At 44.0% G+C, this 503,087-nt stretch overlaps 6 protein-coding genes and 2 long non-coding RNA genes across 20 annotated transcripts; 4 read left to right on the top strand and 4 right to left on the bottom strand.

Moving 5' to 3' along the window:
* The first annotated feature begins 43,282 nt into the window (after positions 1-43,282).
* On the top strand, positions 43,283-70,586 carry CCDC174 (coiled-coil domain containing 174). Its single transcript, XM_045493922.1, has 11 exons — positions 43,283-43,411; positions 47,470-47,574; positions 48,269-48,369; positions 53,184-53,242; positions 55,336-55,513; positions 58,816-58,911; positions 59,888-60,030; positions 60,385-60,479; positions 63,788-63,920; positions 65,659-65,805; positions 66,904-70,586. Exons 1-11 carry the CDS (start codon positions 43,298-43,300, stop codon positions 67,200-67,202), a joined length of 1,470 nt encoding a protein of 489 aa, XP_045349878.1. The 5' UTR covers positions 43,283-43,297; the 3' UTR covers positions 67,203-70,586.
* Positions 69,469-168,446, top strand: CA2H3orf20 (chromosome A2 C3orf20 homolog). 5 transcript variants are annotated; one of them, XM_045493918.1, is made up of 18 exons: positions 69,469-69,582; positions 75,849-75,919; positions 78,764-78,820; positions 79,077-79,734; positions 80,500-80,640; positions 85,886-86,005; positions 93,343-93,484; positions 94,553-94,825; positions 108,873-109,025; positions 109,798-109,918; positions 116,157-116,288; positions 121,147-121,261; positions 122,609-122,861; positions 156,774-157,077; positions 159,624-159,731; positions 161,064-161,206; positions 167,406-167,537; positions 168,160-168,446. In XM_045493918.1, exons 4-18 carry the CDS (start codon positions 79,263-79,265, stop codon positions 168,254-168,256), a joined length of 2,706 nt encoding a protein of 901 aa, XP_045349874.1. In that variant the 5' UTR covers positions 69,469-69,582; positions 75,849-75,919; positions 78,764-78,820; positions 79,077-79,262; the 3' UTR covers positions 168,257-168,446. The 5 variants fall into 5 exon arrangements, with proteins under 5 accessions (XP_045349874.1, XP_045349873.1, XP_045349875.1 ...); XM_045493917.1 differs by lacking the exon at positions 69,469-69,582 and adding an exon at positions 70,716-70,904; XM_045493919.1 differs by lacking the exons at positions 69,469-69,582; positions 116,157-116,288 and adding an exon at positions 70,716-70,904.
* A 35,503-nt stretch (positions 168,447-203,949) lies between these two features.
* On the bottom strand, positions 203,950-208,777 carry LOC123607603. Its single transcript, XR_006716796.1, has 3 exons — positions 207,805-208,777; positions 205,449-205,576; positions 203,950-204,347 (listed from the first exon to the last, which is right to left on the bottom strand). It is a non-coding gene; the product is annotated as an uncharacterized LOC123607603 (long non-coding RNA).
* An 11,643-nt stretch (positions 208,778-220,420) lies between these two features.
* FGD5 (FYVE, RhoGEF and PH domain containing 5) lies at positions 220,421-343,952 on the top strand. Of its 2 annotated transcripts, none has more exons than XM_045493910.1 (21): positions 220,421-220,556; positions 229,579-232,219; positions 272,583-272,715; positions 289,859-289,917; positions 290,030-290,060; positions 310,081-310,241; positions 310,503-310,659; positions 311,310-311,394; positions 313,175-313,225; positions 313,831-313,889; positions 321,732-321,803; positions 322,817-322,885; positions 326,811-326,894; positions 327,976-328,055; positions 329,676-329,775; positions 330,116-330,253; positions 330,728-330,857; positions 331,683-331,813; positions 336,953-337,081; positions 341,952-342,106; positions 342,462-343,952. In XM_045493910.1, exons 1-21 carry the CDS (start codon positions 220,544-220,546, stop codon positions 342,496-342,498), a joined length of 4,515 nt encoding a protein of 1,504 aa, XP_045349866.1. In that variant the 5' UTR covers positions 220,421-220,543; the 3' UTR covers positions 342,499-343,952. The 2 variants fall into 2 exon arrangements, with proteins under 2 accessions (XP_045349866.1, XP_045349865.1); XM_045493909.1 differs by having other exon boundaries at positions 311,307-311,394.
* Positions 326,152-356,730, bottom strand: LOC123606017. Of its 2 annotated transcripts, none has more exons than XR_006716046.1 (5): positions 356,383-356,730; positions 333,517-333,597; positions 331,651-331,773; positions 330,773-330,968; positions 326,152-326,509 (listed from the first exon to the last, which is right to left on the bottom strand). It is a non-coding gene; the product is annotated as an uncharacterized LOC123606017 (long non-coding RNA). The 2 variants fall into 2 exon arrangements; XR_006716047.1 differs by lacking the exon at positions 356,383-356,730 and adding an exon at positions 337,584-337,881.
* NR2C2 (nuclear receptor subfamily 2 group C member 2) lies at positions 355,907-455,533 on the top strand. Of its 4 annotated transcripts, none has more exons than XM_045493911.1 (15): positions 355,907-356,275; positions 369,471-369,554; positions 406,885-406,995; positions 427,818-428,018; positions 430,163-430,265; positions 432,866-433,045; positions 434,172-434,319; positions 435,090-435,183; positions 438,735-438,868; positions 439,811-439,988; positions 441,106-441,227; positions 442,035-442,174; positions 444,722-444,859; positions 445,840-445,945; positions 449,084-455,533. In XM_045493911.1, the coding sequence occupies exons 2-15, from the start codon at positions 369,495-369,497 to the stop codon at positions 449,256-449,258; spliced, it is 1,890 nt and encodes a 629-aa protein (XP_045349867.1). In that variant the 5' UTR covers positions 355,907-356,275; positions 369,471-369,494; the 3' UTR covers positions 449,259-455,533. The 4 variants fall into 4 exon arrangements, with proteins under 4 accessions (XP_045349867.1, XP_045349870.1, XP_045349869.1 ...); XM_045493913.1 differs by lacking the exon at positions 355,907-356,275 and adding an exon at positions 357,013-357,451; XM_045493912.1 differs by lacking the exon at positions 355,907-356,275 and adding an exon at positions 366,462-366,563.
* A 1,830-nt stretch (positions 455,534-457,363) lies between these two features.
* Positions 457,364-469,960, bottom strand: MRPS25 (mitochondrial ribosomal protein S25). The gene is made up of 4 exons (XM_045493915.1): positions 469,697-469,960; positions 464,275-464,381; positions 458,410-458,497; positions 457,364-457,745 (listed from the first exon to the last, which is right to left on the bottom strand). The coding sequence occupies exons 1-4, from the start codon at positions 469,828-469,830 to the stop codon at positions 457,553-457,555; spliced, it is 522 nt and encodes a 173-aa protein (XP_045349871.1). The 5' UTR covers positions 469,831-469,960; the 3' UTR covers positions 457,364-457,552.
* A 3,905-nt stretch (positions 469,961-473,865) lies between these two features.
* On the bottom strand, positions 473,866-501,071 carry RBSN (rabenosyn, RAB effector). Of its 4 annotated transcripts, none has more exons than XM_045493906.1 (12): positions 500,982-501,071; positions 497,822-498,127; positions 493,932-494,072; positions 491,024-491,124; positions 489,807-489,852; positions 489,529-489,690; positions 487,190-487,431; positions 485,038-485,108; positions 480,950-481,036; positions 479,975-480,077; positions 478,592-478,696; positions 473,866-477,919 (listed from the first exon to the last, which is right to left on the bottom strand). In XM_045493906.1, exons 2-12 carry the CDS (start codon positions 497,967-497,969, stop codon positions 476,774-476,776), a joined length of 2,352 nt encoding a protein of 783 aa, XP_045349862.1. In that variant the 5' UTR covers positions 497,970-498,127; positions 500,982-501,071; the 3' UTR covers positions 473,866-476,773. The 4 variants fall into 4 exon arrangements, with proteins under 4 accessions (XP_045349862.1, XP_045349861.1, XP_045349860.1 ...); XM_045493905.1 differs by having other exon boundaries at positions 500,908-501,033; XM_045493904.1 differs by having other exon boundaries at positions 500,824-501,029.
* Between the last annotated feature and the right edge of the window lie 2,016 nt (positions 501,072-503,087).

The following is a 503,087-nucleotide window of genomic DNA, read 5'->3' as shown; positions in this document are numbered from 1 at the left end:
TGCCTGGTAGCCGTCAAGCTCACCAGGTCTCAGAGATTCTGGGAAGAATAGCCAGGGGAAGGAGCACAGGAGGGTCCCATCCTCAGAAGTCAGTTTGCTTTCTCTATGGGAGTGGGGTAGGGGGGTAAAGGGGAGGGGGGTGTACAATCCAGTCAAAGGAGTACTGCACTGCCCTAAAAAAGGAGGAGGGCATTCTTTGGAAAAGGGTGAAATGAAGAACAGTGTTTATAATATGTTCAGTAAGTAGAAGGGAAGGCTCTGCATTCATATTTGCTCAAGTATGTGGAAAATTATCTCCAATGGAAACACTGGTCCCTTGGAGAATGGGCATCATGTGGCCAGGGGCAGGAGGGAGAGGGAGAATCCCCTCCCTCTTTTGTGCCTCTTGAATCCCCTTTTGTGCCTCTTGAAATGTTGAACCCTGGAAATGCATTACTTGTTCAAAAAATAATCTAAAATTTAAAAAAATTTAATTTTAGATTATTTTTTGAGAGAGAGAGACAGAGTGTGAGCAGGGGAGGGGCAGAGGGAGAGGGAGACACAGAATCAGAAGCAGGCTCCAGACTCTGAGCTGTCAGCACAGAGCCTGACGTGGGGCTCGAACTCATGAACTGTGAGATCATGACCTGAGCCAAAGTCTGATGCTCAACCCCCTGAGCCACCCACGTGCCCCTAATCTAAATTTTTTAAATAAATGTTTACAATATTAAGAAACATCTATACCTCAGTAAAAGCTGTCTCCTCTCTGATTAAGGAAGTCAGCCCATTTGCCTGGATGCCCTCTCTCCAGCACCTGGCTCAGAGAAGAAGAGGTTCTTGTTAGTCATCAGCAGAGTGAAATATGAATGTGGTGGTCAGTGCAGAACCCTTCTCCCCTTCTTGAGTGTTGGGAAGAAAACAGGCATCTTCTGCTTGGATCCTGGGTCTGTCAGTCTTTAACTGTAGGTCTTTGGGCAAATTACCTCATTTTTTCGAGCCTCAGATTCTCCATCTGCAAACTAAGGATCATCATATTGTCCTAACCGGGTCCAGTAAGGCTGGAGTCAGGTACTTATATTCCAAAAGATAGTTCAGTGGTGGAACCCCAGCCATCTTGACCCTATCAATAAAGCCACCTAAACTTTGGCTTTCATAAGTACCCCTTTTGTACGGAAAGCATATGCTTTTTATGCGATCTTACATCCCCAATACTTTAGCAAGGTTGGTATAATTAGCCCCATTTTACAAAGGAGGGCACTGGCGTTCAGGGAGGTTAACTGTCTTACCCAAGGCCACACAGCCAAGAGTTGTCCAAACTGCATTTAAACCGAGATCTGCCCAGCTCCAAGCACCACCAGACAGCACTGCCCACACAGACCATCTGATATATTTATCACCTGTTCATGCTCCTGAGACCCTCAGATGCATCATATCTCAGCCCCGTATTAATTCTGAATTATTCATCATTTCAGTAAGTAGGGCGCAGGCCCAGAGGTTTAGAGCAAGGGAGGGGCAGATCCGCACTCAGGCCCCAGTCTGCGGAGTGCTGACTCCAGAACTTGTCTTAATGGCTGTGAGCTTCTGACAAGGAAGCGAGTCTCCCCGGCAGCAGAATTGTGAATCACTGCTGTCTGCACCCAGATTGATGAGCTCCACAGCCAGACTGCCCACTGCTCAGAGGATGACGGAGCTGGGATGGCTGAAGGGAGAGGCAAAGATACCAGCGCCAAGGTCAGGAGGCCCCGGCAGAGGAAGGCAGGGAGGAGAGCAGGGCACAGGAGAAAAGTGGCCGTGGCACGAGAGAAAGAGAAGGGATTTTAGGAGGATGGATGGCTTGATTGAGAGGAGAGTGTGCTGGTTAACCATTGTTGCAAATCAGGCCACTCTAAACTTAAGTGGCATAAAAAAAACAGTGTATTATGGTCATGAATTCTATGGGGCAGGGAATTTGGGCAGGGCAGAGGGGCTGTCTCAGCTCTATGATATCAGAGCCTCAGCAGGTAAGACTTGAAGGTGGGACTGTAATTATCTGGAGGCTTCTTCACTCACTGGTGCCCAAGCTGGAATGGTTCAAAGGCTGGGCTCAGCTGGGACTGTCACCCCAAGTACCTACCAGTGGCCTCTCCATGTGGCCTGGGCCTCCTTGCAGCATGGAAACCTGGGGGCAGTTGAATCTCTTACACGGGGCTCACGGGAACCGAGTTGTAACAGGTGTGCCAGAGCAGGTGTGCTGTAGCACGAGGTGGTAGCCGCATCCCCGCCTCGGAAGTCACGGAGCACCACTGCTGGCTAGCCTTGAAATGGTAACAAGCCTCCCAAATTCCAGGGAGGTGGCACAGACCACCTCTTGTGGAAGGAATGTCAAGGAATCTGCGAGTAGACTTCGGCTCAGGTCACGATCTCGCAGTTTGTGGGTTCGAGCCTCACGTCGGGCTCTGTGCTGACAGCTCAGAGCCTGGAGCCTGTTTCGGATTCTGTGTCTCCTCCTCTCTCTGCCCGCACCCCCATGCTCATGCTCTGTCTCTCTCTGTCTCTCAATAAATGTTAAAAAAATAAATGTTAAAAAAATTTAAAAAAAAAAGTTGTTGCAGTAGAAAGTGAAGAGAAGCAATGTGTGGAGAGGTAACATTAAGAATGGTAGTAAGTGGGGCGCCTGGGTGGCTTGGTCGGTTAAGCGTCCGACTTCGGCTCAGGTCATGATCTCACGGTCCGTGAGTTCGAGCCCCGCGTCGGGCTCTGTGCTGACAGCTCAGAGCCTGGGGCCCGTTTCAGATTCTGTGTCTTCCTCTCTCTCTGACCCTCCCCCGTTCATGCTCTCTCTCTCTCTCTCTCTCTCTCTCTCTCTCGAAAATAAATAAACCTTAAAAAAACAAAAAAAAAAAAAAGAATGGTAGTAAGAAAGGGGCCCCTGAGTGGCTCAGTTGGTTAAGTGTCTGACTCTTGATTTCAACTTGGGTCACAATCTCACAGTTCGTGAGTTTGAGCCCCGCATCAGGCTCTGAGCTGACAGTGCGGAGCCTGCTTGGGATTCTCTGTCTTCCTCTCTCTCTGACCCTTCCCCACTAGTGCTCTTGCTCTTTAAAAAAAAAAAAAAAGAAAGAAAAGAACGGTAGTAAGAAACATAATAGCAGCCCAACCAGGAGGAACTTCACTAGGAATGGGAGAGGCTCTTCTACTGTAGGGAGATTTGAGAGAGACAGTGTGCAAACAGAAGAATATTTGGGGAGTAACAGAAAGGAAGAAGTAACGAGAATGACAGCGAGTGAGCAACATAGAATAGAAACAGGAAGAGGCCCAAGAATGGGGGAGATGCTAATTAATGAATGAAGGCAAGAGCAGGAGTAACAGAGGGGGTGTGGCCGAGTGGTTTAGGACCCGGACCACTCCAGAACCAGGGACCTGGTTTCAAATCCACCTCCAAACTGCACCTCTGGTGACTTTCTGAACTGTGCCTCAGTCTTTGTATCTGTAGAGTGGGGATGGTGATACTGATCACATCTCCCTGATGCGGTTGTAATGAGTTACTCCGTTAAAGCATTCAGTGCCTGGTTCATAGTGGAGTCTGTGTGTGTTAGATACCATTACTAGTTCTCTTAATACCATAGAAATGGGAGAGGTCCCCTGAGCAACAGATACTGCAGGGGAGTGCCTATTAAGGAAGTAGGTCCGGCTGACTCGAAGGCCTGGCTGGCCTGTTGCTACCTCACTGGTGACCAGGACATGGGTCCTCCTCAAAGACCCAGCCCACCTTCCGGCACATTTGGTTATGGTGCTCCCCACCCCACAGCCTCTGAGCAGGTCCCTGTGCAGGAGGTAGGGTGGGAACCAAAGCAGGGACAGAACTCAGCCAAGGTTACTCACCAAGGAGTGACAGGACCTGGGCTGCACCCAGGCTTCCAGGCTCCCTCCCCCCAGGGCTCTCAGGTGAGAAGGGGTGCATGCATGCTCGGTTCCAGGGGTGCTCGGGACTGGTACACTAGAACCTTCTTGACTCCCAACTCTGACTGCATTTCGTGGGAACCTAACCGCCTTTGGTTGGGAGGGCAGCAGAGCATAACCCGGTCTGGTCTGATGACGTATGGGAGCTGAGCAAACCATTGGGGTGTGGGAAGGAGCTAGCATTACTTATCTTTCTCTTTATTTAAGATTTCCTGGTATTTAATATATGGATTGAGCATGGTGCGTATATTCAATTTATAAGTATGTACACCTCTTGGGGGTGTGTGCTCCCAATTGTTTTACGAGTAAAGTGTGAGACCACAAAAGTTCAGAGAACCCCGTGCAAAGGTAATCACACCGTGCAAAGCAGCCCTCTGGGGGAAGGTTACGTTCAATCACCCACTAACAATTACTCTGCAATTACAGCAGGACCCCGGCAGGGCTCCAGAAAAGCCTCTGTGTTCTGGTCTGAGCTCCTGAACAGGACCTCACACCTCGCTTCTCTTTTCACGCTCTGAGTCTGGGGTTGGCCTCCACCACATCCTGAGCTTTTACTTTGCTCCTCCCTGATTACTGCTATCAAAGAATCAGTAGTCTCCATTTTTATACATCCTTCCTCTTCCAAGAAAATTATCCAGATAATTCCAGACAGATTGCCCAGAAGCGGCACTGAGCACTGGAAACAGCAACGGCTTCAGAATCACTCAGGCCTACATTCAAATTTCCACTCCACTGTTTCATTCACTCGATGGTTATTTGTTGACCACCTACTACGTGCAAGGCATTCCACAAAATCGTTGCTCTTACACAGCTTACATCCTATGGGAACAGCTTATTTGCTGTGTGACCTTGAGTGGGTCACTGTACCTCTCTGTCAGTTTACCTATCTGTGAAGTGGGGTTCATAACCCCCAACCTTGCAGGGAAGCTGTGATGAGAGGAGGTCTGGGGCCTGGGGCATTCGATGGAAGGCATCCCAGGTGCCTAGACCTGGAAGAAACCTCAGCCCAACCCTCTTATTCTGCAGCTCTTGACAAATGCTGTCGAGAGAGGGACAATGACTCATCCAACGCCACTCAGTGAGATAGGGCCGAGCGAGAACTGGATCTTCTCTTGTTCCTCTTTCCTCGAGTCTGAAGTTCTCTGCATGGTCCAGCCAAGGCTGGGGAAGACATCATATTCCTGGGTGGAAAGAAAGCACTCTGACCCTAGAGTTTACCTTCTCCTTGTGCCCTCCCCCAAACCCAGAAGCCAACTTCTTCCCCACACTTCACCACCAAGTGGTCATTGTGGGAAATGTCCCCCAGCTCCCTTTGAGAAACAGCAGCAGCTAATGTGTGGGCCAGAACAATGGCTTGGGAGCCTCAGGCAGCCCGGCATGTGAGTCATGTGGAAATGACTCTTCTTAAATACCTACCTAGTTCAGCCACAGACCTTCAGGGAAAGGCCCCACACAGCGTGGGGAATGTTGAGGAGGAACGTGCAGGAGCCGGGATCAGTCTTTCTTTTCTCATCCCTCAAGTTCAGCTCCAGACGCAAACCTGCACGTCTTACTCAGCAAAGCAAAGGCCTGATCCCTGCCCATCCTTTTGTTAGAAAGACCAGTTGGTAGGCATGCTGTGGGAAGTCTGACCCTTTCCCCAGCTACAGGGGCCCACCCAAAGGATGATTGCATTGAATCCACAGAGGTCTCTGCACCAAAGAGTCGTGGGATATACCCCAACCTTTCAGTTGGGATGAATGAGGGTTAAACCCCAGGAGAAAGTTGGGGGGTGGGAGGAGGCACAGGTAAACCAAGACTTAGAAAAATCATGACTCAGACTTGAATCAACATAGCCTCTGATTGGATTTAAGACAACATTCCCCAACTCGAGGTCTGTCACAGGAAAGGGCAATGTCTTATCTGGAGAAAGGTAACAACATGAAGATCCTCTCATGCACAATATCTGGCGTTCAATTTAGACAAAAAAAAAAATTTTTTTTCTTAACCAGACACATGAATTAAACAAACCAAAATGAAAAAAAATAAAACTGATCGAAAAAGACCCGAAGGTGACCCGAATATGAGTGTTATCAGATGTAGACTTTACAACAACTGTGATTGATATGTTCAAGAAGATGTAAGAAGACATGAAGAATTTTTATCAGAGACCTGGGATCTGTAAGAAATAACCAATTGGAAATTCAAGAGAAAAACACAATCACTGAAATCGAGAACCCAGCCAATGTGTTTACAGATGATTGTGCAAATTTGGAGAGAGGATCTGTGAATTTGAAGATAGGTCAGTAAAAAATATGCAGAAAAATAGCTCCAAAATAAAGAGGAAATATGGAAAACACAGGAGAGAGATGTATAGGACGTGGTGAAGAGGTCTAACTATATGGAATTGGAGTCGCAGAGAGGAGGACAAAGAGCATGGAGCAGAAGCAATAGTTCTGATAATGACAAGAATTTTCCAGAATCGATAAAAAGACATCAAACTGGGCCGCCTGGGTGACTCAGTCGGTTAAGCATCAGACTTCGGCTCAGGTCATGATCTCATTGTTCGTGGGTCTGAGCCCTGCGTCAGGCTTTGTGCTGACAGTTCAGAGCCTGGAGCCTGCTTCGGATTCTCTGTCCTTCCCCGGCTTGCACTGTCTCTGTCTCTCGAGAAATGAATAAATGTTAAAAAAAAAAAAAAAAAAAAAAAGAATCTGTCCACATTAAAATGACAACAGCAACAACTGCTTAGCAGTTGGGACTGCCCCTGTGCCTGGGTGGCTCAGTCGACTGAGCGGGTTGAGCATCCAGACAGTTGGTCATGATCTTGAGGTTCATGAGTTCGAGCCTTGTGGTTTTGAATTGTATTTCCCTGATGATGAGTGATGTTGAGCATTTTGTCATGTGTCAGTTGGCCATCTGGATGTCTTCTTTGAAGAAGTGTCTATTCATGTCTTTAGCCCATTTCTTCACTGGATTGTTTGTTTTTTGGATGTTGAATTGGATAAGTTCTTTATAGATTTTGGATACTAACCCTTTATCTGATATGTTGTTAGCAAATATCTTCTCCCATTCCATCGGTTGCCTTTTAGTTTTGCTGATTGTTTCCTTCGCTATGCAGAAGTTTTTCTTTTGATGAGGTCCCAATAGTTCATTTCTGCTTTTGTTTCCCTTGCCTCTGGAGACATGTTGAGTAAGAAGTTTCTGCGGCCAAGTCAAAGAGGTTTTTGCCTGCTTTCTCTTTGAGGATTTTGATGGCTTCCTGTCTTACATTGAGGTCTTTCATCCATTTTGAGTTTAGTTTGGGGTATGGTGTATGAAAGTGATCCAGGTTCATTTTTTCTGCATGTCGCTGTCCAGTTTTCCCAACACCACTTGCTGAACAGACTGTCTTTATTCCATTGGATATTCTTTCCTGCTTTGTCAAAGATTAGTTGGCCATACATCTGTGGGTCCGTTTCTGGGTTCTCTATTGTGTTCCATTGATCTGAGTGTCTGTTCTTGTGCCAGTACCATAGTGTCTTAATAATTACAGCTTTGTAATACAGCTTGAAGTCTGGGATTGTGATGCCTCCTGCTTTGGTTTTCTTTTTCAAGATTGCTTTGGCTCTTTGGGGTCTTTTGTGGTTCCATATTAATTTTAGGATTGTTTGTCCTAGCTCTAGGAAGAATGCTGGTGTTATTTTGATAGGGATTGCATTGAATATGTAGATGTCTTTGGGTAGTATTGACATTTTAACAATATTTGTTCTTCCTATCCAGGAGAATGGAATATTTTTCCATTTGTTTGTGTCTTCTTCAATTTATTTCATGAGCTTTCTATAGTTTTCAGTGTACAGATTTTTCACCTCTTTGTTTAGATTTATTCCTAGGTATTTCATGGTTTTTGGTGCAGTTGTAAATGGGATCAATTCCTTGATTTCTCTTTCTGTTGCTTCATTATTGGTGCAAGGAATGCAACCGATTTCTGTGCATTGATTTTATATCCTGTGACTTTGCTGAATTCATAGATCAGTTCTAGCAGTTTTTTGGTGGAATCTTTTGGGTTTTCTATATAGAGTATCATGTCATCTGGGAAGAGTGAAAGTTTGACCTCCTCCTGGCCGATTTGGATGCCTTGTATTTCTTTGTGTGGTCTGATTGCTGAGGCTAAGACTTCCAATACTGTGTTGAATAATAGTGGTGAAGTGGACATCCCTGTCATGTTCCTGACCTTAGGGGGAAAGCTCTCAGTTTTTCCCCATTGAGGAGGATATCAGCATTGGGTCTTTCATATATGGCTTTTATGATCTTGAAGTATGATCCTTCTATCCCTACTTTCTTCAGGGTTTTTAATCAAGAAAGGATGCTGTATTTTCTCAAATGCTTTCTCTGCATCTATTGAGAGGATCATGTGGTTCTTGTCCTTTCTTTTATTGATGTGATGAATCACTTTGAGTGTTTGATGGATATTGAACCAGCCCTGTATCCCAGGTATAAATCCCACTTGGTCATGGTGAATAATTTTTTTAAGGTATTGTTGGATCCTGTTGGCTAATATCTTTTTGAGGATTTTTGCATCCATGTTCATCAGGGAAATGGGTCTATAGTTCTCCTTTTTAGTGGGGTCTTTGTCTGGTTTGGAATCAAGGTAATGCTGGCCTCATAGAAAGAATTTGGAAGTTTTCCTTCCACTCCTATTTTTTGGAACAGCTTCAAGAGAATAGGTGTTAACTCTTCCTTAAATGTTTGGTAGAATTCCCCTAGAAAGCCATTTGGCCCTAGAGTCTTGTTTTTTAGGAGATTTTTGATTACTAATTTGATTTGTTTACTGGTTATGGGTCTGTTCAATTTCCTATTTCTTCCTGTTTCAGTTTTGGTAGCATATATGTTTCTAGGAATTTGTCCATTTTATTATTATTTATTTATTATTAATTATTTATTTATCATTGCCCATTTTATTGGCGTATAATTGCTCATATATTTTCTTATTATTGTTTTTATTTCTGCTGTGTTGGTTGTGATCTCTCCTCTTTCATTCTTGATTTTATTTATCTGGGTCCTTTCCTTTTTCTTCTTGATAAAAACTGGCTAGTGGCTTATCAATTTTGTTAATTCTTTCAAAGAACCAGCTTCTGGTTTCATTGATCTGTTCTACTGGCTATTTTGGTTTCAATAGCATTGATTTCTGCTCTAATCTTTATTATTTCCTGTCTTCTGCTGGTTTGGGGCTTTATTTGCTGTTCTTTTTCCAGCTCGTTAAGGTGTAAGGTTAGGTTGTGTATCTGAGACCTTTCTTCCTTCTTTAGGAAGGCCTGGATTGCTATATCCTTCCCTCTTATGACCACCTTTGCTGTGTCCCAGAGGTTTTGGGCTGTCGTGTAATCATTTTCATTGGTTTGCATGTACTTTTTAATTTCCTCTTTAACTTCTTGGTTAGCCCATTCATTCTTTAGTATTCATTCTTTAGTAGGATGTTCTTTAGTCTCCAAGTATCTGTTATCTTTCCAAATTTTTCTTGTGGTTGATTTCGAGTTTCATAGAATTGTGGTCTGAAAATATGCATGGTATGATCTCAATTTTTTGTATTTGTTGATGGGTGATTTGTGTCCCAGTATGTGATCTATTCTGGAGAATGTTCCATTTGCACTGGAGAAGAATGTATATTCTGCTGCTTTAGGATTAAAATGTTCTGAATATATCTGTTAAGTCCATCTAGACCAGTGTGTCATTCAAAGCCATCGTTTCCTTATTGATTTTCTGTTCAGATGATATGTCTATTGCTGTAAGTGGGGGTGTTGAAGTCCCCTACTATTATGGTATTATTATCAATGAGTTTCTTTATGTGTGTTATTAACTGAGTTATATATTTGGGTGCTCCACATTTGGAGCACAAGTGTTTACAATTTTTAGGTCTTCTTGGTGGACAGACCCCTAAATTATGATATAATACCCTTCTTCATCTCTTGTTACAGTCTTTATTTTAAAATCTAGATTGTCTGGGGGCACCTGGGTGGCTCAGTTGGTTGAGTGTCCACCTTTGGCTCAGGTCTTGATCTTGCTGTTCATGAATTCAAGCCCCGCATCAAGCTCTGTGCTGGTGGCTCAGAGCCTGGTGCCTGCTTCGGATTCTGTGTCTCCCTCTCTTTCTGCCCCTTCACCACTCATGCTCTGTCTCTCTGTCTCTCAAAAATAAATAAACATTGAAAAAAATTTAAATCTAGATTGTCTGATGTAAGTATGGCTACTCCAGCTTTCTTTTGTCAGCCATTAGCATGATAGATGGTTCTCCATCCCTTACTTTCAATCTGAAGGTGTCTTTAGGTCTAAAGTGGGTCTCTTGTAAACAGCATATGGATGGATCTTGTCTTCTTATCCATTCTGTTACCCTGTGTCTTTTGATTGGAGCATTTAGTCCATTGATGTTTAAAGTGAGTACTGAAAGATATGAATTTATTGCCATTATGTTTCTTGTAGAGTTGGAGTTTCTGGTGGTATTCTCTGGTCCTTTCTAGTCTTTGTTGCTTTTGGTCTTTATTTTTTTCCCATCATTTGTCCCCTCAGAGAGTCCCCCTTAAAATTTCCTTCAGGGCTGGTTTAGGGGTCATTAACTCCTTTAATTTTTGTTTGTCTGGGAAACTTTTCCTCTCTCCTTCTATTTTGAATGATAGCCTTGCTGGATAAAGAATTTCTTGGCTGCATATTTTTCCTTTTCAGCACATTGAATGTATCCTGTCACTCCTCTCTGGCCTGCCAAGTTTCTGGGGATAGGTCTGCTGCAAACCTGATCTGTCTTCCCTTGTAGCTTAAGGACTGCTTTTCCCTTGCTGCCTTCATGATTCTTTCCTTGCCTGAGTATTTTGTGAATTTGACTATGATATGCCTTATTGATGGTCGATTTTGGTTGAATCTAATGGGAGTCCTCTGTGCTTCCTGGATTTTGATATCTGTGTCTTTCCCCAGTTAGGAAAGTTTTCTGCTATGATTTGCTCACATAACCCTTCTACCCTTTTTTCTCTCTCTTCATCTTCTGGGACCCCTATGATTCTGATGTTGTTCCTTTATAATGAGTCACTGATTTCTCTCATTCTTAAATCGTGCTCTTTTGCCTTAGTCTTCCTCTTTTTTTGAGGGGGCTTCATTATTCTCCATAAGTTTGTCCTCTATATTGCTGATTCGCTGCTCTGCCTCACCCATCCTTGCCACTGTGGCATCCTTTCTAGATTGCAGCTCAGTTATAGCATTTCTTATTTCATTCTGACTAGCTTTTACTACTTTCATCACCACAGAAAGGGATTCTAATCTATTTTCAACCCCAGCTAGTATACTTATTATCGTGATTCTAAGTTCTGGTTCAGACATCTTGGTTGTATCTGTGTTGATTAAGTGCCTTGCTGTCGTTTTTTCCTGCTTTTTCTTTTGGGGTGAATTCCTTCATTTCATCATTTTGAAGGAAGAAAAGGAATTAATAAGGTTAAAAAAAATTATAATTAAAAAATTGAAAACACACACACACACACGAATCAAATAAATGATGCTAGATCCTAGGTGTGTTTTGGTCTGGTTGTTGAAAGGAGCTTGATAAATGAGGGAAAAAAAGAGAAAAAATTTAAAAAAAAGAAAAGAAAAAGAAAAAAAGGAAAATGTTTGAAAAAAATGAATACAATGAAATAGAATAAAATAAAATGATGGAAGTAAAATAGAATTTGAAAATTTTACAAAAAATAAAAAATATAGTAGAAAAAAATTAAAGAAAAATATTTTAATACAAATTGAAAATAAAAATAAATTTTTTCTCTTTCTGTATTCAAGAAGAAAAGAAACGAAAAAGAAAAAAAAAGAAAATTTAATAGATGGACCAGTGAACATACTGAAATACGATTGAAATTACATCTTTTTCGTGTAGAAGTCAAACTATGAAGCTAAGCAGGTGGAGAGACTTGTGGTGTTCATGAAGAGAGAGGTTGGTCCAGTTTGGCAGGGCTTAGTGTAACAGCTCCATTCTCCACTAGATGGAGCTGCTTAGCTTACTGGGGTGGATTGTTGTGGTGTTTGTAGCTGTGTATGCGCATGCACGGGAGGGGTGAAAATGGCAACCCCGGCTACCCAGTCTCTAGTATCAGAACTCTGCTCTCCCCGACCAGCAGTCTCACACCTGTCCTTTGTCTCCAGCTTCCGTTCAGTGCCTGCTTTTATACTGTCCGTGACCAAACCGTCAGGTTGCCAGGCGGCACCTCCCTCCTGAGTTTTATCTCAGATGCAGCAGTGTTTCCTGACCCCTCACTTCTGAGGGTCTGTGGCTTTGACCCGCTGAGACCTTCTGTGGGAGGGTCTCACTGAGCAATGGCCAGGTGCCAGCCGCACCCAGGAATGTTTACGGGACCGTGCTGCTGCTGGTGCCCAGAGACTGCAGCTGGGTGCCAGCCCGCCCCAGAAAAAGTTCACATGATCGGGTAGCAGCAGCATTTCAGGGATTATGGAAAATCACAATACACATCTGGCACCAGGCTTCACCCTTGACAACCTTGTTCCAGCACCGGTGAATGTGGTTGTTCTCCGGCGTCTGCTGGTACCTTTGCCTGTGTGGGGGCCGCACCACCTCTACCAGATGTCCTCCCAGCAGGGGAACCGCCTCTCCCCTGTGGCCTGAAGAGTCCCCCGGACCCCACTCTGCTGCTGGGGATTTGCCCTTCCCACCAGAGCACCACCAGGTATCAAGCTGCAGAGTTTCAGTCTCTGTGCTCCCCCTGTTTATAGAGTCTTAATGGAATTTAAACCCTCTCCTTTCTCCTTTCTCCATTTTTAGTTCAGTCGCTGCAGCTATTTCCACTTTTCCATTTTCTCTCCAGCTGCTTTGGGAGGGGTGCTTTTCCCATACATCCCCCCCCGCCCCAGCTCCATCCTCTCTCCACACACAAAAACAGCTACCTGCCCTCCACGGCTTCTCTCTTCCCCAGTTCACCTCTCCACGCAGTGTACCTGCTGAGTTCTGTGGTTCAGGCTGTGCATATTGTTGTGTTAATCCTCAAATCAGTTTTCTAGGTGTGCAGGATGGTTTAGTGTTTATCTGGCTGTATTTCATGGACCCGAGACAAAAAAAAAACTTCCATGCTGTTCTGCCATGTTGGCTCCTCTGACCTCAATAGATATTTTTAAAGTACTTACTAAGTACAGGTGCTGTGCCTAATGCACAAAACACAGCTAATTGAGTCACTGTGACTTCCACCATATAATTTAGTAGGGATTTGAAAGAGTGGGAGAAATCCTGTCACATCCTGTTGAAATTCAGGTGAGGCTTCATGAGGGAGGTAGCATTTGAGCTGGGCCCTTAAGAATGGGAAAGCTTTTGGGGCTCCTGGGTGGTTCAGTCAGTTAAGTGTCTGACTCTTGTTATGGGCTCAGTTCATGATCTCACAGTTCATGAGATCGAGCCCCATGTCAGAGCCTGCTTGGGATTCTCTCTCTCTCCCTCTCTCTGGCCCTCCCCTGCCCATGCTCTCTCTCTCTCAAAATAAATAAATACATAAATTTTTTTTAAAAATAAATTTAAAAAGGGGAGCCTGGGAGGCTCAGTTGGTTAAGTGTCCAACTTCAGCATAGGTTATGATCTCACCGTTCCTGAGTTCAAGCCCCATGTCGGGCTCTGTGCTGACAGCTCAGAGCCTGGAGCCTGTTTCAGATTCTGTGTCTCCCTCTCTTTCTCTGCCCCTCCCCAACTCACATTCTGTCTCTCTCTCTCTGTGTCTCAAAAAAAAACATTAAAAACATTTATAAAAATAAAAATAAATTAAAAAAGAAAAGAATTAGATTTCCACAGGAGGTGGAGCTGGCCTGCTACAAGGACATGAGCAACATGGCCAAATGGCCAGTGACAGTCAGGAGAGCCCAACAGTTTGAATGGAGCAGAATATTTGCATACACGAGTCACAGGAGAAAAATAATAGAGCCCTATTAGACCAGATGAGGACCATGCCTTTGCTGCCAGCCCAAAGGGTGAGGACCACACTTCCAAATCATGAAAACAAATATCTGGGAGTCATAGAGTTCATCTTCTCAACCCTCCCATTTTACAGATGAGAAAATTGGGAGCTGTGAGCAAAGAGAAACTTTTTTAGTACAAGCATAACATGGACTGATGTGGGCTTTAGAAACGTCATTCTTGTGGTTTGGGGGGAGGATAGATTGGAGAGGCAAGATCAGAAACAGGGAGACCAGTGAGGGTTTTTTGAGATGGTCCAAATGAGTATAAGGAGGCCTGTCCTGGGGAAGTGACCACAGAGATAACTGAAAGGGAGGAGGCACATATGGGTGACACTGTGTGATGTGTGTGCCAGCAATGAAGGCTGGTTGAAAAACCTCATACGAATGAGTTGGAGTTCTCCAGAGAAACAGAACCAATAGGATGTGTGTGTGTGTGTGTGTGTATATGTGAAGATTTTATTCTTATGAGCCAATTTCATATATATATATATATATATATATATATATATATATGTATATGCATATATAAGAAATTGGCTCGTAAGAATTTATGAGCATGGGCAGGGGTGGCTGAGAAGTCCAGACCAAGGCAAGCCAATGATGTGAATTCCTGTCTGAGTCCAAAGGCAAGAGAAGACCTACGTTCTACCTCAAAGACAAGCAGAGGAAAAGAATTCTTTCTTACTCAGCCTAGTATTCTATTTAGACCTTCAACAGGTTAGATGAGACCTGCCCACCTTGGGGAGGGCAACCTGCTTTACTCAGTCTACTGATTCAAATGTTAATCTCATTTAGAAACACCCTCACAGACACACCTGGAATGATGTTTGATTAAATGTGTGGACACATTACGGCCAGTCATGTCGATGTATGAAATTAGCCATCATGCCATGTTAGCCATGGGCCCTTCTGCCTAGCCTGCTCAGGGAGGGGCCCAGGCCTAGGCCTAGGACACACAGTGTGAACGCATCCCCTAGAACTCGGGGTGATGAGATCGTGAACCTTTTGGGGAAAAAACTAGCATTTATCAATCCCTGGCAAGTTTGTACCAGGGCTAAAGCATGATCTTATTTAATGCTTATAATCATCCTCAGATGAGGGTTTGCATTTTTTTCCTTTAGAGATGAGGGAACTGAGTCTCAGAGAGGTAAAGTGCGGCAGAGCTGGAACCCAAACTTTGTCCAACTCCAAAACTCACATTCCCTCCACGTCATCAGCCAGGGCATACAAATGACTGAAACCCAAATGTATTAGTTATGGTAACATTTCCCACTGTATCAGACAGACCCCTAAGTGCATAATGGCTCCACTATCTAAGTTTATTTCTCACTTACTTGAAGTTCAAAACCACCTCCTCCCAGCAGTGATTCGAAGATCAACTTTCTTCCGTGTAGTGACCCCACCATCCCTACATGGTCGTATACATTAAGCTGGGAGAAAAGGAAACAGGAGGCAGGAATGTTTAAGAGGGCTTTGGAGTCCAGGCCTGGAAGAGGCTTACATCACATAAAGTGTATATTGAGGGAAAGAAAATGCATTATCTTAGGTTAGGTTTCATTGAGGCAAAGCCTTAGCCAGACTCTTGTACATGTGTTTATCTAGGGAGAGCTCAATTGTAATCAGAAGGGGGTGGGGGAGGGAAGCAGGAGGAGGCAGGAAAGAAATCACTCAAGGATGTGGTTTCAGGAAAAGTCTAGCCTCAGCCTGATCCCACAAGTTGCTCTGGAGCATGAGCGCTACGGGGGTGGGTCGTCCCACCATCCCATGGGAAGAATGTAACTTCCCAGAAATTCCCCAGGGAGGTTCCTGTTGGCTGAAAGCCATTCTCAGTGGAAAGGTGCAGCTGAGAGCTGTCAGCAGCTAGCACTCACAGAAGCCGGGAGGGGTGGGGGGGGTGCGTGGAGTGCACCACTTTGGTGATGGAGATCTGGCCAGAGCAGGACCATGAGAGATAAGAGTGGGGACTTCAAAATATTAATTTGATACCTACTGTGAGATAAGCACTGTCCCCACGTCTGAGCTCGCTTTGTCCCCAGGATAGCATTGTCATACTGTATGTTAGTGATCAGACTCTCACTGCCTCTGGAGGGCCTTTGGAGGGCAAATTTGGGTCCATTTCACTTTCAGTCAGTTCTCCTTTCTCCAGCTCCTGTATGCCAGGCCCGCAAGTGCCAGAATCTCTCAGACACGGACCCAGCACCTTGGGAGGCCAGTGAGGGACACAGACAGCTAGGTAAATGGGTCACCACAAGACAAGACTAGCAGAGAAATGCCTCAAGAGTGTTCCCTGCACTTGGCCCCATGCTCGTGCAGAACAGATGGTGGGTATTTGCTAAATGAAGAAGAAGAGGTCCCCAAGGCCTAGCTTGGTCCCTGGCATAGAGTAAGCTGATCAAGAGAAATCTGTGGAATGGATGTCCCTGGGGCTGGGTTTGGGCTCAGAAATTACCGGTCACTTATCCATCCTGGCTAAGCTGGATGTTGAGCTGGGGAATGTGTCTATACAGACCTGGAGCTGCCATCCTCTCTGTGGCTCCCACCCCAGTGGATAGGCCTAATGCCAGACCCCAGCTGCTCTCCACCCCCCTCCCACCCTCTCCCACATGTCTTTGCAGGAACAGGATATTAAGAGCCTTGAGTGCTGGAATAAAAAATGCTAATGTTAGACCTTCATCCACTGTGATTATTGTCTTTGTCAGTGAGGGCTGCCACAACAAAATGCCAGAGTCTAGGTGGCTTAAACCACCAAGATTTATTTTCTCACAGTCTGGAGACTGGAAACCCAAGATCAAGGTGCCACTGGAATCAGTGTCTGGTGAGGGCTCTCTCCCTGGGGTGGAGATGGCTACCTTCTCACTGCATCCTTAATGGCCTCTCCCCTTAATGGCCATCTTTAATGGCTTCCATGGAGAAAGAGAGCTCTGGTGTTTCTACCTCGTCTCATAAGGGCACTAATATGTCATGAAGACTCACCCTCATGACCTCATTCAACCCTAATTACCTCCTGAAGCCCCCACCTCCAAATACCATCACAATGGGGTTAGGGCTTGAAGTAAGAATTTTGTAGAGGGAGGGCCATCTGGGTGGCTCAGTGAGTTGAGCATCCGACCTCGGCTCAGGTCATGATCTTGAGGTTCATGAGTTTGAGCCCAACATCAGGCTCATTGCTGTCAGCACAGAGCCCGCTTCGGATCCTCTGTCACTCTCTCTCTCTCTCTCTGCCCCTCCCCTGCTGTTCTCCCTCTCCCCCCGCCTCAAAAATTATAAATAAACATTAAAAAAAAAAGAATTTTTGGAGGGGACATAATTCAGTCCATAGCCACTATCTACTATGCACTGCCTCAGGGCATAAAAGGTCAACAAGAGCGACACAGACCCTGCCCTTCAGGAGCTTAAATTCTAATGGGAAGGGGAGAAGAAAATGGGAGAAAAGTCAAAATACATATGAGATACAATGAGTGGTGAGGAAAAAACAAATCAGGAGGATGATGAGACCAGGCCTCTCAGCAGAGCTGACATTTAGGCTGAGATTTGACTGACAAGGAGAAGGCCATCATGAGACACATGAGGCACTAAGTGAGGGCCCTGGCAGCTGGAAGATTAGGAGGCAAGAGCTGGTAGTTGGCAACGAGGCTTAAAAAAATGGCAAAGCCTTATCCCAAGGGCTCTGGAGGTCCCCATAAGGCATTTGGATTTCACCCTAAGGGTAACAGGAAGCCATAGAGAGGTTTTAGGCAGGGGAGAGACATGATCAGATTTATATTTCTAGAAGATTCTTTGGGATTCTGGGTGAGGTCCATTCTGCAAGGGAGTGGACTTCAAGAGGGATGAAAGTGGGGTGACAGTTGGAAGCTGGGTAGGGGTCTAGAAATGATCTAGCGGCCTGAGACAAAGCAGTGCCAGCAAGGATGCAGAGAAGGTGGGCAGTCAGCACCATTCAGTCCTAGTACTTCACCCCTCTTGTAGCCTCACCCTTTGCGGCGCCTGGCGCCTGCACTCTGAGCTTGGCCGCATGACTTGCTCTGATTGATGGGATGTCAGCAGACGTGGCATCAGCAGAGGCTGAAACAGGCATGAGCTTGTGCTAGCCCTGTGCCTCTGCCATTGCCACCCGCTGGGATGGCCTGGTGGAGGATGAGAGACGTGTGGAGTTGTCCCAGGCCACGGCCAACTTAGATGCACCCCCTGACCCCTAAGCCAGCCAACAATCCCCAGACGTATGAGTGAGCCCAGCTAAGTTTGGCAGAACTGCCTAGCCTACCTCTAGCTTATCCTAGACACAACATGTTTATTGTTGTAGGCACTAAGGTCCATGGCTGTTTGTTACACAGCGGTATTGTTATGCTAGGTAACTGATACAAAAGTAAACAGATTGGAGAGTACACCGGAGGCAGAGCCAGCAGAATATGCTGATGGTTTGCATATGAGAATGAGGGTGGAGGAGAGGTCAAGGAGGGCCTCCAGGTTTCTGGGTGCACAGGGTACCCTAAATCTAGAGGAGGAAGAGAGGGGCTGGGAGGCTAGAAAGAGAACAAGCCTAGTGGAGAAGATCAAAAGTCCCATTCTATTTGCTCTGATAACAACAGGGAGTCATTGAGGGCTCTCCAAGCAGGACAGTGACCTGGTGATGGTGACGAAGGGGGTAGCCTGAACCCAAAGTTCTCTTCACCAAATGCCTTTCCTGCTGCGGGACTTTCCCTGAAGGTTGAACTTAAACAAATGTCTTTTGTCCATTCTGTTTCCAGAGAGAAACAGACCATATCCCCCCTCTTCCAGTTGCTAGGACACTAATCTGTTTGAGAAAGGCATGGGGACATCTGGTTGGTGGGAACGGTGCTTCTGGGAATTTCCTTTGTATCTGTGATTCGTGCTCCAGGGTTCTCTAACGGGGAAGGGGCAGCTCATGGCCAGGCACTAGGGCAGCAGCGAGGAGAGCTGGCAAGTCGGGGAGGGGAGCCCCTTTTAGTGAGCACCGACTGCATGCCTGTGCTGGGGCACCTGCTGTTGTATCATGATGTATCCCAGAGGGGCCAGAGCTCAGCGAGAAAAAGAGGTGCCTTAGATTTATCTTTCTTTCAAAGAAAGATTTTGGTTTTGTGTGGGTTATATCCTCTTTCTCCTCACTAGAACATAAGCTCCATGTGGCTGATCCTTTGTTTGTTCACTCCTGTACCCCTGGTGCGTCGAGAAATCTCTGTTGCGCAGTAATAACAGTACTTAGCGTTGGTGGGGTGGTTACTAGCTGCATGGCACGTTGGTAAGTTCTTTAGATATACAAATTCTTCTAGACTTCAAAATCACCTCAGGAAGCGGGTATTGTTTTGTCCCCATTTTATAGGTGAGGAAACCGAGCATGAAGAAATGAAATAACTTGCCCAGGAAGCAGCGGAACTGGCAGTCCCAGGCAGTCGGGCCCCAGAACCTGTGCTCAGAGCGGTAAGACAATTTGTTGAATGAATCAATGACCTTGCCCCTGTCGCACCGAAAAACTGTGTTCCTCACTAGGATGTCCCATCTGCCTCCCTCATACACACAACAACTAAGGCTTCGTCTTTGTGGGGTGTGGACTTCCAGGAGGGTGGGGCTGGGTTTCCCCCCTGCTCCACCCAGCGGGGAGACCACAGGTGGGCTCTTCTCAGAACCACCCAAGTGCAGGGTCACAGGCCTCCCTCCAGGCCACCAGTGGCTTGCTAGGCTCCAGGCACTGTCACCACAGCAGTTGGTGTGGGCAAGTAGGGGGCTGTGCATATAGGTAAGTCAGATAGAGCCAAGAGATGCCTCAGGGCACAGCGTCCTTCCTGCTGCTCTTTCAAACAATGGTCCTCACAGGGTACCGATGAGGACAGCCAGACCCTTCAGCGTTGGGCCCCTTGTGTGGACCCTGCTAATCTCATCCCTCATCATGGCCTCTCCTCCCCTCTTCCTCAATTCAGAAAACTGTTCAATATTCTGAGGCCCAGGTCACCTGGCTCTTCATCTGTTTTTCCCAAATCTATTAATTAGAACATGAACCTATGCTCTGACTCAGGGTTTCAATGTTTGAAACCCAAAAGGCAACACTCAGAAAAATCAAAATGGCATTTGAAACTCATCAACCTTGGCCTTGGAATTTAAAGTTCCTGGGATTTGAAACTCAAAGGTCTTTTTTTTTTTAATGTTTATTTATTTTTGAGAAAGGGACAGAGTGAGAGTGGGGGAGGGGCAGAGAGAGAGGGAGACACAGAATCCGAAGCAGGCTCCAGGTTCTGAGCTGGCAGCACAGAGCCCGACACGGGGCTTGAACTCATGAACCATGAGATCACGACCTGAGCCGAAGCCAGACACTTAACCGACTGAGGCATCCAGGCAGGCACTCCTAAAACTCAAAAGTCTTAACTTTTCAAACTAAAACATCTTAGCTTCTGAAATTCTTGGCACTTGAAACCCCAAAGTTTAGAATTTTAAAACTAAATGAATGGCACTGGAAGATGGGGAGAGAGCAAAGAATTCAGGGATAGGGCAGGTGTGTGTGTGTGTGTGTGTGCGTGTGTGTGTGTGTGTGTGTGTGTGTGTGTGCGTGTGCACGCGTGTGTTCACATGTATGGGGGAGATATCAGTAAATATTTGTGAATAAAAGGTTAACAAAACTCTTTCCTTCTCTTTTTCTTAATGTTTATTTTATTTATTTTGAGGGAGAGCGCAGGGGAGGGCCAAAAAAAGAGGGAGAGAAAGGATCCCAAGCAGGCTCCACGTTGTCAGCACAGACCCTGACGAGGGGCTCATACTCACAAATTGTGAGATCATGACCTGAGCCAAAATCAAGAGTGAGACACTTAACCAACTGAGCCACCCAGGCACCCCTCTTTCCTTCTCTTAAGAACAGATTTGACCTTGGGTTAACTTACTAGCTCTGTTAACCCTAGAAACCAGAAAAAAGGTAGAATGTTGGCTGTGTTGCCAGGCAACATTGCTTATGTCAAAAATGGCTCTTGGCCAGTGAATTGCATCCAGACTAGAAGGACCGTGAATGTGCCTGATGAGGAAGCCATAAGGTTGAGCTTTCCCACATACAAAGACCCCTGAAACTGGGTGTGTCCTTTGCAGGCACCTTGGAAGCTTTGTATATGGAGCTGTTATTACAAGAGACACTGGCTAGTGTGACATGAGTCTTGAAGTCCACACCTGCCCCATGTAGATAGTATTTCCTGGACTTAAGTCATCACCTGAGGACCAAACATGACTAGCTCTTGGACTGCTATGGGGACTCCTAAGGATAAGAAAGTCCTGGTGCTACCCTTAGGCAGGCTATTTCTTGGATTGTGTCCTGAGTGACAAGCGTGTGCTATGGTCAGGTGTGAATTTCATTACCTAGATGAATGCAAAGAAGGCCCCTCCCCCTACTGCCCTCCCCCATTAGCTCATGTCTCTGCTTCAGTTACAGCTAGGTAAGCACTTGGAATATTCAACTTAGCTAGAGCAACCTCTAAAGGGAGGGGAAGACAATGTCCGCCATTTGCCCAAGACTTCTGCACACTGTATTCATATGATCTCTGCACATAAGAATTCATATCATCTCACATCAGTCTCTTCACGGGAGGATACTCGTGCATTTTACAGGTGAGGAAACTGAGACTCCCAGAGGTAAAGAGACTTGCTGAAGGTCATGCAGAAAACCAGTGGCATAGCTGATGTCTGGAAGACTCAGATTTAAGTGCTAGTGTGTTGGGTATGAGCCGGCAGACCTTGTGGGCTATTCTAAACCTCAATCTCTCCCTTGAAATAAGCGGATGTAATTATATTACCATACAAGGAGGCTGTGAGGCTTGAGATAGTCCACTTTCAGATGTCAGGTGCAAATGCAGCAGAATTTAAAATCTTCCCCCTCTATCCCCATCCTGTCTGCTGCCAACACCCCCCGCCCAGGGCTGTACTATCTAGCAAGAGTCTCTAGTTGCCAGTGGCCACATGGCAGATGTCCCCAGTTCTGCAGAGCAGCATTTCCACGGCACAGATAATCCTGGGGCACAGCTAGAACAGAGGTTCGGCTGTGTCAATAGCCAAATCTGATTTAAAATGGGGAGCCTGATTACCAGCATTCCAGAAACACCTCTGGCGAATGTAAGTAAACCTCACTGTTGTTAAGGCAGTTAGAGAGAGTCCATTCATTCAATAAATATTTGATGAACACCTACCACATGTCAGGCATTGTGAATACCATTTTCTGTGAGCACACATAATCCTTGCCCGTAGTGTTTCACAATAGTTAGGGAGACAGACATTAATCAAGTAACTAACTCAAATAGTTTTTAAATCCAGCAAATGTTATAAAGGCAAATGGCAGGGTATTATGAAAATTTGTAACAGGAGGTCTGTTGTAACCTGCTGTTGTTATTGCCCACCCAGCATCATGCCCTCATTTTCTCACTTTTCATTTGGGGCCCATGTTTCTCTTCCTTTTTTTTTTTTTTTATTTTTTTAATGTTTATTATTATTTTTTATTATTTTTGAGACAGAGAGAGACAGAGCATGAACAGGGGAGGGTCAGAGAGAGAGGGAGACACAGAATCTGAAACAGCCTCCAGGCTCTGAGCTGTCGGCACAGAGCCCGACATGGGGCTCAAACTCACGAACCATGAGATCATGATCTGAGCCAAAGTCGGACACTTAACCGACTGAGCCATCCAGGCGCCCCCTCTTTCTTTTTTTTTTTTAATGCTTATTTATTTATTTTGAGAGAGAGAGAGCAGGTTAGGGGCAGAGATGGAGGGAGAGAGAGAATCCCAAGCAGGCTCAACATTGCCAGTGCAGAGCTCCATGCAGGGCTTGATCCCATGAACCATGTGATTATGACCTGAGCTGAAATCAAGAGTTGGGCACTTAACCAACTGAGCCACCCAGGTGCCCCAACATATTTCTCTTTCATCAGCCCATGTGATTCAGGTGGGGATGAGCTGAGGGTAGGGATATGATCCTGGCCAATCAGAGCATTCCACTTCCTGACCACTTCAATGATTGGTCAAAGATCTGCATATGACCTAAATCTGGCCAATGAGATTCAACTCTGGGACTTTTGTGAGGACACTTAGGGAAAGCAAGTTCTCTCTGCACTGGGGTTTCTAAACTGGAAAGGTAGAAAATCTGGGTCTGCCATGGAGGTGCCTCCCAGGACAGCCTACCTGAGCCTGGAGCCCCACAGAAGAAAGTTGAGAGATCTGTCGTTAGGCAGCTTCCTGGGGATGTCCTTTGAGACTCTAAGTCCAGCTCTATCTGAAGCCATTACCCTTGGACTTTTCTGTTATCTGAACCAACAGTCACTGTTTTTGGCTTAAGTCAGTTTAATTTTATTTTTCCACCACTTGAAATCAAGAGCTTTGGGGCGCCTGGGTGGCGCAGTCGGTTAAGCGTCCGACTTCAGCCAGGTCACGATCTCGCGGTCCGTGAGTTCGAGCCCCGCGTCGGGCTCTGGGCTGATGGCTCGGAGCCTGGAGCCTGTTTCCGATTCTGTGTCTCCCTCTCTCTCTGCCCCTCCCCCGTTCATGCTCTGTCTCTCTCTGTCCCAAAAATAAATAAACGTTGAAAAAAAAAAAATTTAAAAAAAAAAAAAAAAAAAAAAAAAAGAAATCAAGAGCTTTGCCTAGTACAGGACCAAAGGGTCTTGGAAGCCTTCCCTGAGAAGTGACATTCATGCTGAGTGCTGAAGGACGAGTAAGAGGAAACTAGGCAAAGAGGCCAAGTGTGAAGTCAGCAGTTTGGGGGCTTTTGAAAACCTTGAGAAGTTCAGGAAAGGGGAGGGTCCTCATCCTGTGTTCAGAAAAGGCATTCATGAAGGGAGATCATCACGGGGAAAAGGTAAATCACAATTCACACCTAAGGCTTCAATCACTCATGGTCTTTCATTTCATTTGAGCCAGACAAGCTCATCTCTATTCACTTGTGATAAGACCTACATTGTAACAATGAGCTCCTTTTGCAGACAGAAAGATGTCCTTCCCTATACTGGCCATTCCCAAGAGGGCGAGGCCCAAGCTTGCCCTTTTTTTTTTTTTTTAAGCTTTATTTATTTTTGAGAGGGGGCAGGAGGAACACACACACACACACACACACACACACACACACACACACACACACAGTCTGAAGCAGGCTCCAGGCTCTGAGCTGTCAGCACGGAGCCTGACACGGGGCTCGAACCCACGAACCATGAGATCATGACCTAAGCCACCCAGACCCCCCCCCCCCGAAGCCTGCCGTTGAAGCACCTCTGCTTCTGGCTCTGGAGGCAGAAGTATATTTTTTTAAAGGGAGGGAGGAATTAAACCAAAAGTAATAACAGACCGAAAATGGGGCCTATTTTTAAATGCAAATAACCATTTCTTAATTTACTAGTTTTATAAGTGTATGGTTTTGTGTTTCAGATTTTCTTAATTTTTAAGTGTTTGTTTTTTTTCATTATGAAAGTAATATAACCACATTTTGGGAGATGCGGAAGAGAAAAAAAACCCAACTCTTTATTATTCCCTCTTTTCAATCCAACCAAAGTTAGTTTGTTTTTTGTTTTTTGTTTTTGTTGTATTTTTCTTCTTTTTGTTTGGCTGGTTCTGTGCAGTGTGCAGCCTAGTGCTTTTCAAACTTTGATCACCTAGGGATTTCTTAAAATGCAGATTCTGACTCAGTAGGTCAGAGCCAGGACCAGGGATTTCTAATAAGCTCACAGATGATATCGCTGCTGGTCCTGGATCATGCACCGAGTCACACGGAGTTGAAGTCAACTCCGGGCTGTGTGGCCTTAGGCAACCCACTCAGACTTTTTGCTCCAGATCCTAAGTCCTGGTTCTTAGGGGTCTCCCATTGACAGTAGGAGATGGGAGGCACCCATGTCTAAGCACTACTAAAATGTCATTGGGAGGACTATGTGGGTTTGAGAAGCCACTGAGGTAGGGGTGAGGTTTCTGAGAAGCCTGCTTCAGTGGGAGGCACCAAGGAAGGTCGGCCATGGTACCTTCCAAGGAGGGTGGCCTAGTAACTTCAGGCCTCTGTCTTCCCAGGGCAGAATGGAAGTGCTCGAGGTGTGGAGCAGACACTTAAGCTGCCACCCACATCTCCCATTCCCCTTCCTCCTACCCTGTCCGCCCCTCTACCGCGTGAATGCTAAACCCGCATTTTATTAATCTTCGCTGCCCAGGTGGGACAGATGATTAGCTTCCCGAGGTATTTCAGATCTCAGCCTTGCCCCTGCTCACTGAGTGTGTTCCCAGCTAAAATCTTAGCATATTAAACGCTTAAGATATCTGCTTGGGGGGGGGAGGCACTTTCGACAAGAGACACGCATTAAGCCTCCACAGCTCTAGTGAGGCCTGATCCACTCTCTTTTCTGCCTACCACACACAGGAGAAATGTCCCTCCCCACTCTTCTGCCCCCCCTCCCCTCCCCGCAAGACTGGCACTCAACAGTCTATAATCTGACCTCATCTAACTTCCCCACCTCATTTTCCTTTTTTTTTTTTTTGTAATTTATTTTAAATGTATTTTTTTTTAATTTATTTGTTTTCGAGAGAGCGTGCGAGTGAGTGAGGGGCAGAGATTGAGGGAGAAAGAGAGAATCCCACACAGGCTCCATGCTGTCAGCGTGGAGCCCGAAGCGGGGCTCGAGCTCACAAACCGTGAGATCATGACCTGAGCTGAAGTCGGACACTGAACTGACTGAGCCACCTGGGCACCAACCCCCCCCCCCCCGCCCCGCCCCGCCTCATTTTCTTATGTCCCACATTCCAGCCACACTGAAGCCTCCCAGGCCCCACTTGCGTGCCACTGCCGTGTCACTTCCTCTGCCTCAAATGCCCTTCCCCGCCTTGATCCTTGAAGAACAAACTTCAATTTATCCCTCAAAATGTAAATCATACGTCTCCTTCTTCGGAAGCCTTCCAGACCCTTTCATGCAGGGGCTGACCTCCTGCCCCAAGCCTCTTTTGTGTGTTGCACGGACCTGACACAAAGGGCATGACTCTTGGTAGCAGGTGGCTTAGGAAAAACAACAAGGGAGAGGATTCATTGATTTGTGTAATGGAAAAGAGCAGGTGGAAGAGTTGTGCCTTCAGACACACCTGAGACAAAAAATGGAGTCTCCTTGGTCTGGCTTGGTCACATGCTGATCCTTGAACCAATCACCGCGGCCAGGGGATCAACAGCTCTGACTGGCCCAGCCTGAGTCACATGGCCACAACACCTGGAGCCGGAGGGTCTAGAATGGGGAAGGGCAGCTTCTGGAGGGAAACCAGGGGTCTGGAACCAGAGGCCAACCAAGTATGGGCCCAGCAGCCGAAACCCCCACGTCCCCACCTTAGAGCACTTTTCACACTGTAGTATTTGTTTATATGTCTCTCTTCCAGCTTAGTAGGGAACAAGGGTCTTTCTAATCTATAATTCCAGAACATCATTCTAGCCTAAGGGAAAAGGAGCTTAATAAATGGCCATTAAATTGTACATTTTAGGCATTTCCTTGCTATGTGACCTACATAGCAAGTAAATGAGAACAGAGTCTGACAAAAAGTTTTGTGACATGTGTATTAAGGTAATGCTTCCTGACATTTTTTTAAATCATAGATTGACTTTTGCTCAGTGCCTGTGTCCATACAGGGTGAGTCCAGGGTTCTCTCGTGGAATCCACAATGCTGAAGAAGGGAGGGCTCCCTCCTTGACAGGTGAGAAAACTGAGAGGCCCAAATGCCTTAAGTAGATTATCTGAGGTAACACAGTTGGCCGGTGGAGTCGCTGGGAGGGAGTTAATGCTGTGCGGGGCTGCCTTTCCAGGACTTTGCTGAAGGGGTTCTCAGTTCAGGGGGGCAGAGAGAGAGGGATCTCGGAAGCACCTTTGGGCCTGTTTGAAAATATTTCCCCCTCAGTTTGGTTTCCCTTAGAGCCAAACCCTTGAGACAAGGCTTCAAGTGCATGCGTTTGACTTGGGAGGGGACCCAGGGTGCACTGGTGAGAGCGTGTCCAAGTAAGACCAAGCGGGGAAGGCTGCCAACCAAGCCAGCTTCGGACATGGATACTGCTGTGGGCAACTGGAGCGGAATGCTGTGGAGACTCGCTGAGGGTCAGGGAAGGATGGAGCTCACGGTGGTCCCCCCTGAGGGGCAAGGGATCTGGCATGTTTTCACCCTGACTCTCTTCAGCCATTGGTTGGGGCTGCTCCCAGGGAGCAATCCTTAGCCAGCATGTCCAACAGCTAGAAAAAGGCCTCAGGCACCGCCAGATGGATGGGGTCCGGGGCCTCACACAGGGCACTGACAGAGGCCGCTGCGACCCCTGTCCTCCCAAGCTCGGAAGCACTGTTCTTCAACAGAAAAACAGGCCAAAATACTTGAAATCAGGGCCATTCCAGACCTTTAATGGTGGAGCACATAAGGCACAGAGCCCTTGGGGGGCCTCAGGGGGAGGCAGTTTCTTCTTCCTTCTCTCCCTTCACCTTTCTTGCTGTTTACCTTACGTGTTAACTAGTGTTGCACAAAGGTGGTTCTGAAGAGAGCATCCGGGGATCTAAGTGCAGGGGTTCGGTAAACCCAAAGATTATAGCCAATGACTTAGATCTGATACGTATTTTCAAACAGACTTCCTGGAGCACCTGAGTGGCTCCATCGGTTAAGCATCGGTCTCATTTCTTCTAAGAAAATTATGATAAAGCATTTCAGACATACAAAGTAGGGGGACAGTAACAGCAAACACCCATGTCCCCACCCCCAAGCTTCAGAACTGGGCCATTCCATGTGGATTCCATCTTTCAGAACGACCATCCTGCCAGAGATGTGGAGACAGGAGCCCAAACTTCTGGCCTCCACTCGGCCCTTCCCAGCTGTGGTCTTGCACAGTCACTTCGTTGAGCCTCAGTTTCCTTATCTTTGAAATGGGGATCATGCCAGTACCGACCTTAGGGAGAAAGTGAAGAGACCTGTGAGCTGATGGGTGAACACAGGTGGTCGGTGCTTTTTTTTTTTTTTTTTTGGCAAAATGTTTCACTGCATTTCTTGATAAGCCTGAAAAATCTCCATCCTTTTCCTTCTTTCAATGGCTGCAATCTTCACTCTGATGTTTCTAGCACAATAGAGTTCTTAGTGAAAAACGAGCAAAGGCAAGGCAGGCTGTTTCTCAAGTCTTGTCAGCAATCAGATACAAGGATACACACTTCCCGGTATCCCAGGAGGAGTCGTGCAGGTTAGCTCAGGAACGAGCATGAGTCTGTTCCAGTGGGAATGTTCATTTGTTTGCTTACACAGGTGTCCTCATTGCTTGGGGGGAGGGTGCGGGGAGTGCTTGGGGAACGTGTACATGAACTCCGTGTCAGTGGATATGGTCCCTTGACACATTTTCATCTGGTTACGTGTTTTTTCCTGTCATGGTAGTTTTTTATCCCATTACTATAATACCCAAATATCCTGACATTCCTTCAGAAATCCCTCGATTTCTATTTTCTCCTGCCTGCCAAGAAAAAAAGGCAAAAAGATGTTACATTCTAAGTCACACGACCCAGCCCCATCAGGAACAACTTCAGAGCAGAGGGGTGTCAGTTAGCTACTGCTGTATAACAAACATTACAATCTCAATGGGTTGAGACAATGAACATTATTGCTCATGAGACTACAGGCCAGCTGGGTGATACTTCTGGTCTCAGCTGGGCTCCCTCCTGTGTCTGAGGTCTGCTGAGAGTCATGTAGGGAACGTTCTGATCTGCTCTGGGTTCTCATAGTTTTGGGGTCAGATGTCCGTAAGCTGGTCCACAATGTAAGCTGGGACACCTGGGCTCTCCTCCAAGCCTCTTTACATCCTCCAGCAGACTAGACAAGGTTTGTTCATGGGGTATGAGAGAGAGGAAGCGTGCATGTACCCCCAACTAACACACCATCACTTCTGTCACATTCTACTGACCAGAGCAAGTCATGAGTTCAGCTCAGTTTCAAGAGTTGGAGAAATAGAATCATCTTTCAATGAGAGGGGCTGCAAAGTCACATTGCAAAGCGATGTGAGTACAGTGAGGCCATTCATACAATGAGTCTACTGCAAAAAGGAAGCATTCTGGAATGGTCACCCTATCTCAACTGCCACTACCCATAGCTGAGGTGTGTGGGTCTCCAAATTGGCAGGTTCAACCTTGCTCCATGAAGGAAGGGAGGGAAATAGGAAAGAAGGAAGAGAGGACTGGGCTTGGCAATACTGGGCTCCCTCCCCATCCTAGCCAACAGCCAAAGGGCTGGGAGGGATTCGCTCTGGCAATGCATGTTCCAGGCATCCAACTTGGAGCTCCTAATACTTAGTGAATCTCTGACACAGTTCTATAAGTTAGTTTATAGGGCATTACTGATGCATTAACTAACAACTAATTGTTAAACATATTTATTCAAGTCTTTGAGCAACAAGATGCACACATGAAATCTGTGTGGTTTCATCGCTGCCGTGATAATCATGCTCATTTAATCTTAATCCCTCTTTCAAGAATTATGTTCTTGTTCTTGTATGTTAAAGGGATGTTCCTTTTGTGAATCTGGGTGCCCGAGCTTTAGGGGGCTCCAGCAGAGGGAGTTAGAGGAGGTTTCCCTCCGATCTTGCTGAGCACCCTCGGGACTCCAGACCCTCCTCCATGCTAGCTCCCCCACCAACTTCTGCCTTGGCCTGGCTGGGCACTCAATTGTCCCATCTCATCTCTCCACGCTAGTCACTTGCCTGCCTCCTTTGAGTTGACAGCTGCCCTGGGAGTCAGATTTGGCTCTGAATCCGGGCTTCACTGCTCTCCTGGGTTGCTTTGGGACATTTTAGAAACCTCACTGACACTCAACTTTCTCATCTGCAAAATGGGCATCAGATGACCAAGACTGCTTTCAAAGTTCGCTCAGAGTAAAAATCAAAGTTCTTGCAAAGATCGTAAAGTTTGGATAATCTGGCCGCTGCTCCCTCTCTGAACTCCTCCACTATTCAGTCCCTCCCCAGCCCCCCAGCCCCCCCCCCCCCCACTCCCTGGCACTGCTCATTTTCCTACAGCTACTTGGGCCTCCTTGCTCTTCCCCGGCAGGCTGCTTCCTCAGGGCTTTTGCATATGCAGTTCCCTCTACCAGCAGTGCTCTCCCCCAAGACAGCCACATGCCTCTCTCCCTCACCTCCTTCATGTCTTTGTTGAAACTCACCTTCTCCCTATCTGCCAGGTCTGCCTAGAGAACGCAGCTCCCACTTTGCTGCACTTCTCATCCTTGATTTTTCTCCTTATTAGCACTGTATAATTTACTCCACAGTTCATCAGATTCGCACAACATCAACAGCAAGATGAGCCATTAGTTTTGTACCACAAAGAAGGAAAAAATAACGCCAATTAAACTGTAGAACAATGCTGAGACACCATCGGGTGTAGGATACACCCTGATTTCAGACATATTAAATGTGAGAAATAAATCCACATCATAGAATCAATGAAATATGGTGTATTTTACATATTTATGTTGTTTATTTTTTTAAGTTTATTCATTTATTTTGAGAGAGAGAGAGAGAGAGAGAGCAAGCACAGGGGAGGAGCAGAGGGAGAGGGAGAGAGAGAGAGAGATTCCCAAGCAAGCTCTGCATTGTCAGCGCAGAGCCTGATGTGGGGCTCAATCCCATGAACCATGAGATCATGACCCGAGCCAAAATCAAGTCAGATGCTTAACTGACTGAGCCATCCAGGCACCCCAGAAGGTGCTCTTGCAATATTGTTCAACATTAAATGAATTCTCTTCACCCCCAAGAAAGTACAAGACCTAGAACTGCCTTAATACTGCCCAAATGGGCTGTAGGAGTGTCCGATGTAAGGCGGAGCATGTCAGGAAGGGGTTCTCGTGGGAAAGCAGCCGGCTGGACAGTGACAGCAGGGAGCTCTCCGCACCAGCATGGCAGACAGGAATTCGCTGTAGGAATTCACTGCTACAGTGTAGAGGGTATCCCCTGCTGTTGTGGGGCACCCTGCTTGAGTGGCCAAACACATCCCCCTGGCTTCCTGCCTCCATGTCCCAGGGCCCGGACCCAATGAGAGAAGGGTGTGAACAAGTGAACATGTTGACTCGCGGGACCTGTCACAGGTTAGGGAGTGGTAATTCGTCCCATCCTCACATTTACGCAGGGCCTCACACATTCAGATTTGAGACATTCTGGGGAAGTCACTTTCTGTGTGAATTTTAGGCAGTGCTTTGTAAAAATATTAATGAAGTCTAATTTAAAATGCAAAACTGGAAGCAGTAAAAATATCTCCCCTTCCTCTCTCTCTCTTTCACACACATACACGCACACGCACACACACATGCACACACACCAGTTAGTGGAAGGAAATTCAAGAGTCCAACATTTTCAGAGAGGGCCAGCCAAAAAAAGAATTCTAAGTTGTACTTCATGACTGGTGCCACACGATGGCGCCACGCCAGCCATAAACAGAAGCTGCCTCCGTCTTATCCTTGTTGGTCTTGAATTATGAGAGTTTTGAATTATTCAGGGTCTTCAGGAACACTTCTTTCACATACTCCTCATTGTGTTTTATGGGTTGTGTTGCTCAAAGCATTCGTTTGTTGACTTGTACCTTGTAAAATATATCACTTTGTGACACCATTTCTTCGTTATTTGGTCTATCAGGCACCCCCAAACATGGAAGTGGCCCAGGGTTTCTTGGCTCTGAGAGGCCCCAGAGATTTACTTTCCTGTTGACCCAGGAGAGGTAGCATCTCCTTGCCCCATCCATCCATCCCCAGAGACTTCCATGGGTACATACATGAAGCAAATACTCTGCAACACATACCCTCAGAAAGGTCTTGTGCTGGGAACCAGATGTCAGAGATGGATCAGATGGGCTCCCCAGAGCCTAGAGGCTGGGGGCTCTCAGGGGAGGCATCCTGGAGGAGATGATGTCTTGACATTCTTTAGGTTGAGAGTGTGCACCTGAACATGAAATTATTAATTACCCTTTGTCTCATTGGCTGAACCACGAGCTCCTTGTGGTCAGGAAACACAATTTCATTCATCTGTTTTTCTGCCCTTCTATTTAACAGAGGAAACAGAAAGTGAATTAAGTATGCAAATTTCTTAGAGCCGTGCCTGATTCATAGTAAAGACCATGTAAGTGTTAGCCGCTGTTCTTGGTGTGGCCATCTTGCTATTAACCAGAATCGATGTATACAGAATGAGTGAGTGGCGTGGTAGAAAGAGGCTCAGACTAGAGGTCTAAGGCTTGCACTGGAGTCCAGGCTGTGCCCCTGACTAGCTCTGATCCTCAGTTCAACATCCAGAAAGTAGAGAAAATAAAACCTTTCAGACCTGGTGTTTTGAGGGGGAAATGAAATCTGAGAAAATGCACAGAAAACAGCCAGCGCATAGAAGATGCTTACTGCTAATTCTGCTCCCCCTTCTCATGTTATGGCACCTAGCACAGGACTGGGCATGTGTGTGGGCTCAATAAATATTTATGCATGGATTGATAAGTAATATTCTCATTGCTTTAAGAATATTAGTCATGAGGCACCCTGGGGTGGCTCAGTTGGTTAAGTGTCCAGATTTGGCTCAGGTCATGACCTTGCGGTTTGTGGGTTCAAGTCCCATGTCCAGCTCCGTGCTGACACCTCAGAGCCTGGAACCTGCTTTGGATTCTGTGTCTCCCTCTCTCTCTGCCCCTCCCCTACTCACACTATCTCTCTCTCTCTCTCTCTCTCTCTCTCTCTCTCAAGAATAAATAAAACATTAAAAAAAAAGAATATTAGTCATGAGACGTTCAAGTGTCTCAAACTCTGAAGCAGAAATGGGAAGTATCTGACATATGAATGTCTGCTCACCATGCCTCACCCAAGGCAGACATTATTAATCAATCATGACATTCTACCAGTCAGGACTGGCCAGCTAGGATCATGTGTCACTGGCAAGGTGCCCCAGGGGAGGGCAGTCAGCAGGAGTGAAGAGTTGGCCCTCCTATTGGTCCAGAGGAAGAAGAAACAAAAGCTTGCATACAACTCACTTTGGCTCGTTCAGAATTGGTTCTGAAAAATACACAGGCTTCTGCGTTGATTTGCTTACATGAAGAGAAACCCAATATCTTTATGATAAAGTACCTCTCACACTAATGAGTCTCCCTAGAGCCTGTAAGAGTTGGGGTTTGATTCGGTTTTTTGTTTCTTCTAAATTACCAGGAAGACCTTTTTTTTTTTTTCTTCAAGGGCTAGGAAGCATCATTCCATCTGGAAGAACCATCACATCATGCCTCCCTTTCCTGGGTGGCTGACTCACTTGCTCGGTTCCAGGAGGCACTGCCACTCAGTTCTGGTTAGGAGCTGTGTGTGCATCACTGTGCGTGCACACCCACGAACCATGGGCACACACACACACACACCTGCCAGGGGCACAAATGCACCATGCTTGAAGTAGGGTGTGTGTCCCCCCACGCCTGGGGCTGCTGACAGAAGCCATTCTGCAAAGGCTTGTTAATTCTTAGACGGCAGGGTGTGAATATCGTCTGACATTTCTAGCTGTCTTCTCTGCACTCCGTCTCGCCCACGCTGAACCATGCACCTGCAGAAGGGAACTGTGAGCATGTTTGCAGCAGATGTTGTGTGCCCTGGGAACACTTAAATATGTATTCTAGCGAAGGCGTTTGTTACCCAAACACAGGACCCGAGGGAGGAAGAGTTGGTGGCGGGGGGAGGGCATTGCTCTGGTTTCCCCAAGTCTATGTCTGGGTGATCTGGGTGGATAGCCTGTGAAATCCCAGGCTTGGATAAAAAACAAAAGGCTATCCTGGCTTGATTTTTTAAAACAAGCTCAGGAAGATGTTAATCATATACCAAAAAAACAAAAAACAGAAAACAAAAAACCAAAACAAATAACACATGGGCTGTGGAGTCCCTCAAAATCAGAAACTTGATTTTGAGTCCCAACTCTACCGTTTAACTTGCTGGGTGACCTTGGGCCAGTTGCCTAGCCTCTCTGAGTCTTCTCACCTGTAAAATGGATAGATTAAAGTTATTTACTTCTCAGGGTTGTGGTCAGGACCCGTTAGATTAGTGATTCATAAGGTGGAACCAATGTTGGATACTATTTTCTTTATTTGAGCTTCTAAGTTCAGGATGGCATGTCAGGGCAACTTTGTCCTAATATTAGAGATATTATGACCATTTTCTAGTTGCCTCTGGTTCTCAGCTTCCTGTCCCCAACTCTGGCATTCCTGTGCATCCTGGGGGTGTCTCCTGCAGATCCTGCCCCTCCTCAGTCCCCAGGTCTCCCTGGCCTTGAGGGGGAAAATGTATTATGTTGCTCAGTACTTTTCTGATCGCAAAGTGACAGAAAATGGGAACTTACTAATTCATGTAATTAGAAAGCTCAAGGGTCTGACTTCCTGAGATTAGACACAAAGTACAAACAGGCCACCTGCACTTGATTTGACTCTGTCTTCTCCACTTTCTCCAGGTTGGCTCCATTCTGAGGATTTTCCTCATGGCCACAAGATGGTTGCCAGGAACATCAATTCACATCCAACCTAAAAAAGGTGACTCTGTCCCAGCATTCTTAGCAAAATCTTGAGACTTACTTTGATCGAGCAGAGTGAGGAGAACCAGGCACAGGTACAGTGGCCCAAGGAATGCAGCACACTCACTGGCACAGACCTGGGTCACTGGCTGGCACTGGGCAGGGAGACTCACTTGGATCAAGAGTGTACGAAACTGCCTCCTCAAACAAAAATTGAGGGTTCTTGCTAGCAAAGGAGGGTGGGATGCTGACAAGACAAACTGCGGCCGTCTACTGCGTATGTCAGCCTAAAGCTGTGGTCCAAGGAACCCAGCGTTGAGCCTTCTCATTGTTCTCCCTGGGGTCCCAGTGTTCCTGCTCTGACCACTGGCCCACGATTCAGATAAGTGATGGGAAAATGGAACGAACAGTACCCGCGGGGTGTCGTGAGCAATCAGCGGGTCACATAAGTAAATGCTTAGCTTAGCTCATTGTGTGGAGACGGTTCCTTATGCCACCAGGGTCACTTCCATCTCCTGGATGCATGAGAGAAGAACATTCCTGCCTCCCTGCAGGTAGATTGGGACCTCAGACTGAGTTCTGACCAATGGACTGTGGACGGGAATGACATACATATTCACGTCCAGGCCTGGCCACCTTCCATGCTTCTCTCTTCCCTGCCTATTAGGTGGAAGCAAAGGGCTCTGAGATACTGGAGCCACCTGCTGAATAAGTTCCGATCCCTCAGTTACCTTGTGGAGGCAGGCCACCCAAGAGATCAACTGGACCAGGCACACTGGACTTTGTAACAGCAAACCTTAGGTACGGTAAGTCAATTGGGACATTGTGGTTGTCCCAATGACAGGTGGGGTGGGGTGGGGTGAGGAAATGCCATTGGTATCTAATGGGTAGAGGTCAGAGATGCTGCTAAACATCCTACAGTGCCCAGGGCAGCCCCCCAAACAAAGAATCACTTGGCCCAAAATGTCAACAGCACCAAGGTTAAAAAATCCCACTCTAAAATGTGAGCACCTTGAGAGAAAAGATTTGTCATTGCCCCAGGATAAATCCTGGACACCCCCCACCCCGCCCTTTGATCTACAAGGCCCTGCAGGACCGGGATCCTGCCCACCTCTCCTACCTCACATCCTATCCTCTCCCCTTCCCTCACTCGGTACCAATCACCCTTTCCTTCATCTGGCCTCTTTTAGACCTCAGGGCCTTTGCACTTGCTGTTCCTTCTTCCTTAAAAGTATTGCCCCCTGCTCTTCTAATTACCCAGGCACAACTTAAATGTCACCTGCTCAGAGACACCTTCCCTGATCACACAGTGTGTATTAGATCTCCTTCCACCACCTCGTGATTCTCCATTACCACACCACATCCCCATTACTGGTGAGCACGGCGACGAGCCCGATCTACAACGTGGTAATGTGCTGGTTGCTTGGGAAGGGAGGGATCTGACTTCCCCCTGGAACCTGAGGACATGAGGACAAGCACCATGGCTGCGTCATGTATTTCTGTCTCTCCAGCACCTGGCGCAATAGCTGGTGCATGTGCAAAGGTGAAAAATAGACGTGTTGGATGACGGAGTAGGTGAGGGATGGGCAGAAAGAGCAGGGTGTTTGCAGTCAGACACCGCTGGATTGAATTCTGGCTCCACCACCAGCTGTGAGTCAGCTTCACTCTCCAAACCCCCATCTGCTCGTCTGTAAAATGAACACAAGAATCCCATCTCCCGGGCTGGGGGAGGATGAAGGATGACAGCATATGCAGAGCGCCATCACGATTCCCAGCTCAGAACAGGCACCTGTAAGGCATGCATTGAATATCAAATGCAGGGATAAACATCCTTCCCTGTGTGCTGTCATCTTGAGGGTGACCACTGGGAAGGAAGATGGAGCTGGGGTGCCGGAGCCTGGTTCATCCAGGCAGCTTCCCTCAATGATCCTATTCTGTACCCTGCCTTCTCCTTTAAGACCGTGACCCTAGGTCCCTCCTGCCAATGTCACAGGACCCAAGTTGGTGCCTGGCTTCCCTGCGCCCTGCCTCTCCCTTGCAGGATCCAGGAGAGATGTGATGCAGCCATCATGAGGGTCCCTCTTGTGAGGTTCACAGCCCCTCCCCACACATGCCTCCCACCCCCTGCCTCTATCTGTGTCCATCTAGATTACGCAGGAAATGAAACTGGGCAGCAGGGCGTTTGCAATAAGGATCTCTGTGATGCCCTGTGATGTCTGTAAAAAGGAACGTGATGAGGGGCCTCTTTCTTTCAAGTACAGTCTCATAGCAGATTTGGGGCCATAAAGGAACTCGGATTGTTTCTACCTCTGGATGCATGAAGAGCAGGGACGGCAGGCAGGACACAGAGAAGGTGGTGACCTAGGGGAGAAACAGGTGCAGGAGCCCCATCTTATAGGAGAGGCAGGAGTGTGAGGTTGGGAGCTTCTGCACAGCCTCAGTGTGTCCCTGAGCCTCGTTTCCCTCAGCTGTAAGATGAGGTGGCGGCAGGCCCCACGACGTTAGGTTATTGTAAAAATCTGATGAGTTAAAACTTGTACAGCACCACTGGACAGTGGGCTGACCAGTGACTTGCTTCCAAAGGGTTAAAGATGCTTTACTGGTAGAGAATCCTGCAAATTGGGCCTTAGGCCAGGCGATGAGTGATTTCAGCAGCATCATTGACAGTCTTCCCAAGCTGGCCTCCCAGCAGCCTGACCCGGATGGGGGCAAATGTACCATACCGACCAACTTCCTTTTGTCCCATCTCTGCAGCCAGGCTATCTGGCCACCTTTCTTTGGCACTTCTTAATGATGCCTCAGGCATTTTGTAACCCCAGGCTCTCTGGAGTGGAGGGAGGCCTCAGATTCCCTCCTCCCAGATGGCACTGTGGATCCACAAGTTGTCCTTTTTCGAGACCGGCAGTGGAGCCTGTCGTGGGTTGAAATGGGTCCCCACCATCAAATGATATATTGAAGTCTTAACCCCAGCATCTCAAAATGTGACCTTTTTGGGAAGTAGAGTCGTTAACAGATGTAATTAGTTATGATGAGGTCATACTGAGAAAGCCGGGCCCCTCATCCAATATGCCCAGCATCCTTGTAAGACAGCCGTGTGAAGACAGAGACACAGGGAGAATGCCGAGCAAAGATGGAGGATGGGAGTGATGCATCTACAAGCCAAGGAATGCCAAAGATTGCCAGCAAACCACCAGAAGCTGAGAAGAGGCAAGGAAGGATTCCCCAACAGACTGCAGAGGGAGTGTGGCCCTGCTGGCACCTTCATCTCAGACTTCCAGCCCCCAGAAATGTGAGACGATGTCTATTGTTTTCCAACTACCAGGTTTGGGCCTGGGAAACTAACACAGGGCCAAAACGAAGGGTCTGCTTTTCCCCACTTCATGGCCTTCAACATCCTGAGGGATATCCCACTCAAACATTGCCCTCTGTGCCCATCCCTGGAGCCCCTCCCTCACTTGGCTTCAGGCTCCCCTGCCTCCTCTCAGCAGTGGGTCTGGCGGCGAGGAGTGGGGGAGGCGGTGGTGAGTTGAACATAGTAAGGCATCTTCTGCCTTTCCTCCTCAAAGCCACTGGGTTGAAGTTGGGGGCAACTGTCAGGACCCAGTGATAGGTGGTTTTCTCCAGGCTATAGAATTCTTAGTACCTTGTGTTTTCAGCTGTGGACTCACCACCAATTTCCCAGGCAGCAGGAAAAGTTCCATCCACCGTCCTGTTATTCCAGATTTGAAAGCTCAGGTGGGCTCTCCAGGCCACCATGATCCTTGTCCAACCCCAGGGTGCACCTTCAGGCCTCCTGACATTAACCTGGTCAGCCTCTTCTGCCTGCAATAACCTAATGACAGGTGCCTCCTGCAGAAATATTCTGGGGTCAGCTCTTGTAAAAATTCCTCCCTTCCTCCACAGACTTAAACGGATGAATGAATAAATGAATCAACGCAAAGCTAATGCAGTCCCAAATCCACCGAGGGAGGACAGTGTGAGGTTGTGGAACTAGGCTGCTTGGGTTCAAATCCTGAGACCAAGAATAGCTGGGTGACCTTGGTCAAGTTACTTTCTCTGTGTCTCAGTTTCCTCATCTACAAAATAAAGATAACAACAGCACTTACTCTTGAGGTTGTTGTGGGGATTCAATGAAATATTGCCAACAGCAGATTTTGTGCCTGATGCCAATAAAGGTTAGTTTCTTTGTTAACCGGGATACAAGTCTCGGTATCTTTCGGCCCCATCCTGTGCCTGTGCTTAGAACCTAATTTCCTAATCTTCTTTCACACATTGGGTTTGGCTAATTCATCCACTGCTGAGTAATTTATTATCACAGACGGTGTTCTGGAGACAGAACAAAGGTTAAGATGCTATGGGCTGGACGCATGGGGGAGAGACACATTTTTAGTTTGAGGAAACAGGATATATAGAAAAACTGTACACATGCCAAAGCCAGGACTGGATGAAATTAAACCTCTTGACTTAACTGCCAATTAAAACATTACAGGAGCAGCACAGGCTACAGCCTGCAACCAAGCTTCTATGAGACCTTGTGTTGGAAAATGACTTCAGGGCCCCCTTTAAAAATAAGAGCATGGTTTGGTGGCCATGTCCACAGGGAAATAGCTTCTGTATGTTTTGGAAGGTCTCCTCTCTCCCCCTTACTTAAAGCACCTAGGAGATTTGACAATTAAAACCTACTAAGAGATGAGAAGGAAGAAGATAATTGGTCTCCCACCTAGTCCCACCCCCCTTGGGACCCAGCAGGGGGACAAAATGGACCTCAGAACACTGCAAAATATGCAGCGTCATAACACAGACTGTCTTCAAGCATGTGCCTTCTGCTGTGAGAAAACTGGCACTGAACAAAACTTCTGTATCCTGTAAGTGATGCGTGCACAGCACCTGTCAGCTTGCAAATCATTTCTGAGCTCTAGATCTCAAACATCCTGTGTGCCCAACTGGGTAAGAGTGTTGAGGCACAGAGGGGTGAGGTGATGTTCTCGAGGTAGCTGAGGGGGTGTGGTTGGGACCAAGTCCTAGGTTCTTTGGAGGAAGCTCTGGGCTCTCTCTCATCAGGCTAGAGCACCCTGTCTGCCTCTTTCTTCCAGAATGAACCCAGGTCCATGGACTGGGATCCGGGTGAAGATGAACAGCCCGGTAAAGAACATAAGGGCTGTGGCCTCAATTTTTGTATTAGGTAGCTGAAGGCCACTCTAGATGACCCAAACGTTTGGAAAGCATCAAAGGAAGAATTTGAAGAAACAGGACATGTGAAAAATCACTGATGTCCTCAGAGGGCATTCCAGTCCATCCAAGATTAAGCTTTCCCTGCTTCTCTGACCTTGAAGTGTGTGAGGCTGGGGGGGAATCAAGGAGACTCCCTGGCTTTTTCTTAGTAATTTCAACGGCTTGGGAGGTAATTAAAATCAGCTGGATGCCCCTCTAGTGAGAACTTCTCATAAAGATGATGGCATAAACTTGCCTAATGAGCATGGAGATGACAGCAAAGGACCAGGGAAGGCATTACAAAGAGTAAATTCAACTCTCAAGGTCTTCTGTTTATGGAAACAACTAAAGTTACTTTCTTTCTAGCTGCCCAAGATCAGAACCCTTTGAATGGCATTATTGCCAGTGGTCAACTGGGCAAGGAAACTAAAATTCATGGTTTCCAGTCCATCTTTGGCTTCTCCTTCTCCCCCTCTTTCTTTCATAGAAGTCCTCTTCTAGCCATTTTTAGATGGTTCCCCTCTTTACAAGTAAGTAGAGTGCAAATAATAAGCTCAATGTCATTGAGTTATTCTTTGACTCAAGGCTCCAGCACTTGCTAGCTGGCAAAGGCCCTCTGGGGTGTCACTTAACCTCTTGCACCTCGTTTTTTTCCTCTGTAAAATGGAGATAAGTAGCTCCCACCTCTGGGATTATTTCAAGCATTAAACCAGATAACCCATGAAAAGAGTATCATCACACATCGCCGACATCCAGTAGGGCTGTTGCTAAAATCTTTTCTATCAGTTTCCTATTGTAAGTGTTATCAAAAATCAATCTCTGTGCTTCAGAGTGCAAACATAACTCGAAGACAGAGTTTGGGGTAAAGAGGAACATTAGCTTTATTGCTTTGCAGAGCAAAAGGGGCTGCAAAACTGCAAGCCCGCCCAAAGTTGGGGGCTGGGGTGTTTTATAGGGACATCAGGATCTAGCTGGTTTTGCCAGGACTGTGTATGCACTGCCAGCTCAGTTGTCAGGGTGGTACAGGGTTCCTGAATGAAAAGGCTAAGAAGGGAGGAGGGGAGGTTTGAGGAAGAGAGGAAAAGGGTTACTTAGTTTGAAATCAAGCCTCGCTGGGCCATTAGTACAGCCATTTTGATTTTTCAACTTTGTGCTTTTATTATTTTTTTTTAAAGTTTCTTTATTGTATATATAGAGAGAGTGAGAGAGACAGAGTGTAAGTGGGGGAGGGTCAGAGAAAGAGGGAGACACAGAATCCGAAGCAGGCTCCAGGCTCCAAGCTGTCAGCACAGAGCCTGGTGTGGGGCTCAAACTCATGAACCACAAGATAATAACCTGAGTCGAAGTCAGACGCTTAACCGAGTGAGCCACCCAGGCAACCCTCAACTTTGTGCTTTTAAGCCATTTCATAACGAATTGTTGGGCTTAAAACAATACAAATTCTCCTATGGTTCTGGAGGTCAGAAGTCTGAAATAAGCCTTACAAGGTGTGATATTGTGATTTGTAACAAATATATATTTGGTCTTCATCCCAGTTCCTGGCACTGAGATCCTAAAACCCTTGGAATTTCCTAAGGGAAGACAACAGTAAAGGTGTCCTTTGTTCTGTTGATGAGTGACTTTTGGAAAGCACCTAAGGGTAGGAGCTGGTTGCTAGAAGCAGAACCTTTCAGTCTCACCCTCTGACCTCCAGGGAGGGGATAGGAACTGGAGATTGACTTTAATCACTAGTGGCCAACGATTCAATCATGCCTATGTAATGAAGCTTCCATAAAATACTCTAAAAAAGACAGGATTCGGAGAGCTTCTAGATTGGTGAACATGAAGAGATTTGTGGAGATTAATAAAAATATTAATGATTGTGGGGTACCTGGGTGACTCAGTTGAGGGTCCGACCCTTGGTTTTGGCTCAGGTCATGATTTCATGGTTCCATTTGAACCGATCACTCAGAGTGAGCATGGGATCTCCATCTCCCTTCCCACATACTTCGCCTTATGCATCTCCTCCCCGCCCCCCGCCCCCCCACCCCACCTCCCACCGGCTGTTCTGGAGTTATACCCTTTTATGATATAAACTGGTAATCTGATAAGTAACATGTTCTCTGAGCCTGTAAGCTGCTCTAGTAAATTGATCAAACCCAAGGAAGGGGTGATTAGAACCTCCAATTTAGAAGCATAGGTGATAGACTGGACTTGGAATTGGCATCTGAAGTGGGGGCAGTCTTACAGGACGCAGCCCTTATCCTGTGGAATATGAGGCTATCTCCAGTTACATAAGGTCAGAGTGAGTTGAACTGTAGGCCATGCAGAATCACTATAAGGCTAAAGTCTAGGTGTCAGTGGTGCTGCATTCCTTCTAGAGGCTCTAGTGGAGGATTTGTCTTTTTCTTCTAGAGGCTGCCTGCATTCCTTGGCACATGGTCTTTGATCCTTCTGCCTCCCTTATAAGGACATTTTGATTACATTGGGTCCACCCAGATAATCTCCCCATATCAAGATCTTTAATTTAATCACATCTGCAAATTCCCTTTTGCCACATAAGGAAACATATGAACAGTTCCTGCAGATTAAAAGATGGACATCTTTGGCAGGGGAGGTCATTAGTCTATTGTTATCATTAATATGTTTTTTTAAGTTTATTTATTTATTTTTGAGAGTGAGCAAGGGAAACAGACAAGCAGGTTCTGTGCAGTCAACAGCAGAGCCCAATGCAGGGTTCAAACGGAATCATGAAATCATGACCTAAGCCAAAACCAAGAGTCAGATGCTCAACTGACTGAGCCACCCAGGCACTCCACAATCATTAATATTTTTATCAAACTTAGCTCATTTAACTTATATAATCCTCATTAAATCCCATGAAGTACATACTATTTTCTTCCCATTTGAAAACTGACACAGAAGTTAAGTAACTTTTCCAAAGTTCCAAAGTTACATAGCCAGTAAGTGTGATTGGAAGCCAGGAAACTGGTCTCTGGAGTTCATGTTCTTACTACCTGAAATATGTGTACAGCATTTTTTTTTTTTTTTTTTTTTTTTTTTTTTTTTGGTATTTTAGTGAGAGAGCACAGGAACGGGGAGAGGGGTATGGAGAAGGGAGTGGGGAGAGAGAATCTTAAACATGCTTGGCTTGGAGTCCATCGTGGGGCTGGATCCCACGACCCTGAGATCATGACCTGAGGTGAAATTAAGAGTTGGACGCTAAACCTACTGAGCCATCCAGGTGACCCACAACAGCTGAAATATGTAAAGTGGTATATAATAAGCACTGTATTAATGTTAGCTATTATTGTTATTTCTACCAAGATTAATATAATAATCCGTATCACATATGGCTTTTGTGAGAAATAAGTTAGAGTGTAAGAAGCACCAAACAGTGCCAGTCGTACAGCAGGTCTTCATTTAGATCTTTCCAGTCCTTACCAGCCCACCTTTCTTTTCAATAGGAAGAACATTTGTGCTCACTGTGCCCTCCCCAAGATGGCGCCATCCCAGCACCCAATCCGCCCCATTCAAGATGGCATCCATCATTCTGAAAGCCACATTCCGTCCTTCTCAAGATGGCGCCAACACTAGCCCTTGTTACCTTCCTCTCTCTTCAAGATGGCCTTAGCTTAACAGGGGGCTTCCTTGACCCTCTCAAAATGGTGGCAGGCACACCATGCACAACATCTGACCCTTCCAAGATGGCGCCGGCGTCGCAAACTTTTCCTCTGTATTATAACAGCACTTCCGGGTGCGCCGGATGCAGGCGTTAGAGGCCTGCGGGAGGGCGTCCGTTCTTGTCTGCTTTTCGCTGGGAGCCTCTGGCGCCAGAATGGACCGGAGGAAAAAGCCTTTGGACGTTACTGCCTCCTCGGTGAGTGCGGGTACGGTGATGCTCCGGGGCTCCGAGTTCTCCTCACCTCCACTAGACAAGAATCTCGACCTTGTGTGGCTTTCCCGCAAACAGGAACCCGAACCTGGCTTGTTTCAGTTGGGGACCCGGCCCAACTTTCTTACTGGGTTCTCCCCTCGGACGTACACCCGGACCGGGATTCCCTCCTTCGATACGGACCTGAACCTGATATCTTTTCCCCTTTAAGAACGTCCTTGCCCTTCTTCTGCGACAACCGGGCCAGGCCTCGTTGCCAGTCGTGTCTCCCTCCGTGGTCGGAGAGGAACCCCGGCCAGTGCTTGCTGTGCAGACGCATTCCCCTTCCTCCTTTCTTTTCCAGTCCAGAGACCAGCAAGGTCCTCCCAGAACATGAGAGAATGTGACTTATTCCACTGTATCCGAGAGCGCCCAGCGTCCCCTGACCAGGAACTAAACAGTTGTTAATGCACCCGTAGGTTGCGGTGCTTGCGAGTTGTAAGCTCTAACAGGACGTAAGCAGTTTTGTTAAACTAGCTACTTCTTTTTTTTTTTTTTTTAATTTTTTTTTTTTCAACGTTTATTTATTTTGGGGACAGAGAGAGACAGAGCATGAACGGGGGAGGGGCAGAGAGAGAGAGGGAGACACAGAATCCGAAACAGGCTCCAGGCTCTGAGCCATCAGCCCAGAGCCCGACGCGGGGCTCGAACTCACGGACCGCGAGATCGTGACCTGGCTGAAGTCGGACGCTTAACCGACTGCGCCACCCAGGCGCCCCTAAACTAGCTACTTCTAAGAAGAAAACCTGCTCTGACGTTTCTGTGCACTATCTCGTTGAATTCACCCAGCTGCTTTAGAAAGGTGCTATTGATATCCCGGTTTTATAGCTGATAACTTTGAGGCCCATTTAAGGCAAAGTGGCTTTCCCCAGTTTACATACAGAATTTTTAGTGATAGAACTGGCTCGCTCAATCTGGTTGTCTCCAGAGCTGTTGCCTTTTCTGTTACATCAGAGCAAATTGCCTAATATTTGATTTAATCTTCAATTTACTGCAGAGTATTAGGATGCAAAGGAAGTGCAAAGGAAAACTTCTATGTGTGCCAATATTTGAGTCTTTTTTCCTTGTCTGATATTGAACTTTAGTGCTAGTTAGTATGTTTGAGCAAAAAGAGTCAAAAAAGTATAAATAATAAAGTTATTCTATCCTGACAGGTTAAAATTAGCAGTAACCATAATAGGAATGTTCTCTGGGATGGACAGTTTTCAGAGCATCTTCTTTTTAAAATTCAAAAGTAGTCACAGAATAGGAAAATGTATGGCTAGAAAATGGAGGTGGTTAAGAAGGCTTAGAAGAAGAGGCTGTAAAGTTTTTGTGTTTAAGCTTAGATTATTAGGCTCTGGGATGAAACTTCCTTTAGCATTATTAAATCCCTGACAAGGCTGCTTTTAAACTGATGTCTTCCAAAATAGAAATCCTTGAACTCATTTTGATTCCCCTTAAAAGTCAATCTGTGATGCTTTATAAGTATCCTGTTGATAAATGCCCACGTGGAAGCACCTGGGTGGCTCATTCGGTTAAGCTTCTGACTCTTGATTTTCAGCTTAGGTCATGATCTCACAGTCCTGAGATTGAGCCCCGCGTGGGGCTCTGCCCCAAGTATGGAGCCTGCTTGGGATTCTCTCTGTCCCCCTCTCTCTCTCTGCTCCCCCTTGCTCTCATGCGCACGTGCATGCTTTCTCTAAGCATTAAAAAAAATGCCCATGTGTATAGGGAGCTGTATCTGGACCTTTAAAATGGAAACTGTCGTTATATCTTTCTTTGCAAAGTAGACACTAGTGATTGGTACAGTGAGAGATAGGCATGGATATTCACCCAACTGCCCTGTTCCCTTTGCCCTGGCCTTTCCTGTTCTTGAGCCCTGTGATTGAGCTAAACTTGCAGTTTCTAAAACATACATAAGCTTGGAGCTCTTTTCATTCACTCAGTCCACTTTATTTTTATTTATTTATTTTTTAAATGGACAAACGGTTTCTTTTTTTTTTTTTTTTTTTCAACGTTTACTTATTTTTGGGACAGAGAGAGACAGAGCATGAACGGGGGAGGGGCAGAGAGAGAGGGAGACACAGAATCGGAAACAGGCTCCAGGCTCTGAGCCATCAGCCCAGAGCCTGACGCGGGGCTCGAACTCACGGACCGCGAGATCGTGACCTGGCTGAAGTCGGACGCTCAACCGACTGCGCCACCCAGGCGGCCCCACTCAGTCCACTTTATTTCCAGCTGTTGACATCTTGCATATCTTTTTTTTTTTAATTTTATTTATTATTTAAAAAATTTTTTTTAATGTTTATTTTTTGCGGGGGAGAGGGGCAGAGAGAGAGGGGACACAGAATCCGAAGCAGGCTTCAGGCTCCAAGCTGTAAGCACAGAGCCTGACACAGGGTTTGAACTCATGAACCCCAAGATCATGACCTAAGCCAAAGTCAGATGCTTAACTAACTGAGCCACCCAGGTGCCCCTTATTTATTTTAAGTAATCTCTACATCCAGTGTAGGGCTTGAATTCATGACCCTGACTGAGATCAAAAGTTGCACACCCCTCTGACTGGGCCAGCCAGGCGTCCCTTTCCTGTCTTTTAAGGCTCAACTCAAAGCTGTCTCTGACCACTCTGGACAGCAGGAAATGCTCCTGCAGCTCAAATTTTATGCTATTTTCTTCCACTCTTTTTTTGTCTTCTTAAAGACTTTTTAAGTAATCTATACACAACGTGGGGCTTGAACTTACAACCTTGAGATCAAGAGTCATATGTTCTGACTGAGCTGGCCAGGTGCCCCTGTTTTCTTCCATTTTTTTTAATTTTATTTTATTTTTATTTTATTTTATTTATTTATTTATTTATTTATTTATTTTTTATTTTATTTTATTTTTATTTTTGGGACAGAGAGAGACACAGCATGAACGGGGGAAGGGCAGAGAGAGAGAGAGAGGGAGACACAGAATTGGAAACAGGCTCCAGGCTCTGAGCCATCAGCCCAGAGCCCGACGCGGGGCTCGAACTCACGGACCGCGAGATCGTGACCTGGCTGAAGTCGGACGCTTAACCGACTGCGCCACCCAGGCGCCCCTATTTATTTATTTATTTTTGAGGGGGTGGGGTACCTGGGTGGCTTAGTTAAGTATCAGACTTTGGCTCAGGTCGTGATCATACAATTCCAGAGTTCAAGCCCCACATCGGGCTCTTTGTTATCAGCACAGAGCCCTCTTGGGATATTCTCTCTCTCTCTCTCTCTCTCTCTCTCTCTCTCCCTCCCTCCCTCCCTCCCTCCCTCCCCCTTCCTCCCTCTCCCTCTGCCCCCCCCCTCACACTCTCTCAAAAATAAATAAACATTTAAAGAGAGAGAGAGAGAGAGAGAGAGTCTTAAGTAGGCTGCACACTTAGTACAGAGCCTGACTTGGGGCTCGGTCACGCCTCCATCTCACAATCCTGAAATCATGACCTCAGCCAAATCAGGAGTCAGACAGTTAACCTTAATGCTTAACCTTAATGGACTGAGCTACCCGGGCACCCCTCCTTCCACTTTTAAAGTCATTTATTACATCTTACTGGTATTATAAGTTACCTTTTTTATTAGATTGTAACTGAGGCAGAAGTGTTTCTATTTCATGTTTATATCCTCCTCTTCAGTACTCGGATAGTTGCTGAAGACATTTCTCTGCAGAAATAATAAATTGTTGTGATGATTACATGGGATTACAGTGTCAGTCAGAAGGTGTTTAGTGTTGTTAATTCAGTCTGAATCTAATAGATGCAAACTTCATTTACTTTGAGTAATCACCCGCCCCTTGCCTAGTGTTGAAGGTTAGAGTAGAAATACATCTCCAACAGAGCTGGAATGCAATATGACTTGACTTAGTTTGCACTGGATTCTATATTTAATTTTGTATTCATTTTTGTCTGTTTATAGGAACTTTAAATCTTGCTTTGAGAATTACAGTAACTTGGAAATCTGGTCACTCATTAGAACTAACCCATCGTTTTTGTTTGCTTATTGGTTTTATTCTAGTTGGTAGACCTTAAGGCTGAACTCTTCCGAAAACAAGAAGAATTCAAACAAGAAAAACTTCTAAAAGATTCTGGAGTTTTGGGAAAACCAAAAACAACTAATAAGGTAAAAATAAGATCTAGTTATCTCCATTGATTCCAGACATGAGGGAATTATGCCATAATTAGATTTTTTGAAAGTCTCCTGGTCTCTGCTACGTATAAAAGTTCAGGGAAAATCCCTATCTTGTAGCTGAACATCCACATAAAATATATTATATTAAAATAGAAATTAGAGCATTTAAAAGCCTATTATAATGTTGTATGTAATTCTTTAGCACTTCTTTTGGAAAAGTGCATGCTCTAATAAGTGGTTTTGTACCTGTTCATGGAAGATCAGCTACATAGGTATTATAAATCCAAACAGAGAGAAACAATTAGATAATACAGTAATATAGCAGAAAATACCAAGATCTTTTAGAGTTGTGAATGGTTTTCCGATTTTGCAGGTAATGGTACTTATTATTTGTATTACTGATTCTCTTGAGTTAAGTTGCAGTCATTCAGGAGATAAAAGATAAATGTGCAGTCGTGTAAAAGGAATTCTTTAAATAATTTAGGGCTTTTTTTTTTTTTTTTTTCCAGCTCCAGCTTTTCCTTGTATAGTTTATTTGCCTGACATAGGTTGGCTGTCAGAAGATCTAGTTTTCTCCATCGATCCATAAGATCTAATCTGTTTTTTTCTTCTGATGTATAAAAGTAGAGATTTTTTGCAATCATTTGGTATTTCTGTTTTGTCTTTTTAAATCAATATGCTGCAGAAACCAAGTATCTGGAGCAAACAGAATGTAGGAGTTACAAATAGAGCTGAGAAGGATGCAGAACAGAAGATTGAGGAACAGAAGACTTTAGACAAAGCAAGGTAGAGTTAAACTCTGATAAATGTAGTTGCCTTTGGTGTTACCCAAGCAAAGAAGTGAGAGTTCCACTTCACACTTTTGAATTTATAGGTTTAATTTTGTCATCTTTTCAGTCAAATACTACAAAAATATAAAATAGCCTCTAAAAATAATATTATTTGTAATCGTATAAGAAGATAAGACATAACCTCCATTTGGAACATGAAACAGAATCCAACTTTGAGCCTTTGTTAGGCACTAAGATTATCAACAAGTGTTGAAGAAATGTCCCTAGGAAGGTGTGGCTCTGGGCTACTAGGTGTTATGATGTTAGCATTTCGAAACTGAATTTTCCCTTTAACTTTTTATTTTGAAAAACTTCAAAGCAACAGGCTAATTGAAAGGATGCCTGGGTGGCTCAATCGGTTAGGCATCCGACTTCAGCTCAGGTCATGATCTTGTGGTCTGTGAGTTGAGCTTTGTGCTGACAGCTCAGAGCCTGGAGCCTGCTTCAGATCCTGTATCTCCCTCCCTCTCTGCCCCTTCCCCACTCACACTCTGTGTCTCTCTCTCTCTCTCAAAAATAAATACATATTAAAAAAAAAAAAAGAATACAGTACCTGGGTTTACCAATTAATGTCTTTCCACATTTGCTTTGGCTCCTTTCTGTCTCTGGTGTGTGTTGCAGAGAAACTTTGTTAAACATCATGATACTTTGCCTCAAAATATTTCAGCATGTATCTCCTAAGAACAAGGATATTCTCCTACATAACCACAATAGTGCTATCATACCCAAGAAATTTAACACTGATAAAATAGTATTATATACGATATGATCTATAGTCCGAGTTTACCAGTTATCCTGGCACAGTTAAATCCTTTATAGTTTGTTTTGTTTTAATTCAGAATTCAAAGATTACACATTCCATTTAGTCTGTCATTTTCTTTCTTTCTTTCTTTCTTTCTTTCTTTCTTTCTTTCTTTCTTACACCCTGAGAGAGGGTGTAAGCAGGGGAGAGGGCAAAGGGAGAGAGAGAGAGAGAGAGAGAGAGAGAGAGAGAGAGAGAATATCCTAAGCAGGCTCCATGCTCAGCAGGGAGCCTGATGCAGGGCTTGATCCCATGACCCTGGGATCATGACCTGAGCTGAAATCAAGAGTCGGGTGCTCAACTGACTAAGCCATCCAGGCACCCCTCTTTTTTTTTTTAAAGAGGGAGAGATTTTGTATATAGAATGACTTTCTTTTTTCTTCCTTTTATTAAAATTATTTTTTTAGTAATCTCTGCACCCAGCGTGGAGCTCAAACTCACAACTGAGATCAAGAGTCGCATGCTCTACCAACTGATCCCTCCAGGCACCCCAGTTGTCCTATTTCTTTAGTCTCTTTTAATCTAGAATAATTCCCATGCCTTTTTGTCGTCTATTGTACCATTACTGTTCTTGGTGAGTCCAGGCTTGTGTCTGCAGTGTCCCACAATCTGATTAGAGTCTCATTAACTGCTTTTGGTAAGAATAAGATGTAGGCGGTGTGTCCTTCCCATTGGATCACAGCAGGAGGTTCACAATGTCAGTTTGAGTTATTATTGGTGATGAACTTTGATCACTTGGTTAAGATAGATTTTTTCACCGTAAAGGTCTCTTTCCCATTTGTAACTAATAATAATCTAAGGAGGGCAACTCTGAGACTATGAATATCTTGTTCACCAACATATTTCCACCCAGTGGAACCTTGTGACTTCTCAGTTGTTAGACTGGTGATTTCAAAGTGATGATTTTCTAATTCATTCGTTCCATTTTTATTTTTTCATTCCATTTGTTAGCTGGCATTCTTCTGTAAAGACGAACTCTTCGTTATTTACAGTGTCACCCTAGACTCAGAGGGAATCCCAAGTTTGAATGTCTGTCATGACTCATGTGCTTTTGGATCTATTGCATAATAAAAACTCTGCACTTGGAAACAGTAGTTGCTAAGATTACTCAGCTCTTCTGGGTTTGAAAAAAAGGCAGAATATTAGCGCATTTGGGGAATTGTTTTTCTTAGTGTTTGACCTGTTCCCAGCAGACATAGCATATGTTAATTTTTGAGACATCTTTCTCACCCTACTGGAATATTCTCAGAATTCTAATTTGTTGAAAGGTGCCATAATCCTTTGTTATTTACTGTATATAACAAGAGTTTTCCTGGGTACTTCGCTGTGATTTTTTTTTATCCAGTAACCTATTACATAATACTTTGGCTTCTTTGTGCTTATGAAGAGTCAAGTCTGTCCTTGGTCTACAGGACTTCTGAGTCTCCCCAGAGCTCAAGATGGGCAGGGACAGTCCTTTGAGGATGTAAGACCTTAGGCAAGTTACTTCTCCATTGAGACGTTCCTTATCTATGAAGTGAGGTGGTTAATACTCAGCTCATGGAGCTTTGTAGGGAATTCATTAAAGGAGATACATAGTGTTTGGCACATAGTTGTTCCAGATAAGTGTCCCATACTCTTGCCCTCTGAATTCCATCTTTCTTACTTGACTGAAGAAATTGTTCTTTAAAGTCTCTAATGACTTCCTCATCTACTAAATCCAGCGGTGGCCATTTCTCTGACATCTTCCTTGATCTCCGTTATTCATCTGGAGACTCTTCCTGCCATCTTTCTGTTACACTGCATCCAGGCTTCTTATGCTTTCCCATGTTTGTTTGTTTGTTTGTTTGTTTGTTTTTAATTTTTTTTTTCAACGTTTATTCATTTGGGACAGAGAGAGACAGAACATGAACGGGGGAGGGGCAGAGAGAGAGGGAGACACAGAATCGGAAACAGGCTCCAGGCTCCGAGCCATCAGCCCAGAGCCTGACGCGGGGCTCGAACTCACAGACCGCGAGATCGTGACCTGGCTGAAGTCGGACGCTTAACCGACTGTGCCACCCAGGTGCCCCTATTTGTTTTTTAAGTGTATTTATTTTTTGAGAAAGAGAGTGCCCGTGTGTGCTGGGGGAGTGGGGGATGGGCAGAGAGAAAGGAGAGAGAGAGAATCCCACTGAGAAGGCTCAGTGCTTCCAGTGCAGAGCCCTACACAGGGCTCAATCCCATGAATTGTGAGATCACAACCTGAGCTGAAATCAAGAGTTGCACACGTAACTGAATCCCCCAGGTGCCCCTCCCACACGTTCTTGTACCTGCCTCTCTCTGTCCTTATTTTGTGCCCCCCTCTCCTTTGCTCAGCATCCTCCACCATTGTGATCTCTGCTTGAACATATCAAGCTCATTCCTACTTCATCCTTCCTCTGTCTCACTTGCTTTCTCCCCAAGATCCTCTCATGGTTGGCTTCTTGCTCTATAAGCCTTAGCTCAAATGTCACCTTCAGAGAGGTTTCCCCTGGCTACCCTTTCTAGCCTAGTGTCCTCCTGGTTACTCTATCCTCACACCTGTTTTTTTGTGGTTTGTTTTTTAAAAATTTTTTAGGGGGCGCCTGGGTGGCGCAGTCGGTTAAGCGTCCGACTTCAGCCAGGTCACGATCTCGCGGTCCGTGAGTTCGAGCCCCGCGTCAGGCTCTGGGCTGATGGCTCAGAGCCTGGAGCCTGTTTCCGATTCTGTGTCTCCCTCTCTCTCTGCCCCTCCCCCGTTCATGCTCTGTCTCTCTCTGTCCCAAAAATAAATAAACGTTGAAAAAAAAAAAATTTTTTTAGGTTTTATTTTCATTAAGACCGTAAGATTCTCTGATGACACAGCTTACTACGTTAAGCCCCCTCCGAGATAGAGTCCTTGTTACGGAAACAGTGCTTGGCATAGAGGAGGCCTAGAGGAAGTACTTGTTGAAGGAATGCATAAAATGGGAGAGGAATCTTTCTGACCTAGATGACGAAGATGCAGATGACGTACCTGATGGCATGCTTTCCGTGTGCGATCTAGTTACTCTCCATGACAACCCTAAGAGGCAGTGCTGTTTTTTTCATCTGTTACAGATTTAGGAACTGGGGGTGGGGTGGGGTACAAGAGAGGTGAAGTAATTTGTTCCAGAGCACACAGCCATGTGACCAAGGGACTTTATTGTCTCGGGATGCCATTAGAAGTGAAATTTTCCTTTATGATTAAGTGTGATTGATTCTTCGCAAGCAAAAGCTCACATGACTTCTTTGGGACTTCTCTTTACCATCATTAAGTATTTCTAAAATAAGGAATTGCCAGCCATCTTACTAAGTCTGTGTCCACTAAAAAGTAAATGTCACCGAAATTAACGTGACCAGTGAGGCTGCTTTATTGAAATACCAGGGTTGATGTTTGTTTTTTATCAGCTGTGTCATGAATAAATTATTCATGCTCTGTGTAATACATGTATGATGTATTCATGCATCATATTTTAACAGACTTCTAAGAAGTTGATCTTTAGCTCCCTTAGAGAAGCCTAATGAGCCACAGATGATCAGGGACTCGTGCCTTAAAACAGTAATGCAAAGGGTGTGCATTGAATATGGTGATCCCTTTAGAAGGTTGCACATAGAAAATGTTTTTATTTAGACACCTCTTTCTTTTTTTGGTATTTAACTTAGTTTGCATTTGGAATCTTAATTCATTATTTATTTTCAGATACTGATTGAGAATTTACTATATACCAGGTATTGTTCTAGGCACTGGGATATAGTCATTAATAAGAGAAAGATGGGGCTTGTCCTCATGGAACTTACATGAAGTTGGCAATCAGGAGTGGCTGGGTCTGAGGGTCCTTTTAGGGTGGGGTGGTCAGCTCAGCCTCATCGCCAGACTGGGCCTCCTGGCAGATTGCAGCAGTCAGGCAGCCTTCACACGAGTAGCAGGCGTAAAACCATTTCTAATACTTGTCTTTTTTTTCTCCTAGGGAGAAATTGGAAGAAAAAGCCAAATTATATGAAAAAATGACTAAAGGAGACTTTATAGGTAAATACAATAATTTATTTATACTTCTTTATTTTCTGTAACTCATATAGCCCTGTGGTATTTCATTATTTATTAAAATAACCTTAAGTACGGGGAGAGATTTAAGAAATAACATGCATTACCTTCTGAGCCAGCACAGGGACAAGAAAATACATCCACAGTAATCTCTGATTGTCCAGTGTGCACCACATGTTAGGTGCTATGAGGGGACAAACAAGGGTAGCATGAGCCAGATTCTCTTCTCAGTCCTCAAGGGGATTGTCATCAGTGGAGGACAATGGCACGCAGAACAAAGCAAAGTTAGGAAATGAGGTCTAAATAGGCTACAATTAGAAACGATTCAACCTATATTAAAAAATGACTGAGGGGAATTATAGGTATATCAGGGTGTTGGAGTTAGGTTTCCTTGTCCCTATTTTCTATTTTTTTCTGTGTTGTGCCTGTAATTGCTTCTAAAATAATAAGAAGATCCCCCTTTCCCCATGCCCCCTCCCCCCCAGAGAAAGAACACCCAGCCTTACTATTAGATAGCAGTAGAAGAGATTTTACAAGGCACTGCATTTTTCATTGCCAAAAGGCATGTGAGGAAGTCTTTAGGGAGAAGGTAGGCTCTAATAGGATCTCAAAGGCTTTGGAGAGCTGGAGTTTGGAGAGCTGGAGAAAGGGATTCTGCAGGGTAGAGTGGTGAGAGAAGATCAGCAGAGAGAGGAGAGGGCTAGTGTTGGCAGACAGACTAGTATGGCTGGGCCTGATGGGCTGGGAAAGGGGGCAGTGGGGCAGCAGGAGAAGAGGCAGGGCCGGAACCTTGGTCATTGGCTGCCCACACAGCCAAACTCCCTCTTTCCAGACAGCAGAGGCATGTTCCCTGCCTGGCAGGGAGCCCAGCATGGGAGAGGTAGGCACTCTCAAAGCTAGGGGACATGGGGAGAGGCTGTGTCTTCCTTTTGATGAAGCAGCAGGGTGTCCATTAACCAGGAGGCCTCACTGTTATGTGGTCTTAGAACTCCGCTCTGAGAAAGTACATCTCTTTCCCATGTGAGTTATTTTGTGGCTTAAAAAAAAAATTAGTCTTTTTTTTTTTTTTTTTTTTAATTCAGACTTAACTTGTATCGTTAATATAGAAATCAGGTCAAAGGAGTGTGCCTGTGGACCTGGGGATTTGGTTCTGTCCAGGATGGTGGGACCTGATAGGCCTGATAGGCATATTGGATATTTGGGCAAGTTAAGTTTTGGAGCCTCAGTTATTCTCCACTGTACCTTGGGGGTTAACACCAGTATCTGGTAACAGGGAACCTAATACCTGTTCCATAGAGCTTAATCCTGTACTCAGAGAAAAACCTCAGAGAAAATTCAGCGTAGTGAAACTTAATGTAAATGTTATTTGTGAGTATTTCAACTGTCTTGGGTTAAATTGAATTAAAGTCATGGGTTGCTATTTAACTTTCAGCGTATATGTTTTAGCTCAAGCATATTATAAGCCATAGGTCTTACCCGTCTCTGTATGCACTACAGATCCTGGCACCATGCCTTGCCTGAAAGTGGTGTTAATTGCATTGAAAAGAATTCAGATGACTTCTTTTCCCTATATTATGACCCTTAAAACGCCATACCACAACAGTATAATTAGGGTTGGTAATAATATAGCCCCTTGATTGGGGAGCTACATGTAGTAACACAGGTCTGTTGCTCTGATCTGGCGACATGAGAAATGCAGTCCTGCTTCTATATTATGTCATTGGGTGAATGAGTCTCTTTGAAATCACGTGGTTTTATCTTAAAGTTACATTCTGAGACCATATTGCTCACTCATTGTATTGACGAGGCAACAGAAGACTTTAGACTCTTAAGATTTTTTTAGTGTGGTATGTGTTTCTGATGGCACATTTGCAGCTCCACTGTTAGATCCCACAGTGGCTCTGTGTCTTTGTAAACTTTCAGGGGGTGGCGGGGGTGGCGGATGCATCGACTAGTGAGCCGTCCAGGGGGAGTGTAGCCGCCCAGTGGTGAATGTGACTGCTTCATATCAATTCCATATGTGGTTTACATCTTTGAAAAGAATGTCAAAAATCTGAATATTGATTTTTATGTCTTAGATGAAGAAGCGGAGGATATGTACCTTGTGGATTTCACACAGAAGATCATAGACAAACACAAAGAGATGGAGGTGTTTGGTGCCAACAGAGATTGTAGGAAGGCAGGAGAAAGAGACGATGATGAAGAAAATCTTTCTGAAAAAGATATACCTCCTCCCCAGGACCCCGGTGAAGAATGGTTGGTGATAATGACATTAATTGGTCATGTTAACATTCTCAGACTTGTGTTTACTTTTTTTTTTTTTTAAGTAAGCTCTGCACCCAACATGGGGCTTGAACTCATGACCCTGAGACCAAAAGTTACATACTCCACCGACAGCCGGTCAGGAGCCCTGACTCGTGTTTACTTTCTGAAAGTGATTTTGTTTGGATGCTATCAAACCATTTCTCTTCAGTCTTCCTCTCTTTCCTTCAAGATTGGATTTACAGAAACAGTGGCTCCAAAGAAGAAATAATTAACAAGACCGAGTCAGGTGCAAAAGGCATTAATACACCTGTTTGACTGATGTGGAAGTGTTGTTTAGACAGAAGCGTATTCCTTTCTTACCTGGGCTACTGCCCAGGTCATTATTCAAGCATTGTGGAGAGTCACTGTCCAGCCGGTGGTGATCTTCATTTCCACAGAAAAAGGCAGGCAGGACTCTGGCTGGGGCATTTCTGGCAGTGTCGTGTAGGCATTGTGGACCTCGGACCTGCCTAGCAGGTCTTTCACTGGCAGTATGACCTTGATCAAGTTCCATCCTCACTGAGGCTCAGTTTCCTCACCTGTAAAACAACGAAGCCTGGTTTTCCTTATTGTTTGCCTTAAACTCCCTTCAGGAAGTAAGAGTATGTTAAGCTACCCAAGAAACTGCTCTGTGGAGTAGAAGCACACATGTCGTAAGCTTTTATTGAAATTATTCTAAATTTTACCTACGTGTATGTGAATGATGGGGAAGCAAACTAGTCTTTTCCTTAGGAGACCAATATGTCAATAAGTAAAGAGACCAGAATGAAAATTCCCTTCTAAGGATTTTCTCTACTGAAGACTGTGTTTGCAAACTTGTTCAGACGTGCTTAAAATTGCATAGAGCTGCACTGATGCCGTAAAACTGTCTTGAGAATAACCCTGCCTGCCCACCCTCTTGCCAGTGCAGAGCCTACCCACCTTCTCTTCCAGGCTCAAATATCCTCATTATTGGAATCTTTGTTGGGAACTGCTCAGGATAGTTTGCAGCACTTGCTGACCTTTTGTCAGCTCTTGACCCCGTCGGTAGGAGTCATTGGTGAGCTTAAGAGAGCAGGTCCGGCTACTGAGGATTGCAGGGACCTCATCTTCATACTCCTGAGGGTGTCCACGTTGTCCGGAAATAACATGACATTGGGATAGAACAGATGTTATCTGCTTTCTAAAAATTTACATTTGGTCTAGGTTTTCTGGCTGCATACTTGTTAAAAGCAACCCGAAGAGAAGCACATACGACGTAGTCTCTTCTACTGATGCTTTTCCTCATCGTTTCCAGTATGAGCGATTTCTCCCTCACCCGAAATCTGGTAGCACTTAGATATGCTTCCGACTCCTTTGGGTCTTAGCTTCTCTTTATTATTGACACACAACTGGCCTCGTTACTAGAAAAAAAATTCGAGGCAAAACTTTGGTACTTCTTATATCCTCCCTGCTGATGTTAGGAAGCGTTTCATGGGCACGGGCCTTAACTCTCCCTGAGAGCGCTTTGAAGATGCCATGACTCTGAGCCCTGCCATATTACTCTTGTACCTCAAGTAATTGTTTTCCTGGAGCTTGTTCAGTGATTGCTGATTACATAGAGCACTTGCTGACTACTGTCTTGCCACTTCTGTTTTGAGGGGATCTGTACATTTTAGAGACCTTCTCCAGAAACAGAATAGCCTATGATTGCTTTTCATAGCAGAAATCTCATCTCCTTTGAAAGGTTTAATGTCTTTTTTTTTTTCTTCCTAATGCTTGTATGATTACTAGCAATTTGTCAGTGATTTGAAGAGTTTGGAGGGCAATTGAAGGTGTCACATGCCACCATATGGTGAAGGAAGACGCACCGCAAGCAGTTCTGACACTTTTTTTGTTTTTAAATTAAGCTCCAGAATTGTAGCTACTTGTAAAATCCTTTTGGTAGTTAAGTTCCAGGTGGTGGAAAATCTTTCCGCAAAAATACTGTAAATAATTACTCAGACCATCTGGCTAGATGATTTTATTTCTCTATTCATTAAAAAAAGCGGAGGGGGGAGGGAGGAAGAAAGAAACTGCTTTCTGCAGTTGGAGGTTTTATTTCTCACAGCAATCAGCGTCAGGACTATAGTAATAGATTCCCAGACATTCAGTTTTCAAGTCATGGGCTAACAATTGGAATCAGCATGTGTAAGAGGAAAGAAATTGCCAACAAAAGCAAAGCCACGTACATGAGACTCTGATCTTGAGTTGCACCAGCAGTACTGACCCCTTTCTGTGTTTTTAGCCCCCTGCTAAAGGCTATAGGCAATTCCTTGCCCATAATTAAACAATAAATGTGTTGCATCATAATGCAGTTGAAATGTTTTCCATGAAAATCCGTCCATATTTCCTGTTGTGGGAAGTAGGAGTATTTCGTTTTGCCTTGATGTCTGCCTGGTTCCCCTGACTGTAACTTCTGTCTGGTTTGGGCAAAGCTAAAGAAAGCGGAACTAAAAGTAAAAGATAATAGACTGGCCCACCACTGAGCTGCTTTTGCAGTACAAAATGTGTGTTGCTTGGCTTCCTCCTAATTAATGAGTCCTCATAGTAATCCTGACTTGAGAAATTTCTAATTGGAAGGAGCTGTACCAATTAGAAGAAGTAAAAGAAAGAATAAAAAGTCAGGTTTGCAAAGACTGAGAAAATGAGCAGGTTGAGCATAGTACAGAGCAAAGTTATGCTGGTAAAATATGTGGAATTGTCTAAACCAGACTGAAGGAAGTTCTGAGGTATTGCGGCAAGGGTCTGTGGGGGGTGTTTTTATTTTATTTATTTTTTTTAATGTTTATTTTTGGGAGAGAGCAAGAGAGCATGCACACAAGCAGGGGAGGGGCAGAGAGAGAGAGGGAGACACAGAATCCGAAGCAGGCTCCAGGCCCTGAGCTGTCAGTGCAGAGCCCGATGTGGGCCTCCAACTCATGAAGTGTGAGATCATGACCTGAGCCGAAGTCGGACGCTTGACCGACTGAGCCACCAGGCACCCTTGTATTAAATCACAGACATATATGATCAATCATTTTCTGCATTTTCTAAAACTAAGGTTTAACAGAGGGCACAATGAGCTTATTGTGTGTCAACTTAAAAAAAAAAAAAAAACAAAACATGTTCTTATCCATGGTTATGGTCTCTCAAGGTTGAGAGTGTTTCTTGGTAGTGAAGCTTACATTACCTTTTTACTGTGCACCTAGTCTGTAACTTAAGGAACCATATGTCATGTACAAAGCCTTCTTCACATGTTTTCACTTTTATTTTAGGGTGGATTATGTGGATTCTTTAGGGCGATCTCGCCGCTGTATGAAAAAGGATTTGCCAGACCTGCTGGAGATGGATAAAAATCTTCAGGGGAGGCTGTAAGTATGTGATATGCAAACCTCTGCCCAGGTCTGAAATGCAGACATAGGGATTGTTTTATGGGTGAGGCTGCTTTTAGTTCATTGTCTTGATGGTCCAGTAAGAAGGTTTTTTTCTTGATGCGTAAGAATATTTGCTGAAGAACTCTTCTATGGTTAGCACACACACATAATCCACACTCAGGGAACAACCTGAATAGTTGATCATCCATATTGTGTAGCTACTGAAAGGGATGAGTTGGAAGCTATATCTGTTTACTTGGAAGGGTGTCTGATTATCAGAGTTAAAAATATAGAATGAGCCCAAACCAACAAACAAACCTTTGTGGAGAAAGATATTTAGGAATATATACTTGGTTATCCCATAGCAAGTGAGAGCACGGAGGTGGTTAGCTTATTAACTTTTTCTTTATACTAATTTTTGCATTTTGAAGCAAGGGCCTTATTGCTAGATTTTTTCCTTTAGGGCCAGAGACATCTAAGAGATAACTTGCTGGTACACTCCAGGGAATAAAATTCCCCTCACCAAGGGCAGTGTTGATGTGGAAAGTCCACCTTGTCCAAGTCCTTCAGGTTCAGATCGGCCTGGGCTCAGCACAAGGAAGGAAGTGCAGGAGCCCTAAGCCGCCTGACACGGGACAGGAGACACTGCCTGGCTGCAGTGTTACGCAGCTGACTATGCAGCCGAGGCCCTGGCTTCTTCCTCCCCTTTAGCCCAGAAGGGAATGGGAAGGAAAGTGGTTTGTCTCAAGTGCTGAGGCAAGATTCTGTTGCACTAATGTAACAAGTCAGCTGCTTAATTAAAGAAAGATGAAAACAGTTTTTGCATTTTCCCAGTGGTATTGTGGGTCAGAAAATTCTGTAAGGAATTACCTTATCAGCTAGAATTACTTGTCCATGATCCAGCTTACTGAACTGAAGTATTGCTGTCTCACAGCTCTTACCTAAATATAACTTTGCTCTGTCCCCCTACTAGTTTCGTTAGTCCTGCTAATGAGAAAACCTTATTATCTGAAGATATGAGAAAAGAACTTCAGCGCCAGCAATGGGAGGAAGAAGAAAGAGAGGCCTTGAAAAGGCCGATGGGGCCCATACATTATGAAGACATTCGTGAAAATGGTATAATCATCTTGCAGCTTTTTAAATCTTTTTTTTTTTTGGACTAATGGCAAGCATAAAGGGAAATATTCATAAAGCTGTAGCTCTTACATAGAAATAAAAGATTCTGATTTTGAAATTGAAAATATCCCCTTTGTTTGCTTTATAGCCTAAAAAATACTCTTGTTGGGAATATCTTTCTAACAGAGGGCCTGCTAATCATAAGCAGGAGATCTTTTTGGCTTAGCTGCCTTTTTTTTTTAAACTTGTGTCAAATATCACTGCATTTCTTTTTGCCTTCATTGGAAATTTAGCCTGACTCTAATTTGTTAATCAGGGAACTCTAATCTTCTGAAAAATTGTGACTTATTTCAGAGGCCCGGCAACTTGGTGTTGGATATTTTGCCTTTGCCCGAGATAAAGAGTTGAGAAACAAGCAGATGAAAACGTTAGAGATGCTACGTGAACAGGTAAAAATTAAATTCAGAATTGATGTTAAGTATTTGAGAGCGGTTTGTTTCTTGTTGGACCATATTATGGAAATGGTCTATTTTTTTTAAATTGATACTCAAAATGGCCTTTTAAAAAAATTTTTTTTTTGTAATGTTTATTTATTTTTGAGACAGAGACAGAGCATGAATGGGGGAGGGTCAGAGAGAGAGGGAGACGCAGAATCTGAAACAGGCTCCAGGCTCTGAGCCATCAGCACAGAGCCCGACGCCAGGCTGGAACTCACAGACCACGAGATCGTGACCTGAGCCGAAGTCGGACGCTCAACCGACTGAACCACCCAGGCGCCCCGGCCTTTTTTAAAAAATATTTCTTGGGGCGCCTGGGTGGCGCAGTCGGTTAAGCGTCCGACTTCAGCCAGGTCACGATCTCGCGGTCCGTGAGTTCGAGCCCCGCGTCGGGCTCTGGGCTGATGGCTCAGAGCCTGGAGCCTGTTTCCGATTCTGTGTCTCCCTCTCTCTCTGCCCCTCCCCCGTTCATGCTCTGTCTCTCTCTGACCCAAAAAAATAAATAAACGTTGAAAAAAAAAAATTAAAAAAAAAATATATATTTCTTTAATAGTTAATATTCAGAGCAGTGATGGATAAAAGTACATTAAATAAACTTTCCATTTTATTAAAGATTAATATTTCTGATAATTAGTAAATATTGTGGCCATAAACCAGATACTGTATTATTACTTTTTAATTGATGTATAATTAACACATAACATTATGTTAGTTTCAGGTATACAATATACTTATTCAGTATTTGTGTATATAGCAAATTGATTGTCGCATTAAGTTTAGTTACTATCTGTCACTATACATAGTTACAAAAATTTTTTTTCTTGTGATGAGAACTTTTAAGATGTACTGTCTTAGCAACTTTCAAATATGCATTACAGTATTATTAACTGTGATTGCCATGTTTTACATTACATCCCCATGACACTTATTTTATAAGTGGAAGTTTAAATACCTTTCGATTCCTGTCACCCATTTTGTCCACCCCCTACCCTCACTTCTGTCAACCACCAATCTGTTCTCTGTATCTATAAGCTTATATTTGTCTTTGTTTTTTTTTTCCTTAGGGAAGGGGGTTAGATTCCACGTATAAGTGACATCATGCAGTATTTGTCTTTTCCTGTCTGACTTATCTCATTTAGTATAATGTTCTCAAGGTCCATCCATCTGGTTCAAATGACAAAATATACTTTTTTATGGCTGAGTAATATTCCATTCCTCCCACCCCTTCTGTATCCATTCATCCATTGATGGACACTTAGGTTGTTTCCATGTCTTGGCTGTTGTACATAATTCTGCAGTGAACATGGGGATGCAGATATCTTTTTGAGTTAGCATTTTCATTTTCTTCAGATAAATAAGCGGAACTGGAATCACTGGATCATATGGTTAATTTTTTGAGGAACCTCTGTACTGTTTTCCATAGTGACTGCACCTATTTACATGCCTACCAACAATGCACAAGTGTTCCCCTTTCTCTACATCCTTGCCAACATTTGTTGTTTCTAGTCTTTTTGATGATAGTCATTCTAATAGGTACGAGATGAAAGCTCATTATGGTTTTAGATTTGCATTTCCCTGATGATCAGTGATATTTAGCATCTGTTCATGTGTCTGTTAGCCATCTGTATGTATTTTTGGAAAAATGTCTGTTCAAATTATCTGCCTGTTTTTTAATCGGACTGTTTTAATGTATATATTAATCCCTTATCCGATAATATGATTTGCAAATATATCTCCCATCCAGTAGGTTGTCTTTCATTTTGTTGATGGGTTCCTTTGCTGTGCAGAAGTTTTAAGTTAGATATAGTCCCACTTGTTTGTTTTTGCTTTTCTTGCCTTTGCTTTTAGTGTCAGATCCAAAAAGTCATTGCCAAGACTGATGTTATGGAGCTTATGGCCTATATTTTCTTCAAGACGTTTTATAGTTTGGAGTCTTGTGTTCAAGTCTTTAGTCCATTTTGGGTTAATTTTTGTATATGGTGTAAGATAGCGGTCCAGTTTCACTCTTTGCACCTGCCTGTTCCTTTTTTCTCACATGATTTATTAAAGAGATTGTCTTTTCCCCATTGCATATTATCGGCTCCTTTGTCATAAATCAATTGACTGTGTATGCTTGGCTTTATTTCTGGGTTCTCTTTTCTGTTCCACTGATCTTTGTGTCTGTTTCTATGCCAGTGCCTAACTGCTTTGATTACTATAGCTTTGTAATATAGTTTGAAATCAGGGAGTCTGAGGCTTCCAGTTTTTTTTTTTTCTTTCTCAAGAATGCTTATTCATGGTCTTTAGTGTTTCCATACAAATTTTAGCATTGTTTGTTCTATTGTGAAAAATACTTGTTGCAATTTTGATAGAGATTGCATTGAATCGTAGATTGCTTTGGGTGATATGGATGTTTTATTAATATTCATTTTTCCAGTCTATGAGCATGCTATATTTTTCCATTTCTTTGTGTCTTCTTCAGTTTCTTTCATTGTTGCTTTATGGTTTTCAGAGTACAAGTCTTTTACCTCCTAGGTTAAATTTATTCCTAAGCATTTTATTCTTTTTGATGTAATTATAAATGGGAATGTCTTCCTAATTCTTTTTCTGATAGTTTGTTACTAGCGTATAGAAACATAACAGATTTTTATATATTGCTTTTGTATCTTGCAACTTCACTGAATTCATTTATTAGTTCCAACAGTTTTTTGGTTGGTGTCTTTAGGGTTTCTATATATAACATCCCGTCTTCTGCAAATAGTGACAGTTTTATCAATAAACTATTATTTATCAGTATCAGAATGCTATTATAGGTTTATGAATGTAATTGCTATTCTATTTTGGTGTTCCAGACTTTAAAATTATAGCTGCTTAGAACTAACTTATATAACTTTGATGTTTTAAATTTGGTTTTAAATATGGTACTTTTAGAGTGGCCTGGGTAAGAAAATAGAGAGTTATTTAAGGGATTTATTTAAGGGATTAAGGAGTAGAACAGAATTGGTTGGTTTCCTTGAATGTGAAGCATTCCAGGGCGCTCTGTGAACACTCGCTAAACTTAGAAAACATGCCAGAGGGCTTGTATAAGAGGGCCTCCTAGGTCTCTGTTTTGAAGAGCTCAAGGCTAGCTGCCTAGTGGTGGCCTGAAATCAATTAATTAGTCTGTTTTTTAAGATAAAATTAATATTCAATCCTTTAAATTCACTTTTAATAATTTTAATTTGAGAAGAAATATTGTGAATTTGATTTACAGTAAATTTCTAATTTTCTGTTATATTCAGACAACAGATCAGAGAACAAAACGAGAGAACATAAAGGAAAAGCGAAAGGCTATGTTAGAAGCAAGGCTTGCTAAACTCCGACAAAAAAAGATGAAAAAGTCAAAAGAAGATGGAGCAGAGGAAGAAAACAAAGGTATATCATGGCTCATTGGGTCTGAACTTAAAAGGAAAATCTTTAGTTCCACTGATGTCTCAGTGAACAGGACTGACAATCTGGAAATGAGCCATTTAGTTTTATTCTCTAAGCAAGCAGGGTACCTTTGGGGTACTGCCAGGAGCAGTTTTTTATAATCCACGTGGTGCAGAATGACACTCGAAAGAATCTTTTTATACAGACAAGAATATTAACGAACAGGACATTGTGTTACTTCATAGAAGGGCCTGGCTTAGTAAACGAGACTTCACTTAGAGCAGAGATGTTTTAAGATAGAGTTTTGTTGTACACACACATTTTAGACTTGGTTTCTTTTGCTATGGCTATAAGTTTTTTTGGTTATGGTGCATTAATTTATTTTAAAGGAGAAATATATTCACAAAGTCACGTAAGAAAGGAAAGAATTTACGAGTATAGACAGCTTCTGAAAGGACTGTCACAACACGTGGAAACACCACATGGCATGTTGTGTCCCTGAAGGCTTCTGCTTGCTGCATGAGCTACCCTAGTCTGGGCTTCACTGCCATTCCTGAGACTCCTGCATGGACTGGCTCCCACGAGCTGGAAGTCTATTTTTGGTTTTAATCCTTTGGAGGTGGTGGGTGTCTAGGCAGGTAGTAGCTCTGCCCCACGTGGTCACCCAGTCCCCAGCTTCCTCCTGTTTTCCTGCTTCTGCCGTTCCTAGAGTGATGCTCTACCTGCAGGGTGGAAGCTTGCTCCCTACCACCTGTTCATGGTCCAGCCCTAGGGAAGCGGGAAAGAGGGGAGAGGAACCTGTTGCTTCTTTAGGAATGTGAATTGGAAGGCCCACACAACCATGCATTTACAACCCACTGGCCTGAATGCAGCTGCAGGGGCCCCTGGGGAATGGCCTATCTAGCGAGGTGGCCACATCTCTAACTGAAACTGGGGGCAGGGCGTTCCATTCCCAAAACAAAAAAGGTGAGTGTGGGTATCAGGAGCATGTTATACAAGCCTCTCCTGCTCACACGGAAGCCTTGTGCTAAGCCATCGGCCATTTTCTATTCTGAACACAGCTTCAGTTTAGCTTTGAAAGGAGACAAGAAACATTTAGGAATTGGAAGATCATCTGTTTAGTTTTGTATAAATGCTGTGTTCCTGTAACATGTTAAGCTCTGCATATTGTTTCTCTATTTTTTGCTCTACTCCTGAACATCTGTCATCTCTACAAGATGTGGAGCGCCACACAGTGTTTTTTGAAAAATCCACTTTCTTTTAAAATCTAGCCAAAGGTGAAGAGCCTACAGCCCGCTGCCACACCCCAGCTCTTTGTCACTCCAAGTTCTCTTGCTTTGTCTGAGACTTATTTTAGTGGAGTAACTGGGGGTTTCTGGTCCTTCAGTTGTCGGTCTGGGGAAGCGGGGTGGCATAGTGGGAAGCACAGAGACTTTGAAATCCATCCCCCCTGGGTTCGGATCCTGGCTCTTGTCACTTTCTACCTGTGTAGCATTTCTGAGCTTAATTTTCCTCATTTATAAAATAGGAATACTAACCCTGACTTTATGAAGGTTATAATAAGAATTACACAAACTATTGTACACATGGTACTTAGTTCACTCCCTGGGCCAAGATAGGTGCTCATTAAATACTGGCTGTTACTTTTACTCTCAAGATGAGCATGTTCTATTTAATGTTTATTTTAATAATAGCTTTAAGTTTTATTATAGTGATGTCTTATTCTCTTGCAAAAAAATAGATGTTATTGGGCCTTTGCCACCAGAACCAGAGGCTGTGCCAACCCCACGTACTGCTGCCCAGAGTAGCAAAGTGGAAGTCATCGTTCAGGAGAGGAAGGATACCCGCCCGGGAGTGCCGCATGTCCGAGAGTGGGACAGAGGAAAAGGTAAGGGGGGGGGGGGGGGGGGGGGCGGGTTCTAAACAGGCCTTGCACAGACTTTTCCAGTTCATCTCAGAGTGTGATTCTCATGAGTCTTAGTGTAGAGGCTTTTGAGGCTCACGGAACTCTCCAGATCTTTGAACTGTTTCTTCTCAGTACCCAGACCCTAGCTGTTTGTAAACAGGAACACTAGAAAGTGTGATTATAAAAGACCAGGGTCTACAACAGGTCATTTCAAAAGGACAGTTTTTTTTAGAAGCACTGGGGGAAGTTTTTAAAAATTTGTGCTACCCTCATGTGGCTTTACAGCTTTGGAATGCCCTTTCTCAGGAGCCACTTTTAAAAATCTTACAAGGTTTGGTATTTCAACGTCCTCTGTGTTTTTAGCAGCCTCCTTTATGTTTAGTTGAAAATAGTCTGCATGCCACAGGATTCACCTGGATTCACGTATGGTTCTGTTGGGTCATGCAGATTTTTCCGTAAATTATTTCTGTGAATCTACCATGATGCCCACAGCAACTTCTTGTTGGGGGAGACCAGGATTTATGCCTCTTTGAACAAGATTGTTACAGTAGTGCATTAGCTCACCCTGTTTGAGCTGATGAGATCCCAGACTCAATAAAGGCTAATAGGCCAGTGCATTTGGTTAGTGCTAGTTAGAAATAGAGATGAAATGCCAAATTAGATTTGGACTTTCGTGTCTTCTAAAACTCAGTAAAGGCCAAAATTTGTATTTTGTTGTGAAGTACCTACATTATGTCTAGCAAATGATTTGAGTGTTTGGTTTTTCTGTATTTCTCTCTCAGATGTAATTTTAGTGCCTTTTTGGCAATACTTCCAGAAGCTACCAGCCTTCTCCGCCAGAGCCTTCCTTGAATCTTCCCCATCTGGAAGTAGTCACTCCTTTTGCTTAGCCTGCTGCTTCCTTATATTTTTGTAGGCCTTACATATACCTCGTATTATATTATTGCTTTCCTTGCTATCTCCTCCAGAGAATGGGAGTTGGCATTTAAGAAGTATATGTAATAATCGAAAAGTAATAACAATAAAAATTCAACTGATTTGGTCTTTACTTCTAATAATACTCTTTCTTATTTTTATTAGAGTTTTCCTTTGGGTTCTGGTCGAAGAGGCAGTCAGATCTCCGGGCTGAGAGAGATCCTGAGTTTGCCCCACCATCGGATTACTTTGTGGGTCAAAAGAGAACTGCTTCCCTCAGTAGCGAGACGTGGAGCAGACCTGCAGCTGCACCGAGCGACCCAGGACAGTGCTCTGGCCAGAGTCGTGACACTGGCTCTTCACATCCACCATCCACTCCTGCCCCCAGCAGCCCACCACGAGCCCCGACAGTCACTTTTGAAACTCTGGATGATATGATATCATATTACAAACAAGTGACATGAACTTCCAAACCGTTCTGATTTGGGTCTCTACTGTGGATAGTGCCGCCTTCTCCTAAATTGGGGAAGATAATTTAATTTTAGGGACTGAATTGTACCTGTTTCCTCCCGTCCTTTCCCTGGAAGACACAGACTTCAGGTTGGATTTGTCTGTCAGCAAGGAAGAAAGTGAATGGTACCATGGGAATTCTGTGGCCACTTGGCTGTTCATTTTTTTCTAATTGATATGGAGCCCTGTCCTTCTGGATTTATGTGTAAGCTGTCATGTACGACCCTGAAGAGCTCATAACCCTGTTTCATAACCACTTCCTTGGCTTACCTAGATTTAAGGGTTCCATTCCTTTCCTTTTGCAGATACTAGAGTGCAGCTTTCTTTGTTCCAAGGATTCAGCTTCCGTATCAATTCCGTATCTGTCGGGAGGTGTGTTAGGCTGTCAAAGTGGCAAATGAGGGGACACTGTGTGGGGCAAAGTGATCTAGTCTCCAAGAGGACCATGAAGCTGGTGGACTATTAAGTAATAACATTTGAAATAAGACCAGAGAGGAGAACTTCATAATCCAGAAAGGTAGAGGGTGAAGTCACTTATCTTGTCATCCCATCCTAAATGATGGTTGTCACCACACATGCCTAGTGGGCATTCGGTAAGTGTGTGTAGAGTCCCTGGGGCACATGTGGAGGCTGCTCAGCCTGGTCAGAGAGTGAGATGCTTCTTAGCTTAAGGGTTAGTTTTTCAGCTGGACCTGCCTCTCTGTTGCATCGACTGTAGGCCCTCATTACTCTCAGGAGCCAAGTCACCTCAGAAGTCTGATTGGAATAGACCTGAGCTGGAGTAAGAGGCAGGGAGGTCCCTTTGTCTTTACTAACAATGAGCAGAGCTCCAGAAGCATTTCTTGTGCCCGCTGCACCTCCGTGTCTTTACAGCTGCAGACAAGCAGTGGGAGTTGGCCCATAGGACTCCCTGTAAGAATGTGCTAGAGCAGGTCTTTCAGGTACCAGAAGGAGCCTGCACTCTTGGGGCTCTGATGCACATAGTCTCAGTGGTATTGATGGGAATGCCCCCTTCTCATTACAGATTGCAAACTGCAGTGCAGAGAAGGTCAATGACTTGTCCAAGGTCATGTAGCATCCGTATGGCAGCTCTGGGACTTCAGGGCAGTTTATTTAGGCTCATGTTTGCTCTAGCCTCACTTTCTCCAGTGCCATCTGCTCTCAGTCTTGTCCCAGTTATCAAATAGTATTAGATGAAAATCCCATATTCTTGCAAACTTAACTTCTGAACTCCATGTCAAAGGCAAAGTTGCCTGACCTACTAAGGGTCATTCTGTCAGCCTGATCAGGCAAATCACCTCTTCAAAAAAAAATTTTTTTAATGTTTATTTTTTGAGAGACAGCGTGAGTGGGGGAGGGGCAGAGAGAGAGGGAGACACAGACTCTGAAGCAGGCTCCAGGCTCTGAGCTCTCAGTACAGAGCCCCATGCAGGGCTTGAACCCGTGAACCGTGAGATCAGGACCTGAGCTGAAGTCAGACACTTAACCGACTGAGCCACCCAGGCGTCCCAGGCAAATACTTCTTTTTAAAAAATATACATTAATATCAACTGACCCAGTCACATTTTTTGCAAAACTTGATAAGCTGATCCTAAAATTGGTATGGAATTGAAGAGACGCAGAGTATCCAAAACAATCTTGAAAAAGAACAAAGTTGGAGGACTCGCACTTCCTCATTTCAAGACTTACTACAAGCTACAGGAATCAAAGCAGTGCGGTACTGACCTAGATCCATGGACTGGCGTTGAGTCCAAAAAGAAATCCTTATTTCTGTGGTCAGTTGAGTTTTGACAGTGGTGCCAAGGCCATCCAATGAGGTAAAGGATAGTTTCTTCAGATGATTTTGGGACAACTATCTGCATGCAAAAGAATGAATTTGGACCCACAACTCAGACCATAAACAAAACCAACTCATTGTCAACATGGATCAAAGACCTAAACATAGGAACTAAAGCTACAAAACCAACTGAAACAGCTTGTAGTACAAAGGGAGAGGGACAAAAAAGGAAAATTGGAATACTAGAGAGAAAAAATAGAAATAATAGTTCACTGGAATCCTAAGAAAACAAAAAAATGGAAGGGAAGAACGAAAACAATAGACAAATGAGAACAATGGAAAGAACGTGTTTATGAGGTAGAGCAGAAGGGCTTGAGAGCTGATTGTGGAGAACAGGCGGGAAGGCCAGCCAGACAGCAGTAAGCCCAGGCCTGTGGGAGTAGCGGTCATGAGCAGGATCCCCAAATAACCTTTCATCATTGCCCAGGATGGCCCAACCTAGGGTGGATGGCGAAGCAGTCTGCTCTTTGGCTTATGGTCACTGTCGACTAATAACTGTAAGTCGGATGTCCTCTAGGATTTCAAGACTATATAAACATTTCTAATCCTCTCTTAGCGTACATGTAGTTGTTTCATGAGCCCAGTTAACATCCTCTTCCTTTTCAGACCCAGAGCTGAAGTGTTAACACAATTAGTTTTACCGGTTCTTGTGGGCCTGTTTTGTACACATGTATCCAGCAGATGGCGTTCAAGTCCTCAAGACTTCAGATCACTCTAGAACAGCACTGCCCCATAGAAATAGGATGAGAGCCCTCTGTCATTTTCAGTTTTCTGGGACCCACATTACAAAAGTGTAATTAATTTTATTGTATACTTTATTTAGTATATCCAAAATATTTCAACACTCCATATTAAAAAAATATTGAAATATTTTACATTTGTTTTCACACCAAGTGTTCAAAATCAACTGCAAATCCTCCCATGGTACATCTCAATTCGGATGCTAAGTTTTCATCAGGAGTACTCGATCTGTATTTATATGTCATAAAACATACAGGAAAAAGTAGACTCACACATCCACATTGTTGCAAAAAGACAAACATTTTTCAGTTTGCCAGTAACTGAATCCAATATCAAGTCATAATACAATTTTAGTTCTTAGTCATACTAGCCACATTTCAGATGCTCAAAAGACACATGTCTAGGGCTACTGTCTGTCCAGCACAGTACAACTCTACATGATCTGTTTATATACACTTTATGGTCTGACCACACCTACTCCTCCCATTAGCAGCTAAAGGACCGATAAACATTTCTTCCAGGCATATGTTAAGCTTTCAAGATATTATGGCAGTGTTTCACTTGAAGGCAAGGAGCAGTGAAATCTGTCAGAAAACATGACCACACCTTATTCATATCTTTGTAGAGCTAAGCGGAATGTTTTGGATCAGAAATTCCTTTGAATTACTTGTTTTCATTGTAATCTTTCCTCCAGGCCTTTGTGTGTTTTGATACAGTTCATTTGAATTGGCTAAATAAATCATTTTGTTTGCTTGCAAAATTCCCAAAGGAGAAACTTTAAATCCATATACATGAGATTTCTGCTATGTTTAGCCGTACGTTTGCCAAAGACTTGTGGGATCATTTATTTCTTCTTAAAGCCATAGTGTAGCCTGCAGGATGGTTTTCAGCTAACCTTGTTGTGACATAGAGACGAGGCGGTAGAATTTAGAATTTGGAGCAGGGGTGGGTACTGGTCTTTACAGTTAACCCAAAATAGATTAGCCACACCGTATGCGTGTAGTTTCTTTTTTAGCCTGTAAATTGAATTAAGTCAGTTATATGCCAAGCAGTTCCTGTAAAAAACAACATGGCTAAGGTAAGTGATAATGATTGAAAAGAATTTGTTGTCCCACTGAAAACTGGGAGAGAGAATGAAACTCCCCCAGCCCTCCCGCCCGGTCCTTGCCTTGGTGAGGCATTTTGCTAGTGTAGGTTGTGAACGTCTAGCTTAATGTTTATAGTTTGGGGTCGGTGGGGAAGAGACTGATGTGATGGGTGTAGATCATTGTCTAGGAAAACTGGAAAATTCATGGAATGAAGCAAGGTGTTTTAGTGAAAACCTGTCATTCAGGCCCAATATTGATCTGTTACCCTGTTTCTTAAATCCTGGGCTCCATTTATATATTCATGCATGGTAAATGTATGTTCAGTGACAGGATTGGTCAGAAATACTACTTCTTTTTCATCCTTAATTTAAAAAATTTCTTTCTCCATATTTCTAACTACCACGTTCTTCCTAATTCTGAAAGCTCACCTGCTTGGTGGCAGTTTTGCCTGGTGATAAGCATTTTCCCTGGGGTACATTGTATTCTGTTCCTGTTTCTTTTTTTTTTTTTTTTTTTTTTTAGGTTTTTTTTTTTATTTTGGGAGAGAGAGTATATGTGTGTGCAAGTAGGGGAAGGGCAGAGAGAGAGAGAGGGAGAGAGAGAATCCCAAGCAGGCTCCACACTCTCCGTGCAGAGCCCGATGTAGGGCTCGATCTCAGGAACCACGAAATCATGACCTGAGCTGAAGTGGGATGCTTAATTGTCTGAGCTACTCAGGCGCCCGCCCCTCTGTTTCTGTTTCTGAGAGTTATCAGCAATTAAGCTTCCTTAAACTTGAATATGAGGAGTAGTTTTAGATACTCAACCCCTCATCGCCCCTTCCCTGCTCCACACCTCTCTGCACATGTTGTTCAGGGTTGTTTATGAAAAACAGAAACACAAAAATAGGTTCTGCTCATAGCCGGTTCTCCCAGGTCACAAACATGTCTGAGAATGGCACTGCTGTTTTTGTAGGAGACCCAAGATTTACTGTCTTCAGTAATCAATAGATTTTTTTTAATCAAGGTATAATTTACATACAACATATTAGTTTCATTGTACACCATAATGGTTTAATATTTGTATGTATCGTGAAGTGATCACCATAACGAGTCTAGGTATCATCCATCACCACACCTAGTTGCAGAATTCTTTTTCTTGTGATGAGAACTTCTGAAGTCTACTGTCTTAGCAACTTTCAAATATGTAATCCAGTGTTAACTGTAGTCACCATCCTGTACATTACAACCCCATGGCTTGCTTATTTGATAACTGGAACTTGGCAGTTTTTGACTCCCTTTATCCGTTTCATCCATTCCATCCTCTGCCTGTGGCAACCACCAATCTGTTCTCTGTCCCTGTGAGCTTGGTTTTTGTTTTTGTTTTGTATTTGTTTTAGATTCCACATGTAAGAGATCATAGGGTACTTGCCTCTCTGACTTCTTTCACTTAGCGTAATGCTCTCAGAGCCCACCCGCGTTGTGGTATATGGCAAGATTTCCTTATTTTTGTGGCTGAATAATACTCCACTGTGTATATAAATCTTCTTTCTCCATTCATCCATCGATGGACCCTTAGGTTGCTTCCATATCTTGGCTATTGTAAATAATGCTGCAGTTAACACATGACTGCGTATATCTTTTCCAGTTAGTGTTTTTGTTTTCTTTGGATAAATACCCAGAAGTGGAATTCCTGGGTCATATGGTAGTTCGATTTTTAATTTTTTGAGGAGCCTCCATATTGTTTTCCATAGTGGCTGCACCTGTTTACATTCCCACCGTGTACCAAGGTTCCAGTTTTTTCAAATTCTCCCCAACACCTGTTTTTTTTTTGTCTTTTTGATAATAGTTATTCTCACAGGTGTGACATGATATACCCCATTGTGGTTTTGATTTGCATTTCCCTGATGTTGAGCATTTTTTCATAATTTGCAAAGATCTTTACCTTAGGAAAGGCTTTTTGTCCCTGCTTCCAATGACCTGCATAAGTTTTAAGGTATACGTAACCAATGTAAATATAACATTAAAAAAATTTTTTTAACATGTTTGAAACTGAGCTGCTCAGATATTTTTAATTGGTACCTGATAGTTCATCAGATTCATCTGCATCATTGTTACACCCTTCTTCAGTTGTTGGCTGGGTGCATTATTTCAGTATTAGGAATGAAGTGGCTATGGGCATCTTTTTTGTTTGGCTTAGCTAGCATTAGTCTTTATTCCAGTAGCTTCTCTCCTTTTAAATCATCCCTTTGGGCATTATTTTCAGAAGTGAGATTACTCGGTCAAAGGGACGATCATTTTTATGTTCCTTGATGGGTCTTGCTGGGAGACCATCTTAATAAGGGCCCTTGATGTCGTGATAAATCTCCCTGGTGGAGGATGCAGGTGGTTTGCAAGTGAATTCTGCTCTAGGATAAGCAGTGACCATAAGGTTTCAGTCTCCTGTGTAAACCTTCCTCGGTGGCAGGTGGTTAAGCTTGATCATGTGCACTGGCCCCCACTCTGCTTCCTCTCAGATCACTTCTCTCTCCAGCTCAGCCCTTTCTTCTTCTCATCTGCCTAGAGAATTCAAGCATCTGTCCAGAACATGCTTTCTATATTGAATAGCAGAGAGGACAGTGTCTGTTAATTTTCCTAGTCCCATCTCCACTTCTTTTGTGCACTGAGTGAGGGCTCATTCTCATGCCTGTCCTAGCCTAAAGCTGGGCTTGCTCACTGATTGCAGGCACACAGTTACATCTGCACTGCTTTCTGTCTTTATCAAAGCATTTCTGATTAAAACTACAGAGAGCCAGAAACTAGAGAAAATAGCAAAGAAAGCCAGGACCAGGTGACCTGAGAGGGCTAAGTTTACAGCTTTTTGTTTTTAAGTATACGGCTGTATAAACTTCTAAAAGATATATTCTTGGGTCAGTGCCAATAATGGGAAGGAAGGATGCCCATTTTTCTTCTAAACCTACACCCGATTCCTCACCCCCCACCCAGCTTCCTTCTGATTACATGCACTTGCTTTTCCCAAAGCCTGTTCAGAACTTTTCCACTTTTCACCCGTGTTCTGCTTGTGCTCAGCTTGCTGTGTCTGTATTTTTCAAGTACCCTTCCGGGTGCACCAAGGACTAGAAATCCCTTTGTCCTGTAGGCAGAAATCAGGGTGCTGTGATTCGGTTCCTCTCCTTGGCTAATCTCTACAGCAGCTGGGCTTCTTACACTCCTTCCCACCACACTGCCAGCCCCTGGGAGGAGTACCCTAAAATACAGACGCCACCTCTGCTGGCAGTCCTTCCATGGTTTCCCATCACCTGCAAGATGAAGTCCAGGCTCATCATTGTACAGCTGGCCCCTTTCTGCCCCTCCCACGCACGGCCTCTCCCCACTCGACACTAACCCATCACCTGCTCTACTTACTTCCAGTTCCCCAAACTTGCCAGGCAGTTTAGAGCCTCTGCCCTGAGCAAGTGTCGTTCCCATCACCTGGAATGCTCTTCCTCACCTTGTTTCCTAGTCAGCTTGTCTCCGGAGCAGTTTCTGTCATTTCCATCGTGCAACCTTTTTGGACCGCTCCAAATAATTTCCGTTTGCTATTTAACATTCATTGAGCACTTAACTGTGTGCTAGGAGTTGCGCCAACCCTGTACGTGCATCACCGCACTTACTCCTCACAGTCCTGGGAGGTGGGGACTAGTGCCCTTGAGAATATCACACAGATCCAAGTGCTGGGTTCAAGGTCACCTAGCCTAAGCTCTTCACTACCCAGTGGTAACTATCTTCTCTGGGCTTCCGTTCTGCCTTGCAGAGAGCACTCTGACTTGTCATTGTAGCTTTGTGTGCGTGCTTCTCCCCTCAGATCTATCCTCTGGGACAGAGCAGCCAGACAGTAAGTAAATGGAATGAAGAAGCCCCTGGGCCTGTGGTCATCTTCTATATGCTTTATAAACTTATTGCATGATCCTTTCATTTCTTTGTGGGAGGTGTTTCTTGAAACTTTGCTTATGACCACCCGCATGGGTCTTTCAGGCTATTCATGGGACTTCGATGCCACAAATAGTTTTCAGTTGCTTATAGCAGCACTGTAGTTAATAAAATGGACACTATGAAAGAGAGAGAAGACACGGCCCCTGCTCTTCATTTGCAGAGATGAGATTTGCCACATGGGACACAATTAGTGATTAAAGACAATACATTTGAATATTTGATTGCATAACATGCAAATTCTTTGGCATGACCTTCTTTGGCAAGGCCTTTGGTGATCTGATGCGAGACCACTTTTCCAACTTTGTCTACTATTCTCCCATAGACCCCAATCATGCTGATGTGTTTTGCACTGCTCTGAGCCCACCATGCTTTCGATGCTTCTGTTCCCATGTACATATTGTTCCTTTTGCCTAGAATGCCTTCTCCTTCCCATCTGCGTAGCAACCTCCGCTCATCTTTTATAACCATCTTCAGTGCTGCTTCCAGTAGATCCTTTTCTTTGGGTTTTCATGTATATTTTTCTGTAGTGTGACCCTTATCCTATAGTCTATTAAACGTTGAGCTAGTTGAGGGCAAGGCCCATGTCTCAGTGATGGAAAAATGAATGACCGAATCATAAAAAATGTTTACATAGAAAGGAGGGTGGGATGGTGTTCCAACATGGCTGGTTGTCAGTCAGGAATCACACTTGACTGCAAGGATAGAGATCTGAATAAAGTGGTTCATTCTGCCCTGTGAAACCAGTTTAGAGGTCGGTGGCCGAGTGTTGGTGTGGGGGTGTCGCTGTGTCATCAGGAGCCCAGGCTCCGGCGCTCTGCTCAGCCCCCTTTAATGCGTGGCTTCCCTCTCCAAGGTAACCTCATGGTTGCTTGAGCTACAAGAGGAGGAAAGAGAAGGGCTGTGAGGAAAGGGCAAGTCCATGAAGGTAGCTTCCTGTAAAAACATGTCTCAGGGTCCTACCCAGAAGCTCTGCTTTCATTTCAGAGGCCAGAATTTAGTCACATGGGTACGTCTAGCTGAATTTTGAAGAGATAAATATATGGCAATAAATACAGGTAAGTAGAAATTATAAATATAATATTTATGTTGATTATATTATCATACTTAAATATAATGTAAATATAATAAGTGTATGGTAATAGCAAATTTTAAATGACATTTTTCTTTTAAAAAAACAGCTTTTAGGTGCAAATGGACTCTTCTATAAAGAAGATATAAATTGGTCAATAAACACACAAAAAGATGCTCACCATCATTAGGCATTAGGAAAATGCTAATCAGAATTACAATGAGATGCCACTTCACACCCTCTAGAATGGCTCTAGAATCAAAAAGACATAGTAACAAGTGTTCACAAGGACCTGGATTAATTACAATCCTCCTACATTGCTGGTGGGACTGTAAAGTGGTGTAACCACTTTGGAAACCAGTCTGATGGTCCAAAATGTTAAACATTGAGTTGCCATATGACCTGGCAATTTCACTTCTAGATATACACCCAGGAGAGTGAAGACATCCATCCACGCAAAAACTTGTTCATGAGTGTTCATAGTATTACTATTCATGATAGCCCAAAGTAGAAGCAACCAAAATGTCCGTCAAATAATGAGTGGATCAACAAATTGTGGTCTATCCATATAATGGGATATTATTCTGCCATAAAAATGAATGACGTACTGACACATTCTGTGACATGGATGAACCTTGAAAACATGCTGACTGAAAGAAGACAGTCACAAAAGACAACATAGTGTATGATTCCATTTATGTGGAATGCCAAGAACAGGCAAATCTATAGACAGAAACTAGATTAGTGGTTGCCTAGGAGTGAGGAGGAATGGGGAGCGATTGCTAATGAATGTCTTTTGGGGATGATGAAAATGTTCTAAAATTAGATAGTGGTGTTCATTGCACAACTTTGAATATACTAAAAACCACCGCACACTTTTAAAAGGGTGAATTGTATGGCGTGTGAATTATTCCTCAATAAAGTCGCTTTAAAAACCAGCTTTTATCTGTTTGTAAGACTTATCTTCAAAGTTAACTTCAAAAGAAATGAACTGGTAGGGAGGGTGGGGAGAAGTTCCCCAAACCAGTTAACATTTCAAGGACTGTATTTGTCTTCTCTTCATTTGAGTCTTAGCTTAAAAAAAAAAAAAAAAAAAAAAATCTGCCTTGCTTGGTCAGGGTCAGATCCATCTGGCTGGTTGCCCAGATGATGGAGATTCTGAGTGGTTTCTTTGTTCTGCAGACTTCTCATTTAAAAAATGAACTATTTTTTTCTGAGTCTCCAAAGCTGAGGAATAGAGATGCCAGGGGGTCAGCAAATAGACATAGGAAGCCACTTCTCTGTAAACCAGGATGTCATAAGGGTTTGCTCTATGGAGCTCTTGTTCCTTTGGGATTTTGTTGCTGATAGATGGGCAGAGGCAGCTCGAAGGCCGTGGGGAAATCACAGTGTGCTTGGACAGCTTCTGTGCCAAGACTTTGCATATAGGCAACTCCTGCCTGATCAGGAGCTCTGTCTCCCTAAGCCTCTGATTCCTCATCAGTGAATTGGGAAAGTGAATAATCTCACCCCGGGGTGGTCGCACCAGATCATGGCCCTGAGCGTGCTCTGGTATATGCCGGTTGTATACCCCACGGGTGACTTTGGGGTGGCTCCAGGGGGCATGGTTTGAGAAATGAAAGAGGGAAGATTGGCAGGAGAAGAGGCACCTTGGCATCGTGGGTGGTTGTCAGGATGGAAGGTAGAAGTGATGATTGGAAGGCTGTGGTGACAAGGATTGCCAGAAGGCACTGGCCAGCAGTCCTTCCTCAGCCGGTGTTACTGGTGTGCTGGTTGGGGGCCACTGAAGTCAGACCACAGGGGCAGCTGGCCTGCATGGCATGGAAAATGCTGGCAAAGGTGGTGGGGGAGGACCCTACCCCATCTGCTCTAAGCTTCCCTTGGGTCAGCTTTTGTGACATGTTCTGGATTCTTCAGCATCTTTTGCAGAGGCTCATATTCTCACAAAGCCCCTCTGGAATTAAAAAGAAATAAATCATCCTTTTCGTGTAGCACAAGATTAAGAAGTGGACTTTACATTTTTTGTCAATGTATTTTAGACTGATATGCTACTAAAGAATGTCCTTATGGGGTTCATTTTGATTAGATAAATGAAACTTTCAGATCTGATTACAAAACCCTCGAAGTCTATGTGTGGATTTTTCCAGCTATTTTTGTGTTTATCAAACTGTTCTTCACACTCCCTCTCTTCAATTGGTGTTCTATTTTTTTAAGTTGATTTTTTTTTTCTTAGTAATCTCTATAGTCAATGAGCTTGAACTCGTGACCTCAAGATCAAGAGTCACATGCTCTTCTGACTGAGCCAGCCAGGCACTCCAACCAGTGGTCTATTTTTGATATATATTGAGAAAATACGAATAAAACACAATTTAGAAGTAAGGGTAACAACCACCATAGCACCTAATGGTGTTCAGATGACCCAGCCACAAATATGCTTCTTTGCTACCCCACACATGTCTACTTGATGAGCATGCAGAGCCCTCAAGAAATTCTATTAAAGTGGGGAAATATTTATTATAGTTCATTGATTTTAAGATAGGCATTTCCCCCATTGTAACATCTCTTAAATTGTGATATGTCTTATAGTCAGTGGCATCTTACATTGATTTTTTTTTCTTTCTTGTACGATGGTGCATCTTACAATCAATTGCTTAAAACCTTGCTTTGATGAAATGTGGCCAATATTAGTCATTGAATTGAGAAAATGTATACTCTGTCTGCCCTTGGATGTACATGTTGAATGATTGCATGCCCACCCTTGCATCACCACCAGGAACTTCCACATCACCCCCTCCAGACAGCCAATAAAGCATCTTTTTGTTCTTTGCAGATTTTTATTACTAAATTACAAGAAGATCTCTCGCTCTCAGGTCTCTAACTATAAAAGGTACAGTGGAACCTTTCGCCCTTCCCCATCCCTTCCACTCCTCCAGCCCCGCAGGGTCCCTCCCAAGAGGTACTTGGTTTGTATGACTGTCCCTGGAACCATTTCTGGAATCTGGTCATCCCCAAAGGCCCTTCCCAAAGCGACTCATCAATGTGGGTTTATCTGTTGCTGTCTCTGGGAAGAAAAGGGAAGAGGGGCATCCCTTTGCCCTACTGTGTGAGGAGTGACCAGTTACTTCCTTATCCTCCCTGGATAGGACCACTGGCTCAATGACCTGTAAAGGCCATTTCAGCACTTCCATTCTGTTTGTCTCCAAGGCTTCACCTTAGGTAAGAACTTTTCGCTCTCATTCACCTCTCAGGGGGCTCTGACTTTTTACAGCTGAAGGTCCATCTTATCTGAGATGGACAGTATTACCTAGCAGCATGCATGCTCTAGCAACATGAACGACATCAAGAGCAACAGAGAACTGTACCAGCAATACACAGCCTTGGCCCCCAGGCTGCTGGCCCGCATCTCCAAACTGCTCATCATTTGCCGGAATGCAGGCATTTCTGTACCTAAGGGCATCAGGAACATCTTTGAGTTCACTTGGGAGGAACTCACTGCCGACCCCATGGTACCTACTGCGTCTGACATCCTGGGCCTGGAGATCAGCATTGGATCCCCACCTGTGGTGCTTATGGAATCAACCTCCATGCAGGCCCCTGTCCAGAAGAAGGCACCCCCACCAGTACTACCACCTCCGTCACTGCCCACACCCACTGGGCCCGCCAGCTTCACCCGCTCTCCCACCCATGGCCATCTGGTGCACTCTAGCCGGGAAATCCTGCAGAAATTCCAGCGGCGGTCCATCCACCTGCTGACAGAGCTGCTCACCCTGAAGATGAAGGCCATGGTGGAGTCTGTATCTGGTAAGGCTGGCTCACCAGATTCTTCTCCATTTTTTTCTGAGCCCAGAAGGATCTACCCAGACTGATGTGTGTGTGTCCACCACAGCCACCATAGCCCCCCCCCCCCCCCAGCCAGGTGTATAAGAATATGCTAGGGATAGGTGGCAGCCATGGGTCTGCCATACGAATCGAACCCTGTCCCACAACCCCCCTGAAGAGTCATCCTCTCCCCCCAAAGTGTTCTCTACTTTTTTCTCCCATTCCCCCAGTATTGCTGAGCTCAGACTGGAAGGTAGGCTGTGGAGAACAGTGTGAGGCCAGAGGCACTGAAGGGTGGAGTTTGTAGAAATGAAGGGTGGAGAGAGGCAGCACCCAGGAAGAGGGGGTGAATTGAGAGGGCTGATTGGTGTTTAGCAAGACCATCCATAGTAAGGGTGTAACCCCAAGATCAAGGAGGGAAGATAGAGCCATATCAGTAATTGAGCCTTCTAGATGCTTCTAGAACTTTCTAGATGTTATTTTAAATACTAATGGCACCAGGACCCTGGCCTGTGGGTAGGAAGAGAAAAGGGTAAGGGGGGTAGAGAGCAAAATGCCACCTGACAGGTCTTGGGAAATCGAGACCCTTCCATTAAGGAGACCCTTCTATTAAAAGACCCTCACTTGCTTACCCTAGGAATAGAGCTTCTCTCTACCCTTATTTCCTGGGCCATTTACAGAAGTCTTTTCCTGGAAGCACTAGCCCTGTGCTGGGAGGAAAATGAGTTGCTTCAATGATTCCTTTAGTAGGTGCCAATCCTCTGGACATCACAAGGCGCTTCGTGGAGTCCAGCCTGCTCCTCCACGTCAATGCCAAGGAGATGGCTCTTGACTACCTGATCAGCACAATTGGAAAAAGTAGCTATGGTGCCGGACAGACAGGGAGAGGTGGGTACCCAAGCTTCAGCCCTTAGAAGTTCGAATAGTGCCACTAAGCATGCAATAGAAAGGTCAAATCCCCAGTTTAAACATTTGACATCTCCAAGAGTTGAGGTGGTTCTCAAACAGAGAGATTCTGGAGCAACAGAGATTCTTAAATGCTGCAGGTGAGTATAGAAATCGGTGCAGTTCCCATGGAGAGCAGTTTGATGGTATCTGCAAGGTGGTCGATGCTCTAGCATGTGACAACTCGGCAACTTCTCTTCTAGGTCATTCCCTAGGGCTGTGCTTTTCAAACTGTCTGTGGTAAAGGACCAACTTGTAAAATTGCCGATCTCTATCTCTCGTGGACTGACGTTTTCAAAAATGTGATGTGACAGCAATGTAAAATTGACACAGAGGTTTCTAAATGTTTACTCTTAATTTTTGTGCTCATCTGGCCATGGGCTGGTGTGGATTCTCATCAGTCCACTAGCCACACTTGGCTAGTCACACTTGGTACACATGTGCAAGAAGTTGTACCAGAATGTTTATTGCAGTACTGTTTGGAATGGCAAAAGAAAATAAAATTGAAAACAACATAAGTGTCCATCAATAGGGGGAAAACAATTGATAGTCTATTTAAACAATGGAACGTAGTGAGAAGTAAAAATCAAGCACTTGTACAGCATAGGGACTGTAGTCAATAATACTATAGTGACAGATGTGTCAGATGTGACAGAGGCGACCACACTTACTGTGATGAGCAGTTTGTAATGTGCATAAATATTGAATCGCAATAGTGTACACCTGAAAGTAATATAATATTGTATGTCAACTATACTTCAATTAAAAAGAAAAAAAATAATACAAAATGAAATAAGCATTAAAATACACATATCAGTACAGATAAAATCTCAAAACACAGTGTTAAGCAAATAAAGCAAGTTTGAGAAGGATACATTTGGTATGATACTATTTCAATAAAATTTGAAAGAATACAAGCAATATTGCTTTGGGTACAGTATAAAAGCGTGGAGGGGAATGCTGGATGCTAAGTTGGAGGAAGTGAGCACTAGAGAGGGGTGGAGGGGAATAGGATCTGGGAGACGCAGTGAATCAGTTGTATCTAATGTATCTCTTAAGCATGGTGGATATACAAGTACAACTGACCCTTGTGCTGACCCCCCAAGCAGTAAAAAATCCAGATGTAACTTTTGAGTCCCTCAAAACTTAACTACTAATAGCCTAATATAGATCAAAATTCTTACTGTTAACATAAACAGTTAACACATACTTTGTGTGTATATGTATTATATACTGTATTTTTACAATAAAATAAGGTAGCGAAAAGAAAATTTGTTAACAAAATCCTAAGGAAGATGAGGCGCCTGGGTGGCTCAGTCAGTTAAGCATCCAACTTCAACTCAGATCATGATTTTACGGCTTGTGAGTTCGAGCCCTGTGTTGGGCTCTGTGCTGACAGCTCAGAGCCTGGAGCCTGCTTCGTTTTCTGTGTCTCCCTCTCCCTTTCTCTTTGCCTCTCCCCTGCTCACGCTCTCTCTCTCTCTCTGTGTGTCTCTCAAAAATAAACATTAAAAAAAATTTTTTTTAAATCCTAAGGAAGAGAAAATATATTTACAGGACCGTACTATAGTTATTGAAAGAAATTCACATATAAATGGACCCTCACAGTTCAAACCCATGTTGTTCAAAGGTCACCTGTGTTCATTTTGGATGCCTGAAAGTCATCCTGCCTTTTAGGTTTCATAGGGAAGCGTAAAAAAAATTTTAATCTCATAACCATTGACCCTCACCTGTAAAATCCATCCCTCCCTGTAAAATAGCATCTCTCCCCGTCCACTGGATGTTTGTCCATCTTGGACAAACCTTTCCTTGGAGGTCAGAGCTTAAACATCTGATAATATACATGTACAGTACAAATAAATTGCATAATAAAATTGCCAGCCTTGCAGGAAAAATGTGGGATTTCATGGAGTCAGTGGAAGCGATGTTGGAAAGCTGCTCAGTCCCCATGCGAAGCCACTGACGATGGATGGCACAGTGAGGCAAAACCAATCAGCTACTGGAGACAGGAAAATCATCTGGGGCAGCGACTCCTTGCAGAAAGGATGATTTGGGGGTCAGTTAAAAATAAAAACTGATAAAGCCCTTGGGTATTTTTGCAAAGAAAAACAGGAAGGTACTCATGTTTTATTGCTATCCTACAACCATTCAGGAAAAAAGAAAATCACCCCACCTCAAAAAGTAAAAAAAAAAAATGACACAGTCATTTTTATTGCTTATGAGAATTAGCGTGTGCTTACAAAATCAACAAACTTTCGTTTAATACAAGGTGAAAGAAAGTTATTTTGATAAATTTTGGGTTTTTTTTCTAAGCCTCAATCCAAGTATGCTTTATTTTTTTCTTTTATTAAATTTTATGAAGTTTTTAATTTTAATTACAGTATATTTAACATACAGTGTTGTGTTAGTTTCAGGTGTACAATATAGTGAGTCAGCAATCCTATGCCTTGTTCAGAGCTCTTCACTTATTTCACCCCTCCCCCACCTACCTCCCCTCTGTAACCATCAGCATGTTCTCTGTACTTAAGAGTCTGTTTCTTTGTTTGTCTGTCTGTCTCTCTTTTTTCCCTCTGCTTATTTGTCTTTTCATGTGTCTCTTGACCATCTGGTTGTCTTTGGAGAAATGTCTGGTCATGTTTTCTGCCCATTTTTTAATTGGATTATTTATTTTTTGGTTTTCAAGTTTGTTTTCATTTTCTAAAATAAAATTCCAATTGGACTCCCCCACCCCCACCTCCGCACTATTTACCATGACCTGGAGGTCTTTGTTTTAAGGGAATTTACTCTTTGTGCATGCTGCTCAGGATCAGCTATGCCATGAAAACACTGGCCCTCTAACTATGCTGTAACTATATACACAGATGGTTACCAGCATGCATGGAGTCCTGCACCTTGCATTCTGTGTGGAGCTTAGAGATCCATCTCATTTGTGGGGGACACTGCCTGCTGGTCTATTGCATGGGTAGGAAAGTCCCACCTGGCCCAGCGGCTCACCCTCAGACCTGCCCAAGATGCTCCCCTACCTGAATGTAGCGTTCCCTTACCTTGAAAAGGAAATGGTTGTCACCATTAGTATTCCACCCCATAAGGTGTTTGAGCATTCTTGCAGGGTCACAGACGTTCACCCGTGATTCAGTGGCTTCCTGCCTCCCTTCTGGGTTGTGGTTAATATGGTGGAAGAGAATTTGCAGAGAACTGAGCTGAACTCTGGAGAGGCTTTGATGATTTCTGCATCCTGCTACATTAGCAAGAGTGTTCCACCACACTCCCTAAGAAATCTCTCACTTGCTGGCATGTCTGTTCCAGATGCTCCTCTTTAAACAAGCCTAGAGCTTGGGAAAAAAAAAAAAAAAACAAAACCTAACCACCAAAATATAAATGAAGGACTGATCTGTTCTTTTTGGAAAAGCATTAATCCTAGAAGGACTTGAATTAGCTCTTACAGGGCATTAAAAAGAAGATCCAAATGCTGTTGACGTATTTTACATGACTTTTGCTTTTCTGGACCATCTTACTGCATGAGGTAGACTAAAGCTGTAACTGGGTCTGGAGTAGTCTTCCCTTAAAGCTACAGCCAGAATATACCCCTTGCTTAAGGAAGCATTTCCTTAGTGATAAGCCTGCTTCCTGCCTTTTCTTCTTTCCAGTACATACTAGTCTGCCTTGTCATGAAAGAAAACTGGGCTGCTCCTTGATTTTCAGTTGTTGGCAATATTACTAAGTAAAACATATACAAAAAAGGAAAACAAATAATCTTGCCATCTTTATTTACGTAATTCCTATTTTTCATTTTTGTAATCTCCTTTTTGGTTCCCCTCCGTCTCTCTCTCTCTCTCTCTCTCTCTCTCTCTCTATATATATATATATATATATATATATATATATACATATATATGTGTATATATACATATATACACATATGTGTGTGTGTATATATATATATACATATATATGTGTGTGTATATATATATATACATATATATGTGTGTGTATATATATATATACATATATATGTGTGTGTGTGTATATATATATATATATATATGTATATATATATATTAATACTACAATTTTCCTGCCTCTCAGTTTCCTTAACTGAGAGACAAATGTTTGCCAACATAGCTATATATTTTAATAATTGTCGCTTTAATTCATTGTAGACTTTTAATGTTCATGTTCTATGATTAACCAAATGCTTAGGTCTTCAGTTTTCTACTATTAGTATAATATGCATCGCAATATGCAACTTCAGTTTCTATTGGTTAAGATTGATTAAGAGGGATTATTGGGGCAGAAAATTTCAGTATGTGTACAGCTCTTACCAAATACTATTTTCTAGATGGATTTTGCCTATACCAGCATGGTTGACTGGTTTTATCCCATCTTTACTAGTATTGGCTGTTGTCAGTTCATTTCTGCTAACTTAGAAGGTACTGAAAGTTATCCTGATCTTAACTTTTGTATCACTAGTGAAGGTTATTATTTGCACATGTGCAGTCTCTGGTTATAGTCTTTATCTATTTAGGTCAGGTCTGCCATTTTCTTTAAGAATTTGAATGAACCATGATAAGTTGCTTAACATTTCCTAACAATTTCATGCCTAACCAGCGAAATGACCATATTTGGGTAAAGAATGAGTCAATGGTTTGATGAAGTTTATGTAAGTATGATCACGATTTTCCGCCAGTGATGGGGGTGCTAAATTTTAATTCTCAAGTGGTCGGATATCAAATGATTCTATGTGAAACAGTGTGATTCTGCAAGAGCCTGATTTGTTGTTGAAGAAGCATCTGATTTCAGTGTCCCGGATAGAGAATAATTGGCCCAATGTTTATTCCCTCCACCTAGCGCCGCACTTATACCTGCATTTGCCCTCGCAATAATACCATCACCTTTTGTGCTTGCTGCTCCTGGCTCCCTGTGCTGGTGTCATTACTGTCTTGAGGGATACTATAGTGGGGTGAGGGGTACCGTCGGAAAGGAATCTTAAAGATTCCCCTTAATTACTCTGAGCCTGCTCATGCATTAAAAAGTCTTTTTCTTCCAAGATGTGGTTGTTTTGTAGCAATCAGGGCACTTCAGAATATCTACTCTACCATACTGTCAGAACAAAGAATGTAATACTAAATTTTTGGTTACAAGAAAAATTGAAAAGTTGAAAAAAGAGTTCCTCCATCTTCCACTCCAGATTCCTCTGTGAGCACTCCAACCATGGGTGTGAACTCACCTTACCAGCTTGTCTACGAGTCATCTACTGGCTGTCTGAGCTTTTCCCTCTCAACTGGAAGGGAAGTCAAGAAGAAAACAGGTAACAGAGGATTCCAGCAAAGAGCTCTTAGCCCATCTTTGGGGGAGGGGGTAGGGAAGGGGATAGAGGATTCCCAGTGTAGGCTGATGAGATGCTTTGATTTAGTTTTCTGATAGGAAGGGTACATGGCTGTCCTGCCTGTTGGCAGAAGCTATTGGCACAGATTCTTTCCCATAAAAGTTGACACATCTCAACCCAGTCACTCCACAGTGCAGTCTCATCATTTGATTGTTTTTACGTGCCCTCTGTTCCTGGTGATGTGGTTCCCTTCACACAGGGCAACATCCCTATCAAACCTGCATTTTGGGGCGCCTGGGTGGCGCAGTCGGTTAAGCGTCCGACTTCAGCCAGGTCACGATCTCGCGGTCCGTGAGTTCAAGCCCCGCGTCAGGCTCTGGGCTGATGGCTCAGAGCCTGGAGCCTGTTTCCGATTCTGTGTCTCCCTATCTCTCTGCCCCTCCTTCATTCATGCTCTGTCTCTCTCTGTCCCAAAAATAAATAAACGTTGAAACCTACATCTTCCATCCCCCTCAGTATCCCAAACTCACCCCCTCTATCAAGAGAGAGATCTATGTTGCTCCTACTCACACAGCCAGTGGGGGAACGAGTATCTGAAGAGATGTATTTGGATACCAGACCTAACAGCATGTCCCAAACTGGGCTGATTCATGCAGAAAGAAGAGAAAGACATAGAGGAACCTGCTATCCCACGGAGGAGGACACACAACAGAAAGAAAGGCTTAAGACAAAGGACAGGTGGCAGTAGACCAGATAGTATAGCAGCAACCATGCAGCCAGAACCTCAGAGAAATAAGTTGGGAGTGGAAATGGCAAGGCAAAGTCTCATGGAATTTCCAGTTACCTTCTCCCCAACCAGCTGTGATGGCAGATGGTGGAATGGGGTAGGCAGGGAGGACTGTACTTGCAAAGTAGGTGGTGGAAGGATCAGCAAAAGGTAGGAATGCTCAAAGATTGTCCAGTTGTCCAGTGTCCCACAGACACTGGAGGTAAGGCTGGAAGTTGAGAAGTTTGCATTTTATTTCTGACCCTGCCTCTTGCTGACTATGTGATTTGCCTTCCTCCAGGCCTCATTCTCCATATCAAGCTCCTCCTGTGTCTTCAGTTAGTGAACAAATGTTTAGTGAACAATTGCTAGTTATCATTCACTGTTCTAAATCCTGGGAGTATACATGAGGACTCTAAGACAAAGAACACCTTCCCAAATGGAACTGACATCTTCAGCTTCCTTGTTTGGAGTAGATCCAGCTGCCCCCTCTCATTTCCCAAGCTCCTTTACCTCTGTTGATGTGCTTTCTGTCACTGTGGTTCAATAACCCACAGCATCATTTCCAGCATCCCAATTTATGTGCTCCTGGTTTTATTATATCCACTCCTGAGCTGGCCCTAAATCAACAGAATCCCTTTGAGAGAAGACAAAGTATCTTCAAGATAAACTGTGATTTCATGATTTTTCCTTCTAATGATCTTGCAGGTGATGCCTTCTGTTGGCCTCTTTGTCTGTCCGGCTGTTTTCCTCTACTACTCCACCAAAATGTGATTTGTCATGATGTGCATCATTCTGACTAGATGTATTTTCGTGGTGTTGCATCTGTTATAGGTTCTTGATATGTTTAGAAATTAGTCTCATACATGCATGCCAGAATGGATGATTAACTTTCTCTAATAGTTTGTAAGTGACCACGTAGACCTGTTTTTCCCAGGAATGTCCCAGTTTATGCTTATTGTTCTGACATAACATTTAATGATGCCCGCTTTCACTCTAGAAACTTTCCCAGTTTATATATGTTGTACAGTTATTCTGGTTTTAGGCCACTTTGAATTTTGGACCTCTGCTCTCTGTTCATGCACATGTGCTATCACACCTTACCAACTGCCCCCTTTGCAGTTCTAGGACCAAGCAGACTTGGAGTAGACAGGCTTCAGGAGTTGAGTCTACTCCCTGAGGGAACAGCAGCTATTTTTGGAAAGTAGCCCAACTTTACAGAAGGAGAACTGAGAGAAGTCTGTCAAAAAATGGTTCCTGGTTGGAGTGAGAAGATATCACCCTCAAGGATCCAAGGCAACTAGGGCCAAGCCAGACATGAATGGTCAGACTAGAAGATGTTTCAGGAGGTCAGCCAGCTGCTAGCTGGGACTCAGGGCCAAGTCTCTGGTCTTGGGTGGTAGGAGGAGTGGCAAAAGGGACCAGAAACCACTCATAGTGGCAGATACCAGAGATGGTATCCAAGTACCAGCCAGAAAGCCGAAGAGTTGGCTGACAGTGAGGAAGTCTTCATTTTGAGGCACTCAGGACCCAGCTGGAGCCTGAGCAGTGGCCCTGGCTTGAAACTCATTTTCATTCTTGAAACCAGGATGAAGTTGAGCCTACATATATTAAGAGAGAGCATGTGGCTCCAGTTGGGTGGGCAGCAGAGGCTCAGAAACATGTGGACCTGAAATGAGGCCTCTGGAATTTTAGTCATGGAGGACTATCTCCACAAGTTCATGTCACCAAATCCTTATACCAGCTGACACCTGCCACAGGGTTAGAACTGTGAAAATAAGTGCAATAAGCACAAAACATTGCCACCCACAGTTGAGCAGGCAGAAGAAAGAATAAGCAAATTTGAAGATAGAACAATTGAAATTATTAAATCTGAAGAACAGATTTTTAAAAAGTAAACAGAGCCTAAGGGACCTGTGGGACACCATCAAGGAGAATAACATACACATTGTGGAAGTCTCAGAAGGAGAAGAGGGAAAGGGATAGCAAGAATATTTGAGGAAATGAAAAGTCCCAAGTTTGATGAAAGACATGAGTATAAACACCAAAGAAGTTTGACAGACTCCAAGTAACATGAACTCAAAGAGACCCACACCAAGATACATTATAATCAAACTTTCAGAAGACAAGGACAGTGAATCTGGAAGGCAGCAAGAGAAAAGCAAATCATTATATACAAGGAATTCTCAATAAGATTATCAGCAGGTTTCTCATCAGAAACTTTGGGGGCCACAAGGTACCAGGGCTGTATATTTAGAGTGATAAAAGAAAAAAAAAAATGTCAACCAAAAATCCTATATTCAGCTAAACTGTCCTTCAAAAGTGAGGGAGATATTAAAACATTCCCAGATTGGCAAAACCCAAGGAAGTTCATGACACTAGACCTACCCTTCAAGAAAAGCTCAAGGGCGTCCTACAAGGTGAAATTAAAGGTCACTAGGCACCTTGAAGCTGTATGGAGAAATAAGGATATCAATAAAAGAAAATACATGGGCAATTATAAAAGCTAGTATTATTGTAATTGGTTCATAACTGTACTTTTTGTTTTTTACATGATTCATTTATTTATCTTAATTTTTTAAGTGTTTTCCTTTTATTTTTGAGAGAGACAGAGACAGAGAGACAGAGCACAAGTAGGGGAGGAGCAGAGAGAGAGGGAGACACAGAATCTGAAGCAGGCTCCAGGCTCTGAGGTGTCAGCACAGAACTCGACGTGGGGCTCGAAGTCACAGACTGTGAGATCATGACCTAATCCAAAGTCGGATGCTAAACCAACTGAGCCCCCCAGGTGCCTCTGTTTTTCAAAAGGATTTAAAAGACTTATACATTTAAAGAAAAAATTATTAGTTTAAAAGCTAGTATTACTGTAACTTTGGTTAACTACAAATTTTGTTTTCTACATAATTCAAAATACTGATACATTTAAAAAAATTGTTAGTTTATGTTTTGGTGCATATACTAAATAAAGATGTAATCTTGTTGGGGCACCTGGGTGTCTCAGTCAGTTAAGTGTCTGACCAGCTCAGGTCATGGTCTCGCAGTTCGAGCCCTGCGTTGGGCTCTGTGCTGACAGCTCAGAGCCTGGAGCCTGCTTCAGATTCTGCGTCTCCCTTTCTGTCTCTTCCACTCCCCTGTTCACACTTGGTCTCTTTCTTTCTCTTAAAAATAAATACACATTTAAAAAATTATAAAGATATAATCTTATAACAACTGAAAGAGATGGGAATGAATCTGTTAAAGGAGAGTTTTTGTAAGTTAAGCTGATAAAAATTCAAATTAGAGTGTTAGAACTTTGAGATGTTAAATGTAATCCCCACTGTTTCCCTCATTGTAACCACAAAATAGCTATACAATATACAAAAAAGCAAATGAGAAAGGAATTTAAATATCTTATCACACAATCAACACAAAACAGTATTGTAGGACCTGAGGGGCCAAAGCCATAAGGCATTTAGTAAACAAAAAGTACAATGACAGAAATCCCTTGTCAGTAATTACTTTAAATATGAATGGATTAAACTCCCCAATCAAAAGACAGAGATTGGCAGAATGGATTAGAGCACATGATCCAATGATGTACTATCTATAAGAGATTCACTTGAGATCCAAGGACACAAACAGGTTGAAAGTAAAAGGATGGAGAAAAGACATTCTATGCAAATATTAACCAAAGAGAACGGGGGTAGCAATACTAGTATCAGACAAAATAGACTTTAAATCAAAAAAGATTACAAGAGGGGCGCCTGGGTGGCTCAGTCGGTTGACCATCCGACTCTTGATTTTGGCTCAGGTCATGATCTCACAATTGTTGAGATCAAGCCCCATGTCGAGCTCTGTGCTAGGCGTGGAGCCTGCTTGAGATTCTCTCTCTCCCTCTCCCCTTCCCCTGCTTGAGCATGCATGTTCGTTCTCTCTCTCTCTCTCTCTCTCTCAAAAGTTTATAAGAGAAAAAGGACACTGGTATTAATAAAAGTTTCAATACAACAAGGAGATATAATAATTATAAATGTTTATGCACCTAATGACAGACCATAAAAATATCTGATGCAAAAAAATATATATAGCTGAAGCAAAAACTGACAGAATAAAGACAGTTCTACAATAGTGGTTGAAAATTTCAATACCCTACTCACCATAATGGAAAAACAACCAGGCAAAAGATGAGTAAGGAAAGAGAGGAAATAAACCAATTAGAGCACAAACAACAAAACAATACACATTCTTTTCAAGTGCACATGGGAGATTTTTCAGGATAGGCCATATGTTAGGCCACAGATTTTAAGTCTCAATCAATTAAAAAGGATATACAAAGTATCTTTTCGGACCACGGTGGGATGAAGTTAGAAATCAATAACAGAAGGAAAACTAGAAAAAAACCACAAAATTGTGGAAAGTAAATAACACATTCTTAACCAACAGATTAAAGAAGAAATTGCAAGAGAAATTAGAAAACAGAGATGAATAAAAATTAGAATACAATATACCAAAACTTACAGGGTACAGCAGAAGTAGTACTAAGGGGGTAATTTACAGTTTTAAGTGCTTACATTAAAAGATAAGAAAGACATCAAATAACCTAACTTCACAAGTTAAGGACCTAGGAAAAGAAGAAGAAACTAAAACCAAAGCTAGACAAGGTAAAAAATACAGATTAGAACAGAGAAAATGAACAATCATACACCAACAAATTAGATAACTTGCATGGAATGGATAGATTCCTAGAAACACAAAACCTACCAAGACTCAGGAAGAAGTAGAAAAATGTTGATAGATCTATAAATACTATGGAGATTAAATCAGTAATCAAAAACCTACCAACAAAGAAAAACCCTAGACCTGATGGCTTCAGAGGTGAATTCTACCAAACACTTAAAGAACTAATTACAATTATTCTTCATTCTCAAAGTTTAACAAAAAAATAAGAGGGAACACTTCTCAACTCCTTCTGTGAGGCCAGCATTACCCTGATACCAGAACCAGACTAGGACACTACAACAAAAGAAAACCACAGACAATGTCCTTTATGAACATTGATGCAAAAATCTTCCACAATATACTAGCAAACGGAATTCAATAGTACATTAGGGATTATACAACATGACACCAAGAAGGATTTATTCCTGGAATGCAAACATGGTTCAATAACAAAACTCAATCGCAGAGTGAAGGGGAAAAAAAACCACATGATCATCTCAGTGCAGAAAAAGCATTTGACAATTCAACACCCTTTCATGATTAAAAAACACTCAACAAACTAGGAATAGAAGTAAACTACCTTCACGTGGTAAAAGTCATATGTGAAAAACATAGAACAAGCATCATATTCAGTGATGAAAGATGGAAAGCTCTTCTTCTAAGATCAGGAACAAGGAAAAGGTACCCAAGTTACCCCTTATATTCAACTTAGAACTGGAAGTTCTAGCCAAAACAAGATTGAGAAGAAAAGGAATAAAAGACGTTCAAATTGGAAACATACAATTTGGAAACATATCCAAATATGTATGTTTCCATGTATCATGGAAACATACACATGATATATATATATATATATATATCCATATATATCCATATATATATATATATATATATATATATATATATATGTATGTATATCCATCCATGTTCCTAGCAACATTATTCTCAATAGCTAAAACATGGAAGCAACCCAAGTGTCCATCAATGGATGAGTGGATAAAATGTGGTCTATACATACACATTGGAATATTGCTCAGCCTTTAAAAGGGAGGAAATTCTGACACATGCTATAATGTGGAAGAAACTTGAGGACATTATGCTAAATGAAATAAGCTAATCACAAAAAGATAAGTACTATATGGCTCTACCTATATGAGGTATTTAGAATAGTCAGACTCAGACAGACAGAAAGTAAGGTGATGGTTACTAGAGGCTGGGGGGAGTAGAGAATGGGGAGTTGTTACTATTTAATGGGTAAGAGCTTTAATTTACAAAATGAGAAACAGTTATAGAGGTAGATGATAGTGATTGTTGCACAGCAGTGTGAATGTATTTAATATCACTGAACTGTACATGTAAAAATGGTTAGGATGGTAAATTTTTGTTACATGTATTTTACCACAATATGTAAAAAAAAAAAAAAAAAAAAAAATTCAATCTTAGTCTGTCGATACACACTGCCCTCTGCACAAGGCCCAAGATTAGCCAGCGTCGGAGAAGTGTTGCAGCCAATTGAGTTGGAACTGAGATTTTCTGTCTTTAATCAGAAGTGTCAAAAGGGAATCACTTCAGCATGCATGGCAGCCCCAGGCCCAGGCTGTCCTGGGGAAACATAGCTGGGTACGCCACTCTGCACGTGCCTGTTCCTAACACATTCTTAGTTGACTCACAGAGCAGTGTCTCTGTGTTATAGTGACATGCCAGGGATTCCCATCCCCGGGAAGCATGAATGATGCCCCCCGATTATTTTGACTATCAGGAGAAATTGCTATCCTCTTCCTGCCACCTCACCCCCATGTAAACATGATGTCTTAAGAAACCATCCTCTAGAACTCCTCTCTAACTTCTTCCTCTCCAGCCACAGGCAGATCAAAAAACTTCGAAGACCTACCCATGTCACCCCTCCAACGAGGACTCAGAAACTCTGCCTCTGACAGTATGGAGTTCAGCGACCCCTGCCCTGAGGCCCGAGAGAAGCTGCAGGAGATGTGTCGCCTTATGTGAGCGCCTGGGTGGTTGGGGGCAGACGCGAGCATTGGGTATGTCTGCCAGCTACCTGTGTGTGCATGACGGGGAATTCAGGGAAGTGTCTGAGCAGGGCCAGGAAGTGCCAGCTGCCCAGTGCCCCCAACGACAGTGACCAGTGATGGGGTGATGGCCATCCCTCATATGCATTAATGTCCCTACGCTGTCACCACTCACAGTCCTTTTCAGCCCTCACTATAACCTGATGAGGAAGAAGGGGTATGCCCATTTTGCGGATGAGGAAACCAGTAGCCGGAGGAAGCCAATAGCTATTGCCGGAGGTCCCACAATTTGGTGGACCTGACACCAGGTCATTGATCTTAGCCTCCTCACCTTTTGCAGGGCTCCTTACACTTTTTAGGCTTTGTGCCTTGAATGTTTATTTCTTAACACAATTTGTCAGATGTTTTCCTACAACATCAGCAGCAGCAGCAGCAGCAGCAGCAGCAAAAATCCTCTCAGAGCAAACAAAAAACATTGACCTGGGTGATTAATGATATCTATGATTTGGGGTCCCACAAGTCCTAGTAAGTTAGTCTACATTTCTCCAAAGGCTCAGACCATGGGCCATAAAGGATTTAAAACCTAGCCCCATCTAAAGCATATGTCTTGGGCTCTCTTGGGCTCCCATGGGCCATCATTGCAGCTACAGAACATGGGAGGAGGGAAGCTACCCAGTTTGCCCTTTACTGTAACATTCTGGATGGAAGCTCTTTCTTTGTAACCTCAGGAGTGGGGAGTGAGCGGAGTCCCCAGACCCTGCTCTCCAGACTCCCCTTCTGTACTCAGTCCCACTCCATGGGTCCTCATCCCATTGCTTACAGTGGAAATCAGGCAAGGAATGGTTTCAGAGGGGTACCAGGGCCTTCCCAGTTCTTCCTAAGTACTGCCTTTAGGATGAGGGGGAGTGGGGTGGGCACAGGTACTTTGGGGACAGAGAAATGGGACGAGAGTCTTGGGAGCTGGGCAGGGGCTATAGAGAGAGTGTTCCTGGTGAGTAAGAGCCAAGTGGCTAGAAGATATGTTGGTCTCCTTCCCTGCAGAGAAGCTGAAAGGGCCTCGTGGAAAGGGAGGAATTTCTCCTACCCCATGATCTTTCGCAACTACAGGGCAAAGATGCCCTCTCATCTAATGTCAGCCCCGAAAGGGGACGCTCAGACCCCTCACCCTCCAGGTGCTCAGACTTCCACTCCCACCCCTCACCAGCCTCCTGCCCACCAACAGCCTCACTTCAGCCAACATTCTCAGGAGTCTAAGACATCCAAGAAGGTCATCAAGTTGCATTACACCTTCTGTGATGGGTCCTCCTTCGTGTAGTATCCTTTTATTTGCTGCTGCCTCTTCTCCCCAACAACTCAGCCCCAGAAAATTTCTGGGTTTGAACAGGCCTGATTATTTACTTTGGCTTTTCACCTGACCAGAGAAGCCTGGTCACAGGTTCTTCAGGACATTAAGCATTTGTCCAGGTCAGAGAAGGCTCTCTTTGGAGGATGTCTGGGTGGGAAACAGTGCATCAAGAAGTCACCTTGGAGGGGCACCTGGGTGGCTCTGTGAGTTGAGCGTCTGGCTCTTGATTTTGGCTCAGGTCATGATCTCAGGTTTGTGAGATTGAGCCTCGTGTTGGGCTCTGCGCTAACAGAGTGGAGCCTGCTTGGGATTCTCTATCTGCCTTTCTCTTTGTCTCTCAAAAATAAATGAATAAACTTAAAAAAGAAGAAGAAGAAGTCACCTTGCAGCCCTGGTCCTGTCATTCACTCCCCAGTAGGCAGTGGGGCTGGACCAGATGCCCAACTCATTTGGCAGCAAGGCTGTGAAGCCAGAGAGGACAGGTTCTGCACTCTGAGTTGGATGATACGTCAAAGAGAGGAGACACTAAGCCAGACATTCTTGTCCCTTTTTTGTAGGAACAGATGGTGTGACTCAATTTAATGTCACAAAAGGAATTTGGTGGCAAAGCCAGGCCTGGGTTCAGGGCCGCTTCACCTCCATTTAGGGCCCTCTTTCTGGCACCATTTTTATGCTTTCTAGGATTGTTTCCTCCAGCAGAGAGTAGGAGATGGGGGATGGAAGGGAGCCTCATTTAATAATAAAACCTCTAGGTACTTAGTGGCCCATACCTTTGGAGGAGAGGGAGCTCTCTGAACTCTCAGGCTGCCCAGCAGCAGTCCCCCCTGACTTCATTTGGCCTCCTCTCCGACTGAACTGGGAATTCAGAATTTAAGCACCCTGTCAAAGGAGTCCTATTGTTTCTCTGACTGTAAATGAATCCATTCATCACACTCTGCTCAGCCTTGCTTCCAGTGAGCCTTGTCATACTGTACATGGCAAACTCCTTCCAGGGTAGCTGCTGCTTGCTGTGGGTCAAGGGCTCTCCTTTCCCCCTTTCCTATTCTTCCACTGCCTTGAGTAGGATCGTCTTCCTGAGCCCCTGGAAAAGCTATGTCTGTGAATTCTGTTGCTATCAGCAGGACCAGAATAGGTGGGCTAGAGCACAGTCTGTTCTCTTCCCTGTTCCAGAATCCTGAGGTCCCCCTGGGTGAGACCACCCCAAACCTGCAGGCCATGCTGCTGGCATGCTTGACTCATATGCCAGAAATAACCACATCCTGGCCATCAAGGCATTTCCTCTTTGGGAGTCCCAATAGGCTGGGTTCTAGGCCCAGTTCTTCTTGGTGACCCTGCACAGGTCACTTCATCTCTCTGGGCCTCACTTCCCTTCATTTGAAGCTGAGGAAGTTGGACCCAGTGATCTTGATAGAGAAATTCTGTGTTACTCCGTTCAAATGGCCAAAGCACCCATGCAGCTGTGGGATCCCTTGGAAGTAGAGAAAATGTTTGGAAGACGTTTTCTGGGCTCAGCGATTAATTCTGGTCCCATGGAGATTGCTGGACAAAGCTCTCAGGTAGAAATGGTTCATCTGCCCTTGGGATGCTAAAGAGCTCCCAGCCCTGATTGGTTTGCTCTTTGTCAACACCAGACCCCAGAAACCATCCCAGTATTCTTTTCATTTGGGTTTCATTCATTCCATTGTCAGCACCTCCTGGATGTCTTGGCTCAGCTGCCCATTCTCCCCTCAAACTTCCCTCAAAACCTTTTTTCATATGCACAGACAGACTCATCACATTAGAAACAAACCCTAATCACAGTGCACAGTGCTGTGCTCAGCGCTGTGCCCTTAAGGGTTGGTGGAGCACTCAGAACCACTCTGTGTTTTTTTTTTAAATATGGAAAATATACATAACATAAAATTTATCGTTTTAACCATTTTAAAGTGTATCACTCAACGGCATTAAGTACATTCACAATGCTGTGCAGTCATCACCACTATCTAGTTTCAGGGTGTTTTCATCACCCTGAAAGCAAATCCCATGTGTCTGTCAAGCAGCCACTCCCCATTTCCCCTCCCCTGTAGCTCCTGGGGACCACTAATCTGCTTTTTGCCTCTATGCATTCGCCTGTTTCAGATATTTCATATAAATAGGATCATGCAATATGTGGCCTTTTGTATCTGGCTTCTTTCACTCACATTAATGTTTTCAAGGTTCATCCACATTTTAATATACATCACTGCCTCTTTTTTAATTGACATTTACATAGCATAAAATAAAATATTTTAATATATACAATTTAGTGGCATTTAGTGCACTTATAGCATTGTGCTACCATCACCGCTATCAAGTTCCACAACCATTTCATCACCTCAAAAGAAAACCCTATACCCATTAAGCAGTTTTCTGTTACTTTCTGTTTTCCCCTACCCTAGCCCTGGCAACCACCAATCTGTTTTCTATTTCTTTTGATTTGCCTATTCTGGGCACCTCATGTAAATGGAATCCTACAACATGTGACCTTTTGTGTCTGGCCTCCTTCACTTAGCATAATGTTTTCAAGGTTCATATTGCAGCATGTCTCAGAATTTCTGTTATATATATTATAACGTGTGTGTGTGTATAAAATTTTGTTATATGGATATTCCACTTTTTTCTAATTCATTCGTTTATGGACATTAGACTTTCCCCACCATTTGGCTATGAACATTCTTGTAGACGTTTTTGCACACCTGTTTTCAATTCTTTTGGGTCTATACCTAGGAGTAGAATTCCTGGATTATATGGTAATTCTATGTTTAACTTACTGAGGAACCTCCAAAAAGTTTTCCACAGTGACTGTGCTATTTTATATCCCCACCCACATGTATGAGGGTTCCAGGTTCTCTACATTCTTGACTACACTTGATACATTTCAATTTTTAAATTCCAGCCATTCTAGTAGATGTAAAGTCATATCTCATTGTGGCTTTGAATAGAATTTTTCTAATAACTAACAATTTCAAGTATATTCATATACCTTCTTTGTGTATCTTCTTGTAAAAATGTGTATTCAAGTCTTTTGCGCATTTTTTGATTGTCCTTTATTTGTTGAGTTGTAAGAGTTCCTTTATATATTGTAGATACTAGATCCTTATCAGACATATGATTTGCAAATTTTTTTTCCTATACTGGGGGAAGTTTTTTCACTCTTGCTCACCCTCTTTGGTATGTGGAAGTTTTTAATTTTTATGAAGTCCAGTTTTTCTTTTTTTTATTCCTTGTGCTTTGGGTTTCATATTTAAGAAACCATTCTCATGCCTGTGTTGTCTTCTAAGAGTTCATACTTATAGCTCTTACATTTAGGTCTTTGATCCATTTTGAGTTGATTTTTGCATATGGTGCATATGGTGATATAAGGCTCCAACTCCATTCTTTCACATGTGATTCCCAGTTGTTCCACCTCTATTTCTTGAGTAAACTATTCTTTCACCATTGAATGTTCTTGGCACCCTTGCTGAAGATCGTTAACCGTAGATGTATGAGTTTATTTTTGTAGTCTTTTTTTTAACGTTTTTTATTTATTTTTGAGACAGAGAGAGACAGAGCATGAACGGGGGAGGGGCAGAGAGAGAGGGAGACACAGAATCGGAAGCAGGCTCCAGGCTCTGAGCCATCAGCCCAGAGCCCGACGCGGGGCTTGAACCCACGGACTGCGAGATCGTGACCTGAGCTGAAGTCGGACGCTTAACCAACTGAGCCACCCAGGTGCCCCATTTGTAGTCTTAATTCTATTCCATTGATCTGTATGTCTTATTGTGCTCGTGCCACAGTGTTTTGATTATTGTAGCTTTATCGTAATGTGTTGAAATCAGGAAGTTTGAGTCCTTCAACTTTGTTCTTTTTTCAATATTTTTTTGGTTATGTGGGGTCCAGTGCAAGTCCATATGAATTTTAAAATAAGTTTTCCATTTTTTACAAAAGAGATTGATGAAATTTTGATATGGATTGAATTGAATCTGTAGTTTACTGTGGGACATATTGCCATGAATAAGATGAAGTCTTCCAATTCATAAATACTAGCCACAAATGATATGAAATGCTGTATGAACAACTATAACAATAAAAAGGAAATGAACAAAAGGAAATGATGCCATTTACAATAGTGTCAAAAAGAGTATTTTGATAAGGATTGTACTGAATATGTGTATTGCTTTGGGTAGTATTGATATTTTAACAATATTTGTTCTTCCAATCCATGTGCATGGAATGTTTTTCCATTTCTTTGTGTCTTCTTTAGTTTCTTTCATAAGCTTTCTATAGTTTTCACTATACAAATCTTTTACCTCTTTGATTAGGTTTATTCCTAGGTATCTTATGGTTTTTGGTGCAGTTGTAAGTGGGATTGACTCCTTGATTACTCTTTCTGCTGCTCCATTATTGGTGTATAGAAATCAACCAACTTCTGTACATTTATTTTATATCCTGTGACTTTGCTGAATTCATGTATCAGTTCTAGCAGTTTTTTGTGGAGTCTTTTGGGTTTTCCATTTAGAGTATCTTGTCACTGCAAAGAGTAAAGGTTTGACTTCTTCTTTGCCAATTTGTATGCCTTTTATTTCTTTTTGTTGTCTAATTGCTGAGGCTAGGACTTCCAGTACCCTGCTGAACAACAGGGGTGAGAGTGGACCTCCCTGTCATGTTCCTGACCTTAGGGAGGAAGCTCTGTTTTTCCCCATTGAGAATGATATTAGCTGTGGGTCTGTCATATGTGGCCTTTATGATGTTGAGATTTGTTCCCTCTATCCCCACATTCTTGAGGGTTTTTATCAAGAAAGGATGCTATATTTTGTCACATGCTTTTTCTGCATCTATTGAGAGGATCATGTGGTACTTATCCTTTCTTTTATTAGTGTGGTGTATCACGTTGACTGCTTTGTGAATATTGAACCAGCCCTGCAGCCTGGGAAAATACCACTTGATGGTGAATAATTCTTTTAATGTACTGTGAATTCAACTTGTTAGTATCTTGTTGAGGATTTTAATATCCAATTTCATCAGGGATATTGGCTTGTAATTCTACTTTTTAGTGGGGTCTTTGTCTGGTTTTAGAATCAAGGTAATGCTGTCTTCAGAGAATGAGTCTGGAAGCTTCCTTCCATTTCTATTTTTTAGAATACTTTTAGGAGAATAGGCATCAATCCTTCTTCACCTGTCTGGTATAATTCCCCTGGGAAGCTATCTGGCCCAGGATTCTTGTTTGTTGGAAGGTTTTGGATAACTGATTCAATTTCTTTGCTGATTATGGGCCTCTTCAAATGTTCTGTTCCTTCAAATGTTCTGTTCCTTCCAGTTTTGGTAGTGTGTGAGTTTCTAGGAATTTGTCCATTTCTTCCAAATTGTCCAGTTTGTTGGCATATAATTTTTCATAGTATTCCCTTATAATTTTTTGTATTTCTGTGGTGTTGGTTGTGATCTCTCCTCTTTAATTCGTGATTTTATCTATTTAAGTTCTCTCTCTTTTCTTTTCGATAAGTCTGGCTAGATTTCCTTCAAAAAAAAAAAAAACAGCCTTTAATTTCATTGATCTGTTCTACTGGGGTTTTGGTTTCTACATCTTATTTCTGCTCTAATATTTATTGCTTCCTTTCTTCTGCCAGCTTTAGGCTTTATTTGCTGCTCCTTTTCTAGCTCCTTTAGGTGTAAGGTTAGGATGTGTGTATTTGGGACCTTTCTTGCTTTTTGTGATAGGCCTGAATTGCAATGTATTTTCCTCTTAGGACTGCCTTTGCTGCATTCCAAAGGGTTTGGACTGTCATGTTTTCATTTTCATTTGCTTGCATGTACTTTTAAAAAGTGCTTCTTTAATTTCCTGGTTAACCCATTCATTTCTTTTTTGTTTTTAAGATTTTTTTTTTTAGCATTTATTCATCTTTTGAGAGGCAGAGAGAGACAGTATGAGTGGGGAAAGGACAGAGAGAGAGGAAGACACAGAATCCAAAGCAGGCTCCAGGCTCTGAGCTGTCAGCACAGAGCCTGATGTGGAGCTCGAACTCATGAACAGTGAGATCATGACCTGAGCCGAAGTTGAACGCATAACTGACTGAGCCACCCAGGTGCCCCCCATTCATTTCTTTAGTAGGATTTTATTTAACCTCAATGTTTGAGGGCTTTCCAAATTTTTTCTTGTGGTTGATTTCAAGTGTCATAGTGTTGTGATATGAAAATATGCATGGTATGATCCTGATCTTTTTGTACTTGTTGAGGGCTGATTTGTGACTCAGTATGTAATCTTTTCTGGAGAATGTTCCATGTGCAGTCAAGAAGAATGTGCATTCTGTTGCTTTAGGATGAAATGTTCGGAATATATCTTTTAAGTTCATCTTGTCCAGTGTGTCATTCATAGCCATTGTTTCCCTGCTGATTTTCTGCTTAGATGATCTGTCCATTGTGGTAAGTGGGGTATTAAAGTCTCCTACTATTATGGCATTATTATCAATGAGTTTATGTTTGTGATTAATTGATTTATATGTTTGAGTCTTGCAAGTTGGGGGCCTAAATATTTACAATTGTTATATTTTCTTGATGGATAGACCCCTTAATTATGATATAATGCGCTTATTCATCTCTTGTTACAGTCTTTGTTTTAAAATCTAGTTTGTTGAAGTATGGCTACTCCAGCTTTCTTTTGATGTCCATTAGCGTGATAGATGGTTCTCCATCCCCTCACTTTCAATCTGCAGGTGTCCTTAGATCTAAAATGAGTCTCTTGTAGGCAGCATATAGATGAATCTTGTTTTTTATCCGTTTTGATGCCCTATGTCATTTTATTGGAGCATTTAGTCTATTTACATTCAGAGTAATTGTTGAGAGATATGAATTTAGTGCCATTGTGTTACCTATAGAGTTGGTGTTTCTGGCGATGTCCTCTGGCCCTTGGTAGTCTTTGTTGCTTTGGTCTTCTTTTTTTCTCCACTCAGAGTGTCCCCCTTAAAATTTCTTGCAGGAGTGGTTTAGTGGTCACAAACTCCTTTAGTTTTTGTTTGTTTGGGAAACTCAAGCCAGCATTCTTCACAGAGCTAGAATAAACAATTCTAAAATTTGTATGGAACCAGAAAAGACCCTTTATAGCCAAAGTATTGTTGAAAAAGCAAACTAAAGCTGAAGGCATATAACTCCAGGCATCAAGCTATATTACAAAGCTGTAATCATCAAGACAGTATGGTTCTGGGTTCTCTAACCCAGAAATGGACCTACAAATATATGGCCAACTAATATTTGACAAAACAGGAAAGAATATCCAATGGAAAAAAGACAGTGTCTTCAGCAAATGGTGCTGGAAAAACTGGACAGCGACATGCAGAAGAATGAACCTGGACCACTTTCTTACACCATACACAAAAATAAATTCAACATATATGAAAAACCTAAATGTGAGATAGGAAACCATCAAAATCCTAGAGGAGAAAACAGGCAGCAACCTCTTTGACCTTGGCTATAGCAACTTTTACTAGACATATTTCCAGAGGCAAGGGAATTAAAAGCAAAAATGAACTATAGGGACCTCATCAAGATAAAAAGCTTCTGCACAGCAAAGGAAACAATTAACAAAATTAAAAGTCAATAGAAATAATGGGAGAATATATTTGCAAATGACATATCAGATAAAGGGTTAGTATCCAAAATCTATAAACAACTTATCAAGCTCAAAAAGCCAAAAAGTCCAGTGAAGAAATGGTCAGAAGATATGAATAGACAATTTTCCAAAGAAGACATCCAGATGGCTAACAGACACATGAAAAGATACTCAATGTCACTCATCATCAGGGAAATACAAATCAAAACCACAGTGAGATACCACCTCACATCTGTCAGAATGGCTAAAATTAACAACTCAGGCAACAACACATATTGGCAAAGATACAGAGAAAAAGGAACCCTTTTGCACTGCTGTTGGGAATGCAAATTGGTACAGCTACTCTGGAAAACCTAGTGGAGTTTCCTCAAAAAATTAAAAATAGAACTACCCTACAACCTAGCAATTGCACTACTAGGAATTTATCCGAAGGATGTAAAAATGCTGATTTGAGGGGGTACATGCATCCCACTGTTTATAGCAGCACTGCCAACAATAGCCAAATTATGGACAGAACCCAAATGTCCTTTGGCTGATGAATGGATAAGGAAGATGTGGCATGTATGTGTGTGTATGTATGTGTGTGTGTATATATACACATGTATGTATATAAACATGCATGTATACACACACATGCATGTGTATATACACATGTATGTATATACACATGTATGTATATATACATGCACATACATACATACACAATGTATTATTACTCAGTGATCAAAAAGAATGGAATATTGCCATTTGCAACAAGGTGGGTGGAACTAGAGTGTATTATGCTAAGCTAAATAAGTCAGAGACAAATGTCATATTTCACTCGTGGAATTTAAGAAACAAAACAGATGAAAATAGGGAAGGGAAGGCAAACTGTAAGAGACTCTTAAATACATTGAACAAACTGAGGGCTGCTGGAGGGGATATGGGTGGGGGGATGGGCTAAATGGGTGACAGGCATTAAGGAGGACACTTTTTGAAATGAGCATGGGGTGTTATCTGTAAGTGATGAATAATTGGGGTCTACTTCTGAAACCAATACTACACTGTATATTAATTAACTTTAAATAAATTAAATTTTAAAAAGAAGATATTTTGGAATAAATTTAACCAAGGAAGTGTCAGACTTGTACACTAAAAACTACAAAATACTGTTAAGATAAATTAAAGAAGAATGAGATAAATGGAAAGACAACCCATGTTCATGAGGGGCAACTGATTTCTGGGTGTTGATCTTTTATCCTGCAATTTCCCTTTGCATGTTTCTAGGAATTTTTTTTCCAAGTAGGCTACCTAACCTGTAGATGTAAAATGGTTCATATACTTCTCTTATATGTCTCCACTTTCATTTCTGATTTTAGGAATTTGAATTTTCCTTTTTTTTTTTTGTTTTGTTTTGTTTTGTTTTGGCAGTCTAGTTACAGTTTTCTCAATTTTGTCGATCTTTTCAAAGAACCAACTTTTGGTTTTGTTGGTTCCTTCTGTTGTTTTTCTGTTCTCTATTTTGTTTCTGTTTCTGCTAATCTTTATTATTTCTTCCCTTCTGCTAGCTTTAACTTTAATTTGCTCTTCTTTTTCTAGTACCTAAAGTGGTAATTATGGTTCTTGATTTGAGATCTTTCTTCTCTCCCTTTTTTAAAAAGCTTATTTATTTATTTTGAGAGATAGAGAGTGAGCAGGGGAGGGGCAAAGAGAGAGGGAGAGAGTGTGAATCCCAAGCAGGTTTCACACTGTCAGCGCAGAGCTGGATGTGGGTCTCGAACTCACGAACCATGAGATCATGATGTGAGCTGAAATCAAGAGTGGATGCTTAACCGACTGAGCCACCCAGGCACCCCTCTTCTTTCAGTGTGGGTATTTACAGCTATAAATTTCTCCCTGACCGCTGTTCTCACTTTATCCCATAAGTTTTTCATTGTTGTTGATATATTATTCCTTTATTAGAAACTGTGGTGACACCTGGGTGGTTCACCTGGTTGAGCATCCAATTCTTGATTTTGACTCAGGTTGTGATCCCAGAGTCATGGGATTGAGCCCTGCATCATGCTCTACACTGTGGAGCCTGCTTGGGTTTTTCTCTCTCTCCCTTTGCCCCTCTCACCCACTCATGGACTCTCTCTAAAATAAAAAAATAAATAAATTGTTAATGAGAAATTACTTCAACACCTGAAGACCAAACTACAACAGAATATTCCATAGGTTCAAGATTTTAAGACATTCTGGAAAGAGTTTTCTGTAAAGTACATCCTTTCTGTGGCATGGCATCATCATTCTTTAAAAAAGTTACTGGAAAGGCATCATATTCACCATTACCTACATAAACCATTCATGTATAATTCACTCCCTCTTGTAACCGTTTGTCTACCAAAACTACATTTTGCAAATATTTTTTTTGGAACCTATTGCAAGAATGAGCATGATAATTTTTCACAGAGAGATGACGATTGCTATCAAAATATGTTGGATTTATAAACATATTGTCTAACACATCATGAAAACTGGTAGCTTCTAAAACCCCATCCATGAAGACTGAATTTGAATCTGAAATAATGATACAGCCAAATTTATCCTTTTTATAAGGTAAAGTTCACCAAGGCATTGATGTCACTGCTCTTTTCATCTTTTCTTATACCTTCATCTCCCAAATACTTAAAGACTCTGCCCATAAATTCTGTCCAAAATCCTTTTTCATAAGAATCTTGTAGTTCCATAGGAAGCTTTTTCTCTGGAGCACACTGTACAATCCATGCATCGCTATTGTCATCTGTGATTATATTGTCAAAGTCAAAAACGAGCAAAGTTTCATGGTTCCAAAAGCAAATTTGGGCCACCAGTATTATTACTGTGTTCCTGTGTGGATGATTCTTTGAGCACTACGAATTAAACTGACTTAGTATTTCTAAGACAATTTTACTTCAGAATAGAGCTTACATTAAGCAGTCATGACAATCTTCAGTTTTAAACACCAGCCAGATTCTGACCAACATTACTCCTATTCTATATGCAGGGAAGAATGTCTTGTTTTGGTGCAAAGAAACAGAGACTTCATAACTCCAGCATTATTACAGTGGAACATCTGACAGAAAACCTATCAGGTCGCCTTGAATATAGGAGTAGGCACCTAGTTGGGGGTCATTCCCTGTGAGGTGCATGTTGGAGAACAGGAGCAGCAGGCTCAGCTGGGTCCCCAGGGCTTCTCACTGACCTGGGCCAGGTGTTGGCAGCATTCCTGGCCTCTGTGCCATTCCCATGGACTCTGTCCTCCAACCTCATTCCCGTGTCTTATCCTGTAAGTTTTGATGTGTTGTATTTTTGTTTTCACACATCTTTCTAATTTTCCTTGTGATTTCTTCTCTATCCATTGGTTGTTTAAAATGTGTATTGTTTAATTTGCACCTGAGAAATTTCCAAATATCCTTCTGCCATTGATTTCTAGTTTCATTCTGTTGTCCGAGAAGATACTTTCTAAGGTTCCAATCTTTTAAAATTTATTGAGACTTGTTTTGTGTCCTAACATATTGTCTCTATCAGAGAATGGTCCTATGCACTTGAGAAGAATGTGCATTCTGCTGCTGTTGGGTGGAGTGTTCTGTTAGGTCTAGTTAGTTTATAGTGTTGTTCAAATTCTGTTTTCTTTATTGACCTTCTGTGTAAGGTAGTGAGGTAGTGAAGTCTCCAACTTTTAACTTTTTAAGTCTCCAGCTTAAAACTTTTTCTATTTTTAATCCTGTAAATTTTTGCTTTATATATTTTGGGGCTCTGTTGTTAGGTGTATATATGTCTATAATTGTATCTTCTCTAGGTATTGACCCTTTTCTCAATACATAATGTCCTTCTTTGTCTCTTATAGAAATTTTTAAAATCTGTTTTCTCTGATACCAGTATAGCCACCTCTGCTCTATTTTGGTTACTATTTGCATGGAATATCTTTTTTCCCATCATTTGACTTTCAACATAGTTGTATCTTTGGATTTCAAGTAAACCTCTTATAGACAGCATATAGTTGGATTTTTTTAAATTCATTCTGACAATCCCTGCTCTTTGGTTGCAGAATTTAATCCATTTGTATTTAATGTAATTGCTGATATGAAAGGACTTAATTCCACCATTTTACTATTCATTTTATATATGTCATTTTTTTGCTCCTCAGCTCCTCTATTATTACCTTCTTTTGTGTTTAACTGATTATTTTTGTAGTATTCCATTTTTATTCTTTTCTCATTTTCTTTGCCCCATATTTTTTAGTTATTCTTTTTTAGTGGTTACTCTTGTATAATGGACTTTAATAGTGTCTCCTAAAAATTTATGTTCACTAGAACCTCAGAATGTGATCATATTTAGAAATAGGGTCTTTGAAGATAAATTAAGATGAAGTCATTATTGGCTTCCAATCCAATGACTTGTACCCTTAAGAAGAGAAAGCAGGAACCACAAAGAGGGAAGAAGACCATGTGATGACTGAGGCAGAGATTAGAATTATGCATCTATAAACCAAGGAATGCTGAAGATTCTCGGCAACCACCAGAAACTACAGAGAGGCAAGGAAGGGTTCTTCTCCAGAGCCCCCAAGATCATGGTCCTGTCAGCACCTTGATTTTAGACTTCTAACCTCCAAAACTGTGAGAGAATAAATTTCTGTTGTTCAGTTTATCAGGTTTGGCCTGGATGTTATAGCAGCCCCAAGAAACTAACACACTTGAGTATTATAATTGACAAGAAACTAGTTTGAATTAATACCAACTTAGGCTTAATAGTATATAAAACTCTGCTCCTATACAGCTCATCCTTCCTCGTTTATGTTGTTATCAGAAGTTACATCTTTATATGTGCATTGAGTGCCATTAACATAGATGTACAATTACTGTTTTGTGCATTTGTCTTTCAACTTATACAGGAAAAAAGAGGAATTATAAATCAAAATATAATACTGGTTTTATATTTACTTGTATAAACACCTTTACTGGTGTTCTTTTTATCTTTGTATGGCTTTAAGTTGCTGTCTAGTATCCTTTCACTTCAGCCTGAAGAACTAGCATTTCTTGTAGGGTAGGTCTACTAGTGGTGAACTCCCTCAGCTTTTATCTATCTGGAAAGCCTTAATTTCTTCTTAATTTTTGAGGGATAGTTTTTTTCAACATAGAATTCTTGGTTGGCAGTTTTTCTTTCAGCTCTTGAAATATTCTATCCCAGTGCCTCCTGGCCTCCATGTTTTCTGATAAGAAATTGCCCTTAACTTTATTAAAGATCCCATGTATATGATGAGTCTCTTTTCTCTTGCTGATTTCAAGATTCTCTCTTTGTCTTTTGGCAGTTTGATAATAATGTGTCTCAGTGTGACACTCTTTGAATTATTCTCCTTGGAATTTGTTGAGTTTCTTGATTGTGTAGATTCATGTATTTCATCAAATTTGTGGAACTTTCAGTCATTATTTCTTCTAATATTCTTTCTTCTCTTCTCTCTCCTGTCCTTCTGGAACTCCTGTTAGGGATATGTTGATATGTTTGATGGTCTGCCATAGGTCTCTTAGGCTCTGTTAAATTTTCTTCATTCTTTTTAATTTGTGCTTCTCACACTGGATAAACCCAATTGATCTATCCTCAAGTTCACTGATTCTTCTGCTTCAATCTGCTGCTAAACCCAGCTAATGACTTTTCATTCCAGTTATTGTACTATTCAGCTCCAGAATTTCTATTTGGTTACTACTTATGATTCCTATCTGTTTATCTCTTTTTCCCCCATTAATGGGAAACCCGTAAGAGGTTGAACCCCAGTGATAACCACTGAAAGTCTTCTGTCTGGGCACTACTAAATTCCTACAGTAGCTGCCCACACCATGTTCCTATTTAGCTGAGACCAGTGCTTCTTGGAGTCACCTTAGTAAGAAATGAGCAGGGAAACATTGCCTGCCCTTCTAGACTGATCGTAAGGGAAGGCAGCCTGACAACATTAGAAATATCACTGGCTTCAGAATTCAGGTCCTGGTTCTGCCACTTCCTTGTGGTGTCACGTGGGGAAGATCATTTCTCTGGTCCTTGGATTTCTCATCTGTAGGGTGGCCAACTTGTCCTGGTTTGCCTGGGACTTTCCTGGTTTTAGCACTGAAAGTCCCACATCCCAGGAACCACCCCCCACCTGCACCCCCAGACACAGAGAGACCCTACTCATCTCTGAGATGGAGATAATACTACCTACCACAGGGTGGTTTGAGGAATAGAAAGAAGATACAAGAAGGCACCTGGGGCATGGTTGGGTTCCATAGTCATTTAGTTGTTACTTATGCAAAGTGCAGGGAGGTTCTTTGAAGACTGGGAATGATGCACCAAATAGCTATCATTTTGACATGTAGACTTACTTTCCATGGAGCACCTGAAAGCAGAACCCGGAGAGTTTTCTGCTAGTTCTCCTTGACCATTTCTGCCAGCTATCCTTCTGGAAATATTGCCATGTGTCAGATCCCCACGTGCTGCAGAGGGAGAACCATCACCTGCCTCTTTAATGACACACCCAGCTTCTCCTTTCTGGCTCTGTTCAATGCTGAAGGCCAGGGCTGTGTTCACTACAACCTGAAGGCCCGGTGAGTTGGTTGGGGGAATCCTGGCCCCATAGAAGTATCTTTGATGGTGACAAAGGGAGGCACCATGGGAAAAGGAGGGGCCATCAATGTCCAGAGGTCTAGGAGGGCAGTGAGACAGGGTTAAAGTAGGGCCTGCATGGTGTAGGTATTTTGATGCCTGACCTTTGCTTGCTGGATCCATGTCATAGCAAAAGAGAGGGGCAATTCCCAAAGTCCTACTCCTCACTTATACCCCCAGGGCACTAAGATCTTGATTGTTGACTTGGATGGAATTCCTAGAAGAATACTTAGTAGAGAAAATTTTTTTATACCAGGAGTAAGTGAAGGAGAGGCCATGGGTACCACTTCCGTGGGGTCTTTTAAGAGAAGCACATATTCTTGTCAGCCAAAAGCTGATTTTATTTTGGCCTTTCATGAGGAACTGTTCTCAGAAGGAATGACTCTTGCATTATAGATGTTCCATTTCCCATTTTGTCACCTGTATGCTCCAGCTTTTGGGCAACAGGACACACCTTCTATTTCTTCCCCTGTTGGATGTGGCCTGAACCTCCATCATCTCTCAGACCTGCCCTTTCTGACAGACATTCCAGTAGCATCAACAGGTGAAAGGGCCTAAGACCACATTAGGCAGAGGAAGTGAGGCTGCCTGCTGGACTTCATGGTTCCTTCAGCCCAAGACAGAGTCTCAGAGCCCTGCCTTCCTGTAGCCTATAGTGATGAGGGCTTCCTTCAGGGGCCTGGCATCAACTTCTCACCTCTGAATTTCTCCTAGTTGCCCATTTGTCTTGGTCTTGGATGAGGAAGGTGGGACCACCAATGACTACAAGGGCTACGTAGTCCACAAGTGGAGCTGGACTTCCAAGACAGAGACTTTGCTCTCCCTGGAATATCAGGTGGGCATGGACAGCACAAGTGGGGTGGCTTTGGCAGTCTTCCTCAGACTGCCCAGCATTAAGAGTCATAGGGCTACCTGTAAGACAGGTGCTTTTCCCTTAAGGAGCTTATGGTCTCATTCAGAGTTTCCCCAGTTGATGAACAGTGGTTGGGAGCTGGCTGAGGTAAACTTTTCACCAGTCTACAGTAACTGTTTGCTGCCATACTGACTTCCTTAGTAATATCCCTCCTTTTTTATTTTTATTATTATTATTTTTTTTTTAATTTTTTTTCAATGTTTATTTATTTTTGGGACAGAGAGAGACAGAGCATGAACGGGGTAGGGGCAGAGAGAGAGGGAGACACAGAATCGGAAACAGGCTCCAGGCTCTGAGCCATCAGCCCAGAGCCTGATGCGGGGCTCGAACTCCCGGACCGCGAGATCGTGACCTGGCTGAAGTCGGACGCTTAACCGACTGCGCCACCCAGGCGCCCCTATTTTTATTATTTTTAATATTACTACATTTTGATGGTTAAATGCCCTTCACTTTATTAAATAACTGTTATAGTAGTTGCTGTCTTTATTTTTGATGCCTATACATGGCAATAAGAAAAGTTAGCAATTCTATGTTGGTCTCAGCTTCTGTTTTTATAATGTTACTATGTCATGAAAGTCAAAGGTGGCTGACAAACACAAGCCCTTCTTTATTATTCATTTGATTACTCAGACAGCCACTCATCAAAGATTCACTAAATAATAAATTAGTGTGGAATTACTAATACTAAATAATAATGATAAATCTAATTTATTAATAAAGCAACTAAATGTGCTTGTTACTTTATCTAGAGCAGACTTTCTGATCCTTGGCAGAACTGACATTTTGGGATAGATAAGTCTTTGTTATAACTATGCATTGTAGGATATTTATCAACATTCCATCAGATGCCAGTACTACCCACTCCCCAAACTGTGACAACCAAAAATATCTCCACACATTGCCACATGTCCCCTGGAGGAGAAAGTTGTTATTGATCGAGAATCACTGATCTGGGGGTAGAAAGATCAGCAAAACTCCCCAAGGAATCCCAAAGTCCAGGAGAGTAATAAGAACACAGGATAGAGAAGAATAAGGGCTGTGAGAGAGAGGAAACAAGCTCATAGGGTTGGAATTCAGAGAAAGATCACAGAACATAGAATACACTCAAGGTGGCCTGATATTTAGAGCCTCAAGGTAAGGATTATGGACAGAAGTACTCTAGGAGTATGCGGTGGGGCTCAGGCACCCTACCCCTAATTGTCTGTCTTGTGCCCTTTCTGTTCATCCTCTAAATTGGCCACTGGATTCTCATCCTTGTATCCTAATTCCCATAGATCACACCTCTGCTCAGAAACATTCAATCTCTTAAATATATCTCATCTTTCCTATTAGGGAATAGGCCTGAAGTGTTCTCCCTCCTCTCTCTACCAATCCAAATTTCCCCTCCTTCACAGCCCTGCTCATACCTCCCCTCCATCATGGCACTGCAGCCCACATCCATTTGCCTCTTCTCATAGTACTCACAGTCTGGGTTAGTTATTTGATAATTAGTCATGCAGTGAAGAGGTCCTCAGCTCTGGTTGCTTATCAGAACCACCTATGGAACTTTAAAAAAATGCAGATCCCCAGGCATAGCCTCAGAGAGATTCTGATTCAGGTGGTCTGTCAAGAATGCTAGATTTCTGTAGTTGTCACAAGTACTTCTGATGCTTGGCCAGGTCTGAGATTGTCAATCTAGGGGTATATTGAATTGTTGCCTTAATATTAAACTTTTTCCAGCTCTATGAAAAGTTTATAATCCATAAAGATTATAAATTGGTGGCAGACAGGCACCATGTTTTATGTATCAGTGTGACCAAGTGGACAGAGAGCTTGAATGAGAGTCTAAGAAGCCATGTGCAGTGCCAGCCTTGCCGACTCTGGCTGTGAAGCTTTGTGAAAATCACTCAGCTCCTGAGTATTGGTTGCCTCATCAATACAAAGTGCTTTTGTGAGAACTAAATAAAGTAATGGCGGGGAAGTTGCTTTGACATCACTAAAGTGTTTTGGCAGTGTAGTTCAGTTCATTGTTCTGTCCCCTGGAGCTGCATCTAGAAATGCATAACAAGGGCTAGTGCAGTCAGGAGTGGTCTGAAAGATGAGGTGTCCCTTGAATTGTAATGTGAACATGTGTGCATATGATTCATGTAGATAGAAGGAAGGGAGAGTATTCTGAGTAGAAGGAATAGCATCTGTAAAGACTTGGAGTTGGGACTCTGTATGGCATCACAGGTGCTTCTTGGGGCACCTGGGTGGCTCTGTCAGTTAAGCATCTGACTTCGGCTCAGGTCATGATCTCACAGTTTGTGAGTTTGAGTCCCACGTCGGGCTCTGTGCTGACAGCTCAGGGCCTTGGAGCCTGCTTCAGATTCTGCGTCTCCCTCTCTCTCTGCCCCTCCCCCACTCATGTCCTGTCTGTCTGTCTCTCTCTCTTTCTCAAAAATAAACATTAAAACATTTTTTTATTAAAATAAAAAGTTCACAGGTGCTTCTTGTAAAAGAAAGAGGGAGCAGGAGGTGTATCTTCTGTGGGGTGGAGGTAAGAGGTATTGGATGTTAGGCTGAGGAATTTGCTTATTGTCTTGCAGACTGCATTGGACAGTTTGTTTTCACCCAGATATTTGCCATTTTCAGGGTTTTGCATTCCTCTGAAAATCCAAGTTTCCCCATAGTATAATTTCTTTTCAGCCTGAATAAGTTCCCTTAGTATTTATTGAAGTGTGCAGATCTGCTGGCAACAAATTCTGTTTGCTTTAATATGAAAAAATATCTTTATGAAAGGATATCTTTGCTGGGTGTGGAATTCTGGGTTAACAGAATTTTTTTTTCCCTTCCAGCATTTTAAAGATGCTGTTCCACTGTGTATATCCTCTAAAGTTTATGATGAGAAGTCTGTAGTTACTCAAATCGTTGTTCATTTTCTCTAGCTGCTTTCAAGATTTCTTCTTTAATTTGATTTTCTAAGTTTGACTATGATGTGTCCAGGTGTGGTTGCCTTTGTTCTGTTGGAGGTTTACTTGAATTTGTAAATTCATGTCTTTCACCCAATTTGGGAAATCTTCTGTCATTATTTTAGGGGAAAATGTGCTCAATCTCTCTCCTTTTCCCCCAGACTCCAATTATGTTTTTTTTAATAGCTTTTAATATTGTCTCAATATACTCCTTCTTTCTCCTTGTCCTATTTTCTTCTCTTCTCAGATTGAATAATTTCTATAGATCTATCTCCCAAGTTCATTGATTTTTATTCTGACATCTTCATTCTGCTATTATGCTAATCTAATCCTGTGAATTTTTTTATTTCAAATATGTATTTTCCAGTCTAGAATTTCCATTGAAATTTTTTTTTATATTGTCTATTTCTGTGCTGAGATTTCCTATTTTTTCCATTATTACAAATATAATTTCCTTGGCTTCATTGAGTACAGTTAAATTAGCTGCCTTAAAGTTCTTGTCTAATAATTTCAACATCTGGGACATACCAGACAGGATTGGTTATCTGTTATTTTGAGAATAGCTCACACTTTACTAGTTCTTTACATGTTGAGTACTTTTGGATCACTGACATTGTATAGGTTATCTGAGGATCTATGGATTGTCTGAATTCTGATGTATTTCTCTGAAGAGTGTTAACAGTTTTGTTTTAGCAGGCAGTGAACTTGGTTAGACTCATGTCCCAAACTTTGTCTTACCACAGTGGGCAGAAGTTCACATCTCAGTTCAACTTTTCTGATTCCCTAGCAGTTAGCTGTCTTGAGTTCAACTTTTCTGATTCCCTAGCAGTTAGCTGTCTTGAGTCTTCACTACTCATGCATGGTTCAGTGATTAGCCAGGGATATGGATGGTTTATTCATAGGATTTGGGCATCTATTTCTTTGGCACTGTCCCTTCTGGAATTTTTTCCTTACTTTTTTGTGATTATAATTTCCACAGGTTTATTCCTTTGGTTCTCTGGGCGAGAAAGATGGCAGTGTTTTGGCCATGACAGCAGTTTGCCTTCAGGCTAAAACTGTAGAGTGGAAATTCATCCCATGCTAGCCCTTTCTTTTAAGTTTTGATTCTTCAAAATTTGCCTGCTTTTGTTTATTCATCAGAGCCTTTGGGTCATTGGGTTTTTTTGTTTTTTTGTTTTTTTTGTATTTTTTTTCAAGTTCTGTGGGAGGGTCAGCCTGTTAGGAGCTGACTCAGCTATACTGGAAGTATAGTATAATCAGCCGGTTAGTTTCTAAGTTGATGGCTGGCATGCTCTGTCCAGCATTTGTGTGGAAAGCTGACTAGTAAGGGAAAGATCAGTGGATGGGATAGTACAAAGACTGGTTATGGAGTTACTGGTCAGGTCTGACACGATGAAGGGCAGCAGCAATATATTTTAAAGGAGCCATTTCAATAGAAGGATTCAGTGACATTCAGGCACAGGCTATAGGGATAAATGAGAGGAAAGAGAAGTATAGATAACTCCACAGTGGAGTATGTGCTTGGGTGGAAACAGAAATTTCTGAAGGATCGGACATCAATATAGTTTTAGATGTGCTGATTTGGCTCAGTGCCTTTTGTGACCTAATCCTTGCTAAGGGTGAGAGATTAGAGAGGACAGATATATGTGATAGACTGGCTCATGAACTCCCAAGAAGATGAGCAGTGAATGAGCTTGTAGAGAAATCATCCAGGAAGCAGGGATAATAAATAACAGTTGTACTGTGCTAAGACTTGTGCATGTTTTACCCCAGGAAATCTGCTCAGTCCCCTAGGATAAAGCTTCTGTTACTGTCCCCAGGCTCGGAGAAGCCAACCAATTTGCCTAAAATTGCTCCTCTGGTAAGTAGCTACACTAGGATTTGAACCCTGTCCAGCTGTAGCACTTAAGCTGTCAACCACAGCTCTCTACTACAGTCTCTAGAAGGAGAACAGGAGAGGGTAGGGTTTTTTCTTAAGTGGAAGTGATCAACAAATTTGAAGATGTCAAAAGGCTTGGCAAGAAGACAGCCATGGAGTAAATATTTTCTAGGTGCTGGAGAGTACTAGCATTCAGACTGCAGAGTATAAGGAAGGGATTCAGTGGTGAGGAAATTAAGTGTAGACCTTGGGGCCAACAAGTGGGATAGTAGAAGTAAATGGAAGAAGTGAAATGAAGAGTATTTGCTTAGTTCAGAGGAGTCCTTGGGTACATGTAGGTCAGGGACTTTGAAAATGGAAGAACACGTCACCACACAGGTACCTACATAGGTAGGGCCACTGTGTATACATAACTCTCTGTACACATGAACCATCCAGGGACCTCACACTGGAGTTGTGCTGACACATCCTGACAGTATCTGCTCTTGTGTGTGATGGGTCATTGTCACTTCCATAATCTTTATCTCATTTGAACCTAATATTAGCCTTTCACCTATTTCCTGTTGAGGAATTTGAGCTTCAGAGAAGGTCAGTAGTTTGCTAATAGAGGCAGAACTCAGACTTACTTCTAGAACACAAAATTCTCAGAAAGGAGTGAGTTGCTATAAAGGCAGCTCATCCTCTCCCTGTTCCTATCTGGGATTGCTACATAGAAAATCCCACCCTTTTGGAAGTGATTTTAAAAAGGGGCGGGAGTGGGTAGGTTCCTTTGGCTCCTCTTCAGGGGAAGAGTAGTGACATATGTGGTGATTGAGGGGAGAAGACTGAGTATGTGTGGCTCAGCCCCTGCTGGGTTCCCTTTTGTCATCTGCCCACCCACCTGTGGAGGGGTGCATTCTGATGCCTCCTACCATGTTGTCAGCTTCCTGAGGCAGCTCTGCATGCTCTAGACCAAGGTTCATAGTCAGAACTGGTGCCTGGGTGGACACGTTGTCTGATTCAGATATAGTGTAGGCTTATGACCCAAGCTGCATTTCCACCCAACTCTACTAGAACCAAAGCTGATTCGCCTGTAGACTCCTATGTCTCTTTCACAGTTGGTTCCAAGCTTGGGCTGGAAAGTGAAGGGGCAGGGGTAGGAAGGCATCAGTTACTTTTTCTGCCAATCCCCCAAAGAGAGACTGGCATTCTTTCTTCTCCATGAAAGCTAAATTCCAACATAAGAACTGGAAAGATCTTACAGCTATCTCAGTCCCAAGCCAGGAGGGATTTTATGCTTTGTGGAGAGTAAGGAGTGGGGTATGGATAATAGAAGCAGAGATCCACTAAGTATTGGTTTCTTCATCTTCAGGTGAATGAACAAATTAAGCTGACGGTTCTGAGCCAGGACTCCATCATAGTCACCTTCACCTCCCTAAATGAGACAATAACACTCTCTGTTTCAGCCAACAATTGTCCGCATGGAGTAGCGCAGGATAAACGGGTAAGCCAAAGCAGACCAGGTCCCCAGGCCTGACCCCAGGGTATCTCAATGTGAATAGCCACCCCATATTTCAATGTCTATGCTCCTCCTCTTCCTCCACCCCTGCCCTAGGCAGGGCCCTAGCTTTTTCTCTGACTAATGGACTCCTACTCATCATCATTCACTACCTGATGTTAGTACCATCTTCTCCGTGAAACTTCTACCTGTTAGAAGTCTTTCAATTGTGATTGTATCCAATGCAGATTAGCTTAAACATAAAGACAGACTGTATTGGCTTAGTAAACTGAAAAGTCTATCAGTAAGCAGCTTTAGGCACGGTGAATCCAGGATCTCAAATGATTCCATCAGATCTTCCCATCTCTTGGCTCTGCTTTCCATTTTGTTGGTTTCGTTCTCAGAGAGTTTCTCTCCTTATAGTAACAAGATTGTCATGGGCATCTCTGGGCTTGGTATTCTAAGAGCTTTGTTCTTCCTAGGAGAAAGAGGGCTTCTCTTTCCTAAGTGCTTCAGTAGAACACCAACATTGCTGCCTCTGCTTAAAATGGCCCCCATGGCCAGGAGTGCATGTTGCTCTCACAGGCTAGGCTCAAGTGTCATGTCCATCCTGAGAGCCAGGGCATGATCAGCCCCAGGTATACCACCTGCATGATGGATGAGGCAGGAACATCATGGTGCTGTTACCAGAAGAGAGAGAGATGATACTGGAATGAATTACTACCAACATGTGATGATGACCCTCTCCACCACCCCCTTTCCCATCCCAAGGAGAGTCTACCTCTCCCTCTGCTCGGCCCTCCCAGTCATGACTCATCTCTATTCTAGCACTCCTTTATTTATAAGCCTATCTTCTCTACCAGATTGGGAATTTCCTGTGGTTCCTACTGATGTCTGTGTCACCAGAGCCCCAGCACAAGGACTGCTTCAAATTAAGTACTTACTAAGTATTTGTTGGTGGGTGAGCAAACAGTGGAGACTAGAAGCTCACTTCTTCCATTTGCCGTGTCTTCATGGATCTTTATATGTACCTGGTCCCTAGTCAACATTGTGGAGCGAGATTGGAGAGGATAGAGAGGATCAGAGGACACCCCTGATCCCTGAGGGGTTTACAGTCTAGTAGGGAACAGTTGACATATACCTTGAGACTGGGATAACCAAGGGCTCATTAATGGAGCCACTTGCATTGCACAGAGCGCTTTGCTGGGATTCCACTGGGGAAGCCTCCTTGGAACAGTAGCAGGAGGACCACACCTCCCAGTTTCCCCAGGGCCAGTCCCAGTTTGTACCTGCCAGCCCGGAGGAATTGTTAATAGCATCCCCTTTCACTCTCAATAGTGTCCAGGTTTGCGTGATCAGTTATATGACCATCCAGAGGGCAGTTCACCCTCTCCGTATTCCTCTCTGGAGCTGAGCAAGGCTCTTGTGCCACAGGGGCATTTGCCACCAAGTCTCATAGACTCACAAAGCTGACAGAGCCCATGAGGAGAAGCCAGCCCAAAGTTCTCACTTTACATGCAGACATGGAGGCAGGCATTTGCTAGGGGCCCATGCTATTTGAATAAGGCACGGAACACCTGTGTTTTTCTTGGAAGAGAGCATTGCACCTGTTTTTCACTGCCTTTTCATTTCAGCAGGATTTCAACTTCATTAATTCATTAAGTAATTCAGTAAACATTTATTAGCACTTGCAGTGTGCCAAGTTGGCTGCAGGGGATGTAGAAATGGAAGAAATCTCAGTCCCTCTAGTCTCTAAGGTATCTTTGGTCTAATGGAAGGGGGCAAAAGCTTCAACAACCCTCTGTAATCCAGCTGGATTGGTGCAGTGTGCTAGGGAGGGCGCACTTGGGAGTCACTGGGGTACCAGGAGAGAGTGTGTCAGTTAAAGGGGCCTCATAGGAGCACCCAGGAAACTCAGATGCCTGTGACTTCAGGCTGCACTCATTACTTCAAAGAGCAAAAGAACCCCAGGGTTCTGACTCCATCTGGGCTAAGATGATGATCATGCTTATTGATGAGTCCACCCTGCCCATTTGGTTCCATGCTATTACTCTAAAAGTCGCTGTTATGTGACTAAGTACACACTATATATGAGGTCATATGTCTATATTTCTTAAAAAGCTTTTTCAGCTGTGTAAAAAAAAAAACGTGAGCTTACTTTTCTTACCAAAGGCAACGGGTATTAGAGAATTGCTCTTTCCCATAAAGTAGCAATAATGCTTCATTTTCCTGGCAACCTCTTGTCTGGCAATTGCTGCAGCCTGGATCATAGCTGAGAACCAGGATGTAAGCAATTAAAGAACCCCATGAACAGCCAAGCCAAGAGAGGTCACCCTATGTCCAAATACCAAACATGCCCTCTGGGACTAGGAAAGCCCCTTAGTAATTCAAGTCTTATTTTGTCTTACCTAAACGCAATCTTAGAAGCTAGACCTAGAAGTCCAGAAGTCCACGACAGAGTCCTAATATGGTAGCCACAAGCCACAGATGGCTACTGAGCACTTGCAATGTGACAAGCCCAGATGGAGATGGGCCATAAGTGAAAATGCATGTTACATTTCAAAGACTTGGCATGGAAAGAAAATGTAAAAATTTCTCATGAAGAGTTTGATTCTATGTTAAAACCATCATTTTTTGATATATTGGGTTAGATAAAATAGTTATTAGGATTAATTTCACCTTTAAGAGCTTTTTTATGTGGCTACAGGAATGTTTACCACCACATGTGTAGCTTGTATTTTATTTGTGCTGGACCATGTGGTCTAGAAGGTGGCATCTTCATAAGGGAAGCTCACAGAGGCAGTTTGACAGTGTGGTAGAAACCTGGAAAGCTATTTAAAAGGACATCATAACTCAAAAAGCACAATTGTCTTGGGGACATTTAGCATAGGGATAAGCAGACCAATACATTAAAACAGCTTCTGAAAACAGTGCTGTGTTCTAGTCTATAGTCATTGATATTGACCAAGAATACTGACTTTCCATAAAAGTGACAAGGTAATAACCCCTTCTGTTTGAGAACACAGATTTCTGACTAGACAAACACCAATAAATGAGGAAATATCAACTTTATTGTAGGTAACACAATTCTCAAATGTTGACTTTAGCTGCCAAGTTAAGCATCTTGGAATATTTTTACATGAAATCCGAAGGTCCAGAAAATTGGTTCATCGTAGATTCTTGGACCATCAGAGCTGCAAGGGGCCCCTGAGAATACTTGCTGATTGTGTGGGTTGGCCTAGGCTAGGAAGGGGCCATAGAGCCTTGGGCTAGTCCCTTCCCTTTCTGGGACTCAGTGTCCCCATCTTTATAGTGACATGTAAGGGCCTGCCTGGCTTCCACACACTCCCATCCTGGGACTTTTACAATCCATTCAACCTTTTCTAGGTCTGTGTGTTTGGGGCTAGTTATGACTCATCAGCAAAATCCATGGCAGTCTAGAAAAGCTGAGGGTGGGGATTAGGGTGGCCTCCTCCCACAAAGTTCCCGTCACTGAGAAGCTTGTTAAATGGCTTCCCCAGACACCCATCACCTTGGAAGGAGCCACCTATCAGAGTGACAGGCAGGATGGCAGTCCTAGCTTTTACAGCCCTGCAGCCAGGCTTCTTACTAAATATTTCTATCAAGGCAGCACTTTGGAAGTGAGGCAACACCTCAATTTAAATGCTTTATTAGCCCAGAGTGCCACCTCAAAACCTATTGGAAGCAGGCTGAATATAAATTACAAATAAATAAATAAAATTAGCCCAGAAGCAGCAGCTGGGACCAACAACCAGAAGGATGGTTGAAGCTTTGCCATTAATTGGGGCATCCTTTATAGAAGTCCTGACTGCAGGGCAAAGAAGAATCTATAGACTGACTGTCACACTTCAGAAAATCTGTCCCCCATCCATCCCATTCTCTCTACTTGAGGCTTCAATTCCACTGAAGAAAATTTTTTCTGCAACTTCTCTGTATTAAGCAGGAGATATAGAAAGCAAAGATCCTGCCTTGGAGGGGCCAGTCACATTGAGAGATAAAGAAAGTACAAAATGGCCAGGCCCAGGGTGGAAAGGACAGCAATGGGCCCTTATGCTGGTTTAGCATGGAGAGCACTTCTCCTGGCTGAGGAAATCAACAAAGGCTTTCTGGAGAAAAAGTCAGACCCCGACTGTCATGAACTCTGAGATCTGAGCCTCATTCCACATGCCTCTGAAATGCTGTAGCAGAGGTAGAGGTTGAACGGTGGGGCAGCCCCAGCAAAGGCCTCGCTGTCCTACAGAGGGCCTCAGAGCCAGAATGGCCTTTCAGGGTAGTCCCGAACTGAGCCCTACAGGAACCAATCTACGTAAGCTTGATCACAGTCTCTCATCTGAGATGTTCTGGCAGCTGTAGGAGACAAAGGGACTCTGGGGAGTGCATATAGAGGGGGACTGGCAGCAAGGACTCCAAAGAGGCCCTTGTCTATCTAGTTGTTCATAATGCAACAAGCATTAATTGAGCACCTTCTGCATGACAGGCACTCACACACCAAAGAGATCAAGATCCGGTCCCTGCCCTTGAAGAGCTTACAGTCCAGTGGGGGAGACAGCCTCATACGCATCCAGTTACTTCATAAAGGGCTAACTTTTGACTTCAGGCTACATAGAGAGCAAGGAACAGTTTTGCTCCCTGGAGGGAAGCCCTCCCACAAGGGGACATTTGAGTCAGGTTGGGCTGATGTGCAGGAAATCCCTGAGTGCAGGGGGAGAGGGCTGTGTCCCAGGCAGAGGGGACAGCACATCCTCCAAGCTGGAGCAAGGCCTAGTTGTTGGTGGGCTGGGCCAATGGCTCCTGGGCTCCTGGCGGGGAGGCAACAATGCTCTTCCCGTTGGCCTCTCCCCAGCTGCTGACCCGCATGGACGACAAGATGTCTAAGATGAGCCAAGCCCTAGTGGGGATCAAGAAGCGGTTTCAAAAGACAGTGTCACAGTTTATGAATTCTGTCTTGTTGGCAGCAGGTAAGGAGCAGAAAAGTAGAGTGATGCCTGTCAGATAACTTCCTAAATCCTGGGTCACCTGCAAGGCATCTCTGAGGACAGCTTTTTACCACCTGGGGAGGTGGGTGGGCAGGGCGACCTCCTCATCAGTAGATGGGGTAACAAGGCTTAGGTTCCCAAAGCAAGGGTACTTGCTCAGGGCTGTGTCTCAAGTAGTGGTGGCCTTTGCCACCTTCAGTTTTCTGAGCATGGTCCCATGTGTCCTCAGTGTCTCCTGTGGTTGTCTTATTTTCCTGGACCTCCCATCATTGTTCTATAACTCTCTCTGTCCCCATCTGGTTCACCTTTCAGCTCTCCCATATTGCCCGTCATCCATTTGTAGACCCTGTTCCTCTTCTTGCGGACAATCTCAGTAGAAGGGAAAAAAGCAGCCAGCTCACCAGTCTGTCCTTGTTAGGCTACAGGGTTCCCCCTGGGGCCAGCCTGGTGACCTCAAAACTGCTCCCACATCTAGACTTTCTTCCTGCTGATGGGCCTGGGGACAGAGGAACAGTGACTTCCATTCTATGCCACCCTGGCTGGGCACCAGGGGGCTGTGTTCCAAGGAGTTTTTCCTCATCCCTAAAGACTCAGTTCAACTGTACTCCTCCTTCAGAAAGCCTTCCCTGGTTCCCTAAGCTGAATGAGTCATATGCTCCTTTGGGTTCCCACAGCATACGTAAAATGTGCTCTAATTATAAATCTTACTACCTAACATTATGAATAGTTCTTTGCTTGTCCATCCCCCCTGTATCCCTGCTAGGAGTTCTCAGAGGCAGGGAACCCTGTTTTGGGTCATCTCTATATGTCTAGCATCCAATAAACATCTGGTAAGTGAATGAAGGAATGAAAGGTCCCGGGCCTCAGAAGTTTTCAAGTCTAGTAGGAGAAGCAAAACAAGAATACAAATAAACACAACAAAGAAAGTAGATGGAAACTACTTAAATCTCGAGATATAGGGAACAGCATTCTCAGGGAAGAGAACAGCATGGATGCATTGTATACCCAGCCTCTATGAGTGCTGTGGAGGACACAGAACTGAATGAAATGCAGGCTCCTTGGCAGAAGAGGGATCTCAGCTGGGTCTTGACAAATGAGTAGAAATAAGATTGATTTGTTCTTACGTTTCAGCCAGTATTTACCAATCCACTAACTGTACTGGAGTTCTATGCCAGACAGCAGAAGGGAGGCGACCTGGCTTGTGAGTGTGTGAGAGTGGAGGAGTGGAGAGGAAGATGAGCTGAAGGGCTGCTCATGTGCAGAGCCTCATAGCAGGGCAGGGAAGGCCGGGCCATGAGGGAGAGTGACAGCCATGTCTTCTGTTAACAGGCCTATTCACCATAGAATACCCGGTTAAGGAAGAGACACAAAGCAATCGAACCAAGGTAAAATCGGGTACCTATGTCGAGCGAGGCCCCAAGCCAAGTTTATACTCAGGAGAAGTCCTTTTATTACGATCTCGGTCAGCCCGACCTGAATCCTCAGTTGGAGAGTCTTCAAGGGAAGAGCATGGGTCCATTTCTGTGAGCCCCACTCGGAGGAAGACCATCAAGACCCAAGCCAAAGCCATGATCACACCCAGGTAGGCTTGGGCCTTCATTGCTTGTGGTCTCCATGTGTCAGACATGGTGATGGGCGGTGGGCACACCATGAAGAACGAAACAGATGAGGCCCTTCCCTCTTGGAGCAGAAATTTTAGGGGTGTGAGAAGATAGACAATAAATACAAGAAGAGTTGAAGTCATTTTAGGTAGTGATACAGGCTAGGAAGAAAGTAAATCAGGGTCACCTTAAAGCAGAGGTTGGCAACGTAGGGCCATTCACCAAATCTAGCCCCACCGCCTACCTTTTTATTAAATTTTTTTTTTCAACGTTTATTTATTTTTGGGACAGAGAGAGACAGAGCATGAACGGGGGAGGGGCAGAGAGAGAGGGAGACACAGAATCGGAAACAGGCTCCAGGCTCTGAGCCATCAGCCCAGAGCCCGACGCGGGGCTCGAACTCACGGACCGCGAGATCGTGACCTGGCTGAAGTCGGACGCTTTAACCGACTGCGCCACCCAGGCGCCCCTACCTTTTTATAAGTGAAGAAGAGTTTTTAGCTTTTTAGATGCTTAGGGGGGAAAGATCAAAAGAAGAGTATTTTATGACATGTGAAATGATATAAAGTTTAAACATCAGGGTCCATAAGTAAGGTTTTGTTGGAATAGCCACACCCACTCATTTACATATTGCCTGTAGTTACTTTCCCTGAGACAGAAATGTTGAGTAATTATGACTAAGACCATCTGGCCTGCAAAGACTAGAATATTTACTATCTGGCCCTTTATGGAAAATTTTGACTAATGCCAGGGGTGGAGAGTGACTGGGAAGTCTGGGGAAGGTGCTAAATTAGATACTCAGTGAAGGCAGTTCTGAGGAGGTGATATTTAAATGGGGACCCATGATGGGCATTGAGGAGGGCACCTGTGGGGATGAGCACTGGGTATTGTATATGAGCCATGAATCATGGGAATCCACTCCCGAAACCAAGAGCACACTGTATGCACCGCATGTTAGCTAACTTGACAAGAAATTTAGAAAAAAAAGAATAACTTTTACTATATTACCTTAAAGAAAATAAATGAGGAACCATGACGAGAAATAGGTAGGCACAGAGAAGGACAGGGAAGGGTTAGCAGGCAGAGGATAGAGCAAGTATAGAGACCTGTGACAAGAACAAGTTAGGTATGTGCTAGGGAAAGTAAGAAGGCCAGTGAAGAGCATGTTGATAAAGAGGGGAGATGGCTGTAAATTGAGGACAGAGAGGTAGCCAAGAGCCACATCAGGTGACCTTGTTAGTGTTATAGGAAATCATTCCATAACTTTAAGACAGCAAGTGACACCATCAGATTTATGGGTTTTTAAACTTTAAAAAATAGATAAAATACATGTCTTTTCTATTTTTCTATTTTAATTTTATATACTATCAATTAATATATATTTTCTATATATATATATATATATATATATATATATATATATATATATAAATACATAAAAATGAACAAATCCTGAGTGTATATAGCTTAGTGCACATCACAAAGTGAACATACCCTATAATCAAATCAAGAAATAGAACATTACCAGCTCCTTAGAAATACCTTCTTGTTCCCTCCCACAGCTTCCTCCCCAAAGGGAAGAGTTCTAGCTTTGTAGATTAGTGTTTGTGTTCTTTTTAACTTTATTGAAATGGAACTACAGTATTCAGTATGTAACTGGCATCTAGCCTTTTTTGCTCAACATTACAATTATGAGTGGTGTGTAGCAGTGTTTTGCTCATTTTCATTGCTGTATGATAACCTATTTTTGAATACACTACAAATTATGCATTCTAATGTTAATGGATATCTGGGTTGCTTACAGTTTTGGTAATGGCAAACTGCACTAGTGTTAGCATGTGTCCTTAATTATTGTTGGTATATGCCTGGATGTGATATTGCTGTCCTAGGGTGGTAGGTACATGTCCCACTTCTTGTGGGACTGCCCATATTCTAGAGTGGTGGTATTGAGTGTCACTCCCACCAGTTCCAGTGGCTCCCCATCCTCACTAATGCTTGGCATTGCCATTTTAATTACAATATGGATTTTCATTGTGTTTCCCTGGTGACTGTCGAGGTTGAGCACCGTTTTGATTGTGCATTGACCATTTTGTATATTCTCTTTTATAAGGTGCCTGTTTAGCTCCCTTGTCCGTTTTTGTACTAGTCATTCGCCTTTTCTTGATTTATATTTTGGAGTTCTTCGTATGTTGTGGGTACAAGACTTTTGTCCATTACACACGTTGCAAATGATCTTACGTTTACTCTGGTAATGGTGTCTATTGAGGAACAGAAGTTGGAAAATTTTAATGTCCGATTTTCAATATTTTTCTTTATAATTAGCTTTTTATATCCTATTCAAGAACTTTCCTATTCAAAGAACATGACAATATTCAACAAAGTAACTTTCCTAGTTAACTTTTTTGTTTTAACTTTTACATTACATCTGTCCTCCACTTGGAGATTTCTGTAGTGATGTGAATGAAATAAGAGCCAACTTTTAATCTTTTCCATCTATATCTATATCTATATCTATACCTATCTATCTATAGTTATCTATATCTGTCTTACTGATCCAGCATCCCCTTTTGAAAAGATTGTAACTTCCCTAAGCTTTTTGGTGCAAAGTTTGTCACAAATTAAGGGGCTCTATGTGTACAAATTACACATAGAGGGGCTCTATGTGTGTAAATCACACAGAGGACGTTTTCTGGACTCCTTATTTTGTTTCCTCTTTTTCCAGTCTTTTACCAATACCAGGCTGTCCAATTAATTATTATAGCTTTATAACAAGCAGTGATATACAGCAGAGTATGTACTAATACTTTGTTGTTCTAAATTGTTTTGCTGTCCCTTGTAGTTTATATTTCCATATAGGTTTAGAATCACCTTGTTGGTAAAAAATGTATCTTGGCATTTCAACTGGATTGTTAATGTCTTTGTAATATTGTAGTATTTCAATCTGTGAGTAGTATAGCTTTTTATTTATTTATGTCTTCTCTAATCTCTCTCTGGTTTGTAGTTTTCAACACAGAGTTATGTGTCTTTCATTAGGTTTATTTTAAAGTCTTTGGTAGTTTTTGTTGCTATTATAAATTATGTTTTTAATTTAATTTTTTAATTTGTTGCTGGTTATATAGAAAGGCAGTTAATTATATTACAATTTAAATTTATTTTTAATTTACTTACAGTAAGCTTTACTCTTTTTGGTGTATAAGTCTATGAGTTTTGACAAATGGATGGTGTTGTATAACCACCACCACAGCCAAGACATAGAACAACAGAACAGTTTTATCACCTCCTACCCCCGACACGCACAAATTCCCTCATGCTGCCCCTCTGTAGTCAAACTCTTCACTCACCCTTAATCCCTAACAACCACTGACCTGTTCTTTGTAGCTATAGTTTTGTATTTTCTAAAATGTCATATGAAAGGAATTATACTGTGTATGGCCTTTTGAGTTTAGCTTCTTTCACTTAGCATAATGCATGGAAGATTTATTCATGTTGTTGCATGTATCAACAGTTCATTTCTTTTTATTGCTGAGTAGTATTCTATTTCAGGGGGCCCCTGCACTACTCCCACATTCAGAGATTTACCAGAACTCATGGGATTCAGCATATGGAAGCATTCATGTATAAGGTATTATAGTGAAAGGATACATGATAGGATCAGCAAGGGTAAAAGACACAGGTAGAATCTGGATAAATCCATACACAGACTTCTTTATGCTCTCTCCCTCCTGTGAGGGGATGCACCAAGCAAGCTCCTTTCTCTAGCAGTGAAAAATGTGAAAATGTAGTAATGTATGCAATATCTCTGCCCAATCATGCCCATTAAAGACTCAGAACCCAAGGTTTTTATTGAGTGATAGTCACATAGACACTCTCTGCCTAGCAAATATCAAAATTCCAGACTGCTAGAAGGAAAGCAGGTGTTCGACATAAATCACATTGTTTACACTGTGTGGGTATAGCGTAGGAAATGGTTCAAGTGCCAGGTTTCTAGACATCGGCAAAGGGCCAACCTTGTAAGCAGGTCCTTCTAAAGATAGTAGCCTTCTATGTTAACTCTTTTGTGCATGTATTGCATGGCCTGGATGGATAAAAAGATAATTTATCCATTCACCTATTAAAAGACATTTGGGGGGTGGGAGGGAGGGGAGGGTGGGTGATGGGTATTGAGGAGGGCACCTTTTGGGATGAGCACTGGGTGTTGTATGGAAACCAATTTGACAATAAATTTCATATATTAAAATAAAATAAAATAAAATAAAAGACATTTGGAATATTTTCAGTTTTTGGTGATTATGAATAAAATTGCTGTAAATACCCAAGAACTTTATGTGATCATGGGCTTTCAATTTACTTAAGCAAATACTTAAGAGCTAGATTGCTGGCTCTTAGATTGTAAATCTATGTTTAACTTTATAAGAAACTGCTAAACTGCTCAAGTAGCTGTACCGTTATACATTACTCTCAGCAATGTATGAGGGTTCCAGTTGCTTCAAATCTTTGTCAGTAATTGGCATCCTCAACTTAAAAAAAAATATTTTACCCATTCTAGGGGCACCTGGGTGGCTCAGTTGGTTAAGCGTCTGACTTCAGCTCAGGTCATGATCTCATGGTCCATGAATTCGAGCCCTGAGTCGGGCTCTATGCTGACAGCTTGGAGCCTGGAGCCTGCTTTGGATTCTGTATCTCCCTCTCTCTGATCCTTCCCTGCTCACACTCTGTCTCTCTGTCAAAAATAAATAAACATTAAAAATTATATATTTTACCCATTCTAATAGATGTGCAGTGATATCTCATTATCATTTTAATTTGCATTTCTCTAATAACTAATGATGTTGAGCATCTTTCCATGGGCTTACTTACCATCATTTGGTAAAATGTCTGTTCAGATCTTTTGCACATTTTCAAATTGGGCTATTTGTACTGTCAAGTTTCGAGAGAGTTCCTTATTCTGGATATAAGTCCTTTATCAGAAACTTGACTTGAAATATTTTTCCCAGTCTGGCTTGTTTTGTTTTGTTTTTGTTTTGTTTGAGCAAATTTATTTTGATGTAGTCTAATGTATTTTTTTTTCTTTTCTGGATTGTGATTTTGGTGTCATGTCTAAAAACTCTTTGCCTAAGCCAGTGGTTCTCAACCAGAGACAATTCTGATCCCCAGAGGACATTTGGCCATATTTTGAGAGTTGTTTTTTTAAGTTTATTTCTTTATTTTGAGAGACAGCGTGCATACACATGCGTGTGCACACACATGAGTGAGCAGGGGAGATAGAGAGAGAGAAAGAGAATCCTGAATTGACAGTGCAGAGCTTGACATGGTTTCTATCCTACCAGCTGTGAGATCATGACCTGAGCTGAAATCAAGAGTCAGATGCTTAAGTGGTTGAGTCTCTCAAACACCCTGGAGATATTTTTTAATCATTACAATGTGAGAGGGATTGCTACTGCTATCTACTGAGTAGGGGCCAGAGATGCTGCTAAACATCCTACGATGCACAAAACGACCTGCACCACCACACACAAGAAAGAATTAAGTAGTCCAAAATGTCAGTAGTGCTGACTGAGAAAACCTGGTATAACCCAATGTCACAAAGTTCTCCTTCAAAGTTTTATAGTTTTATGTTTTGTATTTAGGCCTATGATCTACTTTGAACTAATGTTTGTTTAAGGTACAAAGTGCAGGTTGAAGTTTATCTATTTTGCATATGGATATCCAGTTGTTCCACTGCCATTTTTTGAGACGATGTCCTCTTCTCTGTTATGTTGCCTTGGTACTCGTGTAAAAAATCAATTGGCCATATATGTGTGGGTTTCTTTTTATTTTCTTAATATGGTGAATTATGTTGATTTCAAATGTTGAGCCAGCCTTGCATTCCTGGGATAAACTCCACTTTGTCATGAGGTACTATTATTTTTCTCTTTTGCTGGATTCAATTTACTAATATTTGGGGGAGAAGTTTTACATCTATAGTCATGAGGTTATTGGTCTGTAGTTTTCTTGTAATGTTTCTGTCTGGTTTGTCAGGGTAATGCTGGCCTAATAAAATGGGTTGGGAAGTTTTCCTACCTGTTCTATTTTGTGTTGAATTGGTATTTTTTTTTTTTTCTAATTTACCAGTGAAACCATGTTGCCTGCCATTTTCTTCATTAGAAAAATCTTTAAAACACACTTAATTACTTAAATAAATACAGGACTATTCTGGTCATCTGTTTCTCTTGAGTGAATTTTGATAGTTTGTGTCCTTAAAGGAATTGACCCATTTCATCTAATTTATTGAATTTATATGCATAGAATTGTTCATTAATATTCCCTTATCATCTTTTTGATGTCTGTAATGTCTTTAGTGAGAGCCCCTCTATGATTTCTGATGGTTATTTGGATCTTCACTTTTTTATCTTAGTCAGTTTGGCTGTAGTTTTGTTAATTTTATAATCTTTTCAAAGAATCAGCTTTTAATTTCATTGATTTTTCTCCATTGTTATTCTGTTTTCATTTCCATTATTTATGGCATTTATTTTTTATCTTCCTTCTGCTTGTTTTGTGTTTAATTTGTTTTTTACAGTTTCTAAATTGTAAGCTTGGATTATTGGTTTGAGGCCTTATTTTCTAACATGTAAGTATTTAATTCTGCAAACTTCCTTCTAAACACTGTTTTGCTTACATTCCATAAATTTTGCAATGATGGATTTTAATTTTAATTTTCATTTTGTTTGAAATATTTCCTAATTTCCCTGTGATTTCATCTTTGGTGCATGGGTTATGTAGAAATCCAATCTCTAATTTCCAAATCTTTGAGAATTTTCTAGATATCTTTTTGTTATTGATTTTAGTTTATTTCTGGTGCAGAGAACATATTTTGTATGATTTCTGTTCTTTTGATTTGCTAAGGTTTGTTTTATGATCCCTGAATATGGTCTATCTTGGTAAATGCTACATGTGCACTTGAAAAGAATTGCATTCTGCTCTCGATGGGTGGAGTCTTCAGCAAATCTTTCAATAGAGGATCATTTACAAATGTCAATGAGGTACAGTCATAGAGTTGTTTAGCTCTTCTTATCTTTGCTGATTTTCTGTCTTCTTACTCTGCTGGTTACTGAGAAAGGAATGTTTATGTCTCCAAGCATGATTGTGGATTTGTTTGCTTAAATTCCTTAAAATATGTATAACTGTCGAAAGCAAAAGTTATAACATTTTTGAGGTGTTTCAATCTATGTTTTCAATATCTTCAAATTTTATCATATTTTTGTTTCATAAATCTTGGACCCATGTTGTTAGGTATAGCACATTTGATTCTTTTAACATTATGTAATGTCCTCTTCAGACCTAATAATTTTTTTTGTTCTGAATTCTACTTTGAATAAATAATAATAATAATAACAACAACAACAACAACAATAATAATAATAATAATAATAATAATCCCACTTCAGATTTCTTTTAATTAGTGTCTGGTATAACTCTTCCATTGTTAATTTTATTTTTATTTTTTATCTTTTGTTTGTTGAAGTAAACTCTAGACCCAACATGGGGCTCAAAATCACAACCCCAAGATCAAGAGTCACTTGGTCTTCTGACTCTGCCAGCCATGCACCCCTCCATTCTGTTACTTTCAATCTATCTGTATCTTTATATTTAAACTATGTTTCTTGTAAACAGTGTATAGTTAGGTCTTGTATTTTTATCAATATGACACTCTTTTAATTGGTGTATTTAGACCCTTTACATTTAATTAATTATTGATATAGTTAGATTTATGTCTACTATTTTATTTTTCTGTTTATATCCTGTTTTTGTTTTGTTTTTGTTTTTGTTCCTCTCTCTTCTCCTGCCTTATTTTGAATTACTTGAATATTTTTAGTATTCCCTTTTAATTTGTGTATTGGCTTTTTAGTGTATGTCTTTATGGTTTAATTTTTCTTTTTTAGTATTTGCCTTAGGATTTACATTCTACATGCTTCACCCTAAACAGTCTATCTAGATTTAATATTGCCATTTTGAGGGAAATGTAATAATTTTACAACTATATAAGTCTTTTTATTCTTCCCCCTTTACTATAGTTGTTGGTGTATTATGTCTATGTATATGGAAACACTTCAACAATGTTATAATCTTTGCTTTCATTGGTCATAAATTCTGAAGAACTCAAGAAAAATAGATGCTTTATTATATTTACTCAGATATTTATAATTTCTGCTGCCTTTCTTTAATTTCTGAAGTTCTGAGTTTCCCTCTGAGATCATTCCCTTTCAGCCTGATGAATTTCTTCTAGCATTTCTTTTAGAGCAAGTCTGTTGGTGATAAGTCTTTTTTGTTTTCCCTCACTTGATCATGTGTCCTCATTTTGCCTTAATTCCTGAAGGATATTTTCACTGGATAAAAAATTCTGGTTCAATAGTAGTTGAATTATATTTACTCAGATATTTATAATGTTCTTCTTTCAGTACCTTAAAGATGTTGTTCTCCTGTTTCATAATTTCTATAGTTTCTGATGAGAAACCCATAGTCATTTAAATTGTTGTTCCTCCATATGTACTGTGCCCATGCGATTGCTGCCACTGCCATATGAGTGCAATTCTGCTGCTGAAACTGGCCTTGTGGAAGAACCAGGAGAGGAGAAAGAAGACATAAAAAGATGATTCTCTTCACACTCCCAGAATTACGGGGATCTATTTTCTTCTTTCTTTGGCTAGAAAGAAGGTTTCTCCTCAAGGATTTTATTAACCAGTTCCATTGTTCACTTCTCCAGATTCAGTTCACCCTCAAGTCCAAGCAGGGATATATAAGAAAGAGAAAGACCAGGAAACTCACCACTACACACTGATTGTTCCTTAAGTTTTGACTCCTTGCTCCCTCCTCTCACAATCTACCTGCTATTATTTATCTTTCAAAGGCACCAGGTAGTTTTAAAAAATTCTTTCTAGAATTGTAGTCAATGGGAGAAAGAAACTACAGTGTGCTTACTCCATCTGAGTAAAAACTGGCAGCCACAATTGAATTCTGCATATTGACTTTTTACCCATTGATCCTGCTCAGTTCACTTAATAATAGTTTTATCAGTTGATTATTTTGGATCTCCAACATACATAGACTTGTTATCTACAAGAGTAAATTCTTTTTTCTAAATATTATACGTTTTTATTTCTTTTATTGCCTAACTGCACTGGTTAGATCTTCTAAGACAATTTTCAAAAATAGTTACAAACAGAGAAGGAGGGAGGCAAACCATAAGAGACTCTTAAATACAGAGAAAAAACTGAGGGCTGATGGGGAGGGGCGAGGGGGGAAAATGGGTGATGGGCATTGAGGAGGGCACTTGTTGGAATGAGCCCTGAGTGTGTGCAAGCGATGAATCATGGGAATCTATCCCCCAAACCAAGAGCACACTGTATACACTGTATGTTAGCCAACTTGACAATAAATTATATTTTAAAAAAAGGAAGTGGTAATGATAGGCATTTTGGTTCATTCTCATCTTAGAGGAAAGTTTTTCAGTATTTTTTTCTATTATGCTGTAGATTTTTTATAGAAACCCTTTATTAGATTAAAAATTTATCCTTTTAGTTCTAGTTTACTAAGAAATTTTTTTTATCCTGAGTCAATATTAAATTTTATCAAGTACCTTTTCTGCATCTGTTGAAATTTAGCATGTGCTTTTTCCCTTTATTCTATTATTGTGGTAAATTTTATTGATTGCATTTCAAGTGTTCAACTAATATTGTATTCCAACATAAATCTAACTTGGTTTTTATATACTATATCCCCTTTATGCATATTGCTAAATTTGGCTTGCTAATTAATTAATTAATTAATTTATTTATTTATTTTTCTTTATTTTTTAAAATTTATACCCAAGTTAGTTAGCATATAGTGCAACAATGATTTCAGGAGTAGATTCCTTAATGCCCCTTACCAATTTAGCCCATCCCCCCTCCCACAGCCCCTCCAGTAACCCTCTGTTCTCCATATTTAAGAGTCTCTTGTTTTATCCCCCTCCCTGTTTTTATATTATTTTTGCTTTCCTTCCCTTATGTTCATCTCTTTTGTCTCTTAAAGTCCTCATATGAGTGAAGTCATATGATATTTGTCTTTCTCTGATTGACTAATTTCACTTAGCATAATACCCTATAGTTCCATCCACATAGTTGCAAATGGCAAGATTTCATTCTTTTTGATTGCTGAGTAATACTCCATTGTGTGTGTGTGTGTGTGTGTGTGTGTGTGTGTGTGTGTATACACACACACATACCACATCTTCTTTATCCATTCATCTATCGATGGATATTTGGGCTCTTTCCATACTTTGGCTCTTGTTGATAGTGCTGCTATAAACATTGGGGGTGCATGTGCCCCTTAGAAATAGCATACCTGTATCCCTTGGATAAATACCTAGTAGTGCAATTGCTGGGTCATAGGGTAGTTCTATTTTTCATTTTTTGAGGAACTTCCATACTGTTTTCCACAGTGGCTGCCCCAGTTTGCATTCCCACCAGCAGTGCCAAAGAGATCCTCTTTCTCTGCACTCACCAACATCTGTTGTTGCCTGAGTTGTTGATATTAGCCATTCTGACAGGGGTGAGGTGGTATCTCATTGTGGTTTTGATTTGTATTTCCCTGATGATGAGTGGCTTGCTAATGTTTTATCTAGGATTTTGGTACTTGTGTTTATGAGAATATTGGCCAATATTTTTTTCCTTTCTTGTCATGTTCTGGTCAGTCTGGCTTCTTAAAATAATCTGGGAAGAATTTCTTATTTTTCTATTATCTGCTATTTGTACACTTGAGTTATTTCTTCCTTAAATATTTGATAGAGCTTACCAATAAAGTCATCTGCCCTGGAATTTTCTTTCAGTGGAAGTTTCAAGTAAAACTTTTATTTTTAATAGATATAGGAGTATTCAGATTCTCTCTCTCTCTCTCTCTCTCTCTCTCTCTGTGTGTGTGTGTGTGTGTGTGTGTGTGTGTGTGTGTGTGTGTGTGTTTATTTTTGGTAAGTTAGATTTTCCTAGGAATTTACCCATTTCATTTAAATGTTTAAATATATTGCAACAAAGTTATTCAAAATATCTTCTTGTGATGTTTTAAATGACTGTAGAATATTCATTTAAATGTTTAAATATATTGCAACAAAGTTATTCAAAATATCTTCTTGTGATGTTTTAAATGACTGTAGAATATATAGTGATACCTCCTTTTACATTTATGTGTGCCTTTTTTCTTTTTTCTTCATATATTCACTTAGGATGATTTTCCTTCTGCCTAAAGAACCACCTTTAGAATTCCTTTAGTATGTCTGCTCTTGCCTAACTTTTTGTTTTTTGTTTTTGTTTTTTGCCTTAATATGTCTTATTTCACTTTCCATTTTGAATCATACTCTTGTGATTGGCAATGATTTTCTTTCAGCACTTTAAAGATGTCTCTCTGTTGTTTTATAATTTTCATCATTTCTATTAATAAGTCAGCTCCCAGTCTTATTGTTGCTTATTGTTGAAAGTAATGAGCCTTTTATTCTCTGACTTTTTTTTTTCTCTCCACCTTTAGTTAGTGGCCTCTTTTAGCACGTTTTCCATGACGTGCCAAAATGCAACTTTTATTGTATTCATCTTGTGTGTAGTGCTTCTTGACCTGTGGCTTTCAATGGTTTTGGAAAATTCTCAGCCATTATTTCCTTTTCTCTCTCTCCCTTCCTTCCTCCTCCCTCTTCCTCTTCTTTTCCCTCTCCTCTCAGCGTGGGACTCCAGGTATATCCACGTTACACCTTTTCACTAGGTTCCATGCATTTTTTTTTCTATGCTGTATTTTAAATCTTTTTCTTCCTTCTATACTTATGTCTAGATATTTTCTTTTCTTATACTTCTTTAACTTTATTTGAATCCAAGCTAGTTAACATATAGTATAGTAATGGTTTCAGGAGTAGAATTGAGTGATTCATCACTTACATATAGCACTCAGTGCTCATCCCAACAAGTACCCTCCCTCATGCCCATCACCCATTTAACCCATTCTCCCACCCACCTCCCCTTCAGCAACCCTCAGTTTGTTCTCTGTATTTAAGGGTCTCTTATGGTTTGCTTCCCTATCTGTTTTTATATTATTTTTCCTTCCCTTCTGTTTGTTTTGTTTCTTAAATTCCACATGAGTGAAGTCATAAATGTATCTTTCTCTGCCTGACTTATTTCACTTAACATAATAAACTTTAGTTCCATCCACATTGTCGCAAATGGCAAGATTTCATTCTTTTTGATTGCTGAGTAATATTCCATTGTGTATATATACCACATCTTCTTTATCCATTAATCAGTCAATAGACATTTCAGCTCTTTCCATAGTTTGGCTATTGTTGATAGTGCTGCTATAAACATTGGGGTGCATATGCCCCTTCAAATCAGCATTTTTGCATCCTTTGAATAAATACCTAGTAGAGCAATTGCTGGGTCATTGGTAGTTATATTTTTAACTTTTTGAGGACTCTCTGTACTGTTTTGCAGAGTGGCTGCACGAATCTACATTCCCACCAGCGGTGCAAAAGTGTTTCCCTTTCTCTGCACTCTCACCAGCATCTGTTGTTTCCTGATATATTCATTTTAGCCATTCTGACAGATATGAGGTGATATCTCATTGTGGTTTTGATTTGTATTTCCCTGATAATGAATGATATTGAGAATCTTTTCATGTGTCTGTTAACCATCTGGATGTATTCTTTGGAAAAGTGTCTGTCCATGTCTTTTGCCCATTTCTTCAGTGGATTATTTGTTTTTGGGTGTTTAGTTGGATAAGTTATTTATAGATTTTTGATACTAACCCTTTATCTGATTTGCAATAACTTCTTCCATTCCGTCAGATGCCTTCTGGTTTTATTGATTGTTTCCTTTGCTGTGCAGAACACTTTTATCTTTATGAGGTCCCAGTAGTTCATTTTTGCTTTGTTTCCCTTGCCTTTGGAGAAATGTCTAGTAAGATGTTGCTGCAGCCAAGGTCAGAGAGGTTGCTGCCTGTTTTCTCCTCTAGGATTTTGATAGTTTCTTGTCTTACATTTAGGTCTTTCATCCATTTTGAGTTTACTTTTGTGTATGGCATAAGAAAGTGATCTAGGTTCATTCTTCCACATGTTGCTGTCCAGTTTTCCCAGCACCACTTGATGAGGAGCATCTTTTTTCCATTGGATATTCTTTCCTGCTTTGTCAAATATTAGTTGGCCATACATTTGAGGGTCCATTTCTGGGTTCTCTATCCTGTTCCATTGATCTATGTGTCTGTTTCTGTGCCAGTACCCTGCTGTCTTGATGATTACAGCTTTGAAGTCCAGAATTGTGATCTCTTCAGCTTTGGTTTTCTTTTTCAACATTACTTTGGCTATTGGGGGTCTTTTGTGGTTCCATGCAAATTTTAGAATTGTTTGTTCTAGCTCTGCTGGCGTTATTTTGATAAGGATTGTATTGAATGTGTAGATTGATTTGGGTAGTATTGACATTTTAACAATATTTGTTCTTCCTATCCAGGAGCATGGAATCTTTTTCCGTTTCTTTGTATCTTCTTCAGTTTCTTTCATAAGCTTTCTATAGTTTCACCATACAAGTCTTTTAACTTGTTTGGTTGGGTTTATTACCACGTACTTTATGGATTTAATGCAATTTAAATGGGATCAATTCCTTGATTCCTCTTTCTGTTGTTTCATTATTGGTGTATAGGAATGCAACTTATTTCTGTGAATTGATTTTATATCCTGCAACTTTGCTGAATTCATGTATCAGTACTAGCAGGGTTTTTTTGGTGAAGTCTTTCAGGTTTTCCACTTAGAGTATCATGTCATCTGCGAAGAGTGAAAATTGACTTCTTCCTTGCCAATTTGGATGCCTTTTGTTTGTTTTTGTTTTCTGGTTGCTGACGCTAGGACTTCCTGAACTATGTTGAACCACAGTGGTGACAGTGGACATCCCTGTTGTGTTCCTGACCTTAGGGGGAAAGCTCTCAGTTTTTCCCCATTGAGGGTGATACTAGCTATGAGTCTTCTGTAATGGCCTTTATGATATTAAGGTATGTTTCCTCTATCCCTACTTTCTTGAGGGTTTTTATCAAGAAAGGATGCCGTATTTTGTCAAATGCATTTTCTGCATCTATTAAAAGGATCATGTGGTTATTATCCTTTCTTTTATTAATGTGATTGATTTGCAGATATTGAACCAGCCCCACAGTCCAGGAATAAACCCCACTTGATCATGGTGAATAATTCTTTTAATGTATTGTTGGATTCAGTTTGCTAGTTTCTTGTTGAAAATTTTTGCATCCATGTTCATCAGGGAAATTGGTCTGTAGTTCTTTTCAGTGGGGTCTTTGTCTGGTTTTGAAATCAATGTAATGCTGGCTTCATAGAAAGAGTTTGGAAGTTTTCCTTCCATTTATATTTTTTGTAACAACTTTAAAATTATAGGTATTAACTCTTCTTTAAATGTTTGGTAGAGTTCCCCTGGAAAGCCATCTGGCCAAGTGTAGGTATTTTCTACTGACCTGCATTCCAATTTAGTAATTCTCTCTTTAAATGTATCTAGGCTGCTGATAAAACTTATCTCTTGAGTTCTTGATTTCATTTATTCTATTTTTAAGTTCTAGGATTTCCAACTGATTCTTTTAGAGCTTTTTCTCTGATGAAATTTTTCATCTTGTCTCCTATTTTCTTACATGTATTAATCATGGCTACTTTAACACCTTTGTCAGATATGTGCAATATTCCTGTGGGTCTGTTTCTCATAGCTTTCAGTTAAACCTTGATTCTTTATATGTCTGATTTTTTGTGTATGCCAGACATTGTGTATGAAAAAATATAGAGAGAATTTGAGGCTTTGGATAATGCAATGTTCCTTCAGAGAGGACTTACCTTTGCTTTCAACCATCAACTTGGCTGGGTCCATATCACCCTCATCCAGACAGGAATTGAAGCTGTGTTTCAGTCTTTGTGAGGGCTTGTCTATTTCTGTTTCACTTTTACTCTTTAGGTATAGTTCTTCAGGTCCTCAACTAAAAGCCAGGACTTTTTTCAGGGACATCTTCTTTGGTGGGCCTGAGCTTCCATTTCACCCCCTGCAACCAATGAACATGCCAGGAGTCTCCTCACCTTCTCAGCCTGTCATCCCTAGGTTTCACTTTCAGAATCAGAATTTTCCGTGAGGGGTAAAGCTTACCTTTCTTGTTTTCTCTCTTTTTCCATATCCTGACCTTTCAAGTTCTCACTTATGAAATGCAAACATATTTTTGTTAATTTTTTCTCAGAAGGAGGGTTTGTCTAAACCCCGCTAGTTAGCCATTGTTGGAAGTGGGAACGTTTCTGATTGCTTTGTGGGAAAATTATTTTAGGGTGGAAAGAGTGGAATCACAGTAGTTAGGAGAATATTTTAGTAATCCAGGTGACAGTGATATTGTGCTGTCAGGAGTAGTAGTAGAAATAAGGAGAAAATTAGACATATTTGTAATAAACAAAATATGTAATAACATATTTGTTAACAGAAATAACTAACTGATAGATGTGGAATAAGAGAAAAAAAGTATTATGGATGACTTTGAGGTAGTTGTCTTAAATAACTGAATGAGGATGGTGTCATTACTTTGGATAGGGAAGAGTGAGGGCAAAGTAGGTTTAGGTGAGAATAAATGTGCAAATTACAAATATACTCCTTTCAGTATGCATTTGTATCTATGTGAGCAAGGATCCTGACCCAGATGGAGAAAACTCAGGACTTATTCAGAGCCACTGTTATTCAGTGGACCCCTGAGTCCATTTCTCCTTTGATCTTAAAACTCACTCTCCTCATGTGGTAGAACACATCCCTAAAACCCTGGAATTACAGGAATTAACCAAGTTAATACAACTCTAGGACCTTCTGGTCTAAGTAACTCTAACTCTCAAAACCTCAGTTTCCTTATTTGTCAAATGGGTCTAATAACCCCTGCCCTGTCTACCCTCTCCCTGTATGCTCTTCTAAGTTCCTGGGAAGGGCAACGTCTATTAGATTTGCAGAAGTGCTATTTAAGCTGTAAGTGCTGTAATAACTTAAAATAGTGTGCTTCTGTATTTTCAGATACCTCAGAAACATTGTGGGAAGTGAGGAAGGAACTAACAAATCTATTTAGTGAACCAGTCCTGCCCTACCATATACCTGGATTAGGTTTTCCTTAGGCAACAGGCAATAAGGCACCAAGGGGAGCAGTGTTTATGTGGGGAGCTGGAAGACAGGATTCCCTCTGCAGAGACAACAGTGAGCAAAGGTGAGCAGAACCTGTAAAAGCCTCTTTTCCTAACCTTCCAGTCTCAGGAGCCATAAACAGAATGCTGAACAGCAGAGCACTGAGCAGGAGAGGCAGTTTCCAGTTACTCCAACAACTGTTCTATCTTTAAAAACAGGCAGCCCAACTCTGGACAGGAACTGAAGGGATGGACTGCTAGGCATGGGAACTTAAGTGCCAGGCTTTCAGCATTGCAGAGGCCAGAGCTGGCAGGTGGAAGATGAGGACTTTTCCAAATGTGTGGGCCTATCTGAAGAGTAAAGTCAAGTTAGAGTGGGAAGGGGAACAGTTGATGAGACCAGGCTGCAGAGTTTGGATTTGACTTTCAGGGCAAATGACTAAAACCTGGACAGAGAGAGCAATGGGGAGGACCTTCTCATGGGAACACTGACCTGTGGCTGAGAGGAATGTGACCCCACAGGGAAGGAACTGGAGAAGTAAATATCTAACTGTATGGTCCTCTTTACTTCTGATCTCCTGCTGGTGCTCCCACTGGCAAAACCCAACCAGAATTTCTTAAAGCCTGTTTAAGCAAATGCAAATATATTTTACTTCTTCTGTTGCTGCTGCTTCTGCTTCCACTTTTCTTTTGTCTTTCTTTTCTCTTCTTTCTTCTTCAAAAGCATGATATTAAAAATGCTGTTCTGAAACTTTGCCTTTTTCACTTAACACTACATCTTAGAAATTGTCCTATAAATTGCTTTTTCTTTTGGCTACATAATATCCATTATATAGATGTTCCATGTTTGATTTGCCCAATTCCGTATTCCTATTCTAACTCATGGGGAAAGCAACGACCACATATGTTCATCATTTCACATTTATACAAATATAGCTGTAAATAAATTGCTAAAGATGGAATTGCTGGGCCAAGGGTCACGTGCATTTAAAAGTTTAAAAGATAGTCCAAATTAACCTCCATAAGGGTAATACCAATTTATATTCTCATCAGGAGAATATGTTGCCTTAGTATAGTTTTAATTCATATTTTTCTTTAAATTTTTTTTTTAAATTCCAGTATAGTTAACATACAGTCTTATATTACTTTCAGGTGTACAATATAGTGATTCAACAATTCTTTTTTAAAAAATGTTTATTTAGTTTAAGAGAGAGGCTCACATGCAAGCGGGAGGAGGGGCAGAAAGACAGAATCCCAAGCAGGCTCCCTGCTGTCAGCGAGGAGCCCTACGCAGGGGACTCAATTCCATGACCATGAGCATGACCCAAGTTGAAATCAAGAGTTGGATGCTTAACTGAGCTACCCTGACACCCATCGATTCAACAATTCTGTAAATCACTCAGTGCTCTTCATGATAAGTGTACTCTTAATCCCCATCACTTATTTCACCCATCCCCTACCCACCTCCCTTCTGGTGACCATCCATTTGTTCTCTATAGTTAGGAGTCTGTTTTTTGGTTGGTCTCTTTTTTACTTTGTTCTTTTGTTTTGTCTCTAAATTGCACATATGAGTGAAATCATATGGTATTTGTCTTTCTCTGACTGACTTATTTCACTTAGCGTTATATTCTCTAGGTCCATCCACATTGTTGTAAATGGCAAGATTTCATTCTTTTTATGGAGGTTTAATATTCCATTGCATATATACCACATCTTTATCCATTCATCTTTTGAGGGACACTTGGGCTGCTTTCATAATTTGGCTATTGTAAATAAGCTGCAGGAAAAAATGCTTTTGTATTTTTTAGGTAAATACCCAGTAGTAGAGTTATTGGATCATATGGTAGTTCTTTTTTAATTTTTTGAGGACCCTCCATACTATTTTCCACTGTGGCTACACCAGTTTGTTTTCCCACAACAGTGCACAAGCATTCCTTTTTCTCCACACTCTTGCCAACATTTGTTGTTCCTTGTATTTTTTATTTTAGCCTTTCTGATAGGTGTGAGGTGATATTTCATTGTAGTTTTGATTTGCATTTCTCTGATGATGAGTGATGTTGAGCGTCTTTTCGTGTGTCTGTTGGCCATCTGCATGTCTTCTTTGGAAAAATGTTCTCATCTTCTACCCATTTTTTAATTGAATTGTTTGGTTTTGGGGTGTTGAGTTTGATACATTCTTTATAGATTTTGGACATTAACCCTTTGTTGGATATGCCATTTGCAAATATCCCCTCCCATTCAGTAGGTTGTCTTTTAGTTTTGATTGTTCCCTTGGCTTCACAAAAGTTTTTTTATTTTGATGTAATCCCAATAGTTTATTTTTGCTTTTCTTTCCCTTGGCCTTGGGAGACATGTCTAGAAAAAGGTTGTTACGGCCAGTGTCAGAGAATTTACTGCCTGTGCTCCCTTCTAGGATTTTTATGGTCTCAGGTGTCATATTTAGATCCTTAATCCACTTTGAGTTTATTTTGTGTGTGGTGTAAGAAGTGGTCCAGTTTCATTCTTTTGCATGTAGCTGTCCAGTTTTCCCAACATCATTTTTTGAAGAGACTTTTTCCCATTGCATATTCTTGCCTCTTTTGTTGAAGATTAATTGACCATATAATGGTGGTTTTATTTCTGGGCTCTCTAATGTGTTCCATTGATCTATGTGTCTGTTTTTGTGCCAGTACCATACTGTTTTGATTATTGCAGCTTTGTAATATATTTTGAAGTCTGGAATTGTGATACCTCCGGTTGTTTGTTTTGTTGTTGTTGTTGTTGTTTTAAAGATTGCTTTGGCTATTCGGGGTCTTTTGTGGTTCCATATAATTTTTAGGATTATTTATTCTAGTTCTGTGAAAATGCCATTGACATTTTGATAGGGATTGCATTAAATATGTAGATTGCTTTGAGTGGTATGGACATTTTAACAATATTTGTTCTTGCAGTCCATGAGCATGGAGTATCTTTCCGTTTTTTTTTGTATTGGCTTCCATTTCTTTCATCAGTGTTTTATAGTTTTCAGAGTACAAGTGTTTGTTGGTTAAATTAATTATTAGTTTTTTTATTATTTTTGGTGCAATTGTAAATGGGATTGTTTTCTTAATTTCTCTCTCTTCTATTTCATTATTAGTGTATAGAAATGCAATGAATATCTGTATGTTAACTTTGTATCCTGAGACCTTACTGAATTCATGCATCAATTCTAGTTGCTTTTTTGTTGGAGTCTTTAGGTTTTTCTGTATAATAGCATCATGCCATCTGCAAATAGTGGAAGTTTTACTTCTTTCTTACCAACTTGTATGCCTTTTATTTATTTTTGTTGTCTTCGAGTACTGTGTTGAATAGAAGTGGTGAGATTGGACAAGCTCATCTTGTTCCTGACCTTACGGGAAAAGTTCTCAGTTTTTCCCCAGTGAGTATGATGTTTGCAGTGGGTTTTTCATATGTGATCTTTATTATGTTGAGGTATGCTCCTCTAAATCTACTTTGTTGAAGATTTTCTTTTTATCACGGATGGATGTTGTACTTTGTCAAATGTTTTTTCTGCATCTATTGAAATGATCATATGGTTTTTATCCTTTGTCTTGTTGATGTGCTATAGCATGTTGATTGATTTGTGAATACTGAGCCACCCTTGCATCCCACAATACCACTTTATTGTGGTGAATGATTTTTTAATATATTGTTGGATTCAGTTTGCTAATGTTTTGTTGAGGATTTTGTATCTATGTTTATCAGAGATAGTGGCCTGTAGTTGTGGGTTGTTTTTTTTTTTTTGTAGTGTCTTTATCTGGTTTTGGTATCAAGGTTATGCTGACCTCATAGAATAAATTTGGAACATCTTTCCTTCCTCTCTATTTTTTCTTCTTTTAATGTTTGGCAGAATTCACCTGTGAAGCCATCTGGTCCTGGACTTTTGTTTGCGGGGAACTTTTTTATTTTTAACGTTTATTTACTTTGAGAGAGAGAGAGAGCATGAACTTGTACACGTGTGTAGAAGAGGGGCAGAGAGAGAGAGAGTGAGAGAGAGAAAGAGAGGGAGAATCCTAAGCAGGCTCTAGACTGTCAGTGCATAGCCCGATACAGGGCTCAATCCCAAGAACCATGAGATCATGACCTGAGCTGAAATCAACAGTAGATTTAACTGACTGAGCCACCCAGGTGCCTCTGCTGGGAACTTTTTGATTACTGATTCAATTTTTTTCCATAAGTGATCTGTTCAAATTTTCTATTTCTTTCTGATTCAGTTTTGGGAGGCTATATGTTTCTAGGAATTTGTCCATTTCTTCTAGGTTGTCCAATTGGTTGGCATATAGTTTTTCATAATATTCTCTTTTAATCCTTTGTATTGCTGTGGTGCTGGTTGTTATTCTTTCCTCTTTCATTTCTGATTTTGTCTATTTGAGTCTTGTCTTTCTATGTTTTTTGTTCTGTTTTGTTTTGATGAGTCTGGCTGAAGGTTTATCAAGTTAATCTTTTCAAAGAGCCCAGCTCCTGCTTTCATTGATCTGTTGTATTGTTTTTTTAGTTTCTGTTTTGTTTATTTCACTCTAATCTTTATAATTTCTTTCCTTCTACTGGTTTGGGTTTTCTTTGTTCTTCTTTTACTACTCCTTTAGGTGTAAGTTTAGGTTATTTGAGATTTTTCTTGCTTCTCAAGGTAGGCTTGTATTGCTATATACTTTCTTCTTAGAGCTGCTTTTGCTGCATCCCAGATTTTGTATCATTGTGTTTTCATTTTCATTTGTTTCCACATATTTTAATTTCTTCTTTGATTTCTCAGTTGGCCCATTCATTGTTTAATGCATGTTATTTAACCTTCACATGTTTGTGGCCTTTCCAGATTTTTTCTTGTGTTTGATTTCTAGTTTTACAGTGTTGTGGTCAGAAGAGATACATGGTATGGTTTCAATATTTTTTATTTGTTGAGACTTGTTTTGTGACCTAATATGTAATCTATTCTGGAGAATGTTCCATGTACACTTGAAAAGAATATATAGTCTGCCATTTTAGGATGAAATGTTCTGAATATATCTGTTAGATCCATCTGGTCTAGTGTGTCACTCAAAGCCGCTATTTCCTTGTTGATTTTCCATTTGGATGATCTGTTCATTGATGTAAATGGGGTGTCAAAGTCATCCCCTACTATTACTGTATTACTATTGATTACTTTTTGTATATTTGTTATTAGTTGCTTTATGTATTTGGGTGCTCCCATGTGGGTGAATAAATATTTACAGTGATATATTCTTGTTGGAGTGTTCCTTTTAGGATTAATTAGATAGTGTCCTTCTTGGTCTTTTGTTACAGTCTTTGTTTTAAAGTCTACCTTGTCTGATATAAGTATTGCTACCCTAGCTTTCTTTTCACTTCCTTTTGTATGATAAATTCTTCTCCATCCCTTCACTTTTAATCTGTATGTGTCTTTAGGTCTGAAATTAGTATCTTGTAGGTGATTACTTTAAGTTTTTTATCAGGTATGTTACTCATCTCCATTTCATTTAGGTCTCTTGCTGTGATTTTGTCCTGTTCTTTCATTTGGGACATATTCCTCCATCTCTTCGCTTTGCCTGACTGTGTCTGTTACATGTGTTAGGAATTCAGCTATGTCTCCTGCTCTTGAAAGTAGTGGCCTTATGAAGAAGAGGTCCTGTAGTGCCCTGCCGTGCAGTGTCCCCTGTTCCCTAGAACTGGTGCTTCAGGGGTGTCTCCTATGTGTGTTCTGTGTACCCTGCCATTGTGGCTGAGTCACTTTTGCCTTCAGTTATCAGCAATGGCTCTCTCTACCTGTTGTGGGCAGGGCTTGTTTCCTGTGTTGTTAATGGGTTAGTCTGAGGCCTCCAGTTTGAGGTTTGAGTTGAGTCAGGCCAGGCATTTTCCAGAGATGCAGTAGCACCGATATACAGAGTGCTTTCCCTGTGTTCTTCCCCGAGAAGTTTTGTTGGTGGGCAGAGCCTACATAGTCAGACCAGATGTCTGCTCCCAGGCCTCTGCTGGGCCACAGTTGGACTGGTGTCAGTGGTTATCTTCCCCATTCCCTGGGGCAGGTGTCACTTTGGAGTGGTACTGGTCCCTGTTGGAGCAGCCTGCATGCTGCCAGGCTTGTGGCATCACTCTGGATGGGCTCTATCTGAGGGCATATGGGGGTGGGGGGTGGTGTCTGAAGGAGAATACAGAAGCAGGGCAGGTGGTGTTAACAGGGTCTAAGAAGATTTGCTGTGGGAAGGGACCTACAGCTTCTGGAAGCCATGGCCTGCCAGGTTGGAGGGGGTGGATCCACAGAAGTGTGTGGGGATAGGGTGCCCTGTTAGCAAGTAAGTAGCGAATTTCAGCACTGCACTCGTTGCAGGTATCTACGTGTCTAGGCTAGGGCGTAGGGGAGGGAAATGGCACCTGCCAGCTCCTTGGTTCCTAGAGAAGTCTCCCAGTGATCCTGCCCCTTCAGCACATGCTCTGAGATTAGTAAACAGATCTTCTTCCTGTATACCTCAGGTGGTTTTCAAACTGCTGCTTCTATGCTGTATCTCCATGGGGCTGTTTGTGCTGTTTAAGGGCAGGGACTCAATTTCCTATTGCCCTCTCAGAGTTTTGAAAAATCCCACTGATTTTTAAAGTTCCAGATGTTAAGCCCTCTGATCGTAAGAACTCACAAAATTTGGCCCCTCTGGTTTTCAAAGCCAAACATTATGGGGATTTGTCTTCCCTGTGCAGTTTCCGCATGACTGGGGTACCTGATGTGAGGGTCTGTTTCTTTCCCCTCTCCTCCCCTGCAGTATCCCTCCCTTCCAGCACAATCCTCCAGGTCCATTTAGTTCCTGACTGTGTTTTCACTCTTCCTATCCTCTTTGATGTGGCCTCTTCTTTATATTTAGCTGTAGAGAGTCTATTCTGCCAGGTTTTGGGTTGTTTTCTGGGACATTTACACTGATATAGGTGTTAACCTAATTGTATTTATGAGACGGGTGAACTTAGGGTCCTCCTACTCTACATCTTCCATACTTATTTTATTGTCAGTGAAGTCAAGCATAATTTTATAATTTCTTTTTCAACTTTTATGTTGTGGTAAAATACACATAACATAAAATTTATCATCCTGGTCATATTTAAGTGTATATTTCAGTGGTATTAAATACATTCATGTTATGAGACCATCACCACTGTCCATCTCCAGAACTCTTTTCATCTTGTAAAACTGAAACTCTGTCCCCATTAAACACTGACCACCCATTTCCTCTCCCTCAGCCCCTGGCAACCACCATTCTACTTTGTTTTTATGACTTCGATTACTCTAAGTCCCTTAAATAAGTAGAATCATACAGTATTTGTCTTTTTGTGAGTAGCTCATTTTACTTAGCATAATGTCTTCCAGGTTTATCCATGTTGTAGTGTGTGTCACAATTTTGTTCCTTTTAAGGGTTGAATAGTATTCCATTGTATATATAGACCACATTTTGTTTATTCATTTATCTGTTGATAGACACGTGGGTTACTTCCACGTATTAGCTATTGTGAGTAATGCTGCTATGAAGATGGGTATACAAATATTTCTTTGAGAACTGTTTTACGTTCTTTTGGGTGAATACCCATAATGCATTTGCTGCATTATATGGAAATTATCTCTTTTTTAAAAAATTTTTAATGTTTATTTAGTTTTGAGAGAAAGAGTGTACGTGGGGGAAAGGGAGAGAGAGAGGAAGACACAGAATCTGAAGCAGGCACCAGATTCTGAGCTGTCAGCTGTCAGCTGAGATCATGACCTGAGCCGAAGTTGGATGCTTAACTGACAGAGCCACCCACGCACCCCGAAGTTGTCTCTTGTTTTTGAGGAAACACCATATAGTTTCCCACAGTGGCTGTACCACTTTACATTCATACCAACAGCACACAAAGGTTCCAATTTCTCCACATCCTTGCCAACACTTGCTGTTTTCTCTTTTTTTTTGATAGTAGCTATCCTAAGAAGTGTGAGGTGGTGTCTCATAGATTTTGGGGGGGGGGGGTAGGTGTTTAGTATAAATTTATTAATTGCTTTATATAAGCGCTAATGCTATGTACAATCATGCAGTTTTAAAAATACTTAACAAGAAAAAAATAAAAATAGTTAACAAGAGTTGTTATAGAACTATACATTACTGACATCATTGGGAAGCAAGGATTAATTGTTCATACTTTTGTAATGAAAGACACCTCATATTTACTTAGTTATTTCAAATATCTATGTCAAGATAGTCTACATTTAGCTTGCCCTGGGTGTGTTTTATTTATTTTATTTATTTATTATTTATTTTTATTTATTTTTTTAATTTACATCCAAGTTAGTTAACATATAATGCAACAATGATTTCAGGAGTAGATTCCTTAATGCCCCTTACCCGTTTAGCCCATCCCTCCTCCCACAACCCCTCCAGTAACCCTGTTTGTTCTCCATATTTAAGAGTCTCTTATGTTTTGTCCCCCTCCCTGTTTTTATATTATTTTTGCTTTCCTTCCCTTGTGTTCATCTGTTCTGTGTCTTAAAGTCTTCATATGAGTGAAGTCATATGATATTTATCTTTCTCTGACTGACTAGTTTCACTTAGCGTAATACCTTCTAGTTCCATCCACATAGTTGCAAATGGCAAGATTTCATTCTTTTTGATTGCTGAGTAATACTCCTTTGTGTATATGTACCACCTCTTCTTTATCCATTCATCCATTGATGGACATTTGGGCTCTTTCCGTACTTTGGCTATTGTCGATAGTCCTGCTATAAACATTGGGGTGCATGTGTCCCTTCGAAACAGCACACCTGTATCCCGTGGATAAATGGCTAGTAGTCCAATTGCTGGGTTGTAAGGTAGTTCTATTTTTCATTTTTTGAGGAATCTCCATACTGTTTTCCAGAGTGGCTGCCCCAGTTTGCATTCCCACCAGCAGTGCAAGAGAGAACCTCTTTCTCCACATCCTTGCCAACATCTGTTGTTGCCTGAGTTGTTGATGTTAGCCATTCTGACAGGTGTGAGGTGGTATCTCATTGTGCTTTTTATTTGTATTTCCCTGATGATGAGTGATGTTGAGCATTTTTATGTGCTTGTTGGTCATTTGCATATCTTTCTTTTAAGAAATGGCTCTTCAAGTTCTTTCCCCATTTTTAATCAGGTGTTTGTTATTTTGATTTTAGTTCTTTAAATATTCTGGGTATTAATCTCTTATCAGTTATATAATTTGCAAATATTTTCCCATTCTGTGGGTTGTTTTTTTACTCTATGGATAGTATCTTTTGATGCACAAATTTTTTGTTTTCCTGAAGTGCAATTTGTGTATTTTTTCTTATGTTACCTGTGGCTTTGTTGTCATATCCTTGAAATCATTGCCAAACCCAATGTTGTAAAGCTTTTCTCCAGTGTTTTTTCTACGAATTATATTATTTTAGGTTCTTGATCCATTTTTAGTTAATTTTTGTATGAAGTGTTAGGTAAGGGTCCAAATTCATCTTTTGCATGTGGACATCCAGCTTTGCCAGCACCATCTGTTGAAAAGAAAATGTCCTTTCCCTATTGAATGGTCTTGACACCCTTATTAAAAAATCATTTGACCATATATGTAAGAGTTTATTTCTGTGCTCTGTATTCTATTCTAATGGTCGATATGTCTGTCATTATATCACACTGGTTTGATTACTGTAGCTTTGTAGTAAGTTTTGAAATCAAGATTTGTGAGTCCTCCAACTTTGTTCTTCTTCTTCAAAGTAATTGCAGCTATTCATGGCCCCTTAACAATTCCATATGAATTTCAGTGTTGGCGCTTCCATTTCTGCAAGAAAGGCGGTTGAAATTTTGATAGGAAGCACATCAAATCTTCAGCTCATTTGGAGTAATATTGCCAGTTTAACAATTTTAATTCTTCCAACACAGGAACATGTGATGTCTTCCATTTATTTACATCTTTTAAAATTTCTTTCAATGTTTTGTAATATTCACTGTGAAAGTCTTTTACTTTCTTGGTTACATTTATTTCTTAGTATTTTCTCCTTTTTGGTTCTATTATAAATGAAAATATTTTCTAAATTTCCTTTTCAGATTGTTCTTTGCTAGTGTATAGAAATATAACTGATTTCTGCCTGTTAATCTTTTAATCTGAAATTTGCTGAATTTATTAACTCTGTGTGTGTGTGTGTGTGTGTGTGTGTGTGTTCTTTAGGATGTTCCAAATACAATTCATATTATCTGTGAATAGGAATAGTTTTACTCCTTCTTTCCAATTTAGATGGCTTTTATTTATTTTTCTTGCCTAATTGCTCTAGCTAGAGAACTTCTATTACACTGTTGAATATAAATGGTTGAGGCACCTGGGTGTCTTAGTCGGTTAAAACAGCCAACTTTGGCTCAGGTCATGATCTCACAGTTTATGGGGTTGAGCCCCGTATTGGGCTCTCTGCTGTCAGCATGGAGCTCTCTTTGGATCCTCTGTTTCACTCTCTCTCTGCCACTCCTCTGCTTGCTCTCTCTCTCTCTCTCTCTCTCTCTCTCAAATAAATAAACATTTTTAAAAATGGTGAAAGTGGGCATCCTAGTCTTACTCCTGATCTCTAAGAGGTAAGGCTTTCAGTCTTTTACCATTGGGTATGATGTTAGTGGTGAGTATTTTGTAAATGCCTTTTATCATATTGAGGAAGTTCCCTTCTAATCCTAGCTTGTTGAGTGCTCTTATCAACACTCATGAAAGGGTGTTGCGATTGTCAAATGTTTTTTTCCTCCATAAACTGAGAAGATGTTGCATTTTTTTTAATCTCCATTTTTTATTAAGGATATGTATTACCCTGGTTGATTTTCGTAAGTTGAACCGCCCTTATGTTCCTTAGGAAAATCTCTCTTAGTCATGGTGTATAATCCTTTTAATATGCTGCTGGATTTGGTTCACTAGGATTTATTTTATTGAGAATTTTTGCATCTATATTCATAATGAATATCCATCTATATTTTTCTTTTCTTATATTGTCTTTGGCTCAGGTATCAGGGTAATGTTGGCCTCATAGAATGAGTTATGAAGTGTTCTTTCCTGATCTGTTTTTTAGATGAATTTGAAAACAATTGGTGTTAGTTACCCAAGTGTTTGGTAGAAATCAAAAGTGAAACCATCTGGTCCTGGGCTTTTCTTTGTCGCAAAGTTTTTTTTATTACTAATTCAGTCTTTTTACTTGTTAGAAGCTTATTCAGATTTTATATTTCTTCTTCAGTAATTTTTGGCAGTTTGTGTGTTTCTAGGAATTTATCCATTTCATTTAGTTTTTCTAATTAACATATATAATATATATATTATATATTAATATAATATAATTATATATTAACATATATTTTATGTTATATATAGTACATATCATATTATATATTAATATATATTTATATTATATATTATATTAATATTATAATATATTAATATATATTGTGTATTATATTTTAATATATTAAGATATATTAATAATATATTATTAATATTATAATATATAATATATTAATATGTTATATATTTTAATATATATTTATATATATTTTAATATATATTTTTTCAAGTTCATGATTCTTTTTTTTTTCAATATATGAAATTTATTTTCAAATTGGTTTCCATACAACACCCAGTGCTCATCCCAAAAGGTGCCCTCCTCAATACCCATCACGCACCCTTCCCTCCCTCCCACCCCCCATCAACCCTCAGTTTGTTCTCGGTTTTTAAGAGTCTCTTATGCTTTGGCTCTCTCCTACTCTAACCTCTTTATTTTTTTTTCCTTCCCCTCCCCCATGGGTTTCTGTTAAGTTTCTCAGGATCCACATAAGAGTGAAAACATATGGTATCTGTCTTTCTCTGTATGGCTTATTTCACTTAGCATCACACTCTCCAGTTCCATCCACGTTGCTACAAAGGGCCATATTTCGTTCTTTCTCATTGCCACGTAGTACTCCATTGTGTATATAAACCACAACTTCTTTATCCATTCATCAGTTGATGGACATTTAGGCTCTTTCCATAATTTGGCTATTGTTGAGAGTGCTGCTATACACATTGGGGTACAAGTGCCCCTATGCATCAGTACTCCTGTATCCCTTGGGTCAATTCCTAGCAATGCTATTGCTGGGTCATAGGGTAGGTCTATTTTTAATTTTCTGAGGAACCTCCACACTGTTTTCCAGAGTGGCTGCACCAATTTGCATTCCCACCAACAGTGCAAGAGGGTTCCCGTTTCTCCGCATCCTCTCCAGCATCTATAGTCTCCTGATTTGTTCATTTTGGCCACTCTGACTGGCGTGAGGTGATATCTGAGTGTGGTTTTGATTTGTATTTCCCTGATGAGGAGCGACGTTGAGCATCTTTTCATGTGCCTGTTGGCCATCAGGATGTCTTCTTTAGAGAAGTGTCTATTCATGCTTTCTGCCCATTTCTTCACTGGGTTATTTGTTTTTCGGGTGTGGAGTTTGGTGAGCTCTTTATAGATTTTGGATACTAGTCCTTTGTCCAATATGTCATTTGCAAATATCTACTCCCATTCCATTGGTTGCCTTTTAGTTTTGTTGGTTGTTTCCTTTGCTGTGCAGAAGCTTTTTATCTTCATAAGGACCCAGTAGTTCATTTTTGCTTTTAATTCCCTTGCCTTTGGGGATGTGTCAAGTAAGAAATTGCTACGACTGAAGTCAGAGAGGTCTTTTCCTGCTTTCTCCTCTAGGGTTTTGATGGTTTCCTGTCTCACATTCAGGTCCTTTATCCATTTTGAGTTTATTTTTGTGAATGGTGTAAGAAAGTGGTCTAGGGGAAAGAGCATCAGTGGGGGAAAGGGGCAGAGGGGAAGAGAGAGATAATCCCAAGCAGGCTTCACATTTAGCATGGAACTCGATCCCACAACCCTGGGATCATGACCTGAGCCTAAATCAAGAGTCAGACACTCAACTGACTGAGCTACCCTGTTGCCCCTCATTTAGGTTATCTAATTTGTTGGTGTACAGTTCACAGTGACTTCTTATACTCCTTTTTAGTTCTTTAAGATCAGTAATAATGTCCCACTTTCATATTTTATTTTAGCAATTTCAGTCTTCTCTACTTTTCCTATATCCAACTAAGATTAATGAATTCTGTTGATCTTTTCAGAGAAACAAACATTTTTTAGTTGTTTCTCTATATTGCTTTCTATTTTCTATTTTCTTTACCTACTGAGAATTATTTCTTTCCTTCTACTAGCTTTGAGTTTAGATTGCTCTTGTTTTTCTAATGTAAATTTCAGTTAGGTTATTGATTTGAGTTCTTTCTTCTCTTTTAATGCTATATATCTCTATTTGAGTACTCTTCTCAATGTATCCCATAAGTTTTAGTATTTTGAGTTGTTTTGTTTTCATTAATGTCCAAGTATTTTCTCATTTTTCTTGTGATTCCTTCTTTGATCCATTGATTGTTTAATGTGTTGCTTAATTTCCACATATTTATGATTTTTCCAAATTTCCTTCTGTTACTGATTTCTAATTTCATTCCATTCTTATTGGAGAAAATATCTTCTATGATTTCATTTTTTTAACTTATTGGGACTTTTTGATGGGTGAATATATATAGTTTACCCTGGAAAATGTTCCCTGTGCACTTGAGAAGAATATATATTCTTCTGTAGTTAAGGTAAATGATCTACATATGTCTCTTTGGTTAGTTGGTTTACAGTGTTAAGTTGTCTATTTTCTTTTTTGTCTTTTTTTAGTTGTTCTGTCAATTATTGAAAATAGGGTGTTGAAATACCCAACTATTAGAGTAGAATTTTCTGTTTCTCCCTTCAGTTCTGTCAGTTTTGCTTCATATATTTAGACTGTGTTGTCATACTGCATATATATTCACAATTGTTATATTTCTAGTGAGAGTGACCCTGTTCTTAATGTCTAATACCTCATTTGTCTCCTGAAATCATTTTTTACTTAAAGTATATATTTTTGTCTCTTATCAGTTTAGCTACTCCTGTTCATTTATGGTTATTATTTGCTTGGAGTTTATTTCCATCCTTTTACTTGCAACCCAGTTGTATCTTTGATTCTAAAATGGGTCTCCTGTAGAGATCATATTATTGGGTAGGGTTTTTTGTTTTTTTGTTTTCTTTTCTATTCTGTCAGTCTTTGAGTTTTGTTGAAGATTTTCATCCATTTACATTTAAAAGTAATTACAATTAATGACTTACTTCTTCCATTTTGTTAATTGGTTTTCTAAAATCTTATAGTTTTTGTTCCTCAATTCCTCCATTGTTGACTTTTGTTTTTGTTTCTTATTTTTATGTATGTTGGTATACGGTGTGATGCTTAATTTTGTTTCAACTTGACTAGGCTAAGGGGAAAATATTATTTTGGGGTGTGTCCGTGAAGGTGTTCCTGGAAGAGATTAGCATTTGATTTAGTAGACTGGTAAAGAGATCCATCTTTACCAATGTGGGTGGACATCATCCAATCCACTGAGGGCCTGAATAAGACAAAAAAGCAAAGGTGAATTCCTTCTTTATTTTCTTGAGCTGAAAAGTCTATTTCTTCCTGCCCTCAGACATCAGAGCTCCTGGTTTTTGGGCCTTTGGACTCTAGGACTTACACAGAAGCCTTACTTCTTATGCCTTTGGGCTTGGACTAGGAATTTCACTGTTGGCTCCGTTTCTTGGGTTTTTGGACTCAGATTGAATTTTAATACTAGATTTTCTGGATCTCCAGCTTGTAGACACCAGACTGTGGGACTTCTTGGCATCTATAATCACATGAACCAACTCCTGTAATAACTTTTCTATGATATATATCTACATATATCCTATTGGTTCTGTTTCTCTGGAGAGCCCTAAATAATACACACAGTTTTATTTCCTTCTTACTTCCTTTTCTGTGTAGTTTTTAGTCTGGGAATTACAATAACAATCTAGCTTGAATTAATACCAACTTAGCTTCAAAAGTAACAAAATCTCTTCTATACAGATCCATACCCCCTGCCACATTGTTGTTGTCAAAAATGACATCTTTATGCATAGTGTGCCCAATTAACATAGTTTTATAATTATTGTTTTATGTATTTGTCTTTTAAATCATACAGAAAAAAACAGGAGTTACAAATTGAAAATATAATAATGTGGGTTTATATTTACTTAATGTAGTTACCTTTACAGTGTTTTTTATTTTTTTATATAGTTTGAAATTACAGCCTAGTATTCTTCATTTCAATCTAAAGGATACTTTAGCATTTCTTTTGCAGCAGGCCTACTGGTGACAAACTTCCTCAACTTTTGTTTATCTTGGAATGTCTTGATTTCTCTTTTATTTTTGAAGGAAAATTCGCTTAATATAGAATTCTTTATTGGAAAGTTTTTTTTCTTTTAGCATTTTAAATATGTAATTCCACTGCCTCCTGGCCTCCATTATTTTGGATGAGAAATTGGCTGTTAATCTTACTGAGGATCCTTCTTGTGATGAAATACTTCTGTTGCTTTCAAGATACTCTTTGTCTTTGTCTTTCAACAATTATAATGTGTCTCACTGTGGATCTCTTTGAATTTATCTTACCTAGAGATTTGTTGAGCTTGTTAGAGATCTGTCAAAGTTGAAGACTCTCTTGGCAATTATTCCTTCAAATACTCTTTCTTTTTTTTTTTTTTTAATTTTTTTTTCAACGTTTATTTATTTTTGGGACAGAGAGAGACAGAGCATGAACGGGGGAGGGGCAGAGAGAAAGGGAGACACAGAATCGGAAACAGGCTCCAGGCTCTGAGCCATCAGCCCAGAGCCTGACGCGGGGCTCGAACTCACGGACCGCGAGATCGTGACCTGGCTGAAGTCGGACGCTTAACCGACTGCGCCACCCAGGCGCCCCGTTCAAATACTCTTTCTGCTCCTTTCTTTTTTATCCTTCTGGAATTTGCATTGTGTATATATTGGTATTCTCAATGGTGTCTCACGTGTAACTGAGGCTCTATTAATTTTTCTTCATTTTTTTTTTTTCTATTCCTCAGACTGGATAATCTCACTTGGCCTGTCTTCAAGTTTGCTGATTTTTTTTTTTTTTTGGCCTGTTCAGATCCACTGTTGAATTTTTTATTTCATTTATTGTACTTTTCAACTCTAAAGTTTCTAATTGATTTCTTTTATACTTTCCATTTCTACATTGATATTTTCTGTTTGGTGGACGTTGTTGTCCTGGTTTCCTTTTAGTTCTTCATTCCTGCTTTCCTTAGTACTTTGAGCATAATTAGGACAGTTAATTTAAAAATCTTTGCCTAGTGAGTCCAATAGCTGGATTTCCTCAGGGATAGTTTTTCTTTATTTCTTTTTTCATGTGAATGAGAAATATTTTCTTGTTTCTCTTTAGTTCTTCATAACTTTTTGTTCAAAACTGAATATTTTTAGTATTATACTGGGGTAATTCTAGAAATCAAAATTCCTCCCTTTCCGTGGTTTGTTTTTGCTACTCATAGTTTGTAGTTGTTTGTTTAGAGACTTTTCTAGACTACTTTTATAAAGACTATATTCTTTGTCATGTGTGATCATAAGGTCTCTGGTTAGCTTAGTAGTCAGCTAGAAAAATTTGACAAACTTCCTTAAATACCTAGAGCCAAAACAACAACAACAACAACAACAACAACAACAACAACAAAAACAGTGACAACAATCCTCCTATCATTGCAGATTAACTATGTTGATGTACACTCCTTTAGTGCTTTTAGCCAGGCTCTTTACATCTCTACTTTGTCCTTCACTTCCCACTTGTGTGGAGCCCAGAGATCTGCCAGGGGTGAAAATCTAGGATGTTCTCAGGCTTTTTCTAAACATGGTTCCAACCCTGGGCATGCATGTGTCTCTTTAGATTCCCTAGTGTATGTGGAACCTTCCAAAGTCTTTATTCCCTCATGAATTTTTTCCCCAGCCTCTTATTTCCAAGCTTTTTGGTTTGTGTACTGTGTGCCTGTGTGTTATACCTTGCACCAGGAGGTTGTATCTGATATATTTCCTTCTAAATACTTTGAGAGATGCTGTCCAGGAGAAAATTCCAAGGTGGGAAATACAAAGGCAAGCCATTAGCCAATCCTTCAGGGAACCTCCAGACACATCAAACCACCCAACCACAGTTCCTTGAGAGCAAAGTTCATATTACCATCTCTGGTATCAGCAAACCACACCAGGAACATGGGCTGCCATCCCCATGGATGCCACCAAGCTGGGGAGTGGAGGGTAGTAAATGAGTAAGTTAAAACACCACAATACTCTCTTATCAAAATATAGCAGTTTCTATATATTCCACTTTCCTCCACTGGAGGATTTCAGAAAGTAGTGACATAACGTGACTTAGGTTCTAACAGGAGCCAGGATTCCCCAGTCTGGTGTGTGCAGAATAGATTGAAGAGGGGTCAGGGGAGAAGGAAGAGCACCATTAGGAGGCCCTTGCAGTCATCCAGGCAAGAAATGATGGCAGCTTGTGCCGTGTCAGTAGGAGTAGGAGGGCAGGAAAGCAGATGGATTCTAGATCGTTCTTGAATGTAGAGCAGACAGGCTTACTGATGGGTTGGATGGGGTGTGGGTGTAAGAGAAAGAAGAGGGTTCAGGATGACTCCAAAGTTTTTGTTGGATGGGTGAAGGAGTCACAAGTTTTGCACCTGAGGAAACTGAGGAACACAGAGGTTAGGGACACACACACCATCCAAGGTGGTGCTGCACCAGCAGGTGCTAGTGGGGCAAGGACCTGAGCCCTGCCCACTGAGCACTGGCCCACTTGTTTCTCATTGTAGGGGGAAAGCCCAAGAGGTGCGCAGCCCCACCAGGTGGGCAGCCTCGCCCTCTGACTGCCCACTGGTGCTGCGGAAGCTCATTCGCAAGGAAGACATTAGGGCTGGCTGCAAGTGCCTGGTGAAGGCACCCCTGGTAACCGATGTGGAGCTGGAGCGCTTCCTGTCTGCGCCCCGCGACCCCAGCCAGGTACTGGTGTTCGGGATAGTTTCAAGCCAGAACCCTACCAGTACCGCACAGCTCCAGTGGATGCTGGACACACTCTACAGCCACCGGCAGCAGGGCCGTGCCTCACCCTGCATCCAGGTTGGTCTTAGGCCCAGCTGAGGAGGCCCCAGGGTCCAGGCATCAGGAACCTTGGGGGAGGACCTCCCACAGGGAGGCTAGGACTGGCTGAGCATCTGGCTGAGAGGCTGTCCTTCGACCTCAGCACATAGGCCTTCTTTTACTTCCTTTTCTCCTCCAGGCCTTTGTACACACTCTTCCACACACTGTCTGCCACATTTTGCCCCTTCTACTCTCTCTCTGACTCATCCTCCTCTCCTGAGATGAAAGTCACCACATTTATGTGGGTGCTTTCTCTGCATTCAAGATTTTTCCTGCCATTTTCATCCAGGGCACTGACCATAGCTGTGGTTATATATTGGTATGTAAGTACTTAGAGCAGAGATGGGCTCACCACTGGGTACCCAGGGCTCAAGAATATTCACAGACTGTAGCCAAGTACCTACTGTGCACGGGCCCTGTGCCAGGCCCCAGGGAGGCTCCCAGCATGGTGGGGAGCACATATAGCACTCCTGAGCAGGGCCATGAAAGGCCAGTTCCAATTTTCAGGAGCTGGGAGCAGGCCCTGTGACCTCCAGAGATCAGGGAGAGTCTCCCAGGATGAGACGGTTTGGGCAGGTGGGTGAATATTCCCAGAAGAAGCAGGGAAAGGGGTGCTTGAGGTCCCTGTTCAAGGGTCTGTTAGTCAGGGGTACATGGAACCACCTTCTCCCCATCCTGGCTGCAGGGTCCTTCCTGAGTCTCATCATCATCCTCAGTCAGTAGCCATCTCTGGCAGGGTTAGCACAGTTCAAGGGTGGCCCCATCCCCACCTCCACTGTAGCAGAGGATGTCACGTGAGCACATGAGCTTAATGTTCATCTAGTAACTTCCTTCAAATCCTCTTGGTCCCATGCCCTCTCTGGTCCGCTGTCTGCCCTTTCTCCCTTTACTGCAGACACAAAGTCTAAGTTTTTGTGTTTGTCCTGGGGATACCTTCTCCAGCTTTGCTCCCAGGGGTGCAGCCTCCTGACCCCATGAGCCTATCCAGGTAGTGCCAGGAGCTTGGCATTGGAACCAGTCTGATCAGACACCAGAAGGCTTTTTACTAGTCACATACATCAAAGCCATGTATGTTTCCTGGAGTCAACCCCAATTTACATAGATTTAGTGAAAACTTACTGAGTTCCTGCCCTGCACTGATCCATGCATAGACAGATATGATCCCTGCCCCCATAGGACCTTAGAGGTGACGTTTATTTACCTTGGGGCTATTAATGGTTTATTAATAATTATTCGTAAATGTAGGATGCAGGGTGGTCCAGCCCAGCTGCGAGAAGTGCGAATGGGGACCGGGCCTGACCTGAGGTGGTTGAGGCCAATGGAGGAGTAGATAGTGGGTTTTGAGGGGTGCAGAGGACAATTCTGGAAGGAGGTGTCAAATATCACAGTGACTCTGATTCCACCATTCCAGTGTGTTTGGTTAAGGTAGAAATGTTCCCTAACGTCTTGCTCTGAAAGCTAAAATACCAGATACAGTTCTGGGTTTCACTTTTTTTTATGTTTATTTATTTTTGAAACAAAGAGCAAGAGTGAGCAGGGGAGGGGCAAAGAGAGGGGGGTGGACAGAGGATCTGAAGCAGGCACTGTCCTGAGAGTGGAGGCCCTGAAGCAGGGCTCAAAGTCACGAACTGTGAGATCATAAGCTCAGCTGAAGTCAGATGCCCAACCAACTGAGCCACCCAAGCACCCCTGGGTTTCAAATTTTAAATAGAAACATCAGGGGTGCCTGGGGGGCTCAGTCAGTTAAGTGTCTGTCTCTTGATTTCAGCTCAGGTCATGGTCTCACAGTCCTGAGATTGAGCCCTGCATCAGGCTCTATGCTGGTTGTGGAGCCTGCTTGAGATTCTCTCTCTTCCTCTCTCTCTCTGCTCCTCCCCTGCTTGTGCACATTTACTTCCCCTCTCTCTCCAGAAAAAAATAAATTGAAATGTCAGGTAGGACAGTTAGAGGCACCTGGAATAAAAGGCAGATCAAACCAGAAAACATCATACATTAGTCATATTAATGGGTTCGTAGCATCCAGAAAGGAGGGGAAAGAGACGAGCTTTACTTTGGATTGCCCAGGTCCCACCTTGAGATGTAGGTTTGATTCAGGTCCTGGCACTGACAGGGGGTTGTCCAGAGGGGCAGGGGGCAGAGGGTGGAGGAATCCTGAAAATAGGTACACCCAGAAACACAGTATACCTCCGGATCTCCCACAGGGCTTCTTCCAGGCAAAGGGAACAGTCAAGTCCTGCAGACCCTAGAGTGTGGGGCTAGTGGCTGTCAGGTGGTGGGGCACATCATCTCCATGACAGCTTTCACAAGCAGAAGGCCCTAGATGAACCCAGATGCCTAGATGGCATCCTTTGGCAATGGTCATGGTAGGTGTGCTTGTGGAGGCTGAACAGCCTGTTGAACAGGAGTTGGGAGGGGATGTTGAGGGGCTCCAGGATTCCATGGGAACTTGCCCTGGCTCAGAATTCTGGAATCTGAGTGCATCCTCTTGGCATAGGATTGATGGGCACTTATTTCTCTGTTGGAAGTGCCGGCATGACCCCTACCGCCTGCTACGGTATGACCTGGACAGTGCCCTGCAGAAGAACCCACCACTGCTGGTGAAGAAGTATGCTGTGGTGCAGGGGATGGTTCTGGTGAGCTGGGGCCTGGCGGGGGGCTCACCACCAACTACTGCCAACCTAGTACCCCATAGCCCCTACCCTTGTGGAATCACAGATATGGGAGGGGAAAGGAGAGAGGGTCTGTGGGCTCTGAGGCAGAAGGCCTGACTGAGAGTCACCCATCACATAGAGCCAGGGCTGCAGCCCAGTCTCCCGTTTGCAGCCTGACCCCATACATCCCTCATCCCAGAAGACTCAAGGGAGCGAGGGACACCTAACCTGGAGAACCAAATTCTCTTTGTCTGTTTTTAAATAACGTTTTACTAAAAGCAGGGCATTGTAAAAATATATGTATATTTATTGAAAAAATTTAGAAAATAATTGCTTCCCTGTATTACCCAGATTGTCTCATTTGTTCACACAATGAGGATGTACTGGGCAGCTGCTGGATCCAGCACTATTGGAAGCCCTGGGGCATGCCCATGCTAACATTTTGGCCCCTGGATTTTTCTGATTTGGGGGTCCTGCTTTTTTTAAATGTTTTTTAAATTTTTTATTTTGAAGAGGGAGAGAGAACAAGTGGGGTGGGGCAGAGAGAGAGGGAGAGAGAGAATCCCAAGCAGGCTCCTCACTGCCAGCATAGAGCCTGATGCAGGGCTCGATCTCATGAACTGTGAGATCATAACCTGAATTGAAAACAAGAGCCCAATGCTTAACTGACTGAGCCAGCCAGGTACCTCTGGAGTCTTGCTTTTTTAATTGTAATTTTTTAATCACTGCATGAGAATCTGTCATTTGATTTCTCTACCTGTGATCCTTTTGTTGGACATTTACATTATCTCCTTTTTGTTTGGGCAGTGGGCCATGACAAATAGCACTCTAATGGATATCCTTGCACAGAAATCTTTGGACAGGTGTCTACTTGCTGGAGACTGACATGTAGAGAGTGGGGGTTCAGAGAGCCATAGGACAAGATCCCTACCCTCAAGAGCTCCCATCCCATGGGGCCAGCTGATCAATGCATATGGATAAGTGGGCCAACCAGCTGTAGGAGGGTGGAGTGGGTCCCTCTGAGCAGGAAGAAACCCTTCAGGCCTCATGGCTCTGGAGCCCTTGTGTGTGAGGTGACCTCTGAGCAGGTGGGCCAGCAGAGGGAAAAGGCTGGGATGGTGGGGCTGCCCTCTGACTTGGGAGACCTTGATGGGGAACAGGCTCAGCCACACCTCACTGGGCGACTTGGGGAGGGTAATACCCTTTGCCCGAAACCATCAAAGAAAGGCCTGAATTCTGGCACAGACTCTGAGGCCCATGGCACCATCCTGAGATTCAGTGCCCTCCTGCTGTTTCCTTCCTATGTGTTGACAGATGTTTGCTGGGGGAAAACTCCTTTTTGGAGGCTGCATTTTGAATGGATATGGCTATAGCAGGCAGAATCTGCTGAAACAGATCTTCCAGGCTCGACAAGACTGCAAGATGGGCTACTTCCTGCCAGACAACTACAAATTTAGGTAAAACAGGAAAAACTTGGGGTGCAGGGCAAGGACAGGGTGGGAGGAGACCTTGCTATGAAAGAGACACTATTAGGGACAGAAGCTGGCAGCGAGACGGAAGACTTCACAGGTGGCAAGGAGGAATGAGGCCGTGCTGTTGGGACACAGGTCAGGGGAAAGTGCCCTCTTGGAGAAAGAAGGACACAGGATGATTTGCACAGTGCCAATTTCTGTGGGGGAAAATAATGGAGACAGGTTTGGGTGGGGGTCCTAGTGACATCCCTGCCTTTTGCCCTACGACACCCTACCCCATCCTCAGTGCGATCCCAGTCCTGCTTCTCTGTTTACCAGCAGGGCCATGTAGTCAAGGGTCCCTCATGAGGTGAGTTCAGTCCCTTGTAAAGGGAATGGGGTGGTGCTGGCTTAAGGCTGCCTCTTGGCCACTAAGCGTAGGCTTTTCAACCAGGTGACATCCATCTATGGAGTGACTCCTAGGCCCAGCTAGGGTGAGATGAGCATACGTAGGTCTCTTGGTTCCAGAAGCATGCAGCCTGGTCCAGGGAAGGAGCTTGGGGTTTTATGACATTGCTGGAGGCTGTGTTAAGAGCTGGCAGTGGGTTCTGGAATGCCTGTGAAAATGCAGTGAAAAATTTACTGGGTCAGGAGTTCTAAGAGGAAGAGAAAGCCTCAATTCTGCTCTTTATAAGCTGGGGAACCATTAGCCTCCCAAATCCTCATTATCCTCACCTTTAAAATGAGGGTGATAATTCCTACTTCCCAGGGTTGTTGTGAGGATGTAATGAAGGCGTGTTTGCTGAAGTGCCATATAAACCAGAAAGTGATGAGCAAACACACATAAAAAGCATCCGCCTGCCTAGCACGTGGGCTTGCCTTTGTGCCCCTACCGCATGGAGTCGGGACAGCAACCCCACCCTGCTCCCACCAGGCCTCTCCGCTTTCTAGGAGTCCTGACGCCAATTTCTCCCCAGTGCACTGAGTTGGGGCCATGTCAGAGTGTCTGCCTGACCCTATAGAGGTTCCTCTAGGAGGATCTGGTAGAGGTCAGGCCCTGACCGTAGCATCCTGGACAGCTTAGTAGAGAAGGCAGGATCCTAAGGAGCCTGTGGACATCAGGAAGGCAGATGCTGGCAGGTGCAGAGAGGAAAGTCACTGAGACCCCAAGGCCTCAGACTCAAGGAGGGCTTGGAGGTTATTCAAGACCAGCTCAATGACAGTTCCAGGGAGAAAGGGAAACGGAGGCTCTGGGTCTGCTTGGGCTCAAGAAAGAAATACACCAAAGACAGAAGGGGGTTGGGGAGGACGCTATCCAGAAGGCCCACACTGAAGATGAACTGAGACCACTGGAAGGTGCCAGAGACAGCAAGCAAAGGCATTTTCAGAAACATTTAACAGATGGGGTGCTTAGGGGTATGGTAGATGGGGATGCCAAAAACTAGTTACAAAAAGATGTAGCTCTTATTTGACTTCCACTGTCCCTCAAAGGACCACTTACTTTCTCTCTGCCTCAGCTTCTTTGCCTGCAAAGCAAGAACAAGCATAGTTTCCACTGTATGGGGTTGTGAGAATTAGATGAGCCAGTGTGTGTGAAGTTCTGGTACATCACTAACATTTATTGAGAGGTTACAAATTATAGCTGTTAGTGCTGTCATTATTATTACTAAAATGAATTCCAGGTTCTTAATTTGTTATATGCACGGGTTCTAAAAGGACTTAATACTTACAATGGTTTTCAATAATTTTTTGAGGAATGATGGAGAAAGAATCAGCAGACCACACACACACACACACACACACACACACACACACACACGAGTCTAGGTTTTTGGAAGTGGAAAGGGGAGGATTCCGGAGACTATAAACCAGTAGAACTCCTCTTAATTCCAGAATGGCCTATTAGGTTGGCAGTTTGAAAGCACTTAGAGTAAAAAGAGTGGAATTCTACAAGAAAATGTTGCCATAACAACAGTTCCTTTATCTCTATCTGTGAAACAAACCACCTCAAGTTTAGTGGTGTAAAACCACACAACCGTTGTTTATTATCATCTCTGGCAGTTTGGGGGTCAACCGGGTTCAGCTAGGTAGTGCTTGCTTAGGGTCTCTCATGTGGTTGCAATCAGAAGTTGATGGGCTGGAGTCATCCCAAAGTCTTGCTCACTCAAGTCAGGTGGTCCGTGCAGGCTTTCAGCCACGACAATTACACATGGCTTCTCCATGTGGCCCGGGCCTCCTCAGATATGGCAACTGGGTTCCAAAAGCGAGCATCCTGAGACACAGCCAGGTGGGGACTGGGTTGCCTTATATGACTTGGCCTCATAAGTCATGTATGTCATCACCGTCCACTCCATGTGAGTCCCTAGGGCCAGCCCACATCCACAGGAGGGAAATGACACTACACCTCTTGACAGGAGGAATGTCAAAGAAATTTGGGACACGTTCTAAAGCCACCCGCTGGCCCGATTCCTCTTCCAGCAGGGTAACTAGAATAGTAGTGAGACACGCTGTTGGCCTAGAATACCTAACTTCAAGGAAGACACTGGGTGAGATCTCTTGTTGTCCTCGTGAACTAGATGGATAGACGGGGCTCAGGCAGCTGCTTGCTCGGCCACACCCAGTAAGTGGTGGTGGGCCTAAAGGGCAGACCTCTGTGTTTGGCCTGTCCACTTTTTCCCTAAATATGCAACTTAGATGTGTTCATGGAAGCCTGACTGATCATTTGTGCCCTAGATGGGGAGAGATGACAGAGTAGGAGTTTGCAGTAGGCTCAGCCACCAAGCAGGGGTTTGGGAGGAAAATGAACAAATGTTTACCTTTAGTCGTGGAAGGTTTATGGTCAGTGGATGTTGGAAGCCCCAGCGTGATAGTCCGTTATGCTGAAAAAAGTAACTTAGAAGTCAGAGCTATCGGTGCAGCCCAAGGGAGCCATAGGTCCTGGAGTGTTAGCGTTTTCATTTCTGGGTCCTCTGTTCCAAGAGGGACGCTAGCAGAGCTCTGGCAGGGGGGGTCCTCCCTATCCCTTGGTGTGAGTCATTTCTTCCTTGCCAGAGTAGGCTTTCAGCTGCTTGGTTTTATGCAGCTGCCGTGGGAGGATTCGAAGTGCGGAGGTGGGAGGGAGAAAATACAGGTGGGCAGAGTAAATGCAGGAGGGTGGGCAGAGCCGGAGTACAGATCTAGAAGGGCTGGGCTGCTTACCCAGCACTCAGAGGAGCCAGCCACAGAGACGGCCATCCATCTGGGCTTGGGGTCTGTGAGGCCACCGTGGAGAAGCAAGGGCTGTGAGCAGGGAGGGGAGCCGGGCTGCCCAGGGAGGTGGGGCCCCCCACTGAGGCCTTCCAAGCCCCAGGGGAGAATGGGGTGGGGCCCCTGCTAGTGAGTAGACTGGTTGTGAAGGAGCAGGAGGGTGGGGGCCAGGCCAGGCCAAGGACAACTGGTGGGGTGGGGGGAGATTCATGCAGGGCTGGAGAGACCACTCTGCCCGGAGGAGAAGGCAGTGTGTTGGGAAGCGCTGTGTTAAGCTGTGCCAGCCCAGAGGACTGGGTGTCCTGTATCACATGGCCCACCTCCCTTCTGTCTGTGTCCTTTGCTCATGCTCACAGCCTGGCACATTGAACCCCCTTGGGAAACGTTCACTGATTGAAGACCTAGAGCTGATTTTATCCCAGGGAAGCAGAGGCCAGGTCAGACTGAGGAAGGGCTGGTTGACAGAGTGTCCACTGATAACCGGCCCTCAAGGCCATCCGGCCGCCCTCATATACCTCCAGTGGTGGGAGGCTCCTCTCTCCAGAAGCAGCTCCCTCTTTTAACCTGGTAGTCCTGCCATTCCTTCCATTTCTGAGCAACTCCTGCATGCCCGGCCTCGTGCTCGGCACTGGGGATTTGGAAGTGAATAAGACCTCAACTTGCTTTAGCTTGGCTGTTCCAAAGATGCAGAAACTGAAGAAAAAAAGCAAAGGGCACTAATCATCAGCGGACACAAGTCAAAACCACAGTGACACACGGCTTCACACCCGTCAGGATGGCTGCTGTCGGAGCACCAAAAATAGCAAGCTTCCGCGAGGATGTGGAGGAGCCTGAGGCCACGTGCACTGCCGGCGGGAATGCAAACTGGCACGGCGGCTTTGGAAAACAGTACGGAGGGGGTCCTCAGAAAGTTAGAATTATGGTGTAGCAGCTTCACTTCTGGGTAGGCACCTAAAAGAATTGAAGGCGGGCTTTCAAAGTCCATAGTGGCACTGTTGGTAATATCCAAGAAGCAGAAGCAACCCAAGTGCCCGTCCGTGGATGGATGGAGAAAGAAAATGTGGTCTGCGCATGTACCGGAAAAGGAAGGAAATTCCGACACGCTACAACATGGATGAACGTTGAGGGCATTATCCTCAGTGAAATAAACCAGGCACAAAAGGACAAATACCACGTGATCCCACTTACATGAGGTCCCCAGAGCAGACAGAAAGTCGGAGGGTGGGTGCCAGGGCTGAGGGAGGGACAGTGGGGAGTTTGCGTTTAATGGGGACAGAGTTCCAGTTTGGGACAATGAAAAGTTTCTGGAGATGGATGGTGGGGACGGCTGCACAACAGTGTGAATGTACTTAATGCCACTAAAGTGTGTACAAAAAAATGGATAAAGTTTATGTTATGTACTTTTAACCACAGTTTAAAAGTGGGGGGTGGGGGAAATGCTCTGTGGGTGCTTTGCAGCTGAGGGGGCAGGGAGAAAAAGGGGCTATTTTCCCCAGTTAATGAGCTCCCAGGGCGAAGGCTGCTTTGGTCTCCAAAGCCCACCCCGCCTGCTCTGGTAACCAGGTCCATTCTCCATCAGCCCAGGGCCAGATGGAGGAGACGGACTCCCCAGGTGTCAGTACGTGTCATTTGCCAACATGACCCCAGGCCTGGTGGAGGGTCTCACTTAGGGACGCCCGCTGATGCTCCCGCCGCTGATGCTCCCGCCATCCTGGTCACCCTGACTCTCTCGTCGTGTAAGCTGCTATTGGCAGCTGTCACGTAGGAGTCCTTTTCCGGTACCCCACTGGGCTGGACTCCCATTGCTCCATTTACCTATGTTTTGAGTTCCTAACAAATGCTGAGCCATGACCCACCCTGGGGGACAGGGGTGGGTCGGCTGCGGGACAAGGGCACTCAGCTCAGGAAGCCTCAGGAGACCCACTCCCAGAATCTGCTTTCTTGCCACCTCTGCAGCTGGGACCAAAGGGGACGGGGGAGACAGCCAGGTCCACACCTTCCTTTTTTATTTTTCTGGGATTCTCAGAATGACAGAAGAGGCCCTTGTCTCCCCTCTGCTGCTCATCTCTTGTCGCCGAAACGCCCTGCCCTCAAGCAAGTCACATAGCAGGGGCTCAATTAATATGAAGAAATGAGGAGTAAAAGAGCCTGTTCCATCTCTGTCCTCATTAGTTTCCCAAGACTGCTGTAACAGTGCTTCACACACTGAGTGGCTTAAACTGGAATGTATTATCTCATGGTTCTGGAGGCCAGAGATGGTGGTATGGGCAGGCCATGCTCCTTCCATGGGCGCTAGGGAAGGACTCACTCAGGCTGGTCTCCTCGCTTCTGGTAATTCCTTAGCTTGAGGCAGCATTGTTACCCCAGACTTCGCATGGCGTTCTCCCTGTGTGTGTGCTTGTGTCCACACTGCCCCCTTTTTATAAGGACACCAGGTATTTTGAGTTAAAAGTCTACCCTACTCTGGTATGACTTCCTCTTAACTCATTGCCTCTGCAGTGACCCTATTTACAAGCAAGGCCACAATCTGAAGTACCAGGAATTTGGACTCCCCCTACATGTGAATTTGGGGAGGGGGACACAGCCCCTAACACTGTACACAAGGACTTATTTCCTGGGCATCCTGTGCTCCCTCCCTCCCTTGCTCACTTTATGGAGCCCTCCTGCCCCATTGCACACCTTTCCGATGGTCAGTGCTGGGTGCACAGGTGTCGCTCGCACAGAGTTAGGGTGACTCCAACCCTAAACGGAAGCCAGAGAAGCTGACCTCCGGTGAGTCTCTGTGTCCCCAGGGGTCAGACTCTCCCTTTACCCACCCTGGTGAGGGGCAGCCCTGTGTCCTTTTCTCTCTCGGAACCGGAACATTAAATGGCAGCGCCAGGTGAGGGCTGCTTACTCAGGGCCCCCTCAGGCTGTGGCTCTGCTGAGCGTTGTCCTTCCTTCCCTGCCTCCCCTGCAGCATTTCAACCTACATCCCGGGCCTGGAAGACCCTGACTCAGTCAAGAAAACAATACCAGAAGACATCCAAGGAAGCTTCTCCTCACTGACCATGGCGGACAAGATGGAGGAGTCCTCCCCTGAAGCTGAGAAGTAGGTGCCCCCCACCCCGCCCCGGCCCAGGGCTGAGGGGCCCTCCTGTGGTAAACAGAATGGGCATGGCTCATAGCAGAGCCCCTGGCTCTGCTGCAGGCCACAGAGTCCATGTGGGGCTAAGTGGCCTTGGGCAAGTCACTTCCCCCTGGGTTTGGGTCATCTCTAACCATCCCTGACAGCTAGCCCATTTAATCAACACAATGTCCAGTTGGGCATTGCTCAGCTCCCCGGAGCTGCTGGCAGTGGTCTGGGTGGTGGCCATTGAGGCCTTTTGTGGTGAAATCCTACAGTCCAGGCCATCATCAGTCTGAGATGAGTAGAGACTGCCCACTGTCTCCCTGAGAGAAACTTCCTAGACCTTAACTTGGCCATGTTAACTGAAATGAATTATGTATTCTGCAAGAGCGTGAAAAATCACACATTTCTTATGAAGATGGAAAAACAAAACTGTTACAGTTTTTGTTAGAAAGGTTACAGGTGCCACTGGGACCCCCCAGGTTGCAGCAACACCCAGAGAGCCTCAACAGTGCAAAGCAGAGGGCCAGGGCTCTGGGCCCCGTTCACACAACCTCTCTCCACCCATTTCCCAGCATTTGCTTCTCTCTATTTTGGTTTTTAGAATGAAACAGCCTGAAGTGTTTCTGCATACTCTCAGCAAAGCCAAGAGAGGCAGTAAGAAGTCGGCCATCTGGAAAAAACAGCCCTCCAAGAAATGATGCTGCCCCCACAGCTACCCAGAGCTCCAAGCCTGGACACAGCTCCTCTCACATCCACCCCAGTCCTGCCTCCCAAGCCTCCCACCCCCTTTCTCTAAGCCCCTGCATAATAAATAAGCGTGCCTCCAGCATCTGGGTGAGGCTGTGGGATAGGCTGGCTCCTACGAGGCCCCCCACAGACCTGTTCCAAGCTGAGTCCTTGGAAATGTGGTTCCTCTGACCCAGAGCTTCTCTGTGACCAGTTAAACAGCCAGAGAATCTCCCATTCCCAAGGAAACAGGTATCTCACTCTAAGGGGGCCAAGCCAAAGGATATATTAACCCTGGGGAGGTCTTGGATGGGACTGAATTGTGCCCTCCTACCTACCCTTCACTAGGTGGAAAAGGACTCTGTTTCTGGCCCAGATGGAAAAGAGGGTGAGAGAGAAAGAGGGAGGAGAAAGACAGAGAAGAGGAGCAACAGATGGGAGGAAAGGCAGGGGGAGAGATGGAGAGCCATTGAGAAGGGGCAGGAAGAGGAACAAGGGAGGAGGAAACTAGGGAAGAGGGAGAATGAGGGGGCAGGCAGGTGGAATGAGAGGGAAAGGGGCATGGAATGGGATGGAAAAGATAGTGATATCTATTTGTCCCAGACAGCCAGAGACCCTGTGCCCCGCCCTTCATGTGTTAATGTCCCCATTTAGCCTAGCCTCAGTGCTCTTTGATGGATTAGACACCCCTTCCCTGGCTGATAGGCCTGAAGAATCCTTGCCAGCATCACCGGCCCAGAGATAGCAGCCCTGTCTCCCCATCTCATGTGCTGACTACTCCTGGGTCATGGTTCCCAGCTCTAGGCCTGTTTGTCTGAGGCTCCTGAGAGCCACTTCCTGGAGCAGGGCATAGACCCCAGAGGGTCTGCCTGCTTCTCCAAACTCAGAAAAGACTTCAGACCCTGATCTGTGGGCAGTGTTTGGTGATGTGCTCTACACTTAGCTACTTGTGCCCCTTTTTAATAGATGCTTTTTTAAGCTGAAGTTTTTGAAGGTTAATGTTTATCCTTTGTATCATGCAAAGGCTTATTTTGAATGATACATTTATTCCCCTAGAAATGGATTTGAAATGGCATGCTGTGTTCTTAAGTCTGCATCTTTTGATACCTAAGGGCCTGATATTTGCTAGGTGTCTTGGGCACATAACTCTTCTCCATTCTGTCCCCCCCACTCAAGCACAAGGGCACGCAAGGATTGGAAGGCAAGGGGAGGCAAGTTCCACCTCTGTCCTGGCTTGCAGGCACCCTTATCCCCTCAGGCAGGATTCTGGTAAAGGTGAGAATGCAGACACCGACTCTCCTACCTTCCTCCCGGAATTGGACCTTTGGGCCTGCATGCTAAGTTGGACACTTCACCAGCTGCATGCACAGGTGAGCACAGAACTGTCCCTAAAGGACAGGCCCCACCCCAACTCAGGATGCTCGCCACACTGAAAAGGGGCTCAAAATGAGCAGACTTGAGCAGCAACGTTTCCCACTGGTGGAATAGGGCCCAGTGGAATGTCCAGTGCTACAAAATCAAACTGTCCCTTGAGGACATAGAATGTTCCTTCACCATAGAAATACCAGGAGAGGGGGATCAGGTTCCACCAACAATGCCTCCAAAAAACCAGGTGTGATGGGAAGGTGTGACATTATCTGAGAGAGTCAAACTCTTGTCTGACTAGAATAGCTAGACTTTTCCTTCAAGTTCCCTCCTGTGATCTTTTTCCTTGGATTAGTGAGGTCCAAGGCTTTTTAAAGCAAAAAAAGCTCTAAATGACTCAGGTGGATACTCCAGAGATGACAAACATATGACATACATGTTACTGCCATTTACCCCAGGTCTTTGCAGGCATCATTAATTAATCACAACACTTTGAACTCAAGTGATGCTTCAGAATCCATCTTTAGCACAAAAGTCCAGGCAGCCACTACCAACTAACTCCCCATATTTGCCTTCTGTGGACTTCTGTCCTCTACCAGGGCCTCAGCTTTTAGAAAGACTTCTTGGGGGAAGTAGAAGTGGAATAAGAGCCAGAGCCTAGGGTAGGTAGGCAGAGTCCTTGGCACTGAATCCATTCTTTCTCCTCTATCCCACCACTTTCCATGGAGGTGGACCCAGGGCACCTCCTTCTTCCAGGAAGAAGGAACCAGGAGGGCAGGAAGACAAAGATCAGACTTCCATTTCCAACAACAGTATGGATTAAATGACCTGCAAAAAGTCACACTGCAAAATGTGTTGAATAACATAAACCCTTTTAATTGCATATTGGAGCTCACGAGATAGTAAGGACAATCCATAGGTGCTGAAAAGAGGACTCAGGAAACCAAGTGGTAAGCAAGCACTAAAAACCACAGCTGTCCTGAGGCTGTTTTGTTAATCCCAATGACCCAGAACCAGAGCTTTAATGGTTGTAGGGACACACGAGACAAAGCCTTGGGCCTGAACAAGATACCAAGCTTTTGTTTGTTTGTTTTTACTTTATTTTTTTATTTTACATCCAAGTTAGTTAGCATATAGTGTGACAGTGATTTCAGGAGTAGATGCCTTAGTGCCCCTTACCCATTTGGCCCAACCCCCCTCTCACAACCCCTCCAGCAACCCTGTGTTTGTTCTCTATATTTAAGAGTCTCTTATGTTTTGTCTTCCTCCCTGTTTTTGTACTCTTTTTGCTTCCCTTCCCCTGTGTTCATCTGTTTTGTCTCATAAAGTCCTCATATGAGTGAAGTCATATGATTTTTGTCTTTCTCTGACTAATTTCACTTAGCATAATACCCTCCAGTTCCATCCACATAGTTGCAAATGGCAAGATTTCATTCTTTTTGATTGCCAAGTAATACTCCATCATATATATATATATATACCACATCTTCTTTATCCATTCATCCGTCAATGGACATTTGGGCTCTTTCCATACTTTGGCTATTGTTGTTAGTGCTGCTATAAACATTGGGATGTATGTGCCCCTTCCAAACAGCATCCCTTTATCCTTTGGATAAATACCTATTAGTGCAATTGCTGGGTCGTAGGGTAGTTCTATTTTTTTTTTTTTTTTTTTTTTTTGAGGACCCTCCATACTGTTTTCCAGAGTGGCTGCACCAGTTTGCATTCCCACCAGCAGTGCAAAAGAGATCCTCTTTCTCCACATCCTCACCAACATCTGTTGTTGCCTGAGTTGTTAATGTTAGCCATTCTGACAGGGGTGAGGTGGTATCTCATTGTGGTTTTGATTTGTATTTCCCTGATGATGAGTGAGGTTGAGCATTTTTTCATGTGTTGGTTGGCCATCTGGATGTTTTCTTTGAAGAAGAGTCTATTCCTGTCTTTTGCCCATTTCTTTACTGGATTATTTGTTTTTTGAGTGTTGAGTTGGATAAGTTCTTTACAGATTTTGGATACTAACCCTTTATCTGATATGTTGTTAGCAAACATCTTCTCCCATTCCGTCGGTTGCCTTTTAGTTTCGCTGATTGTTTCCTTCACTATGCAGAAGCTTTTTATTTTGATGAGGTCCCAATAGTTCATTTTTACTTTTGTTTCCCTTGCCTCCAGAGACATGTTGAGTAAGAAGTTGCTGCGGCCAAGGTCAAAGAGGTTTTTGACTGCTTTCTCCTCGAGGATTTTGATGGCTTCCTGTCTTACATTGAGGTCTTTCATCCATTTTGAGTTTATTTTTGTGTATGGTGTGAGAAAGTGGCCCAGGTTCATTCTTCTGCATGTCGCTGTCCAGTTTTCCCAGCACTACTTGCTAAAGAGACTGTCTTTATTTCATTGGATATTTTTCCTGTCTTGTCGAAGATTAGTTGGCCATACGTTTGTGGGCCCATTTCTGGGATCTCTGTTGTGTTACACTGATCTGAGTGTCTGTTTTTGTGCCAGTACCATACTGTCTTGATGATTACAGCTTTGTAATACAGCTTGAAGTCCGAAGACATCAAGCTTTAAATAAGACTCCCAAAGACAAATCTGGGACCCTTGATATACACAAAATTACAAGGGAATTTTAATGTCTCAGCCTCAGAGAAAAAAATGTTTTGGTTAAGGATCCTTCTATGAATGTATAACCCATATCTGCCTTCATGGAGATTTTGGGTTTACATGTTTATGTGTGCTGTCTATGAGATCTAGAAACCTTCAAGATGTTTCGTGGAAGCAAACAAATCCTGTCTGAAAATGTTCAGTCTCAACCTAGACTTCATAGGATTCCCACAGAGATAATCCAGTTGAATATGAGCTCACAATCCAAAATTTAAAAGTATAAGCCAAAGTGAATAAAAATAAACATCAAACATTAAATTAGACATCCAAGATTTTGGATATTGAACTTGGCAGACAATATAAAATGAATGTGTTTTTAATGTTTAAATAAGCAAAAGAAGGAACTGAAAACATAAGCAAAGAAGAAGATATAACTAAACAAAAAAGAGGTGGCCTGAAATTTGCTTCCAAACATGTTAGAGTAAATGGTACTGGAGTGGATCTATTGAAAAACAACCAAGGTAAGAGAAAGAAAATGAGTTCTACAACCCCCCCCCCCCACCCCTGCCCAGCTTTGGCCAGAGATCATGCTTTCTCAATCATGGTACATGGAAGGAGAATTCAAGCCGAGTATGATAGTGTTGCTGAACTGAGGAGAAAGATCAGAATTAGGGGAGATAGCAGTGACTGAAATTTGTGGAACAGGGCCTCAGAGAAGAGGGAGTTATGCAGAGAGAACTCTAGATATCTGCACAGTGATTTCCTTGAGACTTTCAGCTGAATACTAAACTGCACGTGGTTTGAGTGTGGCTTCATGAAGCCCATTAAAGAGCTACACGGGAGCTGTGAACTGGGGAGACATTCAAGTTCCAACCAATCAGAAACAGACTCATGGGCCAGTAACTTCTTTGACATTAGCTGTAGCAGCTTCTTTCTTTGACATTAACTGTAGCAGCTTCTTTCTAGATATGTCTCTCGAGGCAAGGAAAACAGAAGTAAAAATAAACTATTAGGGCTACATCTAAATAAAAAGCTTCTGCACAGCAAAGGAAAACAATCGACAAAACTAAAAGGTAACCTACAGAATGGGAAAAGGCGTTTGAAAGACATATCCAATAAAGTATTAGTATCCAAAATATATAAAGAACTTATAAAACACAACTCCCAAAAACAATAATCTAATGAAAATCGGCAGAAGACATGAACAGGCATTTCTCCAAAGACATACAGTCAGGCAACAGACACGTGAAAAGATGTTTATCATCACTTATCATCAGGGAAACGCAAATCAAAACCACAATGAGATGGCACCTCACACCTGTCAGAATGGCCAAATCAACAACACAAGAAACAGATGTTGGTGAGGATGTGGACAAAAAGGAACCCTCTTGCATTGCTGGTGGGAATACAAAATGGCACAGCCACTGTGGAAAACAGTATGGAGGTTCCTCAAGAAGTTAAAAACAGAACTCCCTTATGATTCAGCAATCTTATTACTTTGTATTTACCAAAAGAATACAAGAGCATAATTCAAAGGGGAACACTCACCCCTATGTTTATAGAAGCATTATTTACAATAGCCAAGAAATGGAAACAGCCCAAGTGTCCATTGACTGATGAATGGAAAAAGAAGATATGGTATAGATATACAACAGAATAGTATTCAGCAATAAAAAATAATGAAATCTTGCCATTTGCAATGACATGGATGGAGCTAGAGAGTATAATGCTAAGCAAAATAAATCAGAGAAATAAAGATACCATATGATTTCACTCATACATGGAATTTAAGAAAACAAATGAGCAAAGGAAGGAAAAGAGAGAGAGAGACAAATCAAGAAACAGACTTTTAATTATAGAGAACAAACTGATGGTTACCAGAGGGAAGGTGGGTGAGAGGATGTGTTAAATAGGTGATGGGGATTAAAGAGTGCATTTGTCATGATGAGCACTGGGTAATGTATGGAATTATTGAATCACTATTGTGTACCTGAAACTAATGTAATACAGTGTGTTAACTAATTGGAATTAAAATTTTAAAAAGAAAAACAATAGAAGTAGAGACTGGGCATTTCAGTGAAGATCCCAGAAAATCGAGGCCATATGAGTAGGGATAAACTAAAGGCTAATCTAGACCCTCCCTAATAAAATTTAAAAGTAATTCTTGGCAAAGCTATAGGGACAGAATAAAATAGATGAGGGGTTGCCTGAGATGGGAATGACTACAAAGGGTATGAGGGAATTTGACAGATGTAGGGGTGTTAATGGGATTATTTTATGTCTTGATTATGGCAGTGGATACTTGACTGTAAACATTTGGCAAAACTCACAGAACTGTCCCCCTAAAAGACTAGATTTTACTATATGTCAATTACACCTCAATTTAAGAATTATAAGAAGCCTTGAAAGAATCAATCTGATCTTCAAGTAAATTGAACTGCCTGGAAAAAAGTCAATCCTCTTAAAAGGAAAACAATATAGTACAGACACAACATTCAACGTAACACAACATAACATAATATAACATTCATAATGTCTGGCTTGCAATTAAAAAAAACTCTGGATATGAAAAGAAGCAAGAAAATGTAAGCCATGACAAAAAAAATCAGTCAATAGAAACAGACATAGAAAAGATAGAAGTGATAAAGGTTGCAGGCAAGGCCTTTATAACAGCTATTATAAATACTTCAGGTTATTTAAATGAACACAATAAGAGACATTAAACCTATAAAAAGAACTGGATGAAAAATATACTGGGTAATAGTAACGGTGGATTAGATGCTATAGAAAAGATCAGTAAACTTAAAGACAAGGCAATGCAAAATAGTCAAAGTTCAGAGGGAGAAAAAGTCTGAAAAAATAAACAGAACCCTAGTAACCAGTGAGACAACATTAAGTGATCTAGTATATGTATAATTGGAATTCCAAAAGGTAAAGGGGGAAAGAAAAAATATTTGAAGCAACCCTGACCAAAACTTTGCCATACGTGATAAAAAGAATCACAATGAGGGGCACCTGGGTGGTTCAGTCAGTTAAGCACCTGACTTCGGCTCAGGTCATGATCTCACGGTTCATGAGTTCAAGCCCTACATAGGGCTCTGTGCTGGCAGCTCAGAGCCTGGAGCCTGCTTCGGATTCTGTGTCTCCCTCTCTCTGCCCTTCCTCTGCCTGTTCGTTCTCTCTCTCTCTCTCTCTCTCTCTCTCTCCCCCTCTCTCTCCCTCCCTCCCTCCCTCTTAAAACCTAATAAACATTAAAAAAAAAAAAAGAATCACAATGAATCTCAAGCAGGATAAACACAAAGGAAACATCATCCAGGTACCTCATGATCAAATTGGTGAAAGTTGATGTTAAAGAGAAAATCTTAAGAAGAATCACAAAGACTCATTATATACTGAAGAAAAAATGAGTGCTGATTTCTCATTTAAAATAATGCAAGTACTAATTTTTTTTTTAAAAAAGTCAACTTACAAATTTTATATCCAGTAAAAATATCCTTCAATAATGAAAGTAGGGGGAAAAAAGTAAATGTGAATGGGTTAAACTCACCAATCAAAAAATAGAGACTCTCACATAAAAAACTTGTAAACAGGGGCGCCTGGGTGGCGCAGTCGGTTAAGCGTCTGACTTCAGCCAGGTCATGATCTCACGGTCCGTGAGTTCGAGCCCCGCGTCGGGCTCTGGGCTGATGGCTCAGAGCCTGGAGCCTGTTTCCGATTCTGTGTCTCCCTCTCTCTCTGCCCCTCCCCCGTTCATGCTCTGTCTCTCTCTGTCCCAAAAATAAATAAACGTTGAAAAAAAAAATTAAAAAAAAAAACTTGTAAACAAATGTTCATAGTATTATCCAAATGCCTGTCAACATATGAATGGATAAACAAAATGTGGTTTAGCCATACAGCAGAATATGACTTGGCCATAAAAAGGGATAAAACACTAATACATACTACAGTGTGGATGAACCTTGAAAACATTATGCTTAGTGAAAGAAACCAGACACATAAAGCCATATATTGTATGATTGAAAATATATTAAATGTCCACAACACACAAATCTCTGGAGACAGAATGTAGATTAGTGGCTTCCAGGGAATGGAGTGGAGAATGATGGCTTAAAGGGTATGAGACTTCTTTTTTTTGGGTGATGAAAGTGTTCTGGAATTAGTGATGTTGTTGCATATTATTATGAGTACACTGAAACATACTGAATTGTATACTTTAAAATGTTTAAATTTGTTAATTTTATCTCATTTTTTTAAATCCATAAACCATTTGTGGAAAAAAGATTTAGATATACCATTTCATGTATTAGAAGTCTCAATTTATATAAAAATGCAAAAGACCTAAAGTAGCCAAAATTTTTTTGAAAAAGGAGAACAATGTTAGAGAACTTATACTATAGATTTCAAGATCCACTGTAAAGTTACAGGAATTAAAACAGTGTGGTATTGGCAGAAGAATAGACATATAGATAAATTGAATAGAATAGATTAATATTCAGAACCATGTACATATAGTCCAACAGATATTCAACAAAGGACAAGATAATTCAATGGGTGGGGAAGAGTAGTCTTTTCAACAAATGGTGCTGGAACAACTGAATGTCCATATGGGAAAAAAGTTAGAATTGATCTTTACGTCTCATCATTCACAATAAGTAATTAAAAATGGATCAGAGAGGGAGGAGTTAAGATGGTAGAGAAGTAGGGGGGACCCTGGGCTTTCCTCATCCCTCGAACACAGGTGTATAGAAGTCAGGTTACTTGGAACACCCAGGGAATTGATCTGCGGAGCAGCAGAAGGATATCCACAGTTGGATGGGGACACCTTGGCAGGAGTAAGGTGCGTGGATGTGAATTGAGGGAGATAAAATGGCAAAGCCACGGAGGGGAGGGAACCCTTTCTGTGAGAGACAAAAGGAGGAGTAAGGGAGAGGGGTTGTGAAAGTGCAGCATCGAGTTAGCACAACAGGAAAACCTCTCTGGACCATGAACTGGGCAGAACAAGAAGTACAGAGTGTGCCAGTTCTGCCAGTTCTTTTTTGCAAACAGCCTTTGGGCTGAAATTCTGAGGTTTTGAAGGTGCACGACTAGCCATACTTAAATCAGATAAACTAGATTTTAAAGCAAAGATGGTAACAGGAGATGAAGAAAGGCATTATGTCATTATTGAGGAGTCTATCCATCAAGAAGAGCTAACATTTGTATATATTGATGCCCCCAACTTGAAACACCCAAATATGTAAATTAATTAGACACAAACATAAACTCATTGATAATATTACCATTATTGTAGGAGACCTTAATACTCCACTTACCACAATGGACAGATCATCTAAGCAGAAAACCGACAAGGAAACAACAGCTCTGAATGACACACCAGACCAGATGGACTTGACAGATATATTCAGAACACTTCATCCTAAAACAGCAGAATACACATTCTTCTCAAGTGGATATGGAACATTCTCCAGAATAGATGGCATGGTGGGTCACAAATAAGCCCTCAACAAATACAAAAAGATCAAGATCATACCTTGCATATTTTCAGATCACAACACTATGAAACTTGAAATCAACCACAAGAAAAAATTTGGAAAGCCCTCAAATACATGGAGGTTAAAGAACATCCTACTAAAGAATGAATGGGTTAACCAGGAAATTAAAGAAGAAATTAAAAATGCATGGAAACAAATAAAAATGAAAACACAACCGTCCAAACCCTTTGGGATGCAACAAAGGCAGTCCTAAGAGGAAGATACATTGCAATTCAGGCCTATCTCAAGAAGCAAGAAAGGTCCCAAATATACAACCTAACCTTACACCTAAAGGAGGTAGGAAAGGAGCAGCAAATAAAGCCCAAAGCCAGAAGAAGAAGGGAAATAATAAAGATTAGAGCAGAAATCAATGCTATCAAAATAAAAAAACACACAGTAAGACAGATCAATGAAACCAGGAGCTGTTTTTTGGAAAGAATAAACAAAACTGATAAGCCCCTAGCCAGACTTCTCAAAAGAGAGAGGACCCAAATAGATAAAACCATGAATGAAAGAGGAGAGATCACAGCCAACACGACAGAAGTAGAAACAATTATAAGAGAATACTATGAAAAAGTATATGCCAACAAACTGGACAAAACTCAAGAAAAAATGGAAAATTTGAACAGGCCCATAACCGGCAAAGAAATTTAATTGGTTATCAAAAATCTCCCAAAAGGGGAACCTGGGTGGCTTAGTTAACTGACTAACTCTTATTTTAGGCTCAGGTCATCGTGTCATGGTTCATGGGATTGAGCCCCCACATTGGACTCCATGCTGACAAGCCTGCTGGGGATTATTTCTCTCCCTCTCTTTCTGCCCTTCCCCCACTTGTTCATTTTCTCTCTCTCCCTCTCCCTCTCTCTTTCTCTCTCCTCATCCCCAAATAAATAAACTTAAAAAAAATCTCCCAAAAAATAAGTGTCCTGGGCCAGATGGCTTCCCAGGGGAATTCTACCAAACATTTAAAGAAGAGTTAATACCTATTCTCAAACTATTCCAAAAAATAGAAATGGAAGGAAAGCTTCCAAACTCATTGTATGAAGCCAGCATTCCCTTGATTCTGAAACCAGACAAAAACCCTAATAAAAGGAGAATTACAGGCCAATATCCCTGATGAACCTGGATGCACATATTCTCAACAAGATACTAGCAAATAGAATTCAACAGTACATCAAAAGAATTATTCACCATGATCAAGTGGGGTTTATTCCTGGGCTGTAGGAATCAGCCTGCAAATCAATGTTATACACCACATTAACAAAAGAAAGGATAATAACCATATGATCCTTTCAATAGATGCAGAAAACGCATTTGACAAAATACAGCATCTTTTCTTGATAAAAAAAAAAAAAAACCTCAAGAAAGTAAGGATAGAAGAAACTTACCTCAATATCTTAAAAGCCATATATAAACGTACCACAAATAATGTCATCCTCAATGGGGAAAAACAAAGAGCTTTCCTAAGCTCAGGAACATAACAGGGATGTCCACTCTCACCACTGTTGTTCAACATAGTTCTGGAAGTCTTACCTCAGCAAGCAGACAACAAAAAGAAATAAAAGGCAAACAAATTGGTAAGAAAGAATCAAACTTTCACTCTTCTCAGATGACAGGATACTGTACATCAAAAACCCAAAATAGTCAACCAAAAAACTGCTAAACCTGATACATGAATTCAACAAAGTTGCAGGATATAAAACCAATGTACAGAAATTGGTTGCATTTCTATACACCAATAATGAAGCAGCAGAAAGAGATATCAAGGAATTGATCCCATTTACAATTGCATCCAAAACCATAAGATACTTAGGAATAAACCTAACCAAAGAGGTAAATGATCTGTATGCTGAAAACTATAGACAGCTTATGAAAGAAATTGAAGAAGATACAGAGAAATGGAAAAACATTCCATGCTCATGGATTGGAAGAACAAATATTGTTAAAATGTTGATACTACCTAGATCAGTCTATACATTTAATGCAATCCTTATCAAAATAACACCAGCATTCCTCAGAGAGCTAGAACAAACAATCCTAAAATTTGTATGGAATCAGAAAAGACCCTGAATAGCCAAAGTATTGTTGAAAAAGAAAACCAAAGCTGGAGGCATCACAATTCCAGACTTCAAGCTGTATCCATCAAGACAGTATGGTATGGGCACAAAAACAGACACATAGATCAATGGAATAGAATAGAGAACCCAGAAATGGACCCACAAATATATGGGCAACTAATCTTTGACAAAGCAGGAAAGAATATCCAATGGAATCAAGACAGTCTCTTCAGCAAGTGGTGCTGGGAAAGCTGGACAGCGACATGCAGAAGAATGAACCTGGACCACTTTCTTACACCATACACAAAATAAACTCAAAATGGATGAAGGACCTAAATGTGAGACAGGAAACCATAAAAATCCTAGAGGAGAAAACAGGCAGCAACCTCTTTGACCTTGGTGCAGCAACTTATTTCTTGATATGTCTCCAGAGGTAAGGGAAATGAAAGCAAAAGTGAACTCGGGACCTCATCAAGATAAAACTTTTGCACAGCAAAAGAAATGATCAACAAAATTAAAAGGCAACCGATAAAATGGGAGAAGATATTTGCAGATGACATATCAGATAAAGGGTTAGTATCCAAAATCTATAAAGAACTTATCCAACTCAACACCCAAAAACCAAATAATCCAGTGAAGAAATGGGCAAAAGACATGAATAGACACTATTCCAAAGAAGACATATAGATGACTAATAGACACATGAAAAGATGCTCCACATCGCTCATTATCAGGGAAATGAGATACCACCTCACATCTGTCAGAATGGCTAAAATGAATAGGTCAGCAAACAGCAGATGTTACCAAGGATGCAGAGAAAGAGGAACCCTCTTACACTATTGGTGGGAATGCAGACTGGTGCAGCCACTCTGGAAAACAGTATGAAGATTCCTCAAAAAATGAAAAATAGAACTACCCTACAACCTAGCAACTGCACTGCTACATATTTATCCAAAGGATGCAAAAATGCTGATTTAAAGGGGCACACACACCCCAGTGTTTATAACAGCACTATCAACAATAGCCAAATTATGGAAAGAGCCCAAGTATCCATCGACTGATGAATGGATAAAGAAGATGTGTGTGTCTGTGTGTGTGTGTGTGTGTGTGTGTGTATACATACATATATATATACATCTTCTTACACATACACACACATACACACACAGAGAGAATGGAATACTATTCAGCAATCAAAAAGAATGAAATATTGCCATTTGCAACTACGTGGATGGAACTAAAGTGTATTATGCTAAATGAAATAACCCAGTCAGAGAAAGACAAATATTATATGATTTCATTCATATGCGGAATTTAGAAACACAGTGGATAAGTATAGGGGAAAGGAAGGAAAAATAAGATAAAAACAGAGAGAGAGGCAAACCATCAGAGACTCATAAATACAAAGAACAAATTGAGGGTTGCTGGATGGGTTGGGGTGGGGGGATGGGTTAAATGGATTATGGGCACCAGGATGGCACTTTTAGGGATGGCACTGAGTGTCATATGTAAGAGATGAATCACTGGGTTCTACTCCTGAAACCAAGACTACACTGTATGATAACTAACTTGAATTTAAATGAAAAAAAACCACAAGTTAAAAAAGTCAATCATAGATTTTAAGAGCTAAAATTATAAAACTTCTAGGAGAAAATATTTGTGATTTTAAGGCAGACAAAGACTTCCTACAACAATAAGAAAAAGTAATGAGAAGAAAAACAATGGGCTGGACTTCACCTAAGTTAAAAATCGTCGCTCTTCAAAACAAAAACAAAAAGTACTTTATGAAAAGAAATGGTGCACCACAAACTGGGAGAAAAATACAAATTTCTGGAATAGCTAAAGGACCCTTACAACTCAATGAGAAGACAAACAACTCTATTCTTTCTACCTAAGCAAAATATTGGAATAGACATTTTGCAAAAGAAGATATATAAATGGCAAGAAAAACCCCATGTGGCAAGATGTCTAATATCATTAATTAAGAAGGCAAATTAAACCACAAATGAGATACTAGTAGACACCTGTCAGAATAGCTAAAAAAAAAATTTTAACTGAAAATACCAGCTACTAAGAAGTACATGGAGCAACTAGAACTCTCATACATTGCTAGTGGGAATGTAAAATGGTACAAGTACTTTGGAAGACACTTTAGAGATCTCTCATAAAGTCAGTTATTACATGACCAGAAGAAGGAGCCAGGTTGAGGAGCGGGAAAACCCTATTCTGTGAGGAGTGCTTAGAGAGACTGGGATGGTTCAGCTTAAACCCAAAGCCTCAAGGAGTCTCAGTCACTGTCCCCATCTCTGCAGGGCTATCCCAGGGCTTGAGACTGTAAAAGAGAAGTTATAGACAGGTGTCAGCATCTTTTCATTATAAGAAGAAGTTTCCTATGCTGAAACCCCAAAACCATAGTAGGAAATCTCCACAGGGTTCTCCTGGGTGGCTCAGTTGGTTAAGCATCTGACTTTGGCTCAGGTTGTGATCTTGTGATTTATGGGATCGAGCCCTACATTGGTCCTCTCCTCTCCCCCTCCTCCACTCATGTGTGCACACACACGCATTCTCTCTTTCTCTCAAAAATAAATAAACATTAAAAAAAAAAGGAACTTCACATGGACTACTTTGTTTAAAGGCCATTGTGGCCAGAGCTAGCTCCAGCAAGGTATCTGCTCCATAAGATGGAAACACCCATTGAGAGTAATTCTGGTTTCTGCCAACATGGCAAACTGGCATGGACTACTGGACTACTGGCTACTTCCCTATAAATCAACCCTGGAGAATTAGTAGCTGACATGATCAAGAAAATATGAGCTCAGAGGCCACAATAAATATAGGAAGAATCATTTACTGAAAAAACAAGAGAACCTGAAAAAGAAGCAGTACCATTGGTAAGATCAGAAAAAAACAAGCGCAATCAATATACTTAAGGAGACAAGAAATAGTTAAAATAAAAAACACCACACATGAGATAAAACCTGAAGAACCATTTAATGGATTGGAAGATCAGAGTGTGGAGCTCTCCAAGAAAATATCAGAAAAGACTGACAGTACATAAAATAGATAAGAAACAGTAAAAGATGTGGAGGAAGGAAAGAAACACAACAAAACCCAGACTGTAAGAGTCCCAGGAAGGACAGGAAATAAAAGTGGAGAGGGGGAACTACCTGAAGAAATAATAAAGATGAATGTGCCATAATTAAGAAAGATGAAAAACTTTAAGAATGAAATAAATCAGAGTGCCAAACAGGAGAGATAAGGAAAAACCCACACACAGAGTGAAATTTGAAAAAATCAAACAAAATTCTAAGAGACCAGATAGAGCAGACCACCTACAGAGGAGTAAGGATTAGAATAATATCAGATTTTTCACAGCAACACCAGATGCAAGAAGAATGAAGTAATCTTTAAAAAAAATTTTTTTTAATGCTTATTTTATTATTGAGAGACAGAGAGAGACAGAGCATGAGCACGGAAGGGGCAGAGAGAGGAGGAGACACAGAATCCGAAGCAGGCTCCAGGCTCCGAGCTGTTAGCACAGAGCCCGACGCGGTGCTCAAACTCACAAACCGCGAGATCATGACCTGAGCCGAAGTCGGACCCTTAACCAACTAAGCCACCCGGGCACCCCTGAAGTAATCTTTTTTAAGAATTGAAGGTAAAGTACTGTCAGTGTGGGGGTAGAGAAACTAAAGGGACATGACACTGTGGTAAGATATTTAGCTTCTAACAAGCTAGAGTAGATATTGATAAGGATAAGAATCAAGACAACAGGAGGAAGAAGGCAGAGTAGGAAGCACCATTAATCTGTCTCCCCACCTGGACCTGATGGCTTCAGTGGTGAATTCTATCATTTAAATAACTAATGCCAATCTTTCTCAAACCTTCTAACTCATTCTATAAGGCCAGCCAGACCCTAAGACCAAAGCCGGAGGAAGATACTACAAGAAAACTGCAGACTAATATTCCTTATGAACATTGACACCTGTCATCAACAAAATACTAGAAAACAGAATTCAGCAGCATATGTAAACATTATATATCTTGACATCAAGTGGGATTTATTCCTGGAAAGCAAGATGGCTCAAAATACAAAACTCAATGTAATACACCACAGAATGAAGAGGGGGGGAAAAAAAAACCTATGATCATCTCAACTAGGGCAGAAAAATCAAGGAACAAGGAAAGGATGTCTGCTCTCACCACTTCTATTCAACATAGTACTGGAAGTTGTAGCCAGAGTAATTAGGCAAGAAAAAAAAAGCATCTAAATTGGAAAGGAGGGGGTAAAATTGTCTCTCTTCGCAGATGATATGATCTTATATGTAGAAAACCCTAAAGATTCCACACAAAGCTTTTAGAATTAATAAATGATTTCATCAAAGTATCAGGATACAGTCAACACACAAAAATCAGTTGCATTTCCATACACAATGAGCAATCTGAAAAGGAAATTATAAAAACAATTGCATTTACAATAGCAACAAAAAGAGCAAAATACTTAGGAATTAACCAAGGGGGTGAAAGACTTGTACAAGGAAAACTACAAAACATTGCTGAAAGAAATTAAAGATATAGATACATGAAAATACATTTCACATTTATGGACTGGAAGATTTAATATTGCTAAGTTGTCAATACTACCCAAAGTGATCTAAGATTCAAATGTAATCCCTATCAAAATCCCAATCACTTTTTTTTTCAAAAATAGAAAAGTCCATCCCAAAATTCATATGGAATCTCAAGGGACTGCCGAATAGCCAAAACAATCTTGAAAAAGAACAGCATTGGAGGATTCACACATCTTGATTTCAAAACTTACTACACATCCACAGTAATCAAAGCAATGTGCTCTTGGCATAAGGACAGATATACAGATCAATGGAATAGAATAGAGATCCCAGAAATAAATGTTTGCATATATGATCAAGTGAGCTTTGACAAGGGTTGCCAAGACCATTCCATGGAGAAAGACAGTGTTTCCAACAAATCGTGCTGAAAACTGGATATCCACATGGAAAAGAATGAACTTGGATCCCTATCTAATACCTTATACAAAAATTAACTCAAAATGGATGAAGGACCTAAAGGTAAGACCTACAACAATAAAAGTCTTAGAAGAAAACATAGGAGAAAATGGGAGAAAATCATGACAACATTGGATTTGGCAATGATTTCTTGGATATGACACCAAAGGCACAGCAACAAAAGAAAAAGCAGACAGACTGGACTTCGAAAATTTAAAAAATTTGTGCATCAAAAGACGAGTAAAAAGGCAACCCACAGAATGGGAGAAAAATACTTGAAGATCATATATCTGATAAGGTGTTAATATCCAGAATATATAGAAAGCGTCTAAACTTGATTCAGAATTGGACAAAAGATTTAAATAGTCATTTTTCAAAAGAAGATATACAAATGGACCATACACACATGAAAAGATACTCAACATCACTCGTCATCAGGGAAATGCAAATCAAGACTATAATTAGATACCACCTCGCTCCCATTAGGATGGCTACTATCAACAAAACAAAATAACCTAGAAAGCATCAAGTGTGGTGAGGGTGTGGAAAATTTTGGACCCCCTGTATACTCATGGTGGGAATGTAAAATGGTACAGCTACTATGGAAAGCAGTATGGTGGTTCCTCAAAAAATTAAAAATTGAATTGCTCTATGACCCAGCAATTTCACTTGTAGGAATCTACCCAAAAGGATTGAAAGCAGGGTCTCTGAAAACACTTGTACACCCATGTTCATAGCAGTGTTATTAGCAATAGCTAACATATGAGAGCAGTCCCAAGTATCCATCGACAGATGAATGGACCATCAAAATCTGGTCTATGCATACCCTGGAATATTATTCAGCCTTAAAAAGGAAGAAAATTCTGCAATACATTGCAGCATGGGTAAACCTTGAGGACATCAAGCTGAGTGAAATAAGCCAGTGACAAAAAGACAAATACTGTACGATTCCAGTTTTGTGTGAGATCCCTAGAGAAGTTAAAATCTTAGAGACAGAAAGTAGAGTGATGGTTGCCAGAGGCTAGAAGGAATGGAGAACGGGAGTTACTGTTTAATGGGTAAGAGTTTTAATCTTACAAGATGAAAAGAGTTACAGGAATGGGTGGTGGTGATGGTCGCAAAGCAGTGTGAGTAGATTTAATACCACTGAATTGGACACTTGAAAATGCTTAAGAGAGCAAATCTTATTTGTATTTTAGCTTTAAGAAATGTTTTAAAACCCTGCAGCAAACATTTTTCTTTCTTCTTTTTATTAAAAAAATTTTTAAGTGTATTTATTTATTTTGAGAGAGAGAGAGGAGGAGGAGCAGAGAGAGAGAGAGAGAGAATGAATCACTAGCAGGCTGCACACTGGCAGCACAGAACCCGATGCGGAGCTGGAACTCACCAACAGCGAGGTCGAGGCCTGAGCTGAAACCAAGAGTCGGACGCTTAACCAACTGAGCCACCCAGGCACCCCAGCAAATAGTTTTCTTAATGGAGACACTTCAAATGCATTCTCTGTAAAATTAGAAACAAGACAAGGGTACTACTGTCAACACCACTGTCTAAAAAATATTGGAAATTCTGAACACCATATGGAAAGAAATAGAAGTAGTTCCAGCTGCTCTTACAAAATACCAGAGCCTGGGTGGCTTAAGCAGCAAGCATTCATTTCTCACCGTCTGGAGCCTGGAAGCAGAAGGCCAGGGGCCAGCATGGCCAGGTTCTTGGTGAGGGCCCTCTTCCCGGGCCTGGCCTTTCTTAGAGTGTGCTCACAGAGAGTGATCTCCTGTCTTTGCCTCTTCTTATAAGGACACCAGTCCCATCATGGGCGCCCCACACTCAGGACCCCACCTAAACCTGATTGCCTCCCAAAGGCCCCACCTCTAAGTACCATTCCACTGGGGCTTAAGATTTTGACTATAAGTTTAGTGGGGGACGGGGGCGTGCAGGGAGCAAATGCACAAATGTTCAGTCCACAGCAAAGAGCTAGAAGGATGTGAGAGGAAATTATAACGTTGTCACTATTTGCAGGTGGATTAATCATTTACATTGAGAAGCCACCCAAGAATCAATAGACAAACTGTTAAAACTAATACGGATTCACTGAGGCGCTGGACACAAGACTAACGCATGCAGTCGGTTTCTCATGGTGAGAAGCAGTTGGCCAGCAGCTTGAGGGTCTTAAACACACAGCACAAGTGGATGAGAAACAGAATGAAATCTGTACAAGTGACATTAGTGCCAGGGGTGAGCTGAGGCAGGAGAAAGCAAGAGTGCCTGCCCCAGAGAGGATGGTAATCCTCTGCTGATAGCCCGGAGCTCTGTAAGGCCAGGAAGATGACAGAATAAACTTGAGGCCTGTGGTTGCTGACCTGCTACGCCCCTCACCCAGAACCCTCAAGTATCTCCCCCTTCAAAAATCAAAGCTTGCTTCTCCGGTGTTCCCCTCTGGCTCATGCCTTGAGACTGTGGGCAAGCAACTTCGGTCTCTGGGTCTCTACTTCCTCATCTGTAAAGTGGGAATGATCACAGTAAGAACCTCCAGGGATATGGGTGGATTAAATGTGATAATGCAGAGGAAGGACTTAGCTGGTACTTGGTAAACATGAGTGAGAATAAGTAATTATTTTTTTTTTTAATTTTTTTTTTTTTCCAACGTTTATTTATTTTTGGGACAGAGAGAGAGCATGAACGGGGGAGGGGCAGAGAGAGAGGGAGACACAGAATCGGAAACAGGCTCCAGGCTCTGAGCCATCAGCCCAGAGCCTGACGCGGGGCTCGAACTCACGGACCGTGAGATCGTGACCTGGCTGAAGTCGGACGCTTAACCGACTGCGCCACCCAGGCGCCCCATAAGTAATTATTAATAAAGCAATTAAAGAGCACCCCCCACCTCCAAACCCCCCAGCAAGGCCAGCGTGCTGGCTGCCTCCCAGCCCCCAGTTCCATTAAGGGTTAAGGAGTTTGGCTGCTTGCCTAGAAACAGGAATGAAGCACCAGCCCCAGCAGCTTCTCCCTATCTGAGAGCAATCTCCTCCCCGCCCCCTCCTCCAGCTCAGCCCTTCGGAAATGAAAGCCCCTCTAGGCTGAAACTCCTCCGCTGGCTGCATCATAATGACTTTCCCCTGGGCAGAGATGGGGATGGGCTCTTCCCCCTCCGAGCTCTGCCTTGCTCCCCTGGATCTTGGGGCTACAGGGACCCCGGAGCTGTCAGCTCATATGTAGGAGAGAGATTGTCACTCCAGCTCCTGGCCCTGTGGGGTGCAGGAAAGAGAAATGGCGGGGGGGGGGGGGCATGTTGGAACAGGGTCCTGGAGCTGGGGGGTGCCGAGAGTTTGGGGAGTACCCAGCTGCTGTGGCCAGGCACCCTGGGTCTCAGAGAACCAATCCATCCTGCCGTGGGTCTGCAGATTATGACCCATTAGTGAGCTGTGGAATCCATTTAGTGGGTTGTGATCTGCATTTTAAAAAAGAGAACTGGAATAGAAAATAGAGTGCATTGCATATAATAAATTTACAAGCTTTGTTTCCCTACCGTGAGGATAGTGGCTAAAAAACACAGACCCTGGAGCCCACCTGCCCAGCATGTGACCTCAGACATATTATTTAACCTTCCGGGCCTCAGTTTCCTTATCTGTCCCTGGGGAAAAGATCAGCACCCACCTGATGGGTTATTGTGAGGACCGAAGGAGTGATACAGGGAATGTCTGTGAGTGCTGGCTTTTTTCTTGTCCTCACTGGGAAACAGGGATTTCCTCCCTGGGAGTGTAGTCACAAAAGCCTCAGGGAAAGCCGCTGGATTTGAGGACTGGGTTCAGGACCTGCTTACGGTGGGAATTCGAGGTGCAGTCTTGACGAGGGTATTGCTGCTCTTAGCAAAACAGAAAAGAGAAGCCTGAGTTAAAAAAGGAAAAACCAGCCTCAGTGGCCAGTCTGTGTGTACACAGCCCTCCACAGTTTATACCACCTGCTGGCCTCCCTTGCCCCACAGTGGACAAGTTGCTATGGCCGATGGGATCATTATGCCCATTTTGCAGATGAGAGTAGAGGCTCAGGGTGGAGAGCATTCTTCGCGTGGAGACTGGTGGCTGCAGGCCTCACTGCAGATACTGGACAGCACTGACCACTCAAGCCCACCCCATAACAGGAGTTATGGAAATGATAGAAATTCCCCTAATTTCCCAGCACATTCCATTCTCCAGCAGCAAGTCTGCCAGAGCGCACCAGGGGTCCTACATTTCAGCTAGCACTGACCTTTACCAGGAGCAGTGATATCTCAGAAATTGCACTAACCAGGCCTCTGGTGTGGTCAGGATGACAGGGCAGGGAGGAGGGGACCCTCATGGGGCTGAGCTTGTCCCAGGATCTCAGCGATGACACTCTTGAGTGGCTGTGATGGGCCCTGTGCTTGATCTGCATCTGTGCATCTAATCCTGCACACAGCTCTGTCATGTCCGTTTTTCAGGTGGGTAAGCAGAGGCACAGAGGCCAAGGCGGCACCAGAACTCAGGCTCCAGATCCCGTGGGTGTAAGCACCGGGCTCCATGGCCTCATCTACACAGTGGATCTTCACAGGAATCCTGGGTGGTAAGTGTTAAGAACCCCCTCCTGGTCAGCCATTCAACTGATTTTTAATGAGCAGCTACTACGTGCCGCACCTTGGCAATTTAATGGTGACAGGACAGGCAGGACTGACGGTCACTGAACTTACAAAGGAGGAAGTAATCTGTTCTTGTCTGTCCTGCTGCATGTCAGGTGCTGCACTTACCTGCGTTAGCTCATTTGATGCCCACCTCAGTGCCTCCCACACTCATCTCCCCATTTCCAATTGGGAGGTTGAAAGCTGGGAGTGGGATGGGGCCTGGCCAGTGACCCCACAGCCAGTCTTTGGTGGAGCAGGATCGGATCCAGGGCTGCATGCCCTGGCGACTGTCCCACTGCCCTCAGAAATCCTCCCTGAGCTGGCGAAGCCCAGGCTGCTCTCTGTCCAGCCGAGCATATGAGAGCCCACCTTGCTCCCTTCTCCACTCCACACCCTCGCTCTTCTCTTACCACTGTGGTTCCCCTCTTCTGTGTCCCTCAAGCATGCCACTACCTGTCTCACCTCAGGGCTTTTGCACGGCCATTCCCTCTTCCCGGAAGGCTCATCATTCCCTGGATCTTCAGGTGCTCGGCAACTTACTAAGGTCAGTCTCAACTGAGAGCCTCAGGAGAGGCTCCTGCCCTCCCAGCCCACGTTGTTCTCCGTCCCCACCGCCCAGGGCCTTGCCAGCACATCATCTGTTTTATTTCCCTTGTGGTGCCCATTACTACCTGGTTTGTATTCAGCTGTGTATTATCTACCTCCCTGATGGGGATGCCCGTTCATGGATGCGGGGTTCAGGTCCTAGTTCAATTCCTACAATGCAGGTCACTTCAGGTAAGTCACTTCTTTTCTTTCACCCTCTGTTTCCTCCTCTGTCAAATGGGATACCAGCACCTACCTCTCAGCATATTGGCAAGGGTGCAGTGTGACAATGGCGTGATGTTGGGCACATTGTAGGTGCATACTGCGTGGTTGGTGGTGTAATAAAAGGGCACACCACAGGGGCGCCTGGGTGGCTCAGTCGGTGAAGCATCTGACTTCGGTTCAGGTCATGCGTGAGTTCAAGCCCTGCCTTGGGCTCTGTGCTGACAGCTCAGAGCCTGGAGCCTGCTTCGGATTCTGTGTCTCCCTTTCTCTCTGCTCCTCCCTTGCCCACATTATGTCTCTTTCTCTCTCCCTCAAAAAGTAAATAAACATTAAAAAATAATAAAAATAAAAGTGCACGCCACAAATAACTCAAATGGGCAAAGGGGCTGAATATACATCTCTGCAAAGAAGATATATGAGTGGCCACTAACCACATGAAAAGGTGCTCAATATCATTAGCCATAGGGAAACACAAATCAAAACCACAATGAGATACCACTCCACACCCACTAGGATGGCTCTAATAAAAAAGACAGACAATAACGAGTGTTGGTGGGGATGTGGAGAAATCTGAGTGGCTGGGGGGAGCATAAAACAGTGCTGCCGACTCTGGAAGACGGCCTAGTGGTTCCTCAGTGACACAGGGAGTTACCATGTGACCCAGCCACTCCCCTCCTAGGGAAATGAAAGCATCTGTCCACATGAAAAGCTGAACACGAATGTTCAGAGCAGCTCTGTTCCTAAGAATGGAAAATAGTCAAAAAGCGTAAGTCAAATGCACCAACTGATGAATGGGTAAACAAAATGTGATGTATTCATACGGTGGAATAATACTCAGCCACGAAAAGGAGGGAAGTGTTGATAACACACGTACAACATGGGCGAACCTTGAGAACGTGTGTAGTAAAAGAAGCCAGACACAAAAGGCCACACACTGTACGATTCCATCTATATGAAACGGCCAGATAAGCAAACCCATAGGGACAGAGGGTGGCTGAGTGGTTGCCAGGGGCTGGGGGGTGGGGAGGGCATGGAGCATGACTGCTCATAAGTACAGGGTTTCTTTTGGGGGTGATGAAAACGTTCCGAAATCGATTCTGTGGATACACTGATAACCACCGACCCATACACTTTTCTCTTGTTTCTTTTTAACAAGTCTTGTTTCCTGGGGTGGGGAGGATATTGTGGGTGGATATTGTGTGCCGTGTTAAAATAACCCCACGAGGTACATTCTCTCTTTAGTAGCGTTTTACAGACAACTGAATTGGGCACAGAGAGGTAAATCAAGCTGCCCAAAATCATACAGTGGCAAGGCTGAGATTCTAAGACAGGCAGTCGGCCCCAGAGCCCAGGCTCTTGTTGCCACTGTTTTATTTGAATATAGTTGACCCACGCTGTTACATTGGCTTCAGGTGACAGAGCCATGTTCTTAGCTACTTTTATGTCTGCTACGTGGGCAAATATTAGAACCCCTAGAATATATGCCCTTGTAATCTGTAACGACCCAATATGAAGAACCACTATTTATTAGACAGACACCTGCCTCATCAGGCACCGAGCAAAGTTCTTCCTCTGAGATTAGCCCATTTTATCATCCCCATCTGTCAGATGGGGGAACAGGATCAGGGAGGCTCCAGCAACTTCCCCGAGGCCAGCTGACAGCGAGGCTTGGATGCGAATTCTCCCAGCTGACAGACAAGCCACTGCTGTTCCTATACCTTTCAGCCACCTCCTGCCAAGTGCATGAAGGGGCCATGGAAACTGGCACTTCCTTTCCATGTGGGGAAATGGAGACTCAGAGCTGGCAAGCACCTATCCACAGCCTGGCAGCCCTTGGGCTTTGGCTTTACTCTAAGAATGGAGGTGAGCTGGGATGGGGGGTTGATCCCCAATTCCTTTTCTCCAAGATGTAGTGGTTCTGAATTGGGCGGGTTCTGATTCTTTGGTTCTAAATGCTCCCCTCCCCACCCCAGGAAACAAGACTTGTTCAAAGGAAACAAGAGAAAAGAAATAAAGCCGTGCCTTGGTTTTCAGTCTGTGGGTGTCACGGGAATGGCCAGTTACACTAATGAAGCAGGAGACAACAGGATACAGGGCAGAGGTAAAATAAGAGGTGCCCCGGGCAGTGGGCAAAGCCTCTAAGTGAATTCTCAGACCAGATGGGCCAAATAGCTTTTCTTAGAGTGGGAAGGAGGAAGGAAGGAGAAGCATTCTCAGCATCCCTGGGCCATCTCATCCTGAACACACCTATGAAGCTCTGGGACCCAGAGCAGACATATTTACAGCCACTTCCTTCTTTTAAATTAAAAAAAAAAAAAAGTAACGTTTTTAATTTATTTTTGAGAGGCAGAGAGAGACTGAGCACGAGCAGGGGAGGGGCAGACAGAGAGGGAGACCCAGAATCCGTAGCAGGTTCCAGGCTCTGAGCTGTCAGCACAGAGCCCAAAGCGGGGCTCAAACTCACGGACCGTGAGATCATGACCTGAGATGGACACTTAACCGACTGAGGCACCTAGGTGCCCCCTTCTTTAATCCTTATAATAAATGCTATTAGCTCTTCCTTCCACAGATGGGGAAACTGAGGCCAGGGCCTCAAAGGCAAAAGGCAGAGACAAATACCCAGCTTGGCAGGAACCATGTCCCAGGTATGGCTGGGGAGCTGGTGAGGGGCCAACATGGGGGAGGATGGAGCCTTCAAGGGCTCCTTCCAGGGGCATCCCCCATCCACTGGGGGGGGGGGTGCTTACTCACCGGCAGTGGGGGGGGGGCGCTGAGCTGAGAGGGAGGGAGGGGTTGAAGAACATGGACATCTCTCAGTCCTCTCTATCTCTGTCTCTCGCTTTCTCTGCATTTCCTTTTTAGCTCCCTCCCTCTTGTCTCTTCTAGGACAGAAATTCCTTGTAGACAAGCTACCCCCATCCCACCCCAAGTCCCTCCACTTCCAAAAGCAGGAAGGTCTCCATGGCTGGGGAGAGCAGTCAGCTTGCTAGGGACCTGGGAAGATCCCACAGATCTCCTCACCTCCTGGGACCAATAGTGAGCTGGGTGATGTCCGCAAGCCACATAGTCAGCACAGGCAGGAGACCGTGGCAACTATTGTGTTTCTCTTTCCAGCAAGTTTTCCCATTCCCTTTCTCTTGGTAACAAACTCTGATTCCCCCACATGGTGGTGGACATGTGGCCCAGCCTGGCCAATCACAATTCTCTATCTCTGTAGCAACAGTGATAGGGCCAAGGAATAGCCAATCAGAATCCTTCCCTGAGATTGATGCTGGCAGCAATCCCCCCTTTCACTGCAGAAGCAAGCTGGGGGGGCTTCCTCATCTATTTAAAAACGATATCAGAGGCAAAGGGAAGGGAAGAGTCTCTAATGACTCCTCCTTCTTAAACCCGCAGGGTAGGCAAATGTGCCATATTGTTAGGATGACTTTGACCTGTCAGAAGGCCCTTCCCTGTGTTACCTTTGGTTTCCAAATTAATGAACTCTTCTTCCAGACTCTTCACTAAGAGCTGTCCTTGTATGCTCTTGTTCGGCCCTGATATTAGCCCCAGGAGGAGGAGACTTTCCTTCTCTCCAATTTTTTGAAAATAGACTTTATTTTTTAGAGCAGTTTTAGGTTTATAGCAAAACTGAGCAGAAAGTGTAGAAGGTTCCCATACACTGCCTGCCCCCTACCCCAGACACCCAGGCAAGCATAGCCTTCCTCACTGTCTACATCTCCCACCAGAGTGATATATTTGTTGTCATTCATGAACCTCCACTGACACATCATTGTCACCCAAATCCAAAGTTCACATTAGGGTTCACTCTTGGTGATGTACATTCTGTGGGTTTGGACAAATGTATAACGCCGTGTATCCACCATTATCGTGTTATACGGAGTAGTCTCACTGCCCTAAAAATCCTCTGTGCTCCTTCTACTCATCCTTCTCTCCCCAATACCCCTTTGCACCTACTGAAGGACATCTTGGTTGCTTCCAAGTTTTGGCAGTTATGAATAAAGCTGCTCTAAATATCCATGTGCAGATTTAGTATAGACATAAGTTTCAATTCCTTTGTGTAAATACCAAGGAGCTTGCTTGCGGGATCATATGGTAAAAGTATGTTTATTTTTGCAAGAAGCCACCAAGCTGTCTCACAAAGCGACTGTATCATTTTGCATTCCTACCTGCAATGAGTGGAACTTCCTGTTGCTCCATATCCTTGCCAGCATTTGGCATTGTCAGTGTTTTAGATTTTGGTCATTCTGCTCTGTGTGTGGTGTTACCTCATTGTTGTTTCAATTTACACTTTCATAATGGCATGTGATTTTGAGCATCTTTTTTCACATGCATATTTGCCATCTGTATATCCTCTTGCTCAGGTGTCTGTTCACGTCTTTTGCCCAATTTTTAACAGGCTTGTTCATTTCATTGCTGCATTTTATCAGATGTGTCTTTTACAAATGTTGTTTCCCACTCTGTGGCTTCTCATTCTCTTGACTGTGCCTTTCATGAAGCAGAAGTTTTTAATCAAATTATTTCTCTCGTTTATTTCTTTGGTGACACTGGCTGTGAGCAACTTCTTTTAGGTGAAAGCAGGCAGAACACAGAGTAAGAAAGGTAGTTCCCTCCCAGTCTCCTGTCATCCCCCCTCTACCTCAAGGAGAGTCTCAGGTGGGTGCTACCCCATACCGAACCCCTCTTTGACCCTCACTAATGTCCCTTAACCGACAGAGGAGCGAGCGGTTCTCAAGCTCAGGGCCCCTGCAAACAACCGTGTTTGGCTTGAATTTAACAAACTAGCTTTATGTCCCATCTAGCTGTTTCCCAGTAAACTTTCATATAAGAGCAAATCATGACAGCGGTAGAAATTTCTTTTAAATATATCTAAGTTGAAGATGTGATTTTGTGAAATCACATTTAATGAAAGGTATTCTATAAATGAAAATGGCAAACATCATGGAGGTGATGCATAAACACCCACATACCAGCATTTGGGAAGCACTCCCTTAAGAAACATGTTTGTAGGATTGCAGTGAGGTTGGGCTTGCATCTGCTGTGTTTGTCCCCCCTCTTTGATACTTGCTCCCCTCTTCTTTCTTGTCCCCTGGCCTTTTCCTCTAGGAAACAGGACTGGGTGGGGTGGGATCCAACCTTTGCCCCACCCACTCTGCCCGGGCTCTGGAATGTCTGAGAACCTCTTCCAGGTCAGCGTCCCTGTGGGTCCCCAGTCCACTGGGGGGCGTCCCCACACTGGCCAGATCTGCCCACACTTGCGCTGTTTGGATGCGCTGACCTCACACCTTCCACCCTGAGTCCTCAGGGCCCAAGACCAGCACCAAGTTTCGCTTTCTGTCTGCCAGGGCTTCCCACATCACGTCCTGTTCTCTGCGCACCATCTCCCCTACTCCCGACCTCCCAGCAGCCCTGTGACACAAGTACCAACCCCAAGAGGTGGTGAGGCTGGTGAGACCACCTGCAGGACAAGCCGCTGATCCAGGATAACGCATGGTAGTGGCTGTTGGGCTATCCCCCTCCCACCGTGCTCCCTGAAGGAGCTGCCCAGGAATGAATGGGGGAGGGGCCTTAGCACAGCACCTCTTCCTTACACATGAGCTCAGCCAGAGGCCAGTGGCTGTCCTGCCACTCATCCAGCCTGCTAGCAACCAAGCCAGGTCCCCCAGACACTGGGAATTTATGACTCCCTTAGAGAGGCTGAAATCTGACCACCAGCGAGAGCAGTGCTTACCCCCAAAGGCTGCCATTTCTGACATATGAAAGGTGACATTCGGAGACCCTCAATAATAATAGTAATCATAATAACATTTATCATATTTATTCTCTCAGAACGCTTTACAGATATTAACTTGCTTCCTTCCCTGAAAAGCCCTATGATGCCAGTGCTTTTATGATTCCTGTTGTGCACATGGGGACACTGAGGCACAGAGCCATGAAGAAGGCCTGTGGAAGTTCACACAGCAGGTCAGTGCCAGAGCCGGAAGTCCGGCCTGGAGAATTTGGTCCCACACTTGTCAAAAGTGAGCAGAGGGGGCGAGGCTGTGGTGTCTGTTCATACTGAGCCTCCAAGCCTGCCTGCTGGTGCAGTGGGCCCAGCCCCTCCTCGCTGGCCTGGGTAGCCGCCAGAGCCACAGAAGGCTGGAAGGGCCCTTGGAACCTACCTCCCACTCAACAGGTCAGCCCTCGACAGCTTCCCTAGTATGTGGCCATGCCATCTCTGCTTGTACACCCCCGGTCACGAGGGGCTCCCTCCTTCCCGGCCCCCTGTGTCCTTCCTGTTCCGTTCTGCCTGAGAGAAACCCGCTGTTCCTCACCCTGTGAATCCAGCACTCGGTGGGGTCTGATACTGCCCTGTGGATCCCCAGACCTGCCTCTTCCCCCTGCTTTGGGACAGCCCCAGAGCCTCTCTGACCCCTACGGACCCAGCAGGCTTTTCCGAACTTCAGAGTCTGTGACTGTGGGCCCAAGGGGCTTTAAGGGGGGGTTGGGAAATTAAAGTGAAGACAGAACTACAGCCACCTGTGTGTGTGTGTGTGTGTGTGTGTGTCAGGGCTGGTGGGAAGGGGTGGTTTCAGGGCTCTGCTAACACCCAGCCTCCCCACCTTTGCCCTCATGGTGAGGCCAGCCCAGTGCACGGTTTCCAGGGTCTGGCCCTTTTAAATTTAGCTGCAGGAAAAAGCAGTTTGTGCAGGCCTGGAACGCAGAGACAATCAGCAACAGGAAAAAGTCATCCGAGGGGAGTTTTCAATGAATTATGGAGGCATTGTTCCTGCACCCAAGGAGCCAGGACTGCTGCTGGTCCAGGCCTCACTGACCCAGCCCAGGCCTTTGGGGCCAAACATTGCCTGGAGCTGCGTCAGGACAACACAATGCGGGTGTCTGAAGGCCAAAAAAAAAAAAAAAAAAAAAAAAAAAGCAGAGGAAGAAAAATACTGGAAATTCCCTGTGTCCCAGCAATGGAAGAGCCCTTCTTGAAAATCAACAGCAAGAAAAAGGTTGCTGCCCGCCCAGGCAGGGGGCCTCAGGGAGCGGGAGGAAGTTGCAAGTGATATTTTGAGATATTTTCAGTCTGGTGTGATGCTGGCCGATTTTCCAAAACATGAGGACCTCATGCTGGGGGGAGACCTGAGGTTGGACAGGGCTGACCGGGGGGTGGGGCTGGGGCTCAGGATGGGCCAGGACAGGACATAAACAGAAGCTGACCCAGTTGGAGCACTCTCGTGTCCCAGCTGGCTGACTCACAGGCCCCTTGAAGCCCAGGGGGTCTCCTGTTGATTCAAAGGCCCTTCCGGACCTTACCTTGATGAGAGGACTGCAAATGAACATTGGGATTCACCGCACAGAAAGTCTGCTTGGTGGTCAGGCAGATTCTGCTTCCTCACCTCTCCCAATGGGGACCTCACTACCTATTGCTCAGCCCATCCCCTTTCTGTACAGCTCGGACTGGGAAAAACAATAACAATGCCTCTGAGAGGGACAAATTAGTGACCAAAACAAAATCTCCTGTGCTCACGGAGCTGACATTCTGGTAGGGAGACCCAGACGGTGCACAAAATTAGTAACATCTATAGCATGTTAGAAGTTGTAAGCACTATTGAGAAGGTAAAGCAGGAAAAAGAGTAGGAGGTGGTTGGGATACAATTCTAAAAATAAGGAGTTAAGGGAAAAACTTCTCTTCACTCTCAGCCAGGACCCAGCTTCCTGGGATCTCTCATAGGCCCCTGCTCTGTCTACAGGGCCCATAGCCAGTCTGCTCCCTCTGTTCTGGAATAGCCCTGCTCTGTTCCAGGCTGAGTAGGGCAAGCTGCTCATGGGAAAGGGGCCCCAGCCCCATCCTCACACATCTCCAGCAGCTCAGAGCTGAATGCCTTTCCCAGAAGTAGACAGAACATCTTAAACCCTCTGTCTCTATGAGAGCACCAAGGGTCCCAAATTAGCTGTTTTAGCAGCTGTGGCCCAGTCACCTCCTGCTGGGCTCACTGACCTCCACACCCTCGGTGGTCACCAGCCCTGCCTCTCCCCCCTTCTAAGAGTAGTGTGGGCTTGCAGACCCAGGAACAAGAATTCTTATTTATTTATTTATTCCCAGTGTTGCATCTTATGGAATTCTGTCCAGGCAGCTTGCAGAGATCTTCCTGACACAGCAATGGACCACATAGGAGACAGACAAAGCGTTAATATCATCATACAAAAAGTGCCTAAGAGTCTCTAAGGAAAACACACAACAAAAATAAAGAAACACAGACAAAGAATGTGATCAGGCAATTCACGACAGAAATGCAAACAGCCAGTAAACAAATGAAAAGATGTACAGCCTCTCAGGCAGTTATGGAAATACAAGTTACAAGAACAAGGAGATGCTATTTTTCTCTCATCAGATTGGAAGAAAAAAATTAAATATTGATGACATCCAGTGCCAACAAGGAGGAGGGCAGTCACGTAGTTTTGACACTGCTGGTGAGAGCGTGCACTGCCACAGTCTTTTGGGACAATGATCTGCAGTGCCTATTAAAGTTTAAAATGTGTATGCCCTTTGATCCAGCAAATCCACTGTGGAGAATTTATCCTGCAAAGCCGTATAGACACATAAGGCAATACATACAAGGGTATTTGTCGCAGTAAGAGAAAAAAAGAAGAAAAAGTGTTGATCACTTAGGACAATGATTGAATGAATTCTGGGACATTCATTCTATAAAATATTAGGCAGCTGATAAAAATAATCAGATCCGTATGTATGTACATAGATGTGGATGAACCAGAAGTGCGTTTAGGATAGATTATTCGGCAAAAACCACAAGGTGCCTGGGTGGCTCAGTCGGCTGGTAAGCGTCAGACTCTTGGTTTTGGTTCAGGTCATAATTTCACGGTTCATGGGATCGAGCCCTGTGTCGGGCTCTGCACTGACAGCATAAAGAAAAAAAAATTTGCAAAATCAGTTATATGTCTGAAGAAGTATGCCAGAAAGAAATATTCACCAAACTGCTAATATCAGTTACCATAAGGCAAGAGGATCGCTAGGGGCAAGATTATTATATTTTGTATGTCACTTCTGTATTGTTTGACTTTAACAGTAAGTTTTCATGGCTCTAATAATTTAAGCAGCAAATACTTTTTCTTCTTTTAAAGTTTATTTATATTGAGAGAGACAGAGAGGGTGTGTGCAAGTGGAGGAGGGGCAGAGAGAGAGAGAGAGAGGGAGAGAGAGAGAGAATCCGAAGCAGGCTCCACACCATCAGCACAAAGCCCAGAGTGGGGCTCCAACTCATGGACCTCAAGATCATGACCCGAGTCAAAATCGAGAGTTGGACACTTAACCAACTGAGCCGTCCGGGCGCCCCAGCAAACATGTTTTCTCAAAAGTCATTTCTAAGTGGTCCTTAATGGAGGACCTGTCATGTCATTGTCATGAACAAAGGGCAGTAGGGTGTCGTCTCCCTGCTGAGCTTGGGGACGTGGTTCTGGCTCACTGTGGGCCCCCTTCTCAGGCCTTCCAAAGGGTATTCAAGCACCTACTTCCCCTCTCACCCTCGGACCAGCAGCAACCCCATTGCTTACTGAGCCTCACGGTCTCCCCAGCCTCAGTTTCCCTTATCTGCTTCTCTTGTACCTCATCTTACCTTCCCTGTCCTGTGAGTGGCACTGATTCCAGAGACCGTGCAGAAGGGACTGAGCTGTTTCTCAACCTTGGTCAATGATTTGAGGGATACAGAGTCTAGGCCCAAGGCATAGTCTCCACCTTGCATGCCAGCTCTGACCAGTGGCAGAGGCTGCTATGCAGAAAGGGAATCGGGGGCCATTGCTAGGCTCCATGGGTGAGAGTGTAATGATTGGTTAGGGACGTCTGCTCTCAGTGAGGGGCTGCGGACTGGGAGCCACCACAGTTACTGAACAGCCATGCTTGGTCTGGGCCAGTGATTCCCAGTCTGAAATATGCTCCCAAATTACTGGGTATCTGATTAACAGGCAAATTCAGGTCCCAGAAGTCTGGGGCAGGGATGAAAATTCTGCATTTCCAGCAGGCTGCCAGGGGATGTCCATGCTGTGGGTCTGAAGACCACCCTTTGAGAAGCATGGGGCAGAGATATTTGAGGTCTCCATTCACCTCTATCCCTGTTCTCCATCCATGTGTCACATACTTGCAGACAGAACTGATCAGCCCCTCCCCACCATCAAGCACTTTCTATACCCATCACAGCATTTGGTTCTTGGAGCAGCCCAAGTTCTCATTCTCTTCCTTGACAGATGAGGACCCGGAGGTCCGAGGGGAAAAGACTGGCCCTCAGACCCCCAGCTGCTGGTGGCAGAGGTCTACCTGGATGACAGATCCATCACCAACCTCCCTCATCCCCCACCATCTCTTCTCTGGAGCCAGAAAACAGCCAGAAAGACCCTGCTGTTCCAAGGCGCTGTGTTCACTGCCATAAATAAGGCCTCGGCCAGCCAGGCTCCTCCTCCTCCCTGGGCCACATCTCACAGCAGGCCGGGTCTAGGGCGGCTGTGGAGGGAAGGGAGGCTCTCCGACAGTGTGAGTTATGGGCTCTGGGAAGCCCATTAGTCACCCAAGCGAGAGAAGTTAACTCCAGCTTATTAACTCTAAACGTTTATTATTCACATTGATCACCTCGCAGACAGCACCCACCACCCCACCCCCTTGGAGCCAGCCAGTGCATTCAGATCGCAGGATGGCGAGTGGGCTGAAGGCACTCGCACATCGAGAATCCCCAGGGAATGCAGGCAGGGCACAGATGGCCCCAGCTGCCCCTTCCAAGAGGGCAAGGAGGGTCTCTCATCCGTGGCCCTGTCACTCATCCACTTCCCACTTATCTGTCAGCCTCTGTTCTGGGCCAACACTTGAACCAAGAGCAGGGGACCCCCAGGTGCACAGACACCGTCTCCATCGTCCAGGGGGTGGCCACGAGGTGAGGGATGTGGGGCAGATCGGTGGGGAGGAGCATAGCTTCAGCGTCTGCCTGGTTTGATTTCAGGTTCTGCCACTCAGCGGGTGCCCTTGTGTATAAACCCTGTGACTCTCAGAGACTCCATTTTGTCATCTATAAAATGGGGACACATTCATTCATTTGACAAATATATACTGAGCACCTACAGTAAAGAACAGAAAAGCTCCCTGCCCTCATGGAATTCTGGAAATACAGACAGACATAAGGCAACTGAAAAAAAAAGTGTAATTTCAGATGGCGGTGAGTGCAATGAAAATAATCCTGAGTCGCGTGGAAGAGAGGGACTAGGGGCATTGGGGGGTATTACTGGGGGTGCTCAGGGATGGCCTCTCCAAGGATGTGGCTTTTGAGCTGAGACCTGAATTATGGGGAGGGGCCAACAGGAGGAGACCTGGGCCAAGGGGAGTCCAGGCAGAGGGAGCAAATAGCAAGGACAAAGGAAGATCGTGATTCCTGGCAAAGCTTGGCTGCAGGGCAACCAGAGAGGAGCCAGGGCGGCTGAGTTAAGTGAGATGAGGGAAGAGAGAAATGGGGGGTCAGCCGTCTTTTTAAGAACTTCAGCTTTTGTTCTTGGTGCAGTGGGGAGCTGCTGGGTGGTTTTAGGTTGAAACGGTCATTAGGAACATAACCATACTTGACCTCCCTCCATAGTTATTATGAACTGTAGTGGACACTGGGGTCCCCGTTCTGCTCTGCATTACGGGACAGTGCCCCCTGTCCCCCAGGTGCAGTGAAGTTGGCTGCTAACGGCCAACAGCTGTCCCCTTCTCCTGAGCATTGCCCTTGGCTACCACTCTTCTCCAGCGTGGGCCCCCTGGCCTCTGACGGGGGCCAAATCTATGGTGTGCTTTGCAAGCCAGGGCTCTCTGGTGTCGTGGTGGGGCCGGGTGAAGGCCAGTCTCCAGCAGGGACCATAGTTTCTGGCCTTGCCTGGTGCTTTGCTCCTGTGCTCCTTGCATCCCTCACTTCCTGCTGAGAGTGTGTCTTTGATATAATCCACGTGCACCTGGACCCCTGACTCAGGCTCTGCTGCGAGGGGTCCCCAACTTGAGGATTAGATCAAACAGTCACCATAAAGGCTGAACCCCGTGCCTGCCACACACAGCAGTGACTTAAGGCTGCCAACTTGTCCTGATTTGCCCAAGACATTCGTGGCTATAGCACTGAAGGTCCTGCATCCTAGGAAACCCCTCAGTCCTGGGCAAAGCAGGACAGTTGGTCATTGGAGGTAACTGCTGACAGGCTTCATTCATTCATTCATTCATTCATTCATCAAATACCTCCCGGGGTCTCTCAGTGCCAGGCTCTGTCAGTGGAGCCATGACAGGGTCCCATCCTCACAGAGTTCACAGGAGGCAGGCAGTATCATCAGATGTTTGCCTGGGCCTGCAAGAAGTCAGGAGAGCCATCCTGGGTGGTGAGGTGGAGGCTGTCCCTGAGGGCAAAGTTGCTGTCCAGTGAATGGGGGCGGGGGCTGTGGATGTTGGGCAGAGCTCCCACCCTGGTGAGCCGATCAGGAAAGAAGCCCTGACCTTCAGATCTACAAATGCAGAGAGAGGCCATGAGCAGCAGGTTCTGGGGTCCCATCACCCCTGCCCTCAACTGCTCCAGGCCTCAGTTTCCCCATGTGAGAAGTTCCCTCCAGCCTCAGCAGGAAGCTGAGAATGTTTGCAAAGCAATGACTCCTTTGGGAGGAGTGCTCTGAGGCCACCGAGGCCCCTGGGCCATCAGTTCAGATGGTTAAGCCAGGACAGGGAGCCTCCCAAGCCAGCAGGCACTGTACTGGTCTCTGAAGCCCCACAACAACCCTGTCAAACAGGCCTGTTTTTTCCATTTTACTGACAAGCAAACCGAGGCTTAAAGTGGAACACTGACTTGCGCAGAGTCCTGCAGCCAGCGAGTAGTGGAGCCGGGGCAGGGTCCCAGGGCTCTCAGGCTCCACGGCCGCTGAGCCACTTGGGTAATTCAAGAAGATAAGGAAGGCATCATCACCTCCATCTGATTCATTGCTTTACACACTCCCCTCTTCTCCACGCTTACAGGGGAGAGCAAATGAGAGCGCAGGTCCTGGTGCCGCCCTGCCTGGGTCCGGGCCCCAGCTCCACCAACGCAGAAGCTGGGGGACCAAAGGTAAGCGACTTACCCCTTCTGTGCCCTGAGTTCCTCATCTCTCAAAGAGGAGAGATCTCAACAGCACCTCCTCCAGGGGTTGTTATGAAGATCAAAAGAGTTAATATATGGAAAGCACTCACAGCAGAGCCTGGCATATCGTCTCAGCTATTATTGCTTGTTTTATTACTATGACTCAGTACAATGCAAGTCATAATAATAAAACATTGGAAACAACCCGAATGTTCAGCAGTAGGGGAGTTATTAAACGACCATGATTTATCGATTTCAGTGGACACAACAGTAATTAAGACAGGTGGTCTTGGGGCGCCTGGGTGGCTCAGTCGGTTAAGCATCCAACTTCGCTCGGGTCATGATCTCATGGTTCATGGGTTCGAGCCCCGCGTTGGGCTCTATGCTGAGAGCTCAGAGCCTGGAGCCTGCTTTGGATTCTGTGTCTCCCTCTCTCTCTGCCCCTCCCCTGGTTGCGCTCTGTCTCTGTCTCTCAAAAAATAAATAAACATTAAAAAAATAATAAAAAAAAAAAAGACAGGTGGTCTTGGCACAAAGACAGACAGACAGACGAAGGGAACAGGATAGAAAGTCCAGAACTAGACCAACACGTGTAGAATCACCAGATTAATGACAACGGAGATGTTGCAGCACAGTAGAGAAAGATGATGCTTTAGGTCAGGGCCGCTGGATAGGTGGATATGCACGTGGGGGAGGAAAGAGTCTTGACCCCCACCTCACATATCTGACCCCCACCACACATGCATATCTGTTTCAGTGAACTCTAGGTAGCCATTCGCCTTGAGCAAAACATTGGCTATGTGTCTGTTTACCTCGTCCTGTGCTTTGAAAAAGGCGAACTTGCGTTAAGTCCACTTCGAACACAGGCACGGACTCTGGCGAGGAAGCCGAGGTGAATTTCAGTGGTGTCGAAGCCTTTGCGTGAATGGAAGTTTTGGTTTGGTGATTGTCCTTTCAGTGAAATGAAAGACATTCCTTTATTTTGGAGTGCAGTCACACAACGCACACAATCCAAGATAATCACAGGAGAAGGAAGATGACTTTTAGGCAACAAGTAGTCAATAAGAAAGTTCCGATTTCCTCTGGAGAAAAAGGAAAACATGTTTTGTTGTCCCCTGACAGCGAGGTGGAAAAAAAGAAAATAACCAAGGGAAAAGTCACCCCACGCTTTCCTCGTGGCCGTGGGCCCCCACCACTGTGGCGCCATGAGGAAGTGGAAGGTTGAGTGAGCAAAACATGTTTTCCTTCGGCAGGACGTCTGTAGGAACCGTTGGAATCAATTATTGGAAAACACAAAAATAAAGTAAACTTCAGCCGGTGGTAAACATTACCCCTTCTTTCTGGAAGCAGAAAAACAAAGGCCAGGATTGGGGTCAGCGGGAACAGAGGGCAAGCATGCCAGGCCAAAGGCAGGGACCTGGGCTTTGGGTGAGACTGGGTGAGGCAAAGCCTTCCTGAGGCTCAGTTTACCCATCTGCAAATTCACAATCCTGTGCCCATCTCACAGACCTGGGGGTGAATGTGCCATTTCACTTAATAAATGTGTATTTAGCCCCTATTCTGTGCCAGGCTATGACCTGGGGGCTAGGCACCCCAAGATGCTTGCTGCTTTCCTAGCACTGGTGTGCACAGGGCCAGCTTCACAGCTGTGCCAACAGTGTGGTCACCCAGGGACACACACACTCGGGAGGGCCAGTGCTTGGGTTAAACCTCCATGTTCTGCTGTCACCATCTTGAAATGCCTCATTTTTGAACAACAGGCACTGCATTCTCATTTTGCACTGGGCCCCACAAATTATGTAGCTGGTCCTGGGTATGAGGCAAGAATCAGTGATGCTTTTTGATTGCTCACGGAGTCTGTGTGACCCCTCTGGGTTCACTCCAAGACTTGGCACAAAGAAGGGGGCCAATAGTGGGGTTGAAATGGACGTGAGAGCAGAAGCTGGCAGTTATGGATACTGTGCTACTGTCTGCCCCCCCTGTGCCCTTGACACAGGAGCCCCCTCGAGTCCTCGTAGGTGCTATAACTGCCACTGTTTCAGAGAGAATTACCTCCGTTTTGGTTGAGTGCAGTAGGAAGGGTACTAGCTGTGTGGTTACGGCAGCCCTGGGGTCACAACCTTCCCCATCCTTGCTGGCTCTGGATCTCTGGGCAAGTCTCTGCGCCTCAGTGTCATCATCTGTAAAATGGATATGATCACACATGACATACAGAGTGCTTGTGGAGGTTAAACAGATAATGCTGAAAGCACCATAGCTCTACTCGTTGGAGGAGGTGCAAAGCCCACATCTACAGAGGTGGCAGGGCTTGGGATCCCGAAGCGGGTATTTACATTGAGAGGCAAACCGTTCTCAGGCTTTAAAATGAAGAGTTTGGCTAGACCAGGGGACACTCTCCCTGGAGAGCAAGAGCCAGATGCTGCAGCCTGTGCATAAGTGAAAGGCAAGCAAACTGTATTTATGAATAGTTAAAAATTAGGTAACCAAACTATCAGGTCAGTGAGAAATGACATGTGGATTAGACCTTCACAAAACCCTAGCAAATGTCTACCTGCTAAAAGGCATCAGATCTATTTGCCTACTATGCACCAGCTACTTCGTTAATACTTAATAATGACGTCTAATATTTACTGGGCAGTTACTAGGTGTCAGGCACCCAGCAAAGCACTACTGTCTTCCTAACGGGCATGTGCAGTCAGTGCTAGAAATACCCCATTTTTCAGATGAGGAGAGCTACCCCCGAAAGAGACAGGGACTTGCCGGGGGCTCAGGGCTGGGAAGCAGTGGGGCTGGGGCTCAAACCGCAGCGTGATGTCCACACCCTCATGCCAAACTCTGAGCTGTCAAAGCTCCGTCCCCAGCTCGCTGTGAGATCATCAGAAGGATTCACGCATGGCTCCCACAGGCAGCTCTTAGGAGGTGCTGTCCTTCTCCCTTCTCATGCTGTTCTGTCCCCTCACTAGGGACTCCCCCCAAGCTGGAGAGGGTCAAACTCCAGCCTGCAGCCCCCCGGCTGGAAGGCAGCCTGGGAGCAGCTCCTGCAGGAACCCTGCACTTTAATGGTGTTCCTGGACTGGGTCTGATTAATTTCTCCTAAGTGTCTGGGTTTCAGGTGGGGGGAGGCTCATCCCAGCAATTGATGGTGTCCATGACAGGGGGTCACATTGCCTCCCAGGGCCCTCTCTGAGCACAATCACACGGGTGCATGCATGCTTATTAAGCTAATTAATGTGGTCTTTCCAGAGCCGCTATCTCCCTCACCCTCTGCCAGAGCTGGCAGAGAAATGCAGTCTCCACTCTAGAGCTCCATGGGGAAAATAAATCAGGAGTCAGGCCTTGCAGCTCATCAAAATGCCTCTTTGTAAATCGCCACCATTCCTGGTACATCGGGGAAACTGACACGGCCACGCCCATTCCGCAAAGTATCCCACAAGGGAACGATGGCCTTGTGAGGGTATGAGCTCCCTGTCCCTGGGGGAACTCAAGCACAGGTGGCTGTCAAAGGTAGGAAGTTTGACTCAATTGCTTGGCAGGGCCTTCCTGGGACTGCCCTACTTCCCACCTCTGCACAACGGGATGAACATCTTCTTGCCCCTTTGGACATTACTACACACTTGGTCGGGTTCTTGTCTGATGATCCATTTAAAACCTCAGGAGCTTTAGTAGAAAGTTGTCCTTGTGCTTTTCCCACAGGCCTTCGAGTGGGGCTTATGGAGCACCTGGGTGGCTCAGTCGGTTGAGCGTCCAGCTTCGGCTCAGGTCATGATCTCGCAGTTTGTGAGTTTGAGCCCTGCGTCGGGCTCTGTGCTGACAGCTCAGAGCCTGGAGCCTGCTTCGGATTCTGTGTCTCCCTCTCTCCCTACCCCTCCCCCACTAGCGCTCTGTCTCTCTCTCAAAAATAAACATTTAAAAGCTATCTAAAGAAATAATAATAATAATAATAATAATAATAATAATAATAATAATAAAAATGGGGCCTCCAAAGCCGTAAGCTCATGTTAGCCAAAATGAGGAATCTCAATCCAACCCCTGGGAGTCTTAACTCATGGGGCCTGTGATGGGACTTCAGAGTTCATATTTTAACCGGCCCAGAAGATTCTTCAGATCAAGAGGCTGGGGTTCCCCTGTGTCAATCCAAAGACGTGGCTGGTGGCACTGGCCTTGACAAACCTTTGGAGGAGTTTTTTTTGTTTGTATGTTTTTCAGAAAGCCAATCACCTTTTCTCATTGTCTGTGTACAAGGCCCCTTTAGGCTTGGTGGGAGGGTAAGGAGAAAGTACAGGCTCTGAGAAGTCATTCCTGTTTCCCCTCAACCCCACCACTTCCCAGCTGTGTGATCCTGGGCACCAGGCTTTCCTTCTCCAAGCCCTAGTGTCCTCATCTGAAAAATGGGGATAATGATGCATACCTGCCAGTGCTAATGCCCAACACAGTTCCTGGTGAACAAATGTTAGTTCCTCCATAGGGCAAGCATTTCATCCTTGCTCCCATCATCTCCCGCTGACTCCTCTTGAGCGCCATCTTCCTGGAAGAAAGACTGCCAGTCCCTTCAGACTGTGCAGGTGAATGGAAGTTTGTTGCTACGCCCAGGAACGGGGGTCCCTGTTGCTATGCGTGCATTCGGTGTGTAACAGATACTACAGTGAGCGCTCACTGCATGCCAGGCTCTGTTCCAGGTGCCGGGGAGAGAGCAGCCAGCAGGAGAGACTCGGCCATGTCCTCCAAGAGCTGGCCTTCTAGGTGGGGAGACAGACACCACCCAGGTACGCAGACAAATGGGAGGATCTCAGACATGCGTAAGTGCAAGTGAAGAAGACACGCTGAGTGTTGGGATGGTGAGGGACTGGGGTGGGCAGTGGTCAGGGCACCCCTGAGAAGAGGTGACACTTGCAGCCCAACTGATGAGGGAAGCAAGTCCTGCCATGTGAAAATTTGGGAAGGAGACAGAAATCCAACGTGGCGGAGAAGTCGGGGACCCGAAGTTCCCTCGTCCCTCGAACACAGCAGCCTTGAGGCCAGAGGACTTTGAATTCCAAGAGTCCAGGCTGCAGAATGACAGAGATGTCTCTAGGGGCCCATGGGGCCAACCTGGCAGGCCATAGGGCTACTTCAGTGAACAAATCAAAGCACACCTGGTGGAGGGTCCCAAACATCCCTGCAAGTAGAGAGATAAAGCAACCAGAGTCACAATAAGAGAGAGTACGTAACACTCTCCAAAAAACACCTCCTGAAGGGCCAGGCCCTGGGCAGTGTATGACCCCTCTTTAATACAGTAGTGCTCGCAGGTGTAGGATGTATACCAAGCTTTTAAAACACATAAGGGACAGAAAACTAGCCAAAATGACAAAAGAAATCCCAGGAAGAAATGACAGCTAAAGAATTGCTCAAAACAGGTATAAACAATATATCTGATCAAGAATTTAGGATAATAGTCATAAGATTAATTGCTGGGCTTGAAAAAAGCGTAGAAGACAGCAGAGAAACTATTGCTGCAGAGATCAAGGAACTAAAAAATAGACATGACGAATTGAGAAATGTTGTAAATGAGGTGCAAAATAAACTAGATGCTGTGACAGCTAGGGTTGAAGAGGCAGAGGGGAGAATAAGTGACATAGAAGATAAAATTACGGAAAAAGATGAAACTGAGAAAACGAGAGTTAAAAAAGTTCTAGACCATGAGGGGAGAATTAGAGAACTAAGTGATTCAATGAAACGTAATAATATCCATATCATAGGAGTTCCAGAAGAAGAGAGAGAGAAAGGGGCTGAAGGTGTACTCGAACAAATCATAGCTGAGAACTTCCCCGATATGGGGAAGGAAACGGACATTGAAATCCAGGTGGCACAGAGAACTCCCTTCAGACATAACTTGAATCAATCTTCTGCGTGACATATCATAGTGAAACTGGCAAAATAAACAAAGATAAAGAGAGAATTCTGAAAATTTGGGAAGGAGTTTTCTAGTGAGCAGAAATGGCAGGTGCAAAGTCCCTGGGGCTGCGGGGCACTTGCAGGGTCAGGGATGGAGAGGAAGGCCAGCTTGACTGGAGCTGAGGCTAAAGGGGAGGGTGGTGGGAGATGAGGCAGCATGCTGAGCTGGGGAAGTGCTAAGTATTGGAGGCCATGGTAAAGAGAGCCTATATTACTCACTCCCAGAGCAGCTACTGCATGAGCCACTATGCTGGGGGCTACTTCCATGGCCTCCTCACAGTGGCCCTTGGGCATCCAGAGAGAGTGGGGGAGGGATGTGTCCTGGTGCGCGGTCAAGGAAAAGGCCAGGTTCCTGGACACAGGCCACGGGGTCCCCGCCCTGTCCCAGCCCCGCAAACAACAACGGACTACGGCCTCTCCCCAGGACTCAGGGTTCTCAAGGGTCACAGCACAAGGTCCCCTAGAAAATATGCCTTTCAGAGTCCCAGGTCCCTGTCTCTCAGCTGCATCCCATGGGCACCAAGAACCAGAGGGAATTGTACAAATGCAACTCAGAGCATGCTCCTGCCTGCCTTGCCCCTCAGCCACGCTGCCTTGCTCTGAGAACACAGCCCAAGGGCCGAGATGGCCAGCATCTCCTCCCTTCTCCCTTCCCTCCAACTCACTATTCCTCGGATGGCACAGGCCTTCCTTCCTCTGGGCCTTCCCTCTGTCTGAATGCTGTCCCCCCAAGTGCTGGGACAACAGGCGTGTCTCCCTCTCCCCACGTCCCGGCCTTTCCTGGACCAGCAAGAGACCTCTCCACACTCCACTCCCCTCTCATTGCTCAGAGCACTGGTCACTCTCTGGAAGTCTCCCATTTGCACTGGCTTGTGGGCTTCCTTACTGCATCCCTAACTATGATACTCACCCCATGAGGCAGGATACTCATGCTCCATGAGTGTTGTCACTGCCATATCCCGGGGGCCTGTGGCAGCTGGCACACCACGAGTGAATATGTGTTGGATGAATGAATGACCTCAGGGGATGCCTACAACCGTCCCATGGGGCAGGTGCTCTAATTGTTACATTTCACAGGTAGGGAAAATGAGGCTGGAGAAGGTTAAGCCGCTTACTCAAGGGACACAGCTATCAAGGAACCATGACGGAGGCAGATTGACTTCAGACCCCACACCTGTGCCCTGCTGCACCTGACTTACTGTATGGCCAAGCCTTCATCCTGTGAGCCTCGACATTGTCATCCATCTAATGGGTATAAAATCCCAGCCCTGCTGTTTCTTCGGGCTAGTGCTGAGACTTTGAGGGTGTCACCAAAGCAGACCCTCCCTGTCACCTGTATGGTGCCACACCCACAAGGGATTGGTTAAGAAAGGGCTTTCAGCCAGGCCTGCCCTCGGAAGGGTTAACATAGCCTCTTTGTCCCATGGTTGCCATGGGGACAGTTCCTGTCCTTCAGGAAGCAGGGAGAGGAGTTTCCTGTTTTGAAGAAGGCTTGAGGGCTGTTTTCCTCCAATCAGCCTGCCCAAAGAGGGGCAGGAAGCCTAGGGCCGGGCCGCCCCTGCTGATGGGTGTGTGGTCGAGCCATACCCACGCCCAGCCAGCCAGGAGGGGCCCTTGTGGAAATGCAGCCTCGGGGAAAAAGCCAAACAGGCCAGCAGAAGGAAAAAAAAAAATGGTTGGCCGGAAGAGGGTGGTCACTTCCTCCACAGACCTTGGATCCCACCCAGTGGTGATAAAAACTGCAAGCTGGCCCTGCCCAGCCCCAGACTCCCCTCCCCCAGAGCTCCGCCTTTCCTTGGGGAGCTGAAGGTCTGCTGGACAATGGCCTTTGGGGCCCCTACCTGTCCCTGTCACCTAAAGGCTCTCCCTACCCTATATGCTACACGCTTCAGCCTAACTGAGCTACTGGCCCCCACTTCTCACCTCCAGCTTCTGCCTGCCACTTTCTGCCCTGCCTTGCTCCCTTTTGCTTGTATGACTCCTTCAGGGTGCAGAGCAAAGCTGTCCTCCTTCTGGAAGTCTTGCCAGCATGCATTTGAGCCCTCACAATTGTGGGTCAGGAACATTCATGACTTCAGGCCTAATCTCTCTTGGGGCCCCTGTCCCAGCTTCCTTGGGTCATCCCACCTCCAGGCTTTTAGCACTCTGGCTACCAGCTTTTCTACCACCCAAGTCTGACCGTGTCCCTCCCTCCCCTAGAAACACTTTGTGGCTCTCCATCCCCTACAGAGGGGAAAGTCCAATCTCTTTGGCCTGCCATCGGAGAGCTTCCCCGCCCCCAGCCCAGCACCATCCTGTGCTGTGACCACTTCCTACCTTGCCCCAACCTCGCCTTCCTCTTCCGTCCCCACAGACATTTGCTCAGGCTGTTTCCCTACCTGGAATGGAACCCTATTTTTCTTTTTTTTTCTTTTTTTTTTTTTTCAACGTTTTTTAATTTATTTTTGGGACAGAGAGAGACAGAGCATGAACGGGGGAGGGGCAGAGAGAGAGGGAGACACAGAATTGGAAACAGGCTCCAGGCTCCGAGCCATCAGCCCAGAGCCCGACGCGGGGCTCGAACTCACGGACCGCGAGATCGTGACCTGGCTGAAGTCGGACGCTTAACCGACTGCGCCACCCAGGCGCCCCAATTAATGTTAAGGAACCCTATTTTTCAACCTGGAAAATGCAACTTGACCTTTAAAGTTCAGCCCCATGTCACCTCCTCTCCTCTAGCCCCTCAGCTGGACTCAATCCCCTGCTCTCACCCCCAGTTCCACTGTGTCACAGTTAGCTGACTCCCACACCCTTCCCTTGAACTGAATTCTGAGCTCATCAAGGACAGTAAAGTGGAGAGAGGGGGGAACCAACATTCCTTTAATCCTCACCCTGGCTCAAGAGAAAAGTCTCATTCCCCTTTTACAGAGGAGAAGATTGAGGTGCAGAGAGGTGAGATGTCTTGCCTGAGGCCACAAAGCCAGTAAGGTAGAGCAAGGGGTCTTCAGGCCCCAGGCTCCTCTCTCTCCTCATGCCTGGCCTGGGTGTGTGCAGTGGGGGCAGGGGTGGGAGATGCCTGAACCAAATTTATCTGCCACATTCCCACCCCCCCCCCCCACCAATCTTTGGGGCACAGGAAGGGAAGGGAAGGGTGGTCTTGCTAAAACCCATCCACCCCGGCAGGTGTCTGGCTCAGATTTGCCGCCCCTGGAGCCAGGAAGGCAACTCAATGCCTTTCCAGGGGAAGATAAGCCTTAGAAGCTGATGATGTTGCAGCTGTGGCAGTGGGGGAGCAGTCCAAGGCTGCAGGGACCTGGGGGCCAACACCCGGGGAGGCTGAGGGGCTAGGGTCATTTCCATTTGAATAGCGCGCACTTTGTCCCTGTAGACAAAGGCATACCTGCTGCTGGTAGAAAATGGGAAACCCAGTCGGTTAAGCGTCCGACTTCAGCCAGGTCACGATCTCGCAGACCGTGAGTTTGAGCCCCGCGTCGGGCTCTGGGCTGATGGCTCGTAGCCTGGAGCCTGTTTCCGATTCTGTGTCTCCCTCTCTCTCTGCCCCTCCCCTGTTCATGCTCTGTCTCTCTCTGTCCCAAAAATAAATAAACGTTGAAAAAAAAAAAAAAAAAAAGAAAATGGGAAACCCAGGAGGGACCTCCATAGAAGGGGGAGGAGAAGGTGTCCAGCATGGGTCCCAGCTTTATGGGAACAAAACCCTGGTTGTCACCTTCTCTGGCCTGGTGCAGGAAGCAGAACCCAGGCTGCCTCCACATGCCTCCGTTGCCCCCTCTCACCAATCCCAATATAGTGGCTTTTCAACAAATGCCCTCACCTGTCTCTTCTGCTCTGATTGTGGGTTTTTCATGCCCACTTCCTGGTATACTTTATAAACATGGATTAAACATCAACTATGTACTAGACATTTATTTTTTTAAGTTTATTTCGAGAGAGAAAGAACGTGTGCATATGCACGCACGAGCGAGAAAGGGGCAGAGGAAGAGGGAGAGAGAGGGAGAGACAGAATCCCAAGCAGGCTCCACATTGTCATCACAGAGCCAGACGTGGGGCTGGAACTCATGAACTGAACAGTGAGATCATGAGCTGAAATCAAATCGAGAGTCAGCGCTTAACCAACTAACCAAGGGAATCACCAAGGCTCCCCGTTTACTAGACATTTAAATGATAATGACCATTTATTTAGATGAACTGTCTCATTTAATGAGCAGACACTATTATCACATCCACTGGGGGTGGGAGGGGGGTGCTGTGTGCTGAAGGGGGTCATAAAGCCAGCTCCAGAGCCAGGGTAGGATCCCTATCACTTACTAGCTGAGCATCCCTGGGCAAGTGCCTCAGCCTCTCTGTGGCATGGTAGCCTCATCTGTGACACAGGACTAATTATATTGCCTACTTTATAGGTTTCTTGAGAGGATTAAATGAGTTAATAATATGTGCAGAACATTTACAGAGTACACGCAATAAGCACTCAGCAAATACTAATTATTATGATTTACCAATGGGGAAACGGAGGCCCGGACTTGCCCGCAGGTCAGTATGGTTACTGCCTGTCTGGGAGGCTGGGCCATGGCCGTCTCAGCATAAGCTCACAGGGTTGGGGCACTCTGTGTCTGAGAATGCGGCCACATCTAGTTTTGGTGCTGGCTGTGCACTTTGCAGGGGCTCTGGGCAGGCGGGAACAGGGACCTGGATTTCAGTGGTTTTGATCTGAAATTACCTAAGCTGTGCACAGGTAGGTTATTCACCCTGGATGGTTCAAGGATTTAAAAAAAAAGACAGGAGGGGCGCCTGGGTGGCGCAGTCGGTTAAGCGTCCGACTTCAGCCAGGTCACGATCTCGCGGTCCGTGAGTTCAAGCCCCGCGTCGGGCTCTGGGCTGATGGCTCAGAGCCTGGAGCCTGTTTCCAATTCTGTGCCTCCCTCTCTCTCTGCCCCTCCCCCGTTCATGCTCTGTCTCTCTCTGTCCCCAAAAATAAATAAACGTTGAAAAAAAAAAAAAAAGACAGGAGGCATTTGCTTACTTGGAGGATGTGATCTTTCATGCTGTGTCGTGTGTGTGTGTGTGTGTGTGTGTGTGTGTGTGTGACATGTGAAGGAGGAAGCTTCAGTGGGGAGGGACCCCAGGGGCCTTAAAAGGTCCATTGAGGGGTGACTTTAATTTCAGAAGCCCCAGGTAACTGGTCAGCCCCCACCAGGGTCTAAAGGCATCTGAGGGGACTCAGGAGGTCACTGTCTTCCCCATCAGTGCTCCTATCAAACTGGCAGATAATTTGCCACTGGTGTCCTGCTTCCTTGGCTGGTCTGCGGGCTCCAAAAGGCATGAAGGGAGTCTGGCCTGTTTATCCAGTACCCTGCTCAGTGCCTGGCACAGAGTAGGTACTCAGTGCACTTTTGTGGAGGGAAGGAAGGAAGAAAGGAAGGAAGGAAGGCTGGCTGGTCACCAGTCATTCTGTTTCTGATTCTGCCACCATGGTGTTAGACAAACATGATGTAATGTGACAGCCCCGGCCTTGAGGACAGAAAGACCTAGGTCTAGTCCCAACTCGACCACTAGCTCTGAGACTTGAGTAAGCCTCTTACCTCCCTGACCCTCAGTTTTCTTAACTGTAATTTGGAGATAATGATAGAATCACTCCATATAATCACAAGAAGCACGTAAAGGGAAAGTGCTCCATAGACGTTAGCTATTCGCCCTCATTGTTACTATTGCTTGTTCTCATTGCCACAGCCTCCTCGTCTGGCAACAGCCGGCCATGTCCCTTTCACCCTCAGGTGCTCAGGCTCTGAGGCTCCCACCTAGCTGTTCCTTGGACGTATCAGAACCACAGCGTTGGTTCCCTGGAACACCCCTCCCAACGCTCCTGCAGATATGGGCTGGGCCATCACTGTGAAGCTGGGAGCTGCTGGCCATTCGGACCATCCACGACAGACAGAAAGACAGGAGGAGGAGAATAAAGGACAGAGAAGGCAGGCCTGGTCAGGGAGGCCTGACTGCTGCCATGGGTCAAGCATGTGACGCCCCTGTCCTGTCTGGCTCCTGTCCTCAAAAGGCAAAGGCAGCGACTGCAGCAGCACTGGAGGAAGAGGTGTGTGGTTTCAGGCTTCATGTGGTTCTGGCCTGGGCCTGGATGATGGGACGTGTGGATTCCAGCCCTGGCTGCTCGCCCCGCTTGCTGTATGATCCAAGGCCAACAATTTCCCCCTCTGGGCCTCAGTTTCCCAGTCTGTCGTGTGGGTATAATTCCTACCCTGGGTGGCTCACGGTCTGCTGAGGGGGATTGAGACAGTAGTCATGATTTGGAAAACGTGGAAATCTAGGCAGACTTCCTGCCCATCAGAGAGAGAACAGTGTAGGCTGGTGGTTAAGTGCTCAGACTATGTTCTTGGAGTGAACGGTTGAGTCTTGCCTGGGCTATAGGACAGGGCACTTCCATCTGGGCCTCAGTTTTCCCTTTGTGAAATGGGGATATAATAATCCCTTTATAGGATTCTTGGGAAGAATCCATGAGTGAAGTGCTCATTACCCCACACGGCCATGCCCTTTGTGGGTGTTTGCAGCCAGCCCCCGAGCTCAGTGTGTGGTTATGGCTCAGCTCCATTAGGACTAAGCAAGTCCAACCACCAGTATGAGCGCCGGATGTTTGTAAAGCCTTATGGTCTTTCACATCCATCTTCTCTTATTAGGAAAAGCAAACACAGGAACAAGCATTTCCACTTCATAGTCCATCACTCCACACCAACAAGTGGCTTCAGCTAAACGAGTTTAGACCTGTGCTTTTTCCCAACTGTCACTGGTGCTATGATCTTTTTAAGTAGACTTGGCTTAGCCTCAAATCCTAAATTCAACAGTCGTGGAAAGGGCTTAGCAAAGCATGAGGTCTCTTCCTGCCTTCCCTTCTTTTCACAGGCCCTACAGCGAGGGGTGAGGTTGGCTGTTGACTGAATTATCTGAGCCTCCCTCTCCTGCTCCTACCCTGAGGTCTTAGGTTATTTGGGTTGTATTGCTAAGTCCCAGAAACAACCTCAACTTTTAAACACATTTCTTTATCTGCTCCACCATGTCCGTCACCTTGACCAACTCCACCACTACCCCCATCACCTCCTTCAAGTCTTCACCTCCGCATCTGTCAGTTTCACTACCTCTATCTCCTCCGCCATCGCCAACTGCACTGCATCTTCCGTTTTCACCATCACTTTCACAGCTACTTCTGTCACCTCACCACCTTCACCTCCTTTGCCTCCAATATCACCTCTCCCACCTCCACCGTCACCATCTCCATCACCTTCTCCTCCCCTTCCTTGCAGGGATCCATAAAGTTTATTAAGAGCTTGTCCAGAGAACACAAATTCTGCGGTAGATTTTCTACTCCAGAGGCACAAGTGCTTCTCTACAAAAGGCTGGAGGCTTGAGGACTCTGGTGGCAGTTCAGAGAAGAAAAGGTCCTCTAAAGGATCAAATTCCATTCCCAATTTAGAAAAACTGAGGTACACCTTACGCCCTTGCCTAAATGTGTGCATAATCGAATTCTATATTGTGGCGTTTAGACGATACAAATAAACTGAAACAAAATCAGCAAACCTGGTTAAGTGTATGAAAGTTCGAGTGAGAAGACACTATATAAGATTTTTCATAATGATAGGAAAAAAAAAGAGTTTAACCTCTTCAGAGCCTTTCCACATTACCTCACTGAAATTCATTCATTCCTGTCTTTGGTCTGTGTGCACCAAACACCTTCTGTGTGCCAGGCACCATCTGGGTCAGGTAACAATTTAAATCAGACCTTCGCTTATATAGTTTTAATATATTTTGAGTGAGCACTGGGAGTTCTACTGGGTGCAGACCCCTAGATATACGGAAGCCTACCAACTTTCCAATAATGTATTAATAAGGAGACAGAGGTCAGGGGATTAAGTTCTCATCCCAGTGAGAACCTGGGGAAACCGGGATATCTTTTCTCTACTCCTGTGGGCCCCGGAAGCACATCTGGCCAAAAAGAAATGGGGTGGGTTATCTACGGCAACGTTTCTCCAACTGTACTGTGTGTATGGATCATCTGGAGATCTTGTTAAAATGTAGATTCTGGTTCAGGAGGTCTGGGGTGGAACCTGAGGCTCTGCCTTTTTACAAAGCACCCGAGTGCTGCTCCATGGACCACGCTTATAGCAGTAAGGTGTTTCATCTATGCAATAAAAAGATCCAGTTACCTGGGACTCCTGGAACAAAGGCTGGACCGCAGGTATCCAGGTTCAGGGAGACAAAGCCAAAGTTGTAAAATGCCTTGTGTCCATTTGGAATTCTGCCTCCTTGCAAGGTCCCAACACAGCTGGCCAAAATCACAAAAATTCTAGCCTCCACCATCTTTGATCCCAGAAAACCAAACTGATCCTGAACAACAGTAGGAACCTCTGTCTTGGGCCCTATTCTTGTGGACAGTAGATATTTTTTTGAAGACCTACTAAGTGGTGGGCTCTATGTTAGATGTCAGGGTTGCAGTGGTGGGCAGGTGAGCACATCCCTGCCCTGGAGCCATCATCCTGGCAAGGGTTCATGTCTGGGCCTTTCTCTCCTATTTGATGGACAGGAAGGAATGATGGTACTAGTGGGAAAGGGGTACGTTCCATGTTCCTCCTCCAATTTCCACATAGTAGAAACTTTGGCTCAATTGCCGAAATGAATTGAGACACAGACTCCCCCCTCCCCCAGCACATACAACCCCTGCAGCCCTTCCCAAAGGACACTGGAATTGCTGGGGGCCCACATCCTGGGCTTAGTAGACTCACATAGTAGTAGATTCACAACCAAACTATTAAATGACCAAGCCACACTTTGAGGTGGGGGTTCTGGAGATGCAGATGAGGAACAGCAAGGGCAAGAACAGAGGCAGGAAATCTCATTTTAGCAATTTACTCAGTTTCTTCAAACGTAAAATGGGAAGAATTTTGAATTTTTTTAATGTTTATTTTTGAGGAGGGGGGAAGGACAGGGACGGAGGGAGACACAGAATCTGAAGCAGGTTCCAGGCTCTGAGCTGTCAGCACAGAGCCCAACGCGAGGCTCAAACTCAGTGAGATCATGACCTGAGCCAAAGTTGGACACTTAACCAACTGAGCCACCCAGGTGCCCCATGGGAAGAATTTTGATACCAGCTTCACAAGGTTGCAATGAAGCTTAAATGAGTAAACATGCATGTACAGAGCTTAGCACTATGCCAGGCACACAGTAGGTGCTCCATAAATGTAAACAGCCAGTTATACATGGAAGCCATGTTCCTTGCCCTCAGCTTTCAATGGCTGATGTAATGAAGCCCTTAGTATGGCTTTCAAGCACTTCTGGGGCACCTGGCTGGCTCAGTCGGTGGAGTATGTGAGTCCTGATCTCAGGGACATGAGTTCCAGCCCCATGTTGTGCATAGAGATTACTTAAAAAAAAAAAAAAAGGCACCTCTTACTTTGGCCTTTCTGTACCTCCTATTGGGACACTTTTATTTTTTTCCTTTTTTTAAAGAGAGAGAATTTTTTTTAAGCTTATTTATTTATTTTGAGAGAAAGAGAGAAAACCAGTAGGGGAGAGGCAGAAGGGAGAGGGGGACAGAAGATCGGAAGGGGGCTCTGTGTTGGGCTCAAACCCATGAACAGGGAGATCACGACCTGAGCCACCCAGGCGCCCCTGGGACACATCTACACCATCTATTTTCCTGCCAAGCCGACCCCTGTTGGCTCCTCCAACAGGGCATGCCTTTTCACACCTCTAAGTCTTTGCTCAAGCCATTTCCTCTACCTGAAAGGCCTTTCCTTTGCTTGAACCCTCTCCACTCCCGGGGATACCTCTGAGTTCCCACAAGCCCCTGTGCACTCCTGTCATATCCTAGCAGTTGTGCTGGGAAGCAGAGCTATCTGCTTATGTTTGCATGACCAGTCAGACCAGGACCTCAAGGGCGAAGGCTTGGTACAAGTCATCCATCGGTGCCAGGGAGGTGCTGGCAGGTGTGCGCTAAGTGAACACAGAAAGGCTCATCGCAACCAGGTCTTTCTTTCAATGTCAGCAACTCAGGGAGGATTCTCTTCATCACCCGTACTCTACACAAGTGGTTCTTAAACTTCAGGTTGCATCAGAAAAACCTGAAGGGTTTATTAAACACAGGATTTCTGATTCAGTAAGCTCCGGGAGCAGAGGTGGGGGGGCGGTCCTGAGAATTTGCCTTTCTAACAATTCCGAAGCTGACCCACACACTTTTGAGAGTCAGTGCTCTGCCCCATTACCCTGGTTTATCTCCCTCTAGGCAGTTATCACTCTCTGAAACGATATTTATTGCTCATTTGTCTTGTGTCTCCACTGTCCTCCCATCTAAGCTCCACGAGGGTAAGAACTGGGAGCTGTCTTGTTTGATCTCAGCATAGCATTGGACACAGGACTGAATGCATACCCGAGGTTGAAAAGAAAGAGATGGATGGTCCGTTGGACGAGAGGACTAGGGGATCCCAAGAACTGCACTCGCCGGCTCCCCCACCCCACCGCAACTGATCCTCGTCCCTTGAACCTCGCGCAGCTCCCCGAGTCGCCACTGCCCCTTTAAATGTGCGCAGGGACGCCTCGCCCCTCGTCTCCTTCGATCCCTGACCGAGCAGAAAGGGGAGGAAAAAAAAAAAAAAAAAAAAAAGCCTTCCTCTTGGAGAGCGGGAGGAAACGTCTAGGAGGGGCGGAGGCGCGGCGGCGGCAGAGGCGCGGCGGCCAGAGCGCAGCGCGCCGGGTGCGGAGCCGGACCCGGAGCGGACGCGACGCCGCGCGCTGCCCCGGCCGCCGCCCCATGCGCGGCGCACTCGCGCCCCCTCCTCTCTCCCACCCCCGGCCAGCGCGGCCCCGCCCCCGGAGGCTCGCGCCCCGCGCCCCCACTTGCCCTGCGCTCCGCGCGGAATCTCGAGTGAACGCGACGCCGCGCGCCGTCCCGGCCGCCGCCCCGCGCGCCCCGTGCTCGTGCCCCCTCTCCTCCCCCCTCCGCCCCTGTCCGCCCCGCCCAGCCCGGAGGCTCGCGCCCCGCGCCCCCACTTGCCCTGCGCGCCGCGCGGAGTCCGGCGCGCGCCGGGGGGGAAGGGGGGGGCGGGGCGGGCGCCTGGGAGTGCGGGCCCCGCGGGGCGGCCATGGAGTGAGGCGGCGCGCGGACTCGCGCTGGGACTGACCGACTGACTGACCGACGGGCGGCCCCGGGCTGCGCGTGCTGGAAGATGAACAGAGCAGGTAGGAGGCCCGCTCGACCTCGGGCGCCGAGGGACGCGCGCGAGGGGACCGCGCCAGGCGCTCCAAGTTGGAGCCCACGGGGCGCCGGGAGCGAGCCGCCGAAAATCCCCCGACCTTCCCGCCCTGCTCGGCCGCCGCTGAGATATGGGCGGGTCCGGAGTCCCCTCGCCGAGGAGGCTGAGGATCATCGGGGGCCCCCGTCCGAGACGCCCCGCCTCAGGGACGCTCCCTCCGTCTCCGCGAGGCCGCACCCTGGCGGTGTACTCCGTCATCCCGCTCCCACGGCCACCCCGGCGTGGGGGACCGCTTGGCAAGCGAGGAAGGCTCCCTTCGCGAAGGCGACTTGATCGCGCCCCTGAATCCTCGCTCCGGCCCCTCTGGGTCCCTGCCAGATCCTCGCTGGCCCCTCGGAGGTCCCTCCAGGGCCCCGGGATCCTCCCGCAGCTCTTCGCCACCCCGGGGTCTATTCCTGGTCCGTCAGTACCTGGCGGCGCACTCTTAAGACGATTCCTTCTCCCTCCTCTCTCTTAGACCCCGAGACTTAGAGCTCATTCTGAGGATCAGACTAGAAAGCTCTAAATTATTGTCCCCCACAGCGTACCCTTCCCTCGCCGCGCCCTGGCCCGGGGCCTTCTTTGTGCCTCCCCCAGGGGACCACATGCCAAGGGGACGCTCCTCGCCGCTGAGGCTGAGCCCCACTCCAGACGTTTCCCTCCGTCCCTCGAGTCCGACTCTGCCAGTTCAGGGATTCGGGGAAATCCAGAATGCGTTTGATAGTAAATATTAGCAATCCCTTCCGAGGAGTGCCATTTAACAGATTTAGTAACTGAGACTCCCATGGGCGATGCCTGGAACCGGTCTCAGGATTCCTGACTCCATCCACCCGGAGGGTAGAAAGTTCCCTGAAGAGGCGAGCTTGCAAGCCAGCAATCTCAGCTAACTTCATTTCCCTGCCAAGGAGGGATAGTCACTCTTTTTTTTTCTTTTTCTCTTAAAATTTAGCAGAAGGCAGCCCTCTCTCTGACCAACACCCTCGTCCGAAGCCATACTCCAAAACACACATCCCTAAAGAAACAGGAAGCCACCATTTTGGCTGTCTTAGAACCATATCCTGCTGCCTTGTATGTGTGTGTTGTGGCTTTTTCTTTTTAAAGACTTTTTAATGAAAAAAGTCATTGTCTTAGGAGGTGCAGAAGGGAGACATTTGGCCGGACTGATTTGACAAAGGAGACACTCGGGGACTTGGGAGTGTGGTAGCTGCCTTCATGTGGCCAGGCACTGTTGTTGCTGGGCATGTGGATGCCTGGACAGTGAGGGAGTGGGTCAGAATGGGGGTGGGGTGGGAGTAGGGGTGCCACTTTGGGAGTGGAAGAGGCTGGAGTGGGGTCCCAGTGTTCAGTTAGCCACTCCTTGGAGGAAGAAGGTGGCCTCCAGCCTGTTTCTGGCACAGCCTGAACAGAGCCGGACAGGCTAGCTTTTTCCTACACTCCTAATAAAACCCACTTTAAAACAATGGTGAGAGCAGTTCCAGTTTTCCCACGTTTCCCTGCTTGAGGCTTGGGCAAGCCCTCCCCTCCCTGAGAATATGGGGGATGAAATGAGCAGGAATAAACTTGGAGGCAGGCTTGGACCCAGGAAATCTTAGCAGTTGCTGCTCTTGGGTTTAGCGGTCCTAGAACTTGCCTCCAGCATAAACCTGGTTACTTTTTCAGTGTGATAGCAATGATGGAAACCTCACATGATTTCTGTGTGCCATGCTCTGAATTTCCTGATCATGTAACATAGTGGTCCACAGACTCCGCGGGAATGAATTTCAGAACCACCATATACTTAGTTAGGTGACCTTGAGGAGGTTACTTAACCTCTTTGCCTCAGTTTCCTCATCTGAAAAATGGAGATGGTATGATCTTTGTCATCGAGTTCGATTAAATAAAGCTCATAAGGTATCTGGAACAGTGTCTGTCATAAGCCACTAATGAATACTGGTTAACATTTATTGGTCACTTATGAACTAGGTGTGGCTTTTAAGTGTTTTACTTGTATCAGTTCAGTTTTCACAGTAACCTTATGAGGTGAGTACTCTTGCTATCCCCATTTTATAGGTTGGAAAACTGAGCTGCAGGGATTTAATGGTCACTGAGCCAAGATAGGATTGAAATACAGACTGTCCAGCTTGAGAGCCTACTTTTTTATGCAGTGCTGAACACATAGTAGATGCACAAGAAATGATGGCCAATTGAGTTTCTGTTGGCCTCTAATTGAGGTGTCTTCTATTATTTCTTTCGAACTTCTCAACAGCCTTATAGAAAAAGGAGGTATTTATTTCATTTTGCCAAGAAAGAAACTCAGGTTCAGAGAGGCAAAGTGACATGCCCGAGATGGCACAGTTGATAAGTACCAGTGCTGGGACTGGAGCCCAGGTCTGTCTGAGCCTGGGGCCCATGCTTTTCCAACTTCGTCCCATGCAGTCTGCCCAGTATGTGCCCTGTTGTGGATCACTGGACTAGCTTAACAGCAGCCTAATTAGAAATCGTCAAGCTTGGCTTGGACATTCCAGCAGGCACCCAGGAATGAAAGTTAAATTAAGATGCGATTGGGAGGTGAAATTGGAAGATAATTACTCTTGGAACATATGGCTATGAGAGTTCCAGGGGGAATATAGTGAACTGCTGTTGAAACAGACTCAGGGATTGAAGAAGGGGATATCAGGAGACATCAGAAGAAGAGACATGCATTTAATACTCTGTAGTTGGCCAGAGCAGAAGGCACTTTCCTAACTGGTGCAGTGCTCTTACTCTACAGATGGAGAAACTGAGGCCCAGCGAGGGGAAGGGACTTACCCAAGGTCACACCTCCAGTTAATCGCAGAGCCAGGAGTGGAGATCAGAGCTCCTGACTCCTAGTCCAGTGCTCCTCCCAATACCCCCTCTCATTTAACCTCTATATAGCTGACATGGGAGCAGCAGCATGAATGTGTGAGTGACAGATTTAATTAAAATAGAGAGAGAAAATACAAACTAGTAATGGGGGCTGGCTAGGGATGATTTCTATCACCAGAAACTGTTAAAAATCTCCTCTTCCTGTCACTGTGGTTCCCCACCGTCAGTTTAACTCTTGGCATCTTGGCTCAAAGGCTATTCTGCATTTGAGTTATGCTCATGCGTAGCAAATTGCCAAGAGGTCCTGGGCAGAGAGGGTATTACCCTGGGCTTTGTGATACTGAGAGAGGGAAGGTTCACACAGCAGCCACAGGGACTCATGAGGCAGCAGAGGGTCCACACCAGCTGCAGCCATGCTGGGTTCTGGTTAGAAAGAGAAACTTAACCCGGAGGAGGCACCCCCAGGTCTGATTTATCCTGTAATTCTGCATCTCTGCCAGACTGGACTCTTGACCATACTCCCAAAGGGCTTGCGTCTAACCACCTCTGGGCCTCTGCATATTCTGTTCCCTCTGCCTGGCATACCCAGCGTCTCCTTTGATTAAGAAAATCCTGCCTGTCCTTCCACATGCGCCCCAATGCTGCCTCTTCTACGGGTCTTCTCTAGGCAGGATTGGTCTAGGACCCAGATAACCTTGTACAGAGGGCAGGCACTCTATCAGGTTCCTTTCTGTGAGGAAGGAGGGAAGGGAGCTGAGCTGAAGCTCTCATACAGCCTTCATTTTCTTTCCTTCCTCCCCAGTGTCTTTCCCAGGCTCCTCCTCATGCCAGGGCTCCCTCCTTGGCCCTGCTCTTTTCTTTGTTCACACTCATTCTCTTGGTGATCTCACCAGGCCCATGCCTTAAATCCCATCCCTGTGATGGATACCTCCAGCCAGACCTCTCCCTGGAACCCAGACTGGTCTACCTAGGAGTCCACTTGATGTCTGTCTCCACCTAGGTGTGTGTGCTAGGTAACTCAGATTTAACACGTGCAAACTAAAATTCTGGCTTTCCCTCCCTAGCACGTACAGCCTCCCCCAATTCAGTTGGTGGCAACTTCATTTTTCCAGTTCCTCTGACTCAAAACCTCGGTGTTGTCCTTGACTTTGCTCCTTCCCTTACACCCCGTATTCAACCTGTCAGCAAATCCTGCCAGCTCTACCTTCATATTTGGAATCTGACTCTTTACTACTCCCACTGCTGCCAACCTGGTCCAAGCCTCCACTGTCTCATCTCCTGCCTGGATGTCCCTGGATCCGTCATCACCACTTCTGCTTATTTCAGCACATTAACCAGAATATGCACGTCCCTCTTCTTCTTGGGGGGCCTGCATAATCTGTACCCTTCCTGTGGCCCCTCTGACCTCATCTCCTGCTTCTCCCCGTTGCTTGCTCACTCGTCCCTCCCTTCTCGCCACTCTGGCCCTCCTTGAACATACCAACTGAGTCCTGGCTTCCCTCACATCTCTCTAATCTTTGCTCTAGCGTCCTTTCCATAAGGCCTATCCCAGTAACTCTTTAAAATTGAAAAAACAAACAAAACCCCACCTAACTCCTAATCTTTGTCTATAGAGGTTATGATCATCTAATATACAATAAGGTCATATACATCTCCTTTTTATTCCTTATCTCCTCCACTAGAATATAAAGGTTCATGAGGGACAGGGTCTTTGTTTTGTTTATTGATGTGTCCAAAGATTCTAGATGGGTGCCCAGCACATAGTAGGTGGTCAATAAATGTCTGTTCAATGGAATTGGATTAATGGAAATTGGATGAGAACAAACCTTATGACCAGTCAGTACTTCTGAGTTCTGAACTCAGCCTTTTGTAAAGTTCATACCTGGTTAGTTGTCTCTGGTCTCTCTGGCCTCAGGTTTTCTGAATTTTACCTTTCTCTGCCTCACTAGAAGCTGGGAGCCCTGAGTCTCCACTGTAGAAGAGAGCTCAGTAGCAAAAGGGTGAAGGCAGAGGTTCTAGCGACTGGACCAGGAGGCAGGAAACCCACATTCTCCCTGGGCCCTGCTCCGGGCTTGCTGAGAATAGTATGCGTCACCTCCGTGTGCCTCAGTTACCCTGTCTTTTACTGAGGGGTCAGACAAAGCCTTTCTGATTCTGGAATCCTTTGATTTCAGAGGGGGTTCAGGTGAAACACCTCGAACCTCAGAACTGGAAGCAGAACATGAACACTAGATACTTGTCATTCCTATGGGATCCTGTGGGGAAGGCATTTTCTTGCAGGATCATGCCTCAGACACCCACTGTGACCTTTCTCGAGGAGATGGCGCCCACAGATCAATAGCTTGATTGGATGAAGGATGGCGTGGGGGTGGGGGCGATGCAACCAAGGTGATGGTCGTTTTTCATGGCCCATCTGTCCCTCTGTCAAGTCTCACGGTGCTCATGTGAAATACCACCTGTTAAGGATGAGAAATGAGAGTCCCCACCCCCAAAGAGTAATTTCATGCCAATGCCTGACACCTGATGTTGGGAACTTGAAGCTAGTATTATACATCAGTGTAGAGCAAGGCTTATACCAGGGGAAGATGTGTGGTAGACAAAGACTGACATTGTTAGAATAACAATTGCTACTATTTATTGGCTAGTCCTACTTGAAGGCCTATTGCTGGGCACTTTTAATAAATTATATATATTTTAATATTCATAACCTCTTGAGAGTAAGTGTTACTGTTGAACCCATTTTACAGATGAGGAAACCGAAGCTCACTTTTATAGGTTATAAGTGGCAAAGCCAGGATTTGAATCCAGATGAGCCAGGCTCCAAAGGCTATTACTTCACAGTTACAGGTTGGCTAAAGCTTAGCTGTTTAAAATCCACATAGTTGGGTGGGTTTTGTTGGTGGTTGTGGTGGTGGTGGTGGTGGCAGCGGTGGTGTGTGTGTGTGTGTGTGTGTGTGTGTGTGTGTGTGTGTGTTTTAACTAATTTGGACAGATAATTTTCTAAATTAGGACGTATTTGCTTATGGCAACAAGGAGTTGGAGGGCCACTTATGTCTTGAACACTCTGGGTTATTATCTGGATGCCCGTGTCTAGCTTCGGTGTTGATGTGGATGAATATAGGTGTGGGTTAGGTCGTTGGTGTAGTGGGTGCTTTAGCCTTTAGGGTCTCGACAGCTGAGTCTCTTCTCTCCCTTTCTTGCTGGCAGCTGCCACATCTTACACCTGGCAGGGTTCCTGTTCTAACTGCCAATCCCTTCCCCTCCTAATTAGCTGTACACTAGGAAACCAGACCACTGAGTTCCTTAGATTTATGTGCAAAGTACAACTAAAAAGACTGAAATCAGGCCCTTTCAGGAGCACGGTTCCTGGGCACCTATATTCTTGCTGCCCCAGGCCTATTTAATTTCCTTTGGGGCCTCCTCAGTTAAATTTTACATGGTTCTGTGAGCTTAGGGGAGATACTGACTTTGGCTTGAGGTGCCAATGGAACAGTCCCACGGAGATGGGTTACAACGAGCTAGTGCTGTGCTGGCCAGCACCATAGCCACCACCCACATGTTGCTACTGAGCAGTTGAAATGTGGCTAATGTGAATTGTGATGTGCTGAAAAGTGTAAAATACACATTTGATTTCAAGGACTTAGTACAAAAAAGAATGTCAAATATTTCCTTAATAAATTTTGTATATTGATGACATGATCCAAATATGACTTATTGATGATATCCAAAATGATAATATATCAAATATATTGAGTTGAAAAAGTATTGTTAAAATTAATTTCACCATTTCTTTTTTACTTTTTTTAAGGATATATATGTATATCCTTAAAGTATATATATATATATATATATATATATATATATATATATACATACTTTGGTCTATCAAATCTATCAAAGTGTGCATGCACGCAAGACAGAGGGAGAGGGAGAGAGAAAATCTTAACCAGGCTCCACACCCAATGCAGAGCTAATGTGGGGCTCCATCCCACAACTGTGAGATTGTAACCTGACCCCAAATTGAGTAGGACACTAAACTGACTGAGCCACCCAGGTGTCCCAGATCTCTCTCTCTCTCTCTCTCTTTTTTTTTTTTTTAAAGTAGGCTTCATGTCCAGCACAGAGCCCACTGTGCTGTCACTACCCTGAGATCAAGACCTGAGCTGAAATCAAGACTTGGAAGTTGGGGCGACTGGATGGCTCAGTCTGTTAAGCATCCAACTCTTGGTCTCAGTTCAGGTCATGATCTCATGGTTCATGAGTATGAGCCCCACATGGGGCTCTGTGCTGACAGTGTGGAGCCTGTATGGGATTCTCTGTGTTCCTTTCTCTCTCTCTCTCTCCCTCCTTCTTCCCCTTTCCTGCTTGCTTTCTATCTCTTTCTCAAAAAAATAAAATAAAATAAAATAAACTTAAAAAAAAAAGAGTTGGATGCTTAACTGAGCCACCCAGGTGCCCCCTTGTTTTTACTTCTTAATGTGGCTGTGAGAAAAATAAAAATTACATATGTGATGATAAACGTGGCTCATGTTGCATGTCTGCCAGCTACCCCTGGACTACAGATGACAGGGTAGTGGTGCTGCAAGGGTTTAACTGGAAGTCAAATGCATGGGGAGAAGAGTTTGCTGACAGACCTTTAGGAGCTCTGCTTCATCTCCCTTCTGTCATGAGCCAGGCTGGCATTCTGAAGTTGCTCTGCATCAAACCCAGGCCTTAGTGGGGATGGCACTGGGCGGCAGGGCGAGGCTTGAGGGGAGACTTGTGTGTCTTCATCTGTGGGCAGTGGGGAGCCAGGCAGTGTGTTTGAAGCTGAGATGTCAGGATGGAGTTGCCTTCCTGGAAATCTTCATTCCTCACTCTGCCCACAGTGTGGCCAGGGGCTTGGAGGCATTGAAGCGGTCTTGTGGCAGGACAGATGAACTTGGAAGTGGGCAGCTACACCCTTGACCTTTGCATTTGTCCAGGCCTCTCTCATTCTGCAAAATACAGCTTAAATTTCACCTACCGCAGGAGGGTCTTCCTTCATCATGGTAACTCTTGCTTCTCTGACTCCTGTTGGATGTACAGTTTGTACCCACATCCTTTATTCTGACATGGTCAGATAGATCCCCCAAATCCACAAGGGAAGAGAGTTTTTGCAGATATACATGTTGGAAAATATCATGTAGCTTCTCCCATGAAGTTTGGATGCCCATGAAATTTAGACACAGGGCAGTTAGCTAGACACCAGTCTTGAAGCATGTAGAATTCAGAGGTGACCCTTAGAGGAGGAATCATGCATTACTGTCACAGACCTTTGGTGTATCATTCTTGAAGGAATGAGATAATGGCTATTCAGTCATAATATTCCAAAGGTCTACAGCTCTGTCCTCCAGTTGTTCTGTTCGTTTTGTCTCCCTGACTCAATGGCAAGTACTCAGCAGAGGTATTCTTTTCATCTTGATTCTAGAAGACCTTCCTATGTATGGTGCTATGCGTATAGATAGTAGGTATCCAATGAATTTAAGTGTAGGGTGAATGTAGGCTCCATGTGGGTGGCAGAGATGATGACCGTCAAGTTCAGCATTGTCTCATGAGTGCCTGGCACCTAGAAAGAATTTTTTTTAATGTTTGTTTATTTTTGAGAGAGAGAGAGAGAGAGAGAGAGAGAGTGTGAGTAAGGGAGGGGCAGAGACAGGGACAGAGGATCCAAAGTGGGCTCCGTGCTGACAGCAGAGAGCCCAATGCAGGGCTCACAGTCACAAACTCTGAGATCCTGACCTGAGCTGAAGTTGGATGCTCAAATGACTGAGCCACCCAGGCGCCCCTAGAAAGCTTGTAATACGTAGTTGTTGGATGAATGATTACAATGATCTGGATACCTGTATTTGAGGAGTATTTCATTGAGTTCATTGAGTAGCTGGACTATATATAGAAGAAAGATCTATTTACTTTGTTTACAGAATGAATTATCAGTGGAGGTCAAGGGGTCTTAAAGATGATGGTGGAGGGCATAAACCTAACACAGAATATAGCAGGTTGGGTTCACATAGGTTGGGAAACTATCTTCAGTGTTCTCTTCAAAATGGTAAGTTGGAGACTCTGAATGGAAATAAGGGTTAACTGTACTTTTTCTCCTTCTTTTCTCTATTTTTATCCTTTAGATTCACCAAAACCACCAGTTGCTCCCAAGCCAAAGACTGCCAGTCCCCTCACACCAGTGACAGCACCCAAATTCCCTTCATCACCCCGGCCCGATAGCCTTCCCAGTCCCAACTCCATGTCTAGGGGGCCGAAACCCCCCATTGCCCCTAAGCCCAGGCTGGCGACCCCCAGTGAGTGGAGAGCCAGCGTGTACGTGATCAACAGCTTGAACAAATGCAGCAACGGGAAGGTGCTCTGTGTTGACAGGGGGCCTTACGAAGAGCGCCAGTCCAACTTGGAGTGCTCGGAGTCTGAGGCTGACGAGGATTACATTGTGGTCCCCAGGGCTCCGCCGAAAGAGGACGAACCCAGGGACAGCAGCTGCTCTGCAGAGAGTGCTGCCATGGCGCCTCCAGATGCCACGGGGGAAGAGGAGTGCAGGGAGGAAGGCGAGGAGAGTGACCCGGAGGGGCTGGGAGCTGCTCCAGCTGAAGTGGTGCTGAGTAGAGAGGCTGACGGAGGCGGGGCCCCCACTCCTGAGAACGTGGAGGCAGAGGATGGTGCCTGTGACCCTGGGGCAGAGGAGCAGACATTGACAAGTGAGGAGGAAGAGAAGCGAGTGGAAGAGCACAACGTATACAACCTGGAGGACAGGGGACCTTGGGACGGAGAGGCAGTCCTCCCAAGCGATGACGTCATTCTCACTCACGTTGATTTAGAGGGTCCAGAAACTCCCAGTGAGGAGCCTGGGCCCCCTGGGACACCCAGGGAGGCAGAGGAGGGTGGTGGGGAAGGCTCCACCAACACAGAACCAGGGGCTCCAGAAGAATGTGTGGATTCCGACAGGCCCTCTGACGGGGACGCTGACGATGCCAGCAAGGAACCCACAGAGAATGAGGACTTGGCCGTGGGTGTCCAGGAGGCAGAGACAACCACTGATAGCCCTGAAATCTCTGAGGAGTGTGAGTGTGAAGATGACCATGATGACCAGGATGAACCACAGGACCAAAATGAGAAAACTGGCCAAGAAGAAATGGCAGCCGTCACCCAGGAGGTGGGAGAAGACCCCCGAGAAGGCAGAGACCTGGTGCAGGACGAACCTGCTGAGGAGAGCTGCCAGATCATTCCTTTCGAGAGTGACAGTGTGGATGACTTTGTGACGTCACTCTCGGGAAGTCCCTACGAGTTCTTTCCAACCGAGAGCACCTCTTTCTGTAGCGAGAGCTGCTCTTCTTTTTCCAAGTCAGCAAAAGGCTTAGAGTCCGAGCAGGAACCACAGTCAGGAGAATGTGCAGAGCAGGGCCCCGTTGTTGGAGCTTCCTGTGTCTCTGGGGAGGGCCCCTCTGTCCCTGAGGTAGTGGTTATGCCAGAGGATGAGGACGCCGGGGACGATGCACTCACCAACCCCTATGAGATGGGAGTTGACCTGGAGCATGAGGCTGACCCTGGGGAAGGAGAGAAGCCGGAGACACAGGCTGCATGTGACACGCTGAGTGGTTATGGCATGAAAGAAGAAATGAACTCCGATGCTGAGGGAGGCCTGGTCCCCCTCGACAGGAAGAACATCATCACGAGGGCCAGGCCCCACTCTGGGAAGGTGGCCGGCTATGTCCCAGAAACCGTCCCAGAAGAAACCGGACCAGAAGCTGGCTCATCAGCCATTGGCATTAGAGGTGCCACCAAGGAGGCGAGAAAGACAGTTCTGTCGTTGGAGGGGAAACCGCTGGAAGCCAGCAGGGCCTTGCCAGCAAAGCCCAGAGCCTTCACTTTGTACCCCCGATCGTTCTCCGTGGAAGGCCGAGAGATTCCGGTCTCCTTGTACCGGGAGTCGGAGGCATCTGGCTTGGACGAGCATAGGATCAAAAGGAAAGATGACAACCTTTCTCTGCCCTGTGTGATCGGCTCCTCTGGGAGCTTCTCCCAGAGGAACCATCTCCCATCCAGTGGCACCTCAACACCCTCTTCTGTGGTTGACATCCCGCCCCCTTTCGACCTGGCCTGCATCACCAAAAAGCCCATCACAAAGAGCTCTCCCTCCCTGCTGATCGAGAGTGAGCCCCCGGACAAGTATACCAAGAAGAAGAAGTCATCCTTCAAGCGGTTCCTGGCGCTTACGTTTAAAAAGAAGTCCGAGAACAAAGTGCACGTGGATGTCAATGTGTCGTCTTCCAGGTCCTCTTCAGAATCCAGCTACCATGGGCCTGCCAGGCTTCTGGAAATCGACCGCAGGAGCCTCAGCAACTCCCCGCAGCTTAAGGCTCGGACTGGCAAGCTCCGGGCTTCCGAATCGCCCTCCTCCCTCATCTTCTACAGGGATGGCAAGAGGAAAGGTGTCCCCTTCAGCAGGACCGTGTCGAGAGTGGAGTCCTTCGAAGACCGCTCTCGGCCCCCCTTTCTGCCCTTGCCCCTGACCAAGCCGCGGTCCATCTCGTTCCCTAACGCCGACACTTCAGACTATGAGAACATTCCAGCCATGAACTCGGACTATGAAAATATCCAGATTCCGCCCCGGAGGCCTGCGAGGGCTGGGACATTTACGAAGCTGTTTGAAGATCAGAGCAGAGCCCTGTCCACAGCAAATGAAAACGACGGCTACGTGGACATGAGCAGCTTCAACGCCTTTGAGAGCAAACAGCAGAGCGCAGACCAAGATGCAGAAAGGTACTGTGAAGTTACATTTTCTTTGTTGTTGGGTGAGCCAGGAGGCAGGCGCTTAGGTTTAGGGGACGGGATGGACTTGCTTTTTAGCCTCAGGCTCTATTTATTTCTAGCCGTGTGAATTGGGGTGAGTGGCTTTACCTCTCTGAGCCTCAGTTAACTGTGGCTGCGAAATGGGGTTCATGCTACCTTGCGGCAGAGTGTTTGAGATCAGAGTTCATCATCTGTGTGAAAGTATTGTCTAAAATGCCAAATACAGTGTAAATGTCAGCATTTGTGTTTCCATTATTTGAGAGACATTTCTCATGTAGATGGGAGTGATGGGTTTGCTGGTCCCCTCCAGGAAAGTCACCAAGAGAGAAGGTTCTGGAATCTTGCCAAACTAAGTATCTTTCACCATCAGGAAAATACCCTGAATTGAGATTGATACCCTTTCACTGTGTAAATATACACTCTATTCAAGGGAACTAGAAAAGACAATCTATTTAAATTGTTTAAAGAGCTAAGGGCGCCCTGAGCTAAATTTCTGAATAGAAGCCTTTTAAGAGGTATATCCAAGCTGATTTTTTTTTTTTTTTTTGGACTCATTCACCTTGGAAGTAAAAGTGAAACACTGAAATTATTGACAACAGTGGGGATTTTCTGACCCCACCTTTCCAAGACTGACTGAATGCCCTTATTGAACATCCCACGTGGATAACTGCCAAATCTTGCTGTTCCGTGTACCTTGTGGACGCAACTTAAAGGCAATGCAATTCAGCTTCAACCATTTACTCTCTTTGGGAGTGCCTGATCGGAATTAATAAAAGCGAAAATGGCGGTGATTTTAAAGGACATCCTGATTCTGACCCCTCGTGTGCAGTGACTTCACCCAGTCCCACACAGCTGCTGCTGCTGCTGCTGCTGCTGCTGCTGCTGCTGCTGCTGCTAGGAGTTCCCAGGGCGCCTGCAGTAATGAATAGATAAGATGATTTGCAATTAGCCTGAGCTGTCGCTGGAGTGTAGATGCTAGCAGTGTTTGTATGGTTTATTCTCCTGAGTTTTTTACATGGTTCCCCCACCCTGGCTCCATCTTCTCTCTCCCCCAAGTCTGGGTGAGGCTGTTAATTAGTTCTTTCCAGAATGAAAAGGTTTGTTTGCTGGGGCAAGGGTAAACACTAACACTGCTGGAGGGACTGAGTTTAATTTGGAGAGTGTGGACGTGTGCAAACTCTAAGAGGGTGAGAGCTACACAGCCGACCAGTTCATTGCATTAATAGTTATCAGCAGGGTTTGAGAAGATCCAGACCTAGCTGAGTGCCTCCTAGCGTTAATGAAAATAGAACCAAGCTCTGAAACCAAAATCTCCCTGCTAGAAAGGACCTCAAAGGGCAGATGGTCAAGGCTCCCACTCTAGCAGGCCTTGCTCTGACCCAGTCTGTACTTGAATTCCTCAAGCCACAGGAAACTCACCACCTCCCAGGGTTGCCTCATCTGTTGCTAGGTATCCTGATTAAATTTTCCTTTCTGACTGAGGCAAAAGCTGTCTCCTAATATCCCTACCCCACTCATGCTGGCTCTCCCCTCTCAAGCTAGGCAAGTGAGTTCATTTCCTCTTTTGTATGACATCCCTTCAGAAATCGAAATCTGCTTCTGTAGAATCACTGACTTTTACAGCTGGGAGGGAACTTCAGACAACATTTGGTCCTGTTAACAGAGGAAGAAACTCAGGCACAGAGAGGGAAAGGGATTTACCTAAGATAAGATAGCTCAGCAATTTAGTGGAAAAATCAGTGCTAGGACTCAGATGTCCTGACACCTGGTTCGGGCATTCTTAGTGAATTACAACTAAGGGATGCCAGATCTGATTGTGCAGGCTGTGCACTGCACAGCTCCAGGGCCACATTCACATCCTACTCCCCCAGGGTTGCCCAGTGCACAGTTTGCTTGGCCATATGCAGAGTCCCTGTTGCCTTGATCTGTACTTTGTCCAGAAACCAAAAAAGGTCCCTTCACCCAAGTTAACACGACAATAAGGGAAAAATACCCAAGAAAATGTCAGTGCTACCTTATCTTCTGATGCTATTTCACTGAAGGCCAAACTGACCAGGATAAATCTCCCATGCAGGAACCACATCCTCTTGGACATCAATCAGTGAGCAAAGCTTTCTTCTGTTTTCCTTCGTGAAACATATAGAAGCAAGGGGGAGAAAAATCCTCGCTTTGAGCTGGAACAGGTCTGGGCAAGGGATGTTTCAGACACCTCAAGTCGAGAGGCACGGGGGACTGCCATGGGGGTGGGGTCCTAGTGCGTCTTTGCCTGAACAGGGGCTTTGAGAATTGAGTGGCTGGAGTGTTGCTATCTGAGAAGCGTGCCCAGGGCTGTGCTTCAGGTTGAGCAGGACAGGAAGGGGTGAGAAGGTGGGGAGGCAGTTCGTCCTCCTTCCGCTCCTTGTCTTGCCCCACACCTTGCTTCAGTGTGAGGATCAGGGGGAGAAGCCAAAATAAATATCAACAGCCCTGAAAGGGTGCAGGGCAGTCCGTTGGGAGATGTGAGTTCAAAGCCTGCTCGGTCACTGACTTGCTGTGGGGTCTTGGAGAAGGCTAGGCCACAGTTTGCTCATCTGTAAAATGGTAAGATTGGAGCAGGTCTGTGTTTCTCAACTGTTTGCCTTTCCTGTGCCACTTCTACTATTTCTGTTACACCACCTATACTATCACTTACTGTTTTTCTTTCAATCAGTCTTTTTTACTTTAAAATATTTAGAAAGGAAATTTTATGTCACGGTTGGGAAATGGAAAAACACTATTGGCTGCCATAAATAGAAGGCAATTGTACAAATAAGATACTAAGGAAAGGAAATTAACGGGTAAATTGTAGCTTGAGGTTGTTACTTGCCAAGGCTGGAGCTGGAAGCCTGGTCCCTTTGTTAAACAGGGAGAGGTGTTAAAGACATCCTGGCACCACACAGGGACTTTCTCCTTGGCATAGTCAGAAGGATTCAGAAGGACTGAAAAGGGAATAACTCTGTCTCTCTCATGGTGTGATTCACTGTTATTTAAATCCAAGTCCTTTTTCCGCTAAAAGTACCTCCCTTCAAGAAACATGTAGAGTATATAATAGAATTCAGAAGGCCCTTAGAGAACCCTAAACCAGAGTAGGAGCTCAGGGTCTAATGGATGATTGTAAAGTTTCTTCTATGTGGTAACTTCCACTGAGATTTATATACCCAGATAATAACATTTTAGGAGCCACAATAATCTTATTAGCAGTTTTCTGTCTTGTAAAATAAAACTGTATACATTGTTACTTATGTACATTTTCCCCGTGGTATACAACATTTCCATCATCTTTTAGTTTAAAGTGTATCCCCAGAACATTCTTTTTTTTTTGTCCCCCCCCCCCCCGAATTGACCCTTGTGAAAAAGAAAAAATGGACCAGAGATCTAGTCCAGAAAAGTCCTACTTTCCAAATAGGCTGTTCTGTGTCTTCAGTCAGTGCTCTTTGATGGGGGAGCCTCGTCTTTACTTCTGAGTATTCCATGGCCCCTCAGTACATTGGTTTATGCTGGGAGCTTAATAAATGCATGTTTAAAAAAACCAAACAAACAAAATAAGTAAATGTATGTTGATGATGAGGGGTTTTATAATTCCATGCGAGTTGGTGATTTTGAGCTTCACAAGGATCAAAGAATTATCATTTATTAAGCACCTATCTTCAGCAACACAGTGCTAAGTGCTTTGTATACACTTAATAAATACCCATTTGGTGCAAAATACTACATAGACTGGTTTGTCCTAAGTGCCTCACTTTTATTTTATTTTATTTTATTTTATTTTATTTTATTTTATTTTATTTTATTTTAGAGAGAGTGCAAGTGTGAGCTGAGGGAGAGGGGCAGAGGGAGAGAGAGATAGAATCTTAAGCAGGCTCCATGCCCAAGGCAGAGCTTGACGCAGGGCTCAATCCCACAGCTCTGGAATCATGACCTGAGCTGAAATCAAGGGTCAGACGTGTCACCTCTGAGCCACTCAGGCACCCCCTAAGTGTCTCATTTATTTTTTTTTTAATTTTTAATGTTTACTTATTTTTGAGACAGAGAGAGAGAGAAACATGAGTGGGGGAGGGGCAGAGAGAGAGGGAGACACAGAATCTGAAGCAGGCTCCAGGCTCTGAGCTGTCAGCACAGAGCCCGAAGCGGGGCTTGAACCCACAGACCGTGAGATCATGACCTGAGCCGAAGTCGGATGCTCAGCCAACTGAGCCACCCAGGTGCCCCCTTAGTGTCTCATTTAAATTCCCGTAATTGTATATTTGTTTTTTGCATGATGATGAATCTATTTTAATCATTCAGCATTATACATCAACATGGATCCCTGATGCTCCTTTTCCCCATTTCATTATTAACATTTTCAAACTTACAGAAGAATTGAAAGAGTTTTTACAGTGAATGTTTGTTTTCCCACCACCTAGATTTACCATTAACGTGTTGCCACACTGGCTTTTTCTCATCTTTTTCTTTCTCTGTTCTCTCTAGCTATTGTGATCGGTCCACATATTGTTCTTGATGCATTTATGGTGGCTTTTTGTGTTTACAGATGACGACCCTGGACCCCAGGGAGAGCACAGTGGCTAAGCATGTGGACTTTAGGCAGGCTGCCTGGAGTTTCAGTCAGTACTCCACCCCTTACTGTCTGTGTGACCTGGGACAAGGTACTCACCTCTCTGCACCTTGGTTTGTCTGTAATAGGCAATGAGAATAGTCCCTGCCTTATAACATTGTTAAACCTGAATGAGTTAATGTTGTACATAGTGAAATGATAAGTAAATATTAGCTGTTATTCAGTGACATGGTCAGGGTCACATAGTGGTGGATGCAGGATTTGAATTTGATTCTAGAGGTGTGGGTAGCGAATCCAGTCCCTTTCACTGTGGGGATGTCTCTGTTCTCTGTCTCCCATATGGAGGTTCTTCTGCATGAGTTTGTCTCAGTGTTCAGGACACCACTTGCGAGCTTCAGCTGTGGGGTGTGGTGTCAGCATTACCTCTGACTTCCTCTTGGGCTGGGGTCAGGGCTACAGACAACAGCCCAAGCAATAATGGTTTGGAGTCATTAGCAGCCTCTTACACCAAGGACGGCAGGACCAGAATTTTTATAATTCCGTGCTCATAGTAGAAATGCCTATCTCTGTGACTCTGACATAGCTGTTATTTCACTTGTAATTTACAATTATTTAGGTACATTCATCTCCAGGTGAGAAAACTGAGGCCCACTGAAGTGCTATAAACTATCCCCTGTTGCACAGGTAGTAAGTGGCCAAACTAAAATCTGAACCCAAGTCTCTCTTTTTTTTTTTTTAATTTAATGTTTATTTATTATTGAGAGACAGAGAGAGACAGAGCATGAGCATGGGAGGGGCAGAGAGACAGGGAGACACAGAATCCGAAGCAGGCTCCAGGCTCTGAGCTGTCAGCACAGAGCCCGACGCTGGGCTTGAACTCACAAACCGTGAGATCATGACCTGAGCCGAAGTCGGACGCTCAACCGACTGAGCCACCCAGGTGCCCCCCAAGTCTCTTTTTTTTATTTTTTTGATGTATATTTATTTTTGAGAAACAGAGAGACAGAGGGGCAGAGAGAGAGGGAGACACAGAATCCCAAGCAGATTCCAGGCTCTGAGTTGTCAGCACAGAGCATGACACAGGGCTCAAACCCACAAACTGCAAGATCATGACCTGAGCCTAAGTCGGACGTTTAACCAACTGAGCCACCCAGGCGCCCCATGTCTTTCTGAATCCAGTACTCTTTCCACTACCTCCTGTTTCCTGTAGTGAAAAAATGCCACGTTTTCTAGTTGTCTTTATCCGATAGCTGTAGTGTCTCCTTTGCAGAAGACAAGCTAGCACAGCCACCACCAAAATGTTGGCTTTGTATATTGGTCTAGAGGGCTCGAGGAAAAGTGGAATGACACTTTCCTTTATTTTCTGATGGGTGGTGAGTTTGCTGCTCTGTTGGGAGCTCATCAAGAAGGCTTACAAGCTTTCCTGGAACTTGCTAATGAGCTATTCAGACATCTTGCCCTCCCTCAGGGCCATAGTGGGAGACGCTTGCCCTTGTGTAGCTCACTGTGCCCCTAGAGCAACCAGGAACTCTGGGTGTGGAGCAGGCCATCTGTTTGGGTTGTACGGGTTGTTAGGGGGGCTTCAGATGATTTGGCCCACCTGGGAGCAGCAGCTCATGAGTGCTCATGCCTTCTAGGGAGAGTTCTGGAAGGTCTAAGGTCCAACCTTTCAGGGCTCTCTTCTCCCAGCCTGGGGGTCCTTACAGAGCTGTTCATTGTTGGAATGCAGCTTGAATTGCATGTTCAAGGGTTTGTGGGTTAGCCATATTATACAACATTTGTGTGAGGATAAGGAGTGGGAGCATCCAGGTAATTCAGTATTTTGGCTGATGATGACCATTTGAGAAATGAGTGATTCTTGAGGAACTGTGCCAAGTGAAATATGGACAGAGATGGACCAGGTACCATCACTGGCCTCAGTGGACTTACAGTGAAGGGTAGCAAGAGGACTTACACCCAAGTCCCTGGAGTGCAAGGTAGAAAATGCTCAGGATCCAAAGGGTAGAAGTCCAGGGGAGGGCAGGATGGCTTCATGGACACTGATGGAAAGGTAGGGTCTTGACACATGGAGATAGGAGAGAGATGTGAGGACATGTGGAGAAACACAGGCCTGTGGTTTTAGCAAGTAAAGCTGCAATGAACATGGTTTAATCTTGGTTTAGGAGTGCTTTGATCTCTTTATTCTGGAAAACAGCTCACATCATCTGTAAGCATGGGGAATAATATATGGAGGAGATTGGGTTGAAAGACTAAGGATGAAGCTCGAACACTGTGTTTTTCTGATTTCTGGTTCTTGTAGTAGAATGTTGCCCCCAGCTTGGCCTGTTGATCAGTCCCTCTGCTAACATTCGTTCGGCATCTACTAAATGTCCGCTACTGTTCTAGGTACTAGAGGTTCCCACCACCACCTGGAGAGAGAGACTAATAGAGGCCATTAGAAACCATGTGATAAAGGTTTTGCTGGAAGCCCATCCTGTTCTGGAGGAGGGGTGTAGGAAGCCTGGACCATTTGGGAGAAACTTGAAGTGGGTATTGGCAGAGGAATAGGAGTTTGTGATGGAGACAAATAGTCCAGGAGGAACACAAGCATGTGCATGAGTCTGGGGGTTAGAAAGGACCATGAAGTGCTCAGATGGACCTCAGTGTACACATCTTTGTGATACAGTTGGGGAGGCAGTTGCGACCTAGCGAAAAAGTCCTTTGAATATCAACTTGATGAGTGAGCGCATTACCCATGGGCAGTAGGGCAACCGTGGCAGGTTTTCGGCAGGGCAGGGCCACAGTGGAGATGCCACATTGGCACAGACGCTCTGTTGGCACGGTGAAGTGGAGGAGATGAAGAAAACGGAAGCAGGGAGACTAGTCAAGAGGCCATTGCAGCGGTGCACTCCAGAGAACAGGAAGACCAGGCCAGAGCCGTAGCATCAGAAAAGCAGGGAGTGGGGTTCCACGGTGAACACAGCCACCCACTTGTCTGGTGCTGACCAACTCCAGGGCTAGCTTGGGGCTGCCTTGGCTTTCCTCGTCCTTTTATTTGATTGTTACAGCCTGTCTGGGCCCAAATAAATTAAATATTTCCGGCAAAAGGCAAGCAAGAAGCAATAAGAATTCAGTCCTTAAAAGTTAAAGGATACAAGCTGAGTAATAAAGCCGGGAGAGGTAATTGTACAGGCAGTCCAGACCAAGGACAGCGACTGCAGCCAGAACGCTGAAACCCAGCACAAAATCTAGCATGAGAGCCCTCCCTCTCTCCTCCCAGGCTCCCAGTGCCTGTTCACCATCCTTAGAATGCAGTAAATATTTTGCAGAAGTGATTCCCTGAGAGAGTGAAACCTGACTTTTTATTTTTCACAACCATAGACAGTGCTGCAGCAGCAAATACACGCGTCATTGTGATACAAAGGTGATTTACAGACTCAACTGTAAATCCTCGGGTGGGTGCACTGCAGAACTGCATCTAAACCTCCCGCTGACTAATTCCATTGGTGCTGAGGGCTGCATGCCTGGGTTTTTGGCACATCCCAGCCGTGGTTCATGGGTATCTTTATATCTGCCTGTAAGCTGGGAGCCTTCCTATTATTATTATGTTTTTGACAAATGAACTCATGCAGAGCTTTCATTAAGTTTCATTGAAAGGACCTGGAAATGCCATAAAAATTATTATAATCTCAAAACCATCACATTCCGAATGCATGCGGCTGTGCTTCTTGTTGAAATTGACTGATGAGAATATTCAGTTTTTAATTTTCTGACTTAAAATAAGACCATCTGCAGCTGTTTCTTTTAGCAATAATTTTTAATTAAATGCAATAAAATTTACGGGTAAGGACCCTAATAAGAAAATCGTGTCAGAAACACACTTATTGTAACATTTACTAGCATGATATTAAGGCCCCCAACCATTTTTTTTTCCCTTGCAGAGCTATAATACAGACGAAATCTTGATTAAGTGTTAATCACAATGTGGTTTTACCTTCATAAAATCAGGGTTTCCCCCTGTGGGAGGCGTGAAAATAATTCTCACTAATAGAAGACAGTCTCGTTGCACAAGTTCTTTGGTGACATGTCAGCAGCCGGTCTTCTTGACCAGCTGAGCCCCAGAAGAGGAGGGGAGTCTTTGTTCCAGCCTGAGTTTGGGTGGTGCTTGAGATATTAGACCTTATTCTCCCCACCCCACCCCACCCCCACTGTGGTTGGGGGATGAGCTTATCACGCATTGGATGCAGCGGAAGAAGAAAATTATCTATGTGTTTCATGCAGCTCCTCAGTAAGTGAAGAAATCAAGTGCCTACTATGTGCTAGGCTGTGCTCTATTTAGATAGAGTAGGGAGCAGACAGATAAGGTCCCTGCTCTGGCAGACTTGGTCTTCTATTAGGGAGAGGCAGACAGTGAACAGACTGAGAAGTAAACAAGATAATCATAGATAACTACATCATTCTTTCCTGATGAGATTTTGTGTGTGGTGGTGGTGGGGGGGGGGAACAGTAATGTGACAGAAAGTGACTGGTGGAAGGGATGTTTTAGGATGGTCAAAGAAGGCCTCTCTGAGGAGGTGATATTTGAGTGAAACCTGAATGATGGCCAAACCACCATGGGGGAAGGGCATTCCAGGCAGAGGAAACAGAAGGGACAATGGCCTTGAGGCTGGAGGACCCTTGTAGGGTTTGTGGGGAGGCCAGCATGTCTGGATTGCATAACAAAACAGGGGGAGTGTTGGGGGTGGGGTAGGCAGGGGCCTTTGTAAAAGACTTAGATTTTACTTTAATGAGACACCAGTGGAGAGAAATGTCAAGATCTAAAAATGTTTGAATTATCTGAACTCTTCAGACCATTTCATAGGATTTGGACATTTAGGGTCAGATCACTAAATAATTTGAAAATTATAGCAAAGAGTATTTGCTGTTCAGGATGGTTCTGAAAGTTAACACAGGTTTGAATTTAGGTCCCGGCTCTGCCCCTGGCTATGTGAATTTTGAGCATCTGTGTCTCAGATGTCTCTCCCACCTGTGACTGCTCTGAAACTGCTCGGAACTAGCAGTTCTGAGTTCCCCATCTGAGTGTTCTTTACAGAAGACTGTGGTGGCCCAGGGAGCTGAGAGGGGACTGGCCCAGCCACACTAGAGGAAGGGTACAGGTGATAAGGCTGGGGGAGGCGGTTCTTAAAAATGAATGTGCTGCATTTGGACTTGTCCTTCCTACATGAAGATATAATGTGTGAGCCATACAGAGCTATTGAAGGTTTTAGAGCAAGAGAGTGACTTGATTAACTGTTGCTCTAGCACAGTGATTGTCAGATGTGTGGGGTAGAACAGAGGAAAAGAAGCCACCACAGTAAAGTATCTCAGGGTCAAGAGATTGAGGCATGGCAGAGGGACCTAGCTTCTTCAGCCTCTGAAGTGTGATGGCCTCTAAGTACAGCTACTGCAGTCACTGAGAGAAAGATAAACCAGCGCTTCCACTGCTCTGGAACTCCCCAGCACAGGGTTTCTCAGGGTGGTCGATGGCAGTTGGGCAGCACAGATGACAGAACCACAAAGGCAGCGTGGCTTGTCAGGAAGACAGAATGAGTTTCGGTCTGCCTCTGTCCCTTACCTTGTCATCTGATCTGAGCCTCAGTTTCTTCACCTGTTCATGTGGTATGATGGTCCCTTCCTCTCTGAGTTATCCTGTGGCATTAGGGTTGGTGCATGTACAAGGGCGTTGTCAGGTACTAAAAAAGGACGCTGTCAGTCTTGTGCTTTGCTGCTGGGAGCTGGAGTGGACATACGCTGCTGTGCCCACAGCACATGGGACTTTCCTGCATTGTTCACTCTATGCCAGGCACTGTCTTAGACCCTTATGTACATCAGCTCAGTTAATCCCAGACACCACCCTGCCACACAGGTACTTTAAAAAATATATACTCAGCAGATGAGACATCTAAGGTATAGTAAGTCAAGTGCCCAAGGTCACAGCAGAGCCAGAATTTTAACCTAGACAGTTTGCAACTCCCACACTGTCACGTCTCCTGTGAGGTGCTTTCTCACTTTATGTGCATCACTTCATTTAATTTGCTGAATGTCCCTTTGTCAGGAGTTACCCAGGTTTACTTTTTTTAGTAGAAAAGGAAACTGAGGTTCAGGGTGGTGACATGATGAGTAAGCCAATTAAGTGACAGAGCTAGTACGGGAAGGAAGGTAGCTCTAGGTATGGCTTCTTCTCTCTTTCTGGTTCACCCCCATTGAGAATTTCCCAACTGGAGTTGGCCCTCCATCTGTCAAAGGTGAGGACACACAATGGAATATGAATCTTCAGAACGGAAATGTCCTTATTATAGGCATTCAAACTGGGCAGCTTATGATGACTGTCCACTTGCTTAGAGACACATGGCCAGGGGATGATGTAAAAACTATATATAGAGAGAACAGCACACACTAGTATAGTAATAATCAAAGGGATGATATTATGCAGGAGGTTAACGCTTCCTTAGATCGCCTGGCAGAGCTCAGGAGGGCCCTTGGGGCATTTATCATCTGTGCTCACGGTACTCCAGGTCAACAGGACAAAAATCTCATAATAATTTCTGAGTGATGAATTAATGCATTTCATCTGGCTCCTTGAGACTGCCCCAAGATTGTCCAGCCTCCAAGAGGTGAAGGCAGCCGCTGAGCTGTGTGCTGGAGAATTCTGAACTTGCCCCTGAGAATTGTAGTGTTTCCCTGTCTTGGAGAAGCCTGTGTCTTTGGCTGTTTTCCTGCAAGATGAATGTCTCAGTGTTGAGATTGTTTTGGGGGATGATGTGGCTGGTCTCTATGTAAACAGACCCATTCTCTTTGTGCTTGAGTTTGGTCTGGAGTCCAAGAGAAGTTTCTCCAGGTCAAGGCATGACCCAAGAACTTGAAATTTCAGGCTCGCTTGCATGATTTTAATTAAGAAAATAAGACACACAAACACACACACACACACACACACACACACACACACACACACAGATACAAATCCTGCCTTACAGAGATCTTAAGTTCTGTTCTCTTGTTATGATGACACTTTCTTACACTGAGAGATATGTGCAGTGGGGGTTCCTGTGAGGTAGTGAGCTCTCCATCATCATCTGTAATTAGCACAAGTGGAAAGGATCACAGAATCTGTCATGAGGTTGTTGTAATTCGTACAGGCCGGGAAATCTGAACTCTTGGGATTGTTTTTGGTTGGGCAGATTAGAGTTCTAAGGAAGCAGGTGGGCTGCTATAGGGACTGTCTAAGTAGCCTCTGAAAAGTATCCAGGTCCCCAGTTTGGAGAGGCCCCAGAATACTATAGAAGACTCAATATCAGCTCTGGAACCAATTCCAGAAGCGGTCTCCTGGTACAAGGAAACATGCTTTTCATGCCCCTTTCCCACCACATCTGAATCCTCTGAGGTACTGAAAGGCTCACCTGCCGAAAGGTGGCATGGGGAGATGCAGTAGCTCCTGGGCTCTGGCCTGCCTCGGGAGAGGGCAGAAGTCCTTCTCCCTGGAGCCAAGGGCCCAGCTGTAGTGAAGCGGATGGGAAGGTTGGTTATTCGGTGCTTCTTGGGGGTTCCCTGACACATTTAATCTCAGTGGTTTTCAAACTCTGTGTTGTAGCAGGATCCTTTTTCAGATGAAATCTTAGTTGGAACTCCAACAAAGAAGGCAAGAGTTTGTTATTATAATTCTCTTTCATAAGTTCAAATTTTCAATACTGCATATGAAGCTAGTTAATGAGATCATCATGATAAAGAAACGTCTTCATGGACATCATGATGGAAGGGACATCTTCCAACTTGGAAGTTGGGAGTTGTGGATTGCAGTGTTGCTCTTACAGACTAATGAGGGGTGATGATTATACAAAGGCGTGTATCATAGGGGTTGAGAGCCTGTGTTCTAGAGCAGATGGTTGGGTTCAGATCTCAGCTCTGCCAGTTTCTAGCTGTGTGTCCTTAGACTGATTACTTAATCATTCTGTGCTTTACCCACCTTATCTGTGAAAACAGGGAAGATGACACTACCTACTATAAGAAATTGTTGTGAGGTTTGAATGAGTTAATACTTGCAAGGAATGTAGCCGGGGCCTGGGTGTCTTTTAGGTGCTCAAAACACTTTTAGCTGTTGTTGTTAACACTGTAGCAATATCTGTATCCATGAAATGGGAAGCAAACTTTTGTGAATCCTTGCCCACAGGAGTCCAGGATTTCTAAGGAACGCTTTGAAACCCCACCTCATCTCATACGATCTGGGCAGTCTTCTTTTAATAAGTGTGATCTGTTGGGTATACATATTTACAAGTCTTTTTCACCAATAATGTAGTCGGTGGTTTACAGAACCCTGTGCCAGACATATTAGGGGAGGTGGAAAAATGGTTTCTGCCCATCTTTCAAAAACAGGCCTTTTGTTCGGTTGAGGGGGAGAAGATGTGGCAGGTTACGAAGTAGTTTAGGGTAGGGCACCTGGGTGGCTCAGTCAGTGTTAAGCATCCAACTCTTGATTTCGGTTCAGGTCATGATCTCCTGGTTCTTGAGATGTGAGCCCTGAGCCCCACATTTGGCTCTGTGCTGACAGTGTGGAGCCTGCTTGGGATCTCTCTCTCTCTCTCTCTCTCTCTCTCTCTCTCTCTCTCTCTTTCTCTCTGCCCCTCCCCTGCACACGCACGTGTTCTCTCTTGCACTATCTCAAAACACATAAAATAAATATTTTTAAAAAAGCAATAGTTTAGAGATACATAACTAGTGGATCTTAAATTCTTGGATTATAGTAACCTCACATTCTGTGTATAAGAATGGAAGTGAAATTAAAGATATGAATGGGGAAAAGAAGCAACACTCTGCAGATTCCACGGTCTACAAATATTTCATATGCATATGTGCACCCCACTACTTTATATGTGTTAGCTCATTGATTATCAGCCCTATTTTACAGGTGAGAAAACTGAGGCTCCAAGACATCATGTGGCAGAGGACACAGACAGTGTCCGAGAACCTAGAGCACAGAGTCAGGACCCACGGTGGAGCAAAAGAAGGCAGGTCCCAGCCCCACTGAGCAGTGCCTGGTCCTGGCAGGAGTTGCCCCACCTTTGGAGGCAGGGAGTCACCCTGCCATGCGTAGGTGCAAAGGGGCTGGCCGAGCCCCCGTCAGAGAAGCTGTCCTGGAGATTCCTTTTGTGGGCCAGAAGCTGGGATAGAAAACCCAGAAAGTTATGAAACCTTGATGTGGCCACCGCATAGCCGTTCACTGCACTTTACAGTTTACAAAGCTTTTCCATGCCTGTTAGCTCCATTGATTCTCCCAACAACCACCATGTGGAGTAGGCAAGCAAAGACCTGTAGGTAGCCAGGCAGAGTTACTTTCTTTGTGATGCCCTGGGTAAGCTGTTCTCCTTGGGTGTGTCTCAGTGTCCTCAACTGTAAAATGGGCATAAGATTGTGACGGGTGTCTAATGGGTAAGAGTAACCCATGCCAAGTGCTTGGTGCGGGGCTTGGCATGAAGGAGGTTCTTAATGGATGTAATTGTAGATATTATTATGATTGTACCTGCTATGAAGAGGGGATCTGAGGAAGGACAGGAGGACAGGCTCCAAGACTGAGGGTTTGGAAAATACCAAGGAAGGGGTGATAAAGAGCAAAACAGGAACTGGAGGCTCCAGGTTTTGTCTAAGCTCACATAGCCAGCTAGCAGGGTATCCGCTACAGAGCTATGTGTTCCGTGAGGAATTGAGGTGAGCAAACCTGGGTCCCAGGAGTGACCTGGAGTCAGGATGTGGCAGGTTCCAGTCCACACCTGGAGCTGCTCTTGGGGTGATGTCATGCAGCTAGGGATTGTTCTGTGCCCTTGCTCCCCTTCCAGGACGCCCCTTGTAGATGCTGCATCTGGTTTTCAGGGAGGTCCCTGGTTCAAACCCAAGTTGCCTTGCTGGCCTGAGGTCAGAGGTCAAGGTGAGGTTCAGAGCCATGGAGTGAGTCTGTGGCTTAGAAGGGTCCACGGTTTAGGGTGCTGCTCAACCTCTGGGATGAGGAGACCCTTCCCCTTTCACCTTCCTACTCCCTTCCCACCTACCCTCTTCCCGAACCCAGTCTCAAACTCTGGGAGGCCCTGAGGTCTCCATCCAAGGCCAGCTAGCAGCACTGTAGTGAAGGCATGTTTGTGTGCTATAGCCTTTGTCCCAACTTCTGGTCTTTCTTTGACCCCACCCTGTACCAGTGTTGAGGAGGGAGGTTCAAGACACCCCTGAGCCTATCACCTTTCAGAGGAGAAAACTGGACCCAGACAGAGGACTTGGTTCCTCATTTCCTCTTTCCACTACCTAAGCTGCCACCCTCATAAATGCATAGGGAAATGGTGAATAGGGAGGACATTGAGGGCAAAGGAGGAAGGGCATGCCATTGATGGAAGTTTAGATACTGTGTTAAATGTTTGGAAAAGTATTCTGGAAGAGAAAGTCTCCTTTGTGTTCTTCAGACCCCAGCAGGTAAGCATTACCTTGCTGACCTCCTCACCCCACGATTGACCACTTTCTCCTTTGTACCTCTGTGTAGAATCTGCTCACCTGTGTTATTTGTGTAACTGTCTCCCTTACCCCACTGTGAACCCCTCCAGGGCTGCACACCTACAGCTCATCTATGTGTCCCTGGCACTTGGCACAGGGCCTGATGCCCAGGTGATGCTAAACAGAAGTCTGTTTGTTTTTTTTTTTAAAAACTTATGTTTATTTATTTTGAGAATGAGAGAGAGAGAGAGAGAGAGAGAAACAGAGTGTGAGTGGGGGGAGGGTCAGAGAGAGGGAGACACAGAATCCGAAGCAGGCTCCAGCTCTGAGCTGACAGCACAGAGCCCAACTTGCAGACTCTGGGGACTCGTGGGGACTCAGGAACTGTGAGATCTTGACCTGAGCCAAAGTCAGACGCTTAACCGACTGAGCCACCCAGGTGCCCCTTAACAAAAGTTTGTTAAACAAGTGGATGTATTCTGGAGGCTGAAAGACAATGTGTTACCTCAGGGGCACACCCCAACCAAATAGGACTTTGCACAGATTCTCCCCAAGCCCCATCAGTGCTCTGGGTCCTGGGACAACAGGACAGACAAGGCAGGTTGACATGAAATGCCTAATTGCATGGTCAGTTATTTAAATTCAACTGTGTGAGTGCTCTAAAGAAGTGCAGAGCTTCTAACAGGTGCTCTGACCTATCTGTGGCTGGAAAAGACCTCTAAGAAAACGGGACTCCCACTCAGTCCTGAAATACGACGAGGAGTCAACTGGATAGATGGGGAGGGTCAGGAAGGACCCTGTGGGAAAAGCACAGTCATCTTTCCAGATGAGGAAACCATGGCTCAGAGCAGGTATGTGACTTGTCTGAGGCCACACAAGTATCAAGAGGAGAAGCTGGGATTTGCACTCAAGTCTCCAGAGCGCATACCTCTTCTACTGGCCCTGCCCTGGATGAGGCAGGAAGCCCAAGCTGGCCGTGGTGACCTCACAGTGTATTGGGCCAAAGCCCTTACTTCCCACTGGGAAGGCTGGACTCCACACACTCACTGCTTGACTCCCTCCCCATACCTGGGGGCTCCCCCATTCCCAGTTCCTTCCTTCCCTCACTCACTGTGCATTTCATCTGTTTTGGTATCACATGTTACCCAGGCCTCTCTGTCCTTGGCTCTACAATGAGGGGGTCAGGCAACAGACTTTCTCAGGCTCCTGACAGTCTGGAATTTTACTACATTCAGTTCTGACCTTGGGAAACATTTATGAGCCTCACATCAAGAAGGAAATATGCTAATCAATTTAAGGATCGTTCAGTGGGCATCTCCCAATGCCAGCCCCTATAGATCAGAAGCCAGGGACCACAAATGCAGCTCAGACTTCAGGTTTTGGGGGAAGGCAGATCCATAAGCAGCTGAATGGGTACAATTACAAGTACAATAGGAAAATTAACAATATTCTGGTAGCAGAGAAGGAGTGGCCAATCCATTGAAGAGAAGGCTTTCCTGAGAAGTTTGCAGGGCTCATATTGGACATTTGAACTGAAGGGTGGGTAAAAGTTTGCAAAGTGAACACGTGTGAGGAGGGCATTAAAACAGAAGGGATGGCATACACAAAGCCACACAGTGTACAAAGACTGTGGACAGGTGCATGGTGGCCAGACTATATGTGGCAGGGAGTGACCAAAGGTGAGAGTTTTGAGCCACCAGCTTGAGATTCTGAAATATAGTGGCTAAGAGTGCAGGTCTGCAGTCGGATGGAGACTCCCAGGCTGGGGCTCTGCCTGTCCTTGCTGCCTTCAGTGGACCCTTCTCCCTGTCTTTTTCAGCCTCCATCAAAATTGTCTGGGATTATATGAGACTCCCCTCCCCCAGCTGGAGAAGGGGGAAGTGTGAATGTAACAATGTCTTTGAGGCCGGGGACTGGTCTGAGTCCCAATTATCCCTGGAGAGGCAACTACTCAGCTCACAGGGGCTTCATTCTCAAGTTGCTTCTAATCGATGGTGCCCTGGTGACAGGCATAAATTAATTTCCTTTGAATAGGCCAATTAGAGCTAATCACTGGGGGAAATGTATTTAGGTGGCCTTAGCTCTAGGCCTAGGCTTCTCTAGATGTGGCTTTTCAGAATCCTGGTCTCTGAGTTGTCATTCACCCCATCCCATCCCTGTCTCTTTGGCCCAAGGAGTAGCTGGGTTTTATATAAAGTCCACGCTGGGTAGACTGTCCACCCACAGAGGCGGAAGCAGGCTGAAAACTACTGAGGAGCATTCTATAACTCACCGTGTCTAAAGTGATTGGTTGTGGTCATTCACAAAGGTGTTCATTGTGTTCCACAGTTTGGTTTTGGGCTTAGAGCTCTGAGTCTCCCTCTGAGAGGAAGGTCTGGCCCAGAACATCTGGGCTCTTTGGCTCTGTGTCTCTTGATTTGTGATCTTTTTGTGGTGTTGTACTTTCTGAGCCTTGCTTTCCCCATTTGCAAAATGCAGGGTCCAGGGAAGTGATTTCTGAGATGACATATTAGTTTTCTATTGCTGCCATAGCAGTATACCACACACTTAATAAAACAACATCCTTTTTTTCCTATCTGACAGTTCCGTAGGTCACAAGTCCAGTGGGCTGTACTCTGCTTAGGGTCACACAAGGCCAAAGCCAGGGTATCCTCTGGCCTGGGCTTTTATTTGGAGGCTGAGGGGGAGGATACACTTCCAAATGCATTCAGGTTGTTGGCTGAGTTTAGTTCCATGTAGGACTCATATAATAGGATAGGGGATGTATCTCTGTTTCCCTGCTGGGGGACTGGTTTTTGCATCTAGAGGCTGCCTGCATTCTTTCTCATGCTTTCCATGGACCCCCCTGTAGCAATAAAGAAAAAGAAAGAATCTTTCTCACACTTTGCATTTCTGACTCCAGGCAGAGAAAGCTTTCTTTTTTAAGGACCAGTGTGATTAGATTGACTCACCCAGATAATCCTGATAATCTCTGGATTATAACATCTGTTAATTTTAAATACATCTGCAGTCTCTTTTGCCATATAATGCAAAATATCCATAGGTCTCAGGATTAGGGTATGGACATTTTTTAAATTTTCTTTTAACATTTATTCATTTTTTGAGAGACAGAGACAGTATGAGCAGAGGAAGGACAGAGAGAGAGAGGGAGACACAGAATCCGAAGCAGGCTCCAGGCTCTGAGCTATCAGCACAGAGCCTGACACGGGGCTTGATCTCACAAACCTCAAGATCATGACCTGAAGTCAGATGCTTAACCTAGGCACCCCTGAAGTATTTCTTTAAAAAAAAAAATTTTTTTTGTTTTAATATTTTTATTTATTTTTGAGAAAGACACAGAGTGTGAGCAGGGGAGGAGCAGAGAGAGAGGGAGACACAGAATCCGAAGCAGGCTCCAGGCTCTGAGCTGTCAGCCCAGAGCCCGACGCGGGGCTTGAACCCACGAACAGTGAGATCATGACCTGAGACGAAGTCAGACGCCTAACCGACTGAGCCACCTAGGCAACCCAGGGTATGGACATTTTTGAGGGCCATTATTCTGCCCCCTCTTTGACACCCAAAGATTCATGTTCATCCCAAATGAGAATTCACTGCATCCCAAGGTCCCCAAAGATCTCATCTTGTGATGGCATCAGCTCAACAAGTTTCATGGGGATCTCATCAGCTCAGGAGTCCCAGGTCCCAGCATCTGAATTATCTAAGCAGCTCCATAGGGTATAGTTCGTCTCCATCTGTGAACCTGCGAAGCTAAAGAAACAAGTTATCTGCCCCCAAAATACAATGATGGAACTGGTTACAGGTGTTCGGGTTCAAACAGGGAGAAAAAGGAAAACAGAACCAGATGACATTTGGGCGCCCTCATACCCGTCTCCCAAAACCGTGGGGAAAAACAGACCAAACCCAGCCCCTCAGTCCCCTCCTCACCTTTGCAGGCAGTGACTGACTGTGTCTGTGATCTGAGCTCTGCTGTGCCCACCTGGGGAGGTCCCAGGAGGTTTGACTGCCATGGTACCTTCCCCTCCTCCTTTGGGATAACCTCCCTCCCCCCGCATGCTAATCTGATTAGCTGACAAGTGTTTAGAGGACAAGAGACACAGGATCACAGAGGTCACTACAATGGCCAGAATTCTGGCCACAGAGGAGGAAATCATGCTGTTGGGAGGAAATGATGTCTAGTAGGTAAGAATTAACTAGTCCATTTTGGTTCAAAACCCCTTTTTTAAATGTTTTGTAAAACGTAACATGCACTCCAGAAATTCATATCTGCAGTGAAAAATCAAATCTTACGCCCTGAATTTCTGTTCTCCAGCCCCCCACCAGATGTTTTATATGTGTGCGAACGTGCAAGGACATGCACACACACACACACACACACACACACACACACACACCCCTCCCCTGACCCTTGACTTTTTCTAAACAGAAATGGAAGCATATTGAATACACTCTTCTGGACCTTGCTCTTGTCACTTCAGACATTGTTCCCTATCAAGGCATATAGATCTGCACCACTCTCTTTAATGACTGCAAGGAACTCCAATATCTAGTCACCTATTGATGGTATCTAGGTTGTTTCCAGTGTTACGCTCCTCTGAAAATGCTACAGTGAACAACTTGTGTACACATTTGCAGACATTTATGAACGTATCCGAAGGTGAAAAAAAAACAATCCCGCCATGTTAACATAATCACTGTTAGTATTAGTTATATTTGTTCTTGTGTTGTGTGAATGTACCTAGGGTGTGTTAAATGTGGATATAATCATATTGTGCATAACATCTCTTATTTTGCTTATTTTATTTAACGGCATGTTGTATTTGTCTATATTATTAAATAACTTACTAAAGTAATAAAAATTACTATGAGACAGTCTGCCAGACTCTACAGATACAGCAGTACCAAGTGATTGCATATTCCATTTGAGTGGTTGTGCCCCAAATTAATGTACCCATTCCCTTGCCTTATGTATTAAGGGTGTTTCTAACATTGTGCTGCATTGTAAAGAATGCTCAGGTGAACGTACTTGCAATGAAAGCATTTTCAGCATTTGGGTTTACTTCCATAAGAGAGTGGCATGGGAAAAGGGGGTGCTGTGTTGCCAACGGGCTCTCCAGAGGGTTGTGCCTGCTCGGTGGGTCCCATTAAGATGGGAGCTGTGGTATGGCTAAGGGACAGTGAGGAATAGTTGCGGAGGTTGCTGGTAAAAGCACAGACAGTGGGAGTCACCGTGGCAAAGCACCGCCGTATGCAGGGTGCACGCTGCCTCTCTTCAGGCGAGGTTGTACATACACTTGCAGAGCGCCGGAGCCCCCTGGGTTAAACACTGCTCTGTCCTGGTTGGTATCAAATTATGGAGGACTGACTAGCGGAGATGGGTCGGTGTGAATAATTCAGGAATCTCAGGCACAAAAAGGATTACTGGAGGCAGGAAGGAGATGAATAGGCTTAGTTAAGGAGAAGAGTTTTTTTTTAAGGATAAGATTTCAGAAAAGATACAGGAAAAGTCAGACACCAGAGGGCATGGGTATAACTGACAATTGTCCTTTCTTCCTTATCTAGAGGGGACACAGGTGGGGGGGGGGGCGGGGTCCCAAGCCATCTCCCATGGATCTGGGGACAGAAGAAGGAACAGTCACCAGGCAGTGCTGACCTTGCTGGTATGGTTGAAGGGTAGCTGCCCCCCAAACCTGCCTGCCTCCCACAGTTCCCAGTCACTTGAGAGTGCCTGTTCTGGGGCTTTAGAGGCACTCCCCCCACGCACATACCCCTACAGTGTGTCAGCGTTCCAGACCCTGGCTTTCTGCAGTGATTTTCCCCCAAAGAGGACTCAGGCAGTTGCTAAAATCAGGCGTTTGGCTTTCATTTCTGCCTGGCACAGTGCTCAGCCTGACAGTTAAGTTGGGTGTGCTTTTTTCCTGGAAAGGCATCCCGGCTTGGGCAACTGCAGTTTTCTGGGACTCGGAGAAATAGAACTACACGTCCCCATGTTGAAAATGCCAAGTTGTCCTCAAACCAACTAGCGGTGTTCCCAGCCAGGCCCCTCCACCATTTCCCTACAAGGAGTGTGAGGGGAGCTTCTCCATCAACCTCAGACCTCAGGACCACAGCCATCCCTTTCCCAGTCAGTCAGCGCTTGGGACCGGCTGCTGCCTGGGGGCTGGAAATAGCACCTCTAGGAGTGGACTCCTCCCTGATTACCAGAGCAGGTACGCAGGTCACAGAGACCAGCCCACAGCACGCCCACGTGGCTGGGAGGCTTGTGAAGCCCTCCTTCCCTTTCCTGCACCCTGGCTCTCCCTCACAGGGCCCCAGAGCCCCCTTCTAGCCTCACACACTTGTCAGGACCCTAGCATCTCTCTTGCCCCCCTCTCCATCCCTCGAGTGGAATTCTGTCTTGTCCTCTTACACATCCTGAGTGGTCCGATTTCCGAGCCTTTGCCCATGTGGTGCATTCTGCCCAACTGCTCTCTCACTCTCTGCAGGTTCAGATCCTTCCAGAGGTACAGGTTGGCCCCTTTTAAGTACCACCTTCTCCGTGAAGCCTCTGTTGTATCTTTCGGTAATTAATGGTATCTCTGTTGTCATCTGAACTTTCCTCACAGTTGATCCCTACGGCTCCTGGGTCTTCTGCCTTCCCTGTTTTGTGGCTGTGTGTGTGTGTCACTGTGTTGTTACTACTCACAAGACCACAAACCCCAAGTGAGCAAACACTTCTGAACCCTTCTCCTTCAGTGTCTAGCCGGAGTCTTGCATTTTCAGTACTGTGTGTGGATTTGAAGATGGATGGCTGGTGGGTGGGCAGACAGATGGGTAGGTAGTCGGACAGGAGGGTGGGTGTCAGACGCTGGTCTCATTTTCTGTGGTGTCATCTTGCCCAAGACAGACTGCCCCAGTGACACCTCGGTGCTGCGCTTCCTCCCTACTGTCCTCCTCCCCGATATTAAAATAGAAAACAGAATTGTATGTTTAAGTGTTTGTTACATTTCTCGAGTGAAGTCATACGTTTCTTGTTCTTACGTTAAAAATCCTGAGAGTTGAATACTTGATATTTCTTCAAGAAAAAGAGAATCTAAATTGAGTTCCTTCTCTTTGTGTGTGACATTTTGCTTGATTTATTTTTTTCCTTTTTAGACTCTGGCTCTCCATGAAAGGAAGGGTCCTCATCCTGAACTTAGCATAGTACCTGGCACACCACAGGGTCTCTGTAAATGCTGAGCTGAACTGCACTATGCTCAACAGCCTGGGAACCCTTGGGGGTCTCTGTATGCTTGGGGACTGTTCGCTATGTGTGCTAAAAGTGAGTCTTTAGCTTGGATGCAGACTGGGGCTGATGCGTTGTGCCAGATGTCCTCCCTGCTGTGGTCTTTTCCTTCTAGCCTTGAAATCTGGGATGGGGCTCCCCCTTCCCTCTATAGACACTCTCTTGGGGGCCGACACTGAGTCAGACCTGGTTGCAGACAGTCCTCCGCCCCAGGGCTCTGTACTAAGTCTCGTGCAGAGCGCCATCTGGATGCCATGCAGCTCACCCTGTCTTGAGGAGGGCTGTGGGGAGTCCCCCCTGCCCCCCTCCCCATCCCACTCCCTGTTGTTGAAGAAGTCATAGCCAGCCACTCCCTATCAGGGAGCCGTTTCCATGGACAAAGTACCAGTCTCATGGCTGGAAGGAACTTAGAACATTTGGAGTCTGGGGTCTACACCTGTGCATGCCCAGGGAGATTTTCTAACTTCCTTAAAAAAAATGTTTTAAGTATAGTTGACACACAATGTTACCTTAGTTTCAGGTATACAGCATAATGATTCAATGTTTCTATATTATTATGCTATGCTCACCACAAACGTAGCTGCCGTCTGTCACCACGCAACATTATCACAATATTGTTGACCATATTTTCTATGCTGTGCCTTTTATTGCTGTGACTTATTCATTCCATAACTGGAAGCTTGTACTTCCCACTCCCCTTCACCCAGTTTGCCCATCCCCTATCCCTTTCCCTATGGTAGCCATCCGTTTGTTCTCTGTATCAATAGGTCTGATTCTGCTTTTTGTTTGTTTATTCATTTGTTTTATTTTTTAGATTCCACATGTGAGTGAAATCATATGGTATTTATCTTTCTCAGTCTGACTTATTTCACTTAGCGTGAAATAAGGTTCATCTATGTTGCCACGAATAACAGCATCTCATCCTTTTTATGCCTGTGTAATATTCCATTGTGTGTGTATACACCACATTTGCTTTATCTATTCATCTGTTAATGGACACTTACGTTGCTTCCGTATCTTGACTAAATAGGTATGGTCACTGTGGAAAACAACATGGAGACTCCTCAAAAAATTAAAACTAGAAATACCATGTGGTTCAGTAATTCCAGTACTGGGTATTTACCCAAAGAAAATAAAAACATTAATTTGAAAAGATATTTTCTAGCTTCATTTGATCCTCATAGCAACTCTGACAATTGGAGGGAAAGAATTCTCACCTGACAGATGGAGAAACTGAGGTTTGGGAAAAAGAAGTAGCTTGCTCAGAGTTGCACAGCTAGGGGAGCTGGGATTTGGATCCAGATCTTCTGACTCTCAGCTACTGTGTTTCTCAAATCTTAATATGCCTTAAAAAAAAAAAAAACTGTTAAAGATGCAGGTTTCCAGGCCCTGCACCCAGAGATTCTGATCCACAGGGTCTGGGATATGGCCCAGAAATGTGCATTTGTAACAGACTTCCCCAGGAATCCCCAGTCAACCCTTAGAGGAACAATCCCCTAACCATGTGGCTTCTTCGTAACTAGCTGCATGGGGAACCACCTCCCTCTGGATCCGGTCCATTGCAGAGGGGAGGCAGTCTTCGGACCTTGCAGATGCTCCTGTATTTGTGTAGAGGAAGAGATGTGGAAAGGGTCCCTTTAGACAGGTAGATATAAAAGCATTTTGCTTTTCAGTCAGACAGGCTCATTTTTAAACCCTGGTTTAACAGCTGTGTGGTTTGGGCTTAGTTGTGTCATATCTCTGTGCCTCGATTTTGTCATCTGTGAAATGCAGCTAGTGAATCCTATCCTAGTGCATATAAAGAGCTGACATAGTGTCATGCTTGAATAAAAAAGAAACCCCAGTTTCTCTGAAATAGGCCACACACATACCTGTCTTCATGGCTTTGTTCATACTGTTCTTCCTTCCTGGAAAGTCTTTCCCTTATCTCCCCTCTTAACTAAATACTTCTGGTATTTAGTTATAGCAATAGCCCATGACTGGTGTCTCATTACCTTCTAAGGTGCTCAAGGAAGTCGCTACCCTGGGTTTCGGACAGGTGTCTACGTCATCTCAGGTTCTAACTTCTGTGCCTCCTGGAATTTGAGAGTTTTGAGAAGTTCTGCCTTAGCTTACTCAGAAGTTCTGCCTAGCTTACTCTAGGGAGAGCTTCTAGATTTTGTGGTTTGGTTGGTTGGTTGGTCTTGGTTTTTCTCTTTTCTGTAAGCCCTGTCAAAAAATCCTTTGTGCCACCCCACCCCAGGTGATCTCCTTTGCAGGGTTTCCAAAGGCAGGTGGGGACTCTCTTGCTGTATCTTGTGGGTTGAGGTGAACTTCAGGAAAGGTTTCCCCTAGCTGCACTCTGAAGTCATCCTCAACTTGCTGGCTTCATCAACTCATAACTTATTTTACTCTGGGAAGTTTGAATTACAGCTAACGAGGGTAGTCAGTTTGGGTTTGGAAAGGACTTTTGAGATGGGGACACCCAGTCCCCCACTGGACACTTCAGTTCTCAACAAGCCGGAGCTTGAGCACCTCTAGGGATGAGGGTCTCATCTCCCTCGGGAAAGCTATGACATTATTTCAGTCTTATCTGTTAGTTTTTCTTTCTGCTCTGGGAGGTTTGGGAAGTTTCTCTGGATGAGCAGGTGATACAGGTAGGATAAATGTAGCTGGATGTGAGAGAGTTTATCAGGATAGGAACCCAGCCCTGGAGCAGGGTTACAAGGTGGCTTTATATCAGAAACAGCATAGTCCAGGTGAGCTCTGGAGCTGTGAGCACCCCAGCATGCTTTGTCTTGTTAGACTTTACAGTTGGAGAACTGCCTTAATACACTTTATGCTCTGATCCTGCAGAACTGAGCAAAGTTCCCCCACCCTCCAACTAGTGGCATTCCCAGAATGTGGAGAGGGGCTAAGACTGAAGTTGGGGTCCTGGTGGTCCAGGGGTAAGAGGGGAAGGCTGAAGGGATGAGGAGCTGGGCGGCTCGGAGGCAGGATTTGGAGCTGGGTGTCAGTACAGAGGCAAGAGCTTGACCCAGCTGGCCCTGTGGTTTATTTCTGTAAAGATGATGTGCTCTTACGAAATGCTTACCTAGTTGATATCCTTCCTTCCAGCTTGCTTCCCGTAAGACTCTTCTCCTGAATCACTAACTGGGGACAGACTCATTTAAATTGAACCTGGGTATACAGTCTGATCTTCAGGTGGAGGAAAATGCCCCGACCAGTTTAAGGGCTCAGGGGCTCCTCCCTGAAGGCACAGGGTCGGGGAGTTGAAGGATGGGATTTGTGAGGGCGGAGCTGAGGAGGGTGCCACACTGTCCTCAAGGGTTCTGTTTCCAGTTCACTGCCTCTTTTCCAGCACTTTCTTTCAGAAATGGAATTGGAAATGCTTACAGAATGGTGTGCAGTTTTCCAGGCTTCCATTGTTGTAGTCTCTGTCCTGGGCGTGTGGAAAGAAGGCTGTGCCAGCTGGCGCTGCAGCCCAGCCCTCTGAACCCATATTTCAAAGCAATTACTGGCCAAAAAAAAAAAAATTCAGGCTTTCCTGCACAGCTCCTAAACACTTCCAGATACCCCACCCCCCCAAATGCTCATAGCGCCCGGGTCCTGACATGCCCCCATGCCAGCTCTGGAGTCAGGAACCACCATCCAGCATGCTCTGAGATCCGTGCAGGAAACAAAGAGGTGTTGTCCTGCAAAGGGGAGAGTTCCAAGCATGGGGCTGGACACCCAGGTTCTGGCCCTCTATTTCTGCTCTCTCACTGTGGGCTCCTGGGCAGGCTGCTCTGCCTCTCCAGGTACTAGTGCCTGCCTTACAGGTTTGTGGGCAAAATCAACTGAGATGGAATATGCAGGTATATTTGTAGACTGTAGAGTGTGGTGCAGATCTTAGCCAAGGGGTGAGGGGATGGGGGAGTGGGTAAGAAAAGCCTGTACAGCCCACTCTTAGAGCCTAGGGTATTGCACTGAAGGAACCACTCCCCTAGAGGCAGCATACGTAGTCTCTTTGGAGGCAGAGAGATCTGTTCCAATTCATACTGCGGCCTGTTTCATCATCTGTGACATGGGATGATAATATGCCACTGTGTACCTGTCTCAAGGAGTAAATGAGACATTGCAGATAGGTGCTTACCTAGGGGCAAGTACACAGGAAGCACTCAGTATAGCCATGAAATTAACACTATACCAAGAAAGACTTTCAGAGTTTATTGTTAGAGACTTAGGTTTTGTGATGATTTATTTGGGAATGTTGGCTCCAACCTTAAATACTCATATGATCTCCCAACAACCCATGAGGTAGGCAGAGCAGGGATTTTGAACCCTGTTTAATAGCTGAGGACACTGAGGCACAGACAGAGGAGGGAAGTGATTTTGCTCAAGGTCACAGGGTGAGTCACTGGCAGAACAAAAGTCTCCTGACTCCCAGTACAGCCGTTCTAACTCTGAACTATTTAGAGGTTGGAAATCCAACCCCCAGATGCATCCCTGGTGGGCTGTAGCCTGGAGACCTGGGTCTGTACTGGATAGAGTTTTCAGTGGACATTTAAAAAGAGCAATAGGGGCGCCTGGGTGGCTCATTCAGTAGAGCATCTGACTCTTGATTTTGGCTTAGGGCATGATCCAGGGGTCATGGGATTGAGCCCCACATTGTGCTCTGTGTTCAATGTGGACCTGCTTGAGATTCTCTGTCTGTCTGTCTCTCTCTCCCTCTCTCTCTGCCCCTCTCCCCCTGCTTGTGCTTTCTCAATCTCTCTAAAAAATTAAATAAATAAATAAATAAATAAATAAATAAATAAATAAATGTTAAAGATTAAAAACTGCAACAGTAACATGGTAACAGTGTTACAGCCATTACCCTAGATACTTTCTATGTATGGCAACTGACACAAAAACCCAGTGAGATTGGTATTATTATTTTCCCCATTTTACAGATTAGGAAAACGAGGCACAGAAAACTTGCCTAAGGTTGCATAGCTGGTGAGCAGCAGAGAACCAGGTTTCGGAAAGCCAGGTGGCTGGCTCCAAAGTCTGCTCCTAAGTAGCGTCTTCACTTCCTAGACTCTACACGTGGCAGGGGTATAGAGATGAGCGAGGTGTGACCTCACGTTTTGCGGCAAACTTGCTGTGCAGCCTGGGTCAAACTTCTTCTCCCCACCCCACCCAGGCCTTACTTTGCCCACTTTTGCCATGGGAGCATTGGATTGGGGCAGCTCAAGCAAAGGGTGGCATTTCTCTGGGTCCTGGGGACGGCCTGGGGTGCAGAGTGGCCCAGCCATTGTGTGCTGGGCTAGCAGGCCAGCCGGGTGTGGCCCCAGCACTGCCAGGCCCTAGAGCGGGGGGGGGGGGGGGGGGGGGGGGGGGGGGGGGGGGGGGGGGGGGGAGGAAGTGTCGGTATTTACAGGAAATGCAGGACAAGGCCTGGGAGGTGGGTGGAGGAGGGGCACAGCCTTTGGGAGCCCAGAAGATGTGTCTGGGCGCTGGTGGGAGGGCTGAGGGCGGGTGCCCCTCTTCCCACCCCAAGGACAGACTTTTTGTTGTTGTCAAGGGAAAGGTCCCGCTTCCCAGGCAGCCCTGCCCCTCCCCTTGCCTCTTCCCTCCAAGACTGCCACACCCAGCCTGCCTCCAAAACGCCAAGGCAGCTGACCCCTGCTCCCAAGGGAGGCTCCTGGGAGCAGTGGAAAGAGCATGGAGCTGGGTAACAGGAGATCTGCCTTTACTCCTTCCCACCCTGAAACTCGATTTCTCCACCTGTTAGATGGGCACTTGCTGCAGCCCTAACATACATACAGCAAGCTCACTGCCCCCATATAGCCCACCACCCAGGTGTGAGAAGCACGACGGGAACAGAACGTGCCAACTGCCTTCGGCCCTGTCACACAGGGAATATAGATTCCTTATGCCACAGTTTCACTTATGCCACAGAAGTGTTCCTTGAGAAGTGTGTGTAAAGTGAAATTTTGTAAAAACAGGCCCTGTACTGATTATTCTGGGATGCAGGCTAATTTTTAAGGCCTGGATAAGAACTGGAAAGGAGGGGAAAGAATAGGAAAGGGAACTAATGTTCATTGAGTCCATGCAGGTGTCCAGGCACTGTCTTTACTGCTTTTATGCACCTGATTTCACACTTTAAGAAACAAAGGTTATATTTGGGGATGGGAGACCTGAATTTAATCTTGGAACTGCCACTTTCTGGCTGGGTCTCCCTGAGCAAATCTCCCAATACCTTGGAGCCTCTATTTTCTCATCTGTGAAATGAGGATACTTGTGTGTTGTGTCCCATAGGCTTCCTTGAGCCCGTGCCTCGCCAGCCCCCTCCCAGGCCCTTCCCAGCCTTCTCTGGGTTCCCAGCCTTTAGCATGTCTCCCACTGCTGTTCACAAGTGGCCGGGGGGAAAAACTCTCCAGGGAGCACAACTAGGCAGGTTCTGCCCCTGGCTAAAAGCCTTCCTCTGGCTACCCATTACCCCTGGGATATACAGTTCAGGTGCCTTAGCCCTGCATTTGAGACTCCAGATGCCTTGCCAACCTCTTCTCCCAGGCCTCCTTGTGGAGCAGTAGATGTTTCTGGTTCCCTGCACATGGGCCCCAACATTTCTCTCCGCAGTGCCTTTGCATGAACTTCCCTGGAATGTTCTCCCCTACCATTGTCTTTTCTTTGTCTCCTGCTCAACCTTCAGACTCAGCTCAGTCAGGCCTTACCCTGGGCTGGAACCCTTCTGTGATTCCCTCCTCACCACACACACCCACACAGGTTTAGGGGTCCTTTACTGTGCTGCTTCCTCATAGCACACACTACCTCCTCTCCTGTCGGTCTGTTGGTTTTCCCACTAGGCTATGAGTGTGCCAAGGACATATAAGGGGGATCCCTTTCACCTCTGTGTCCCCAGTGCCAGGCATGGGTTAGACCGTCAATAAATGCAAATTGAGTGGGTGCTCCATCCATATGCATGGCTGTGCCTGTGTTGGGTAGGGCAGCTCTGATCTTGAAGTGTTCCAAGTCCACACCAGTTCAGGGATGCCAGGAGGGACCTGGCTGGAAGTGCTCTCTCCCATCCCCATGAACCAATTAAAGACAGTAGGTGTTAGTTGAGCACCTGTTATATGCAGCATTGAATACTCTTGGCTGGCAGGAAGGAGCTCACAGTTTGGTGAGGGAGAGAAAACATGTAAAAAGCAAGACCATAGCCAGGTGAGGGTACAGGGGCATATAGAGGGGATCAGGGCCTCTTCTGTAAGTAGGTGTGGCCACACAGGGGCAGGTTGTTAAGCTTATGCAATCTGTGGTGTCTGTTTAAGAAAAAAGAATATACAATGAAGAATACTAAATAATCTACAGAGACTTGAAAGGAACCCATGCAGGTGTGGGGCCCAAAGCATAAGCCTCATTAGCTTCTCTGTAGCCCTGCCTCCTTGGTCGGGGAAGGCTTCCTGGAGTAGGAGGTGACGTTGGACCTGGGTCCAGAGAGGAGAATCCATCAGCCATGTACCCTAGGTCCTGACTAGTATGAGGGAGTCAGGTCAGCAGATGCTTCCCAGGCATCTGTTCTTGGCAGGCAGTCCCTGCCCTCGAGAAACAAGGTGGATTTATGGGATCTTAAAGGCTTTTGGCAAAGGGTAGCATTTCTCTGAAAATGCTTCGTCCCTATTGGGAACAAAAGAGGCAGATGTAGTTCAGCAAGACCACAAGATGGGTCATGTGACAAGAATGTGTGTGTGTGTGTGTGTGTGTGTGTGTGTGTGTGTGTCTGGGTCCAGGGGTGTTTCCCTTGCCTTTGTCACCTTCCCTGCTGGGTCTGAGCCTTAGTGTGTTTATTTCTGTCTGCCTCTGTATGATTGATTCCCTCTGTGTCCCCCATCCAGATGTCCCACTCTGGCCACACGCGACTCGTGTGTTGATGTGTGTCTGGAAGGCCCTCGCCCTCTGCCCTTCTCATGTGGTTGCACTGTGGACCCTGCCCTGTGTCCTGGCACCTCTTGTACATTCTCATGCCTGTCTCCCAGCACAGACGAGGCAGCAGTGAACCAGAGGAATGAATGTGTCTCATGAGTGGGCCCAGCTGAGGGTCGTCTGTTTGTGGTTCTGTCCAGGAGAAGTTGGTGGAAGAGGAATAGCACAGTAGGCCTTGAGAAAGTCGTTTAGCCCCACAGAGCCTCAGTTTCCCCAGGTGAAAAGCGAGGATGATAACGGTGCTTGACTCACCAAGTAGTTGAAAGGATCTAGTGGGGTAACGGATGAGACGTGTTCAGCTCACCACTCACAGCAGTTAGCTGCTACTGCCGCTGCTGTATAGAAGCAGCATAGATTAGTCGCCCAAAGAACAGACTCTGAAGCCAGATTCCCTGTGTTCCGTTCCCAGCTCTGCACTTACCCTGTCAGCACTTGTTTCCCCATCTGTGAAATGGGCATGGTAACACCTACAGGATACAGTGGCTGGGAAACATTCGTAAAGTACCTGGCACGTAGTAAGCACCCCACGTCACTGGCTCTACTTCTACTATTGCGGCTGCTCCTGTTGTTATTGGCTAGCTGTGTCCTTGTGGAAGGGAGGGGTGGGAAAAGGGGACTGCTTTTCAGACCACCACACAAAGAAACCACAAATGACCCTTCTCCCGGCTCCTGGCAGCTTCAGATGTGGTGTGCAGTTATAAAATTACAGTGTTCTTCATGAATCTCCAGCAACCACATCCTCTCCCGCTGCCTGAGGTGGCATCAACGGCCCCCCTCCCTTCCACCTCCCTTGTGGTCTTGCTTACTCTGAATCTCAGAGCAGTCAGGACAGGAGAAAGATGGGTCCAAGTTTCCTCCTGCTCTGGGCTGGGTACTTAGGACTGACAGCTGTGGAGCTTATCTCACAGATGAGGAAGCTGAGGCAATCCCAGTCACCAGTCTTTCAGCATCCACTGAGCCTATGGCTGAACCAGATGCACCGCACAGGGTGCCTCTCCCAACCCCCACCCACAGCCATTTTCGAAGTAATATCAAATAATGGTCTAATTAGTAAAAAGAAAGGAAGGAAGGAAGGAGGGAGGGAGGGAGGGAGGGAGGAAGGAAGGAAGGAAGGAAGGAAGGAAGGAAGGAAGGGAGGAAGGAAGGAAGAAAAGCCCATTTATCCATTAAGACTCAGCTAGCCACAGCATTCTCATGGCAGCACCTGCTGGTACCATTTTTACCAAAGGTGTTGAGCACCTGCTGTAGGCCAAGTACATACAGCAATAGGGAGGCCTTCACTGATAGGCTAAGGGGAAGTCAGATAAATTAGCTGGGGTAGGACAGTCGTTCAGTGCATGTTTGTTGTGCACCTACTGTGCGCCATTCATGAAACACACAGAAGTGCATAGCAAGCAAATGATCCCCTCCCTCGAAGAACTTGTGTCTAAATAGGGGACCTAATACAGGAACATAAATAACTGCAGTCACAAAATGTAAACTGTGATGGGAGCCCCTTCCAGCAGGAGAGATGCAGAAGGCTTCCTACAAGAGCTGGCACGTGTGTAGCCCTTGGGGGGCAAGTGGAGGAAGGGGGTGGGCAGGAATTCTGGAATAGCCTTGGAGGAGGCACAGTGATGGGAAAGTGCAGAAGTGTGCGTGGGCCAGTGAGTCAGTACTTTGGCTGCATGCGAAGGCCGATGAGGGCCGAGATGTGTGGGAATCACGAGGACAGAGTTCCTCGGCTTCGTGGGGGGACCCCTTTGGACGTAGAGTCACAGAGCTCCAAGTTGGGAAGGGCCTTCAGAGGTTCTCTGACTCCCTTATTCTACAAATGAGGAAGCTGAGGCCAGAGAGAGGAAAGGGCCCACCCAGGGTCACACAGCAAGCTGGTGGCAGAGGTGGGGCTGGAACTCAGGTCTGTACCACATTGAGGAGCTCTGCCTGATTAATTCAGCCCTGGCCTTTAGCTCAGACTGATTGTAGCAAAGGCACTGCGCTGAGCAGTTCGCCCACCTCATTCACAGACATCATCTAGACTCTGGGAAGGTGAGGGCTGTTACCATCTTCATTTTACAAAGGAGGGAGCTGGCCAGGTTAAGTGACTGGCCTGGGGTCATTGGGCTGACAAGCGGCAGAACTGCCCTCAGGAGGTGAAATGTGTCCTTTAACATTGTCCTTTGCTGGGGCCCCAAAGGTGGCTGACATGCGAGGGTCAGTGGTCAGAGCAAGGCCCGGCCTGTGGCCCAGCCGTGTGGCTGCTGCTATGGGCCAGGACTCTTCCTCTGCTGTCTTGACTGGCACCCCAAGTTGCAGGAGGGTTAGTGATTGTTTCCCAAAACCAGAGCCTGAGAGACGATTGCTCTGGTGAGTTTGGGGCTCTGGCTTACGATTTTTCTCTCATATGTTACCTCTTTATATTAGTCTATCATTTTATGAGGCTTCTGCTTGTCTTCCACAAGTATTAATGTTGCTCCCCTGGACTTCTGAACCCCGTGGGTTATCTAAAAAGAGTGCCTTCATAGGTATGGCTATGTTCCCCTTTGTCCAGGGGGAAAAAGAGATGTTTGTTTGGAGCAGGAGGAGGTGAACTGGAATCAAGAACAAAATTTTTTGAAAATCCCTATAAAACTGCTTCAAAACCAATTAAAGAGACAGAGAATAACAAATATTGATGAGGATGTTGAGAAATTGGAACCCTCATCATTGCAGTGGAAATGTGAAATGGCGCGGCCAAAAACAGTCCAGCAGTTCCTCAAAATCTTAAACACAGAGTTACCATATGACCTAGCCGTTCTACATATATATATATATATATATATATATATATATATATATATATATTTCTTTTTTCAAGAGAAATGAAAACATATGTCCACGCAAAAAACTTTTACCAGAGTGTTCACAGAGGCACTATTCATAATAGCCCCAAAGTGGAAGCAATCTAAATGTGTATCCACAGGTGAGGGGATAAACAGAATGTGGTATAGACTTACAGTGGAATATTACTTGGCCATAAAAAGGAATGAAATACTGATACATGCTAAAGCACGGATGAACCTTGAAAACATTGTACTAAAGGAGCCATAAACAAAAGGACAAATATTGTAGGATTCCATTTATATGAAATGTCCAGAAAAAGGTAAATCCATACAAACAAAAAGTAAATTTAGTGGTTGCCTAGAATTAGGGGGCAGTCCTAGTGGTACAAGGTTTCTTTTGAGGTTGATGAAAATGTTCTAAAATTAAGTAGTGATGATGGTTACAAGACTCTGTGGATACACTAAAAAGCACTGAGTTATACACTTACTTAAAAGGGTAAATTTTATGATATGTGAATTATATCTCAATAAAGTTATTATAACAAGAAAACAAATTCCTATAAAACCATTGATACTGTGTTTCAAGAAGAGGGGTGGGGATGTCATAGGACAGAGAGCAAGGATGTACTTCTGTTTTTACTTAGTGAAAAATGGAAATTTAATTTTTTAAAAAGCCTCTCCTTCAATCATGTTTCTGGGAACCATTACAAGCGCTATCCCTTGGCTGACCCTGGGTGTAAGATGCATTCCCTCCAAGAGGGAACAAAGCAGAGATTCACTCCAGGAGTGAGGAGACAGGCAGGCAGCTGCTTTCAGGCTGTGGGGTGCACACGGTCTGGTCTCAGCACACTTCACATGCCTGGGTTTTTTGTTCTCCACCTCCATTTTACAGGTGTGAAAACTGAGGCCCACCTTGACAGTCGTGTAGCCCAGATCATGCATTGGGTTAGTGGTGAATCCAGGACCCCTGGGGCTCTGACCCCCATCTTAAGCCATTTCCACCATATTCAGTCGAAGGTTCCCAGTTATAGTGCAGATGATGCCTGTGTCTGTGGAAGTCTCAGGGTCCCTTTGAGGAAAGGGGACATGGGAGGGGTCAGTTCTGAGTGACAAGGAAGTCTCAGAGCAGAAAGTAGCACCTGGGGAAGGTCTAGAGGGATTGTTTGAATGAACTGTGAAGGTGCCTGGGGGTGAGAGGGTGTAGAGAGTAGGCAGGGGGCAGGATTGAATGTCTGAGGGTTTGGAAATCCCTGGTTGTGCAGCCAGCCCTCCTCTCCCTCCACTTCCAAGCTATTCCAGCTGCTCTGCTAATTAGGGTAGTCATCCTGTCTCCTCCGTCTCCAACTTTCCAGCTCCCAGAGAGCAACGCTGAAGCCCCCTGCCCCTCCTGGCTGAGCTGGTGAACTTCAGAAAGGTCCCAGCCTATGTCACAGGAGCCAAAGGCTGTTTCGTCTGCAGTCTGGCCTCCTTCACACATATCATTGCACCAACAAAGATGGAGTTTGGGGCCAGAGTGCCCACTGACCGATTCCCAGTGAGGCCAGCGTTCCTTTTTTATGAGTTATTAGGCCATTTTGGCTGTGCTTAGGGTTATGGTTCCCGGCGACTGTCACATAGAATGGGATTTAATGGGCAGCCCTGGGCTGGGTTACAAACTGTTCGTCCCCCCACGTGGATGCACATGTCCTTTTACGACTCTAGGCTGCTGGAAAGGACTGTGCTCATTTGGAGGGTCATTTAAGGTAATGAGCTCTGGGCAGTTTTAATTTATGTTCCCTTTAAAACACAAGTCGACTCAGAGGGAGGACACAGCTCTGTGGAGACTAGTCTGGGGGTTTAGAACTTGGCCCTTTTGCAGGCTGGCCAGAAAGGACCTACTTCGTGCCAGGCAGTGACCACTTTCTCCATTATGTTCTCATTTCATCCCACATGAACCTACATACTCATCCCCACATCACAGATGGGAAACAGAGAGATTGGGTGACTTGCCTAAAGTCACACAGTGACTCTCCTCTTATCTGATGCCAAAGTTCCAGGCCACTTGGTCTCTAAACTTACAGTCCTGACTGCCTGGCCCTTTTGCTGATTTTTCCGGGCATGTGTCATCTCCCTTGATTTACAGATTTAAAAACAAACACGTGAAAAGCTGAGGCATGGAAAGGTTAAGTAGCTTGTTTGAAGTGATAGAGCTGGGATTTAAACCAAGCAGCCTGACTTCTGAGCTCACCCTCTTAACTAGATATAGGCCAGAGATAGTACTTTAGTCATCTTTGAGTCCTCCCTGTGTTAGCTCCTTGAAGTACATGCTAATCCCTGTATGTTGAGTAAGTGAGTAAGGGATGATTGGATAGCTGGATAGAAGGATGGCCAGATGGGCGGGTGGACAAATGGACACATGGATGGATGGCTAAAGTGGGTAGGTAGTTGGATAGACGGATGGGTGGGTGGAGGGATGGATAGGTGAATGGGTGAGTAGATGAAAAAGTATATAGATGAGTGGGTGGTGGGTTAGAAGGCTTTCTCATATGTAATATATTGTTATGGTCAAATAAGCTATCTGGAGACAACATCTCAGTTATAATGGACATTTTCCATAGAACAAAGGCAATGTCTGTTCACCACTGTCCTACCAGTACCTACGGTTCAGAGTCTGAAACACAGAGGATTCTTAATAGATTTTTTTTTGAATGACTGAAAAACCAAACAGACAGGAACCATGCAGCTAAAAATACAGAGCCTTGCAGTGTTCCCTTCTATGCAAAGGACCCATCTCAGAAGTTTATGTTGACAGACCGGGAAAATGAATGAGATGTGTCAGGGTTCCCAATCTGTTTCCCCAAGGAAAGAAGTGGTTACTCACACAGGACACAAGTTCTTCTAGAGCCTGGTGGAGCATTTGAGTGGAAGTTGTCGAAACATTTCTCAGAGCTGTTTTCTTCCCTGTGTTTGAAGATCAGCCTGGTAGCAAATATGAAGGGTCTGTAGGGGCAGCTGTGTTGACACTTGTGGTCTTAGAATATTTTTATTTGCTTATTAAATGAATGACTTCTGTCCAAGATCAGGTCTGTCACTACAACTTTCATTAAATCTGCAAAGGCATTGGATTATACTTGTTCTTTTATGTTGTGAAAGTATATTTTTAATGGCAGTTCATCTCCATTCATTGCACTCACAATCCCTAAATGAGACAGTGAAATAAACAAGCCAGAAATACCATTATAGAACCCAAACCTTTGTCTCCTGACTTCTGTTCTAGATCTTTCTTGAAAACAGAAGTCAGAAGAAGAAGTAGAATAAAAGATCATGGGCCACATTTCCAGCCAAAGCTTGAGGTTGGTTGCAGTTGGATGGTTGATGGGTCAAAGGTAACTGTGTTTATCAATGTGAGGCCTGTGGGTCTCTGATGGTGAGCAACATAATGTTAATCAAACTGTTATAGATTAATAATTGTATGGTTTATTTTAAAGTTAGAGGTGGCTCAGTCAGCTGAGTGTCCTACTCTTGATTTCAGTTCATTTCAGCTCAGGTCATGATCCCGGGATCATGGGATGGAGCCCCCTGTGTCAAGCTCCACCCTGGGCTTGGAGCCTGCTGGGATTTTCTCTCCCTATGCCCCTACCCATGTGCGTGCTCTCTCTCTTTAAAAAAAAATTTTTTTTTTTTTTTTTAAGAAAAAGAGGAGGGGTGCATGGGTGGCTCAGTCAGTTAAGTTAAGCATTCAGCTTCAGCTCAGGTCATGATCTCACAGTTCGTGGGTTCAAGCCCTGCATCAGGCTCTGTGCTGATACCTCAGAGCCTGGAGTCTGCTTCGGATTCTGTGTCTCCCTCTCTCTGTGTCCCTCTCCCGCTTACACTCTGTCTCTCTTTCTCTCTCTCTCTCTCTCTCAAAAGTAAATCAACATTAAAAAAAAAGAAGAAAAGAAAAGATTAGAGGAATGCACACTGTCATTTCATGGATGTTATCACTTGAGATGAGGTCAGAGTGTTAGCAAATGTTAAAAATGAGTTGACTTAAAGACAACAGTAGGTAAATCATAGAATAACTGTATGCAGCTAGAGCTGAGCTGGTAATGGAGAGAGCTCCCGTTTAGTAAGTTATTATGTGTTGGGCATGGTTCTAATTGTTTTACATTATGTAACTCATTGAATCCTCCTGGCAGCTCAGTGAATTAGGCAACCCCGAGGCTTGGTGAAGTTATACAACAGCCACTACGGGGCCAAGATGGAATTTGAACACAGGCAGTCTGACTCAAGAGTATGAGTTCTAATCTCTGCATGCTACCACCTCTCAAACAGAAAATAAAATAATAGCACAGACAACAAAAACAAAGCCTCCTTTCACCCTGATAACCTGAGGCCCAACTAGGCCTCTGTTGTCACATCTCTAAAATGGGATCAAGCGTAGGGACAGGCATCCTCGGAGGCAATGTGTATTGGCCTAGATTTGCCATGTGACCTTGAGTCAGTCTCTCCCTGTCTCTGGGGGTTTGACTTGCATGGCTGTCTCCCCAGCGTCACTCATGGCTCTGTCCTGTGGAATCCAACCCTCTGCTTGGCCTGAGGTAGTATCCAATGTTGGGGAGACTTCATGGCAGCATTAAGCCCCAAGGACACCCACTTTTTTTACATCCCAAATTGAGCAGAGCCTTGCCCGACAGCCTGAACAATTCGAGTGAGAGGGTGACATGATCAGATTGGGTTTTGAGGAGGCCCCTCTGGCTGCTGGGTAGGGAAGATTGAAGCCAGCCAGGGTAGAATGGGAGAGAGTAGGAAAGCAGTGGTCACTGGCATCCAGGCAGGAGATGCTTGGTCCACAGAGCTATGACAGAGATGCCAGTGGAGTCGGGGACGACTAAAGGTAAATTCCAAGAGAGGTGTCGTGTTCAAGTAGTGGCTGGCTATGTGAGGAGATGCTGAGATTTCCAGCTTGCTGCCTGGGACCGTGGTGGCACCCTTCATCCGTGGGAGGCGTGGCTGAGAATCCTTTCCTCCTTCACAGTGCATGAGGAAGTACGGTTCAGGGACACATTTAACTGGGTAACTGCTCCATCCCTCATCACTACTGGTTATCCTCCACAGAGCATAATGGGCTCCTGCTGGGGCCTAATGTGGCTATCCTCTTATAGGGGTGCAAGGTTCCATTCCTTGTCTGAGGGTGCAAATTGACACAGGAGGCTCTGGGGTCAGGGAAAGGGAGCCAGGGCTCTAGGAGACTGGCCCATGCAGTCACTTTCCTGAAGGAGGTTCTGTGGTCTCTAAAGCAAGTGTGGTGTTCCTCTGACTCCCGGTGGCCTCTGGTGGTGTGGGAAGGGGCAGTGAAGAAGGTGTAGGGTAGTCTTAGGAAGGGAGGTGCTCACGTGCCTTTTTACACCTTGGCGGACTAGGACTTGTTGCAAAATCCATTGTTTGCTCCATTAGTTTGAAAGAAGAGGACAACAAAGTCAATTCTGAAAAAAGAAGAAAGAGGTCTGACCATAAGGGTAGCCAGTGGGACAGTAGAGTAAGTTATGACTCAGCCCCAGTCAGGACTTAGTTTGTGCATCTGTACACAAGGACACAGCTACAGATGCTGCCACACACACATTATGTCAGCAAAAGCCCAGGCAGGAACAGGCCACCTTGTCTCTGATCTATCTGGCTTCATGGCTCCAGTGTGGACCAAGGGATGCCTATCATGCTCTTGACAGAGCCCCTTGTTGCTTAGGCTCCAGGTATCCCTGGTTCTGGTTCCTGCAGTAGTGGAGAAAGAGCTCCAAAGATGGCCCCTAGTTGTACCGTAGCCTAAGGCTCAGTTTCTCTTGTCCTGGTGTCCCCTACCCTGGCCATGCTTCTCCCTGCCTGGACGAGAGGTAGGAACAGTGTCCCTGACCACATGAAGCATGGGCTAGCCTTGGCCCAGCCACTCCAGCAAGTGGATGCTTCCTCTTCTCTCCCAATTCATTCATCCATCCATCCATCCATTGATCATTCTAGCACCTCATTGTGGCATTCCCAGAGAGCGGAAATAAAGATTTGATAAGAATTTAACAAGACCAAATACCTGGATTTTAAGTATGAGGAGAAAATTCTTGGGAAGTTTTCTGGGACCTCATTGCCAGTGGCAGGAAAGAGCCATTGAAAGTTTTCAAGTAGGAGATGGATATGGCCCAATGTTGTACAGCAATCACTCTGCTGGGTGGAGAGGGAGGCCCAGAGCAGGGAGCAGAGCAAGGAGGTGGTTGTAATGGGATTAGAGCCTCCTCTGTGGAGATAGTTTCAAAGTCAGAGAAAGGAGGGTTCTTCTACTCCAGGTTGGTTTGTGACAGGCCAAGCTCTTTGCTGCCTCAGTGCCTTTACACATGCTGCTTCTCCTGGAAACTCCCCTGTGCTCTCACAGAGCTCCTTTTTCTCTTACAGACTCAGAGCAGCCCTCCCTGACATATCTAAACAGTTCCCCCTTGTTGCTCCCTATGAAAGCACCTCCTTCTTCTCCCTTCACTTATAATTTATGATCGTATATTCATTGTTCCTTTTTTGAGACAGAGACCATATCTGCTTTATTTACCACTGTTTTACTCACTGCCTAGCTCTGTGCCTGGCATAAAGCAGGCAATCAAAAACACTTATTGAATAAATGTATTTAATCAATGGCAATGCCTATGTAATAGTCATAGCTACATATATATGAGATTGTTAATCTCACCGGTGTAAGTTTTCTAAGCATTGATCCTCATAGCATCAGCCAAGAAAATGAAATAGGAATCATTATTCCCCTAGGTGGAAACTGACTTGTGTGCTGTCTGTGATCTAGCTGATGGCAACACAGGGACCAGAGTCCACAATACACATCCCAAACTGTGCTGCATCACTTATTCAGGCCCAGAGGACATGACCACCTTGGGAATGGCCCCTGCTGCCTGACCAGGCCTGTCCAGACTGCCGGTCCAATCAGATTAACATCTCTTGACATCATAGTAATTATTTGTACCCTCCTTCAGCATCACAGCCTGCCTTGTATCTAACAGAGAGACAAGTCTATCTTAGACATCATGTGTAAAGGCACTTAGGTAGCAAAAGAGTGTGGCATATTCAGGGAACTGCAAGGAGGCCAGGATGGCTGGAATGGGAGCAGGTAGAGAGGTTTGTGCCTGTGTCTTATTCAGTTCTGGGTCCCCATGGAGGGCAGGCATGGAACTTTGCACCCAGAGCACTTGTTAATGGCTTGTGGCATTAATAGGGCTCTGGGTGTGTTCACTTTGCCTGTGCTGGACAGGGAACTCTAACCCTCTCTCTCCTGTGCTCTGACCCCAGCGCCTACACAGAGCCCTATAAGGTCTGTCCCATCTCGTCAGCGGCCCCCAAAGAGGACCTCTCATCGGATGAAGAGCAGGGAAGCTCAGAGGAGGAGGACAGTGCTCCAAGAGACCCCAGCCTCACCCACAAGGTAGGGCGCCCTGCCCCGGATGAGGGGCAGATGGGTTGTGGGGGATCAGAGATGTGAAGGCCGAGAAAGTACGGTGAAGCATACACCGCACCCCCTCTTGGTGAGAAGGGAGCTGTTTGCAAGTCCCTGGCCCCAAGTTGGATACAGAGGAAGAGTCACTGCGCAGCTGGGGCTGCAGCTTTAAGACACGTGGCAGACATGGGGTTCCGTATTGGTGATGCCAGGGTGACAGCTCCTACGGGCTTCTTGGGTCTGAGGAAGTTTGGGGTTCCAAGAGCCCTTGTGAATGAAGTGAAACAGAGCTGCATTATTGGAATCAAGACAGACCTGGATTCTAATGACCTCAGGCCTCTGGGCCTCAGTTTCCTCGCTGTGAAGTGGGAATCTTGAGGATGAGTTAAGGGAAGTGTGTGAGTTTCCTTAACTGAAGACAGTTTTAGACTGAAAGCTGGTTTCCCGTACTCTGCAGTGGTGCTTTGAGGGGATGGGGCTGAGAGAAGGGCTCTTGCTTGTCTGGACACAGACGGTGAGTTGAGGCCCTGCCTGGGACAAGAACCAAGTCAGAGTGGAGGTCCAGACCTCTTAGTGGGCATTGGGCATTGGTGGCTGGTGGTAATTATATGTGCTCGCCACAGGGTGCTCGGGTCCTGTGCTTCACTTCCATTCGCTGGCATGATGTCAGTCCTTCCACATAGCGCTTCTGGGAGCTAGGGTTTGCTTCCCGTGTTTTTTATTTGTAGAAACAGAGACGTGAAGAACTTGTCCGGGGTCACACGGCTGTTATTCCATGCCATCCAGGAAGTACCACACGGTGCTGGGGGCTGGGAATTCAGACCAAGAGAGACACCCACCCAGCTGCAGGGAGACAGGCGAGGAAGGTTGAGGCCAGCTTGACATTTCCCCCACTGCATCGCCCGGGCCCCGCTTGTCTGCAGAGGCGTAGCTGGGGAGGCTGAGGAGCACCACCTCCTGCCTCACAAGCCTCCTTCAGACACCTTGCCCCGTGCCTGTGTCCCTGTCTTTGTCAACCTCTCCTCCCACAGCCAGGGTAGGTGTATCACGTTGACTAAAGACTGCTCCTGTGGACGTGCCCCCCAGAGTGCCTGGCACTTACCAAGCCTTGTGTATAAATGGTCATGACGTCATTTTGTTTTCATCTCGTTGATTTCTTCTAACACCTCATTTATCTCTCTGCTCAGGGTTTTCATCAAGTTACCTTCCCAGGGCTGTGGGAGTGTTGAAGGGGGTTTTCCCACCTGGCTCTTCCTCAGTCCTTCCTGCTTTGGCTTCTGACCCTTCCTCCCCCTCTCTGGGTAGAGTGCATTGTCTGCTGCACTCCAGGCTTCTTTCACTCCTTTCTACAAATTTACCTGGTCAGTGCCATCACCACCACCCCCCCCCCCCCCCCCCCCCCCCGTGTAACAGAGGACACAAAGATTAAGTAACTTGCCCAAGGCTACTCTGCCAGCGATTGAAGGGGTTGGATTTAAAAGTTACAAGCCCAGTGTTTGTTTGTTTGTTTCCCCTATAGCCCTGAAAGCCTTCTCTTACCTCTCCACTTCTTCCCTTCTCCCCAGAAGGAACTGTTGGCTCCTTGAGGGCAAGGGAGGGAGCTTTAAGTTAGTGGAGCTATCTACCTATCTATCTATCTATCTATCTATCTATCTAAATATCTAGATATCTATCTATCTATTTATGCGAGAGAGTGAGTGAAGGGCAGAGAGAGAGAATCCCAGGAGGGGTGGGGAGCAAGGGGGTACAGAGAGAAAGAGAAAGAGAGAAGCAGGGCTCACCTGAAGCAGGACTTGACTGGAACTCATGAACAGTGAGATCATCACCTGAGCCAAAGTCAGATGCCTAATGACTAAGCCAGCCAGGTGCCCCAGTAGTGCTATTTAGAGATGATTATGGCTTTTCTGCGCTTTTCTGAGCATCCGGATCAGGGGTTGTGGAACCTGGAAGCAGAAAAATGGTTGCTCTTTGGGATTTGGTCCCCACTCTGACACTGGGATTTGGGTCTGGGTACCAGGCCAGGAAGAGTTGAAGGGCTGACAAAGCAGTAGGGCACCCCCTGTGCAACTTTCTGTACCTCAGGGGGCCCCCCACCTAGTGATGGTTCCCCCCACAGTCCCCCAATTCTCTGTTAAATGTTCCTCTGGGACTACCTGCATCTCCTCCTCCAGCTGTGGTGCACACTTCGGTGTGTGTCTTTCCAGAACCTCTCCCTTGTATTCCCTTACATACGTTGTTTGTTATGAGTGGAAAGTGGATGGTATTGTTTGTGGAGTTGTTCTGATAGGTTGAGTCATGTCAGACTGTAAGAAACCTGGCCTAACTTGGTTGCATTCACGCACACCTATCTTATAAGATTTTCACACATCGCTACAGCATTTTTATTTATTTATTTATTTATTTGTTTGTTTGTTTATTTTACTGCTGCGTGGTATTCCCATTTATGGATATGCTATCCTTTATTTGGCCATCCCACTGCTGAGGGACGTTTATAGTGTTTCTAATTTTTATGCTCTACTAACAGCTTTGCAGTGCACTTGTTCACACACCTTGTGTACGTGCTTTTCTCTAGCATAGATCCCAGAAAGAGATTGGTGGGTCAGAGAGGGGCATTTTCAATCTTTGTACCTGCAGCCATAGTGACCCCTAGGAGGCTGTTGCAGTGCTCACCCTCCCGGCAGCCCTCAGTGGATGTGAAGGGGCATTTCTAGAGGGTGCAATCTTTCCTAGTTTTGGTGGGCTGGGGGGTGTGGAGAGAGGCAGCATTTGCTGTCATCTTTTTGTCTTCCACTGAAAGTTCTACTTCCCCAAAAGGCAAAGGCCTCCATCACATCAAGGGGGGAAAAAGCGCCAGATTTGCCATCTCCAGCCACCTCAGAGGAGCAGACCTAGGGAAGGTGTGAGTGAACCCCCCCCCCCCCCGGAATTGCTTCCCTGGGGCCACAGGAGGTATGTTTGGGGTAAGCCCCACCCTTCCGAGTTTGATATGGGTTATGTAAGAATAAACAAAAGGGGGTGAGCTCCACTCTTCCAGATGCTTTGAGGTGGCCACATCAGGAGTGGAGAGCCTTCTGGAGCAGGACAGGAGGCCGAGCCCAGCCGTCCACCCACCTGTCTGACTTTGCCCTCTCTCCCACTCACGGGCATTCAAGGGGTGTGGGTCAAAGGGAAGAGGGGGCAGAAAAGGGAAAGCAAGAAGGACATAAAAATAGATCTAACTGTGAAAGGAGACAAAGGCGACCTGCCATATCACTCCTCCCTGACAGCAAGCCTGATTTTCAGACTAACTGAGACTTTTCAAGTGAAATACCAGCTCCCCAGAGGTGAGCCCAGGAGTTGGTGGCCTCTCTGAGACACCTCCTCCCTCCACCTCCTCCTCCCTCGCCTGAGTCCTGTCGTCCCTGTGTTTCCCTGACGGGTCCACCCCGGAGCCCAGGCAGAAGTTTGCCCTGTCCTCTGGAACAGGTCTGCCCTGCTGTGACACCCTCCCTGGCTGTGCCCACGGTCCATGTGGCCTGGCCTGGGCCTCCTTGCTGGCCTCATGCCCCCAGGCCTCACACCTGTCACCTCTATCTGATCATCTCCTCGAACTCTGGTTATTTTCACTGGGCCAGTCCCCACCTGGGTTAAATTCTGCCATGTGCTTTCTCCGTGCCAGAGTCTTGTCAACCCATTGTGCAGCCCCGCACCTTGGCTCCATGGTCTGTTCTCACTCCTTCTAGTCCCCAGGAAGCCCTCCTAATCCTGCAGCAGCTTCCTCAGGTTGCAGCCTGCTCTCCTTCCCAGAAAACATCTTCATCTCATCGCAAGCATGAACTACCTCCCGTCTGCATCTCTTGTCTCTGTATCTTCACTCCATTTCCCCCCATCCCTCCTCTTCAGCAGAAATGTATTTACTAAGTACTTACTGAGCACCTGCTGTGTGCCAGGCATCCTTCCAACGGCTGAAGATACAGCAGCCACAAGACAGACCAGGTACCTCCCTGCCTGGCTTCTAGAATAGAAGCTCCCCTAGAGAAGGAGATGAACAATCAGAAGGCCCCTGCGGTGGGTTTAGGCAGTGAAAGCACTGTGCCATCAAAGAAACACAACAAACCTGGCAGGTGGGAGCTGGGTGCCAAGGGCGGGGTGAGGGGGGAAATTGAGGCAGTGAGGCTAGAGAAAGCTTTTTTTTTCCAATTAAAAAAATTGTGTTAAAATACACATAAAATTCACCATCTTAACCATTTTACATGTACAGTCTGGTGGCATTAAGTACGTTCACACTATTGTACAACCATCCCCACCATCAGTCCACAGAACTCTTCATCTCCCCAAACTGGAACTTTGTCCCCATTAAATGCTAACTCCCCAGCCCCTTCCCCAACCCCTGGCACCTCCCATGCTGCTCTCTGCTTCTCTGATTTTGACTATTCCGGGGACCTCATGTAAGTGGGATCATACAGTATTTGTCCTTTTGTGACTAATTTCACTGAGCACCGTGTCCTCAAGGTACATCCATGTTGTAGCCTGTGTTCCAGTCTCCTTCCTTTTTTAAGGCCGAATAATATTCCACTTGTATGTACATATCACAGCTTGTCAGTTCATCCATCAGTGGGTGTTTGGGCTGCTTCCACTTTTTGACTATTGTGAATAATACTACTATGAACACGATGTACAGATGTCTCTTTGAGACCTTGCTTCCAGTTCTTTCTCGCATGTCCCCAGAAGGAGAGTTGTTAGATCATACGAGAATCATGTCTCTAATTTTTTGAGGAATTGCCATCCCATTTTCCACCATGGCTGTCCCATTTTACATTCCCACCAGCAGTGCAGGAGAGTTCTGGTTTCTTAGAGGTCTTTAGGATGAGGAAGAAACCAGGGAGCTGAATAGAGTGAGCCAGCAAGAAATGGGAGGGTCCAGGGACAGAGCGTTCTGAGTGGAAGACAGCAGTGCAGAGGCAGAAAAGCGGGACTGAGCCTCGAGGGCTAGAAGACTAGGTCAGTAGACAGGAGCATAGGAGAGGGAGATGGGCTGCAGACATTCTTAAGGATTTCCCTCAGCCCACAGATGTATTCAGTCTTCCCCACTCCCCTACCTCCCTTACTGCTGTCATCCGCCCTGCACTGCCCTCCCCGCCTCCATGAGCCAGGCCTCCACGCTGTCCACCCAGACCCTGAGCCTCAGCTCTGGTGGTCTCTCACCTTGGGAGCTCCCTCTTCCCTTGCTTTCCACTGTCCAACTCTGTCTCTGCCTCCACACGAGACCTTTCTTTCCCAAGGCCCGAGCTCCTCCACCCCTGTCTCCCATCTGTGTTCTGCCCAGGCAGCCCATTCCAGGCCAGCGGCCAGCCCTCCTCAGCTGGCGTTCCCAGAGCTGAGCTCCTGGTCTGACCTCTCTCCGTGGCCCACACTCCAGCCTCCGAAAGCCCCACAGATACTGTCGTCCTCCCTTATTTGGGGTTTTGCTTCCTATAGTTCCAGTTACCTGTGATCAACTGTGATCTGGAAGCAAGGGGTCCTCCTCCTGACACATATGCAGAAGGCCAGTAGTAGCCTGACACGTCGCAGTGTCGACATCATTTATGTCACTTCATGTCACCACATGTGCGTTTTATCATCTCGCATCATCACAGGAACCAGGCTGATGAGAGTACTCTAAGATATTTTGAGAGAAGACCACATTCACATAACTTTTCTTTCTTTTTTTTTTAAATTTTTTTAATATTTGTTTATTTTTGAGAGAAAGAGAGTGTGAGCAGGAGAGGAGCAGAGAGAGGGAGGGAGACATAGAATCAGAAGCAGGCTCCAGGCTCTGAGCTGTCAGCACAGAGCCCGACCTGGGGCTCGAACTCACAAGCGGTGAGATCATGACCTGAGCCGAAGTCGGACGCCCAACTGACTGAGCCACCGAGGAGCCCCTCACAGAATTTTTCTTGCAATGTATTGTTGTAATTGTCCTATTTTATTACTAGTTATTGTTGATCCCTTACTGTGCCCAATTTATAAATTAAACTTTATCATAGGTATGTATGTCTAGGAGAAAACAGTACATACAGGCATACCTTGTTTTATTGTGCACTTGGTTGCACTTCGTAGATACTACATTCTTTACAAATTGAAGGTTTGTGGCAACGCTGCCTGGATCAAGTCTGTCGACACCATGTTTCCAACAGCATTTACTCCCTTCAGTGTCTCTGTGTCACATTTTGGTCATTCTCACAGTGTTTTGATGTCGAACTTTTCATCATTATTATATTATGGTGATCCATGATCAGTGGTTATGGCTCAGCATTTTGTAGCAAGAAATTACTTTTTTAAACATTTATTTATTTTTTGAGAGACAAAGAGAGAGCATGAGTGGGGGAGGGGCAGAGAGAGACAGGGAGTGACAGAATCGGAAGCAGGCTCCAGGCTCCGTGTTGTCAGCACAGAGCCAGATGTGGGGCTCTACCTCTCCAACTGTGAGATCGTGACCTGGGCCAAAGTCGGAGGCTCAACTGACTGAGCCACCCAGGTGCCCCAACAATAAAGTATTTTTAATTAAGGTATGTACATTGTTTTCTAGGTGTAATGCTGTTGCACGCTTAATAGAATACAGTGTAATGGAAACGTAACTTTTATGCACTGGGAAAGCAAATAATTTATTTGACTCGTTTTACTGCGGTATGTGCTTTATTATAATGGTCTGGAAAAACCCACAGTGTCTCCAAGATGTGCCTGTGAGGGATTCAGCACTATCTGTGGTGTCAGGCATCCACTAGGAATCTTGAGACATATCCCCCAAAGATAAGGAGGGTCTACCATACCTCGAACTCAGCGCATCCCAAACTGAACCCAGCATCTTCCCATCCCCTCAGCCAGCTTCTCCTCTTGTGTTTGCCATTCTGGTTGTTGGCACCAGATTTGAAAATTTGGAAATCTCTGGCGTTTCATCTTCTATTGCCATGTGTTAATCACAGATCAGATGAAATTCAACAAACTCCAAGGTCTTTGGACGGGCATCATAAAGGATTCCAAAACAGGTTCTGTCCGTTCTTCACCCACCTCAGGGCCTTTGTGCTTGCAGTTTCCTCCTCCTGAAGCACTCTTCCTGCCCTTTGCACAGTTGGCTCAGGGTTTCAGATTAAATGTCACCTCCTCAAAGAGGCCTCCTCTGCTCATCCTTAAGCGCTCCATTGCAGCATTCCTATCTACTTCCTTCCTTATACTTATTTCAAGCTGTGATTGTCTTTCTTTTTCTGTTTACATGCATGCCATATGCCTTTCCCTCTAAGAATAGCTCCAGAAGTGCGGTACCAAACTTCTCCTATTCACATTTGTGTCCTTACTGCCTGGGATGTAAAATAGTACTCAGTAAATATTCTCAAGTGAAACTAATAAATAAATAATAGATTTGACTCCGTTTCTGCAGTCAAGTAAGGAAAACAAACTTAGATGCATGACAGTAAAATGAAGACACTTGGGGCGCCTGGGTGGCTCAGTCAGTTGAGTGTCCAACTCTTGGTTGGTTTTGGCTGAGGTCATGATCTCATGGTCTGTGAGTTCGAGCCCCTCACTGGGCTCTGAGAGTGTGGAGCGTGCTTGGAATTCTCTCTCCTCCTCTGCTCTTCCTCCCGCTTATCACTGTCACTCTCAAAATGTGCGCTCTCACTCTCTGTCTCAAAATAAATAAGCTTTTAAGAACTTTAAAAAAATGAAAGCACTTGTTTGGTCCTGTATAATTTACTTCGCACAGTGAGGGGCAAAGCTGGGAGCCAACCCGGCTTCTCACCAGCTCCCTGGTAACCATGCAGAGGGTGCAGCGTTTCAGCAGAGTAACACAAGAGACATCTGGAGGCAGTGTGAGCAGAGGAGGATGAAGGACAGACTCTCAGAATAGGGGCTCAGAGGTCTGGAGGTGGCCAGGGCAGCCCTGTGTCCCACACCCCTTGTTCAGAGAGTCCTGGAGGCCTTGAGGGCTGTGAGGAGCCAGCAGGCTGGGTATGAGGCATTAGGGTGCCCTGGCCCTAAGAGAGCTTGTTCTGTGGCTGATTTTCCTCTCTGCCATGTCCTAGATACACCCCTGGCCCCAGCGTGGGATTGGGGCCACCATCACACTCACCCTCGCTTTCTCCTTCCTGGCTTCATGGCAGCTACTCCATATACCTAGTCTGCAGCCCTGCTGCCCAGAGGTGGACATACAGACCTGCAGCACCCAGGCACCACCCCCCACACCCGTCGGACTCACCGCATCTGGATCTGCATGTTTACCAGATCCCCAGCAGTATGTCTGCTCACTGAAGTTTGAGCTCTGGCCTGTGTACATCAGCCACCCATTCTGTACGGAGCCCCCACAGGGCCCTCAGCCCTCGAGGTGCCAGGAAAGAAGACAGCGGGGTGTCTGACCATGGGGCACACACAGCCAAGTTGGGGAATGAGAAAGCTATTGACATAAAAAACCTTACATTTATGTTTTATGCTCTTTTGTGAATGTTGTATCTCGTGATATAAAAACAATGGCTGGCTGTGAGATAGCACAGTTGTGGGGCAGCCCCAGTGTCCTCAGCTGTGTGGACTAAACTCTAAACAGCATAAGTGTCCCAGGTCTTAAGAGTCAGGGCAATCAAGGAGGTTTCCAAGAAGAGGTGAGGCCTTAGTGCTTCACAAAGGAGAGTAGGGCATAATTAAGTAGAAAGGAGAAGGAGGGTGCATAGGAGGCATAAACAGTATGGGATCCAGCCATTGACTGGCTTCTTGAGGTCATGGCAGGTCCTTTCTTGAACTGAAGTGAGGTGGTTAGGACAGGACCAAATCTCATATGAGCCATGTACTGGCCTCTTCAGACAATGAGAACTTGCCAATCATAGTTACGGCCACTCTCTTTAGAGTCTAGAAGGTAAGAGAGCTGACAGGGACATTTAGATACCACTTTGTTTTGTTTTGTTTTTTATTGTGGTAAGAACACTCAACATGAGGGGCGCCTGGGTGGCGCAGTCGGTTAAGCGTCCGACTTCAGCCAGGTCACGATCTCGCAGTCCGTGAGTTCGAGCCCCGCGTCAGGCTCTGGGCTGATGGCTCAGAGCCTGGAGCCTGTTTCGGATTCTGTGTCTCCCTCTCTCTCTGCCCCTCCCCCGTTCATGCTCTGTCTCTCTCTGTCCCCAAGGTAAATAAACGTTGAAAAAAAATTAAAAAATTAAAAAAAAAAAAAAAAAAAAAGAACACTCAACATGAAATCAACCCTCTTAATGTCCATTGATGAATGAATGGATAAACAAAGTGAGGCCTGTTCATACAATGGAATATTATTTGGCCTTAAAAAGGAAGGAAATCCCGTCACATGATACAGCACAGATGACCCTGGAGGACATCGTGCCAAGTGAAGTGAGCCAGTCACAGAAGGACAAATGCTGTGTGGTTCCATTTACGTGAGGAATCTGATACAGTCAAAGCAGAGAGTAGAATGATGCTTGCCAGAGGCTGGGGGAGAGGGAATCGAGAGTTCTTACTCAGTGGGTATAGCAGCTCAGTTATGCAAGAGATTGCTTTGTCTTACAGGAGGGAAAACTAAAGCTCCTAGAGAGGCCCTCACTTGCTGGAGGTTATTCCGCAGATTAGAGGCAAAGTTAGGAGTAAAAAGCAGGTTTCCTGATCTGTCATTCGACACCTTCCAAGATAACATGCTGCTTGTATGAATGTATTACAGACTGCATCCAGAACCAGAGTCCTTCCAAAATTAAAAGTTTTTTAAAGCATGTAGGCCAGACCCAGACTCACACCAGCCTGACTTCAAGAACTAGAATAAGGCAGGCGTCATCATGAACTGGAGGCAGCCACTCAGTGCTGGGGGAGCCAGAAGACCTCTGGTCCCACCTTTTCCCCCGCCCTCCTCCTGGCAGGTATTGCCTCTCTTTCACCATCTTTATCCCTCCTCTGCCTCCTGTGGGAGCACAGGTGACAGCTGGGATAAAAATGAGCCATGTCTCCCCAAGCTCCTGTCTGAATTTCCCAGTGGCCGTGGAAGGCTGTGCTGGAAACTCCGACTTGAATTCCAAGGAGAAGGACAATGTCTGAGATAGTAGTGCCTGGAGGAACTTCCGGAGACAACACTCCAGGAATCTGGTGCCACCTGCGAGTTCTGAGCACTCTCCTTTCTCCAGATGTGGCCTCAGAACACGCCAGCAAGCCCTTTCACTGGGACCCTCAACAGTATTTCCCCAGGGCTTGAAACAGCCATAGAAGGCAGCCTCTGCTCCCTTCTGCGTGGGTTTTTCGTTCAGTGGGCTGTGTGGCCAAGGAGGCTGGCAAATATGGAGCAGCGGGATGCCTGCCGTGGTGCCCGGCCCCACCTCAGGTTTAGTGTGTGACTTAGAGACATTTGCTGAGATTATAGGGAAGTTCCGGCACAGGGACCTGCGTGAGCCCAAAAGGCCCAGAGGTAGGGAAAAACAAGGTGTGAAACTGAGTTCCCAGGGGGCATGGAGGAACAGAGGAGAGGTTTCTGAAAAGGGTCTCTAGGCTGAGTCACAGGCAAAGGGTAGGACTTATTTGTGCCTCAGTTTCCTTCTCTGTACAATGGAGGTGATAATAATAGTACCTTGCTCATAGGTTGTTGGGAGGATTCAGTGAGAATACACATAAAAAGTTTACAGCCATACTTAGCACATACTAAATGTTCAGTAGCGGTAGCTGTCTGTTAATAAGTAGGTATTATTATTATCATTGCTGTTTCACACGATGAAGAGAAATCACTTGTCCAAGGGCATAGGTGTATGAAGGGACGGAGCCTGGCATGTGAACCCAGGTCTTGTGACCCCAGAGCCCGTGCTTTCAGCATCATTCTGGATGCCAAGTTTTCCTGCAAGTGCTAGGGAACCACGAGAGCCACTCGAGGCTTCACGTGACAGCAGAAGGTGGCCACCGTGACCTGGAATGGATGGGAGTAGGTGAAAGGCTAGAGATCCCAATCAGCTAAGAGACAGTTTCAGTTGAGGGTGCAGGGACGCTAGAAACTCCGGTCCAAGATGGGGACCAGAAAGTTCACGTCAGAGGTGGGGCAGTTTTGAGTGTGGAGAAGTCCCAGGCTAGGTGAAGCGGATGTAAATATGGGCAAAAGTTATCTGAGAAGAAAGTCAAGGAGCTGAGAGGCCGAGGGCTGTGGTGCACAGAGAATGGAATGCCGTCCCACAGATGGGGAGGACTGAGCCAGGCGTTAAGACCCAGGACATGGGGCTTGGCCAGGGACTGGCAAAGACAAACTTGGAAAGAAGGAGGCAGCTGTTTAAAGGCAGAACAGGTATGGGGGCACCTGGGTGGCTCAGTCAGTTGAGCCTCCAGCTTCAGCTCAGGTCATGATCTCACAGTTTGTGAGTTCGAGCCCCATATCAGGCTCGTTATTGTCAGTGCAGAGCCTGCTTTGGATCTTCTGTCCCCCTCACTTTTTGCCCCTCCCCTGCTCACACTCTCTCAAAAATTAATAAACATTTTAAATTTTTTTAAATAAATAAATAATTTTTTGGGGCGCCTGGGTGGCACAGTCAGTTAAGCGTCCGACTTCAGCCAGGTCACGATCTCGCGGTCCGTGAGTTCGAGCCCTGCGTCGGGCTCTGGGCTGATGGCTCGGAGCCTGGAGCCTGTTTCCGATTCTGTGTCTCCCTCTCTCTCTGCACCTCCCCCATTCATGCTCTGTCTCTCTCTGTCCCAAAAATAAATAAACGTTGAAAAAAAATAATAAAATAAATAAATAAATAAATAAATAAATAATTTTTTTAAAAGGCAGAGCATGTATGAGCCCAGGAGGCCTGCAAGCAGGGAAGGTAGTTAGAAACCAGGAGTTTTGGGGGTGGTTTCTTCCTCTTCTGCAAAGTAGAACATTGTGGAGAAGGACTATGTGGACTCTGGGCCTATTTGGGGCCATCCTGAGGGCCAGGCCATAAAGCTGGAGGTTCACTGGCCTGCTTCTCACAATAATAATAATTGTTACTATCACTATTACACAGTAATAACGATGCCTCCCTCCTCCGTAATTTTTCACTGAGAATGAGGAGCTTTTCCATCTACGATCCTATATGAGCTTTGTAACAACCTCTAGGACAGTAGTTCTCAAAACCTTTTGGTCTCCCACCTCTCTTTCCTCTTAAAAATGATTGAGGACCCCAAAGAGTTTTTGTTTCTATGGGTTTTATCAGTCAGTATTTACCACATGAAAAGATAACACTGAGAAAAATTTTTAAACATCTTTTAATTCACTTAAAAAATGACAATAATAAGTGGTGCCTGGGTGGCTCAGTCGGTTAAGCGTCTGACTTTGGCTCAGGTCATGATCTCACAGTTTGTGAGTCCAAGCCCTGAGCCCCACATCAGGCTCTGTGCTGACAGCTCAGAGCCTGGACCCTGCTTCGGATTCTGTGTCTCCTTCTCTCTCTGCCCCTCCCCTGCTCTCTCTTGCTCTCTCTCTCTCTCTCTCAAAAATAAACATTAAAAAAAATTGTCTTAGATGACAATAATAAGTCCACTGCATGTTAACATAAATGGCTTTTTTTATGAAGAGTAACTTTTCAGGAAGACTTAATGAGGAGTGTGACATGAGTTTTCCATTTCTGCAAATACTCATAATGTCTGGCTTCCTAGAAGACAGCTGGGCCCTGCTGCCTCTGTGCTCAGTCTGTCAGAACTGTTGTTTGGGCCTGCTTCACAGATAAGTAGTCGGAAAAGGGAGACAGAACCCCAGAGGTTCTCAGACCACACTTGGGGAACTGCTCTTCTAGAAGGAGGCTAAGCCCTCCCCCCCACCATTTCATAGCTGGAGAAACTGAGGCATGGAGACAGAGGACTAGGACTCCCAGCTCTTTCTGGGACTGCAAACAGGAGGGTCCCTAATGGAGGACTAGCCCTCCCAACCTGGTCTCAGAATAGCCAACACTGACCGGCTGGTTCGCCTAGGGCCTGGGGAGGAAGTGCAGGACTGGGCGGCCCTGGGGAACGGGGAAGATAAGCTGCTTCGGCCTTGGGCAGAGGGGCCAGTGGCCGCCTGATATTAACACCCACAGCCTGAGAAACGCGATAGCGCGGGCCCTGGCGCCCCCAGCCCCCACGTTCCTGGGAGGAACCCTGTTCCCAGAAGTCTGTCCCTGGACACTGCCGTCAACCTCAGAGTTCATTTCCTGGTTAAACAAACATCTATATTAAATGGCCCGGTTGGGCAACGCCCAGTAGCAGCTTCTGAGGAGAGCTTCGGGCACATGGCCTGCCAGGCCCCCTTCTTGTCGGGCTGGTGAAGACACATCCATCATCGGCAGAGGCACTAAAGCTGGACGGCCCCGTACGTCCCACCCAGAGTCTGCCCGTCTGGCAGGAGGGGTTGGGAAGGACGTGCAGAATGGCCCGTGCCCCAGCCCTACCAGAAGTCTGGGGGAATGACAGCTTTGAGAATGTAACAATGGTAATGACAACAACTCCAAAAGTTGAGGTGGGCCTGATGACTCCTATCCATCATCTCATCATCTCATCCTTGCAGGTGAGAATGCTGACCCAATCTTCCAGATGAGGACACTGAGGCATCCGAGAGGGTCTTGTCCTGAGTCACACAGCCTGCCTGGGATGTGGGTCCTGGCATCCTGACTTCCAGCATGGTTCTCTTTCCTATGTACCATGGCAGGCACTGCTCCTAGGGTTGGAAATCAGAGAGAACTGAGTTCAGAGGACTAGCCTGGGCTCCCCCAGGAGTGCTAGACTCCTGCTACTACCTTTAGAGGACAGGTAAAGGATAGGTGTTTCCCGGTTTGGAAAACCTGCCATCTATAATGAGCAGAGATGCCATTTACAGAGTGCTTACTATGTGCCAGACACACTGCTAAGTGCTTGGTTGTTGAAGCCAGACTACCTGATCTTGAATCTTGGCTCTGCCACTTACTAGCAGTGACTTAGGGCAAATCTTAGAACTTACTTGTGCCTCAGTTTCCTCATCTGTAAAATGGAGGTGCTAATAATTGTACTTTGCCCCCTAGGTTGTTGAGAGGATGCAGTGAGAATACATGTAAAAAGCTTAGAGCCATACTTAGCACATGCTAAGTGTTCAATAAATGCTAGCAGTTCTGTTATTAAGCGTGTATTATTATCATCACTATTTTACAGTTGGGGCTCATAGAAGAGGAATCAGTTGTCCAGGGATACATGCATAGGAAGGGATGGAGCCCGGGATTTGAACCAAGGCCTTCTGACACAGCACCATGGGCTCTCAGCATCATGCTGGATAACAAGTGAAAATTGAATCACAGGCCCCTAGAAGATTAGAGGTCATCTTGTCTTCATTTTATAGGGGAAGAACCTGAGCTTGACTTCTGACCCCTGTCCTTTGTCTATAAACTAATTCTCTTGATGGAAGCTTGACCACAGGGTTTCTTAGCTATTAAGGCTTGTCCTGGCAGGGTATATTTTCCATTACGAGGGTTTTGTTTGCAAAGACTTTTCACATGTGGGACTCTGCAGGAGCCCCTGCTTCGGAGGGGTGAGCTGCTTTTGTCCACAGAACCCCACACTAGCCCTGCAGATGCAAAAGGCAGACAGTGAGTCACAATTCGGCGCCTGTGGGAAGGGCGGGAGGCCAGGTGAGGCTGGAGGCCTCTGGAGGCCTCGCTGTTTCCCCTCCTGCTCCATGGATGCTGTGACAGCCCGCCAAGAGGCAGCAGTGAGATGCAGGAGGGAGACTGACCGTGGGCCCAAGTTCTGCCCTGTTTAGGTGGCCTTGGAGAGAATGAAATCTCTAAAAACACTATGCTTCTTAGCCAAGAAACTGTCAGGGATGGAGTAGCTGGAGAAGGGAACTCATTTATCGAATGCCTACTGTGTGCTAAGCGCTGTATCTCATTTCATGTATTTATTCAGATGTTGATTGAACATATCCTGTGTGCAGGGGTAACATCAGGTAATGTGGCTGCTGTAAAGAAGAACACACCCAGATAAAAAGTTATAACAAGTGGCTCTTACCCAGGGGTGAGATTTTTCCCCCAGAGGACATTTGACAATGTCTAGAGACATTTTTGGTTGTCACAACTCGGGGTGGGAGCTGCTACTGTCGGCCAGTGGGTAGAAGCCATGGATGCTGTTAATGAGCCTACAGTACATAGGACAGCCTTTGCAACCAAAGCTTCCCGGCCTAAAATGTCAGTAGTGCCAAGGCTGAGGAACCCTGGGGTAGAGAATGACTTTGGGTGATCTTTAGGTCGGGTGGTCATGGTTGGCCACAGTGAGGATGTGATTTTTGACCTGAAAAAGTCAGAAAGTAAGAATGAAAAGATCTGGAGAAGAGCATCACATGCAGAAGGAGCAGCAAGTACAACGGCCTTGAGTCAGGAATGCCTCATCAAAAAGGCCAGTGCACGAGATCGGGTTGATTATTCTCCACCATATTTCAGATGAAGAAACTGAGGCTCAGAGGAAATGGTTTGCCAGCCGTCATACGATTACACAATATGCTGGAACCAGGATTTGAACTTGATGCTTGTTCATCCCAGCGTCCCTTTGCTTTCACTGTTTCAACTGCCGCTCTCAGAGGAGTGGTTCAGCCTTCATTCTGCAGTTGAGACCTCTCCCCTACATGACCCTGTAAACTGTTTTTTCTTATTCCATCCCTGAGCACTTGGTTCTGTCCCTGGTTTCTGCCTCAACAACAAAAACCGCAAAGATGACGATAGCCATTATTTCTGTGGTTTTTACCGTGCACCAGTCACTGTTCCAAATGAGAGATGTGTGTATAGATACATAGATAGAGATAGACAGATATCTTTCTGTATATACACTCACTCATTTAATCTTCACAGTATGCAGGTGTTAGGCATCCTTATCCTGTTGTGCCCATTTTGCAGATAGGAAAATTGAGGTATAGAGAGGCTGCATGACCAGCAAAAGGCAGAAAGATTTGAGCTCAGATTGCCTAGTTCCAGAGTCTGTGTTCTTAACCATAACACTGTAGTTGCTGTCTTAATACGTAGTGAGTTTCTAGTCATTAGAGTAGACCACTGGCTTGACCAGTGGCTCCTTGAGTTTAGTAACACACAGGTTCAGCACAAAAGGGAATTTAGAGGTCACTTTATCACACATTCACACATTTAGTGGCCCCAGGAGGCAGTGATAGACCTGGAACCAAAAGCCAGGTGTCCCATCCAAGTGCCCTCTGCTCCACTGTGGGCCACTCTGACCTCAGCCTTGCCTGCACATTCCTGGCGTCTGCCATCTGTTCTGTCAGGCTGAGCCACAGAGTCTTTGCTCTTCTGGATCCCAGCCAGCAGCTGTGTCTGATATCTGGCAGGTTTGGGGCCACAGAGGAGGGGCCTGCTTGTGGCAGAAGGCCCAGGCATCTGCCTCAGTCCCCGCCCATCCTTCCTGTTCATAGACATAATCTCACTTATTCCCAAATCTTACAGGTGCGGAAGTTGGGCCTCAGATGGTTTAAATGGCTCATCTCCTGAGGTCAGCTGGGAGAGTTGGTGCTTCCAAAGCGGAATGGACATTCATTCATCCATTCATTTACTCATTTGTCTTTCAGTCAACAAAAGCTAGCCTGCTGTATGTGAGGTACTGGTCATGCAGGGGTGATAGTGAACCATTATGGTTCCTTCCCTCTAGGAGAGACATAATTGGTGTCCTGAGAGGAGGATGTTCAGAAAGGATACCAAACCCAGCTCGTTCACGAAGGGGTTCAAAAAAGACTCCTTGGAGGAGGTGATAGATACCATGGCTGAGTCTTAAAGTATAACTGGGAATTAGCCAGGCAGAGAAGGGGAAGGGGACAGCATGTGCAAAAGCAAGAAGTAAGAGAGCTCCCTATGCGTAGAGAACCACAGGTTGTTCAAGGTTACTGGGCCTATGGGTGGAGGCCAAGGTCATGCAGTCATGATAGTGGCCACTTGCTGAGCACTTTCTGTGTGTTGGACAGTGTGCTGGGCATTAGCTCAACAGCCTCCTGAGTTAGATGCTACCAATATCCACATTTACAGATGAGGAAACTGAGGTACCGTAAGATCTCACAGAGAGTAAGTGGCAGGAATGGGCTGAGAAGTATGTGGAATTTGTCTCCGGCAGCTTGGAGGTCCTTCTGTAAACCCAGTGCTTGGGGTCTCCCTTCCCCCATCTGAATTGGTGCTGTCCCTCCTGATCACTCTGTTCTCTCTTGCAGGTAGAAGGACAGTCCAGAGCCCATGTCATCGCACAGGAACTGCTGTCTTCAGAGAAAGCGTGAGTCCCCAAGCAGCTGCCTGTGGCCTTTAGCTTGTTAACAGAACATCACCCCTCCCTGGCTTAAACAGGATGGGAATTAATGCAAACTCAACCCTCTTTCCCTCTGCAGATACGTGGAGATGCTTCAGCACTTACATCTGGTGAGTTAATCATTTTAATTGTCCAAAACTAATTGCCCTTTTACAAGGCTATGATATAAGAGGCAGAAAAGCAGTGAGGAGACAGAGGTGATTTCGATGAACAGAGGCTTGGCAGCAGACAAATGTTCACCAAGGCTTTTTGTGGACGTCTGTCCCCTAATTCATGTGCTTCGGCAGGGGGAGGTGAATAGCAGCATGCTTTCCATGAGTATGCGTCTCTGCCCAGAAGGGGGTGTATGGGGGATGTGCTGAGGGTTCTGGAAGGGTGTTTGCAGTTTCCTCAGCCCTCTTATTGAGGACGACAGAAGGAGGACAGATGTAGTTCTGGATCATTGCCGTGTGTGCATGTGAGTATGCATGTGTAGGTGCGTGTATACACGTGTGCATGTATGTGTATGCATGTATGCATGTGTGTGCCTATGTGTGCATGTGTGGGTGCATGCATATGTTTAGGTCCATATGGAGAAGGTGATTGCTTGCGCAATGACAGGGCAGCTGGGGTGTAGAGAGGCTTTCTCAGTCATCCCAGCCCTGGGGCAATAACACTTGAGCCAGTGGTGAGGAAATCATCTGGACTTTCAGAAGAAAGGAGCCCAGACTTGGGGACTGCCTGGGTATCAGGCACTGCCACCCTTTACAACCCACAAGACTGCCTGGAAGGTCTCCCTGTGCAGTCAGTTCATTTCAGTTCAACAAATATTTTTTGAACACTTGCTGTGTGACAAGAGCTGGTGAATAGAAAGATCCTTGAGGCCTTTCCCCAGGAGCTCTCTGGCCAGTGAAGGAGACAGATTAGTAAATGAGTAATCATCTGGAGCATGGGGGAAGAACTGACAACCTGGGGGAATCTAGGCAGGCTTCCCTGAGGATGTGACTTTTGGGCTGAGTCATAAGGAGGGTTGAGGGAAGAAGGTACAGCAGAGACATGGGAAGTGAGTGAACATCAGGGCACCTGCTCCCTGAGGTCTCTAAGCCATATCCAGTCCCCTAGTAGTTCAGCATCTGATTCCACGCTGTTTTGTATTGTTCACCATGTCTATCCAAGAACATCAGAACTGGGAATGTCCACTTGATATTTTGTTCCTGGTGATATGGAAGCCCAGAGAGAGTGACTGAGCCAGGATAAACACCCAGGTCCCTATATTTCTAGTGCACTATCGTGTGTTAATCCCGCGTTTCTGACTGCCTTTGGAGTTCTTTGTGGCAAAGACCACTCTGGTTGTAGCAGAGCACCCAGCACCAAGCCAGGCCTCCTGCTGAAGCCAGCTGAGGCGCCTGTCAGTGGCATCACCCTAGTGTCCTGTTGCCATGTGAGCAGGGCACCCAGGTTCCTGGAAGCAGGACAGAGCACTACTCTGGTCTGTGTGCCCAGCCCCTCATTTTTGCCCTTCAGGATGAGAGCTTTGTGTGCATTATAAAACCCAAAAGTCCTCAGGTACATAACGTACCACCCTCTTACACCTAAAAGATCTCCTTAGGAAGGGCAGGAAGACTCACTCTCCTGTTTTCTTCTCTCTCACTTGCTTCTGAGCTGGCAGCATGACAGAAAGGCTGGGCTTTTTGTTTTATGACTTTGTTAAGAGGGTTTTAACTGGGAAACTTCCATCTGTGTTTGCACTGCTTCCTGCCAGTTGGAAAGATGCTGAAACCTCTGGTAATCCATAATAATATCCTGAGGAGAGAGAAAGAAAAAAAAAAGAGCCCATAAAAGTCACAACTCAAAAGCTAGTTGCGGGAAATTGTGATCCGGAGCTATACTGATGATGTCAGTGCTTGTGGGGATGGCAGTGGCAGAAAAGCCCCAATGTGACTACAAGTCCTAGCTGGGTACATGAGCCTCAGGGAGGCCCGTAAACTGCGAGACATTGTCCACCACTCCCCACTCTGGATCCATCTCTAATTGCTAAGATTGGCAGGTTCTCTCTCAGAATTCCTCCTTACAGATTCGATGCTATTGAAATCCCAAGGCTGTGCGGTGAGGGGAAGGGCTGAGCTTGAAAAGTCTCTGGCTCCATTATGCTCTTTTTGGGCAGTGGGGGGTGGAGGGGGTGTCCTCTGGTCTTCTGTGTTTGGGATTCAACCCTGAGCTTGTCAAATGGTAGATACAGCTAACTAAAAATTCTCGTCACCCAAACCTGAGTCGTAATGACCAAGATCCTGTTTTTTTGTAGCCTATTAACTAAGAATGGATTTTATAGGTTTTAAATGTTTGCAAAAGGGGTGCCTGGGTGGCTCAGTTGGTTAAGTGTCTGACTCTTGGTTTCAGTTCAGGTCACAATCTCCCAATTTGTGAGTTCGAGCCCTATGTTAGGAGCCTGCTTAAGATTCTCTCTCTCCCTCTCTCTCTCTCTCTCCCCCTCCCTCTCTCTCTCAAAATAAATAAATAAACTTAAAAAAATAAATGTTTGTGAAAAAAGGCAATGAAGATGCATCAACTGTACTTCAAAAAAAGATGTAAGAGTTTTCCATATATTCTTGATACTAGACTCTTGTCAAATATACAATTTGGGGGCAAAAAAGGTAAAGAAAAATACGTGGCCAGGACTGTATGTGCCCCGCAAAGCCTAAAATATTTATTATGTGGCCCTTTACAGAAAAGGCTTGCTGACTTCTGGTTTAAATACTCCCTTCCATCCCTCCAGGAACCCAGTCATAAATACATTCATCCCCCTGCCCATCTATCTGTATAATCAAACTCTCACCCACTCATGTAGCCAGCTTTTCACCCACTCATCTGTCCTTTAATCTATGTATGCCCCTTATGGCACATTTATGCACTCATTCATATCCCCCCTCAGTTTATCCACTGTTCAGAAGTCCACCTATCCTTCCAACCATCCACCCATCCTCCCATCCAATCATTTGTCAAACTCCTCATCCATCCATCCACCCATCAACCCATTAACCCATTCATCTAACCATCCATCCATCCACCCACCCACCTATCCTGCCATCCACCCTTCCATCCAACCACCTAACCATCCATCCATCCAGCTTATTCCTTTTGGATGGGACATCACAGGATTTTTACAGTGCTATAGGCACTAGGATGGGCCTTGGAGCCCGAAAGATAAATAAGGCCCAGAACCTGCCCTTGAATAGGTATCCCTTTTTTTTTGGCGGGGGGGGAAGGGTGGAATGGGGAAGAGTAACAGGTAAACAGTCAGTTATGCTACTCTGCTAAGTATAATTTGCACAATTACAGTTTTGTGCAAAATCTGCAGGGGGATGGGGGAGAGAGAGACTTATTCCCCCTTGGGGTATCTAAGAAGATTGTCAGAAGAGGTGCCCCTAAGATGGAATTTGAAGGAGCCCACCAGGCCAGGATGTTGATGGAGGAGGGTACATAAGGCAAGTGGTCAGCACGGAAATGCTCCTAGGCCTAAAGGTGCATGATATATCTGGAGAATGGTGCATCATCACACATGGTTAGAACATGGATAAATTTCTAAAGGCAGGTTGGAGGTGGGATTGGGAGTCAAGTGATTGGTCTGGAAACCAGGTACCTAAAATGCCAGGCTATGGGGTTTATGCTTTTTCTTATACATAGTGATTCGCTTTAGACGTTGAACAGTTACATCCCCTAACACCTTCAATCCTCTATTTCCTCTTCTAAAAAAAAAAAATCCCTCCCCACCAAAAGCTGAAGATTCCTACCATGGGTTCTTCCTTTGGGTTAAGGCATTGAAGGCCTTTTCAGAAGCCATTCTTCCTACTGGGAGAGGTAACCCTGGAAGTTATCACCATGCCTAGGAGACGCTCCCTGTGACTGATTCCCTTGGAGAAGCTCCATCCCCTAAGAGACCCTTAGGGGTCTCTGATCCCCACCCACCTCTGTGGCACTGCCTCCTACCACTTACGTTGTTGTTCACTCCAGACGCTGTGGCCTTCTTGCTGCTCTTCAGATACTACAGGTGCATTTCCTTTGCATGACTTTTCCTCTTGCTTTTCCCACCACCACAATGTCCTACCCCCGATCTTCTCATAGTCAGTTTCTCCTTCTCATTCTGGTGTCAGCTCAAGTATCAATACTCAAAGAAGTGGTGCCCAAAACTTAGTGGCATAGAACAACCATGTTATTATGCTTGCAGATTCCCTGGGCCAGCAGTTTGGACAGGGCAAAGTGGGGAGAGTGTGTCTCTACTCCCCGATATCTGGAGAGAACTTCAAGACAAAGGGCAACTTGATGGCCAGGGGTTAGAATCACCCTAAGAGTCATCATTCACAACTGGTGGTTAGTGCTGGCTCTTGTCCGGGACCTCATTTGGGCTGTTGGCCAGAACACTTACTTGTGGCCTCTCCATGTGATCCCTCTGCCTGGGCAAGTTTTGGGCTTCCTCACAGCATGGTGGCTGCATTCCAAGAGTGAGTGTCCCAAGAGAGAGCCAGGAGGAAGTGCCTGGCATTTTTATGATCTAGCCTTAAGTCACGTAGCACCACTTCCACCATACTGTTAGTGGAGACAGTCACAAAGGTCTACCCAAGTTCAAGGGGAGGAGGTACGGTTTCCACCATCAATGGGAGAAATACCCAGCTCACATTGTGCAATGATCCTGTGAGATAGGAGATATTGTTATGGGCCACTTGGGAAAAATACAATCTACTACAGAAGCCTTTCCTAATAATTCTATGTTGGTTAAAAATTGTCTTCAGCTGCTAGTAATGAAAACCCAGTTATGATAGCTTAATTAATGTAAAGGTGATTCTCTCATGTGAAATAAGTTCAGAAGTAAGAGTTTGAGGTTAAGTTTGGCAGCTCCACAAAGTACCAGGGACCAAGGTTTCATTTATCTTTCTGCCGCATCCATTTCCAAGGTTCTTCATGAACAGAGGATGGTTGATGCAGTTCTCACCATCACATCCATGTCCCAGGCAAGAAGGAAAAAAGGGGAAAATTAAAAGGTCATGTTCCCAGCCCCTTGAAAAAAAATTTTTTTTCTGAAAAGTTTACTTGTCCACTTTTGCCTCTGTCTCACTGGGCACTATTAGTTGCGAGGGAAGTTGGGTCAACTGAATCGGTCAAAGCTGGGTTCACTTCAGTGGCTGTGCTTCTTGTGTATTCATTCTGGGACCCAGGCTGAAGAGACAGCAGGCACCCAGGGAAGGCTCTCCCTGTGGTGATTGCAGGGAGCAAGCAGAAATACCAGAGGAGGGGCGCCTGGGTGGCTCAGTCAGTTAAGCATCCAACTCTTGATGTCAGCTCAGGTCATGATCTTACAATTTGTGGGACTGAGCCCCGCCTGGCTTCTGCACTGACATCATGCAGCCTGCTTGGGCTTCTCTCTTTCTCCCCTTCTCCCTGCCCCACCCTCTCTCTCAAAATAAATAAGTAAACTTTAAGGAAAAAAAGAAAGAAACACCAGAGGGCTTCTGAGATTCAGCCTTACAACTGGTGCATGATCACTTCTGCCCATGACCCATTGGCCAGAGCAAGTGCTGAGGCCTGGACCAAAGACAAGGGGCAGGGATCTTCTCTCCCCATGATGAGGCCATGACAAGGGTGTGGATGCCAAGGAAAGTTCAGGAACCACAGCTGTACCTCCTCTTTTGTATCAGCTAGCTCATACTTCATTTTATTTTCTTTACAGAATGTTTCATATCTAAAAATCATCTAATTCATGTATTTGTTTACTTATGTTGTATTTTCATTTTCATGCAGTTCCAAATACTTTCTAATTCCCTTTGTGATTTCTTCTTTTACCCATGAGTTATTTAAAATTAAGTTGTTCTATTTCCAACTATTTGTGAATTTCTCAAATTTCCTCCCGCTGCTTGCTTTTAATGCTGTCGTGGTTGGAGAATGTGCATTGTGTGGTTTTAAATTTATGGAGATTTGTTTTGTGGCCTGGTGTATAGTATGTCCTGGAGAATGTTCCATGTGTGCTTGAAAAGAATGTGTTTTCTGCTCTAGCTGGTGGGTATCCTATAGATGTCACTTAAGTCAGGCTGATCGACAGTGCTTTGAATCTCCTCCATCCTTGCTGGCTTTCTGTCTCATCCTTCTGTCCCTTACTGAGAGTGGGGTTACTGATTGTTGACTTATCTTTCTGTCCCTTTTCATTCCATCCACTTTGCTTCATTTATTTTGGGGCTGTTTTAGAGGCTTGTTTACTGTGTCTCTCCCTCACTAAACTCAGAGCTCCTGGAGGACAGAGAGCTTGACCGGTCTCATTCCCAATGGCTTGTGAGACCCAGTACACCATCAGGGCTCAGTAAATATCTGATGAATGAGTGATGGCGGGGTCAGCACTTAGAGCAGTCCTACCACTTCTTCCATCAGAAGTATTTCCTGAGCACCTCTTATGTGCTGGGTACGGGGTCCCTGCGCTTCAGGGACTGACAGTCTAGGAAGGAGACAGGTGCAAAAAGGGGCAATATTAGTACAATGGTAGGGGCATACTGAGCCTGAGAGGTTCAGACAAGGAATATGTCCCAGGCTTCTAGGTGTGGGAGAAGGACTCCCAGAGGAAATGTGTCTAAGCTGAGACCTACAGGATGGGGAGCAATTAGCCAGGTGAGGAAGGCTTGTACCCAGCAAGGGGATCCACATGTACAAAGATCCAGAGGCCAGTTAGAGATTGGAGTGTTTGGAAACTTAAAGAAATTCTAGGTGGCTGGAGCATGTGTGTGAGAGAGTGGTGATAGGTGAGGGGCAGAGCAGCACAGAAGTGGGGCTTTGGGTTTGATCCCCTAGAGTTCTGTGGGGAGGCCATTGAGTGATTCCAGCAGGAGGTGACACTGGACTGGAGAGCTGCAGGCAGATTGGAGGACAGCATGCTTGGTGAGTGGCTGTGGGGTACAGGAGAGGTAGCAGATTTCTGGCTTGCTGACTCACCGTAGCAGCAAGTGCTGGAAGGGGTCAGGCTAGGCATGGGGGTGATGAGGAGTTTAGTGTGAGTTTTGTGAACCATGAGGGGCGGGTGAAGGACATCCCAGTGGTGGGCTGGGCACAGGATGTCTACCAGAAGTGATCAAGTGTGGAGATGTCAACCAAAGCCCCAGCAGTGACCCGGATTTCCCCAAGGAAGTGAGTGTGTAGAGTGGGGAGAGGGCTCTCAGGGGCCTAGCGGGCTTTTGTGAAAGGGTCAGGGGACTTAGGGAGGAGTATTAGGAGGCCATAGGGCGGAAAGGCAGACAAGAGGCTTCTCAGATCCTCCCTGCATCCAGCCCACTCATCACCTCCCACACCCGCCTTGCTCAATGGTGGTAGCCACCTGAAAGCGCATCGGGAGTGTCCGGGACAAGCCAGATTTCTGAGACTTCTCGGAGGAAAAGGCCACTGACTCAGAAGCCCTCCCTTATCACTGCATACGTGTTTAACTCAACTGTGGCCATGGTGCTGACATGACTGGGGCAAGTACAGAATCTAGAGGGACTCACTAGCAAATTTATGAGTTTATGTAAGCTGGGTGCTATCAGTTTACTACCCACCCAGGTCCCCTCTTTCCTCACCCAACCAGCTCTGGCTTCTCATTACAGCCAATGTCCAGTGTAGCTGATGCTGAGGAGGGGTGGCAGGAGTGGCAGTGAGCATTTGTTGACCTCCTATTGTGTGGTTGACAATTTACATACATTATGTCATTTAATTGCACATAGTCTGTGCTCAATAAATATTTCTCACATGGTTGAATGAGTCCAATTACCCAAGGTCACACAGCCAGTAAGAAGTAGGACCAGGACCATCTGACCCCAGAGCCCTGAGAAGGGGAGGAAACAAACAAAAGTGGAACAGTGCATTTAGGTGGCAGGGAACCTAAGGAAGGGAGAATGAGTGTACACAGGAGGAATGAAATCAGGAAAGGCTTCCTAGAAAAGAGGATGTTGAGCTGGCATTGATGGACAGGCTTTCCAGGGGATAGGAGCAGCAGGAATGAGTCCACAGAGTGGAGGGCTTGGGGGTGTGTGGTGTACAGGAAGGGGCTTGGAGAGCTGGTCTTGAGGGAGAGCCTGAATGCCATGCCCCAAGGCCTTTCAAAGGGAGGCATAGGAACTTGGGAGCCCTGAGCAGAGCAGATGCCCTGAAGGAGGGGGAGGAGGGGAAGGGTGGTCTGGTGGGTTGGGTGGGAGGGCATGATGCTAGGGCACCCACAGGTTAACCCAGACCAAGCTCCCAGGTAGCCTCATGCTGGGGAAGTTGTGTGGAGATAGGAAGATTTTGTGTCTGTCTCTTACTTTTATTTATTTATTTGTATTAACCAAATTCCATAATTTATTCAGATACCCTTCATTTTTTTTTTTTTCAACGTTTATTTATTTTTGGGACAGAGAGAGACAGAGCATGAACGGGGGAGGGGCAGAGAGAGAGGGAGACACAGAATCGGAAACAGGCTCCAGGCTCTGAGCCATCAGCCCAGAGCCCGACGCGGGGCTCGAACTCACGGACCGCGAGATCGTGACCTGGCTGAAGTCGGACGCTTAACCGACTGCGCCACCCAGGCGCCCCTAGATACCCTTCATTTTTACTGAAGTCTTTTTTCTGTTCTGGATCCCACCCACCATAGCATTTTGCATTTATTTTTTTTATATTTAAATTTTAGTTAACATACAGTGTCTTACTTTATTTTTATTTTTTTTAAACTTCTTCAGTTATTTTATTTTTTTTTCCCAAAGACCAACAATTTTATTTTATTTTATTTTATTTTTGTTGTGAACATTAATATTTTTTTTCAATATATGAAATTTATTGTCCAATTGGTTTCCATACAACACCCAGTGCTCATCCCAAAAGGTGCCCTCCTCAATACCCATCACCCACCCTCCCCTCCCTCCCACCCCCCATCAACCCTCAGTTTGTTCTCAGTTTTTAAGAGTCTCTTATGCTTTGGCTCTCTCCCACTCTAACCTCTTTTTTTTTTTCCTTCCCCTCCCCCATGGGTTTCTGTTAAGTTTCTCAGGATCCACATAAGAGTGAAAACATATGGTATCTGTCTTTCTCTGTATGGCTTATTTCACTTAGCATCACACTCTCCAGTTCCATGCACGTTGCTACAAAGGGCCATATTTTGTTCTTTCTCATTGCCATGTAGTACTCCATTGTGTATATAAACCACAATTTCTTTATCCATTCATCAGTTGATGGACATTTAGGCTCTTTCCATAATTTGGCTATTGTTGAGAGTGCTGCTATAAACATTGGGGTACAAGTGCCCCTATGCATCAGTACTCCTGTATCCCTTGGGTCAATTCCTAGCAGTGCTATTGCTGGGTCATAGGGTAGGTCTATTTTTAATTTTCTGAGGAACCTCCACACTGCTTTCCAGAGCGGCTGCACCAATTTGCATTCCCACCAACAGTGCAAGAGGGTTCCCGTTTCTCCACATCCTCGCCAGCATCTATAGTCTCCTGATTTGTTCATTTTGGCCACTCTGACTGGCGTGAGGTGATATCTGAGTGTGGTTTTGATTTGTATTTCCCTGATAAGGAGCGACGTTGAGCATCTTTTCATGTGCCTGTTGGCCATCCGGATGTCTTCTTTAGAGAAGTGTCTATTCATGTTTTCTGCCCATGTCTTCATACAGTGTCTTACTTTAACTTTTGTAGCTCCAGTCCGTAGATGACAGTAAAAAGTAAGTTTTAATTCAGTGGGGAGGGCCCTGTTTCTAAGTCTTTGCTGGGCTCTCTTCCAGGACAAAGTGAACTTATTGATCTTTGGTGGACTCACAGAGAGACAAATTTTGGTTCAGTGTGAGAAAATGTGCTTTTCTTTCTACCTGAACTGTTGGAGAAGGGGTAAGCTGTCCTTATTGGGAAGTATGAATGTAGTAGCTGTTGGGGAGTTCTCAGTAAAGTGGTTCCTATCTCAGGTGCGTGGCTCTTCCCTGTATATTTTCATTCAGTTCAGGAAGAAACTTGCTGTGTGACCCTGGAAAGTCCCTTCCTCCTTAATCCCTCACCCTGAGATGGCTGGTGGGACTCAGACATTTTTAGCCACGAAAACTCTCTTCAAGTGGAATTTCACTCAGACCCTCAGTATGAAGAGTAGCTAAAAGCAGAGGTGCTTTGTTTCAAAGGTGGGAGGGGCCAAAGTTTGGGCTCTGCCTCCACCTCTCTAATCCCTGGGTCTCCATGGAGCACAGTGTGAGAAATAGTCATCTATTTCAGTGGTTCTCAGAATGTGGTCCCTGAACCAGCGGCACCTGAGAACTTATAGGAAATGCATATTCTTGGGCCCCAGCCCACAACTGCTAAATCAGAAACTCTAGGGGTAGGGTCTGGGCATCTGCATTTTAACAAAACTTCCAGGTGATGCTGATGGACAGTAACATTTGAGACCCACAGGTACATGATCCTGTAAAATCCACTCGGCATGAGTTCTCTGTGATTCCCTGCCCCCTCGAGAGAAGCATCCTCTGGAACACTGTTCCCCAATCCTGGCTGTGCACAGGTCCCCAGGAGCTTTAGAAAATATGGTTTAAAAACATCCACTCAGCACAGTTATGAACAAAGCCAGGTCAATCTAAGGGTGAAAGTGAATGAGACACAGTCTGCTCCCTGCATAATTGGAGGGAAGATGACAGAAACATACAGAGTAAGTAAATAGCCTGACAATGCAAAATTCTGTAAAGCCATTGTTTTTCAGGCTGGGATGCATATATTCCTCCCTGAGGTATGCAGTAGGTGTCCAGGAGCACTTGAGGCCACAGCATAAAGAGAGCACATTTTCTAAGCACTCCTGCTTTGCTTTAGATACATATATTTTTTTAATTAAAAAAAATTTTAATGTCTATTTAAAGAACACAAGCAGGGGAGAGGCAGAGACAGAGGGGGTCAGAGAATCTGAAGCAGGGGCTGTGCCGACAGCAGAGAGCCCGATCGGGACTCAAACCCACGAACCGTGAGATCGTGACCTGAGCTGAAGTCGGAGCTTAACTGACTGAGCCACCTAGCTGCCCCTAGATATGTATTAAGTAAACAAATCACACATGGATATATTTTGGAGAATAACGTTAAATACACCTTAATTCTTAAGCTAAAACATGAGACTTCAGAGACGTTCTGAGACCAAGGTGGCTCCCTTCAGGTTGTAACCCCAGAGTTCCAGAGGCTGTAGGATACTTGAAAGGCCACTAGACTGACCCAGGAGGCCTTCCTGATGGAGGTAGGGTTTGAAGCAGCTTTAGAAGATGAGCAAGACATGGACCAGATGTCAGAAGCACAGAACAAAGACACAGCAGCTGGAAAGAGGACTCCTATAAAGCAGTAGTGCTCCAAGTGTGGTCCCAAGACCCAGCCGCACCTGGGAACATGGGAGAAATGAAAATTACCCAGCCCCATTCACAGCCTACTGGATGGAAACTCTGGAGGTGAGCCCAGCGATCTGGGTTTTCAATAAGTCCCACAGACGATTGTGAAGCAGGCTTATCTTGGAGAAGCAGGGGTATACAGAAATGAGCAGTCCGCTGCAAAGGTAGGCTGGATCAGCTCTGGAAGGACCATGAACTCCAGGCCCTGGAGTTTAACTTTAATTAAAGGGCTTGGAGGAGACATGAAAGCAGTGGAGAAAAGCAGTGCTTGTCTTTCCTCACCCAGGGACCTCAGAGAACCGCTTTCCTTTTTAAAAAATGTTTTTAAACCTAACTTACAGATAGGTGCACAAATTTTAAAGGTAGAGCCTAAATATTTAATATATGTGTGTGCGTACGCTTGTAACTGCCACTCGTAGAGCATTTTCATCGTCCCAGGAGGTGTCCTGTGCCCCTTCCCAGTCCGTATCACCCTCCAGAGGTTGCCACTGTTTTGCTTTCCATCACATTGGATTGGTTTAGCCTGTTGTTGGATTTCATATGAATGGAGTCATGAATTATGTATTCTTTTGTGTCTGGCTTCTTTAGCTCAACATAATATGTGAGATTCATCCAAGTTTTCATGCCTATTAGTATTCATTTGTGTGGATATACCACAGTTGGTGTATCTATCCTGTTAATGATGATTTGGGCTGTTTCCAGCTTGGGTTATTATAAAGCTGCTATGAATGTTCATATACGTATCATTAGGGAACATAAACACTCATTTCTCCTCAGTATCTACCTAGAGTGGAATTGTTGGTCATAGAATAAGCATAGATTCAGCTTTATTAGGAACTGCCGAATAGGTTTTCAGAGTGGTTGAGTATATATACTCCCACCCCCAACATTTGGGAATAACATTCCTCATGCTGCCCAGCGTTTTGGTATTGCCCATCTTTCTACTCATGGCCATTCTGGTGATTGTGTAGTGGTTTCTCATTGTTGTTTTAGCAGCAACCACCAACTGATGGTTGATGAAATTGAGTATCTTTCTGTTTATTAGCCGTTTGGAAATCCTCATTTGAAGTTCTTTTGCCTACTTTTTAATTAGGTTGTCTTCTTTTCCTTATGGATCTATAGGAATTCTTTAAATATCCTGGACACAAGTCTATTTTCAGATATATGTATTGTAAATATTCTCCCAATCTGTGGCTTCCGTATTCAATTTTTAATAGCTTAATTGAGATATAAATCTTATACCATACAATTCAGCCATTTAAAGTGTAAAATACGATAGTTTTTAGCACATTCAGAGTTGTGTAATCATCACGACAATCCATTTTGGCACATTCTCATGATCCCAAAAAGAAACCCCAAACCCCAAAGCTGTCACTCGCCATCACCCTGCCTCAGCCCTAGGCACCCACTGTCTAGTTCTGTCTCTTGTAGGTTTTCCTGTTTTTGAAATTTCACGTAAATTGCAGCAAGGTTCATCCACATTGTAGCATGTGTCAGTACTTCACCCCTTTCATGGCTAATATTCCATTGTGTAGATAGACCACGTTTTGTTATCCATTCATCAGTTGATGGACATTTGAGTTCTTTCCACTTTTTGATTATTTTGAAAATGCTGCCATGAACATTCATGGGCAAATTCTTGTATGAACATACATTTTCCATTCTCTTGGGAATATACCTAAGAGTGCAATTTCTGGACCATATGGTAACTTTTTAACCTTTTGAGGAACTACCAGCTGTTTTCCAAAGTGGCTGCACCATTTTAGATTCTCCTTGCAGAACTTGTTATTATCTGTCGTTTTTATTATAGCCATTCTGGTGGATATAAAGTGGGATCTCACTGTGGTTTTGATTTTGCATCTCCCTAATGACTAACGATGTCAGGCATCTATCTTTTCATGTACTTCTTGGTCATTTGTATATTTTCTTTGGAGAACTATCTTTTCAAATTCTTTGCCCATTTTTTAAAGGGCTATCTTTTCATTGTGGTTCTATATACATGCAAGTCCCTTATCAGATATGTGATTTGCAAATAATCCCTCCTGTTCTGTGGCTTGTCTTTTCATTGTCTCCATGGTGTCCTTTGAAGCATATAAGTTTTTAATTTTAATGTAATCTAATTTTTTCTTTTGTTGGTTTCATTTTTGATGTTATATCTAAGAAAGCTTTGTCTAGCTCCAAATCACAAAGATTTACTCCCGTATTTTCTTTCTTTATTATTTTTTTAATGTTTATTTATTTTTGAGAGAGAGAGACAGAGCGTGAGCACGGAGGCACAGAGAGAGAGGGGGAGGCTCAGAATCTGAGGCAGGCTCCAGGCTCTGAGCTGTGAGCACAGAGCCCAATGTGGGGCTCTAACCCATAAACTGCGAGATCATGACCTGAGCTGAAGTTGGATGCTTAACTGACTGAGCCACCCAGGCGGCCCTCCCATATTTTCTTTAAAGAGTTTTATAGTTTTAGCTTTCACATTTAAGTATTTGATTCTGGGTTAATTTTTGTATAGGATATAAAGGAGGAGTCCAAATTCATTCTTTTGAATGTGGATATCCAAATATCTCAGCACCATTTGTTGAAAAGGCTTTTTTTCCCCACTGAATTTTCTTGGCACCCTTGCTAAAAATCACTTAACCACAAACATTTATTTCTGAGTTTATCTCTGGACTCTGAATTCTATTTCATTGATCTTTATGTCTGTCCTATACCAATACCACACAATCTTGATTCCTTTAGGCCTATAGTAAGTTTTGAAACCAGGAACCGTGAGTCTTTCACCTTTGTTCTTCTTTTTCAAGCTTGTTTTTTGTTTTTTCTTTTTTCAAATTTTTATATAATGTTTATTTATTTTTGAAAGAGCATGAGCAGGGGAGGGGCAGAGAGAGAGTGAGACACAGAATCTGAAGCAGGCTCCAGGCTCTGAGCTGTCAGCACAGAGCCCGATGCAGGACTTGAACTCACAAACTGTGAGATCATGACCTGAGCCAGTCAGACCCTGACTGAGTCACCCAGGTGCCCCTCAAGATAGTTTTGACTATTCTGGGTCCTTGTATCTTCATGTGAATTTTAGAATCAGCTTGTCAAGTTTCTCTACAAACAGGTGACTGGGATTTTGATGAGGGTTAAGACGAATCTCTATATCAACTTGGGGAATGTTACCCTCTTAACAATATTAAGTTGTGTATACGAGACCTCTTTCCATTTACCTAGGTCTTCTTTAATTTCTTTCGATGAAGTTTTGTTGTTTTCAGAGTGTAGGTTCTATGCTTCTTTTGTTAAATTTATTTCTAACCATTTTTTCCCCTTTTCATCTTACTTTTTCAATGATTTTTTAAACTTCTATTTAAAAAAAAATTCAGTTTTACAGAAAAGTAACAAGGATAGGAGTAGTACATAGCACAACCAGATTCCCTTTTCCATAGTCATCTGTTAACATGAAGTCCAATGTATTTATTTTTCTGTGTGGTTCATACATTTTGTATACAGCTGAAGGAGTCTTTGCCCCTCTGAAAACAGAATTGTTTTCAGGGTTCCACAGTACCCTCCAGTGGCTGACCATGCCAGGTGAAGTCATGTCTGCTGGACAGCTCATGGCCTGCCAATGCATGTTTGTGACACAGGTGGGTCGTGGTTGAGGTTGGTGTGCGTTTGGCCAGATGGGATCCCAGTGAGTCCACTTGACTTTTGGCAACAACATCAGTGGTTTGACTACTTGCAAAGAGGACCTTGGCCACCCACCAACTGTTTAGCTCAGAGAATAGAGGTGCTGTGTTGCCTAGAAAACTCAGTAGCAGGTTTGGAGAAGAGAAAAAGGGGCCAAGGGCCCAGGCCTCTGCATGTGAAGTCCCAGCTTCCACTTTACACAAGCCCAGGACAGGGTCCTGAGAATGCTGTGAGCTCCAGGAAACTTGTCTCAGCCCCAGAGGCAGAGAGGCAGTCCTCACACTCAGGCCTCTCCACCAAGCTGCCCCAGGGTCTCTGAGATTGGGCCAGAAGCCCTGGCTAGCACTCAGGAACCGCGTTCTAGTCCCCCTCCTTGACCTGCATCTGTCACTCCCCCATCTGGGCCATCTGTAAGAGAGCTACAATTTTGGAGTCAGGCTGACTTGGGCCCAGATCTTGCCATCTTGATGACGTTGGGCAATTTACTTAATCCTTCTGGACCTGATTATTTTATTGGAAATAAAATGGAAATAATAATAGTGCCAAACTATAGTTGTCATGTGTTGATCACCTTCCCTGTTCAGGGTGCTAGGGAGACAGAGATAAGTGAAACAGAGTCTAGGGGAGAAGGGAAGCACAGGAAACAAAGAATCCTTAAACAGAGCAGAAGGCAATATGCACAAACACTGTGAAGAAGGTATTTGTATTCCCATTTAGCAGAGGGGGAAATTGAGGTCCATACAGATGAAGTGACTTGCTCAAGGTCACACATTTGCAACTCTCCAGGTTGACAAGGACTCATTTGTGTTCTCTAGGCCTTGGCTTGGGGTCTAGAGGCTCTAAGGCTGGAGCAGAGACTCCACAGAGAGCTGGTAAGTGGGCATGGTGAGAAGGGGAACCAGATCAAGAAGACCTCTGGTGCCCAGATGCGTTTGGATTGGATCCTGTAGGCATTGTGGCCACTCAGTTCTTCTTCCTTATTATCTCCAGTCCATTCCCTCTCTCGGTCCCCATGGCCACCATTGGGTCTGGGCCTTTCTCCTGGATGACTGCGACGGCCTTCTCACTGGTCTTGCTCTCGTTCTGGCCACCTCCAGTTTGTTCTCCCAACAATGTGAATTTTGTAAGATAGATATTTGGTCCAGTGGTTCCCCATCACCGCAAGATGAAACCCAATTGCCTTTAAAACCCTGCAGGGCCCTGTGGGATGGGTCGTCTGTCTGACCGTCCATTGCCATCATATTCCAGTCCTGTGCACTTGCACAGTGCGCACACTCACATGTACATGCATACTGCACCCAAGACACATTTAACTTAGTGCCTCCTCCACCTCAGGGCCTTTGCACATGTTGCCTCCTCTGCCTGAAACACTCCCTTCCTATCTCAGAGGAGATAGGATGCTTTCCCAGAGCTAAGTCAGGTCTCCCTCTTATGGCCTGCCACAGCCCCTGTGCCTTGCCCACTCACAGTACTTCTACTTCTGTGTTGAAATTGTGTTTTTACTCCTTTCTTTTCCTCAAGATTGCAAACTCTTTGAGGGCAGAACAGCATTTCCTGCTCCTACTCCCTCCTTGGGACTTGGTGCAGAGCAGGCACTCACTTTGAACGATTAAGGGGATGAGGGCTGGGTATCTCCTACCTCCTTCCTCTGTCTGAGAGCCCCCAGATGCAATGATGGCCAGAACTATTAAGACAGCAGAAACCTTTCAGGGAGTGATGGATGGTGCAACAGGCACTCGGTGCTTCCAGCCGATGCATGAGTTTTAAGAACGGATGTTTGTGGCGAGTCCAATTATGCTCTGGTTTTTGAAATGAGTCGTGTCGATGATGGCCATCCTGCCCATTGGGACTTAGTCAATTTAGTGAGAATTAATTACAGATGAGAAACTAGCTTGCAGAGCAGTTAATATTTTAGCTCCCTGGGGTACAATGCACATGCAACCATCAGTCTTGTCTTTGCTTGTCCTTCCTTCTCTCCCTCTTCCTCTTTCTGTGGTGGTCCGGGCTGCAGGGTGACCAGATTGCAGTCTTGGCTCCCCTGTGGCTCACTCTCCTGTTAAATAAATAAGGTCTTTCTGTCAGTCAGCAAGTATAATAAAACTCCTCTGTGTCACATGCTCTGTTGGGCTTTAGAAACACAGCAGGAAACAAAACAGATGTAACCCTACTCTGAAGATGTCCTAGCTAAAGTATAATCACAACTGCAATGGGGATAGCACTTTACAGTTTATAAAGCAGTTTTAAGCATCAGGATGAGCCTCTCAACAGCCTCATGCTGTACTTAGTGGTGCCATTATTTCCATTTTACAGATGAGGAAAATGAGGCTCAGATAAGTGACAGCTTGCCCACAGTCATCAGCTTCTTCTGGTGTAGCTGGGCTTGAACCTGGCACAGAGCCGATAACAATGTGTTGAAAGTCTGTCAATCAGCTGCCCAAGCCCAAGCAAAAGGAATTATCCTTCTTCATCAGGACGTTTTCTTTCTTTCTCTGGGATTCCAGGGCTAAGAAGACCCTGTAGGGCTGGAGCCTGGGTCCTAAACATGGAGACCCATAAGGAAGAATGGGAGGGTCCTCCTGCCCTTGGGTCAGCAGAGAAACCCCCACTCCAGGTTCAGAATGACCCCAGTGTCCCAGAGCCAGCTGTGGGCAGAAATAAGAATTAAACATTACCTCCCTTTCCCTCTCACTTGTAGTTCATACTTTCTTCACCTCTGAAACATGCTTTCAGGAAAGGTTCTGATAGCTTAGGTACAATGGGATTTGATTTTTTTTTTTAACATTTATTTATTTTTGAGAGACAGAGACAGAGCATGAGTGGGGAAGGGGCAGAGAGATGGGGAGACACAGAATCCAAAGCAGACTCCAGGCTCTGAGCTGTCTGCACAGAGCCCAACGCGGGGTTCCAACTCATGAGCTGTGAGATCATGACCTGAGCCGAAGTCAGACACCCAACCGCCTGAACCACCCAGCCACTCTTGATTTCTAATTATAGCTCAAGCATGTGGTCTCCACTTAAGAACACACACGCCTTCAGCCAGAGAATCCATTCATTAGTTGAAGACTCAGCCCCAAGTTTCTGACCTTGGTGATGAGGCTAGAGGTGTCGTGAAACCTTCAAACTGCACCAGACTGGGACTGATGAGGGCTGGCCTCAGGAGGAACCAGCTCATTCTCCCTCCGTGGGACCACAAGCCAGGGTGGGTGCCCTCTCCTTGTCCTCCCCACCATCTCTGCCCAGATTCCCGGAAGGGCAGGGTACAGCAGCAGGAAGTCAGCTCAGGACTGGAGGAGGTGTTCAGGAAGCAGGGACCTTTGTCACCTCCACACCTGCTGTCCTCTGTCTGACAGCACAGCAGCCTCTTTACAGATATTGGAGGGTTCTGTGTCCTGCTCTCCATCAGTCCCTCCTTCCTTCCTACCCTCCCATCTTTTCTCCTCTTTCTCCCTCTCTCCTTCTCTCTGCTTTCTCATTTTTATCTCTCCCTTTGTCTTTCTCTCTAGGCCTGTCCCACTTCCCTGCCTTTTTTTTCCCAGTCCTCCCCTTCTCCTGCACTCCTTTTCTGGAGAAGACCAGAAAGACTTCCTGGAGGAGGGAATTCCCATCCTCTCAGGCATTTTCCCCTTTCAGATCTCAATGTAAAGAGACAATTCTAGCAATAAAAACTGTTCAGCAGTGGAATTAACTGTCTAGCTCAGTAATGAGTTCTCTGTCAGAGAGGCAATCAAACAAGGCAGTGTGGGCATCCTTCTTGAATGTTATAAAGGTGATTTGGCCTTGATTGGGGCTGGACCACATGTCCTCTGGTACTGAGGTTTTCCTGGTGTTTATTATTCCACAATTCAAGGTGGTTTCAGTATATTCCATATAATTAAAACTTCAGGCCTGGGGCTCGTGCAAGAGCAGGTAGATTTGAAGGTAGTTTTTTGTTGTGAGAAAGATGTCTTGCATTCTTTACAATTTTACTGTTCATTAAATTTAGTTGAATTTTTAAAGTAATGAATCACAATACAGAAATTTTAGAAAACAGAGAAGATGGGGCACCTGGGTGGCTCAGTCGGTTAAGCGTCCGACTTCGGCTCAGGTCATGATCTCACAGTTCGTGGGTTCCAGCCCCACGTCAGGCTCTGTGCTGACAGCTCAGAGCCTGGAGCCTGCGTCTGATTCTGTGTCTCCCTCTCTGCCCCTCCCCACTTGTACTCTGTCTCTCTCTGTCTCTTAAAAATAAATAAATGTAGGGGCGCCTGGGTGGCGCAGTCGGTTAAGCGTCCGACTTCAGCCAGGTCACGATCTCACGGTCCGTGAGTTCGAGCCCTGCGTCGGGCTCTGGGCTGATGGCTCAGAGCCTGGAGCCTGTTTCCGATTCTGTGTCTCCCTCTCTCTCTGCCCTTCCCCCATTCATGCTCTGTCTCTCTCTGTCCCAAAAATAAATAAACGTTGAAAAAAAAAATTTTTTTTAATAAATAAATAAATGTAAAAAAAATTTTTTTTAAAAGAAAAGAAAACAGAGAAGAAGAAACCATTCCTAATCTTATACCCCTGACACAGCCACTGTTTACATTTCACTCCATTTCTTTTCAGCTTTTTCCTTTGTTCCTGTTTTAGACAGCCATGTCAGGGTGGAAAGACAACTGTGTATCCCTTCTTGATGTCCTAACTCTAGGACACGAATATGTTTACATAGACACCATCTGCATCGTTTTCAGTGACTGCTTAGCACCCCATGGAGTGGTTGCCTATGACTTCTTTAGACTTTGCTTTCAAACAACACAGTGCATGAACCTTTTCAAAGACAGATAACGGTAGAGCAGAGCTTTGTACTTCTTCAGAGAGGGAATTACCCAACTTTTCAGAAGAAGAGCAAAACCTAAGTTCGGGAGTGAACATGCTTGAAAGCCTCCCACTGCACCAGGAGTTGTGGTGGGTGTTCTTTGGGCATCAGTTACCTGTGAACAGCAGGTGTGTGTTACCACCCCTGTTTTACAGGTGAGAATGCTGGGGTCTGAGATGCTGGCCTAAGGTCTTGTGCTATCTGTATGTAGGCCAGGGCTTCAAAGCTGCAGGGGACTTGTGCTCAGGCCTATCAACTGTGGGATGACGGGCCTTTGGGGTTTCAGGATTTCCACGGAGCTGTCATGAGGGCCTTGGATGAAATAGACCATGAGAGCAAGGACACATTGGCCAGGGAGGAGCTGAGGCGCGGCCTGAGTGAACTCCCAGCCATCCGAGACCTTCACCAGGGGATCCTGGAGGAGCTGAGGGAGAGGCTATTGCACTGGTGAGCTGTCCATGGTCTGCTGCCCCTACTTCCATTGCACTGGGGGATGGGGTGGTTAACACCTCACAAAGTGAAACTGTGTCTCTGTTTGACCAATGCAGAAGCCGAGGTGCAGATGTTGGGTCCTTTGCCCAAAGTAAAATGAGTGTGGGAGGGTCAAGTTGGGACCACTACCCAGTGACATGAGCAATGCTCACCAACTAACACCGTGCTGGTCACGAGGCTGAGTTCTCACTGTCCCATCTCCCTACCCGGCTGCAGGGAGGACCAGCAGAAGGTGGCCGATGTCTTCCTGGCCCGGGAGCAGGAGTTTGATCACCATGCTGCTCACATCCTGCAGTTCGACAGGTGTCTGAGTCTACTTAGTGAGAACTGCCTGCATTCCCCCCGGCTGGCAGCTGCTGTCCGTGAGTTTGAGGTGGGTCCCTTGGTCCTCTGAGAACCTGCTCTAAGGATCCAGGGGTGGGGTGGGCATGGAAGGGCTTACTGAAAATCAGTGGGGCTTCTTGGTAGGTCTGAGGCTGAGGGTCAGAGGGGAAGCCCTAGCTGGGAGAGGAGAGGGTGACCCAGAAGGAGGGAACACTTAGAGCCTAGGACATACCCTGTTGGGCAATTGATGACAACTCAATCCATGAGCCCCCACCTTGGTGGGAGTTTTAGTGGCCATTCTCCCGTCCCAGTAGAAAAGCACAATGCAAGCTGGGGCCACACCCATTGGAATGACCAACAAATGGTCACTAACTGGGCATACAGTTACTGAACAGGAAAAATGAGGTTTTTTTTCTTTTACTAATACTAGATGCAAAGCAGGGACTAGGAGTTGCATGTTACCGAATATAGCACTGACTGTGAGCCTGAAGGAATGAACTGTCACAGAAGGAATGAACTGGTGCTAATCTGGGAGGCCTTCCTGGAGGAAGGGAACCTGGTTTTAGAGCTGGGGGAGAAGTTCAGTGTGGCCAGGAAGAGGTGTGGATGGGACAGTGTATGAGGGATGCCGTGAGCTTGGTGCCCTGAGACAGGGGTCTCTGATGGAGTTTTATCCTCTCTGTCTCTTGGGAGCAGCAGAGTCAGCAAGGAGGTGGCCAGAACATGAAGCACCGGCTGCTGCGGGTGGTTCAGCGCCTCTTCCAGTACCAAGTGCTCCTCACAGGTGGGCCCCACAGGAGGTCAGGGTGCACTGAGGTGATGCGGGAGGGAAGGCACCTGAGGAGGGGTGCAGGTAATGGTGGCAAGCTGTGTGATCACAGCCTCCCCTCCCACTGTGCCGGGAATGGGCAGGGGTGGGGATTGTTCTCAATTCCTGGCTCCTGACCCTCCAGACCAGCTAGACTCTGCCACCATCTTCCCTTCAGTGAAGCTTTGGACCTCTGCTGCCACCTTGGAAACCTCGCTTCAGTGGCCACCTTCTGTGTCTTCCTTCAGCCTCTCCCATCCTAAAACACATGAAGTCATACCTTCCCCTGTTCTGCATTTCCTCAGTGGGTGTCTCATTTCCCTAAATCTGTTCTTACCACCAAAGCCCTTCTTGGGGCCAAATCAGTGGACATTTTCCACCTTGGACCTACTGTGGCCATCTCTGTGGCTTTGCCACTGGTCACTTCCTGCTTCTCGAAAACCCTCCCATCCTGAGGCTTCTGTGATATACTCTCTCTGTGCCTCCCTCAGACCTCTCTGCTTACCCTTCTCCATCTGTGTTGACAATCTCCCTTCCTCTGCTGTTTCATAATAAATGTCAGTGTTTCTCAGGGCTCAGTCCTAGGTCCTGTTCCCTTCCTTCCCTCTTTACAATTACAAACTCTCCTCGGGGAATATCATCCCCTCCCTTACCTCTACCTGCCAGGAAGCACCACACCTCTGTCCAGACTCACTTACCCAGCTGCCTCCCAAATGGACAAAGTCCCTGGGCCTGGAGGACTGCTATTCCAGTAGGGGAGACAGATACCCACATGTAGAGATATGCATGTAATTCCAGGTAGGGACCAGGGCTGTAAGGAAAGTACATTAGGGCCAAGGGGCAGAGAATTTGTTCATCTGATTCTTTTCAAATGTTTATTGAGCATCTACTGTGTCCCAGGCCCTGTGCTAGATGCTGGAGGTATAGTAGTGCATTAGACAGCCAAAACTCTGTGACACTGTGGAGTTTTTACTCTAACAAGGAAATAAAAATATGGTATGTCAGTGATAAGAGCTCTGAAGAAGATAAAGGGGTTTAAGGGGATGGAGGTAAAAGTGCTCTGAATTAGATACAGCACTCAGGAAGGACCTGTCTGCGGAGGTAACACTGCACAGAGATCTCAACAAAGTGAGGACGAGGTAACACTGCACAGAGATCTCAACAAAGTGAGGACATGAACCCTCTGAAGATCTGGAAAAAGAGACTACCAAGTAGAGGGAATAGTGAGTGCAAAGGCCCTGGGGCTATTAACAGGTTTAACAGAAAAGAGTAAGAATGCCAGCATTGCCAAAATAATGCTGTGAGTGACATTGGTAGGTAGCTGTAGAGAGGCCAGCCCACATAGAGCCTGTGGGTATAAATGTGTTAAAGGTTTAACACGTCACACACCACTGTGTTGATGGTCACATATGTTCCCCCAATAGACAGTGTGCTTCTCAGAGGCAGGGTTTCACCTTGTCTGTGTCTATATGCTGAGGGCATAGCACAGTACCAGGCACACAGCAAGTGCTCAATAGTTGTTGAATGAGTGAATGGCTAGCGGTGGTAGCAGTGATGCTGGTGATGGTCCAGGGGCCTGATTTTGTCCTAGTGTGGTGTTGTAGTAGGCTAGCAAGGGTGAGGGGGTGCGTACCCCATTCTTCCGGCCCTTTTCTTCCAAGTCTGGAAAGCGGCGGCGGGGGGGGGGCTCCTGCTGCAGACAGAGGGCCTGGTCTCCCTAGGGCAGACTGACCCCTGGCTCTTGTTCTACCTGCAGACTATTTAAACAACCTTTGTCCGGACTCAGCTGAGTACGATAACACACAGGGTAAGTGCAGCATGAACCTGGAGGATGGGGACACATTTCTCTTTGGCCCCTGTCCCCTAGCTCTGGACTCTCCACCAGTTCAGGCCCGGGACATATTCCCTTCCCTGGTAGCTAGATGTGCAGTGGACATGAGACCTCTGGGGCTTCTGAGGTTATTCCCTGCTCACCTCAACCACAGGGCTCCCTGGGATGGGCTGTCATCCAGTCAAAGAAGAGGGTAATCAGCATTGGTGATAGGAGGTAGTGCCAGGTATAAAAAAGTCACCACAGTGTCCCTGTTTCCTCCCAATTCTATGTGACTGTCCTTGCATATGACCTGCCAGGACAGTCCCTATTTTAACATATTCAATTTATAGCCAAGGGAACTAAGGCACAAAGTGGTCAAATCACTGTAAAGGTCACTTAGGCAGTGGTAGCAAAGCTAGGGTTGGACCTATGACCTGACCCAGGTGTGAGAAAAATTGGTGCCACCCACATACAAGGCCCTGCAACTGTAGTGATCTTGGGGGGCAGTGGGAAGAGAGGGGAAGAAAGGAGGTGAGGATAGTGCTACTGGACTGGCCCTTCCCAGATCGCCCAGCTACCTTCTCTGCTTCCCTCCACAGGTGCACTGACCCTCATCTCCAAAGTCACAGACCGCGCCAATGACAGCATGGAGCAAGGGGTAAGTCTGTTTCCTGGGGTTCAGGTCTAGGACCTCCTCCAACCTGCCCCGGTCTGCCTTATGATACTCCACTTTTGGAGGTGCTGCAGGCAACCATCTGTGTCGTGGGACCTTGCAAAGAGTTCTTGGCCCCTGAGTTCTGTCCCTGACACTTACTATGTGACCTCAAGTGCTGTGTGTTCCTGTCCGGGTCCGTGGTTCACCATTAGGGTAGTGAGGGGAGGCTACAGACTTGTCTGAATGTGATAAGTAATGTCCAGACTGTGGTCTGAGACCACCTGCATCAGCACCTGGAGTGCCTGGTAAGCTACAGATTCCTGATAGACCTTAGCTCTTCTCAGTCAGAACATCTGGGGGTAATGTCCAGGGATGTGCATTTTTAACAAGCATTCTAGGTAAACGTTTTGCTCACAAAAGTTTGAAAACCACTCGTCCACAAGAATACGTGAGCTCTAAGTGCACGCTTGTTTCTGCCAGCAAGTGACTATTTGTTGGACACTGACCCTGTATTTACTAGTTTTCTGCCAAGGAAGGCCAACTTTATCCTACATCCCAACTCTGTTCAAGTGGCTACCTTGGTCACTTGTGTCCACATATTTTCTGTTCCACTAAGCTTTAAGTAGGCCTGAGCTTTGTGTTGAGAAGGATTCTGAGGCTGAGTCCTAGCTCGGGGGGAAAGAGTTCGGTGATCAAGTGCTGGGTTCCATGGGCACAGGTGGGAGTGATGGTGGTATGTGCACCGAGCAGTTGCCCAGCTCTGCTGGGACAGGTACACGGAGCGTCCGCATAGTGAGTCCACAGGGAGAAGAAGGGGAGGGGAGTCGCAGCTATTGGACACCTACTCTGTGCCAGACTTGCATTGGGGGTTGGAAATACAGAGGTGAGACGTGAATCCCAGGAGGAAATCACAGCTAGTGGAGCAGTAAATATGTGGACATGATAAGCATCATGAGGGAAAGAGAAAATGCCACATGGTTTAGAGAAGGGAGCCATCCCTCCCAGCCAGGGCTGTGACAAAAGATGATACAGGAGGTGCCCCCATGGGGAGGACACACACACCTCGAAGGCAGAGGGAGGAAAGATGTGCCAGGAAGAGGCATGGAGTTGGAGAAGTGTAGGTCACGGTAGAGTTCAGAGATCCACCCAGCATGGCTGGAAGATGGGAACAGGCTAGGTGAGATTGGATGAGGGTCTGGGCAAAGAGTGTGCTGAGTGTGGAGGCTGAAGCCAGCTGGCTGTGAAAATTGGTACGCCAGACATGTTGTTATCATCGGGTCCTCTGCCTTCCCGCTCCAGGGTCCGTGAGCAACTTGCTCTTGTGTGTTTTGGCATCCTGTATGTACAGTGAGATCTCCTTCGGTGTAGCCAAAGACAGAGGTGCTTTGGGGTCCCATGCCTGTCATGATATAGCAGCAGATGGGCTGGCTTCTCCACGCTTCACTTTAGCCAGGGATGCCTCTGCTTCCAAAAAGGAAAAACTAGGTCAGGAAGGGCTGGCTGTGTCTTCCCTCCTGCGGGCAAGCTCACTGCGGCACCTTCCTGTAGGAGGGGGAGCTAGCTGTAGCAGCAGCCAGATGCCCTCCTGGCTTTCTCTAAGACTGGGGTTGGGTGCTGTGCCCGGCACAGGCTGGCCCTTGTCTCTCCAGCTGCCTGTGGACACCACACTGGGCCTGCTCTGGACTAGCAGCCCCTACTGCACACTTGCTGAGATCGGGCTAGGACCCTGCCTGGGTGGTGGACAAGCAGGTCCAGATGAACCCTATCCCAAGGCAGAGCTCAGTGGCTTGAGTGGCTAAAGGGTGGGCTGGAGCTCTGCCTCTCTTTCCCCATGGTCACTCCCCATCTCAGGCCTCAACACCTCCCAACCCTGCCATTCCATTCTTCATCTGGAAGCCAGAGTAATCCTATTAAAATATATCTGATGGTGCCATTCCCCCATTTTACAAAGCCTTCTATGTTTTCACATTGCCTCTGGTCGAATCTGGGAAGTACTCATTGGTTGTGAGAACCAGGGAGGTCTTCCTGGAGGCAGGCAGCAACATTCACATGGGTTTATGCTCCCATCAAACCATTGCCCCAACTCCCCACAAAGGTAGCTAAGCTAGAGGTATGATTTCTTGAAAGAACCAGATCCCACCACCCCAAAATGGGGCCCATCTATCTACCTGACACCTGGTCTGAAATGCCACCAATAAGCTCACTAGGATACTGTACTGACAGCCAAGCGTAACTGTAAATCCATTGAGCAGCCTGTTTACAGAAAACTGTTAGGTGATGGGAGAAGCATCAGGAAACATGACTCTAAGAGGTGAGCCCAGGTAGTCCGTCCCCTGCTGTGATCACTTTTCGATGGAGGACAAGGAATAAATGTGAAAGGATGGGAAAGTCTTGGAAGTAGGAAAGGTCGTCCTCACTAGCTTTTCAGGAAAGGCTGTGGCAGATTCCCACATGGTGTCCTACTCACGGTGATCACAACTGCCTCTATTAGCCCAAGATTGTGCCCGACATTCTCCTCTAATCCTCAGGAGAGCTATTACCAGCCCAGTGTCACAAGCAAGGAAGCTGAGGCCTGGAGAGACAAGTGGCTTCACCCAGGATCACTCAGCTCTCGGCATGGGAGCCGGGTTTGAACTCGAGCCTTTCTTGGCTACCAGGCCAGACATGCCTGCACACATCACTCACAGGTTCAGACTTGCAACTTCACACACATCTGTGCATGAAAACGCATCCAGGTGCCCATGCACACAGCACCTGCTCCTCTCTCGTGACACACATAAATGTACACATGGACCGTTTTTCTCTCTTTCCCACATTTGGATTTTTCTTTTTTTGTTTGTATCAACTCAGCCATGGGAATGTCATGAAACGTAGGGGTGGAGGTTTGGAGTTGGCTCCCAGGTTTGTGAGCACAGGGAACTCCTTCAAGGATTGGTCACAGGTTACCTCAGAGAGTGCATGCACCTTGGTTCTAATTTCAGTTACTCAGACCAAGTCTCAGGGGATTCCCTAGAAGAAAATCCCACATCTGCTTGCAGGGTCCGTCTTTCGAGGCTTTTGATCAGATTTGCCATTGCGTGTCCTCTTCCCCACAGCACGAAAGTAAACTGTCTCCCCCCAGAAGAGAGTGAGGGGACATGTGCGAGTCTGGGGTCTCCGATTTGCACCATCTGGTTTTTTTTTAATGAACTTAAAAAAATTTCTTATTGAGGTACAGTATAACCATTACTATTATTATTTAATTTTTTATTTTTTAAATGTTTATTTATTTTGAGAAAGAGACAGAGAGAGTGTGAACGGGGGAGGGACAGAGAGAAAGGGAGACACAGAATCTGAAGCAAACTCCAGGCTCTGAGCTGTCAGCACAGAGCCCAACGTGGGGTTTGAACCCACAAACCGTGAGATCATGACCTGAGCCAAAGTCAAACACTTAACCGACTGCACCACCCAGGCACCCCCCATCTTAACCATTATTAACACAGTCCCTCGGCATTAAGTACATTGACGTTGTTTTGTGACCATCACCACCATCCACCTTCAGAACTCTTTCTCTCTCTCCAGTTGAAACTGTTCCCATTAAACGCTAAGCCCTCATTTCCCCTCCTCCCAGCCCCTGGTGACCAACCTTCCTACTTTCTGGACAGAGTTTATTGTTGAGAACATTTTAAACTTACAGAAAAAAAATTAAGAAAGATAATACGAAGAGCTCCCATGTATCCCACACACAGTTTCTCCTATTACTAGCATCTTTATGTTAGTCAAGTACATTAAAGACCCAGTATTGATACAGTATTATTAACTAAAGTTCATTCAGGTTTCCTTCATCTTTGCCTAATGTTTGTTCCAAGTTCCCACCCAGGATATCATATCACCTTTAGTCTTCGTGTTCCCTTAGGCTCCTCTTGACTGTGATGGTTGCTCAGATTTCCCTTGTTTTTGATGACCTTGACTAATTTGAAGAATACTGGTCCAGGTATATTGTAGAATGCCCCCTATTGGAATTTGTCTGATACTTTTCTCATAAACAGACTGGGTTCATAGATTTTGGGGAGAAAGATCATGGAAGCAAAGTACCACTTTCATGACATCGTACCAAAGGTGCATACTAGCACCATGGTTTATGAGTGTTGTTGTAGACCTTGCCCACCTGGCTGCAGGTGCGTTTATCAGGTTTCTCCATTTCTTTATTTAAACTCCATAAAGTTATCCTCTTCTCCCCTCCTAGTCCATGCTCTTTAGAAGAATGTCACTATGCACGGCCCACATTTAAGGAATGAGGAATTATGCTTCCTCTCGTTGAGGGCAGAGCACCTACCTAAATTATGTGGAATTCTGCATGGGATATTTGTCTCTTCTCCCTTATTTATTAATGTATTTACTCATTATAAATAAATAATTTATGTTATTAAGGGCTCACAGATATTTATTTTATGTTAAGGTTATAATCTCATACCGTTTTATTTCTTTTATTTCTCAAATTGTTCCAGTTTTGGCCATTGGGAGCCCTGTCAGTTGGTTTCTCCGTACTCTCCACATATCCCCATCAATATGGATTTGGGTGGGATATTTTGGTTTGCCTATTTTTTTTTTAGCACTTTCATTATTTATTTTTTTTTAGCACTTTCCTACTTTCTGTCACTATAAAAATCTCCAGACTCATCTTGTGTATTTCCTGCCTTAGCCTTAGAATCAGCCATTTCTGCAAGGAGTCCTGGTTCCTTCAGTTGGATTAATGGTATTAGAAACGAAGGTCTGGTCACCAAGTAGGCTATCATTTCTTTCAGGTCCTCTTACTTACAGAGCAAAGAATTATATGTGTATATAGTAACCTGTGTGTATAGTCATGTCTATAGATATTTCTGTACACGACCATCTGTATCTATATTAAGGTAAATATGTATCCCTACTGATAGCTCCAATTCTTTTTTTTTTAATGTTTATTTATTTTTGAGAGAGTGCAAGTGGGGGAGGGGAAGAAAGAAGGGGACAGAAGATCCAAAGTGGGCTCTTTACTGACAGGCTGACAGCAGCAAGCCTGATGTTGGAGCTCAAACTCACTAACTGCAAAGATCATGACCTGAGCTGAAGTCAGACAGTCAACCGACTGAGCCACCCAAGTGCCCCTGATAGCTCCAATTCTGATCACTTCTATGTGGATCATTCCAGTCTCCTCCCTTGGCTTATCTATAAATTTCCACTCTAGCAGTGAGATACCTGGGTCCCACCATCCATCACCCATTTACTTAATTGGTCAGTTTACCTTCATTCTTGAAAGTTATTTTCCTGGGAAAAATATCTGGATTGACCAGTTTTGTTTTTTTTTTTTCCTTTTTACTATTTTAAAGATACCACTCTTATAGCCTATATAATTTCTGATAAGGAATCCACTGTAATGTTTATATTTATCCCTTTTAAATAGTGTGTCCCTTTTTTCTGGCTGCCTTCAAGATCTCTTTACAACTGACTTTTAGAAGTTTGACTATGATGTCTTAGTATGTGTGTTTTTAAGGGGCTGTGGATGGTATTTGTCTTGTGATTCTCAGGCTTCCTGGATCTGTTGTCATTCATTAATTTTGGAAAATTGTGTTAGATGCCCTGTTCTTTCCCCCCACCCCCTGCATTCTTTTTTCTCTTTGTGTTTCAGTTTGGTCAGTCTCAACTTTCATACCTCCAAGTTCAGTCTTTCCTCAGGTGTGATCAGTTTGCTGCAAAGCCTGTCAAGGGAATTCTTCATTTCTGATATCACGTTTGTTGTTTTTAACATTTCCATTTGATTCTCTTGTATAGTCTCCATCCCTGCTGAAATTCTCCATCTGTTCATGCATGCTGCCTACCTTTCCCACTAGCTCTTTTAACATATTGATCGTAATTACTCTGAAGTCCCTGTCTGATGGTTCTAACATTTGTGTCACCTCTAATAAGAGGTGGTTTTGTTAAATGCTTTATTTCCTGAAAATGAGTTGGGGTACTTCCTTGCGTTTTGTGTTTCTTATAATGTTCGATTGGATGCCAGGTATTATGTGTTGGAAGAATTGTAGAGACTGAGGGAAATAGTATCTACCCCAGAAGTGGGAGTGCTTCTTTTCTTATCTTGCCATTCATGTAGGGGGTGGGAGCTGAGTCAGTCCAGTCAACTAGGTGAGTTGGCTTTGGGTTTTGTTGTTGCTTTTGTCACCTTCAGAGCCCCACAGACTTCACACTCCTCCAGAAGAGGGCTGCTATAACCTGATACTGTTTGTGGGGCCTGAGATACTGGAGAGTTTTTCTCATTGTCCTTGTCTCCACCCTCAGCTTTTAGCAATCCCTGCACCACAGAAGAGGCCTCTCTCCATGCTCTTGTCTCTTCTCAGAGGTAGACCGCTGTTTCCTGTTACTCAGTGCTTGGCTTATAAGTGTCTGCTCTCCTGGACAAGCCTCAGTCCCAAGCAGGGCCTGCAAGCCAGGCCTTCTCTGCTTTCTGGCACCTCCTCTGCACGGTAGCCACACACGCTGCCTTGTAGCCATGGCAGGTCTTGGGCAGGTTTCTGCTTAGTATTACTGCACAATCCTGGGCCCAGTGGGTACTTTCCCTCTTCTTGGGGAAGACAGCTCTTGCTTCTGCCCTTTCCCCAGAAGCAGTGAGTGGCATTTTGCTTGTCCTCTGGGAGTGGGTTACTCGGCCTCTCCTGGGGACTGAGGGTTTTGCACCAGAGAGGGGCCTGGGGAAGTTGGCAGGGTTTTATGCCAGCCTGCCCCCCCAGTGGCAACCCGCATGCCTTCACCACCAAGGCTCCCTGCCCTGCCCCTAGTGTTCCTTGTGAGCACCTGGTGGGAGCTTTGAGAGAAGAGCTTGCAAGTGACTGCATTTTTCCTGTGTCTGGGGCTCTGTTATTCTAAACTATCCCATCAGCCCCCACCCAACCTTTCAGAATCCATTAACATTTTAGCTGCTTTCTTCTCATCCTCCTTTATGCTGGCCACCTCCTCCTCCTGTGTGTTGCAGCAATTCATGTGTCTCATGTCTCTGAAGGGGCTTGTCAGTCTTTGGGATTCGGTTCAGTTGGTTGCCTTTTACTTCAGCCTCCAATAGGTGTGAGAAGAGTTGTGATTCTGTACGTTATCTTTTTCTCACTATTAGAGAAAAGGTGGGGGCACTGTTGCCTTGCAATTTCCCTACACACAGTTGTCACCTTATTAGTTGACTTAAGACCCTGACCCTGCATAAGGTTCAGGGGACACCTACCTCATGGGTTAAGTGCTTGTTATTTCTAGCATAATGGGGTACTGTGCAGAGGGAGGGTAGGTATGTCACTGCATACTGTGGATAGCCCAGTGAGGGACCAACAAGGAGTTCCCAGGCACACATATTTTTCTTCAAAGAACACAGATCTGTTTCTTCCCCAGGTGGAAGATTTTCTTGATTACTTTCCCTCAGAGGCCCCCCCTGGGCTGCAATCCCAGAGAGAGTCTGGCCTTGGGCATCTGACCCCTCTGGATTAGTGATGGCTAGATGCTCCAGGCCTTTCAGGGGACACAGATTGAGAGGAGGAGCCATGGCCTAGCGATAAATATGGGTATCAGCACAACAAGGGCAGGTGACTGTCCCCATGGCACACAGAAGATGGTGGTGTCAGATCGCAGGCCCAGAGGGACTAGCCTGAGTATGGGCAGTCCACATGTCTGGTACCCTGCAAGGCCGGGCTCAGATCCCAGTCTTGCCACTGACAGGAGGTCAGATTTAGGGCAAGGCCCTCCTGAACTCTGTTTTCCTCCTTTGAGGTAGAAGCAATGCCACTTCTAATAGAGGGGATAAGACTCCTTAAAGGGGTCCTGACCATCTCCCCATTGCCCTGCTTCCTCCCACAGGAAAACCTGCAGAAGCTGGTCCACATTGAGCACAGTGTTCGAGGCCAAGGGGATCTCCTCCAGCCAGGAAGGGTGAGTGCCACTGCCGCCATGGGCAGGGACAGAGGGCGGCCTGGTAGGCAGGCGGGTGAGGCTCTGATAAGACCCATTGTTCAGCTGGGCTGGTCCCAGACAGGCCTGGCTGCAGGTGCTGTTTACCCGAGGAGGGGGAGGGGGAAGGGCAGGGGAGGGTTCTGCTGGGCTCACAAGGCCCAGGGGCTGCCTCCCCTCGGGTTTTCCACTTTCCAGACCTTTAAAGAAACAGTGCCATTTGGGTTCATGTCCCTGTGGTTCTTTTCACCTCTAAGAAGAAGAGACACCAAGTATTTTTAGCTTAGCCCAGCATTGCTAGAAAATCAGGAAAACCATCTCCCAAAAACCATGCTCCTACAAAGCATCTTAAAAATAACATTTTTCCAGAGACAAATTTACCCACTTTTAAGCTTCCAAATGGAAAACACAAAACTCAGCTCAAAAATAGTCAAAGATGTGTTTGTTACCTGTTATGGTCAATGAAGGACAAGAGACATAGACATGAGAGGTGTTATGTTCAGGATATTTTATTCATAATTAACAGGGATCTCATTGGTCTGAGAGTCTATAAAATCACACCTAATGGTTTGGCCTTGGCTCACCAGTTCAGTAAATATTTATTAAATATTTTCTTTATGTTAAGTAACTTTAGATATCTATTTTAATCATTCTCCGGAATTAATGAGCCTGTAGCAACCGTTCACGGGTCTTCAGCTGTTTAGCAAACCTTCATAGGCTTTGTTCTGAAGGGCTCCCCATGGCAGCAAACGAGGGAAAGAGTCACTGTCTCGACCCCTCAGAGACCAGAACAGTGTCTGGGGCTTGCTAGAAGTCAAGGCAGACTGACTGCTCCTAAGAAGCAAACATGGGCATCTCGCTAAAGCCGGGAATTCACCCATTAGTTGTTCTGTGGTACTTTGGGAGGCACCAAGATTTAAGTTTCCTGCTCGGGGCCTCCCCCCACTCTTCTTGGGCATCAGCCTGACTTCTCAGGTCTGCTTCTGTCCCCACAGGAGTTTCTGAAGGAAGGGACACTGATGAAAGTAACAGGGAAAAGCAGACGGCCCCGGCACCTGTTCCTGGTAAGTACCTGGTGCCCAGCCAAGCCCCAGGACTGTCAAATTTTGTGAAATTTTCTTGGGTCATTATTCAAAGGCAACTGGAGTTGGGGGGTGGGGGGCCTAGAACAGAGCCGAATATTTAGGCTGAAGATCATTCTACAGAGCTGAGCTTTCCAGAGGTCTGAGGGCTTAACCATTGCCAACCACAGTCCTTCCCTCATTTATTATTTGAGCGATTTTAAATGGAATGTTGCCAAAATTTAATTGCCTGTGTCCCCATTTCAAACATCCTAACACTGGGAAATTCTTACACTAGAGATAGCTGTTCAACCGCCTTATCTAACACGCGCGAAAGCTGAGATCTAGAAGGGGGAGTTTCCTGGGCCAGATCTCCCAGCAGGTTGGTGGCAGAGGCCCAGAAGGGAACCAGGGTTGTGACCCCAGTCTAGCACTTTCTCCACTGTGCACAAGACAGAGTACAGTGTAACATTTCTGATGATTTGCAGCCACAGTCTGGAATACCAGGGAATGTCCAGGCCTGTTGCATGGTAACATCAACCTCTGTGGCTGTTGAGTTAGAAGCAATAATTTTCCCCAATCCTATGGCCCAAAGTTGTTTTGCTTTTTAAGTTCTTCTACCTGCTGGGTGTAATTTTCTCTGTTCTTCATGATTTTAACTTTCATTTTTTGTTACTGTCAGTCAAGGCTGCCCTTAAGAGCCTCTTATACTTTGTTAGGATTGTGTGAGAAGTAATAATAAACAGGCTGTAAGTGTCTAAGAACTCTGTTTCAGATATTTACTGAGCACCTCCTATGTGCTGGGCACTGGAAACAAAGAGATAAAGTCTCATGCTGTGCCGTCAACCTTCAGTGTCTGATGTAACTACCGAGTTATGAGCATGACATGGACAGAACCTCAGGTCTATGGGAGCAAAGAGGGAGGTCAACGAGAGTCAGGGAATAAAAAGATGGACAATAGCGTCAGCAGCAGTGATGTTTGTTATATGTTCACTGGTGCTACACACTGTGCTAAGTATATGTTTCCTGGAGAAATGGTACCTCGTTAAGCCCAGAAGGAAGGGTAAGAAGTCTGTCCTTCCCCCCTCCCTTTCTCCCCATTTTTCTGTCTCTCTTCCCTCCCTCATGTTCCCTCCAGCATCTAGTTGGCTTCATCGTGGCCTTTCCCTCACTCATCTCCATGCTGGGCTTGGGTCTCTCATATCCCCTCATTATAATTAGGCCATAGCTCCTGCTGAATCTGGGTCCCCTTCTTTGCTCTGTCTTAGCATAGGACCTTCATAAATATCACCTAGAGAGAGAGATGGGAGGAGGATACACAGGTTCCTGAACCAGGAAGAGCCGTGATAAACACACTTAAGAATTTTTCTTCCTCATAGGTACCAGTTTCATAAAGTAATTGTAACTGTAGAACAAAGTCAGGGCCTCTGCCCACCAATGCAATGCACAGGGGTTTCAGTAATGCTACAGAGTGGTTCCCACCATGACCCGAAGTGATAGGTGGGGTTTCCCACTGGTGGCTCATTATTGTGAGAGATTCCCCTTTACTCCTCCATGAAGGATTCCTCTCCCTTCCTCCAAATCGAGCTATAAAATACCTGCTTTGAAGAAGAGAACTGTGGGCAATCAGGAGGCAGCCTGGTTCTGACCACACATAAAACCCCAGGGTGCTAATGGCAGTTGCTATGGCAGCAGGTGCCTGAGGGGCAGCCGCAAAAAGGCGGGGACTGTTCTGATGAGTGACACAAGCCAGTTCCCCAGGGTGGGCAGGCTTGTGAGCAAGGCTCTGTGCCCAGGTTTGGTCACTGTCCCCAGATGGGGCAAGAACTCAACTGCATGGCCACCCCCCACACACCACACCTGAACACACTGGAGGCACATTCATTTGCTGATGACCCTGACTCTGCCACTTACAAGCTTTGTGCCTGTGAGCAGGTTGTCTAAGCTGTCTGTGAAATGAGGATGGTAATAATGGTGCCTGCCTGATGGGAGTGTTGGAGGCATGAATTGAGATCAGGGTGCTTAGCCCAAGAGCTGGCACAGAGTGAGTGTCCAGTAGGACAGTAGCTCTTGTCATTATTAGAAGGGCAGAGCTGAAAGGGTCTTTGAAGGTTCCTCTGATCTGGGGGTCAGCCTGACACCTGTTTTTGTTAATAAAGGTCTATGGGAACACAGTCTCATGCATCTGTTAGTGGATTGTCTGTGAATGCTTTTGGGCTACAATGACTGAGTTGAATAGTTGTGACAGAAACTGTATGACCTGCAAAGACTTAAATATTTACTATCTACCCTTCATTAAAAGTTTTCTGGCTCCTGGTCTACTCCAACTCTGGTTAGAGACAGTGAGGTCCAGAGAGAGGAAGGGTTTGCCTGAGTCCACCCAGCGGCTCTGTGTCCAAGCCAGGTGTCCCACACTGCTCTTGTTGGCATATTGGGATGTTGGGATCCTAAGAGCTGGAGGCAGGAAGCCTCATCTATTCTTTTCCCTCCCTCAGCAGACTCTCTACAGGGAGAGGAAGTGCTAATCCTGAGTTCTTGCTCTGTTTCAGCCCCTTAGATGCCTTGTCCTGTTCAGTCCTTGCAACACCCCTAGTTTACACTGGCTCCTACATACAGTGGGCTCACTGGTGCCATTCTCTGTCTTGGCATCTGTAATATGGTAGGGGCAGCAATGACCCCTTCTTTGCAGGGAGGAAGCTGGGGCTCAGAGAGAGAGAAATGGCCTGTCCACAGTCACACAGCTGCTACAGAGCAGAGTGAAGATTGATGTGTCTTTTCAAACTGTAAACCTTTTAGCTAAACAGAAACGCTCTCCCCTAAGGAGGTGAGGGGACTTGCACTATGTTCCTTCTGGTCTGCCTTGCATGGGGGCAAGGAGCTTCAATTGTTCAGTTAGCAAATATTAATTGAGTACCTACTGTGGTCACTGGAGGTATACCAGTGACCAGGACCCACCAGCTTTCTATGCTCAAGGAGCTTCCTCCCTCCCTCTCTCTCTTCCTTCCTTGACTATACTTTACGGAGTCTTCATTTACAGAGTAAAATGCATCAATCTTAAGTGTATATATCTGCCTATTGACTAATGTGTATCGTTGTGTAACCACCCTCTGGATCAAGATACAGAATATTTCTTTTTTTTTTTTTAATGTTTATTTATTTTTGAAGGAGAGAGAAACAGAGTGTGAGCTGGGGAGGGGCAGAGAGAGAAGGAGACACAGAATCCCAAGCAGGCTCCAGGCTCTGAGCTGTCAGCACAGAGCCCAATGTGGGGCTTGAACCCACGAACCGTGAGATCACGACCCGAGCCAAAGTCGGCGCTTAACCGACTGAGCCATCCAGGCTCCCCAAGATACAGAATATTTCTTGAATGTTCACCTGTGCCTCTTAGCACTCACTTCCTCCACCCCCTGTTCGGGCAACCACTGGCCTAATTTCCATCACTACAGGTTAGCTTTTCCTGATCTGGCACTTCATATAAATGTTATGAAGCAGTGTATCCTCCTCTGTGTCTGGCTTCTTTCACTTGGCATGTCTTCGAAATTCATCCATGCTGTCGTGTGTACCATCAGTTCCTTTTGGTTGCTACATAGTACTCCACAGTGCTACCTGGTTCTTTGATGCAGTCACCTGTTGAGTAGACATTTGGGTCATTTCCACTATTTTGCTCTTATGAATAAAGCCTCTGTGAACATCCCTGCACTTGACTTTTTGTGGACATCTACATTTATTTCCTCTTTAAGTTTCTACCTAGGAGTGGAATTTCAGGGAAAGGACTCACATTTTAGCTCAGAGTGGTTCTGCTCTCCTGTGGGGGGTCACTGGGGAATGCAGGATGCCTCTGCTCCCCAGAGGTCAGTGATCCTCCAGGACACAGCCTACGTTGCCTTCTGGGGTCAAGACACGTCTGATGGGATTTCCTTCTCCCCAGATGAGCGATGTGCTCCTATACACGTATCCCCAGAAAGATGGGAAGTACCGGCTGAAGAACACCTTGTCAATGGCCAGCATGAAGGTAAATGCTTGGTGTTAAGCACCCTGTTGGGTGGGTGGAGGGAGACCCCAGGGGAGGAGAGATAGCATCCCCGCTTCTAGGAGCCCACATACCAGTGGGACCAGTGGGACCAGTGGGAAGAGGCAGCCCCAAGGAAACAGCGTTACATTGTGGGTTACAGCAGGAGAGGGGGGAGGGTAGGAGGACTACCTGGAGGAGGGGCGCTGAGTCCCTTATGGTAGATAATATTTGGACAGATGGGGAAGAGGAAAAGGCATCCTAAAAAAAGGGCAATTCATAAGGAAACCCTTGGAGGGAGGAAACAAAGTGGGGGTATGGCAAAGTTTTTTAAATTGTGATAAAATATACATAACATAAAATGTACCTGTTAACCATTTTTAAGCATACAGTTTAGCGGCATTACGCACATTCACACTGTTGTGCAACCGTCACTACCATTCATTTCTAGAACTTTTTTATCATCCCTAGATGAAACTCTCCCCATTGAACACTAACTCCCTATTCCTCCAGCGCCCTACCCCTGGCACCCACCATCCTACTTTCTGTCTCTAGGAATTTGCTCTAGATAATTCACATGAGTAGAATCATACGGTATTTGTCTTTTTATGACTGGCCCATTTCAGCACAGTGTCCTCAAGGTGAGTTCATGTCGCAGCCTGTGTCAGAATTTCCTTACTTTTTTATGGTTTAATGATATTCCGTTGTACATATAGACCATTTTTGTTTTTCCATTCATCCATAGATGGACACTTGAGTTCTTCCACCTTTTGGCTACTGTGAATAATGCTGCTATGAACATGGTATACGGGGATCTCTTTGAGAACCCGCTTTCAATCCTTTTAGGTACATACCCACTCTCTTAGGGGTGGATGGGTGCCTACAGACCACACAGTTGGAGCCGGCACTCCCCTCTCCACAGACACACACACACACACACAGCCTGTACCATCAAACAAAAGTTTACCCTTTGCAGATGAGGAAACTCAGGCTCAGAGAGGGACAGTGGTAGGACCAAGAGAAGAATCCAGTCTATGGTTGCCCCTCCCTGCCCCTGCCCTGAGGGGCTGCTTTGGTTTTCCAGGTCAGCCGCCCTGTGATGGAGAAAGTGCCCTATGCCCTAAAGATTGAGACTTCCCAGTCCTGCCTGACTCTATCTGCCAGGTATGGGGAAGTGGGTAGAGGGAGGGTCTGGGGGATAGGGACACAGGATTTTATAGGTGTTAAAGTTTGGAATAACGAGCTGAATGAGTCATTTCTATTTGGTATTATTTTGGGTCTAAGGACTTATTTTTTAGAGCCTCTTCTTTTAAATACAATAATAACAATATCTCATGTTTGTAAAAGTCTGTGGATTATTGATTGGGTCTTTACAGTAATGCAAGTAAAGAAGTTAAGGTGAGCAAAAAATGCATTGTGCACCTTAGTTCATAAAGTGGTCAGCTTTTAGGCTTTCATGCCTGGAGATTGAGAGAAAAACATAATGAGTGAGCATTCATCATTTGCCTTTCCCTGGTTTGGGGGTGTGGCCTTTTTCTCAGAAGGGTCTGTGTTTTCTCCAGGCCTTCAGGCTGCCCAGGGACCCTGCCTCACTCACTATGGGCAGCAAAAGAGCTTCCCCCTCCCTCTTTCAGGGCAAGGCCAGCTCCAGCTCTCTAGGCTCAGAAACCAGGGAGGTGTGGATTCTGCTGGGGCCACTGTGGGGGCTGAGACAGGGTCACCAAGGCATGGGTGTCTCCCCTCACAGCTGATATGTGACCCTGGCAGGAGGCAGCAATGCCCTCTGTGTGGCGTAGTGCACATCACGTTCTCATGCAGATGAATTTGCTCATTTAGCATTTATTAGCCACTCCTCAGTGCCAGGCCCTGTGCTGAGGACACAGATTTAAACCTTGATGTGCTCAGGGAGAAGCTCACATTAAGGGCAGGAGAGTTGTGTACCAATTACAACGTAGAGCATAACTTCAGTAATAGTTAAGTGTTGATGACACGAGTAGCATGCACTGGGCACCTGCCTGGTCTCAGGCACCTCCTCTGACCCCATCGCCACCCTACCCACCCCCTACCCCCTGTCCCTCCTCCCCAGGCCAAAGGGATGCCTTATCCTGGCTTTCCTGGGGCAGACCACACACTTACGCAAGGTGGGAGCGACACCTAGTGGGTCCTGGGAGAATTTCCACCACTCTGCCTCTTGGGGCAGAGCTCAAAGCTCAGGCAACCCTGAAGGGCAGGGTGTGGAGTGGGGATTTGGGAAGTCATCTTGTTGGGGAGGGGGTGTCTGGGAAGCTATGTGGGAAAATGAGGAGGAAGATGGAGAGACGAGGATGTTGATATTTTCCAACTTCACCTAGCCATCCCCTCCCCATGTACACAGCCCTCTGCACCCTGTCCCCTGTCCCTCCTCAAGTGTGGGACTCTCTACATCTTCCTAATGCCCCTTGCTTTTGCATGGTGCTTTGCCATTAACAAAGTCCACCCATGTCCCACATGTCATTTCTTCCCACAACAGTACTGGGAGTTAGAGGGATAGCGTTGACAGTGCCATTTACAGGTAAAGAAGCAGGCCCAGAGGACAGCTAGCATGCCCTGGCCACCCTTCTAGTAGATGGAGGTGCTGAGTTACGATCCTAGGCTGATCTGGCAGGTGGCCAGTGCTCGGTGGGATTTCAGACACTGACAGGCACAGCCAGGGGAAATGTGGGGGGACTTGATCTACACTGAGAAGCAGAGGCAGAGCCGCCGTGCACACCTGCATGCCTTGTTCACGCCAGCTTGTGTCCACAGCTCCTGTGCTGAGCGAGATGAATGGCACAGCTGTCTGAGTAGAGCCCTCCCTGAGGATTACAAGGCCCAGGCTCTGGCTGCCTTTCACCACAGCGTGGAGGTGAGTGGAGGGCCCTGAGACCCACCTGATGCCAGTCTCCCAGCCCTGGGTTTCCCTGGGCACCCATACACCCAGGAGGACTCTCAGCTCCTTCCATCACACCCCTTCTCCTTCCCTTCCCGCCACACTCCCCCACAGCCAGGCAGTCACTGTGCAGCCCAAATACAGCACTTCCCATTGGCTCTGTTTCTGACCCAAGGTTAGGATCCTGGAAGCCACCGTGCGGTGGAGGGGGTTGTAGAATTAGGATCTACCCTACACGTACACATCCTGCACAGGAAAGAGGGCACCCATCTACCTACCTCCTGACCACATTGCTCACCCGATTCCTTTGTTCCAGATACGGGAGAGGCTGGGGGTCAGCTTGGGGGAGAGGCCCCCCACCCTGGTGCCTGTCACACATGTTATGATGTGCATGAACTGTGGCTGTGACTTCTCCCTCACCCTGAGGCGTCATCACTGCCACGCCTGTGGCAAGGTGAGTCACCTCACCTGGGTGAATGTGTACATAGAGTCGTGTGGGGTTGGCTGTCAGGGATATCCAACAGTTGCTGAGTGTCAGGCCCAGGGAAGGGTGTTTTCACACCAACCCTGCGAGGTAGAGATTGTTAATACCCATTTTACTGATAGTCTCAAACCAGGGCTCCAAATCCCATTTCACTACACCACCGTACTCCCAAAAGACAACCATAGCACACGTGGTTATTGTCCCAGGAGAAAACGTATCACGTCCTGGTTAAGGACTCATCAGAAAAACTGATAAAAACACTTGCACAGAAACTCTGTACCTTCACAATGGAAAAGCAGGGGGATCCGACACAGTTCTGTGCTCAGAACACAGGGCCCTTGGAGAGGTCGGGTGGGGGGATTGGCAGAGGCGAGGGAATGCTGGCCCTCTGCACAGGCAGAGGGTGAGAACCATTCCAATGTGTGTCCCCAACTGGGCCTGCAGATCGTGTGCCGGAATTGTTCGAGAAACAAGTACCCCCTGAAGTACCTCAAGGACCGGATGGCCAAGGTCTGTGATGGCTGCTATGGGGAGCTGAAGAAGAGGGGCGGGGATGTCCCAGGCATGATGAGAGGTAACCTGGGGACACCATCTCCGTTCTTCCAGGTGGCCCACGTGGCTTCTCGCCGGCCCGTGGTTGGTGCCTGAAACCACTTTTCTGGGGAGGCTCAGAACAAAAGCAGTCCTGAAGGAAGAAAGAGGGGTTTAAACCATACCTGGGGGACCATTTCCCAAAATAGTGGTTCCACAATAAATCAATAGGCACTGCCAGAGGAAGCGTTCTGCAGGCAGCTAAGCTTGGGAAACGCTGGGTCAGTGCATCTCTGTGAAGGGGATGGTAGGTGTGGTGACTCATGGTTACTTTGCCATAGCGGCCCTCTTTTTGAAAATGTTCTGTAGGCCTGTGTTCTATGGGACTTTTTCAGGATAAGGATTGTAAGACGGATAGCAGAGGAGTTGTGGATCAGGGAAGGGCTGAGGGCTCTTTGATTGAGAAAGGAACCTGGGGAAGCTGTGCTGGCCCTTGAGAGACTGTGCTCAGGGTCCAGGCTTTGTCCAAGCAGGGTCAGGCCAGAGGGACAGCAAGTGTATCCTGGACCTAAAACCAAAGATTTCTCCTCTCGGGAGCCCCCCGAGGCCATCACAGAGGACAGCCCAGGTGAAGAAGGGATAGCCAGCACCCAGAAAAAGCCTTCCTTCTTGGCTCCCATGGCCTTTGTGTCAGTAGATAGAGTGTGCCTGTTCTTCTGGTCACACCTAACCCCCATCATGAAGCTGATTTCCATCGCAGGAGGGACCAGGAGCTCTAATTTTACAGTAATTGGCATTCCAAAGCAAGATGCATGCCTGTCTGCATGGACACTCACCTCCATTCCTCCATGGCTTGTCTTGGTTACAGAGCGGCCCGTGAGCATGAGCTTTCCCCTGTCCTCCCCACGCTTCTCGAGCAGTGCCTTCTCGTCCGTCTTCCACAGCATCAACCCCTCAACCTTCAAGAAGCAGAAGAAAGTTCCTTCAGCCCTGACTGAGGTAAGGCAGGTAGACTGCCTGTGTGGGAGGCAAGGGATTTAGAAGGTTCATGGCCTTCCTTGGACAGGGTCAGAACCTGCCCCAGGCTGACTGAACTTTACAGAACAAAGAGAATTCCTAACATGAGACATTCTAGCTACAAGGAGTAACTCACCACTAACAGGGCCTGTCTTCTGGGCGTGACTGAGAACATGTCTGATTGGTGGCAGAAGGCAGGACCCCAAATGGTTGTGGATGGTGCTAGAAGCCTTTCCCATTCCTCTCTCCCCTTCTCCCCTCCAAGTGTTTCTTTTTTTCTCCTTACTTTCTTTCCTGTCACATAGCCTGGACCAGGTCAGGTCCCCAGCAGTGGTGCACAGATCACTGGGGCTCTTGCACAGATCACTGGTACTCTTCTGACTAAAACAGCTACAGTCCTGACTTCGCCCTCCCTGGCAGGCCCTTGGAACTGTGCCATCCACTCAGCCTGTGGGTCCCAAATGGCCTCAGGTGCTGAGCCTCCTGGAGGGTGTGGGACTCTGTGCAGGAAACCTCAGCATTGGTTAAACTCAAGTCCGTTCTGTAAGGAGGGCCAGATTCTATGTTTGTATTCTGATCACAACCACAAACAAATGTGTGCCCGTGAATATACAAGCTGTCAAAAGAGCATGATCAGCTGTTTCCAAGTTTTTGCATTAATATTCATTATTGAGTAGCTGGCAAGGGTTTTAAGAAGTGTTAGGGTATGAAATATTTAAAGAGGTACTGTTCTATTCATTAACTTAATACCTTCGCATATTAAAAATCTTGGGAATAACACATACGTGGTAAAAAAATTTTTTTTGAGAACACAAAGGAATACCTGATGAAACGTACGTTTTTCTCTCCCTCCCTGAACTCCTCCAGTCCCACCACCCCCAGAAGTAACCATGAAGTTTCTTATGGATCCTTCCAGAAATTTTAATGCATATACATAATAAAGATGCACATTCATAGATCCTCTTTTTTTTTTACCCGAAATACAACAAATTATACTAAATCTTCTGTACATTTTCATACTTCATTTCTCTTAACTATCATTCCACATTTGCTGACACATGCAGATCTCACACATTTTACATCGTGTGGTTGTAAGTCATCCCTTTCCAGTAATAAGAAAAGATCACCTCTCACTCCTTCTGTGGTGGCTCACAGAACCCAAGTGTTCCACGGGCACAGAGTTTGAGAGCCACTGCTCTTAGCCTTCCAGAGTTGAGCAGCTCTGATGCTGGTGCCCCAGCCAGCCCTTTGGTAATTTTTGCTTGAAGTGACAACCTTTTTATTATCCAGCAAAGATTACACTTAGTGGGATTTGCAGCAGCCCCAGGAGAAATGTGCCCCACTCTACCCCCCACTGCCCTGTCCCCTTCCCCCAGGAGCACCATCTCCGCAGCAAGCCCTACTCCCCATGAGAAAGTCTGCAGAAATGCTGCCTCCTGAGCATCTGCCAGAAAGGGAGGTTGCAGAATCAGTTTCTTCCAATATGTTCTGTCCACTCTGCCTTTCCTCACTCTATGAGCTGCCCCAGCAGGGCAAGTGCTGGGAGAGAAAGCTTGTGTCTGGTTCTAGGAGTCCTGGAACCTGTGGCGGAGACAGGCTCCTTTCCTGGTACTTCTCAAAACAGCCCAGGCTGGTGGTGGCCTCCTTTCCCTTCAGTAAAGTTCATCGACCTTCAGAGTACTTACCAAGAGATCCAAGTTCTTATCTTCTCTTCAGCTAAGTAGGGATTTGACCTTTGGTAGATACCTCCATGCCTCCAGGCCCATCTGTAAAACGGGAAAGTCAGATTAAATTATTTCCAAACCTGGCCTTCTTTCTCCAATAGTAAGATTAGTATTTATGAGCAGTTCCTATAGGCCAGGCACTATACCTGTCAGGCACCTGTCTTGTGTCATTTAATCCCAGTTTTAATAACAGGGAAACTGAGACTTCAAAGAAGTAATTGCCCACATTGCCCATCAAATAACTGGGAGAACCTGGACTGGAGCCCCAGACTGGTGTTACTCTACACCTGTGTTCTGAACCTCCACATAAAGACTGTGCAACAGACAAGTTCTGCTTCTAATAACAACAGGAGTTAACATTCCCCATTAGGCAGACCTTTTAAGTAAACATTAAAAAGAGGATCCATCTTTAAGATCCATCCTTTTATCCTTTTAGTATAAGAGATAAGTTTAAAAGCATAAGAATCAATGTTTTGAACATGTATGTGTGGAGTTTTTTAAAGTTTTTCTTTAAATTCCAGTTTACAGCGTAATATTAGTTTCAGTTATACAATATAGTGATTCAGTACTTACATACAACACCTGGGGCTCCTCGTGACCAGTCCCCTCCTAATCTCCATCACCTATCTCCCCTATTCCTCTACCCACCTCCCCTCCGGTAACCATCAGTTTGTTCTATGTAGTTAAGAGTCTGTTTCTTGGTTTGTCTCTTGTTTCCCCCTTTGCTCATTTGTTTTGTTTCTTAAATTCCACATATGAATGAAATCGTACGGTATTTGTCTTTCTCTGACTTATTTCACTTAGGATGATACTCTCTAGCTCCATCTAAGTTGTTGCAAATGGCAAGATTTCGTTCTTTTTCATGGCTAATATTCCATTTTATGTGTATACCACTTCTTTATCCATTCATCTAGTGTGATTGATAGATGGTAGGATAGTTCTATTTTTAACTTTTTGAGGAACCTCCATTCTGTTTTCCAGAGTGGCTGTACCAGTTTTCATTCCCACCAGCAGTACACAAGGGTCCCCCTTTCTTCACATCCTTGCCAACACCTGTTGTTTCTTGTGTTGTTGATTTTAGCCATTCTGACAGGTGTGTGATGTTATCTCATTGTGGTTTTGTTTTGAATTTCCCTGATGGTAAGTGATAATGAACATCTTTTCACATGTTTGTTGGCCACATGTATGTCTTCTTTGGAGAAATGTCTGTTCAAGTTTTCTGCCCATTTTTTAATTGGGTTATTTGTTTTCTGGGTGTTGATTTGTATACATTCTTTATATATTTTGAATACTAACCCTTTATTGGATATGTCATTTACAGTATCTTCTCCCATTCAGTAGGTTGTATTTTAGTTTTATTGATTGTTTCCTTTGCTGTGCAGAGCTTCTTATTTTGAAATAACTCCAATAGTTTATTTTTGCTGTTGTTTCCCTTGCCTCAGGAGACATACCTAGAAAGAAGTTGCTATGGCCAATGTCAAAGAAATTACTGCCTATGTTCTCCTCTAGGATTTTGATGGTTTCCTGTCTCACATTTAGGTCTTTTATCCATTTTGAATTTATTTTTGTGTGTGGTGTAAGAAAGTGATCCAGTTTCAGTCTTTTGCATGTTGCCATCCAGTTTTCCCAACACTATTTGCTGACAGAAACAGTCTTTGTCCTATTGGATATTCTTTCCTGCTTTGTCAAAGATTAATTGACCATATAATTGTGGGCTCATTTCTGGGGTTTCTATTCTGTTACATTGATCTATGTTGTCTGTTTTTGTGCTGGTACCATACTTTTTTGATGACTACAGCTTTGTAATATAACTCAAAGTCTGGAATTGCAATGCCTCCAGCCTTGCTTTTCCTTTTCAAGATTGCTTTGGCTATTTGGGGACTTTTGTGGTTCCATACAAATTTTAGGATTGTTTGTTCTAAGTCTGTGATATTTTGATAGGGATTGCATGAAATGTGTAGATTGCTTTGGGTTGTATAGACATTTTAACAATATTCTTCCAATCCATGAGCATGGAATGTCTTTCCATTTCTTTGTGTCTTCTTCAATTTTTTTTTTATCATTATTCTATAGTTTTCAGAGTACAGGTCTTTAATCTCTTTTGTTAGGTTTATTCCTAGGTATCTTATTATTTTTGATGCAATAGTAAATTGTAAATGAGATTCTTTAATTTCTCATGCAACAGATTTCTATACAATGATTTTGTGTCCTGCAATTTTACTGAATTTATTTTATCATTTCTAGCAGGTATTTGGTGGAGTCTTTGGGTTTTCTATGTATAGTATCATGTCATCTGCAAATAGTGTAAGTTTTACTTCTTCCTTGCCAATTTGGATACCTTTTGTTTTTGTAAGTAATCTCTACACCCAACATGGATCTTGAAGTCATGACCCTGAGATTGAGTCACATGGTCCACTGACTGAACCAGCCAGGCACCCCGGTTGGGATCCCTTTTATTTCTTTTTGTTATCTGATTGCTATGGCTAGGACTTTTAGTACTATGTTGCATAGAAGTAGTGAGAGTGGCCATCCCTGTCTTGTTCCTGACCACAAAGGAAAAGCTCTCAGTTTACCCTATTTAGGATGACACTAGATGTGTGTTTTTCATATGGCCTTTGTCAAGGCATGTTTCCTCTAAACCTACTGTGTTGAGGGTTTTTATCATGAAAAGATGTACTTTGTCAAATGCTTTTTCTACATCTATTGAACTAATCATATGGTTCTTTTTCTTTTCTTTTGTTAATGTGATGTATTGTGTGGATTGATTTGCAAATGTTGAACTACCCTTAAAACATAGGAATAAATCCCACTTGCTTGTGAATGATTTTTTTTAATATATTGTTGGATTCGGTTTGCTAGTATTTTGTTGAGGATTTTTGCATCTATATTCACCAGAGATATTTGGCCTGTAGTTCCCTCTTTTGGTGGTGTCTTTATCTGGTTTTGATGTCAGGGTAATGCTGGCCTCATAAAATAAATTTGGGAATTTTCCTTCCTTTTCTGTTTTTTGGACTAGTTTGACAAGAATAGGTATTAACTCTTACAAGAATCAGTTTTAGAGGGAAGAACCTTTCCCTCAAATATCTGCAGTTTCATGTTTTGGGGGCTTGGGAACTGGGGAGAGGGAGCCAAGAATCTGCAACACCACTCGGGACAGCACTCCCGAAGGCTGTTTTTGACTCTTGTGTTTCCTGGGTGCATTCAGTAAATCCTGTCTTAATCCCTGGTACTGTTTTGCTGCTTTTGAGGTACTGGATGTATCCTGAGACCTCATCCAAGTCTCAGATTTCAAAGCAGTATAAACACTCTCTGCCAACTGGTTTGCAGTGTCACTTTAGCTCTGTCTGAACTATGCCTACCACCTGCTGTCCTGACCACTCTGCTTCCCTTCTGTCAGGTGGCCGCCTCCGGAGAGGGCTCTGCCATCAGTGGCTATCTCAGCCGGTGCAAGAAAGGCAAGAGGCACTGGAAGAAGCTCTGGTTCGTCATCAAAGGCAAAGTGCTCTACACCTATATGGCCAGTGAGGTAGTGGCGATTCTTGCTTTCTCTCCTCTCATCTGTGACAGCCCTCAGGTTAAGCTCACGCCTCAGAATGTCCATCTGGGCATGCACAACACCCCGTCACCTGCAGGGCCATGTGAGGCCGGGATGCTGTTCCCATGTCATTCAAGTCTGTATCGAGCAATACCATGTGCTGAGTGCTGCTGTGGATACCCAACCACGTGTTGGTTCCAGATCTAAAGAATTGACCATTCCTCCATGGAGATAAGGTAGTACAGTGTGCAGACCTGTGTGTGCACCCAGGTGGTTTGAATGTCACAGGCCCAGCATCCAGCACAAGCCAAGCACTCTATAAGAGCAGGCTGCTTTCTGCTCTCCACCCGGTTGTTTGGGACAGAACTCAACAGCTTAGAGAAAGCTACCACACTTTTGCTCCGTGCATTTCTTTTATCAGGGAGCTACATTGCTTCATGGTAACACTTGTACCAAATAAAACTTAAGTTTCTGTTTTTATAGATCATCTTACCTTTATGTCTTATAAAATGTAGGAGCGAGGGCCTTGGGAGTGAAGCTTGCTTCCAGAGTAGACAGGTGTGGGCTATGGTTATACAGCAGGGAGCTGTCTGGTCTTGACCCAGGCTGATTCTGTAGGATAGTTTGGAAGATTTCCATGTCCAGGCCTCACCATCTGGTGGCTTCCATGGGCTAAACCCACTCTGAAAATTGGTCTTAGGGGCACCTGGGTGGCTCAGTCTGTTAAGCATCCGGCTCTTGATTTCTGCACTGACAGCACAGAGCCTGCTTGGGATTCTCTCTCTCCCCCTTTCTCTCTGCTCCTCCCCTGCTCTCTTTTTCTTTCTCTCAAAAATAAATTAATAATAATTAAAAAAAAAAAAAGCAAGAAAGAAAATGGGACTTGAATGTGCTTTGCTGCAGAGGGTGTGTGCTTTACCCCAGGAGGATGTTCACATCAGCACAAGGCTGGCCTTTCTACCCTGCCCCCGCCCCCCCCCCCCCCCCCCCCGATGCTGGCCAGTGTGCAGAGGGCACTTCCTTTTTCAGGGCATAAAGTTTCTCTCACAAAAGACCTGCAACTGTGATGGTTGCAGCCTCTCCTTCCTCAGGGAATCCCAGAGGCTACGAGGGACACAGACAGGCTCGGAGGGGGTACCCACTGTAGCCTGAGTGACTCAGGTGCTGTGTGAGCCAAGCCCTCACTGACATGTCCATAGAGGAGCAGAGGATTTTTCAGCTAGGGAGAATTTTGATCTTTCCAAAACAAACTGAAATGTGATACAATGTCCACCTGCAGCCCAGAGCATCTTCCAAAGTAGGTATTGCGCAGGACACTCACAGGAGTTCTCTAAAAACTGGGTTCTGAGGGAACCTTAAGTAGTAGGCAGTTCGTGGGACTGCCTCACAGGAGTACTTCTCAGAATCTCTAATGTACCAAGGAGAGCTGTGGGTCTCTGAAATAAGGAGATTTCCCAAGCTGGCCTGACCATGGGCCCTTCCTCATGGAGCATCTTGTGGAACCATTCCATCCCGTGGAATACCCTTTGGGAAGAAATGCAGGCTTAGACAGGTGAACAAAGGCCAGTGATGATTAAATAACCACCAAATAGAGGTGAGTCCTGTGTGAGAATGGAAAAGCCAGAGTCTCTAGGTCATGAGCAACAGTTGTCATGGAAGTGACACCCTAAGTTTGTTTTTTTTAATTTTTTTCATGTTTATTGATTTTGAGAGCGGGGGGAGTGGGAGAGGGGCAGCAAGAGAGGGAGAGAGAGAACCCCAAGCAGGCTCTGCACTGACAGCACAGAGCCTGATGCAGGGCTTGATCTCACAAACCTCGAGATCATGACATGAGCTGAAATCAAGAGTCAGATGCTTAACCAACTGAGCCACCCAGGCGCCCCCCCCCTCCCCCTGCTAAGTTGATAGATGGATTTTAAGTATGCTTCCAAAGTAGTTTTTTCTATAGAGAGGAACTTGTACAATTTCTTAGTAAGGTCATATCACTGATAGCACTAAGCTCTCAAATTCCATCAAAGAAAAAAGGTTTGATAAAACGGACAGCCAGTTTTCACTGTCTATACTACCGTGTACCCCTGTCATGTACCTGTGTATCCCCACCTCATTCCCTTCCACCAGAGATTAGTTTTATCTCTTTCAGATCTTCATATAAATGGAATCTCATACAAATGTGATTTCTTCCATTCAGCATGATGTGTTTGAGATTCACCTGTGTTTTTGAATACAGTAATAGGTCATTACATTTTATACTGAGTAGTATTCCATGTTGTGAACACATCACCATTTGTTTTCCCACTCATCAGTTGAAGGACATTTGGGTTGTTTCCAGTTTTGGGTTGTAATGAATAAAGCCACTTTAAACTTTTATATACAGGTTTTTATGTGAAAATAGGTTTTTTTATTTCACTTGGGTAGACACCTACAATTGGAATTTCTGGATCATAGGAAGGTATATGTTTGGTTTATCAGAAATTACAGACCTTTTGCAAAATTATCTACCATTTTACATCCCCCTCACATTTACATGTGAGATTTATGGTTGTTCCACATCTTTGTCAACACTTGGTATTGTCAGTCTTTAATTTACTAGTATCTCAGTGTGGTTTTAGTTTAAATTTCCATAATGACTAATGATATTGTTAATGTGCTTATTGGCTATTTATGGATTTCCCTTTGAGAAGTGTCTGTTCAGATCTCTTAGACAATTTTTTAAGTAGGTTGTCTTCTTCTTACTGAGTTATAGGAGTTCTTTACATATCTTGGATACCAGTCTTTTGTCAGATAAATGTTTTGTGAATTCTCTCCCTGTTTTTGGCTTGCCTGTGCATTTTCTTAATGAATGAATTTGTTCTGTTGTTTTGATGAACAGAAGTTTTAAACTTAACCAAATTTATCAGTATTTTCCTTTATGGCCATTGCTTTTCATATCATAAGAAACCTTTGTCTGCAGGTCACAAGTTGTTCCCCATATTTGCTTCTGACAACTTTAATGTTTCAGTTTTTACACTGAGGTCTATCTGAAATTAATTATTGAGTGTGGTGTGAGATAGGAGTTGAGGTTCATTTTTTTCCCAAATGGATATCCAGTTATTTGAGCACAACTCATTAAAAAAGATTTTCCTTTCCTTATAGGATTATTTGGTCCCTTTGTTAAATATCAAATGGCTAAATACATTTGGACCTATCTCTGGGTTTTCTATTCTGTTTCACTGATAATATTTACCAATTCTTATGCCACTGCCTTACTACCTTAATCGCTAGAACTTTATAGTAAGTCTTGAAGTCAGGTTGCATAAGCCTCCAACATTTTTCTTTTTAAAGATTGTTTGGAGTATTCTAGGTATTTTGTGTTTCCATGTAAACTTGTCAATTCTACCAAAAAGCCTAAGATTATGACGGGGATTGTTGAAGCAACTTCGGGAGAATTGGCATCTTAACAATATTAAATCTTCAAATCTATGAACATGGTATAAATCTTCATGTATGTAGTTCTTTAATTTTTCCTTTTATGTTTTGGAGTTTTAGTATAGAGATCTTATACTTCTATTCTTGCATTTTTGTTAATTTTATTCCTATTTTATTTTTTAGATGCTACTTTGTTGTTTTTCTTTTTGGATGCTATATTGAATGGCATTTATTTGCTAGTTACTTGCTGCTAGTACACAGATATAAAAAAAAATGATTATGCTGTGACCTTGCTAAATTATTGGTTCTAGTAGTTGTTTTATAATCAAACAAGCCCTTTGCAAGCATAGATCGTTTAACTTCTTTTTCTTATCTTTATGTCTTTCTTCTTCTTGCTGTACTGCAATGGCTAGGAACCCCAGTACAATTTTGAATTTAATTGGTGGGAGCGAGTACCCTCTTGCCTTATTCCCAATCTTAGAGGAAAAGCATTCAGTATTTCACTCTTAAGTAAGATGTTAGCTGTAGTTATTTTATGGATGCCCTCAGATTAAGGAAGTCCCCTTCTAATCCTAGTTTGCGGAGGTTGTTTTTTTAATCATGAATCGGTACTGAATTTTGTCAGATTCTTTTTCTGGTCCAGCAGTCTTTGAAAATTGATTCCCTTTTATATACAACCTCAGCTCCCCCTCCTTCTCTTCCCACAGCCTTCTTAGCTAATTATGTTTTAACTAATTGCTTAGCTAATTATATCTGTTTTTGTATGGTTTAATAAAGTATTTTATGAGAACGTATTTTTATATAAATATGTATGTATGAACATATCTATATATATATAAATCTTTTTCCTCTGATCACTGTGATTTTAAGATCCATTTATGTTCTCTGTGTACATGTCATGAAATTGTTAGCAAGTTGATAGCACAGACACCCTGAGTGCTCCATATTGAGGCATTGTGAATGAGGGCATGGGGGAATGAGCACAGGGTATGTTATCGAAAGTACTAACGGAAAACAGAGTCACTGACTATTCAAGTCAGCCTGAAGAACGCAGTGTTAGAAGGTGGTCATGAGTCCAAGTTCTGGCTCAGCCCCTTACTAAACTGTGTAATTAATCTTGGGGAGTTATTTACCTTCTCTGAGCCTCAGTTTCCTCTTGGAACAGGAGTGACACCTTCTATGATTGTTGTGAAAGATTCGGCATGATAATGTAAAGATGAAAATGCCTGGGCCCTAATAGGCTGTCACAGAATGTTAAGTTTCTTTCCCTCCTCGTGATTGGTCCTGGCGGGATCAGGGGTAAAGAGTATGTGTGTGGCTGGTCTAGAGTTGCCAAAGCATGCCCTACACAGAAGAGCGCATCGTGCATCTTCAATCAGAGGTAACGGTAAATGCTAAGCAGTTGACTGTGTGTTGTGTGGTGTTTACTATCAGTTTTCCCTTTTGCCCTCTGCAGGACACAGTGGCCATGGAGAGTATGCCCCTGCTCGGTTTCACCATTGCCCCAGAAAAGGAAGAGGGCAGCAGTGAAGTAGGACCTATTTTTCACCTCTACCACAAGAAAACCCTATTTTATAGCTTCAAAGCAGAGGATACCAATTCAGCTCAGAGGTACCCAAATAACTATCCTTGCCTCTCCCTCTGGAAGGAAACAAGTTGCTACCCAGGGCTTTGGATGCTCTCTGCTCCAGACATCCTGTTCCATCAAATGCCTTTGGGCCACAACAATGGAACTATCTGTTCCTGATCATGAGATTTTTTTAAGATTATCATGATTCGTTCACACAGGCATGCATTGATTCAGCAAGCCTTTACACTGTGTTCCAGACCTTTTGCTAAATGCTAGGCAACAAATATGAATATGACCTCAGGTAATAGTCACCTAGTCCACCTAGTCACATAAAGGTTCTGTGACCAGAGTCACAGAGCCATGACACCTAAATGTTCCCTCTCCTCTGTTTTACAGGTGGATCGAGGCCATGGAAGATGCAAGTGTGTTATAGCAGTTATCAAGCATGTGGACTCAGAATAAACTCTTAGGTTGATATGTGGACCCTTCTAGAAGTCGATCTGTGTCTCCACTCATTGGGGCTCACATCTGGATTCAGCATGGAGCCTAATCCTTTTTTGCTGTAACCCCCTCTCTCACCTTCACAAGTGGAACCCTTAAGGAATATTTATGAACCGCTCCTTTTCTGTTCTCGTGTCTTCCACCCACCCGACTCCACCCCAACCCAGCAGAAACTATTTCCCTACCCAGTAGTGAGTTCAAGTTTAGTAACATGAAGACATGGAAACAATAGAAAAAGTATGATGCAGTACTTAGAAATGCAGGCTTTTTAGTGGAAACAAGCTTTTACAATTTTTACTGGTGGTAAACATGATCACTTGTCATAGCATTGACATCAGTGCCTCAGGTGAAACAAGAAACAACTGGTGAATAACAGCTACCCTCCTTGAAAGCACTTTATTGTTTTATTGAGCTACAACCTTCAGTTTTATGTTTTCCAAGTGATTTACTTAAGTAAGTAGCAGATGGAGCCCCGTGGACTAATTTGCCACCAGTTCTCAACAAGAGTATGTACAAGTGATTTGTGCAAACCTGGCTGGACCTTGCCAAGTGGGCTGGTGAGCGACACTTGGCCTGGGGGGGGTGGGTGGCCGGGCAGGGGGTCCTCCTCGCTGCAGAGGCCACACTGGACTGAATAAGATGGCAAGGATTTTCTCCTCCATTTGATCATGCAACCTGTATACCGATATGACTTAATAAAGGAAGGACCCCCTCCTTCCTGGGGTGGTCCTCACACTACACCAGTGCTGGAAGCTCAGCTGCTGGCAGACCAGGCCCCCACCCTGTAGGTCGCTGCAAGCCTCTGAAGAGATAGGGTCTGCTTTAATTTATTGTGTGCCTTCCTGTGTCTACCCAACATGAGCTGACAGCGTTGTCTATAAGAACCTGTGCTTGTTTTCACCACGGCTATCCTCCAGCTATCCTTCGGCTGTACTACCGAAGAGAAAGAGATAGGAAGAGAAAAAAGATACAGTCACAAGGTGAATTAGTGGACTTGACCGGTGGCTCTGGACACAGTGAGGGAGCACAGAAGTAGTGGCTTGAAGAGACTCTCTGGGCACCTGGGGCTCAGCCACTTCCTGCTGATGACCGCTGCTCATTTTGCTGGACAAATTTCTACATAAAGCAGAATGGGGGCAGGGCAGGTGGGATTCCTTGTTACTCTCATCGAAATAGAAAATAATCATATCATTTTCTGATGTCCTGTCCCCATCCTCCTGCTGCCCTGTTCCCTAAACAAAAAGGCATTTGCTGACAAATCTTTTGTAAAAAGTACCATCTCAAGGAGTTATTTACATTAAATATTTTCAGGGGAATTTTTTTCCTAGTTTGCAACTTCTCTTTTAAAATGTTTGCATTAAACATCCAATTAATGATTCAAACTAAGTGATTAGACAGATCTTTTTATTAATTTTTGAGGGATCAATTCCAATGCAGCCATTTTCATCGTCATATTTCAGTGGGCCTCCTAGAGCCTCTGAGCCTTTGAAAAGTACAGCAAGACTTCGGCACCAGGTAGTGGGAGCTTCCGCAGTCTGCTGTGTGTCACTGGCCATTGTCAGTGTCTGAGCTCCGGGCAGAATTATGCATCTGGAAGTCATCCGAAGGCCTCTTGTACCATATGACATCCTATTTCTGATGCTCTATAAACAAGAGGTAATAGGGCTTTTATTTCTCAGTGAGTAGTTACCCAAATAAAAACCACCTGGGTTATACAGAAAACCTACTGAATTGGTTTTATAAAAGAAAGTGTCAGGGGCCACCAAGCTCCTCTACAGCTCAGTGTGACTGGGCAAGGACCCACTTGGTTTGCCTGCCACTTGCTTTTACCTGTCTTTCCCATGGTTCTTTGATTTCAGCTGATTTCTACTGGCCTATTTTGCTTGTCGTTCCTTCCCTGACTTTTTCTTTGTCCAGCCCATTTTACAGGTTCATGGGGCCTCCTCCTTTCCACTGGGCCCAGAGGCTGGAGAAATGGCCAGCTTTGATGCCATGGCCACACTGCCTGAGGCCCCCATGGTATGTGCTTTGCCCCCTGCTCCCAGAACAGCCCCTCTGCTGTGTGCCTCCTGCAGAGGCTGTGTTTCTAGGGAGGAAGCCATTCTGCGCCAGGCTATAGGCCAGAAATAAGAGCATGCAGGCCTTGGGCAACTCACTCGCTTCAGTAGCTCCGAGCCTCGGTGTCTTCACCAGTCACACGGACACTATTACAGTTTTCCAAAGAGTTCAGGGACAAAGCACAAACCAAATGCTCAAGAAAGCGGACTGGAAACCATAAACCCGTGGGGAAGGGCATGCATTGTACAAAGTGAAATAAGTCATGGGCCCTGCTCTGTGACACTACAAGATGAAGACAATATGCAAAAAAAGACCTTCCTTCTTATCCATGAAAATGGCAAGAAAGAGAAACCAGGACTGAGGAGGGCCTGACACAGGCAGGCTGGGCCCCTTTGGTCACCACCCCCCCCCCATTTGTTTTGAATGACCTCTCCTTGAATTCTTCATACATGGGTCAAAAAAACACACAGACCTTTACACGGTTGGCCTCTGCCTGCTTCTGGGAATCAAATTTTATGAAACTGGAGTTGCACTGAAAGCAGGCACTTACTTTCTAGCAGCTTCCCACCTTCCCTGCAATGTTTTTCCAGCCTGGATTTGTCTTAGTAAGTAGGTAGAATTCTTGTTCATGATTACTAATACAAAGCCCACTAGAAACAAAGTGTCCAGGGACATTGGTTGAGTTCCTGGCTCCTGGTAATAATTCTTTCACATATCAGAAGTAGGCTTTGAATTGTGGTCAGGCTGACAGATCAGCTGACCACTCATTCTCCCTTGGATGCAGCCTGGACCCATGTGTGGGTGTGGACCAAGGGCAGCCTTTGGGTGTATGCCATGGGGTCAGTGCCAAGGACACCAACAGCCCTGCTACCACCACTGCAGGGTAACAAGGTCAGTTTTTTCCTCATCCAGCCCAGCCTTCTGTTCAACTGTGTAAATGTCATCACTAAACACTGAAGCCCTAAATGGGGACTGAGGCCACCTGGGCTAGGAGTGGTAGGACCAAGCTGGAGCCCGAGTTTGTTCGGCTACAAGACAGTCAACAACATGCTTGTACATTCTGTTAGTTCATTCAGCCTGTGCTTTGTGACTTCTATAATTGTGGCAGTTTTTGTGCTTGCACACATTGACAGTCAGTTGAGAGGACAGAGGTATCCACACTAAGAAGAAGAAGTCTGTTTTCAATAGCAGGTGAGAAGAAACCAACATCAAATTGGTTTAAACATCTAGGAAATTAACTCTACAAGAAGAAGTCCAAAAGCAGGGCACTTTGAGGATTAGACAGTGTCCCTAAGAACCAAGCTCTTTGGGTTTCTCTAATCTGTTGTCCAGTATCAGCCCAATTCCAGAGCTGGTTCTCCAGAGACTGATCAGTGACTGCCACTGATGGCTGGGTTACAGGTTTCCCTGTTCATGGGCACCAGGGAGGCGGGGCTCATCTTCCTGCACTAGCTTTTTCTTAGAAGAACCCAGCAGGCCTTCCATGCCTTTCAAGGTCCACACTTACGCCTGCCCTTTCCTGAGCTACTTACAGGGACAGACCTGTCAGCTGGGGGCTGAGGGGAGGATAGCTGCTGAGGATCCACCCATAAAGTCCACCCTTTGGATGACATCTTTTGGAAAGAAGAGTGTAGTTTGGATTAGTATAATGCAAAGGCTGTGCAGGGCCATGGAGCAAGTTCTCTTCCTTACACAGAGAATCCGGTGGTGGTTGTATAGGAAAGGGCATCCTGTGTTGACACAACAGAATGACAACAGGCCTCATTCTCTTGATGGTCTTTCATGGGTACCGTTACAATAGAGCAGGAGTAGAAATGCAGCATTTCCACGAGAGTGAAAGAGAGGCTCATAGAAAATAAAATCCGTGTTAAGAAAGAATGAGAAAAAAAAAAAAAGTACCGTGAACAAGTTTTTTGGCCTTGTTTCTTTTAACTGTAGGAGTGGGTTATGAAATCGATGGCATTGGGTCACACCCAGCTCCCTTCTCCCAGCCCCCTCCCCCCCCCCTACTAGGCACACTGAAGACCGCACAGGAGAACACAGCAGGGCATACCTATCATCCTTGAAGACTATTTTATGACATTGTGGTTTCAGTCATGTATGTGCATACACATCATATTACTGATTGCTGATGTAAAATGTATTTATACTTACAGATTACAGTCAACAATTTTTTTAAACCACTAGCCTAAAAGTGTCAGGAGCACAAAGTTGCAGTTAGACATATAATGAACCAAAAGACACATATTCAAATGTAAGGTCGTTGCCAGTTTTAGTTTTTGAATGCTTTCAAAAATATTACAAGAAGGGGGAAGGTATAAAATTCATGGTAAACCTACAGAAATAGTTTTGATCAGGAAATGGGTATGGTAGCAATTAAGGTACCATATACCTGTAAGTAAAGTAACATGCCTGTTATTGGTATATGTAAATTGTAATAATTATCCAGCAACTAAGAGTTACAAATATTATAGAACTTTAGAATAGCAATATGTTTTATGCCAGGGGCTCCCAAAGCTTATTTTCAACAGTGACTACTACTTTGGTTTATTATGTAAAGATTACCCACTCAAGTGAGAACTGCCCTAAATGACCTCAAGTTCTCTTCAAAATTAGGACCTCACCTTCAAAAGTGCAATTCACATTCTCTCCAAAGGTGGACTCAGGGAAAGTAAGGAAGGATTTGGCTATATTTCTAATATGTTCACCAACAGCTGTATCCAACAGCTGTATCCAAAAACTGGTCTTGTGGTAAAGCATAAGGCAATAAGCCTATATGTTCCTAAGAACTCCTTTTAAGTAACAGATATGAGAAGGAGATGAGAATTTAAAAGAATTGCCATCTCCAGTAAATCTGTGGCCCTTCAAATCCAGTGGCCTGTACTTGACAACCCCTAACAATACCACACTAGAATTCATGAATGTGTAATGGAGCTGCCCTGCTGTGAGGAACATACATGAAAAAATAAATTACCTCTTGATAGCTACAGTAATTGGCTATACCCCAAAGCATGAGACTTGATTATTCCAACATGTATAATTATGGAAGTTATTACAGGCATAAAATTAGACAGCTCTTTTTAAAATACAGCTATAATACCACTCAGTGTGACCCTGAATCTTTTTTTATGGGACAAGGTGGAAAATGACCATTAGTTTTCACAGTAGCAATTTGACTAATTTCTCTTAAATCTCAACCTTTCACCTATTCAATAAAGATCTTCCATTTTTACAATTATCAAGATATCACTGTCATCCTGTGAGTCCATCCCTTGCTACCTAGGACCAGAAACATCCCCTCCGGACAAAAATATGTAAGAAGATGGCCTTTTAAACAACATTTCTTAAAAAGCTTTCCTTTTTCCAGATACGTCCCTTGACATTATTAAGCTTTCTTTGTGAAAAATCTTTAAGAGAATAATCTTTTTCCTATTTAGGGAAGTTATGGGGATAAAACTTCTAATAGAGAATACAACATAGTGTTTCTTGACAAGTTCTCTCTTTGGGGGGAAAAAAATCACGATAGAACATTTGCTAAATACCATATCTCAAAATTTTAAATACATTTAACATACTGCATTAAACATCTCAAGTTTCTTGTGTTCAGGGCTTCACACAAGAGTTTTGAGCTTTGAGGTTCAGCAGGCTTCGTGAATGCCTCAGTTTACCACTTGTAACAGTGCTTCCGTATTCTTCCTTCCACACTTACCCACCCTGGCAGATAGGGTGGCCTCAACTGACCTAGGAGCCAACAGACTCATGAATTGGATCTCATCTAAAGTGCCACAATCAGTTAATGGCAAGTCTGGAACATGCCAAGACATCCAGGGTACTCCGTACTCTGCCAGCACCTCTCCCCCTCAGCTGAAAGATGATTGATGGTCAGTTATCCCGGAAACTGACTCCGCTGATTGGAAACTCTGATATGCAGTTGACTGATAAATATTGACTTTCCTAATACAGAGAAATGCTGATTACCTGTCATAACCAAAACATCTATGAACAAATCAAATTTGTTCAACAAACCTGGAGCCTCAAGAATACATTATGATATTTACTTCCAGGATTAATTAGCTGGGAAGAAAGGTTAGTATAATCGGGGTTGTGTTTCCTGGTACTAGATATTTTTGGTTGGCTGCTGGAAGAGGAAGAGCAAGGGCTGAATGTTGTGCATATAGGAGAATGCTAAGGGACTTTGGAACCCTGTAATATTCAGGTGCTATTTTAACAGTGACACCAGACTGGGCACAGTATTAAGCACTAGAGACATGGTTATTTACTTTCAGGAGCTAACCACCTGAGAAGTCAGGTACAAAAACTCTAATTCTCTGTCCTGGAAGCATGAGAAGGATAACACTGTGGTGGAATGGATAACAGAGAATGGATTGTGCCTGAGGCAGATTAGGAAATAGTTGGGAGGTGGGGGGGGAGGTGAATGGACAAAGGAGGACTTGCCTCACAGAGATGGGCGTCAGAGAGGCCCCTGGAGGCAGGGAGCAGAATGAGTAAGGTGTGTGAGAATGAGTAGGATACCATGTGGCATATTCAGGAAATGGGAGAGTGCAGAACTATACAGTGAATTATACAGGGAGGAAATCACAAAAACAGATGAAACAAGAAGGGCTGTTTGTGACCAGTTCATTCAGAGCCATTGCACCTATCCTATAGTTTCTAGATGGGGTAGAGGGGTCTTTCAGATGCTTTAAAATGGAGGATGAAACAGCTGTGTTAGAAAGACCACTCTGGTCTTCCCACGTTAGATGGAGTCTATTCTGTCAAAGATGGCGCTGTAATAGATGCCCTCCTGCGTGTTCTTACAATGGGATTTGATACTCCTCCCATCAAGGAGTGGAGTGCACATCCCTTCTCCTTTGAACCTGGGCAGACCCGTATGATGGCTCAAGGAGTAGCAGAGGAAGTGACTTCTATAAAAAGCTACTTTGTTCTCTTGTGCACTCCTGGAATGCATCCACCATGCTATGAGGAAGCCCAGGACACATAGAGCGGTCACATGTCAGGGTTCCCACTGCCAACCAGCATCAATCTCTAGACAGACTAGGAAGCCTTTCAGATGACTTTAGCTCCAGACACTTTCTGACTGCAACTATAAGAGGCCTCAGGAGAGAACCTCCTATCTGAGCCCCCCAGAACTGCAAGATAGTAATTTAAGAAAGTGGTTTTTAAGCCCTTGAGTTTGGATGTGACTAGTTACGCAGTGATAACCAGGAAACATGCATTTCTTGGCTCCTTTCTAAAACCTACTAGGACAGTAAATGAGTAAAAAGATGTAACCTAAAGGACAAAGAAAATGCAAGAAAAGGCAGAGAGTATTAAAATAGTCAACTCATTTTTGGAAGTCACATGCATGAATAGTGGCAGCTGACTTAGCAGAGGAGAAAACAAATACCAAAGTGCCTGCAGGGAGGGACCCCAGTGAGACATAAGGGCTGGCCCTCTGGAGAGGCTTGGGAATTTGAAGGCACAGGTGTCTGGGAAGGCTAGAGTGGGAGTAACAAGAGCATCAGCTGAAAGTCTCTGTAAGCAGTCATGAGACCCTCAAATACCCTAATACCACTGAATAGAGACAAATGATTCTGCTTCCTCACCCTGGCAGGAGACAGTAAATTTATGCTCTGGAAAAATGAGAACTACAAAAGGAACATGCCTCCACCTGCAACACACACACACACACACACACACACACACACACACACCACACTGCATTCGATCTGTAGACATGGGCTTCTGTCTCCTGCCTGCCAAATTCCCTTTCCATGACATTAAAATGTATTCCTTCTATTGAACAAATAGAAGGAATCAAAATTCTGAGTTCAGGTGTTTTTATTGGAAGACTACCCTTGAATGATGCTCTAATCTGTAAGGGGCTGAAAAGACTCACTGTGAAGGACTTTCAGTGGCCCTGGCTCAGCTTAGATTTTTATCTGATTGGTCAAAGGTCCCAAACTAGTTCTGAGACCCAGAACCATGTTTAAAAGAGGATGCTTGGCTTGCATAGTTTAAAAACAATTTGCAAATTGCCAGTATTGGAAAGTCAAGAGATTTCATTTACAAATCTGGATTTCTGGCTTCTCTCAAAAAACCCATCTTTGGCTGCATTGCAGGTGCTGATAAGGGGCCACCCCTTCAAGTCCAGTGAGCTCTCCGGGTGTCACTATGACCATTTACTGTACTAATGGAGGTTTACCTCAGCTTACTGACCTCCTTTAGAATACCTGCCAGACCCAACCCCCACCGTCCCCACTTTAGGCATCGAAGTTTTCACTTCAGCCCTAAGCAATGCAAAGCCATTAAAGAACTTTATTAATAGAAGAGCACTAGAAATGGCTGTTACAGAACAGGCAGTGGAAGAAAAGGAGGGAGTAAGAGAGGGAGGCTGGGTGGGAGGGGGCAGCTGGAGACTGGTTTGGAAGGTTAAGAAACCCTGACACTGGGACAGAAATAATACCTAAACTAGAGAACAGTGGAGGAGGGGCCAAATGTGAGGACAGAACCAGAAGGATTTATGTATACCCAGTCTTGACAATGTACCCAGAGCCCCCCCAAGGCCAGAAACCTCATAGCAGCATCCTATCTCTCCCCAAGGTGAAGGGTAGGATCTAAAGCAAAGCACAGAAGGGAATGGCTTTTCCAAGACTTTTGGCTTTGAGTTGCATTTTCTGGCCTGTAGTGAAGAGGCTGTAGGGGTGAAATAATCCCTCTCCTTTTTCTAAGTTTATTTATTTCGGGGCGGGGGGGGGATGACAGAGAGAGAGAATCCCAAGCAGGCTCTGCACTGTCATGGTGGAGCACGATACATGACTCGCACCCATGAATTGTTGAGATCGTGACCTGAGCCAAAATCAACTCAGCTGCTTAATTGACTGAGCCACCCAGGTGCCCCTAAAATAATCTCTTCTTTAAGAAACTCAAGGAATGCCACAGTTTAGCCTTAGACCCAAGTGATTAATTCTTGTGGTGGTGCTGGGCTTGTAAAGAACTCCCAGGCCTCAAGATTGAGAGTTTCTAATCAGGCAAACTTAAAAAACATTCTTCCAAGCAATCCACATTCTAAGACGGGACCAAGGGCAAGTGCACTTTCCTAAGATAATCTAATTTTCTGTCATGCTCCAAGATATTTGAGCCAAACACAACTTTGAAATAACACCTCTTCAAGGTCCAGGAAGCCTCAGGATAGAAACTAAAGGGGCAAAACTCCCAGTGAAATCTGTTCTGGAGAGGCTCAGGAACTCACTTGCAGTGTCCCTGCTTTCCAGTCTCCCCAGTCCACCACAGGATCGCTCACTTTTCTCTTTCTGGGAAAAAACAAGAGCCCTGTATACAGAATCTGAGACCTCTCCAAGTAGCCTTCTATTGTGACAGAGCTTGACTTTGACAGATCATGGTGGTGGGGTGAAGACAGTTTTCTTCTCAAAGTCCTCAAGGACAGAAGAGAAGAAATAAGCAGAAATAACTTATGAATAAATGTTCCACCACTTGCTAATCATGTGACTTTGGGGAAGTCATGCTCCCCTTTAAGGCCTCAGCCTCTTCAGCTATAAAAACAAGACAATACCATTCACTTCACAAAGTTATTCTGAAGATTAAACAGGATAATGTGTGAGTATAAGGAACATGCAATCTGGTATTCATTGATTACATCTGTTTAGATTCCACATTCTTAAAAAAGACCAATAAGAATTATTGAGGTTTAAAAGTTTATTTTATAAACATGTCATAATTATATAAATAACAAACAGAAGTTTCATAAATTAGTACACACAGTAACAGAGAATAAGCTTTAACAGAAAAGTTGGCACAAAGATGTAAGTACTTATGAAGGTGATTATTAAGCATTCTCAGTCTAAAATAAAAAGGAAAATCATCATTTACACTACCACAATAGCAGTATCCTTACAAGTTAAAAAAAAATCTTTGCTTAATAGTAACTTGAAGGGATGAGCACTGGGTGTTGTATGGAAACCAATTTGACAATAAACTTCATATATTGAAAAAAAAATAGTAACTTGAAAAATTAAGCACATCTACAACTATTGTTTAACCAAAATTTCATTTTCTTTGACATTTATCATTTAAATGCAAATCTCAAATAACCCTGCTTAGCAAAAAAATGTTTACTCTGGGCTACGTACAAAACGAAACTGCATAGTATAGTTCCTGCTCTCAAGAAGCTCACGGACAAGTTACGTAATGATTGACTAAAGAACATACTAGTTAGTTAAGCGGTGTGAAAAAACGACCTGCTCAGAGGTACAGAGAGGGCAGTGGAAGGAATACCTGGGTCTTACAGCACTGTGTAAGGAGCCAACAGTCCCAGGCCCACATCCCAGCTCAGGTAAGTCACCAAACTTTGTTTTCACTGAGTTCATCTTAAAAGCAAGATGATAACAGGGACACCTGGGTAGCTCAGTCAGTTAAGCATCTGACTTTGCCACAGGCAACGATCTCATGGTTCATGGGTTCAGGCGTGGGGCTCTGTGCTGACAGCTCAGAGCCTGGAGCCCGCTTCAGATTCTGTCTCCTTCTCTCTCTGCCCCTCCCCTACTCGTGCTCTGCCTCTCAAAAATAAATAAGCATTAAAAAAATTTTAAACGAACAAAAAGCAAGATGACAATATGAATACTGTTCACTATATACTGTTGCTGGGAAAAGCACTGATTTAGTATATGCCAACTTCATACAAACTCTTTACTAGGTACTGTGTTAAGGGCTGAGATAAGAGGGATAAGACACATTTTGATACAGGGCTTACAGTCTGGGTAGTTGCCAAGATGCTACACACACAACAGCTACGTACTGCCAGACAGACCATCACTCCTGTCAAGACCCCTTCAGTCGTGATCAATCGGTTTTTAAAAAAGCTGCATGTCAAAAAGTGAAACAAAAAGTTTTGTCTTGTTATTTTTGCCACACATTTTTGGAATTAGATCAGTGGTTCAGGCTGGTAGGTACAGAATTCTATGTGATGCAAAAAAAAAAAAAAAAAAAAATTCTATGTGATGCTCAGAAGTGCTGATGCCAGGCCCCACCCAAAGCTTACTGCTTCACAATCACTGAGGGCTTGGCAGTTCTGAAGTACACCCCCAGCCAAGAACCCTTGAAAGGCATATAAAACAATATAAAATCACTGTTAATGCAAATGTGGATACTTACTAATAAACAGCTAAAAAAACATATAGCATAACATATAAGTAATATAGTACAACTTGAATATTTTTTGTGATTAAAGCCACTTAAAACACTAAAAGGCGTTCTAGTGAAAACACAATGGAGCAAAAAAAATGGCACTATGGCAGCACTGACCTCAGCCTGCAGAGGCCTGTTACCTGCATATATTGTTTGCAATCTGTGCACGTGTACATCTGTTTTAAGGGGAAGAAAAAGTGCTCGAGATTATGAACCCTTTCTATACACTTTTAATATTAAACAACTAGCTTTTAATTTTTTTTAATGTTTATTTATTTTTGAGAGATATTTATTTTTGAGAGAGAGACAGAGCATGAACAGGGGAGGGGCAGAGAAAGAGGGAGACACAGGCTGTGAGATCATGACCTGAGCTGAAGTCGGATGCTTAACCGACTGAGCCACCCAGGCGCCCCTAAACAACTAGCTTTTAAGTGAACATTTACTGAATGCTATTACCAACAGGCCAAACTGATGCAGCATGGTTTTATAGCATAAGCCTTAAGGTCAAAGGACTAGGTAAGAGTCCTAGCTTCCCTTATTGCGCCCGTAACATCTGGCAGGTTGCTTACCTTACCTGGGCCTCAGTTCCTTCACCTCAGTACTGTAGTTGTTCACAGTACTGCTGGGTATTAAGTGAAGAATATTAGAAAATTATAGGCCATTATAGAAACAGTAATGATTGTTTAATATTTACCTCAAAACTAGTGCAACTGTAATATGCTTGCAAAAACAAACAAAAAACCCCAAAACTCACTGATGTGTGAATTTTTACACAGTACCTAAAAGCATTATTTAACATTAAAAAATCAATTTTTGCAAGTACACAATTATAAAAGCAGTTCATGTTTATAAGGATTTACCATCAAAATAGCATGTTACCATACCCACATCACTTGACCCGCCTCTCCTGTAAAATCTTCCTGCCAGAGGACTGGCAGTTCCTGAGTTCCTGAGGCCCCTTCCAGTTTCAGGGTCTGTGTGATTCACCAGGACATTACAAACTTAACTCTCTTCCCCACTTACTTCTTTTTGAGTTGAGAACATGGGAGAAGAAAAAAATAAGTACATTTAAAGCATTTCTTATAAAACAGAAATTACGGACAAAATACTCAAAAGTTGGGGTCAGCCTGATCAAAGCGCAAATGTTTAAGAAAAAAGGTTAATCCTTCCATCTTGGGATCAGTACCTATTCGGAACAAACAAGAAAAGTGAAAAAAAGAAAAATCAATTACCAGAGGATCTTCCTCCTACAAAGCATGATAATCAAGGAGAGTCTAGCCAAAAAATTTCAGGGCATCTAGGATACCTTCTCAAGCAAGTCAAAACCCACAACTTAAAAAGAGAGAAACATCTAAAGAAAACCCACAACCCTAAATTCCTAAGGTCAAGAGAAGCACTTTTCTTTATATATTTAAGCAATTTCGCAAAGCGTTGTTTTATATACACTTACGTATCACTGTTTACTAGTTCTAAATCACGGGAAGACAGGAACAGACTTAACAAGCTTTGGGTCACATGTTCGCTAAAAGACCATTAATAACAGGTTTTGGACGATTTCAATACCTAATACTGCCAGAAGCTGGCGACCTTTAAAACCTAAATAAAACCCATCAGTAACGTGTAGGGCACAAACAATCCAACACCCACCAATAAACCAGCCACTTTTAACCTACAGGCTCTCTGCTGTGACTGCTTCTTCAATCAACAAACACAGAAACTTCAGCTCGGCGGGAGGCCAGGATGGAGAATGTCGCAGGGAGAAAACTGTCCCCACCTAGCCTCGCGAAGCTCTCGGTCCCCCAGGAAGGGAGGGCCTGCACCCGAATAACGGTGCCCGGCACTCCTAGGTTTTAACAAGCCCAACCGGCCCTTTGCCCTGGAAACAGAAGCGGCCGCGCCATTTAAATTTCGTCTGGCGGCTACGCCAGCCGAGTCAGGGGCGGCGGCCCCAGGCCGACCGCCCTGACCCCAGCGCCCGCCCGCCGCCGGGCCCGCGGGCCACCGAGGGGCCGGATGGACCAGCGCCGGCCGCGGCGTTCCGGTGCGCGCGCGCGTCTCAGCCAATCGCGTGCTCGCCCGCCCCCCGCGGCCGCGGCGAGGCTGGCGCTGGGAAGAGGAAGAAGAACATTCGCCCTCCTCCTACCAGCGCGCGGGCGGCGGCGGCGGCGGCACCGGGGTCACGAACTCTGACCTTTCACTGACAAAAACAATAACAAACCCCCCCTTCCCCGCGACCCCGGCGGCGCCCCCGGGCCCGCCCCCGCCGCCCCCGCTCCCACCTCGGCGTCTCTTCTCTCGCCTGCTGCCCCGCGAGCCCGCGGCCCCCGGGCTCCCGCCATCCGCCAACGCCGGGAGCCCGGCCTCCCCGCGCCCTGCCCTCCGCGTCGGGGGCCGTCCGCCGCAGACACGGGACCTGCTTCGAGGCCGCTTTGGCGCCAAATCCTGAGGTAAAATTGAAAAGGGGCCGGGGCGGGCTCGGGCCAGCGGCAGAGGGGGCGGGCCTGGCGCGCGGACATGGAGCCGCCGCGACGGCGGCTGAACCCGACCCTTTTACCTTTGCCACGGGGCGGCGGCGGCGGCGGCGCCGGACGCTTTGCATAGTGGGCCGGGCCGCTCCCCTCCCCTCCCCGCCCGCGGCCGGGCGAAGAGAGCGGGCTCCCCCTGACCGGCCCGGCCGGCGCGAGGGTGGGGGCGGAGGGGGAATGGCCGCGGCCCCGCCTCACAGCTGGCCCTCCGCCAGCGCCGCCATTTTGTTCTCGATGGAGATGGCTCCGGCTGGGCCGGGCTCCCCTCCTCCTCCCTTTCATCCTCCTCCTCCCTGCAGTCCCTCCTTCCCTAGTTCCCCGGCTCCTCGCCCCTCCGCTTCCCGCCCGCCGTTGGAGACCGCCGCGGCCCAACCGCCGTTTTTTCTGAAGGGAGGGTGGAGGAAAAGGAGGGAGGCGGGTGCGGGGCGCGACTTCATGAGCGATGGCTGGCCCGACCAACTGGTGCCCAGATAGGAGGGATGGGTCCTGTGGCCCCGCCCTCCGAGCTCTGCTGATTGGCTAGGACGGGAGGGGCGGTCCCCGCGGGGCGCGGGAGCCCTGGCGGGGCGGGAGCAGAGGCCGCGACGCGGCGTGAGGCTGGGGCGGTGGGGGCGGGGCCGGGGGCGGGGCGCGCGGGGGCGCGGCCTAGGTTAAGAGTCTGGGGCGCGCGGGGACGCGGCGAAGGGTTTGGCGCACGTTCCCTAGCCGTGGAATGCGTCCAGAATGAGTACCGTAGAACAATAGTAATAAAGGTGATGAAGTATCTAGAATCCACGGCGCTGGCTTGCGGGAAAGGCTTTTCGGAACCTGTACATCCTTCAGGGCTCCTTCCCGTGTTTTCGGCATGGCTGCGGTTGAATCCCTTCTGAGGCTCAATTTCCTGGACTGTAAAATGGGGAGAATGGTGGTTTTTGCCAGGCTATACCTCCCTTCTCAAGATCGGTTGAGGGTCTCTGCTCAGAAAATGGAGTCCAGACTACTTTGTGAACGGCAAAGTAATGTAAAAATGGTGTTCCTGTTGAAAGTAGGATGTAGAGCCATTGGGAAATGAAAAGCTTAAGGGCATTGAGGGCTTGACAGAACAGAGGTAAATCTGAGGTAATTCTAATTCGTGAATTAAATACTTACTTGCCTAGTTTGGTTCACTGGAGGATACATCCAGAGAACCAGCTAGACAAAGCTCTTGCCTTGCTAGAATTGGGGAGTGGGGTGAGTGGACATTAAAGAGATGATTAAAGAGTGGTCAATTTCATGAAAGAAATGAAATTAAACTGAGTGATGTATTAAAGGTCTGATGAGACTAATTTAAGTTAGATTAGATTAGGGAAGGTCTTTTATGAGGTGGTGATGTTTGAGCAGAGGAACCCAAGGGAGAAATAGTGTTCTAGAGAGAGTGAACAGCAAGCGTAAAGGCCCGGGAGGGCAAGTGTCCCTGGTGTGATTGAATAGGCCAGTTGTGGCTGGAGAGTGGTTCGAACTAGTTCATTGTCCTTCCCATTATCCCACTGACCTCCAGGCTAAAGTCTGTGAACTATAACAAAGGTAATGTAGATAAATCTTCAATTTAATAGAGCCTGGGTGGCTCGGTTAAGCGTCCGACTGTTGGTTTCGGCTGGGGTCATGATCCCGCGGTTTGTGGGTTCTAGCCCCGCATTGGGCTCCCGGCTGACAGTGTGGAGCCTGCTTCGGATTCTCTACCTCACGCCCCTCCCCCTGCTCGCTCTGTCTCTCTCAAAAAAAAAAAAAAAAAAAAAAAAAAATACAGCCATCAAATGAATTACTAATGAATACGTGACTGGGGTGTGGGGGGAAGGCTTCAAAATCACTTCTAGATTCAAATCTTTTGTTAGTGTCTCATACCCGTCTTCAGTTCATAAAGTATTTGCCACGTGCCACTAATACCTCAGGCACTAGGTGACTAAGACGCTGATCTGGGTCAGTTATGCGAATGTGTTTCTATACATGTGAGTTCTGTTCTCTCCTCTGCGTGTATATATGCACACACATATACACACACACATAAAATGTTTTAAACGGAAGCTAAATACTGTTGTAGTTAACTGTCAACATTTACCAGCTGTCTGACTTTGGATAACTTCCTTAACTTTTTGAGCCTCAGTGTTTTCATCTGGACAGCAATAGAGCCTTCTTTTTAGAATTGAGGATTAAATGAGTTAATCTAAATAAAGAACTTAGAAAATTGCCTAGCACATAGTAAATACTGATAATTGGAGTTGTCATTATGAAGCACTAGCTGTTGGGCAAAGACCTTAGACTAGTTAAGTGATATAAACTGAAATTTTTATGCAGTGTGGTATAGGGGCAAAACACTGGGTTAGAATTAGTTTCAGCTCTTTTCCTTTTGGCTGTCACTTGGCATCCAGACCAAAAGTTTATTTAGAAAACAAAGTAGAGGAACTAAATAGTACTAATGAAAGAATGGGGTGCTTTACAATTTACAAATCTCTTTTACAGGCTTTACATTGTTCAAGCCCCACTAGAACCCATGTTATGGTACACTATTTTCCTGCTTCCTATTGTAAGAACTTTCTAAGACTTATTTCTTATCTCTGTATCCCTAGCTCCCTGTGCACTAAACACGGTGGCCTGCTTTCAACTTCCTTAACGGTGTGGCTTACCTTTACCCCAGGTCGTTTCACGTGCTCTTTCTTCCCTTCACTTCAGACTTTCACATGCCTGCCCTTTCCTCCACATATCCCCCATCCTCCAGTCCCCTGCGGATCTCAGCTCAAGCATCACTTCCTCAGGGAAGCCCTCTCTGTTGCCCACTATTTGTCTAGATCAGATTCTATTACTTTACACTGTGTTCTTTTTCCTTGTATCTCACTTTTTAATTACACACTGTTATGATTGATTGATGTCTGTTCCCCTTACCATACTGTAAACTTTGTGACAACAGGAATCATTTTATGCACCTTTATATTCCCAGCACTTAGCAGAGTATCTGGTACTATTTGTTGAGTGAATGAATTGTTGATAACTTTTGATATCACAGATAACTAAGTTGCTGCTCTTAAATGATGCCTTTTTATATGGGCTTGCTTGGCAATTCACATAGCAGTGCCAGCAATAAAATGTCTGTTGTGGTATTTGGATGAATTTAGGAATTGGTCCCTCACAGATACGGCACTGCCTAGAGATGTAAATATGGGTAAAATAACCCAGATTAATCCCTTTTTACCCACTTAGGTGTTGATTTGTGTTTATCTTTTTAAAACAAGAAGTAGATAATTTAATAGTTATAAGTTAAATCTCATGAACATTAATGAGCTCATATGAAACTCATTAATAAGTAAATAGCCCAAATATAATGTCATTTCTCTGTCACAGGGGATCAGAGAACAGAAAAGAAGACTTTAGTGGGTTTGCAGGGAGTTGAGAGTTGGAAGTCTCTGTGGCCGTTAATTTTAAATATTTATTTTTCCAAAGAGAAATTGATTCATGCAATGGAATTACTGAAAATCACCCTTTAATTGCTTTACCAAGGTTAAAAGCAGATTTTTATGCAGTATCTGTCAAGCTTCTACTGAAAGGTCTGGTTAATAGAACATTTTGTTTATATAATACAGATTTTTAAAATAAAATGTTACAGTAGTTTGAAAACAACAGTAACATTTTTATTTAATACTTTGTTTATTTTTGGATGTTTCTTTTCTAACCTGTTCAAGGATTTTTTTGGTATCACTTGTTCAGTTCAGCACTCTTGATTCCTTGAACTAATTACTCAGGGTGAGCAAAAAACTGATAGTTTCCTTATTATTTTATATCATTAAATTATTTATTTCCTCAATAGTTGTATTGATGGTGATCTTGAAATTTTGTTTGAACATGCCTTTATAGAAAAAAGAAAAACCCTGTGTTAATAACATAACTTATTAGGTTTGAGAATTGTCTCCAAGGAGTCAAGTGACAGTGTAGCACCTGTCTCTGAAACCTTGAGTGGGTAGCCTCTTAGAGGCTTATACATTCCTCACTTGAAATATGGGGAGGGAGGAGCCAACACTGAGATGGGGGTCAGGAGTAGGGAGGGGCCAGTTACTATCTAAATGACTTATAGAACGAGGCAGGTGGGCCTTTGTAGAGCAGCCCTCTTTCAAACCATAGCATTGAACCACTGGCCTCATGTATCTAGCTGCCTGAGTGTGACATATTGAGGGCTTTCATTTGGGATTTTATCTTTGAGTTCTCTACCTATGTGTCAAATTCTTTCGTCCCAAAGCACCTCACAAAGCAGATATTGGTCAGTCCCCTTTAACCAATGCCACTTAGGGAAATCGGTGAAGGAATCCATATTACAGTTTATCAAGCCCAATCTCACACCTTGATGCAAAACTCCCCAGCTGGTTATGAGGAGCTTAAATAATGTTGACTTTTCCCCTCCCTGTATGAATACCATCTCTAACCTGATAGACACATTCATGCTATCACTCATTGTAAAAAATATATTCTTTATTTGTTATAGTTTGACCTGCCTTCAACATAACATGCCTAGAGGCCAAGATTCATTTTGTAATTCTCTCCCATCCTGCCATTCCTTCTCCACGTCCCTTGTCACAGTGCTGCCACCTGCTTCCCATGCTCTCTTCAGTGCCCTGAGTGCTAGAGATTTTTAAGCAGCAGGAGCTCTGTTGCCAAAAGGCAGGCCTGCCTGGGACCAACTCAGCTAGTATAGCTACAATGATGAGGGAGAGTGTATGCATACAGAGAGTGAAAGCCCAGATCAAGGCACTGGCATGGGGGCATTGTTAGGGGGACAATATGAACAGATTCATGTCCCTGGCATCTGGGAGTCTTAGAGTAGAAGGGTGGGAGGGGAGTTGTTTAAGATGTGAAAGGAATAGACTAGCTCAGAGACTCAACTGTCCTTTCTGATTTTAACTGCTACACTCTAGGTAGTTAGTCTATAATGATGAAAGCAAACCTCAGGGACAAAGTGTAATTTTTAGGGACAATAAAAATTACTTCCCCCACTATAATAAGAAGCCTTCATGAGAAGTCTTTATAGGTAAAACCTTTCATTTCTTAATTATCGACAGTAACCAAAGATTCTAATTCCTGGAAATGTTAATATTGTTGTAGAGAGATTTCATTCCAAGTGTTAAAAAAGATAGCTTTCTCTTCTGTTTGGACTAGTAGTCAGAGGTATGAGAGGGTTGAAAATGAAAAATCGCCTCAAACTTGAAGCCTTCATGGTTTTACTGGGAACCACCTTATTTATATCTTACCTGGCTGCCCACACATGCAGCCTCAAGAAACTCCCAATAACTGCCTGCCTCTAGGTGGCTGAGAAAGATACACAACAGAGATTGGATGGCTTTTGAGAAGTTACACAATGCCAGCAGGCTTCATGGTACATTTGCCCAGTAGTATTTATTGAACAGTGAATCTGATTATTATTTGCAAAACATTTCAGAAATGCCATTTGTACTATCTTCGTTCTTTTTCTCTCCCCCTTCTGCATTGCTTCTGCAGTAATGCATCTTTTTACTAGGTTGGTTAAGTGAATGGCCTGGAATTACTCTTTTTTTTAACTTTTTTTTTTTTTTTAATATTTATTCATTTTTGAGAGTGAGAGAGACAGAGCTTGAGTGGGGGAGAGGGAGACACAGAATCTGAAGCAGGGTCCAGGCTCTGAGCTGTCAGCACAGGGCCCGATGCAGGGCTTGAACTCACAGGCTGTGAGACCATGACCTGAGCTGAAGCCAGACGCTTAACCAACTGAGCCACCCAGGCACCCCAATAGCCTGGAATTATTTAAAAAATCACCTTTCACCATGGTTAAAAGCACATATTCTAAAGTATGTCAGCCCCTGGCTGAGAAGACTGGCAATTAGAATATATTTGTTGACTTATTCGATACAATACAGATTTTTAAAACTTTAAATTTATAATACATGTTTCTTTTCTGAGGAGGGAAAAGAGTCAATTTTTAAAAATAAGTATCAGATTACTAATTGGGTGGGACTAGATCAGAAATTTCTGTGAGCAATACTGAACATAAATTACATATTTTGGAATTAGTGGTTGTGTAAATGAGTTATTAAGTGGTCTAGCTTATGTTCCCTTAGATAATAAACTAGTCTTCTGTCACTTTTTAAAATTCCTTTCCCTCGACGTCTGTTTTCTGGGAAACTATTTTGAAGGGCACTGTGGTATAGAGAGAATGTTGTGATTTTAGAGACAGGCCTGAGTTAGAATCCTAGGTCTGTCTCTTACTAACCAGATGACTTGAAACAAGTTGATTAAAATTCTGAGTCTTTTTTTGTCAGTATTGGTGGAGCTCATACTTAGAAGGTGTGTTAAAGATTAAATGATGCCTAGTTTGATGTAAGACACAGTAGATGCTCAGGAAATCTATCCTGCTTTCCTTCCATTCATCCATCCATCCATATTTCATGCTAATAGAAATGAAGAGAGTCTGTGTCACCCTTACACTTGGGCCCTTGGTAAGGGAGGCAATCACCCATTAGGGTACATGTTTTTTAGGGGAAGTCTCCATATAGAAGATTGTAGTGCTGCTCCCATAGAATAGGAACTGCATGTAGGTTAGAGTCACTACTCTTCCCCACTATTCATTCACTCCTCTCCTCATCTCCCCAGGCCCATCACACACACACTAATGCTGCCCCTTTGTTATAGTCCAGACCTGACCTGTAATATGGAAGAAATAGGTTTCCTGTGGAGGGTGGGAAATCATCTGACCCCAAAGCTAAATAATCTTTGAGTCTAAATAATGTCAGAGTTTCTGATAAAAAGATGTATATCTGAACCCGAGACATCTCTGTGAGCATCTTTTCTGTTGATGAACATTTATATTATGCTCAGTTTGCCACTTGATTTCTATTTCCTGATTGTAAGGCTTGATCTAGGATTTCAGGTCTTCAGATATGTATTTCTTATTTTTTAGTTCTCAGGCAATCCAGATTCTTCAATTTTTATTTTCCCATGAGTATAAAAAGACTTCTGACAATCACAGCATAATAAACTTAAACTGAGTAGCTTGTACCTATCAAGAAGTTCTCGGGGCACCTGGGTTGCTCAGTTGGTTAAGCGTCTGACTCTTGATTTCTGCTCAGGTCATGATCTCATGGTTCATGAGTTCTAGGCCCATATCAGACTCTGCGCTGACAGCATGGAGCCTGCTTGGGATTCTCTCTCTTTCTGTTCCTCCTCCACGTGTGTGTGCACACTCTTGCTCTCTCTTTTTCTCAAAATAAATAAACTTTAAAAAAAAGTTCTATGCCCAGAAGTATTTTGCAAATAGTTATTAGCTTGTTTTTAAATATTTGTGAGATTTATCCTAATTCAAGCCTTTCATTTTGCCCAGTTGTATAATTTAACAATAAATTACAAATGCTATGTGAGCATATTTTATTTGTGTGTGTATACATTACATATTTATACACATTTATTTGGATCTTATGTCAAAATGAAAGACCTGTTCCTAGTTATATATTGCATTATACAATTTGAATTTTTGCTTTCAAATTTCTTTGAGAAAGCAAAAGCGCCACCATCTCCTTATAGCAATGGTAGCCACCATGTATTGCATGTTTACTGTATGCCAGCCTCAGTGTTAGGCTCTTGACATACATGTGTAAGATCTAATCTTCAATCTTCCCAATAACCTCATGCAGTATGGTATCAGAGAGATCAGCTTAGTGTCAGAGCCTCAAAAACCTGATATATTTGCTTTAGTGGGAAAATACTAAGACTAGATATTTTGAATGTTATATAATTATGGGCCATGCAGTACATAAATATGGATGGTATAAATCAGTTGATTGTAATGGGGAAGGCAACTCACTCATTCCTGTCAGTGAGGACAATTTCCTTGTCCCAGGACTTGTTTATTGTTATTTGAGACACTCCTAAGCCTTCCCCTGTGGGGAGCATAGCTGGTCTATCCTGGTGACTGGCTGACTTGGGGATTCAGGTGTTCCCAGTCAGAGACCAGCTTTCACTACTCTGGGGTCTGTAGCCCTGCTTGACTAAAGAAATCCTGGTTGCAAAATTTGGTCAGCTGTACACTTTTTGTGAGCCTAGAATAGTTTATTCAATGTGTTCTTTGCTTTTTTATTGTTAAAAGTTATATTGATCTACTTGTATTTGAAAGGATTTATGTTGTAAAACCTAACATCACATAAGACCAACCAATAATAGTTTTACTTCATCATTCTGGGGTCTGTATCAATTTTTATATATTGTGCCCTGTTGTCATTTATGTGCTATACAAGAAAAACTCTGCAGTTCAAGTTAAGTTTAAGAGACTCTACCTTCATCCCTGGCCTTGCTGCCACCACTTTCTAACTTCCCTTCCATGTACAGCCTCTCCTTTTCCATCATCTCTCCACACTGTTGCTCAAAGGTTTTTCGGTTGTTTTTTGTTTGTTTGTTTGTTTTTGTTCTTTTGAAAATCCAGATGTGATCACTTCATTTCTCTGACAAACCTCTGGTAGTTATCTGTTGTCTGCAGTGTCAGCCTTTCGCCTCCCCTGATCTCTCCAGCAGTTTCCCACCAGATTGCCTGCTGTTCCTTGAATATGCCATTCTCCTTCATACCTGCCAGTTTGTATGAGCCGTCCCTTCTGCTTAGAACTCTCCCCCTGTTACCCCATTCTTTTCTTACTAAATTTCCATTCTTCACTCAAGACCCAGTTTAACTAGCTCCTTCTCCTTTAAAACTGTCATTGGCTCCCATAGGCAGAGGGAGATGCTTTTTCCTTTGGACATTCATTGTAGCATTTAAATTGCAGAGCTATTACATTTTCCTGCTTAAGTTCTTCAGGGGCAAGGACTGCTCCTCCTCCTCCTCTTCCTCTTTTTCTTCTTATTCTTCTTATTGTTCTTATTATTAATCTTCAGCAATTAGTCCATTGCCACTTCAGAGCAGTTGCTTTCAAAGGTTGATGGTCTTGCATTTGATTAATTTAAAACCAACATAGAAAAATTTACTGTAGCAGCTTTTTTTTTTTTTTTTTTTTTTTTACTAGAGATACTTGCTCTTATAGCTCTTTTGGCAACTAATCAGATTCTTTTTTCAGAAGCGTTATTGTACATGTGGGCAATCTTCAAGGGTTAGGGACTTGAGCGGGTTGGGCTCCACCCTTTTTAGACCTCAGGTTCCTGTACAAAGAGCTACTTTAGTGTTTTGTCCGCAGTGGTTATTGCAGTGCCTGGAGTGTAGTAACCACTCAATAAGTGTTACTTACTATGAGTATTACCATGTTTACTGTGCGCTCCACCAGCCAAGAAGGTTGTTGATACTTTGTCTGATTTGTGGTATCAAAACAATAAATTGTTTTTTTTTTTTTCCAGATCAAATGCAAATTTATATTGTGCTAGTGAGTATGGTTTTTCAAACTACATGTAGACACAACTGACTGTTTTCCTGGAGCTTCTCATTCTAGGGAGACACCCCTAATTGATGACCCTTGCCCAGTACCCTTTCCAAAACTCTCTACCCTTCCTTCTCACTGTGATCTTTCTGTCTCTAGGACTGCCTATGGCTGAGGTAGCAGTGAGAAAAGCTCTCAGGTGAGAGTCTTACCCCCTGATTTAATGTTTTCTCTCACTGCTTGACATTGCCTGAGGATTGTTTTACTTCTTAACATTGTGATATCCTGGAGAAAGAAGCCTCTGTATCTTTCTTACTTATATGTGAGGATAGGCTATGGTTTGTTACAACATATTTTCAAAAATGATGAAATGGAAAATATTTTTCTGAAATAACCTTTTCACTTACCTGTTCTTAGTGAATTTAAATCTTTATTGAAAGCCCTTGCGGGGCGCCTGGGTGGCTCAGTCGGTTAAGCGGCCGACTTCGGCTCAGGTCATGATCTCGCGGTCCGTGAGTTCGAGCCCTGCGTCGGGCTCTGTGCTGACAGCTCAGAGCCTGGAGCCTGTTTCAGATTCTCTGTCTCCCTCTCTCTGACCCTCCCCCGTTTATGCTCTGTCTCTCTCTGTCTCAAAAATAAATAAACGTTAAAAAAAAAAATTTTTTTTTTAAAGAAAGCCCTTGCTTTTCATAGTTTCTCTTTCATTTTCTCTCTCCCACTCTTTGTCTCTGCTTGTTTTTCCAGAAGGTGCACTTTCGTCCTTGTTCATTTTTAAGCAGCTTGGAAAGCTGCTGTTTGATGATGCCTGACATTGTTTTGGAGGAAGAAAACCAACAGTGAGATCAAGAATTGTAAGAATTCCAAATGTGTAAAGAAAGGTTGCTGCTCTGGTTTTGAGTGCTTGAGATGATCTAGGAAGTTGATGTGTGGGAGAAGACGGCAAGGTTGGGGACACTTGCCCTAACAGAGAGCAAGACTTCTCAGAAAGCTGCAGTAATAAGATAATGGTAGTGGCATGTGGAGAAAGATAGTAGAACAGTAGTGGAACAGAATGGAGAACTTAGAATTATAGCCACATGTATAGGGTAGCCTGAGATGTGGCAGAGGTGGCATTACAGATTAGTAGGGGAAAAGATTGTTCAAAAATGGTGCTGGAAAATTGACTATCCGCACAGGAAGAAAATTAATTGGATCCTTCTCACCAAGCTCAAGAATCCATTTCACGTAGATTGAGGATTTATATGTGAGGGACAGAGATAAAACTCCTAAACATTTATAAGAAATACATAAAGTTATACTTATGACCCTAGGGTAGGACAGGATTTTCATAAATAAAACATAAAAGTACAACCTGTAAAATAAATATTGATAAATTCAACCTTACTAAATTTAGGAACTTCCATTCATCAAAAGACAGCATAAAGAAAGTAAACAAACATGCCACAGGGTAGGAGATGTTTAGTTTAATATTTAGAATATCCAGAATATTTACTTTTTCTAAGTTAAACAGGTTAACTACTGCTTCTCTATGACCTAATATCTATAATCACTGGTCATTAGCAGTATCTTGGGACAGCTCCTTCTCCCCCAGCCTTATCTGAGACTAATTGGTCCTGCAAATTTAATGTTAAAGTTGAGTCATTACAGAAAGTTTTCTGAGTTACAAAGTCTCCATCAGGCGGTCATCTATAAAATCCACTTCAGCTCAAAACTTAAAGGATCAAGCTACCTCTTTTAGGGAAACCCAATAGAAAGTTACACCTTTCTAGTATTTTTTATTTCTATACTGCTCAATAATATTTCCCTAACAATATTTCTATAATATTCAAATTCATATATTTCTTGTATCAAACTGCATCAATAACAGCAACAGAAATTCTAACAATCCTAAAAGTGATTAAATTAATAGTTACATCTGCATGTTTGGATTTTATTTCTTAATATAAAATACCTATTGGTTATTTATCCATTTGATTCCTTAGAGAGTTCTCATTTACTGTTTTGAGAAGAAAGATTAGAACTCTAGACTTTTCACATGCAATAATTGTGGGGTTTTGTTTGTTTTTGTTTTTGTTTTTGTTTTTGAGAAGGAGAGAGAGCCCGCAAGCAGGGCAGGGGCAAAGAGAGAGGAGGGGGACAGAGGATCTAAAGCAGGCTCTAGGATCTACACTGACAGGAAACAGCCCGATGAAGGGCTCAACTTAGGAACCTGAGATCATGACCTGAGCAGAAGTCAAAAGCTTAAACCTCTTGAGCCACCCAGGTGTCCCAATAATTGTGTTTTTAATAATAGTCAGTAGATTTTCTGGTACCCGTGAAGTGATGCATTTTTCTTCCTTTCCTGTTAGTTGGAACCAAACAATAACTGGGAAAAAAGACCAGAGTGTTCTTCTGAATCACTGACACTGGTGACCTGGTATCATTGGAGCAGGTGGTACAGTATGTGCTCTCACAGGATTTTGACTCTTTGGAGGCAGGGGTCAGTTCTTTTATGTTTGTCAGTCACAGTTTCATGCCTCCATTTCTTTCTCATTGCCATTTTGGCAACAAAATAATCTGAAAGAGAATTAATGATAATAGATGTGGATATTTAATAGTAGATAGAATAATATGGAAAGTTACCAGAGAGTAAAAAAGTTTCAAAGAGATCAGTGCTTGAAATACTTTAGTTAAGAACTACTGGAAAGTGTTTTATAAAATTGCATTTTCCAGTTTATGATTAAGGAAGGGCCAAGCAAATGGACTGTGTATGCATTTGTGTATATAACACACTTCATGTGGTTCTATATAGTTTTTATATGTATTGCTGGAAATAAATTATATAAAAATTACACAAGAGCTTTTTTTCTCCTATTCACCATGAGACCTGTGCATTCAATAATAAAGTCTTTCTGATTTGTCCAGGAATTAGATCCAAAGTGGATCTCTTTATCCTGAATTCTTGTGGAAGACTTATTGGAATGGGGTTTAGGGACTATTTAGGGGAGCTATGTCTTTAGACCTAAAGACACCAGGCGGGGGGAAGGGGTGGGGGCTGTTTCATTAATAGTGCTTTGCATTCAAGTGATCCTGACCCAGGAGACCAGCACACTTTTTGGTCTATAGATGCTTTTCCTCAACTTTTACAAATGAGGGCACTATTTTTTCTATTAATAAAAAGCTGAAATATCTCATTTTCTAATTTAATGAGGACTTTAAAACATAAATTGGTGTATTTATGGGTACCATGTTCTTAGCCCACTTTAGTAATGTAGTCTCCTTACTTCTTTGCTAGTGCTGGTGTTTGCCTTTCAACCTGTGAGGTGTGTTAGCACCTGGGCAGGGTTTTGCTCCTCACATTGCCGCTGGTAAGAGAAGTATAGTTGATGATAGCAATCTAGTGCTCTGTATCTAAGGTTGATCTCACACCTTTCTCAGATAGCCACCTTCTTTTTCAGCATAATGTGACTGGGAGCTATCCAAAAAGGTGTGATTCCCACCTCCCTGAGAGGTGAACCAAGCTGTTACAACCCAAGGGTCTTGATAATTCCAGGGGAAGTCTTGTTTCCAAATTGAAATGTTTCTGCTAATTGATTTTGATACCTGTAATTGAAGAAGCTGGTGCAGCATATCCAGATATGCTTAGCCTAGTAACTGTGTCTTCTATAGAGGGTAGAATCTGCACAAGACACTACCAAAGATGAGTTTTGATTTCTGATATTTTTCAAGTAGCCTGGTTTCTCCCCACCTGATAGAAGTTGCTGCATCTTTCCAAACAGGTTCTCTAATGATCTTGCTTCACCATGGCTACAAATATGGAGGGGCTGGTTCAGCACAGAGTGGGGACCCAGCAGGTGGCTGAGGTGAGTGACAGGGGCTAGCACAATAGCTGGCACCCTTGCTTTTTGAAAGGAAAAGTACATCCGTGTCCTCTGTTGTTTGAAAACAGTCCCAATGAAGTCAGCATGAAGTCCAAATCCAAAGCAGGATGCTGCCGTGGAAGAAAAAAAAGACGACAAGAACATTTACTCCTAACATTTCTTTACATGAGGAGGGTGGCCTAGCTGCATACAATAAGGTGACTTTTAAAAAGTTTACCTTAAGGGGCACCTGGGTGACTCAGTTAAGTGTCCATCTCTTGATTTTGGCTTAGATCATGATCTCGCGGTTTGTGAATTCAAGCCCTGTGTCAGGCTCTGCACTGACAGTGCAGAGCCTGCTTGGGATTCTCTCTCTCTGCCCTTCCCCTGCTTGTGCTGTCTCTCTCTTTCTCTCTCAAAATAAATGAATACACTTTAAAAAAAAAAAAAAAAAAAGCTTACCTTAAACCAGAAACAAAAAGAATCCAGTAGTTAATCAAATTTGTGATTATAGTTTTAACTCCAAGCCTCTGTCTTAGTTTCTTGCATACTTGATACTTTGTTAATACTGTGATATGGTAGAAAGCCCAGTTCAGTGCAGTTTGCAGTCATTATTGACCAACTACCATGTGCTAGGGATTTGGGGAAGTGCTGAGGAATCTGGAGGTAAATGAGCCATTGGTCCTCCTATAGCGGTCTCAGAGCCTAGTGAAGGAGTAATTGAAAATCAGGGTGAGAAGTGTAACTCCATGTGAGGAAGGTGATCCTGGAGGGGGTGTTGAATAACATGTAAACATTTATCAGACCCAAAGAAGTGGGATGAAGAACTCTGCAGCTGATACTGGGGAGGGCATCCTAAGTCAGAAACCTGTATCACGTCAGGACAGTGACATGAAATAGCTGGTATGTTCGGGCAACTTGAGGTGTAAAGGAGAAAAGTTGGGCCAAATCTTTTCACTCTGGACCAGGCCTATGCAAGGGCTTTAGTCCATGCAACAACCGTTTAAAGTTGGTATTATCATTATTCCCATTTCATAGGTGAGGAAACCAAGGCTCAACGACAGAAGCGATTGGCCAAGGCTACACTGATCTAGTTCTATTTCACTTCTTCCAGAGTTCCTTCAGTAAATCATGCATCATACTGTAACCAGGAACTATTAGAAGGATTCAGATTTGTACTTTTGAACCAATATTCATATCTCTAAGGCAAAAATACAAATTTACCAAAAAATGAGCATTTAAAGAAAGAATTTAAAAAGATAAAAAGTAAGTACACACATTCCAGTTTAAACCAATAAAAATGGTGAGCAGATTTTCTAAATTTTGGATCAACCATTAACTTTAAGGGCCATATTCCCCCAGTAAATAATGATTAATATTCACTGAAGATGAAAGCAGATAGATTTCATAAATTTTTTAATATTATATTTTTGAAAGGGTTATTAGAGCTGTGGAAGTATTAGGTTTAAAATGCCTGTGTTTATTTGTTGCTTTAGTTTATAGTAGGAATAATTAGCCTGGAAATCATTATGTTGGTTTTCAAATAGTTAGGGTTATTTTGCATTTGATACAGTTTCCAGCTGTTTTGGAGACTAATGTATAGATTACTAGGAGAATCATTAATTCTTTAGGGGAAGAGATTAGTATAGGAATTTACAGTAGTAATCTATAGTAACCAATAGTGTATGTGATCAGAAACTTTGCTAGCTAAAATTTTCTGTCAGATACCTTATTTCCTTAAGGAAATGGAATTTCATATATTAGTGCAACTATTATTTCCCATGGCAAAAAAAGTGCATTTTTAGGACACTTCCAAAATAATAGAAGGCATTCTTCCTTTGGAGCACAAAAGCAATCTTATTTAAAATATTCCCTAGATTTCTTTGCAGTTAGTTTAGTGGATAAGTATGTGTATTGTGTTCTTTGAAATTTTGAGCTTAGTAACTTTAAACTAGATATAATAACTATCTATAATATTAGATGTTCTAAAACAGTAAGAGAGCCTACAGTTCCATCATTTCAGTACTAAGTAGTAATTGAGTGGGAGTGAAGTATCTAAATTGAGTTATTAACGGTCACTTTTGGATAGTTGTTTATACGATCAGTAGACAATGAGGGAGCACACCCCTTCTCTGCCTGTGGGCCAGAGAGGGCACACAGGTGAATAAATAAGCGGGGGTTGTCTACTTACAAGGGCCCTGTGTCATGGGGGTCAGGCATGAGACAGGCCATGCTAGAGGAGTACCTAGGAAAGGACAGGCTTTCCATAGTAGAAAAGAGGATCTACAGGGACCAGACAGACTGGGATTTAAATTCAGGCCTTTCCATTTGCTCTCTGGGTGACTGCCTTGTTCCTCAGTTTCCTCAAATAGAAAATGGGAATAACAATAACCTGTCTATCTCATGGGATTGTTGTGAGAAGTCATTGAAATAAAAACGTATAAAGAGCTTTAGTAGGTGCCATGCTTTTGCTCCGTAAATGCAATACAGCAACATTGTCAGTCATGTAAATGATTCTGTCAAGCCCGTAGATCACCTTTTTCTCTATAGACCAGATAAGTCACAAATATCAAGGTTAACTACGAAAGTTGGAGAATACAAAGTAACAACTTGATGGCTTATAATGTTCTCAAATTTACTCAGTTATTCAGAGAGACAGTTTAATATAGTTGTCAAGACTGTAGACTCTAGAGTCAGATGGCTAGATTTGAATCCTGACCCTGCCACATGCAGACTGTGTGACTTCTCTGTCTTTTGGAATTGTGTATGAAGAATTAGTTTTAATTCTTTTTTAAATGTCTGGTAGAACTCAGCAATGAAGCCGTCTGGACTTGGGCTTTTCTTTGCAGGTAGTTTTTTGGTTACTAGTTCAGTCTTTTTCACTTATTATAGGTCTATTCATACTGTCTATTTCTACTCAAGTCCATTTCAATAGTTTGTCTTTTTGAGAATTTGTTCATTTCATCTAAGTTATCTAATATATTGGCATACAACTGTTTACAGTATTCCTTTATAATCATTTTTATTTCTGTAAGTTCAGTAGCAATTCCTCTTCATTTCTGATTGTAGTAATTTTAATCTTTTTCTTGGTCAGTCTAGCTAAAGATTCATTTGTTGATCTTTTCAAAGAATCAGCTTTTGGTTTCATTGATTTTTCTCAATTGTTTATGTATTCTCTGTTTCACTAATTTCCACTCTAAGTAAAACCCTAAAGAGATAACATTTTGCATCCACTAGAATGGATAAGTCAGATAACAAGTGTTGGTGAGGATATGGAATAATTGGAAACCTCCTATATTGCTGGTGGGAATGTAAAATGGTGTAGCCATTTTGGAAAACAGTCTGGCAGTTCCTCAAAAAGTTAAGCACACTTACCATATAACTCAGCAGTTCCATTCCTAGGTATACAGATGAACCCCTTGAACAGGGGTTGGGGTGCCAACCACCATACAACTAAAAATCTGTTTATAACTTTGACTCCCCAGAATTTAAACTATAGCCTACTGTTGGCCAGAAGCCTTACCAACAACATGAAAAATTGATTAATATATTTTTTATGTTGTATGCGTTAAATACTATATTCTTACAGTAGTAGCTAGCTTTTTCTTTTTCTCAGTATTTCTAGGCTATGCATTTCATGTGCAAGTTTTTGTGGTTTTTTTTCGAGTTTATTTTTTAAGAGAGAGAGGGTGTGAGCAGGGAAGGGGCAGAGAGGGAGGAGAGAGAGAGAATCCCAAGCAGGTTATGCACTGTCAGTGCAAAGCCTGATGCAGGGCTCGAACTCCTGAACTGTGAGGTCACGACCTGAGCCAAGATCAAGAGTCAGATACTTAACCAACTGAGTGAGCCACCCAGGTGCCTCATGTATGAGTTTTTTAAAATTGTCACAAATCTATAAAAAATTTCCCAAAGAATTTATGGGAAAAAAAATCTGTGCATCAGTGAACCATGTAGTTCAAACCTGTGTTGTTCAAGGGTCAAGTATATACCCAAAAGAAACAAAAACGTATGTCCACACAAAAACTTGTACACAAGCATCTATAGCAGCATTATTAAAAATAGCCAAAAGGTAGAAACAGCCAATGTCCATCAACTGACAAATGGTTAACAAAATGTGGTATATACATATAGTAGAATATTAGTCAACCATAAAAAGGCATGAGATACTGACATATGCTAACAACATGAGTGACCCTTGACAACATTATACTAAGTGAAGAAGCCAGTCACAAAAGACCACATATTGCATTATTACATTAATATGTCCAGAAACGGGAAGTCTACAGAGATGGAAAGTAGACTTGTGGTTGGTTAGGGCTGCATTATGGGGGTGATACCTAAAGAGGTTTCTTTCTGAGGTAATAAAATGTTCTAAAATTGACTGTGGTGATAGTTGCATGTATCTGCGAATATACTAAAAACCGCTTAATTGTATACTTCACCTGTGTAGATTATTTGGTAGGTGAATTATATCTCAGTAAAACTGTTTTTAAAAAACAGTACATAAGCAACCAGATGCCACTGCCAAAATTAGGAAGTATTTTGCAAGATAAAACCAAAGGGCACCTGGGTGGCTCAGTCAGTTAAGCATCTGACATCGGCTCAGGTCACAATCTCAGGACTCAAGACTTCGAGCTCCACATCGGCCTCTGTGCTGACAGCCCAGAGCCTGGAACCTGCTTCAGATTCTGTGTCCCCCTCTCTTTCTGCCCCTCGCCTTCTCATGCTCTGTCTCTCTCTCTCTCTCTCTTCCTCTCAAAAATAAATAAATGCTAAAAAAAAAACAAAAAAAAAAAAACAAAAAAAACTAAAGGAATTTGTGATCGTTTTCACTTATTAATTAGAATTACATACTTTCCAAAATACTGAAGCATGATTTACATGTATAGTAAACATGTATAGTAAAACATGTATTTACATGTTTTAAAAAAATTGTATATATAGTTTGATTCCAGTTTGTAAAGTATTTATACTAAATGTTCATAGCTACATAGCATGTACTATGTAATACCATGTGCCAGGTATTATGCTCAGTTTATCATTTCATTTAATATTTCCATTAACACTACCAGGAAAGTATTATTTTCCCCAATTTAAATAAGAGGAAACTGAGAAATAGACGGATTTCTTTGTCAGGTTTCAAACTCCTATGTGAGTGACATCAGAATCCAGGCCTTTAATCACTATCCATTAAGTTCATTTTTTAAAATACCTTAAATGTTGGGGCACCTGGGTGGCTCAGTCAGTTGAGTGACTGACTTCAACTCAGGTCATGATCTTGCAGTTTGTGAGTTCGAGCCCCACGTCGGGCTCTGTGCTGACGGCTCAGAGCCTGGAGCCTGCCTTGGATTTTGTGTCTCCTTCTCTCTGCCCCTTCCCCGCTCATGCTCTGTCTCTCTCTGTCTCTCAAAAACGAATAAACGTTAAAAAAAAAAATTTTTTTTTTAAATACCTTAAATGTTAATAGTATTTTTAGTTTTCTAGGCTATGGAAAATTGTCTTTATACCCCCATTTTCCAAGTTTTAATTGTAATGCTCTTATTTAAACAATTCAACAAAATTTATGATTTTTTTTTCCCATGGTCAGTGTCAGAAGCATGGCAAAATTCAACCTCCTGCAAAATCTGTGTGCTGTGGAGTTGACTATGAAACTTGATAAAGAACAGTGTGGTTAATTTTTTAAAAAAGGGATAGTTAACAGTTGAGAATTGTAACTATAGCAGTGGAAGATTGAATCATATCTAATAGTAGCATTAGTTTTGCTTTTCATATATGAAATAAATGAATTTTTTTTTAAAGATTTCCCTCTATAGCTGGAAATATAAAACACACAGACTCAGTGTTTCTTCATATTGCCTAAATGAAAGAAAGACAGTTTTAAACTCTATGTTTTGAGTCAGAGAAATTTAGGAGTTAACTTGTTGAAGCACTTTGAGTTACTTACTGGTAGAAAGAGACCATTCATGCACCCAAACTGTAAGTTGAGTGTATATTTACACAGCGGAAGTGAGGTGGCTTCACGGATCTTGGCAAGGCCTTTTCCTGGGCCCTGGGCTGTCTAAGGGCCTCTCAATCATCAGATGCTCTTCGAATAGGAAGGTCCTGTCACCACTGAGAAAATAGCTAAAATCTTATGATCCCATTACTCTTTTTATCATCAGGGCTTGCATCACCATTGGAGAAAACAGCACATCCGTGCAAGGGGATGTTTAAAAACATAGGGCTCTCCCAGTTCTTGAACAAAGCTCTCTGTATTGGCAGAGCTACATACTCAAGTGGGAAAAAGCAAAGTCATTGCTCAGGTTTCAGGTTTCCAGTGTCCTGAAAAGACCAACTCATTACGTTAAATTCTGTTATTCTGCCCTCTTAAAAACTGGACAGTTAAGTTTTAATTTTCTTGTCAAAGTGTAGTACATATACATAGATTTAAAAGTTGACCAGTACTGTGTTTGGTTTGAAATAGGAAACCGCAAGCTCCTGAACCACCCCTACCCCCTCCTAATCCCCAAGTCTCCCTCTCTAAATTCATTTTTTTCTGTTATTTAACTCCTTATTTCTAAAAATATCCTTACCCTGGTTTTTTTTGTTTTTTGTTTTTTGTTTTTGTTTTTTAACTCAGTGTTAGACATCGTCCTTTTTTGGGGAAGGAGGGTTTTTTGTTTTTTGGGTTTTTTTGTAGTAAAATATGAAATTTACCATTATAACCATTTTTAAGTGTCCAGTTCTGTGACACTAAATTCACATTCACATTATTCTGCAGCTATCACCATCATCCATCTCCAGAACTTTTTCGTCTTCCCAAACTGAAGCTATAACCCTTAAACACTAACTGCCATTCCCTCCTCCCCTCCCCCCCAGCAACCACCATATTCTCTATGAATTTGACTACTCTAGGTACCTCATATAAGTGGAATCATATAATATCTGTAAGTTTTAATAGGCTTATTTCATTTAGCATAATCTCCTGAAGGCTCATCCATGTTGTGGTATGTATCAGAATTTTCTTCCTTTTGGGGGGTGCCTGACTGAGTCAGTAGAGCATGCAACTCTTAATCTTAGGGTCGTGAGTTCAAGCCCCACCTTGGGTGTGGAGCTTACTTTAAAAAAAAAAAAAAAAAGAATTATCTTCCTTTTTTTGTTGTTTGTTTGATTTTTTTGAGAGCTTGACATGCACTCTACCAGGGGAGGGGCAGAGAGAGAATCTTAAGCAGGCTCCATACACAGGGCAGATCTCATCACGGGGCTCAGTCTCACAGCCATTAGATCGTGACCTGAGCTGAAATCAAGGGTCAGACATTTAACCAACTGAGCCACCCCAGCGTCCCTGTTTTCACTCTCTTGATAGTGTCCTTTGATGCAAATAGGTTTTTAGTTTTGACAAAGTTCAGTTTATCCATTTTTTTCTTTTGTTACCTGTGCTTTTAGTGTCATATCCATGAAATAATTGCCAAATCCAATGTCATGCTTTTCTCCTATATTTTCTTCTAAGAGTTTTATAGTTTTGGCTCTTATGTTTAGGTTTGTAACCCATTTGTCTATGGAATAACTAAAGGGGCCAACTTCATTCTTTTGCATGTGGATATTCAGTTTTCTTGGCACCGTTTGTTGAAAAAACTGTCCTTGCCCCATTGAGTGGTCTTAGCATCCAGCATCCTTTTTGAAAATCATTTGACATATATGCATGGATTTATTTCTGGGCTTTTTTTTTTTACCATCTTAACCATTTTTAAATATACACAGTAATGTTAAGTTTATTCACATTGTTGTGCAGTGGATCTCCACAGCTTTTTTGTTTTGTAAAACTAAAGCTCTGTATCCACTAAGCAGCAACTCCCCTTCTTCCCCCTCTTCCCAGCCCCTGGCAGCCACCATTCTATGAATTTGACTACTTTTTCTATTTTGTGTAAATGGAATTTTATAGAACTTGTCTTTTTGTGTCTGGCTTAGTTTTAGCATAATATCTTCAAGGTTCTGAGCTCTCTGCTCTGTTCCACTGGTCTGTATGTTTGTTTTTATCCCACTACCACACAGATTTGATTACTGTAGCTTTGTAGTAACTTTTGAAATTAGGAAGTGTGAAACATTGAACATTGTTCTAATTTTTCAAGATTGGTTTAGCTATTTGGGTCCCTTGACATTCCATATAAAAGTTACGGTGTATTTTTCCATTTTTATAAAAAACATTGTTGGGATTTGAATCCCTAGGGATTACATTGAATCTAGATGGCTTTGGGTAATATTGGCATCTTAAAAATTTGAAATCTTCCAATACATAAACATAGTATGTCTCCCATTTATTTATGTATTTAATTTCTTTCAGCTCTGTTCTGTAGTTTTCAGGAAGTCTTTTACTTCCTTTGGGTAAGTTTATTTTTAAGCATTTTGTTATTTTTGGAATTGTTTTCTTAATTTCCTTTTATCATTGTTCTTAGTGTATAGAAATGCAACTGATTATTATGTGTTCTTTTTGTATCCTGCAACTTTGATGAATTGTTCATTAGTTATGAGAGTTTGTGAGAGAGAGAGAGAGAAAGGGATATTCAGTTTTCTGTGTGTGTGTGTGTGTGTGTGTGTGTGTGTGTGTGTGTGTAATCTTGTATTTATCTTTCTAGCCTAACTGCACTGGCCAGAATTTCCGATACAGTGTTTAGTAGAAGTGGCAAAAGAGGGCATCCTTACTTCCTGATCTTAGAGGAAAAGTTTTCAGTGTTTCGTCATAGAATAGGATACTAGTTGTGGGTTTTTTCATATATGACCTTTATTATGTTAAGATAGTTGGTTTTTTTTTTTAATGTTTATTCCTTCATTTTGAGAGAGAGAGAGAGAGAGAGAGAGAGAGCGAGCACATGAGCAGGGAAGGGGCAGAGAGAAGGAAAGAGAATCCCAAGCAGGCTCCTCATTGTCAGTGCAGAGCCTGGTGCAGAGCTCGATCTCAAGAACCATGAGATCATGACCTGAGCCGGAATTAAGAGTTGGGGATGTTTAACCAACTGAGCAACCCAGGTGCCCCAAGTTAGTTTCTTTCTATTCCTGCTTTGCTAAATGTTTTTATCATGGAGTGTTGAGTTTTGGGAAATAATTTTTCTCTATTAATTGAAATGATCTTGGGTTTTTTTTCCCCCTTTCATTCTGTTAATGTGGTGTATTTAACTGATTAATTTTTATATGTCAAACTATCCTTGCATTCCAGGAATAAATCCCATTTGGTCATGGTATATAATATTTTTAACAAGCTGCTGATATCAGTTTGCTAGTATTTTGTTGAGGAATTTTGCACTGATATTCATAAGGGATACTGGGCTGTAGTAATGTGTGTCTGACTCAGATGTCAGGCAATGCTAACCTCATAGAATAAATTTGGGAGTGTTCCTTCCTCTTCATTTTTTTTGGAAGAATTTGAGAAGAATTGTTGTTAATTCTCCTTTAAATGTTTGCTAGAATTCACCTGGACTGGTCCAGGGCCTTTTTTTTTTTTTTTTTTTAATTTTTTTTTGAGAGAGTTGTTGATTAATGTTTCATTCTTATTATAGATCTATTCAGATTTTCTCTTCTTCATGAGTCATTGTTGATAGGGTTGTATGGCTCTAGAAATTTGCCCATTTCATTCGGGTTGCCCAATTTGTTGGCATGCACTTATTCATAGTACTCACTTAGAATCCATTTTATTTCTGCAAAATCAGTAGTAATGCTTCCAGCTTTCATTTCTGGTATTAGATATTTTTGACTTACCATTATGGATGAAGAAATTTTAGTTTTCATTTGGCACCTCACATTCCCATCTTTCTTCCCCCCTTAATCTTCTCATTAAATTGTATTCTCTTTGCATTAATTAATGTTCTATTACCCAATTAGGACACTGGTACACATACTTTTCTTAGTATCTCCAATAAATTCTAAAACCCTGTTTTCTGTACAGTTACATCAGAGGAATTTTCAGTTTCCTTTTTTTTTTTTCATGAAAACATTCCTTGTAAAGCCCTCTGACCTCTTGCTGTAGTCCTTACTGATTGCTTTTTGAACCTGCTACACAGCTGTTGTCCTTGACTTCTCTCTTATTTTGGATTGTTTCCTTTAATTCATGTTTTTTGCTTTAAAAAAAAATGGGGGAAAAGGAAAAATTCTCCAATAGCTTCCGAGGGTGCATCAGAGATGAATTCTTTTTACATCTTACACGATTGACTCTTGAATAACATGGATTTGAACTGCTCAGTTCTGCTTATCTGTGCATTTTTTTTTTTTTTTTAGTAAACACAGTACTGTAAATGTATTTCCTCTTCCTTGTGATTTTTTTTTTTTTTTACTTTTAAAATTTTTATTTTATTTTATTTTATTTTAAGATTTTAAGTAATCTCTACACCCAGTGTGGAGATCAAACTCATAACCCTGAGATTAAAAGTAACATGCTCTTTGAACTGAGCCAGCTGGGTGCCCCCTGCCTTATGATTTTGTTGTTGTTGTTGCACATATAGCATACAAAGTATGTACTAATCAACTGTTTATGTTATCAGGGTGGTTTTGGGTCAGCTGTAGGCTTTTAGTAGTTAAGTTTCAGGGAAGTCAAAATTATATATGGATTTCCAACTGCGTGGGGAGTTGACACCCCTAACTCCTACATTGTTCAAGGGCCAACTGTATATCTAAACATGTCTTTATTTACCCCCACATGCTTGATGGATAGTTTGACTAGGAATAGAAATCAGAGTTTTTAGAAAATAATTTTACCTCAGATTTTGAGGCATCACTTTATTGTCTTCCAGCTTTCAGTGTTGGTTTTAAGAAGGCTATATGTATTTTTGATCCTTACTGGTGACCTTCTGTCTATTTCCCCCTCCTTTTCTCTCTCACTATTTCTTTCTTTTTCATTCTCTCTTGATTTTACACTCCCCTCCACCCCTGTTAAGATTTTTTTCATCCCTGTCATTCTGAAATTTCACATTACCTCTTAATGTACTTATTCTTTCATATGTTATACTGGTACTCAGAAAGTCCTTTCAGTCTAGGAAATTATTTTATACCAGTTTTCTTTCGTTCTTTGTTATTTTTTTTTTAATGTTTATTTATTTTTGAGAGAGAGAGTGAGAGAGAGAATGAGCAGGGGAGGGGCTGAGAGAGAGGGAGACACAGAATCCGAAGCAGGCTCCAGGCTCTGAGCTGTCAGCATAGAGCCCAACACGGGGCTTGGACTCATGAACCATGAGATTGTAACCTGAGCTGAATGAAGTCAGATGCTTAACCAACTGAGCCACCCAGGCGCCCCGTCCTTTGTTATTTTTCTAGTCTCTTTCCAGAACTAATTAATTGGAATTTGGATCTCTTAAACTAACCTTTTCATTTACTCATCTTTTCTCCTATTTCCAACTCTGTCTACTTTGTCTGTTTTCAGGGATATTTCCTGATTTAGATCTGTCTTCACAGGGGCACCTGGGTGGCTCAGTCGGTTAAGTGTCCGACTTCAGCTCAGGTCATGATCTCAGAGTTTGTGGGTTTGAGTCCCACGTCGGGGTCTATGCTGACAGCTCAGAGCCTGGAGCCTGCTTCGGATTCTGTGTCTCCCTTTCTCTCTGCTGTTCCCACACTCATGCTCTGTCTCTCCGAAATGGATAAATGTTAAAAAAAATTTTTTAGATCTGTCTTCAGCCCTTACCAGTTGCTTGAGCATATCATTTAATCTTGCTATGCCAGTTTTTCCACTTGTCAGATGGGGTTAATGTTTATACTTTAGAGGATTACTGGGAGAATTAAATGTGCTAATGCATATAAAGCATGGCCCAGAGCAAGTAGTACAGTTGTGGCAAATAGTAAATACCCCGGCTCCTGCTGCTGTTGTGTTGTTTCTTCAACTCTTTTTTTCATTTTTGCTGTCTTATTTTTAATTTTAGGAACTTCTCCCCTCTTTTATAGCAACTTGTTCTTTCATAATTGAAATTATGGTGTTTGTTTTGAGGATCAGTACTCAGACATTTCAATTCGTACGCAGTTCTTAAGATCTGAATCTTGGTACTGAATATCTAAAGAGCCAGGTAGTTGTGATTATTTTCTAAGCTTAAAATTTGAAGGTAAATTTTCCTTAAAAGAATATCAATTGCCAGTATCTTCAAATGTTGATGTTATTACATCATAAGACCCACTCCATACATTTTCAGTCTTTCACAGCACCGTAATAAAGTTACTAGGAAAACTGGACCAGCACTACTCAAAGATGTTTCATAGTGCAAGCAGTTCTGACAGGAAGAGAGCCAAGATCAAGGAGTATTCTATAGAAAACAATTCTACTAAAAACAACATGGGAAGAGAGTTAAAATGGCCAAGGCATAGTAGGGGCAGCTAGGTGGCTTAGTCGGTTAAACGTCCAACTCCAGCTCAGGTCATGATGTCACAGTCTGAGTTCGAGTCCCAGGTTGGGACTCTGTGCTGACAGCTCAGAGCCTGGAGCCTGCTTCAGATTCTGTTTTCCCTCTCTCTGCCTCTCCCCCATTTGCACTCTGTCTCTCTCAAAAATAAATAAACATTAAAAAAAATTTTTTTTAATGATCAAGGCATAGTAAATGTACAAGTGTGACTCCAAATTGCCATCTAATGTGCTTTGTATAAAGGATATAAAAACTACCATCTGTGGAATGTTAAGCAGACACTTAAAATAATCAAAGCATTGTACATTTAATATCTCACTGTTTTCTGGTTGTACCAAGAAATAAGCAAGCAAATGATTTTACCTTAAAGTCATTTACGCTTTAAAAATGGGATGAGGTGGGGGATTCCTTTCCTAAAGACATTTCCAGAGCTATTAAAAACACTTACATTTACAAAATAGTTGATAAAAATATTCCTCTGGATTGTATAAGAAGGGAGACAGGGACCCCTGATAAGACTGGTTATCTGATATTAATCAGACTTGGCCTCTTTCTCTCCTGCTTCATCAGAGGCCAGACTTTCTTCATTCTTAGTTTCTCTGTTTAGTAGAAAACTGTCTTTAGTTTCTTGGTTAACCATTTTCCCTTTTCCTCACCCTTTCCCTTTGTGCACTTTGTTGTGTGAAGATTTATGCATTCCTGCCCTTTCAGCTTCATTTCCACTGCAGGTTTAGCTGACAGTATTCTGGATCTCCTGGGCTCCCCTGACTCCAGACCTTCAGCAGAGCTGGCCTTCTTTTGGGATTGGTGCCAGGGCCTGGGTGAGCCAGACAGAGCCTTTGCAATGCTGCACCGCCAGAGCGGCAGTGGGAGAACTGGATGGAACTGTATGGCAACTTTATATTGTCTCATGGATGCAATAGCTTGTCCTATATCTGTGAGGGCGTTAATTGCAGGGTTTTTTGTTTGGTTTTGTTTTTGGTTTTGTTTTTGGAGGGTTTTTTGCTCTTTTTATTTTCCTTTGCTTTTTACATTTGCTGTTTTATTCAAGTTCCTTTTTCTTTTAGTTCCTTTCATATGGAAGCTTTCTTCAAATGGTTAGTGAACCTTATTTTTGGTTCACATTTAAGAATGAATCACTTACAACTAAAAGCAAAAACAAAAGTGTGTATGAGTAAGGCTTGTCAACTAGTTTGGTTTGACTTTACTTTGGAGTGATTAGATAGACACCCACACATTTTGTTTGGAGGGGACCCCAGATGTCACTATCGGTAGGTTTCTTTTCTGAAGCCATTCACTTTTCTTGTCAAGAATTCTTCAGTTTTCTGTCTGAGGGGTATATGCCTTGTTGCCAGTACTTTTGTTTTTGTTGTTTTAAAGCTATCGCACAAGAAAAGGGAGTTGGAAGTTTACCTTTCAATACTTTCACTTATTAATCTACCTCTTTGAAAATGGAAGACAGGATTCCTTCCTTTGCCATGAAGATATTTTTCTTTTCTTTTTTTTTTTAATTTTTTTTTAATTTTTAATGTTTTTATTTATCTTTGAGACAGAGAGAGACAGAGCATGAGCAGGGGAGGGGCAGAGATAGAGGGAGACACAGAATCTGAAGCAGGCTCCAGGCTCCGAGCTGTCAGTGCAGAGCCCGACGCGGGGTTTGAACTCATGGAGTGTGAGATCACGACCTGAGCTGAAGTCGGACTCACAGCCGACTGAGCCACCCAGGTGCCCCGTGAAGATATTTTTGATGTCTCTGGGGCTGGGACCTCTTTGTTTCAACTTATCCACAAACTACACTTCCTTTTTTTTTTTTTTTTTTTTTCTCGTAGTGAGTGAGGAGGTGGTTTGTTATGGTGGTGAGTTCCTGGCTGCACCACAGATAGTCAACTAGTCCCCTGGTTTTCAGCCTGTTTCTCAGCCCAGCTTTTTGTGGGACCTAGGCTTCTAGTACTGAGCCTTTCCAGGGTTCTGGGGTGGGAATTAGTTTGTTTCTAGCCCTTTTGTAGGCCCTGAAATTCAGCTTTGTTCATTCTGTGTTGGTTTCTTTTCTTTCCTTTCCTTTTTTCTTTTTTTTAAAACTGGGCAAGGTTATAAAGATTTAATTGTATCCATATTTAAGTAGTGGTTACATGGTGAAGAGTGTAAAGATACACCCTATCACATAAACTGAGAGGAAAAAAAGTTTTTTAAGGTTCTAGCAAATCAGTAGTTTAACATTAGGGATACATAGGAAATCTAATGTTATGGTGAGGACTAATTTAGGCAGCTGTTTTGTTCCATGAAGGGATGTAGAACCACCCAGAGCAATTTTTTAAGAATCCATAAATAGAGACTTCCTTGTGGCTATTCTAGTTTTTAAATATTGGTTTAAAAACTATAGCACCCCAATCACCCAAAAGTCTAGAGCTCAGACAGACCACCAGTTTATAGCCTCTGCCCTGCAGCATTCTTCTAACACCAGTGGAATTCCAAAAGTGATCAAACTAGGATTAAAACATTCAGCAACTACCTTTTTCCTGCCCCAACACAAAGCCCTAGGAACTAAGTCATTACCTTTTAAGTAGCTAGTAGCATTTCACTGTCCATAATATAAATTTGTTTCACTGATACAGTTACTAATCAGAACCATCTTTTAGTCCATTTCTACTAAAGTTCCAGAATGAACTTGGAATATTTCTATATTCTGTTTTACGCGCTGTTGCATTTCATCCCATATATTCCATATTCAGTCTAAACAAGACTGGTATTGGGCAATAGCAAATCTATCGAGGCAGATATTTTAGTTTTAGATCACAGGTCTGGAAGGGAAAGAAAAGCTCTCGGACTTCACTCCGTATTGGTTTTCCTCATGATTACTTATCACTCATGAAGAAAAACAATTTTACTGCTTCCAAGTGAAGAAGACTAAAAGTATACTTCTTCCTCTTTTTCATGTGGGACAACAAAGTCAAGTTTGCATTTTTTTAAATAAACATAAATTACTAACAAGGTTCTGAGGTGGGAATTAGTTTGTTTCTAGCCCTTCTGTTGGCCTTGAAATTAATCAAATTTTCGAAATCAAATTAATCAAAAATTAAAATCTCAAAGTTTAAAACCAAGAAACAGGAGTGCTTGGGTGGCTTAGTCAGTTAAGTATCAGACTCTTGATTTTGGCTCAGGTCATGATCTCGCGTGGTTCATGAATTTGAGCCCTGCATTGGGCTCTGCGCTGACAGTGGGCAGCCTGCTTGAGATTCTCTCTCTCTTTCTCTCTCTGCCCCTCCCCTGCTCGTGCACTCTTTCTTTTTCAGAAATAAACAAACATTTAAAAAAGTTAAAAAATAAAACCAGGAAAGAAGCTAAATCCACACCTATTTCGACCAAACAAACTAATACTGGAATATTTCCCAAATAAAAAAGTAAGCACAATTATTACATCCCATGTTTCAGAAAAGAGGCATTAAGGATTCATATCCTAGGTTTATTTACAAATAGAACGAGTATGTTGAATTCAGGAGTTCGATCTGTTTTTCAAAGAGATTTCACCTCTTAATTAAAACACTTCTTTTCACATCTATGTAATGGATTAATTAAAGCATATCTATTTCTTAAGCAGTTGGTGTCTTACTATTAAAAAAAAAAAAAGGTGCAGGGTCACTTGGGTGGTTCAGTCAGTTAAGCGTTTGATTCTCGGTTTCAGCTCAGGTCATGATCTCATGTTTTCCTGAATTCGAGCCCCATGTCAGGCTCTGTGCTGATGGTGCAGAGTCTGCTTGGGATTCTCTCTCTTTCCCCCTCTATTTCTGCCCTTCTCCTGTTCACACTGTCTCTGTCTCTTTCAAAATAAATAAACTTAAAAAAAATTTTTTTAAAGGTGCAGCAATGGGGCACCTGGGTGGCTCAGTCAGTTAAGCATCTGACTTCGGCTCAGGTCATGATCTCACAGCTCATAAGTTCGAGCCCTGTGTCAGGCTCTATGCTGACAGCTCAGAACTTGGAGTCTGCTTCCAATTCTGTGTCCCTCTCTCACTCTGCCCCTCCCTGGCTCATGCTCTGTCTCTCTCTCTCTCTCTCTGTCTCTCTCTTTCTCTCTCTCTCAAGAATAAATAAACGTTAAAAAAAAATAATAAAAAGGTGCAGCAAATCCAGATCCAAAGTACAAAATCATCATAGTTAGCAACTGCCACTGGTTTTCCACCGAAAATAGCAAGTTCTTTTCCTGAGTCCCCCTCATAGTGGTTCCTATGGACCACAGAGGTCATGAACCTCTGAATGCTCTGTCTCTACATAGCGCTGTTGAAAGTTCTGTGAAAGGCACAGAAAGACAGAAGAAATGGCAGCACCACACCAAGTTCTCCTCTCACTGAGTTGGTTTCCATTCCATCTTCTGTTTTCCGTCTTCCTGAAGTTTGTTAGTATTTGTGATCCACTGCCCTCTTCTTGACTATCCTTTTTGTCCTTGTGGGTCTGTACATTTTTTTTTCCCTTTATTCATACTTAGATTTGGTAAAGGAATAGAGATGATAAATGCATGTGAAATGTATTTGCTGTATTTAATTGGAAGTCAAGAAAAGTACTTGGAATTGAAATTCTTTATTGATGGACTTATAGGTGCTCCAAAAATACTCGTTCATTTATCCATTCAACAAGTAGTTAAGGGGTGCTTACAGTGTGCTGTGTACTAGGCATTGTTCTGATTTTCAAGATGAACATTCTGCTCACGTGAAGTTTCTATTCTGTTGGGAAGGAAACAAACATCTAAACAAGTAAAATGTCAAGAGAGCGATAAGTGCTATAAAGAAAAGGGAAGAGATAGAAAGTGACAATATCTAAGCACATTCAGGGAAGACTCTTAGAAGGTTAGAAGGTGACATTTAAATGGAGACCTGAATGAAATAAGAGTGATCCTGGTGAGTATCTGGGTGTGGGGTATATTCCAGGCAGGAAAGAGGGGGAGTATGCCTTGTACAAGTGACACTCAAACTTGCTTAAGTGAAAAAAGATTTGTTGGATGGATATTCACAGAACTGAATCTCAGGATGTACAATCAGGCTGTATGGAACCGGAAAGCTGTCCAGTAACATCTCTTTCAAACTCCTTCTGGGGACACATGATCACTCCTCTTTGCTTTGTTCTGAGAGTCAAATTTGTATCCTCTCTCCAAAGACTAGCTTTTTCTGCTTCTGTGTTCTCCAACAATTTGGGCTTATATGTGGCATCAAATCAAGCTGTTACCCTATATGATCTTATAACTTTACTTCATATCACTCTCTTACTTCTATAAACATGGCAGATCTTTCCATTTACTTGTTTTCTTTATTTTTTTCATAAAGATATAACATTTATTTATTTGCTTCCTAATACATACTTTATGTTCTGTGATGCTGTTTACAAATATATTAAACTTTTTATTTTCCAACTTTGCTGGTATATAGAAATGCAAGTTTATAATTTTTTTAATTGAGTAGCCTTTCTCTTATTCTAATAATTTTGCTATATGTTCATTTGGATTTTTTTTTTTTTCTTTCTAATCCTTATGTTTTTGTCTTGCCTTACAATCCTAGCTAGATCTCCAGTACAATGTTGAATAGAAGGAACAGGTGGCATTGCCTTGTTCCTCATCTTGAAAGGAATGCTTTCAACAATTAATTAGATATGATGTTTGTATGAACCTTTTCTCTTTATCAGTCCAGGGCATTCTCTTCTGTTCCCAGTTGGAGGAAAAGTTGTTATACTCAGCAAATGTTGGATTTTATCATCTTTTTTTTTTTTTCCCTCTGGCACCTTAATTATCATATGATTTCTCTCTTCACTGGCTACTGTAGCGAATTAGATTGATTTGTAATTTTAAGCCCATCTTGATTCTGGGGTTAATCTCAAACATGATTTACACACATACACACACACACACACACACACACACACACACACACACACACACATTTTGGATTCAGTTTGCTAACACTCTGTTTAGGAATTGTCTATCATGTTCATGAGTAGGATTGACTTTTAATTTTTCTTATGTTTTGGGGGGCACCTGGGTGGCTCATTTGGTTAAGTGTCCGACTTTGGCTCAGGTCATGATCTTGCGGTTTGCGGGTTCGAGCCCCACATCAGGTGCTGTGCTGATAGTTCAGAGCCTGGAGCCTGCTTTGGATTCTATGTCTCCCTCTCTCTGCCCTTCCCCTGCTCACACTCTCTCAACAATAAATAAATGTTAAAAAATTTTTTTTGTGTTTCGGTATCAAGGTTAGCATAGCCTCATAAAGAGAATTGGGAGTAAGTCCCTTCCTTTTCTATTTTTTGTAATAATTTATGTAAAATTGGAAATTTTTTGGTTCTTGAATGCTTACAGAATGCACCAGTAAAACTACTAGGGCATGGAAAGATTTTTAACTATTGATTCAGTTTCTTTAATGGTTAAAGGACTATTCAAATTTTTTATTTGTACTTCACTCAGTTTTAATAAGTTACACCTTTTTCTAAGAATTTGTTTTGTCAAATTTTCAAGTTTATTGTCATTCTGTTCAGAATATATTTGTTTTATATTTTAACATTTGAGGCAACTCTAGTTACAGCCCTCTTGTATTCCTAGTATTACATTATTTGTGTATCTCTTATTTTCCCTTTGATTGGTTTCACCAGAGAGTTATTTTATCTCTGATAAGTTTCTGTTTTTATTATTTTCTTCTGCTTTTTGGCCCTGATTTTGGTATTCTTTTTGTAAGTTCTTAGGATGGATCTTAGCTTATTGATTTCTTAGCCTTTCTTCTTTTCTAATACAACAATTCAGCTATCTATTATCTTCTAGGTAGAGCTCTAGCCATATCACTTCCATGCAGCCAATGGTTATCTTCCTATCATTTAGATTGATTTGCAGTTTGTAGAATTTTCTATGAAAGAAATCATACAGTATATACCTTTTCTTATCTGGCTTCTTTTATTCAGCATCATTATTTTCAGACTCATCCATGTTTTATATGTATCAGTACTTCGTTCATTTTTTATAAAAGTGTATCCATTGTATTGCAAATTTTTTTTAGCCTGAATGGATAAATACTTTTATCCTAAATGGATAGACATTTAAGCTGTTTCCTTTTTTTTTTTTTTTTTTTTTTTTTTGCCTATTACAACTAAAGATGTTATGAACATTTTTTTAAATGTTTATTTTTGAAAGCGAGAGAGACAGAGCTCAAGCAGGGGAGGGGCAGAGAGAGAGGGAGACAGAATCTGAAGCAGGTTCCAGGCTCCACACAGCTAGCACAGAACCTGATGTGGGGCTTGAACTCACAAACAACGAGATCATGACCTGAGCCGAAGTCAGACGCTTAACCGACCGAGCTACCCAGGTGCCCCTGTTATGAACATTTCTGTACAAGTGTTCATGAGAACATAGGCTTTCATTTCTCTTGTGTAAAAACTGCCCAGTTGATTTCCAAAGTAGTTGTACCATTTTGTATTCCTTCCAGCAGTATACAAAAGTGCTAGTTGCTCTACAACCCTGCCAATACTTGGTGTGGTCAGTCTGTTTAATGTCAGGCATTCTCGTAGATGTGTACTGGTTCCTCATGGTAGTTTTAATTTCCATTTCTCTAATGACTAATGTTGAGTATCCTTTATGTGTTTATTTGCCATGCATATATCATCTTTCATCTGTTGAAATCTTATGCCCATTTTTTTAAGTTGTTTGCTTTCTTATTCAATTTTGAGAGTTCTTTGTGTATTCTGGATTACATGTCCTTAACACGTACATGGTTTCCAAATACTTTCTCCTAGTCTGTGGTTTATCTTTCATTCTCTTAACCATGTCTTTTGAAGAACACAAATTTTTTACTTTGATGAAGTCTAATTTATCAGTTTTGTTTTTTTTTTTTTTATGAATCATACTTTGGATGTCCTACTAAAAATCTTTACTTAACACAAGATCACAAAGATTTTCCCCCTTGTTTTCTCTAGCAGTTTTATAGTTCTAAGTTTTACATTTATAATTATCTTTTTTGTAACTTTTTAAACTTAATCTCAATATAATCAGAAAATCTGGTCTGTATAATAACAGTTCTTGAAATTTGTTTTACTTTGGTGTGTTACCTTCCAGGGTTTTTTTTCCTAAGTATTTATATTCATGTATATGTAACTATAGAAGTACATTTGATCCTTAAAGAACATGGGGGCTAGGATGGTATGCCAAACCCCGCATAGTTGAATATCCATGTATAATTTTTGACTCCCCCAAAACTTAACTTCTAATAGCCTCCTATTGACTGGAAGCCTTATCAGTAACATAAAATGATTGATTAACACGTTTTGTATGTTGTATGTATTATAGTCTTACAACAAAGTAAACTAGAGAAAGAGAATGCTATTAAGAAAGTCATAAGGAAGGGAAAACACATACACAGTATCACACTGCATTTATTGTAAAAAATCCTCATGTAAGGGTACTCATGCACTTCAAACCCATGTTTTTCAAGGGTTAAGTGTTTATAGATTTTTAAATTTAGCATAAATGGAATCACACTAGATAAGATGTTCTATAAGTTGCAAAGTTTTTTACTTTGTCTCAAATATAATGATTGATTTTCAAAATAGTAGCATTTTATATTCCTACCAGTAGTGTACAAGAGTTCCAATTACTCAAATCTATATAATTCCTTTTACTATCATGTAGTATTACATAAATTAGAGCTCTATTTATGTAGACACTCCACTATAGAAGCACATTTTTGAGTTGTTTCCAGATTTTCTCAAACATAAATAGTGCTACAACGAACATCTTTGTATATGATGCCTTGTTGGGCTCACATGTTGGGTGTATTTCTCTAGACCAGAAGTAGAATCACTGATTCAAAAGCTATCTGGGCAGAATGTTATCTTCCAAGTTTTTGTGGAAGGTTTTGGTTTTTTTGTGGTTTTTTTTGTTTTTTTTTTTTTTTTTACAGTTAACAATCATATAGCTTTATATGCAAGAAGTAGCTGGGCCACTGATAAACTCTGTTGTTAATTCAGCAAGTATTCATTGAGTACATACCATGTGACCCTTCCTTCAAGGAGTTGTCTGTTCCTTCAGACCCAGCACCCCCTTTTTATTGCAGTGTTTCTTAATGACTCTTTTACTATACCAAAGTGATACTCATAGTAAATATATCCATTAATACAGAAATAATTTCCAAAAACCAGTATAGTACAATAACTAAATTCAAGAGAAGTAAAAGAAGCAAGTTATTAAAAAGTAGTATGTATTTCATGTAAATACTTGGGCATAGCTATCATAGAAGATGTAATGGAAAATTCAGATAGTTGCACACACGTAAGCTGTGAGTTAAGAGTAGTAAGGTGAAGCTGTTTTGTAAATGAAATATACACAGTGGACTTAGAATAAAACTAGTGTTATAAGTAAGACAACTTACTGGTAGTATGAAGAGGGGAAAAAGAGTTGATAAGTGGAATTGTCAAAAAGGAGAAAATGTTGAAGCATGATGCCCTTGTAGATATGACATACCTTATGTAGAAGGATTGTGCCAAAATAATTTCCTATGATAAGTATGTCTTGGGGAGAATAGTAGCGTTCTATCATAGAAAACATCTCCTTTCTTGAAATCTCACTGCATTTGAGGTATATGTATACCTTTAGTGCCTCATACTTTTAAAAAGATTTTGGAGACTGTAGCCTTTTATTGGTCACAGAAAATGGAGGATTAGAAATGAAACCATCTTGTCTATAAACAAACAAATGAACATTTGCATAGGAGATAACATCTTATTCAGGGTGATAGGTTTAGCATTGTGCATTGGATTTCATCAGGGAAATTTTAGTAGGAATGCTCTGTATTTATATAATGCATTGTACTTCATTGCCTCATTTTAATCCTCCCATTATTCTGTGAAGTAAGAGGTATCCACCTCAGTTTTACAAATGAGTAAACTGAGGCTTAGAACAATTAAGGGACTTGTCCAAAGCCACCCAGACAGGAGCTGGTGTTCTAAGTGTAATGAGTTTCCCTGTAACTAGCTGCCTACCAGGATGATTCAGTTTAGATTTGTAGTTGCAGAAATATAGCATGGTTTTAAAATATCTTCAGTAGCAGTCCTTCAAAGGACAAGGAGACCGAGAATTCTTTTTCACAGTAGAATCTCATCTTACAAAAAAATATATAATTTTCCTGAATGCGTAGAAAAGTTTTTCTTTTTAAAATGAAGAAAAGTATGAAGAACACTCATTATATCAGACTTGGGGTAGAAAATAAGATCATTCATAATACCAAATTCTAGCAATATTTGCTGGTTTTAAAAGGTAACTTTTTTGGAAATTATTTTTTTTTAATTGATTATGAAAGTGGTAGAACATGCTGGAAAATTTGCAGAGGAGAAAAGAAAGCCATATTTCTATATTAGAACACATCTTAACACTATCATTTTATTACTTTATCACTTCTTGTATAAAATAACAACCATTTCCACCTCGGTCACCCTTTATCCCTCTTACATCTTACTTTTCTCCAAAATGCTTATCATTATCTAAAAAACATAGGGGCACCTGGGTGGATCGGTTGGTTAAGCTTCCGACTTCAGCCCAGGTCATGATCTCACAGTTCGTGAGTTCAAACCCTGCATCAGGCTCTGTGCTGACAGCTCTCAGAGTCTGGAGCTTGCTTCAGAGTCTGTGTCTCCCTCTCTCTGCCTCTTCCCCGCTCCCACTATGTCTCTCTCAAAAATAAATAAACATTAAAAAAATAATTAAAATAAAAAACATACATACTTTTTTATTTATCACAATAGAATGTAAGTTGCAGAAAGGCAGGAACTTTGTTTCACTTGCTGTTTGTCTTCCCAGTGTCTAAAACACTTTCGAGTGCCTGGAACATAGTAAGCACTCAATATTAAGATTTCTTTATTGAATGAATAAGCATATTCTTTTTTGGTCTTCTTTTCACATGCACGTCATCCAGCTGTAATCAGTGTGCACACATAGATTGTTGTTTGACAGAATAAATGTAAATATCCTTTCCACAGGTTGCTACATAGCCTGCATAACCAACATTTTTCATAGCTACATAATATTGTATCAAGGGAGCATAGAATAATTTACTAACCTATCTCCTAGTTTGGGACATTTAAGTTGATTCTGACCTTTAGGTTAAATACATCCATTCTTTACCAGTTGAGGGTGCCCAAAACAAACAAGAAAAACCAGCTGTTGCTGATTTAAAAAAAAATAGGGTTCTTAAAAAACACGGAGTTAAACTATGTGTGGGGAAGGATTGGATTAACTTGACAGAGTTACAGGAGGACTAGAAATGTAGCTTTGCAGCTATGAAAACAAATCTCACCAAAGAGCCAGTTTGGTGAAGCTATGGCTATACACCACAACACTGCCTAGGCTGGCCATGGGGTTCCTGCTGCCACTAGTCTCAGCACGAACATCTGATCAACCCGCTGCCCACTAAGGTAAGCTAGACCTGCAAGTATCTATCACTTTCTGCTTCTACAGTTGAAGGTGGGCTCTACTTTATCCAGACCCCTGAGAGAGGGAATTCCTGTATTCCCTAGAAAAATAATTTAGGAGCACACACTGATAAAGCCATTTCTGTATTTAGGATAGTTAATGTAAGGTGGATTCCCAGAAGTAGAATCACCAGATCAGAGGGCGTGAACAGATTTTTATGATGAGAAGAACAGACCTATTGACCTGAACAGTTGGGCCTTGGAGCTTTTTGCTTCTTTGTATTAATCTTTCATTTTACACATCACTTATTAGCTTTACTGAATGTTACGTTTCTTAGAACTTTAAATAGTTGTTGAGGTAGGGGGACTTTTAGTTTCCTTTTTAAAAAAGGAGAATCCTTAGGGCACCGGGGTAGCTCAGTTGGTTGAACGTCCGACTCTAGATTTCAGCTCAGGTCATGATCCCAGGGTCGTGGGATCAAGCCCTGCACCTCAGGCTCCATGCTCTCTGCTTTAGAATCTCTTTCACTGTCCCCCACTTGAGCACACACGCTGTCTCTCTAATGTAAAAAAAATAGGTAAAAAGGAGAATCCTCTCTCTTTTTTTACTCCTGAATTAATTTTTCCATTTTAGGTTGGGATGCCTAGGTTTGTGCCAGAACCTAAAAAATAGGTGGCATATTCCTTTAACTTAGATTGTATTAAGTTAGTACGTATACAAACTTCTGTGGAGTAGAAATTTCATTGTTTATAACACAGTGAACTTACTATTAAAAATTTCCTTACTCTATCAGTTCCCTCCTCTTATCCTATGTAAAAGTAAATATCCCTAAAACCTCTTTCTTCCTACTCCCCCCCCCCCCCCGGCTTTCATTTGTTTTGTCTGTTTTTGGTGATTGGCCAGCATTCACTTTATATTAGTTCTTTGCCCAGGTATTGAAACAGGTAGTTAAGTTACATGTCAAACAGAAGGCTACAGCTTGGCTTAGAGACAGGTGCTCTTGTCTAGCAGCCAGAGGATCTGAGTATTAGTTACAGCCCCACCTCTAACAGTGACCTCAGAAGCTCTTTCCTCTGTGGCCTGCGGGGGAGGGCTGACACTGAGACTTGAGCCGTTCCGTGGCCAGTTACTACATACAGCATCCTCATTTGCACTGACTACATGTGCTCGCCTTCCTGCGAGTATGGGAGGCTACAGGGGCTAGAACTCTGACCTGTACTCATAAGCCTGGCACATATTGGGTGGGTGTAGTAAAATATTTGTTAAATGTGCCCAGTGCTATTATTCTTGTGATTGTTATGTTGCCTTCCCTTTGAATGGTGTAGTAATTTGCAAAGACCCCATGTCTTTAAAAATGTTGGCTTGATGTACTGTGAAGTTGAAAATGCTATATGCAGAATGTGGTATTTCTGAGTTCTCCAAATCTTACCTCCCCACTCTTTATAGTTTTAGGACTGTTTTGAGTTGGTTAGATTCCATGGTTACATGCTCTCAGGAGCTCTCAGTTCAGGAAAGGTGGTCTTTAAGGGGAAGCTGGTGGGGCGGGGGTGGGGGGGCACATTTAGCAAAGGCAGCAACCTAGGTGAAGGGAGAACTTTGTAAAGCAAAGTACATCTTCCCTAGAAGCAATTAATCATATTATTAGACAAACTGCTTTAGCAGCTGGTGAAACGGCAGGAACATGTCAATTTTGCTTCCTTGGTTACAGGGAGTGATAGTGTACTTGACCTTCAGCAAGCAGGGTCGTAGAGAGGGCATCTTTAAACAGCTCTGTCTGGTTTTGGTGAATGGAATCTGCACTGGCGGTTTGAAAGCAAATGCCTGCGCTTCCCCAACCAACCCTTTTGGTGGGGCTCTCTGGCCTGGGAGGTTGCTGAGGAAAAATGTAAATAAAGCTGGAGGGAGCCATTGGCATGGTAAGTTTTAAGGGTCCTAAGAACAACAAGACTGCAATTTTGAAGCCTGTTCTCATTCTATGTGTTTCTGGGGGAAGCCTCCTTGAAAAGCAGTATGTTTCATAGGTACTTGTTTTTAGAGCAGTTGGCAAAAGAACAGTGGATTTAAATGCCTGGTATGTATGTGAAGGAATTCCATTTAGTGTCTGTTGCTGTGCTTATTAGCACCCAGCAAGTTATGTCTTCGTAGGAACTTGTATTTGATTATGCCGGTTAAATTAAATAGGGCAAAAGCTGCTTCCTTGTTTGTTTTCAACAGATTGACCTGCTTATGAACAGAGAGTTGCTCTTAACACCTCATTGTTTTTATATAATGTGGGTGGGTAGTGGTTATTGACTGTGTGGATCTTTGTTTTTGTGCCAAGAAATTTAGGGTTATAGTTCTATCTTTTTAAACCTTATCAACTGGAAAATTTAAAAACTGGTTAATCAACTCTGATATGAATCAGTGAGGCTGATTTGTAATGTTCAGTTTTGAATCCTTAATTGACTTTAGTTTAAAGAAGAGCCTGGGACTTACCAGTCATCAAGATAATTTATTTTTTAGGAACACAGCACACTGGCATTGTAAGGTCCTAATCCTTTGTATGAGGTGAGCAGTGAGCACTTTGAAGATCAACACTCCTGTGCACTCTGGTGCAAGTTGCAGCACAAAGAGGACTTAACTCTTTGCCCATTGACCCTTCACTACACTTACTATTTAATGGTCCTTTGAAATAAAAGGAGGGTGTGGTATACATTTCAATTCAGGCCGGAGGTGTCAGTGCCTGAAACCCTTTACCCTACTTAGGCATTTACTTTGTTCATAATTTCACTGGGAATGTTGAGAAGTCAGAAGTTTGTGGTTGAGATTCGTAACATATTGGGTCTGCATGATCTGTTTTTTTCACAGGGTGTGAACTTGGTTGCCCTATTAATAACCTGTGGGAATGTTGCAGCCAAAACTCAGAATAAATTATAGATTTAGAAACTCTCAATATTTGCTCCTTAGCTCAATGCTGTGGGCATTCTTTTCAACCTAAATGTCTGTCTTTTAGCATGTAATCACCATAGAAATTTTTCCTAAGAATTTATTCCTTTAAAAAGTGCTGCTACAGCAATGCCTTCTTACAATGGAATAGAGAAGGTTCTCACTCCAGGGTGAAAATGTATGAACTTTCCCATCAGCCTCATAAACCCAGGTGTGTCAGTGAAAGCCTGTACGCCTTGCTTTATGTAATAAACTGCCAGGGCAGGTGTCGTGCAGTACCTGCAGGATGTCTAATTAGCAGACAGGCATAAGAGTGGAGTAAGAGAAAAAGGTCTTGGCACAGTTTAGGACCAAGGACTATAAAACAGATTTCTTACTCATTCCTAAAGTTAGTAAGTGTTCATTCATTAAGCAAGCATTGTGGCCCTAAAATGAACCTAGCCTTGGGAAAAAAGGAAAAGTAGGAAGTGTTTCCTACTGCCCTCTGAGGTAGACTTAAGCAGTTACAGTAGGTGCCTTGTGGAGAGTGCTGAGATGCAGGAACTCTCGGCACCTAGAACAGAACATGTATACCAACCTGAGGGATCAGAAAAGGCTGGCCCAGGGGCGCCTGGGTGGCGCAGTCGGTTAGGCGTCCGACTTCAGCCAGGTCACGATCTCGCGGTCCGTGAGTTCGAGCCCCGCGTCGGGCTCTGGGCTGATGGCTCAGAGCCTGGAGCCTGTTTCCGATTCTGTGTCTCCCTCTCTCTCTGCCCCTCCCCCGTTCATGCTCTGTCTCTCTCTGTCCCAAAAATAAATAAACGTTGAAAAAAAAAAAAAAAAAAGGCTGGCCTGAGGAGCAGGGCTTTTATTAAACTCATTAGACTGTAAATATTTGTATGTTGGGGAAGCACAATTCACTTTACAAAGGATGCAAAATAGAAGAGCTGATTTTTACCCTTTTAAATGTGAGTCAAGAGACCATGCCCTGGAACACCTATGTCCAAACATACTTTCACACCCTGCTTGCTTGTGGTTTAATTGAGTCCTTTGGACTGGCAATTTTTCCTGTCAAAATGCAGGTGCTCTGGCCAGGGTACACACACCTGGGTATTGCCAGGCATTTATATTTTTCATTCAGTATGAACTAATGATCCTGTCCTTTGCAACTTGAGCAGATCGAGGGAGTTGAAAGTAGGCTAAGGCAGAGGGCCAAGACTGACATCGGGCACTGAAAAGATAAGCAGGAAAGGATGGAAAGGAGATGCTTCCACTCGTCAGAAATACATCTAATATTTTTATGTCCTGTTACCAAATTGACTTCCTACAACTGTGCTAAATGATACTCAACAATATGCTTCTGGGAAAAAAAAAAAAAGTATATTCCCCACCTTGATGTGTGTTTATAATGTCAGGCTCTAAATTCACACAGCTGCAAGAATTTCTGAGCAGTCCCATTATGGCAGGACTTTGCCTTCAAGCCAGATCATATCTAAACTGCCCCTGCTGCCACTAGAACACACCTTCTCTCTAAAGGCCACGGGAGTGGGGGACCCCAAGTATTTTCCCATTAACCTGTCACTTTCAGAGTTAATCATCCCTCTAATAAATATGAGGGATATTTTGGATTGTTCATCCAATCTGAATTTATTACTGAACTACCAGGCAACATTGCCAACATGATCTGTACCGCATCTCAGACAAATTTGTAGAGGCCTTTGGGCATCTCATACAAAAGGAATCATAAATTTGCAAGCATGTCCTTCAACAGGTGAGGTAAACTCACTTGAATCAACTGCAGCTCATACCAAAGTTGGCAAAAAGCAGACTTAGCACCCAACCTGTGCTTCTTCCACTATATAGCTGTCCATCTTGCCCAACAGATGCTAGAGGGGAGAACTGCTTTTGATTGTACAACAGCATGCAGCAAGCTCTAGGGTGGCACAGGGTTAACACATCGCAGGTTCAAGTGAAGCACAGACAAGAGCTTCTTTGGCTTACTAACATAGAAACCTTCTTTGAGACCTGATGAAATACTTTTTGAATGCTGTTACTCTTTTTTTTTTTTTTTTGAGTTTATTTACTTTGAGAGAGAGAGGATGCAAGCAGGGGAGGGGCAGAGAGAGAGGGAGAGAGAGAATCCCAAGCAGGCTCTGCACTACCAGCGCAGAACCTGATGTGGGATTCGAACCCACAAATCATGAATGACCTGAGCCAAAACCAAGAGTTGAATGTTTAACCAACTGAGCCACCCAGGCATCCCTCTTTTTTATTATAACCATCCTAATGCATGGGAAATAATATCTTAATGTGGTTTTGATTTACATTTCCCTAATGATTAATGATGTTGAGCAATTTTCTTTGGCTTATTGGCCATTTGAATGTTTTCTTTGGAGAAATGTCTGTTCAACTCTTTTGCCCATTAAATTTTGGGGTGGGGGGTGCCTGGGTGGCTCAGTTGGTTGAGCATCCGACTTTGGCTCAGGTCATGATCTCGCTGTCCATGGGTTCAAGCCCCGCATCGGGCTCTGTGCCAGATTCTGTCTCCCCCTCTCTCTCTCTGCCCCTCCCCCACTCATGCTCTGTCTGTCTGTCTCTCTCTCTCTCAAAAATAAATAAACATTTAAAAAAAATTTATAAAAAATTTTTTTTTTTGTAGGGGTACCTGGGTGGCTCAGTCAGTTAAGTGTCTAACTTCAGCTCAGGTCATGATCTCGTGGTCTGTGAGTTCAAGCCCCACATCAGGCTCTGTGCTGACAGCTCAGAGCCTGGGGCCTGCTTCGGATTCTGTGTCTCCCTCTTTCTCTGCCCCTCCCCCACTCATGCTGTGTCTCTCTCTGTCTCTCAAAAATGAATAAACATTAAAAATTTTTTTTTTCAGGGGCGCCTGGGTGGCGCAGTCGGTTAAGCGTCCGACTTCAGCCAGGTCACGATCTCGCGGTCCGTGAGTTCGAGCCCCGCGTCGGGCTCTGGGCTGATGGCTCAGAGCCTGGAGCCTGTTTCCGATTCTGTGTCTCCCTCTCTCTCTGCCCCTCCACCGTTCATGCTCTGTCTCTCTCTGTCCCAAAAATAAATAAACGTTGAAAAAAAAAAATTTAAAAAGGTAGGATTTAATACTTTTTAATAAGAAGAACAAAAATAATTTTCTGGTCAAGGAGAGCCTCACTAGTACACTTTATCACATGTGACATTAATATTTATACACTATAACTCAGATTTTAGAGAAATTTTCAGGAAGTTTGTGATAGTGTTAATAGCTACTAAGTGTTGAATGGAATTAATACTTAACATTCATTGTCCCTCTCATCAATCTCATAAAGTAGTAACAATATATCCATGTTAAATTTCAGGAAACTGAAGTTTAGAGGGTTTAGGTGGCTTGCTTAGGGTGATAGTACAGGTTTCAGAGCCCAGCTCTGTCTGATTCCATAGTCTGTGGTACTCATATTATGTTGATTGCTTTACAATGTTTTACAGGTAAAGTGAGTATCTAAACCAGAAAATTAGCATATTATTCAATCAGTTAAGAATTCCATATATCTGAAATTGGTAGAATTAACTCACAGGGTAACAATAGATTCAACCAAAACTCTAACAGACTTTTTCTTGATGGGGAATGCTTGATCATGTCATTTGCAAACAGATTATTTTACTTCTTATTTACGATTTGGATGCCTTTTCTTTCCTTTTCTTGCCTAATTGCTCTGGCTAGAACTTCTAGTACTAGATTGAGTAGAAGTGGTAAAAGCAGGCATCCTTGCTTTGTTCCTTATCTTAAGGAAAAACTTTCATATCTTTCACCATTGAGTATGATATTCACTGTGAGTTTTTCATATAGTTTTATTCTGTGGAGATAGTTTTCTTGTGTTCCTGGTTTGTTGAGTGTTTTTATCATGAAATGCTTTTTCTCCAGCTATTGAGGTGATTGTGTGATTCTCCCCCACCCCCGCTTTAATTCTGCTAACATGGTATGTCACATTGATTTTGTATTTTGAACCTTGTGTTACAGGAATAAATCCCATTTCATGTCAAGGTGTTTAATCATTTTAGTATGCTGCTGAGTTCTGTTTGCTAGTATTTTGTTGAGGATTTTTGTATCAGTTCATAAGAGATACTGGTCTGTAGTTTTCTTGTAGTGTCTTTGTCTGGCTTTGGTATCAGGGTAATGCTAGCCTCATAGAAGTAGTTAGGAAGTGTTCCTGTTCAGTGTTTGGGGAAAGTTTGAGAAGGCTTAATACTAGTTTTTCTTTAAAGGTTGGGTAGAAATCACCAGTGAGCCATCAGGTCCAGGGATTTTCTTTGTGGGGAAATTTTTGATAATTGGTTCAGTCTCCTTCATAGTTATAGATCTATTCATATTTTATATTTCTTCATGATTTAGTCATGGTAGGTTTTGTGTTTCTAGGCCTTTGTCCATCTGATGCCAACAATTTTGTTGGCATAGAGCTGTTCTTAATATTCTCTTATAATCCTTATGGTTCTATAGAATTGATAGTAATGTCTTCACTTTCATTTCTGATTTTAGTAATCGCAGTCTTTTCTCTTTTTTTTTTCCTTTAGTCCATCTAGCTACAGATTAGTCAATTTTGTTGATCTTTTCAAAGAACCAACTTTTGTTTTAATTGATTTTTCTCTATTTTTCTGTATTTCTTTTATCTCTGTGATAATCTTTATTATTTCCTGTCTCCGGCTAGCTTTGGTTCAGTTTATTATTTTTCTAGTTCTATAAGTTATAAAGTTACATTGTTCACTTGAAATCTTTCTGGTTTTTTAATCAAAACATTTATAGTTCATAAATTTACCCCTTAACACTGCTTTCACATTGTCCTATAAATGTTTTGTTTGTTTTCATCCATCTGTAAGCTTTTTCTAATTTCCCTTATAATTTCCTCTTTGATCCAACACCAAGAATGTATTGTTTAATTTCCACATGTTTGGGACATTTCTTGGTTCACTCTGTTGATGATTTCTAACTTTATTCCCTTATGGTCAGAGAAGATACCTTGTATGTTACCTGTCTTTTAAAATCTGTTGAAGCTTAACTTGTGACCTCACCTGGTCTGTCCTAGAGAATGTCCCGTGTGTACCTGAGAAATTTTTCTGAGTATTTGTTGTTTCTGGGTAAAGTGTTCTGTATAGTGTGTGGTTGGTTTGTTGTATTAAGTTGTCTATTTCTTTGCATATACTATGTCTGTCTGTTTTATCCATTATTCAGATTGGGGTATTGAAGTCTCCAACTATTTTTTTTTTATAAAGTTTATTTATTATTTTAAGAGAGAAAGAGTACAAGTGGGGTAGGGGCAAGGAGAGGAGGAGAGAGAGAGAATCCTAAGCCGACTCTGTACTGTCAACATGAAGCCTAATGCTGGACTCAAACTCACAAACCACGAGATTGTGACCTGAGCCGAAGTCAGATGCTTAACTGGCCATGACCTGAGCTGAAGTCAGATACTTGACTGACCAAGCCCAAGGTACCTCAAAGTCTCCAGCCATTATTGCAGAACTATTTCTCCCTTAAATTCTGTCAGTTTTTTCTTCACATATTTTTGTGGTCTGTTATTAGATGTGTAAATGTAATTGTTACATCTTCTTGCTACATTGAAACCTTTTGTTAATGTATAGTGTCCTTCTTTGTCTCTTGTAACCTTTTAAAATTTAGTTTATTTTGTTTGATATTAGTACAGCCACCTGTGGTTCTTTTGGTTACTATTTGTATGGAATATCTTTCTCCTTCCTTTCATTTTCTAGGTATTTGTGTCATTTGGTTCTATTTCTGTCTTGGTTCTAAAATGAGTTTCTTGTAGATAGCATATAGTTGGAACATGAGTTTCTATACATTCTGCCAATCTCTCTTTCGAATGGAAAGTTTAATGTATTTGCATTTAGAGAATTACGATAAGGAGGGACTTCTATGTCATTTTGTTATTTGTTTTTTTGTATGCCTTATAAAGCTTTTTTTGTTCCCCATTTCTTACATTCCTATCTTTTGTATTCAGTTGATTTTTTTTGTGTGTAGTAAGATGTTTAAAATCCTTTTTCATTTCCTTTTGTATATTTTATAGCTATTTTCTTTGTGGTTACCATGGTAATTATATTTAACATCCATTCACTCTAGTTTGAATTTATACCAGCTTAACTTCAGTGATATACAAAAACTTTCCTCCTTTGAGCTCTGTTCTTATCCCTTTTGGTTCATGTTACAAAATTACATCTTTGTATGTTATGTGTTCCAAAACATAAACTAATAATTATTTTAAATGCATTATGTAGAAAGCAAGATTTGGAGTTCCTAACCAAACTTACAATAATACAAGCTTTTCCACTAATAGTTTTTTTTCTTTAAACATGTTAGTCTTTTAAATCATGTAGGAAACAAAAAGTACATTATAAGCCATTGTTACAATAATACTAGCTTTTATAATTACCCATGTATTTACCTTTCTTGAGAACTTTATTTCTCCAGGTAGCTTCAGATTAGTGTCTAATGACCTTTCATTTCACTGTGCAGGACTCCCTTGAGCATTTCTTGCAGGGTGGGTCTACTGATCATGAACTCTCTCAGCTTTTGTTTATCTGGAAATGTCTTAATTTCTCCCTCACTTTTGAAGGACAGTTTTTCCAGGTATAAGATTCTTGGTTGATAGTTTTTTTTCTTTGAACACTTGGAATATATCAGCCCACTATCTTCTGACCTCTACAGTTTTTTTTTTTTTTAATGTTTATTTCTGAGAGAGAGAGAGAGAGACAGAGAGACAGAGAGAAAGAGAGAGAGCGAGTATGAGTGGGGGAGGGGCAGAGAGAGAGGGAGACACAGAATCCAAAGCAGGCTCCAGGCTCAGAGCTGTCAGCACAGAGCCCAACGCGGAGCTTGAACTCACAAACCGTGAGATCATGACCTGAGCCAAAGTTGGACGCTCAACCGATTGAGCCATCTAGGCGCCCCAACCTCCACAGTTTTCAGTGAGAAATCCGCAAGTAACATAATTGTTCCCTTGTATGTGAGTTACTTCTCTCTCGCTGCTTTTAGCATTCTTTGTCTTTGTCTTTTGAAAGTTTGCTTATAATGTGTCTTTGAGGTCCTCTTATATAGAATTCATTGAACTGCTTAGGTATTTATATTCATCTTTCTTCAGATTTGGGGAGTTTTCTGGCATTATTTCTTCAAATATTCTCTCTGCCCCTTTCTCTCTCTCTCCTCCTCATGGACTCCCACAGTGCATATGTTGGTCTACTTGATGGCCTGTAGGCTCCGTAACACTGGCCAGCTTTCTTCAATGTTTTTGTTGTTTTGTTTTGCTTTTCAGACTCTAATTTCCATTGTTCTGTCTTCAAGGTTTTTAATTATTCTGCTTGATCAAATCTGATTTTGAATCCCACTAGTGAATTTTGCACTTCAGTTATTTTACTTTTCAGCTCCAGAGTTTATTTTTGGTTTCTCTTTTAGATTTTTGTTTTTGTTTTTGGGTTCTGGCTACTGCCCATCTTCCTTTAGTTTTTTGAGTAACTTTCAGATAGTTGTTTTTAAAGTCTTTGTCTAGTAGACCTGACATCAGAGATTTTTCAGCAATCATTTCTGTTGATTTATTTTTTTTCTTTTAGATAGCCCATACTTTCCAGTTTCTTTTTATGCCTTGTGATTTTTTTGTTGTTGAAAACTTGATATTTGAATCTATTAATGTGGTAACTCTGGGAATCTGATTCTACCCCCTTCCTAGAATTTGCTGTTTTTTGTTACTGTTTTTATTTTTGTTTTTTAATATTTAGGCTGTCTCTGTGCTAAGGATCATCCTGATGTATAAACTTAAGGACTTCTGAGGTCTTTTCTCAGACCTGTGCCTTCCCCTAGGCGTGTACAGTCACTGTCTATTTTTTCCTGTATATGCATTTGCTCTTGAATGTCCTTGTCTTTAATGTTTGGATCCCAAAAGAGGAAAAACAGAAAAATAGAGGAGTGGGGAGAAATAATCCAGGACTTTAAGGCCCCTGAAAGTCACTCAAGCTAGAAACAGGGGCTTGCAACAATAGGGGGAAGTACAGCAACAATGGCTGTCCCTTCTTTTTCTGCACTTCTGTGATTAGAAGTAGCAGTCAGTGACTGGAGCACACATCTCCCGTATTTGTGGAGGACAAGGATCCTTTTGTCCACCTGGGCTCCCACAAGCTGTATGCAAGCTGTTTCTGGAACATGTGCCCATGGCTTCAGAGTAGACATGGAAGATGGGCAGCTGCTACCAGCTGCTAAGAGAAGCCAAAATTGAGAAACTAACTACAACTTATTGTCCAAGCCTTCCCCTGGAAGTTGCAAGCCTTCAATATCCAATAGACTCCAGGGTTCCAAAATAGTTACATGAGTCAGATTCTACCTGTGCAGTTAAGGTTTGGTGGGGAGACAAATTCCTGGTGCTTCCCACTCTGCCATCTTTTTCCAGAGTCCTTCCTCTCTTGAGTTAATATTTGCTTGGATGGTATGAGGGAGGGGTCCAGTTTCATTCATATGGTATGTTGTGTCCAGTTGCTTCATCACCTTTTGTTGAAAAGACTCTCTTTTCCCCATTGAGCTGTCATGGCACTTTTGTGGAAAATCATTTGACCATATATGTGAGGGTTTATTTATGAGCTTTTTATTCATTTTTATTGGTCTAAATATCTGTTCTTATACCAGTGCCATATGTTTTGGTTATTGTAGCTTTGTGATAAGTTTTGATATCAAGAAGTGTGAGTCCTCCAACTCAGAACAATTAATGATTGTTTTGTTGGGTTTTTTTTTTTTTTTTCAACAGATTTTATCTTTAAGTAATCTCTACACCCCATGTGGGGTTCAGATTTACAACCCCAAGACCGAAAGTTGCATGCTCTACTGATTGAGCCAGCCAGGCACCCCAAAACATTCAAGATTGTTTGAGCTATTCTGATTGCCTTGGATTTTCATAAAAATTTTAGGATCAGCTTGTCAATTTATGCAATAAAGGCAGCTAGAGTTTTGATAGCAATTATGCTGAATCTGTAGATCGGTTTGAGTAGTATTGAGTAGTACTAAGTAGTATTGAGTAGTATTAAGAGCTTAACAGTATTAATCTTCTGACCCATGAACACAGATGTCTTTACATTTATTTAGGCCTTCTTAAATTTCTTTCAATGATGTGTACAGTTTTCAGTGTATAAGTGTTACACTTCTTTTGATGTATTTATTCCTGTTTTTAATGCTCTGGAGGTGAGAATACTTCCTTAATTTCATTTTCTCGTTGTTCCTTGCTCTTGTATAGAAATACAGTTGATTTTTATATATTGATCTTGTATCTTCCAACCTTGGGACTCATTTACTAGTTCTAATAGTTTTTTGTTTTTTGGTTTTTTTTTAGGACTTTCTCTATGATCATGTCATGTCATGATCATATTCTCTGTAAATAGAAATAGTATTCCTTCTTTGTTTCCAAGTCTGGATGCTTTTCTTTCTTTTTCTTCCCTAATTGCTCTGGCTAGAACCTGCAGTACAGTGTTGAGTTCACGTGGCAAAAGCAGACATCTTTGTCTAGTTCCTGATCTTAGGAAGAAAGCTGTCAGTCTTTCACCATTAAGTGTTCTGTTAAGCTGTATTTTATAGATACTCTATCAGATTGAGAACTTACTAGTTTCTAGTTTGTTGAATGTTTTTATCCTGAAATGGCATTGGATTTGGATTTTGTTGGATGGTTTTTCTGTGTGAGATGATGAGGCTTTTGTTCTCTGTTAATATAGTGTATTACATTGTTTAATTAATATGGTGAACCGATCATGCATTTTTGGGGTAAATCCCACTTAGTCATGGTATATGATTTTTTTTATATGCCTCTGGATTCAGTTTGCTAGTGTTTTGTTCAGGATTGTTACATCTATACTCATAAGGAATATTGGCCTGTAGTTTTCTTTTCTTGTGATGTCTTTGCCTAGTTTTGGTCATAGAATGAATTTGAGGAGTGTTCCCTCTTCTGTTTTTTGGAAGAGTTTGTAAAGCATTGGTTCATGATGTGCTTTTATTCAAGGAAAAGTATCTGCCCACTTCAGGTGCCCAGGTGACCACTCAGAACCTTGAACCTTGCCTTTTGGTAGGTATTGATGAAATTCCAGACCTTTGTATAACTGATGGGCTTTTCCCAGCCCCATCCCAGCGGGGCTGGGATATTGCCAGGACTCTTTCACAAGTACTGATCCCAGAAGTTTTCAGCGTGCTGCTGGGGTTTTTTTGCTATCCTCTATGGTGTTTGTGAGAGCCTTTCTTCTGGAAACTGTCATCTTAAAGGAGTGTTTTACAGCTGGTTTTGGGGACAGTGAAAACATTCAAATACCATTTCTAAAAAGTTACTTTGGTACTTTCTTTTATGAAAGTTATATGAGCAGATTTGAAAATTCCTGTGTTTTTGTGGGGGGGGGGTTATTTGAGGAGGGGTTGGTTGGTTGGTTTTTGCATTTTCAACATTAGAAATAACTCTTTTAAGATTGTATTTTCTTATGGCCATCCTCTGGCAGTATCTCATTGGTTTCTTTGTCATTCTGGGTCCAAAAACCAAAACTACTCAAGTGTATTACTCAAAGCCACAGTGAAAGCAAGAGGCATGGTCCTCAGCTACCACCGGACATTTTTGTAAGCCCCCTTGTGATCCAGCCCATTTCTTGCCCACAGGTACCACGGACACAGACCTCTCGGCCGGAATCTCCAGGGATGACCAGCCCCTCCCCGCGCATCCAGATAATCTCCACCGACTCTGCGGTAGCCTCACCTCAGCGCATTCAGGTACTTGCACCAGTCCCACTTGGTTCCAGCCACCTGCCCAAAGGCAGACCTGCCTTCTGAATCCTTTCTAGAACAAACCTGCCTTTGAATTTCACTAAGGAGTTGTGCTTCTTGGGCTTCAAGTATAGTACAACCGCATTTATTCTTAAAAAAGAAAAAAAGTTTACATTGATTGAACTAACTTACTACTTTTAATGCAAAAGTCTAAACTGCCTCAAATTCTTGGGATGTAGTACCATTTTATTACTAATGTGCATCCACATTGAGAGGCAGTATATCCTAGTAGTTAAGAGTATGGGCCCCCACTTGGAGTCAAGTTCAGTGCCCCACTTTCTAGCTATTTTGACCTTGAAAGTCAACTTTTCAGTGCCTTGCTTTTTTTGTTTAGAAAATGTATGTGATAGTAGTACTTACCTCATAAGGTTATTGTGAGGAATCAATCAATGGGATATTGCTGGTAAAGTGCTTAGAACAGTGATTAGCACATACTGATGTTCAGTATGTACTAATTATCTATTACAATAACCATTATTACTAGTGTTATTGTTACTAATTGATATTCACTTATGGGAAGTTTAGTCTTCCCCAGGGCTCTGAAGCTGCCTCTGGCCCATTGAACAAAGGGAAGATATGTGTATTGAAATCTTAATCAACAAGCCAAGAAGAAGAGATAATATATTGATGACACAGATTAAAGACTCATAGTTACCTCAGCAAGCTGAATCACAAGGCCAAACCAAAAAACATGAACAAAGATGAATGGCAGAAAAAACATTAGTTACATAACACAAATTTGAAAGACTATCAGGGCATACAGGTAATTTGAGTGAATGAGTAAAAGGATTGCTTTCAATTTACAGTTTATTCCAAAGTTGGTATAAGTGAACAATATGATACCATAACTACATAATTTCTATAATGTTTACCCATTCTAAAAAGTGATTTTATGGACTATCTATTATAAAGTAAGCATAGAAGAGTTCTAATAAGTAAATGAAAGAAGTTAAAGATTATATTCCCATTATGTCTGTATTGTATAATATTTTATCATAAACACTGAAGCTCATATAAGTCATTTTAACCTCACACCAGTAGGGAACACATATCTGAGTGTTTGGAAATTCAGAAGTAATGGGCCCAACATTAGAGGTTTTACTGTTCCTCAGAATTAGGAACTTCATAGCCAAATTATTTTTTCTCTTTTGTTTTGCTCATTACGACTTGAAAATGGGTCTTGTATAGTTTTATGTAGTAGATATTAGGATTCTGCCTATGTAACTGCCCCAACTGGGAAAGGAGCTAATTGCATTCAACCATGGCCTGTACATAATGGGCTCACAACCACCTTAGGGCAGATGCGAACACAGAAAGTTCCCCAAGAGACTGTCAGTAGCTAGTGTATATACTGAGAGAGTGCACACTTCCGCCCATATTGGTATGAGAAGAATCTCTTCCCAAGGGCTATCCTACCATCCCATTCCATACAGAGGGGCTAAGCCCATGCCCTGGTCCTCGGCCTGTGGTGACACTGCTGTCCTGGCTGGATTGTAGCAAGGTCCCTTGAACAGAAGTCCTATAGAATAGATGCTTAGTGTTGAGCTTTTAGTCTCTCTGGGGAGGATAACTCTTAGGCATGAGTTCTACGTATGGTAAATATACTTGAAAATCTTTTCATCGTGAACTGTCAATAAAATGGACAAGTGCAACTGAACTATTTCAAGGCTTAGGGTTTTGTTGTTGTTGTTTTTTGTTTGTTTTGTGTTTTAAGGAAAACTAAGGTTATAGAATGATTTCTGGGTTCTTGATGTTGGTGGTAATGGTTTCGATAAAGTTTTCATTTCTAGCCCTGACTTCAGTCATGAATTTCCAATGCCCTGAGGCCTGGGAAGAGAATAAGTGCTATGATGTTTTCATGAATAACAATGCTTGGAACCCAAATGGTGGCTTCTGTGATAAGCTTAAGAGGAAAAAATTATACAGTAAGGGTGATAGACCTAGGTCACATTTAGGATCTTTGGCTCTGAATGGAACAGACTTAGGATCAAATTTTATCTCCTCTCAGCTGTGTGACTCTGAAGAAAGTTTCTGTAACCTCTATAGCTAGAAAATGACAACAATAATAGTACCTGTTTAATGGGATTTTAAAAGGATTAGGTGAGATAATGCTTGCAAACTTATAGGAAGCAAATATCAATGTTAGCAAATGACTTATAATTTTTCTTAAGGTTTATTTTTATATAATTCCAAACACAGAAAATAGTACATGGAAATCCTGTATATATATATATATATATATATATATATATATATATATATATCCCCAATTTAACCAATTGTTTGCTATAACATTCTGAGTAAATGTACGTATATTTTTTTGAATCATTCGAGAATAGAAATAACACACCTCTTTGCCCTGAATATGTATGTATTTCCTAAGAACAATGACATTTTCTTACATAATCACAATACAGCTATCAAAATCAGGGAATTAATTATTGAAACATACCATTATCTAATCCATAGTTTATATTCTAAAATGTCATTCAGTTGTCTTAGTTAAGTCCTTTATAACTGTTTTCTCCCATTCCAGGATTTATGTTACTGTTTTTAATAATGATAATGTGGCCAACATACCTAATTATGCAGGCCAGCAGAGGGTGATCTGGAACATAGACTTGTGTCTGTCAGTATCCTGTCATCCTAATGGCTGCAACGGGGCTTTGGGGCCAAGTGGGAAGAGTGGCAGTCCTCAGAGTGGGGGCAGTAGCCTTGTGGCTAGAGTTAAAAGCTATTGTTTTGAGGATACAGAGGTCTAGGGTGGGGACTGTGGAAGGAGAGAAGGAGGTAAGAGCCATAGGAGGGCACCCACTTGTCTGAGAATGAGGCATAATCGAACCCATCCAATTGCAAGGTGACTTCTCAGTAGATCTCACAGGTTTTCATCATGATGCAGTCTTTCCAGGCCAGTGGTTTGCAAATTTCCTTATGATTTTTTTTAATGTTTATTTAATTTTTGAGAGAGAGAGAGAGAGCACGAGCAGGTGAGGGACAGAGAGAGAGGGAGACAGAGTATCTGAAGCAGGGTCTAGGTTCTGAGCTGTCAGCACAGAGCCCGACACGAGGCTAGAACTCACGGACCTCAAGATCATGACCTGAGCCAAAGTTGGATGCTTAACTGACTGAGCCACCCAGGCGCCTCTGCAAATTTCCTTATAAACAGATGCGCCTGTTCATGTATATTTTTTAGAGTGTGAAATCTTTACTTGGGCCCTTATAGCACCCGCTTCCCTACTTCTCTCTTCTACCACCTCTTTATTCCTACACATCCCTTCTGGAACGCCAGTACTTGTTCTCTGTCCTTTCTTTGTCCACAGCCATCAGACATCTCCTTTCTCACTGTGATGTTCTCCTGCCCCTCTCAGGTACTCATTGCTGTAACAAAATCACACCACACCAAGCAGTGTATAGAGTAAACCATACACCTCCCTTCTTCCTCTTCCACAAGTCACCCAGGTCTCTCCCATGAGGTAACCACTGTTACATATTGCTATTTGTTCTTTCACAGACACACTCTACCAAAAGCACATGTGTAAATAATGTACAGCATATTTTTCATTCATGTAGACATTCTGTCCAGACTGTCCTATATTCTTTTTTCTTAACAACATCTTTTGGAGGTAGTGCCATGTAGAAACCGCTCCTCCTTTCTCTTGATGTCTATGGATGCTGCAATGAATAACTTGTTACCTGTTCAATTTAACACTTGCGAGAATACTTCCATCAGATCAGTTTCTCAGTGTAGGATTGTTGGGACAAAGGATATGTCCGTGTGTAATTTTTTTTTGGCCTATAGTATCATATTAGCTTCAGGTATACAACATAATGATTTGATATTTGTGTAGATTGTGAAATGATCACCATACATGGTTAGAAATTTTTTTCTTGTGTTGAAAAATTTTAAGATTTAGTTTCTTAGCAACTTTCTAGTGTGCAATTCAGTAAACTATAGTCACCATTATGTGTATTACATCTTCATGATTTACTTTGTAACTGGAAATCTGTACCTTTTGACCTCTGTTGCCCACCCCTGCCCCCTTTGGGCAACTACCAGTCTGTGCTTTGTATCCATTGAGCGTGTGTGTGTGTGTGTGTGTGTGTGTGTGTGTATTTTGTTTTGCTTTGTTTTTGCTTTTGTTTTATGATCTCCATAAGTGAGATCATACAGTATTTGTCTTTCTTTGCCTGAGTTATTTCACTTAGCATACTACTTTCAGGGTCTATGTTGTCACAAATGGCAAAATTACATCCTTTTTTATGGCTGAGTAGGTATTCATTTGTATATAAATAAATACACATACATATATACATGCACACATATTTACCACATTTTCTTTACCCATTCATCCATCAGCAGACGCTTAGGTTGTTTCCATATGTTGGCTATTGTAAATAATGCTGCAGTGAACTTTGGGGTGCATTTTTTAATGTTGTTTCTTCTTTTTTTGAGAGAGAGAGAGAGACAGAGTGTGAGCAGGGGGGGGGGGGGCAGAGAGAGAGGGAGACACAGAATCTGAAACAGGCTCCAGGCTCTGAGCTGTCAGCACAGAGCCCAACACGGGGCTCAAACTCACGAACTGCAAGATCATGACCTGAGCCGAAATCAGTCACTTAACCGACAGAGCCACCAAGGTGCCCCTGGGGTGCATATATCTTTTTTTGAGTGAGTATTTTTGTTTTCCTTGGATAAATACCCAGAAGTGGAATTGCTGGATTATATGATACTTCCATTTTTATTTTTTTGAGGAACCTCCTTACCGTTTTCCACAGTGGCTGCACTAGTTTATATTCTCACCAACAGTGCATGAGGGTTCCTTTACTCCACATTCTTGCCAACAATTGTTACTGCTTTTTTTTTTTTTTTTCTTTTTTGATACTGGCTATTCTGACTGGTGTGAGGGGTTATCTCATTGTGGTTTGATTTTCATTTTCTTGATGATGAGTGATGTTGAGCATTGTTTCAATACCTATTGGCCAACTTTCTGTCGTCTTTGGGAAAATAAGTAACTATTCAGATCCTCTGCCCATTTTTTAAAGTTTGCTTTTGCTGTTGAGGTGTTTGAGTTCTTTTTTTTTTTTTTTTAAGTGTATTTATTTTGAGAAAGAGAATGTGGGGAAGAGGCATGGAGAGAGGGAGAGAGACAGAATCCCAAGCAGGTTCCACACTGATAGCACAGAGCCCAACACAGGGCTTTAACCCACGAACTGCTAGATCATGACCCGAGCCAAGATCAAGAGTCAGATACCTAATCTACTGAGCCACCTAAGCGCCCCCTAGTTCTTTATGTATTTTGAATATTAACCCCTTAACAGATACATAATTTACGGATATTTTCTCCCATTCAGTAGTTTGTCTTTTCATTTTGTTGATGGTTTCTTTTGCTGTGCAGAAGCTTTTCAGTTCCATGTGGTTTGATTTGTTTATTTTTGCTTTTGGTGTCAAATCCAAAAAATGATCACCAGAACTGATGTTGAGTTTACTATTTTTTTAACGTGTTCTTCTAGGAATTGTATGGTTACAGGTCTTACATTCAAGCCTTCAGTTGATTTTGAGTTGACCTTTGTGTATTGTAAAATAATGGTCCCATTTCATTCTTCTGCATGTGCCTATCCATTTCATTCTTCTGCATGTGCCAATATCATTTATTGAAGAGGCTGTCCTTTCTTTCCCCATGGTATATTCTTGGCTCCTTTGTCATAAATTAATTGACCATATATGTGTGGGTTTATTTCTGGGCTGTCTTCTATTCCATGCATCTGCATTTCTGTTTTTATGCCAGTACCATACTGTTTTGATTATTATAGCTTTATAATATAGTTTGAAATCAGAGAACATGATGTCTCCAATCTTTTCTCAAGATTGCTTTGGCTATTGATCTTCTGTTATTGTGTAAAAATTTCAGGATTGCTTTGTACTGTTTCTGTGAAAAATGTCATTGGAATTTTGAAAGGAATTGTATTGAACCCAATAGATTGCTTTGGGTAGTGTAGACATTTTAACAACATTAACTCTTCCAATTTATGAGTGCCAAGTATCTTTCTATTTATTTGTGTTTTCTTTAGGTTCTTTCATTAATGTCATAACAGTTTTCAGTGTACAGATCTTTTACCTTCTTGGTTGAATTTATTTCTAGGTTATTTTATTCTTTTTGATGTAATTGTAAATGATTGTTTTCTTAATTTCTCTTTTAGATTGCTTGTTATTAGCGTATAGAAACACAACAGGGGCGCCTAGGTGAGTCGGTTAAGTGTTCAAGTTCAGCTCAGGTCATGATCTCACAGTTTGTGGGCTCAAGCCCCACATCGGGCTCTGAGCTGACAGTGCAGAGCCTGCTTGGGATTCTCTCTTTCTCCCACTCTCTCTCTGCCCCTCCCCCACTTGCACATGCACTCTGTCTCTCTCAAAATAAACTTAAAAAAAAAAAACACGACAGGGGTACCTGGGTGGCTCAGTCGGTTAAGCGTCCCACTTCAGCTCAGGTCATGATCTCACAGTTTGTGGGTCTGAGCCCCGAGTAGGGCTCTGTGCTGACAGCTTGGAGCCTGGAGTCTGCTTCAGATTCTGTGTCTGTCTCTCTCTGCCAGTCCACCACTCACACACACGCTCTGTCTCTTCGTGTCTCTCTCTCTCTCTCTCTCTCTCTCTCTCTCTCAAATATAAATAAACATTAAAAAGTTTTTTTAAAAAAACAGATTTTTATATGTTGATTTTGTATCTTGCAACTCTACCAAATTTGTTTATTAGTTCTAACAGTTTTTTGGTGGAGTCTTTAGGATTTTCTGTGCATAATGTCATGGCATCTGCAAGTAGTGATGACGGTTTTATCTCTTCCTTTTCAATTTGAATGCCTTTTACTTATTTTTCTTGGCTAATTGCACTGGCTAGGACTTCCAGTACTGTGTTGAATAAAAGCAGCGAGAGTAGGCATCCTAGTCTTATTCCTGATATTGGAAAAGCTTTCAGCTTTTTGCCTTTGAGTATGATGTTAGCTGAGTATCCGTGTCTAATTTTGACAGTTGTTGCCAAACTGCCTTCAAAAGAGGTTGTGCCAACTTACACTCCCACCAGCCCAATATCAGACTGCCCATTTCCCCACACACTCAACTGTATATTATGCTATATATACTGTTTAATCTTTTTTAGTTTGCTAGGTGAAATATCACTACTATATAAGTTTTGTGTTTCTATTACTTATTCATCTAAAAATATGTAATAAAAACTGTTGTGTTTTTATCACTGTTGTGATACTCAAATTTTATATAATCGTAAATAAGAAATTACTTTTTTACCCGTCTTTCTCCATATCTCTACTCCATTTACTTTTCAACCAATAGGTTTCTTGAAAATTATGTCTAATTTTATTATCATTATCTTTTACATTAAAGGTATTTTACATATACATAAAAGTATAAAGTATAAAGATATATTAAGACATTAGGCTTTTCTAGAACCACTTTTCTGAAATACCTAAGATCAATCAGCTAAGTATCTGTTTAATAGGATTAATATTCAGAAAACTTAGAGGAAGTAATTTATAAAAACCGAATATAATATGTAGCCAGACTGCTAAATGTTGGAGTTCCTCAGGATTGCATTCTGGTCCCACTTTCTCCCCTCTGTATTTTCTCTGAACCCATGGCTTAAATATCATTTTATGCTAGTGACTCCCAAATGGATGTCTATGGCCTAGACCTCTGCTATGACCTCCATTTAGTTCAAAATATTTTAAATTTTTATTGCTGCTACTTTGACCCATGTGTTATCCAGAAGTGTGTTAATTTCTAAATATTTGGGAATTTCAAAAACTTTTTATTAATTTCTAGTTTAGTCAGTCTAGTAGTGATCTAGAACATACTTTATGATTCCTATTTTTTCTTAAGGTATATTTTATGGCCCAGAATGTGATGTATATTATTGGATGTTCCTTGCAAGCTTGAGAAGAATGTGTATCCTGCTGTTGTTAGATGGATTATTTTATAAATGTCAGTTATATCAGGTTGATTGATAGTGCTGTCCAAGTCAACTATATCCTTATTGATTTTTCAGCCTGCTTAATCTACCAGGTGCTGACAGGGAAGCAGTGACATCTCTACAGCTATAATAGTTGATTTCTCTCTTTCTCCTTGGCAGTTTTACAAGTTTTTGTCTCCTGTCTTTTGATGCTCTCTTGTTAGGTGCATACACATTTAACATTGTTATGTATTTGTGGGGAACTGACCCATTTGTCAACATGTAATACTCCTCTTTATGCGTGATTTTTTTCCTTGTTCTGAGGTCTACTTTGTCTTTAACTTAAATTCACTTACTCTAGCTGTCTTTTGATTAATGATAGCATGATGTCTTTTCTCCATCCCTTTACTTTTGATCTGTGTCGAGGGTTTCCTGTTGACGATGTATAGTTGGGTCTTCTTTTTCTATTGAAATGAGTCTTTGTCTTTTAGTGGTCTGTGTAGACCATTCACATTTAAAGTGGTTCTGGATATATTGTATTTACATTAATGTCAACCATGTTTAGCTATTTTCTATTTGTTGCCAGAGTCGTCTTTTTCTGCCTCATCTGGGTTTTTATCATGTTTGTTTATTTTTTTTAACTTTTTTTTTTTAACGTTTATTTTTGAAAGACAGAGCACAAGCAGGGGAGGGGCAGAGAGAGAGAGAGGGAAACACAGAATCTGAAGCAGGCTCCAGGCTCTGAGCTGTCAGCACAGATCCCTATGCGGGATTCGAACTGTGAGATCATGACTTGAGCCGAAGTCGGACACTTAACCAACTGTTACGGGGCACCAACTCAGGTGCCCCTATTTATTATTCATTTTTGAAAGAGAGAGAGAGAGAGAGAGAGAGCAAGGGAGGGGCAGAGAAAGAGAGGGAGACAGAATCCCAAGCAGGCTTCACACTGTCAGCTCAGAGCCCAATGCAGGGCTTGAGCTCAACAACCCTTGAGATCATGACCTGAGCTAAAACCAAGAGTCAGAGGCTTAAGGGACTGAGCCATCCTGGTGCCCCTGCCTTATTTGGTCTTGATTGGGCAATTTAGTTGATCCCTTTTATCTCTTCTCTTAATATATCAAATGTACATCTCTACAGATGTTTTTAGTTGTTGCCCTAGAAGTTTACAGTAATTATTTTAAGCTGATATAAGCCTACCTTCAAATGACATTATTCTGTTCCACATGTAATATAGGTTTCTTATAACCATGTTCCCAATTCCTCCTTCCATCCCTTGTGGCATTGCTGTCATTCATTTCACTTATCCACATGCTGTAATCACATAGGACATTGTTATTATTATTAATTTAGACAATTATTTTTTAGATCAATTAGGAATAATAAGATTTTATTTTACCTTCACTTATTCCTACAACAGTGCTCTTCCATTCTCTAAGTAGATCCAAGTTCTAACCTATATCATTTACTAACTAAAGAAAAGCTTTTAATATTTATTGGGCAGGTTTGCTGGTGATGAATTTTCTTAGTTTGTGTTTGAGAAAGTATTTCTCCTTGACTTGTTGGTTGTTGTTTTTTAAAAATTATTTTTAGTGAAATTCATAGGACGTAAAATTTAATCATTTTAATGTGAACAGGTCAGTGGCATTTAATACATTCTCAGTATTGTACAACCACCACCTCTATCTAGTTTCCAAACATTCTCAGTGTTGTACAACCACCACCTCTATCTAGTTTCCAAACATTCTCAGTGTTGTACAACCACCACCTCTATCTAGTTTCCAAACATTTTCATCAGTCCAGAGTAAACCCCTTACCCATTGAGCAGTTTCTCCCTGTTCCTCTTTCCCTGTAGGCCCTTGCAACCACCAGTCTACATTCTATCTCTATGGACTTACCAATTTTGGATATTTCCTATAAATGGAATCACACAGTATGTGACCTTTTGTGTATAGTGTCTTTCACTTAGCATGATGTTCATTTATCTATGATGTAGCATGAATCTGTACTTCATTACTTTTTATGGCTGAATAACATCCCAATTTATGGATAGACCACAATTTGTTTATCCATTGTTTCTCTATAGGTGAGGTGTTTCACCTCCCCACCCTACCCCATCACTCCAGACTTCTCTCAGTATTTTCTCTTTGTCTTTGGTTTTCTGTGGTTTGAATATGTTGAGGAAATATAGTGAAAAGAAACAAAATCTTCTCCCAATCCAGAAAACTCTCCATAAAGGTAGAAGAGAGAAACAGGAGTTTTTTTCCTTCTTTTTTTTTTAAAGATGTTATTTTTAAGTAATCTCTGTGCCCAGTGTGAGACCTGAACCCCCAACCCCAAGATCAAGAGTTGTGTGCTCCGCTGACTGAGCCAGCTAGGTGCCCCTTTCTCCTCCTCCTCCTCTTCCTCTTCCTCCTCCTCTTCCTCTTCTTCCTCTTCCTCAGTAAACATTAAATCAGAATGTAATGTGCGTTATAGGCAATCTTCTAAGAAATTGCAAAGATGGAAAGGAATTTTACTTGTTTGTAAGCCAAGCGTGTACAACCCATTACATACATGTTTTTAAGATCCTAACTTTATCATGGAAATTGTGGAAACCACTTTATTGAGGAAGGAGAAGGGGGAAAGGTTGTTAAATCTTTATGATGGGAGGTAGTTTGCAAATAGCAAGGTGCCCACCAAGTTAGGTCCTTACTCTCCCAGAGGCCTAGGAGGTAAGGGAGTTGTCTTCAAGTTTGCATTTCGAAATGGTGGCTCCCAGATCCTTGAGAACACATTCCTGAGTTGTGAGACTGGCAAGAGGCTCCTCTAACCATTATAAAGATTTACATACATATGAAAAGGACAGAGAACGAGTTCTAAAAGGAAGGGGAAAGAAATTTCTTCCTTTATTTTTCACAGAATTAAACCTCTTGTCTTTAATCTGTATTTGGCCTTACAAGTAGGATTTGTCTAGATATAGTATTTTAGTATTTATTCTGCTTGTCATTAATTTTAGAAAGTTCTCAGCAGCCACTATTACTTCCAGTATTTCTTCATTCTCCTTCTGGTATTCCAGTTATGTATATGCTGTATCTTGACATTGTCCCACAGTTCTTGGATACTCTGTTCTGTTTTTTGTTTATACGTTTTGTTTTGTGTTCCTTCATTGCTTTTTGCCTTTGCATTTCAGTTAGGGATGTTTCTGTTGACCTATGTGATGCAGTTTTGGAGGGGGGTGAGGCAGGGGGTGTCCAAATTGACGGCCAAGAAAGAATTCTTGAGATGTTTTGATGCAAAAAAAGTGATATTATTTTTTACTTTTTTTAATGTTTATTTATTTCCCAGAGAGAGACAGAGCACGAGTGGGGGAGGGGCAGAGAGAGAGGGAGACACAGAATGAGAAGCAGGCTCCAGGCTCTGAGCTGTCAGCACAGAGCCTGACGCGGGGCTCGAACTCTCGAGCTCATGACCTGAGCCGAAGTCAGATGCTCAACCGACTGAGCCATCCAGGTGCCCCAAAAAAGGTGATATTATTAAAGCATGGAGACGGGACCCATGGGCAGAAAGAGCTGCCCTGCGATTGTGAGGAGTGACTGATTATATACAGTGCTATGGAGTTGGGGGAGGTAAAGGCAAAAGGGAGGCCTTGCTATTGTCAAGTTAAGGTTGTTTTCCCTCTAGTAAGACTGGACAGAGGGAGTTTATTGGAGGAATGTTTTACTCTGCTTGCCTCAAGTATTTGTCAACGAACTGCAAGTTATAAGGAAATTTAATTTTATCTACATTTCCTTCTGCCTTTGTTTCCCGTATCACTATCTTTAAGCTCACTGATTCTTTCCTTGGTTGTGTCCAGTCTGCAGATGATCCCATCAAGGCATTCTTCACTTTTACAGTGTTTTTGAATTCTAGCATTTCCTCCTTTCTGAGAATTTCCATCTTCTCTCCTCTGTTCTTGAATGTTGTCCTTTTCGTCTAGAGACCTTAACATTAATCTTTGTATTTTAAGTTCCTGTGTGGTCATTCCAATGTTTGTGCCCTGAATGTGATTCTGATGCTTGCTTTATCTCTGTGGATTGTTTTTCTTGCCTTTTGGCATGTCTTGTACATTTTCTTTTTAAAATCAGGTAATGTCTATGTTAGATAATAGGAGCTGAGATAAATGAGCCTATAGTATGGGGATTTATGTTGATCTGGCTACGTGTTGAGCTATGTATGATGTTCTCTGTGGCTATAGGTCCAAAGGCTTCAGATTCCTCTAGTGCCTTTGTCTTGGTCTCTCCTCTTGACTTTGGGCTTCCTTGGATACTCTTCTTTAGAGTGTCTATATCTTAAAGCTCTTCCAGCTGTAATCCCCTGTTACACTGGAGCCCTGTTGGTGTGGTGGTAAGGTGGGAGAGCAGAAGCATTCTACAATCTTATGATGAAATCTCAGTATTTTAGTGGGCCTTTGTCCTTGGACTACCTGTAAGAGTTCCTGGACCTAGTTCTAACTTGGGGGCAGGTTTGGAGGAGTCCCACATATACAACACCAAGCAATTCTGACACTATCAATGTAAAGATAGCATGGATTCCACAGACTAAATTCAACCTGATAGAACTGCCCCCTAGTCCCACCTCAGACATCACTCTCAAGTCCCAGGTTGTTACCTATACCTCTGACTAACCAGCTACAGATTAGAGTTCCAGTGACCTTCTTAGGTTCAATTAATTTGCTAGAGCATTTCACAGAATGGAGGGAAGCACTTATTCATGTGCAGTTTATTAAAGGATACAAATCACCAGCCAGATGAAGAGATACCTAGAGCAAGGTGCCAAACAAAGGAGTTTTTGTCCTTGTGAAACTTGGGGACAGACAGCTTAGTGACACACAAAAGTCTTCTGGTTCCCCAAGCATGGAAGCTCCCAAATGGGCCAAAAAGCTGTTTTCTTGGGGTTTTATGGAGGCTTCATTACATAGACATGATTGATTAAGTCACTGACTATTGACTGATTGAACCTCCAGCCCCTCCCCCAACCCGGAACCTCCAGGGGAGGGGAAATGAAAGTTCTAACCCTTTCATCCCATGGTTGATCCTTCTGGCAACCAGTCCTTGCCCTGGGGAGGGGTTCCAAAAGTCATCTTCATTAATAACAAGACACTCATTTCACTTTTATGGCTCTAAAGTATTTTCAGGAACTGTGGCTGAAGATCACATATATCTGAAAAATATACTTTTGTCATCTGAATGACCAAATATATACTTCTTATAAATTATATTGCAGGCTGTGACCTTGACAAGTGTGTATTACTTTCTTCTACTGCCTACCTCCTTAGATGAGATAAGGGAGCCTGAGGGCCTGGAGTTGAAGAAATGCCCTCTCCCCAGGTGGGATAGACTCAGGTGTAAAGCCTTTTTCCCTTGTGGAATAGTCATTTGTTTACTTTACAGAAGAAACCCTTGAGTTCATTTTATAAAAACTCTTCCCCTTCCCTTCCAGAGCCACCAGGGAATCTTTCTCATCTTTTCACCTTGGGAACCAAGTGGGATTTCTGGAGCTAAAACCCATGAAAGTATGAGGGACCCTCCTAAGCCTGTGGTACTCAGGAGTTTCTTACTCGCATGCTAGTCTGTGCTGAGTCTTCAGCAACTCATTGCAGTTACGTTTTGAGTGTTCCTCCAGGTTGGCTTCTGCTCCAGCTAAGCAGATCTCACACTTTGTGAATCCACCTCTCTCCAGATTTTGGAATAGAGTTTGCCCTGCATCCTCAAGTTTTCTGATAAGCCCAAGGGAAGTCATTGATTTTCATTTTGTCTTGCTTTTTCTTGTTGTTAAGGTGGAATGATGACTTCTAAGCTGTTTATATTGAAGTTGAAACCAGAAATACACTGTGAGCTCCAAACTCATCTATCTGGTAGTTTACTTGACACATCTACTCGGCCATCTCCTAATTGGCAGGCTAAAAACAGACTTGTGAATTCCTACCAGCCCTTGCCCTTCCATCATGCCATTGTTCAGGCTAGAAACCTAAGAGTCATTCCTGGCTGTTCATTCTCCAGTCCTTACATCTCCTCCCACCTACACATGCTGTTGCATCTCCCTCCAGCCTGCATCCCACAGCCACTACCTTCTGCTCTCACCTGGGCTTCTCCAGGGACATCCTAATAGTTCCTCAGCTTCTACTTTTCTCCTATATTTTTTTCCATCCAATATCTAGGAAGATCTGTTTAAAATGCAAAGCCCATCATTCCCTCACTTAAAATCCTGAATGTGTTTAGAAAACACTGTTTTGTGTTACTCAGGGAGGAAAGCTTTGTGAAATACTTTACCTGCCTAAACTTTCTAGAGATTGAATTAGGCTGAATGGAGAATATAGTTGTTTGATCTTTGCCTGTGAGCGGTACTAACTTCTCATATGTGTTAAAATTTATTTAATTTTTTAAAATTTTTATTTATTTTTTATTTTTTTTTTTATTTTTTTTTTTCAACGTTTATTTATTTTTGGCACAGAGAGAGACAGAGCATGAACGGGGGAGGGGCAGAGAGAGAGAGACACAGAATCGGAAACAGGCTCCAGGCTCTGAGCCATCAGCCCAGAGCCTGACGCGGGGCTCGAACTCACAGACCGCGAGATCGTGACCTGGCTGAAGTCGGACGCTTAACCGACTGCGCCACCCAGGCGCCCCTAAAATTTTTATTTTTGAAAGAGAAAGCATGCATGTGGGGGAGAGGCAGAGAGAGAGGGAGACACAGAATCCGAAGCAGGCCTGGAGGCTCCAAGCTGTCAGCAGAGACCCTGACACGGGGCTTGAACTCATGAGCCGTGAGATCATGACCTGAGCCGAAGTCAGATGCTTAACCGACTGAGCCACCCAGAACGCCCCTTAAAATTTATTTTTAAGTGAAAGATTGATTTACCTTTTTGCATAGGTCAAAAAATTTTCAACAGGTTTTTGCCTTTACTTTTAATTTAATTATCTTTACTATTGTCCTGCTATGTTTAATATACCCTGACTTGTAACAGTCTGACAAATTTTATATATGTTTATATATTTTTAAATGTATGTGTGTGTAAAAAATAGTGTAATGTAAGATAGATATAAAATAAGAAACCTAAAGACTTGGTTTGGGAGGACAAAACCCTTGAGTGGCTCCCATTGTATGTGGAATGAAATCCTGAAATCCTGACTCCACGCAAGGCCAGCCCACCTCCCCCTGTAGGGGAGCCTTCATTGTCTATGGACCTGATGTCAGTTCTAAGAGCTCCTTCCTCTTAGGGCTTTCCATGTGCCAGAACATTTCCCAGTTCTTGGAACACACTTTTCCCTGAACCTTAATCTGACTCCCTTCTTAGCCTTGAATCTTGTTTTAAATGCCGCCTTAACACAGAAACCTTCCTTGACCTCTCTTTCTGAAAGGTTAAGTGCCTGTGTTTTCTCCTACTCCAGCCAGCCAGATCTTTAACCTCATAACATTTATCATAAACTTAAACTGTTCACTGGTTGGTCTGTTTACTTGTTTTTTGCCACTTTCCCACTAAACTAAAAGCTCAGCGAGAGCAAGAGCCATCTCCGTAATGCCTATAATCTAGCAAAGCCCATGGCGTAGAGTAGACCCTCTTTGTAAGCATTTGAGGAATGAATGAAAGACTGTAGTCAGTGGGAGAGATTGGATGAAATGAAAGGGATAAGACAAGGCTTCCCAATGAGGAGAGAAGTACGTGAGAGCTTAGAGCAGGAAATACTTTTATCAGGGTCCTCTTATGTTCTGGGCCGTGTACCAAGTGCTTTCACTCACGTATTGCTTCACTTTCCTAGGAATCATATAACTGCTCCACAGTGACCCGGTTGGGAAGCAGTAGAGTGAGCATTCCATTCACAGCTCTATCTGCAAAGCCCTATTTCAGGATCACAAACTGGTGTTTACAGGACCAGGTGGCAGTGAAAAGGTGGTCAAGTTGGAGATTAAGGCCAGTCAGAGAGCCCATGACCCATCTGAAGGGGCAGCCACACACAGCCAGCTGATAACCACAGGGAACTTAGGTCCAGGATGGCCTCAGCTTCCAGCTTGTCACAAGAACTATAAATCCAGTTTTTATGGTAAATACTCTATCTTCAGGTGTTGGCAACCAGTTTTTTAGAATTTTTAAACTCTGGGGAACACCTGGGTGGCTCAGTCGGTTGAGCAGCCGACTTTGCCACAGGTCATGATCTCACAGTTCATGAGTTTGAGCCCCGCGTCAGGCTCTGTGCTGACAGCTCAGAGCCTGGAGCCTGCTTCGGATTCTGTGTCTCCTCCTCTCTCTGCCCCTAACCCACACGTATTCTATCTCTGTCTCTCTCAAAAATAAATTTAAAAAAACAGTAAAAAATTAAAAAAATAAATAAAAATTTTAAACTCTGGGAGATCAAGCAAAAGTTATCCATTGGCCGGTTTTACCTTTAGGCTATCCCATTTGCAGGTTTTTCTTTACAACATAAATCATGAGCCCAGCTCGGCTGGAACAGAGAGTGGGTAACATGGAGGAGAATGGCAGTAAGTCAGGTCACATTGAGGTCCTTTTAGGGTAGAAGTAGAGAGGGCCTTGGGCCTGTAGAGTATGTAGTCTGCTCTAATAATGTGACCTATGCGTTCCTAAAGATTCCCACACTGCCAAATTTTGCAGTAGAAACCATAGGGCTTGTGGGGGGAAATGGGCTTAGTGGCATAACATTTAAAAACTGTTGGTGACACACTAAAAAACAGGTATGAACTTAATTTAATGTAAACAGTAGTTTTATATATGTTAAATAGTTAAGAAACACATAATGACCACAATACAATATGGCACTTCGCCTTGAAAGATATTGAAGCTTACTTGTGGAGGGGGTGTGAGAGGATTATAGCTCCTGAATGATTGTGAGTGGGGTGATCTGAAACTAGGGAAAGCAGCAATACCACATGCACAGAGCTGGCTGTTCCCACTTAGCTCACTTCACTTGGGTGTCATTTTCTGGGTGTACACTGTTTCTCAGAGAAATCATGCATAAACAGACAAAAGATTTACATTGTGCCTAGGTTATTCCCTAGTATATCTGTCACATTGAAACAAGTACAGCTTTTCAAAACAAGCATCGTAGCAGTACTGCATAGCCAAGCTGTGGAGGGCCTAAGAGTCACACAGGAAACAAGACCTCTCTCATTACAGTCCTCCCTACCCTCCATTCGTTACTGTTTACAAGCAGAGAGTAGGAACATTTGTTCCAAGTGAAGAGATTAAATAAAGTTTGCTTCTCATATTCATTTCCTGGGGCTGCCATAACAAATTACCACAAACTTGGTGCTTTAAAACAACAGAAATTCATTTTCTCACAGTTCTGGAGCACAGAAGCCCAAAATCAAGGTGTTTGCCAGGGCCATGCTCTCTTTAAGATTCTAGAAAAGCTTCCCTCCATGCCTTCCTACCTAGCTTCTGGTCCTTCCCTGCAGTCCTTGGAGTTCCTTGCTCACAGCTGTACCACTCCAGTCTCTGCCTCCATGGGCACATGGCTTTGTAGTAAAGACACCAGTCATTGGATTTGGGGCCCACCCTAATCCAGTCTGGACTCATCTTCACTTGATCACACTTGCAAAGGCCCTATTTCTAAATAAGATCACATTCATAGGTCCTGGGGGTTAGGATGTAACCATCTCTTTTTGAGGACACTGGTTCTACCAACAACGCTTCTTCTCCGCCCCTCCACAGGAGATTTAATAAGTCTGCATACATCCTCTCAATTTTTTTAAGTTTATGTATTTATTTTGAGAGGGAGAGTGCAAGTGGGGAAGGGCAGAGAGAAGGAGAGACAGAATCCCAAACAGGCTCTGCGCCGTGAGCCTGATGCAGGGCTTGAACTCACAAACCAGAAGATCATGACCTGAACCAAGATCAAGAATCAGATGCTTAACCGACTGAGCCACATGGGTGCCCCTACATCCTCCCAATTCGGTGTTTTCTTGGTTTCATTAAACAGGAGTCTGCCTGCTTGTGTTTGTCAGCAAAGTTTGTGTAAGGGTCACCCTGGGGTTCTTCTGTGACCCTGAACCTTTGGGGGGGGAAATAGAAAAGAATAGTTTGAGCTTTAGGATATGTTACATACAGCCACCAAGAGCAGCTGTCCCTGTCTAGACCCCATCACTCCTATGTCCCACCCCTGCCCTAGCTCCATACCTGCCATGCCTCAACCAAGAGGCCTGGGAATAGCAGCAAAGGTAGTGACATGCCCATTACTGTGTCTACTCAGATGTAGAGTGCATCACCTCTGAACATGTGAAGGACTTCTACTAGCCATGCCTTTGGTTATAGCTGGTGATTGAAGATCCTTTCAATCACATGACTCTCTCTTTTTATTTTATTCTAATTTTTTTTAATGTTTTTATATTTGAGAGACAGAGTGCGAGTGGGGGAGGGGCAGAGAGAGAGGGAGACACAGAATTTGAAGCGGGTTCTGAGCCATCAGCACAGAGCCCAACGACGCAGGGCTCGAACCCACGAATCTTAAGCTCATGACACTTAACCAGCCGACATCCACCCAGGCACCCTCATGACTATCTGACTTTGTAACAGGGAAAGTAGTTTAGGAAGGAGATAAGTTTTGATAGACAAGAAAAGGAAGTCAAACACTTAACTCCTAGATCTCAAAGTTGTAAGGGCCTTCCAAAGGCCAGCTTGTTACCTTTTAACTAAGGTAGTAGACCCTTTTGTGGCAGCTGAGAGAAGTATGTGTCAACCAGTCTGTCTGTGGTCTTTTAGTTCGTCATTGGGTAGGAAAGGTTTTTGTTTTTTTTTTTAAAGAATTCTTCTTACAAAGTTTTCTATCTCATGTTTTACTTTTCCAAGGGAGTCTCGGTATGTATGCCACAGGAATCTGCCTATGTAACAGTGAAAGGTACTTCCTTTCATTCTTTGAAATCTTCCTTCTTTATCCTTAAAGATGTTTTGACACATTAGTTGGAAATGATGATATGCCAGGATTCATGCCCAGCCATCAGCTAAGGATTTGTTCTTGTATCCTGTTCCCAGTCCGCTCTTCTTTCTGGTCTTGAACTTGCTGTGTGCCCTCAGCCTGTAACATACTTTGCCACATTTATGTATGGCTTCCTCTCTTCCTTCATCAGGTGTTTGCTCAACATCACTCCATCAGAGAGATCTTTCCTTCTAACATGGCTCCCCTGCCTCCTTTCCCTTGACATGATTTGTCCACTTACTCTGCTTTTTAGTTTTCTTCAAGGCACCTACCAAGACTGATGCTCCACAATATCAGTGTTCATAGTCTGTTTCCCTTCTAGAAGGTTAACCCCACGAGATAGGAGTTCTGTAGTATTCGTGTCCCTATCCCTAGTACCGAGAATAGTGCTTGCCACATAGTGAACACCTAGTAAACATATATTAGGTAATTGGATCTTTTCTTACCTATGTCATTTGCTTTGGAACCAACCAACCTTATCTAATTTTTCATATTGGATAGTTGGTAAAGGTGTTGTGCTAGATCCTGTAGAAGTTTGCTGTCTGAACCTTGGAATGATGTGTCACAAGGCAACATCTATCAAGATGTGGATACCAGACCTGGCAATAAATACGGTATAGGGAACTGAGTTCTAGTCAGAGATGTAGTACATCTCCGCTTGTCCAAGGCCCAGCCACAACAGCCCCAAGAATCCTGTTTGCTGTGAGGCCCTCCTGCTGTCCCCAAGGAGAAGGTGGGCAGTGCTCCAAGCTGGGCACTCGGCCTAGAAGAAGGCAGGACAGGGAGTAGAACAGCTTCAGAAAATTTCATGAGCAGGAATGAGAAGTCACTCTTGCTGTAGCAACTATTTTTATCGTAACTGATGCAGTTAAGGCAGGGGCTCTGGGAAGAGGCAGGCTCTGACAGCTGCCCCCCTGAATGGTAGTAGCCTCTGGAGAAATCAGGATCAGGACTTCTCTGGAGTTTATTATGAACAGGACAAGGATTTTTTTTTTAAATGTTTATTTATTTTTGAGAGAGCAAGAGAGAGAATGCGAGCAGGGAAGGGGCAGAGAAAGAGGGAAACACAGAATCTGAAGCAGTCTCCAGGCTCTGAGCTGTCAGCACAGAGCCTGACTTGGGGCTTAAACTCAGGAATCATGAGATCATGACCTGAACTGAAGTCGGATGCTTAACCGACTGAGCCATCCAGATGCCCCAAGGATTTTTTTTTTCTTTTTTTTAGTTAAACCTATCATCTACTATTATTATCTCCATTTCATAAAAGAAAGGGCTTTTCTTTTTCCAGTTTTATTGAGATTATAATGGACACACAGCGCTGTGTAAGTTTACGGTATACATCATAATGCTTTGCCTTACGTGTATTATGAACTGATGACCCCTGTAAGTTTAGTTAGCATCCATCGTCTCATACAGATACAGAAAAAGAAAGAAAATATGGTTTATTCCTTGTAATGGGAACTTAATAGGATCCACCTTTTTAACAACTTTCAAATACATCATATGGCAGGGTTAGCTACAGTCACCATGCTGTACATCACATCCCCAGTACTTAGTTATCTTACAACTGGAAGTTTGTATCTTTTGACACTCTTCATCCAGTACCCACCCCACACACACCCTAGAGGGCATTTTAATGAAAAACAGGAAGGATATCATCCCAAAATAAAATTAGCTCTATGATCATTGGTTTCTGAAAAAACTCATGGTTGTGTTTTGTTTTTCTCATTTCACCATGCACTGGTGAAACTGCATCTTGGACCAGCATTGACTCCAGGACGGCATTGGGCAGTCACCGCTTTGAGCACCACCTGCAAGTACACAAGTCGCATGATGCTCCGTGAGAGCAGCCTCCATGTTGTGTCTTGTAGATTGTGACAGACCAGCAGACAGGACAGAAGATCCAGATAGTCACCGCAGTGGACGCCTCCGGATCCCCCAAGCAGCAGTTCATCCTGACCAGCCCAGATGGAGCTGGAACTGGGAAGGTGATCCTGGCTTCCCCGGAGACCTCCAGTGCCAAGCAGCTCATATTCACCACCTCAGACAACCTCGTCCCTGGCAGGATCCAGGTGAGGCCTGTCAATAGGCATTTGTTTCTGCACTTATTTCTGACCCTTCCTCTGTCTTGGAAGCCAAACCATCTCTAGAAGTTCCTTTGAGGACCTGCAGGCATGGCAGAGTTATGCTTTGGCTAAAGTAAAAAACCCGCAGGTGAGGGGCAAGGCCCAGAAGGCAGCCAGCTGCAGTGCTCAGATGGAATGGAAGTTATGCGAGAAAAAGTCAGTGGCCCACAGGAGACTGGCATGGGCAAGCTGACACTGAGGCCACTAAAGAATCGTTCTAACTAAAGTAAGACTGCACGGTAGTAGTTCTTGGCCCCTGACATTTTAGGGGCACCATCTAGGGCTGACCACAGTCCGGAGAGGACTGACTTGTTCCTAACGCTCACTTCAGCCTCATCCAGGTCGTCAGGACTGGTCCCAGCTCTTCATTCTGTCCTAACTTGCTCCTGTGAACTGCTGCCTCTGAGTCCCTCAGTCACCATCTCCATCTCTGCCATGGTTCTCCCTTTGCTGGCAGGGTGAGAAGGGGAGGGGGGCAGATAGAGAAACAAAAAGAGCAAGGGTTTGACGGAAAGCAGAGTTATTGAGAAGCGCTGAATGTCCAAGCCTGACACTTAGAAAAGCAAACTCAAGGCCACTGTCTCATGGTGGCCAAGCGTGGAGCAGATTTAGTGAAAGTCAAGATGGGATCTATGTTTTTGTTTGTTTTTAATTTTTTAAAAATTATGGTAAAATATAACCGAAAATTATCATCTTAATGACTTTTAGGTGCCCGGTTCAGTGGCATTAAGTACATTCACATTGTGTAGCCATCCCCACCACCCATCTCCAGAACTCTTTTTATCTTCCCCAATTGAAACTCTGTCCCCATTAAACACTAACTGCCCATTCCTCCTCCCCCAGCCCTGACAACCACTATCCTACTTTCTGTCTTTATGACTTTGGTATTCTGGGGACCTCATGTAAGTGGTATTCCTACAGTACTTTTTCTTCTGCAGTGGCTTATTTTATTTCACTGAGTATAATGTCTTCAAGGTTCATCCATGTTGTAGCCTGTGTCAGAATTGCCTTTCTTTTGAAGGCTAAATAATATTCCACTGTATGTATAGACCACTTTTTATATAGTCATCTGTTGTTGGATGTTTGGGGAGCTTCTACCTTTTGGCCCTTGTGAATAATACTGCTAAGAATCCATGTTTTGAGTTGGGGGGGGGGTCGGGGGGACTTTCTGCTGTAGAGAAAAATAAGGAAAGGGAATGATTTTTTTTTTCTTCTGATAGAGCTGGGTTCAGGACACAAATTATGTTCAGCTTTCAGAACTGTGCTTTTGAGACACCTCCTAATGCAGTTAGTAAATACTACCTCTCCCTTTCCCAGACTACATGCTGATCATCTGAAATCAAAATTCTTCGCTGCTTATTTAGACTACTCCTTGTTCATGGGAAGGTGGCTGTTGATTTTGTTGCATGTTTTTTAAGAAGTCATTCTATATAATTGCTGTATATATTCCCACCATACAGAAATCATGTTAAGGGTTACGGTTGGTACGTTATTTAATAACAGGTATTTTTCACTTTCTCATATTGATGTCAGTTACAGTATTCTTCCAGATGAGTAACACTGTCACCTAGAAAGTCATGTACAAGTGAAGAAGAAATAAGTGTTCAGAGGTCACCAGCTGCCTCAAGAAGAGACCTACTTATTTAATTAATAAAGCTTGATTATTTCACTGCCCAGTATACCTCTCTGCATACTTCTAAGCTGTTTCATGGGAATGGAGAAGCAGCCAGAAAGACCTGCAGTATCTTCATGTTGAGGCATCTGCATGTGATTTCCCACGTGGGGCTCCCCATCCTGGGTGGTTGTGCTAGCCAGATAGGAGAATAGACCAGTGAAAATCAATGTCTGACCTTGGACATACCACACACCCCCCCACCCCCTGCCACCACCACCACAGCTGAAGGGGCATAGTCTAGGTGAGCAACAGAGCCATTCTGGATATCCGGCTAAGTGTCAAGTGGGATTTTCCCAGTTCTGCCCAAGGTTCTCCTGCTTAGAAACCCAAGATTAGGAATTTCTAGTTAAACATTACTTTGCTTTAACGATCTGATTTTTAATCAGCACTTTGCTTGTTTCCCAATTCTTCTTAGATCGTCACGGACTCTGCTTGTGTGGAACGTTTGCTGGGGAAGGCTGACGTCCAGCGGCCCCAGGTGGTAGAGTACTGTGTAGTCTGTGGCGACAAAGCCTCTGGTAAGTAATCCTAGATTATAGGTGCACTTCATGGTCCCAAGTCATGAACCAATTGGGGGTGGGGGTGGGGAATTACCAGAGAGAGAACATTTTCTGTAGGGTTTGTAGGTTTCAAAACATGAACTCCACTTTTCTTAGTGGGGTAGTAGTATAAATAAGCAAACCAACTTGTCAGATTATTAGAATCAAAAGAAAAAGTCAAGGTACTGTTTCTGTGAGTTGTAAATCTTAGTTATATATTTATATACTACTAAGAAAGCAGTTTCTTTAATCTAGGTAATATCAGCACAGTGCTTTGCTATTTCACAAGATGTGTTACTTGTCTATTTCTTCTTCATCATCTTCATCATCTTCTGTCATCCCCTCACTATAACCCAGTGTGGTAACTGCTGTAATGGAGGAGGGAGCATGCAATTCTGGCTGGAGCCCCAAGGTCAGGCAAGGTCCCCCAGCGGCAGTCACATTCTGTGAGACTTGGAGGTTGAGTGTGTATGCATTGGGTAAAAGAGAAGCATTCCAGCTGGTGGAGATGTAATTCCCCACCATTGGGAATTTACATCCCCACCAGTGGATATAATTTACTCCATTCCAGGGAGTAAACTCCTGAGCCAGGGCCCAGCGAGTTTACTGTCCATACCCATGGTGTCTTTGGGGAAGAACTCGGGCTTCTGTGGTTAGGATGTGAGTGCAAGACTAGAGAAGATGTCTGGCCCTAAAGTTCAAAATTCAGCCTGCTAACACCAGTGAGCTGTAGAAGGTGAGGTGAGCAGGAAGGATGGAGAAGTATTTAGTGAATGTGCTAACAAAACGATCAAAGGATGGACAGGTATTTAATAAGATACTCTTTCAGCTGTGTTAGGGCCATAGGCCTGAGTTTTATGATTGGCTCCACTTTAGTCTATGGTAACAGAATTCCTAGGAACTTTGGGCACTTTGTGATCCTGTTTAAAACTAAAAAAGGATGGACCAAACATCTTAGGAAGACAGCCCAGGCAAGCATCCACAGAGGTCAGAAGCTGCAGTTCCACTCCTAGCTCATGGCATCATCTGCTCTGCCAGGGTGCCTTGCCTCTGTTTCCACCCCTTGTCTTGAACAGGGCAAAGCCCAGCCCATCCCTCCCTTTCTCTGAAGCCAGTGCTGCTTCTGTCTTCATCATCCTTTTGTATAGACCACTATATCCTGTCTCCTTGCTCAGCAGGAAGAGGCATTCTGCAAACTTTTGAACAAATGAATGAAGCATGAACATAATGAAGAGGCCCACAGAATCTGCTTGGCTTCCCCATTTGTCAGTCTCTTTCTGGGCTTAAAGGAATGGCCTAGTCACAGGCTTCCAGTGCCACAGTCTCCAGATACTAGAGGTCACTCTAAAGTCTAGAGAGGCTAAGGAAATACACTGCAAAGAAGGAAAAGTGATGTCTACACAGGAATTTTAGCACTGTTCTTTTTTTGTTATTGTTTATTTGAGAGAGACAGAGAGAGTGGGTGAGGGGCAGAGAGAGAGAATCCCAAGTAGGCTGTGTCCTGCCAGCACAGAGTCTGATGCAGGGCTTGAACCCACAAAACTGTGAGATCATGACCTGAGCCGAAACCAAGAGTCAGATGCTTAACCAACTGAGCCACCCAGGTGCCCCTAGCACTATTCTTAAAGCCACAAAATTGAGACCCTCCAAATACACACTTGGAATGGCTCTGCATGTGAGAGCTTAGGACTGTGGGACACTCACTCAGTAGCTGCCATCAGTGATGATCCTTTCCAGCAATGTAGCTATGATACTGGGTTACAGAAGACCAAACCAGGGGAGTTTCATGGTCAGTCCCAGCTAGGAACAAATGAGGTGTGATGTGTGTGGAAAAACGTGGAGAATTTGGAAGGGTAACTGAGATGGGGGGCTCTTTTTAATGTCATTAAAAAGTTCGTCATTAGAAGTTAGAAACCCCAAAGTAAACAAGATTAGAAAAAAAGAACCATGTGTAATAAACGCATTTCTAGAACTGTGTTTCCAAAAGGGTCTGAATACCTAACCCAAGTGAGCCACATGACATGCACCCTTCCCTCACCTTGGGCCTATGCAGTCACGGCCCCTGTGCTTCCCCAGGACCCAGGACAAGACTCACATAGAGGGAGTAAATGGAGGAGGAGTAGGACCCTATGTGCTAGAAAAGTCATGCAGGTGTTTGCTGTGTGCCACTGTCAGCAGGATAGGCGCACTGGGTAGTGTCACAAGCCCAGGTCTGCAGAGCCAGGACCAGGTGCACCCAAGTGGACACTGTGGTTCAGCCGTTATCCATGGGCTCCTCCTTTATGTTAGGTCCTCTGTGTACTAAAAGCATTGAGGTCATGCCGTTTACCAGCTGTCACTTAACCTATCTGAGCTCCTGTTTTTCCATCATGACCTCACAGGGTTACTTTAAAGATTATAGGAAAATTATGGGAAGAACCTAAGTGCCATGCTTAATGCTCGGGCCTGTGGCTGTCCTGTGGCTGCCGGTATCTGACACTGTGCCAGTCACCTTGATAGAAGGTGACCTTAGAAACAGGGCCTGTGGCGGATCACCTCTTCTCTTGGTGAATTGCTTCACACACTCTTTCTCCTTTCAGGCCGTCACTATGGGGCTGTCAGTTGTGAAGGTTGCAAAGGTTTCTTCAAAAGGAGCGTAAGGAAAAACCTGACCTACAGCTGCCGGAGCAACCAAGACTGCATCATCAATAAACATCACCGGAACCGCTGTCAGTTTTGCCGGCTGAAAAAATGCTTAGAGATGGGCATGAAAATGGAATGTGAGTAACAATAATAAGAAGCCGCCTGAGTTAGCAAGTTGAGAGAAAGTGAAGTTTCTCTACCTGGCTTTAAAATACTCTAAGAGAAAAATATCCACCGAGGCTTCACTTTATTTCCCTTCTGGGTCAGCTAGGTGTTCCAGCACTGATGCTGCTGGGATTGGTCATTTCCCGTGGAGTATTTGGAAACCTCCAGATAAATCGGGATGCAGCACAGGGCAGTGGGGTAAACACAGGCTGTGGAGTATCAAACCCCAGCTCTGTCACTTAGAAGCTGTGGGGACTGGGGAAGACATGTCACTGCATTCAGCCTCAGGGTCCTCATCTGTGAAATGGGACCCTCTTACTTACATATTGGATCTGGGGTTCATCCTTTCTTTCTGTTAAAAAGGTTTTTATTTTCTTCATTTCTTTCTGGCCTGTATACTCCTTTTAGGCCAGATTGCTAAAGGGAGAGACTGCTAGTGTTGTAGAAAACTAACACCCCATTAAACAGTTTGCAGAAGCTGTGCAGGCTTGAGTTGGACATTGGAATGCTTCCTCTCTGACACGTGCGTTAGACAAGATTTCTGTTAAGGACCAACTTGAAGATGGGTGTTTCTCTTCCAGAGAGTGCCTTTTGTTAGCAGCAGGCAGAGAAAAAGCCAGAATCCTCAGGGTGGGCCCCCCACAAGGCCATACAAATGCCGTGCTCAACTGTCTTAGCAGGCAGTGCTTACCCTCTTTAGCCCTTTGGATTTAACATCGTATCGTTTGGCTTTGAGTTTTTCACCTCTTTGGCTGAAAAGTCCACTGTGAAAATGGAGTTAGATGTGTCTAGCACCAGAACCTATCATCCCTGTAGTAACAAACTTACTAAGGAAAACTCCTAAATTTACTTTGAAAGATGTAGTTCAAAGTGGGGGAGGGGCAAAGAGAGAGGGAGACAGAATCCGAAGCAGGCTCCAGGCTCTGAGCTGTGTCAGCACAGAGCCTAATATGGGGCTTGAACTCAAAAACCATGAGATCATGACCTGAGTCAAAGTCAGACACTCAACTGACTGAGCCACCCAGCTGCCTGGAAAGATGTAGTTTTTAATAACTTGACTCTTTCCTCTAAATGTGAATATTTATGTTGTGATTTAAGCTGTACAGAGTGAACGGAAGCCCTTTGATGTACAACGGGAGAAACCAAGCAATTGTGCTGCTTCAACTGAGAAAATCTATATCCGGAAGGACCTGAGAAGTCCTCTGATAGCCACTCCCACGTTTGTGGCAGATAAAGATGGAGCAAGGTCAGTCCCTGTTTTGGTAAAGGGTCACACTGCTATCAGCCTTTGAGCTGTCCCTTGGAGGGCGCTTACTTGGCTCCCTGCATGCTGCCACAGCCTTCAGCCTTGTCTTGCCCCACCCTACCCTTTTTGGAGCTGTTCCAGTCATACCTGTGGATAGGCCTGAGGATGGCTAATTTAAGATGGGGTCAGAATTTCTCCTGCATCAGGGGCTCAGGTTATGTCCTGTAGTTATTCATACAGGAAAACAGTTGCTCTTCAATTCAAGATGGAGTTTTTCTGCAGGATAGACAAAAGGCCTAAGTCCTCAGGTAGTCTCAAATAGTGCCACAAGTTAACTTATATGTCTTTTTGCTTTCATGTAATCTGTTGAACTTAATTGAAAAAGAACAGAAAAGAAAAATAAGAAATCCAAACTCTATCCTAGCAAGAACTAGAGTCGAGAATTCCTTGGTGATATTCTGAAGATCAAGTTAACTTTATTTAAAAGAGCAGTCACCGTCTGTGGTCAGCATGGAAGCTTAGGGGAGCAGGGGTGGGAGCGGGGAGACATGTGTCTGTGTGGCATCCTGTTTCAGGCTATAGGCCCAGCTCTGTGTGTATCTCGTTGCAGAGAGAAAGGGGGTTGTTAGTCACTCAGTGGCTGAGTCCAGTTAGAGCTTTTGTGCTCTTCAGACAGCTTTGCAGATGTGGAAGGGACAGAGCAATGCAGCATGACCATACTGTGCATTAAATGTTGGAAGCTACTCTGGGTTTCTTTATGTCTTAAATAGACAAACAGGTCTTCTTGATCCAGGGATGCTTGTGAACATCCAACAGCCTTTGATACGCGAGGATGGTACGGTTCTCCTGGCCACGGATTCCAAGGTGATGTTCTCTACTTATGCCTTACTCTCCATCTTTCTGTTGCTGTGCAGACTGCTTCTCGGAATTGTGCACCCACCTTCTTGGCCTTCCGAGACAACCTCAAAAGCATGGCCTTCTGCATCTCACCTCACTTCTTATACAGCCATCTGTGATTTATTTTAGGGATGTTGAGGACTTTTTGGAAACTCAGGACTGGCTGGTTATAGTCATTGTAACATGTCAGGTTCTAGAGTTCAGTTTGGTGAGAATTCAGTGGCTCTCAAATGAGTTAACCACCCCACCACCCCCCACCTCAGTACACAGATTGGCAAACTACTGGTATGCTAGGGAAATGGCTGCTTATTCTAAGATGGCCTTTGGCAGAAGTTGCTAGTTCCTTTTTTTTTTTTTTTTTGGTTGAAGTTGACACACTGTTAAATTATCCACACCCACCCCCTTCCTTTTTATTAGATGACCTGCAGGAGGAAGTTCAGGCAGGATTCTGACAATTGTAAAACTAAGAGCAAATCAGCCATATGGAATTGAACTTGTTGTGAACAGAGGTGTTTGTCATTCCAGGAGAGAGAGAGCTGGCTAACCCCTGTGAAGATAACTTAGGAGAAAGGTTTTATCCAGGCAAGGAAACTGATTACATCAGAAACTATGAGATGAGAAATATAACCCAGTGATGATGAAGTAGCAGCGCGCCATGGCTGAAGTCCGGTTTTTCTTCTCTAAAAGGAGCGACTTCGTAACAGTGCTGACATGGCTACTGCCCTGAGAGCCAGAGCCACGCTACCTGCAAGGCTTCCTTCTCATCTATTCACGTGCACATTGCTGGGCCCTCTCAGCGCGTTAGGAACATCCTTTTTTGAGAAAGAAAAGGCAACAGTGAGAGCTGCTGGCTGGCACCAACAGCAGCTTTCCATCCTCTGGCCCTTATGCCAGGCTTTGAGCTTCCTGTCTTTGGGCACTGGTGATGTATGTGACATGGGAATCACACCCAGTTTGCTGCTGTCACCCAGTAGCCATTCAGGACAGTGATTGATGCATAGTGGGGTAGAGAGAAACCAGAAGCCTGAAAGTAAGGCCCAAATAACCTTAAAACCTGATTACCAAGGGATTTCACAGCAGCTGTTCCATGGTGCCATCCATGCAGAGACTGAGAATAAGAACCAAGAGACTCCAGAGTCTGCTATCTTGGGAGCCCAGCACCGCTCTTGGGAGCCCTGTGCCCTCTTTCCTACATCTCTGCTTCCTTCAGTACCCCCGACACAGGGGTGCTGGGAAACTTGAGTTAGTTTTATAAAGCACACAGCATGCAGTGACACTCAGTAAATGAGGAGCTAGTCACGGTCATTGGATGGAAGAGAAAGGACACAAACTGTGGTATTTAAGTAGCAGTTAAGAGAAAGAGCTGCAGAGTCAGACGTGTGCTCCTACCTATTCCTTCCTCTGTGGTGTGGAAGTTTTTCATGAATAACGGAATATATACAAAGCACCTAAAGGGAGCTATTTTCAGAATCTGTTTTTTAAACCTTCCACTTCGAAAGATTAAAATTCAAAATAACGTACCTTGAGCAAGCACAAAGATACTGCAGAGCTCCCCTGTACCCTTCACTCAATTGCTCCCAGCAGTTTATCTGGCAAGACTGCAAGATGGTATCAGAACCAGGACGCAGCACTGGTACAGTGTGTGGGGAGTGATCTTTTTCTTTTTTCACTTAAGCTTTCTTTCTCTTCAGCACATCTTTCTGTCATGACAACCTGCATCATTTAACAGCTGCACAACCTTCTGTTATATGGTTGTTTGGTGATTTATTAGTCAGTTCTCTGCTTATGATCTTTTCTGCTGTTCTGGTTTTTCACTTTTCTAACCAGATACAACAAACATTTGCTTATACATCTTTTTTTTTTTTTAAACATTTATTTATTATTGAGAGACAGAGACAGACAGAACATGAGCATGGGAGGGGCAGAGAGAGGGGGAGACACAGAATCTGAAGCAGGCTCCAGGCTCTGAGTTGTCAGCACAGAGCCCGACGCGGGGCTTGAACTCGCAAACCACGAGATCATGACCTGAGCAGAAGTCGGATGCTTTACCGACTGAGGCACCCAGGCACCGCTGTTTATACATACCTTGATTTATTTGTTCAAATATGTCTGGTTTTCTTTTTTAGTTTATTTGAGATAAAATTCACATACCTGAAGATTTATCCTTTTAGTGTTACAGTGCAGTGCAGTGGTTCTAGTACTTTCACAAGGTTGTACAGCCATCACTACTACCCAATTCCAGAATATTTTCATCACCCCAAAAGAAACCCTGCACCCATTAAGCAGTCACTTCCTCCTCCCCTACCAACTGCTACTCTACTTTCTGACTATACTCTACTTTTCTGATATAAATGGAAACATACAATATTTTGCCTTCTGAGACTGGCTTCTTTCTCTTGGCGTAACGTTTTCAAGGCTCATCCATGTTGTGGCGTGTGTCAGCAAGCACTTCGTTCCTTTTTATTGCCAATTAATAAGCCCTTGAATGACTGAACCACATTCTACATATCCATTACATTCAGCTGACGAACATTTGAGTTTCTACTTTTTGTCTATTATGAATAGACAAATATGCTACGAACATTTGGGTAATTGTGTGTGTGTGTGGACGTATGTTTTAATTTCTCATGTATATATATGACTAGGGAGTGGAATTGCTGGTCATATGGTAACTCTGTATTTAAACTTTGTGAGGAAGTGCCAGACTTTTCTACAGTGGCTGCACCATTTTACATTCCCACCAGCAATGTATGAGGGTCCAATTTCTCCACATCCTCCCCAGCACCTGTTATTACCTGTCTTTTTTATTATAAACATCCTGTTGGGTGTGAGGTGGTATCTCATTGTGGTTTTGATTTGCATTTCCAGTGATGTTGAGCATCTTTTCATGTGCTTATTGGCCATGTGTGTCCTCTTCTAAGAAATATCTAAATCCTTGGCTCATTTTTTTTTTTTTTTAACTGACTGCTTTATCTTTTTATTTTTGACTTGAAAGAGTTCTTTAGATATTCTGGTTACTAAACCATTGTAAGATGTGTGTTTTGCAAATATTTCCTCCCATTCTCTGGGTTGTCTTTTGTGTGTGGAAGGGCAGGGTTTCTTTTTACTTTCCTAATAACTTTTTTCTTTTTTTAAGCTTTTATTTTTAAGTAATCTGTACACCCACCATTGGGCTCAAACTCACAACTTCAAGGTCAGGAGCCAATGCTTCACCAACTGAGCCAGCTAGGCACCCCATTTACTTTCTTAATATCTTTTGAAGCACAGAAGTTTAAATTTTGGCAGTGTCTAATTTGTCTGTTTTCTGTTACCTTATTATATGTATATTTGTGTAACCACCATCGCAGTCAAGACACCGAACTCTCCCCTCACCAAAAAGTTCTCCCTCCTGCTGCCATGCTGAGCTCACACCCCATAGATGCTGTTTTTAAACTACCATTATACCTTCATTGGCCTGAGAGTCTTTTATGTGTGTGTGTGTGTGTTCATCTTTAATGTTCTTGTTTTTTGTTTAATAGGCAGAAACAAGCCAGGGAGCTCTGGGCACACTGGCAAATGTAGTAACCTCCCTTGCCAACTTGAGTGAGTCCCTTAACAATGGTGACGCTTCGGAAATGCAGCCGGAGGACCAGTCCGCAAGTGAGATTACTCGGTATGATCCCATGAGGGTGGAGGCTCTGCCCAGTGTGCACACTTAGCTGCTGTTTTGTGAGGGCTGGCGGCAGCATTTTGACACCCACCCTGTATTTAATCAAGGATGGTAAAGTCACAGTGTCCCTGCCCATCTGTCTTCCTTCACATTTTAACTATGGGAACCAGGATTCGTTTATATTACATGATATAAAACAATCAAAGTTGCTTTTCATTCCAAACAATGAAAAAGGAAATGGAATGACTGAGTGGAAGCAGGGAAAACCCTTCAATAGACAGGTGTTCCTTCCATTAGTTATTTTGAGTAAATATTAATAGTTCATCCCCTTTTCCCACTTCTGTTTTAGCCTATTTTTCCAAATAGTCTAAAGCTTAAGTCCATCAGGGTGTTAGCTATTAGCATTAGCTGGCCCTGGACATCCGTAACTGGCTGCAGAGAGTTTCTTCTCCATAGGCTCTCGTGTCTGCTCCTTTCCTGTGGGACTGGTCACCCCTGCCTGTCTTGCCAGGCTGGGCAGATGTACAGCTAGAGGCCACACAAGTGCCCCGGGCCTCATGATCTCTTGCAGTCTGATAGCAAAGAGGATGGGATTCGAGTTGGATAGAATTCTGTTTCCACCATTTACTGGGTGGTTGGTCTTAGAAGAGTTATGTAACATCTCCAGGCCTCAGCTTTCACATCTATAAAATGGGGAGGGTTCTACCTTAGAGAATAGTGTGAAAAATAGAAATTATGTGTTAAAGTAAATGATATATAGCTTAGTGCCCATGATGATGTATGGACTGTACACAGAAACTTTCATTGTCATCCCTTCCCCCAGCAGGTAGAATTTAATGATCTTTTCCCCATGGCATGGTTTTTCTAGATTATGTCTCAGCTAGAGTTCTGTTCCTCCTAAAAGCTGTGGATTCACACCACTGACTGCTTCATTTTTGCTCACAGGGCATTTGATACCTTAGCTAAAGCACTTAATACCACAGACAGCTCCTCACCTCCGAGCCTAGCAGACGGCATAGATGCCAGTGGAGGAGGCGGCATCCACGTCATCAGCAGAGACCAGTCCACACCCATCATCGAGGTCGAAGGGCCCCTCCTTTCAGATACTCATGTCACATTTAAGGTGAGTGCATTCAGCCTACCCACATGCCCCAGCCTCCCAGCCTGCAGTGTAAAACCAAAGTCTTGTAGCAAGCTCATTTTCATGTTGTGGCTTTTGATCCAGACCTGGTGTTCCAGAACAGTATTCTCATTAAAAAGCATTTTCACTCTGTTTTGCTCATTTGGCTCTCAAGGTAACTTGCCCTGAAGCAGGTGTGGCCTGTCCTTGCCAAGAGGGGTTGACAAGGTGCTGACCCTTGAGGGTTTTTAATGGACTGCTCTGCCTTTTCTAGGATGGTCTAGCTCCAGCACAGGCTCAGTCAGGCACCTTTGTCTGCTTCAGCGTGCAGGCAGCCAGCCCTCATTCCTAGCCGCTGGTCCTGACCACTTGCCATCGCTAGCCACAGAACTTTGAAGAGCTATTAGTCTTCCCCACAGGCTCCTCCATGGCCTTGCTTCCAAAAGACACTCCTCAGTTTCTAGGGCTACAGACCGTGTCTTCCTATCCCCGAGTGCTCTTGACTAGAGAGGCCTGACCAGTCACTTAGGAAGACTGGGTCCCTGCTCATAGTTGCCCACTGGTGCCAAGAATATAGGTCACCAGTGGGTTTCCAGCATCAAAGGCATTAATGCCCCTTCTGGACAGTGGAGCTCTGGAGCCCAGGCCTGAGCATTCTGATGATGGGATCTCGTCCTCCCACCATATGGGTTTCTTTTCAGCTCTCACTGTTACCCTGAGGCCACCTACCAAATGCCCACTAGCTATGAAGTTGACCCCTGTTCCCAGATTCAATTTAGATTTTAACCTCCAGCTCATAATGGAATTGCTTTAGAACAAATAGCAATTTAGTTGAGGCAAAAGTTGAAAAGTATGTCTTTGTGTGATTGAGCTGGGAGGTCACCATCATTGACCACATTCTGAGGGCCATCAGGCTCTAGTTCATTGGGCAAGAGACCACAGGGTGTTGGTGCCAGCCCCCTGCTGCAGAGGACACAGGTTTCATAAGGATGGGTCTGCACAGGAGCTTCAGCATTAGAGATTATCACAACTCAAGTGTCACAGTTGTTGAAACGTGACAGGGATTCATGTTGACCTGTCTCTCTGTCACCTCCTGTGCTGTGTGCCTCTTCTTCTCCAGCTCACCATGCCCAGCCCAATGCCAGAGTACCTCAACGTGCACTACATCTGTGAGTCAGCGTCCCGCCTGCTTTTCCTTTCCATGCACTGGGCCAGGTCAATCCCAGCTTTTCAGGCACTTGGGTAAGTGGCCTTTTCTCTCTGTGCATATCTTTCAGCAAGAGCCTTCCCCTCATTAGGAGTGGCCCAGAAGATATCTGAGGGCCATTCTAGTTTGTTCCTGTGATCTCATTCAAGTGACCCTGATTTTCTTATTAAATACACTAAGTGGACTGGTAGCCGAGGTCCATGGTTGCCACTATTTCGGTGTTACTCAAACTTTTATCAGCCTTCTCCATATGCCAGGGACTTGGTGCTGGGAGCCAGGGATGGAGTGGAGCAAAAGGCAGGAGTCATCCTGAAATGTTGAGACAAGTAGCAGGAGCTCCTCAGATAGGGTCATACTGTTTGCAGCATGGTAGCCATGCTGTCCTGAGTATAAATCATCCAAGACAGGGCTGAAGGCTGGCATGGCTGGCCTCTTCCTGTCTCCAGTGCCAGCTTCTTCCCTGCAGGGTTTGCAGACCCTCTGTTCTCTGTCTGCAGGGTGTGTCTCCCACCCCCTTAGCTCTTAGCCCTTGGATCACTGCAGCCTCTTCTGACAGCCATGTCAGGGCCACTGTGAGTTTAGAAGGCTGTAGGAGATGCCAGTTTAGTCATACCCATTCAGATTTCTCATTACTGAAGTCTAAAGAGTCTTTGTTAAGAGAATAGTTTATCCTCAGAGGGACTTTAGTTAAGAGATTCACACAGACAGTGGTGTTTTCAGAGAATGGTCCTAAACATACCATAGACCTTCAAGAAACACTTGCTGAATCGACTTGTTTGGGGCAAACTGGGCCCTGGAGAATGCCAGCATGTACCCACACCCACTCTGACCTCTGTCCCCAGGCAGGACTGCAACACCAGCCTGGTGCGGGCCTGCTGGAACGAGCTCTTCACCCTCGGCCTCGCCCAGTGTGCCCAGGTCATGAGTCTCTCCACTATCCTGGCAGCCATTGTCAACCACCTGCAGAACAGCATCCAGGAAGGTAGGGCTGGGCAGGGCTGTGGGAGATTGCATCTCAGTTCAGGCTGACTCCTTGCAAACTGGCCAGCCTCAGTGTCCCACAGCATCCACAGGCTGAAGGTAGTTTAACATTTAAGTCCTAGGACCTTTACCAGTGAGAACATTTCAATTTCCACCCGTCTGTCATCTTATAAGGCATATGAAAGGCGAAAAAAAGATAATTGAAAAAATTGCCAACTTCCTGATACGCAGACATTTGGTGATGTTTCCAGCATAATCTTACATTTCCATCTTGATTGGCAGGCATACATGGAAAAAAACTAGTTTTTCACCTGTGGGGTGAAAGAAAAACCCAGTTTTTCCCTACTGTGCTTCTCTTCCCTGCATGTCTCCTTTACTACTCACACAGAACACTTTTTTTTTTTTTTTTTTTTTTTTTTTTTTGAGAGAGAGAAAGAGCACGAGAACACGGGGGAGAGGGGCAGAGGGGGAAAGAGAGTAAATCTCAAACAGGCTCCATGCTTAGCGAGAAGCCCGATGCAGGGCTCAATCTCATGACCATGAGATCATGACCTGCTCCAAAATCAGAAGTTGGACACTTTACCAACTGATCCACCCAGACTCCCCAAGCACTTCAGTTCTGGAACTTGTAGTCACCAATGTGTGGAGGTGTTTCCCCACAACAGGCAATTCCCTGTGACACCAGGTGGGTGTCTTACAATTTAATTCAATTCTGACACTGTCTACCCAGAGATAGTGTCAGATCCCACGGGTGTTAAGGGCTCAGTCCCATAAGACCCTGTCCCCAATACACACACACAAGTCCAGGCTATCACCTGTGCTTCTGACCAACCTGCTGTAGATCAGAGGTTGCAGCAGCCCTCGAGTTGGATTCATTCACTAGCGTCGCTCACAGAACTTGAGGAGACACTTAAGTTCACCGCTTTTTAAAAGGATATGATAAAGGATACAGATGAACAGCCAGATGAAGAGATACATAGGGTGAGGTCTGAGAGAATCTCAAGTGCAGGAGTTTCTGTCCCCGTGGACTTGGGGTACTTCACCCTCTGGTGTGCGTGTGTTCACCAACTTGGAAGCTCTCTGAACCCCATACTATTGGGATTTTATGATGGAGACTTCCTTCCTCATGTGGGCATGATCAATTATTAACTCCATGTCTAGCTCCTCTCCCCACTCTGGAGGATGAGGGACGGGGCTGGAAATTCCAAGTTTCTCGGCATGCCTTAGTCTTTCCAGGGGCCAGGCCCCATAGATTCACCTCAAAAGATGAATCCTAGTGCTCTTAACACATAGGAGCTTACAAGGGTTTTAGGAGCTCTTTGTCAGGAACAGGGTCAAAGACAAATACTAGAATAAGATGTCGTGGTAGTGCTCTTATCACTTAGAAATTAACAAAGGTTTCAGGAGTTCTGTGCCAGAAACTGGGGGCAGAGACCAACAGACAGATTTTTTATTATCTCGTAACAGGTTACCCTTTCCCATATAACAAATTCTCACAATCCTAGAGAGACTATTATCGCAGTAAGGTCCCTGGATTGCCCCAAGTGAAACAGCAAGCAGAAGAGCCAGGCACAGACAAGGGTCGTGCAGACCCCCTAGTCCAGGACACAGTTGCATACCCACCTGCTGCTCACGAGCGAAGGTGACTCTCTTCCAGAAAGATTTGTGGCAACTACCTAACATTTGGTGGTCAGATCCCAGCCATGTCAGGACAGGAGATAGCCAGTGCAGATAGCCCTCTGCCTGCCAGAAGTCCATAGTACATCAAAGACATAGTCTTGAGGGAGCACGCCTAGGATTCAGCACTGACACTAAAAATCTACACCTGATACTGAATTGCAGTTGAGCTGCACTTTTCATTAGGCATTCCAGATGTTTGATTATCTAGGAATTCGAGTTACCTAGTCACACCTTTGTTTTTCTAGTTACTCCTTTGGACTAGTAACGTAAAGCTGATTTTTGATTTTTTTTTTTTTTTTTTTTTTAACCCTGTAACATTTTGTTGATTTTAAGTTAGATTTGTTCACAAATGAGGATTGGTTTCCTTTATTTTTAACTGAGTGTAATAATACTAATACCTTCAGCAAATACTACCATGAAGATTAAATCGGAAAACACACAAAATTGTTTCCACAACTAAAAAATGTCGACATTTAATGGTCATATCTGTAAACATTTATTAAATGCCTGCAGAGACTTAGAAAATCTGACCACTGTTAAGAATTGACTTATAGGTCTTAAGCACAGAATAAAAGGAGTTACCAGTTTGTGCCTATAGGCCAAAGTTGCTGCCCAACGTGGGGCCAGGGAGAATCGCTGGTCTGGGGGATTATTACTGAGACAGCATACATAGCAGAGTGGAATTTGGGTACCTATTGTCACTTCTCCTTCACCTGGAAACTGAGGCTGTTAACCATCTTAAGGTAACTGGTTTTCCATTAAAAAGTGAAATTATTTTCTCTTCTCTTTGAATCTGTGGCTCCTCAAAGAAGCTTGTGTTGTTATTCTTACCAGCCTTTCTCAGAGGATCTGTGATGTTGATTTGTAGATAAACTTTCTGGAGACCGGATAAAGCAAGTCATGGAGCACATCTGGAAGCTTCAGGAATTCTGTAACAGTATGGCGAAGCTGGATATAGACGGCTATGAGTATGCATACCTTAAAGCTATAGTTCTCTTTAGCCCCGGTAAGATATGTGGTGGTGACTCACAACAGTTTTCCGCCTATGTCTACTGATATTTCTGAACATGAACGTGTTGTCACGCTGTCAGCCATGTAGAGAGAGCCCTGCCAGATTGTATGTAACAGAATGTCACATCCTAAAAGGTGTGCTTTGCTAGCTAACATAAACACATAACGTTCTTTTAAATTGTTTTTACAGTCCCAAAGACATATGCCATAGTGCCTTCCAGATGTTTGACTTCATATGTTGAATAGATCTATTCTGTATCCTAATTTAAACCACTGGCCAAACAAGACTTCAGCAAACAAAACAGAGTAGTATACTACTGTCCAATGTCCTTTTTTGTTCGTTTTGATTTGTTTTGCTTTCCTTTTTGCCAATTTTTAGTTTGTATTAGCATATGTCCTCCAGTACAGACTGAAACTGCACAAGTTTACCTGTTCCTGGAGGACAGTAGCAGCAGCTGAAGAAGAGGCAGCAGGACTGTCCGGCTGGCCTCACTGCCCCCCTCTCGGCTGTTGTCTCAGAGCCTCCAGAGAGGTCACTCAGGCTGACTGCTGAACTCGATAGCAGGGTTGGACACCGCTAACTCCCTCCCTTCTTCCCCAGCCATCCACTCATGAACAACAAAGTAGCTAATAAAAATGGGAGAAATTATGTATTAAATACATAGAAGGTAAATGATAATTTCTAATCTCATGTGATAGTTCCAAGCCAGATGTCCAAACCAAGCCAGGTGGGGCTGGTGAGGCTGGTGTGACCACTCAGGAGCCCAGCCCTCTCCCGGGAACCCTCAGGCCTTGGCAGAGCATAGAGCAAAAACTAATGTTTTAGCAGTAATATCCAAACTAGATCCACCTTCAGAGTTCAATCTACATTGTACTTGAGAAATTTGCCAGAGGCTTAATTAAAAATACGAAGAAGTCTGCAAGCGAGGCTTTCAGAATACACAAGGCAATTCAGGGGTACTTTTCTCTTTTTAGACCATCCAGGTTTGACCAGCACAAGCCAGATTGAAAAATTCCAAGAAAAGGCACAGATGGAATTGCAGGACTACGTTCAGAAAACCTATTCGGAAGACACGTACCGGTGAGGCGCAAAGATACACACTCTTGCTGTGGGGCAGACAGGGGTGCAGCTGGATCTGTAGTCACAAATATAAATTGTCAGCCTTTCCACGTCTGGCAGCCCGGTGAAGCCTCCTTTTGATCACACTTTAGTTCTTACATTTCATGGATGGTAACAGTGTGTGGAAAGTGCTAGGTGGGAGGGGCAGGAATACTGGACCATTCCAGTGTTTGCTGGGTAAACTGCAGGTGGAACCTTGGGTTGTTCTTCTGTAACATGAGGGTTTGGAATCGTTGCTGTGTAATTCCCTCCGAGGCTCACATCGTGCACAGACGGTAGTTCTCACGGAGATTCCCTTTGTCCAGAAGAGCAGCTGTGCCCCCGTGGTCTGCGTCCACTGAAGAGGCCAAGCTAGCGTACGTGATAGCAAAGTTTTTGTTGACAGAAACCGACCCCAACCTCTACAAAGGAGTGAGTGGGTTATAGAAAATAGTAATTTTGCCGTCAGATAAACTGATTTTTTTTGAACTCCCATTTTTTAGGTAAAAAAGTTAGTTTGTATTATTTGTAATGATTGGGCAGCAAATACATGTATATACACATATACTCATAGATATACATGTGAGCCTTTGTCATGCAAAACTGAACAGGAAAGTTCTGAAATAGGGCAGGATACCTGGCAGGCTTTCCAGCCAAGGAGTGGAGGAGCTCTTTCCCCATGACCACTTCCAACCCACTGGAAACTCCATGAATTACTGAGGTCATGTCAGGCAAACTATTTATAAATATTCCCTTCCCCGCCCTGTCCTCTCAAAATAAACACTGGAGCAAAATTGACCCATAAGATACACGGCCCCACTTCTCTCCATGTGTGTCCCCTTCACAGACCTCAATCCAAAGATGCCCCACAGAATGAGAATGCCAGGCCCCAGGGACCCATTTCTGTGGTGTGATTGGCAGACCTGTAGCTGGCCCTGCTGGGAGAGAACCTCCTCTGCTTTAGGCACACCTCCATGGCCCAAGCATAGCTTTTGCCAGAGCAGGATCCATTTTGACTGGAATCTATGAAAACCTCACCATGAGTCTCAAGTGATTACAGCCTCAATACATATAGAATGGGACTGCCAATGGGAGCTCTGCCACCCATACCCAGAGCTCATCCAACCCAGCCAGGTACGCGGGCAAGCTGTCCCCAGAGGTAGCCATGGGCCTACTCCCACACAGTGTCCGTGGTCAGAAGAGGCTGGAAACGCCCCTGTAGGGACTGCTAACAGAACCACACAGCATACTAGAGTCATCTTGACAACAGTAGCTCTTTGGCCTTTGAAAGTAGGTGTTTCTACAAAAATCTAGTGAGGGACCCAGGGATAGATAAAGGGCATGGTAAGAAAAGTGATTTGGAACCAAAAATGAGATAAGGGAGGCTTTCTCATAGGATAGGACTCAGAAACTCACTCAAAGACAGTTCCCCCAAAAGCCCTAGGACGGTTGACACCCGTTTCTGCATTGTTTTAGTCTTTCCCATTTTATGCCTTTTCTCATACTGTCTGCTCCTCCTGAAATAACCCTTCTATCCCTCCCCATTGTTTATATCTCTGCTGAAAGAAACCTCAGCCAGCCTCTAAGGCCCAGCTGACCTGTCCCCCCACCCCCTACCCCCCCCACCCCAAGAAGTCCTTCTTGATTGACCCTTGCTGAGTTTCCAAGATCCTTCATCCTGTCTGCCCCTTCTGGTCTGTGGTGGTGTCCCCTTACATCTTTGTGTGCCCTGCAAGACTCATGGTGGCTGGGCGAATGGCTGGGCAAGCGAATGCCGCTTGCATAATCTGTATTTTCTCTTTTTAAAAATAACAGTGTTCACTGTAGGAAAGAAATTAGAACATTCTGGAAAGTAAAATGAAAGCTTTTCAGTTCCTGTAAATAGCACTATCCATAGTTAACGTTTTATGCATTTCCTTCCAGAAATTTTTTATGTCTGTGTAACTGGAATCATAAAATCCAAAGTAAGGTTTTGTAACCCTTTCTTCATGTAATGTTCAACAAGCATACTTCTGCATTTTCTGTGGCTGAGGAGATGCTGTCATTTTTTTAGAACTTTCCTGATGGGGCGCCTGGGTGGCGCAGTCGGTTAAGCGTCCGACTTCAGCCAGGTCACGATCTCGCGGTCCGTGAGTTCGAGCCCCGCGTCAGGCTCTGGGCTGATGGCTCAGAGCCTGGAGCCTGTTTCCAATTCTGTGTCTCCCTCTCTCTCTGACCCTCCCCTGTTCATGCTCTGTCTCTCTCTGTCCCAAATATAAATAAACATTGAAAAAAAAAAAAAAAATTTAAAAAAAAAAAAAAAAAAAGAACTTTCCTGCTAATGAAAATATAGGTTGTTTCCAGACTAGGCTGGCACGCAGTGAGCATCCTTGCACATGTAGCTTTGTACAGTGTCTGTTGAATGGCCAATCATGTGGGATGCTTCAGATACAGTGTCCAGAGAGCCATCAGAACGGGGTCATGATGTGTCCCTCCCACCCAGGGTGTTTTCAAAATGAAAACAATTTTATTGCTTCATTTTTTAATTAGGATGCTATGTGAACACTAGAGTAATACAGACAAAGGTTTAATAAGTAAAAGCATTCCAGATCCCCAAACCCAGAGATCAGGGTTTTGGTGAATATTTTTGTGAACATCCTTCCAAATACTTTTTTATACATGCCACACAAATAAATTTACACAAATGAGATTGTGTTACACTTGCTGCTTCCCAGTCTCCTTTTAGGTTTTTACTCGGCTGTACATCACAGACGTACCATCAGTGAATATATATCTGTTTTATACTTTTTGCTGAATATACAGTGTGCTCTTTTATATGGAGACACCATAATTTAACCCATCCTTTACTGATTTCCAAATTTTTCTGTTTTGGTGGAGGTGGGGAGAATTGTTATAAATGAAGGAAACATTTGTACATACATCTTTGTACTTGGTTTTGATTTTCTCTCATGATAAATCCCTACAAGAGGAACTGTTGAAATTTGAAATACAAGGGGTAGGTCATGGGTCTGTTTGTTTGTTTCAATTCCAAGCAGTGCGGAGAGGGTCCCTGGGAGCCTGTCCAGGGAGAAGTCTGAAGGGCAGTGAACTCCCTTTCTCTAATGAGCCTCCCTTTTACAGATTGGCCCGGATTCTCGTTCGCCTGCCAGCACTCAGGCTGATGAGCTCAAACATAACAGAAGAACTTTTTTTTACTGGTCTCATTGGCAATGTTTCAATAGACAGCATAATCCCCTACATCCTCAAGATGGAGACAGCAGAGTATAACGGCCAGATCACCGGAGCCAGTCTATAGTGTGCACCGCACGCCTGCCGAGAAGCAGAAGGATCCTCCCAGGACCGCTCAGATAACAGAGAAAATAAAGTAGTGGTATTTTGGTATGTGCAAATATTTCCAGTATGTTAGCCATTTCCTACCTGGTTTCTTCTTACCTGTTAATCCCAAACAATAGCAACTAAAAGACTAGTAGGATCCTTTCCTGCCATAAGAAATGTTTTAATGCCTTTTGATGAAGCAGATTTTGGAACAATCTTTTAACCTAATTTGTATTTAGCGATTCTCAAAGGGCAAAAAACAAAGAGTTTTATAATGTCAGAGACTAGTATTAAACAAAACTAAACGAACCTAAGAAAACAGTATGTGTGTATATATATAAAATTTTCCTTGGAATTAATAGCTACTAATTACCAGGGTAAATAATATTAGCACTTTCTAAGCACTTCTTATCAATGCGTATGTTAGCAACATCTTGCCTGTGGGCAGGACAAATGGAAAACTGTGTATGTCTTTTGCCGAAATGCTAATGATTTCTGTGAAAACGCAATAGGGTACAGGAGACAATCATTTATGTTTAAGAAAAGATGGCATCATTCCTAATTGTATGCACACATTAGTGGTGTTGAACTAAATTCCTATGAACGATTGAGAATGTGGCTCATGTGTATCATGCAGTAAGTGGGAGTGTGGTAGTGCAGTCGGTGGGGACCCCAACCGGAAGCTTCCTCAGCTGGTGAGTTGATGATGCTTGTCAGGTTCCCTGACCTCTGGTTCTGGTCTGTGACTGGCATCTACAGGCTCCTCCAAACCTAGGGCTCTCTTGATGACTGGTTCTCAGAATTGGATTGCAACCAGTCAGACATAAACTGCCAATTCCTGCAGCAAGTGAAAACATGCCCAAATCACCTCCACCACTCACGGCAGACAGAGCCTTCTGACCAAAAAGTGCAAGGTGGGCATTTTGAACCTGACAGTAATTCCTAAATGCAATCTGGGGCGGTTGCTCATTGTTCAGATGGAGGAAGAAGGTCCCCTTCTCAGGGGTTTCCATTCCAAACGCCCCCTTGAGAAGGGTCTGTATTCCTGCAGTTCACTCAGAACTGTGAGGTGATTCAGTGGGGAGGGGTGCAGGATTTTGCTCCCTGTCCCAGGGTAGTGGTGATGGTACGGCTGAATGGAAGGGTTTCTCTGTTGACCTTGAATATCAGGGTTTTTCAAAGTGTTTCCAGACTCTGCATTTCTGTTGGCAGATCTTTGAATGCTACTGGCACACCATGCACTTTGATCCCCCCAGGTGTGTACCAGCAAAGAACCCTGGAGCATTTTGGGTGATGTATGCAGAAGCAGCCTACCTGCTCCTTATAAAAAACCCATAACTCCCAAAGTTATCTTTGTCCTAAGTTACAGCCACCATCATTTACAAGAGCAGAATGCAGTATAAGGAAGTTCTGTCTAGAGAAGAGCATAAATTCCCATGGATGTGAGTAAACGGTGGGCATTTCCTGCTTAGGAAAGTGGCATGTCCAAGACCAGATCAGGTACTCTCCGTTTCCTTTTTGTACAGCCCAGATTAAGAAAATACAGCATTAGTTTAAATTTGCTTCTCCCAGGACCTCTTGACCAGATGGTATCCAGAAAGATCCCAGTGTACTTCCCCTGCCTCACAGGCCCTCTCTGGTCTGGCTTGGGCCCTAGTCAGGGTGGGGCCTCATGTGCTATGTAGGTGCCCAGCCAGCTAGCCACTGGCTCTTGACAAAATAGGATTCTCTGTTCTGAAGTGTTAGGAGCACTTGGTGAAAGTCATTAGTAGGAATTAAGTGGGGATGGTATCTCCAACTTCTAAATTCCTGTTTGGATTTAATTATATTATTTATAGTTCATGACTTGGAAACACATTTTGGAGATAATAGGGGTGCCTGTTATAAAATGATGGAAAGAATTTAATTTTGCCAGCTTAAATTTTTGGTTTCTAACTTTGAAGTGATTTAAATTTCAAAATTAAGAAAAAAACAGCCAAGACAGTAGAGTTAGGGCAGGTCTGTTTCATTTCTACTCATGAAGGATTTTAGCAGAGGGTATTTTCAAGCACGTTTATGCATCTTTCACAGCAAGTTGCCTGTTTTCTGTTCGATTTTTTAATATAAGCACGTCTGTTGATCACATAGCCATTCGGTGGCAATACCGGTGTCACATCTCCCAGATCTGAGTTCTCCATGTTAGGGAAAAGGCCCACCCCTCATTCCCAGGGGTGGGCCCTGGAAGTCCTGTGTCCATTCGGCTTGTAGATACCTTTGCCTTTAGACAACGGCATGGCTTAGCCAAGACCTCGACCGAGGTCCCAGCAATGCACTGTTGAAAGTTTTGGAGCAGAGAAGGTGATAAACCAGCAGGAAGACAGGGAACATTTGGGTGAGTGTTGCACTCTGGCCAGGTAGCCCTGGACAAAAATCGGTTCAGCTTGGAGGGTTGTTGATTTTGACCTAGTCTTGCCCCTTGAGTCCCTTCACTGGTGATGGCTGATGGCAGTGGACCATTTTGGGCTTTGAACACTCAGTTTCCCAGATCCTCTTGGCTTTACTTTGAAGTAGCCTTTTCCCTAAGGATCATGTTCACACAAGCTGATTTCTTGCTGCCCCAAATCATTTCACACCTTGGACAGCAGGTCCATCCCATCTTGTCAGATTGGTTAAGAGAAGCCCAAAGTCCAGACTTTTTTAAAGGGATCCCAAGCAAATACCGAGGCTCAACTTTCACAAGGCTTTTACCCCTCGTTGGTAGTTGATGAAACTCTAGATTTGGTTAAGTGATGCCAGCTCTCTGCCCAAGAGCAGGTTCTTAGTCACACAGCCTGTGCACATGTCCCTTCTGTTAACCTGGCCCTTCTTCCCTTGTGAGGAGAGGTCTATCAGCTAAAGGAGGTAGTGATATACACCATTGTTTCTTGATGAAATGGGCTCTTTTCCAGCAGTATCTCAGATAATGCTAGACAGTTATATGTTGAAATTCTGGAGGTCATTACATATAACCATAGGACAGGAAGAGACAGAAAAATTACTCAAGCAAATGATACTTTCCAAGCTATTCCACCCTTCTGATTTGAAATTTGTATGTGTGTCTATTTGGGGGTTACCATTATTTATTGTCTAGCTTCTGCCATGAGGCTGTTCTTGGGGTTCTTTTGTTGTTTGGGTTTTTATATTTCATTGCAGGTATAGTCACTTGTAAGATGTTATGTAAATGCCCTCAAGAGGGATGGTTTCCTAGCTTCTCAGTATTAAATGTGAACTCTGTTCTGAGGCAGTTGCCACCAGCCATGGTGATCACAATGGATGCACCTACTCTTGGGCTCCCTGACGTGGCAGCCACATAGCGCTGGAGCGCATGGTTGCAGCCATAGTACATATTTACTTAGCTGTTTTGCTTGTTTGGGGGATGGCCGTGGCAGGAAGGCTAAGATTTAGAAGGGCTATATCTAGTGCTTTTATTCTGGGGGAAAATGCATCCTAATCCTTTGGGGTGATTTCCAGTAGTCTTGCCCCCAGCCTGCTCTCTGCCTGACAAGCAGCCCTTGGCTATGAATCCAAGTTCTAGGACCTGATCAGATCAGAGTCCAGAAGTTTGTTGCCCACTTGCCGGTGGAAAGGGCCTTATGTGCAGTGGGGCTATCTAGATGACATTTCATCTCTTAAGTGTAGGCCATGAAGTGTCATCTTCTGACATTCGCTTTTATCCCCGGGCGGGGGGGGGGGGGGGGGGGGAGGTAGGGAGGCAGTGCCCTTTAGACCCTGGAAGGTTGGAGCAGGCCAGGCAGGCCCACATGCTTCCTTTATCCCACTTCCAGTCTCTAGATTGTACGGCTCTTTGAAAATGTCTTAACTTTGATGTAAATTTGTAAAGCCAAGCCCTAATCGAGGTAGCGGGTTTGGGTCTTTTGTACACAGGGTTCTGGACACCCCCACGTGTGCCTCTTGCCAGCGCACACTTGCGCATGTCCAGCCCTGGGGTCCCTTCAGCGGCATTGTGCGTGTACAGATTTATAGGCTTGTATGACTGAATGAATGTACATGTGTTTATATCTATATATGTACAGTGTATATAGTGTGTGTATGTGTACATAGATGTATATTATGTATACAGACATGTAGCCATGTATCCAAAATTTCCTTATGTTTTAAAGAGAGTCTATGATAGAGTTGCTAAAGTAAATGGATGTGGGTGTTCCAAGGTCCCTCAGCAGGATGGATTTGCTGATATTTTAACTCCATTTTCCTTTGGGTGAGCCTGGCTGGGAAAGGCCATGAAGACAGAGTCTCCACTCTGTACCAGGGAAGATTCCAGACAGAAAAGGTCCTGACAGGAGGACACTGCCGTATATTCTCTAGGTTTAGGCAAGGGCCAGAAAGGTAGAAGACCGTTCATCCTTATGTCCAAAACTAGGTGGGGACCTTTAACTTGGCTGCCACACACCTGTTTATGGCCTGACTAGAAGGAACTTGATAGTAGGAGCTGTCGGCCTTCCCAGACACTCGCTTTGTCATGTGGTCCAGAGACAGGCATCATAGTCAGAGATTCAGAGTGGTCCTTGTTCTGGGGCCTGACTCCTCATGTGGTAGTGATTTCCTATGCTCACCCGGATTTAGCAAGCGGTGGGCACTGCCCGGTGAGTAAACAGATTCCCATGTCTCTAGTGCCAGTTGAAAAAAACCTACCAAGCAGTCTTTTAAGATAAACATGAATATGATGACTAAATTATGGAATACTAAGTTACAAATCTTAAATTACTTCTCTAGCATGTGAATAAAATCCACTGACGTAAATCCTTCCTATAAATTGATTTAAACATGTCAGATAAAAATTGGGTTTTAATATGGCTACATGTGCCCTGTAAGCTACAGATACCTAATTTTCCTTGCCCAGGTCTATTCTGATGAATTTTCCCCCTTAATCGGGCTTTAAACTGAGACACGGCACGCGGGAGCCAGGGCCCAGCCCGGCGTAGTTGCTTGCAGAGCTGGTGAATGGGGCCTGCCTGGCAGGAGGGCTGAAAGCTGGCCCGCTGAAGGGAACTGGAGAACGGCAAAAACTCACATAGCCCATAGGTTTTCTGTTGTTTTTTAAAATAAGCTACCGAAATGTTTGAAAACACTTCATTGAGACTATAGTACTCAGTGCCTTTTGTGAGACGGTGGGTCATTTAGCCTTCAGCTTCCCCTATATTTGATGTAAAAGAAGCTCCTACTTCGCTGGCCTCATCCAACAGTACTTCCTGACCTTCCCCTGTCCTTGCCTGTCGTGACAATCACACTCTTGAAGGTGGCTTTCCAGTTAAAATACAAGAGGAAGCTTGACAGTCTCTCAATCTTCAAAGTAAAAGTTTTCATTTGGGGCTATCTTAACAGCAATCTAAGAGTAATTAAAGTTTGAGCTTAAAAAGAGTATCTTAGGGGTGGGGAATGTCGGAGATACTTTTAAGGCCCAGCTATACTTCCTGTTCAGAAGCCAGTAATTCTGGTGTCTCAATATTTATACACACAGCATAGAAAAAATGCTATAAAAATCAATGTTCAGCAACATTTATCAACTGACAGATTGTGAGAAAGCTTAATATTTGGATAACATTTGGAAGTAGTAGACTTTATGTTAAAAACGACTTCTCTTTAGGAACGTGTACTCAATTACCATTTTAACGACCAGAGCGGCCACGGGCTCAGACGATGCCGCCACACAACTCAAGTGCTGGGATATTTTTCTACAGCCTCCATTCTCCCAACTACCTTGTAATAAACCAGTGTTCAACTAGTTTTATAACTGAAAAGCTGCACATTTTTCATAGTACAAACCCTAGTTTTTACCTGTAGTTTGGACCTCTCCGTTAAAATGTAGCTGCATTACCGGCCCTTTTAAAAGACATCTGTTAAAGGAAAATTCGGGTGTTAGATTTTCTTGGGACCGTTTCTGTAACTTCTGCCCTTCACAATATAGAAAATACTGTTTATGCCATTACATTTTAATTCCAGGTTTAAAACCTGTCGAAAGCTGGAGCTTGAAATCAGCTTTATGTGATGGCATTTAAAAAATAGCATGTTCTTTTTAAACTGAATTTTATATCTAATCAGTGTCTTCAGTCTTGAAGAAGAATTTGCATTGTTGTGTTTGTATATAGAGTATTGCAGTGCATGAATTAGCTTTTATGCATTTTATTAAATGCTGTCTCAATGTGGCATTATTGTTGTGGCTTAATACTACTACCTAAATGAGGTTTATACTATTAAAAAAGTGAATTAAAGACTAAAGTGCATCTGCTCATTTCTTCTAATAGTAACACCAGTAATGCCTGACCCCCAGGAGCACCCGCAGGATCTCCCCCAAGGGGTACTTCCCTAGCCGTCAGTCTACTTCATGGTCCACCTGACTTGCAAATACCTTTAGTGGGAAAGAAGGTGTGGAAGTCCAAAAGCCAGGTCGGTCGGTGGTTCTGGAGGGGAGCACAGCTGAGGTGCCGGGCTACACAAGCTGCAGTCACAGATGATACTCGAAAGCCAGGCCTCCAACCAGCCGGCTCATCCTGTAAGGGTATTCACTATCCAGAACAAAAATGTGTTCTTAAAGTTGTAGAAGTTGGAAAGAACTTGCTCCTTGGGGGGATCATGTGACCTCTCATTTTACTGGTGAGGATTCGGAGGTCCAGAGTCAGATTCTTGGCAGAACCCACTGGCAGCCAAATAGCTTTAAATGGCTGTGCCAGGTAAGTATTCAAAATGAAAACCAGTCACTTCAGAAGAACAAGGTCTAAAATCTGTGCAAATAGACACTATCACAGCAATCTTTTTTTCCTATTTCTGTACATTTTAAACCCATCTTTTATCACTACTAAACAAAGTAGGAAACAGGAGACAAAAGGGTCAAAGAGATAATGCCCCCTAGTGGTGCTTATTCCAAGTCTCTGTAAAGAGTAGTAAGGGCGGCACTGGCTTGCCTTGCCTCCCGGCCAGCAACCTTTCTGGGCCCCCTGTGGGCCATGGAGGGAAGAGGTACTTACTTCCCCAGCCCTGGCTCACTTTCCGAAAAGCTCCAGCGGCCCCAGCAGCCCAATCACAGCCTCAGCAGCTGGCGTGAAGGCCAAGGCTAAGTCAGCTGGGCAGGGTTATTAAAAAACATGACCGAAAGGGTTAGAATGGAGGATAGAATTCTCTGCCCACCCTCAAATGGTAAAGGGAGAAGGCACACTGCGGTGTGGACCTGTAGTTCAACACAACCCTGGTGAGCCTGCAGCCATCCCAGAATGCCTCCTCCGTGCCCAGCCCCACCAGCCGTCTCCCCGAACACAAGTCTGGTACAAAATCACCACCTGAACATCAGGTGGTGTAAATGTAAAAGGAGCCAAATCCCTCCCAATTTAATGGGCTGATCCCCCAGCATTTCTATAAAACATTCTGGTTCCACATGATTTCCCCAGCAAATTAGTTCCTGGCCTCCCCTTTCCTCTCAGCCCCACCGGCCAAGCATTTCCCACAGGGCAGCGTCTCAGCCAGGTAAGCCTTGAAGTAATCCTGGAGGGCTCAGGTGTCACCTGAGGGTTGAAACTGGCATCCCTCAGTGACAGCAGTATCCATGTCCTGTGAGGCAAGAACTAGGCGGACCTTCACCCCCTCTTGCAAACCTGAGAAAGAGGCAGGCTGAGAGGCACCCAGAGCAGGGCCTCGGAGTCTCGACCAGCCAGCACCTCACCCGTCCGCCCTCCTGGTCCGCAAACCTACCTGTGAACGGGGCCGGGGAGTGGCAGCTGGCAGTGGCTGCCTCACCAGGGCACACACCTGAGGGAGGCTGCTCTGTGCCCGCCACGGGCGCCTCCTACACCACCTGCTCGCCTGCAGCCAAGCCTCTTGGGAGGAATGTCGGTTGGCTTTAGTTTGAAAGGGGACTTCATGCTGCCAGCCAGACGGCTCCAGCCAGATCCTGCCAGATCCAACCACAGCAGCTCAGGGTCTGGAAGAAAAATCGAAGCCAAGAGAGACTAGGAAAAGCCAGCAAGACTGACACAGGGGTGTCAGCAGGTAGGCCTTAGACCACCTCCATCCCTACGCAGGCCTTCCTGTGCCTATCAGACAGATACGCACCACGCCTTTGGAGATCTGGAAGCATTTTATTGACCTGATGGAGTGAAGATCTTCGTCTGGCAGTTCGACGGCAGATACTCCCCCGACCCTCCCGTGTCCTTCCACACAGGTGTGTGAAGGGGACCCTCATGGCAAAGAGACGGTCAAAGTCCCTTCGAGGACAGCCAGGGGCTTCCCTGGGTGTGGCCTGGGGCCCTAGTCCTGGGCGCTGGCTTTCAGCATCGCTCTGTACTTCCCCGTCATCTCCTTTGGTAACGGCACCAGGCCCGGGCAGGGGACCTGCCCTTCCACCTCGCAGATGCACTCCCGTAGGCAGTACTTTCGGGGGCCAAAGTGAGCCGGGTGAGAAAGCTGCTTTTTCTCCTGCTCCTCTCTCTCCAGGGTTTCCCTGCCAAACAGCACAGACGGCAATGTGTGGGAGCGCTGCTGAGCCTCTAGGCATTGTGGGACTTCTTGGCCAAGTGCATCCCACCATCAGCTGGGGAAACCTGGCTCTCCTGTGCCTCTCGACCTGCTCCTCACCCGCAAAGCCTAACGTCCTCCCCCACAGGCCTCCCAGTCCCACACTGGCCACACACAGCACTGACCGCACAGCAACGGTCAGCTTTCCTGCGGCCTAGAGGCGGCCCCAGCTCTGACTCAGCACGTAGTCAGGATGAAGGGGCCTGTGAAGGCCTCAACGTGCTTCCTCCAAGACGTACTTTCTTGGCTTCCCTCCCTTTGCTCCATCCATCCGTGTACAAAAGATGGATCCCAACACGTGCTGAAGCTAGATACCCACCAGCTCCAAAGGGAGATTCCCAAGGAGAGAACCGGCCACAACTGCCAGGGCCAGTGCTCCCCCGGCACCTCAGCTTCCCGTCGAGCCCAGGAGACAGGGTGGTCTCTGTCCCCACCTCGCAGCAGAGGCACACACGTGGGGAGCAGCAAAGCCAGACCGAGCGAACTCTGCAGCCTGCGCTTGGGTTGGTGTGTGCCCTCCTGATGCCCTTTTCCTCCCTCGCTCTGCATTGAGGCTCCTGTTCCCCTCCAGGTCAGCCCCATCAACTCACTCGCTCTTCCCCAGGATTTTTTTGACGTGCTCCATGATCTCCTTATTGCTCTTGGTCTCCACATCCACGAGGACCTGCTCCCCGGAATCTGGAAATGGGAAGCAAAGGGGACAAGAAGCACTGAGGACTCAGCGGCACACTTTGCAGCCTCAAGTGGTGGTGATGGATTTGCTTTTAGCAGAGCATTTTAACGATAAGATAAACGTGTGTCTACATAACCCATAATGCTACCCTTTTTCCATATTTGTTTAAACATGAGGAAACAAATTTGAGGTATGTGCAAAAGCATACTATTTTAATGGAAAGCAACTTTCCACGTTCATGGATAGAATATTCAGTATCATTAAGATGGAAATTCTCCCCACACTGGACCATGGATTCAGTGCAACCTCCATCAAAATCCTAGCAGGTATTTTCATAGAAACAGACAAATCAAGCCTCAAATTCATGCAAAGGACCCAAAATAGCCAAAACAATTTTGAAAAACAAGAAAATGGAGGCGCTTGGGTGGTTCAGTTGATTAAGGGTCCAACTCAGGTCAGCTCAGGTCATGATCCCAGGGTCGTGGGATAGAGCCCCACGTCAGGCTCCATGCTCAGTATGGAGCCTGCTTAAGATTTCTCTCCCTCGGCCCCTCTCCGTGACTTGCGCTCTCTAAAAAAAAGTTAAAAAAATCCAAGACAAACAAGACAATGGGAGGATGTTCGTGTTCCAATTTCAAATTTACTATAAGCTACAGTAACCAAGACAGTGTGGTATTAGCATAAGAACACACTACAGACTGATGGAAAAGAACTAGGTCCAGAAATAAACTCCTATTTTCAGCAAAGATGCCAATGCCAACATAATTCCTCACAGCATTTAAAAAAAAAAGAAAAACCTGAAAATGGATCAGAGGCCTAAATGTATGAACTAAAACCACTATTAAACTTTTAGAAGAGAACAAAGAAAATCTTCATAACCTTACCTACACAAAGATTTTTAGATATGACATCAAAAACATGGTCCATTAAAGAAAAAATCTGATAAACTGAAATTCATGACAGTTTAAAACTTGCGTTTCAAAAGATACCAAAAGCCACAGACTAGGACAAAATACTCATAATGTATACATCTGATAAAGCACTCATATCCCAACTACATAAAGAACTCTCACAACTCCTTAAAACAATCCAACTAAAAATACGAAATATGTAAAACATTTACCAACAAAAATACAACGGTAAATAAGCACATGAAAAGATACTCTTCATCATCAGTTATTAACAAAATGCAAATTAAAAGGACCATAGGACAAGATTGGAGTGGCTCAAATTTTTTTTAAATGGGTAATAAAAGCACCAAGGAGGATGCAGAGTAACTGGAACTTTCCTTTTTTTGTTTGTTTGTTTGTTTATTTTTGAGACAATGCGAGAGATAGAGTGCAAGCAGCAGAGGGGCAGACAGAGGGAGACACAGAATCTGAAGCTGGCTCCAGGCTCTGAGCTATTCACCCCAGAGCCCAACACGGGGCTCAAACTCACAAACCATGAGATCATGACCTGAGCCAAAGTCGGACACTTAACTGACTGAGCCACTCAGGCACCCCGGTAACTGGAACTTTCCTACACAGCTCATAAAAATGCAAAATATCACAGCCACTTTAGCCAGTGAATGCACAGAAAAAGAAAAGGAAAAAAGATCGGAAAGGAAGTAAAACTGTCGTTATTTACAGATGAACTTAGGAATTTAGAAAATAAAACCTACTAGAAATACGAGGTCAATTTATTAGCAAGGATGCAAGACACAAGACCCACACACAAAAATCAATTGGACTTCTATAAAGGTGTAACCAAACAACTGGAAATGAATTAAAAAATAACACTTTTCACAACAGTCACAAAACATATTCAACATTGTTAAAATGTCCATTCTCAAAATGGTATGTAATATGATTTCAATCAAAATCCCAGCAAGCTCTTTTCAAGAAACAGACAAGCAGATTTTAAAGTTAATATATAAATGCAAAGAACGTACATATAAAGTCATTTGGTGGGGTTGGGGGGTAGAACAAGTATGAATTTAAAACTACGTGATCTTAGGGGCACCTAGGTGGCTCAGTTGGTTAAGTGTCTGACTTTGGCTCAGGTCATGATCTCAGAGTTCACAAGTTTGAGCCCCACGATGGGCTCTGTGTTGACAGCTCAGAGCCTGGAGCCTGCTTCAGATTCTGTGTCTCCCTCTCTGCCCCTACCCCTCCCCTGCTCGTTTTCTCTCTCTTAAAAACAAATAAAAACGTTAAAAAAAATTTTTGTAACTACCTGATATTAAAAGACTTACTAGAAAGCCACAAACCAAGACAGTGTGGTATGAGACTAAGAACAGACACATGATCAGTGAAAGAATGAAGAGGTCAGAAATATATGGTGAAATGATTTTTGTGTGGTAAAATACACATAACAAAAATTACCATTTAAAGCCTGTAATTCCGTGGTTTTTATTCCATTCACAATGTTGTACAACTGTGACTATCACCACTATCTTGTTTTAGAACTTTTCTCATCACCCCAAAGAGAAACCCTGTACCTATTAAGCAGTCACTTCCTATTCACACGACACCAGCCTCAGCCCTGCACAACCATTTTCTGTCCCTATGAACTGGCCCGTTCGTTCGTACATTTTATATAAACGGAATTATATAATCTGTGGCCTTCTGCGTCTGCCTTCTCTCATTTGGCTTATGTTTTCAAGCTTTGCCTGTGTTGTAGCATCTGTCAGTACTTTGTACCTCTTTGTGGCTGAGTAATATTCCACTGAATGGATATACCAAGTTTTGTTTATCCATCTACGGTTGACTGTGTTTTGACAGAAATGCCAAGGAAACTAAATAAGGCAAAGGATGGTCGTTCATCGCTTGGTGCTCTAACACCTGAGTATCCCAACCCTGAAAAACAGGGGCGCCTGGGTGGCTCAGTCGGTTAAGCGTCTGACTTCAGCTCAGGTCATGATCTCACGGTTCGGGAGTTCAAGCCCTGCATTGGGCTCGGTGCTGACAGCTCAGAGCCTGGAGCCTGCTTTGGATTCTGTGTCTCACTCTCTCTCTCTCTGCCCCTACCCCTGCTCATGCTCTGTCTCTTTCTCTCTCAAAAATAAATAAATGTCAAAAAAAAAAAAAAAAAAAAAAAAGAACCTCAATCCCTATTCCACTTAATACACAAATAACTCAGATTATATATCAGAGAAACAAATATGCAATCTACAACTATAAAACTTTGAACAGAAATATAAGAGAAAACCTTTGTGACCTTACAATAGACAGATTTCTGGGACAGGACACAAAAAGCACTAGCCATAAAAAAGAACAACCGACAAGCTAGAGTTCATCCAAATTAAAACTTGTGCTCTTCCAAAGACACCATTATGAAAAGCAAGCCAAAGACTGAGAGACAATACTTACAATACACATACCTGAGGGAACAACTGCATCCAGAATATATAAAGAATTCAATAAGAAAGCAAAGAGCCTGATTTTTTTTAATGGACAAAGACTCAGAGACACTCTTTACAAAGAAATCTTGTGAGTGGCCAATAAGCACACGAAAAGATATGGGGAAATGTAAATTAAAATTTCAATGAAGCCTGGAAAGGCTAAAATTTAAAATATTTAATGTGGTAAGTAGAATGGCCTCAAAACCTATCCCTGTCCTACTCCTCCATAACGTGTGAATAGGTCACCTTTCGCGACAAAAGGGGCTGTGCCTCAGAACGTGAGTCGAGGACCTGGGGATGAAACCATTCTGGATAATGTGGGCGACCTAAGTTAATCACGCGGCTCTTAAAATCAGAGAACCTATCTGGACTGTGTTCCAAGGGGCATGTGACTGTGGAAGAATGGCTAGATATGCCATGCTGCTGTACTTGAAGATGGAGGGTAGGGCCACAAGCCAGAGAATGGAGGTGGCCTCTAGGAGCTGGAAAAGCCACATAAATGAATTTGCCCTTAAACCTCCAGACAGGAAGGCCCTGCGGACACCCTGATTTTTGTCCATGTTGGACTTCTACAGAAATGGAAGAAATTTGTGTTAAGCCACCCAGCCTGCAGTCACTTGTTACAGCAACCACAGGAAACCAATGTAATTAACAGGGAAAAAAAAAAACCTAATGCAAATGACAGCAAGTAAGGATGGAGAGCCACCACGACTGCCACGCCCTGCTGACTGAAGGGTGAAATGCACTAGTTGGAGAAAGCAGTTCACAGCAGTATCTGGCATGGCCTATCCCATCGTCCAGCAACCCCATCCTGAGGCACATGCCCAGGAGAACAGGGCGCCTGTGTCCACAAAATCCACTCATGCGGGAAGGTGCTGAGGCGCACCTTCTCTTAGTAGCCAGAAACTAGACACAGCCCTCAACAGCCACAGAGGCCCTCCTGTGACAGCGCAGGTGTCCAGGACCTGGCCAGTTCTGCCCAGCGCAGAGCTGGAACTTCCTGCTGGGCTGGCCCAGACTTGCTCAGGCCTGCGCCACCTTCTGAGGCACATCCAGACCTCCTTCCTTCTCCCTTTCCTTCCAGAGATGTCCAACCTGCTCTACCACCTGAAGACTTTCCCTGCCTTCCCCCTCCCTTTATCTCCAATAAACCTACTTCTAACTCTGTCTCGGCATCTAACAAAAACCCAAATGATGATCAACAGGTGAATGGAAAAATAAACTGTGGTATGTTCCTTCAGTGGAACCCTACTCAGCACTAAAAACGAATAAACTACTGATACACGTAACTAAGGAGTCTCAAACACATAAGTAAAAGCCAGACACAAAAGAATATTTATACACAGAAAACCTGTGTGTTTTACTCTGGGTAAACTATAACTCAATGAAATTATTTTTTAAAATGCAAACACAAAATATATACACAAAACTGCTCTAGCACCAGCATTCTCTTCACCCCCTTGACCTTGCTCTAGTTTTTCTTTCATAGCACTTATCCTCTGATATACTATCTGAAGTTTCTTGTCCATTCTGTCTCTTCCTGCTAGGATGCCATCCCTACAAAGGCAGAGACCTTTGTCTCTATGGCTCCCTAATACCTCAGGCACTGTGTGTGCCTGGGCCCAGCGGACACTCCATACATATTTGCTGAATGAATTTAAGAACAGGATCATATTGCTTCCTGAAGCATTTCCCAAACTGCACCTCAGTTGGTTCTTGTAACCATGTAAGCCAGTTGTTGGACCTTCACCTGAGAAATTAATCAATGGGAATATTACTCTCTCGTGGTCAGAATGACTGAGTAGAGAGCTGGATCAAAACATCTAGGTCTGACTTCAAAGCACTGAACCCAATATAACCAAACAAATATTGCCTCGGTGCCTCATGCGAATAGGAGAGCATCATGAAAGAGTGAGCTCCAGAAGAGGACACACACAGATACACACACTGCTCAAGAGGACGTGGCCAGCACTGAGAGGGCAGCTAGGAGACAGGGGAGGACCAATGTAAGGGTGCAGGCAGAGCTTCCTGGAAGAAGTGGTGCCCAAGTGGAGTCTCTGAAGGATTTTAAAAATCAATCAATAAGCAAAGTAGAAAGGGGATTTCCAGCAGAGGGTCCAGCATGAGCAAAGCATCGAGGTGGGGTGTGGCAAGGGAATTTGGAAGAATCTGCTGCATGGTGTGAGGCAGGTAGGAGACACGGGGGCAACAGGAGACAAGGCTGGAGAGATGGGGGAAGATCCAAACCTCAGTGGCCACTGTGTGCCACGGTCCAATGCCAGTAACAGAAAGTAAGGGATGTTTACAAGAGCCCTTGCCTCAGATCTCCCGAGTGCTAAGGTAGGAGGAAAGGACGGGAGGAAAGACTGTCCTGGCCTCAGCAGAGACCACACTCACCCAGATAAAACCTCAGGAAGGGGGACGGCGTCATGTTCTTAAACATTATGATCTGTACCCAAGGGTTTTTGTACTGGATCTGAGGTATGTTGAAAAACACAAATTTCCTGCAAAAGGAAAGATATTAATTAAACATGTAAAACAGAGTTTTCAACTTGAAATGCTGTACACTTCCATATTTTGAGGGAAAGTCCAGAATTTTCATCTGATTCACAGGGGACCCTGCCCCACAAAAAGGCTGAGAAAAGCAGCAGTCGGGAATTTATTAGTATATTCTCTGAACAGTGGGTGCTGGTTAGACAGGTGTACTCATTCATAGGTAGAAGTTCATCAAACTATATACTTACAGGTGTGCACTTCATGTAAATTAACCCATAATGTAAAAATAAATAAAAGCATTGGGTCGCCTCGGTGGCTCAGTCAGTTGTGCGTCCAGGTCTTTTTTTTTTTTTTTTTAATTTTTTAATGTTTATTTATTTTTAAGGAAGAGAGAGAGACAGAGGGTGAGTGGGGCAGGGGCAGAGAGAGAGGGAGACACAGATTCTGAAGCCGGCTCCAGGCTCTGAGCTGTTAGCACAGAGCCCAACACGGGGATTTGAACTTAAGAACCATGAGATTATGACCTGAGCCAAAGTCGGACACTTAACCGACTGAGCTACCCAGGTGCCCCGAGCATCCAACTGTTAGTATCGACTCAGGTAGTGATCTTGTGGTCGTGGGATCAACCCCCATGTCAAGCTCCACGCTGAGTGGAGCCTGCTTGGGATTCTTTCTCCCTCTCTCTCTGCCCCTCTCCCACTTGCACACACATACACATGCTCTCTTAAAATAAACTTTAAAAAAAGAAAATAAAAATAAATAAAAACAAACATGGAAAATAGTTTTACAACCTAAGAGTGGAGAGACCTTTAAACTTAAGTTTAAAACACAGATAGAGGCACCTGGGTGGCTCAGTTGATTAAGCATCTGACTGTGGCTATTCATGGGTTCAAGCCCTGCACTGAGCTCTGTACTGACAGCTCAGAGCCTGGAGCCTGCTTTGGATTCTGTGTGTGTGTTTTTTCTCTGTCCCTCCACTTACAGTCTCTCTCTCAAAATAAATAAACATTAAAAAAATAATAAAATAGAAAAAACACAGATAAATATGACCACCTTTAAACTTTTGCATGGCAAAATTTATCAAAAACATAATCAACATTTGCCAAAAGAAAAATGTTTGTAAGACATAAAACAAAAAGCTAATTCCTTTGATAAAGTTTTACACATCATAAAATTTACAGTTCAACAACAATGGCCACAAATAGGCAGAAACCCAAATAGCCTATCATCTTGAGTCTCAATACCTTCCCAAGAGTCCTGTAAATTAAAATAGGATTGACACCTGTTAGATTGCTACAGATTAAAAAAAGAAGAAGTTATAGAAATCAGCAAATACCTCCTTAAGAACTGGTTTAACCTCTTTGGAGGTCACCTTGGAACTAGCAAAATTTTAAAAGCTTAGATCCTGACTCAGTGATTTCACTGCTTTTTATGTTCACACTTGAATGCAAAGACATTATTTGTTACAGCAAAGGAACAGAAACAACAAATGTTCCTTGAGAGAGGACTAATTAAGATGCTGCTACATGTCTGAATCCCTCTCCTCCTACTCTCCATCCTTGACGACTAACCTAGTTGGACTAGGAGGTGGGCTTCCTTGACCTCTGACTTCATGTTGGGTTTAGACAACAGTGAACTTCGGCAAGACTGGAAGTAGGGGGCAGAGTCAAAGTATTCTTTCCCTGACTTGTCTCCTGGCTGAGTCCCAGGCTCATTAGGCAGTTCTCTCCCTCGCACTTCTGCCAACCTAGACCTGGGGTCCTGCACTGTTCCTTGTGGTTTCTTTTCCCCATCCTTGCCCATACCTCTGTAAACAGTTCCTTAATTAAAGGCTCCCCAAATGATCTTAATTTAAATGTGCCCTCTGGGGCGCCTGGGTGGCTCAGTCCGTTAAGCATTTGACTCTTCATTTCGGCTCAGGTCATTATCTCACGGCTGTGGGTTTGAGTCCCATATTGGGCTGTGCGCTGATAGTGTGGAGCCTGCCTGGGATTCTCTCTCTCTCCCTCTCTCTCTGCCTCTCCCCCATTTGCACTGTCTCTCTCTCTCTCTCAAAATAAATAAACTTAATATATATATTAAAAAAATAATAAATGTGCCCTCTGCTTCCTGCTGCCACCCTGCCCCATACATCAGATGACAGACAGGTACAAGTAGTACACGGGAAAGAAACAGTTTTCCAGCTTTACCACTTCTCAGCTGTCTGAACCAGGGCAACGTATGGCTGTGTGCCTCAATATTTACAACAAGACGATGACAATGCAGGACAACCAGTCCATAATAAAGCTTGTAATTTATTTTTAAGAAGATGGAATTGACAGAATCAACAGAAGGTGACTATGTGACCATTTACTTGGGGAGACTTCCATAACCAGAGCAATCTACAATTAAAACAAACGCAAGGACAATTATTAACTCCAGGGAAAACAAAAAGCTTTGCAAAAACAAGAAGGAAAAATAACCATAGTACTCTGGTTCAACTGTGTGGAGTGTTCACAAAGTCACATTAATTTAAACAATGAATACTATTCTATCCAAAATTCTGAAATGACTACACTGGGAGGATGAAGGGTTGAGTAATGTGTTGGGTTCGGTTGGGGAATGGCAATGTTGGGGAAAGAGAGCTAAATCCTCATCTTCCATAGTGGCAAGTCAGTAGATAATGCCTAAAGCTAGAAAAGTAAGAACTAGCTTTCTAAGTACGGTGTTCAACTATGAAGGGGAAACTAATTTTTAGTTTTCTAAAAAGTTGCTGACTCTAAGGGAGGCAACAAGATAAGGTCCTACTGTAGGCCTTGCAGATCATGACAAAGCTAAATTTACCTTCCTAGGCTTATGATGCCTCTGCTCAATTCCCACCCCACAGCAGAGGATCCCAACATCATATCAAGAAACCAGGGCATATTCATACAGGAATTGCTGACACCTAGAACTGCTGGGACAAAATCTCAACAGGGATGTTTAAATGGTTCTTGAAGCCTGGGAAGAAAGTTGACAATGGTAGGAAACCTTTAGTTGAGCACCTGCTGTATATGTCAGACACTTTGTTGGGTATTTTATTTATTTTACTTTTTTTTTTTTTAAGTAGGCTCCACACCCAAATGTGGGGCTCTAACAACTGTAAGATCAAGAGTCACATGCCCTACAGACTGAGCCACCCAGGCACTCACCTGTTAGGCAATTTAATACACTTGAATCCTCACAATGACCCCACAAGGTAGGGTTTTATAACTAAGGAAATCAGGTCAGAAAAGTCAAGTAAACTGCCCTAGGTCACACAGCCAGGGGTGAAAGAACTAGGACTATGAGCAGCTGGACTTCAGCCACCCTCTTCTGTCACTATCAAATTACCAAATTCACCTAGATCCTGAGGTTCAGCATGGAAAGAAAACTCAATAAATGCTAGCAGCTGTTACTTTTCTTACTGCATCTGAATGGCAAGAACATCTGGCAGAGGTGAGCAGGGATTTAGCCCTCAGACACTAAGGCAGCTCCCCACACACCCAGCAAACACCCAAGACTATGGCTCTCCCAGGGCTGTGTGTACACTGTGGCACTTGGAATGGAGGCGATCCAGGGAGGAGCAGCGAAATGCTACAGGTACATGAACACTCAAAGGCCTGTGGTGCGAGAAAGAGCCAAGTCAAGTAGACTCAAACCCAAGGGCACAAAATCCCCAAGGGCACACACAGGTGCGACAGGCAAGCCTTTGCCATGAGGAATAATGAGGCACAGAATGGCTGTTTGGTTTCTGTTGACCTAGAGGGTATTAAACTACTTGAACATGCAAGTATAAGGCCTACAGGCCTATTTTTTATTGGCTGATGACTTAAAAACCAGATTCATATAAAAATCTGAATTTCTGGCTTCTTGACAAGTCAGAAATTCTCCACAGGGCCCACAAAGTTAAGCCGTAGCCAAGTAGTAAATGGTCTCTTGTGACGGGGCATAGTTCCTAGTTCTAGTGGGCCCATCCAGACTGCCTCCCTCCTTACTGGTACTGCCTGGCCTCTGCCCTGACTGCCAGCATGGATACATTGGATGGGATGCACAGTGGGTCATAAAGAAGTATCTGGATACCCATTCCAGAAGCCCTCAGCACAGCTGATCCCATGCAAGCAAGTCCAAGTTATTCGTTTCACCTATGGACAGCAAACAGCTAGGAGGTAGCCTCTGGCTGTCCCAAACAGCTGTGCAGCAAAGGCACCTCACCATGGGAGACCATTCCATACTGGGAGCACTCCCCCTGTCCCATTTTGATCCACCCCATATAGCCAGTCCCAAAGCTTCTGGAGGACAGAACTTTTTTCTTAGGCACTGTTGAACTCCCAGCTCAGAGCCAAGCATTCAGCAATCAGTACATTTATACTTAATACCTGAAAAGCCCAAAGCACCAATACTGCCTCGAGGTTCACTTCAAACCCTCCATTTGTAAACTTCCGTTTAAGGAGTTCCTACTCTGCTCCAGGATTAAAAAACCACCTTAAGGAGTCTATGGTGGGGGTCGGGGTATGGAGCCTGAGGCTACACAGCTGACATAATCAATTACAAGGGTGATGAGTCCTGCATATGAGAAGCATGTGCACAGCCAGCCTGGTACCTTGAACAACCAACTTACTAACATCTCTGTGGCGTTTCTTCATCCCTAAAATGGGGATAACCATGGGGCTTCCGTAAACATCAAATAAGATAATGCATGACAAACATTCAAATAATGCATGACAAACATCCTTCTTATATGCTGCATGTGCATGCATAAGAAGGGCTCAGGAAGTGCTAGCAGCTATTACTTCTTTCAGTGCATCCCCACAGCAACCCTGGGCACAGGTATCAGCCCGGTTTGGGACAGTGAGAAGGAGCAACTCGCCCCAAGCCAGCAGTTGTTAAAGCTGGGACTTAAACAGGGTCTGTCGCCGCCAGACCAAGCTCCATCCAGAGCAGAACGTGTGCCGCCGCTCCCCACGGCTCGCCTGCCAGGCACAGGTAGTTAAAGGAGGCTGTGGCCTCCCCGGTTAGCCTAGTCCTCCACCGGGGAGGCAGGAGGGAGGAGGGGGCCCTTGTCCTCCGCTCCCCCACCTCCGTCACGACCGCAGCCTGCACGGCGTGGCCCTGCTGTCCTCTTCTCGCTGTGGAACCTGGAGCAAGCTGCTCCTCAGTCTCCTCGTCTGTAAAATGGGGCCGATGGCACCCAGTTCAGGAGGCCGGCCTCAGGATTAAGTGGCACTTAGAGCAGCTCCAGGTCTCAGCGTTACTAGCCCGTCATTACGGTGAGCACGGTACGGTCCGCGCGGCCTGAGGACGGCCTCGAAGAGTTCCGACTGACCTGGCGCCCTCGCCCAGCTCCCCGTGGGTGTTGTAGTTCACCGTCATGACCTTCACGGAGTCCTTGAACACCACGTCCCCCTGGCCCAGGTACTGCAGGGTGCGGCGGATCGGGAAGCGGCCCTTCATGGGCATGGCGGCGGAGAGGTCGGGCCGCTGGCCTAGCAGCAAGGGTCCCGCTGCTGCAGACGCCGCCGGCCCGGCGGACCTCACACCGCGTCGCCTCACCGCTGGTTTCCACTTCCCGCGCAGACGCACGGGAGACGCCTCCAGGCAGGCTGCGCGCTCACCGCAGAGCAGCTCGGAACTTGTAGTTCCCTCTGGCGGCATTAGGCTTAGAGGCGGGGCACCTTTTCGGTAAGAACACCCTCGCTCAAAGTTTGGTTTTCACACCAGTATATTAGCCTTTCCCCACCCCACCCCGCAAGTAAAAATATTTTTAAGAAGGCTCAAACTCAGTTAAAAAATATTTTTTAAATAAATAAATAAATAATAAATAGGTTCAAACTTAAGACAACAAAATTACAACAGTGATATATCAGGAGAGCTGAGTTCAGAGGCCCAGTGGGCTACCTTGATCTTCAACCGCAAATAAGTCAGTTTTTCTCTCTCAACTTCTCTGGATTCAAAGTGAAGTGTTCCAAGGGCAGATTTTCTTTCTCTCTCTCTTTTTTTTTTTTTTTTTTTTTTAAGATTATTTATTTTCAGACAGCAAGTGGGGGAGGGGCAGAGAGGGAGGGAGGGAGAGAATCTCAAGCAGGCTCTATGCTGTCAGCACAGAGCCCAGCTCCAGGCTCAATCTCACAACCGTGAGATCACCACCTGAGCTGAAATCAAGAGTCTGATGCTAATAGAATGAGCCACCCTGGTGCCCCAAGATGCATCTCTCAAGTACACTTCCTGATCTTATAAAGTTTTTACTTCTCCTTCACATTAGAAGGATAATTTTGTCAGATATAGAATTCTAGGTTTGTGGGGTTTTCTTTCAAGACTTTAAATATTTCACTCCACTCTCTTCTTGCATGTTTCTGAGGAGTAATCAGCTATAATTCTTTGTTTTCTCTTTAAAATAATTTTTTCTTCTTACTTCAAGATTTTCTCTTTGGTTTATGCAGTCGAATAAAATATACCTAGACATAGATACTTTATATTTATCCTACTTGATATTTATCCTACTCTGAACTTCTTGGATCTGCCATGAATTTTGGGAAGTTCTCAGCCATTACCTCAAATATGTCTTCTTCACTCTTTTTTTTCTTCTGATGTTCCAATTACATATATTGTATCTTTTGAAATTGACACATTGTTTTTGGATATTTTTTTCTGGGTTTGTTTTTCATTCTTTCTTTTTCTCTTGTCATTGCAGTTAGTGTGGTTTCTACTGACATATCTTCAAGCTCATTGATTCTTTGCACAATTGTGTCCAGTCCACTGATGAGCCCATTAAAGGCATTCTTCATTTGTTAGCATTTTTGATTTCTAACATTTGCTATTGACTATCTCTTAGAGTTTTATCTCTGCTTACATTACCCATATAGTCTTGCATACTATGTATTTTTACCATTAGACTTAATAAGTTATTTTAAGTTTCCTGTCTGATAACTCCAACATCTGTGTCACAGAAGTCTGTCTGGTTCTGGTCTCTGCTGTGTCTCATCAAACTGTGTTTTTTTCCTTACCCTTTAGCATGCTTCTAATTTTTTGTTGAAGGCCAGATGACATTGGCTGTATTGGCTAGTAGGAACTGAGGTAAATGAGCCTCTGGAATGAGGGTTTATGTTAATCTAGCTAGTTGTGTTTAATGTTTCCTATAGGTCCAGAGGCTTGAAAACCCTTTAGTGTCTTTTTGTCCCACCTCTTGACTTAGCTATTCCCTAGATGTTACTCCTCAGAGTGTGTGTCTTGAAGCTCTTCCAGCTGTAGTCCACAGTTACACTGGAGCCCTGTTGGTAAGGTGTGAGAGAAGGGAAGCATTCTATTAATCATTTGATGAAATCTCAGTATTTTAGTGGGCCTGTGTCCTCGGGCTGTGACCTTCATAAGTGTTTCTTAATCCCACTCTGTGATGTTATAATACAATAAGAAATATATAAACTTGGTCTTTGTTCCTGACTCCTGGCCAGAGTTCCTGAAACTCTTGTAATTTCCTTAATGATAATATAGGTGCATCTTCTGTCATATCTGGGTTTTGTCCCTGTTCCTGAAATAGCTTTGGAGAGATAAAGGTGAAAGGAGCATCTTTTGTTATCGTAACAAGCTCCTTTTAACTGCACCAGTTTATGCAGATGACATGAGCTTTTGGAAAGCCCCTAAGGATAGAGGGCTGGTTGCCACAGATAATTAGTTGGAACTTTCAGCCCCAGACCCCTAACCTCTAACCTCTGGGAGAGGGGCTGGAGGTTGAGTTAATCACTAATGACAATAACTTTAATCAATCATGCCTATGTAATGAAGCCTCCATTAAAACATACCCTAACCAAAGGAGTTGGGAGAGCTTCTGGGAGGGTGAACGCATCAGTGATGGTGCAGGGAGAGTGGTGTGCCTACAGAGGTCATGGAAGCTCTCTGCCCCTTATTCCGTATCTTGCCCTATGCATCTCTTCTCTCTGGTTGTTCCTAAATTGTATTCTCTTATAATTAGCCAATAATCCAGTGAGCCGTTATAGCAAATTATCAGACTCAACGAGAGGCTTGTGGGAACCCTAACTTATAGGCCATCAGTCAGAAGCACCAGATGCTTACACTTGTGATTGGCATCTAAAGGGGGGGGGGGGCAGTCTTGTGGGGCTAAGCCCTTGGCTAACTCCAGATGAATTATGTCAGAACAAAATTGAATTTGTAGGACATCTAGCCGGTATCAAGAACTGGTTAGTGTGGGGAAAAACACACATTTAGCATGTGTGAGTAGCAGAATGTATAAACAAGTTTTCTTTTACCCTCCCCCCACTTAGATACGATGGAAAGGCCAGAGGGTGTGGGAGTGGGAGAAACCTGCCCTTCCCAGAGTAGGATCAGACTCTGGTACAGTATTTTCCCCTGGGGAATGCTCAGAGTTTATTTTTCAAAGATTACTCATCCCCTTCCCGTCAGAGCCACCAGGGGATCTCTCTCAGCAATTAAGGCCACAGGTGGCATTCCCGGAGATAAAACCATAAAGGTGTGTGGTGTCCCTTCAGCTGTGGCCCCTAGGAGTTCCTCACTCCCATGCTAGTCTGTGCTCAGCCTCCCACATTCCACCAGTGTTCCTACCAGGTTCCAGTGGCTTCTGCTCCAGGTGAGTAGGTGTCTGCTACGACTCTCCAGGTTTTGAAGCAGCAGTTTACCCCACACTCGGTTCTCTGGTGGGTCCAAAGAGTCGCTGATTTTCAGTTTGTCCAGCTTTCTCTTGTGGTAAGGACAGGAGTGACAACTTTCAAAATCCTTGCATGCCTGAGCTGAAACCAGAAGTCTTTCTGAAGGTATTTTTTTCCCCTTCCTGAAGTATTTTAAAAACCGTGCTAAACTGAAGAGTTTTAAGCAGAAGAGCTTTTGACCTTAAAGTCCACAGAAGGCACTCCACAAGGATGCAGTATCCCATCCCACATTAGAAACGGGAGTGTCCATATACATAGGCCACAGTACTTGGGCACTCCCACTGTGCCTGACCCAGATGGAACCGTTCTTGCTACTTAGGGCAAAGTGAGTCAGGCAGCCCAAGCTTTAAATCCTCATTCTACCACTGACTGGCTGTGTGGTCCCCTGCCAGGCTAACCTCTCTTAATTCATCTGTTCCTCTGCCAGATGAATATCTGAGGAACTACCTCACAGGCCTGATGCTGGTAGAGCTAAATAAGGGGTATGTGAAAAGGTAGCAAACTGCATGGCACGAATGGCAGCCATTAAGCTCCTCAACCTCTCTGAGCCTCAGTTTCTTCTAGCATGAAATGAGGTTGATAGATTGTAAAGGGTCTGGCACTATTCTTGCATGAAACAGCTCATTTAATCAACACTGCAGGAATAACCAGGATTAAGGACAGAAGTGCAACCCACATTTATCCCGTTAAGAGCCCAGTGACCTTCTGTCCAGTATCTTTTGATACTCAGATGGTCATCTAGAAAGGGGTGAGGGCAGAGATCTGGTAATTCTTACTGGCAACACATGTGGACATACACACACATACACCCAACCACTAACATCTGTTATTTTATTTTTTAAAAAAAGATTCCAATACAAGGCCCCAGAGTAGTGCATGCAAACCAATGACCCTCAAGCTGTCACCATCAAATGACCCGTACAATCTGCTACCACATTCTGTGACCTGGTAAAGGCTTCTCCCTTTGAGTACCATCATCTAATTATGCCAATGTCCAACCTACCACCTGGCTCATGATGACTCAGAAGTACACTTTAGTATCTGAACAGCAAAGACACATTGAGCTGCAAGTACTATTAGTAAATGTCCGTAGTGTATTAGACATGGAAAAATACAAACAAGGTGTAAAAACAAAGGCCAACTTCATGTGATATCTGAATCCCCAAAGTCTCTTCCATACATGATCTTTGTCTAAGGAGATCTGCCAACACCGCATCAAGAACTTGCTCACTTTTGGGGTGCTTGGCTGGCTTAGTCGGAGGAGCTTGGGACTCTTGATCTCGGGGTCAAGAGTTCAAGCCCCGTGTTGGATGTAGAGATTACTAAAAAGAATAATTAAGAAAAAAAAAAAAAAAAGAACTTGCTCATCTTCTCATGAGATGGAGTGGTTTGCCTTGAAAGACTGCGGGAAGAGTAAAATATTCACATGAGGTAAGAACTTGAAGCTGTGGTTGCAATCCATAGGCCATCTTTACCCTGATGATAACTCATCTCTATAAAGCCAACTTTGTGCCTGTGTGAATTCTGGGAAACGTGAGGGATACAGAATTCTAATTCCTGTCAGGTCTATGATTATATAGAATATAGCCATAGAAGAATTAAATGGAAGAATATACCCATGGAAGAATTCAATCACATCAGAAGGTTTTAGTTTGGTTTAGTATATTCAGTGTTTTGTTTTGTTTTTAAGTTTAACTTTTTAAATGTGTGGTTCTTAATGCTCTTAGTTACTTACAGATTGCTACCTGGGTTGACTTCAGGAAAAGGGTATGTTCAGTAAACTAGTCTGAATTGAAATCACCAGCTAATTATGAGATATATTTTCATAAGAAAAGTAATGATGACGGAAAGCAGCATTTAGCTTCTGGAACTACCTGCTTTTTGGTGCAGAGAGTATCCTCCTCTTCAATCAGAGAGCAATGACAGACTGAGCAGCAGGGAGCATGCCAACCATCTGTGAAACCCTCCATAATAACAGCGGAAGGGCATGAGAAGGAAGAAAGGTGCCTGTACCAGGCAACATCTTACAGACCTGGTTGCCAACTTCCCAACCCCCACCACAATCAGCAAGGCTGGTAACTGGTTGACATTAGCAATCCACTCATATTCCTTTGTTTGCAAACAGAACAGTCTCCTCCACACACCCTCCACCCACTTCCCATTCCCACACCCCTATACAGGATCTTTTCACTCAGCCCAAAAATCCAACAGATGCTAAAGAAATGCGACTAGTGTCAACACAAATACAGATCACCTTTAAACCACAATGTTTTTCAAACATTCTCAAGACCAGCAGGGGTCTTCCCAGAAGGTAACAAAAGGAATCTCAGCTCTCACACCTGTAACCAGTGAGAGTATGACCCAGGGTTAGTTAAGGGATATAAAGTGACTAGTGGTCAGTTATTGTTCATTAATCAACAAGCCTAATTGCAGGAACTCTACCTAGAGCTGAGCACACTTGGGTGTCATGATGTCAGACGTCAGGTAAGGATTACATTCCTGTAAACCAAAGCACCAGAGCTAAAGTAACAATTTCCCTTTTTGCCCTTACTTGATGAAGAATTCAAGTAGTATGGTGCTACCAGAATGATCCTGGCTTGTGCCTCTTCAAACATTTCCACTTCTTAATACTAAACATTGGTAGGAAAATACCTCCCTGGTGCCCAGATCAGGACAGGATGACCCAAAAAGGAAGAAGGCTGATCAACTTGCCCTGAAAATTATTTTATCTTCTGACTCAAGGAAGTTTCCACTGTCCTGGCAATGTCCCACAAAAGCTTCCTGATTACAATCCTAAATTACAGACTGGGCCTTCTGAAAAAGCCCAGGCCAGAATAATTTCACCAAAGCTCTAGAGGGAGGTTTCTCTGGGACAATTATACCATCAGTTATTCAGTTCCAACAGAGTAACATTTGGGTAGACACTCTTCTCCCAAAGACTACTGCCTCCATCAACCAAAAATTTAACCACTCCCATCTTCTGAACAGCCCACGGTCAGACCCAGTGATAGCCGGGACTGGAAGTTTAACTTCCTGAAACAGACAACCAAGGACTTAAATTGAATGGAAACACCCTGGTGAGACATCACCCCCTGCCACCGCCTCTTAAAAAGAGGTGCTGGGCTCTCCTGGGTCTAAACTATTGCCTTCATGCAGCACCTCTCCCCTTCTACTGCATGGGTTGGGATGTGCCCAGCAGGGCAGAGGAAGCCCCAGGTGAAAGAAGCCTAATAGGGACAGACTTCCGTCTGACCAAAGAAAGGTTTAAATGAATCCACCTTGTCTGTCTTGGCTGAACAAAGTGCCCTATTTAAGGCTTCCCTATAATACTGCATAAGGACCAAAGACTAGGCAGGAGCACATGGACTCACGAAGACTGCCCAGCAGAACTGCATTTAGTTATAGTCGGTAATGAAAATTTAAAATCCCTTCTAAAGGGAAAACCCAATTCAAAAAACAAGTAACAAAAAACCAACCCAGGAAATACAGCAAATGAATGCTTCTTCTTCCTGTTCTGGTTCCCACTTTACTAATATTCAACAGTAGTGGAAAAACCTCCAAGTGCACAGCACGAAACAGCAGATTCCCTGCCCTAACCTGTGTGCACACCTTAGATGTTACCCTTCCCCCTTCCCTCTTGCCCGCCGAGCCCACCAGCCCTGCCCTGCTCCACAGGCTCCTGCCAGGCCCTGGGCCCAAAGATGCCCAGCCCATGGTCAGTGGGGTCAGTCAGTGCCCCCCTTCTGTTTAGCCAGGGTGCGCTTCAGCTCCCTCAGGTTCTCTGTCAGCAACTCCACCTCATCCAGGCGGCCACACTGCTTGGCATCAAAAATGTACGCCTTGATGTTATCAATCTGCTGGAGAAGGAGCTCCTCTTCTATGGGCTCCTCGCCCTCTGGCCCACTGTCACTGTCCATCTCAAAGGGGTTGGTACAGGTGGCTTCCTCAAACGGGTTGCCAGGAACAGGAGGGCTTGAGGGCCTCGGGCAGGGATACTCATCTTCCTCATCGAAGGGGTTGGGCGCTGGACTGTCTGGGTTAGTGAAGGGATTCCCTGCTACGGCCTCCTCCTCTTCTTCCTCAAAAGGATTGTATTCTTTGAGGACACAGGCTGAAGGGCCAGAGGCAGGCTCTGCAGCCAGAGGGCTGGTAGTGTCGTCTGCTGTGGGGCTGGAGGGGTCTTCCTCCTCGAAGGGGTTTAGAGAGGCCAGCTCACTCTGCTGTGACACGGTGCTCTGGGGGAGGGGTTCCTGGCCAAGGGCTGGGGGCCCAGACCACACTCTGACCGGCTCGAGAGCTGAGACGGGCGAAGGAGTCTTCTGAGCTGCACTGCTCTGAACTGGGGAAGAGCCTAGATCCAAAGCATAAGCAAGGTGGGTGCGAGGCTCCCTGCCAGGCTCCAGCTGGAAAGGCCGGATTTCTCGGAAGTCCAGGGACCGAGTCCGTGTGTGTAGGGATGCGGCCTGGAACTGCTCCCGCTCTCGTTCCCACTCCCGCTCACGCAGCATCTGCAGCTGTTCGCGCTGCAGGTCCTCCTCCTCGGCCTGCCTCCGGGACAGCTCGATGGCCTTCTCTGTCTGCTGCTGGTCGTACTCGTCCTGCAGCTGCTGCAGATTCTCCTGCAGCGTGCGCACCTCGTCCGCCCGCCCAGCGGCCCTGGCCTGACTGATGAATGATGTGATGTTGTGGATCTGCTGGAGGAGGGGGTCTGAGTCTTCACTCTGCCCCTGACCTCCAGACAGCGGGAGCCAGCCCTCAGCCTTTCTCAGGGGGGCAGGCCCCCCTCGAAGGGACGCCACCTCCCCATTAGCCGTACGAGGCGCCAGGTCACTCCGCCGTTCCTTAAGCCTTCGCTGGGATTCCAGGGCAGCCTGGGGAGACACCAAAGCCGAAGGGAAGAAACACAGTCACCAGGCTGACAGCAGCCATACCATCAGCCGCCCCTATGGTCCCACCGCCCCTGTGCTGATGAGACTCCAACTGCCCCTCAGGACTCAGGGATCCAACTGCTAAGTCAGATCATGCTTTGTGTGCTTTAGGGGAGAGAAGGCACGTGGCCTGGCTTTCAAAAATAAATTCATAAATAATAGTAAGTTAAGGGATAAGATTTTCTCTATCTTAGATTATTCACTGGCCACATGCTGGTCTTAAACCTGTGAAGTCTAGTATCACTCGTCTACACTAGAATCTCACCCAATATTAAATGCACACGTTATTCTGTTTAATATTGCATCTTCCAAAGTGTTCTACAAGGAGCTCCCTGAGGTCTGGGTCCCCTGAAATCTGTGCTACAGGGAGAACTGGCAGCCTCCATGGTATTCTGGATGGGAGAAAATCAGCAGAATCTCTGAAGAAATATAGGACTGACCTGGGGAGAAAAACAACTATTCTGGTATCTACAGAGGAGAGTCCGGAAAAGAACAGAAGAGAGATGCAAACGGGAGAGCACGAGAAGTTGCGGTTTACCACGACCTCACAGAGGACCCCTTGGAAGCCTGGGGCAGCCTCTGTGCCCAAGAGGCTGCCAGCAGCATTTCACTTGCCTGTCTCTCCAGGATCCTCTTCCTCTCCATTTCCTGCTTCCTTTTCTTTTTCAGTTCCTCAAACTGTTCTCTGGTTGGCAGTGACATCAAACCAAGCAACTTTTCCTGTAGGAAGCCACAGACAATTTTATGTTTTAATCCTTTTAGGAAGAACATCAACCTAATGAAGTCTGTTTGTAAGCCTCCATCTGAGCCCCATGCATGCCTGCTACCCCTTCCCTGCTCTATGTTTCTCCACAGCACTTTTCACTATCTTCTAAGCTATATATTTTAGTTACTTCTGGTCTATCCCCATCTAGAAAGTAAATTTTACAAGAACAGGAGTGTCTTTTTTCATGGCAGAACACCCAGCACCTAGAACACTGCCTGGTACACAGTAGGCACTCACCGCATGACTGCTGAATACACCACTAATCAAAAGGACAAGGGGCCTGGGTGCCTGGGTGGCTCGGTCAGTTAAATGTCCAACTTTGGCTCAGGTCAGGATCGTGTGGTTTGTGAGTTTCAGCCCCGTGTCGGGCTCTGCGCTGACAGCTCCGAGCCTGGAGCCTGTTTTGGATTCTGTGTCTCCCTCTCTCTCTCTCTGCCCCTCCCCTCCTCATGCTCTGTCTCTGTCTTTCAAAAATAAATAAACGTTAAAAAAAAAAAAAAAAGGACAAAGGGCCCACTTCTCTGCAATACGGTGTTGGAAAACTAAGCCAACAGGGCTCTACTAGATCACCCTGTCATGCAGCCCCAGAGGTGGTTCACTGTGGCTCTCCCAAGAGGTGTGCTGAGGCAGAAACAACTCCGCTCTAACCTCCCAGGGTGAGTCAGTCTGTGAACAATCAGCTGTCTCCTCCCAAGCAATGGCCCAGGAAGAGTCCCTTAGGAGCTCATCCTGAGGAAGAAATGGCATGTATAAGTATGTCTGTCAGGCAGTATTCATACAAGCAAAACACAGGAATCTATCAGATACCCGGTGAAAGGAGAGTGAGTAAAGGATGGTGCATGCAAAGTCATATTCTGTAGCCATTCAAGTGACAGCTGTTTAAACAAAGACTATGTAAAAAGTGCTTATGATAGAAAATTCAGTGTTAAAAAGAGAAAACATAAATTTGCAAATACGTACTAATTGTAAGTGTTTATATAACAAATACAAATGAAAAAAAAAGGAAAATATGCCAGAATGATGTGTCATGGTCCTGGGGACATAGAATTAAGAAGTTTCTACCCTTCTTTGTAGTCCAGATTTTTCTCTAAGTGTGACATGACTGTATTTATAATTTTAAAAAATAATAAGTGTACAAATAGGAAATAAGCCTTTGGCACGGTCTGCCTTCTGAGAGGCAGAAAAGCAAGGGAGGCAAGTGAGACGTTCCTATCACCCCAAGATGGCTTTACCTGCACAAAAAGCGTAGCTGAGTATCTGATCGTCCTCTGCAGCCGCAAAGTGTTTGGATGTGGTGGAGGGTCCTGGTTCAAGCCCAAGGTTAAGATCTTCTTACTGAAATGGAACAAACATATCAATGTAACAAGCATTGCTAGCCCCAGAAACAAGGGAGCAATCTCTGAGTTGCCAGGCTTTCATGCCAGAACCATCCGTGGAGGAAACAGGTTAAAGACTTCACGAAGTGTCCTTTAAGGCAAAGCCCGTTTCTTACCCTGTGGTTGTACCCAAGGCCCCCAACACAGCACAGGGTAAACAACCAACACTCACCCATTAAGGGACTGGCCACACATGTAGGGCCAACTTCATAAGGGAGTAGCCAGGGCCTGGTTTAATATTCTGCTGTCACAGTCTTAAACTTCCTAATAATCCCTACTGTGGACTTGCATTGTCATTTTGCACTAGGTCCGCAAATTACATAGCCAGTCCTGCACAGACAGATGGACAAGACTGCCCCATCTCAGTTCTCCCTCTAAATCATTATACTTTCTACGCTTCAAAGGGCTGATTTAACCCCAACAGCAAGTCCATGGTTAAAAAGCAGCTGTTGACCAGCAGAAAGAATCTGGCTTCCTATCCTGGCTCCATCACTTTGCCAGCTGTGGTGCATTTTCTCACCTACAAAATGAGCGTATTAATCCTTACCACACCGGGTAACTTTGGTCCAATAAATGAGATGTGGATACAACCAATGGTTGGCACAAAGATGGTGTCAATAATCAGTTCCTATTTCTTTAATAATAAGGAACATTAGAAGCCTTAACCAAGTTACTGAGACGTGTTGAGAGCCACAGCTGGCGCCTACCCTCAGCTGGCTCCTCACACATACTCCCCAGGACTCCGGGTGAGCTCAGGCCTGCCAGCCACCCACCCCCCTCATTGAAACCATATCTCCTCCACTCAAGGCAGCGAGTCAAACATCACCTTACCTTAAAGCATCTATGAGCTCATACACTTTCTGCACTTCTATTCGAAGGTCACCGGCATGTTCCAGACTGTAGGTGGTCTCCCCAGCACTAAGAAGAAATCACCGAAATGTTTAATCCAAGTTTCATCATGCTTACTGGAGAGCATTGTGTAAAAGGGCTCTAAAGGTTTAAGGCCTTACAAAGGTAGACACAGCTAATTCTCTCCAAGTGGTATTATCTCAGACTTCTGTTTATAATGCAGGGCTCATTCCTCTTCTAAATATAAGTGCTAATCACGTGGAAGCTGTTTTCTGTTCTTTTAGTCTGCAGATACCACAGGAACAGATTTGTGCCTAGGCCTCTAAGGACTAGCTCTTACACTCGTCACCAAAATAAATGCAAATGAATCTACTTCAGCCTACTTTCCCTAAACAATTTCATTATACCTAGTAAGACATATGAAGTGGTTTACTAAATAAGTTGGCTACACCACATCAGAGGAAAAAGCACCTGGCTTTTCTCACTCAGACTACGCAGGGAGACCGTTCAACACCTAGTGATACCCAGCACAGCATTAGATCAATTGCCCCATGCCCCTGGGTCTCATGAACAATTGTTCCCTACATGAGAAAAGCACTTTGACTCCAAATTAAGAAGGGAGAAGTACCCAGGGTGGAGCAGGCGACTTCAGAGAAGGCCAGAGGTGGCTTAATTCCACTTAACTCCAAGGAACAGTAGCAGTCATCATGTGATCTTAGAACTGTTCATTTACAAGTCTGTCACCCCCATCAGGCCCAAAATCCAAGTGCAATAATGATGGCTTTTCATTTTTATATCCTCAGGAACTAGGACATGGCCAAGCTTCATCCATGTCCACTGAAAACAGAAACACTTCAGAAGACCTTGCAGCTATTAATGCAGCCTCAGCAATGGCCATTCAACCCCCTTTCTGAGGCAGCAGCAATTTAAGTGAAATAAACAGAAAGGACTGCGGCGCTGACCTAGTTTATCATCTACGAGAAAGTGTGAGCTGGAAAAATCTTGGTGTGCGCTGTAACTAGAGGATCCAATAAGGTGGTTTCATCATCTCAAACTGCATAGTTTGCAAAAAGAACATCAGACCAGCATTGAGGATGCATCCACTTCGTCTTGGTATCTCCAAGTCATGTGGAAAATAACAAGGTTGGCCCAAATCTGAAAGCACTCCCAAGGTCTCAGTCACATCAACCAACATGTTTCCCACAGAGCACCTATCACGTCTGGAGTTATCTTGTTCATGACTTTTTCACTTGGTTATGGCCTGTGCTCCCATGATAATGAAGCTCTGTAACAGTGGACACGGTCTTCACTGTTCATTGCTACAGTCCCAGGACCTAAAATAGCACTTGGCACGTAGGTAGTGTTCAATAAATATCCATCGAATGAATAAGGGAGTAAAATTCACCTAAAGCCCTTTAGAACCAATCTTTGGAGAAGGAGTAAGAGTTAGACATCTGGAAACACGTTGAGCAATGGCAGTTCCCCAGCTGGATGGGGAGGCCCATTAACCCACAAGCGTGTCTGAGGCACAAAGCAAGAAAAACAACAGACTCAGGGACAGGAGCCCCATGGGTAACAACATCATGAGACAAAGTTTAGTGCCAGCTCAGACCGCCAGGAACACAGCTCTCCCTGCTGGCATCCAGGAAGAAGATAATCCTGTCATGATTTCAAACCAATGGGCACAGGTGGGAGGAAGGTGTTCATTCCAGTAAGTTCCAGGGAGGAAGAGAGCATGAGACAGGTGCTCCAAGCCAACGAGTCTCCATTTAGGGGAGCTATATACCAGAATGACTTGAGCTGCTTCTCCCAACCTACTCACAGGAAGGATATATGCTCCACTGATCGAAATTGCTCAGTGAACTGCAGGTAGAAACGAAAATGTGTCCTTTCCTGCCGTTCTTCCTTCTTGGAATGAAAAGAGGAAGAACGGGGTACAGAAGGTGCAAATAGAAGAGAAGGCGCAGTGGAGGCTGAGAGGGCTGGAGAAACAAGGGTTTCCTCCCCTGACACTGTCTTCTGCCAGAGGCTACAGACATCCAGGTGCTAGGACTGGGGGAAATGGAGGTGGTCTGCAATGGTTTCTTTCTTTTGTGTTTCCCTCCCACCTCTCTTTTCCTTCCCTGTGGGCTGGCAAACACTGGGGGAGGGAACAGGGACTGGAAGAAGAGCCCTGAAGCAACAGCAGAGGCAGGGAGACATGCAAGGGAAAGGATATTTTTTGCCACAAACCAACTGGGTTTAGCCATTCGTATTTTGTAAGTCAGACATTTACAGACTCATAAGTCAAGAAATTCCTTAAGGACCTTGTAAATGAAAAGGTTAATTTTCTTTTCATGTGAGACCCACACGATAGACTTAGAACGTAGTCACTGACGTCATGAAGGAAAAGCCAAGCTTTGCTTGTGGGGACACTATAACATATTGCCACAGTAAGTGGGTAAATAAAAACAAAGGCAGATAATCCTCAAATCGAAAGCACTGGGTGCCATAATTTTCTTCCCTGCAGATTGGAGAAAGACTGTGGGGATCCGATTCTAATGGTAGCACTTCAAACTCCAGCTCACATATCACTAACCTACAGAAGAGGCAATGCCCCTAAGAAAATGTCAGCATATTTCTTCTGTAAAGGGCCAGATAATAAACATTTTTAGCTTTGCCAGATAGTCTCTGTCACAACTGTTCAACTCTGCTGCTGTAGTTTGTAGTTATAATCAAACAAATGGGCATGGCTACGTGGCAATAAAATTTTACTTATAAAAACAAGTGGCAATAACAAGCGTTGGCAAGAATACGGAGAAACTGAAACCCTCATACACTGCTGGTAGAAATATAAACTGGCGCAATCATTTTAAGAAAACAGTCTGGCAGTTCCTCAAAAAGTTTAAAACCTAGAGTTACCATATGACCCAGCAACCCCACACCTACGTATATACCCAAAAGAAATAAAATTGTATGTCCACAAAAAGACTTATACTTATACATGAATATTCACTGAAGCATTACTCATCACAGCCAGAAGTGGAAAAACCCAAATGCTCATCAACGGACTAATGGATAAACAAAATGCGGTCTATCCATACAAATGCCTTCACACAAAAGGGATGGAACACTAACATGTGCTACCACAGGAGTGAACCTTGCAAACATTACACTATGTGAAAGAAGCCAGACATGAAAGATCATATATATTTATGATTCCGTTTATATGAAATGTCCAAAATAGGCAAATCCATAGACAGAAAGCAGACTAGTGCCTGCCAGGGAGAGGAGAAATGAGCAGTGACTACTAATGGGGTTTCTTGGACTGATGAAAATGATTTAGAATTAAGACAGTGATGATGGTTGTACAACTTGGTAAATATATTAAAGACCACTGAATTGTACACATTAAAAGGGTGAATTTTTTGGTGTCTGAATTATATCTTAATTTAAAAAAAAAGAAAGAGATGACAGGTTGGATTTGGCCCATTAGCTAAAATGTGCCAATCCCTGCTCTAAAGGAAATGCTTGCTCTAAGTCCTGACACCTCAATGCCACCCTGAAGTAGCATCTAGCTAGGCAGGTACATGAGGAATACTGTCCTTGCTCACCTCCAGATGCCATACTCGGCAGTGGGGCCTATGAACCTGCTCAATCAGAATGACTGGGGTCACAGGGCGCCTGGGTGGCTCAGTCGGTTGAGTGTCCGACTTCAGCTCAGGTCATGATCTCACAGCTTGTGAGTTCGAGCCCCACGTCAGGCTCTGTGCTGACAGCTCAGAGCCTGGAGCCTGCTTTGGATTCTGTGTCTCCCTCTCTCTCTGCCCCTAACCCACTCACATTCTGTCTCTGTCTCTGTCTCTGTCAAAAATAAATAAACATTAAAAAAAAAAATTAAAAAGAAAAATGACTGGAGTCACTTGAACATGGCTACGTGGGACTATACAGATATGACAAAGATTCTCCACAGTTGCTCACAGAAGAAAAGCACAGCCAGAGTTAAGATTTTCATTTTCAGCTACTGAGGGGCTGCCCTAAAGGCAAGAAAACAGTCATCACTGAATTAGAAAAACAGAGGAATAGCTTACTTTAATGATGCTGCCATCCTGATGTATTCAGGAGCTTTTTGGTCAACTTTCTCCATGCAAAGTCGTAATTTCTAAGAACAAAAAAGAAGTGAGTGGTGCTTTCAAGGTACAGAAAAGTTACACTGTTATCAATAGAGAGGCATTTAAAATCTATAGTTTTCAGGGCACCTGGCTGGCTCAGTCAGTAAGAGTAAGAGCATGCAATCCTATTCTCAGGGTTGTGAGTTCAAGCCCCATACCAGCTATGGCGCCTACTTAAAAAAAATTTTTTTAATTAAAAAAAAATAATACGTACTGTTTTCTAATATAGAAATATGCAGAGAGTGCTTTTTGTTTGTTTTTACTGTTATCAATTTCCTGATTTACAGACCTCCTTTAGAAGCAGTAAATCTTGCAGGAAGGAAAGTGACAACAAAACTTTTTACCGGATGTTTTTGCAGGGAGCAAGGCCTTCCAGGACACAAGCCAATGAGTTTACCAAGGCAGACGAAAGGAACTGGTTGCTACATTCTTCCTCTGCCAGGTGATGAAAGATACCAGCAAAAGGCATTGCCAGGGCTCACTTCAAAGATGAAGGAAGGAAAAGCACAGTGGCTATTTACAAAAATGAGTTATCAGGTCACGAACTCCATACACAGAATGGATAATGGCTACATCTGCAGCTCAGCACACGGTTTCATTAACACCATTTCTAGTAGAAGTCTAAGTATTTTCATGGTGACTCCAGAAACACAGCCATTATGACCTGCAGAACTGCTAACAGTGACCATTCAGTGATCATCAGACAATATATAGACAGTCCCCGACTTACAACGGTTATTGGACTTTATGATTTCTCAACTCTACAATGGTGTGAGGCATTGATAGGCATTCAGCAGAAACTGTACTTGGGACTTTGAATTTAGATCACTTCCCGGGCTAGTGGCATGCAGTCTGACACTCCCTCCGCGAAGCTGGGCAGCAGGCAGCAGCTACAGGTCAGCCATGCGATCACGCGGGTCAACACCCAATACCCTTACAAGCATTGTTATTCACTTCCAGGTACAGTATTCAAGAGTTATAGGACACACTCAACATTTCATTATCAGATAGGTCTCTGTTAAGAGGATTCTGCCCAACCGGAGGCTAATATAAGTGTTCCCAGCACGGTTAAGGCCAGGCCAAACTATGATGTTCAGTAGGTGAGATGTATTAAATGCATTTTTGACTTAGGATATTTTCAACTTTGGTTGGGTTTATCAGGATGTAACCCATTGTAAGTCGAGAAGACCTATACACTCTTCCTCTGCTCAGGGTTGTGCGTGAGCTGCTTCTGCTGCCCAGGCTGATCTCCTCCCCATCTCCTATCACCTCCCTGCAAAACCTTCACTTGGCAATTTCTCCTTGGCCTGCAGGTCCCCCTGGCCACTGGGAGGCTGAGGCAGTCTCACCCCCAGGCTGACACTAAATCCCATTTTTCATTACACTACGTTCCTCTCAAAGTGAGCATGTACCAATGGTGTTTTGGGACTGCTGGTGGTAACGACAGCTGAGGCAACTGAATGGACTTAATAGGGGAAGCTCTATCTCGCAGTTCATGGGTTTGAGCCCCACACTGGGCTCTGTGCTGACAGCTCAGAGCCTGAAGCCTGCTTCGGATTCTGTGTCTCTCCCTCTCTTTGTCCCTCTCCCACTCACACTCTGTCTCTCTCTCAAAAATAAACCTAAAAAAAATTTTTTTAAAGGGGAAGCTCTATGCTCATGGGCAGTCACTCAAACTCATAAAGCCTGAAGCTTCCAAGTGAGTTTCCCAGGAGTCCTCTGGCCCACTGTTTACCACCTGCTCCAGCTTCTGCCCTCACCCCCAAATCCTGCCCACACCCCACGGCAACCATCCTTCCTCCTTTTGCCCCTGGGCCACCAAAGTCTCCAACTTCCTGCTTTCAAGTAGGCAAGGAAGGGAGAGGGAACGAGGTTGTTGCAACACACCCCCAATGACTCTGTGAATTACCCAGGGCACTAGCTAGGAAATCACACTATAGCCCTTTGGCAGAGACTAAAAGTGATTCAGAGGAACAACCTCCCAAAGCATCTCCAAAATGTGCAGGCGTGTACATAATTAACAGCCAAATCTGCATCTTGCATCAGACCAGGACCGCACACAGTGAGTCACCTCATACAGCTTTACAATGTCGGGGGTGTGCTCCTTCTCATCAATCTGCTGCTCTCTCTTCAGTAGTGTGTCCTTGCAGTGTGTACAGCAGCGGATCCGGTCGTCATCCTTTTCATCCAGGACAGAGCTCACACTGCTCACGCTGCTGATACTGCCCCGGCGGGAGCCATGGACACTGTTGGGTGACTGGCTGGGGCTGGTGTGGGTGCTCAGGGAATCCTTGCTGGCACTGGTAAGCTTATCTGTAAAGCACAACACAGGACAGGCAGCAGTGAGCCTGCAGACTCCAATCACCCTAGTGCTCACAACAGAGGGGAGTGCCACAGGTGCTGATACAGGCTGTGTCTATTGGCAAGAAGCACCAGACCTCTGCCGCCCTGGGGTCAGGCTCTGCAGTGGGAGAGACTCTCACTGCCAGCCAGAAAAGAGCCACACAGTCTAGGAAGGTCTCTTTGAGGCTCTGAGGCCCATTCCTAACCTGACCCTAACTGCCCTCCTCCATTTGCTCTGCCTCCAACCAATCCAATCCCTAGACTGTCCTGACAGACTTCCCCGCCTCCAAACATCTGACTCCTACCCTTTCCAAAGCTCAGCTCGAATGGCACATCCTTCAGGAAGCCCTATATTCCTTGAGACAAAAGAAGCCCTATATTCCTTGAGACAAAAAAAAAAAAAAAAAAAAAAAAATCTGCCCTTCCTATCAGTTCCTACCATATCATCCCTCTTAGAGCACTCTCCACTTTTGTCCCAGTATGACAGTGCTATGTATACGCAGGGCTGTTCTATGAATCTGTGATTCTACGATGGTAGGAATTGCCCTTTCATACTTGTACCCCGATATATACAACAGGGCTACCCCATAGCAGCTGCCCAGTAAATGTTGATTAATTAGCTCAAGACAAGAAAGGTGAATAGTGTCCCAAAAACATAGCTTATGAAGTCTCAGGTGAGATACAAAGTCAGTCTCAGGGAGAAAGGGAAGGTATCAAGGTAATGTGTGCCTGCTGACTGTGAGAACTGGAGAGAGGAAACATCTGCTTCTGCCCCATGTTGCCCAGATGCTCTGTAGCCAACAGCACATGCAGAGTTAGCAGAACTCTCCAGGGTTGCAAAACCACACTAAATGTCCCAGAATTGGCCCAAAGCCCAGGAGATCATCTTTAACAACTTTTAACTAGCTGAGACTCAGAGTTCTGATCCTCTGGTTCAAGCAAACCTTGTAGCCACCGTCCCCATAATTCTCAAATGTGTCTTCTACACTCCCCCAACTATTCTACTTGCTCATCTACTAACCTTCCCCAGGGCCTTTCCACAACTTTGCTCCTGCTCTTCACTCTACCCAGGTTCCCTCCTGCTCTCTTTGCAATCCTGATTATCTTAAAGGCTCTTCTCCAACATCACCTCCCAAACCTGAACATCCATGCTCTTGATCTCCCCAGCACTCAGTGTCTCTCATATTATGATGTTACAGTCTGTTCTATATGACAGTGAACGGTTTGTGACTTTAACCTCAAAGGGAAGGACAGCCTGGTACTCATATTTTAAGACCTTCTCTTAAAAGCTCCACTTCCAAGCAGGGCTGACCACAATTGGGTCAGCTCTCTTAAGTGTCTGACACAATGTCTCTCATAGTACTTATCTCTTCATAAAGCAATTATTTGTTTGTAAGTCTGTATCCTCTCCTAGATGCTAGACCCTTTGGGAGAATGGATGATGTCTTAAAGACCAGAGGTAGGCAAACATGACCTGCAAACTAAGACCAGCCTGCTTTTGTATGGCCCTTGAGCTAAGTATGGTTTTTAAAAGGTTGTTTAAAAAAAGACAAAGAGGGGCACCTGGGTGGCTCAGTCGGTTAAGCCTCCAACTTCGGCTCAGGTCATGATCTCACAGTTTGTGAGTTCCAACCCCACATCGGGCTCTGCGCTGGCAGCTCAGAGCCTGGAGCCTGCTTCAGATTCTGTATTTCCCTCTCTCTCTGCTCCTCCCCCACTCATGCTCTCTCTCTCTCTCCTTCAAAAATAAATAAAAACATTAAAAAATTTTTAAAAAAGAAAAAGAAATGTCACAGAGACCGCCTGTAGCACACAAAGCTTAAAACATTTACCATCTGATTTTTTACAGAAAAAGTCTGCCAGCCCTTGTTATCCACCATTGTATCCCTGGGCCCTGGCAGTGCCTAGCCTATAGCAGGCTTCATGGAATCAGTAAGTGAATGGATGAAGATCCCATAGAACATTAACTCAGACAAAAATGTTCAAAAAATCACTAAGTAGTGATCAGCAAACAAGGTAGTCACAAGAGGAGATCAGGGTCCAGGGCACCGCCTCCACGTTACCTACTTGCAAAAGGGAGACTGATGAGTTCCATACACTTCTTGCACATAATAGACCCGCAGAGCCGGCAGTGGTGGCGGCGGTTACGGATGCTGAACTTATTCCCACAGTCTGGACAGAAAGGAACATCCTGGTCGTTGACCCAAGGCACCACTGACTTTTCTATTGCTTTAGGAAGAACAAAACAAAAATCAAACAAACAGAAAAACAAGCCATTTTTAAAAAAGAGGTGTGATCAGGAAGAAAGATAAACAGAATGAATGTGAGCAAAATTCTGGAGTTACCTCGTATCTTAGCAGACTCGGTATTCGTTCTGTCGAATGCAGTGAGCTGACAAAGAGAAAACAGTGCAAATAGAGTTAAACAGGTGATGTACACACTTTCCACAGGCAAAAGGCATCAAGCAGGAATTTGCACATCTTCATTTCTCAAGTCTCATTTGTCATCACCAACCCCACAAAGCCACAAAAGCAATTTTGCATGAGACAGAGTATTAGCTTTGCATCTGGAAGGCAGCTCCCTTTCCGTGACCTGATTCCAATCTCTTTATTGTCAGCTCCCCATTTAAGCAATAAGCAGGCGTAGGCCAAGATGTGGTGGGTGTGGCTACTGAAAGCAATGGAGAATTCCTGATTCTCCACGGTCCTCCTGGACAATGAAACTGGCCACATATTTCTGTCCTACAGAGTACACATCAAGAACTATACCTGCAGGTGCTACCATGCCCACGACACGATCCAGGTCATACACAGCAAGCTTTCTAGGGTCAGAGTAGAACAGAATGACTGTGGTATTAGGGTGTCTCGATGGCTCAGTTGGTTAAGTGTCTGACTCTTGATCTTGGCTCAGGACATGATCTCACAGTTCCTAAGTTCCGAGCCCCACATCAGGGCTCCATGCTGAAAGTGTTGAGCCTGCTTGGGATTCTCTCTCTCTCCCAATCTCTCTGCTCCTCCCTGATCACACACTCTCTTTCTCTCTCAAAATAAATAGACAAACATTAAAAAAAAAAAAAAAATGACTGCGGTATTGAAGATGCACTCTGGTACTACAGGACAAGAAGGCTCAGCTAAGAAGTTCCCACACTAACACTGGCCCTGGCTGAGTAGTCCTCACAAACCTTGTCACCAGTTTCTCAGTTTGCTATCAAGTATCACACACCATGCCCCATTGCGTGTTTGTACTTGGGACACCCAAAAGAGGAAATAATTTGAAGGCAGAAAGGTTTTCCAGCAGCCAAGTAGGCTTCAGAGAAAGGAAAAGGAAAGCCTGGCTATGTGGCAAGTCTGTCAACCGGGGCCGTCTCCTTCAATAAAACCAGCCCAAGCTAGACCTGCTCAAGCAGGTCCTCTGCACCTCTCTAGGTGGGCTCTAGATGGGGCGTTTCTCTGCCAGCATCAGATAGATACAACATACATGGTACACACTGTAGAAATAGAATTCTTTTCTCCCAGAAAAGTTACACTTGCAGAAAAAAAGGTTTTAAAACAACAAAATTTACCTTCTCTAACCTGATTATTAATTTATTGACTTCAACAACATAGTGGTCAATTCTGGCAGCTCGGTGTTTTTTGAAGTCGGAAAGATGGCTTCTCACAGCACCTAGAAGGAGAGGAGATGGGGAGACAAATGACCTGTCAATCCTATGAAAGAGCCCCTCTCCCTTGCTGCTTATCCTCAATGACTTTTACACGCAAGTAGAAATTCTAGTTTAGAGTCTTACTAAAAATTCAGAGACAAACAAATGGAAACAAATTTGCTAAAATGTTAATTAACCATGGTTACCTTGGAGGCCACAGAGTACAATACCAGAGACCTCGGAGTACAGTGGATAAGCGCCTGAACCGGAGCCTGTGCTCAAGTTTCAATTCTGCCACACATTGTGCGACCTTAGACAAGTTCCTTAACATCTCTGTAACTTGGGAGCATTCATCTATAAAATGGGGATAAGAATAGTACTCGCTCCACAGAGTTATTAGGAGGATTAAAAAGTTAAAATTTATAAAGCCCTTAGAGCGCTGTCTGGCACATGAATTTTTTTTTTCAACGTTTATTTATTTTTGGGACAGAGAGAGACAGAGCATGAACGGGGGAGGGGCAGAGAGAGGGAGACACAGAATCAGAAGCAGGCTCCAGGCTCTGAGCCATCAGCCCAGAGCCCGATGCGGGGCTCGAACTCACGGACCGCGAGATCGTGACCTAGCTGAAGTCGGACGCTTAACCGACTGCGCCACCCAGGCGCCCCTGGCACATGAATTTTTGTTCAGTAAAAAGGACACTAACATTATGGGCAATTTTTAAAAATCTCTCATACTTTTCTGTACTTTCCAAAGTTGGTACACTATGGTTTTTCATCAGAATAAAAACAGTCCTTCTCAAAATAGTCCCCAAAATGTAAATGCTAACAGATGCCACAGGAGGAGCCAGTTAAACTGATACCTTGCTCAGTCCAGCAGCAAAGACCCAGGATGAACATTCTCACACATATGGAATCAAGTAGCTTGTTGTCTCAGCAGATCTGAAATATTCCCTCTTCCAAAACACCAACCCTTCCCCTTGCACCTGGCCCCACCCCCCCAGCACGCAGTCCCCTTCCTCTTCTCAACCATGGCCAGTTCATTTATACCTTGGACCCTACCTGGAGCTTCTCACATGCTACCCTCTGCATCATCTTCGTTCTTTTCTTCCCTACCATACTCTCTAACATCTAGTTAAATTTAATTTCAAATTCCTAGGAATGACCTAAATATGAACTTCTAAAATCTGCCATTCTCTTGACCTTCCACAATTTTGACTTCGTCGGTTGTTGAAAACAGGCAAATTAATCAGAAAATTGCTCTGATAATTTAACACTGGTAATCATAAAACAGGCTATTGAAAAGCTAATAAGAATCCACAAATTCTCCTACATACTTTCATATTAACTCATAATTATATGTATAATTACTATTTTTTAAAAATGAAGTATAATTAACATATGCTATATTAGTTTCAGGTGTACAACACGTTGATTTGAAATTTTTAATTTTATTTTTTTATGTAAGTATAATTAACAGACAGTGTTACATTGTATACTATTATTTTTAAAGCCATTTTCTCCTACCATGATGAAAATGTTTCCATTCTCCACTTTGGCAGCCACTAGCCACAGGTGCAGATTGAACACTTGAAAAGTGGCTAATGTATGATTGAGGAAATGACTTTTTTTTTAAGTTTATTTATTTTGAGAGCGAGAAAGAAAGAGAGGCAACGATTGAGGGAAAGGCAGAGAGAGGGAAGAGAGAATCCCAAGCAGGTTCCGCACTGTCACAGAGCCCAACTCAGAGCTCAGTTCTATAACCGTGAGATCATGACCTGAACTGAAATCAAGCATTGGACACTTAACCAACTGAGCCACCCAGCCGTCCCTAAGGAAGTGATTTTAAATTTTACTTGATTTTAATTTATTTAAATCTAAATAGCCACATGTAGTTAGTGGCTATCTTATTGGACAGTGCAGTTCTAAGATTTTTCTCATCCAAAAAGAAGCATTCCATAGTGGCCCTATAAGAAGAAAACAGTAGATGACCCTGGATAAATATCAGTTCCCTTTATACAGCCTATTTCCTCATCTGTAAATAGGAATGAGCATCACTACCCTTTACAGCTCACAAAGCTTTTGTGAAAGGTGCTGAAGATAATAAATATGAAAGTTAATAGAGCCTCATGAGTAAATCATTATTTATCTATTGCATGGACATAAAATGTTATATTAAATTTGTTATCATTCAACAGTTAAAGGACATGTAAAATTAGCTAGTTCAACATCACGTGGCAGTTTTGGTAACAGCTCTGTTATTATTCATGGACATACAATTCACCATTTAAAGCACACAAATTCCATGGTTTCTAGTATATTCAGAGTTGTACAACCAACCATCACCGAAATAAAGTGTAGAACATTTTCATCACCTCAAAAGATGATTATTTTAAAAGTCAGTAGATGGTATGATAATTATGTGTTTCAAAAATTAAGTTGCACAAATCAGTGAGTGCCTCTTGCTAGACAGGTAATCTACTACGTGAGAGGAGACAGCCAAGTCAATGCCGGAGCTGATGTCAAACACCTGGATTCCTATCTCATTTCTGTAGCTGCTTAGCTGTTTGACTCTGGGAAGGTCCCCATCAAAGTGCAGTGAGGATTAAATGAGTCCACGTGTAAAGCATTTAATGCAGTGCCTAACACAAAGCAGGCGCTGGGCTCATTCTGGTCCATTTTCGCCCCCCACTGGGACATAAGGGCCGTGAGAGATAGACCATTCTGGTTTACTGATGCCTCTCGTCTACTGATGCCTCCTCAACTCTTAAAACATCACCTAGGACATAAAGATGCTCAAACATTTGCTGAATGAAGGAACAGAATTTCTTACCAAGTTCCTGGGGTTCCCACATGTAAGGGTCAACCCCTCCATAGCTGAAAGACTCATAGCCCTGTGTCCCCGATTCTGCTCGGTCATCTCCTTCTCGTCTCAACAGCCTGTTCTTGGCTTTCTTAGCCTTCTGGACAAGACCTGGAAAAATCAAACAAACACCATAAATGAGTCCACAAAGAACATCTAGCACAAAGTCAAGGGAAATCTCAAACACAAAAAGTGATGAAATGACTTTACTTCATTTGAAAATTTTTGGATCCCGAATAAACTGCAACGATAAACCCCCAGAGGCATCCATTCACTAGTCAGTATTAGCAGTAAGTTGGTTTATGTAGCCAGTATGTAGCTACATTACTAGTTGTTGCCAAATTTAAGAGCCCAATTAAATAAAAGTATTAAAGTCAAATTCGATGAGGGGACCAAGGCAATGGAAATTTTTTTTTCTAGATCTTAATTGGGGAGGTGGTTACATGGGTATATACAATTTTCAAATCTTACTGCATTGCACACTTAAAAACTTATTTGTAAAGTATATTTCAATTAAAAGAAAGTTTTTAAAGTTAAATTCTACAGTATTAGTTTATTTACTCTATGGACTCATGAGGAAACACTTCTTATTTACTTCCAGGATGGAAGTAAACCAACACCCGGGCTGGTGCTCCCCATAATGCTTATCTGTACATAGAGTTCTTCTTCCCCCACTCACTTAATGAATGCATGTGTGCTGACACTGACAAAAAGCTTCAAGAAACAGATATAACACCTACAACATAAGCAAAGGGAACCAGACTTGGTAACAAGAGAAAATGAATGTTTCCTGGATTGATTCCTTGCATGTACCAGGCACAAAGTGCTTTCAAATACATTAGGCCAATTCATGCTCACAACATTATGAGGCAGGTGGTATCCCTACTTATAAATGAGGACGTGACATCAAAGAGGGGGGAAACTTGCTGCACCCAAGATCACAGAGCTTATAAGGCAGCAGTGCTGGAAGTGGAAACCCCATCTGTTTGAAATGAGAACCCCGGCTCTCCCCAGTCAGCACAACTCAAAAACTATGCCTCCACAGAACAGGGGTTCTGCCCCCTGTGCTAAGAGGACCTGCTGTTGAAGGAGAACAGTCAACTGGTGGGAAAAAAGAATTCTTGATCCTAAGTTGCTCTCATTAATGTTCTTAAGTCTTGGATGACTATCCCTTACTGCCACTAGAATCTGGTAGAAAATACCAGGTTTAACACAAAATGTAATTTCTTTTACATTTAATAGATCACTACTTCATGGAATTCCCTGAATTCTGAACTGCTGTTACCTGAACAACATTAAAAACTACCAAAGCTTTTCAAAACTCTAGGGAAATGCAGATATGGAGGGGCTGGCAGGCAGAGGGAGAAAGTGTTAAGCTTATATATATATGTCTCTGTTAGGCGGTCAAGCTAATAAGCAAATTCCCTGATTATCGGTCACTCTGAGATGGCTTTCTCCGCCTGGAAAAATAAGGTCCACCAGATGATATTCTTAACAATAGGGGAGAGAAAACAGAAAACGGTAAACAAAGGGTTAGCAGACAGGAAATTGGAGTTAGCAGACACAAATTCACATCTGCAAACAAAACTAAGCTGTGTCCAGTTAAACAGGCAAGTCCATGTAATTTAACCACTTTAGGATAGAAGAGGATAGAAGAACGCACTGGCCACCTTCCCAGGTATAGCCCTTCAAGAGGAGGCCAATTAAGAACAATCCCATATATCTTTAAAAGCACAAAGCAGAGGAAAAAAAACTACTAAAAAAAAAAACACACACACAAAGCAAAAGCCACAGGTAATTTTCAATTACCTTTTCTTATACTTACTGTACATGTGGTAAACTGAAGCTGAAGCAGGGCTGGGGCCCAAACTCACTGACCACTTAGTGACAAGTTTATATTTTCTTTCTTAAACCACCTCCAAAACCTGGTATCAAGGTTTGCTCTTTTGGCTTTAATATTTCACTTGACAAAACCAGCAATGTCATAAAATGTCTAAGAACCAAAAGACCAAATGCTTTTCAAAGGACTTCTCAAAAATCTTTGATGTCAATCTTTAAAACTTTACTTTCCTGGTTCCAAAACACAGAAAACTCCCACAGAAACAAGATATACTTCCTGACTGAAGAAATGCTCATTAGTACTAAAGAAATGCTTAACTCAATTTCTTAGCTCTTCTGAGGTAGAGACAGGGAGAAAACAAAGAAAAACACAAGAGAATTCTTTCAAGTTTCTTTCACAACTCATAAAATCTCTATTACTCTTTAAGTGGATTCTCACACCTATTATTCCCTATGTAACCTTAAATGTTTTTCCTCTACTAAATGGGTTACCACAGGAAAATGAAGACATTGTCTAACTTCTGAACCCACCAGCATCAAAGTCTTAGTGACATCATGGTATATGACAGCTGACACTCAGACTGGATGCTCATTAAAGGTCACAGAGGTGCTCCAGCTGTCCAAGGAAACTTAGATGAGCAGTTTTTGTTTGCATTCTAGCTGCAGGGCAAGCTGTGATTGGAACACAGGGTCTGGTATCATCAGTGATGCCAAATGGAAAGAGCAGCACTAGACTCAGAGGTGACAGAAGACCTGGGGTCAAAGTCTACCTCTATAAATTCCTGTGTGACCTTGGATAAGTCGCTCAACATCTCTGAGCCTCACTTTTTCTCTGTAGAATGAAACCAACCACCATCTTGCAGAGTTGCTGGAAGAATCAAATGAAATAACGATGTTTATAAAGGAACTCTGAAAACGACAAAATACAAAACTTTTTTTTTTTTTTTTTTTTTTTTTTTTTTTTGCTAACAGTTATGGCTCTGCTCCAGCCTCTACAGACACCTTATTTATCACAGCCCTCAGGATTATGAAAATGTTTGACTTTGTCATGTGGTTAGAAAGAGGTAATAAATGATAATGCTTTCAACAATTTTTTCTGAACTGAAAAGTGAGACATGGAGAGGGACTATTTCATTACAGGGTGCATGTGACTCGCATATGTGGAGGCCAAAGTCCATTTAGAAATATATGATCATCCCCTTCTCTCCCACCCAACACAGAATTGTCAATACACATCCAGGCCTTTGTAATCTCACTGCCTTCAGAAATGCTGCCAGCTAGGAGAAGCAGATTAGCTGAATCACTAGGAAAGTGAGTTCCAGAATACTGGCATCATATTTAGGAGTTAGAATCTGAATTCCAGAAATGAACACTATGTATAGTCAAAATTGCTTTGAAAAAATCCTTTCTGTGACTCTTCTACAACCTGAGGCCTGAGAAGCTCAAAAACCAAGTTTAACTTTTTAGGTTGTTTCTCCTTGCTTTTCAACTCTGACCTTCCTTTTCCTGGGCTGCAGAGGACAAGGTATAGTTGAATAAGGAAGGATGGCAGGAAGGCTTGAATTTGTAACAGGGTAATGGATATACAATGGGCCTCCACTTTCAAAGCTAAGGAAAGAAATTCCACTCCATATTCCTCACAGGCTGGCAATTAGATAATTCAAACAGTCTAGCGAGACAGCAGAGAGCACAGTGATTACATTTATTAGGTTCAAAGCCACGCCCTGCCTCACGGTGGGACTTCAGGCAAGTTACCTAATTTCTCTGTGACTAGTACCCTCAACAGTAAAATGGGGTCTCACAGTCCGATAGGTATCATGAGGATTAAATGAGGTGAATTCATGGGGAAGACTCTGAACAATGCCTGGCACATGGTAAGCATTAGATATATGCTCACTATTATTATTAATTTACTATTGTTTATCACCTTCTGGTGGCATCATGGAAGCTAATGAAAACCATCCCATGAGTTAAAGCTCCCAAGGACAGAACAGGATAGGCAAAAAACTCACGCCTCTTACTTTTAATTTGCCCTTTGACATCACGGTCTTCCCCAGAGTGCTCTTCCTCATAATGTGACTGAAGCTGACAGAAAGACTGCAGGTCCTTCAGGCACAAAGGGCAAAGGAAGCCCTCCCTGACTTCCCCAGGGTCATCCAGAGAAGCCATAGCAGTGTCCCTCTCAACCCCTCATGCCAAGAGTCAGCTTGATTCCTCCACAAGGGACCAGTGCTCTCACAGCATTAGCTTAACCAAGCGGCATACAGGTGACGGGAAAGTGGTATCATGACTCTGGATGAGGTTTCCTCTCTGGAGTAGGAGAAGCTCTGAAACAGGAAAGAAGGGACAGAAAAGAGGCAATTCAGGCAAATTAGCAGCAATTGAGAATTTTCTTTGTTCTTTTCAACGCTCAACAAGATTATTTAATGTTTGCTCACTGCAAGTTGCAGAACACAAACTGCCTTCTCAAACCCTTACACTGAAATACAAAACCTTCAAAGATTTGAGAACATCACTGGACAATGGCAACTCGCTGAAGTAGGAAGCACAGATTCCTGAAGATAAGAAAATTCAACTTCAAAAGCAAACACAAAACCCAGGCAGTTCTCTAACATGCACTTCAACTGGTCCAACTCCATAATTTGTATGCCACTTCAGCCACTGAGGAAATGTCTGAAGTACTTACCAACACACAGAAATTTGTTTTTAAGTCTATTTATTTTGAGAAAGAGAGAGCACAAGTGGGGGAAGGGCAGAGGAGAGACAGGATCCCAAGCAGGCTCTGTGCCATCAGCACAGAGCCCGACACGGCTGAAACTCACCAACAGTGAGATCATGACCTGCGCTGAGATCAAGAGTCGGTCGCTTTACTGCCACCCAGGCGCCCCCACACACAGAAATTTTTGACTCTTTACCTTGGTCATTTACTCAACCACATATACTAAGCTCTTATACTTACATCACAAATGCAAAGAGTGGGGTGCCTGGGTGGTTCAGTCATTTAAGCATCTGACTTCGGCTTAGGTCATGATCTCACGGTTTGTGGGTTCCAGCCCCGAACAGGGCTCTGTGCTGACAGATCAGAGCCTGGAGCCTGCTTTGGATTCTTTGTCCTCCTCTCTCTCTGCCCCTCCCCCACTCACACTCTGTCTCTCTCTCAAAAATAAACATTAAAAAAATTTTTTTAATAAATAAAAATGTTTCAAAATGCAAGGAGAAAAAGAGATAGTGTTTGCCCTAAAAAACAAAAGCAAAGCTAAAACCATACCAAACAAAAATCCTAACCTTAGTCTAAGGAGCAGCATTAAAAATCCAGTGGTAAGGGGTGCCTGGGTGGCTCAGTTGGTTAGGCAGCTGACTTCAGCTCGGGTCATGATCTCGCGATCTGTGAGTTCGAGCCCCATGTCAGGCTCTGTGCTGACAACCCAGGGCCTGGACCCTGCTTTGGATTCTGTGTCTCCTCTCTCTGCTCCTCCTCTGTTTGTGCTCTCTCTCTCTCTGTCTCTCAAAAATAAATAAATGTTAAAAAAAAAATTTTTTTAATCCAGTGGTAAAAAGAAAAATCTATTTTGTGTTTTATATTTGTACTTTTTCGACAGTGAACATAGTGGGTTTTATAAGTCAATAAACGACAGCTGAAAAGCCAGCCTAATGTTCTCACTGCTTCAAAAATAAAAGAATTTAGTGCTTAAGACATCCAGGGCTTAATAGGTTACATTTTTACTTTTACTGGGCCATGCCAAAGTCACTTCCAATGTCACCTCAGAAAAACACCCAGCCTTGGGAGAATCCAGATAAAACCATTCCACAAAAGCAGAGAAATTTCTCCCCAAGAACCTGTGGTCACAAACCGCAGTAGAGAGTAAGAGGAAATGTATGACTCTCAGCTTCGGATAGGCCTGCTCAGAGGGCCTGTGAGGACGGAATGCCTGGTCCTCAAAGCCGAAGGGTAGCCATGACCCAGAAAATAAGCAAATGAAACACCGGGCCCCTGGTTTTTTCCCTCTAAGAAACCCCATGACTATATACACCCAGATCTCAGCCCCTTTTCCAGACGGTCACTGAAATAGCAGTTCCAGTTTCCTCCCCAGCAAGTGGTTCATCGGATGAGGGGACTCTAAAAGCTCCTTTCCTTCCCAGGCACTCACCCTAACAACCACAAATCAAACACACACACCCTTCACCTTGCTTCCTCAAGGAAATGCCTCTTACTTGAGGCATTCTCCCGTGGGACAGCACTCGTATCAACTTATAATCACGAGTACATAAAATAAGTACAGAAGGCTCTAAGCTCTGTAAGGGCAGAGACTATGCGCTTTTCCCACCACCTTACCCCAGGGTCTAGCACATTCCCTGGCACCTACCACGAAGAAACGCAAGAAAGCTTCATTTGTGAATGAATGAATGCCCGACCGAACTCTAAAATCGCATAACCAAACACACACCACAACCAAATAAATCTACAAACCACGAAGCCAGGCCCCACAACCATAATATATGCAAGCCCCTCTCAACCCACACCACGTAAAAAATAAAAATTATACCTACATATCCTGAAATTATACGCCCAGCATGAATGCCACACGGCTACATGCCACAGAGACTACACATCCCACAGTCGCACTCATCATGGCCTCGACCGCGCACAACACCCTCCACACAATTCAACACGATTATGCACAGGTCGCATAACCACACACGACATGAAAGACTCGACCCCACAGAGCGGACATGACAACTTGACACGGCGCACAGACGCCACACCAAACGCTACTAGCAAACGACTCTACACAAACTCAGAACCCAAACGCCTCAACCTCACACAACCAGGGAACCAAACGCAAGCAATCGGGAGACCACCGCTCACGCACCCTCAGCCGTAAAACCAAACACGACTGTGCACGCCCCCACGTAACCACACAATCACACAGAGCCCAATCGTCGCAAGCACAATGCAGGCGAAACTCACGGCCCGAAAGCCACATCTCGCACCAAGCACGTCACACCCACCACAACCGCATACATCCCACACCCGCACGGCCCGCCCGTCTCTGTTCCTGAGGTGAGCCGAGCTTCCGCCACTCAGACCCTTCCCGGCCCTCTGTACCCGGCCGCGCTCCCCCTGGCACGCAGGCCCGTCGGCTCCTCCCGCCGGGGTTCTGGGCCTCTGCGGTCCCTCACCCAGCCGCGGCCGCCATCTCCATCGGTTGCTCGACGCTCGGCAGGCGCGCCTGCGCGGCACCGAAACCGGAAGGCAGCCTGACAGACGCCTGTCGAGCGCCGAATCTCTGAGGGCGAGAAGGGCGGAGGTGGGCTTCAACAGCGCCAAGCTTGTGCACTGGCTTCTGCGCAGGCGCTGTAAGAACCAACAGGGGAGGACTGGTAATTTTGCAAGGTTTTGCTGTCCCAGGCACTTAACGTGCGAAGCGTTAAAGCCAGCCGGTGGTTCTCCACCAGTTGTAGAGGTGGAAAAACAAAGCCCGTGATTCTTTAGCTCTTAGCCAACGTGTGCGATGAGTGAAGAAGTGGCGGTGGGCGGTGGGGTGCTTAACACTTTCTACCCAACTCCCAACTGTGGCTCTGAATTAATCTGAGTCAATTAAAGTTCCTGAGAGCTAGAGAGAGAAGGAATGTTCAGGAGACCTGGAGAATGTGGAAAGAGCCAGAATAGAACTACGTGAGAGTGGGGATTTGGAATGAGGTGGAGTATCTATCTGGAGGGCATACAGCATAGTCAAATCTGTGGGAAACCTGTGGTGTTTTCAAATGCAAATGAAAACCTTGATGAATATCACCTGACACCTGGCACAAGTGAACACTTGTGCACTGTGGGTAGGAAATTGATGCAGCCACAACGGAAAACAGTATGGAGGGTCCTTGACAAATTAAAAACACAACTACCCTGCCATCCAGCAATTCCACTTCTGGGTGTTTAGCCAAAGAAAGTGAAAACACCAACTTGAAAAGATATATGTACCACCATCACCATTCCCACTACGTTCTTTGCAGCATTATTTCCAATAGCCAAGATACGGAAACAATTTAAGTGTCCACTGATGCATACATAAAGGATATATAGAATATCATTCGGCCATGAAAAAAAAAAAAGGAATAAAAGCTTGCCATTTGCAACAACACGGCTAGACCTTGAAGGCATTATGCTAAGTGAAATAAGTCAGAAAAAGACAAATACCATATGATCTTACTTATATATGGAATCTAAAAAAAAAAAAAAAAATCAAGCTGATAGATACAGAGAACAGATTGGTGGTTGCCAGAGGTTTGGGTGGGAGGGTGGGGATGGTGGTGAAATGGGTGAAGAAAGTCAAAAGGTACAAACCACCAGTTATAAAATAAATGATGGGGGTGTGATGTACAGCATGGTGACTATAGCTAATAATTTTGTATTGTGTACTTGAAAGCTGCTAAAACAGGTAGATCTTAAAAGTTCTCATCACAAGAAAATTATTTTGTAACTATATATGGTAACGTTTGTGCCACTTATTGTGATGATCATTTTACATAATATACAAAGTCAAATCATTTTGTTGTATGTGAAATGTACATAATAGTATATAATATATATATAGTGACATCTGTATGTCAATTATACCTGAATTAAAAAAAAAAAAAAAAAGGATGATCACTCAGCACCTACTCTGTGCCCTGCATTGTACTAGGTAATACAGGGTATATAGAGACAGAACTTCATCCCAGTCCTGGGAAGCTGTTTGCTTTGTGTCCTGCACAAGGGCTGGCCTTCAGCAATGTCCTGGGCTGCAGAAGAAGAGCTGCAGAGCATTATGGGAAGATCCTGGGCTTTGGGGTCAGAAGGCGGCTTCAGTTCATGTTCCAGGAGTGGTACTTGACTCCTTTGCCTCCTGGTATCACCATCTATAAAATGGAATGAAAATAATAGTTTCCACTTTATAGAGTTATGAATATTGAGTGAGATGATGTATATGTGGGAGTGAGTGTGTGTGTGTGTGTGTGTATATGTGTGTGTGTGGAAGTCTTTAGCACCTGGCTTTGGACAGGAGCACTGCTTCTGTGATTAGCACTGGGCCTCCAGCACCTTCCATTTAAGGACACAGGGCTCCCAGCACAGAGATCACTGAGTGAAAGGCAATGGCCAGTGAAAGGGCAGTGAGCTAGCCATGCAGAGGCCTAGGTTCTAACCCCGGCCACACTTTACTTTGTGATTTTGAATAGTTCCCTTCCCTCTCTTGGCCTCAGGTTTCTCATCTGTACAGATAAAATGAGTTCCAAAGACTTGCAAGCTCTTCT

This window comes from Leopardus geoffroyi, chromosome A2, assembly GCF_018350155.1.
Source record: "Leopardus geoffroyi isolate Oge1 chromosome A2, O.geoffroyi_Oge1_pat1.0, whole genome shotgun sequence".
Classification (NCBI taxonomy): domain Eukaryota; kingdom Metazoa; phylum Chordata; class Mammalia; order Carnivora; family Felidae; genus Leopardus; species Leopardus geoffroyi.
Note: the sequence above shows the minus strand (reverse complement) of the source record. Positions and strands in the feature narration are given on the sequence as shown.

What these genes read in the sequence shown, in the direction of transcription:
- CA2H3orf20 (XM_045493918.1), top strand. Translation starts at nt 79,263, where the DNA reads ATGAACGACATCAAGAGCAACAGAGAACTGTACCAGCAATACACAGCC. An exon ending in TGCCGGACAGACAGGGAGAG is followed by an intron (nt 80,641 to 85,885) that starts GTGGGTACCCAA and finishes CTTCCACTCCAG; the next exon opens with ATTCCTCTGTGAGCACTCCA. An exon ending in TGGTGCAGGGGATGGTTCTG is followed by an intron (nt 159,732 to 161,063) that starts GTGAGCTGGGGC and finishes ATGTGTTGACAG; the next exon opens with ATGTTTGCTGGGGGAAAACT.
- RBSN (XM_045493906.1), bottom strand. Translation starts at nt 497,969, where the DNA reads ATGGCTTCTCTGGATGACCCTGGGGAAGTCAGGGAGGGCTTCCTTTGC. An exon ending in TAATAATCAGGTTAGAGAAG is followed by an intron (nt 489,853 to 491,023) that starts GTAAATTTTGTT and finishes TCTCTTTGTCAG; the next exon opens with CTCACTGCATTCGACAGAAC. An exon ending in AGGATGGCAGCATCATTAAA is followed by an intron (nt 481,037 to 485,037) that starts GTAAGCTATTCC and finishes ATTTCTTCTTAG; the next exon opens with TGCTGGGGAGACCACCTACA.
- FGD5 (XM_045493909.1), top strand. An exon ending in ATCTCCTCCAGCCAGGAAGG is followed by an intron (nt 321,804 to 322,816) that starts GTGAGTGCCACT and finishes CTGTCCCCACAG; the next exon opens with GAGTTTCTGAAGGAAGGGAC. An exon ending in ACTGCCACGCCTGTGGCAAG is followed by an intron (nt 330,254 to 330,727) that starts GTGAGTCACCTC and finishes CTGGGCCTGCAG; the next exon opens with ATCGTGTGCCGGAATTGTTC.
- NR2C2 (XM_045493911.1), top strand. Translation starts at nt 369,495, where the DNA reads ATGGCTACAAATATGGAGGGGCTGGTTCAGCACAGAGTGGGGACCCAG. An exon ending in GGACCCAGCAGGTGGCTGAG is followed by an intron (nt 369,555 to 406,884) that starts GTGAGTGACAGG and finishes TCTTGCCCACAG; the next exon opens with GTACCACGGACACAGACCTC. An exon ending in CCTCACCTCAGCGCATTCAG is followed by an intron (nt 406,996 to 427,817) that starts GTACTTGCACCA and finishes TGTGTCTTGTAG; the next exon opens with ATTGTGACAGACCAGCAGAC.
- MRPS25 (XM_045493915.1), bottom strand. Translation starts at nt 469,830, where the DNA reads ATGCCCATGAAGGGCCGCTTCCCGATCCGCCGCACCCTGCAGTACCTG. An exon ending in GAGCTGGGCGAGGGCGCCAG is followed by an intron (nt 464,382 to 469,696) that starts GTCAGTCGGAAC and finishes TTCCTTTTGCAG; the next exon opens with GAAATTTGTGTTTTTCAACA. An exon ending in AAAATCCTGGGGAAGAGCGA is followed by an intron (nt 457,746 to 458,409) that starts GTGAGTTGATGG and finishes GCTGTTTGGCAG; the next exon opens with GGAAACCCTGGAGAGAGAGG.
- CCDC174 (XM_045493922.1), top strand. Translation starts at nt 43,298, where the DNA reads ATGCAGGCGTTAGAGGCCTGCGGGAGGGCGTCCGTTCTTGTCTGCTTT. An exon ending in TAGAGATGCTACGTGAACAG is followed by an intron (nt 60,480 to 63,787) that starts GTAAAAATTAAA and finishes TGTTATATTCAG; the next exon opens with ACAACAGATCAGAGAACAAA. An exon ending in AGAGTGGGACAGAGGAAAAG is followed by an intron (nt 65,806 to 66,903) that starts GTAAGGGGGGGG and finishes TATTTTTATTAG; the next exon opens with AGTTTTCCTTTGGGTTCTGG.